This window comes from Acinonyx jubatus, chromosome E1, assembly GCF_027475565.1.
Source record: "Acinonyx jubatus isolate Ajub_Pintada_27869175 chromosome E1, VMU_Ajub_asm_v1.0, whole genome shotgun sequence".
In the NCBI taxonomy this organism is placed as follows: Eukaryota; Metazoa; Chordata; class Mammalia; order Carnivora; family Felidae; genus Acinonyx; species Acinonyx jubatus.
The window spans coordinates 18,719,722-19,296,437 of record NC_069397.1 but is presented as its reverse complement, the minus strand read 5'-3'; the positions used below and the strand labels follow the sequence as shown (position 1 = coordinate 19,296,437).

General features: G+C 45.1%; 6 protein-coding genes, 1 non-coding gene and 2 pseudogenes across 21 annotated transcripts; 4 read left to right on the top strand and 5 right to left on the bottom strand.

Annotated features, from left to right (window-relative positions):
* Nucleotides 1–35,521: 35,521 nt before the first annotated feature.
* Nucleotides 35,522–35,603, bottom strand: LOC113592752 (uncharacterized; annotated as a pseudogene).
* Nucleotides 35,604–125,727: 90,124 nt separating this feature from the next.
* On the bottom strand, nt 125,728–144,802 carry LOC106984393 (translation initiation factor IF-2-like). Its single transcript, XM_053212664.1, has 5 exons — nt 144,641–144,802; nt 143,956–144,317; nt 129,890–130,123; nt 128,690–128,973; nt 125,728–127,447 (listed from the first exon to the last, which is right to left on the bottom strand). The coding sequence occupies exons 1-5, from the start codon at nt 144,800–144,802 to the stop codon at nt 127,389–127,391; spliced, it is 1,101 nt and encodes a 366-aa protein (XP_053068639.1). The 3' UTR covers nt 125,728–127,388.
* A 9,221-nt stretch (nt 144,803–154,023) lies between these two features.
* Nucleotides 154,024–154,095, bottom strand: TRNAT-CGU (transfer RNA threonine (anticodon CGU)). Its single transcript has one exon. It is a non-coding gene; the product is annotated as a tRNA-Thr (tRNA).
* A 10,283-nt stretch (nt 154,096–164,378) lies between these two features.
* RAB11FIP4 (RAB11 family interacting protein 4) lies at nt 164,379–287,658 on the bottom strand. 5 transcript variants are annotated; one of them, XM_053212825.1, is made up of 15 exons: nt 287,485–287,658; nt 245,988–246,075; nt 244,537–244,625; nt 181,587–181,816; nt 179,570–179,764; nt 178,887–179,021; nt 178,501–178,536; nt 177,207–177,306; nt 176,836–176,939; nt 175,560–175,700; nt 174,054–174,135; nt 173,435–173,572; nt 173,193–173,351; nt 172,010–172,153; nt 164,379–170,832 (listed from the first exon to the last, which is right to left on the bottom strand). In XM_053212825.1, exons 1-15 carry the CDS (start codon nt 287,641–287,643, stop codon nt 170,716–170,718), a joined length of 1,917 nt encoding a protein of 638 aa, XP_053068800.1. In that variant the 5' UTR covers nt 287,644–287,658; the 3' UTR covers nt 164,379–170,715. The 5 variants fall into 5 exon arrangements, with proteins under 5 accessions (XP_053068800.1, XP_026890251.1, XP_053068803.1 ...); XM_027034450.2 differs by lacking the exons at nt 244,537–244,625; nt 245,988–246,075; nt 287,485–287,658 and adding an exon at nt 202,630–202,901; XM_053212828.1 differs by lacking the exons at nt 244,537–244,625; nt 245,988–246,075; nt 287,485–287,658 and adding an exon at nt 202,384–202,543.
* A 12,937-nt stretch (nt 287,659–300,595) lies between these two features.
* Nucleotides 300,596–547,470, bottom strand: NF1 (neurofibromin 1). 11 transcript variants are annotated; one of them, XM_027034452.2, is made up of 60 exons: nt 547,018–547,470; nt 493,998–494,141; nt 492,215–492,298; nt 488,763–488,953; nt 482,320–482,426; nt 475,030–475,097; nt 474,703–474,778; nt 473,841–473,998; nt 466,610–466,783; nt 466,003–466,125; nt 465,691–465,765; nt 463,858–463,887; nt 460,375–460,506; nt 453,529–453,663; nt 449,655–449,768; nt 444,852–444,931; nt 442,712–442,835; nt 441,177–441,335; nt 439,455–439,704; nt 438,841–438,914; nt 438,488–438,571; nt 430,934–431,374; nt 430,415–430,554; nt 430,016–430,138; nt 429,426–429,509; nt 428,785–428,901; nt 428,001–428,182; nt 427,674–427,885; nt 424,651–424,812; nt 424,410–424,513; nt 420,893–421,028; nt 410,251–410,313; nt 405,476–405,634; nt 404,778–404,875; nt 403,419–403,565; nt 401,083–401,229; nt 397,555–397,665; nt 344,022–344,454; nt 343,088–343,428; nt 340,539–340,741; nt 336,674–336,867; nt 335,597–335,737; nt 334,899–335,178; nt 334,215–334,429; nt 333,904–333,965; nt 333,646–333,760; nt 333,012–333,113; nt 331,137–331,277; nt 326,631–326,757; nt 324,926–325,057; nt 323,804–323,939; nt 322,416–322,573; nt 319,810–319,932; nt 319,289–319,419; nt 319,001–319,101; nt 317,531–317,673; nt 317,104–317,150; nt 315,678–315,894; nt 314,230–314,328; nt 300,596–304,279 (listed from the first exon to the last, which is right to left on the bottom strand). In XM_027034452.2, exons 1-60 carry the CDS (start codon nt 547,075–547,077, stop codon nt 304,137–304,139), a joined length of 8,652 nt encoding a protein of 2,883 aa, XP_026890253.1. In that variant the 5' UTR covers nt 547,078–547,470; the 3' UTR covers nt 300,596–304,136. The 11 variants fall into 11 exon arrangements, with proteins under 11 accessions (XP_026890253.1, XP_026890252.1, XP_026890255.1 ...); XM_027034451.2 differs by having other exon boundaries at nt 441,177–441,338; nt 547,018–547,469; XM_027034454.2 differs by lacking the exon at nt 314,230–314,328 and adding an exon at nt 310,002–310,055 and having other exon boundaries at nt 441,177–441,338; nt 547,018–547,469.
* On the top strand, nt 347,674–353,161 carry EVI2A (ecotropic viral integration site 2A). The gene is made up of 2 exons (XM_015082600.3): nt 347,674–347,904; nt 350,419–353,161. The coding sequence occupies exon 2, from the start codon at nt 350,434–350,436 to the stop codon at nt 351,136–351,138; it is 705 nt and encodes a 234-aa protein (XP_014938086.1). The 5' UTR covers nt 347,674–347,904; nt 350,419–350,433; the 3' UTR covers nt 351,139–353,161.
* EVI2B (ecotropic viral integration site 2B) lies at nt 354,108–362,604 on the top strand. The gene is made up of 2 exons (XM_015082598.3): nt 354,108–354,619; nt 360,850–362,604. Exon 2 carries the CDS (start codon nt 360,863–360,865, stop codon nt 362,216–362,218), a length of 1,356 nt encoding a protein of 451 aa, XP_014938084.1. The 5' UTR covers nt 354,108–354,619; nt 360,850–360,862; the 3' UTR covers nt 362,219–362,604.
* OMG (oligodendrocyte myelin glycoprotein) lies at nt 370,512–374,847 on the top strand. The gene is made up of 2 exons (XM_015082599.3): nt 370,512–370,742; nt 371,590–374,847. Exons 1-2 carry the CDS (start codon nt 370,740–370,742, stop codon nt 372,916–372,918), a joined length of 1,332 nt encoding a protein of 443 aa, XP_014938085.1. The 5' UTR covers nt 370,512–370,739; the 3' UTR covers nt 372,919–374,847.
* LOC106984384 (60S ribosomal protein L32-like) lies at nt 498,670–499,583 on the top strand (annotated as a pseudogene).
* Nucleotides 547,471–576,716: the final 29,246 nt, after the last annotated feature.

The window sequence follows — 576,716 nt, the reverse complement described above, 5'->3', positions numbered from 1 at the left end:
GCAATTTCATATGGTTCAACTTAGTATTTTTTTTAATTAAAAAGAATTTTTTTTATGTCTATTTATTTTTGAGAGACAGACTGTGAGCGGGAGAGGGGCAGAGAGAGGGAGACACAGAATCGGAAGCAGGCTCCAGGCTCTGAGCTGTCAGCACAGAACTGGAGGTGGGGTTCGAACTCACGAACTGTGAGATCATGACCTGAGCTGAAGTCGGACGTTTAACCGACTGAGCCACCCAGGCGGCCCTCAACTTAGTAGTGAAGAGTGTCTAATTTCCAACCTTACTCCCTCCTTAGTTTATGTAAGCCTCTCTCTATCGCGTGCCCAAGCATTCACATGTTGAAATGTTATTTTATTACTGTCCTTTTATTTTTTGTTTCAGTGGCAAACACAGCATTCGGTTCTCTTGAGTTGCGTGTAAATGGGTCGCTTTGTCACACGGTTTCATTTTAGCAAGGTAAAGGAGGTATTAAAAATGTGTATAAAAAGGGAGTGTGGGGTCCGATAAAGCTGAGAAATACCAGGTTAGACATTTGCCTTCTAATTTCTTTTTAATGTTTATTTTTGAAAGAGTGAGAGACAGAGCATGAGCAGGGGGAGGAGCACAGAGAGAGGGAGACACAGAATCCGAAGCAGGCTCCAGGCTGTGAGCCGTCAGCACAGAGCCCGACGCGGGGCTCAAACTCATGAACCATGAGATCATGATCTGAGTTGAAGTTGGACGCTTAACTGACTGAGCCACCCAGGCACCCCTAGGCATTTGCCTTCTGAAAGCAGGACCCGTAACCCCCTACTCCATATACGTGCCCTGCTGGAGAACTTCAACACTGCAGCTAACCATGTTCTTTTACGGTGGGCAGGTCTGCGCCCCACGGAGTTGTTTACATAGGTCTGAGTGCGGAGTTGGGGGGGGGGGACCCATAAGCACCTCCTGGGGCCCTTACGCGAGACCCCTCGTTTCTTCCCCCTCATAGCAACTTTGTGAGGAAGGGGGGACTAGCCAGACCTTGCAGACTGAGGAAACCAAGGCTCAGAGTGATTCAGATGCTTGCTCAAGATGAGAGAGTAAATAGTGGAGCAGGGATCTGCATTAACTTCTATGGAAGTTAGCGTGGTAGCATGGCCAGGTGAAATACAAGATGCTCAGCAAAGTTCAAATTTCAGATCAACAATGAATCTTACTATGACAGTGTAAGTATGCCCCCAAATTATTGCCTGGGACATACTTTTTTTTTTTTTTTTTTTGCCTGGGACATACTTACACTAAAGGATGATTTCTTCTTGATGTAAGTTGCAGAACTGACACAATTTAGTTGTCCTCAATTATTGTTAAATCTGGTAATCTTACCATCTCTGTGCTCTTTATGTTCTATGCTCTGCCATTTTCCTTCCTTTTCTGTCTCAGAATGTTGATCCCTAGATTTTTATTCTGAAAATGTCTCTCGGGCTTCAATGGGACCCCAGGAGAGGCAGCCGGACGTTAGAGCCCTTTACTGGGGTTTGTGGGGGCCTGGCCCTGATTGTGGAAGAGATACATCTTTCTCATCTCTGAACTGGAGAGTTGAAATACACCATCTCAAGGGTCACAGAATATTTCCTGGGCTCTTGGTCTCCATCGATGAACAAAGCTGACCAAGTTCCCTTTACTTGGGGAGCTAACATTGTGACGGGGGAGAGACCAACAATAAATGACACATAGTAAACACTATACTTGTTCCGCACCTCGTGTGGGTCAGGCCCGGAGCTGGGGACTTTACAAGCATAGGTTCCTCCGGTGAACTTTTTGCACCTGTCCTACCTGACATCCAGGGTTTGGCATGGTGCTGGCTCACTGTGGTTAGTAGGGGCAGGTCCAGGTTTTGTGGGGCTGGGGGCCCTCTTTAAGAAAAGTCTATAATAGATCCTTCCCGGGATCTCAGAAGGAGCCTGTGCCAGAGAGAGGCTGTGAAACTTTATCCCTGACAGCTTCACTGTAAATATGGCTCATTAATGATTATTGAATCAACAAACAGCCTTGTAAGGCAGTTTCCCCATGTACAACTGTGGATATTGAGGTTGAAAGAGGGGAAGGGACCTACCCAAATTTAGGCAACGTTGATGTGGTTCAGTAGGAAGAGAATGTGAGCAGCTCCTATGTTTTCATCGAGTCGCCCTTGTGTTGATTTCCTGGGTAACTTTGGCCAAACGTCTTAACCAATCTGTAGCTTTTTATTCTTTTTAAGTTTATTTATTTATTTTGAGAGAGAGACAGAGAGAGAGAGAGAGAGAAAGCACGAGTCAGGGAGAGGCAGAGAGAGAGAATCCCAAACAGGCTCCGAGCTGTCAGCACAGAGCCCGACACGGGGCTCAAACCCATGAAACGTGAGATCATGACCTGAGCCAAAGTTGGACACTTAACCGACTGAGCCACCCAGACGCCCCCACTTCCCTGAACATTTGTATTCTCCTCAGTAAAATGGAGAAAAGAATACTGCTTGGTGGCTGGAGATGATCACTTAATGCTCATTTGGCATAAGGCACTCTCCCCATGCCTCCCAAGGGAAAGCCTCACATGGTCCTCAAGCACCCAGGGCTTTGGCACCCACTCTAAGGACTGATGGGGTGGGATGGGCACAGGCAGGCAAGAAACCGCATGCGTTAGGAATGACTGTTTCACTGCCTTTTTTGCAGGATGTGGCCGTGGGCTTCCTTTTCTACCCACCACCCCCCTCCCTGCCCCCGCCAAGCCCCTCTTGGTGTGGGGGAGGGGGAAGGGCAGCAAAACTGTTTCTGCCAATGTGGGCTGTGTGTATCCCGCCTATATATAGAAAAACCTGGGAAAAATACCATGAACAGTGTTTGGGAGTCACACATAGGAGGAAACTGGAAGGGGAAAGAAAAGGGAACCACCTGCCATGTGTGAGCCCCTGCCACTCGCCAGGGTTTTACGTATGTCGCATAACATTTTACACACACACACACACACACACACACACACACACACACACACACTTTGTGGTGTCCTGGGTACCACCATGGTCAGCATGTTCTCCATATCAACTCTTTTAATCCTCACAGCCACCCAATGAGGTCCTAACTCCCCATTTCATAGATGAGAAAAACCGAGGCCCAGAGAAGTTAACTTATTCAAGCTCACACATCCAATAAATGACAGGGGAAACAGGATTTGAGCCCAAGTAGTCCGGCTCCAGAGTCCGCCTGGGGTGACCCCTGTGGAGCGGCTCCCACCATATACACCTTTGACAGACGAAGAAACTGAGGCTTGGCGGAGGCCAAGCCGAGATCACGCAGTGAGCAGCAAAGCCCGAATTCAAACCCGGGGCCATCTGACCCCAAAGCCCACGCGTTTCCTGTTCCAGCAGGCTGCCTCCCAACCCGGTGTCATATTCGAACCTGTGTCCCTCTGCTCTTGTGGGATATCTGGGAAGCAGTTCCTGAGATGCTCAGAGTTGAAATTCTGGTCTCACCTTGACCCTGGTCCTCACTACCTTCATCCCAGCTTGCTGTGGTTTCCATCTGCATAGACATCCGACCCGGCAGTGTCAGAGGCAGAATGGCCCTCAGGCCATGTCCATGGGGACATTCTGAGGGCGGGGGGGGGGGGGGAGGGGGGTGTTAGCTATAAGAGGTCCCACCACCTCCTGCCGTCCTGTCTCTTAGAGCCATGTCCCCTTTGCTGCCATCTCCTCTGTCTAGCCCGGTGGAGGTGCTTGGTGACATTGTGCATGAGTGGTGGGCACTGGGTCTTTCGGAGGTGTCCTATCTGTGAAAGTGTTTGAATGGCCGTTGCCCTGGAGGCTGCAGACCTGGATGTGAGTCCCTGTCTGCCGCGGTCTGGTCTGGTGACCCAGGACAAGGTACTTTCTGAGCCTCAGTTTGATAGCAACAGTTCCTACTTTATACCCTTCTCCTCCTCCCAGGGCCTGAGGGACATTCTGCCCTCCTCCTCCTCCTCCTCCTCCTTTTTAAAAATTGTGGCAAATTATGCAGAATACGAGGCACACCATTTTAACCACGGAAAAAAATACAGTTCAGTGGCGTTAAGTACATTCATGTGATTACGCACCCATCGCCACTATCCGTTTCCAGAACGTTTTCATCCTCTCACACGGACGCTGTATCCGTTTCACAATGCCTTTCCACTCCCCCAGCCCTTGGTCACCCCTGTTCTATTGTCTGTCCTGATGAATTCGCCTAGTTTAGGCATCAGATGTTGGTGGAATTACACAATATTTATCGTGTGGTATATGGCTTCTTTCACTTAGCATGTCTTTCAAGTTCATCCCCATCACGACATGGATCAGAATTGCCTTCCTTTTAAAGGCTGAATGATAGTCCATGGTATGTCTATACCATTTTATTCATCCATTGGTCCGTTGAGCCCCTGAAGGGCGGCAGCGAGGTCTTCCCTTTGGGCTTGGCTCGCTTCCACTTTTTGGTCATTGTGGACAATGCTGCCATCAACATGGGCGTGCAGTATGCGTTCTAGACCCTGTGTTCAATTCTTCTGGATACGTACCCACAAGTGGGATTGCTGGGTCATATGGTAACTCTGTGTTTAATTTTCTGATGCTTACCCCCTCACATGTGCATGTGCATGCACACACACACACACACACACACACACACTCCTACCCAGCTCTTGCCATTTGACCTTCCTGCTAGGAAGTCCTCTAGGCGTGTTATTTCTTATTGACCTGGTTCAGCTTTGGTAAGTGGAAATCTGGGAAGTTTGGAGACCTGCCTTCCTCCCTCCAGGCCACGGCTTGGGCCAGAGTGGGTCAGCGACTCCCTGACCTGGAGCCTGTCTCGTTGGGACTGCTAAGCCAGTGGCTGTCAGTGTAGCCACATGGGTCCCAGGGAGGCTTCTCTTGGACGGTGGGGAAGCAGGACTTGGTCTGACTGAGCGAGCCGGCTGCCTGGGACTCGGGGCGATCTGTGGACAGCAGGACATCTCCCAGCAGACCCTGCTTCAGCCTGGCAGGGTCACTCAGCGGCCATCACCTCTGCCCACCAGTTAGACTCCAAGCTGATTCTTCCACGGCACAGCTTGCTGTCTGGGAAGAAACGTGGCCTTGGGAGTCAGATACCCCACGTTGAATCCTTACTCTGCCACGTCCGTGTGTCACCCCTCCACAAGCTACTCAACCTCCCTGCACCTCAGCGTCCACATCTATCAAGTGGGAATAGCGGTCGTCCTTACCTCAATGGGGCGTTGTGCACATTCAGGGCGATGATGCATGTGGAGCACTGGGCCCCCCTGAAGGGCCGCAATTATCCTCCTTGGTGATAGCTCAGGAAGCTGGCAGGGACTGATGCAGGTCAAAGACCGCGGCCAAGTTCTATTCGCAGCTCTCAGCCCCTCTCATCCTGGGCCTGATCTTTCGAGCTCTGGCATGGCTCCTTAGGGTATTTTTGCAAGAAATTTTCTGGGAGACTGACAGGTGCGTCGCCCTCAGAACACTCTGCATGGCTTAACCCAGGTCTGACGGCTGCCGTGGTGGCTGGGCGGGCCTCTCTGGGCCTCCGGAAGGCCCCGCTGCTCCCCGTCGGGTGTTTCCCAGCCTTCAAGGCTTGCTCAAACCTGGCTCACCTCGCTGTGCTGCAGCCTGATTTGGGTTTCTGCAGCAACCCCCTCCAGGGCTGCTCCCGGCCCTCAGCTGTGCTCCCAAACTCAGAGACTTTCTGAGAAAGAAGGGTTAGTCTGTAATGATAATAAGACCAACACTTGCTCACAACAGGCAGCTAGGAAATAGCTGAAAAGCGCATGGGGGCAAGTGAAACATTATCCAGAATCCCTGTAGCCCAGGGAGGACTGGTAAGGCGGCTTTGGTTGATTTTGTTCAGCCCTCTTTTCGTCTTGTGTATCTACATATTGAAACCCTTCATTGAAATAGCAAATACGGGCACTCGTTGGCCTGCTTTCCCATTTTATTACTGGTTCTTTGAAAACCTGTGACAACGACTGTTCGGTAGATACTAATAATGGCTAACGTGTTTGAGTATTTAAGATGCGAGGCCTTGGGGTAAATGCTTGCTTCTTGTCTCCATCCTTTGTTTAGCTGGCCTTCTGTACAAATAGTGCTGTGCTGAACGTTTTGGCACACAATTTCTGCCTTTCTGATCATTTCTTTAGCTCAGGAGTTGGCAGACTTTTTGTAAAGGGGTAGATACTATTTTATGTTTAGTGGGCCATATGGTCTCTGTCACAACGACTCAACTCTGCACTGTAGCACAGAAGAAGCCACGAACTCTGTAAACCCACGAGTGTGGATGTGGTCAATAAAACTTTATTTACAAAAGCAGGTGGCCGGTTGGATTTGGTCCATGGACCATAGTTTGCCCACACTGCTTTAGCCCAGAATCAGGCAAGGATTGGCAAGTTTTTCAATAAAAGGCAGAAAATACATTTAGTTGTGCCTGATGTGGTCTCTGTCTCTGCTATTCCTTTTCCCCTTCTCTCCCCCTTCTCTCCCTCTCCCCTCTCCTCTCCCTCTCCCCTCTCCTCTCCCCCTTCTTTCCCTCTCCTTCTCTCCCCCCTTCTTTCCCTCTCCTTCTCTCCCCCCTCCATCTCTCCTTCTGCTTCCTTCCCCCTCCCCCTCTCTCCCCCTCCCCTCTTTTCTCTCTTCTCCCCCCATCTCCCCTCCCCTTCTCTTCCTTCCTTCCTCCTCCTTTTTCTCCTTCTTTTTCTTCCCTCTTTTTCTTCCTTCTTATTCTCCTTCCAACCTTTTAAGAATGTAAAAATTATTCTTAGCTTGTAGACCATACAAAAACAAACTTTTGTTGACCCCTGGATTAGATAAATAGAAGTTAAATTCCTGATTCAGACAGTATGAACACTTAAAAATCTCTTGATGAATGTGGCCTGATTGCTTTCCAGAATCATGATGGTGCCAATTTACAGCCCCAGTGGCAATGCAGGGAAGTGTCCAACCTCCCCTCCCCTCCCTGCATCAGGAAGTTTCTTTTACTCAATCTTTGCTATCTCAATAGATGAGAATATCACATTTGAATTCACATTGTTTTGACTCCTAGTAGGTTGAGCATTATTCCTTTTAATTAACCATTTGTATTTCCCATTCTGTAAGTGTGTGCGTGTGTGTGTGTGTGTGTGTGTGTGTGTGTTCTCTGTTTTTTTAATTTGGGATCTGATTGTTTTCTTGATTTTGCATGGCTTTTGGACAGAGAGGATTTTAAGTGTTGTCATATTTGTTGCAGTTAGTTCCCCCAGTGTTTTCTTTTGCCTTTTGATTCTATTTGCAATTATTTTGAAAGCTAGAAGCGCTTAATTGTTATTTCGTTTTTCCTGTGTGAGTTCCATGTCCCCTCTGAAACTTCCCCTTTTGGTTTTGTGAAGAGCAGTTCTTCCACTTTGCTCCCTGATACCCCTGATATCAGCCACCTGATACCCCATCAAGAGGTGAGGGTTGCTATGGAAAAATGTAAGTATAAATGCTTTCAGCTAAAACTCACAGAAGATCTGATCACCAGTAGTTTAAGCCAGTGGTTCTTGAATTTTAAGCACACATCAGCATCACCTAGTGGGCTTGGTAAAAGCCACTTGGTGGGGCGCCTGGGTGGCTCAGTCGGTTGGGCGTCCGACTTTAGCTCAGGTCATGATCACACCGCTTGTGAGTTCCAGCCCCGTGTTGGGTTCTATGCTGACAGCTTGGAGCGGGGAGCCTGCTTTGGATTCTGTGTCTCCCTCTCTCTCTGCCCCTCCCCTGCTTGTGCTCTGTCTCTCAAAAATAAAGAAACATTAAAAAAATTTAAAAAAAAAGCTAACTTGGTAAGACTATAGGCCCCCCCTATAGCATTTCGGGTTCTATAGATGTGGGGTGGGGCCTGAGAATGTGCATTTCTAACACATTCCCGATGGTACTGATGCTGCTGGCCTGGGGGACGTACTTTGAGAACCACCACCTTGAACAACTGAGACGTTAAATTACCTCATGGAACAAAAATTCCAGATGACGGTGGTCGGTTTGGTTTAACAACTCAATGATATCAGGTTCTAGCCCACGTCTTTCCCGTCTGTTGGCCGTTTTCTTCCGGATTGCTACATGGCTGCCAGGTAATTCTTTCTTACGCCAGGATTCCAAGCAGGAAGAAAGGGGAAGTGTTGGGCACATTGCTGCTTTGAGCAAAGTTTGTGAGCAAACATCTAATGAGAAGAGAGGGTAGATTTGGCGTAGGAGATGGCCTCTGTCTTGAGAGCTTTCCTGCGTGGGGTGGAAAAGTGAATGGTGTCAGGCCCTCGGACCCTCAGCTGCGGGCCCTGTGACCCGTGCTCTGTCAGGATGTCTTAAGGACCCAGAGTCAGGTTAGCTTGGCCTCTAGGCTGATCTGATTTTGGCTTCACTGAAGTAATTGGATTTCTGCCTTGTGTCTGATAAAAAAGGCTGGACTAGTCCCCAGTTCTGGTATTTGGATGCTTTCTTGCCCGAATTCCTTGCTGACTAACTGGCCTGGATCTAAGTTGGGGACCTGCTTGCTTCTGCCAGTCTCCTCAGGAGTCCTATCCCCCCCAGTTCCAGCCTCACTACCCGTGGACAATTATCTCAAGTACCACTTGCCTGGATTCCCAGAGACCTCCCTCAGCCTGGCGGCCGCACCCTTCCAAAAAAGTGGACCCAAGCTTGGATCAGCCGGCTGCTACATTTTTGCCTGTTGACTCAGCTTTCTCTTATCGTTGATAGCTGGTGTTTGAATTACTTCCAGCCTTCCTTGGAGGGCCAGGGCTCGCTCAACCTGCACCATCTAGAGTGGGGACTGGGAGCGGGAAGTTTCCACCTCAGACAATAGAGAATACCAAAGACCCAGAGGAGCGCGCTCAGGCAGTGTGTGTAAGAAAAGTGCCAAGGTCCCAGTGCGGGACACGATGAGGTAACTCCAGAGGGGTCCTAAGTGGCTTACCTGTTAGAACCCAAACTGGTCTAAACAAAAAAGCTAACTGGGAAGTCCAGGGGTAAGGCTGGCTTCAAGCGTGGCTCATTGCATGGGTTCACATGGTGTTTTTAGAATCCAGCTGTTCCCATCTTTATAGTTTGGTTTCCTCTGGGTTTACTTCCTCAGCTGGCGCAGCCTTCATGGTGACAAGATGGCTGCCAGCAGCTCTGGGGGCTATCTCCTTTCCACTTTCTTTCTAGAGGAGAAAGAGAAAAATCCACGTTCTTGATAGCACCAACAAAAGTCCCAGAACTGAGCTTTGTTAGCCTTGATTGACCTGATTTGGGTCATTGTCCTTCCCTGAAAGCAGCCATTGAGGTCAGGGATATGTGATGTGCTGATTGGTTAATGTTGGGTCAACAGTATTCAACCCTAGAATTGGGGGTACAATCGATCCCATCCAAACTGTGTGGCTGAAATAGAGCAAGAGTGCTCTCTGAGGGTATTCAGGGGCGCTGCTGGGGGCGGGGGGAGAAGAAGGGGTGGGGAAGTCATTCACAGATGTTTATGTAACTGGGGGTTGAACTTGGTGTTCACTGCTAGAGGCTTAAGTGATGCCAGGATCTTAAAGCCAGGAGAAAGCATGCAGGGATCAAGGGACGGAGAGGAAGGGGTGCTCTGCCTCCAGGGGTGTGATGTGTGACTGGGTCAGGCTGGCTGAAAGGGCCGGGAACAGGCGGGTGTGCTGGCTGTGGGGTTCTCTCCTCCCGCGGCTGTTCCAGCCGTTTGCAGATCCAGTTCTGGGTCAGCCAGTTCCCTATCTGGGCACCTCCCAGCCTGCCCACCTCGCTGTGGTTAAGTCTTCCAGGCCCTGGGTGAGATTGACACCTTCCCATTCTGAAGAACACGCGATTCAGTCAAGTAGTGTGCTTTTCCTTTTGGCACAAAACAAACAAACAACAAACCCCAAAAAACAAAAACAAAAACCACCCCTCAAAATCCCAAAACCAAAAAACCACAAAAACACAAAAACAAACAAACAAACAAAAAACTGTTTACGACCTCCATTGCCAGTCGGCACAATGCCTCCTTCAAAAAGTCCTTTGGGTTTACTTCTCTTGTTATTCTCTGTAACTCAAATGTAATTTGTCCGCCCCATGTGATATATTTCAGCTTGAGTTTAGTCCCAGAAAAAAGTTTGTGGCCATAGATGCGTTCGAATGCTTCGTATCATCAGAAGACAAAACTGATATAAAACTAGTGTGTTTTTCCCTATGAGGCCAAACAGAGTGTCCACGTTATACATTGGTGTTCCTCAGGTGCCTGCTGGTATCTCCTTTCTTTGCTCCCTTTATGGTTTTCCTTCCTTTTTGTCCCTAATTATCACGGTCCCCATTGTGTTTAGTCTTGGGAGCCTCCTAAACCCTTTTGGAACCAATCAGAGAAACTTCAAGGGAAGTAAATAACATGTGATTTGTTTTCCCTTATGTATTGGTTTTCTCAGCATGGAAGAGAAAAATTCAGACATAAACTTTGCCTGATTAAGATCAAATGAGGTTCTCGTATTTGTTCTTTTTTCTCTTTGCTCCCCCTCCTGTCTTCTTCCCTCAACTCCTTCCCTCCCTCTCCTCCTTCCATTGTGAAAGAGTGTTTGATCCTTTTTCTGAAGGGGTAGAAGAAATGTTGGAGCTCAGAAGTGGCTGGTGGAACATGCTTGCTTCTCAACTTCCTCTGGGGTGGAAATTCATGTAAAACTTGCAGTTTCCAAAGTGGCTGCCAAAGCCACAGCACTGGGGTGGGGGGGGGGGCACTCAGAATCTCAGAGGACAGGCCGGAGCCAGGAAGTGGGGGTGGGGAGTGGGCGCGCCTTGCAAAGCCCATCCCTTGAAAATATCCTCAAGGCATAAAAGGGAGTGTTAATCTGAATTGATGAGAGGCTCAGATCCCTGACTGCAGCCTTGAGTGGGTCTTAACACTCTCTTCTGTCAGTTCTGTGTTACACCCATGGAAGCTTCCTATTTCCTTCTTCATTAAACTCAACCTCCTCTTTCTGACTTGCAGAACTCCCTGTAATGCAGGGTGAACCCTGCTGAGAATACCTTCATCACGACCCTTCCCAGCTCTTACCTTTGGTGGTTCTTTTACCTACCCCCTAACCCCGCACTCCCTCTCTCTCTCTCTCTCTGTTTCATTAGATCTGAACTTGAAGTCCCCATTGCTTGATATATCTATGGATACATGTAGCCATTCTGACCCTCAGGTTATCTTTAGGCAATGGAACCGGGGGATATTTACTGAATTCTGGGGGCCCTGCCTGCATCCGTTGCCATCCATATTATCTCTTTGTTGGGCATATCCTAATTTTTCTCTGGGGAAACTTTTTGGTCCACGGACCTCTGGATGGAGTTGGTTCTGGTCTCGGCTTCAAGAGTAGAACCCGTGATCCAGTCTGAAGCTAAACGATGCATTACAAGCCTCTCTGCCCCCTGATTGCTTCAGGGATGGGCAGGTGGCCTAAGCTGGTCCGACCAGAATGGATCTCAGGACTTCAGGACTTCTGCTGGGAATGCTGGGACACAGATGGTTACTCTTTTCCACTGAATGTGAATCTGGAAGGATGTGGTTGCAGTTGCCTGAGCTCGAGGGTCAGGCCTGAAAGTGAACCACCCTGAGGGGGTAGAGCTGAGCTGGGAAGAAGGAAAAGTGTTTAGTGTTGGTGTGGAGGACCTTTTCCCCTGCCTGGAATGACCACCTTCCTTCTCTCTGCTGTCTGTCCAAATCCTTCCTGACCTGTCCTCCCTCCCTCCCTCCCTCCCTCCCTCCCTCCTCCCCCCTCCTCCCCCACTCTTTTGATTAAAAAAAAATAATTGTGATAAAATACACATAACATAATTGCTACCTTAACCAATTTAAATATACAGTTCAGCAATTATAGTACTAGGTATTTACCCCAAAAATAGAAAAACACTAATTCAAATGGATACATGCAACCCTGATGTTTATAGCAGCATTATCTACAATAGTCTAATTGTGGAAACAGCCCAAGTATCCATCAACTGATGAATGAATAAAGATGTGTGATGTGTGTGCGCGTGCGCGCACACACACACACACACACACACACACACACTGGAATATTACTCGGCCATAAAAAAGAATGAAATCTTGCCATTTGCAACGACATGGTTGCAGCTAGAGAGTATTATGCTAGGCAAAATAAGTCAAAGAAAGACAAATACCATATGATTTCACTCATGTGTAATCTAAGAAACAAGACAAAGGAGCAAAGGAAAAAAAAGAGACAAACCAAGAAACAGACTCTTAACTATAGAGAACAAACTGATGGTTACCAGAGGGGAGGTGGGTGGGGGGATGGGTGAAATAGATGATGGGGATTAAGGAGCACGCTTATCGTGATGAGCACCGGGTGATGTATGGAAGTGTTGAATCACTATGTTGTACACCAGAAACTAATATTACATGGTGTGTTAACTAATGGGAATTTAAATAAAAATTTAAGCCTCTTTGGGGACCCTGATCACTGACACCAGGGATGCCACACAACTCAGATCCTGGTTATATGTGGGCTTCTGTGATTTCGAGTAGACTTGTTAGGTCTCTTCATGTCTGAATAGAGAGTTTCCTTGAGGTTATGCCTCCACGAACCCTTGGTGAAACTAGCATGGGGCTAAGCACCCCAGACGGGCAAGATCACTTCCTGTTTGGTGTTTTTATGACTATTCTTTGCAGAGGTTTTGTTTCTTTTCTTTTTTTGAGAGAGAGAGAGACAGAGACAGGGGTGGGGACGAGCAGAGAGAGACAGGGAGAGAGAATCCTAGGCAGGCTATGCACTGTCAGCACAGAGCCCCAGATGGGGCTAGGACTCATGAATTGTGAGATCATGACCCAAGCCAAAACCAGGAGTCGGACACTTAACCAACTGAGCCACGCAGGCAGCCCAAGAGGTTTTGTTTCTGAAGCATTGTCTAGCACACAGGAGGCAGGCAGGGCCATGAAAATAACGTGGGCTTTGGATTTCGATCCTGTGCTGTCCTGTATAGCTGTGTGACCTTGGATAAGCCACCCAAGTTCTCTCACCTTCTGTTTTGTCGCCTCCGATAAGAGGCTATGCTACTTCCATACAGGCTTCTATTTATTAAATAACTGGTGCAGAGGTGCTAGGGATATGGGAGTTCCCTGCCCTGCCTTCCCAATGCTGGTAGAGGCAGGGGTCGTGCAAGTGAGATACAGAGATAATTGAGAGACTGACACATTGAGTTTGGGGAGATTTGGAGATAATTGGCATTCCTAGACAATCCCCAAGCTTGTTTCAGTCAATAGTACCAACCCAGGGCCCTCCCTACCAAACAGGACCCAAGCAGCTAGTAAATGACTAAATAATTCAGCCAAATTTTATTTTGACATGACAGCTGACATGTCACAATCCACTTCACAACCCACCTGGAATATCACCTCCTTCAGGAAGCCTTCCTTTATCTCACAGCACTTGGACACATCTTCAGGTTAGTTTGATTGGTTTATTTCCTTGATAGCCAGCACACTATAGACTTTTAAATGTTTGTTGAATGAATGAATGAATGAATGAATGAATGAATGAATGAATCTTAATCCAATCTGGGAGGCTAAAGAAACAGCCTGCAAGACTACAGTAGGAGAGAGACCCACAAGGGAGCCTAGAGAGTCCACAGCAGTCTCCCTGGTTCCATGAAGGGTAACCTGATCTCTCCATTTACGCTCCAGCTCCCAAGGTGGCATAGCATGACCAGTGAGCACTTGGGCTTGAATGTGGATCCGAATTCAGTTTCTGAATCTGCCCCCTACCTGCCGAATGCCTTTAAGCAAATTACTCGCCCTCACCGAGCCACCACCACCAGCATCCGGCCCAGTTGGCTTTCTCTTATGGCTTTGTTCGGATGCTCTCCTCAGAGCCCCCACCTGCCCTGCAGGCCCCTCTGGGGCCGGCCTCCTCTTTCCGGGCTGCCTGCCATTTACACATCTGAGAAATATGCAACCAGTGGAAACACACATCCTCCAGATCGGCCTGCTCCTCACGCAGGGGATTAAAATCTGTCTCATCTTCCCAGTTTGGAATGCTGAGTGTTTGGTCAAGGATTCAGCTCCCCCTTTTTATGAGGCTTGCAGAGAACCCAAATTAAACCCTGATTTGTTTTGAAAGATCAGAATTCTTAATCTTTCAGCATTTGGCTCGTTTTCTTTACAGGCTTAGAAAGCAACATTAACCAGATTCTATTTCTCTTATACTCTGCTTTTTCTCTAGCGGGTGTTGGAGGGGGCAACAGATCTCCAGAGAGTGCCACTCATCTTGTACGCTTTAGTTTGCCAGGTGACATTGGCCAAACCTCCCTATTTCTCTGGCCTCCGTGCTGTCATCTGTAGAATGAGGGGGCTGAGCATCAAGGCTTTTAAAATGCCTGTATTTCAGACCGAGGCTCAGAGAGGGCAAGGGACTTACCGAAGGACACACGGCTATTTAAGGGGCTGAACCAGCTCAGTGATTCTGGTTCCTGGGAGAATGCTTTACCTTCCTAGAAGTCTCATTTTCTCCAAGAAGGAAATATGGGGCCACCAATATTATAGTGTATTGTATACAGGATTTCTGTATAATTTTCAAGCCTTCCTCCATCACGGGTAGAGTTCAGTGGACTTGAAGATGAGGTCTGTGTCTTCTGGGTCATTAAAAAAGAGAAAGGAAATACAGAAATAGGGAAATCAGGGTGTGTTGACATAATTCTGTGCTTCACCGTTGCATGAACCAAAAAGAAAAATGTTCAATCCAAACCCAAATGGTGTGAAAACCAGCAGCTCTCATGACATTTCTCCCAGCCTCCAGAATGACCAAGTGTTCCAGTTTGCCCCAGGCTGGAGGGTTTCTGAGATAGGAGATGTTCAGTGCTAAATCCTGGAAAGTCCCAGGGAAACCAGGATGAATGGGTTACTCTGATGGCTAGCTCGTAAGCAAAGGGAGCTCTGGCTGGTCTGAGAATGGGCTCTGCCACTTACATGCCAGCTTACATGCAGCTTTGAAAGGGCTCAGGCCTCCACGCCTCAGTGTTCCTGCCAGGCAATTGGGTTTAAATGAGATAATGAGTTTAAAATGCCTTCTTCAGGGGTGCCTGGCTGGCTCAGTCGGTTGAGCGTCCGACTTCGGCTCAGGTCATGATCTCGGGGTCTGTGAGTTCGAGCCCTGCGTCGGGCTCTGTGCTGACAGCTCAGAGCCTGGAGCCTGCTTTGGATTCTGTGTTTTCCCTCTCTCTCTGCCCCTCTCCTGCTCATGCTCTGTCTCTCTCTCTCTCTGTCAAAAATAAATACACATTAAAGAATTTTTTTTAAATGCCTTCTTCAGTAACTGGTGCAGAGTAATCGTCCAATGAATGTCACCTCTCTTCCTTCTGGGGGAGAAAGAAAACACAGGTTTTTCTTTCCTTTTTTCCTTCTTCTTGGTAATCATTGTGTGTGTTTTTTTAAGCGTTATTGAGGTGTAGTTAACAAATAAGTTGTAAGATATTTAAAGTGTACATTGTGGCGATTTAATTACTATACATTGTGAAAGATTCTCGTCATTTATTAACACATCCATTACCTCACTTGTTATTTTTTTTTGATGAGAAAGTTTTTTTCTCTTTTAAATTCTCAGCGTGTGGAAGAAGAGGTACAGGCGATGTGTTTGAGGAAGGATTTTATAAAATCATGCAGTATTTCCCTTGGGATTGAGCATGTTTGGGTAAATTACCACGTCTTATTGGGCAAAGCAACCATATTGTTGCTTCTTTCTCTGTTAAGACTTTTAGGGAAGTCCCATGGACCAGTTTTGGGGTGTGGGAGACAGCAGTGGGGCCGAACCCCAAGCAGTCTGGCTGGTATCATGAAAGGAGGAGGGTCGTTGGCCTGAGACCTAGTGTAAAATCCTAGGTCTGCTGCCGTCTGGCTCCACTCCTCTCCTCACTTGTTTTGGGTGAATGACTGTCCATTCTTGGCCAGGTTTTCATGTGGTCTATGTAGGAGTCGATGCTTGGTATCTCCAGGGAACTCAATGAATATTTTAGTCCTGCCTATTTGGGTTCCTGTCTCAGAGCCCTCCGAGGATCTCAAGGTCTTTTCAATGACATTCAAGTCTGGGTTAAAACATGTTTTGGAGAGTGTGCGTTGGCTGGGATGGGAAGCCAGCTCTCTTGATAAGGAACAGATGATTTCCCCTTGGACACCTGGAAATGAATTAACATCATACCCCCTGAAACAGGCCCCAAGTAACCCTTCAGGGGTTCCCCTTCAGGGAAGAGAGAGGCTGTGCTCAGTATACTGATGAGATTTTCTGACCAATTTAAAGCAAATTTGAAAACCTTTTGAAGGAAGCCTTCCCAAAACATATCCCACCCTTTCCTGCCTTAGCAAACAGAGCATAGGAGACCCTTTGCCACACACCAGGATCAGTGTTAAGGTTCATCCATTATTGCCCTCTGGTGCTGCCGTTGCTGTGCCTTGATATAAAAGCTGCATCCAAATCCAGGGCCGGTGGCTGGGAAGCAAACCAAATCTCCCCACCTCCCTACGTAGACCAGAGAGGGACAGTCTGGCTACCGGCAGTGTCTTTAGTCATTGTGGTTATTATAGTTTTACTTCAGGAAATTCAGTTACTCTACCTGGTTCTCTTCCAGATCTGCCTCTGTCACTGTTTATAATGTCCAGTTTTGGGCCAGTTTTTTCAAGTTTGGCTTTTACCCCTTTGAACCTAGTGGGCACAGATGTTTTACGGTGCTGTCTGATAATGCCAGGATCCAGAGTTGATGTGTATCTCTTGTCCGTTTTTTTTTTTCCTGCTGGTTTTTCCTCATGGTGTCTCGTCCCTTGTGTACTTGGTTATCTTTGAGTGTAGGATACTGTGTCTGAAGGATGATTAGTAAGAATAGTTTGAGGCCTTGTCTAATGCTGTCTTCCTCTAAAGAGGATTTAAAAATTTTCCAGCAGGTGCCTGGGGCCTCTGAATCTAAGAAAACTCTGATCTAAGTTTGGGGCTGGGATTCCTGGGCTCCTCAAAGGTCTTGAAGCAGGTGGTGGTTCTTGCAAGAGCTGCTTTACCGCTGGTCTACCCTTAATCAGGGGCTGTAGCTCTGTGGACTTCGTGATTTTTTTTCTTCCTACATCCCCCACCCCTGCCCCCGTACTTCCTAAAATTTCTATATAATGATCGTAGAATATTTATTTATTTATTTATTTATATATTGCGTTGACATGTAATATTACATTAGTTTCTGATGTACAGCATAATGGTTGGATAATTCTACGCCCAGTGCAAATGTAACTACCATCTGTCACCATACATCGCTATTACGACACCACTGACTATATTCCCTATGCTGTAGACTTTATCCCTGTGACTTACTCACTCTGTAACTGGAAGCCCGGACCTCCCACTCTCTGTCACCCATTTTGTTTTTTTTTCCCCCTTCCTACCACCCTCTCCCTTCTGACAACCAACAGTTTATTCTGTGTATTTATGGGTCTGCTTCTGCTGTTTGTTTGTTCGTTCATTTTATTTTTTAAATTTCACACAGAAGTGAAATCATGTAGTGCTTGTCTTTCTCTGACCTACTTCATTCAGTATCATACCCTCTCGGTTCATCCGGTGTTGTCTCCAATGGCAGGAGCTCATTTCTTTTTTTCTGGCCGGGTAATATTCCATTGTACATGTGTACCACATCTTCTTTATCCATTCACCTATCGATGGACACTCGGGTTGCTTTCATACGTTGGCCATTGTAAATTACAGGGCAATGAACATAGGGATGCATATATCTTTTTAAATTAGTGCCTTCATTTTCTTTGGGTAAATACATAGAATATCATCTTTAAATTAGAGCAAATAATCATGCAAACAAAACAATAAAAATGAGAGATCATTCAGTCTCTGGATTTCTCCATGTCACAAGCGTCCAATGACAAGGTTGTCCCAGTTAGCCGAGTGTCAGCAGATAACGTGGTAGATTAGCTTCCCAGAAGAATGCAAAGATGCTAAGGGAAGCCCAAATGTGCTTGAACCCAGAACAGGAAGCACAGAGGCCGCAGCTCCTCTTCCCACTTGGTGACCTCAAGGCCTCCGCCAAATTACCTCTCCAAGGGGCATAAGTCTGTGTCCCTCTGCTCCCCACCAATCCCACCCGGTTTTGATCTCCTTATATTAATGAGAACTGGATAATATGTAGTACTTTGCACTGTAATTTACTCGGTCATTCTCCTGTTAGGCTTGTTCACCTTTTCCCATCAGCACAAAATAGAAGGAACATCTTTGCGCTTGCCTCCTTGCCAACATTTTGATTTATTTCCCTGTGGGTAGATTCCTACCAACGGATCAAAAGATATGGACGTTGGTCAGGTTTTTGAATTTTTAAAAAAATGTTTATTTTGAGAGAGAGAGAGTGTGAGCAGGGGAGGGGCAGAGAGAGGGGGGGACACAGGATCTAAAGTAGGCTCTGTGCTGTGCGGGGCTCGAATCCACAAACCGGGAGATCAATCCACAAACCTGAGCCAAAGTCGGACACTTAACCGACTGAGCCACCCAGGTGCCCTATTTGTCAGGGTTTTGATATCTATTGCCAAATTACTTTCTAGAAAGTATATTCTAATTAATATGCCCACCAGGAGCATACAAGACAGGCTTCTCTATTCTTTGCCACCACCAGGTATATACTTAAAATGAAAGGTTTTGGCTAAGTTGGGAAGTGAAAAATGGCACCCCCTTGTTCTTTAATTTGCATTTCGTGCTCGTTTTAAAATGCAGATCCCCTCTTGGTAAAACTGCTTCTGATGCCGTTAGCACCTCTTTGATAGAAGCAGCCTTTAAGATGGGGGCAGTTAGGGGCACCTGGGTGGCTCAGTCGGTTAAGCTTCCGACTTCTGCTCAGGTCATGAATTCATGGTTTGTGAGTTTGAGCCCCGTGTCCGGGCTTTGTGCTGACCCCTTGGAGCCTGGAGCCTGCTTCGGATTCTGTGTCTCCCTCTCTCTCTCTGCCCCTTCCCTGCTCATGCTCTGTCTCTCTCTGTCTCTCAATAATAAATAAACTTTAATTTTTTTTTAAATGGGGGCAATTACTCCAGTGTCTGAGAGCTTTCTCTTTTTAGCATTTATTGAAAACTACGTACGTTGCATAATGCACTACATCAGGGTACTCTCTACTGAGTCGTTCCCAGTGTCTCGCTTTGGTACCGGCTCTTTTTCCTCTAGGAGCAAGGCAGGGAGAGTGCACTTGAAGCCGCTAGGGTGATATATATATATTAGGTGGGAAAAGGCAGAATACAGAGCTGTATAGAGTGATTCCATTATGTTTTTTAAAAGTCATATATACGTTTTATTTTATTTTTTAAGGATTTATTTACTTATTTATTTTTATTAAAAATTTTTTTTTAACATTTATTCATTTTTGAGACAGAGAGATGGAGCTCAAGCGGGGGTGGGCAGAGAGAGAAGGAGACAGAATCCAAAGCAGGCTCCAGGCTCTAAGCTGTCAGCACAGAGCCTGACATGGGGCTGGAACCCACGAACTGTGAGACCATGACCTGAGCCAAAGTCGGACGCTTAACCTACTGAGCCACCTGGGTGCCCCCAAAGTCATATATACATTTTAAAAGGCATCTGGGAGGACATGGCCCAACCCATGACAGTGGTTTTCTCCGTAGATTAGTGTTCTCTGGGAATTTGACACTTTTCCCGTATAGACTTTGTAACTTTTTAAAAAATGAACAAGTGTTACTTCTGTAATCAGATAAAATAATACAAATATTTCTATATTGAAGGTCACTTTTTTGGAAAAAAATGAGCCTGCTTTAGCAACTGGTTATGGATGAAAAAAAATGCCATCCTATCTCTCCTGTGTCTCCCTTCTCCCTCTCCCTTGATAAATAAATACATATTGCTTATAGAACATTTGCTTTTATATTTTAAAATGTAATATTTTGGGGGCACCTGGGTGGCTCAGTCAGTTAAGCGTCTGACTCTTGATTTCAGCTCAGGTCATGATCTCATGGGTTTGAGCCCCATGTCGGGCTCTGAGCCCCGATGGCACCCAGAGCCTGCTTGGGATGCTCTGTCTCCCTCTTTCCCTGCCCCTCCCCAGCTCGTGCTTTCTCTGTCTCTCTCAGAATAATTTTTAAAAAGTAACACTTTGTTATATTTATATATTTTAATATATTAATTGTATATTTTAATGTTAATGTTAATAAATTATTAAGATACATACTAAATATATCTATATAGTTTTTAAAAAATGTAAGTCTCTCTAGAAAAAGAACATTTGATGCATTGATGCTTCTGCTCTGTGTCACTCCAGGGGGATGACAATGGCAGCTGTCAAGACAAGTTCCCCAAGGGCAGATCAGAGCTATGGCATATATCCAATTTGTGTCTGGTCTTGAAAATAGTTGTAAATGAGATTGGACGAGAGAGCCACTGTAAACTGAAGGTCAGTAACCTCATGACAACTTTGTGAGGCCCGTGTTCCTGACCCAGTATTTTGAGGAGAAGCTGAGTCTCCATAGGACGGATTAATGAGGTCAGCAGGGCACAGAAGCAAGCTGTGGGATTTAGGATCCGGATCCAGGCATGCCTGGCTCCAAAGGCTTCCAGCTGGACGATTCCACACGGTGACTCTGAAGTGAGAGGTTCTAGACCCTTCTCCCTGCAACCACCACTCATGAAGAGGTGAAGCCTGGTCCTAGCAGGGATCCTTTAGGTGATGAAACCCGGACATGCATTCTGGTCATTTCATGTACTGGAGGGGGCGCTGTGGGATACACATGCAGGGGCCTGTGAGGTCCCCACACCTAGGCCTCAGAGAGAGCAGCGCTACAGGGGTTTCCTAATCAAGGTGGCTCTAGGAATTCAGCTGTAGGATTTCCTGGGACCAATGCCACCAGCTATTCGTCGTGAGCCTGCTCATCCATATGCTGCTATTAGGGGCCTCTTGCCCCTATTTCAATGGGTCTAAAAGCGTGGTCACTGAGTCACGTGCATCAGACTCCCTTGGGGTGCTAGTTTAAACCAGATTCCTGGCCACTCCTCTGAATCAGATTTTCTAGGGCGGTGTGATGGTTAATGTTGTCAACCTGACTAGGCCACTAGATGCCCACGTATCTGGTTAAATTTTACTTCTGGGTGTGTCTGTGAGGGTGTTTCTGGAAGAGATTGGCATTTGAATTGGTAAACTGAGTAAAGCAGATGGCTGTCCCCAGTGTGAGTGGGCCTTACCCAATCTGTTCAGGGTCTAAATAGAACAGAAAAGTGGAAGATGGTTGAACTTGCTCTCTGGGTGACTCACTGAGCTGAAATATCCATCTTTTCCTGCCCTCAGTGCTCCTAGTTTCCAGACCTTAAGATTCAGCCTGGAATCTACACCATGGGTCTCCAGCCTTTGAAATATTCCACTGACTTTCCGGGTCTGCGGCTTGCAGACAGCAGATTGTGGGAATTCCCAGCCTCCCATAGTCATGAGACAATACCTTGTCATAAATCACACACACACACACACACACACACACACACACACACACACACACACACTATTGGTTCTGTTTCTCTGAAGAACCCTGACTAATACTAATACAGATTTTGGGACTGGTTCTCAAAGAACAGAATTTTGAGGATGAATTTTCTGAATTGGTTCTGGGGATTCCGGAAGTGGGTCTCTGATCTGCTTAGATTTAAGGACGCTAATGACTCTATTTCAAGTAGTAAAGAGAGCACTGATAATCCATGGAATGACCTGGCAATAGAGCTATGCAAAATATCCACACTAGATAGTCCCAATCAACCTCTAATAAGCAGCAAGGGGCTGGGTAAATGTGATACTTTGGAACTTTTTTGGAAAATGAATGAATGAAATAATGTTGGCTTGTTGCTCCTAATGTTGCTGGACAAAGTGAAAACAGAACAAGCTCAGGAATTCAAAGTTCTAGCTCAAACTCAGTATACATGACCTGACGGCTTCTATCTGTGCCCTGATGAGAGCTTATCTCCAGTAGTGACAGGGCTGAGAGTGCTGAAAATCAGATGAAGAATCTCATCCTCTGACTGGCTCAATTACAATGCTAACTGAGCTCCCAGCCTCACAAGGCGTCTGTTAAAGTGGGGGCATTGATTGGGAAAGAATGGGTTCCTGCAAATTAAGATGGGGATATATGGGAAGACTCCAATGAAGCTGGGGACATTGAACGCCCAAAATCTTCTATGGCAGTCAGAGAGGTCTCCCCATCCCCAGTGGTAGCAGCCACCCCTCCACCCCTTTTGAGGAGATTAACCCTGCATTGCCAGAGGAAACTGTAATGGCCTCTTCTGAGGCAGTTGCCATGAAAGACAATGCTGGTTCTCCTCAGGACCCACCCTGACCAGCCCCCTTTGCTTCTAGACCTATAACTAGGCTCAAGTTCCAACAGGTGCCTAAAGGTGAGGTACAAAGTATAACCTATGAGGGAGTGTGCTACATTCCAAAAGATACTTGCGTTTTCTATGCCATTGGACCATGGCAAATGAAGGTAATACTTGTTAAAAAGTGGCAAGGAACTTGGCTGAATTGTGCGCACGTTCCACCATTGTGCGGAATTCCGGTAGAACCTGTGAGCGATGAGATTGGGTGCTGCCCTGAGGAGATGTCTGAGCAAAGTGTTCAAGGAGAAGCCCAGTTCCTCCTCACTGCTTATAGTAAAATGCAAGAGAGAAATGAGTTGAAGATGGAATTGTTTAGGCAAAAAGGAACGAGAGCTTAAAGATCTGGAAAATTCCCAGCCTGTCTATGTTACAAAAAATGATAAAGTATGTTTGGAAGAGAGCACTATGGGCGTGGTAGTACAACCACTTGATAAAGAGATTAATGTGAGTGTGAACCACGGATTTAATCAGCCATCTCAGCAGAACCAGGAATAAAGATGGGATTACACCAGCAGAAACACTCCCAGTCGGGACCAAAGAAAACAGAACACAGGAGGGGATAAAGGAAGGCTTTCAATGTGTTCTATCCTCTATAAATAGGGAAGAAGGACCCTGAGGTGATTGTGAGATCATCGGGGCCTCCAGCTAGGTTTCAAAGGGGCAGATGACCTCTGACAGGAGCTGTTGAGGGCAGAGCCACCGTGTGGAGCCCTGGGGATTCTTCACCTCAGTCTTTCTGGAGATTTTTGTTCAGATTTCAGAGAGGGAGTCTGATTGGCCCAGCTCACATTTCAGCCCCAGGCCATGTAGCTTGCCAGTCTATGGACTCACTGACCTGAGTCACGTGCCACTCTCTTGACCAATTAGCTGCAGGTTGGGCAGGGTGTGGTCACATGGCATAAAACTTGCTGCCTATTGGGGCAGGCACTGTGATTGACATCTGTATGTCAGCCTATAGACTTTATGTGTATAAGAAACATAACTTTATTTTTCAACTGCGTGACATAATGGTGCTGGTATGGTACAGTAGGGGGGCGGCGGATTCCAGATTCCAAATGTGGGGTGGGGAACTGAGGAAGGGGAAAGCTGAGAGGGAAATCAGAGGCTTGACTGTTCTGGGTGCAGGTCGGTTGGGCCATGTCTCCCTTAGTCCAGCCCTGCCCAGCCAACTCCCTCAGCTGATTCCACTTCCCCAAGTGGGTAGAAGTTCTTGAGGGCAGTTTTAAGGCAAGTCAAATGGTACTTTGTCCTGGCCCCAGAATTTCCCTTGAATAAATTTTCACCCTCTCAGCACCCTGCCTAAAGAGCTGTGGCACGGGCCAGCCTGTCCTGGGCTGCCCTCGTGCCTACAGCCTGCCCTCCTGACAGGTGCTCTCTGGCAGCTGTTCTGGAAAAGAACAAAGAAGTTCCGGAAAGCCCCTGAGAGTCCAGGCTGGGATCGGCACCCCCAGGCTCAGCCCCAGCTCCCACCTCTTGCTCTGGAGTCTGGCTGCTTCAAATTGATTGCTGGCTGACTGGGAGAGCCAGAGGCAGCCTGGGAAAGTGAGAAAGACTCTGGTTTGGCGTTAGAAACTATAGGTTAGAGGCCTGGCTCTCTAGCTGTGCTAGAGATTAATTCCTAGCCGTGCTGGGTAGTGGAAGGTGACTTTGGATGCCTTGCATTAGTTTGGGCTTCATTCTTCACCCTTTGCCTAGGTCAGGGCACCCTTAATAAGCCCCCAGCCACCCCCAGAGGGCCCATGCTTCACCTCCTGCCAGCAGCAGCAGCAGCAGCAGCAGCAGCAGCAGCAGCAGGAAGTCTAGAAGTCCAGTCCTTCCCTGTGAAGTCTTCTGTCCCTGTCCTGTTACATGCCCAGGAGGCTGCTGGTGTTGAGGGATCTCTAAGGGACAGCCATGCTGGCACGCATGCAGCGTGGATAGAATGCTGCTATCTTGTGAGAGAGGAGCTCAGACTCTAAGGATGAGAGATAGGAATATAAACTGAGTCTAGATCCTTGGTGAAAGCTGAACACAGCTGACACTATTTATCTCTGGACATTTTATGTGAGAAAAATGACCCTGTATGTGTTGAAGCCCCACGTTAACGAGCTATGTGCTGAGCCAATTGGATGCGGATGGGTACTTCCCTCCCTAGTAATGGGGGCAGGTTGGGTCAGGACCCTTCTGATACTTGTTTTCCCGTAGACCTAGAACCTTGGCCTCCACCTCGTCCCAGGAGACCATACTACTCAGGGGTGGGGAAGCTTTTTATAAGCCTCTTGCTGCCTTGGATCATGATGGAAAGGAATAGGCAAAGGCCAACTGGGAAAGTGGGAAAGGTACTGGTTGTAGTCAGAAGGTCTGGGATTCACCCTTGGCTCTGCTAATTCCTGCCTCTGGTCAACCTTGGCTCTGCGCTTAGGACAGGGTAGACTCAGCAGGTGAGCTCAAGGGCCCTAGCTGTGTGGAGGGCGGCCAGGGACATGGAAAGGTCAGAGACCAGTTAGGGCAGAATTTGAAAGGACTGTTGTTTGTTATAACCTTTGTATCAGAGAAGGCTTCCAGAAGGAGTGGGCCTTGGTCAAGGCCTTGAAGGATACATCTAATTTGCTTGGGGAGGAAAGCACAGCTGCACAGAGGACAAGTCTTTCGGTGGAATATCTTGCTTTGGCTTCTGTGAGTTCTGGCTCGTAACTACTTCCTCTGCATTGGCCTGTCTCCCGGCCAGGCCAGATAGCCTGTGAGCTCCAGGAAGGAAAAGATGCCGCCGTTGTCTCTGCAGCCTAGTGCCAACGGGCATTTGCCCCATCCTTGCTGGGGAAGAGGAAGAGGGGTGGGAGTGGGTGTCTCCAGGCCAGGGGGAGGCAGTGAGCTGATGGGTCTGAGGATGCAGCCCATGCAGAGGTGTCTGGGAGGACAGGTTGGAAAGGGTGGTCTTCAAACCTTGTTTCCTGATGACATTTCAGGGCAATTCCAGGGTAATGTCTTTTCCCTGAGAAGTCTCAAGTATTTTCTTTTCCTTTTGGTATTGGCATCGACACGAGGGAGCAGGCCTCCCACTGACCACAAGCACCCTACCCTGGGCCTTGACCTTGAGAAATTTGGAATGAATGAGCTGAGTTCATAATGCTTCCCATTTCCCAGGAGCCCATGTCCTCTCCCTGGCTTACAGAAACGCATTAAGCTTGCTCCTTGACCTCTGGGACTCTGAGGGGGCACATGTGCTGGAGTGGAATGAGAAGTGGCCTAGATGCAGGAGGCCTGGGTTCCTGTCCTGACTCTGCCAACTGACCGAGTGGCTTTGGGCTGGTCCCTGCCTTTTTTGGGGCCCAGTTTCCCTACTGGGGCTGGATGATGTTCCAGCTCTAACAGTCTAACTATTATGCCCTGGTGATTCCTACTGAACATAGGCTTAAGTGCCATATAAACCCTATATGGAAGGGGCTATCATTGTCCTATTTTACTGATGAGGAAAGAGAAACAAAAATGGTTAGTCAGCTCCCGGCTGTCTATACACAAAAGGGCCCACCATATTTGTAAACTGAATTAAATATCCCCCGATGGTTTGCTAGGGTGGATGGCTTTACGCAGGGATAAAGGAATAAAGGTCTGACTTCTCTAAGAAGCAAGGTGGTGGAAGGAGGAGGAGTTCAAAGGAGGGAGGGGCCCTGAGATGGCAGCCAGGAGGGGGATGCAGACAGTGAGGGGAGTTCTGAAATTGCTGGGCCACTGGTGTCAGGGCCTTCCTCCCACCCCGGGCCCCTGGTGAGCACCAGCTCAGGTTTGAGTTATCCTCCGGGCTCGCTTCAGTTGCCCCAGGCTCTGCTGGGCAAACCGCTAGAGTCTGAAATCAGACGTGAAGACTGATTTTGGGTCTAGCTTGTGGGTGAACTGTAATTATGTCCATTACCTGTCTTGAATGATTCACAGATGGCAAGAGCTTACGTAGGAGCAATGTTCCTCTTAATGTTTTTTTTTTTTTAAATTTACATTTTCCGGTGACTCATTGGAGTTGAGGGTACAGTCTCATTGACTGGAAAAGAAAATATAGGGAAAGAAAAAAAAAAAAAAAAGAAGGAAAATGTCATCAGGTCTCTTGGAGACAAATAGAATTGTCCAAATCATGTCCAGGTGATTCTGGGCTCGGGTCCTATGGGCTCAAGCCTACCACCTGTTCTCTGAATAGTGACTAGACTCTCCTCCTTCCTGGAAGTGGGAGACAGCCCTGTGGCCCCAGGAAGACAGTGGAGAGACAACCGGTGCTGGAGAGTTTGTGCTTTGGGCTAGAAGGGTCTGGGTTCAAAGCCCTGGTCTGACAGTAATGCCCGCTGGATGACCCCGAGCAATTTCTTGAACCTCTCCAACATCAGTTTTCTCATCTGAAAATTGGGGGGAAAAAAAAGATGCCAGCCTCACAAGTTGCTAGGATTTCACGAGGTTGTGTGTATGAAGCCCTCGGTGCAAGGTAAGAATAACAACAAGTATTTGCCAGGGGTTAAAATGCACTGAGTCCTTTACACCTGGTACCTTAGTCCTTACAACGGTCTGATGGATGAGTGGTCATCCTCAGTTTACGGGTAAGGAAACGGAGCTCAGAGAGCTTAAATGACCACCGAGGTCATTCAGCTAGTCAGTGGCAGATCTTGGGGAACTGGGGTACAGGTTGAGGTGACTTCAAAGCCCCTGTAGGGGTCAACCCCTAACCCTCTTGCTCCCATAGGAGATAGGCTTGTCCTTCCTGTTCCTTAAAGCAAACTTCCTTGACTTTGAGCCCCCCATCTTCTCTATTCCTGGTACTAGCCCCACCAGCCTTTTGGGCACTGCCATCTCCAGGTCATCTGTGGCCCTTTTTCTGCCTGGACGACAGTCTTTCGTGTCACACGTGGTGGCATCGTCCAAGCAGTAGCCAGGACCCAGGTCTATATTTGTTCGCTGTAGACCTTTTCTTTCTCATCTCCCCCTGGTTTCACACCAAGTTCTTGCTACATACCCCCTCCCTACATGTAGCCAATTTCACCCACAGATAAGTGGTCTCTTCCCTGCCTATTCCAGGCATGTCATTCCCTATGGAACCTTCCATGGCTCCCCACGCCTGTCATGCTTGGCACCGACTCCCGAGCCCGGCACAGACTCCCTGTATCAGGCTAGGTCAGTCCTTCCCTCTCTCTGGCCCCAGTTTCCCTAGTTGTGGAATGGGACTGCCAGGGTGACCTCCCTTTCATGTTCATCAAAGCTGAGCTCCCACAGGGGAGGAGAGGCCCGGGTCTTGGCTGTGCTGCCTTCCTCCTCTGTCCTGGTGCTCCCTGGGGCACAGTGCAGGCAGGTTGGGTGACGTTTGAGGCCCTTCTGGGGACTGCATTCTTGGGCCCTGAGGCCTCCCCTGGGTGTCCTGAGATGTGAGTGGCTGCTGGGTCTCTGGTCCCTGCTGACTGGGGTGTCTGAGGAGCTGGTGGCTCGGGACCTCCCTCCCCTCCCCGTCCCCCTTGGTGGAGTGTCAGCGGACGAGCCAACAGCCTGTGCGAGCCCTAGCCTCTCCGTCATCCTATCAAGACCAGGGCTGTTCGCTCTCAGAGACTGCCACCCGTTCTTCCCTCCTCCTGCCTGGACTTCGCCTGCACTGACGGGAGGGACAGGTCTCTCCGCCGGCTCATCCAGCTCCTGTTGGCCACTTTCTGGTGACCTCTGGCTGGTGGGCTTTCAGGGGGCGACTCCCTCCCTTCTGCTTACCTAGAGGAGATCTAGAATATCCGCTCCAGAGTTGAGCCAGGCTCCATGGGCCCTAGACCTCATGCCAGAAGAGGAGGGCGGGGCGAGACCCAAGTGAAGCCAGAAGCTCCAGGACTTGAGTCCTTCCAAAAGCAAGTTTTGCTCTGAAGGCCATAGTCGGGGGGGGGGGGGGTGGGTGGGCATGGGATGCGGGAGGACCCCGGGGGGGTTGATGCCAGGTCGGCAATGTGGCTGCTTTTTGATTCTGTCCAACAGACAAGAAGTACAATGGGATGAACAGCCCAGGTGACCCCTATACTGAGGACAGGGGAGCCTGGGGGGTTGAGTCTGTCCACCAAGCAGTTACCGTGTCTGAGCACTGCAGGTGCTGAGGACAAAGGAGGTGGCATCTCTCCTTGGCAAGGACTTCACAGTCCTATTGTGGAAACAGATACGGTAATCCCATGATTTGTGGTTTATTGGGGAATGTCCATTCATGGGTGTCTAAACAGGAAACGTTTTTATTTTTTCACGTTGTTTTCCATTATGCTAGGTTGACCCCCCACCCCCACCCCTTTCCTGTCCCTTGACATTTGGGTGGATTTCATAGCTTCCTGGTCCTTTTTGGGCGGGGGGAGGTGGTAGTTTATGACAGCTGGGCAGACCCGGGCCTCCTCTTCTGGGTGTAGAGATGCTCTAGGTTCTTAGTTCCTTTAGTGCGAAACTGTGGGCCTTAGCTCAGTTTTGGGACCCGACCTGTGATAAGGTGAAGCAAAGAGGACACCCCCAGCTTGGCCAAAGAGGTCAGGAAAGGCTTCCGGGCAACGCTTTCTGCCAAGAAGGGCTGGACTCAGATTCCCTCAGGGGACAGTGCTTGATTTCCATGATGATCTCCCTCGCTACAAGTTTCTGAAGAGTTCTGAGGACGTGTTTCAGAGTCATTGTGAATTTGAGGGCAGGACACCTCTGTGTCCCCAGTGCCCACCAGGCGATGGGTGAATGAATGAATGAATGAGTTGATGCCCACTGAGGAATTTTGTCCTCTTGTGTCTTGATTGATGGGCTATCTTGGGACCTTAGAAAAGTTTGAATGCTTTGGAAGCATCGCTAGAAGGCCAGCCGGCTCAGGTCAGTCCGGGGACTGGCAGACTGTGATCTGGGCTCTGCTCAGCCACGCAGGAGGCTTGTCTCTGGCCAGTCTCCATCATGCTCTTCCTCTTGGCTCAGCTGAAACCCTCTTCTCCAGTGCCTGCTTCCTCTTCGATGACAGCCCCCCAAAGTTCTCCCTCTGCACCCCCCTTAGAAGCCAGCTCTCAATTCACGCAGCGCCTTCGACTCGCCCCAAGGTTATGCCTACTGGACCGTGCCTTTTCCGATGATATTCTGATCGCTGGTCTATTTATAACAATGACTCACCCACCACCTAAACTTCTGCAGGAAGAGTTGGGCTTAGAAGCCAACTCCCCTGGAATGCAAAACAACTTGCGCTTGTAAATGATCACCATCTCATTTCCCTGAGATTATGCATCCTTGGCCTCCTCTTGACCCTGTGGCCAGATCACTTAGCCACCCCCCCACCCCCATGCCGCCCGGTGCCACCATCCCCTCTTGTTTATCAAGAATCCCGTCGACCCCACGACCTGCACGGCCGGGCAAGTTCCTCTTCCTCATTAACCTTGAGACCGAGACTTCCTCGCTGTGCAGATGGGAAGGTTCTGCTGGATGATTTCCCTTTGTTTTCATGTTGTTTGCTTGTGAATGAGCTCAAGTTGGATGGGGGCAGGGAGTGGGTGCATCTGGAAGAGAGCCCTGAGCACCCCCACCGTTGGCCTGAGGCTGCCGTCTCCAGCTTCTCTCTTAGGACCTGGCGTCACCAGTGCGGTACCCACAGAAGTCCCATGTGCACTGCTGTCCTCCGTGCACTGGGCACTGACTCTAGAGTGACGGCGGGGGCGGGGGGGGCAGGTACTGCAACGAATCCCACCTCTTCTCTCGCAGCCTCTCACCATCTCCCTGCAGGTGTCTGCGGCAGGCGGGTCTGCTCCCTCCTGTGGGAGTCGGGCTTGAAGGACTCATGTAGACAGGCATTTGCAGTCAGGCTGGGGAGATGGGATGGCCCCCTACCCCGGTTTGTCAGCAGACCCCCCTGTTCCCTTCTCCATAAAGAAAATATAGTCGGGGCCCTCAGTAGGGGCCCTTGGCTTCCTGTCCATTCCCTCCCTGTAAGCTTCCCACGTCCCCAGGTCTCCTGGCCTGACCTCCGGTCCCCCCATGCCATGGCCCCTGCTCTGGAATACCCCCGCCCCCATCACGGTTCCACAACTGTCACTCAGTCCAGAACTCAGCCTCTGCTGTCCCTGTCTCACCTGCCTCTCCACAGGCTCTAGCCTTTTCCATCCCGGACTCCACACTTCACTGGACCCCCAGCGTCCCCTCCAGCTGGCCCTTCTCTCCACTGGCTGCCTCCACTTTCCCCGCCCCTCGCCCTCCCCATCCCCCCTGCCCGCGTTCCCTCTGGGTCACGGCCACACCTGTCCTCACACATCTCATTCCACAGGGACAGTCCTCCTCTCCTGCCTGAGGTGCTCCCGCCCATCTTCTAAGTCCCAGGCTTATTCGTAGCCTCTGACATCCTAGAGTTCCATCCTCCCTGGCTTCTGACATGCCACCCCATCCTCAGACAGCCCTGGCCTCGTTCCCTTCTCTTCATGCATTCAGGCTGCCGTCACCTCCCCCTTATGTCACTGCCACAGCCACCAGCTGGTTGCTGCCTGCAGGGGGCGGGGAGGGGGGCTTCAGTCCATTGGTGATGGCCCTCCCCTCCCCTCCCCACATCCCCACTTGGCTCGGCATACAAGGCCCCAAGACCCATGCTTACTTTCCCTTGGCTTTATCTCCTGCCACATTTTCTTTCTTTCTTTCTTTTTTTTTTTAATTTTTTAAAGTTTCTGTATTTTGAGAGAGAGAGAGAATCCCAAACAGGCCCTGTGCTGACAGCAGGGCTCGATTCCACAAACCATGAGATCAGAAATCAAGAGTGGGATGCTCAGCTGACTGAGCCACCCAGGTGCCCGCACATTATCATACCACCACCCCAACCCCTGTTTTCCAGCCATCCGGAGCTGGTCAGCCCTCCCAGATTCACTTCCTCACATTTCTGCCTCGCACACCATGCTCCTATGGCACGGGAGTATCTCACCGCCTTCTGCCTTTGGCTAAATCCTAGCCCCCATCGGAATTCCACCAGCCTGTCCCCTCCGGCGGGGAAGGCTTCTGGGACCAGCCCTTCCCCTCCCAGCTGGGTTAGTGTCTTCCTTGGGGTTCACCCCCCACAATGACCCGTGGCTGTCTGCGCATCTGCCTCCCTGGCCCCCACTTCCACTCCAACGACCAACCTGACACTGCGGTCTGGGTCAAATCCCTTTATTTCACACTCCCTTGGAGTGATTCCCCACTTCGCTTAGTGGTTCTGTATCCACCAAGGAAGGCATCATCCCAGGCATCAACTGGTAGAATCTGATTAGTTCCTGTGTCCTCCGCTGACTGGAAGCTATGCAGGAAGAGAGATATCCTTATTGTTAAGTAGGGATATTGTCTATCTTCTTAAAGAGGATGACTATTAAATATTCTGAGAGACTAATGAACACCTGTGTACCCAACCCCCAATTTGTCCAATCTCACCACCTGCCATATTTGCTGAGGTGTTTTTTTTTTTTTACTTATTTTTTAAGTGTTTATTTTTTTCATTTTTTCATTTTTTTTTTACACTTCATTTATCTTCGAGAGAGAGAGAGAGAGAGACAGAGCACAAGTGGAGGAAGGGCAGAGAGAGAGAGAGACACACACACACAGAATCTGAAGCAGGCTCCAGGCTCTGAGCTGTCAGTGCAGAGCCCGATGCGGGGCTCAAACTCACAAAGTGTGAGATCATGACCTGAGCCAAAGTCAGACGCTTAACCGACTGAGCCACCCAGGAGTCCCAATGTTTGTTTATTTTTTGAGAGAGAGACAGAGTGTGAGCGGGGCAGGGGAAGAGAGAGAGAGGGAGACACAGAATGTGAAGCAGGCTCTGAGCTGTCAGCACAGAGCCCCACGCGGGGCTCGAACCCCCAGACTGTGAGATCATGACCTGAGCCACCCAGGTGCCCCTTTTTAGTTTAATTATTTTTTGACAGAGAGAGAGAGAGAGAGAGAGATAGAGAGAGAGAGAGAGAGAGAATCCCAAGCAGGCTCCCCATTGTCAGTGCAGAGCCCGACACGGGGCTCGAACTCACAAACCCTGAAATCATGACCCGAGCCAAAATTAAGAGTTGGATGCTTAACCAACTCAGCCACCCAGGCACCCCAGGTGCTTTTATAAAGATAAGACGATAAACATGCCTGAAGTCCTCTAAGTTTTGATGCTTGATATAAAAACTTGCTTTTACTAAATATTTAAATATCAAGTAGAGGCAAATATTTATAAACTATAGGTCATGTCTAAGGACTAATGAAACAGTGAACACCTGTGTACCCACCACCCAATTTAGGAAAAATATAACTGTTACTTTTAAAGTCTCTCAGAAGCCCTCCTCATGCGTTCGCTTTCTTCCCTCAGTGGTAGCACATTACCCTGAATTGTGTGCATGTGTGATTTTCTCGCTTTTCTTTGTACACATACCAAATGTATTTGTTTCCCTAAACATGAAGTTGTTTGGTTTTGCTGTTCTTAAAAACTTCATTATTTTTTTTAATGTCTATTTTTGAGAGAGAAAGTGGGAGTGGGGGAGGGGCAGAGAGAGAGGGAGACACAGAATCCGAAGCAGGCTCAGGGCTCTGAGCCGTCAGCACAGAGCCCGACGTGGGGCTTGAACCCATGAATCGTGAGCTCATGACCTGAGCTGAAGTTGGATGCTCAATGGACTGAGCCACCCAGGCGCCCCTAAAAACTTTATGTAAATGAAAAAAGGTAGTTTGTGTTCCTCTGTGATTTTTTTTTTTTTTTTTTGCTTAGTTATTATTACCGTTTCACTCCAACATTGTGTGCGGCCTGAAATTCATTCATTTTCACTAATGGTTGTTATTCTGTTGGGTGGACGCATTATACTCTATCCGTTCTCCTGTTGATAGATATGACCGACATTTAGTTTGCTTTGCTCACCTGCCTGCCTCTCTTTCTCCTTTTTATCCCCATTACAAACAGTGTTGAAGTGAGGATTCCCTTCCATCCACACATGAGGAATGCAAACACTCCCCTAAGCTGAAGGCCACCAGGAGCACACCTGCACAGGATCCATGGGTCACAAGGTACGTGCATTTGCACTTTTCCCAGTTGTTGCTGATCTGCGTCCCACAGAAGGGCTTCTACATGTTAGGGATTCCACAGTGTCACCAGTGCTGAGGATCCTCAGACTTTGAAAACTCTGCCTCCAGTAGGTATGACTATCTAGTCATTTTCCTGACCACTGATGGAGTTGAGCCTATTTTCAAATGTTTTCTCTTCTGTGAATTGCCTGTTCATACCTTTTGCCTCGTCTGTTTGGTGGTTTTTCGCCAAGAATTGATTTGCAGTGTTTTTTTGTTTTTTGTTTTGTTTTGTTTTAATAGATTTGAACATGAATCTCTTGGCAGGCTGTAGTTTGTCTTTTTTGGGGGGGGGGGAGGGAATGGGGCTTGGGAATTTTTTTTTTTTTAAATACAGTGAAATATACAAATCTTAATTGGTACAGTTTGATTTTTGCTTTTTTCTTATTTTTAAAACTTTTAATTCCAGTATAATTAACATGCAGTGGTTTTGGGTGCACAATATAGTGCCTCAACGATTCTATACATTACTTGATGCTTATCCAGGTAAGTGCACTCTTAATCCTCTTTACCTGTTTCACCCATCCCTGTATCCATCTCCCGTCTGGTAGCCATCAGTTCTCTATTTTTAAGAGTCTTTTTTGGTCTCTTCTTTCCTTTGTTTGTTTGCTTTCTTTTTTAATTTCCATGTAGGAGCAATTTCATATGGTATTTGTCCTTCTCTGACTGACTTATTTTGCTTAGCGTTATACTCTCTAGATCCATCCGTGTTGTTGCAAATAACAAGATTTCATTCTTTTTATGGCTGAGTAATATTCCATTGTATATATACCACATCCTCCTTATCCATTCATTTATCAGTGGGCACTCGGGCTACTTCCATAATTTGGTTATTGTAAATAACACCGCAATAAACAAGGATGCATATATCCCCTTGTATTGGTGTTTCTGTAGTCTTTGGGTAAATACACAGTGGTACAATTACTAGATCATATGGTAATTTTCTTTTTAACTTTTTGAGGAAACCTCCTATTGTTTTCCACACTGGCTATCCCAGTTTGTACCCCTCACCAGTAATGTACTTTTTCACCACATCTTTATCAACACTTGTTGTTTCTTGTGTTTTTGATTCTGACAGGTGTGAGCTGAGCTCTCATTGTGGTTTTGATTTGCATATCCTGGTGATGAGTAATTTGATCACCTTTTCATGTGTCTGTTGGCCATCTGTATGTCTTCTTTGGAGAAAAGTCTGTTCATGCCCTCTGCCCATCCTTAAATTGGATTATTTGGTTTTGGGCTGTTGAGTTGTATAAGTGTTTTATATCTTTTAGATACTAAGCCTTTATCCATTATGTCATTTGCAAGTATCTTTGCCCATTCAGTAGGTTGCCTTTTGGTTATGTTGATAGTTTTATTTGTCGTTCAGAAGCTTTTTATTTTGATGTGGTCCCAATAGTTTGTTTTTGCTTCTATTTCCCTTGCCTAAGGAGACATAGCTAGAAAAATGTTGCTGTGGCCGATGTTAGAGAAATTACCGTCTATGCTCTCTCCTAGGATTTTTAGGTTTCAGGTCTCACATTTAGAACTTTAATCCATTTGGAGTTTATTTTTGTGTATGGTGTCAGAAAGTGGTTCAATTACATTCTCTGGAATATTGTTATTCAGTTTTCCCAGCCACATTTATTGAAGAGACTTTTTCGCATATTCTTGCCTCCTTTGTCCAAGATTAATTGACCATATAATTGTGGGTTTATTTCTGAGCTCTCTATTTTGTTCTGATCTATGTGTCTATTTTTGTGCCAATACCATGCTGTTTTGATTACTACAGGCTTGTAGTATATCATGAAATCTGGGATTGTGATACCTCCAGCTTTGTTCTTCTTTTTCTTCTTTTCCTTTTTTTGAGGGGAGGGGTTTGATTCTTTTAGTAACTGGAATCGTGCTATGTGTATTGTCCTTTGATGTGTTTGTGGGAGAAATTCCCAGCCCAGCACACTCCTTTTATTCATTACATAGTCCACAGAATTAGTATTGTCATTTTGGTTGCTTCATTCTGCTGTTATAATTATGCCCACTTTGTGTACAAATTTGAGTACAGGGGCTGAAATTGGAGGGGGAGAGTCTCAGTTTGAGCCCCTGTTGATCTGAGGTGAAAGTGTATTGACTTGGCATTGAGCAGATAGTGCACACTGACCTGGGCACGAGGGTGGCTGGGCTGTGGATTGGTTTCAATTAGCAACAATCGTGCCTTGGATAAACCTCATTGGCTATGATACTGCCACTGAACAAAGCTTGAGCTGTGGATTTGGAACCAACAGGCCAATGACACCATGTGTTATGGGGAAGTGGCTGGTTTTGCTCCTGATTTAGTGGTCACAAATTCCTTTAATTTTTGTTTGGGAAACTCTCTATCTCTCCTATTCTGAATGATAGCTTTGCTGGATAGAGAAGTCTTGGTTGCAGATTTTTTTCTTTTCAGGACTTTGAATATATCATGCCACTCCCTTCTGGCCTGCAAAGTTTCTACTGAAAAGTTAGCTGATAGCCTTATGGGGTTTCCTTTGTATGTAACTGCTTTCTTTTCTCTTGTTGCTTTTAAACTTCTCTCTTTATCACTACTTTTGCCATTTTAATTACTATGTGTCTTGGTGTTCTTGAGTTGATTTTGTTGGGGGATCTCCATGCCTCCTGGATATGGATTTTTATTTACTTTCCCAGATATGGGACATTTTCAACTATTATTTCTTCAAATAATTTTTCTGCCTCTGTTTCTCTCTCTTCTCCTTTGGGGAGCCCTATAATATGAATGTTATTATGCTTGATGGAGTTGCTGAGTTCCCTAAGTCTAGTTTCATTTTGCATATGTTTTTTCCTCTCTCACTGGTTCAGCTTGATTACTTTCCATTACTCTGAACTCCAGCTTGCTGATCCATTCTTCTGTTTCCTCTTGTCTGCTATTTGTTGCCTCTAGTGTATTTTTATTTTCTTTAATTTTTTTTTTCTTTTAGAGAAAGAGCATGCAAGCTAGGGAGATGGGCAGAGGGAGAAAGAAAGAGAATCTTAAACAGGCTCCACATTGAGCATGGAGTCTGATGCAGAGCTCAATCTCACAACACTGGGATGATGACCTGAGCCAAAAACAAGAGTTGGACACTCAAATGACTGAGCCACCCAGGCACGCCTCCTCTAGTGTATTTTAAATTTATTGTGGTGTTCATCTCTGATGGGTTCTTTTTTATCTCTTTGTTAAGGGTCTCACTGAGGTCCTCCACTCTTTTCTCAAGTCCAGGGAGTATTTTTATGATTATGACTTTAAGTTCTCTATCAGGCTTAATACTCCTCTCCATTTTGCTTAGGTCTCTTGCTGTGATTTTGTTGTGTTCTTTCATTTGGGACATATTCCCCTGTCTCCTCATTTTGTTTAACTCTGTGTCTGTTTCTGTGTGTTAGGAAAATCAGCTGTCTCCTGCTCTTGAAAGTAGTGGACTTACGAAGAAGGGGTCCCATAGAGCCCTGCAGTGCAATGTCTCCTTTTCCCAGAAAATGGTGCTTCAGGGATGTCTCCTATTTGTGTTGCATGCACCCTAGTGTTTTGGCTCAGTTGTGTTTGCCTTTAGTCCAACTGTCTGCAGCAGCTTTCTTTGCCTGTTGTGGGCAGGGTCTGACCCCTGGGTGGCTGGTGGGCCAGTCTGTGGTCGCTTTGGGCTTGAGTTGAGTCAGGCCAGGCATTTGCCACAGATGAAGGAGCACCAAACTGCAGGGCACTTTCCCTATGTTGCCCCTGAGAAGCTTTTGGTGGTGGGCAGGTCCTTCAGTCAGACGAGCTGTCTGCCTCCAGCCCACTGTCGGGGCCACAATTGGACTGGTATATGTGGTTATCTTCCCCTTTCCCTGGGGGAAGGAATCACTTTCGAGGGGTACTGGCCCCTGTCTGGACTGCTCACACCCTGCCCGGCCTGTGATACTGCTTTGGATGGGCTCTGGCCAAGAGCATATTTGCGGGAGTGGATCCACGATGTGCACGGGGGCTGGAAGGGCAGGGTTAGCGAAGTTTGTGCACTGTTGGTCCCCTGCAAGAGGGACCCTGCAACTCAGGGACTGAGATGGGCCAATTCAGAGGGGTGGGGTGGAAACACAGCTGAAGGGGGTGACAGCGGTGGGGTGGGGGGTTAGGGAGCAGTGAAAGGACATTAGATAGCTTCATCGGTTCCCACAGGTGGCCATATGTCTAGGCTGGGGGGCAGGGGAGAGAAATGGAGCTTGGCAACTGTTTTGTTCCTGGAGGAGCCCCCCGTGACTCTCTGTCCCTTCAGGATACACTCTGAGATGAGTTAACAACTTTTCCACCCTGTACCCCAGGCTTTTTTTCAAACCACTGGTTCTCAGCGTATCTCCACCAGCTATTTGTCATGCTGTCTCTTCAAGGGTGGGGACTCAGCTTCCTTTTGCCCACCTGGTCTCCGCAAACCAACCCACTGATTTTTAAAATTCCAGGTTTTAAGGGCCATTGGTTGTAAGAACTCACACAATTTGGCCCCTCTGTTTTCAAAGCCTAATGTTATGGGGGTTCATCTTCCCCATATGGGCTTCCTGATGTGAGGGTCTGTTTCTCTCCCCTCTCGGCACATACCACTCCCTTTCTCCCCAATGCCCCACAAGTCCATTTAGCCCTTCTTCCCCTCTCCCATGTGGCCTCTTCTGTATGTTTAGCTGTGGAGAGTCTGTTCTGTCAGTCTTTGGGTCATTTTCTGGGTTATTTATGCTGATGTGGGTGTTATGTCGGTGTATCCATGGGATGAGGTGAACACAAGGTCTTCCTACTCCACCATCTTTCCAGCAGTCCGTTCTTTTTCAGAGTTGCTTTGGCCACTCCGGGTCTTCTGTGGTTCTGTACAAATGTTAGGATCGTTTGTTCTAGTTCTGTGAAAAGTGCCGTTGGTTATTGTGGTAGGGATTACATTAAATCTGTAGATCGTTTTGGGTAGTATGTAGTGTGGACAGTTCAACATTATTCTCCCAATCCATGAGCATGCAGTATCTTTCCATTTGTTTGTGTCTTCTTCAACTTCTTTCATCGGTGTGTTGAAGTTTTCAGAGTACAGGTCCTTCACCTCCTTGGTTAAGTTTATGCCTCGGTATTATTGGTGCAATTGTAAATGGGACAGTTGGATAGATTTTAACAAATGCATATAGCCATGTAACCCACTCCTCTATCATGTTATAGGGCATTCCTCTCTCCCCGGTAAGATCCTCTGTGCTCCTTCTGAGGCTACTGCTGTTTGGACTCATTTTACCATATATTGATTTTGCCTGATTTAGAACTTAATATAAATGAAATCGTATAGCGTGCCTGGCTTCTTAGCATTATGTGCATAAGATTCATCCATGTTGCATAGATTTCTTTCTTTTTTATCGCTGAATAGATTTCCAGTGTATGAATGTACCAGCATCCCGCTGATGGACACTGAGTGGTTTCCATTTTGGGCTACTACGAATAAAACGGCTATCAACATTCTTGTACCTTTTGGTGCACACACGTGTTCGTTTCTCTTGGGTAAATACCTCAGAGTGGAATTGCTGGAGCCACAAGGAAGGTGTGTGCTTGGCTTTATAAGAAATACTGTGTTTCATCTTTTAACTCTGTTAAGGGCATTATCTGTCTTCAGATTTAATAATCTCTTTCTTTATGGTTTATGCTTGCTTTAAGAAATCTTTTTCTGAGGTCATGCAGATTTCCTTCATTTCCCTTCTGAAAGTTTTAAACTTGGCATTTCACATTAGGATGTGTAATTCACTTGGAATGGACTTTGATCTACTGGGTGAGATAAGGATCTATTCCCCCCCTCCCCGTTTCCCATTTGGGTAACTGATATCGTCAACACCGCTATTGACTAGACCATCATCTTCTTGCCCCATTGTAATGCTTTGTCATATATGAGGTTTCTACATGGACCTAGACTTGTTTCAGGGCTCCATTCTGTGTCATTGGTTTATTTTATTTTATTTGTTAATTTAAATTTTCTTTAGTTAACGTAGAGTACAATATTGGTTTCAGGAGTGGATTCAGTGATTCATCACTTACATATAACACCTGGTTTCTTTTTCTATCCCTACACCAATACCATACTGTACTAATTATGATAATTCATAAGATGTCGTTCTATCTGGTAGGACAAGTCGTCCTACTTTGTTCTCCAAAGTCCACTTGTTTATTTGTGGCTCTTGTTCTTCTGCATAAACTTGAGGATCAGTTTGTCAGATTGTACATATTTTTTACTTTTCATTTTGATTTTGTCTTTGATGCATTTGTTAGCTAGAACTATCTTTTTGCATTTCCCAAACATACTGGACTTGGAAAGCTATATTGTGTCCTTAGTTTTGAATTTAACTGAATTGTGATAAGAGAATGTAGTCTGTATACTAGATTCTTGATTTGATTTGTAGTATAGTATGTGATCAATGTTGAAAATCTTCACAGAAGCTTTAATAATGTGTATTCTCTAGGTGTTGGTTATAGAATTCTACTTATGTCGTTAAACTCATTGCGTTGTTAAAATCTTCTAAAACCTGGTAGTTTTTTTCTCTTTGATATTTCAATTTCTGAGAGATGGGTTAAACTCTATGATTTATAGACTTAAAAATTTTTTTTAAGTGTTTGTTTTTGCTAGAGAGAGACACAGAGCGTGAGCAGGGAAGGGGCAGAGAGAGAGGGAGACACAGAATCTGAAGCCGGCTCCAGGCTCCGAGCTGTCAGCACAGAGCCCAATGTGAGGCTTGAACTCCTGAACCTTGAGATCATGACCTGAGCTGAAGTCAGATGCTTAAATGACTGAGCCACCCAGGCGCCCCTATGATTATAGACTTTAAATTTCTTCTTATAAGTCTGTCAAATTTTGCCGTATAGATTCTGAGACTATATTACCTAGATGCATAGTCATTCAGAAATCTACCTTTCTTTTTTTTTTAAGGTTAATAACTTTCTGCTTTTTTTTTTTTTTAAGTTTTAAAAAATATTTATTTATTTTTGGGAAACAGAGACAGAGTGTAAGCAGGGAGGGACAGAGAAAGAGGGGGACACAGAATCTGAAGCAGGATCCAGGCTCTGAGCTGTCAGCACAGAGCCTGACACACAAGGCTTGAACCCATGAAGTGCAGGATCATGACCTGGGCTGAAGTCTGACACTTAACCAGCTGAGCCACCCAGACACCCTGTTTTTATTTAAGTTTATTCATTTATTTTGAGAGAGAGTGGAAGGGGCAGAGAGAGAGGGAGAGAGAGAGAATCCCAAGCACTGTCAGTGCAGAGCCCATTGGGGGGCTCAAACTCACGAACTGTGAGATCATGATCTGAGCCAAAAGCACTTAAGCTAGACACTTAACTGACCGAGCCACCCAGGTGCCCCAGTCTTCTACCTTTCTGATGAAAGTTTTCTTTAATTGTTATAGAGTGACTGCCTTTTTTTTTTCTAATACAGTAAAACCTTGGTTTGTGAGCATAATTTGTTCTGGAAACGTGCTTGTAATCCAAAGCACTTGTATATCAAAGTGAATTTCAAGAACCATTGGCTCAGTTGTGACCGTGTGATGTTCATTGTCACATACTACTTGTATTGCAAGATATCTCTTGTTTATCAAGTTAAAATTTATTAGAAATATTGGGGCACCTGTTGTTTGAGCATCCGACTTCGGCTCAGGTCATGATCTTGTGGCTTGTGAGTTCGAGTCCTGTGTCGGGCTCTGTGCTGACAGCTTAGAGCCTGGAGCCTGCTTCAGATCCTGTGTCCCTCTCTGGCTCTGTCCCTCCCTCGCTCATGCTCTGTCTCTCTCCAGAATAAACAAAATAAAAAAAAATTTATTAGGAATGTTTGCTCATCTTGCGGAACGCTCACAGAACAAGTTACTCACAGTCCAAGGTTTCATTGTAAAGCTTTGACCTTAAAGTATAGCTTATCAGCTGTTGGTTGACTATACCAGTTTTCTTTTGATTAACATCTGCCTAGTTCATTGCTTATCACTTAAAAAGAATTTCCAACTTTTCTGAGTCCTTGTGTTTTACGTGTCTGTTGTGAACAGCACATTTCCAGCTTCTGTTCTCATTCTAACCAGAGAATCTCTATCTCCCGAGTGAATAATCTAGTATTTTATTATTAATTAATTAATTAATTCATTCATTCATTCATTCATTTATTAATTTATGAGAGAGAGGGTGCGGGCAGGGGAGGGGCAGAGGGAGAGAATCTTAAGCAGGCTCCACTCTCAGTGCAGAGCCTAATGTGGGGCTGGATCCCATGAACCCGGGATCATGACCTGAGCTGAAATCAAGAGTTGGCCACTCAATTGATGGAGCCACCCAGGCACCCCAATCATCTAGTATTTGAAAACGTACTGTGATTACTGATATTTTTGTATTGATTTTCTTACTTTGGTTAATGTGTATGATAGATAGGCTTATTTGTATCATTTTATTTTGTCCCCTCTAGGTTCTCGGCTTTTCCTTTTGTTTTTTTCCACCTCCTGTCTCAGTTGGATCCCTAGTTTTTGTTTTTTCATATTTTTCTTTACTAGTTTGGAAGTTATGCATTCTATTTTTTTAGAGGTTATACTCAAAGTTTTACCTGACCTAACAGGGTAACATTCAATATCTCTGTATTCTTCCCAAAGAGTGTTAAGTACCATTTGACTCTTTAACTGTGATCACTTCTGTCCCAGCTTATTTACTATTTTCTAGTTTTTTGGTGATACCTTATTTTATTATCCTTACATTATTCATTACCATAATTAATGTTGTTTGCCACAGTTTATTTAGATTTATCTGCAACTTTACTGATCCGTTTGCTCACCACTGTTTATTGCCTTCTTGCTAGCATGGGTATATTAGGTAAACTCTCTTAGTCTTACTTTGAGCCAAAGTAGTTTTTCCCCCACCCCCTCTTACATCTAGCTGGGTATAGAATTCCAGGTTGACCTTTATTTTCTCTGAGTAATTTGAAGATATTTCCCATTGTCCCCTGGTGCCTATGGTTGCCGGTGGAAAGTCTGTTGCCAGTTAATTGTGTTTTCTTTTTAAGCAAAATGGTTGAGTTTCTCCAGGATGAGGATATGTTTTGGTTTGCCCTCACCAGTCCTGGTTAATACCTGTTACCCGCACATAATTATTAATAGTGCCACCAAAGGTATCCTTGTTAGAATGATAAATTATGTGGTCCCCTAATTATAATGAATATAGGTATGTTTTCACTTTCACTTACCTTTCTAAGGATTCATGGTGCTTCCTGTATCTGAAGATTCATCAATTCTAAGAATGTTTCACCATTTTCTGTTTAAAAAATTTTTTTTGTGATGTTTGTTTGTTTTTGGGAGAGAGAGAGAGAGAGAGAAAGAGAGACAGAGTGTGAGTGGGGAGGGGCAGAGAGAGCAAGGGAGACATGGAATCCGAAGCAGGCTCCAGGCTCCGAGCTGTCAGCACAGAGCCTGATGCGGGGCCCCAACTCATGAACCACGAGATCATGACCTGAGCTGAAATCAGACGCTTAACCAGCTGGGCCACCAGGTGCCCCTACCATTTTCTCTTTTTAAAAAGTACATGAAAAACCTTTAAATTAAAATTATATCTTAAGAGATAAATTAATAAATACACTGTTAAGTTAATATGTCCTTTTTCTTCTCAAATTGTTGGATCTGTCAGAACCCTTTAAAGCTATCATAGCTACTAACATAACTTACCAGATACTATGTGTAATGGACCATTTTTGTGGCCTCAGTTCTGTTACTTCAACTCTCTGTGTGTTTGCTTTTATTGTGCAATCATACATAAAATAGTATACAAAACACTTATCAAAGAATGCTGTATCCAGGACTCAGGATGACACTTAGAACATTAATACCTAATATGCTCCCTCTGTGCCTCTCCTCACGTGCATTCTGCCCTGCTCCCCACATAATCACTATTCTGAATTTTATGTTGCTTGTTCCTTTGCTCGTCTGTATAGTTTTCCCCCATGTATGTGTATTTTAAAGAATTTATTATTTTGGGGCACCTGGGTGGTTCAGTCGGTTAAGCGTCTGACTTGGGCTCAGGTCATGATCTCACGTGGGTTTGAGCCCCCCGTTGGGCTCTGTGCTGACAGCTTAGAACCTGGAGCCTGCTTTGGATTCTGTGTCTCGCTCTCTCTCTGCTTCTCCCCCACTCACCCTCTGTCTCCCTCCCTCCCTCTCTCTCAAAAATCAACAACAAAAAACCCAAAGGGTATACAAATGGAATCATGCTGTACATAGCCTTCTGTGATTTGTTTTTTTCCCTTCAAGTTTGTTTTTGAAGTTAATTCACATTGCTAGGCAGCACTGGAGTTCACCCACTTCCCTAGAGGATAGTCAAACAGTGGACTCATTGTTTGAATATATCCCAATATATAAATGTAATCTCATCATGGACACTTGTGATGTTTTCAGTGGTTGGTGATTATATACCTATCAATGAGACTTTGGGACTTCTGGGTCCTAGGGTTCATAGGGCATGTTCAATTTACTATTACCCAACAATTAGTGGTGGTACCAACACTTACATTCCTACTTTCCATATATAAGTTCTGTTTGCTTCACATAATCACAAATACTTGGTATTGTCAGTGCTTTAACTTCTGCCTAATGGTGAGTGTGGAATGGTGTGGCATTTTGCGTGCGTGTGTGTGTGTGTGTGCGTGCATTTAAACTTTTAATGTTGGCAGTCTGATTTTATTTTTTTTAACATTTATTTATTTATTAAAAAAAAATTTTTTTTTCAACGTTTATTTATTTTTGGGACAGAGAGAGACAGAGCATGAACGGGGGAGGGGCAGAGAGAGAGGGAGACACAGAATCGGAAACAGGCTCCAGGCTCTGAGCCATCAGCCCAGAGCCTGACGCGGGGCTCGAACTCACGGACCGCAAGATCGTGACCTGGCTGAAGTCGGACGCTTAACCGACTGCCCACCCAGGCGCCCCAACATTTATTTATTTTGAGAGAGAATGTGAGTGGGGGAAGGGCAGAGAGAGAGGGAGAGAAAGACTCCCAAGCAGGCTCCATGCAGAACAGAACCTGAGGTAGAGCTGCATCTCACAAATGAGAGATCATGACCTGAGCCCATATCAAGAGTTAGATGCTTAACCGACTGAGTCACCCAGGCTCCACAATTTTATCTTATTTTATTTTTTAAGTAGGTTTCATGCCCAGTGCAGAGTCCACTGTGGGGCTTGAACTCACGACCCCGAGATCAAGGGTTGGGTGCTTAACCGACAGAGCCACCCAGGCGCCCCGGCATTCTGATTTTAATTTGCATTTCCTTTACTCTCAATTATGTTGGGCATGTTCTCAAATTTATTATGCATTTGTCTTTTCAGTAGAATTCCTGTTTTTGCCTTTCATCTATTTGCTTTGGGGTTATTTTTTTTTCCTTATTAATTTATAAACATTCTTTACATGTTCTGGAAGTGACTCTTGTGTAACATGTATTACAGTTGTCATCTCCAAGTTTGTGGCTTGTTTTTTCTCATTCTTCACGAAGTCTCTGGAAAGCCAGAGGTTCTTAATTTATCTGCTTTGGTGGTGGTTGTTGCTTAAGGTGGTTGTACCTTAAGAAGTCCCCCTCTGCTCTGAGGACCTAAAATGATTAGCCTATATTGTGTCTTACCTTTTATTATAGTGTTATCTTTCACATTTGTGTTTAAATCTACCTTGGATTGATCTTTACGTAGGACAAGGAGGAGGAGTTAATTTTAATTTTGTTTCCATATGGGGAACCAATTGTGGTAGTCTTACTTGTTCTATTCCATCCTTTGTGTTTTGTTTTGTTTACTAATCTATAATGTCTATTTTGCCATAAATCCGGCTTCCATATATAAGGGTCTCTGTACGCTCTTCTATTTGTCGACTCCTGTACCAATACCAGACGATTTTGATTACTCTAGCTTTACCTTGATATCTGGTGGACAAATCCTCCCTTCTTGTTCCTCAAGCATGATAGCTTTCCATAGGTCTGATAGTCTGCTGGACAGATTTGAGAATCACTTTGTCAGTCTCCGTGAAATATCCTCTTTAGGGTGACCTTGGTTCAATGTCATCAACATCCCATCAAATGGCCTGGTTTGTCCCTCTGGAAAATAGTGCTGTATTCAGGGCTTAGTGTTAGTCTTTGCGGTTGGAGACTGGACACTTAGCGGGGCCTTAGCCAGATTGGCTTTGGTGAATAGGGGTGCCTGTTACCCGTGCACAGGCTCCAACTCGTCCACCATGGCTGTTTGGTCGATGAGAACCTTGAGCAAGGACAGACGTGGCTGGAGGGAAGGCTGACATCCACAGAATGGATGGTCTTCCCCACTGGTTGTTGGAACCCTCCTCTGCTGAGCAACCCCACACCAGCATGCTCATTTGGAAAGCTCTACCCTTACACCTTTGACATCTTTGTCACCAGCTTCCCAATCTCATTTTTCCCAAGTCCTTGCCCATCCAGCCAAACTATTAGCCTCTGCCTATGACTCTGTGTAATCGAATAGCTATACCTCCAGTCTGGTGTGGGTAGGACAGGTGGGAGGGGCTAGAAGAAGCCACAGATGGTGGGACAGTATGAGAAACCTCCAAGTCTTACCACTGTGACCATCAAGTGAGTTTGTGGAAAGCCCGTGAACCGCTACATCTGCACAGCCTCAAAGCGGTAGCTTATGGAGAAATTCTGAAGCTGTATCTGACTGCCATGGCCTTCTGGAAAAACATTGCTATTATTTCACCTTCTCTTCCATCTTCCAGGCTTGTTCACGTTTCTCTCACTGGCAAGCTCTAACCTGGGGCCATACAGGGAAAAGTAATTCTCCGACATAAAAGAAGTGATTGACAGTTGGCCATCCAGCCCAAAGGTGTACGTTTACATCGTTTTCAGTCATTACCATGTATGGATAGGTAGGTAGGGTATCGTTAGCCATCCTGGGTTTGGAATGACTTCCAGGAATACCATTACTGTCAACTGTTTGGTTCGCCTGGGATTGAGACCTAATGTGCAGAGGGAATATGATGATAACAAGACTTACGATGGTCAGCCTTGGAAGTATATGGATATTGAAGAAGAAATAAGGTTTGAAATGTATGATGCCAGAAGCTGGTCTATTCAAAAGTAAGAGACACGTCTGACAGTTAATGTTAAAAAGGTCATCTCACCGATGTTTAAAATAATCAATTTCTCAGGACGCTTGAGTGGCTCGGTTGGTTGAGCGTCCAACTTTGGCTCAGGTCATGATCTCGTGGTTCCGTGGGTTTGAGCCTCACATTGGGCTGTGTGCTGACAGCTCAGAGTCTGGAGCCTGCTTCAGATTCTGTGTCTTGCCTCTCTCTCTCTCTGCCCCTCCCCCACTCACGCTCTGTCTCTCTCTCAAAAACAAATAAAAACATTAAAAAAATTTTTAACAGGGCGCCTGGGTGGCTCAGTCGGTTAAGCGTCCGACTGCAGCTCAGGTCACAATCTCGCAGTCTGTGAGTTCGAACCCCGCGTCGGGCTCTGGGCTGATGGCTCAGAGCCTGGAGCCTGCTTCCGATTCTGTGTCTCCCTCTCTCTTTGCCCCTCCCCCATTCATGCTCTGTCTCTCTCTGTCTCAAAAATAAATAAAAACATTAAAAAAAATTAAAAAAAATTTTTAACAATAAAAAATATGAAAAAATAAAAAGAATTAAAAAATAATCATTTTATTTTTGTTTCTCCTTTGATCAGTCTCAAAATGACACTACAACTTACAACAACACTATACTTTATAAAGCACAAGTATTGCATAAGAAACAATAACGTAAATTATTAACAAAGCTGTCTGCACACCGGTCTTCCTTCAGCTGCGTTTAATCTGCTGTTTAAACATCCATTGGGTTTAAACAAATTTTTTTTATGTTTATTTATTTTTAAGAGTGAGAGAGACAGAGCGTGAGCAGGGGAGGGGCAGAGAGAGAAGGAGACACAGAATTTGAGGCAGGCTCCAAGCTCCTAGCTGTCAGTACAAAGCCCAATGCAGGGCTCAAACTCACGAACCGTGAGATCATGACCTGAGCCGAAGCTGGACGCTCAACTGAATGAGCCACCCAGGCGCCCCTCCATTGGGTTTTTAATTACAGCGACTCTCTAAATTTTTCTAATAGTTCAAGTTGGATATTTTCCAAATACACTTGTTTCAGAAAACATTTTTTTCCCCTTTAAAATGCCTTTTATGGGGGCGCCTGGGTGGCGCAGTCGGTTAAGCGTCCGACTTCAGCCAGGTCATGATCTCGCGGTCCGTGAGTTCGAGCCCCGTGTCAGGCTCTGGGCTGATGGCTCAGAGCCTGGAGCCTGTTTCCGATTCTGTGTCTCCCTCTCTCTCTGCCCCTCCCCCGTTCATGCTCTGTCTCTCCCTGTCCCAAAAATAAATAAAAAAAACGTTGAAAAAAAATTAAAAAAAATAAATAAAATGCCTTTTATGTTAATTATTTAAGACGTACGCATTTTGGTGCTCGCTTCAGCAGTCTATGTACTAAAATTGGAACACAAAAATGACATACAAATTCATGAAGTGTTCCAATTTAAAGAAGATATGTTTATTTTGGAGTTGATATGCTATTTGTTCTAATGGTCGAAATCCTGAGGGGTGGAATAAACCCTATTGCTTATTTTGTCAGATTCTTGCTCTCATAACTTCGGATGATGGGCTCAGTCTGTGGAAATCACGGGAAGCCGTGGCTGACGGGGAGCTCTCTAGAATCCTAGGAGTATCACTGTCCTGAAAATGTTACTATCTTATTGGTTACTTTACCAGTTTGGGAGTTTCTGGGGTGCAGGTAGAGGGCTCCCCTGCTTACAGCTAGAGCATTAACTCAAAAGCTTTTTCCTTTGCTACTTAGTCCTGGCTCAACTTCTGGCTGTTGAGGACCTCCTTACCTACTTGAGAACCTAGTTCTGCTTTTAGAAAGATGTCTCTTGGGGGACGCCTGGGTGGCTCAGTCGGTTAAGCATCTGACTTCAGCTCAGGTCATGATCTTGCGGTTCGTGAGTTTGAGCCCCGCGTTGGGCTCTGTGCTGACAGCTCGGAGCCTGGAGCCTGCTTCGGACTCTGTGTCTCCCTCTCTCTGCTCCTCCCCTGCTCCTGTGCACTCTCTCTCTTTCTCTCTCTCTCAAACATTGAAAAAAAATTAACAAGATGCCTCTTATATTTTATCCAGAATTTCCTGGTATTTATTAGTGAGGGGGTGGTGTTTCAGACTGTCTAGTAAGTCATCTATCTAAAACCATAAGCCTCACTATGTATTTTTATTAACCACCATGTCCCTTTTGCTACTCCTAATGCCTGGGGGAAGAGATATTACATAAATGTTCTCTTCTTTCGTTCTGTCTTTGATCCTTGTGGCCTGCCCTCGGTGCCCAGCACAGAGCCTGGCCCACAGCAGACCCTCAGGAAATGTGTGTGAAATGAATTGGAAGCATAGCGTTTACGGATGAGGACTTGGAGATCGGAGAGGTGAAGTGACTTACACGTCTCTGCGAATCGTGCGCTGGCGAAGGTGATTTCTAGCTGGTATCATTCCTTCATGCATTTACGTTTTCCACAAATTAACCCATCCCTGCAGCTCTAAGAAGACATAACAAGTCCCCCTGTCCTCTGGATCTTATTTTATTGGTGGGTGTGGTCCTACCCTCCCATTCGTTTCTCCAGGATTCAGGACCTCAATATCTCAGCCTAAGAGCTACAAGTCTGGGGATCCCAGAAGGGTTCTTGCTGGTGGCAGAGATTGTGAGGGAGGAAGAAGGGGGGCTGGAGAGACAGGGCAGCCAGCAAGGAAAAAGGAACAGCCTCGTGTGTTTCTGAGTCACCTCGCCTGTGGATATATGCCATTGTTGATTTCTATTCTCTCTCTCTTTTCCCCTTCCTGGTTAAATTTGAACTCGTGGTAAGAGGCCAGATGCTTTAGCTAAAAATGCCTTGCTTGATTTTTTCTTAATATCAAGTGAATACAAACCTTGCCCTAAGGTAGGGGTGTTGTAGAGAGAGCCCTCAGCTGGGAGTCAGGGGCCCTCTGTTCCCAGGTGACCACCACGCCTGTGTGACCTTGGGCAACTCACTTGCCCTCTTTGAACTCAGTTTTAGCATCTGAAACTTGGGAGGTTGATCTTTAAGGGTCTCTGGTTGTGACGGGAGGTTATAAAATCAAGCAAGGTACTAAAAAGGACATAGGACTAGAACCCTGGTCTGTGCCTTAGTGGCATTCGCTGCTCAGGCCCCATAATGCAAATATGGGGGTAGGGGAGGCTTGACATTATTGGCAAGAGTTTAGGGTCAAGGACCCTATACTCTAGTATGTAGGTGACATCTTGTGGAGACCTCAAACAGAACCGAGGTTCTGTAGTAAGGAAGGAGTAGAGGTGTGGATTCCTAGCAATGCCCCAAATAAGAGAAATAGTGGAACAGGTGCCTTTTACAGACTACTATGCGATCATTACAAATGACATTTTCATAGACTTTCTAATGACACAGCAAACTGCTGATGCCATGATGGTAAGCGAGCCTGCAGAACACATATTTGTAGGTCTAGAATAAATGAAGCTAGGTAAAAATTAAGCACAGCAGAGAAGGCTGGAGGTGGAACGGGGGGGGGGGGAAATGATGTTTCTCCCTGGGGAGGCAGTTTTTACCGTGCTCACTGCAGTTTTTTGCATTTCCTATAGTGAGCTTGTATCACTCTTATAATGGCAAACGAACGGTCTTAAGAGAATAATTTATTTTTTTAATGTGTATTTATTGTTGAGAGAGAGACAGAGAACAAGTGGGAGAGGGGCAGAGAGAGAAGGAGACACAGAATCTGAAGCAGGCTCCGGGCTCTGAGCCGTCAGCACAGAGCCCGACGCGGGGCTCGAACCCACGAACCGTGCGGGGCTGGAACCCAGGAACTGTGAGATCATGACCTGGGCTGAAGTTGGACCCTTACCCGACAGAGCCACCCAGGTACCCCTTCAAAGAATGTTTTAAAGAGTATTCCTTTCTGTGCTGCAGGGAGAAGGGAGACCTGGTTGACCCCATGTCCACATCTGGGCCCCCCAGGGACATGGACGGGCTGGAAGGCGTCCAGCGGGGGATGTGGGGGGTGATGTGGGAGCTGCACAGCTGACTGGGAGCCGCCGCCACAGAGGCCCCGCAGCTCAGAAAAATAAGGGCGGGGTCACGGTCATGCCCTGCAAGGGTCCCAGAGAAAAGAAAGAGTAGAACAGTGGCCGTGCTGCTGGGGGTAGCCACGTGCCTGCAGGGACCCAGCTTGTGGCTGGATGGAGGGAAGAATAGGCAGCCTGGTGAACTGTCCAAGCTTAGAAGCGATAGCCTGGGAGGCGGTGAGCCCTTCATCATCGGGAGGGTTTGACGGGGACTCCGTGGTGAGCTTCCCCGCGGCACTGCCGGGCTGGAGGGGAGGAGCTCAGCCTTCCCCTCCTGCCTGTGAAGGGAGAAGGAGAAAGTGGGAAGTAGCCCATGGGCAGACAGGATCCAAGATTTGTCAGCGATCCATCGCGGGTAAGTTGGGAAACCTCTTCTTCTCATCTGCCAAATGGACGCGAGAGCAGGGTAGCCGTGATGAGTAAAGGCGACAGCACGGGAGGAACTTGGTGCAAGAGCTCCAGCAAGGAGATCGGTGGCAATGGGTGGTTCGTCGAGGCACCAGAGAGGCGGGCTTCCCGCCGCACTTCCTCGCGCATCAGCCGCGTCTCCCCTGGGATCAGCAGCTGTTGGTCAAAAGTCACATTCTGTATGCGGCGGAACGCGGTAGATCCCCGATTGTTTTGGACAGAGTCAACATTCCTCCCCCTCCCCCTCCCGCCTCTGAGCCCTGTCCCAGGTCCACATTCTCCGGGCAGGCTGCTCCCTTAGCTCGGTCTCCATGGCCTCCCTGCCGGAGTCGGTGCCCAGAATGTAACGACGAAGCCCGTCTCCAGCCAGGAGCTGGGTGCCCAGGAATTCCGGCCCCGCAGGCCAGGTCCCTCTGCCAGCACATCTGTTTCGAATCAGCGCGGTGTGGCGCATTCTTTCTGCCCAGCGTGCAGGCCCGGAGCCTGGGGACAGTGCTAATTGATGGCTAAATGGATCTTGTCATTTCCAAAAGAGGCATCCAGACCTGCCCTTTGCTCTGCCTCTGCTCCCCAAGGGCCAAAGAGCTTCAGATTTAACTCGTCCGCTGCCTTTGGAGCAAGGAGACCACGGTTTTGAACCTCAACTGTGGGGATTCACCAGGAGTCTTAGAGTCACCGGCACCAGGGCAGGGAAGATGCCATTCATGGTCAGGGCCGACGGTGGATGCCCCGACGGCAGAGAGCAAACAGCCCTCTTTCCCTGGCCGTAAGCCCCTCTAGTCCCAGCGTCCCTGCTTCAAGGGCCCGGGGTCCCCCAGCACTTCCCAGAGAATGAGTCACCATCCGTGTCCTTGCCTGGCTCCCCAGGTCGAAGGCAGGGATTGTGATCTTTCTGTCTGTAAGTCTCTGCCTGGAACAGGACCTGCTCATAGTAGGTGGTCAGTACATGAACGGAGCAGGAATGACTCAGCCCGGACTTTCCCTCTGATCTCATTCTTCTTGGTCTCTTGGCAGAGTTGATCAGCGAGAACGAGATTAAAACGCACTCCCAGCAGAGCACTTTAGCAGTCTGATACTTTGGCCCCCAACAGAATCCCCGAGCTTCAGTTCGCATATCTGGCAAATGGGGATGGTTCCCTTTGTGTCCACCCCGGGCTGGTTCCAGTGGATTCTGGACTCCATTCTCTTCCAGAAGCTTCTTTACTGGCCCACATGGCCAAAAGGGCTTACAACAGAATTGGGGTACAGAGAAGTTCTTTCAGCCTATAAAACTATGTGTGAGCACTCAAAGGAAGTCTTGGTTTAGACCAAATGACCCATATGGGCAGAAACCAGAAGAAAGGGAGGTATTGAGCTCAGTGTGGCCTGGATCCCGGGTTCCCACCACCTCAGCCACCTCTCCTCTGCCCTTCTCCTCTGCATCCTTTAAGATTTGGGCTAAGAAATCAAAGAGGGGCACCTGGGTGGCTCAGCTGGTTGAGCGTCTGACTTTGGCTCAGGTCATTTGAATTTGAGCCCCACATCAGGCTCTCTGTTGTCAGTGCAGAGCCCGCTTCAGATCCTCTGTTCCCCTCTCTCTCTATCCCTCTCCCACTCTTGCTCTCACTCTCAGAAATAAATTTAAAAAAAATTTTTTTTAATTAAAGAAAAAAACGAAATCAAAGAAAACTACATTCAACTCCTAGATCTCATCCTTCCTAGCTGTGTGACTTTGGGGGAAATTATTTAACCTCTCTGATCTTCCCATGTCTAAGATGGGTACATTAACACATCTTATAGGATTGTTGAGAAGAATTATTGAAATAATGAAGAAAAATATGCAGCTGCTCCGGTAAACGTTAGCTACTCCAGTGGGGCCGGAAGAAGCCTCCCCATCAACGGCTCAGACCTCTGCCATCTGATCCCCTACAGACTGCTCTCACGATGGCCTCCTGGCTTCCTGACCGCACCGTGTTTCTTTCTCAGTCTGGAATCAACAGAGTTTACAGGCACAGGAAAGCAGGATCCCTGCCCGTAAGAGCTTCTTGTCTGACAGTACTCTCTAACTGCCCCTGAGGACTGATAGGGACTTCGTGCCGTGCTTAGAGCTTCTGCTGCTGCTGCTGCTGCTGCTTCTTCTTCTTTTAGTGTTTATTTATTTTTGAGATAGAGAGAGACAGAGCATGAGCAGGGAAGAGGCAGAGAGAGAGAAAGGGAGACACGGAATCCGAAGCAAGCTCCAGGCTCCGAGCTCCAAGCCATCAGCACAGAGCCATCAGCACAGAGCCCGATGCAGGACTCAAACCCATGAACCGAGAGATCATGACCTGAGCCGAAGTCAGAGGCTTAACCGACTGAGCCACCCAGGCGCCCCTGTGCTTTAGTGCTTCTATGTGTTATCCTGTTTGGCACTTGCAGAAGGTGCTGGATGGGCCAGGGCTCAGATCCCAGCCCTACCACATCAAATGCTGGAGGTTGGCAACAAGTGTTCCCTGGGTCCTTTCAACGGTGAGGAAGGAGCCTAAAGGTAGGACCAGGAAAGGCTGTCTTTGCCAGGCCTGCGGATGGGGTGGGGGTGGGCCTGCCCATCAGCTGTAGAGCCCCAGGCTCCGGGGCAGGCACAGAGAGAAACAGCTGGGGATTCCAAGTTGCAAAATTAGCATCCAATCTGCTTTGCCACTTACTTGCTGGTGACCCTGGCAAATCACTTTACCTCTCGGAGTCACAAGTTTCAGTGAGGCCCAGTATGTAAGAGCGCTTAGAAAATAGGATGCTTGGCAAAATTAAAGCACCGTTAGGGACATTATCCAGTTGGATCCTGGCAGAGAAGTGACTTGCTGAGTTTCAGCTGAGCCAGAAATCCCACTGGATCGTCTGACATCAGTGGGGGCACCACTCACTTAGCCCCTCCAGGTTGAAGGTGCACCTGCTCCTGCCCGGATTTTCCTGTTTGCTATTGAAGTTGCTTTCTGCAGTGATCCTGGCGATAGTGTGACCATGTCCATTTTATGAATGAGAAAATAAAGACGTGGAGAGGTTAAGTGACGCGCTCGGGAACACATAGGCAGTAGTGGGAACCGGTTTCTGTCCCAGAGCTGTGTTCCTCCCACCACGGGACACTGCCGCTTGGTCCCCACATTCACCTGCCACGAGCTGACCTGTGGTTTGGATTCCTGACCGTACCTGCCTCCCAGGAGCTGTATTAACTGTCTCAGGCCAGGTATTCGTCACCCATCTTACACAATCAATAGCTGTAAACAAATTAGTGTTTTGTGACAACCTATTTCCCAGAACGTGGTTGTCCCCGGGGGGAAAGTAAATGAGAGACATTTTAGAACGAGAGAGACTGACTTGTGGGATATCCTTGGGACTTTCCAGGGTCCTCAGTGCCCTGCCTGTAAAAATCACATCAGGCATGATTTATTGGGCAGCTCACCCCCTGTGCTAGGTGACTTTGAATGAATTGTGTCATTTAATGCTGACATTGGCCCCATGTGGCAGATGCTATTTTTACCCTCAAGTTATATAAAGAAACTGAGGCCCAAGGGTGCATAGCTCCTAAGCAGGATTTGAACCCAGGCAGTTCAGTTCCACAGCCTGAGCATTTAAGCCCGTATCACAGGGTGGGAGGATCAGAGGATCTCAGAGGCGCCTTACGACTCTGTGATTGGCTGGGCCGCCTTCCCTTTCTCTGACTCCAGCTGGCCTTCTTCTCTAGTTCTGGAACCTTCCTTCCCTCTCTGCTTGGTGACCCTGCTGGAGTTGCTGGCAGAGCCCAGGTGGCCACATCTATGCCTGGTCTGTGCCCAAGTCCCCCTCAGTGCCCCGTGCCTCCTCCCTGGCAGTCGAAGGCAGAGTTGGCTGGGAGTTTATGTTAACATTTCAAAGATTTATTCTGCTCTCCGAGACTTCTCTTCCTTTGCCTTGCACTGTTTATTGAACTAGTTCATGGGATACTGTTAAAGACTAAAACAAAAGTCAATAGAAAAATATTTATGGGAGCTGTTGGGACCACTGCCATGTAATGATGTTTGAAAATGGTTCTCTGAGATTCAGTGTGTTTCAGAATGCTGGGGGAGCAGGGACTCACTTCTTGGCTAACTTCTGCAGTTTTACACCCTGCTTCCTAAGGATTCAATCTGCTTATTCTTCCCTCTTCTGGAGAGCTGTTGGTTTTGTGAGGCCAGGCCTGCCCTGGGCGAGGTGGCTTGGGGGCGGTCCCAAAGTCCTTCTGTAACTTGTTCCTACATGCTCCGTATTTAGCATAAAGTCCCTGTCATTTTTGGCATGTGGGTGATTCTCGCCAGCTTCCAACGTAGATGTGATAAGATTTTCCTTTACTAGGCACTTCTGTCATAAGCTGTGGAAAGGGATCGAAAGCCTGTCCCTCAACAGCTCTCTTCCCCAGACTCTGACCGGCTCCTATTCTTTTCCTGTAAGAGGCCCACGGGGTCTGGGAAGGTGCAGAGGACAAGTTGGCGGGCCAGGGCCAGAACTGGGGGTTCCAGGCGGGCAAGGTCTGAAGCTGGCGCTGGGGCGTGCGGGGTGGGGCCCAGGGCAGGCGGAGGCCACAGGCGGGAGCACAGCATCTGGCCTGAGTTGGGCATGGAGGTAAGAGAGGGGAAAGGGAGGACCGCACAGCTGGGATCACGGCCGTGGGTGGTATTATGAAGTCCACAGCCAGGGGCAGGAGTGACATCCCGATGCCAAGCAGGTGTGCGAGCCCTGTGCTTGGACTTTGGGCAGCCTTTCCTGGCCGAGGAGAGATGGTTGCTTCATACGCTCCTCCCCCAAAGGGGGCAAAGCCCTGCAGCCACAGGCCTTGTCATGCTGGTCGACTGGAAACCCGGGTGGAAGGAAGTGTGTGGTATAGAGGCAGAAAGAAGTCCGTACAGTCTCAGGATGGGTTAACAGACAAGGAGCTACTAGGTCAAAGGAGGGGAGAGAACCACTCTACCCTGATTTGTCACAATATTGCATTTAGTTCTGAGCAACACATTGTTTAAAATGTTTATTTTTGAGAGAGAGACAGAGAGAGAGAGAGAATCGGAAGCAGGCTCCAGGTTCTGAGGTGTCAGCACAGAACCCAACACAGGGCTCGAACTCTCGAACTGCGAGATCATGACCTGAGCTGAAGTCAGACGCTTAACCGACTGAGCCACCCAGGCATCACCCCCTGCCCCCGAACAATGTATTTTTAATATTAAATTAAAATTAAATCGTAATTTTAGGGTAAGAATTACATACCCATGGTTTATGTACAAGAATTAAAAATATAAAGAGATAGTTTCCCCATGCCAAACTCGCATTCCCTTCTATGACTGTTGTTTGTTTCCTGAATATTCTCTGGATTTATTTTAAGCATACATAAGTATCTCTAAATGTATCTTTAAAATTTTTCCTCCCTGTATACACCAAAGGTGAAATTCTGTCTGCAGTGTTCTGCAACTTGCTTTTTTCTCCTTTTTACAACTGGGCCGTGTATCTTAATATCGTCATCCCCAATGTCAGCTAACATGTTGCATCTGTGACCAGAAGTGTGATGAGTCCCCTCCTTGCAGTGTCTTAATCCCCATTGAATCCTTTCAGCAATCTTACATGGGAGGTACTGTTTTTATCCCTATTTTATGGCTAAGCAAGCTAAAATGGAAAGTTAAAGCATTTACCTGAGGTTTCTTAGCAGGTGGATAGCAGAACCAGGGTTTGAACCTGGGAAGCTGGATTCCAAAGTGCGCCTCGTTAACCACTACCCCCGAGCCCTGACAAACGTGTGACTGACCCTATCCTGAGGGCCAGGTCTGTCCTTAACATCTTAAGGGCCCAGAGCAAAAGTGCAAGTAGACATTTATTGTGTCATACATCAAAATAGTTAAAAGTCATTACTCAATAGTGGGTTATTTATAAATTACTTATGTAATATGAATAGCTAATTCAAGTATAAATCAAGTTAACTGTCATATAAAATATCCTCCTATCACTCAAGTGTACCCTCATAACAATAAGTGCAAAACGTAATTGACAAAAATCATAGAAGGCAGGCAATTTTTGATGATTCAGTATAAATGCTCTATTGATGGGCCAGCAATATTTAGATGAGTAATAAAATAAAACCATGCATCATTCACTAGTCATGTATCTATTTCATACCATTTGTTTCTTGTCTTTTTGGCAAAATTTAGCTGGTGATGAATGTTTTTCAAAAAATTTGTGTTCTATTGATAGCGGTGATGTTATTTAAAAAAATGTAGCTGTATTGGGGCGCCTGGATGGCTCAGTCATTTGAGTGCCTTGCTCTTGATTTCTGCTCAGGTCATGATCCCAGGGTTGTGGGATCGAACCTCGCGTTGGGCTCCATGCTAAGCATCGAACCTGCTTAAGATTCTCTCTCTCTCTCCCCTGGTTGCTCTGCCTCTCTTAAAAAAAAAAAAAGTAGTTGTATTAAAAACATATGATGTTGAAATGTATTTTCACAGAATGAGTTTATTAAGGGAAGTGTAAACATTTTTTTAATGAACAACATTTTATTTTTAAAAAGTTTTTTCCTTCTAAATCAGGGGTCAACAAACTAAGACTCCTGGCTGGATTGCCTATTTAAAAAAATTTTTTTTTTAACATTTATTTATTTTTGAGAGACAGAGAGAGACAAAGCACGAGCAGGGGAGGGACAGAAAGTGGGAGACACAGAATCCAAAGCACGCTCCAGGCTCTGAACTGTCAGCACAGAGCCCAACACGGGGCTCAAACCCATGAACCGTGAGATCGTGACCCAAGCTGAAGTCAGACGCTTAACCGACGGAACCACCCAGGCGCCCCTGGATTGTCTGTTTTTGAAACACCAATTAATCTACGTATTGTCTGATGCTGCTTTTTGCTCTGACACCATAGTTGAGTAGTTATAACGGAAACCAAATAGCCCGAGAAGCCAAAAATTTTTACTCTCTGGCCCTTTGAGACAATGCTTGCCCACCTGTGTTCTGAATCATGCAAAATTATTAAAAACAAAGTCGCAGCAACAATATTACAATATAGAAATGTATCAAAGTAGCACAGTGCATATCTTAGATTTACACAACGCGTTAGGTGTCAGATTCGTCCAATAAAAAAATTAAAGGTGAAGTGCAAATTAAAACCTCAAAATAGTCAATGCAATTATTTACATAAAGCTGAAACTTTGTATTTTTTTAATTAAAATTGTTAAATATTTATATTAAAAACTTTTTGCAGGGATGCCTAGGTGGCTCAGTCAGTTATGTGTCCCACTTGATTTCGACTCAGGTCATGATGTCACAGCTTGTGAGGTCAAGCCCTGCATAGCAGGCAGAGGCAGGGCTCTGTGCTGACAGTGAGGAAACTGCTGGGGATTCTTTCTCTCTCTCTCTCTCTCTCTCTCTCTCTCTCTTTCAAAATAACTAAATAAACTTAAAAAAATAGTTAAAAAAAATAAAACCTTTTTGCAGTTCTGAAGTTCAATGTCTGTGTAACTGACAATATGAGAAATTGGCATCATGTTTCATGTATAATATATCTGGACCTGAAATACACAAATTTAAGGTTAATACAAATCGTTTATGGCAAAGTTTCGCAGGCACTTGTGGACAACTCTTGGAAATACCATAGTCATTCACAAATAGCTCTTTAGCCACTAATAGGAACACAGAAGCAAGAAAACCACTCCGTCCTCCTGGAAAATGATGCCTGGAGCTCAAGGATGCATTCCTGCCATCTGAGAGGAAAGGTTCCATGAGTTACTTGATTTGTCTTCTACCCAAGTAGCTCTGTTCCTCAATTCCTCTCTGTGCAGTGTGCAACCTTGGCAGTGCCCAGGGCGGGGTGGGCATTACATGGAGAGGACTCTTGACTTGATGCAAGTCAGGGGGTCTGCCTGATACTAGATTGGGCAGCTGGCAGAGGAGGTGGGCAGGGATGCCCCTGGAGGTGCCCGGTCACGGGTTCACGGTGCTAGAGGATTCCTGCATCGGCTGGGGGAGCTGAGCTGGAGCAAGTTTCTTTAATTCTGATCCTCCCAAGGAATCCTCATTTGGATCTCTAGAATATCAGCCCTCCCGGCACATCCCAAGAGTTTGATCGTCCTGATAGTAGTATGTATGCAATAATCTCTCTGCGGTTTCAATTTGCATTTTCCTATTACTAATGAAATCGAGCAACTTTCATATGTTATTAGCCATTTGGATTTCTTCTTTTATGAAACGCCTAGAAAGCTTGTTGCCAATTTTCTACTGGGCTGTTATTTATATAGCTTTTTATGGGAATCTTTTTTTATTGTGTTATAAAATGCACATTATAAAATTTACCCTCTTAACCATTCTGAAGCGTGCAGTTCAATGGTATTAAATATATCACATTGCTGTGCAGCCAGCACTATCCGCCCCCGTAGCTCTTTTCATCTTGTAAATCTGAATCTCTATACCTGTTAAACAATAACTTCCCGGTCTCTGCTCTCCCCAGCCCCTGGCAACCACTGTTATTAATATAGTTTTGACATCGGCTCTTTGGTTCTATGAGTTTGCAATATCTTCTCTTGCTCTGTGAATTGTCTTTCTTCTCGAAGACACAAGTTCTTCATTTTAAAGTAGTTGAGATTATTAACGTTGTCTTTTGGAATTTGTGCTTTTTGTGAGTGTTTAAGATTTTTTTCCCTATGCTGACATCTGGAAGATATTGTCCTATATTATTTCCTACGATTGTTGTCTCTGACCTTGAGGTTTCTACCCCATCTGGAATTGACTTTTTTTGTATGGTGTGAGATAGGGGTCCAGTTTTCACCCTCCCACCCTCACAGAAGAATGCCCAGCTGTCCCAGCCATTTATTGCAAAGTCTGCCCTTTTTCTCCTACTCAGCAGCCCATCTCAAGTGTCCCTATAAGCGCGAGCCCATTTCTGAGCTCTCTCTTCTGTTCCATTGGTGTATCCCTAAGCCAGTACCCCACTGTTTTAGTTCCTATAGATTTACAATAATGTTTATATTTTGTCAACCAAATTCTCTCACGTTGTGGGGAAAGTTTTAGGAGTGTCTTGATCATTCTTGGTCTTTTGCATTTCCAAATAAAGTTTAGAATTAGCTCATCAAATTCCACAAAAGGAAAAAAGGGGCTGGGTTTTTTTTTTGGGGGGGGGGGACGGGGTGGGGATTGCACTGAATCTAGAAATCCAATTGGGGAGACTGTTGAGTTTCCAGCCCACTGACATGATATATTTCTGCTTTTATTGAAGTCCTTTAACCTACAGCTTTACTGAAGTATGATTGACATGTAATCTGTACATATTTCAAGCGTGCAGTTGGCTAAGTTTTGACATCTGTATATACCCATGAAATCAACACTACAAACAAGATAATGAACAAATCCAACCGCCCAGAAGAGTTCTTCCTTCCCGCTGGTACTCCTTCCTTTCCAGTCCTTCCCATCCTCCCCTCCACAATGTTGAGCTGCTTTTCATGCGCTTATTTTCCGTTTGTATATTTTCTTTGGTGAAATGTCTGTTCCTATCTTTTGCTCATTTTAACTGGGTTGTTTTCTTGTTATTGAGTTTTAAGAATTCTTCATATTCTGGGTACAACTCCTTTATCAGATTTTTGCTTTATAAATTTCTTTTCCTGCAGTCCAGGGTTTGGCTTTCTATTCTCTTATGAGTATCTTTTGAAGAGCAGAAGTTTCCATTTTGATGAAGTCCCATGTGTCAGTTTGTCCTTTTATGGATTGTGCTTTTGTGGTCATCGCTAAGAAAGCTTTGACCCAAGTTTGCAAAGACTTTCTCCTATGTTTTGTTCTTGTAGTTTTAGGATTTACACTTAAGTCTGTGATCTGTTTTGAATTAACTTTTGTTCATGATGCAAGGTATGGATCAAACATGATATATTTCTGCTTTTATTGAAGCCTTGTAAAAAATATCTCTCAATATAGATTTATAATTATAGCACAAAGAGACTGCATACCTTTTGTTGTTTTATTCTCAGAAATTTACTATTTCTTTGATGCTCTTGTAAATAGCGTTTTAAAAAAACATTCGTCTGCGGGGCGCCTGGGTGGCTCAGCCGGTTAAAGCATCTGACTTCAGCTCAGGTCATCATCTCGCCGTTTGTGAGTTCGAGCCCCACATCAGGCTCTGTGCTGACAGGTCGGAGCCTGGAGCCTGCTTGGGAGTCTGTGTCTCCCTCTCTCTCTCTGCCCCTCCCCTGCTCACGCTCTGTTGAAAACTAAATAAACATTAAAAAAAATTTTTTTTTAAATCTTCTTCTTGTCTTTGGGGTCCTGAGGTGACACTCAATGCGTCCGAGTGTGGATTCCTTCTTAACTTCCGTGCTTGGGATGAACTGGGATCACCAGATCTGAGCTTTGACGATTTACAACAGGTTGGGAACTTACCCCGTCCGCATTTCTTAGGATATGACCTCTGCCCCTGCATTACTGTCCTGAGGCTGCCATAACCAATCACCACCAAGTTGGTGGCTTAAAACAACAGACATTTATTCTCTCTCCGTTTTGGAGGCCAGATGTCAAGGTGTCAGCAGGAACTGCTCCCTCTGGGGACTTGTGGGTGGCGTATTTTCTTGGTGTGTGTGTGTGGGGGTGAAGGGGTGTTTCCTCCATGCTGCTCTTTTTCCTGAGAATTTATCTGTGGTGATTCTCTGAGGCCTGGATTAAGACTCTTTCCAGAGGTAATGTGCCCTCCAGAAAGGAGGGGCTGCCAAACGGGGACACTTTCAGCAAAAGTCTCTGCTTGAGGTTGCATTTTTGTGGGTTTTGATCTCACAGGTACATGAATCCAGACCTGTGTGTGGGCCCCGCTCATGGTTATGAGTCTTCAGGGGACTTCCCGCTCTTACGTCTGCTCAGTGCCAAGGTGTCCAACAGCACAGCATTTGTCTCGTTCACCCTTTCCGCTGGCTCTCAGCTTTATGTGGGGTGACCTAGGAGATCTCCCACCTGGGTGGCCCTGGGCTTTGCCTCCTGTCCCCCACGCCCATGCAGTTGGCAGAGTGCAAGTCGCGGTCACCACCGCTCAGCAGAGACCCTCAGCTAACTTTGATGCTTTCTTTTCTATTGGGATTCCTGCTGATGTTCTTGCTGGGGTCTGTGGGTTCCTTGCTGTCATGTTTTAAGTGACAGCCCCCAAATTTAGCATGTCACGACTAGAAACCAGAAGTCGCAGGGAGAGAATTTTCCATGTCTGTCTTGAGTGCCCCCACCTCAGACCCAGTTCCTTGATCACATAGGGGGTCTAGGCTTGAGACCCCCCCCCCCCCACCTGTCCGCCCGTGGAGGCTGGGCTCCGGCCTCTGCTGCCTGTCCCCAGTCCCCAGCACTCAAGCACCTTGCAGTTTCTGCCCCTGCTCGCTGCCGTGGGTTTCCACTCTTGAACTGGAGAGATGACTGCAAGGGACTGTCTCTCCTGAGAGCTCTGTCCCTTGCTGTCTTCCAAAGGCAAGGCTGCAAAGTAGAACAGCCACTTTGGTTCTCCATTCTCTGCTCCCGCGGTCCCCTCCCTCCTTCTGCTAGCAGGTGGGGGCCAAGCTGGCTCCAGCAGAGAGCGCATCAGGCACCCTCTACGTCCTGTAGTGTAGGAGTTCACAGCACGAGGGGACTCAAGGCAGCCCAGCTTGCCCTCACCGACGCCATTCTCCCCGGGTGTGGGAGAAGAGGTCAACAGCCCTCTGGGTACCAGAATCGCATGCGGCCAAGGTGAGTATGCTAACGGAAGGGAACGTGCTCGCCTTCCGTGTTCACCATGGGCGATGCACCTGCCGCTTGACCAGCGAGCAGGCGAGGCCGAAGCTGCTTGGAAAGGGCTTAGGAAGCTGAGCTCAGCCCTAGAACCCGGGACAGAATGAAGTCAGTTCTTCAACACCCACCCATGGGAAAGTCAACCCCATCTCTTCCTTGGCGCGGAATACATCTTAGCCAGCTTTCTCTTCTAAACGTGTGTTTCGTTGTAAGTCCTTTATGTAATTACTTAATACCTGAAGACAAATCCAAATACTACAAATAAATATCCCCTTAACCACTCCTCCAACTGTACTTTCCTCTCCAGAGATAACAGGGGTTCTATGATCAGTTGGATGTATATCTACCCAAATCCTTTTCTATAACTTAAAAATTTTTTTAACGTTTTATTTATTTTTGAGAGAGAGAGACAGAGCATGAGCAGGGGAGGGGCAGAGAAAGAGGGAGACACAGAATCCCAAGCAGGCTCCAGGCTCTGAGCTGTCAGCACAGAGCCTGATGTGGGGCTTGAACCAACAAACCGTGAGATCATGACCAAAACCAAAGTCGGATGCTTAACCGACTGAGCCACCCAGGCGCCCCCTTTTTCTATGACTTTATATACATGAATATGTACATATAATTAATTGCCTTGTCTAATTTGTTAAGTATAAATGATCTACTGTACATATTGTTTTGTAGTCTGCCTTGAAAAAAAAATCAGGGGCGCCTGGGTGGCTCAGTTAAGTGTCTGACTTTGGCTCAGGTCATGATCTCACAGTTCATGAGTTGGAGCCCCATGTTGGGCTCTGTGCTGAAAGCCTGGAACCTGCTTCAGCTTCTGTTATCTCCTCCTCTCTCTCTCTCTCTCTCTGCCCCTACCTCGCTTTCATTCCGTCTCTCTCTTTCTCTGAAAAATAAGGAAACATTAAAAATGTTTTTTTAAATCAGTGTGATTATCCTCATTCTTCTTTTAAATTGAGGTCAAGTTGACATATATCATTACATTAGTTTACAACATAATTTGATATTTGCACCTATTGTGAGATGATTACCCCAGTACGTCTAGTTAACATCTGTCAGCACACACAGTTACAAAACTCTTCTGTGTGTGATGAGAACTTTTAAGATCTACTCTCTTAGCAACTTTCAAATATGCAATACGGTGTTATTAACTCTAGTCACCACGCCCTACATTACATCCCCAAGACTTATTCCTTGTAGAGCTGGAAGCTGATACCTTTTGACCCCCTTCGGCCGTTTCGTCCACCCCCACCCCCACCCCCACCCCCACCCCCACGCCTTTGGCAACCACCAATCGGTTCTCTGTATCTAGGAGTGAGCTTCTTTGTTTGTTTGTTTGTTTTTAGATTCTCCATACAAATGAGATCATATGGTATTTGTCTTCCTCTTTTATTCACTTAGCATAATGTCCTCAAGGTCCCATCGTGTTGTCACAAATGACAAGATTTCCTTTTTTGTGGCCAAATAATATTCCATTGTGTAAAAGCTACTACGTTTTCTTCATCCATCCATCCATTTTGCTGAGCAGTTAGGTTGTTTCCCATGTCTTGGCTGTTGTAAATAATGCTGAAATGAACATGGGGGTGAGTATATCTCTTCGGGTTAGTGTTTTTGTTTCCTTCTGATAAATACCCAGACGTGAAATTCCTGGATCACATGGTAGCTCTCTTTTCTTGAAGTTTTGAGGATCATACTGTCCTCACTTAAAAAGTGTTTTTTAATGTCTATTTTTGAGACGGGGGGTGGGGGGTGGGGAGAGAGAGAGAGAGCTCGCGCACGGGTGGGGGAGGGGCAGAGAGCAAGGGAGACAGAGGATCCGAAGCGGGCTCTGTACTGACAGCAGACAGCCTGACGCGGGGCTTGAACTCACGAACCACGAGATCATGACCTGAGCCAAAGTCAGATGCTTAACCGACTGAGCCACCCAGGCGCCCCCGTCCTCGTTCCTTTTTAATGCTGCAACAAATTTTATGGAATAGGTGAAGCCATTCGAGTCCATTTAATGGTTCCGTTGCTGACAGGCAGGTAGGCTGTTTCCAGCGCTGCTCGATGACCAAGAATGCTACAGTGAGCATCACTGGGTGCAGCTTTTCGAGTTGGTGAGATTGCCTTCTACCCCCCACTTGCTCCCCTTCCTTTACTGGCGGTGAGGCTGGTCACAAATGCTTTGGTGCTTCCTTCGTAGATTGCAGTTCTGGTCGGTTCTGGGCTTCGAAATCCCCCAGTTTATAAAAAATCAATTAAGTAAAGCTTGGGAGCCCTCTGTCAGGGGACAGGTTCCAGAGCCTTGCTCCTGACCCCCCTCTCTGGCTGGATTCCTGAGGACGTCAGGCCTTTTGTGGGGTCCGGTGGAGGGACCATGGTAGCAGAGCTGAGCTCTGTGACTTAGACCAGCCTATGACTGGGACTCCCTCCTGGGTGTAGCTCACATGATCATACTCCTACCAGATACCTGCTTTTCTGCGTGGTCTGATAAATTTCCGTTTCTCACATTCAAGTAAGCTGGAATTGTCCCTTGCGTTTTTAGCAGCGGGGTGGGGGTGGGGGGATTGGCTCAGGGTGTCTGGGGTGAGGGGAAGGGGAGGGTAAGTCAGACGTGATCCCTCAGCAGCTGAGCGGGGACTGACAGGGAGACTCCTATTCTTTTGGAAAGAACTGTCTACACGTCAAGTAATTTGGACCGTCAGGAAGTGCCCTGAAGGGTGGCAGTGCCTTCCAGGTGCTGTCAGCTGGGGTGGGTTGCCCCCATGCATTCTCTGCAAGGGGACGCCCCCCCTCTGACACATCTGGTGTCCCAGGGTCTGCTTCAGTGGAAAAAGCATTGAACTTAGAGTCTGGAGGTGTGGGCCTGAGTCTGTGGGACCCTGCGTAACTTCCTCCACCCCTCCAAGCCTCAGTTTCCACATCTGTAAAATGGGTAGAGTTCTGCCCTACTTCCAGAGGGTTGCTGGGAGGGTCCAATGAGATCACTTGTGTTGAAAAAAATTTTCTTTAAACTAGCAGAGTGTCCGTGTGTCATATAACGGAAGCAGAGTCGAATTCATCTGTAACGCAGCCAACGTGAGGTAATGCTGGAGGGATGGGAGTGCCAGGGACTGGTGAGAAATAGAGAAGAAGGAGCAGCTGCGAGGGAGGGAAGGGCCCGGGGTCCACAGCTTGGGTGAAAGCCCTGGGTTTGTCCTGCTCTCCCTTTGTTCTAATTCAAAGCTCGCCAGGCAGCCTCTGGTTGCTACTCTGTTTTCCTACTGACCTTGGTCCGGGCCAGGGGACAGGAGCCGCCTCCTCCTGTGTTGTTTGTTGTTCATCTTAACTCTTCGCGGGGGTGGGGAAGGGATGGGGGGTGCGTGTCTCACTGACCTCTTCGCCCATGAGAAAACAGAGGCTCAGAGATGCTAGGGGGCTTGCTCAGGGTCGCTGTCTGCTGGGAAGCAGGGAATCCAGGGTCTGTGACACCCCCGCATGCAGCACACCCCACTTTCAGCAGCATGCCCTGGGCCCCCGCACGAGTGTCCTTGACCCTGGAAAGGCACGCCAGCATCATAGGCTCCTGAGTGGGCAGTGGGGTCTTCACTCCGGGGACTTGAGCCTCCCTCCCCTCCTTCCGACCTGAGCCCCACCCCCCTCCACCCTCCTAGTGGCTTGAGGAAAACCAAGCTCTCGAATCACCCAGACCTGGAACTGGTGTGACCCAGCAGCCCCAAAGGAGAGGGCCCCTCAGTTCCATCTGTCACCCACAGACATTGCTTCGCATGGCTGGGCTTTCTTAACAGCTATGAATCCTGCCAGCTGATGGGGCTGGGAGGCCTGCCAACTTGGCTGGGGCTGGAGGGTGAGCAGCAGCCAAGCCCCCTGCGGGGGTGTGTGTCATCGCCCTACACGTCGGGTAGCCCACTGTCCCCATTTTCCCAGGAAAATCCAGACGGTCCTACTTGCGAGTCCAAAGCACAGTGTTGGCATTCATGGATTCATGGAGATGGTGGACAGGCCGAGGGGTGGCCCCATGGGCCCATCCTCTGACCTGGACACTTGGCAGGAATGGGCACCTGTCACTCAGCTTGCGCCAAGGACCCATTCCTGGGCTCAGAACATGCAGCCATCAGGGGATTCGGGCCCGGTTCGCACCCGTGTAGCAGGGGCCGCGGGGCTTACTGTTTTAGGGAAAAGCAGGGCTGGATTCTTTAGCTGTTTTTCCGCTTCTCAGTGACTATTCACCGTACCTCGTTGGCCAGTGCTCTGACCACTTCTGTCTGGCCCTCCGGCCAGTTTTCTCCTTTGCTGCCAAGAGGTCACCTCTGGCCTGGCTCACAAGAGCAGGGTGCCTCATGGCGAGCGTGCGCCCTGGGCTTGAGGAACCAGCATGGTCTTGGCCCTGCCCCCTCAGCCTCTGACAGTCGGGAGGTCAATGCATGGGGTAGTGAGGGTCACAGCAAGAAACCGCCAATGGAAGAAGTCACTCCTACTGGCCTCTGCTGGTGGTCCAGAGCCCGGACCTTGAAGGGACGATGATGAGAGATTTGGTCTCTGGAGATGCACAGCCTGGGTCTGATTCAGGAGGTTCTGATGAAATACCCAGACAGCTGTTAAGGCGGGAAGAATAATGGCCCCCAAAGATGTCTGCATCTTGTTCCCCAGAATCTGTGAATATGTAACTTTACTTGGTAAAAGGTTGATACAGTTAAGGATTTGGACATGGGGAGATTATCCTGGATTATCTCGGCAGGCTCAGTGTAACCACAAGGGTCCTTGCAAGGATGCAGAAGGTCAGAAAGAGGAGAAGCCCGTGGGACGATAGAAGCAAACACTGGAGCAGTGCAGCCACAAGCCGAGGCGTGCCAGAAGCTTCTAGAAGCTGGGAGAGTTACAGAACAGATTCTCCCCTGGAGCCTCCCAGAAGGAATCAGCCCCGCCAACATCTTGAGTTCCCTAAAAGTCCTTTCAAATTCTGATCTCCAGAAGCATAAGAGAATACATCTGTGTTGTTTTCAGCCACTAAGTTTGGGGCCATTTGTTATCGCAGCAACAGGAAGCTCATACCGGGTGCTCCGAGCGGCTGGGTCACTGCCGCTCAAGGTCAGGAACACGGGGTGTGGGGGCACAGTATCTGGCATGCACACAGCACACTCCGGGCCTCATTCCCATCCCACTGCAGAGGGAACAGGTTGGTGCCCTAAAAGGGAGCCTCTCTGACTTTTGTTCTATATCCTTGCTGCTCAGAGTTGGCTCACAGACCAGCAGCACCAACACCACCTGGGAGGTGGAACTGAAGATTCTCTGGCTCCAGTCCAGACATAGATGAGTCAGAAGCCACATTTTCACAAGATCTCCAAGTGATGTGCACACACACGAATGCTGAAGAAAAACACCAGCTCTCAGACCTTGCTGGATTCTCGGCACCTTGCGAGGAGGCAGGTTACGGCCACGGCCACCGTCAGGCAGAGGAAACAGAGGGGCTGAGGTGCCCATGGCTAGTGAGTGGCAGGTCCAGGCCTCAAACACTGTCACGTCTGACTCCAGAACTGGTGTCCTTGCCAACATCCAGGAAGGTGTGAGGTCGAAATGGTCTAGGGGCTTCGTCCCTGACCATCCCCCCTGCTTCCTGCCCCTTCCTGATCATGCCTATCTCCTGCCACTGGTTTCTCTGCTCACCTTTCTTCCCTCCCTCCTTCCACACTCACTCAGCACCCCTCTGAGCCAGGCTCTGGTATACAGGGGAACCCCGCCCCTGCCCTCCCGCTCTTGAAGTTCACACCCTAGCGAACCTCACACCTGACTGAGCATCACAAGCAGCTGGGGCATCTACTTAAATTGCTGGCAACTGGCCCCATCCCAGACTCCCTGAGTCACACTCTCAGGCGGTGGGAGGCGGGCCCGAATATTCTGAGATCATTCCTGAGGTGATGCGGATACAGCAGATCCACAGATGAGGGCTGAGAGCCACACCTGTCTTGGGGGAAGTATTGGGCAGTATTAAGAAGTATTAGGCACATTGGTGTACAAGGAATTGCGCCCTGGTGAAGGGAGCAGGGATGGTCTGTTGCTAAGAAACAGGACTTCACAGAAGAGATGACTGAAATGGGTTTTGAGGGATGTGTAGGAGTTTTCCAGGAGGACAGCGTTTGGACAGGACTAGGAAAGGTGTTTTAGGTAAAGGAAATGGTTTTTGCAAAGGGGTTGAGGCAAAACATGGTGACATATTCAGGAGACTAAATGATTTAGTGTGGCCGAAGGGGCAAGCAGAGGTAGGGCTGGAGAAGTTTACCAGAGCCAGGCCACCATGCCTGGAGCACGGTCTGGTTTTGATCCTGCAGAGGTGAGGTGTCCAGACTGAGATATTCTCTCCAGGCAGCACCTCCTTTTCCTCTGGGCCGGTAGGGCTTCCCTGCTGTACGAGCTCTGCCGCTTTTCTATGCCTAGTATCGTGCTTTCTTTCCCTCCGGTCCCCGCCCTCTGCTGGCAGCACTAGTCTCTCCACCTGGGGTAGCCCTGACCTGTCCATTCCTCTTACCGGCCCAACGTCACATGGTTGTAAAAGTCTGTCCTCGCTGCCACTCTCCATTCTCACAGTCATGGAGCTGGTGTACCCACTTGACAGATGGGAAAACTGAGGCCCAGGAAAGGAAAATGACTAAACCGGCTCCCTGAGAAGACCCGCTTATGGTTGGCGAACAGTGACCTTATGTGCTTGACGTTGTAACACCGGCCTCCTGTGTCTGTGCCAAAGGAATGAAGGGGGACGGATCCTGAGGCATTCGAGGGGTGGGACGGGTGGGGGCTTTCACCTCCCCACATCCCACAGGTTGCATGCGACTTTTTGGTCCGCGGGTGGGGGGGCACCTGCTCCCAGCTGGGACCACCCGGAGGGCTGAGCCCACCTCATTCAGGGGTCATGCCACTTTGAACATGAAATAGTAGCTGTGTGAGACGTGCGGGAGGCCTGGAGCGTCTGGGGACGGTCTGCCAAGGGGCAGCTACTGGGTCCTCGGAAGCCTGAGAGCCAACAGTGCCGACCTTTGCCAGGGAAGTCTGACCTCAGCCGTGGTCTCTCAGTGCCCCCTCTCCTGGCAGCTCGATGACCCCATTCCTCTTTACCTTTCCTCAAAGGACCTTTTTGGCCCCGTGACCACTTATAGTTGCTCTGTATCCTTTCCCCACGCTTTTACAAATGTCACGACCCCAAAGGGACCTCGTGCTCTGCCAGCATCCAAGACCAGAGCGGGCGGAGCCAGGGAAGGTGATCCAATCCCGAGCCCACAGAATAGCAAGACGTTTCCCGAGGGGGTGGGCTCACCGACCCCATGATGGTTAATACACAGAACCTACAAGGCTCAGGTTCGAATCCCAGCCCTGCCTCTAAGCTGTGGTACCTGGGATTGACCACAGACCTCTCTGAACCTCCATTTAAATAAAAAAAAATTTTTTTTCTAATGTTTATTTATTTTTGACACACAGAGACAGAGCATGAGAGGGGAGGGGCAGAGAGAGGGAGACACAGAATCTGAAGCAGGCTCCAGGCTCTGAGCTGTCAGCACAGAGCCCGACGCGGGGCTCGAACTCATGGAGTGTGAGATCATGACCTGAGCCGAAGTCGCACACTTAACCGACTGAGCCACCAGTTGCACCTGAACCTTCATTTTCGACTCTCTTTCAAATGGGGCCAACCCCACCACCCGCTCCCCTGGAGGAGGCTGTGTTCTCCCTATGTTCATCTGCCTATAAATAAGCATGGGCTCCTTCCCTCCCTGTCTTCTACAGAATGACACTCACCTAAGGCCAACTGCTTTCTTCTACAGTGGGAGAACTCCTAAGATTCTGGTTTTTGGGGTGCCTGGGGGTGCTCAGTAGGTTCAGTGTCCAACTTCAGCTCAGGTCATGATCTTGCAGTCCATGAGTTCGAGCCCCACGTTGGGCTCTGTGCTGACAGCTCGGAGCCTTGAATCCTGGAGCTTCGGATTCTGTGTCTCCCTCTCTCTCTGCCCCTCCTCTGCTCATGCTCTGTCTCTCTCTCAAAAATAAAGAAGCATTAAAAAAAAATGTAAGACTCCAGTTTTTGGTGACATAATGCCCAGTATTGTTACTTAGATAAATTCACATAACCATGGTCGGCCCCTTCTTCTCTGAGCTTCTGTTTGCTCATCTGTAACCTGGATGTTTGCTCCTAAGTCAAACCTATGTTTGCTCATAGTCACCCTGGAAATGGCTGAGGTTTTGTAAGATCAGGACAGGATGTAGCTGACTGACAGCTGTCATAGCTTATGTGACCCTGCTTCCAGGCCACGATGGTTCACCCTGGCCAGTTGGAGCCCTTCCCTGGAAACTATTGAGCTGTGTCTAGGCAGGAGTCCTGCCTTACTATGTGGGCAAAACTGTCAAAGTGAGAGTCTGGAAGCCACTCGGGGCCATTTTTCTCTACTGTGTGGGAAATGGGTCTGTGGTACGAACCAGATCCACAGACTGAGAAGCAGAGAGAGATCCTGAATGCACTGGAGTCCTGGTTCCAGTCATATGTGAGGCAAGGTCTCCCCTGCTTTCTTACCCTTTGCAGTTTTTCTGAAACTTTCCAGAATGATTTCACCCTTTTGCCCAATCTAGTTCCCATTGTGGTTTTTGTCTCTGACTTAATCAGGTTTGTGTTATCTTGCCTATTTTCGAGGGAGGAAACTAAGGCTCCAAGAAACTCAGAGAAACTGAGGCTTGCCCCAAGTCCCTCAGGGAGTGAATGAGGAGCTGGAATTGGGACTGAGGAGCACTGTAGCCCAAAGCCCGGGGCCTCCCCTCTGTCCCACACTGTCTCTTGTAAGCCAGGCTCCCTGGAGAAGCACCTTTGTTTCTCTCTGTTATCAGCAGAAGCCTGTCAGGAAAACAGAAATCACACAGGATTTCAACAGAGGAAATTTAATACAAGGATTGGGTTATGCAGAGCAGGGAAAGAAGCAAGAGAATACTGAGGAAAACCCAGAGAAAATAACTAGAAAAGAGCTCTCACCTGGAAGGCGGGGGGACACCAGGGGAAAAAGATGGAGTGTTAGACTCTAGATGGCCAGAGGGGTCTCTGGGGCTCCGACGCTGAGGAGGGGTGTCTCCCAGCCTGCAGGTGCTGCCCAGCGGGCACTATAGGGCTGGTTCTGGGGTGTTGGGCCCCGAGTCCAGATTTTATGGCTCTACCTAGGTAGGCTGCATGAATGGAAGGAAGCGACAGGCTTCCCACCGTGTAGGAAGCCGGTTCAGGGGGTGCTGGAGGGACACCCTTGCCCTGCCCCAGCTCCCTCCATGCGAATTCTGACCTGCTTTGTCCAGGTCTTCTTCAGAGGCGCCCGGACAGCTGGCAAGGTGATGTCCATGGAGGATTAGCCACTTCCTGACTGCAGGACGCTGGCAAGCCACTTCACTTCTTCTAAAATATGAACACCTTGCAACCTTATGGGTCCGTTAACCAGGACTTCTCCATTCTTTGGGACGTAGAATTGCATCACATCTATGACTACTGACCCCACCACTTACAATTATAATCGTATATTTTTATTCTTTGTATATTTTTATTTATTTATTGTGTACTTTTTTTTTTTATTTGAGAGAGAGAGAGAGAGCGAGAGCATGTGCAGGGTAGAGGGGCAGAGGAGGAGAGAATCCCAAGCAGGCTCCACACTTGGCGTGGAGCCTAATGTGGAGCTCGATCCCATGACCCTGGGATCATGACCTGAGCCGAGATAGAGAGTCAGATGTTCAATCAATTGAGCCACCCAAGTGCCCCTATCATTGTTGCTTTAAACGGTCACACGCACTTTTAAAAAGGGGGGAGGGGCACCTGGGTGGCTCAGTTGGTTAAGCGTCCGACTTTGGCTCAGATCATGATCTGTGGTTTGTGAGTTTGAGCCCCGCGTTGGGTTCTGTGCTGACAGCTCACAGCCTGGAGCCTGCTTCCGATTCTGTCTGTCTGTCTGTCTGTGTCTCTCTCTCTCTCTGCGCCTCCCCCACTCACACTCTGTCTCTGTCTCTCTCTCTCTCTCAAAAATAAACATTTTAAAAAATGGACGGGGGAACAGTCTTTTCTATTTATACATAATTTGCCATTTCTCACATTCTTTCTTCCTTCCTAATAATCTGGGTTTCCCTTTGGTGTCATGTCCCTTCTACCTGAAGAAGTAAGTGCCTTTAGAACTTCTGTTGGGCAGGTCTACTGGTGAAGAATTTTCTTGGTTTTCATTTACTGGGAAATGTCTTTGTCTTTCAGTTTTGAAAGATAATTTTCATGGACATAAAATTCTGAGTTTACAGGTTATTTTCCCCCCAGTACTTATTTTTTAAATAATTTTTTAATGTTTGTTTATTTTTGAGAGAGACAGAGTGCAAGTGGGGGAGGGGCAGAGAGAGAGGGAGACACAGAATCCAAAGGAGGCTCCAGGCTCTGAGCCGTCAGCCCAGAGCCCGACGTGGGGCTCGAACTCACCGACCGTGAGATCATGACCGGAGCCGAAGTTGGGTGCTTAACTGACTGAGCCACCCAGGGGACCCTCCCCCAGTACCTTAAAGTCCTGGTGTCTTCTGATCTCCATTCTTTCTGATGAGAAGTCTGTGATATTTATATCGGACTTCCTCTGTGTGAAATTAATTAGTTTTGCTCTGTTTGTGGTCACAATGTTCTCTTTGTGTTTGGCTTTTCATAGTTTGATTATATGTCTAGGTGCGTATTGTGTACTTACTCTGCTTGGGGTTCACAAAGATTTTTGGATAAGTGAGTTTATGTCTTTCACCAAAACTTGGAGAAATTTCACCCACAATTTCCTCAAATGTTTTTTTATTTATTTATTTATTTATTTATTTATTTATTTATTTATTTATTTATGTTTCATTCTCTCTCTCTCTCTCTCTCCTTTCCTTCTTGTACTAAAATTATACAAATGTTAGACCTTTTGCTATCCTCCCTACAAGTCCCTAAGGCTCTATTCTCCTTTCCTTAGTCTATTTCGTTCCTCATGTTGGATACTTTCTATTGATCTGTTTCCCGGTTCACTGATTTCCTTCTGTCCTCTCCAGTATGCTGGTAAGCAGACTCCTGGTGTTTGCCTATATCTGGTTACTGTCCAGTGTTTTGTTTTGCAACTTTGTGTCCAGGGTTCATCGTTGTTATTTGTGGTCTAGTGGGAACTTCTCTGCCATTACTGGAAATAGAATCCTGGGGGTTACTCCTGAGTGACACTTTTCCTCATCTAGAAAGTTACAGTGATGAAACTGACCTCATGGCTTATATCTGCAAAATATCTTGTCTTGGATTCAGTACACAGTAGGTTCATTACCCACCCCACCTCTCTTCCTGGTCAGCTGAGCCTTGATTCTATTCCCACCTTTCCTCGGCCACCATAGAAAGCAAGGGCACGTCCTCTGGGGGATGAGAATTGGCCCAGCAGAGGCTCTTCAAACCAAGGCAAGGAAGGAGTGTCTAAGACCTGTCTTGGGATCATGTTCCAGGATGTGTTGTGACTCCTTTATCATCAAACCCTGGAAATACACTCTGGGTGGTTTCTGGAAGGTCTAGTCCAGGTACCAAGGCTTTTTCTGCCCTCCTCAGGGCTGAAGCAGGGAAGGGAAACATACACATAAGCAGGTGGGGGTGCTGAGGCAAGGAGGGAGAAGAGAAGGCTCTGGTAGATAAAGGGAGGAGAAAGCGGGTGGCCTTGCTTGTTAAGGGTTACCCTGTCCTGAGGATCACAGCGTCCACCGGAGCATCTCCCCTAAGACTGAGTCCGGGATAAAGTCTCCTGTGGCATCAGAAGATGGGCCAGAGATGCTAGACCGTGCCGATGGCCATGGGATGGTCTTAGGTGAGGAAGGTGACCTCTGGGACTCATTGCCTTATGTAAAAGGAAGAACCCCTTCCTGTGAGAATCAGATAAAAAAAAGATGGTCATAAAAGTGCTTTGCAGACAGTAAAACACCCAGAGTTTGGGATGTATTACTCGTGTTTTCCCTGGGTGACTGTCACTTTGTGAGTAATAAATAACATTTTTTTGGAGGGGCTTTCAGTACCAATGTCATTCAAAGGTTTTGGTGAAATAGCTCTTGTAGTGTTTACTTACATCCTTGTTTCTGCCTGGGAGTCGAGCGGGACTCAGTCACCCCTCCCCTCTGACCCCTGAGGTCTGGTGCCTGAGCAGACTTGGGCCGGTCTGCCTCTTTTTTCCGTTTTGATGGATTCCCTCTTTGGGCAGAGACCTGGGCAGCTCTGTCCCACCAACTATCAGATATGTCCAGGCAGGCCTGCACTGCAGCAGGGGCACAGCCCAGGCTGAAGCTGGGGCCACCCCTGTCCCCTCCCCTAGAATGAGAAGGAGGAGTGACAGCCTCTTGGCCTGACCCAGCCCTTGAGCCCAGCACTCACTCGTGAGCCTGGTCCGTATGAAAGCCATGACCATGAAGCCCCAAAACCTAGAGATCTAGGTGAACCATTATAAATGACACTGCCATGAGCAACTTTTGTGTTCACAAATTTCTCTGGATTTCATTTTTTTTTCTTAAGAGATCCTGAAGTGCAGGATTAGCGGGTCGAAACTAGGAATGTTTTTAGGCTCTTTGTAGACATCACAGTTGCTTTGCCCTAATTGTGCAATTTACACCCCTGCCTGCAATGCTTGGGTGCCCGGTCCCCCACCTCATGACGGGTGGTGAGCACTATAACTTTTTCAAGGTGTCACTTTGATAGGAAATGGTATCTCATTGTCATTTATATAGCGATCCTAGCAAATCCTCATCTCCCCTGATTGGATTGTATGCCCCTCACCCTTTTTGGCATGTGACTGTCAGTTGAGATGATCCTCCTGATGGCCAGGGAGATGCTCCCGGGGGAGGCCTGTGTCTGGCCAAGTGGGCAGGTTGGAGGTCCCCACAGTTTCTCCCCTGGCTTCCATCGTGGTGTTGAAGAAGGGAAGGGCATTGCACAGTTCCCATAATTTTATTCTTTTATGTTTCTTTTTCCCTTCTCTCATTTCTAGCTTAAATCTTCTTAAAAAAATTTTTTTTAATGTTTCTTTATTTTTGGAGAGAGAGAGAGAGAGACATAGACTGTGAGCAGGGAGGGGCAGAAAGAGAGGGAGACACAGAACCCAAAGCAGGCTTCAGGCTCCGAGCTGTCAGCACAGACCCCAACACAGGGCTTGAACTCACGAACTGTGAGATCACGCCCTGAGCCAAAGTTGGACGCTTCGCTGACTGAGCCCTCCAGGCGCCTCTCCAGCTTAAAGTTTCTACCTGCATTATGGGTACAAGTCAGTAAAGAGAAGAGCTATCTGACTTGGTGAGGCTTAGCTTAAACTTTGGAAGGACATTTCAGGCAATCTGAGTAAAAGTCCTAAAGTTCTAAAATAGTACAGGAATGCTCTTGGTGAATAATCGGTCCCTTAAGTGATTTTAAGAGAAAAGATTCTGTCAAGCATTCAATCCCAGTGTCTCACCTGTTCCTTTAGAATGCCTTAAATTGACACATACGTTTTTCGTTATTGTAAACAGGACAGATCTCTACTTTGTAGCGTGTTTTTCAACTTAGCATTATTACCGTGTAAGGACCTGATAACAGCAATAATAGAACAGCATCCAAAAGTCATTCTCACATACAACATCTCAGGGCCACCCTGGGCAGAGGGTGGTTCAGACGTCATTACCCTGAATATACTGATAGGGAAGCCGAGAACAGAGAGCCTTAGAGACTTGGCCAGAGACCCCCAGGTAGGAAGAGTTAGTTAGAGTCGAAACTTGGGCCCTGGTTTTCTCCTTCTGAGTTCGGTGGTTTTTTGGAACCTACTAAACCAAGATGCGTTCACCTCGTCTGGTTAGGCATTGATCTGTCAATCTGTAAGAAGATGTGGAAACACAGTCCCCTCTGGAGGCAGAGGAGGGCCTAGGTGACCTTTAAGAGATGGGGTCAAGTTAGATCCCTGGAGGAGTCTTGAGTCTTCAGACCTGAAGATCTCTCCCCTTGGTTGGCCCACTCAAAGCAGGCAGAGGGTCCTAATCTCCGTGTCTCCCTCTGCTTCTGTCTGGTCCTTCGTCCTACAGTCGCATCTTTAGCATCACTACTTAGCTTCATTAGTCGAGAAACATTTGAGCGCTAAATGCCAGGCCTTCTTCAAGACACTGGGGATATGAAAAAGAATAAGGCAGAAGCCTTAAGTCTAGGATCTCAGATTGGAGGAGGCAGACTAAGTCAGGGTTTTCTTTGCATCGTGAGTAACCAAAAGCTCACGTCACACTGGATTGAAACAAGGGGAAATTGCAAGGGTCGGGCCAGCTGGAGGTATAGAGTGACCCAGGGCTCAAGTTCTCTGTCTACCTTAACTCTCATACTCTGTAAGGGATCCATTTATAGGCAGTAGGTGGAGGAGGGAGGGAAGAGCATTCCAGATTAGAGAACTACAAGGAGGCCAGTGTGGCTGGAGTGCAGAGCACAGTGTGGTGAGAAGCAAGAGAGGTGGAAAGAGAGTCAGGGGCAGATCACGTGGGGCGTGTGCCCTCTCTGGTGGGAGAGTGCCATCAGCTTTGCATGTTTAAAAGATCAATGGCTGGGACACCTGGGTGGCTTGGTCGGTTGAGTGTCTGACTCTTGATTTCAGCTCAGGTCATGATCCCGGGGTTGTGAGATTGAGCCCCGCATCAAGCTCTGTGCTCAGTGTGGAGCCTGCTTAAGATTCTCTCTCTCTCTCTCTCTCTCTCTCTCTCTCTCCCTCTCCCTCCCTCCACCCCTCTTCCCCTGCTCATGTGCTCTCTCTAAAATAAAAAATACAAATAATAAAAATAGATCAATGGCTCTAGAGGGCATATAGAGTGGAGAGATCCCAGTGGATGTGGGGAGGCCATTGCAGAGCCCAAGGCAAGTGATGATGGTGTCATGACTCGGTGATTGCCAGGGGAGAGGGAGAGAAGCAGGACTTGAGAGATACTAAAGAAGTAAAAACAAGGCGCGATGATTGGCTGGATGTTGTAGGTGAAGGGAAGGTGATGGCAGTGACTCCAACATTTCTTGTTTGCTTAATTGGTGCCTTTCACTGAGCTAGGGACGTTGGGAGGAGAACCAGACTGTTGGAGGAAGGGTTTGGTTCTTCATATAATGGTTATGCGGCGCCCGTGAAACATCCAACTGGAGATGTTGAATTTTTCCCTTGCCTCCCACCTTCCCTCCCTCCCTCCCCCGCCCCTCCCCTCTCCTCTCTCCCTCCCCCGCCCCTCCCCTCTGCTCCACGTGGCCCAACATGGCCACTCTAGCCCTTTCCGGCTCCAGCACCCAACAATGAATGACTGACTCTCTAAATCCAAATTTTCGAGAGATTGAATCTATTGGTCGTTGGCCAGCCCATAGATCGGCTCCCCTTGGGTCAGGTGACCGGCTCTCATCCAAACAGAGATGGCTGGGCAGGAGTGGTGAATCACGTGGTACAAACATGGCTGTCTAGGGCTGCCTGCCACATCAGCAGACGCTAAGGAACGGGCGTTACAGAGAGGCACTCCCAAATATACTGACCACATCTTTTTTAATTTTTATTTATTTATTTAAAACTGTGTTATTTATTTTGAGAGAGAGAGCAAGCGAGAGAGAGCGGAGGGAGGTGCAGAGAGAGAGAGGAGGAGAGAGAGTCCCAAGCCAGCACAGAGCCCGACGTGGGGCTCGAACTCACAAACTGTGAGATCATGACCTGAGCTGAAAAGTTGGACGCTTAACCGACTGAAACGCCCAGGCGCCCCTGACCACGTCTTTAAAATGGGTTGTCAACTAGGTGGTCAGTAAGGTACCTTTACCTCTGAAAGGTTTGTGTGCCTACTTCTGTTGGTGAACAAAAAGGAGTGAGGGTCAGAAAGGACCGAGCTCCATCTGGGTGCCAGACGCTGAGAAATGTTTCCATCCTCGCTTCCCCATGAGCCTGGCACAGGGCGGGTCATCTGGCCTTCGCAGGGGAGTGAGCCCAGTTGTCAGGTCCTAAGGGGACCCACTGGCTTCCACCCTTGGGAGGACAACAAAGGGAGAGCCCATTCCTGGGCAGCAGAGCTAACCTGTGGTTTTCCCCAGTGACGGAGCCTAGGGATAATGCCACCCCCGGCCTGTGCCGCACACAGCTGGGCTTTGTCATTTCTGGATCCCTCCTCACTCATCGCTCCTGACTTGGAGAGACTTGGAGTCATGGGCTGCCAGGCTCTTCTGTGCTTGCCACCTGCAGAATGAGTCCAGTGAGGGGGCTTTCCAGGGCCCATCCTTGTGGCTCAAGAATCTCAGTACCGGGACAGCCTGACTGCCAGGCCTCTGTGTCACAGCGTCTGTCATCCTGGGACTGAGCCCCTGAGCACTCCAGTCATCAGGCCTGGACAGCCGTCTTTGCCCCATTCTTGCCCAGACCGCTGCTCCTCCGAGGTGAGACCTGCTTCCCTGGGTGCTCTCCTTTACTGACTTCTGAGTAAGGACAGCCGCCCAACCTCAATGCTAACATTTGCTGTGTTTCTGCCTTTTCCTCCTGTGATACCGCGATTTGTAATATGTATTGGGTCTTTGTCTTCATTTCCGGGCACCGCGCTCCTAGAACACTCGGAATTTCCTAAGGGATGGCAGTGGTGGTAAAGGTGTCTTTTGTTATGTTAAATGAGGTGACTTTAGGAGCTAATCTAAGCATGGGGGCTGGTGGCCGGGAGAACCCATCCGCGTGATCAGAGGTTTGGAACTTTCAGTCCCACCTCCCTGACCTCCAGAGGTGGGAGAGGGGCTGGAGTTTGGATCAGTCTCCAATGGCCAGTGATTTCGTCAGTCATGCCTGTGTAATGAAACTTCCGTGGAAACCCTCAAGGACAGGGTTCGGAGAGCTTCTGGGTGGGTGAGTACATGAAGATTTGGGGGAGAGTAGTGTGCTCAGAGAGGGCACGGAAGCTCCAAGACCTTCCCCAGACCTTGCCCTGTGCATCTCTCCCCCCTGGCCGTTCCTGAGTTATATCCTTTCCTAATACAAAAGTAGCAAAGAGGGTTGTTAGAACCTCCAATCTACAGTCGGCGGGGGGGGGGGGGGGGGGGGGGGGGGGGCTGAGCTCTTTACCTGGGGAATCTGACTCTATCTCCAAGTAGATAGTATCAGAATTGAGTTGAATTGGAGGATGTTTAGCTGGTGTTGGAGCATTGTTTGATGGGGTGGGGAAACACCCCTCCCTCGCCACCTCCCCATCCCCCCACCCCCCATACTCGAATTGGTACTAGAATTGTCTCGGCTTCCTCTACTGTCTGCCTACCTGCCAATCAGCTAGATTCATAGGGTCCTCATCTGGAAGATGCGCATCATGATGATGATGATCCCTCCCACGCAGAGACAGTGGGACCCAAAAAAACCACTAAGCCAACAGTCCTCAAAGTGTGGTGCCCAGACTGGCAGCATCCGTATCACCTGGGTTAGAAATGCACATCCTTGGCTCCACCCGAGTCAGAAAGCGGCAGTTGGTGTTTCAACCAGCCTTCCAGATGATTCTGACGCACGTTCAAGCTTAAGAAGCACTAGGCTAAACGACCTGCACCGGCTCCCCTCCCCCATCCACACGCCCCACCAAATCAGGGCTTGCTTCCTTTGGACTGTGTAGACTTCTCAGTTTCATCGCCCCAAAGGTCCCATGAACCCTTATCCTTTCTCCGTTTCCAAAAGACCACGGGTTGTCTCTGTCCTCCTTAGCAGCTCAGAAAACCCCAGCTCCTGCAGGCTGACTGGGGCAATGACTTGGGACAATCGGTTTCAAAAGCTGGGTGGGGAGACCTCCGGGACAACCAGCCTGTCCCAAGCAAAGCTTCTCAGTGGAAGGTAATGGCAACTTAGAAAAAATTCTTTCCACCTCCCCAGTTTACAGAAGTTAGGTCTCAGAGAGCCAAGAGTGTCTTGCTGAAACCACACAGCAGAGTGCAAAGCTGGCCCCACGACCAGGTCTGCTGGCTGCTACGCATGGCGTCCTTTTCACGACATGAGGGCTTCTGGAATTTTGACAGGCATGCAGATCCCTGCGGAGCTTGCTAGAATGCAGATTCTGATTCTGGGGCTTCGGAGGTGGGGCCCGAGACCGTATTCTAACAGGCTCCCAGGTGACGTGACGCCACCTCTTCAAGACCATACTTTCAGTGGTGACGTTCGACCCGACGCTGTTCACCACACGTCCATCCTCCCAGATTGATGTGTCAGAAACTCCCAGCCTAGGGGAGCCAGCTCTTGCAGAATAGAAACAATCCCTTATTCGTGGCGGAGTAACAGAGAACAAAAGTCATGAACAGAAAGCGGTCGCGTCGGTGAGGTTCGATGAACTGCAAAATCTCATTGTCTGTTTCCCCAAGTTCCACTTGTAGCCAGCACTGCTAGAAAAATCTGTTGGTGCTGGGCCTCTTCCTGAGTCAGAGTCGGCTGCCACCCCTCCCTACCCCCGCTCCCCACAGCCCCCCACCCGAGACGGGTCTCCAGGGTGCAGCACCACGGGAAGCTCTCACCATGGCAACAGACAGTCCCTGTGCCAAACACATTCATTAAAAGAGCTGGAAAGAAAACAGCCAAACTCTTCCTGACCTGACCTTTCCTGGGGGAACTCGGCCCACTGGGAAAGCCTCCCCATCCCGAAGCCCCAAGCAAAGAGCCCTGTGCCTCTCATGGAATCTTAGCGAGAGAAAGAATTTTGAGGCCGAACTTGAGCTGCTCGTTTTCCAGATAAGGCCAGAGAGGGCACAGAACTCACCCAAGGCCACATGGCCTGTTTCAGGAGTGAGGACCTGGCCTCTGGGCTGCCAACACAGGCTCTGTCCCACTGAGGGAAGTTCCCTGGAGGGCAGTGCCATGGACTGAATTGCGGCCCCTTCATATGTTGAAGCGTTGACCCCCAAGAGGACTGTTTTTGGAGATGGGGTCTTTAGGAGGTAATTAAGGCTAAATAACGTCCTAAGGTTGGGGCTCTTATCTGATAGGACTGTGGCCCTATAAGAAGAGGATTGAAAGATCTCACTTTCAATTTTTTAAAAATGTTTGTTTATTTTTGAGAGACAGGGCATAAGTGGAGGAGGGGCAGAGAGGGAGACACAGGGTCTGAAGCAGGCTCCAGGCTCTGAGCTGTCAGCATGGAGCCCAACATGGGGCTCGAACCCATGAACCGTGAGATCATGACCTGAGCCAGAGTCGGACCCTTAACTGATTAAGCCACCCAGATGCCCTAAGAGATCTCTCTTTATTTCTTTCTTTTCTCATGTGAGGCCACAGTCAGAAGGCCACCGGGTACAATCCAGGAAGAGAGCCCTCACCAGAACTCAACCATGGTCTTGGGCTCCTAGCCTCCAGACTCTGAGTAAATATATTTCTGTTGCTTTGGCCGCCCAGTCTGTGGTATTTGGCCATGGCCGCCTGGGCCGAGACCACCCGCGAGTCTGTCACATTCTCATTCCGTGTTGCTAGCGGAAACTAGATGTCCCCACGTGGTGCTTGGAGAACTCTTATAAACAATACCTTCTCCCTGGACTGCTGGGAAGTGACTTGGCTTTCTCGACCCTCACGAATGCATCTGTTTGGTTGACTGTGCGTGTTAGGCTGGCCTGGGCAGTAAAAGCAGGTTGTGCTGGGTGTGGATGAGAGCACGGCTCTGGGCTCTGAGGGGGCAACAGGGAGAGGATGAGAGCCTCAGGCCTGCCTGTCCTCCAGCACCTGTGGCCAGTCCTCCTAACTGGTCCACTTCCACCTTCCCCTCCCACAGACCCCGTGCTCCAGCCTGGCTGAAAACCCCACGGTGTCCCCAGTGTGCCATGCTGTTCCTTCCCCCCATGCCTTCACACGCGCTGTCTACACCACCCGGAACACTCCTTCCTCTTTTGTTCCCCTGGCAAGCCCTCGAGACCCCACCCGGTGATCTCCTCTTCCACGAAGCCTCCTGCACCAACCCCCCATGACTCCCATTCACTCATAAACACACACACACAACAACGATATACATGTAGACATGTGCACACACACACATACTAGGTTCTAGGCTGCAAACAATAGAAACCAACTCTAGTCAATTTCAACAGAAAAGGACTTTAGTGAAAGGATATTGGGTCACCTCCAGACGACCCAGAATTGGGAAACCAGGCTCCAGGCTATGCGGCCACCAACAGTGCCCTGTGGTACCCTCAGCACCAGGTGTGGGACGCCATGGGCACAGGGGCGATGGCATCACCAACCGGGCCAGCACCGGCCCCTGGACGATGTCCAGGCACTGCTGTTGTCTCCACCAGCAGGGATGCTGCAGGTTGTGTCTCAGAATCCTCCCTTCCCTGTGGCACCACTAGCTCGGATTCAGACCCCTGGCCAGTGGATCAGGTTGGCAGAGCCTGGGTCACGTGTCATACCCTGGCCCCGGGGTGGGAGGGGGGCTCCTTGCTTCACCAAGAGCCGTGAGGAGGGATTCCCCAGATTATAGAAGGGGATTCAGATGCTGGGCCAAAATCATAACAGATGTCTCCTAGATGGAGAATACGTATTTGGGGAGTTTTTGAAATTCTCGCTATTCAGGGTAGTTATGTTCTGTAGAGTGGCGATAAACACTGGATTCTCGAATACCGAGCCATTGTTCTTATGGGGAATGCAGGCTTAAGTTCCTGTAAGCCTCCGATCATGTTTTTGTTAAAAGATCAATACATACGTGTGTGTAAGTCACCTTATTAAATACATATTGTTGATTCACTGACATGGAACTCACAGCCAACAGCACCATTGACTGATGCCTGAAGCTTCTCTCACGCACGTGTTTTCTCTGCAAGGCACATCCAGCCTCCTCGTACTTGGGAACACTGCACGCACTTCGGCACCATACTTGGGGGCTGCTTTAAATAGTGAAATTGTCACAAAAAGCACGCAAATACAGAAAGCACGTCACTAAATAGAGACGAAAAAGATACTTGTTCCCAGTGTAAGAGCTGAGACAAGAGGGTAGAAGCATCACCTTGTTTAATTCAGCCGGGAGTGTGTGCACGGTATCGCTCGAACTTTTTGCCTTTCTCGGCATGTCCATCCGTGAGTGACTGATAGCGAGCATCGATTTGGGGGCTCTGAACAAATTTTAGCTAATGGGCAAATTTGAAAATACGGAATCTGTGAATAATGATGAGATATATATATATCTTTTTTGCGTGTGTGGCATAACTAAGGAAAAAAAAAGCCTCTGGTTGAAGGAAACGAGATTATTGAACACATGTGCTATTCCAAACTCCCCGAGAGTGACTGGAAGCCAGTGAGCTGTCTCCCCCCAGGGACTGACCAGGAATGGATTGGAAGGCGTTGCTCACCTCCTGGACCATCATGTTAGGGTTCCGGGCCAGAGGGGTGCGGTGAGCGTAGAGCGGAGGGTGTGCTGGCTCGGGAGTTTGTGAAAATATTTCCAGCTATATATATAAAAAATATTTAAAAAAATTTTTTTTAGATCTTTATTTATTTTTGAGAAAGAGAGACAGACAGAGCATGAGCAGGGGAGGGGCAGAGAGAGAGGTGACGCGGAATCCGAAGCAGGCTCCAGGCTCCGAGCTGTCAGCACAGAGCCTGACACGGGGCTCGAACCCACAAACCGCGAGATCATGACCTGAGCTGAAGTCAGATGCCCAATCGACTGAACCACCCAGGCACCCCCCAAAATATTTTTATATATAAATTCATATATATGTATGTATATATATATGAGTTCATATATATATGAATTTTTTAATACATAAAATTTTTCCATATGTATTTCCACACCTATACATCTTGTTGCGGTGAGGTTTCTCACCCGTTGAGGATGTCCCCGTTTCAGGGGACAGTAGATATCTGCTGCAACAACAGTCACTATGCAACCTCGTCCGGTTAGATTTTTACCTGAACCTATAACAAGATAATAAGCTTAAGAGAAGGCGTGGTAGAGAGCAAATTTTTCTCAATTTTTCTGGCATAGGAAGCATCTAGCATGGAGGACCCGTGATTGCTTTCTCTGGGGCAGGTAGACTCGGGGCCTCACTGTTCTGGGGCAGAGGGCAGACAGAATGCAGAGAATATTACCTGTTCCGGTCCGAAGGGATTTTGTTAAAAGGATAAGAATGCACAGGAAGAGGGGCACCTGGGTGGCTCAGTTGGTTGAGCGCTGACTTTGGCTCAGGTCATGATCTCACGGTCTGTGGGTTCGAGCCCCATGTCGGGCTCTGGGCTGACAGCTAGGAGCCTGGAGCCTGCTTCGGATTCTGTGTCTCATTCTCTCTCTGCCCCTCCCCTGCTTGTGCTCTGTTTCGGTCTCTCAAAAACAGATAAACATTAAAAAAAATTAAAAAAAAAAAAAAAGAATGCACAAGTAGGTATGGGGACCCTGAGAACCCCCAGCTAGTGGCCATGTGGCCACCATTTAAGTGGGATGCAGTATCTTTGGTAAGTCTGAGCTGGCCTGGATCCCGAGAGAGCTCATAAGAAATGCACATCAGTTGCAAAGAAAGAAGTGAAATTTCCTTCATAAACCTGAGGGTAGTGTGAATATGTGTTCGGTCCTGTTACACATCAATCCCACAAACATTTAAATATCTGAGCACCTACTGTGCACCCAGCCCTGTGCTAGATGCTGTAGATGCATCAGGAATGTGGCAGGTGGTGGAGGTGAGATTTGAGTCTTGTTCTTAAAGGAACCTTCCACTGCCGGCACAGCCAGAAGGTGGTGGCCAAGTTGAGGAGAAGGGAGACGAAGCCTGATTTTTTGGCCATTCACTCTGGGGGCAGCTCTGTACTGGCATTGTGGGTCTATGACAAAGAGCACGACTGTCTGTCTCGTAGAAGTTCATGGTTCTAGGAGGGCAGCATGGATGAGCAAAGGCCCAGGTAAATATTTGAAAGTGTAGGAAGTCTGCAGACCACAGAGCGTGGGATCCTGGGATTTTAGGGGACAAAATGCCCACCGGCAACTGGGGATCAGGCAGGTTATGGGTCAGACAGACTTCCTGGAAGAAGAGATCTCTGGATGGCCTATAGGGCTCGACTCCTGGGAAGTAGTGAGTGGTCAGGACAGCACGGTAGGGGGAAGCCACATCAATCAAAGCTGTCCGAGTTTTGGGTGCAGCCTTTAAGAGGGCGGGAGGCAGAGATACTTCTGGTTTTAAATCCCCTTTGGAGGGAGTGGCTTTTATCTGGGCAGCCCCCACCCATGGATGGCCTCTGGGCAAGAAGGAACTCAAAGATTGGCAGGACCTTTGGGCCACCAGTTCAGCGGGGCTGGACTATGTTTTCCAAGGTGTGTTAGCCAACTGGCTTAGGGATGTGTTTCTAATTAAGTGAATTGGAGGGAAAAAAAATCCTCTTTCCTGGTTGCAGATGTATGGACCCTCCCTTACAAATGCCGTTTGCTCCTATCAGCCTCGGGGTCTCCAGCTCTGCTTGCCAGGGGCCTGCACTTGTGGACCAAAGCAATCTGTTTGCACAGCACTCTGGCCTGCCTGCCAGCCTTGTTGGGCATGAGGAGGGGGTGGCGGGAAGGTGATGTGTCCAGAGGACAGATCCTTGCTTTGCCAAGGGGTCTCCTGTCCTCAGGGACGGAAAACACACACACAGAAGGAGAGAAATGACAAAGTGAGGGGGGGGGGGGGGAAGCCCCGAATTTTTGCATAACTAAGAAAAAAAAAAGCCTCTGGTTGAAGGAAACGAGATTATTGAACACATGTGCAATTCCAAACTCCCCGAGAGTGACTGGAAGCCAGTGAGCTGTCTCCCCCCAGGGACTGACTAGGAATGGATTGGAAGGCGTTGCTCACCTCCTGGACCATCATGTTAGGGTTCCGGGCCAGAGGGGTGCGGTGCGCGTAGAACGGAGGGTGTGCCGGCTTGGGAGTTTGCGAAAATGTTTCCAGCCATTAGCTCATTTGATTGTCACAACAGCTCCTGGGAGGTAGGAAGGTCAGCAAGAGTTATTCTGTTTATGTGGTAATTAAACGTATATTCAAAGAGGTGAGATGACCCACTTGAAGTGTAGCCGTGGCCTGCAGCCCAGGGTTTTCTGATGCATCTACCCGCTGTTGCTAGGAAGGGAGGGCAGTGAACACCCGCGGGGTCTCTGGATATACTATGTGATTTCATCGTGACCGCGATGATTCTTATTTACAGGAACAGGCCCGGAGGGGTGAGGCGTCATGCCCTAGGAGCCTATGCTAAGTGCATCCCTGCAAGCTGGCATGTCCTAAGGAGGCCACGGAGTGGATATGACCATCAGCCCTCTCTGTGCAGGCCCAAGGAGCCTGGAGCATGTGGGCTGGGGGCAGGGGAGGGCAGGTTATTGGGCCTGGAGTCAGGCCTGTCTGACCGCACATGTCCTATCACTCTGCCCTGAAGTTTCTGTAGTGTCACCCTGGGTTGTGGCACCCCCTTTCTGGCACCTCAACCCGCCATAGGATTCCATTGGCCAAGTCCCACTGAGCTGGGCTCTAGAACTTATAAGATGGGGGCAGTCTGTCTGCCCCAGCGGCTGCCGTGCCCGGCCTGTGTCCTCAGGTCTCAGCCAGGCTGGGCAAGACCCATGGACGCCATACTGTGCACCCTAATCACATAGCTGCCCAGAGGTGATTTTTTTTTTTTTTTAATTAAAAAGAAAAGTCCATGAAAGTAGCAAAGTCATACTGAGCCCCTATTGGACACCCGTCTTTGATCCTTGCCTTCAAGGAGTTTAGAGTCTCCCGACTGGAATGCTTGCTTAGGGGACAGTTTGAAATGCCTGGGGCATCTGGGTTGTCCCAGTGACCGGGGGTACCGAGGGGCCGGGACCAGGCATGTTCAGTATCCCATAGTACACAGGACAGTCCTTCGCAACAAGGACCCATCCTGCCTAAATGCCGACAGCGCCCTCGCTGAGAAACACTGGCGGGAGACGGGTCTGGGCTTCCAGGTCCAATCATGGAGGTTTGGCCCTTCCCACCATTCTGTAGGTTCAGACCCTGAGGCTCAGGGAGGTTAAGCTGCTAGAAGCAAATCTGGTCAAACCAGACTACGGAGCCCACATTCTTTCCACGGCCTTCAAGGCTGCCTCTCCCATGCCTTCAGGTAACATGGGGCATGACTGGGCTAATCTCTTAAGAGGCAAACATAGGCCAGTGGCCTCGAAAAACTTGGGAATACTCTGGGATGATGGTCCAGGAGGGGCAGGATATTCTGGGTGTAGCTGTGGGTAAGAGTAGAGGGAGGGACAGAAAGTGGGAAATGGGTCTCTTTCGACATTTTCTGTGTTTCTTTTTTTTTTTTTTAACGTTTATTCATTTCTGATAGAGTATGAGTGGGGGAGGGGCAGAGAGAGAGGGAGACACAGAATCGGAAGCAGGCTCCAGGCCGAGCTCCAGCTCGGAAGCTGTCAGCACAGAGCCCGATGCAGGACTTGAACCCACAGACCTCGAGATCATGACCTGAGCTGAAGTCGGATGCTTAACCGACTGAGCCACCCAGGTGCCCTGTTTTTCCTGTGTTCCTTAATTCAGCAGCTGGCAGCATCTTGACAGAGGCTCGCTGGGGCAGGTGAGGATCCTAGGGACCCCCCCCCCCCGCCCCGCCCCAGGATTAGCCCATCTCTGAAAGAATGAAAGGATCAGAATTCCTTCCTAGCTGATCCCTCCCCTAGTGGACCTTGGACCATCACAGCCGGCTAGTCCTGGTTCCAACATGTCAGGTGACCAGGAGGTTGTGCAGGGAAGGGAGGGGAGGGAGGAAGGACACCCTCACTGGGCAGTCCCTGCTCCGCTGAACTGTCCTGTCCTGGGAGGAGGCTCCTCAGTGCCCTTCAGACATCAGTTCCTCCTTGGGTGTCCTGGCTACCCCAGGGGCCTAAGTATGAACAATCTGTAAACGTTCTTAGGTTTAAGACCTTGAACATGATCATCTGTCCTTGCTTTTCCAGGAATTGATCATCTAGTGTAGGAGGCATATTTTAAAATGAACAATAATAATGGAATACCCAAAAAAGCAGTAATTACAAATTACAAAAAAACAGTGAGAATTTAGATTTCTGGGTTATTGGGTAGGACCTCTGTACAGGAACTCCTACGGACAAAATTAATGACAATCAATACAGTACTGATAATTATTCTTTTAACGATGGAGCTACTGAGAGTTTACCCTTGGGAAAAAATCTTACAGTTTTTCTATACATATTTAAACAAACATTGGGTCAACATTTTAGAACTGGTTCTTTTCACTTGTCAATAGATCACGGTCTTTGTCCCCACAGTATGTGTTGATTTACAACACCATTTTAAATGGCTGGTGAAGGAACATGTAAGAAATAATTTGGGGGCGCCTGCGTGGGTCAGTGGATTTAAGCATCTGACTTCGGCTCAGGTCGTGATCTCAAGGTTCATGGGTTCAAACCCCACGTCCATCTATCTATTGTCAGTGTGGGAGCCTGCTTTATATCCTCTGTCTCCCTCTCTGCCTCCCCCCTGCTCTTGCGTACTATCTCTCTCAAAAAATAAAATAGAATAAAGAGAATTTATTTTAGGGGCACCTGGGTGGCTCAGTCAGTTAAGCGTCTGACTTCAGCTCACGTCATGATCTTGTGGTTTGTGGGTTCAAGCCCCGTGTCGGGCTCTGTGCTGACAGCTCAGAGCCTGGAGCCTGCTTTGGATTCTGTGTCTCCCTCTCTCTCTGCCCCTCTCCCGCTCATGTTCTGTCTCTGTCTCTCTCTCAATAATAAATAGGGGCGCCTGGGTGGCTCAGTTGGTTGAGCATCCAACCTCAGCTCAGGTCGTGTCTCACAGTTCATGGGTTTGAGCCCCATGTCGGGCTCTGTGCTGACAGCTCAGAGCCCGGAGCCTGCTTCGGATTCTGTGTCTCCCTCTCTCTCTGCCCCTCCCCGGCTCGTGCTCTGTCTCTCTCTCTCAAAAATAAATAAACATTACAAAATAAAAAAAAATAATAAATATAGGGATCGCGAAAGGATGGGCAAAATGGGAAATACCAGCTTCCAGTTACGGAATGAATAAGTCATGGGGATAAAAGCTACAGCATAGGGAATGCAGTCAATGGTATTGTGATAGTGATGTGTGGTGACAGGTGGTAGTTATACTTGTGAGCATAGCACAATGTGTAGTTGTCGAACCACTATGTCGTGCTCCTGAAATGAATGTAACATTGTGTGTTGACTGTGAAATCAATCAACGAACAAAGTTTGTAGGAGCCGCACTCAGCACAAGATGCTGGCTCCGTGCCAGTCAGTCCTGGCCCCACGCTCCCAATGGTTCACCGAGTGAAAGGGGAATCAAAACGCCCCACACTGCTTAAAAGGGTCTCCATACCTACATCATCTTCTAGATCGTTATTCCTGTTTCACATTTAATTCAGTCTGTTACGAATTCATTTCAGAGCACGACACCATGGCCGGGTCCCAACTTTTTTTCCCCGGATGTTAACAGAATTAAATAAGTTTTTTCTCCCTATTGATTTTAAGCATCACACTATTGATGTTCTTTTTTGTTTGCTTCTTATTTTGAGAGAGAGAGAGAGAGAGAGAGAGAGAGAGAGCGCACCAGCAGGGGAGAAACGGAGGGAGGGGGAGAATCCCAAGCGGGCTCTGCACTGTCAGAGCAGAGCCTGGTGTGGGGCTGAAACTCACGAATCGTGAGATCATGACCTGAGCCGGAATCAAGAGTCGGATACTTAACCGACTGAGCCACCCAGGCGCCCCCACGTTATTGATGTTCTGAATTGAATAGTTAAAGCACACCACTAAATACCTGCTTCAAAGCATGACACTCATTCTTTCATCACTGGAAGGTGACACGAACTCCTTAATCTGTCCTCTCTGCAGCTCTCCTCGATTTCATATGGTTTTACTATTAACCGGTCTCACATCCTTCTGTTTGCCTACAAAGATACTCTGGCTAGCTTGCAAATTCTCCCCTGAAATGATTGTATTGTGTTGTGACAGTATTGTACTCTATCTACAATAAACACAATGTTTAATATTTACTGGGTACTTTCTCCACACCCAGCTCTTTCCTAAGTCCTTCATATTTAACCTAATTTAAATCTCAACACAAGTCTCTGAAATATTATTTTACAGTTAGGGAAACTGAGGCTAGAAAGGCCACATAGCTAACTCAAGGGCGCATAAGGTGACTGAGTCTGGATTCGAGCCCCGGCGGTTTGTTAACCCACCACGTGCGGCTTCGCTGGGAGAGCGGAAGTTTGGGCCAACAGGGAGACACAGGGCCGTATCAAGAAAACGCTCGTATTCCTATGTTCGCCATGCTGGGTAAGTGCTTCTTTCGTCCAGTGTCTCTGCTAGACCCTGACTTACAAAGCCAGCAATAAAGTCGATTGGCCTCTCGGGCCAGATGGGCTCTGTGAAAGCAGGCGCTTCCTGGCATGTCAGCCCGAGGACAGCCAGGGGTGAACTTGCTCGCGTGAATTTACACTCCAAGCGCGTCATCAGTAGCTCTGGGGGAAATGCCAGTGCCACCTTGGCCGTGAGCGCATCGCGTTGGCTGTGGTCCTTGGTACCATCCACTTGTCTGGGTGCTGGTCTGTCAGCCTCCTGGCTTCTGAAGCGGATTTCGTCCTGAACGCCCTTGCCTGTCCAGAGCACAGGCACACACATCAGCAGGGCCCCCCCCTCTGCAGACCATTGTGTCACCACCTGATGACCGCTTTTTATTTCTTCCTTCCCCGTCTGTATACTTTCTGTTTCCTTTTCTTGTTTGGGTTGTGCTAGCAGGGACTTCCTGCACAGTGTTGATAAGGAGCGGCGAGAGGGGAGGGACATCCTTGCCTTGTACCTGGTCTTAGGGAGAAAGCTTGGAGTTTCTCACCATTAAGTATGATGTTAGCTATAGGTTGTTTTTTTTTTTTAATTTTTAATTTTTCTTACTACACTTATTTATTGTAGAGAGACAGGGAGACAGAGCACGAGTGGGGTGGGGGGGGTGAGGGGGGCAGAGAGAGAATGAGACAGAATCCGAAGCAGGCTCCAGGCTCCGAGCTGTCAGCACAGAGCCCGACGTGGGACTTGAACTCACCAGCTGTGAGATCATGACCTGAGCCAAATTAGTCGACTGAACCACCCGGGCGCTCCCTTTAATTATTTTCTAAAGTTTACTTATTTTGAGAGAGACAGAGACAGAGCAAGTTGGGGAGGGGCAGAGAGAGAAGAGACATAGCATCCCAAGCAGGCCCTACACCGTCAGCACGGAGCCCGATGCGGGGCTCAAATTCACACAACCGTGAACTGACTGAGCCACCCAGGTGCCCCGACAACGCGATTTTAAAAAGCAGTGGTATTCCACTTATATGCTTACACTGGCAAACACTTAAACCCGTTTCTGTTTTTGAGTTTGTACGTTGTTTTTTGTTTATGGTGTTTTTTGAGGTATTAGAGGCGAATTAAGGCAATGCTCAGTAAAGGCCGATTTATGTCATTTGGGAACCTTACATCCAAGAGGGCTGGGAAAGAGGAGAACCGGAAGTAGAGAGGAGCAGAGGCACTGGAGACGGGGGAGGGCAGGCAATCCCTGGTGGGGGGGGGGGGTGGCATCAGGAGATATCGCCCTCCCCTGGCATCCGCGTCCCTCACTCTTTATCCCCAGCCCTGGGCTCATCTAGTCCATGGCCCCTGGAACCAATGGGGGGTTGGGGGGTGGAAACTGTAGGCTTTCAGGTGCCAAAGTGCTGGATCCCTGCCCAGCTGCTGGCACTTCTTGTCCTCCTTGCCTGGATCAGCTTACACGGCCACACGAGAGGGCTGCAGACCGTCTGTGGAGGTCAGGAGCTCGGGACACCCCACGCTTTTCATCTTCCCAACACACAGCAGTCTCGCGCGTCCCACTTTGAGATTTGTACTGTCACTCCGGCATGACACCTTCGGTGCCAAGACATGGCCCGCCGTGCTCCCTCCTCCTGCCGCAGCAGGCTGCCCCTCAGCCCAGGTCCCAGAGGAGAAGGCAGGGCAGACGGTCCTGCGGACACGCCGCGGACTTACAGCATGGGTGGGAAATGAGCCTTGTCGCCGCAGCCGCTGATTCGGGATTATGCTGTTAGCGTTGCAAGGCCTAGCCCGTCCACACTGATACGGTGTCTTCCCGGTCGAATTTTAGGACACCAAAGCAGGGTAACTTTCCATTTGCAAGTAGCTTCCCCATTCTTCTAGAGAATTCTGAACCATGTCAAATGTATACAAGTCTCAATCTGCACCCCACACGCGCGGCGTTTGACATGTTCAATCTGATGTCGTAAATGTGTGACACGAAACCGTCTGGGTGACTTGTTGTTGCTGATTCACTGGAGGCTCCGAGGGAGCAACCTGCCTCCAGACATGTCCACAGACGACCTGTTTATACCTTGCTTTGGATTTGGGGCAGGAACACACATTGACTAAACCCTCCATCCATGAAGCCAGCATTATATCTCCTTGTCTTCTGTCCTCTGCCTCCTCTCCAGTCCTCCGATTCCTCACTATGTTGACTAGTCCGTGATCACGAGGGCAAGTTTTTGGTTTCCGCATTCATCCTGGGCTTTAATTCCATCTTGGTGATATCTGTTCTATCGTTTCCAGCTTGAAGATCATTCTCCCGGATGAAGACAGAAGCAACATAAAAACCGAGTGGTTCTGCTCTGTCTCCGTCGTCTGTTTGCATGACATCAAAGTCCCTGGGCTCTGGCCTCACCTTGGCTTGCTTTCTTTCCCTCCTCTGAATAGACTTTAAAAATCCTTTTGTGTTTTCTTGAGTGTATTTCCCAAGTGTCAGCTCATCCTAGATAATTTACCTTTCCTAACGCTGCTTGTTCCAGGATATTCCCTTAAAAGTTACTTTACTAAATTAAACTCATGCTAAAATAAGCACAGATATGCAAGATTAAAATTGCTCCTAATTACGTAACCTAATCAAACCAAGGATTTTCTAATTCTTTGTGCATATTGTATTTTAAAATATTGCCAGCACTATTATCTACGGTAAACATTTCAAATTTTCTGAAACTAACCTCTGTATCTCAGTGGACTGTCCTAAAGCAAACACCAGGATACCCCAGGTCAAGAAAGGAAATAGATGATTCTAGCACCCCAGAAGCCTCCTTCATACCTCCTCCCAGATTACCACCTTTCCCTCTCCATGTAATGAACAATCTTGATAGGAACCTCTTCCTTTCTTCTCTTTTTGGCTTTGCCCACTACCCACATGCCCTTCAGCTCTAGTTCAGTGGTGCCTGTTTTTTGAACCTTATGTAGATGGAACTACAAGCATGTGCTCCTTTGTGCTGGCTTTTTTTTTTTAATGTTTATTCATTTATGAACGACAGAGAAAGAGCACAAGCAGAGGTGGGGTGGAGAGAGGGGGGGACACAGAATCCGAAGCAGGCTCCAGGCTCTGAGCCATCAGCACAGAGCCCAACACGGGGCTCGAACTCACAAATCGCAAGACCATGACCTGAGCCGACATCGGACGCATAACCAACTAAGCCACCCAGGTGCCCCGTGCTGGCTTGTTTTGTTCAATATCATGAATAATGTTCAATATTCAATATTTGTGGGATTCATCCGTGTTCCAGGCTGTGGCTGCAGTCCACTCATTGTCTAAGCATGCTAAACATATTTCTCCGTTTCATGTTTGATGGTCGTTTGGATCGCTTTTGCTTTTTGGCTTTTGCCAATGATGCCACGATGAACATTCTAATCGTGTTTCTCGGTACATACGTGCACCCATTTCTATTGGGCATATACCTAGGGATGAACTTGGGTCGGAGGCTGTGTGGGTCGGTGTGCTGTTTAGTAGATAATGCCAAAGCATTTTCAAAGTGATCATCTCAATTTGCACTCCTGTCCACAGCGCCTGGGATATAGGCCATTGCCCTATATCCTTGCTAACACTTGTTATTATCACTGTTTAACTTTAGCCATTCCTGTCGGTGTAGAGTGGTATCCTGTTATGTTGTATTTTGCATTTCCCCGATTAATGATCCAGTTGGGCACCTTTTCATTTGTTTATTAGCCATTGGAGATCTCTTCTGTAAAGTGCTTTTTCAAATCCCTGGCCCCAGTTTTCTTTTTGGTTGTTTGTCTTTCTTTTTGATTTAAAAACAGAGTATCACTGTGAGTTTGTTGTGGTGATTTGTGTTGCAAATATCTTCTCCCACCCGTGGCTTGTTCTTTCAGTCTCTTGATGTCCTTTGATGGTCAAAAGTTCTTAATTTTAGGGGCACCTGGGTGGCTCAGTCGGTTGAGTCTCCCAGCTCAGTTCATGATCTCACCGTTGTGGGTTTGAGCCCCGCATCAGGCTCTGTGCTGACAGCTTGGAACCTCCTGCTTTGGATTCTGTGTCTCCCTCTCTCTCTGCTCCTCCCCTGCACTGGCTTGCTCTCAAAAATAAATAAACAAAAATTTTTTAAAAGTTCTTAATTTTAATGTAGTCAAATTTAGCAGTTGTTTCCTTCATGACTGTTCTTGAAGAACGTTACCTGTATCCTCTAGAAGCATTCCCTCCTTCTTTCCTTCCTCTTGCCTTTCATGCGTGTCTCCTGTTTTTCACTTACCATGGAATTACATAGTATGGGTTCTTGCTTCGAAAAATATATATAATTATGTGGTCCAACACCCTTTATTGAAAAGGCTGGCATTTCCCTACTTCTCTGCAGGGTCATCTCTGCCATAAATCCCATGGATTTATACATCAGGGTTTGTTTCTGAGCTTTTTATTCTGTTCCATTGATGAATTTGTCCTTACAGCACGCTGTGAAATGCTGTATCTTTTAAATGATAATTGTTGGTGTTAGATAGAAAAAGTCCTCCCGTGTTGTTCTTCTCATTCGAGAGTGGCATGGCTATTCTTAATCCTTTGCGTTTCCATGTGCAGTTTTGAATCAGCTTGTCAAGTTTTGCAAAAAAAAGTTGGGATTTTGATTGAGATCGCATTGAATTTATAGAATAATTTGGGTACAGTAGACATCTTTCCAATGTTGAGTCTTCCAATTCATGAACATGGTATAGTCCTCTATTTTGATCTTTGCTATTTCTCGTACTATTTGGAGATTTACTTTGTAACATATTTTATTAGATTCCTTCTTAGGTTTATTTTATGCTATTGAAACGGGTATATTTTTTTATTTCATTGTATTTGGTTTTTTCCTGATATATAGAAATACAATTAATTCTTGTGTATTGACCTAGTTTCTAATGTATCGCTAAATTTATTCATAAATTCTCAAATGTATCTATAACTTTTTTAGATTTTCTACACATCATAAATTACATACAAATAATGACTGTTGTATTTCTTTTCAATCCTTTCTTGTCTTACTACACTAGGCTAATACAATGATGAATAACACTGGTGGTAACAAACATCTTTATTTTGTTCCTGGTTTCAAAGGGGAATGTTTCAACATTTCACCATTATGTATCAAGATTATGATCTTTTTTTTTTTTTTTCAAGATCCTTCTCACGTTTTAAGGAAGTTCTTTCCATTCTTAGTTTGCTAAGAATCATGAATGGATCTTAAATTTTATCAAAATATTTTTCTGTATCTATTAAAATAACATTATAGTTTTTATCCTTTATTCTGTCAATGTAATAAATTGCATTGATTGATTTTCAAATGTTGACCCAACTTTACATTTATAGAATAAACCCAACTTGATCTATTCATAAATAGGCTTGGAAATATTTTTGTTTAGAATGTTTACACTTCATTCATGCGTGAGACTGACCTATAATTTTTTTCTGTAAATGTTCTGGCTAGATTTTATTGTCAAAGTCTTCCTGGCTTCACAAAATAAGCAGGGGAATAATATCTCTTATTCCCTAGAAGAGTTTGCAAGATTGGAATTATTTCTTCCTTAGATGTTTGGCAGAATTTGCCAGTACATCTATTTGGAACTGCAGTTTTCTTTGTGAAAATATTTTAAATTATGGATTGAATATGTCTCAAGAATACTGTTTTTCTGTTTTCTCGTGTCACTTTCTGTAAGTCACATTTTACAAGAAATTTGTCTATTTCATCCAATGTTTAACATTTATTGGTGCACAGTTTTCACAGTATCTTCTTGTCTTGCCAGTCTGTGTGGAATCTAAGGTACGATTCCCATTCTCACTGCTGACATTCATTATGTATGCCTTTTCCGTCTCTCCTGTCATTCTTGCTTACGGTTTACCAGTTGCTTTCACTCTTTCAGACACAACTATTCATTTTGTTTGATACTCTTTATTTTTTCAAATGCTTATTTATTTATTTTTGAGAGAGAGAGAGAGAGAGAGAGAGAGAGAGAGGGAGACTCCCAAGCAGGCTCTGTGCTGTCACAAAGAGGTCAACACGGGGCTCAAACTCACCAACCATGAGGTCATGACCCGAACCAAGATCAAGAGCTTAACCGACTGAGCCACCCAGGTGCCCTTGTTTGATACTCTTTGTGTGTCTGTTTTATAAACTTCATTTATAATCTCCGCCCTTGAATATTTTCTTCCTTCTATTTTCTTTGAGCTTAATTTGTTCTTTGGTCAACAGTTTGAAGTGAAAACTTGACTTTTTGGCTTTTCAGTCTTTCTTCTTTTCTGATGTACGTGGTTATAATTCTCTAAGCACGTCCTTAGGTATATCCCACAACGGTCAATACACAGTATTTTTGTATTATTCAGTTAAAAATATTTTTAAATTTCCATTATGATTTCTTTTTTTTTTTAATCCATGGGTTATTTAGAAATATATTTCCTTTTTTTATTTTTAACTTATTTTTATTTATTTTTGACAGAGATAGAGAGCAAGCAGGGCAGAGGCAGAGAGAGGGAGACAGAATCCCAAGTAGGCTCTGTGCTGTCAGCCCACAGCCCAGTGCGGGGCTTGAACTCACGAACCACATGAGATCATGACCTGAGCCAAAACCAAGAGTCAGACACTAAATTTACTGAGCCACACAGGCGCCCCTTTAGAAGTGTATTTCTTAACTTCCAAACATATTAGGATTCTTCTGGTTGTCTGTTTATGCTGATTTCAGTTTAATTGCGTTAGGATCATGGAAGAAATACCCCCTGTATAATTTCAGCTTTTCAAAGGTTTTAAAATTTGCTTTCTGGACCAGTGTATTTATAAGGTATGCTTACAAAGAGCATATGTTATGCAGCTGTTGGGTGCAGTGTTTTATATATTGCCATTAGGTCAGTTTTACTGATCATATTATTCAAATCTTTATCTGATTAAAAAATCAGTATCTGGGGGTTGTGTTTTAAAATCTTCCTCTTTGTGGAATTTTCTATTTCTCTTTAATTTTTGCTTTTCGTATACTTAAAGCTGTATTATTAGGTTAATACAAATTTGGAATTATTATATTTTCTTAGTAAATTGCACCTCTTATTGTTACAAAATTCCCTATTTATCTCTAGCAATTCTCTTATCTTAAAGTCTACATTAAAGATATTAATATAGCACCACCAGCTTTTGGGGGGGTCAGTATTTCTTGGAATAACTTTTCCCCGTATTTTACTTTCCACCTGTCTGTATCTTTGTTTATTCGATGTACTTCCTATAAACAACAGACAGTTGTGTTTTTTCATCTAACCTAATACTAATTGGAGCACTTACTATATTTATATTTTTTGTAATTACTGATACATTTGCTTTTAAGCTATCATCTTACTAAGAGTTTTCTATCTGTTCCTCCTGTTCCATGTTCTTACCTCTCCTTCATTGACCACTTTTGGATTAAGAATTTTCCTGGGGCGCCTGGGTGGCTCAGTGAGTTAAGCCTCCGACTTCAACTCAGGTCATGATCTCATGGTTTGTGAGTTTGAGACCCATATCGGACTCTGTGCTGACAGCTCAGAGCCTGGAGCCTGCTCTGGATTCTGTGTCTCCTTCTCTCTCTGCCCCTCCCCCACTCATGCTCTGTCTGTCTCTCAAAAATAAATGAATGTAAAAAAAAAAAAAGGAAAAAAGAAAAAAAGAATTTTCCTATCATCCACCCCCCCCCCATTAACTCAGAAGTTATATACCCTTTTACAATTACCTGATAGGTTATGCTAAAGATAAAAAACAATATGCATCCTTGATTTATCTAAATCCTTTATTAATTAGCACTTTGTATTTGCTTCCTAGACAATATAAGGACTTTAGAACACTTTTACTCTATTTATCCTGGTCTGTTTTATATGCTAATTGTCATCAGATGTTTTAATTTTCTCCATAAATACACACCCCACCCCAAGTAACTAATAGTAATGGTCTGCTATGGACCCTTCTTCATCTTTCTCCATGCTCTTATAACATGAACACACAACTGAGGTTGAAGTTGATACATTTTTGCTGAAACTTGCCTTATGTAAATATCATCACTGGGATTTAAAGTCAACAGAGGGGGGCGCCTCGGTGGCTCAGTCGGTTAAGCGGCTGACTTCAGCTCTGGTCATGGTCTCACGGTTTGTGGGTTCGAGCCCCGCATCGGACTCTGTGCTGACAGTTCAGAGCCTGGAGGAGCCTCTTTGAATTCTGTGTCTGCCTCTCTCTCTGCCCCTGCCCTGCTTGCACTCAGCACTCTGTCTCTCAAAAAGTGAATAAACATTAAAAAATAAAAAGTAAAGTCAACAGAGGCAGATCTAATTCACCTTTTATATAGTTACTATTCTCCCATATTATGGCTCTACCATGGTTCATCCAATAAAAAATATATTTTTAGTTTTTGTCATTACAAGCATTGTTATAACAAGTAACAAATAACACATTTGTTATAACATTGTTTTAATAAATATAATAAATAACTTTATACACACATGCCTTTATATGGTGGTGGTTTTATTTCTATAGGACAGATACCTGGATAAGAGATTGCTGGGTTATAGGCTAAGTGTATTGTCTTTTCTTTTTCTAAAAAAAAAAATACACACACACACACACACACACGTATGCATATATATCAGAAAGAAAAGACCCCTTTAAAATTTTTTAACATTTATTTATTATTGAGAGACAGAGAGAGACAGAGTTCACACGGGGCAGGGGCAGAGAGAGAGGGAGACACAGACTCCGAAGCAGGCTCCAGCCTCGGAGCGGTCAGCACAGAGCCTGACGCGGGGCTTGAACCCACAAACCACGAGATCATGACCTGAGCCGAAGTTGGACACCTAACCGACTGAGCCACCCAGGTGCCCCAGAAAAGACCCCTTTTAAAATAACAAAATAAAATATCTGGGGCTAAACTTGACCCTTATGAGGAAGCTTTTAAATTGTAAAACACTATGAAGGATAATAGAAATTATGACATATTCTTTCTTGAAAATTTGAAATATAGTTGACATACAATATTGTTAGTTCTAGTTGTACAGCATCATGATTTGACAGTCGTATACTTTACAAATACTCACTACAGTAATGTAGTTACCATGTCACCACCTCAAGTAATTATAATATTATTGATAATTACTGATAATTATCGATAATATTCTCTCTGCTGTACTCTCCATCTCTATGACTTACTTATTTTATAACTGGAAGTTTGTACCTCTTAATCCCCTCTGGCAACCACTGGTTTGTCCTCTGCATTTATGAGCCTGTTTCTTTCTTTGTTGTTTGTTCGCTTTGTTTCGTTTTTTTAGATTCCACGTATAAATGAAATCATGTGGTATTTGTTTTTCTCTGACTTATTTCACTTAGCATCATACTCTCTAGGTCTGTCCATGTCACAAATGGCAAGATTTTTTTTTTTTTGAAAGAGAAAGAGGGTACAAGTGAGCAAGGGGGAGAGAGAGAGAGAATCCCACGCAGGCTCAGCACTGTCAGTGTGGAGCCTGAGGCAGGGCTCGAGCTCCCCTGACGTGGGGCTCGAACTCACAAGCTGTGAGATCATGACCTGAGCTGAAGTTGGATGCTTAACTGACAGAGCCACCCAGGAGCCCCAAGATTTTGTTATTTTTTTATGGCTGAGTAATACTCGTGTGTGTGTGTGTGTGTATGTGTGTGTGTGTGTGTCTTCTTTATCATTCACTTATCAACAGACACTTAGGTTGCTTCCATGTCTTGGCTATCATAAACATGCTGCAATAAATAGAGGGGTGCATATATCTTTTCAAATTAGCGTCTTCATCTTCTTTGGGTAAATACCCAGTAGTGGAATTCCTGGATCATATGGTACTTCTATTTTTAATTTTTTGAGGAGCCTCCACACTGTTTTCCACTGTGGCTGCACCAATTTACATTCCCACCGAAAGTGCATAAGTGTTCCCTTTTCTCCACATCCTCGCCAACACTTGTTTTTTCTTGTCTTTTTGGTACTGACCATTCCAAGTGGTATAAGGTGATACCTCGGTTGTAGTTTTCATTTGCATTTCCCTGATGATGAGTGATGTTGAGCATCTTTTCATGTGTCCATCTGAATATGCCATCTGCATATCTTCTTTGGAAAAATGTCTATTTAGGTTCTCTAACCATTTTTATTTGGATTATTTGTGGGGGTCTCTTTGTGTTTTTTTGTTTTGTTTTTTGGTGTTGAGTTGTATAAGTTCCTTATATACTTTGGATATTAACCCCTTATAGGACATGTCATTTGTAACTATCTTCTTCCACTCAGCTTAGCTTTTGCTTTGTTGATGATTTCCTTCACTGTGCAAAAGCTCTTTATTTTGATGTAGTCCCGATTGTTTACTTTTGTTTTTGTTTCCCTAGGGAGACGTATCCAGGAAAACAGGAAAGCAGGAAAACACTGCTAAGGTTGATGCCCGAGAGAGTACTGCCTATGTTTTCTGTTAGGAGTTTATGGTTTCAAGTTTTATATTTAGGTCTTTCATACATTTTGAGTTTATTTTTGTATATGGTGTAAGAAAGTGGTCCAGTTGTTTCTTTTGCATATAGCCGTCCAGTTTTTCCAACACCATTTGTTGAAGAGACTTTTTCCCATTGTATATTTTTGCCCACTTTATTGTAGATTAATTGACCATATAAGCGTGGGTTTATTTCTAGGCTCTCGATTCTATTCCATTGATCTATGAGTCTATTTTGGTGCCAGTATCATACTGCTTTGATTACCATAGCTTTGTAGTAAATCTTGAAATCTGGAATTTTGATACCTCTAGCTTTGTTCCTCTTTCTCAAGAGTGCTTTGGCTATTTCGGATCTCTTTTTATGTTTGTTTATTTATTTTTGAGATAGAGTGTGAGTGGGGGAGGGACAGAGAGAGAGGGAGACACAGAATCCAAAGCAGGCTCCAGGCTCTGAGCTGTCAGCACAGAGCCCGACGCGGGGCTCGAACTCACGAACCGGGAGATCATGACCTGAGCCGAAGTCAGACGCTTAACTCACTGAGCCACCCAGGCGCCCCTATCTGGGGTCTTTTAAAGACTTTCTGTTTGGTTCCGTGAAAAATACTATTGGTATTTTGATAAGGATTGCATTGAATCCTTAGATTCTACCAATCCATAGATTGCTTTGGGTGGTGTGGACATTTTAACAATAATAACTCTTCTAATTCATGAGCATGGTATATCTTTCCATTTACTTATGTTGTCTTCAGTTTCTTTCATCAGTGCCTTATAGTTTCCAGGGTATAGGTTTGTCACCTCTTTGGTTAAATTTATTCCTAAGCATTTTATTCTTTTTGTTGCAGTTAGAAATGAGATTGCAATGAGATTATTTTCTTCATTTCCCTTTATGCTCTTTTTTAGTAGCATATAGAAATGCAACAGCGTTCTGTATGTTGATCTTGAATTAAGCAAATTTACTGAATTCATTTCTTCGTTTTCATAGTCTTGGGTTCCCCCCCTCCTTTTTTTTCCATAAGATTTACCAGAAGTCTTCCAAACTCTACCCGATTTACTTCTATGTCAGTTATAGTCACATATACCTAGCTGCAAGGGAGGCTGGAAAATAGTCTTGTATTCCAGGCAGCAATATGCTCAACTAAGAAACTAAGTAGGAAGGGGTGATAGGATGATGCTGTGGGTACCCGGTAGACCCTGCTGCACTGGGAGTTGGCAACGTAGGGCTCTGAACTCTTCTCTATTAACCAGAGGAGTGTACTTTTTAAATCTGCTTAAAAAGTTGGCTTCACTGTAAGATTTGAGCCGCAAGAACTCTATATTTGGAAAAGAAGAATCATCATCAAAACCACTGGGCCCAAGCAAGTGTCCCCTGCTTATAGAGTAAGTGACCAGCAAGAATATAGGGCAGCCAGGGTACCTTCCGACTTCCTTGTGGGCCTGCAGCTGGGGCCAAGGAATAGGCAGGGCCCGGACTCCTGGCTTCTGTCTCCTCGAGAACATATGGTGAGAAAGGAGGCAAAAACATACAATGGGAAAAAGACAGTCTCTTCAATACTTGGTGTTGGGAAAACTGGACAGCTACGTGCAAGAGAATGAAACCTCACTACTTTCTTAGGCCAGATGCACACACCCTCCCTCCTTTCTTGGCTAAATGGCTGTATACGAAACACACGTTTCTCTATCCCACTTTTTTTGCTTAACCTTGTATCTGGGAGATCACCCCAAAGCAGTATGTCTAAACAGTCCTCACTCCTTTTAGCAGCTGCCTAGAACCCCGTTGTATAGCCGGACCATAATTTATTCACCCAGGCCCCAAACGGTGGACATTTGGGTTGTTTCCGGTCTTTTACCACTATAAATCGTGCCGCCACGTTAGGGCACGTATCTCTTGAAGTTTTGCCATTGTGGCTTTGGGATAGATTCCTGAAAATGGAATTGCCGGATCCAAGCGTACTTGCCTACGTAATTTTACTCAGTGCTGCCAAATTCCCCTCAATCGGAGTTTTACTGTTTTGCATTCCTGCCGGCGATACATGAGCACAGCAGGAACAAACCTCACTCTCCCACTTTTATGTTTTATAGATGACACAGAAGTACAGGTGCACGGAATAACTTGTGCGGGTCACACAGCTATTAAGTAACAGAACTGGAACTTGGACCCAGCCGGGAAATGTTTCTCTGCTACATAAGATGTCTGGCAATGGCCTGGGAGGACCTCACCATCCCCCTTTCGGGAGACGGGTTAGGGAAACTTAACCTGTCCATAACCAGCATCCTGGCTTCCTGTGATGCCTCAGCCTCCAGTAGTTACATTCTATTTCCAGAAAATCTGTTTCCCACCCTTGGGGCTACAGTCTCGGTGACCTTTGTACGTGGGTCATCTTATCAGGGGTGACCCCTGTTAGAAGCAGCCCTTGGGGAATCATCACCGGGCACCCACCAGACTGGAGCTGATGCTTCTTTCTCCCCTCGGTAGAGCATCTATTTTCATGCTAAAATGTGGTGGATGGGGCGCCTCGGTGGCTCAGTCGGTTAAGGTTAAGCGGCCGACTTTGGCTCAGGTCACGATCTCGTGGTCCGTGAGTTCGAGCCCCGCGTCGGGCTCTGTGCTGACAGTTCAGAGCCTGGAGCCTGTTTCAGATTCTGTGTCTCCCTCTCTCTGACCCTCCCCTGTTCATGCTCTGTCTCTGTCTGTCTCAAAAATAAATAAACGTTAAAAAAAAATTTAAAAATAAAAAATAAAAAATAAAATGTGGTGGATGCCTGAAAAGGAGGGACAAATGTGCCTGGTTATCAACTGCTTCTCTAGAGACAGAGTATTTGAGGAGAGCACTTAAAATTTTTAGTTCTATGATAAATGACTCAGCTTCCTTCACCAGGCTTTGAGAGAGAGAGAGAGGTGTCTGCCACCAAAGAGGAGGCAAAAGGGAGGGACAGAAAGTATCACCTGCCACAGCTTGGCACAGTCTACACACAGCTCTTTGAGGTGGGTATTATTACCTCCTTTTCACAGGGGAAGGAATGGAGACTCAGAGGGTTAAATGTGCTGCCCAGACTCACACAGATGGCAAATAGCAGAGGTTGCTTAAATCTGGCCTCTGCAACACAAAGGCCTGTGTTTTATTGAGTGCATTCACTTCCTCTCCAGTAAAAGAGATCCAGACTATGCACAGGAAATCTTCCAAGATTGCTGCATTCAGGGATCACCCCCACCCCCAGCACTTTCTTTGGAAACCTTTCAGTAGCCTGCCTCCGGGCCCACCCACTTCCTGGTTCATCTACACTCTCCCCCTCCCATTCCCCAGATGTCACTAGCCCCGTGGCCATTATCAGTTGGGTTGTGTTCAGCTGCAAATAACAGAGACCTCAACCCAATTTGGCCTAGACCGTTGGGTGCATTTCTTGTTTCATAAAACTCTGAGGTAGGATGGGCTCCAGTGACTTGGTGTCAGAAGGTTTACCTTTTCTTTTTCCCTTGTCCTTCTACTCTACCTTCCATTGTATCGACCTTACTGTCACCCTCTCTACCCTTCATGGTTGCAAGATGGCTGCCGATGACTTCCAGATTCTACATGTTCAGGAGAGAGAGGAGGTGTCTTCCAGAGTGCTCTAGAAAGAGCTAAGAAACTAACACTTGTCTGCGGCCTCAGATGGACTCAAATGCCCACTCCTGAACCAGTTACATGACCAGAGGATGGGGTGTATTGTTGGTTTAGACTTTAGCTGTACATCCCACTCCTAGCGCAGGGGTAGAGTTATTCCCCCAAGCACATTAGGAGATATGGACACAGCAACATAAATTAGAGTAGCTAGTATGAAAAATGGGTATGGATATTGGACAGTCAACCCCCATGTCTACCAACAAATTCATACCTCCATTTTGACCTCCAGGTTCCAAATTACTAAATCCAGTGGCCAACTCAATATCTCCACTTGGATGTCTGATATTGCCCTCAAGGGTAACATGGCCAAAATAGATCTCATGATTCACTTCCCTGCCCATCTGTTCCTCCCTCAGTCTTCTCCATCTCAGTAAATGGCACCAATCATTCACCCAGTTGCTTAAGCCAAAAATTAATTTAGCTCTTACCCCCCTACCCTTCACACACCCAGCTCTAGCCACACCGGCATTCTTTTGGTTCCTAGAATTCTTCCCACCTCCGGACCTTTGCACTTGCTGTTCCCTCTGCCTGATATGCTCTAGATTCAGAAGTTCACATGGCAAGCTGTTGCCTTTATTCAAATATCACCTTTCCTGGCCACTGTATCCAAACTAGGCACCCAATCTGTCCCCCCGCCATTACTGTCCCTCACATCACTCTGGTTTGGTTTCTTCTTAGAACTCACCACTGTGTGATATGATCTTGTTCATTCATTTTGTTTTCTCCTTTATTGTCTGTCCCCCGTCTACAATGAAAGATCCACTCCAGCAAAGACCTTTGTCTCTCTGTCTTGTTCACTTCTATGTCCAGTGGATCTATGCAAATATCTATCTGTGTGATATCTATGTGAACACCTATGTGAATGCTGTTCCTGGAGTTGTGTGACACAGAAGCACCGACTGTATCCCAGAACCCAGCACGTGTCTGATGCATGGCAATTCTCAGTAAGAGTAGGTCAGTAAGTGGATGAATGGACAAGCGGATGACTAGAGGGTTGGGTGGAGGGACGGGTGGATGGGTAGATGGATGGATGGGGTGAATGGGGTGCATAAGTAGAACGCCTCCTGAAAGTAGAAAGACTACGTGGTTAGCAGGCTCTGGTTGGGGCAGAGATGTTCTTTGGGATCCAGGACCCCGTCGCTTCTCGGCCTTTTGGCTAAAGGTCAAGTGTGGAATCCAGAACCCTTTATATTGTCTTCCCTCTACGAGTTCACTTCTCTCAGTCATGTTGCAAAAAGAAAAGTTCTAGCTTCGAAACCCCTAGCGGGTTCAATGATCCACTCCTGTAATCCCATGTGATTCCCCATTCAAGAGTGCATTCAGACCCAGACACCCCACCTCGCCCTGCCCTGGCCCAGGCAGGCGGCTTGCTGTTCATGACTCTGCCTTGAAAAGTGTTGAAGAAATAGCATCCTCGGACTAGAATAATAACCGCTACTATAGTAACTAGCATCTGGATAGCACTTCACAGGTTGCAAGGTCTATGTGCATAGGTTATCTAAACTCTTCATCATAACTAATCTGGTGCCATTATCATTATGTCACTGAAGCTTGGAGGGGACCTAGTCCGGGGACAGCGAGCCCTGAGACGGGGTGAGCACCCTCTCTGTGCACCGGTGGCAGACATCATTAATCAAGGCACTCTTTCCTGTTCAGCCCAGTTCCAGACCCAGAATCTTCAAGATTGGGACTCACTGCTGGGACCCTGTCAGCCACTTCCAATTAGACTGACGTACAGGACAGAAAGCATTCTCTCACTGGGCCAGTCCGGGCCCCTCATTTTGTATTTGTGGCAACTGGCAACTGGAGATGCTACCCAATGAGTTGGTGGCAAAGCCAGTGCTAGAACCCTGGTCTCTTGGTCCACATGTTTGAAAGGCCTTCCCAGTGGCCCCTATACATGGTTCTCAAGACAACTGGGATTTTGATTTAACTGGGTGTCAGGCTTTTAAAGGTCTGCAGGAGGGGCACCTGGATGGCTCAGTCGGTTGAGCATCCAACGTCAGCTCAGGTCATGATCTCACCGTTCATGGGTTCAAGCCCCATATCAGGTTCTGTGCTGACAGCTTGGAGCCTGGAGCCTACCTCGGATTCTGTGTAGAATCCTCCCTCTCTCTCTGCTCCCCCCCACCAAATAAATAAACATTAAAAAAATTTTTTTAAGTCTGTCTAACTATCTATCTATCTGTCTGTCTATCTATCTATCTATCTATCTATCTATATCTCCATCCCCAGGAGGCTGTAACTTTCAGCCAAGGTTGAAAACGACAGGCATTTCTCCCTCTATAATAGTGTATTTATTATTTTGCTGATGTTAAGAATTACCTGGGGCCACTTGTTACATGTATAATGTACATTTGTAAATATATAGATCTCTCCCCGGGAGAATGGGATTCAAGAGGTCTGTCCTGGGGCTCAGGAACCTGCATTTTCGTAAGCATCCCAGGTGATTCTGATTATCCAGGAAGTTGGGCCATATGGCTCTGAACAGGCTCAGCGAAGATTCTCTCCGGAAAGCCCGAGAATGAGACCAGGCAGCTATGGAGCGTCAGGAGGCAAAGAGTGATCCAGGCTTTGTCTCTTTAAATAGTCGCAAAGACTTCTGTCCATTTACCAAGCATTTGCCTTTCTTTTTCAGTTTCCAAGTCTAGGTTATTACGTAATCCATCTCAAGAATTTATAAGAATAATATCACCCTCATGCCTGGTTTATGTAGAAAAAGAGACAGATAAAGTAGAACACAGAGGTAAGGATGAAATGAAAATTATTTGTCTATTTTAGACAAGCAATTTTCTGTAATGTTCTGTTCTCTTGTGTGGTTGTCCTTCTGAGAGCTCAAGGGCCTTTTAAGGTGGAGCAAATCTGGGGGTTGTTCTTGAGGGAGACTGGCTGGAAATGAGAGGGATCACCAGGAGCAGGGCCCAGGAGGATCCAAGTGTCCAGTGCTAACGTGTGGGCCCGAGGCGGGTGGGACAAAACCCAAGGGGTGAGAGGTCCGACCCCGAGCCAGGTTCCTGCCCCCGCCCCCACTCCCCAGGAAAAGAATGCAAAGTACAGTTTGCAGATGGGTAAACTGAGATTCAGAGAAATTACACTGTCCACTGTCTCTGGCTTCCTCTGGGACCTTCTCACTCTAGAAGGGGAGAGGCAGCATTGAATCCAATGTTCACTCCTACTAGGAAGATCCGGGCACACTGGCACATCAGGATGAGAATAGCCTTGGCATTTTAAAAATGGAAACTAGAGCTATTTATTTTTTCAATCATACATATTAATGGGGAGTCGTAGCCTGGAGAATTACAAATAGCAGATTTACCACCTATAAACTTCTTTGTCCTCGAGCTCACGCTAAACTGGGTGGCAAATCCAGAGCAGGAAAGAAATGGGTCTGGAATTAAGAGCAGGCCACAAATATGCACCAAGAGCCTTAAAAATGTGCACACCCTCCCATCCAGCGATTTCACCTCTAGGAATTCATCCTCCCAAAATAGCTGAAAAAGTGGGCCAAGAATCATTTACAAAGCAACATTGTTTACAGTTCTGAAAAATAGGGAACAACCTAACTGGCCAACAATGGACCTAATGCAATATAGGACATTCACACAGGCAAATACCACATGCACATGAAAAGCAGCGATGTAGACGTGTGTCTGTTGACACAGAAAACAGTGTATCATGTATTTGCCGAGTGAGAAAAAAGCCTGTGTTTGAGCTGCATGGATGATATGATCGCGGTTGTGTTAAAATGAACAAATAATAGTCCAGTAGCGATAAGTGCGATACGTCTGTATCAGATATACATGAAAATGTCAGCAACGGATTATTGGATTGTTATCTCTATGTAGCGGGATTAGAGGTCACTTTTATTCGCTTCCTTTTCCCCCATTTATCCCAACAGGCTGAATATACCTTGCTCTATTTTCCCCCCTGTTTCATTGAGATATAATTGGCATAGAGCCCTGTATAAGTTGAAGGTATATGGCATAAGGACTTGACCTGCATACATTGTGAAGTGATTACCACAATAAGTTTGGTTAACATCCCTCATCTCATATGACACAAAAAGAAAAAAAGAAAAACTATTTGTTTTGTTTTGTTCTGTTTCTGTGTGATGAGAACTCTTAGGGGCGACTCTCTTAACTTTGGGATACACCGTGTGGCAGTGTTAGGGGTAGTCACCTTGCCCACCTTCGTCCAATCCCCCTCCCCCACCCCTGCCTCTGGCCACCAGAAGTCTGATCTCTTTCTCTAGGAGTTTGATGTTTGTTTGTGGGTTGTGTTTTGTTTTTTAAGATTCCACATATAAGTGAGATCATACGGTGTTGGCCTTTCTCTGTCTGACTTACTCATTTAGCATAATACCCTCAGGGTCCATCCGTCCGTGTTGTTGCAAATGGCAGGATTCCTTTTTTATGGTCGAATAATATTCCATTGCGTGTATTCACTATCCGTTCATTCCTTGCTGCACACCTCGGTTGTTCTGTCCTTCTTTTGTTTTGTTTTGTTTTCTTTTGTTTTGTTTTGTTGCTGAACTGTTTTCAGGGAACTTCTGCCCCTTGCATAACTAAATGAAAGTTGTAAAAGTCTTTGAAAGAAAAGATCCTGCATAATCGACCCTTGTCAGTGGTTTCTCCAGAAAGAAGCTGCTGGACTGGGCCCCAGGGAGGGGGATAACTAATGCCACCAGTGAAAAGGAGGTAGGGAACAGACCTGGAGGCAGGAAGGGACTGGGGACATCAATATCGGGGTCTAGACCCCGAGCAGGGAGGTACGGGGGCTTATAAGCAACCATGAACCCAGTTCATAGATACACCCAGCTTACAAGCTAAATGGGTAGGTTATGTCATGCCCTTGAACCTGGTCCCTGGCTGGTTCACGGCATGTGGAGCCAGCAGAGGCAGCTGGCTTCGAATCACCAAGGGTGTGGCGGTGGCCCAGGAGAAGGGGCAGAGGAGGACAGGCAGGGTGGTCGAGGAGGAATGTATGTGAATGGCCATCTGTCCACAGTCCTGCGTCATCAGTGTCCTTTTGGTGCTGTAACAAACTACGGTAAACGTCACAGCTTATGACAATACACATTTTTCTCGTACAGTCTGGGGGTCAGAAGTCCTAAAAATCTCGTTTTTGGCACAGCTGTGTTTCTTCTGGCGGCTCTGGGAAGAACTTTTGCCTCTTCCAGCTTTCAGAGGCTTGCCCGCATGTCTTGGCTCACGGCCCCTTCCTTGAATCCCTCTGACCTCAGCCTTGTCCCCGCTGCTTCTGGCATTGCAGCGGATTCTCTGACTCTGACCCGCCTGTCCCCTCCTACAGGGGCCCTTGCGACTGCATTGGGCTCACCTGGATAATCCAAGATCATCTTCCCAAATCAGGATCGCTAATCACACCCGCAAAGTCTCTTTTGCCATGTAAGGTATCATTCCCAGGTTCTAGGGGGTAGGGTGTGGCCATCTTTCGGGAGCCACCAAATAACCCCGGAGGACAGGCGGGACACCTCCTCGGGAGCTCCCAGAAAGCACCACTGGGAGAAGTTGGGGCTTGGGTTTAGTAGCTTTGGGCATTAATATGAAGCAGTTATTCAAACTCACAAGTCAGTGAAGTTTAGGGACACTGAGGGTTCAATACAAATGGGGGACCTGGGGCCCCGGGGGACTGACGATCTCTCTGTCCAAAGTCACAGGGCTACAGCTCTCCAGCTTTTCTCCGTGCTGTCTGTTTTACTCAACTGACATTAGAAAAAGGAAGTATTGCCAAGTGTTTGTGGTGAGCTGTCTGCGGAGACTTGCATTGTCGGCCGCCCACTGGAAAGTTGTCCCCTCATTGGGGCTTTCCACGAAGGGATGGTGGAGAGGGGACAGGTGCTCCCAGCACTGCCTCAGCAAATGACAGCTCACATTTCTCCCGAGGCTGTCTGGCCACCATCTGTCATCCGTAGGCCCTTTCCACCGGGAGGAAGCCTCGGACTGGATTGTGGGGTGTGTTCCAGGGACCAAGGGAAAGCGCTTGGGACCCACCCCGGCAAGAAGACACTTCTCTCTCAGACCCTCTGGAGAGAGCCCACATGCGTGCATGCCTGGGTGGGGAGTGTTGAGGCGAAGGCCAGACCACGTGCTTTGGTTTTTTTCTTTCTTTCCTCTTCTTAAAGTCTGACAGTGCTCAGTGGATCTGTCAGAAAGAAGCACGGACATCAGACTAAAACCTGGGTTTTAGTCTTGACCCTGCTTCTCTCTCTCTCTCCGTATCTGATACATCGTTTCACTTCTCGGGGCCTCAGTTTATGCACCTGTAGAATCCAGGGTCAGACTGGCTGATCTCCAAGGCATCTTCTAGAATTCGTCCTGCTTACGCTGGGAGACTTCTGACTGCCTCCCCGCGGGTCTCCCCACTTCCTTCCTGTGCTCTGAGGCCTCAAGCCCACCCGGCCGCTCCGATCAAATCCCCCAGCCACGCTTGCTCCTGCTCTCTCCCCGTGGCTAGCCCATCGCCTGGCCTTCAGCAGGCCCTGAGCTCCATGAACATGTAGGGAGTGACTCAAAGGAAGAGGCCTAGGCAAAGGGGCCAGCGACATACACAGTGTGCACAGGGAGGGGAAACCCCTCAGCTCCGGCTCCCCCCCCCCCAACCCTGCAGAATCCCAGGAAACCGGTTGTTAAGGAGCCAGCAGCCAGCTACTAAGTTAGATAATGAGTACTTGGGTTTTTCCACGCCTGTTTACCTTGTGTTAAGTACACGAAAATGATGTCATTTCTGCACCCATCCAGCTGGCGCCGCTGACGGGGTCTCTCTGGGCCTCCTCAGGGGCTCCTCCTCTCCCGCCTCTGGTCACCCCAACCTTCATCAGTGTGCGCTGGGCCTGGGGGAGGCAGGTCAACACCACATCATAGCTCTCTCCCAGGACTCCCCTCTCCCCTTCCCCCCATGGCTAGAAGGACCTTTCTAAGCAGCACCCTGCATGAAACTGGCTCCAGTTTTGTGTTCAGAAGGAGGCTCAGCCTGACCCAGGCCCTAGAGATCAGCTTCCCACCACTTCCTACCTCACCCCAGGACTCCACGCCTCAGTCCTTCCACCAGCCAGGGCTTCTCCCACATTCCTGAACGTTTACCTCCCTTCCGCAAGGTTTCACCCCCTTTTTCCTTTACAAGAACTCCTCCTCAGCCCCTCAGGGAGCCTCTCAGAACCAACCCTCCCCGCTCCACCCCAGCCCTGTTCCCTCCTATGTGCCCTCACTGTGTCCTGCTTGGAAGAGAAAAGTCTGTGACCTTTGGAGACTGTCAGAGGCTGCAACATTTGCAAGACTCAGAAAAGCCCCTGAGGCTTGTTGATCACCTTAGGAGGCCAGGTGCCTGGGGTAGAAGGAAGGGCGAGGAGGGGCACCTGGGTGGCTAGGTCAGTTGAGCAACCGACTTTGGCTCAGGTCACAATCTCGCGGTTTGTGGGTTTGAGCCCCGCGACGGGCTCTGTGCTGACAGCTCGGAGCCTGGAGCCTGCTTCTGATTCTGTGTCTCCTTTTCTCTGGCCCTCCCTCACTTATGCTCTGTGTCTCTCTGTCTGTCCAAAATAAATAAATGTAAAAAAAAAAAAAAAAAACATTTAAAAAGAAGGAAGGGCAAGGAGCCTCCGTTGGAAGAGTCCCTTGTTCAGGAAATGGGTTCCCACAAGAAGGACATGAGGACGAAGGGCCTGGAGCCTGCAGCCTGGCTCCCAGTCCCGCAGCCCCTCGGGAAGCAGTGGCCCTTCTGGTTTTCTGAGGATCTGCCTAGGGCACAGGCCCCACGCGGCAGAGCCCACGGGAGGGCCGCTAGAGCAGAGGCAGAGTCTGAGGGTGGGAGAGCCTCGGAGGACCCTTGAGGGCAACAGGCTCTCCTGAGCAACCTCTCGCTCCAGGCTCCAAGCTGGGGGCTGCAGTTCCGGCGGGAGGGAGACTCTTTCCTCACCTCGCCCAGTGCAGGAGACAGACAAACACGTAACACGAGAACCTTCCAATTTGATGAGACATACATGCGCAGCCGAGGACAAAGTAAACCAGGTGGGTGGGCGCTCCATAAAGAGATGGGGACAGATAACAGGCAGGGTCATCTCATTCACTCCTCACGGCACCCCTACGACCAGGGTAATGTAGCTCCCATTAACACACTTGTACACGTAGTGCACACTCGTGCACATGCCCAAAGCCAGGCAAGTCCTTAACCACGCTGAACCTCGGTTTTGACTTCTGCAAAATGGGCTTATTGACACTTACGTATCAAGACAGGGCCCGGCTCCTAGTAGGTAGCAAATCTCAGCTTCCTTAAGAACAAGGAGCCATCTTGGCCGTGGGGCAAGATGGTAGGTGGGATCAGGGGTCTTTGACAGATGAAGCAAGTTGGGACCCCAACACGGGAAGTGGAGGGTAAGTTCTCTGGGGCCGAACTTCAAGATGCCTGGCCTCTGGGTTCCACCTTCACCTGACCCCTTTCCAGGGCCCCCCCTGCTTTCAAGGCCATGACAGGCCAAGCCACCCAGGTGCCATCACCTCTGGGTTGCTCACTTCATGGATCACGCAGGCTCTGTGGTCAATGTCCTGGCCTGCCCTAGCCTTGACTGTTCTGGAGTAGGAGAGCTAGTCCAGTTCGCTCCTAGTCAGGAACCCCCTGAGGCAGGTGGAGGGGGCGGCGAGGCCTGGCTTCATCCTGATCCTGGACCCACGGCTCCTAGTCAACGCACCCCCCCACCCCCACGCCCTCTGCTTCTTCCCGCCAGGCTGGGCCAGCAGTTGCACTGCCTATAAATAGAAGAGTGAGATTCCTCGCGGCCCAGTGAATGGCGCTGACATCCTGCCTCTGCCTGACTGAGCCCTGAGTCACAGGCCCCCACCAGAGGCCCGCCCAGGCGACCAGGCCCACACCACTGACATGGCCTCAGAGGAAGCGGGGAGAGCTTCTGGGGAGGCTGAAAGGGGCTTACAGACATGCAGCTGGCGTTTCCTCCCCGTGAGGCCGGCCAGGGCTCACGAGTGAGTGTGCACGCGCGGGTGCCAGGGAGAGGTGCCCGCGGCTCCTCTGCACCCCATTCCCGACGCATGACGGGAGGGAGATTCCCAGGGAGCCTCATCTGTGCCCCTTGTGCTCTGCTTGGCTCATTCCAAAGCCAAAACCAAACCCACAGAGATGGCCACACCCACACGAGCTCAGAAAATGGACGGGAAGGCTGGAAACCAGGCCTGGGCATGGGCAAGGACGGGGACGGCTCCAGAGGGCCAAGTTGGCAGGAAGGGCAGGAGGCGACAGGGGGTCGCCAACCTTCCGTCACCCCGCCTGAGGCCGAAGGAGATTCTGACCAGCCGCGCTGGGGTCCCGTGTCCACCCTGTAGCCGGGGTGGGGCGGAGTGAGCTTGGTAGGCTCTGTCCAGTGGGGAAGACGTAATCCCCCCCAAAGCCTGCTGGGAAGGAGAGTGCTTTCGGTGGCCCAAGCCCGGCACATGTCCCCTGTAAATTAGCTCGAGCGCCACCTGCTCTGAGAGGTCAGCCCCAACCACCCCATCCAGAGGGTTCTCCCCACTCAGCCCTTGGCATTCTCCGTCTCCAGTTATCTCCAGAGCCCTGGTCTAATTTGTGGAATGTGTTTGGCTTTGCTTTCTTCTTTTCTCTCCCCTCCACTGGATCCCCTAGATTACATGCTCCGTGAGGACAAGGGCCAGGATGAAGGAATGAGCAGCCCGTGTGTACGCTTGGGGGTACACACACACGCGCTCACACGCTTGTTCGAGCTCACCTGCACAGGTATTCACACACTCACGCTCTTTTTTTTCATTAAAAATTTTTTTTAAAAAATGTTTTATTTATATTTGAGAGAGAGACAGAGCACGAGTAGGGAAGGGGCAGAGAGAGACGGAGACAGAGTCTGAAGCAGGCTCCAGGCTCCGAGCTGTCAGCACAGAACCCGCTTGAACTCACAAACTTCGAGATCAAGACGCGAGCTAAAGTCAGACGCTTAACCGACGGAGCCACCCAGGCGCCACCCCCCCCCCAACACTCTTGTTCACATGCACATGCCTCTTCAACTATTTGAGAAATTTGATCACCGCACCCCCCCACGGTGTCCCCTCCAAATCTCTCTTCCACTTGGAGGCGGGGGGGGGGGGGCACTGGGGCAAGAGACCCCAGGTGTCGCCCTGCATTCTCTGTAGTCCTGACCCATGTCTGATGAGTGACTCACTCTCCTGACTCATGCGTCGGCGTTAATGATCTCTCAGTCCAGAGGGACTGGAGAGGAAAAACCTGTTCCTGCCCCATTTGAACATCCTTGCCGGTTCCCTGTTGTACCACAGTGCATGTCCCACCTCCGTTGCCTGATTTTTCAGCACAGGCGAAAGCTTGGGGCCGTGGGGCCTTCTATACTTCTCCAGACACTCCACGCTCTTTCCTACTTCCGTGCCATGCACACGCTGATCCTTCTACCTAAAAGGCTCAGCCCCCTCGCCCAGTCCCCATACCTCCTTGCTCACCTTGCAAACTCCTAGTTACACTTCAAGACCCATCGAAATATCATCTCCTCGCAAGACTGTGAGCTGCACTAACAGCTTCTGCCCATCCCTTCCTCAGTCCCGGATCTCCAGAAACACAGATGCACAGAACTGTGGGATTGGCAAAGCCCTCAGAGACCCACAGTAGTTTGCGACCCAGGGGTGGTTGGAAATGTGTGGGGCATTTTTTGGTTGCCATAGTGACAGGGACTGCTGGTGGCATTTAAGGGGCAGGGGGCTGGGAATGCTAACTAGGAAGGATTGTCCATCCTGAAGGTCAATGGCAGCCCACCGAGAAGGCTGAGCCGCCTTCTGTTGGATGGGGAACCCAAGGCTCAGGGAGGGAAAAGCATCTTGTCAAGGTCACGTAGCACTTCGGGGCACCAAGGTGGTCCATGCACGCTCCCGCAGGGGAGCACTCCTGGGTGGTGGGCCTGAGGGTCCTCTGCGCCCGGCCCTGGCCACACCACCAATACCAGGGCCATTGTGGGACATGTGGCTGGGAATGCCCTCAAAGTTCCCACCAGCTGCTGCCCCTTCTCCTGCCCTGTGCTGGTGGCCAGATGGCTTGACGTGGCTGAGGATGTGCCTGGAATGTGGAGCCAGCATCCCCCAGGGAGGGGAGAGCTGGGCTTGTGGACTGGGGCCAGAGTTCTACAATGACCGCGATCAGCTCTGTGAACTCATCTAATCACTGAGAAAGCCACACTTGAGACTGGCGTCTGGGCACCAGTGACTACAACACTGCAGGGCCCAGCCTGGCCACGGTGGTGGGGAGGGAGTCGCAAGACCTGGTGTCCCCCTGGGGCGCCTGGGTGGCTCCGTCGGTTAAGTGTCCGACTTCAGCTCAGGTCATGATCTCACGGTCTGTGAATTCGAGCCCCACATCAGGCTCTGTGCTGACAGCTCAGAGCCCGGAGCCTGCTTCGGATTCTGTGTCTCCCTCTCTCTCTGACCCTCCCCTGTTCATGCTCTGTCTCTCTCTGTCTCAAAAATAAATAAACATTAAAAACATTAAAAAAAAAGAAAGATTAAAGACCTGGTGTCCCCTAAATCAGCCCCCCAGCCCTCCTCCAAAAAAGTGGGGTTATTCTTCCTCTCTCCCACTCAGTCTGGGCCACCATGGACCCTTCCTATGGGCTGAAGGAACTTTTTTTAAAAACTAAAAGTTATACATTAAACCAGAAGTAACAATATAACAAATTGTCACATCCCTATCACTCGGCTCTGGCATCCAGGGACCCACGGCCCATCCCGCCCCATCCGGACCCTCCCCCCAGTCCACACCCCTCCTCCAGCATTATTCTGAGGCAGATGCAAAACATAACATCATTTCGCCCATGAATACGTCAGCGTATGTCTCTAAAAGGACTCTTCCTTACAAGCTAAACCATAACCACAAGACCACTATTACACCAAAAATATTAATAATTCTTAGTGTTGTCTTTTTCTTTTTAATTTTTTTGTTTATTTATTTTGAGAGAGAGCGCGCGCATGTGGGGAGGGGCAGAGAGAGAGGGAGACACGGAATCCCAAGCGGGCTCCAGGCTCTGAGCTGTCGGCACAGAGCCCGACGCGGGGCTCGAACCCACAAACTGTGAGATCATGACCTGAGCCGAAGTCGGACGCTTAGCCGACGGAGCCACCCAGGCGCCCCCCCCCCCAATATTAATAATTCTTAACGTTATCAAAGACCCAGTCAGTGTTCAAATGTCCAGTTGTTACATGATCGTTCTTTTTTCCTAATTGCTTTTTATTATAGTGTCAATTTTGATCCAGACGAGGTCTACACATTGTAATTGGTGGGTAAATCTTTTGAGTTTCTTTGGGTCTAGAGTTTTGTTTTGCTTTTACGTATTCACTGGAAGGAAGGAGTTGCCTTGTGACGTTTTGCTCATTGCTGCCCTGCGGTGTAGCTGAATATGTTCCTCTATCCTGTGCCTGTGACTTGGCAGTTAGAAGCAGAGGTTTGATCACATTCAAGTTTGCGGTGTTTTGTTTTTTTGTTTTTTGCTTTTGGCAAGACTACACCATTAGATGGTGTTGAGGTCTTCTGTCAGGAGGAACGTGGTGTCTTTTCCTCTTTTTGTTGTATTGTTAGCAGCCGTTCAAGCAATTAATTTGTTAGGGACTGCAAAAATGGTATTATGTTTTGTATTTCATTCCTCCTGCATTTATTAGCTGGAATCTGTCTTTAGAAGAAGCATACTCTTTCTATTATTTGATTCTATGTGAAAGAGACTTAAAAAGGGAGTCTCCATTCCCTCAGTGGAGCCTGGGGTAGGTGGTCCAGAGAGGGCAAGTGCCTCCCTCAAGGACACACAGCAAATTGGGAGCAAGGCCTGGAAACTGAAACCCGGGTGCTGTACCATACGCAGCACTGCTCTGGGGGCGGATGAAGGAGCAGAGAGGGCTGGGGTCTGGGAGTCAGAGGCTGCGATTTGAACCTGGGACCTGCCATTTATAAGCCGTGGGACCTTGGGCAGACCTTTCAGCCTTGATACTTCTCTGTAATGTGGGGATAACCCCACCTCCTTCATGCAGCCCAAGTTTGCCAAACTTTCAGCCCTCTGGAAGGAGCTTGGAGATGCCCATCCTGATCTCACAAGGTGGGCCACATTCACCAGCCATGCTCAGGTCCACGGTCTCTCACTTTAGCTTCCTGGGGCTGCTTCAGGACCTGCCTAAGGACCCTGCCCTGCCTCCCCACCGGAGGAGGCTTTCTCAGGAGGCTCAGGCCTCTATCAGCCATGAGCTCAGCACTGACCCCAGAATTGTGGAGATTATGAATTTCCCCTTCTGGGCACAGGTCCAGGGTGACTGCTGAGGTCACAGGCCCGCGAAGCCAGCCCTGGACGAGCTCTGTCTCCCTGACCCATGGATAGATCTCATCCAGTTCAACCAAATTTGAGTAAGCTGGGCCCTCTTGGCCATCACCAATACAAACCCCAGTGCAGTGAGCTTCAGTTAAGAGGAGGGGGTAAACAGTAAACAGGATTTAACGATAATAGTCATGTAAATGCAGTTTCGTGGCTTTCAATCCTTTGAGTCACCAGGTGGACAAAGCAGTGAAAACTCTCCACTTTGGTTGAGAAGGAGGTAGGAGGGTAAGCGAGCTAAGGCTATAGCTATAGGCTATAAAAAAGGCTATAAAAAAATAGCCAGACATGGAAAGGCAAACTCCACCACACTGGGAGCTCTGGAGTCTGACGCTTACAGTTCACGATCCAAGGGGAAAACTCAGAATATTCCAGGGAAGGACTCTGATTGGATCAGGTGTCCGCTTCTTGGGCCAATCCAAGACGTGCTGAACTGTGATTGGCTTCACCAGGGTCACGTGCCCCCCTGGTTGCCAGGACTGCTGAAATACCCCAGGGCCAGGTAGAGCGCGGAGGAGAGGTTCTCCAGGAAAGGGTGGGGCTTAGCGGAAGAAAGGGAGAAAGGATGCTGGGGGACCAAGCCAACTGGTCACCCATGATGCTGAGATTCCCATGGGCCAGCCCAGTACAGGGTACAAGGTGTGGAAGACGTGGAGTTGACTGCAACATGTCACTCCTACTGGGAGTCAGGATGGGAGATGCAGATAAGGAAACCAATAGCTGTTACCCCAGGGAGAGCGTGGAAAAGCCACAATGCTAATTACACAAGGATCTGTGGGAACCAGCTGACAACCTGCACTGCCATGGGCATCCAGAAGTCTTATCAATGCCAAAGGCCCCCCAGGGACTCCCAGCTACAGCGCAGTGACTTGGGTCCGGATCCTATTTCTGCCCAGGGAAGAATCTTCCCCTCTCTGAGCTTGTTTCTCCACCAGTAGAATGGGATGATTATTCCAATGTAGCTATTAGATTGGTTTGGGAGGCCGGAGTACAGAACTTGGCACATAGTAGGCAACTCTCTATCTTCCCAGAGTCCCAGGGCCACCTACCTACATTGCCAGCTTTTTAAAGATAAATTGATTAGTGCCAGCTTAGCTTAAAACCAGAAGATACTCTTTAGAGTTGTTTCATGATCTGGTCTGCAGAATACCAGTTAATTATCCAAATGCCAACAATTACGTAATTGTCCCCAAATTGTCAATGTATATCCCCACTAAAACAGAAACTCCCTGAAGGCAGATAAAGCATTATCCATTTTTGCATCTCTCTGGCACCTAGCATAATGGACACTTCCCCCGCACCCCAGTTTTATTGAGGGATAATTAGCGCACAACACTCTAAAATTTTTTTCAATGTTTCTTTTTGAGAGAGAGAGAGAGAGACAGACAGTGTGCGAGCAGGGGAGAGGCAGAGAGCGCCACAGACACAGAATCTGAAGCAGACTCCAAGCTCTGAGCCGTCAGCACAGAGGCCGATGCGGGGCTCGAACTTCTATGGATTCTGTGTCTCCCTCTCTCTCTGCCCCTCCCCCACTTGCTCTCTGTCTCTGTCTCTCTCTCTTGAAAATAAATAAACATTAAAAGATTGTTTTTTTAATATGAAATTTATTGTCTAATTGGCTTCCATACAACACCCAGGGCTCCTCCCAACAGGTGCCCTCCTCAGTGCCCATCACCCACCTTCCCCTCCCCCCCACCCCACATCAACCCTCAGTTTATTCTCAGTTTTTAAGAGTCTCTTATGGTTTGCCTCCCTCCCTCCCTTTTTTCTTTTCCTTCCCCTCCTCCGTGGTCTTCTGTTAAATTTCTCAGGATCCACAGAAGGATGAAAACATATGGTATCTGTCTTTCTCTGCCTGACTTATTTCACTTAGCATAACACTCTCCAGTTCCAACCACATTGCTACAAAAAGGCCATATTTCATTCTTTCTCATTGCCAAGTAGTATTCCATAAAAAATTGTTTGAAACAAAAACCAATAATAAAAAAATAAATAAGAGCTTGAGGTGTATAGGCATATATTGTAAAATGATTACCACAGTAAGCTTAGTGTACATACATCATCTCCTGCAGAGACAAAAAGAAAAAAAGAGAAAAACATGTTGTTTTTTTGCCTTGTGATGACAAGAACTCGTAGGACCTACTCTCTTAACTTTCAGATACACCAGACCGCAGTGTGAACTATCGTCATGTACATTACATCCCCAGTACTTACTCATCTTATTGCCGGAAGTGTGTACCTTTCCTTTTGAACACCTTCATCCCCTCCCCCATCCCCTCCCCCATCTCTGGTAACCACAGATCGGATCTCTTTTTCTATGAGTTTGTTTTTTTAGATTCTACATATAAGTGAAATCATACAGTATTTGTCTTTCTCTGACTTGTTTCACTTATTATGATGCCTTCAATGTCCGTCCACGTTGTCACAGACGGCAAGATTTCCTTCTTTTTTATGGCTGATAATCCGTGTGTGTGTGTGCATGTCTGTGTATCAAATTTTCTTTATCATCAGTCGACACTTAGATTATGTCCATGTCTTGGCTATTTTAAACAATGCTGCTATGGACATAGGGGGTGCATATATGCCTTTGACATAGTGTTTTCATTTTCTTCTGATATATTCCTGAAAATGGAATGGCTGGAGCATTTTTAAATTTGGGGGGGCGTGTAGATTCAAAATTTAAAATTTAGGGTGGCTCAGTCCGTTGGGCGTCTGACTTCAGCTCAGGTCATGGTCTTAACGGTCCAGGAGTTGGATCCCGCGTCGGGCTCTGTGCTGACAGCCAGGAGCCTGGAGCCTGCTTCGGATTCTGTGTCTCCCTCTCTCTCTGCCCCTCCCCCACTCGTGCTCTGTCTCTCAAAAATAAACATTTAGAAAAAAGTTTTAAAAATGTATTATTATTATTGAAGTATAGTTGACATATTTGACATTATATTAGTTTCAGGGGTGGCATAGTGATTCAACATTCTATACGTTACTCAAAGCTTCACCATGATAAGTAGAGTCACCACCTGTCACCATGCAACATTATTACAATATCATTGACTCTATTTCCTAGCTGTATTTTCATCTCTATGGTTTATTGATTTCGTAACTAGTTTATACCTCTTGATCCCCTTCACCTCCTTCACCCAGCCCCACTTCCCTTCTGGCAACCACTGGTTTGTTTTCTGTATTTAAGAGTCTGATTGTTTTTTGGTTGGTTTGTTCATTTGCTTTTAGATTTGACCTCTAAGTGAAGTCATATGATACTTGTCTTTGTCTGACTTATTTCACTTAGCATAACACCCTCTAGGGTCCGTCCATCTTGTCACAAGTGACAAGATTTCATTCTTTTTTATGGGCAATACTCCATTGTATACATACACACCACATCTTCTTTATCCATTCATCTATTGATGGACACTTAAGTCGCTTCCGTATCTTGGCTATTGTAAATAATGCTGCAATAAACACAGAGGTGCGTGTAGCTTTTCAAACTATTTTTGTTTTCTTTGGGTGAATGCCCAGTAGTGGAATTACTGCATCATATGCGATCTCTCTTTTTAATTTTTTGAGAAGCCTCCATTCTGTTCTCCTTGGTGACTGCACCCGTTCACAATCCCCCTTTCCCCACATCCTCACTGGCATCGATCATCTCGTCTTCTTGATACTCGCCATTCTGACAGGTGTGAGGTGTTCTCTCATTGTGGTTTTGACTTGCGTTTCCCTGATGATGAGTGATGTTGGGCACCTTTTCATGTACCTGTTGACCATTTGCACATCTTCTCTGGAAAAATGTCTCTTCAGGCCCTTTGCCCATTTAAAAAATTTTTTTTAACGTTTTTTTAATTTATTTTTGAGACAGAGAGAGACAGAGCATGAACGGGGGAGGGGCAGAAAGAGGGGGAGACACAGAATCGGAAGCAGGCTCCAGGCTCTGAGCCATCAGCCCAGAGCCTGACGCGGGCTCGAACTCACGGACCGCGAGATCGTGACCTGAGCTGAACTCGAGCTGAAGTCGGACGCTCAACCGACTGAGCCACCCAGGCGCCCCCCTTTGCCCATTTTTAAATTAAACTACTTGTTTTTTTTCACTACTGAGTTGCATGCATTCTTTATATATGTTGGATATTAACTCCTTATCAGATAGGATGTGTGAATGTTTTTTCCCATTCTGTAGGGTGTCTTTCGGTGTTGTCGATAATTTCTTTTGTGCAGCTTTTCGTTTGATGTACTCCTTCTTGTTTTTTATTTTGTTGCTTGCGCTTTAGGTGTTACATCCAAGAAATTATTGCCAAGACCTATATCAAGGAGCTTTTCCCTATGTTTTCTTCTGGGTGTTTTAGGGCTTCTGGCCTTAGAGTGAAGTCTTTAAACCATGTGAGTTACTGGTTGTAACTGTTTGTGAGCCCCCAGTAGGGGCTTGATCTCACAACCGTGAGATTATGACCTAAGCAGAAATCAAGAGTCTGACTCTTGGCCGACTGAGCCACCCAGGCGTCCCGTATAACGATCACTTTTAATAAAGGGCTTTAAAAACACTCTCTGAACAGATATGGGGGTGAATGAGGTCTGTGGAAACAACAGACCGGTTTGCCAAGATGGTCTCCTGGAGGACACCCGGGTGGGTTTGCACGTGGGCCAAGGACAAGCAACGAGGGCAAATGTGTTCCTGGCGTGGGAGCTGGAAGGCAGGGCACAATGGAGGCGGTAGGGGGCGATAAGCCTACTTCACTTTTCATTCAGCAGATGTCCCTTAGCCCACCTACCCTGCAGCACCCACCAGTTCCCTGAGACACGAATCCCACCCCCCTCAGGAAGCTGATATCCAGGGTATAATGTACGCAGGGCAGCAGTATCCCCCCGAGGGAACCTGGCCCAGACATCCCCATGGCTGCACCTTCCTGATAATGTGTTTATAATAATAATAATATTAATTGCAATAACAGCAGCAGTTATACGGAGAACCTACTGGATTAGTCAAGACCACTTCAGTTTTAAGCAATAGAAAACCCAAACTGGCTTATGTAAATAAAAAAAAAATTGGTTTGTGTGTTCATTCCTAAAAATAGCAGGGGTTATGGCATGACTGGAGCCAGGAGCTCCAAAGACATCCTCAGCATTCTGTGTCCTGCTCCACCTCCTGGCTCCGCTGTCTTCTGACATCATTCTTAAGTAGTAAAAATGGCCTCTCGCAGCTCCAAGCTAATGATCTCAGCAAAGAGCAAGCACCTCTTTCCTTACTGTTCCAGAAACTTCAGGACACTGTTACAAGGACCAGTCCAACTTGGGTCTCATGCCCAGGCATGAGCCGATATTTGAGGTCAGTATTGGGAGGTGCTGATTGGCCTGGGTCTGGTGACAGGCTTGGGAATAGGGTGGGGGATAGCCCTATTTACTCAGTAGGGACTGAGAACGGAGGAGGGGGGTTTTCAAGAGAGAGCAGGGCCGTAACTGGAAGAGGCGACGTTGAACTGGGCTGCTCGACAATGGCGTCTACACCTACGATGTGCCAGGCACAAAACTAAGGGTCCGTTAAACCTCTCAACGGTCCTATGTGGTGAGACCATTCTTGTTCCCATTTTACAGATGGGGAAGGTGGTCAGAGAGGCCAAGTACCTTGCCAGTATCACATACGAGCAAGTGGGGGAATCAAGGAATATGAACTCTTCACTACCGGACGGAGGTTAGTGGGGGAGACCACAGGCTATGAACTTCACGGGGGAGGCCAGAGAAGATGCGACTGATTAAACCCAGTGAACAGGTGTGTGCGGGGGAGTTAAGGGGGAATGAGCTGATGAACTTGGCACTGTCCTTGTCCCCTACCTGTTTTCCGTCTTCAGGGCAATGACGTAATGCCTCTTTCTCTTGTTCAGCGTTCACTGAAGCAGCTGTAGTGCAGACCCAGGAGCCAGACTGTGTTCCCCAGAAAACGGAGCACTGATAACTTAGAGGCAGAACTTCAAGGTAGAGAGAGGGGAGGTAGAGAAGTTTGGGAAGAAATGCGAGGTGATGTGTAACCACACGGTCGCTGCTTTGTAACAGACCACACAAGGAAAACGTGCCTCCAGTGGTCCAAGGGAGGGAGGAGAGGCACTTAGGCCCCCATCGCACGTCCTGTGGCTCAAAGTATGGGAACTGACTCCCTGTGTGCTTAAGGGTTGCATTGGTGGCCCCTTCGGTGGCCATTCGGGAGCCAGACCCTTTACCCTGGGATGTGGCCTGGGAAGGGTCAGCTTCAGTTGTGGCACAGCCATGGTAGGAACAGAGCAAGCAGCCAGGAGTCTGGTGCACAGGAGGCAGATAGAATCTTCAGGGGCACACAAGATACATGCGAGGCACCCACATTCCAGGTGTGATACAGCTGCAGCTCTGTGCCTCAGTTTCCCTCACAGTAAAGTGAGGACAACAGTACCTCCCCTAGGGTTGTTGAGAGGATATGAGATCATGCTTGTAAAACACTTAGCAGTGGCTGTCCCTGCCTCCCTGGAGGTGAACTGGACTGGCCATTCGTTGACTGCCTGGAGAACTTGGGAGAAGCTTCGCTGAAGGGTGAGGTCCTGGCTCAGCTGTATGAGCCAGGACTCCCAGTGCAGGTGGCTCCGTTGAAGGAGAGGAAGGCCCAAAGATGCATCTGGCTTCCAGACAGCTGGACCTAGGGATGACCCTGAGTCTGGATCTAGGGAGTTGACCCCTGTTGCATTCACAACAGGCACTTGACCTCCAAGGGCTGACCTCAGTAGGAGAAGACCAGAAGGCAGAGATTGGGCGGGAGCACCTGTGAGAGGAGAGGCTGGACTAAGGGCTTACCCACTTGTCATCCTGCGACTTCTGAGACGGCTCCGTGATTGGTCCCGAGCCCAAAAAATCAGGTCTCCAGTTTGGGCCGGAGCAATTTCAACTGTAAATCTTCAAACAAGCTTGCTCAGTGATTGTCAGCTCATATAGTTCTGGATGCATCTTTATGTTTGGGGAAGCAGAGTCTGCCTTCCTGAATGCAGTCTGTTTGAGATACAATCTCTAACGGTGGAATCCACAGGGGGAAAAACAAGGGCCACACAAAGGTGAGGAACACGGCTGTAACTCATCTTGACCGTCCCTCCTGGCCACGACGTTCTTGAGCACAAGAGTCCACGAGCTCCCAACCCAAGCAGTCCAAGGTCATTTATTAAGGAACACCCAGATACCTGCGCGACGTAACTGCCCTACTCGTGTTCCCCGTGCAAGCCGCAGGACCCATCAGCTGTGTGACCTTGGGTAAGTCATTCTACCTCTCTGACCCTTAGTCTTCTCCGCTGTAAAATGAGACTGATGTCTAGGCACAAAAATGGAAACATAGGCACACACCAAGACTTGCGTTCAATGTCCAAACAGCTTATTAAAAAAAAAAATTAAGTTTATTTATTTTGAGAAAGAGCCCGAGAAGGGGAGGGGCAGAGAGAGAGAGAATCCGAAGCAGGCTCTGTTCTGTTGGCACAGAGCTCAACACGGGGCTTGGAACCCACAAACCGTTGAGTTCATACCTGAGCAGAGATTGCGATGCTTCACTGACTGAGCCATCCAGGCGCCCCGATGTTCAAAACAGCTTTATTCGTGATAGTCAAAATCTGGAAATTGCTTAAATGTCCATCATCGGATAAACGGCTAAGCCAACTGTGGCACATCCATACGGTGGAATTCTTCCCAGAAATAAGGAATGAACTACTTAGGCACACAACATGGGTGCATCTCAAAGACCTGCTGAATAAAAGAAGCCAGACACAGAAGAGTAAACACTAAATGATAATATTTATATGAAGTTCTAGAAAGGCAAAATTAATCTCTACAACAAAGGCAGGTCAGTGGTTGTTCAGGGTAAAGGACTATAAAGGGGAATAAGAACTTGAAATGTTCTACATCTCGACTGCAGTGGTAGTTACCAGGGTGTACACATTGGATAAAATTTAGGACTTGAGCACTTCGAATGGGTAGATTTTATTGCATGCAAAGTATGCCTCAGAGTTGATTTTTTTTTCTTAATGAGACCAAAGAAAAACACTGTTTTATTAGGCTCCTTTCTATGACAGAAACCCCACTTGGGATAATTTTAGCACAGAAGAAATGCATTGGCTCATATAATCGGGTTAATCCAGGAGTAGAGTTAGCTTCAGGCATGGCTCAATCCAGGGGCTTATGGATATCTGCACAGCATATTCTCTCCATCTCTGAGCTTTCTCTTCTTTGTTGGCTTTGACCTCAAGCAGAGAACAGGAGGGCCACCAGCAGTTCCATCAGCCTGGCAAATCCCACAAAAAAGCAAATGCCTCTTTCCCTGTAGCTGCTGCAAAACCACCAAGGGGAAGTCTCCACGTGTGTCCGGGGATCCATGCTTGCCTCTAAAGTAGAGGTCGGGGAGAAGTGGTCTTCTGAGGAGGCATTACCCAAAGTAAGGGCCGTGGACTCTGGGTAGGGACAGCTGACAGACGGCCATTACATTTCTCCATATACCCAAGGGGTGGTGTTATCACCCCTTCCTACCTCCAGACACCTCTGCAGTGGCCGGGCCTCAGGAACAGGGCCCAAACTCATTCAAGGCTCAAGTGTGCTTTGCTTCGACGTCACGGGCCTGCCTGTTAGTTAGACACAAGAGTCCAAACAGAAAGCGAGCACTAATCTCTTCCCCACCAGCCAAGGCAAACAGAAGGCCCTTCCTGCCTGTGCTGGGCTGTCTGCACCCAAGGAGGCTGGCGGGGGAGGGAGGAGCTCGGCCGCAGCTACTCTGGCCCGGGCCCAGAGGGAACGCCTTGGAGTTGACGGCGTCTGGACTTGCAGGACGAGCATCAAGGAGGGGAAGGAGTCCTCCCTGGGCTCTGGGTCTCGGCGGGCCCGGCCAGAGAGGAATGCAGCGTCTCAAGCCAGAACCACGATCCCTATGGGGTCCGGCCAGGGCAGGGCAGCCAGAGAGGAAGCGGAAGGAAAGGTCACCTTTGTAGAGATAAGGACGGAAGGCACCCTCCGACACACTGAGACCCAGACCTCACTTCTGGAGCAGTGCACCTACATTAAGTGAGCATCTTCTCTGTGCCAGACATCTCCCAGGGTTCTCTGTGGAAGTGTCCTCCTGGAAGGGGAGAGAAGGGGGAAACAACGACTTCATTTTTGCATTCGGAAGCCTTGTATTCAGACACATTTCTAAAGGGCACTCTTATGCCCATCAAACAAATGAGGTAACAGACTCAGAGATGGGGGGCTTTACCCAAGGCTCCCAGCTAAGTGACCCCTGATCAGACTCCTGGGCCAAGGCTTATCCTTCCCCTCTCCCCAGCTCCAGGAGCTCAAAGCTCTTGCCTCTGCCTGGCTGTGAGTTGAACTGAGGTTATTTCTGACCCAGGTAAGCCAAGGCAGCTTAGGGCTACCTCCCAACCTGGCCCCCAAGGAGTACGGGCAAGAAAAGCCTGAGCTGAGGTCCACCGCCCTGTTTCCCACCAAGGTGCTGGCTGAGTCTGCCTGCCCAACCATCCTGTTTTCTGGGAAGCAGGTTAAATGGACGGCCTTGCCAAGAGCGTATACTCTGCCTCGGAATAGCTGGTGGCGGGCAGGGGGAAGACAGACCGAGGGAGAGAGAGCCAAGGCCAACAAGGGAAGGTGTGGCCAAGGCTCAGGCCCTCAGCGCCCGAGAAAGCCCGTGGGCCTGGCCCAGCTAGGCTCTGGGAAAGCAGTGTTCTCAGTTCCTGGCTCCACCCCTCATGTTGGAGGCAGGCTGGCCGTCCAGCTCTGCAGGCTGGTCTAGGAACAGCTGACGGCTTCCTGGAGCTCGCCATGCGCCTGCCCGTGAGTCCCCTGCACTGGCAGCCTGCCCAGGTGGCCCTCAGGCCAGGCTCCTGGAGTCTAGCTCTGTAGGGAAAGGAGGAGAGGCAGGGACAGGCTTCCGGAGACGTAGGCACCTCCGGAGGGGGTCCTGACCCTGAGGGCTGCCAGCTCAGGGCAGGGCCCAGATGAGCAAGCCCCATGCAGGCTGTGTGCCTTCCTAGATACCTCTGTCCAGGCCGGGAGCAGGGAACCAGGGGCCTCAGCCACCCGCCAGCTGTCACCTAGGCCACACGGCTGATGTGTTCTGAAAATGAGGTTAAATCTTGCCCTGCCCAGGGCTGGGATTCTAGGCCAACGGAGGGCTGAATTGGGGCGGCTGTGGGTCCAGGCTGGCTGGGAGCACTCACATCAGGGAGACCAGCCTCTCTGTGATGCAGATACCCACCATGCTCCGTGAGACAGCAGCACCCACCCACTCACCTCCCGGGACTGGATGACCAAAGCGTTATGATACGCTTGTTAAAACCATATACTAATTATAAATACTTATTACCGAAAGAGCACTGGCAGCGGGAGTCCAAGGCTGCAGCACCGAACCCCAGCGCTGCCCTATCCTTGGCTGTGTCTCCCAGCGAGTCTCCTGATCGCTTTTGCCTCACTCCCTCCATCCGTAGAATGAGGATCAAAAGAGGGCTCTGAGCGGCAGAGAAAATAATGGACGTGAAATTCTGCCAACTGCAAATGGTCACATCTCCTCGATCAGGCTCTGAAGGCCGGGCTGCCAGAATCTCTTCCATCTCTAGCTCGTGGGTGCGTGGCCGGAGAGTTCTCTGGATGCTTAACAGAATCACCCGAGGAAGAGAAGACCAAGAGACCAGTCCCTGGGTGCTCCCCTATCCCTGGCCACCCAGATCCAACTGGCCTTGCTGGGGAGCAAGCAGGCCCTGACGTGTTTGTAACGCTCCCCAGATTCCGAGCGCGACCAGAGTCTAGAAGCCGTGCGGCAGCCCACTTAGAGATCAGTGAGGACAAAGCCTGCATTTCCAGCCTCCTCACCAACTCCATCCATCTCAGTTTAGAAGAGAGACCTAGTGTGGCTCCAGTACCCACCACTGACAGCTCCGGGCTTCCTGGCTGTGGGCGAGCTCCTGCCCGTCCCACTTGGCAAGAAGAAAAGAGAGACTGTAGCTCCCAAGAGCACAGGGCCATTGCTCAAACGGGTTGCGAGCCTCACGCCTTTAAAAAAACCCCAATCCCGCTAACTGGGTGGGGGGTATACGCGCATGGGGGAAAAACGCTGGAAGGATCTGTTTATTAGCAGACGTTCTGTCTAGGTATGGGCGTTTCTGTGAGCCTTTTCATCCTCCTGTATTTTGAAATGCTCTATGGTGGAAGGCAGTTCTATTACAGTTGGGGGGGGAAACAGTATTCAGTTTTATTTTTCACGTATTTCCTTTTGTACAAAATTGACTTTTTTTTTTTGTTTTATTTTGCAAGCTTCTGGGGTAAGGAACAAGGAACACACTCAGGAACAAGGAGTTTGGGCGGGGGGTGGGGGTGGCAGGGCAAAGGGGCCTCAGGGCCGGAGAGCTGATTTAGAGGTAGCAAATGCTTAGCTATAAGGAATAATGTATCATCCCGTGTCCACGGTAGGTGGTGAGAATCTCATTTCTTGAAAGACCCATCCACCTCTTACCAAGAAGGGATAAACATCACTCCATGCCCCCCCCCACCCCCACCTGTTAACCTTTACCTTGAAGTTGTCCCTTCTCCTGGGCAGATCTTAATGCGGACGCTCCTGAGCAGACCCAGCCCTTTAAAAACGGTCTCTGGCAGGGCTGGTATGGAGGCATGGCTGGGATGACCAGAGCCCGGGAGTAAGGGGCCCGAAGGAGGAAGGCTGGCCAGAAGGATGATCACGTGGTCAGGGTCCTGCAAACAGCCATCTTCTCCAGTGACGAGGGCTTGTAAGTCTGTACCTAGAAACCTAAGAAATACCTAGAGGGTTCATTTCCCTTGCTGACACATGAGGTTGATGAGTCCTGGGGTGGACCAGAGGGTCCTGCTTGCTGCCTGTTCACCTCCCTGTCCATCTATGGGCAGGCCTTAGCTGTGGGGGGAAGGTTCTGGTGCTTTGGGATCTGGTGACAGTTTTGCGAATTGGCATTCCTGGGTTGAGCCGGACATGTCACAAATTGGTATTTCTTCTTGACCATCCCCCAGCACGCAACCCCTAAACCCACCCAAGACAAGGCCTCGGCTCAGCCAAAATACCTGTGGGGTAGGCTGGTAAAGGTGGGGACAGGGCTACCTGCTGAGAAGCGGGGAGCCGCAGGAGGTGAAACAGGGATAGAGAACATCCAGCCAAGAAAAAGCAAGCTCCGGGGGCATGGCAGGGATTGGTTGGGCGGGGGGGGGGGGGGGGGGGGGGGGTGAACTTGAATCCACTGGGAGGGTATTTTCAAAATGGCCAGGTAATGCTCCCAGGGAGTTCGCTGAGGCTCCCTCGGTTTTAAAGCATAGCTCAGGGGCGCCTGGGTGGCTCAGCCGGTTAAGCGTCTGCCTCTTGATTTCGGCTCTGGTCATGATCTCATGGTTCGGTTCGTGAGTCAGGCTTTGAGCTGACAGCACAGAGCCTGCCTGGGAGTCTCTCTCTCTGCCCGCACTCCCCCCCCCCCCCAACTGGTGCACACGTCCTCTCTCTCTCAAGATAAATAAAACACAGTACAAGTTCCTGCCCAGGTGCCTTCTCCCCTCCTGCCCCTAAACAGTTCTAACTTCTCAGGAAAGGTGGGCATCCCACAAGCCCCACACTGCTGCTTGCCCCTAAGACACCCCTCCTTGGGCCCTGCACCTGCAGCTGGGGTCCTCTGAACCCTTACTGCACACAAACTGGGGAGACCCTATATTCTTCTGAGTTCCAATCTGGGCAGGACTATCTCAATGCCCAGCCCTCCCCAATCCTCCACCAAAAAAAAAAAAAAAAAAAAAAAGGAAAAAATATATGTAAATCAATGCATCGGCCCAACAGCATTGTTTTAATGATTCGCTCTCAAGAGGATGGGGGAGGACATCCCAATCTGACCCTGGGAAGCCCTTCCTGTCCCGGAGCGGCCAGGTGGGTAAGGGGTGGCTTGGCAGCTGCTTGCCCGATGCACACTGCAAGAACAATAAGGATTTTTAGGGGCATTATGACTGAGTCAGAAAACACAGCTGCCCCTGAAAGTCCCTCATTTTTCTTGCTGTCTTTGAACTCTCTCCAGGTAAGTCGGCAGTCAACCCGCCCAGCCCAGGGGAGCCGAGGTGGAGTGGAGGGTCCCCTCACCCGACACTGGCCCACATCCCAGGGGGCCCTGAACGCTCTGTGGCGGGTAGGGCAGCCACCAGGTCTCCACCGCGGCACAATTTCTCCAGTGCCTGGCCTGGCCGGTGGCCAGCCTCACTGGCCCCATGGCACACCCAGGAATGACCAGCCTTTGCTGCACCCAGAGCCAACTCTCACCCAAGTGCTTTCTGCCCAGGGAGGGCCGTGGACCGGAATGGAAAGGAATCGTAAGTGGACGAGGGCAGTCCCAAGAGCTGGGGAACGCAGGAAGACCCGGGAGAAGGGTCATCTGGCCCGTGTCTTCACATGGGGGGCACGGACGCCCACCTTGCAGAGAGACTGAGCTCCTGAGAAACTGAGTGGCAGTCACGGGCCTCAAGCGGCATGTGAAAACAAGACAGTCGGCTCCAGGCTTCCTCAGAGACCAGGCCGGGACCAGGTGGGGTGGAGACCGGGGCTGGGGGTGTCAGGAAACCTGGGGGGAGAGCTGCTCGGCTCTGGAAGCCCTCTTGAAGAACAACTGGAAAGACTCAAGACTCTAACGGGAAGCAGGAACTGAGCTCTGGTTGTTTCCCGCCGGCAGTCACGGTTTCGGTTACCCTGTCTCTAAAATGGGCCCAAAAGAACAAAGCTTCCGGCAGCTCTCCCCTTTCAGAACATAGAGAATTTCTGCTCTCTTGCGTAAGAGGCAAGGGACATGAAAAGCCGGCGGACACGGACCCTCTGTCCGTGGCAGGAGGCGTGAGGGTGAACCCTGAGACCCAGCACGCCGTGGGGGGGCTGCCGTGTGAACGGGGACCTCAGTCCAGCGTTCCCCGTGCCCATCCTGCCCACTTCATCAGAGGTGAGCTCTACAAGAGGCAACAGCGTCAGGTGGGCCTAAGTAGGAACACAGGTCCCCAACCCCCTACAGAAACAGCCTGCGGTGGGCAAAGATGGCTGGGGTGTCCCGGATGGTTTTCAGATTCGAATCAACCCCTGACAGGCTCCGTGGGGAAGTGCAGGCTGGAGGAAACAGGGGGTGGGGTGAGGGGATGGTCAGAAAGTGGCCAAGAAGGAAGAGGGTGGTGACCAATTTTTTTTTTTTTTTCTTACGGGAGGATGAAAGGGGCTTCCAGATTCAGAGCCTCGTTTACAGTCCTTCTCTACGGACCAGGCCGGACAGGCCTCCAGGGCAGCAGAGGCTCCCCCCCCAAACCCCCGACCCTGGACCTTTGACTCCTGTGAACTTCACGGTCCAGAATGCCGCCCATCTGTGGAATGCCACCCATTGGTGGCTCACTTGTGCCCTGAAGCCAGGCCATTCCACCGAGGGCCCCAGCTCAGCTGGAACCTGCCCAGCTGGCCACTGGGAGCTTGCCCCACCCAGGCCGACCTGCACCCACCCCTTGGGGGCCTGTCACCAGTCAGGCCGTGCCTACGCGACAGGCAGCCTCTCAGAGCATAGGTGGCCCTGCCACCACGAGAGCCTAACTCACGGAAGACAGCCCTGGTGCCATTATCTCTTCACTTGGAGAATGAAAGTTCCGAACTTCACTTGGAGCGTATATCACTCGGCGAACTTCACTCCGAGCTTCACTTGGAGCGTATATCACCCTCTCCAAGTAGTTTTCCCCTTCCCTGCAGACCCCAGGCCCCCTGGAAGTCGCCAGAGACAGCGAGAATCCTTTCCCTCTCGGAAGAATGGCTGGAAAGTGTTGGAGGGTGGGGGTCGGTCCAGGGTCAGACGGCAAGTCCTTGTTCAGGCTGAGGCACCGTGTGCCCAGAAACCCAGCTGCTGCCTGGCTATAGCCTCACTCTCTCCCAGCTATGTTATCACAATGGTCCCCTCACTGGCCGCCTTCTGCCCTAACCAAGATCACGGCCATACCCCCCCCCCCCCCCGCAAAACCCAATCTGTCCCCCACACGCTAGGAACAAGACCCTCTGAACCATTCAACAGCACGACTGCATAAGCCCCAACCCTGTTTGTATGAGCTGGTCCTGCTCACACGGGGGGAATGGGGTGCCTTGGCCCCAGTCCAGTGGAGTAGAGTAAGGGGGTGAGACCCAGCACCTTTGATAAGCTATGTAACCCTCGGCATCAGTCGGCTCCTCTGCAAGATCAAGGTGACCACCTGGTTCACGGGATTAAAGACGTTCATTCCTCTCAAAGGCTGAGGACTATACCCCGCGCAGAGCATTCAAGTGGAGTGAGTTATTGTTACCCATTCCCCGCTGTGTTCTCAAGACTCAGCTCACCTCTTCTGGGTGACCCTTCTGGCCCCCCGGCCCCTTCTTTCTCCCTGCTGCCCCCGACTCCACACTTGTGAAGCTGCTTCACCTACTGGCCTCCCAGCAGCACGGTCCTGAAACCACGGACACCCAGTCACACGCACGGATTACCAATGCTGGCTCCAGGGCCCCAGTCTGCATTGTATGACAGGCTCCTTGTTCGATGCTCGGGGGACACCCAAGTTTAAGAAGCACCGCTCGAGGCCGTCTACTCACCACAGGACAGGTGGCGTCTGGCCCCGCTGTTCAAGAATGAGGTGAGGTTGGGGCCCCAGGTAGTGGCTAGAGGACCCCCCCCCAACCCCCACCTGCCCTGCCAGGTGCGTGAAAATGACCCACTTGGGCGTGGCTAGCAGCGGAGCGCATCCATTCCTGGGCCTCGGGCCTTCCCTGAGCCTGGCCTGTGCTGATCGCACGTTGATGACCACGGGCCTGGCCGCCCCCCCTTGGGGGGTGAAAAGCCATCAGGGCCTCCAGAGGAGCTGCAGAGTGAGGAGGCTCCACTCTGAATTTGAAGTCCCTAAAATAGCCAGCAACCCACAAAACCATGATGGAAGGAAAAGAAAGCCAACCAGAGTTATCAGCCCTTGTTTGGAATTTGCTTTAGAAAGAAAAGAATGTGCCAGTCCCACCCAACGAGGGAAGGAAGTGGTCAGGCAGAGGGCAAGAGTCCCAAGATGTGTTGGGGGAACCCCTCCTCCAGAGAAGCTACTGGGCAGACAGGGATGCCGGGGCCTGCGGCAGGGGCTGGCTGGGACGGTCTGGCCCCGGGGCCTGGAGAGGCCAAGCATGCTTGAGTCAGGGGCCAAGTTTCCCTGAAGAGGGAGCTGGGTAGGGCAGGAAGAGGGATGCTGGTGCTCCCAGCACCCAACTCAGGGGAGTGGTCTCCGTGGGGCCTCCTTCCAACACCTACCCAGTCAGCCCCAGGACAGTTGCTCTGGAGGTGGGAGCCCGAGGGCACAGCTGGACTGCAGCCTTTAAGGCAGCAGAAGGCCTTCCTGGACTCGCTGGCCCCACCCACCCTCACCGGCTGTTCACAGGCTGGGATGAACAAAGCCAGGAGACCTGAAACTCAGCCATCAGAGTCTCCAGGTTTACGATAACCAACGTCTCTGGGCCAGAAATTCTTTTGCTAAGAACACCTCAGCTCCTAAATGCTTACACTCACCCCTTCAGCTCCCTCCCCATGCCCAACAAACTCCCCAGCCCTGCCTGGCCTGATGCCGACTGGCCAGCATGCCTTGGGGTTGGCTCAGCCCCCCCAAAACTCATCAGTGGGTGGAGGCCCAAGTGCCCCTGGGCAAGGCTGGCCCAGAGCCTGAAAGCATCTGTCCACACAAATACCCACTCCCGCTAATGAGGCTGGTCCAGGGAGGCAGCGCCCTCCTTTCCTCCACAGTTCCAGACCATCTGGAGGAGCCAAAGCTGGGCGTGGGTTGTGCCATCAGAGTCACAAATTTTATCTCTTAAGGGAGACTCCACAGGGGAGGAAAGCAAGACAAGGAGAGAAGGCATACAGACGGCTCAGCTAACAGTAGGGGAAAGAAGAATCTATGTTGGGGCACCTGGGTGGCTCAGTGGGTTAAGCGTCTGACTCTGGCTCTGGTCATGATCTCATGGTTCGTGGGTTCAAGCCCTGCGTCGGGCTCTGTGCTGACAGCTCGGAGCCTGAAGCCTGCTTCGGATTCTGTGTCTCCCTCTCTCTGCCCCTCCCCTGCTCGCACTCTCTCTCAAAAATAAACAAACATTAAAACATCAATCAATCAAAAATAAAAAGGTAATGAGGTATACATACCACGTTTTGCAACACCCCTAATTAAACACATTCCTATCACTCAGTGAAACCCATTGGATATTCACACTCCCCAAGAGAAATAGACTCTAATGGTCTCACCTCAGTTTGGGTCAGGTTTTCCCATGAAATGAGTTCTACCAACAAACTTTTGGTTTTCAGTTTTTTGTTTTTTAGGGGGGGGGGGGTAGTTCAGAATTTGGGGCAAGGACTGTGGGCCGGCACCAGTAACAGCCACAGAGTACAAAAGCTGGGTCCCAGCTCCATTCCCTGGTCTTGGCTGCAGGTCCCCATCCCTGCAGACGGCCCCATGGCCACAGGGCACAAAGCAAGCACACTCAAGGCATGCAGAAAATACGAACTGAATGAACCATCACCAGAGTTTTTTCCCCCAGAGAACAGCCACTAACATCATTGCCGACAAATGTAAAACAGTGGTACTTAAACCCTGCTTTCATCTACCTGTTCCAGTGGCAGGAGCAGAGAGAAGCTGACACAGATGAACAATCTTTCCAACTTCATTGATCCGAGTCAAGGAAAATAAAACTGTTGTCTGCGCACTGTTGCTGCCTGATGGGCAGGTTCACAAGGTGTTTTGCATGGAGCAAGTGAGGGGGTCGTAGCCAAAACTGAAAACACATGATTTCTTTCCTCTTTGTGTGCTTGCTCAGAACCTCCCTGCAGCCCAAGTTCCATTTGGAAATCTAAAATAATTTATCTCATCTCTAAAATAATTTTCCACTTGGAAATCTAAAATAATGTAACAGCTAATTAGAAAAATGCACTAATTGGGTTATCTGGTTTCAGATGTTCTAATTACACTCCTTTGGAGAAGCAAAAGCAAATATTATTTGTATGTATATGTAATGTAACAGCACTTCTTCCAAAGAGTGTAAAACATCCAGAAAGTTTAAAATACCAAAAACCCGCAAACATTATGAAAGACTATCTCCAGACACATTACGTATAAACAGTGGAATCATCTACAAAAACGCAGTGCTTCTGCATTAAAGGGTGATATCTGAAAAATATTTCAGCAATAAGTCCCATCAGCTGTCCTGATGGGGAATTAAGTGGGGGAATTAAATGGATCCCCCACCCCCTTTAATACAACAGGGTTTCAGCCTCCTGAAATGTCATACCCTCTTGTTTCTTCATAGAGCACTCCTACAAATGACTCCCAGAAATTTCCCCATGGCCTGAGATTTCTACACCCCAAATTGGGAAAGAGGTTCTGGACTCCACTCATGAGCTCTGCCTAACCCGGCACTGGCAGATTTCTAGGAGGGATTTTACTCCGATTGGGAAATGTGTTTAGCCCGACAAAATGTCTGGGGTAAGAAGGTAAGAGGGGACGCTTGTGTAGATGGGGGTCTGCACGCTAGAGGGCCAGGGGAAGGGCAACCCTCCCGGGGCCCACTGCCTGGAAGGCGTGGCCAGCGACGGTGGGCGGAGCCACGCAAAACGTCCCAGCCAACCAAAGCTGCCTGAGACCTCCAGGACTATATTTAGTCACGGCTGACTGCCCTCACGGGGAGGGGCTTGGGGAGGCAGAGAACTTACACCTGTGTGCACCAGCGCCCGCAGCCCTGCCACCGTGGTGCAGACGTGCTGGGGCACCACGACTCCTGCTGGAGGGGACACAGGCATCCTCTCTGGTATTTCCTCCAGCCCTCGGCAGGACACGCGCTACCCATCTGATAAATACCGTTTGTCCGACAAGGAGGGGACCGTGCTGCGGACGCACGCCCTGGCCACAGGCAGGGCTGCGGAGGGCACCAGGCGTCGGCACTGACAGGGGCCGCTCAAGTTAGTTTCACTTTCTAGTTTTTATCCCGGGCCACCTCTCACCCTGATGCAAGAAAATATACTCTTTTTTTGCCACGGGAGAAAAATCCTCAAAAATGTTCCTTGTCGTTTTCTTTTCTTCTCTCTCTCTCTCTTTTTTTTTTTTCCCCCGAGGACACGGTTTTCCTCTGAAGACCCGGTAACAGGCTTTGGTGAAAACCCCAACTACGTAACTTCGGTCCCCCGGGCTGTTTAGCTCTAATATGATTACACATCTAAATGCAATAAACGGGGCAAAGTGGTATTATTTTTCTGGGAAAAACCAACATCATAAAAGGGTCTTTATTGAATCAAGGGCCCGAGAACTGTTCTCTTGCCTAATTATGGCTCCCAAGTGAATGAGGCTGGGTTTCCAGGCAGGAGTCCTCAAAACTCCCCAGCCCAAAGGGCAATGGGGTATTTGTCACGACTTGTCTAATTACAACAAAATCCACCGAAAGGACGAAAGGGAGGATGCCAAGGTAGGTTGGCAGTAGCCCCTTCCCCGACTGGGGCGCTGGAAACAGGCCGAGCTGGTTCTCCAACCTATTTCTATCTTAAGGAGCAGCCCCCTCCCCTCCCCCCCCCCCAGCCCCATCCCTTACATTCAAGTCAGGGTCCTGGACCCTGCCCCTTTCCACTGTCAATGCTTAAGTGGTTTTCCAGCATCCAGCACTGCCCTCTCTATCCCCATCTATATAGAAAAGGCCCATTGTCCAAACGCGATATTTTGCCAGATGGTTTAACGTTCAGTGATTTGGCCAAGGTTAGTGTACGCCCAGACCTGAGTGACAATGGATGCTTGCTATCACCAGACACAGAAGGAGAAGGAGAGGCAGGGGGAGAGGGAAAAAGACTCAGGCCAAGGGAGGGTGAACCCTCCACACTACGCGGCTGGGAACAAGTGGTCTGGTTGACTTTTCCCAGATACACAGTGGTCTGGCCAGGCAAGTCGGAGACTAACTTTTTGCTCATATGCAAGTCCTGGTTCCAAGTATCTGTTTAATCGCCCTCAAAGTTCCAACAGCAAAAAAAAAGACATTTTTTTTCATGTTCTTAAACCCACAACATCAAGCTCTACAGGAAGGGGTTCAAGAGAATGTTGTCCTCACTCTCCCACTGACCTGTTCCCTCACATAAGCTGGAGCACAGTGATTGCATGAACCCACCCCTGGTAGAGTCTGGGACTTCTCCCTACACCCCCTCCACAAGGGTGTACCCAGCATATCTCCCTCAAGAAGCCAGCCCCCCCCCCGCCCCCCACCCCTACACACACAGAGCAACAAGGACTTAACTTTTTTCCCAGTATTTTCTCCCCAGATATTAAGCCAACAAGTAGCTTGCCAGCCTCAGGTCATCTTTCCTTGACCTCACCGGGGTTTCTTCACTGGCCCTACAGGCCCTGGGTTGAACTATGGTGTCACTTGAGAACAGTTGTGTATACTCCCTGTTGCCACGCACCCGGCCTTTCACACAGGTATTCTCTTGTGATCCTCTGATCCTACAAAGTAGGTGTGTATCCTCACATCCAGGAAAACTGAGTCCCAAGAAGGCACGTCACTGGTCCAAGGTCACGCAGCTAGTCCACAGGAGAGCCTGGTTTCCAACCTTCCCTTTCCCCAATGCCTGCCTTCAGCAGGAATGGATTTTGTCCTCCACCAATCTCCAGGAAAGCCAGGTGCCAACAGCATATGAGCAGTAACTCTACTCGTTTTCAGGAGAGTGGAGGAGATCTACCTTACACAGTACATGGAGAAAGAGAAAATTGAAGACCAGAATGAAAGTCTCAGTCATTAAGAAGGCGAGGCTAGTTTTTCCCTTGAACCCCACACACAACCGAGGGCAGAAATCCAGTGAGAGGAAGTGAGTTTCATGAGAATGAACCACAAAGTCTTCACAGACTGATCCAAATTTCCCAGCTGCACATCTCCGAGTCTTTTCCCCACCCCTCCCAACCAGAGCCCCAGGTTCCAATCTTGTGCCCTCCTCTGTTCCTCCCGGCCCAGAATCATAGAAGCAACGTTAAGACTACAAGGGGTGTATGCTGTATTCAGTCCAATCCCCACTTGACAGAGAAGGGAGCTCTCAGGCCCAGAGTGGCAGAGCAGAGATTAAAATCAGGCGATGGTTCTTTCCACACAGCACCTCCCTCTCCAGTTCTCCTGGACAGCAAACACAAGGGGTCTGGCTACAGGGCGATTTCAAAATTCCCCAGATTTCAAAATTCCCCAGACCGTGCCAAAGGGAGGAGGGAGCAGCGCAGTGGGTGAGAAGTCACCTGCTCTGGGTCCGTCTGCAAGCCCAGCCCACTGCCCACGGCCAGTTGGGACTCCTAAAGACTCTAAAGCGCTGAGAAAGATCACCGTCTCTCTCACTCACTGGTTTGAAATTCAAAATAAAAACATCACTGAGCCATTAAAAAAAAAAAAAAGTATAAGGAAGTCCAACGACATTCTGATTTTTATTTCCTGGCTGAATACTCGGCAGCATTTTTTGGAACATCAGCTTATTTCCTTCCACCCCCACCCCCACTTTGATTTTGTACCCTGCTTGACTGGTCCCGCTAGAGTTGCTCTTAGCATGCCCGCTGGGTCAATGAATGGGCATTGCCAAGCTGTGGCAATTCACCTTTCCTGGGGACCTTTCACGAAGCGGCTGGGTGTATGGCTGAGCAGATGTTCGAGGTGGCCACATGTGCACATCCGGGGTACTTTACTCTGTGCTGGCTAATCCAGCCCCATCCACCGCCTGTTCCACAGCTCTCCGTTGCCGGCTCCCAACCTGGGAAGCCCTACTGCACCAGGAAGTGGCCATCAGATGCTGGGGGAGCCCCTCCCCTCCGAGCCTCAGCCACAAGAGGACTCCCGACACCCCTCGGCTGCTCTCAGAACCGGAGTACAAATCACAGTGGGCAGCCGAGGGATCGTGCACGTCTCACGGCCGTAACCCTCGCCCGGCCCAGTCCCAGGCACACGGTCAGTAGACAAGAAAGGCTGAGACAGGGGAAGAGGTTCCCAGACCTCATCCCCACCTTATGATCACTAAGCTGCTGTTCCCAGGAGGTTAAGTAACTTGCCCCAGGCTACACGGCAGACCCCCGTACAAGACCTTCCAACCCACTAGACCACAAGCCTGAGGTCTCAAGTCACTCCGCTTGCACCTTCTCAACCAACGCGTATACTCACGTAGATTCCAAATACGAGAGCCGAGGAGACGAGGACCAGTCAAAGGTCCACTGGTGTTATGCCAGGCAACGAATCTACATTCTTCCTATCAGCCTCGCCACAACGCTACACACAACGCTACATCGTAGTATCGAGCTTCCTTCACGAGGGGAAGAAACGGGCACAGAGCAGTTACTTGTCAAAGGCCGCTCAGCTGGCAAGTGGCAGTCAGGATTCCAAGTCAAGCCCCTCGGGACCCAGGGTCCATTATCATGGCCCTCACGCTAGGCCGCTTCAAGAAAAACTCTTCCTGGAACCCAGACTGCCCCTTGCTTCCGGGACACCTCTTTCAGGGACCTGTCACAGAGCAGGAGTGCTGTTCTTTTGTGGAGAAGAATGAAGACAGGCCAAACAGTCACCATCGTGCTCAGAGAGCCGCAAACTGGGCTGGAAGGAAAATCCACCCCGTGCTGGAGTGAGGGCCACACATAGCGCCAAGCAGGAGACAGAATGCTGACCTCCACTAACGGTTCCAAAAGCTGGGCTTTGGGCAAAGGTGCACCGAAGGAGACCTGGGTCACCCCGAGGCACAGCCACCTGTGAAACCCCAGAGGTATTTCTAAGTATCAGAACTCCCGGAGTTGCTAGGACATTGGGAGCCGAGATGAGAGGGGTGGCTTCTCCGAACACCTCCCTTGCCAATCCAATCCGGCTAAACAAAAATGGATCTCCCATCTTTCATAGGTTGGGATTTAGTTTGTCTTTAAAAAAAAAAAAAAAAAAAAAGCCACAAGGGCAAGGTTATTCACCAGGCTGCAATCTACTTAAGAGTTGAGGGAATCCAGGTTTCCTCCCAGTAGGCAAGACCAGGAGTCCAGCTGGATTTTAAGTCTTCCATGGGTCTCCCTGGGGGTCTGGTTGAAACCCTTCCCTCCAGCCAGCTTCCCGAAGCCGGCCCCAGGGCACAAGGGCCTGCCCCGGAAGCCGCTTTCCCGACCAAGTGAGGTACCAGGCTTACAGGGATGGAGGGGGTGGGGGGAGGGGCAGAGGAGGCGCCAGTTTCAGGAAAACTAGAAGAATTCAAAAGGGGGACAGCGAAATCAAAAGGCTCTCAACCGAAGCACAATTGCTAAATACGACGGCTTAAATCAAAGCACAAATCAGCTGCTGGAGGCCAGGCCAGGCCAGCCCACTGGGTAGCTGATTCAGTCACATTTTACAAAGGAAAAATCCCAAGGAAAAACGTAATCACTCACTTCCTCCGAAGAAATGAAGCACTGGGGCATTTCCTAAAAATCCCTAAAACCCCGGGTCAGCCCTGGAGAATGGGGCATAGCCCGAGGGAGAAATGCCAGCCACCTGAACCAGGCCAGGGAGGCCACGGACACCGACCGACGACTCCTTATGCCCGTGTTCCCAGGATTTATGTCCCTGATTCCCGTGTCTGTCCCCTCTGGGGAGGGTGCAAATCAGCCAACTCTGCCAGCTTTTCCGCATCTCATCGCTCCAGCCCAGTTCTGCGCATGTTTTATGACCACATAACATTCTGGAGATTTCCACTTCATTTACTTTAAGATACGCATCCCCAGGGCCGGGAGAGGCATTGGTTCAAAGGGAGAAATCTGTTTTCCCAACTTGGTTCAGTACTCCAAAGAGAGCACTTTTCCCTTAAACAGGGCAAGGCCTCCAGTCCAAGCTCCCACCATCCCGCTCCAAAACAATGCTGCCTCAAAACTGAGAGTTTGCACCTTGCACCTTTAGATAAATGACCAACAGACTTCTTCCCATAATTGTGGCATCTGCACGTAACACTGACTGCAGCCTGCAGGACAAAGCTCCCCCTGAGAAGTGCAGGCCAGCTGCAGTGCTAGGCTTTGTCCACCGCTGGACCCACAGGCCCAGCCTTGCCTCAGTGACCCCACAGCACATGGGGCTCCCCTCCACATACCTCACCCCTGTTCAGGCCCCTGCATGGCCACCCAAACAGGGACAGAGGCCACGCTGGGTTCCCGCAGAGCCAACTCTACACTAAGCCCACAGAAGCCTGTGGAGAAACCTTCCAGATGGGGTCTCTGCACAACTTCCAGAGAGGGGTCAACCCGGCTGGGCTGCTTTCTCCCTCACCCTCCTCCCTGCTTCTAGAAAACTCTCCAGTTTTCCAAAGCCAGGTGGAAGGAGGCCCAAGGTGCCCTGTTTTGTCAACTTGCCCTTCACACAGTTCAGGTCACCTGGCGGTGTGTGTTCCCAAATGTTTTTCCAAGGCCCCTACGGCCAAGATAGCCCAAACACAATACAAACAAAAACAAACAGAAAGTTCCAACACCCAGCAAACCTGAAGTCTTGGGGGCTGGTGGAGCTTTTCTTTTGGGGGGCTAGAAGCAAAGCGGGTAGAGGGTTTAAGGGAGCCTCAGCATAAAACTTGAGGACTCAGAGCCGTTAACATTACCTCGCACAGATCAAGGAACAAGAGGACACTCCCACAAAGATGTACCTTTAAAGGAAGGGTGGTGGAAGGGAGGGGCAGGGGCGTCCCCCTCCACAGAGGCTAAACCTCCACATCCAGGGCCATCTCCCAGGGGGCAACTCTAGAAATCGGGTGATCCTCCCCACTTCCAAGCTCAAGGCAGCCGCCCTGGAAAGCGGGGCAGGGCAAGCCCTGGTGGGCTGTCTCTCCCCCCGCCCCCCCCCCCACTCCACTCCACGTCCGCCCTGGCGGGAACCGGCTCCACCCGAAGAACACGGACCTGACACCGATTGCACATAGTGACCGACTTAAAGTTCTGAGCACGTTCCCACCGTTCCTGCGAAGCACAGGGATCCCTCGAATCCGCCCACAGAGCCCGCGCCGTGGGCCCCTCGCTGCCCCCTCTCCAGTGTGGCCCCGGGAGGTGGCCCCTGGCAGGAGTTCACACTCCCGCCTGAGCGCTGAGCTCCTGCCGAGCCGGCCTGGAGCTCGGAGAAGCTGCCGGTCCTGGGGGCCGAGGACTGGGACTTTGTAGGCCAGTTGAACCGACACCCTCATCTCGCCCGCAAAGACCCAGCCCTCAGCTCCCGCGCGTCTCCGAGGTCGGGGTGCGGGCGCGTCCCCGACGGGCTTCTTCGGGCGGGATCCCACCGCCGCTTTCCAAGGCGCTCTGCTCAGCCGACGCTCCGGGTTTTCCCCAAGCGGTGTCCGCCTAAGAAGGCACCCGCCCCGCCCGACCTCGGCCCGAGGGCTCCGAGACCAGCCCACGAAGGGGTTACACGACGTTCGGTGCCGCGGCCTCCAGGCCATCGGGCGCAGGCCGAGGGACAGTGCCGGGCGTGGGGGAGGTGTAGGGACCCAGCCGTCCCCGACCCCGCAACGCCAGCCGAGAGCGCGAGAGTTACACGCTGAGAAACTTCGCCACGATCCCACGCCGCGCCCGCGAGGCCCAGCTGCGCGCCGCCTCAGTTACCTGCGCTCAGATCTGCGGGGCGCAGGGCCGGGGCCGAGCCCCAGGCGGGGCGCCTCCCACCGCAGGCCGCGCCCTCCCGCACCGCCGAGCCCGCTCCGCCGCCGCCGGCCGCCGCCGCCGCCGCCGCCGCCGCCGCCGCCGCCGGGGGTCGGGGAAGTAGCTGCGAGCCGGGCCCCACGCCCCGACGTCCCGGAGCCCTGCGCGCGCGCCGGACCGGGCGCCGCGGCCTCGCCCAACCTGCCCGGACCTGGGGGCCGCCGCCGCCCGCTCCCCAAGGGAGCGCGAGCCCGGCGCTGCGGGGGAGAGGAGCGGGGCGGCGAGACCCCTCGAAAGTTGGGGGAGTTCCGCTCGCTCGCGCGGCCCTAGCTAGCTCCACGTGCTGGTGACACATCAGGAAGGCTGCGCGCCCCGCGGCTCCGGGCGGGCGGACGCGGCCAGCGCCCGCCCGCACCGCCTCCCGGAGCCGAGCGGACGGCGCCCCGCCCCGGTCCGCCCTCCGCCCGCCCCTCGGCGGCACCGCCCCCGGCCGCGGCACCCGCTCCGGGCTGCGGCACCCGCGGGAAGACACCCGGGCGGGGGTGGGAGGGTGGCCTGGGCGCCCCTCTGCCTGGCTGCCGGAGCCGCCCCGGGGATCGAGCCCGGACGCGAGCGGCCCGACAGTTTCGAGTGCCTTCCTCCCAGTCACGCAGTCCTTCCCGCCCCCGAGCTCCAGTAATTTTCCCTTTTCCTCCTCTGGCCGGTCAGAGCGGCTGCCGGCGCGTCCTCCCGCGAAGGCCGGCGCGGAGAGCCCCCTGCCGGCCACGCTGCTCCGGTGGAGCTCTCCTGCGGCGGGCCTCAACCTCCCCATTTGGAACCCGGAGCCCGCCTGGCGTTTCCTTCGGGCTTTGGTGGTCAACCAACGAGATGATAATAAATGTAAAGCGCCAAGCGGGGTTACCAGCAGCGTGCTTTGTTGATATGTGAATGGGTTTTCTGCCCTCTTCCTACCCCCTTCCAGTTGCCTGCAAACAACCTCTTTGGCTGTGCTTTCTGAAAACCCGAGCGCCTTTAGGGGGACTGTGGGGAAGAAGGGTGGTAGAGAAAAGCTGAGAAGCCCAGAGAGAACTTTCCCAGGATTGGAAAGGGGTTGGAAGTCAGAGGAATCCCCTTTGTGGGGACCTGCTGCCCCACTCTCTCTAGAAGTCAGGACATCGGGAAGTACAACTGAGCGTCTCATCTGAGCATTCTGGAGCATCCACGGGCCTCTGCCAAGATGCCCATCCTCAAGATGGCCAGGATTCCTGGGAACATGGAGGAGAGAGTAAGAGGGAATGATGGAGAAGCCCAAATAACCACTGAGATTGAGCGCCCCTCCCCCTCCTCAGATGGAACCTCGCAGTCTGATTTAAAGAAAATAATGAGAAATACCTGTCTATGACCTGATACAGCTATTGGCTGTGTTCCTGTCTTCTCTTTCCTGTCCTCACCAACCCAAAACATACCTTAAAAGTGGAAGTGGAAGTTGAGTGGTTTATCTGCTCAATTTGCCAGCTGCCACCCCCTCCCCCACCTTGAGGCCAGAAAGATTCCAGGGCAGGACAGACAGATTGCAAGAGCAGGTGCTCCCAGGAAAGAGTCACTCTGGGAAGGATGGAGGGCAGATGGCAGCCAGGCACAGGCAGAGGCGCTTGGTGCCGGGTCAGGATGAGCCACTGGCCCCAAGGGTCTGCAATTCCCCATTTTGTGGGAGCCCCAGGATTAGAAGAGAAGAAAGAGGAAAATGCCCTGACATTGCTGGTGATGCTGCCCGAGCTAGAGGGGGCCTGGGGTTCGTGCGCTTTTTCTTCCCCTTTTATTGCTTTCTCTAAATCTGACAAACCCTTGGGTCTCAGAGCCTGGAGGAGCTGGTGCCCTGGGGGGATGAAAGGGCAGGGATGGAGTGCGTTTACCCCAGCGCTGATCCCAGAGACGCCTGCAGAAGATTAAGATTTGCTCTCCGAGTTTGAAATCTCCCTGCTACCCCCTGACCACATCAAAGCACATGGCCGTGGGGGGCACCTAATCCCATCAATGGAATCAAAGCTGGACTAGAAAGGAAATTCTGCCAAGTTGGTGCCGGGGACAAAGCTCACAAGACAAAGTTAAGATACCGGGCCCTGGCCTCCTCCACTGGGGGTTACATCCCCAGAAAGATCCTGAGCCAGTCCACAAGCAGACAGGGGCTGTCCTTTGCTTCTTGAGGAGGCCACTGTGGGAAGGTCAACACCCAAAACTAGGGAAGCCGTGCAGTGTGGGACAGGGCAGAAAGGGACCCTGAGAGGGGCTGGGACTGGTTTGAGTCTCAGTTTCTCCAGCCTTACTTTGAGAAAACGCTTTCATCTTGAGGCTGTTTAACCAGTGTCCCCCAGCACAGTGCTCACGTGTGAGATGGCTTTAGGTTGAAAACAAACAAAAAACGTGGTGTGTATTTTTCAATGTCAGTGTCATAAATACTGTTGTCACGGTTAGGCAAAAAATGGTTAAAGTGAGCCCACTCACAGCCAGGTATTCAGTCTATACTAGTATGAGTGGTATTCTGATATGACAAAAATGGGGACAGTGGCATGCAAATCAGTAAGTCAGAAAAACACCCCTTCCGGAAGGACCGACTTTACAGAGACACTGCCTCAAGGCAGTGGCTTTCAAACTTGCAGTCATGCCTCAAGGTAGGAAATATCTACATATGTATATAAAACGGCTCAAGAAGCAATTCATACATACTCAAAACAATTTTACGTGGTCCTAGTCTGTTCCCTTAAAAAAAAATGCTGCTCTCAAGCTGTTAAAATTTATTTCATTATCCACTCATGGTTATCTCCTACAACTTGAAAAATACCACCAGGGCGCCTGGCTGGGGCTCAGTCAACAGAGCATGCAACTCTTGATGTCAGAGTGGTGGGTTCGGGGCCCCATGTTGGGTGTAGAGATTGGGTGTAAAAATAAAATCTTATTTAGGGGCACGTGGGTGGCTGAGCTGGTTAAGCATCTGACCCCTGGTTTCTGCTCAGGTTCGCGGGTTCGGGGCCCGCGTAGGGCTCCACACTGGCAGCACAGAGCCTCCTTGGGATTCTTGGGATTCTGTCTCCCTCCCTCTCTCTCTGCCCCTCCCCCACTTGTTCTCTCCCTCTCTCTCTCTCTCTTAAATTTAAAAAAAATTTCTAAATACGTAAAATCTTATTAAAAAAAAAAAGAAAGAAGAAAATACCAGCTTAGAGAACGTGCCAAGATGAGATAGCTCTCAGTGAGAAATTTCTAGGCGCCAACACCCTGTGCTTCTCCACACATTCTCACACTGACCTTCGGACACAGGTGTTACTATTACCCACATTTTATAGGTGAAATCACTCTAGTAAATGCAGGCCTTAGACACACCCCTTTCCACCCAGTGCCTCCCCTGTCTAGTGCATCTTCCAACGGCCTGCTCCCGGGAAGTAGCTCAGAGAAGCCCAGCATCCAGGGCCACTCATGCCACCTTCTCGCAATGGAGCCTGCCTCTCCAATCTGCCCTGCTGCTTCTGCCGTTTTTTGCACCCCACCCCCACCCGCCAACAAATGACCCCTAGGAGTCAGGCTCTTTAGCAAGCAGGCCTTAGAGCCCTTGAGGGGGGTGGAGAGGGGAGGGCAGGGTGTGACACGAACAGTCTTAATGTCCCAGATACTCTGACATCCATCTCTGTCACTGGGAGGGATCAGCCTGCCTTGGGAACAAAATCCCATAGAGCTGGAGACACTGACCTTGTTCTCTCGCTCCCGCCATTCTAGATTCTTCCCTAGGTCTTCCTCGGCTGCCCTGTTTTCAACCGCAGCCCCCTTTCCCGTCACACCTCGTCCCCCAACCTAGCTTTTTCCCCTTCCCATAGCTCTTCTCCCCTCTATGTGCCACATATCTTACTCATCTGAGTGTATTCTGTCCCCCTGCTGATCTTTGCCTCCAACTCCCAGAATGTAAGCTCCGCAGGGGTAGGAATTTCTGTCTCTTTCATACGTTACTGTGTCCCAGTGCCTGGCACATAACGCACACTCAGTAAATATTTGCCGAATGCCTTTCAGTCCCGCCTACACTGCCCTGAGAACCCGGCTTTGCTATTTGGGGCTTGACGGCCCCAAACCCTCCTGGGGGCCCCCTAGGGCCGAGCCACACAGAAGCACTCCCCCAACACTTCCTGATTTCACCAGTTTCCTCTCTGGGGGTGAACACATCCCCCAAGGGCAGGAGGGCTGACATCTACCTTGGCCTCCAATAACCAAACTATTCAAGGTATTCAAAATCAACATCATGTCTTGGTACCGATTCTCTGCTACACATGAACTCCTGCCATGTATCCAGCAACACACAAAGTGCTGTGAAGTGGCAAGGCAGGGCAATAAAACCCCATTTTGCGGACACAGGAACGGGGCTTGCAGGGATGGAAGGATTTACCCAAGGTCACCCTGTGCTGCTGCGTTCTTTCCACTTCACTCCCCCCCCCCCCCTCTGGACCATCCAGCCTATCAGATGCAAGGTCTACAGTGCTGACCGACCGTGCTGGCTTCTTTTCGGTCTCCCGCCATCCGTCAGAAAGAGTTTGGACACAAGACACAGCATATTTTGTTCAGATGGCAATCTACATGCATTTTGTTTCCTGGCCCAGGTGGCTTGGACAGAGGAAAGAACCCAGAGCTCAGGAAAGAGACAGGCTGGGCATAAGATCTGTGCTGCAGAAAAGCCACACTGGGGATCACCGATCTTGTCAACTTTTGGGGCCTTTTTCACCTCCTCACACCTGTGCAACCTTCAATCAGTTCTTCTCTGTCCCTGGGCCTCTGTTTCATCACTGACCAAAATGGAACGTAATTTTCTCTGTGGTTTCTCCCAGCTTCACTATTCCTTAACTGTAGGAAGAGAAGTTACTGACTTTTTGTTTTGTTTCGTTTTTTTTAACTGTTGCTCTTACCTTATCTATCTAGGTCACTTGAGAAGACAGGACGCTTGCCCACAAGGAGCAGCAGACGGGTAAATCCCCCAGAAAGGAGTCAATTCTTTGCAGGTGTAATAATATGTCAGCAATGCTAAGGCAGTGCTTCAAGCTGGGTTCAGTTTTCCTGTGTGATGGAGGTTAGGGAAGAGGCAGGCGGTCTGATACTCTGCTTAGGTTGCACCCTCTGAACTTGACCTAAGGAGTGAGGCCGACAGTGGGGGAAGTTAGGTCACACAGGGAGCCCTACTGGCCCAGAGTCCCAGCCCTGTCACCCAGGGCTCTCTGAAAGGCTTTCAACGGGCAGGGTAAGTGCCTGGACGATGTTAGAGTCCTTGGTCCAGAGGAGCTAGTAGTCAGGTCTCCTGGGGATTTGACACACACCATTGGCAATTTGTGTCTATGTTCCTCCCCTGCCTCTACAGCCTGAGTAGTCTGGTCAAGCCTGTGATTTTTGTCCCTATATGTTTTTCCTATTGATCGGGGTGAATATTGGACAAGTAAAGTACCCGTCTGGCTCACAGGCTGGCAAAGAGATGGACCATCTCCTGGGTATGTGTCAAGCAATAATGAACACGACATTTCCAAACAGATTCATGCTGATTATGTGGAAGAGCTTAATCCATATGATAAAGGAAGAGCTTTCTGGATGACCTTGAACAAATCACTCCCCTTTCTTTACCCGTTTCTGTGGCTATAAAACAAGGATCGAATGGTCATTTTCATTCCCATCAGTCCATGATTCTGAATTGTAACTTTTGTCACCAAGAATGGGGTTGGACCTTTAGTGCTTATTAATAAACAAATACTCACTCTGGGGGCGCCTGTCCCCCAGTCGGTTAAATGTCCAACTTCATCTCCGGTCATGATCTCGCAATTCACATATTTGAGTCCCACGTGGGGCTCTGTGCTGACAGCTCGGAGCCTGAAGCCTGTTTCGGATTCCATGTCTCCCTCTCTCTGCCCCTCCCCTGCTGGTGCTCTGTCTCTCTCTCTCAAAAACAAACATTAAAAAAAAAAAACCAAAAAAAAAAAACCAAAAAACTCACTCTGGCTTTGTTTCTTAATTTGAAATTCCATTTTATGTGCAAGGTTAGAAGGGCCATGGGGAAAAGAAAAGTACCTTATACCCTGCCTGGTTAGCTTCAAGCTGGACATGGTATCTGAGTGTCAAAGATGATTGAGGGGCACCGGGCTCCATGGATTAAGGGTCCAACTCATGATTTCAGCTCAGGTCATGACCTCATGGTTCACGAGTTCGAGCCCCGCATCGGGCTCTGCGCTGACAGTGTGGAGCCTGCTTAAGATTCTCCCTCTTTCTCTGCCTCTCCCCCCCACTCACACTCTCTGTTTCTCTAAAAATAGATAAAGACTGGGATGGGGGGGAAGATGACTGAATGAGTGCAGAAGTACACAAGATAGTGTGGTGCTCTGGCGAAATCCTCTCCATCCTCCAGTGCCCAGCAAATGACCTCACCTCTCCAGAGAAGACTTCCCCAACCCTCCAAATAGGGACCTCTCTGATACCAGGCCTGTATCTCTGGACCAGGTGCTGAAAACCCAGACAGGAGTGAGACACTGTCTCAGCCCTAAGGGGCCCCCCAGCCATAGCGTGAGACACACAGAGAGGCCTCAGACAAGAAGCTGAGTCACTTACTACCCTGGGGGAATCAGAGGTTCCTCAGAGAAGATGATACTAGAATCTTGCCAAAGATATCGAACCTGACTCTGATCCCATGTCTGGACATAGCTGCTAATTTGCAAAACATACCAAGGACCAGGAGCTTGTTTAACTACATTGGGAGTTTGCAGTTAGTGAAGTCCAGACTATAGGAAACCCTACAGGTCAAGTTGGCCAGCTTCCTCAACTGATACACTGCAAGGAAATGAAGGAAGATAATCCTAGTGATTGAAAAAAAAAAAAAAAAAACCAGCTTAAAAGATATATCAGTTTTAAAAATGAACAAAGGGGCACCTGGGTGGCTTAGCTGGTTAAGCGTCTGACTTCAGCTCAGGTCGTGATCAGTTCACAAGTTCGAGCCCCGCATTAGGCTCTGTGCTGATAGTTCAGAGCCCGGTGCCTGCTTCAGATTCTGTGTCTCCCTCTCTCTCTCTCTCTCAAAAATAAATAAACGTTAAAAAAATTAAAAGTAAACATTAAAAAAATAAAAGTGAACAAAGTTAAACTATAGGGTATAAAGATGCATGAGTAGCTGGTAAGTAAAAATGCAAGTAAGGGGTGGGGCTCCTGGGTGGCTCAGCTGGTTAAGCATCTCTTAGTTTCAGCTCAGGTCATGATCTCGCAGGTTCGTGGGATCAAGCCCTGCATCAGGCTCCGTGCTGACAGTGACAAGGCTGACAAGTGACAAGGCAGAGCCCGCTTTGGATCCTCTGTCTCCACCCCTCCCCCACTTGTGCATGCGTGCTCTCTCTCAAAATAAACAAATATTAAAACATTAAAAAAAAAATGCAAGGGGTGCCTGGGTGGCTCAGCTGGTTAAGCATCCAACTTTGGCTCCTGTCATGATCCCACAGCTTGTGGGTTTGAGTCCTGCATCGGGCTCTGTGCCTGGAGCCTGCTTCAGATTCTCTCTCTCTCTCTCTCTCTCTCTCTCTCTCTCTGCCTTTCCCCAGCTCATGCTCTCTCTCTCTCTCAAAAATAAACAAGCACGAAAAAAGTTTTTAAAAAAATCCAAGTAAATGGTAACTATAGGAGTAGCGACTATTCTGGCTGTGGGGGGGCCGTACTGAGAAGGGGACACATAAAACAGGTTTCTGGGGGGTCTGGCCAAGTTCTCTGACCTGAGTAGTATTCTGCGTATAATTCGTTAAGACATTGACCTGATTCGTGTGGCTTTCGAATCTGTGTTTGATTGTACAAGGAAAGATTTAAAAATACATCTCTCTAGGCTGGAATATTGGATTCAAACTGACAGCAGGAGGCAAAACAGATCTACTTGCCAAATTCTGCTTTTAAGTTAAATAATATTCATGTACAGGAAGGAAGAGGCCTGACCTAACGTGGTTTATATTTTTAAAAATATCCTGGAGGTTTTAGCTGCCCACAAATGGTCATCTGCCTACGTGGCTCTCAAACTGGAGTGCCAGAGGCCCTGTCTTCTGATCTAGACCCTGGCAGGGAGCATATGGCAAGAGGTCTGAGCGGGGAGGGGAAACTGGCAGTCAATGAAGCTATCTCTGGAGTAGGAGCTTCAGTGCTACACGTCACAATTAAAGAAGGAGACGGACAGACTAAAGTGTATCAGGAATGGGAGCCTTTGTAGCTCATCTGGGAGGACTGACTGCAACCTTTTGGATGGGGGAGCCAGAGTCATACAGATCTCATCATGAGGGCATGATGACCAGGCCCCACTGTGAAAGGGACTATTATTTTTCACCACCTTGGCAGTCATGAGAAAGATGGGCGGGACGGCTTCAGGCCCCCTGGCTTCTCCAAAGGTCTGGGCTCTGAGGCAGAAACAGAATTTCAGGCCACAGGGTATTTAGGAAACACCTCTTTCAACTTTTGAATTTTGCAACAAGTTGAAGTCCAGGGCATGTGAGTGATTTAATAGAGGTCATGCCATAAACTCAACATAGGTATCCTTCCTGCCTGTGCCCTACCCTTTAAGCCAATGACCTGCCTCCAGCCCCACCAAGGTGAGTGTAGATACCCATGGGCCTTCAAGTTAACTGTAAGACCTCTGCTCCCGTGCTCATCCCAGTACGTGGGTCTGACCCTTTACCTTTGGGGGCCCACGTTTCCTCCAACATCTGTATGTTGACCTCTTCTGTACCTTGACTCTCTTTTATTGATTTTATTGATTCATTGTCCCCACCTCTATACAGGTGAAATTCTCTGCTCCAGCTTCTACAGGAGACCCAATGCCTCACTGTGGAGTTCCTTCTCATCAGGAATCCAGTTTAAGGCATAAGAATCAATGCACGATCCAGTAGTTCAGGACCTTTCCTCTTCCTATTTCTGAATATCTAGAGTCTGTCTCAATTTGCATTTACTGACAATTCTACGACAACACCGAATCCCTAGCTCAGCATTCCCTTCAAAAGCCAAGAGCATTTCTTCCGTTTATTGGAATCTTAGGGAAAAGATCAATATATTTCCCTGTTTCCAGGGCCCCACATCCTGTCTTCTGATAACCCTAGACATCCCCTCAGAGACTCTGACATTCAGTCCACCGGAAGCTCCCCATGTCCCCATGGTCAACTGTGTGACAGGGGCCTCTGGAAAGGTAATGTGATTTGGGGTCACATTAAGAGAAGCATGGGATGTGGAACGAGGGAGGCCTGAGCTCCATTCACGAAACTGTCTCTGGAGTAGTATTTTCATTGCTGAGGATTACAATTAAAGGAGACAGGCTGAGTGATTCAGAAATTAGAGGCACTCAACATCATGTCATATTAAATTGGGCTGTTTATCCTAGAGATGACTTGGGGAGTGTCATAACTGGCTAGGGGGCCGGAATGAACGGATCACACAGACAAACACCAGACTCAAACTGTCAGTTCCCAAGAGCTGGGAAAGGACTAAGTGCCCACCAGTTGAGCGATGTGGCTGGCTTCCTCAACAAGAAGGCAGACGGTAAGCACAGGTGGATAACTCACCTTTCAAGGAACAAACAGAAACCAGAAAACACCGGTCCAGAAATTCCAAAGTCCTCTCTGGAAAGTTCTCCCACCCTTAAGACACGCAAAGCCAAGCGACGCTAGAGCCCCTTCCCCCGCTGGCGACGTCAATGCCTCGCTTGGGCTCTCCACCTGGGGCCTCGGTGTCCCCACCGGTATCACAGGGGCCCCATAAAGGTCCGGCCGGCGTAGGACGGCAAGGGGAGCGGGGCCCCGTAGAGACGAACGCCGGTGCCACTAGCGCAGCGCTGCGCGACAGGAACGGAGCGCGTCCACACCAGCGGTCCCGCGAGCCCCAGCGAGCTGGCCGGGCCTGCGCTGCACAGCCTGGGGGGAGGGGCAGGCTGGAGAACGCCCGGACGGAATCTGAAAAGTAAAAAATGCCACGCAGCTAAGGACGGCGCACGTGGGGACAACAGACCCCCATCGCCAAGCCCTAACCTCAAGCCCCAGGCACGGACGGGGTTCGAACCCGCGATCTTCGGTTTACGAGACCGACGCCTTACCACTTGGCCACCGCGCCTGACAGCCGAGCGAGCGGTGGAAGCTCTCAGTGGAGGGTAGGCGGCGCAGGCGCAGGAAGCGCATGGCCCCGCCTCCGGCCCCGCCCCCGGCTTCCCGCCCGCCCCTCCGGACCCGCCCCTCCGGACCCAGCTCTGCCAGCCGCTCGGTCGGGCCGGGCCTGGCGCCGGAGTCCTGCCTGCGGCGGGACCCGAACTAGCGGCGCTCTGGCCCGGCCCGGCCCTCCTCCCCGGGAAAGCCGGGAGGAGGCCCGCCGGGGATTAGCGAGAGGCTTCGGCGGGACCGGGCGCCCAGACGGAGAAAAACCACGGCCGATGCTTGCCACGACGCGAGCGGAAGCGGATACCGCGGCCGCGAGCGCCCAGCTGTGTGACCTTGGCCGGGTCTTTTCCGTCGGGTCGGCAGGTTGCGCGGGCACCTACGGGGCTTCGGGCCGAGCATACCGGGAGCCGAAGGGGCAAGAAGGGCAGTGCAGGCGTGGACGGTCCTGGCTTTGGAAAAACATGTAGGGAGCTGGGTGGGGGGATGAGGGCCAGGCTTCTGGGGCGCGGGGAGGTGACTTTCCTTCGCTAACCCCGCAGGAGCGGCAGTCTGGGTAAGGAAACCCTTCCCCGGCTGGTTCACGCTCCGCCCTTGCCCTTCAAACCCTGGCACGGGAGACTCCTGATAAATATCTGTTTAGACAAGATGGCCTTGCCCGGGAGGAACCGACGTGGGCGCACAAGAAGATGCCCCCAGGGATGTTCGTGGCGACAGTGCTAGTGGGAGTGAACCTGGGAGGCGACCTGGATGAAGCTGATAGTCTGTCCATGCCAGGGAACAGGGGGTCACTATTAAAAAGGAATGATCTAGGGGCGCCTGGGTGGCGCAGTCGGTTAAGCGTCCGGCTTCAGCCAGGTCACGATCTCGCGGTCCGTGAGTTCGAGCCCCGCGTCAGGCTCTGGGCTGATGGCTCAGAGCCTGGAGCCTGTTTCCGATTCTATGTCTCCCTCTCTCTGCCCCTCCCCTGTTCATGCTCTGTCTGTCTCTGTCCCAAAAATAAACAAACGTTGAAAAAAAAATTAAAAAAAAAAAAAAAAAAGGAATGATCTAGAGTCAAAGGAAGGATTGTCGGCATAGGTAGTGCGCAAAACCACATGTGATTTTAGAAAGCAGGATATCGGACAATAAAACCATTTATTAAAGGGAAAGACGTACAAAGCAGGTAAAAGTATAAAGTAGTAAAATATAAAGGAGAGGAGGAGACTGGCTGGAGATAGGGGACAAAAGGAACTTTGTTGGTAATGTTTGTGGTCTATTCTATGAAAGAGGCAAAAAGCTAAAATGGAATATGAGTGCTTATTATGATCCTTTATACTTTTTCGTAGATCTTGTATTTTGTTTCAAAAAATTCTTAAAGGCAGTTACGCCCCTCCGTCCGACTTTGGTGTGGCCACAGCGTCTGTTTCAGGAGAGGTTGGGGGGGGGGGGTAGAAGAGCCCTCCTCCTGGGGGCAGGACATGGCCAATTGCAGCCAACTCCAGCCCTCCTGCAGGCCAGCACCGGGCGAGGGGGGGGGGGGGGCGGGGCGGGGAGACACAAATCAGACCAATGGCACCATTGCTTACCCTAACACCGCTACTCCAAAGTCATTCTTGCTTATTTATAGAACTTTTTTAAAAGTGTACAGCGTGGAGATTTAGGGAAACCCAGGAAAGCGATTTTTGTGTGTGCTAAAAAAAAAAAAAACCTAAAAACAAAAGCACACACAGTTTTAGCTTGACCGTCTAAAAGTGTGGTGTCTACCCTGTGGACATTATTGTGCAACAAATGGAACTTCTGTTGAAACTATACCCACCCAACAGTAAGTAACTCCCCTTCCCAACCGCTTCCCAGCCCCTGGCAACTACTATTCTACTTTCTGCGTTTCAGAGTTTGACTGCCCAAGGTACCTTATAGGTGGAGTCCTACAGTAAGTAGTTGCCTTCTTGTTACTGGCTTATTTCACTTAGCGTAACGTGCCCGAGGTTCATCCGTGTTGTCGCAGGACACGATCTCCTTTTTTTTAAAGCTCAACGATAGTTCCTTGTGTTTTGTAAATCCATTCGTTCCTCGATGAACATTTAGGTGACTTTGACCCCTTTGCTGTTGGGAGTTGTGCTGCGGTGACATGGGTATGCAATTATGAGATCCTGTCTTCAGTTCTTTGGGATCTATAGCCCAGAAGTGGCATTGCCAGATTCTATGGTAATTCCATTTTAAATTTTTTCAAGGAAATGCCGTACTGTTTTCCATAGTGGCTACACCATGTTACATCCCCACTACCAGTGCACAGGCGTTCAAATTTCTTCACATCTGTGCCAATACATTTTTTTTATAGTGACCATCCTAATGGGCATCAGGTAGTATCTCATTGTGGTCGGATTGGCATTTTCCTGATTGTGATGTTGAGCATATTTTCCTATGCTCGTCGGGCATTTGTAGATCTTTGAAGAAATATCTATTCAAGTCCTTTGCCAATTTTTTATTCTGGTTATTTTTTTTTTTTTTATTGTTGGGTTATAGGAGTTCTTTTTATATCCTAGATGTTAATCTCTTATTCGATTATTGGCTAATATTTTCTCCCTTTCTGTAGGTTGATTTTTCATTCGTGTTGATTGCTTCCTTTACAGTACAGAAGTCTTAAGTTTGATGTCATCAGTTCCATTTGTCTGTTTTTGTTCTTGTTGCCTGGGCTTTTGGTCTCATGCGAGAAATCATTGCCAAATGCAACGTCATGAAACTTTCCCCCTATTTTCTTTTTTTCTAAGAGCTATATCAATTCAGGTCTTATGTTTAGGTCTTCATTCCATGTTGAGCTCATTTTTGTATGGGGTATAAGGTAGGCATCCAACTTCATTTTTTTGTCTTTGGCTCTCCAGCTTTCCCAACACCCGTTTGTTGAAGAAGCAGGAAAGTTTTAAGAGCACGAACAGGAGAATTCAAAGGACCTGTGGTCTCCCCACCGGAGAGAAACACAAGTACCTACATTCTTGTGTGTGTGAAACACACTGTAATGTATTTATCTTCGGACACAGGTTTTTTCCCTCACATTCCAACAAATTAAAAATCAGGACGACAACTGATTAGTTGGAGTCTTATCGGCCTTTTCCCCCTTTAATGGCACCTAAAAGAATAGCTTTTTAAACTTGTGAGTTTGATGAAATCGAGTATATGAAACACAGGAGGGTCAGATGCATATTTTCAGATATGTATATTTCATGGTATCCAGATTTTTCTCACTTACCATTGTGGGATGAACATTGCCCATGTCCTTCTAAATGGATCATTTCATCGACTATAACAGGTACCACTCTGGTGCGGGATGTTGATAGCGGGGCAAGCTGTGCATGGGGGAGGGGCAATATGGAACTCTCAATTTGGCTACCGACCTAAAACTGCTCTAAGGAGTGTATTTTATAAAAGCACCTGAAAAGAAAATTCTTCGCTCTCCGACCCTCTGCTGTGACTCACAGCCAACCCTAGGCTGCACTGGGTTGCTCCTTGGTGGGGTCACGGTGGGTCTGTCCAGGTGCACTTCTCAGCTGGTAGGCCTGGGAGCCAGGTCTTGTCTCCTTGAGTGAGCAGCCGTAAGTATGTGATCAGACTTCTGTTTTCTAAACGTCTGTGCCATTTTTAGGACCTTTTTGCATTGGCAAAGATGCTATGAAACTTCACCGAAGTGTGAGAGCTGGCTCAAGAACACAGAACCCGGGGGCAGAAATCAGGCCATACCCACTTCCGTATAGCACAGTAGTAAGAGGTTCCCATCATCGATTCCTTCAACAAATCCTCACTGAGCACCTACAATGTGCTAGACTCAGTGCTGGAGCTATAGCAATGAACTAAGCAGCACAGATCCCTGCCCTAATGGAGCTTCCATTCTTAAATAAGCAAAACATAGTATATCAGCTGGTGAAAAGCACTAGGGAGAAACATCAAGCAGGGAAGAAGGATAGGAAATTCCAGAGGGGGGAGGAAGGGTTGTCATTTTATTTTTTATTTTTTTTTTATTGAAGAAAATTTTTTAATGTCTATTCATTTTTGAGAGAGAGAGAGGACGAGGGAGAGGGAGGGAGAGAGATGGAATGCAAGAGAGGGAGGGGCAAAGAGAGAGGGAGACACAAAATCCAAAGTAGGCTCAAGGCTGTCACCCTAGAGCCCAGTGCGGGGCTCGAACTCATGAACCACGAGACTATGACCTGAGCCCAAGTTGGACATCTTAACTGACTGAGCCACCCAGATGCTCCTATTTTTTTGTTTTTAAGTTTATTTCGAGAGAGACAGAGACAGGGTGAGTGGGGGAGGGGCAGAGTGAGAGGGAGACCGAGAATCCCAAGCAGGCTCCGCACTGTGGAGAGCTTGATGCGGGGCTCAAACTCGCGAAACCGTGAGATCATGACCTGAGCGGAAACCAAGAGTCCGACACTTAACTGACAGAGCCACCCAGCCTCCCCTGGTTGTAATTTTAAATAGACAGGCGTGGCAGACTAAATTCAGGCTCACATTCTTTGCTGCTTTTCCATACGGAGGCAGAGTCTATGCCCTCCTCTTTGGACATGGGCTTGACCAGTGGAATGTGGCAAAAGTGATGTGTAAAATCCCAAGCCTGGGTCCCAAGAGACCTTGCAGCTTCTGCCCGTGAGAGATCTCAGAGCCCTGTCCCGAGACCCCCATGTAAGGAAGGCAGTCTGGCTAACGGAGGGTGAGAGTCCAGGAGAAAGCCCAGCCAAAAGCCGGCACCACCTGCTAGACACATCAGTGTGGCCATCTCGGACCTTCCAGCCCAGCAGACCCCTCATCAGCTGAATGCAGCTACCTGACTGAGCCCGGGCACACCCAGCCGAGGACCTGCCACCCTAGCCACAAAATGGTGAAAGTAATGAATGGTTCCTGTTGCAAGCCACTACATTTTGCGGGGTTGATACGGCAGGTTACATGTAGCACACTCTTTGGTGCTAGGTTTACGGGCTGGAGGTTATCTGCATGGAGGAGTTAAAGCTTGGGTGATGCTGGGGGCGCCTGGGTGGCTCAGTCGGTTGAGTGTCTGATTTTGGCTCAGGTCGTGATCTCACAGTTGATGGGTTTGAGCCCCACATTGGGCTCGGTGCTGACAGCTCACAGCCTGGAGCCTGCTTCAGATTCTGTGTCTCCCTCTCTCTCTACCCCTTCCCCCCTCATGCGCGCGCTCTCTCTCTCTCAAAAATAAACATTAAAAAAACAAAAACTTCCATGAGGTTGGATGAATGTGGGAGGGGTCATGCCGAGTGTCTCCTCAGTGGTTATTTAATCTCGTTTCCTCATCTCCAAAATAGCAGGGTTAGTTAGCTGTTAGCCACAGCCCTGCGTTAATTAAATTTTGAACACCTTCTTCATTATTCACTGCTAAAGTTAGCAGGGGGCTGAAACGCTATTTGACCCTTTTTCCTTGGGCACAGTAGCAACCTGACACTTTCCCCTTTGGTCAGGTTTCATGGTCCCTTTGCCAGCCCGAAAGCTCTAAATTAAGGCTGCTGTTAATAGGAAAACGTCAGCACAACTTGAAACCTTTTTAGAGAGAAGGCCACACCTGTAGACATGTAAATTAAGGCTGCTTTTCGTACTTAGGATTAATACGCTTTGGTCGGCTTTCTCTCTTTCTTTCCCTTCTTGGTGGTTAGTTCAATTACCTTTCCCGGACTCCTCCACTTGCTGGTGGAGCATTCCCTCTTAACAAGATGTTTCAAGGTGGCTTGGACTTTCAAGGAGCGAGGAGGGCCCCCAGGCGGATCATGAGCTGAATACAATCAGGTCACCCCAGAAGCCCCAAAATGAGGCAGGAGCCTTAGGGAGCACAACCGCTATGCACCTACAGCCCTTGGGATTCATTCTTTCCCTGAACGTGATCCTGCTGTCATAGTCACTCAGGATTCTCCATGGGGCTCCTGCACAGTAAGAGAACTACCTGGGTGAGGTCAGGGGACTGATGGACCCAATTATTCCCCAAGATGCTTGGGAGGATTCCTTTTGGGAAAGATGGGTTTTTGTGAGGGGAGGTCTGACAGAGAGCAAACTCCTGAACACCCGCTGTTTCATGCGTCTATTGCTATGTAACCAAACGCCTCAAAGCTTAGACCCTTTTTGTGGTTCTGGGGGTTGGCCAGGCAATTCTGCCCTATCTATTGTTGGCAAGGGTGTTGGACTGGCTGGAAGGCTCACCATGACCTCACTCATATGGCTGGCACTGAGCTGGTGCTGTTGGGCTGGGACCTCAGTTTACCACGTGGCTGCTTGGGGTTCCTCAGAGCATGGCAGCTGCCCTCCAAGAGGGTGCATGTCAAGAGGAAGGAAACGGAAGTTTCCTTGCTGCCTCTTAGGGCCAGAGCCGAGAAGTCCCAGGATTATCACTTCTGCTACAAATGATGCACCTTTCCACGTATTGATCAGGGTAGTCACGTGGCCAGCCCAAAGGTGGGGGAGGGGAGGAAAATTCCACCTCTCAGTAGGGGAGACGCCTGCACACAGGGAGGGAATAAATCAATGGTGACTATCTTTGGAGACTCCCCCCTCCCCCATCATTCACTAACTGTGACTTAAAGGGGCTCAGATTTCAGCACCTTTGCTCTCTGCATTTGGGCCTTTCAGGAGCTCCACCATTTAAAACATGGTCTTAATTTTTGTTTCAAATCTTACAATTTATTTATTTGGAGAGAGAGCATGGCAGGACAGGGGTAGAAAGAGAGGGAGAGAGAATCCCCAGCGGGCTCAGCACCAGCAGCGCGGAGCCTGATGTGGGGGCTGAACTCATGAACCGTAAGATCATGACCTGAGCCAAAACCAAGAGGAGGACACTTAACCGACTGAGCCACCCAGGCGCCCCTCCACCATTTTTTTTTTTTTTTTTTTTTAAAGCCCAGAGGCCACACCAACGTCCTGCCCAAATCAGAGCTTGGAGTGAAAGCCAGGGTCCAGCTAGGGGTGGCAGGAGAGTGAGAGTGAGGGGAACTTCCTGCAGCCCCAACCCAACCACTTGGTTTTGTTCCTGGAAGGACTGGTTTGAAGCTGGCTCCGGACTTCCTGGGCCCTAGAGGCCACAACCTCCCCCCCAGGACACTTGTGGCAGTAGTGACCCCTCAGCCCGCCAGCCAAGCTGAGCCGCAGTGAAGCCACCATCCTTCGGTGTCCCACCTCCACACGCTGGTTCCCGCGGTGCCCTTTACAGCCCCTCTGCTCCCGGAGCGCAGGCTCCAGGGCTCCGTACATGTCCTTTCCCCCTGAAGCCTTGCCAGCCGGAAGTGACTCCTCCCTGCTCTGAACCACCCTCTCCGCCGGGTCCCGCTCTGGGATGACTCTTCCCCTTACCAGCTGCCTGGACGTGAACCCTGGGTGACTTACGGCTAGTTACGTCGCCTGCGGCGGCCCAGTTTCCTCATCTGTGAGATGGAGATAATGCTGCCCCCCTCCCCTCCATGGTTGTGAGGATTAAATGGCCCAGTGCACACGAAGCACACAAAACACTGCTTGGCACACAGGAAGCCCTAAGCGCACGCAAGCTAACGGCAACTACCTCGCGTTACCTCCCGAGAACCACGCACTGCATCAGGCACGGAGTAAGGGGAGGGGAATGACGCCAGATCCCGGTCCCCAGGGCTGGAAGATCAGAGGGCCGCCTCCGAGGAGAGCCCGCCTTGTCCCGCGGCGAGCGCCCCCTGCTGGCCACAGGGCTCTGGGCCGCCTGTAGTGTGACGGGTGCTGCACTTGCTGAGGGGGTGGGGGTGGGGGGCGCGCAGAAAGTGACTTTACCCACCTTTGCATGTAGCTGAGACATTTTCTGGAGACCCTCCCAGCAAGGCTGTGAGAAGCCTGGCTGCCTTGCCCAAACCACCACTGACATCTGGCAATTCTAACTCATCTTACTCCGCAAATAGCGAACAACCCGGGTCTTACCTGAGTCCCAGGCTGCCTTCCTCTCTCACTTCCTCTGTCAGGTTGCCGCCTGGTCCCGCCGCCGCTCTCTGAAACTCGGCCCCGAGCAGGCCACTCCTTGGCTTAAGATCCTGCTGCTCGTTCTCTAAAGGCCTCTCCACCTGCTGTTCCCTCCCAACGATCTCTGGGGGGGATTACATAGCAGTGACCCTCACACCTGCGAACATGCTGGAATCACCTGGGGGACTTTGGAAAAACCCTGGCGTCCAGCCCACCCCTTACCTCCTGAATCCAAACCGCTGGGCTGGGGCCTTTATCCGTGGGGTTTTAAACTCCCTCGGGCTATTCAAACACGCAGCCAGGATTGAGAACCTCCCATTTGAACATTCTGGAGGCACCCTGTGCCATGAGGGTGAGGAGCAGATCTGTTTTGCTCAGCGTCAAAGCCCCGCACCTGGCTCTACACCGAGCATTAGGAAGCGATGAAACAATTGCTTAATGGTGAACGAGATCCACCTTGGGCCCACCAGCCTCCGAGTGGACTCACCTGTCCCACCTCCCAACCAGAGTCTCTGAAAGGGCTGTGCTTTCTGCCGGCCTCCCCCATATGTGGCTCCTGATCCTACAGCCCTTCAGGGTTCCTCTGAAATACCCCTTCCTCAGAGAAGCTGCCCCTGATCCCCAGCTGATCCCAATCCCCTTGTCCCCGGCTCCTGCAGCCCCGGGACCTTTCCCTGGCCCCCCTGCCCGCAGGAGGACATAAGCCTCTGCTGTCTCTTCCGTGCCAACCTCCAGTGCCCAACACAGAGGGTGGCACATACAATGCGCTCAAGTCGGTTGCTTGGGGGATTTCAGACCCAGATTTTTTTTTTTTACCTACTCAGGAGACTTTGACCTGGGCCCGGACCACTCTAAAAGGCTTTAAATTTAAGGGCCTAGTGAGTTTGGGATCGGACAATGAAGCCGTTGCAGGAACCGTGGCCTCCAGGGGGCGTAGGGTTGGTGATGTCTGAAATAGCCAAGCTATTCATCCGGGACGGGTGAGCAGGGAATTTACGTGCGCAGAGGGCACAGCCTGTCCACACAGCAGTGCTGGCTCTCACCTCTCTCCAGAATAGCAAACTGAGTTGAATTGTGTCCCCCTGAAATGTTGAATTCCTAAGCCCTGGTATTTGTGAACTGGGCGTTATTTGGAAATAGGGTGTTTGCAGATACAAGCAAGTTTAAAATGAGGTCATCCTGGGATAGGGTGGGCCCTAATCCAATGTCCGGTGTCCTTCTAACAGTGAAATCTGGACAGAGATTAACAGAGGGAAGATGGCCATGTGAAGACAAAGGCACAAGCGGGCTAACAGCTTCTGGAAAGGCCAGCAGTTCCTTCTGGATAACTGGGTAGGAAAGGCAGAACCAGTGTCAAATTTCAGACATGCAATTACTAATTTTTTAAGTATTGCACAGAACATATTTAAACCGAAGGATCGCTGACCTGAAATTCGAATTTAATTGGGCATCCTGTATTTTTATTTGCAGATCTGGCAACTCAAGTAGGGCAGTTTGAAAGAGGCACATTAGGAGGATGGAGGGAACAGAGATCCAGGACAACAGATTCCCAGTGTTGGGAGGGGACTTCCCCCCCGCCCCAGCCCAGGAAGCCAGGTAAATCTACTGAGTGGGGGGCCACCTACAGGCAGACCCCCGCCACAAGGGCCTGTGGGGGGAGGTGGAGGGACCTGGTCCTGCCTATCCTGAGGGTCTGGGCCAACAGGGAGAGCAGCCTCCGCTCCAGGGGCTGGGCCTGGGCAACCTGGGAATCCCTTCGACACCTGGAGTGCCACAGTAAGAGGAAGGGGCAGACCAGGAGAAGGCAGAAATCTGGGGGTCTGGGCCGCTCAACCTGCAGCCACCTTGATGCTTTACAGCTTTGGCAGCACTGGTGCAGGCACGTCGGTCTGAAACGACGCTTGAGGGGAGGACTTGGGCCTGTGACCCAGAGGAATCGCAGCGGTGGACAGGGAGGAAGATGGCCCTGGGGCCCCATTAGAGTGGCCAGAGCAAGCGGAGCCCCCTGGGAGGCCCCGGCTGGGAAAGGGACCATGGCTGCAGCAAAGACCAGGTTGTTGAGCATCACAGCCCCGCGGCTGGAATGGTGGTGTTCCAGGGGCTTCTGGGAGCCACACCTCTCCGGGGGACAGCAGGCCAAAACAAGGGTCTCTGCCCTGCCCCTGGAGGACGGCGCCAGCCCCCCGGTATGCAGGGTGGGGCCTGCTCTTCCTAAAGGACACTGTCTGTCCCCTGGAGCCCCAGAACCAGACCTCCCGTCTTCCACCCTCCCTCCCCCAACCACAGAAACTCACCGTCAAGTCAGGCAAGAAAAGCAAACTGTTTATTTACACCTTGGTCTGTACATTAGAGTTCCTGAAGGAGCCTGCCTCTGACAGCCTGCTCCTTTTTGGCTAGAAGCAGGTAGGACGTGGAGAGCTTGGGGCCCTGGGACGCAGCCTTGGGCCTCACCCCTCTCCCCACCTTGGGGCCTGGAAGTGGTCTCACCCCAGCTCCAGAGATAAGCCTGCTTCCAGAGGGAGGCTCCTGGGGCGAGACCCAAGGGGAATCCCAGAGTCAAAGCCGTCTAACAAACCCCTGGGCACGAGGCCATACATGTAGCTTCTTCCATCTGGGCCCCCGGAGGCCCAGCCAAGAAAGCAGGAAGGGCCAGGACGGAGGGAGCCAGCAGGCTGTGGGCGAGTGAGTCCGGTCAGCAGTCGGGGAATTAATGGCACTCGGGTCTGAGCACCTCGGGCAGATGAGGAAGAGCTCGGCAGTTAATAGCAGGCCGGGGCAGCAGCGAGGAGCCTCTTCTGCCCACTTGGGAGTTCCAAAGCTGTTCGAGACACCAGATGGTGGTGGTCTTGAACCCAGCCCAGTGCCAAGCACCGGGAGCCACACACAGCTGGAGCTTCCTCTGGGGGCCAGGGGTGCTGCCGCAGACCCATGACGTCCCTGCGGGGGCCCTGGGCCGAACCCCACAGTTAGAAAGATGCGCTCTGCTTTCTATAAATACTGACACCAATACGGGAAGACGTTTGTGGGAGAAGGTGCTTTACACAAAGTGACCCTTTTCTGGTGTGCAAGGCTTCTAAACTAGCTGCAGGCTGGACGAGGGACTGCGAGCCCTCCGAGCTTAAGACCATAATGAAAAGAGTTCTGTACAAAGTTACCAAATCTGCACGGCTGAGCGAGCAACCTGGAGGCGCGTGTGGAAGAACGTGCTGGGAGGCCTGGCCTGGGAGCAGACCCCGTGGACGCCAAGTGGGACGCTATGTACACATTTACAGGGCTCGGGAAGGACCAGGGTAAACACGAGGATGTAGAAAAGGGGCAGTGAGGACATGGCAAATCCTGTACAGTGGACAGGGAAGAAAAAAGGCACAAGGACAGCGACCCCAAACCATGCAGACAAAACACAGCCTGTGCAGCACAGCAAAGCAGAGGGTCCCGGTAGGAGGTGCGGTCCCCTCGGGGCAACAGCACTTAACTCCCGCCATTCTCAGCCACCCTCCTGCGGTGGCTGCGGGGGGCAGATGGCGGGTTACAGTCACAAGGAAGGAGGAGGAGCCTACAAGGTCGGAGCACCAAAGTCAGACCACTTCGCCAGGGTCTATGCTTTCAGAAAGCAGCCTATGTTCTCAGGTGGGCGGCACAAGGGCCTTAGAGCTGTGCTGCCACGCAGCTCGGGCTGGCCCGTGGTGCCAGCCTCTCCTGCTCCCTGACCTTTTGCACACAGATTCAGAGCAGGACGGAGGACCTGAAGGTCCCTAAGGTCAACAGAAGGAACTTGCCTGAAGTCACCAGGGGGTACTTGGCCCTTCTGGCCTGAGGCCCCTCAGCAGATGGGCCTTGGTCTCCACCAGCCTGAAGCATCGCCCTACAGGGACTGACCTCCGTCCCCAAGGAGCACCGGCCAGGGAGGATGCCAGCACTGAAGCCCTCAGCCCCAAACCCTCCTCAGCCCTTTCAAAGAGTCGCTGTGGTCGTGCCAGGCGAACAGTCATTTTCTTGGCGTGGCGACCGTTCCCAAACTTCCCCTGCTAAATTTGCTAATGCATTAAACACACGTGCCCACAGCACAAAAAGCAGCCTTAGTTTCGCCCTGAGCCACCAGTCCCCACTGGCCGCTGCAGTTTCTGCCGGCCATTAAGTCCCTTGGTGGAACAAAAGCGCCCGCACTGTGCCCTCCTGACCACCGGGACCTGGCTGGGTCAGGAATCAGATGATCCAGCAGACCAGCGCCTGGAGCCTCTTGGACGTGGGCCGGGGTGTGCTGGTTTGGGTGCTGAAAGTGGAGACGCTGGGGTGACCCTCATCCACCCAGCCTGAAAACAGGTCAGAGGCAAAACCCACAAAGCCAGTGTCCCCTCCTGCTCAGCTGTGCAAGTAGGAGGCTGCCTTCCGGGGGACAGCCCCTCCCCGACCCTTGACTCTGTTCTACCCCAACTCCAGAATGGGCCCGCGTCTGACCCCATGGGCACCTGACAGAGACTTGCCCACTCAGGTGTGCTAACCCCCAGGGTGACGAGAACAGCTGGGCACACCAGTTCCTGAAGGCACCTGGCCTCCCATCCTGGGGCGAGGGATCTCCTGGCTTCTCACCATCCATCAAAGCCACTGACACCCTAATGTTAACGCAGCACCTGGATTAACAAACCTGACGACCAACTCTAGACCAACTCTACCCGTTTCCTCTACCCTTGGCTAGCAACCCTCTAGGGCAGGGGTCTCAACCTGGGGCTACCCATCGGTGTCACCTGGGGAGCTCTTTCAACATTTGCGTGCCCGGGCCACACCTAAACCAATTACACTGGAATCTGGGGGCAGAGATGGGAGGAGGGGCAGGGTTCAGCTCAGGCGGAAGTTTTTATATCTCCCTAGGTGATTTCAATGCACAACCCAAGTTGAAAACCACTGTTTCAGGTCCAAGTGCTTTCGGAGATTCTTGAGCTCTGTGTTTGTAACAGGTCAGAAACAAAGTCAAGGTAAAGGAATTTCCCTCTGGCCATTCTTAGAGAATCTACAAATTAAAAAGTGTGTGTGTGTGTGTGTGTGTGTGTGTGTGTGTGTCTACAGGTGCCTGGGTGGCTCAGTCGGTTGAAGGTCAGACTCTTGATTTCAGCTCAGGTCACGAGCCATGCGATCGAGCCCCGAGTCGGGCTGTATGCTGAGTGTAGAGCCTGCTTAAGATTCTCTCGTTCTCTCCCTCTGCCCCTCTCCCCTGCTCTAATAAAAAACATAATAATTTGTGTAACTTGGCCAATTCAAAGTTAAAAAAATTTTTTTTTCTACTAGAACTTTATTTCTTATACTTCCCCACAGAATAAGGCCTAGCTAAGCCAGAGAGTACCTCCTTTTCTATTAGATACTGTATATAACCCTCACTTGCTGATTCGGCAACTTTTGTCTGGTTTCCAACTGAATGTAAGGATAGCCAACTGCCGAGTAAAACGCAAATCTGTTGCAGAAACCCCTCTCCACGCCCCCGCAACACCTCTAAACTTTGGACAAGTTACTACTAATCCCTACTTGGTAAGGTGGCCGGGTTCAGCGAAAACAAAAAACAAAACCCACATAGGGGCACCCAGTTAAATTACAATCAGCTGGGGAGTTGTTCAAACATTCCGATGCCTCGGCGGCCATGCTCCACACCAACGAAGTCAGAACCTCTGTGGATTCCACCCAGTTATCAGAATTTTAAAACTCTCTCCATTTTAAGTATGTTCCAGGCATTGCAGGGAACATACTTCTCCTACGAGTTCTGTTTTGTTTGCCTGAAATGCACACTGGGCTGGGCACCGTGCATGCTACCTAGCAGCCCCCCCCCCCCCCCGTGCGGAGAGAGAGAAGAGTGTAACGCTCTACCAGACCACACACAAAGTAGGGGGAAACACTGGAAGGGGGCAGGGTCTGCCCCGCCGGTGCCTCGCAGGGCCCATGGGGCTGGGACCCTTGGGACATGTGCCCCCCTCAGGCGAGCTTTCAAGCAGGGAAGAGCAGTTAAAGACGCTACATGATCGTTGAGAGCCAATTAGACGGTCTGGGTTTTATGAGACGTACTCTGGCTGAAGATGGTTGGATTTAACTCGAGACCTGGGTTACGTGGAGTTTAGTCTCATTTTAAAGTCCGCCCTTTTTCCAGAGACCCCAGGCACAGCACCAGATCCCTTGGGGCCTTTCAGACGCGGCGTCCTCAGGGAGGCCGCTCCCATGGCGCCCCCTTCAGGGAGGAGGTGGCAGCATGTTGCTGGCAGACCGCTTTTTCCGCCCCTTTACACCAAGGCAGAAATTCCTTCCCGCCTAGTGACCGTGTGACTGTGTAACCCAGGCCTCTGGGCCCTTCTTTGGGATTCCAGATCAAAGCAGCTAAAGAGCATATAAAGTTTTACATATAAAATGCTCATCCCTGGGGCGAGTCTCCCACAGCCCAGGACCTTGGTCTGGCTGGCCTCTGTAGGACTCCTCCTGGTGTCAAATCCAGACCAAACCCAAGTCCTGATACGTCTTCTTTTCTTTCCTTTAATTAGGAGCCATTAGCAAATTCTCAAGAGACTCACTCCTCATGCCTTCTTTCCACTGCTGCTGCTTCTCAGACCCCTGGAGGAGCCCAAGGAGACCAGCACCCTCGCGAGTCGAGAGACTCCCTGCCCTAGTCTTCCTGCGGTGGGTGACCCCCAAAGGCCTGGATCAGACCAACGCAGCCCCGTTATCTGCAGCATGAAACAAACCCCACACGTATGCTTCAAAAGAAATCACAAAATCCAACAGAAGCAAAAGTTGACTGGAATGGAATGAAGATGGGTGGTGGCCACAGCCCTGCCTCCGTGAACAGGGAACATACATACCCAAGTCCCCGATCCCCTCTTCACCCTCTCCTGCCCCCGCTTCTCTGCATACACCCCTTCTTGCCCCTCCCCAACATGCCTGAACTTTCCTTCTTACACTAGAATTGCTGAAGAAAACAAACTGCAGGGGAAAAAAAACCAAGAGCATACATGTTTATAGATGTGTGGATTAACGAAACGAATCACAAGCCATATAAAACTGAGACAAACTGGAAAACTCAAAGTACCAGCTGCCTACAACAAAAGATCACGTTAAAAATCCAGAGAGCGAGAGAAAAAAAAATCCAGAGAGAGAATTTCCACCATGTGTCACAAGGACGGAGGCCGAAGGTTTCCCTGCGATCTCCCCACCCGTGTCTCTCACCAGCACACCGCTCCTGGCTGAGAACTGAATAGGAGAGTTTCCAAAAGGCGGGACGCGGGGGCCTTGCTACCCAGCTGAGTCAAGCCCAGAGCTCAGAATCCCAAACTCCAAACCTGAGGCCTGCCATCACCGGGTTGTGTGGAGAACAGGAGCAGGTAAGCAAGGCCCACTCCCCGCCTGCGGACTGTCCATCCATGCTTCTCATGAAATGCAGCCCACGGGGAGGGAACAGACTGGAATGGGACCACGCTCCTCCCTGGAACTAAGGTCTTTGTCACCCAATGCCAACACGTGCCTTAGACACCCCTGGCCCCCACTCCCCACCCCCTTTTATTCCCTTCATTTTACACTCAAGTTAAATACCGCTCATTTTTCATGGTCTTAACAATAAAACAGAAAGAGGGGCGCCTGGGTGGCTCAGTCAGTTGAGCGTCCAACTCTTGATTTCAGCTCAGGTCATGATCCCTGGGTTGTGGGATTGAGCCTAGCGTCGGGCTCCATGCTGAGTGTGGAGCCTGCTTAAGATTCATTCTCTCTCTCTCTCTCTCTCTCTCTCTCTCTCTCTCTCTCTCTCTCCGCCCCCACCCCACCCTCGACCCCGCGCCTCTCCCCGACTCGCACTCTCTCTCTAAAATAAAAACCAAAAACAACCAAGCCAGAAAGGAAGAGGCAGGCAGGCAGGCAGGCAGGGATGGGGAAGTGTACAGGAAACCCCCCAAATACCAAGAACTTCTCAAACGAAGGCTGCCCCATGCCAGCTCTCCTGCAAGCCTGAGTCCTCGGGACACCCCATGCACAGGCATCACAGGGGCTGCTGGCCAGGGAGGGGCTCTGGGAGGGCCCCTTCCTCCTCTCTGAGCCTGAGCACCTAGGCTTGAAAGGTGGCCAAAGAGGCTGGGGAGGATGTGGCCGTTAGGCATTCGAACCCCTGGGAAAGACCATAATTTTGCTCCCACTCCCAGAGGGAACAGAGGTGGGGTGAAAACAGCCTGTCTCACTAGAGCATCTTTAAATCCTTATCCCCAGAGGTAGAATCATTTTCATCCAGTACCTGAAACACAGTCTTCCAGTTCTTGTTATTACAGTAACTCCTGATAGCAGACCTTGCCCCTCCCACCCTCCAGGACCATCCTCTCTTGCAAGGGGACTGCAAAGTGCACGGGCAGTAACTGTGCAGATGACACTCACAGCCCCACGCTCACCCCTTGCTGTGTGAGCGGCTTCCCCACATACGCATCAGTACACAGGACATGGTGGCCAGAGATGTTTACAGTGTGTGTGTGTGTGTGTGTGTGTGTGTGTGTGTGTGTGTGTGTGTCTGTGTGTCTGTGTGTCTGTGTGTGTGTGGCCTGGCTTGGGCCGCATCCTCAAGTGGGGTCTGCGCCTTGGTCCCAGGGTCCAGGGCTGGGAGGGTCCCGAGGCCGCTCTGCAGCCAGCCCTCGTCTCAGTGTTTGATCTCAAGGATGGAGGGGTTGTGGTCCAGGATGGCAAGGATAATCTTGTCCATGTACTGCCTCAGCCGGAAGTTGATCTCCTCCTGCTCCTTCAGGGCTTCCATGAGCTGGGGGGAACGGGAGAGGCAGGTCAGAGGCCAGGCCCGGGCTGGAGTGCAGGTGGAACCCGGATCCCCAGCTTGTGGTGAGCCAGGGCCCGGCACAGAGGGGCTCGGGACACCTGGGCAAGGCAGGCCCCCAGACCAACCTCAGCACTTGGGTGCCAGAAACCAGCGAGAGCAGTGACAGCTCACAGTAAGGTGTGTGAGATATGCTGATGCCCAGGCCCCTCCCCCAGGGATTCTGATCCAACTGGTCTGTTGAGGGACCCAAGTATGAGCAACAGCTCGGTACAGGCTGAAAACACTGGCTAAAGGCATTTGCAATCAAGAATGACATCCAGAGTCCCAGGGCCCTAAGACTTGTAAGGCTTCTAGCTGTTTCCTCTACCTGAAACGGTCCCCTCATCACCCCGACCCTGCCATTGCCCCTGTGCAGGTCCACTCCCGATGTGTCCTTTAGGTCACTGAAATGCCACCTCTGCCCCCAGACTGGAGGCTGGTAACCAGCTCCCCTGGGAGTCCCCCGAGGCTAGGGGTCAGCACTTAGCTCTGTGTCCTAAGCACAGGATAAAGGGTTCAGTGACTGTCTTATGATTCATGTTCAAATGTAACCAGGGTATTTTGGAGGCCTGATCTTTTAGAAGCACACCCTGGTGTGGGGTGGTGGGGCAGAACGGACTTTGGTTCTGGAGACCTGGGTCCTTCTCCCTCCACAAGTTGGGTGATCTTGTGTCCTAGCCTCCCAATCTGTAACATGGAAATGTCCAGGAAGCCTTTGAGTTGTCAGAAGATGAAGACACACTACAATCAGGTGCTCAAGAAACGCTAGTGTCTTTCCCCTCTTGGCTTGAGGCAGAGGGGTTCTAGCTTCTCCTGCACTACGGGCTGACAGAGACATGTTGATCAGCCGGCCATTTTGGCATGTTTCTGGTAGAGCAAAGACTCAAACTCCACTCTGTTCCCAGAGCTTCCTCCCCAGCACACGCAGGAAGTCAGAACTGCTCTAACTCCCTCACTGCTCTGCACGGTCACTCAGGTGGCTGCAGATGGGGACCCTCACGGGCCCTGGTCTGCTTCCCCTGCTCGGGGTAGCCTGGGACTTCTCATCACAGCACACGGGTGCGGGACAGGACTTGCAGAGGAGCGGCCGAGGCTCCCAAGCAAGAATGAGAGGGCACATTACCTCATCGCGAGAGGCCGTGTCTATTTCTGCGGCCAGAGACTGGGCTTTGGTCTGGGTGGCAAAGAGGTTCTTTGCTTCATAGAGGCTGAGGCTCAAGATCTGTCCATTCAAGTCGTCATTCTGGTCCCGCAGCTTATGATTCTCCTGTGGAGTGGGACAAAGGCAACGTCAGCTGCCAGAAGCATCCAGAACCCAGCAGAACCCATTTCTTTGCATTCACGGTCTCCTGACTGCCACCGGGACCCTCCTCTCAGGTGTGTGTCAGGCCAGCTCAAAGACACCCATGGGTGATGTGGCCTCTGCCAGGCTTCGGGGGAAGGGCTGGGTCCTGGGAGGTCACGGGGTGCTGAGGAAGAGTTATGGGCCCACTCAGGGGAACGAAGTTTCCAGATAAGGGCAGGGCTCCTGGCCATGCTTTCCTCCCTGGGGTGAGTGAGCCAGAAGAGGAGCTCCTGATACTTTGGGGTCTCCGGGCTGCAAGGCTGGATCCAGTCTCCTCCTGTAGCGAGGTTCAGGAATCCTGCTCTGTGGGAACTCTTCCTGAGTACAGGTGGCCTCACAGGGCCCTGCCCAGACCCCCACGTGCCAGTACCACGTGCTAGCTTTTGCCTAAAGTCTCCTAACTAACCGCACACCTGGGACTTGGTGCCCTCATGCATGAGAAAGGGCTGGGGTTTTCGGATCGCTGTGGGATGCTGGTGAAGCCAGCAGGAGTAGACTTTCTAGAGCAGTTTCCCACCCCTGAATGTCGGGCTGGGCTGAACAGGGGGCTTCACTCACCATCACACCCTCCCTTGGTCCCTGCCCCTCCTGATCCCACTTCCCCCAACTCCCCCATCATGGGAGTGCTCCCGGGAACCATTTGAAATGGAACCTTGGGATCCGGGTCTGCTTCTGGGAGGACCCAACACAGCAGACCCTCATCCATGGCTGGACAGTCTCCTCCTCCACTCCATCGGCAAGGACAGCAGAGTGGGGTCTGCTTCTTTGTGTGGACTCCAAGGAGAGACCCCGGGATCCGCATCAAGTGTGGCCTAGAGGTGAGCTGCCTTGCCTGAGCTGTGGGGTGGGGACGGGCAGCCCCACCGGGCAGGGACGTTGAGAGGAGCAGACAGGAAGCGGTGTGGGAAGGTGCCGCTGCAGCTTGGGGCCCCATGCGGGAGACCCGTCCGGCGGGGCCCACCTGCTTGAGCCGCTTGACCTCATGCTCCAGCTCCACCTCGCGGGCCCTGGCGTTGAACTCGCCCAGGCCAGAGGACGAGCTGCGTCCCCGGCCTGGCCGCTCACAGTCCAGCTTGTACATCTGCAGGTGCTCTAGCTCCTTCCGCAAGTCCTCGATGAGCTGCGTGGGGGAGGGGCTGGTTGGCGGGAGCGCGGCCACGGGAGGGAGCCCCGGTGCCCGGTGCCCTCCGGCCTGGGACCCACCTCCTGCGTCGCCTCCCGTTCCTTTTGGAACTCAAGGCGGTTCTGCCGCAGCTTGTCCGTCACGCGCTTGTACAGGTCCGTCTCATCTTTGAGCCGCAGGCTGGTGTCCTCCAGCCGGTCACACATGCGCTGCCGCTCCTGGATCGGGGGACTGGGTCAGGGAGGACGGTGCCCAGAGAGGCTCACTACACCCCAGGGACGTCAGGGGGCCCTGGGTCAGCCACCTGGACAGGCGGGCAGTCCGACCAGCCCCCCTGAACACAACCCTCGAGTCACGGCTTAAAGAAACAGCCGGGTCCCTTAGGATTCTAGAAACACAGGCCTCTGAAGCCCTTCGATGGTGCCAGATGAAACCTGAATCAAAGGTGCGGCCAAACACAAGCTAACCTCCTTCTCTCTTTTTTATTATTACTTCCCCCCATTATATAAAAAATTATATTCGCTGTAAAAAAAGTTTGGAAAATCAGAAACATAGGAAGACAACTTACTATTCATATTTTATTTTGTTTCTGTTGTTGTTAGGGCAAACTAGCAACTAGAGGCCTTTGTGGCCAACACCGCCTCTGTGGCTTCAGCTCAAGATCGGAATCTGAGGGACACTCCTAGGCCTGCTGCTCACCTCATCCAGCTTCTCTGTTTGTGACTTGAGCCGGGTCACTGTTGTTCTGAGCTCAGTGTTTTCCTCCTCTAATTGCTGCACCCTGGGAAAAGGAGAAAGACAAGTATGTCAGAAACGGAGGTTATCTTACAACGGACGGACAGTCTACAGTGATTCTCTGCTTCCTGGAAGAGGGAAGATACCAGAAAGCAAGAGAGAGAGAGAGAGAGAGAGAGAGAATATGACTAGTTGTTCCAGATGGGTAATACAGCTTCGAGCTTCCTGTCATCCAAGGCAAACTGGGAAGGACACCGAATTACCATCCTTCTGTTTGTGATAAAAGGAAACACTCATTTGTGAATAAGAACATAGGATTTTTTTTCACATGCGTCCTTACAGCCTGAAACAACACGGAGGACGTTTTTCTGCTAAACAAAGAGAAGGTCCTCCTGTGGCTGGTGGTGGCAGGTCCCTCCCGCTTGGAAAGCAATGACAGCGTTTGCTTTTCTTTCTCCCCCCAGCGTCTCTCCCAGGCTCTTTGCTCGGCCCTCCCCGCAGCTGCCTGTGACATCCACAGGTCATTGTCCTCTGTGTTGGTGTCCAGAGGGGGCTGTCCTAACAGGATCCCATGAGGAGACACAGCCCAGGTACCCAGGTCGTTTTAAATGACCTGAGAAGAGGGCAGGTGAGTTGGGCTGTCAGTGGCACCGGAACAGCACAGGGTCATTTCTGCCACCGATTCCTGCCAAACATTCCCTCTCCTTCACACTTGTTACTTCTTTCCTAGAGTGATGGCTCCACTGCTCTCTCTGCCAGGGGCCTAGGTAGCTTCCCAGTGGCCTCCCTGGCCTGGGTCATTAGGGAGGGCAGCCCTGGGACACCACAGTCTTCACCTGTGTGTACTGTTCTGATGTGCAGCAACCCACCTGCCTTCACGGTCATTCTGTGGGGCTGGGAGGGAGGACTGACAGATGGGGAAACTGAGGCCCAGAAAATGACACAGGATGTCCAAAGTCCTGGAGCTAAAGGGTAAGCAACCCAGATTCCCAGGTCAATACTCCTCTCCCTACCGGCCTCAGGTTCCAGCAGCTATACCTGCGGCCCAGAAGCCCAAAAGAAACCGGGCCTTGCTTTTCCATTTACGTTGGCCCCAGGGGCCCCGGGTCAGTGTACCCAGGTGTTCAAGGTCAAGGAGACTCTAACAGCAGGGGGAGCTCCGAGCCCGGATATTATACCCAACCCAGGAATAGGGGCAAGACCACAGTTTTTTAACCTATCCTCTTGTTGACAGACTTGTGAGCTGTCTCCAGTTGTACCTAGTAGAAATAATGCTACCAGAAGGTTCTTTTATATACTTCCCAGCAAGCATGTCCAGGTGTTCAGGTATCAAGAGGAGAACTGTTACAACAGGGGGCTTTTCTTCAGGCTGTTTTCCGATCCACACCATGGGGACGGTGCCTGTCCCACGGGCCTGGACCAGGAGTGGAGGGCGCCTCCGAGGCGGCCCCGTCCCCAGCAGGCGCCCACCTGGTGTTGAGCAGCTCGATCTCCGTGCTCTTCTCTCTCTCCAGCTTGCCGTAGGCCTCGCGGTGCCGCCGCGCCTCCTCCTCCAGGGCCTGCTCAGCCATGGTCTCCTGATCTTTCACCATCTCCTCCAGCTCGTGCACCCTGAGGAGACAGAGGGGCGCGCGCCCCAGTCCAGGGCCAGCTCTCTTGGTGTCTTCCCACCCCGCCCCCGCCCCTAGCTACGGGAGGCCCCGAGACCCTGGCTCCGTCGTAGCCCTGCTGCGGGAAGTGGCGATGTGTTTGCCAGACCTGTGGGTCAGCAGCTTCCCTGACAGATGAATGCGGATGCCACAGCACGTAAGGAGACGCACGCCACGGGGCGAGGGTGGGGAGGGGGGCGCCTGGCGGTCGGCCCAGAGGGGAGCGAGGCTGCACAGAGAAGGTGGCATTCCCAGCCAGGCACGGGGAGGGACGGCAGGCCTCGGGCCTTGGCTTCTCTTCCCGCTCTCCTCCTCCCTGGTCCCTATCCCTCTGACCAGTAATTCAGCGACTGGGCACCTTGACTCCAAAACCACGCATGTTCTTGGATAGGGGCCCCGAACATTCAAGACCCAGGAAGGGGCCAGGTCCCACCGGGCACGCTCTAACCCCACCACTGGCAGCCTAGCTGGCCTAACAGTCTGGGCACATTTCACTGGGAACAGTCCCTCCAGGGGGCTACCCTTCTGGGGTGTTCCAGAACCCATCTTTGGGCCCTACAAGGTTAAGGGCCAGACCCTGGGCGGGGATCAGTTTACCAAATCTCATGCCACCCCGTGAGGACAACTACATGCTACATGCACTACCTCACTGCAGTCAGGGTCAGCGGGCCCCCATCGGGAGGAGGGGCAGTGATGCCCGGACCCTTCCGCTAGCAGCACGTGCGAGCCCAACTCAACACCAGTGTCTCTCTCTGCGGAGCTTGTCCCCAGAAACGGGGTGGGGGGCGGGGGGGTGTCAGACTCTCATCAGTGTAGGACAGAGAAATACAGGAGTGGATCCCAACTCCTGCCTTACACCCACCCTGGGGCTGCAGACATGGGGGTCAAGGTCAAGCTCCAACCTGTTTCTGAGTCCCCAGAGACCAGTCCTCCTGTGCGTCCTGCATGGGCACAGCCATGTAGCAAGGGGCTGACACATCACAGCCTCTCGGAGAGGAAGGACAAGATGTGCAGTTCACCTCCCCCAGCTTTTCTCAGGGCCCTCCCCAAGCCCGTTCCCGAGTCACGGCGGGGGCCCCAGCCCCCCAGCCCCCGACCTGTGCACGAGCTGTGTGTTCTCCTGCTTCAGCTTGCTCTTCAGGTCCCCATTGGTCAGGCTGTCATTCTCCAGTTCTGTCACTTTTTTTTCCAGGAAGCTCACCTGCAAGAGGGAGGCAGAGGTGGGGGTGGAGGAAACCTCGGAGTCCACAGGACCGAGAAGCTAGAGACCGTGGGACAGAAGCCATGTTTAGTGAGCGTGAGGGTCCCCAAGCGTACGTGTCCGCATTATCGGGGCAACCTACCCCCAACTCCTGGGCAAGGACAGGGTCTCTGTCTCCCGAGTCCCCAGATAGCTGCTGGGGGGCTCCCCACGACCCCCGGGGAGCACGCACACATTAAGCCTGTCCTCCACCCACTCAGGACCCACCTTCTCCGTGATGTCGTTGTCACAGGAGTCAATGCTGTCTCGGAACAGGTCCTCAGTGCTACCATCACTGCTACTGAAGTTGCTGCTGTGCATGAGCTGCCTGTGGGGGAGGGGGGAGGGGGGAGGGGGGAGGTAGCTGCAGAGGCCAGCCCTCCAGGGCCTGGGGTCCACACTGGGCTGTGGGCTGAGAGCACCCAGTATCTTGGGGAGAAGGCCAGGGACCCCTCCAAGGAGGCTGTCCTCACCCAGTCAGGGGAGAAGAGTTACCTGACCTCTGAACTCAAGAGGTCACACAGCTCAGAGGCCAGTGGAGGGGCCGCTACACCCCTCCAGAGTCCCTGGCAATCCATCACGGCTCTGGCCTGCTGCCTCAGCACCCTTTTCATGCCGGTGTTCGAGCCAGTAACTACCCAGTGACCAGAGTGGGCACATGAGCCCCCGACCACCTCCCTCCAGCTGCAAAACCAGCCACTGCAGGTAAACTGGCTCCACGGTCCTGGCAGAGGGTCCTGGCCTCCTGAGGCCACCCAGCAAGACTCAATTCCTCCACCAAACTGGCTCCCGATGCATCTCTGGGACCCTGGGAACAGGAAGGAGACCCACCCAGACTGTGCAGGGCAGGGGGTTGGGTGGGTCTGCAAACGGGTAAAGACTTGCCAGAGGCAAACCCAGCTACTACGGTGAGGCTCCCCCTTCCCGCTCCCTGCCGGGCAGCAGCCAGGTCTCTACCCAGGGCCTGTCTCGTCCCACTCCTGCTCTCGAGCCAGAGTCTGGGCGCTTGCTGGCAGCTCCCAAGGCCCTGGGAGTGGACCCGGGCCAGCGTGCACGAGAACCTGGATCCCGAGATCCAGAGCGGGAGCTTGGAAGTCCCAGGAAGTTAGCTGGGAGGATTTAACCCGGAGCAAAGTGACCAGCTCCAACGGGGCACACTCGTGCCCAGTCTCGGTCAGCGGGATCCCCAGGATCTGCTGGCACAGCTGCCGGCTCCAGGGTGTGGGGCAGGGCACCAACAGCCGTGAGACGCGCCGGGTCTCTCGGGGCCTCCCTGGTGCACCTGCCTGGAGCGGAAACAGCTAAGGGTTTGGAGAGGCCGACTGCTCCACTGCCACAAGGGGCAAGGGCGGCCCCTCCCTGTCAGAAGTAGAGGTCTGGTTGCTCTGCCTGCACTCCTGGGGGTCTCTGTTTCCCTCTGTGCATTGGGCACGCACAGGGCACTGGGCACTGGCTGGGTCTGGGCTGCCCGAATGGAAAGGGAGACAGTATTCCACCCCTCCTCCCAAGGTGGGGGTCTTACCGTCCAAAGGCCGTGCTAGAGATCTTCCGGTTAGGGCTGCAGGGGTGGGGGTGCAGGAGGGAGAGAGAGAGAGAAAACAATCATTGAACAGAGGGGGCTCTAGTCCACTCCTTACTCTGCCTTGGCTGCAAGATACCAGTAGGTGCACTACAGGGCTTTGTCCCGCCCGCTGCAGGGAATTCACTAATCAGCTCGGTCCTCAGCAGAAGCACCCTGAGTTTCCTCTTGCAGAAAAATGCAAGCCCCCTAAGATCAATCCCACCCTGACAGGGCCCTCACTTGCCAAGACAGAGTGGGGCCGCCTTGCCTGCCGCCTCCCCCTCTGGACCCACCCCCCACCCCCAGCCCTGGCCTCCCATCCCTCTGCTGGGTCCCGGGGGCCTCACCTGTTGGCCTTCAGGTTTTTCAGTCGGGCTTCCAGGTCATTCAGCAGGTTGATCTTCTTACAGCACTGAGAGCAGTAAACATCCAGCAATTCGCTGTTGTAGGCGTGCCGCATTTTCCTGGGTGTCTGCCCCGCACTGATTCGGGAGACAGAAATCAACCTCTGCTGTCCAATCTGGTGCCCTACCCCATCCTTACTTGACTGGGTTCCCCAGTGCCGGGGAACCTTTTGTGTGTGCGCTTAGGGGCAGAGGGAGTGGAAATACAGCAACAGATCCTCCCTCCCTCGATACTCTCAGAGGAAAGGCCAATGAACAGTACCCATTTCACAGACAAGGCGATGGAGAGCTAACATCAGAGTGAGTAATGACTAGGTGTGGGGGAAGGTATCACAGTAGGTCACCTAGAAGGACCCTTCGACACCGAGGTTCTAGGAAGCAAGACAGCACACACCCCTGAGTCTGCAGCCTCCCAGGTGGGCTAATTCTGTTTCTTCCCCAAGCCAGAAGGAGGCGGGAGGAATTCTAGAATCTCCAATCAGGGTGCAAAGGCAGCACCCCCCAAGCTCCAGGAGCTGACCCCAGGGAGCTTAGGACTCTGCCCTCTGACCCGCCCTGGGATGAGGTTTGGTTGGTCCGGCCGCTTTTCCCGGGCCCCAAATTGCCATTCCAGACCACAGGGCCACCTGGAAGACACTGAAGATCCCAGGTCCGAGTAAACGTTGGTCCTGGTCTCGTCATCGGGGCAGGGGCTGCTGGGGGCACAGTCCACGTCGTCCCCCTCTCCATAGTCTTCAAACTGCTCCTCATTGCTGATAAGCGAGGTGGTGGAGTGTGTGGAGAGGTCCGATGTGGTCATGGATGGGGCATGGCCCAGGGACCTGGGTGTTACAGAAGGGCTGTCTGTTAACACAGCCCCGTCACTGCCTGTGCTGGGGAAACCAACCAGCCTTCCTGGAGGTCAACTGGTGCCACAGAGATCAGAAGCCCGAGTGTGTGCTTTCTGACCTGGCAAGTGCACTTTGGGGACCTCATCCTAAGGGAAGTGTCTCACCACAGAAACAGTTTCTGCACAAGAGATGCGCAAACCGATGCTTCTCTACAGCAACAAAACATCGCTTACCACTGAATGGTTTCCCTACATCAAATTAGAATAAGTTATAGTAAGTCATAGTATCTGGGGCCTCCTGGGTGGCTTAGTCGGTTAAGCGTCCCACATTGGCTCAGGTCACGATCTCACAGTTTGGGAATTTGAGCCCTGCGAGCCTGCTTCAGATTCTGTGTCTCCCTCTCTCTCTGCTCCTTCCCCGTTCATGCTCTGTCTCTGTCTCTGTCTCTCAAAAAATAAACAAGTGTTAAAAAAAATTTTTTTAAGTTACAGTAGATGTATAATATAAAATTATAGATTCTATATTGCTAATATTAGCTAATTAAATGATTAAGTTACAGTTGTAAAATTATAATATATATTAGTAAATATCAAATTATGGGTTATCTAATTGTTGAAAGGTCTGCAAAAAATACTAGCAATAATATGGGAAAAACTAATACAAAGTTGGATATAAAATTTAAATACAGAAAGGAAAGGTTGATACAAAATAAGGAAAACTAGGACATAAAAGTATTTACATGGTAACAGAGCTTGGGTTTGGGTGGTGGGACTGTGAGTTACTCCCCCCACCCCCCGCCATTCTTCCTTTCCTACCTTTTCCAAGCTCTGTTTAATTGGCTTGCATTCTAGTAAGAAATGGAAGTTTTAAAATAAGTAACAACGAGCTACTAGATGAGGTGCTTCTCCCAGTTTATAGAAAGGACTCACCGCAGAGAACATGGGTCGGAGACCCTAGGCCTCTCATGGGTGACCCACGGTGTGGCCTGTGACAGTGTCCAGGGCTGGCTGAGCCCTGTCCCCAACCTGAGAACCGAGCACTGCTTGTCACCTGCCGAAACAGGTCTTCCCGTCAGTGGTTGTTGAGGTCAGGTCTACGTATCGCTACTCAGAAATGAGGGTTTCTCTGACGTACTGAGCCTCTGAGCTCAAAACTGGGCAACTTGAACTGGGGACAAGAAGCAGGGAAGTGGGTAAGGCCGTAATTCTCCCACCGTGCCCTTGAGCAGTCCTGGTCTCTGAGAATCACAGTGTTGATGACAGGGCACTAACGAGCAAGTCTGCTGGTACCGCCACCCTGTTGTTGTTGAACTCATTCATCTGCCCTCAGGCTCCTCAGCACCTTGGGATGGATTCATCACATTCCAGCTCTTTCTCCTATACATTTTATTAAAACCCTCAGCGTCCCCTGCCGGCCACCTCCTGGCGACTGGTCCCAAAGAACAATGTGTACGATCAAGTGGCAAATGGTCAGCCAAAAGGACAATGGGTCTGTGGTCCCTGACCAGCTGTCCTTGGTGGCTGGTCACAGTACGGCTGTCACACTGCTCCCAGGAAGCAAAATGGATGAACTACTCCAAAGACCCCACCGAGAACAGCCTGACTCCCAGAGCCACTGGAGCCTGAGAAGCTCTGCCCTGCAAAAATGTATAGGAAATTGCTTTTTTTTTTTTTTGAAGGTCAAAAATGATTAAGAATTGACAATTTCATATGGTTCAACTGATACTAGAACCCCTCTCCTCCCTCTCCAAATCTCTGGGTTGGCCATGACCACCACCTTCCTGTATGTGGCGCTCTGGACAGTTTTAACTCACTTGTCCTCCGGCAGGAACAGGCCCCCAAGCCCTCCGTCCTTCTCCTCGGCAGGACTCCCTACCGACCCCTCCAGGCTCTGCATGCTCTCCATGGGGCTGTCCATGTCTGACTCCGGGGGGCCCTCGGGTGGGGCCAGCGTCATAGCCTCCTCCTCGTCCTCGGGAAAGAAGCTGGGGTCCCTGGGGAGGAGCTCGCCATCAGCAAAGGTAGGGCCTGGCACCTCGCTGCCCTGGGAAAGACAGAGGACAAAGTGAGGGAGGCTGGCTCCCCGGGGCTCAGTGTGCCTCATCAGACCGCGAGGATGTCGGCAGGGCCAGGGATGGCAGGGACTGGGACACAGGCAGGTCCAGACCTCAGGACCTTGAGAGTAAGAATACCCGGCAGGTGATTCATCTTGGGCCTCTCACAGCAGCTGCCTCATGAGAGCCCAGTGAGGAGCCAGCACCACCGGGGACAGCCATCCGTGGAGAAGAGCCACAGCTGGGCTGGCTACGTTGCTCAGGACACCTGGACAGCTTGCTCGTCGGGGTCCCCATCACAGCCTGCACAAGGAGCCGGATGGCTTCGTGGCTGAGTTAAGGGCACAGCCACAATGAACGGCTACCAAGAACGACGACCCCGACCTAGCGGACTTTGATGCAGCGGGGTAGAGGGATATCCACGCACCACGGAACCTGCCCTCCAGGACTCTGGGCACATCAGATCACCTCCGTGAACCTCGCTTCTCTCGGTAAACTGAGAATGACCGTGGAATCCTACAGGATCACTGTGTCACGGGGTAGGACCTCAACGTGGCACCAGCCGGGGAAGGACAGCGTGCCTTGGCCCTGCCGCGGCCGTGCTGAGGAGCAAGGACACAGAGCCCTTCAGTTCCAAGCAGGGGTGGGTCCCCGGTGCCTAGCACACCGCCCAGCACCACGCCAGCACGAGATAAAGACCCGCCTGAACTTTTGCCAAAATCACCTTCTAGGTTATGAGCTCTGGCTCCGTTCTGAGAGGCAGCGCTCCGCAAACCACCCTCGGGGCTGCCGCCTCTGAGGGGGCACTGCTTCCACCTGCTCCTGTCCGAGAGGTCAAACTGCTCCCAAGGATCTTCCGCGTGGCCCGCGTTGAAGGTGCTCCCTGCGGCCCCGGGACTGCAGCCAGGGGAACAGTAACAGAGGCTGTGAAAAGCCCCCAGGCACCCCAGACAAGAACAGGATTGGGGACATCCAAGGAAGGTGGTCAGCGGCAGGCTTGGCTGTGCCCACTGAGAAGTGTGCCGTCACCTGCTGCTGTAGACACCCTGGCCCAAGAATAGACGGCAGTTAATGAGCCTGGCTCCCGCCTGTCCCAGGACTCGGGCGGAGCACCGGCTGCACTAATAAAGCCGGCACCAGGCAGGGAGGCCCCCCTGGCTGTGGAGGCCGAGGGGCTGCGTCATTGAAACTACCCTCGTGTTCACACGGCCCTTTCCACCTGAATGTCACCAACCCAATCCCACAGGGCTCCCGACCGCGTCGGATCCTGCACCCGAAGCAAGCTCTCCATCCGCAAGCCCGAGGCTGCATCCCAGCAGAAACAAAGGGAAGCCAACGTTTCCCGAGCAGCCACCAAGTTCCGGAGGCAAAGCGGACAGTGAATACGTAATCTTATCTGGGCTTAGGACAGCTCTTCAGAATAGCGATTCTTAGCCCCACTTTACCAACGAGGACATGGAGGCTCAGAGAGTCACCTGCCAGGAGTCTTCTAGGCCAGGAGGCGGAGGTCGCCCCACCTACCTCTGACCACCACACGCTCGGTTCCATCTATCGGTCATGCAACACCCGCTCCTAGAGTTTCAGTCTCACGTAGGGACAGATCAGTAATTATGAAGCCCAGGCATTCCACCTGCTGCAGCCCCCACGTGCTGCCCACTTCCGACCCACAGCAGGAGACTCCTCGGCTCAGCGTGTGGAAACTGGGAGAGACGCCAGGCAGGAGGGAGATGGCTCACCGAGGAGGGCCATGCTCTGTTCCCTCACCTGCGAGCTTTCTGCCTTCCCAGCCATAAGGGCAGGGGAGGGTTGGCACTCGCTGGGAACGCCTGCCTTGTGGCTTACAGGAGTCCTCGGCCACTTCCGGTCCTCACAGCCCTAGGAGTTGGGTCTCCTTTCCCCTCTCATACGTGAGGTGACTTACCCGGGGCCCCGCCGGAGAGAGGGGCAGGGCAGGACTGGACCGGAAGCCGCCAGTGCCCATGCTCTCCTCACAGCCCCGTCAGCAGGGGTCCTGAGGAGGCTGCTGCCCACCGAGCAGAGGCTTGAGGCAGGCAGGGCACCTAGTAGAGACCAGGAGCCATGCTCCTCAGGCGTCCGGCTTGGCCTCTGGCTAACTCATGTTTGTCCCCTTGGACACAGAGATACGGAGGCCCAGTTTCTGCCAGGCACTCTGCCCAGAGGCACCCAACTCACCACACGGAAGTGCGGACCACGGCCTCCTCCCACCTGATGTCCCAGAGCAACATCCCCCTCCTGACAGCTGGGCCAAGAGAAAAGAGGGGCCTGTCTCAGCCACAGGTGGGGCAGGAGGCGGCTTTGAGGCCCCCACAGAGGTCACTCCCTCCCAATAAGGCCACCACTTCCTCAGGCATAGTTTTACCCTCTGATCGAGCAGAGTCCACATCTGTCTGGCCTTTTGCACTTGTCGAAGGATCTGGTCTGTCTCCCACACATACCCCCGTCCGGCTCGGACGACAGCCCCGGGAGAGCTCCAGGAGGTGCAGAGGGCAGGGATCGAGGATTTACAGGCTTAGCCTGACGCATGGGGAAGGTGAGGCTCAGCGAGCGAGGGGGCTGCCCTGGAGCTTCCCCGCTGCAGGAGGCCCTGCTGTGACCCGAAGCCAGGCTCCTGACATGCCACGTCAGGGCCCTCAGCCACCCCTCGCTACATGCGCTCTCTCAACATGCCAGCCTTGTAAAATCAGCTGCCTCCCCACGCTGACACCTTTTCACTGTTTGCCCAAGGCAAGTTACGATTTCTAGAACCTCAAAACCATTTCTAGTAGCTTTCTTCTAAATTCAAGTAACATAAAGACAAGCTCTCAGAAAAGCTATACCCTGGTTGGTCTGGGACAGTACTGGTTTGGCATCTGTCCCGGACAAAAGGGGCCGTGTCACCTCTGCTACTCCCCTGGGAACATCCTGACCCTGCTCCCATTCCTCTGGGCCCTCTGGGGAAGGGCTAGGTATAGCACCGGGCCTGGGAGGGGTGCCCCTGGAAGTGGGGACAGCCTGCTCTGATCCCGAACACCTCAGGAAGAGAGGCAAAGCGGGAGCAGGTGCTAGAAGGTGTAACCCCTCACTGGCTTGGAGACTAGGCAGTATACCCTCCTCAAGAAGCTGGGTCTGGGGATTTACCCAAAACCAGGGGTTTCTGGAGAGATCGGAGAGGCCGGAGGCTGGGAAAACACGCCCTAGGCAGCTGCTTTGGCAGGGCAGGTCGGTATCACCAGTGTCCCCCTCGGCGTCCCCACCCCGTCTCTAGCTGGGACTGGATGCAGCTGGCCCCTGGTTGGAAGTGGGAGCCGGGAGGCACCCAGCCTGCCTGTGGGGCCCCTCTCCAGGGGCAGCAGCAGGCCCTAAAGTCACCCCTTCCTCTGTAGGAAGTCGGCCCAGGCCGAATTCAACAGCTGGTGAAAAGGACCGACGGCGGGAGAGGGCATCCCCGCCTCAGAGGGGCCTCCGGTGCCCACCGTCCACACTTCCAGAAGGCGGCGCGGCAGGGCCTGGACACGATGACGTCATTTGGTCCTGCCCGTCACCCACCCCGCCCTCAGGGGATGCTCCCTCCAAGCCACACACATCACTACTCCATTCTCCTGGCGGCTAGTGCACGGAGGGCACGGGCCTGAGAGGCCCCACTCCACACTCCCTGTAAGAAGGGACCCTATGGTAGTAACCGTGGGGATGAGAGCACCTGAACCCCCAACAGGCAGCACCGCAGCGAGCACATGGCAGGCAATTAGCAAGTATTTGGGGAAACGAACTGCCCTGCAGAACAGTGAGCTGGGGAGAGCCCACCCATGGCGACCTCGAGGCGTGGGTGCCCATCCGACTTGGCCACTGGCCGGCTGTGTGACCCTGGAGAAGTTGTTCGACTTCTGAGCCTCATCTACAGACGGGTAGAAATGCCGGCCCGGCAGGATCGCCACAGAGAACACAAAACGATGCCTCGTACCCCACGTGTGCCGGGATCGTGGCAAAGAAGAGAGCGGGCAGAGTGGCGCTGGGAACGAGCTCTGGAGGTGGACCGACTGGGTTCAAACCTCGGCTCCACCACTAAGTTCTGCAACCTTAGGTTTACTTCTCGGTGCCTCAATTTCCTCGTCTACTGACGGAGTTCACGATGATCAGGAAATGAGTTAGGACGTGTGCTCGGCACACACGGAAGATGATCAACAAATCTGAGCTCTTCTGGTTGAGAGGAGACAAGCAGGGGTGCCCCTGTTGGCCCGTGCAGCCCCAGGAGCCTATCGCTTTGACCCCCGGGGGCACACTGAGTGGAGGCAGGCTGGGTTCGGCTTCTGGAAGCCTGAGCTGCAGGTGCCTCTTTCTTTCTGCGCCCTCCCTCCCACCCCCAGGGCCATCTTCTGAGTATGCTCTTGGAAGGTCTCTCTGCACATTAATTACATGCTTTTACACGCGTTAGGATGAGACACTGCGCAGGCGAGGGAGTCCAGGAGGCTGGGGCACATCCACCCCCAGCCCCGGCAGGGGCTCTGCTCGCCAGGCAGTAACTTAGAGCCAAAGAACAGCTCCGTGGGGACAGGGCTGGGTAAAAATAGCTTGAGCGGGCACTTCCCAGCTTCCCTCGCAGCCAGGCACCAGCGGGCACACGTGGAACCCCACTGCAGGAAGGCACTGGGCGGGGGGTGGACACAAACCAAGCCTCGTGCAGTGGGGCTGGGCCGGGGATGAAATCCCTCCTCATAATCCCAGCCAGCCCACGGCCTGGGAAGTGACAGGCCTGCTCGAGCTCTCGCTGGGCCCCACAGGCAAAAGATTAAGAAGCCAACTTGTAGATGCCGATGCCCCCAGGTCCAGAGGGAAGGGGTGGGCTTACCTGGACTGGGATCCCCTACCCCCCACTGCGGCTCAGCCACCCATCAGGCATGGCAGCAGCAGAGATTAGTAAGCAATCCAGGCTGTGCCCACCTCCTGCCTGTGGCTGCCAACGCCCGCACTGAAGCCAGGCCTGGCTCTGCCGGAGGGAGGCCGGTGCTCATCAGCGGCTGATAAGATTCTGGCTCAACAAAGGGTTACTCAGATGCCAGTCAAGGGGCAAGGGTGGGAATAAAGGGGGAGGGGAGTATCCACGCAGCAAGGCTGGTGCCTAAGCCTCAACTTCTGAAAAGAAATAACGGCTCAGATATGAGGCCCCAGCTCATCCCCAACAAGGTCAAGGGCAGGCATGGGGGCACCAGGCCACCAAGCTATTAGAGTTCATTTATCGCCTTTCTTGGCCAGCCCTGGGGACTGACTGCATACTGTCAGATAAAAGCTCTGTAGCCCAAGCTGCCCACACAGGTGGGGGAGGCCAAAGCCAAGAAGACAGGACAGACTGCCATGTCCCCATTCCCAGGGGCCAGATCAGAGAGTGGCCAGGAACCATCCCTCTGTAGTGGTGGCAGCCAAGGCAGCTTTCAGGCTCTCTCCTCCCGGCCAGGGGCCCCTGGATCCACCTCCGGAACCCTCCTACCACCAGCAGCTCCAGACCAGCTCTCAACTGGGCTGGCCACTCCTGGCACAGGAGCCTTCAGGGGCAGATCTCAGCGTAGACCTTCCAAAAACTACTTTAACCTAACACGGACCTGCAGATCCAAGAAGGGGACAAGAGTGACAACTGGGGCTTCCTCGGGAGCTCATCTGTCTCAAGTGGGAAATGCTAAGAGGGTCTGATTCTCACATCAGCCCCTCGAGGGAGGGTCTAAGTCACCCAGCTTTACGGATAGAGAGACTGGGGCTCTCAGGCAGACTTGGTTCAGTCCCGGATCTGACCCCCCACTGGCTGTGGAACCTCAGGCTGGTACTGAGAAGAGAAAGAGAAAGTCATGCCCATGTTTCTCAAGAACTCACATGCCATTTGCATGAAGCAAAGGCAGTCAGATAGGGAGTTCTCTACTGCACACGCCAAAGCAGCGGAAGGGGCATGGAAGCCCATGTGGCCCTCTTTTCCATTTTTTAAAAAAATGTTTTACTTATTTTTGAGAGAGAGAGAGAGCGAGCGCGTGCACACACGAGTGGGGAGGGGCAGAGAGAGAGAGGGAGACACAGAATCGGAAGCAGGCTCCAGGCCCTGAGCTGTCAGCACAGAGCCCGAAGCAGGGCTCGAACTCACAGATCGTGAGATCGTGACCTGAGCCGAAGTCGGACGCTTAACCGACTGAGCCACCCAGGCGCCCCTCTTTTTGATGTTTTTAATTGTAACCCTTGAGCTGTCTCTCTTCCCAATCTCATACCTTCTCCCCACAACCAACGCTACTGCTAAGGTAGTGTCACAGGAGTGCAAGAGAAAGAGAGGGCATGAGGTAGCTCCCAGAAAAATTCAGAAGCAAGGAGGTCGGATAGCCCCCCGGCAGCTAGATTAAGACGAGGGGTGCAAATTTCCTGCAGGGTGGCCAAGCAGAGGGACTGAGCATTAAGGGATCTGGTGTTGCCCCAGGAAGGGGCCAGGAAGGAGGGTCTAAAGCAGACCCTGGCAGCGTCCATCCAGGCACCAGCCAGGGTGTTTGGTCTCCTGGCCTGCATGTCCAGCCTGTCCCAAGGGCGGTGGGGTCCAACTTAGCTGGCACCAGAGCTTGAGATCATTCAACGTCCATTCAGACCTTCTAACCAGCTACCCGTGTCCAAGCTCACCCACCACCCTTCTGATCATAGCAAACATCCAGAAGCCTGCCGAGCACGGGGAGAGAAGGACTGCCCAAGTTCACTGCCAGAGCACACTTCTCACTATAAATGAAGCAGCTGGCGTTCTGGCTCTGCGTGTCCACCTAGGGACAATCTGTGGGCATGGGTGGCACTTGAGTCCCAGCGGTGAGGGAAGGGCCAACGAGATCTGGTTTTCAGGCCTGTTTAGGCTTTGGGCCAGACTGTGGACCCTGCTGGAAAGGCTCCTCACAGTGAGGTGATGCACTCCACCAGAGACACTCCAAGCCCTCTTTCCCCACCCTGCCACTTCCAACCCAATAACGTGTTGGAGCACGTCAAATGTTAGCGGTTAAAGAATAAAAACGTATTACTACAAAATCTAATGGAGAAAAAAATGTTATAAAAAAAATGCTGGGGGCATCTGGGTGGCTCAGTCAACTGAGCATCCGACTTCGGCTCAGGTCATGATCTCACGGGGGTTCACGAGCTCAAGCCCCACTTCGGGCTCTCTGCTGTCAGTGTGCAGCCTGCTTTGGATCCTCTGTCTCCCTCTCTCTCTCTCTCTCTGTCCCTCCCACACTTGCCCTCTGTCTGTCTCTCAAAAATAAACATACAAAAAAAAAAAAAGAAAGAAAGAAAGAAAGCTTAAGTCATCTGAAAGGAAGGAAAAAAAGGAGGAAAAGAAAGACCAAAGCTGTTAACCATAGTGATGCATTAAATGAAAATGGGATAAAGCATACTATTAAAAGACAAATACTGTCAGACTCGCTAAAAACAACAGCTATGTGCCATTTACAAGACACAAATTTAAACATCAGAACGCAGGCCAAAAGTAAAAGAAGGAAGGGGCGTCTGGGTGGTTCCGTCCCTGGAGCGTGCGACTCTTGATCTCGGGGTCGTGAGTTCCAGCCCCACGTTGGGTGTAGAGCTTACTTTTAAATAAATAAATAAATAAATGAATAAAGCTGGAGATTTTAATTCATCTCTCTTGGTAACTGATGGAGCAGGCAAACAAAAGAACGAGAAGGGAGACAGAAGATCTGAACCACACCAACTAGACCTGACGCAAACAGCACACTGTACCCAACAACTGCAGAAAAAAAAACCACTAGGTCGAAGGTTGATGAGGAATGGGATGCTTGCACAGCACCGAAGAGTCACCCACCAGATTACTACCAAACACCGCTCCCCTCCCCATCATCTCTGTCATGGAGAAAGTAGGCTATTGTCACTTTAACGCAGGGATCAAACCTCCCATCACTAATTGGGAACACTCAGACGCTGGCCTCCTGATGTGATACAAGAGGAAGGACGCAGCCTCACCGCTCACACTCACGTAGTCTTAACAAAACACTCCATTCTAATCGGGCCTGAAGATCTAACCTTTACTAAACAGGAAGATGTAGGATAGAGGAACAAGTTACAGAGCACTACAGAGAAAAACAGCAGGCAGACAGGATGTGGCAACTTCTACAAGACAGCTAGCTGGCCTGATCGTCTCAAAAAGAGAATGTCCTAAAGAAGAGAACAGGGATTTTCTGAGATCAGTGGTACTTAGGCTTTAATGTACATCAGAATTGTGTGTACGTGTGTGTGGGGGGGGGGGGGGGTGGGTTACGGTGGTGATGAATTGCTAACTCGGGCTGAATCAGAGTTTCTCATTCAGTAGGCCTGGGTCTGCATTTCCATAGACTGAAACAGGTTTTTGTAAAAAGTGCATTTCTAACACGTTCTCGGGTGATGCTGCTGGTCCCAGGACCACCCCGTGAGGACCACTGTTTTAGATTTATCAAGAGACAGAAAAACCAAATGCTAGCCTTGATTAGATCCCAGTTCAAACAAGCAAACACCCACCTAGCTACAAAGGACCTACTGGGGTCAAAATGGAAGCTAGGGTAGGGACTGCATATTGGGTGATATTCGGGAATCGTGCTTGCTAAGGAGAAATACCCCTGCGTTTTGATAACGCGTTGCCAAATTTCCTTTCAAGTAGTTTGGGGGGGGGGGGCGGGGAAGTTACACACAGGGATAAAGCAAATGTGGTGGCAGCACTGGTGAGTAACTGGGGCATGCAAATCCTCACTGGGACGGTATTCCTTCCCGTCCTGCTCCATGATGCTCCGTCCTGCTTGCGGGGGCTGACTGGGGCACCGTGGAGGTCCTCTTGCGTGGCCGATGGAGTCACGGCCGTTGGAGGGGCCGTAAGGTGGGCTCTGGAACCTTGGGGGCTGAAAGGGGGTGCCGGGGACCCCTGCAGAAGGCTGCTTCAGGCAAGACCTTGGGGAGTTATGCAGGTTTGGAGGCCCCACCCTCCAAAGATAAGATCAGTTCTCACAGGTCTTATTTTTTTCAGGAGGTCAGCAGAAAGAAACGTACATAAAACACGAAAGACAGTTGCCCCAGACTTGCTGAACTGGTTAAGGAAAAGTGTAAAATCTCTGACACAGTTAGCTATTTAAAAGGAAGATGAAAAAGTGAAGCCATAAAGAATGCTGTATCCTAGAGGCAGAGGCAGCAGCAATAGGGAGCCCGGTGAACCGACAGAACCTCAAGGGTCAAAACCCCACGAGAATAAGAACTGGAAGAGGAACAGTCTGGGTTCCAAATGATCAGATCAGGAGGCAACGGTGGCTCAGGCTCTAGAACGTAAACCAGGAGTCAGAACACTCGAACCTTTTCTGAATACGGCACTTGGCCAAGAGCCACCCCGACAGGCCCATCGGCAACAGTGGGCCTTTGCCCACAGGCAGAGCTGCCTCCCATCCCCTCCACGCAGGGCTCTCTCCCTGCATGCCAGGCTCTGCTCACACTCCTCTCCCTCCTCCCCCTGCAGGACGGTTCCAGAGAACCTTTCTGTTATGGGCTGAACTGTGTCCCATCACCCCCCAAATTCACACCTTAGAGTGTGACTGCATTTGGACAGAGGATCTTTAAAAACGTAATTATGGGGCACCTGGGTGGCTCAGTCGGTTAAGCATCCGACTTCGGCTCAGGTCACGATCTCTTGGTTCGTGGGTTCGAGCCCCACATCGGGCTCCGTGACGACAGCTCAGAGCCTGGAGCCTGCTTCAGATTCTGTCTCCCTCTCTCTCTGCTCCTCCCCCACTCATGCTCTGTCTCTCTCTTGCTCTCTCTCAAAAATAAACATTAAAAAAAATTAAAAAGGTAATTATATTAAAATGAGGTCATAAGGGAGGGTCCTAATTCAATCTGACCGGTGTCCTTAGGAGGAGGAGGAGGAGGAGGAGGAGGAAGACATTAGGACACACGGATACCCATGCCCACAGGGACCACATGAAGACATAGGGAGAAGACAGTCACCTGCAAGCCAAGGAGAGAGGCCTCAGAAGAAACCAGGCCTGCCGACACCTTGGTCTCGAACTTGAACCCTAGCCTCCAGAACTGTGAGAAAATTAATTTCAGCTGTCTACGCCAGCCAGTCTATGGCACTTTGTTGTTCTGGCGGCCCTGGCAGACGAACGCCCCTTCCTTCCCCGCTCGGAAGCCTGCACGGAAACCCCCCAGCTCCACCTGGGTTTGTCAGCCCCCTTCCCACCCTGATAATAATGGCAAAGTCCTTCTCGGTCAGTTCAGCTCAACCTCTACAGAGAGCTACTGGGCCTCTAGAACCTCAACAAGAGACTTGGGGTCTCTGCTCAAAAGGAATGTTAGCAGTATCTCAAAATGATGGTGAGAGAGAAGCCATTTCTAAAGAGACTAGATTTTGCTGACGCCAAAGCTTGGTGAATCTAGAATTATCAGGATGATGTTTTGTAAACATCATAAGCGTGTGTGTGTGTGTGTGTGTGTGTGTGTGTGTGTGTGTGTGTGTATGTGTGTGTATACATACATATATATGTATATATGTATAAAACAGTCTAAGCAAATTATTTGTTTCTTGTGTTCTCTGAATAGTAATATTTCAATTTTAAAGGAAAGCGTATGTGCAATCCAGCCAGAGACATTTGAAACTGCTAAGGCAATTTTTGTTTACTCAGAACTGTATTTAGTGTGGTTATAGTACAAATGTAAAAGTTATTTTACCTAAAAAAGTGAATGGTTAACAAGGGAAGAGATTAGCAGTTAGCCCTGGAACCACGGGCACGTGACAGTGTCTGATCCTGGGGCAGGCCACCTCTGTGGCCAGGAGCACCCACTAACTGAGCAAGGTATTACCAGTTTCTCCATGCCAGACAGTATTTCTGGTTACTTGAAACTCAGAGCAGGCTCCTTCCCCTCAACTGTGGTCGGTTTGAGAAGGGGGGCCCCTACCACTCCTGGGACATGTGGGCACCTTGGCTCTGACACCAGCCTCCCTCAGGCATGGTCAGAACTGGAGCTCCCCTCCCGCTTTGAGGCTGGCCGTCCAGGGTCAGGGATGGCGACCGAGGGGCCAGGCGGACACTGTGGCTGAATCTGGCTAAGTGACCCATCTCCAAGCAAAAACCACAGGGGAGGTGGCCCCAGGGTAGACTGCTCCCGGAGGGACCAGGCCCTTGATGGGATGTGACCGTCCTAACAGAGCCCCGGGTCCCAGATCTGAGTGCCCAGTGAACGTACCTCCTGAACAAAAAGGATTCAGGGGCCACCTGGTCTACCTCCACCCCCAAACAGAGCTGACAGTCTTGATTTTCAAGTGAGAACGTGGGCTTCAGAGGCAAACTGTTGGGGATTAGGAAAACAAAACTTAATTGCTTCCACATCTGGAAACCAAATCCGGCAGCCAGCCCCAAGAATTCCAGGCACGTCAGCTGATGGAGAAGCTGCAGGTCAAGGGAGGGGCTTCCTGTGAGCGGAGTCCCCCCACACGCACCTACCCGAATCCACAAGACAGGTCCACGTCATGTGGGCCAGGTGGGAGAAAGGAAAGGAAGGGGCCACACAGGAGCACCTACCAGGCGGCATCTACTGTGTGCTATACAGTCTCGTTTTCTTCCCCCAAAATCTCTGCAAGTAAACACGGTCTCCTCCTTACAGGTAAGGACCCGGGGTCCAGAGAGTTGAACTGACCTTCCCCCAAAGTTAGGCTGCCATTTTTCTCTCCAGCCCTGTTGTCACGCAGGATAGAGCCACGTGAACCCGAAACAGGAACCCCCGGACATCAATCACCCCATGTGAATTCTCAGAAAAGACTTCCCAAGCCCCCCCGGGAAGCGTCAGCTCCCACCCAGCCATGGGCCCTACTGCTCAGGAAGCCACAGCCAGGTGTCAAGCAACCCAAATGTCAAAGGCGAATTAACAGGCTGCAAGTTGAAAGGGGTGCACATCAAGGGTTCTCCTGGCTCTTTGAACAGGCAGCTATTTTGGGCTACAAATTATAGCTTTTAAAGATGTGGCTGTTTGAAGTGAGGGCTTAATGACTCACACAGTCGAGAGTTTGTGGGGGCTCGCTTTGGGGGCTCCATGTTTTACCATCACGATAAGAGCGTAAAGAGGGGCTTGGGATGGGCCAGCAGTGGCCCAGGCCAGCTCTCCTGCCTCTCACAGTCCACCAGGTGGACCGAGCCATATTCCTTCATGGGACGCCCTCAAATGAGGGGACGTGAACTTCCCAGGGAGAGGCTATGATCTTTCTGCTCCAAGGAGAGCACATCTGAACAGAGCTGACCAACAGGCCAGAGTTAGGCAGGTCCCTACCTCATCCCCTTCTTTGCACAGAAAGCTTCAGGTTTGCAGGGCGTCTGGGTGGCTCAGTCTGTTAAGTATCTGACTTCGGCTCAGGTCACGATCTCAGTTTGTGGGTTCGAGCCCCGCGTCGGGCTCTGTGCTGACAGTTCAGAGCCTGGAGCCTGCTTCGGATTCTGTGTCTCCCTTTCTCTCTGCCCCTCCCCTGCTTTAGCGCGCTCTCTCTCTCTCTCTCTCAAAATAAATATTATATTTAAAAAAAAAGCCTCAGATTTGCAAGGCCAAGCAGAGTGCCAGCATTTACCCACAGCTAATGGCCAGAGCTTCTGGGGCAGACAGACTGGGATCAGGCAGGCCATGGGCGAGGCAACTCTTCCGCACCCCCCCCACCCCCTGCCAGAGCCTCTATTTTTATGATCTTTGGGCACCTCCCATCATGCCAGAACCCCAGCAGTGCTCCCTGTCCTCTGCCTCTGCCAGGTCCAGCTCCCCAGGCCGGAGGTCCCAGGGCTGCCATCTCACACAGGCACCAGAGCACAGCTTGGGGGCGCCACGGGCCAGGCAGGTGGAGCCGGCTCAGGTCCCTTCCTGGGCTCTCCCGCAGTAGGAACAGGTAAGGGCTCTGGGTCCAGCCACAAGCCATAGCCCGGGGCGCAGAGGGCAAGAGGTCCCCAGGGCGAGTACAAGGCCACCGATGGTCCATGAACTTTGGCCCTGTCAAAGCGCCCATGAGCTCCCCAGTGGCCACAAGACCAGGCCCTGTCTCAGACAGGCACACGTAGTCAGTCCCATCCGGCTGGTCTCAGCCTCCCCTCCCTTGTCCTCCAAGCTCCCGCCCAACGTTATCACCACCCCCGCGCTTTGACACGTGCTGCTCCTCACGCCTGAAACAGTTTCTCCCCATGCCACAAAGGCCTGTCCCTAAAGAAGCCCCCCGTCAGAAAGTCACTGCACCCGGGAGGCCCATCCTTCCCCTCCCAGCCCATCCTTCCCCTCCCAGCCCAGAGCTGAACTCCTGGGGCCCTCCAGGCATCGCTGGGCATGAACCTCGGGCCCCTTCTCTGTCCCCATGACTCTCTCCTCGGGACACGGGGCGAGGCGACTGTACCCTACCCAGCGAGGAAATCTTTCCACCCCAGCCTTGGCACAAGAACCCACAGATTCCCCCTGTCCCCAGCCAGGAGCCGTGTGGTAGCCTTGCTCCCTGGGCAGGAGGCTGCGTCCCAAAGGGGCCACCACGCCAGCTGCTGCAGGCTCTCTGTAGGAAAGGCTGTGCCCAGACCCCGGCCCGGTTTCTCGTGGGGCTGGGTAATTCTCACACCGCTCGCCGCGCGCCAAGGACAGACGCCCACCCTCGTGCCAGGGCCACGTACGACCTCATCTGACACCATACACGATACTGAGGGAGTCGGCCGCTGGCTTCCGTCGGGATCTCAGGAGGGAGAGAGGCAGAGAGACCTCCGACGAGAACACGGCTTGAAAGCGCCGCCTTCCCGGGGAGTCTCCGTCCGGCCAGCATCCCTCGCTGAGGCCCTGCTCAGGGCCGCCCACTTCCGGCTGGGTGTCCCCACGTGGCCTCAGCCAATGCCTCAAACTCGGCCCGCTGCTCTCTCAGCGAGCGCCCCACCGCCTCGACCTCACCCCCCGAAAGGCGCGGAGGTCCTGACCACCGGCCCCACTCCTTCCCCGAGGCCAGCCGCGCTGCCCGACACATCCTGCTCACCCGGGCCCCTGCGCCTCCACCCCTGCAGTTCCCGGCCCCGAGCTCCTCCGTCTGTCTCAGGGCGTGCACCCCAAGGAGACAGAAGGTGGTCTTAAACAGTCGAGGGAGACCAGGAAAGAACACCTCCCTTAAGCACCTAGCACGTGCCAGGTGTTTTTGTGCATCAGCCACCATAGAGAGGAGAACACTCGGGCTCAGAGAAGTTGGGTAACCTGCAAAAGGTCACAGAGCCGGCAGGGCTGGGATGTGGACAAGGTCTGACCTGGATGCAGCAAGAAGGGTATAGACAACAGGTTGAACCTTGCAGGCCACGGGCCCAGGGGTCAGCAAGGCTAAAGAATGTGGGCTTGAGCTGCCGCCCCCACAGCCCACTAGGCCCCGGACCCCTGTCAGCTGAGGTTCCTAGGGCCCATGCCACCCTGGCCATGAGGCAGAGCCCCCTCCCCTTTCCCTACGCAGGGAGCTTCAAAGGGGCTACACGTGGGAAGATTTTACAGGAAGGGAGAGGGGAGCGATGGGGAAGAAAATTGCTAAAGGGAAACACACGTGAAAGTGAAAACTCGGGCACAGTGGGAGGAGGAGGGAAGGAAGGAGAAGGTGATGTTTGAGGATTATAAACGGAGTCAAGAAGCCCAGATAAATTATACCCCCCTCCCTCTGCTACCTTGGCAAGGCCAGTAACTCACTCGCTGTCTTCACCTCCCTCTCAGTCGAGCTGGAATGGGACGGCGTGACCTTAGAGGATACCCAGCAAGAGAGAAACGGAGAAAGAGGCCTCACGCCCAACCACGACAACTGTACAGCCACGACCCGCATTCGATAGGGGAAGAACTTGAGGCTCAGAGAGGTTGCTCTACTTGCCCCAGGTCACACAGCTCGTGCGCGGTAAAGCCGGAACCTGAGCCCCGGTCTGCCTGGTGTCCAACCTCGTCCCCTTGAATCACATCACAGGGAGTGTCCCTTCACACAACCTTCCCACCACTACAAGGTGGCTCTACTCCCCTCCCCGAAGAAACTGGGCAAATCACACAAGTTATCTAGAGGTTCCTCAGTTTCTGCGCTTCCTTAAATCCCAGAGGCCTTCGATTTTTAAGACGCGCTGTTATTCCGAGTACACCAGGAAAGAAACGGTGCTGCCAGAAAGGACAGCACGCCAGCGAATGTGCGACACACGCCAACCAAAGATGTTAAAACGTGGGGGGAGAAAGTGCCTGAGAGTCTGTAGAATACGGTGGGGAATGGGGAGTGGGGAATGGGGACTCGGTCACTGGTCTTTAGACTGCGTGTGACACGAAGGGGAGAGGACATCTCCACGCACGCACGTGCACTCACTCACGCACACCCGGCTGCTATGGGACCCTTCTCTGCTAGTAAGCGACGCAGTCTGGCAGGTAAGCCCGGCCTGTCAACAAGAACCCTTGTTTCGCCAGGAGTACCTCGCAGTGGCAGGCAGAGGCCGTCCTGACCACCACACACCCGACAGCAGGCCCGGCCAGCCTCGCCTCCGTGGAGCGGCCCACCTCTCGGCGGCCAGGCCCGGTGAATAGGTAGGCTCGCCCCTTGGAAAACCACCAAGGGCAGTCACCCGATGCGGCACGTGGCTGCACAGTCCACACCTTTCTGGCCCCTCTCCTGCCCTCCTGGGGCCTTGTAGGCAGAGGCTGGGGGCTGGTGGCGGCACGGGGGCACACTGCCCCAAGCTGGCTCCCCGGCCGGGCACAGGCGGACAGACGGGTAGGCCCCGGGCTGCAGGTGAAGGGGTGAGGGGTGGGCCACACCCCGGCACAGCAGGCAGGGCACGACAGGAAGGACCAGGTAGAGCCCCGCACCACGCCCCAGGGAGACGCCTGTCACCTCGGAACACGCTTTGCATAGCATTCACAGACTGCCACCGCCAGTCACTTCGCTCCGGCCCCAGGGTCCGCACCTACAGAGGGTGAGTGGGGCTATTTAAAAGACACAGGGACACAGGGACTGAGGAAGAGTGGAGTTTTGCTCCTCCCGTCAAGGCCCGTCTGATAGCAGAGTTTCTTCTCTACTGCTTTCCTGTCTCTGCAAAAAATCCCGCGAGGTGCTAAGGTTATCAGTCACAAGGATCGCCAGGCACGGTTTCAAGTGCTTTTCGTACATTTACGCGCCTCACCCTCGTCTTGCACAGGAGGAACGGGAGGCGCAGAGAGAGGACAAACGGTTCGCCCAAGATTCCTGGCAGGGGCAGGATTTGAACGCAGGCCACCTGACTCCGGAGCCCAGCCTCCGGGGCACCACAGCACCCTGCCTCTCTAGCTAGCTCACCACCCACCAGGTGCCAACCAAGCAAGTGTCCGAAACCGCTCTGGGCCTCTTAGGTGGCAGGGGTCCAGTTTCTCTTCGCCATCGCCCTACGGAGGCTCAGAGAGGGGAGGCAGCTTGCCTGGAGTCCCAGAGCGAGCAAGCCGCAGAGCCAGGGTCTCAACAGAGACCAAAGAAATGTTCTTCTACTTGAAGAAACCAGGCCCTGGGTGGCTGAGCATGAGAGGAAGGCACCGGTGTTTTGAGGTGGGTATTTCTCCCAGGAAAACCAGCAAGGAAAATCCTACTCCTGTGGGCTCTCCTGTCTGAAGAGAGAAACAGAAGTTCGGTGCAGGGCAGACCTCGCCCACCAACCCCACTCAATGACCCTCTTACCCCCAAGTCTGCTGCAGACCACACTGGCTACTGGAAACGCAGGTTCCCTTTCCACGCAGTTAGGCTTTCAGAGAGCGGCGGGGCGGGGACAGATGACTAAGAGAGAGAGAGCTCCCTCCCACTCTCCCACACTCCAGTTCTGTTCGGGCCTTCCTCTTTTTGGTCCCTTAAAAGAGAAAGGCTCCCAGGAGCAGGGCCACAGCTATTAATAATAACTGCCACAGAGTTTTGTTTTCATTTGAATCATGTTTACATCGCTGGGAAAGAACCCACTTGTCTGGGAAGACGAAACAGGTTGAATCAATGAAGAGTATGGCCGACAGTCGGAAAACTTCCCGTTTCTTGAAGGAAGTCAAGAAGCGGGGTTCGAAACGTTGGTGTTACTAGTACCGGCCGGCCAGCAGGGGCTGGGGCCAGAGGTCACGCAGACCCCACAGCTCTGGATCTCCACCCAGACCTCCCGGTTGTCCACTTCCTCCTCCCTGTGCGTGCGCGCACACACACACACACTCTCTCTCTCTCTCTTTTGGGGACCCAGGCTGGACAGAGCTTAGCCCCAAAGGTGCTGCCCAGGTATGTGAGCGCCTTTGCTAGGCTTCTTAGGAGACCAGGGCACAGAACTGGAAGTGAAGGAAGGCTTGGGCACCCTGGGGCCCGGGGAGGTCGGGAGCCCAGGGAGATGCCTGGGGCTGGCCAGAGCATGGGTCTTGGGCACTGGACTTGCTACACTCCCACTAGTGTGGACCCACGGGCACAGGGAGACGGCCCCAGCTCTGCCTGCTCACGCACCGCCGTGCACAGGTCACCCAGGCAGTTGCGCTCGTAAGACTTGTGTGGTGGGAATAACATCTGGCAAGAAGGGTTTCCGCATTCATGGGGACAGGCTTCTCTGACCTGACCCCGCCTGGGGGCAGGAAAGTCCACGGCAGCGATGGCCACATGCAGACACTTCTCCTCAAGAAATGCCTCGGTGCCCAGACCCGTCAACAGCAAGGGTTTGGAGAGAGCAGAGCAACGAAATGTGTTTTGTGCCTGTGGATTTCTACTCTCAACTGTGCTGTTCATCTCGTGGGGCCTGGGCGCTCCCTCGGCAGCATGATACGCCCCCAGTCTGAACATGTGCCGCCTGCCCCTGCCCGGCTCCCTCTCCAATCACGGCAGCCTCCCTGCACTTCCGCGGACGCACCTCGCCAGCCGTGGTCCTACCTCAGGGCCTTTGCAGGTACTGCTCCCGCTGCGTGAACGTCTTTTGTCAAGCCGCCACTTCTCAGCAAGGACTTCTCTGCTCATTCTGTTTAAGTACACAACACCCACTGCCCGGCTTTCTCTCCAGCCACCCCACACGCTGCACATTCTACCTGCTTGACGGCCATCACGTGAGCTCCTTGAAGGCAGGGACTGTTGCTGTCATTTGCTGCCATATCTCCAGCGCCCAGCACAGAGTCTAGCACAAATCAGAGGCTCAAGCACTGTGCCGGGCAGTGTGCTGGGTGGGGGCTGGGCAAACAGAAAGGGGGAAGGGCCTGTGCCCCGGAATGCCGTCTGAGAGAGGAGACTACCACACCGCATCGGGGAGATGTGATCATACAATGTCCAGGGAGACACAAGGTGGGCCCGACAAATCACATGGCCGTCTCGTTGTGCCCAGCTGGCAGTGGGGACTCTCCATGCCAGGCAAAGCCAAGGCACGGTGCCCCACTGCCAACTCCAGGCAGCAGGCAGACCAGATAAAGATGCGTCCTGCTGAGCTCTGTTCCAGGAGACCGAGCACAGAGCCAAAGAGTGGGCACCCTCCGTCCAGGCTGTCCCTCCCCCATCCGAGGTCCTGAGATGCCTGCCTTCTAGGAATCGCTCACCTGTTATTTTATTGGGAACCTTTCTCCCTCCTCCCTACCCACAGCTAAAATATATACACAGAAGTGAAATGGTGAGCGAGATCAGTTGTGAAACATCCCTTGGCATAACATGGCACCTCAGAAGAGGGACAGCCAGCCCTAGGAAAGGAAGTTTCTAGCCACCTAGAGGGAGAGGGGGAGAATGCGGGAAGGTGAAAGCCAGGAGGGCTTCAGGTGAACAGCTGAAGGGAAAAGCCCAGGACATGGGGCAGCTGGTCCCACCAAGTAGGAAGGGGGCTAGTAGGCTATGAAGGGGCCAGTGTGCTTGGGGCGGGGAGGGGCACAGTGCTCTGAAGAGACGGAAGGATGGGGGAGCAGGGGGTGCCAGTCGGCAAGACCTCAAGCTGCAGCCCAGGGCCTCCCCAAGGCAGGCTGCTCCAGGCCTCCGGATTTCTGGTCTTTTCTTCCCTTACTTGACTAAAAGTCCTTCTCAAGGACAGGCTCTAGGTAGTCTCTCCTGCTGGTCTTCCTTGGGGCAAAGGTCACACCTCCAGGCCTGTTCACCAGGCCTGGCTAGTCAGGTCCCTGCCCCAGGCAGCCTTATCTCTCTGCTGGCCTTAGTCAACCACCCCTCCCCCTCCACTAAAGCCCAGGGTCCCCCAAACAACAAAGCTGGTCCCCAGAAGGCATTCTCCGAACTGTGATATCTACCCACGAGTGCCAAGTCCTTCCTGGGCCTTCCCCCATTCCTCCAGGCCACACACCCCTGCCAGTGAAGTCACAGGAACCTCAGAGACAACCCAGATCAATGTGCCTGAGGGCTCAGGGGAGTTGGACAGGTAACAATTCCACCCAGGTTTTCAGTCTCCTAGAGCCTGCAAACACCTTAGGGACAGGGAAGTGTCCCTGTGTAACAGCCCCTGGGCACATACGCAGCATTTCATGAATGCCAGCTCAGCAGGGTTAAGGTTTGGGCCAGTCTATCTGGGTAAGCTGGTGCCTGGCTTATGGCAAGACCCCAGTCAATGGCAATGACCCAAGGACTCCACCAAGGCTGAGCTGGATAGTTACAGAGACTCTTACAGCAAAGGTCTGATATACACATAATTGGTAACCTCCCCCTCTTTGAGACTCCCTTCCCCCTAACCTGGCAGCTACGTTTCATCAGGGGAAGGACCTGGAGATGCCCCAGGGGATGTGCCCACACCACCCCTTTCCCTGGAACCCAAACAATTAGCACCTGACACCACCAAGGGAGGAGAGGTGAACCATCAGAAACCATCCCAGGGGTTTGTCAAAACAAGAAATGAGGGCGGAGTGCAGGAATCCAGCCCCCTAACAATCCTTTGAGGAGGAGGCCTATCAATAAGTCAGACAAGGAACACTGGCATATCTGTCAGGGTGAGTGATGTGTCACCTACAGCCATCTCTGGGAGAACGGGGCTGGGGAGAGGGACAAACGGTGGAAGAGGTACGCTGGAGGCTGTGCAAGGATGAGAAGGAATAAAGTCCAGGGCTGAGTAGGGACCAGGGTCCTATAGCACAGACATGGTTCTCCAGAGGCTGCTCGCCAAGGCCTCAGAGCCGCCTGTGGCCCGCAGAGAAGCGGCTGTGACAACAGCCAACTACTACCTGGGCCGACCGCAGGCTTTCGGGGCCGGAGGGCAAAGAGCTGGGAGTCCGCAAATACCTCCGGCCTGGGCGACGTCACGGCTGCGAAGGGGCAGGGCCCTGGTCCCAAACCCCGAACGAGGCTGGCTCTCCCTCTTGCCGGGCAGAGCCCCTCGGAGAGGCCAGGGAACCCGGGCACAGGCGCGGTGCAGCCGCCGAAGAGCTACGGAAAAACTTCGCCGGCGCACAGCCCCCTGCGGGACTCGGCGGAGCCAAGGGCAGAGAGCTGGAACAACACCGGTCCCGGAGGAGCAGGCGCGCTGGGAGCGGAGGTGGGACGCGGAGGCGCCTGGCTCACTAGATCCCCCTAAAAACACTTTTGGAAACTGCGCCGAAGAAGCGGCCCCTTCTCCCCGGGCCCGGGGGCTAGCCCTGCCCACCCCCGCACCTGGGAGCCCGCAGAGGACCCGGAGGGGACAGCGGCTTCTCTTCCGTGGCCCAGCGAGCGAGGACGCAGGTAACCCGACCTCCCCGGCCAGGGCCGAGAGGGCGGATACTCCCGGGGCGGGAGCGGGCGCCTGGGCTGCGGGCGAAGTTCCGCGCTCTGGCAACTTCCCTGGCCCCGGGACGGCGGGCCGGGCCAGGTGCGCGTCGCCGGAGCCCCGCGAGCCCGAGCCCCTCGGCCGCCGCTTACCTGGCCCCCGGAGGCGGGCGGGGTGCGCATCCCCCGTCCGGCGGCGAGTCGGTGCGCTGCGGAGGGGCAAGGAGCGGGCGGGCGCTGGTCGGCGGGGCGGGCGAGAACGCGGCGGGCAGCGCGAGGAGCGCAGGGACGATCCCCGCCGCTCCGTGGCCGCTCGCTCGCTTTCGGCTCCAGTTGAAGGCGCCGGCCCCGCCCCCACCCGCGCCCGTTGCCGGGAGACCCGCGTGGGCCGAAGGGCTCTTTGTATCAAAGCTGCCGTGACATCACGAGGCGCCCGGGCCCGGGGATCGTAGGGGCGGGGCCTCGCGCCGGGGGCGGGGCCGGAGGAGGAAGCCGGGTCTGGGAACCCGAGCCGCGGGGGGCGGGGCCCAGGTAACCCCGCCCCCTAAGGTAGGGGCAGGTGGCAGCCGCGGCGCGGACCAATGGCCGCGCGGGCTCGGGCGGGCCCAAGCTCCCCACCCGGGAGGGCGCCTGTGGAGGTGGGGCTCGCCCGGGCCCGCCCGAGCCCGCGTCGCAAGGTTACTGCCGCCCAGGTTTGCGCGGCCCGGACCCTGGGATTCCAGGACACCGATTCTGTAAGTTCACACGCCTGCCTGGCGGGCGCCGTCTCTGCCGCTGCCCTGCCCAGGCCACTCTCACTGTTTGCGGTCACCGTCCTGTGAGATTCCCGGCTAGCGCTTCCGCGCTCACATTTGCGGACCCGAAGGAAGCCCTGCCAAACTCCCAGCCCCCTCGCGCACTACCACCACCATCAGCCCGCGACTGGTGACTCCCAAATTGATTCTCATCCCGAATCGCACTCACAACTTTCCCGATCTTTGTTGTAAAGTCAAAAGGTGTCTTTATAACCAGCCCAGGAATAAAGAACCAAACGGCAACACGAACTAAGAACAAAAAAGGAAGTATCCCCATATTAAATCCTAGTAAATACAATTTAAGTAAAAAATGTGCCCCCCTCATAACTCCTCACTATGCTCTGGATTAAAGAAAGCCAAAATGTAAAGCGGCAAATATTGCAAAAGTTTCTGTTCAATTCGATGTTACTTGTGCAACTGGGGGTAGGGAGTGGGGGATTTATCTTCGTAATCGTCTGTCCCAGGCTAACATGAAGGCCCTTTTTGCCTTCCCTGAGTCCTCACTGACCAACACGGTGGCACTGTCGGCAGCTGGGTGCTTTGGTCCAGCTCCAGCACCCAACACACACACACACACACACACACACACAGAGCTTTTCAGCTTTCCTGCCCCCTTCTCTCTGGCTTTTTGCTCTCAACTTCCTTCTCGCCAATATCTCTCCTGCAAATAAATTGCCAGCTGCCTCTCTGTCTACCAGGGGCCTGTCTCTGAGGCAAAGCACCCCACCGAGGCTCCCCAGACCTACAAGGGACTCTCCAAAAGGGACAGCATTAGCTAGAGGAGGGCCTCCTGGCAAGGGCTTTGTGTGAGGGGAGGCTGGAGCAGTGGGGGTGAGGTGGAAACTCGACCACCGCTGGCCCTCTCCTCCTTGCTTATGCCTGGCAGTTCAGAGATCTCTGTGCGGGAGCTCCAGACTGTTTCTCACCCTTGTTTGTGTCCACCCCGACAGTCCCTAATACGCAGAAGGACCGCGGTGTATCATAAAGAACCCTGGCTTTGGAATCACACAGACCTGGGTTTGAATCCTGTTTGCCAGCTGTGAGTCCTAGGACCAGTTATGCAATCTTTCTGAGACTCAGTGTCCTCATTTATAAAATGGGAGTGGTACAATCTGCCTCATGAGTTGTTGGGCACCCTGGCGGAGGGTCCACTTAATTTTAGGCGCTCATCAAAGGTGTGGTGCATGGAGAAGCCCAAGTACCCTAAGCTTTTCTGGGTCCTAGTTCTCGTCCAGCAAAGGTCAGTGAAGAAAAGCAGACCTTGTCAAGTACCCCGCTCCCGTCCTCCTTAGGGGTAGCCTGATTGACATTTCCAAGAGCTCTGTGGAGGGAGCAGTGCTAGTGGTCCCTCTTGATTTTTTCCCCAAAGGTGATGGGGTAGGGAGAGCATCTCCAAGTATCTGTCCGGAAAAGCAGTGTGACAGAGAGGAGGGTCACCAGATGCTGGCATTGAGCGCTTGGGAGTCTGAAGCCTGCCTGGGTCTACACCTTACCACGGGGCAGTCATTTAATGTTTCTGAGCCCCAGTGTAGAATGGAAATACAACCTCTCCTCTTTCAGTTGTGAGGTTTGAATGAAGTGAGAAAAATAATAGTTCGATGCCTCCCGTGCTGCAGGCATTCAACAAATGGTGGCTTCTAGTTATTCCCAGCAGCACGAATAAGCCCCAGTCTGACTCAATGATTCGGCACATGAGCTCCAGAGCCAGAACCAAGGGTCCTATCTTGGCTTTCCCACCTTCTACAGGGACAGCGGGAAGAGCCTAAGCAAGCTTAATTCCCAGTGTCTCAGTTTCCTCGCCTGCAAATTGGAGATAATAGCAGCATGTATTTCAGGATTATTGTGAGGATTGAAATAATCAGGACCCACATAATACTCAGAACAGGCCTGGCACATAACAGGTGCTCCATAAACAGCAGCCATTTTCAATTACCATATGACTAGAGACCGGGAAAAAGTGAGGTGAGGCTTAGAAGCTGAAGCAGCTTGAGGGATGATTTAGAACCCTGACTTTTGGGAGAGGCCCTGACAACTTCCACAGGGTTTGGGGAAGCAGTGATGATTTGGGGGTTGGGGAGGAAGGCTGGCTGTCTTCTGAAATGGGATGTGGAAACTGCGGGCTCCAGCCCAGGCTAGGGCTCCCAGAGGACTCAGTGTTCTCCGTTCAAATGGGGGATGGGAGAGAATTATTACGGAAATATAGTCCTGCCCCCTGAGCACAGCCCCACCTCTGGGGCTGGGGGCAAAGAGGGTCTTGAGTTAGCTACCCTAGTTCCTTAGCATAGCTGTGTTGAAGATGTTATAGAGTCAAAGCACTTTAAGCTAGGAAGGCTCTCGGGATAAATATCTAACATATTCTTCTCCCATTTTGTGGATGGGAAGGTAGAGGCTCAGAGAAGGATGGGAATTTGTCCAAAGCCACACAATGAGGTATCAGATCAGCAGGGACTAAAACTTCCCATGCAGAGCCCTCACTTCCTGCTCCTGATCTGGCCGGGATGCTTTACTGAGATGGTATGGCCAGCAGGGGTTGGGGAGTGATGGAGAGTGATGGCGAGTGATGGGCAGTTAATTCCTACGCAGAGCTCACCAGGCGCTGTGAGTCTCCTAAGTGGTCTGACTTGCTATTTCAGAAGAACAATCTCATTAAAAACAGAAACCCTCTCCCAGGGAATGTATCCGACAATGATTTGCAGAGGGCAGGTCACTCTGATTAATTCTTTTTATGTCGTGGCACTGCTTCTGCCATTGTTGATATGACACGACTCGCATGAGGTTGAATGCCAATGCCAGAGAGAAGCGGACAGAATGTTGACAAGCAGGAGTTACTGGCCTCCAGAAACTGATGGGGGTGGAAAACACGTGTTCACTTGGGTGGGCCAGGTGAAGGGAGAGAATACACTAAGTCCTGTCTGTACCACAGCTATCGGCCTACCTTTGTCTACTTCTGCTGTCACCAGGCAGGAGTTAGCTCATCATCAGATGGTGTAGAGAGGCAACGTTTTGTACATGTTTGGGGCCATATGGAGGGACCAGCTGAATATATATGGCATAATTATAACAAGAAAAGAGCTCTCTGAACATTACCCAGTGTTGACATTAGCCAAGCAAATGATGCCAACCAACATCAGCCAAAGGAACAAACAAGGAAACAGCTACGCAAATAATACCAGAACTGAAAAAAGCATTAGAGCACCGGGTCCAGTGGTTCTCAAACTTGGTTCCTCGGAACCTGTGGGTTTTTCTGGAGATTCTGCCAAGGGGCTGGGGGGGGGGGGGAGGGGCTCTAGGTGAGCAACAAGAATAGCTCCACGTCCATCTGCTTTACGAATAGACTTCCACGTGAGATTTCATGTGAACAAAGAGTTCCGTGGTTTTACATTTGTTTCAAATCACTAGTCTGATATAACCGTTCATTTCCCGAACAGGGGAACAAGCCTCAGAGGCAGAAGATAGCTTCTCTCCTCACCATTTCAGTCATTAGCAGAGCCAGGATTAGAGCTGGATCTCATGACTCTCTGTGTAGTGCTAAGACGGACATCTGTCACCAACCACAACTGTCAACATCAGTCAAACCTGGTCATACATGCTGGACATTACTTCTGCCCAAACAACTCCACCAGCTACTTGGTGTGGAAAAGCCCTCTGGGTAGCCAGCTCAGACTCCACCACAAACACCTGTCTTCTCTCCCCTCCTCTTTATTTTTTTAATGTTTATTTTTAATTTTTATTTATTTTTGAGAGACAGAGTCCAGCGGGGGAGGGACAGAGGGAGGGAGACACAGAATCGGAAGCAGGCTCCAGGCGCTGCGCTGTCAGCACAGAGCCTGATGTGGGGCTCGAACCCATGACCCATGAGGTCATGACCTGAGCTGAAGTCGGACACTTAACCAACTGAGCCACCCAGGGGCACCATTCCTCTCCTCTTTAGACGGCCCTTGAAATGGTCAGAAAGCATCAGCCCCAACCGGTAAGTCTCAGCTCATCATTCCAGGGGACAAATTCAACCTTTGATGACGTAAGCAGTGGCTTTGGAAAGAGAAGCAGGTACCAAGGAAACAGGCAGAACCCTGGGATTGCACAAGTCTCATAACCCCAAAGGAAAGTTGTTCCCCATCTCCCATTTAGAAACAACAGGAGGGACCCATGACTCTGAGAGCCCTTTCACTCTGGCAGGGGTTTGGCCAGGGGGCCTGCACTGCATCTGGGAAGTGGAGGACATCTGGGACCACTCCTTCCTCTGGAAAGATACGGTTTGGACGGCACGTTGCTAAGGTCCCTTCCCATTCTACGACCCTGCGCTAGCCCGGGAGCAGATCTTGGACCCAGGCTCACGCCTTGGATACGGGAGTCCCTTTCCACTGGAAAACAGCTCAGTGCTGGTGACTGTCCAGGATTCCCGCAGCGCTCTGCCCCAGGCCTGTTTTTCCTCACAATGTCCTGTTGGACGCTATGCAAACAGGGTGGGACGTGGTCTTACCGACTCGCCCCAGCTCAGTGTTCAGAGAGGCCAAGGTCTATTTTTGTCAACCTGGGCACATGTGAACAATGGGTTTTCTTACTCATGCAAACCCTATAGGAGGGGCAGATGGTGAGAAAACCCGGGTTTCCTCTGACTCATTTGACCATCGAAGAGGAGGAGATGGCAGGGGAGGAGGAAGTCAGACAAGGTCTTCTTTGACTTGGATTGGGTGAGCGCAAGGGGTAGAAACGTCTCCTTCCTTCACTCTTGGTAACAGTCAGGTGGTTGCAAAACCATCAGAGCACAAACAGCTCTCCCTTCCTACAAATGCCTTCCCCGCCGTCCCCACCTCCTCCCAGCCCAGGCAGCAGTGTCTCTGACTGCTAGAAGTCGGTACTAAGGCAGTGGTTCCCAAATGGCACGCTAGATTCACTTGGGGAACTTAAACGTCAAATGCCCGGGTCACAACTGCATCCAAATGTTTAGGGTAGGGGCCAGGTGTTAGCAGTTTTTAAAGATCCCAGGTGTTTCCAATGCAAGAAAGTTCAGGAACGACTTTGCTAAAGGCCTGTGGACTACAGTGGGGGCCAGGGCTGTCACAGGTGAAGGCATCATCTGTTCATTCGTTCGTTCGCTCATTCATTCATTCGTAAATATTCATTGAAGATTTCCTCTGGGCCAGACCCTGTTCCGGGTATTGGAGTACAGCTGTGATCACTAAAGTCTCTTCTCATGGAGCTCCCATTCTACTGGGGAAGTCAGACAGTGAACAAATAAATGAATAAATGATATACTGACACATGCTATGAAGAAAACCAAAGCAGGGTAAGAGATCAGACACCTTGGGGATAGGGGTTCAATTTCATCCTGGACTTAGGCATCAGATTTTCTTTCAGGAAAGGGTAGCTGCACCCCTGCTCAGTGTCCCGGACTTCCTCCTGCTCTCTGGCTAAAAGAGCTTTCACTTGACAGTCCCTGAGGTCCCGCCTCCTGCCTCTCACAGGGCCTCCTGCCTGGCTCTTCCCCTTAAGCAATTTCTTCAGGGCAGGGCCCGGCATCCTCTCTACCAGTGCCCCTGACTCCTCCAACTCCGTGCCAGCAACAACGCCGGACACAGGGTCTATGCAAGGCAAGGGGTCCATCAGGCATCATTTATGAGCAATCCGCAGAGGGATTTTAGGCTTATGGGGTGTGTGAGAGCTCCTGTGAACACTGAAGACAACCCTAAACTCAGGGTCAGAAGACCTGGCTTTGAGACCTGGCTCTGCCCCTTCCTGGCAAAGAGCAAATCATTTCACCTGTCAGGCCTCAGTTTCCTCTTCAGTCAAATGGGAAGAGTATGACTGATTTGGTAAGACTGGGATCTGCATTAAAAAAGAAAATGTCAGATAACATCAACCAACCAAGCAAAGAAGTACCACAACATGAAAACTACTCATATAAATGTTTGAGAAATTAAGGTGTGATCATGGCTTCTCTAATATATAAATTTCATTAAAAATGAATGTAGGGGTGCCTGGGTAGGCTCAGTCGGTGAAGCGTCCAACTCTTGATTTTGGCTCAGGTCATGATCTCACGGTTCGTGAGTTCGAGCCCTGCATCAGGCTCTGTGCTGACAGTATGGAGTCTGCTTGGGATTCTCTCTCTCCCTCTCTATCTGCTCCTCCCCTGCTAATGCTTTCTCTCTCTCTCTCTCTCTCTCTCTCAAAATAACTAAATAAAACTTATTTTTTTTAAACTGATGCAAAAACTTGGGGATAAAAAGAAAATGTCAAAGACTTTTGGAAAGTGCTTTGCAAATATGAGGACTTTTTCAAAATTCTCATCATCTAGGCCTGTATAGTCATGAAATCACAGTGTAAGATGAGATCCAGGAAACAGGCCTAGAGAGAAGAAAGGACTTACCTATGATCACAAAGCTTGTTAATGGCAGAGGATCCACACTGGCCCCAGAAGGAGGAGGTCATTGGGAGGAGACTGGGGATGATAGTTCAGTATCTTGCTTTCTGTGTCTACTTGGCAAACTCCTATTCATCCTTCAAAACCCCACTCAGGTGTGACCTGCCAAGTGAAGCCTTCTGTCTCCTCCAGTGAGAATAAATTAGTCCTTGGCTTCGTGATCTCCGTGCCTTGAACGCAAGCTCCACTACTGTGAGGAACACACTGTGTTGTAAGACTGGCCTCCTATCAGACTCCCTGCCACACTGTAATTCCTGAGAACAGGGCCCATGTCCCTAGTGTCTTTGGACTCCAGCTGCTAACAAGTCTGGCACACAGGAGACACTTGAGGAGTATCTGAGGCCCTGAAGGGGACTGAGGATCACTCACACATAAACAATGGACAGCTGAAGGCCCGATTAGTCATGAATTAGTAGGAATATTCTCTGAAGTTCCTGAGATAGGCATTTAAAAGGAGAGAAACAAGGAAACAAGCAAGGCCTTTATCAAAATCCAATTGTCCTCTTCCCAGAATGCATCAGATCCGGGCTCTGAAGAGACACCCCTCTGCCTAATGCAAGCCCTGAAAGCAAAGAGAGATTATTTCCCTGTAGCTGATTATTAGAACTGCTACCAATTACGGAAGGTCCACTATGGACCCGTCGCTTCACTTCTTCTCATTTACTTTAACCCAACCACCCGTGGACAGATGTTACCGCACCCATATGAGGTATGGGTGGATGAGGAAACCCGAGGCTCAGGAGGGTTAGACAGCACCAAGACGGCAACGCTAAAATTTGCACTCAGATCTGCTGGCCCGTGTCCAGGCCTTCCTGCTGCCTCTCTTATTGCATAACCAGCTTATTCACAACAACTAGAATTGTCCAGAAAGAGGCAGATGCTAATTACTAGGGATGACAAAAGTCTGTGAGCAAGTAAGGGCCTCCCACGTCCCCTCCATCGTCCTTGGGGAGGTGTGCGTGTCCAGCTCAGAATGATTTTAATCGGTCACACCAGGCCCCTGGACTGACCAACATGCACCCCTGCAATACCCCCTGGGGAGTGTCCTGCCCCTGAGGGTGAGCCGCAGCCACCTGCCCCGCTGACTGTATTAGGGGGCAGGGCCAGGCACCCCCCTGCTGTTGACTTGGCCACTGCTTCCTGCCCCAGTTCCAAACCCAGGGAGAGACGTCCTGACGTTTCCCTGGGTGCCACCAGATGACAGGAGCAGGATGGATGACACGGAGGGAAGAAGTACTTGTTGCTTCCAAAAATGTGTTTTGCGGCACCCTCCTCCCACTCTGACAGCAAGAAAGGGCTCTGTGGTCACATCAGCCGGTGAAATTCCTCACCCCTCCTTGGAGATGTCACAGGGCATGTTGGCAGGAGAGAAACCCGTCTGGCTCTGTTGTAACTCAGGGTTTCCTAAGGCTCTCCAGCTTCGACCCTTGTCGTTTACCGTCTAACAACACAGGCACTCAGTATCGTAAGGAGTACAATTGGGGAGACGACCTACCAGGCTCCCAGCGCACACACACGCTCAGGCAGGTGCATAAACGCACAATAACTAGATGTTACTTACCTTCATTTTGTTAATAGCAAACGCCTACGCAGCACTTACTATGCACCAGGCTCTGTTCCGGTGCTTCACATGCTATTAAGTCCCTCGATCCTCACAACAAACCTAGGAGGTGAGCATTATCCCCATTTTACAGATGGGGAACCCGAGGCTCAACGAGATTACTCGGGGACATATAGCTCGTAAGTGGAGAGCCAGAATTCAAACCCAGGCAGCCGGCTGGGTTGGCCCAACCATGACTCTAGGAAGAAAGGGAGGTTCAGGTCTGTAAAATAACTTCCCCAAAGCAACCACGGTGGAACCAAAGCCATCCACTCATTCACTAGTTTATTCTTTAACTCCAACAACATTTGCTGAGCAGGAACTGCAGGCCAGGCACCGTGCCGACCACCTGGGGATAGAAGAACGAGATGGAGAGAGCCGCCCGTACAGGCCCCTCTGACCGCAGAGAGCTGGGGTTCTCCACTGAGATGGACACCCAGGGCCGTGCGCTACTGTGGGTCCCTTCCGGTCATTAGCACATGTGCACGCATGTGCGTGCTGGCGGGTGAGCTCACCAGAGGGGCCCTTCACTTGAGATGCTGGGATCCAGATGCCACCTCGGCTGTCCCGACAGCCCATACACGGTGGGTCAGGGGGTGCACAGTCCCACACCCAGCTCTTCTCACTGCCAGCCCAGGCTCCTTCCTCGGCCCTTGGCTTGGCACTGGGACTGCATTCCCTGCTGGGTCATCCCGCATGTCCTGATGGCAGCCTGCCCACCGTCTGCCCTCAGCGGCTGTCCAGCAGGGTGTGGCCCACGAGGCCCTCTGAGCCCCCGCGCCACGGTCACTGCCCCACCTCACACGCTCCCTGCTTCCCTGTTCCCAGCCTGTAATCAAGCCCAACACAAGGGGCCCTCCAGGGCGCTGGTATTCACCTCAGGAATGTAGCCCGCTCCTGGGAGGAGAACTTTTAGACAAGGGTGGTAGTGGGGGAAGACAACTGTACATCTTTTTTCAGGTCGGGAAGACGTACACAGAAGGGCTTGTAATTCCACTCTGAAAGCAAACACAGTCCCCTCCAATCATCTCCTAAATTATCTTGGAATGAAAACCACCCAAAACCCACACAAAAAGCAAGCCGTCCCATAAATGACAGAAGCAGGGGCTGTGGGTTCCGCGCTTTGAGAAGGCAGGGAGCCGGCAGCCCAGGCCTGGGGGTGGTTCCCGGAGGGCCCAAGGCCAAGGGCTCCCTTAGACCTGCCGAGGAGGGGCCAGACCGCCCCTGAATAAACAGGCCAGCGCTCCTGGAGCTGGTCTCAGGCACGCATACCTCCGTGGCTCCCCTTTCAGGGCTGGGCTCGGCAGAGGGAAACCAAAGGCGCCTGGCCCCAGGACACTGAGCCAGCCAGTGTTCCTCCCACTTAGAGGAAAGCCGCACCCCTGCAAAGCTCTGTGGCCGCAGTCCGGGTAGGCTGAAGGAGCCGCCGTGTTCAGGTAGACACTGGAGAAGGCTGAGCCCGGAGGAGGCCAGCGGAGGGGAGGCAGGGGGCTACTCTCAGGGTGCCCTCAAAAAGAAACCTTTCTTCCAGGCCAGGACCCCCCCCCCCGGCCCCCGCTGCCCCCACTAGACCACAAGGCCACATTCATGGGAGCGAAGCGCTCTGGTGCCTGGCCAGCCAGGGTTCAAGCCCCAGCTCGGCTCCTTAGGCCCCTAGCTTGCCGACGGTGTTTGTCACTATTTTCAGGAGCCATGTGGACACTGATTCGGTGAACGCTGAACCATTGGTCCTGGGGGTTAAGCTCCCGAAAGCCTCTTTTAAAAAAAAAATTTTTTTTAGTGTTTATTTATTTTTGACACAGAGTGACAGACAGAGCGCGAGCAGGGGAGGGGCAGAGAAAGGGAGGGAGACACAGATCAGAAGCAGGCTCCAGGCTCTGAGCTGTCAGCACAGAGCCTGATGCTGGGTTCTAACACACGAACCGTGAGAACCGTGACCTGAGCCAAAGTCGGATGCTTAACCGACTGTGCCACCCAGGAGCGCCCTCCCTGCTGGGAGCCTCTGATTATAACGCTTCTGTCAACCACTCAATACACCCGCTTGTTTGGTGCATGTTTATTTAAAGGCATGTTAGTTAATATATGTTGTTGATTAATGAGCTCATGGAGGGCGGCAGAAAAAGGCACACTGCAGCTTTCTTGCCCTGAGGAACGATAGCCAGCATCTCACCACATTTGGGGGTCATTTTATTTATTTATTTATTTTCATTTATTTATTTTTGAGACAGAGAGAGCACACGTGGGGAGGGGCAGAGAGAGAAGGGGACAGAATCCAAAGCAGGCTCCAGGCTCTGAGCTGCCAGCACAGAGCCCGACGTGGGGCTCGAACTCACAAACTGTGAGATCATGACCCGAGCCAAAGTCGGACGCTTAACCGACTGAGCCACCCAGGCGCCCCTGGGGGGTCATTTTAAATGGCAAAATCACCAACAAAAAAATCCCCAAACACAAAACACAGCGCTAAAAAGACTGCCAACAGGAAGCTGGTTTACAGTCTGAGAAGGCCGAGTAATGTCCTCCTCGCCCTCAGCCGGGCTGACCCCAATTTTTATCACTCAGAGCACGTGTGCGAATGATCACGAAAACACCGCCATATTGAGTTGGGGATTACATACTTTAGCCAGTAGGCAACTTTGCAAATACAGAATGTGCCAACGATGAGGGTCAACTGTGTCCGCGCTCTAGGGTTACTGAGGGGGCGATAAATGAAATCCCGCATGAGGAACACTTAGCACTGCGATAGCTCAATACACACGTTTACTGTTACCACTTCTACGACAGGCGAAACATACCACGTCTCGACACCTTTGCTGTTCCCTCAGCCTGGACTGTCTTTCCTTGGACTTTTCCCATCTAGTGAAGCCCAGGGCTCAGGGGTTTCGAGTTCACCTCAGGGCTGGTTGAACCACACCCTTGCTGCGAGCTGGCTGGGGGCCCTCAGGCCAAGCTGGTTATCCTTTCTCCCCACCCCCCCCCCCATCTCCAAGGCTCCCCCTGCTCACTCGCAGCTGATGACTGTACTTAATAGAAGCACCCAGAAGAGAGGGGCCTTCTGTCTCTTCCACCTGGTCTGCACACTCCATGTAGGTACCCCAGCGGCCTTCCTTCCGCCCTGATGCATGGCTCACAGATGGCTTCTACTCAGGCGGGGACCCTCCTCCTCACAGGGTCTTTGCTCCCGCCACTTTCTGCGTCATCAATGGCTCCTTCTCTACCAGTTCATCTCCTTTCCAGATGATGCCCTGGGCTTGAAAACCCCTCCCTAAACACCACAGGGTGGAAAGGAATATGCTAGAGCCACATGGATCTTCACCTTACCTGAACTCTCATGCAGCCCTGAGCCCAGCGGTCTCCCCTTGAAATAGTTTCCTAGCTCAGCTCCTAGGATGCCCACCCTCCTGGCTCCCTCAAGCTCCCTCCAAGCTCCCCAGTCGTGACTGTTTTTGTTGCTGGCACTGGCGTCCTTCCTCAGCCCTGAATGTTGCACCCACTGTGCTTCAGCCCTCTCTCCTTCTTGTTGCCCCGAGGTGGGAGATCTCATCTAACTTGTGGCTTTTTTTTCATTTTTTATTTATTCTTGAGACAGAGACAGAGCATGAACGGGGGGAGGGTCAGAGAGAGAGGGAGACACAGAATCTAAGCAGGCTCTAGGCTCCGAGCTGTCAGCGCAGAGCCCGACGCGGGGCTCAAACTCACAAACTGTGAGATCATGACCCGAGCCGAAGTCAGACGCTTAACCGACTGAGCCACCCAGGCGCCCCTAACTTGTGGCTTTAAATCCCATCAAATGCTGATGCCCCCCAAAAGTCCATGTCCAGCCTGCCTCTTCCCTGGCCTCCAAACCACTGTATCCAATTGCCTGTGGAGGAGGTTTGCTGGGAGTGTCTTAGGGACCAGGCCTGCCTGCAAGGGTGTGAGAGAAGCAGGAGGGGACAGAGGGAGAGAGGGACCGGGATGCCATGCGATGAGCCCTCAGTCAATCCCCCAGTTCGCTCTGAAGCCAGAATGGCCCTTGAAAGAGGCAAGATGGCAAAACCCTTGTGTCCCCACGTGGTCCAGTCATGGGATGCGGGCTGCCTCTGGGAAAGGGGTGTAATCTTGGGCCAGGCGGACCCCTGGCCCCGAGGGCCGGGCAGCTGCAGCTGGCACCTGGGCAGAGGGGAGAATGAGGTCTGGACGCACCCCACGGTGTGTGCTCGTCTTCAGTGGAACCTCCCAGTAGCATCTCCAGTGACGTGTCCGCCACGGGACTGCTGAGTTTCCCTCCAGACCCGCTGCCTTCCTCGGTCGCCCTCCCCCAAACCCCTCCCCGCCCGGCTCAGCGAATGGCACCCAGAGTCACCCAGGAGCTCCGGCAGGAACCTCAGGCTAGTCCTTGACGATTCTCTCCCCCCTCACCTCCCGCGATCACCCCAGCACTCTGCTTCCCTCTGCTTTGTTTTCTTCAGGGCACTTCCTAACGTTCTCCCCTTGGGACAGAAGTTCTTTAGGGGAGAGGACCTTGTCTTTCTGCCGGCAGCTGGAGCCCTGGTCCCCCACGCGTAACCGTGGAATGCGTGCGTGGCTGAGCCTCACCAGTAAACCGGGGTTCGTGCGGGGGGTGGGCCTGAGGCCTGGAGGTGGAGAGCGGCGGGCATGTTGGTGGTAATCACAGCTAGCAGTCCCGATGGCCAGCTTCCTGCCCTTGCCTGACCCCCGCCCCCTCCCAGGGCGCGATCAGCTGCTCGCTCACCAGGTTCCCAGGCGCCCGGTACGCCTGGAACATTCCACACGTGGCACCGCACGGGGTCCTACGTGTATCTGCCTCCCCTGAGGGCTGAGCGCCTCCGGGACGGACCGCGTCATACCTCCCCTCCCCCTGTCCCTGGCCCAGCGTGGGGGGAGCCGAGGTCTGGGGAACTGACCTCAGGTAAACAAATTCTTTTCCATGACTTGACCTTTGAGGGCTTCCGGCAAGGCGCCTCCCCACCTGGCGGGGCTACTTCCTTTGGTCACAAGCCCCGGCCCAGCCTGCGGGGCCCTCCGCCAGCTTTGGCACTGGGTGAGGGGCGCGTCGGCTGGACAGCAACGGTGGTGACCTTTCATCATCACACCTGGTGCCGAGAGGCCAGCCAGCGGCCTCTGTCAACACCAGACTGTCGCCCAGCGTCTCCAGCCTGGCTCAGCAGCTCCTGTCAGAGTGTGCTCGGGGCAGAGGGCATGGCCATCTCTCCCCTCTCTGACTTTGAGTCTGGGCTCCACCGCTCACCAGCTGGGGGGCCTGGGGCAGCCTGTTGAACGGCCAAGCCTCCGTCCCTTTAGCTGTAAAGTGGGGATAATAACAGTGTCTCTCTCACGAGAGGTTGTCTCGTTGCGGGGCTCGAACGCGGTAAGGTCTCTCATGTGCCTGGTTCCCGTGGCCTCCATACGTGTAAACTGTCATTTTACTCCGGCAGAATATGACAACCCTGGACACTTTTTAAAAACTCCCATCTCTCACAGATACGCTTTCAACACATTTGCTTCCACTTTCAACAAGGGCTAATAGGGACATGAGAAACTTCCGTATTTAAAAACCATGAAATCGAGGGGCGCCTGGGTGGCGCAGTCGGTTGAGCGTCCGACTTCAGCCAGGTCACGATCTCGCGGTCCGTGAGTTCGAGCCCCGCGTCGGGCTCTGGGCTGATGGCTCGGAGCCTGGAGCCTGTTTCCGATTCTGTGCCTCCCTCTCTCTCTGCCCCGCCCCCCGTTCATGCTCTGTCTCTCTCTGTCCCAAAAATAAATAAAAAACACTAAAAAAAATTAAAAAAAAAAATAAAAACCATGAAATTGACTTAAAAAATAAAAACTTCCGTAGAAAACTCCATGTGGCCCACTGTCTCCTGTATAGTGATCTTCCCCACAAACTCCTGTCAGGGTCACGGATGAGTCCTCATTAGTTCGCGTGCCTCTCTGAGCCTCAGTGTTCACATCTGTGAAATGGAGATACAAGTTGTCTACGCACGAGTGCTAGGAGGCCCACTCAAGAACGGGGTCCCGGCACCTCACAGCGACACATGGTAGATGTGAGCCTGTAGAAGTATAAGCCCCCTTCAACCCCACCCCCATCCACCTGCCGTGTAATTGCTCCCCTCCGCTGGATTGTAAGAGCTACGTATCACCCGTTCCCCCCTTTGCCAGTCCTGTCTGGAAGCACAAGGTTAAGTTTATACCCTCACTGTGGCATGCTGGGTCCCATACTTGGGTCCTCCTGCTTCTCTACTTGTCTTCTGAACTCTGACCTTTGTCTTTACCGTTTGAATGCATCTTGTGCCTCTCACTGGGAGCTCCTGAAGGCCTCCAGGGTAGCAAGCAACAGAGCATTTTGCCCTTCCAGGAATAAGTGAGTCAAGTGGGGAGACCAGAGGGCCAGGCGAGAGCTGGTGTCCGTGGCCTTGAGGGCTGGGTCTGTGCAGTGGGAGTCAACCAGGCAGGTGCATAAGGACATCGGGAGGGCTTTCCAAGTCCGGGAGGCTGACTGCTCTTGGACTGTGATGCCCCGGGGAGGTCATAGCCAGTTTGGTAGTAGTGGTAGTGTTACCTCTGAGAAGGTCAAGGTCACATGAGCCTGCAAGGGCATTTCTGCCTGTGTCAGCCACGTGGTATGGTTGAAAGAGCTTTAAGGCCATCAGGTGAGGTTTGAATCCCAGCTCCGCCACTTACTACACACGTCGGCTCAGGTAAAACCACTTCCCGCCTGGTCTCCATTGTCTCCCCTCAGAGTTGTCCAGAGGCCCGACAACGTATGGTTAGCTTTTCGTCGGACCTGCTGGTTGTCCTTCATGTCACTATGCTGGACTGCTTCACAGACGGACATCCAGACATCAGAATAATGAGAATTCTTCTTGTTTTTTTTGTTTGTTTGTTTGTTTGTTTTGTTTTTTAAATTTCTTTTTTAACGTTTATTTATGAGACAGAGAGAGACAGAGCATGAATGGGGGAGGGTCAGAGAGGGAGGGAGACACAGAATCTGAAACAGGCTCCAGGCTCTGAGCGGTCAGCACAGAGCCTGACGCGGGGCTCGAACTCACGGACCGCGAGACCGTGACCTGAGCCGAAGTCGGACGCTTAACCGACTGAGCCACCCAGGCGCCCCTGTTTTTCTTTTTTGTTTTTTTTATTTTTTTATTTTTTTTTTTAATCTTTTTAAATTTATTTTTGAGACAGAGAGAGACAGAGCATAAGCAGGGGAGGGGCAGAGAGAGGGAGACACAGAAGCCGAAGCAGGCTCCAGGCTGTCAGCACAGAGCCCGATGTGGGGCTCGAACTCACAGACTGTGAGATCATGACCTAAGCCAAAGTCAGAAGCGAACTGACTGAGCCACCCAGGCGCCCCAGCCCCTGTTTTTTTTTTAACACCTCAAGAGAGGTCTTTCCCTATATCCCAAGTCAACATCAGTCCCTCCTTTTTCTTTCCCCTAGATAGTGCCTGGCTCTTTCAGACCATCATTATTCCTTCAGAATTGCCAGTTTGTGGGATTACCTGATGGCCTGGTTACCCCTCCCAGACTGGGAGCTCTAGGAGGGACCATTTGACCCCAGACCTCAGCACAGCACCTGGCCCAATGTGAGCACCAGCTATTGAGTGAGCTAACAAACAAGGGTATCAGGTGCACAGGGTCTGCCAGCACGGTGCTTGGGGCTACAAGCTTAACACCGCCTCCGTCTAACGCTCATGACGTCCCTGAGCGGTAATAATAAAAGCGAACACTTATGAGGGGCTTACTCTGTGCCAGGCACTGTTCTGGGAGCTTTACAAATATTACCTCGTTTAATCCTTCACAGACCTATCAGGTAGCCAACCCATTATCCGTGGATTATCCGTGAGGCTAATGAAGCTTCAACTTACGTGCTTGAGGGGGGCCCTGCCAGTGGGTTCACATGGCCGTTGTGTTTTGTGAAATTTGCCAAAATAAGACACATGGAGATCTTTGACCTTAAAGATGACTGCACACGTTGTAAAAGCCTCAGGCCTCCGGGATCTCTATGCACGACTCCAAGTATGCACGACTCTTCCCATTTCACAGATGAGAAGGTTGAGTCTCAAAAAGATGAACCGGCCCAAAGACATTCGGAGCCAGGATCTGGATGCAGGCTTGCATTCCAGCTCTGCCACAGGCCTCCCAAGACTGGGGAAAGGAGGCCTGGTCAGAGGAGACAGGTGTCTGCCCAAGGGCAGCTTTGCAGCTGTGGGTTTCTGGGCAGAGTGGGGAGGGAGGATGAGAGGAGGGAGAGAGAAGCTCTGATCTGAAGGGTCCCAAGTCCAGAGTCCAGAGCCCAGAGTCCTGAGCCCCGGCTGCTTGGCATCAGAATCCCAGTTAATCTGACCATCTCTTCTTCCACCCACCCCCTTGTGACCCAAATCTATCACTGTTTGTCTTTCCAACCGCTGAAAGCACCGAGCCAGCCCGGCTCACCCCAAATAAACCTACTCTCTGTCCCCTTCCCCTTCCTGGCCCCCCCCCCCCCTTCCCTGGGGCTGCCAGGGTCCAGCCCGTCTTTAATACCAGGCTAGGGCGAACAATTGCTGCACGCTCTGCCCTCAAGGGCAGCCCTCCCCTTGCTGTTTTGCAAAGGGCCGGTTTCAGCTGCCTGGCATTCAGTTACCTTCATTAGAATGGGCCCCGAGAGCTGGTCGGGCTCTGACCGCTCAGGGCAGATTCTATCCCGGCAGGGATCAAAGAACAGAAAAGGCCGGTAATGCGGCCGCCTTTCCTCAGGCCACTGCGGGGGGTGGGGTGGGGGGTGGGGGGGGGTGGCAGCAGGAAGGGGGCGCCTGGTGCCTGCCAGGCCCTCCCTGGCTGGATGGCCTCTCTCCCTTCTTCAGTCCTCAGAGCCACGAGCAAAGAGAGGTAGAACAGAGCCCATTGTGAGGGTGCACGTCAGCCCAAGCTGGGAAAACCTTCCAATTCCATTACAGCCGCTCAAAGAACCTCCAGAAAGAGAAAGAGCTGGGGGCTGGGGTGGGGCGGGGAGTCCTGGGAGAAACACAGCTTCCGGACAGACAGCCGGGGCCAGCCGGTTGAAGGACACCTGGCCTTCACTCTCTTCCACAGACCAGGAAGTGACCTGCTTTAGCACCAGGACCCGGAGAGCTAATGTCCGACAACATTCTCTTAGACCAAACTGCAGAGATCTTAAGTGTAATTTCTTCCAGGAAATGAAAATAAGCTTTTTGTTTCCTTTTCATTCAAATAAAGGCACGCTGGCATGACAAAAATGGAGCTTTCTAGCTTGAGGGTGGCAGTGTCCCCAGCAGCTTTTGTCCCCTCTGAGGGACTTTCGGGGCAAAGGGAAGCTGGGCTGCTGTGGCCCTTCATGGCCATCTGGTTTCTTGCCCTCTTGGCTAACAGAAATGGGGATTTATCCTAACCCCAGAGTGCGTGAATGGCCCCATGAGTGACTGGGGGTGGGGGGTGGGGAGGGTCTTTCCGGCCAATCCTCAGTCCACTGGCCAAGCTGCAGGTGGCTGGCCGCAGGCATGGGAAAGCTGTGGTCACCCAGGCAGGGACTGTGAGGGGCGAGGGTAACAAACCCAACCAACCTTGCTACCCAGGTGCTGCGTGATCCGGGGAAAGTCTCTAGACCTCCCTAAACATAATTCTCTCAGCCTGTAAAATGGGCATAATAATAGCAAACATTTGTACAGACCTTAGCGTGTGCTAGTTACTAACCCGAGTGCTTCATTAATCGTCGCAACGCCCAGGGGGGAGACATCACCGTCCTCGTCCTTCAGGTGCAGCGATGGGCAGAGGGCACACAATTAGAAGTGGCAGAGGTGGGATTCCATCCCAGGCTGCCTGGGTCTGGGTGAGTGTACTTGTCCATGACAGGGCACCACCTTCGTCGCCTTCACTGGGGACCCACTGTGGTTTAACTACGCCAGACAAACAAGGCGTTTCCAGAAAGCAGATCTGTCAGGGGCCAGGATTACTCGAATGGCGAATTCGGACGCAGGAGAGGAGAGAAGCCCAGAGCACGGGTCTGGGGCTTTGGGACGCTGGGGACAGTCCGCAGCTGTGATTCCAGAACCCTGATCAGGCGAGCTTGCCAAGGGTGCAGATCCCTGGGTCCACCCCAGCTGCGGAGTTGGTCAGCGGGGCCCGGGAATCTGCGTTTCCCAGAGAAACACTGGCTGAGCGTGAGGACTCTCAGCACCACCCTCACCGGTTCCTGGTTCCTGGCGACAGCAGTCCCAGCAGTCCCCAGGAGCCGGGGCGGGGAAGCGGGGGACAGCCTGGTGCCGACTCACCCTTGGAAAAGCCCTCGACCCTGTGTGGCCTCAGTCTCCTGATCTATAAGACGGAAGTGTTGCACCAGTCTCCATGGGCTCTGCGCTCTGACACTGGAATTCTGAGCCTGGGTCAGTGGTGGGGGGGAGGCTGGGGCGCTGGCTGAGAAGATCCGCTCACCCACACACCCTGCTTCTCTGCTCTCTGTAACCAGGCAGCGGAGCTGATGTTTTCCTTTGATTCTGGGCTCCCAGAGGAAGCGATAAAAATCAAACAACCATGACAATAACCGCTCTCTGTCATGAGGGGGCCCACGTGGCGGTGTGGAGAGTGCCACCCAGCGTAGCCAACTTCGGCCGCTCGAGGGGCCCAGGAAGGCTAGGGATCCCCATAGCGACAGAACAGGTGTCCCACAGCCACCAAACACCGGGACAACAGCTGAGCCTGCGTGTCTGGCATCGAGTGGAGAGGTCCGGCCCCCGGGTGGGGTGGTGGGTTCAGGGTGTCCTATGCCTGGGCCAGCTGAGAACCTGGGCATCCTGGGTCCATGTCACTGGATGCTGAGTCCCCTGCAACCCCAGTGAACTGTGACGTAGAGCCCGTCACACGCCAGGCACAGCTGGGCACTCCGTCACCTCCTTACCTACTCAGTCCGCTCACGGGCCTGAACAGGGAGTGCTGTTGTGGCCAGTTTACAGATCGGGGAACCAAGGCCCAGAGAGGCTGAAGGCTCAGAGTAAGGCAGCACAGCGGACTGGTGGCAGGGCTGGGGCTCACACCCAGCAGGCCGGATCCCTGGCTCTCGGTTAAACTGAGCTGCCTCCCAGCGGGTGTTGATTACAGAATGGAATGGAGCTGGGCTGGTTACAATGTGTTAATGCCTCCCGGCTTTGGTGGATTAAGCTTTACTGGCTTCAGGGACAGTTTGTTGGAATCCTGGGCCAGCGGCCAGGAGCAGAGGCAGCCTACCGATCAGACCCCAGCTGAGGTTTGGGTGTGAGGACCCAGGCTGACATGTAGGTTTAGGAAGGGGAATTATCCAGGAGACGGTGTGGAGGGGGCCACTCTAAGAGCCCAGACACCGACGGGCTCTTGGTGTCAGGAAAGTAAGTCCTGGGTCGGGCTTTGCAACCCGCCAGCTCTGGGACCTTGGGACAGGACCTTGTTCTCCTTGTGCCTCCCTGGGGCGGTTTCTAGGCCCAAAGGCTGCCCTGCGCGTCCCAAGCAGACACTCCTGACGCTATCTGACGTCCATCCATCCATGCGCTGGCCAGCAGCCACCCTAACCTTCCGCCTTCCTCTCACCAAGCCTTGCTCACAAACACAAGCAAGAAAATAGCCTATTGGCCCAGTAGCAAGGCGGAGAGCAGTGATTCCCAAACCTCTCTGCAGTTCAAACCACCAGAGGAGCTTTTCAAACTCCCCCTGTCAAGGCCAAACTTCAGACCAAGGAAATCTGGATGCAGGCATCAGTGTTTTTTAAAGTTTCCCAGGCGAGTCCAATGTGCAGCCTCCGTCAGGCTGCAAGAGTGTGGCTCAGACTCTACGGAGCATGTGAGTGAGTCACGGGGGATCTTGTTGGAATGTCGATCCTGGTTCAGGAGGTCTTTCGGCCCCAGATTCTGTAGTTGTAACAGGCCCCCGGGAGACATCTGTGGACCACACCATCTAGAATGCTAACGGCAGGTCCTGTAGCACGTTCCCGAGGGGAAGAAAGGGTTCCTCGGCCAAGTCCTGTCACCCTCTTTGCGGTCCTGAGGATATTAAAGGACCTGAGGTCCTTAGCATATTAAACTCTGAGGAGTCCTGCCCCCATTTATTTGTGTTTGACCATTTGGCTTACAGCAGTGCTTGGCCCGCTGGCGGTAGTCCTTATCTTTAGGTGCACTTTTAGGGACCTGCTGCGGGGTCTGCAGGGAGGATGGAACTATGGACAGCGGGATGATCTGAGCCAAAGGCCAGGCTCAAGCTCACGTGGGGGTGGGGGGAGGGCTTTTCTGTCTCACCTGTGCACCTGCTCCTCTGTGGCAAATGGCTTTAAGGTAATTATCAGATTGGTGGGTGGGGGTGTGGGTAGTGGGGGCTGTGAACTTGGTGGGAGATCTGTATGAGATGGGGGGCAGTGGGTAGGGTCCACAGGAGGTGGAGGTCCATGGATGATGGGGTCTAGGGATGGGGGGGTGTCCATGGGCAGCGGGAGTCTGGAGGGGGGTATGTGGGTAGGGGGACCATGGGTTAGGAGGCTGTGTGTAGGGGGTCTTGGGTGAGGGGCTGGGGTGGGGAGCTGGGGGCCTAGCATGTGACCCGGCCAGTTTTCACAGCAGTGTTGTTCTTTGCTAGTTATGTGTGATAACTCCTGCGAAGTGATAAAAAAACATACACACAATTTTGTTTCTGTGAAAAAAAAACAGTCCCAGGGAGAAAGCCACCTGCCACTGCCAGTCATTGCAAGCAAGAGAAAATGAAGAGTTCCAAGAAATTAATGGTTCTTTGCCAGAAAATAGAAAGGGAGTAGTAATATTTATAGCCACCAACGTTTCTAGAGCTCTGTTTCGCTGTTAGGCTCCAACACATCCTGATGAATGCCAAGGGCTTCTACTTTATCTCCTTGAATCCTCACAATGAGCCTGAGGAGGGCACCAGGATCGTGCCCATCTCACAGACAAGGAAGCTGAGGTTCTGAGAGGTATATGACTTGCCCAAAGTCTCACCTGGACTTGGAGGAGGGTAGGACTGGAGAGGTGACCCAGAGGAAGGGTGCAGGAGATACAGAGGTGTCAGATAGGAGACAGGAAGTCAACAATCTGTTGTAACAATCAGACAATCATGATGAAGGATAGGATCAGGACTGTCACGTTCAGCTGTACAGGTTGTGCACTGTACAACTTCCAGATTGCCATTCCCGTGGACTATAATGAGAATAGTTCCCCTTGAAGTTGTGTAGCACAATGACCCCAGCTAGTAGACAGAGGGCCAGACTCACACATGACTGTGTATGTGGCCACAAGCTTTTTCGTCTCTGGGTGCTAGTTGCCGACCAAACCCTACACTGTTATCACACGGCCACACTCTGCTTCCTCTGGGGAAGAAGTGGCAGCTACCTCACAAGGATGTTTCACATTTCATACGACACCCTGGGAAACCCACAGAACCAGTTACATTTCTGTGACAAAGATGATGGGTTCCAAGAGCAAAGAAATTTGTCAAACTGCCTACACCTCCCTGCTGGGGGGTCTCAGAGGCACACAGGAGCATTTTAAAGGCTCCCAGGAGCCCTGCAGTGGAGGAGCCGAGACATCTTCCTGGAAGCATTTCTGGGACTCCCTTGCAGGAAAGCCCCTTTCTGAGGAACACGTTTTAATGCCCCCAGGCACAGCCTCACACTGGGGGGGTGGGGGGGTGGGGGGCTCTGTGCCACCCATCTCCTGCACCCAACCAAAACTTCGATTTTAAGCCCCTCTGCGCCCAGATCAGAGCCCATGCTCAGGCTCCAAAAGCTAGTAGGAATGAGCTGGGTAATTCTTCCACTTTCTCTCCCCAGGCCCGGCCTCACTCTTGCATAGGGAATGCTGACTTTTATTCTTTTGGATAAAAGATGGTCCTCCAGCAAGGGGATGCTCCCGACGAGTAACCTCTGAAACTATGCAAATCCCTCAGGGCAAATGAGTCCTTCTGGTCTTTTCTCCCAGGCTGGGGGAAGGGCAGAGTTACCTCTGAAACTATGCAAATCCCTCAGGGCAAATGAGTCCTTCTGGTCTTTTCTCCCGGGCTGGGGGAAGGGCAGAGAGGAGACACCTGGGAGACCAGCGAAGCCTCGGGGAAAGGGGACACAGAGCTGGCTATCTGAGGTCGGACAGGTATAGATTCGAACCCTGCACACCGTGGGCCTGAGACCTTGGGCAAGAGGCTTCACTGCGGTCTGAGCCTCAGCTTCCTCATCAGTGAAATGGGTATAACAGTACCTACCTGGCAGGGTTAGTCTAAGTGGGCAGAATGGGGTGATATGGTGACAAGGGATTAGACGGGTCAAGTGCCCGTGCTCAGTTGACACTGCATCTGTCCCTCCCCCACCCAGCCCTGTGTCGGGCTCTTGCTGGGACGCGGGTCCAACTGGAAGAACCCCTAGGCTGGACTGGAAATAGCAGGAGGCCAGGGAGATCTGGGATGGAGAGAGACAAGGACAGACGGACGGACGGACGGACGGACGGACGGACGGGGCGGGGGTGGGGGCAGGCAGAGAGGGAGACAGAGGCTTGATAGAAAGAAGCGGAGACAGAGATAAAGGGAGACAGAGGGACAGAGCTGGAAAGAGACACACAGGTAGAGAAGCAGAGAGAGTGGGGAGGGCACAGGCAGAGGAACAGAAAAAGGCCAGCTGAGCGGGTCCAGGCAGCCAGAGTTCACCTGCGGGAGGTCAGGCCCCGCCCAGAAAGGGCAGAAAGGGGCCCTGCCCTGCCCAGCACCCCCGCCCCAGGGCTGCTGCTTCTGTCATCTGCCCTGGGGACTTCACGTTCTCGTCTAGGGGACTGCAAGGGTGGTCCCGCCGCCTCCTTCCCCCACCAGCAAGGGGACTGGGGTGAAGGCAGGACAGGGAGGAGGTGGGGAGCTAGGAGCTCCTCAGGGAGGGGCGAAGGTTGTGGCCCGGAGCTGGGGAGCCCTCAAGGAGGTGTGGGAGCATGGCCTGCGTGTTTCTGCACCTGCCAGAGAGGCGAGCTCCTGATTCCAGGAAGGCCCTCATCCAGCCAGTCAACAAACACAACCAAGTAACCTGATCAGGTCCAGGACTGGGCAGGGCAGAGCAGTCAGTGAGGCTGGTCCCCATCCCTGGACAGGGCAGTCCAGACTTAGGGAGACCTGGGAACCAGCACGTCCCACCCTCCAAAATTCCCATGGTTGGCCCGTGAACTGATGGTCTCTACCACCAACCAGGACACAATGCTGGTTAGCCGAATTCAGATCAGGCTTCTCTTCTTCCCCCAGGTCTGTGCCCTTTGGTCCGTCCTGGCCGAGCCCACTCACAGCCCCTTCCTAACAGCCCTCCCTAGCACCGCTGGCCTCAGGCTGAAACATTCCTGACCTGCTCCGAAGGCACTGTCCACCCCCCGACGCACACTGCCCCACGCCGGTTCCTTCCAGCTTAGTTTATTCCTCCTGCTCCACCCTTGAGACGCTTGCCGACCTATCGATCTATCGGTCAGAGCTTTGTCCCTAGCTCAGTGGTCCCTCCTTTTGTTTCAAAAGTTCCTTCTCCCTCCTTGGAATAATGATTCCAAACGGTCACGTCTCACTTTTTTTTTTTTTTTTTAAAGAGAGAGAAATTTATTGACTACCTTGCAAGGGAGCAGCAGGTAGGACAGGGAAGGACAGACTGTCTGCCAGTCGGTCGCCCCTTACGAAAGCTGAACTTGTTTTTGCTGATGTCTGTCAAGTTATTTGTAATCAAAGACATTCCACTCGAACTGATACAATAAAAATAAACCATACAGAAAGAGGAAGTAAATCATGAAATGGAAAAAGCTCTCGACTCACCATCAGCTCTAAATTTCCTAACTACCAAAACGAGAAAGGGACAGCAGCGAGTTCTACAACAACTCTTATCATCTGACGATAGAAGAAAATCCTTTCATCAGGGAGACTTTTTTTCCCCCCCGGTGCAAAAATCCTCAAAAGAATGTTTTGGATTAAAGGGTACAAGAAGACGGCAAATTGGGTAAGGTTTCTAACAGCAGTTTGAAGGAAGTTGAAGACATACTCTGTTTAGGGTTGCCTTACCCTGAGCCAAGGGAATAAAAACAAACCGTATGTCCGTGAAGAAGTTTTTCTAAGAAGGGTAAGATGAAACAGTGTTATCTCACAAGGAACTCCATACCAGGAACCGAAAATCTAAAGGAAGGGGGGTTAGCGTGCCCTCAGGAAGACTTTCTCCCTTATCACTGGGCCGAACTTCTGCCTGTAAATTCAGGATGGCACTCTCCCTGGATCTCACGCGTATCGGCTGATATTCACTGATATTCACCCCAGCAGATTAAGGTCCTTACATGCCTGGCCTGGGTGTTGGCCCTCCCACCCATCTCCAGGGATCCTTTCAGCCCGGATTAAAAATTCTCTTGAGGGGAGCAAGAATATTCTGTCACAGCACAGGAAGAAGACCAGGCCAGCTGGGGTAAAGGCAACTGTTCAGAAATGAGCTCTGGAGGTAAAGTCACAGCATCAAAGTTGAGAAGATGCTTAACTTCCCTGCCCCTGTGGTCAGAGGGGCCCTCTCTGGCCAACTAGTTACCGGGAGTGTGTACAAAGCAGGGGCTTGGCAAGGCACAGAGGCAGGGACTTGTTCAGTGCTCCTCCTACCCATCCGCCCTGTGCTGATCATCAAAGAGGCCTGGGGAGAATTGTCAACCAGCCTGGGACTCCCAATGCATCCACAGAGCCCATAGAGCATTTCTATCTCAAGAATCACACTTTATGCTGTGTCATATTAATTCCCGTCATTTTCTTTGCCCTGGTGGAGTGTATGCGGCAACGATCAGGATGGGAACAGCTATTTCTGTCTCTTACAAAATGTTTGAACGAGCACTGTGTGTCGTATGTAAGTGACGAAGCACTACATTCTACTCCTGACCCCAGTATTACACTATATGTTAACTAACTAGAATTTAAATAGAATTTTGGGGGAAAAATAAACACAAAAAAGCATGTTTGGGCATTTACCCTCAGGCTCTGCAGGCATGATTTTCTTGGCAGCCAGGCCCTCCCTTCTTTGGAACAAGGTCGGACACAGGACCCAGTGTGGGCCCAATTCCTGGGAATGCCCCCAGGGCCTGAATTGCCTCCTAGTACAGAATCTGTTTATGGGATGCTGGTGTGAAGGAGGGCTGGGACCTCAACATCACTGGTCAGCTCCCTGTCAGCAACCCTGGGGCAAAAGGTATTCAGACTATGAGACATGCCTCCCAATCTATGCACTGGGAATTGAGAGACTCCAGCATTTTCTAGGCACTGTTCTGTCTTCCAAGGATTCTCATTTTTCATCTTAACAATAACCCTACGGGGCGTCTGGCTGGCTCAGTCAGTAGAGCGTGTGACTCTTGATCCGGGAGTTGTGAGTTCGAGCCCTATGTTGGGCTTAAAAACTCAGAAAACAAAACATAAAACTCACAACAATCCTACGAAGAAGACACCAGTTACAAGTGGTGTAAGTCGAAGTGACAGGGTCAGAGTTCAAATCCAGGGCTTCAGAGCCCAAAGCCCATGTGCTCCCCAAGTGTAAATTAACTTTTATCCCCAGGGCCGGTAAGGTGGGCCCATACGTGCCTGTTCCCCAAACCAGAGCTCAGAAGGCACTCTGCAGTGTCTCCCAATTCTCAGGCAGGTCAGCTGTCGCGTCCTGCACTGGTGACCTCAGGCGGACTCAGCATCCCCAAGGAGTCTGCCTCGAGGAGAAGAGCGCAGAGAGGAAACAGAGGCGTGGCGGGAGCTAGCGGCTGAGCACAATTTCTGGCAGAAAATCTGTCTCGTCTGTCACGGTAGCAGGCGTGCGGAGACAGAAAGCCGGCGGGCCTCACCACACGCGGAGAAAGACCAGCTGCTGGCGGAGAGTGCGGGGAGGAGGGAGGAGGCGAGGCAGGGACCCTCAGAGCTCTTTCGAGGGGAGGACCCGCGAGTCACCAAAGGCGCTGCCTGTGTGATCCCTGACCAGCAGCCACCACCACCCGGATGCAGGTAGAAGGTGCAGAATCGGAGGCTGTGTTTTGTTAAGTCCCCCAAGCGGTTCCTGCTCGCATCGAAGCATCGGAGCTCAGGGACAGAGTCAGAGCAACCAGTCACCTCCCTTTCGGCTCCTGTCTGAGCCCCCCAAAGCACAGAGGCACAGCGTGACTTTACAGCCTTCGAGCTGGAGGGGACGTCCCCCAAGTGCTCCCAGGTGGGAGGATGCCCACCCCATCCCTCCCTGGCACAGCAGGGGTTCATCTATCCACCTGTGCGGCCCGCATGCACGCCGGCCTCTCCGGAGCCAGGCGCTGTGCTCCACGAGGCAGGCTCGGCAGGGAAGAGACAGGCAAAGTCCTCCACCCACGGACCGAACATGGGGGACACAGACAAGACACACATAGGGGCGCCTGGGTGGCTCAGCCGGTTAAGCGTCCGACTTCGGCTCAGGTCGTGATCTCACTCAAGGTTTGTGGGTTCGAGCCCCGCATCAGGCTCTGTGCTGAACGCTTAGACCCTGGAGCCTGCTTCTAATTCTGTGTCTCCCTCTTTCTGCCCCTCTCCCACTCACACTTGTCTCTATCTCTCAGAAATAAATAAACCTTAAAAAATTTTTTAAAAAAGACACACATCAACAACCAAGATGGCGGCAAACAGTGGCACAGGCTCTAAGGGAAATAAACAGATGTTTGGATGGCGGCAAGGACAGGGTGTGGAGGGGGTTCCTTGAGATGCATGGTCAGGGAAGGCTTCTCTGAGGAGGTGACTTTTCTTGCTGAAACTCACAGGATGTGAGCGCAGCTATACAAAGATTTGGCTGGAAAGCCAGGATCATGGGGAAGAGGGGAAAGACACAGCCAAAGATTTCAGGCAACATTGAAAGCGCGTCGGCCGTAGGGAGACATCGGGGTTTAGGATTTTATTCTAAGATGATGAGCAGTAAGAAATTAACCAGCCGTGGGAGCGCCTGGTGGCTCAGTTGTTTAAGCGTCTGACTTCAGTTCAGGTCATGATCTTGCAGTTCATGAGTTCGAGCCCCGCATCAGGCTCTGTGCTGACAGCTCAGAGCTGGAGCCTGCTTCTGATTCTGTGTTTTCCCTCTCTCTTTGTTCCTCTCCCACTTGCCCTCTGTCTCAAAAATAAAAAAAAAAACTTTTTAAAAAAAGGAAAAAAGAAATAAAAAAAGAAATTAACCAGCCCTTGGTCTGAGCATCAGGATGGCATTTGCTGATGGTGGGGGGGAGCCGTTGGGGCAGAGAGAGCAGAGCAGGCACAAGGGGTTTAGTGTCAGACATGACTGCATACAGGAGTCTGGAGCCAAAGGCAAAGACAGTGGGGACATACCGCCGGGAGCTGGCGGGTAACCTTGCATTTAGAGCCCCGGGACCAGGAGTGGGTGTAGGTGAGCACGAGCAGAGGGCTGAGGACCCAGACCTGGGACCACCACCACCTAACTGGAGCCAGAGGGCGTGAAGCCCGCAAAGGTGACTGAGGAGGAACAGATGGACAGGTAGGAGGGAGCCCGTGGAGCGAAGGGGAGAAGTCTCGAGAAGGGGGAGGTCATCTGGACCAGGTCCTGCTGAGAGTTCCCATAAAACGAGAATGAGAACCCACCCTCGGACTGGACAAGGCAGAAACCCTGGTGACCATGAAAAGAGGGGCCAAGACAGGGTTGAGAGGGGGAGCAGAAACAGAGATGAGAAAGTGGGTGCAGAGAGCTTTGAGGAAAGGGGTGATGGGCTCAGGTGGGCATCATGATATTACATCCGCTGCACGCAAGTGGCAACACCAGGGCTGGGGCCGCGGGCGCTCGTCCTCCAGCAGCCAAGAGGGCCTGGGACCCAGGGCTCAGGCAGAGGAGCGCTCTTTGTCAGAGCAGGGTCACGTCACCCACCATCCCAGGAGGGCACCGTGTGTGGGTACAGTTGGTACCTTTGGGAGAGGGGAGGGAAGGGAAGGAGATGTCACCTGTGCTCTCCAGAATTCCCCTCAGTGATCGGAGCCACACTGAGAAGACAATCGAAGCTACCCCTTACCGGGGCACCCGGGTGGCTCAGTTGGTTAAGCGTCCGACTCTTGGTTTCGGCTCAGGTCAGGGGCTCGTGGGTTCACGAGTTTGAGCCCCACGTTGGGCTCTGCTCTGGCAGTGTGGAGCCTGCTAGGGATTCTCTCTCTCTCCCTTGCGCTCTGCTACCCTGTACCCCACGCACGCTGTCTCTCTCTCTCTCTCTCTCTCTCTCTCTCTCTCTCTAAATAAACTGAAAAAAACAAAAAAAAAAAACAAAAAAAAAAACAACCCTGCCACTTACTGAGGGCCTCATTTGCGTCAGGACCCTTAGCAACATGATTTCATGTGTGAGTGAGGCATGACTCCCTTGATGTCACACCTGTGGACATGAAGAAGCCTCAGAGACGTGAAGCGACTTGCCCAAGGACACACAGAGAAAGTGGGCAAGTGGAATGCGCGTTCAGCCTTCCTGACTCAACCCTGAGCTTGTCCCGGGGTTCAGAGCAGCCCGGGCGAGGATTAGCCGTGCCTGGTAAGGATCTGGCCTAAAGGGCTCCTGCAAGGTAGGGCAGCCCCCACACAAAGGGGGCTTGAACCAAGCCTCCTTGAGGCCAGCCGTGGGAAGAGGTGAAATCATGTCGTCCACAGATTCCTGCCCGGGGAGCCCCTCCCTGGCCCCAGCCACCCAGGGTCCAATTTCTGTTTCTCTCCCTCCCCAGCCAAGGCCAGTTTTGTTATGAAAACGGACATCGCTTTTATTTTATTATCATTAAAACAGCAATAATAGTGATACCTTATATAAAGTGGCCACACTCTAGAGGCCGGGGGACCCGAGCTGGTTACAGGAGCAGGACTCAAAAGAGCAACCTGTCAAAGACAACTATTTTAAAACTTCCTTCTTGGGGCGCCTGGGTGGCGCAGCCGGTTGAGCGTCCAGTTCTCAGTGTTGGCTCAGGAAACGATCTCACGGTTTGTGGGTTTGAGTCCTGCGTCGGGCTCTGCGCTGACAGTGCAGGGTTTGCTTGGGATTCTCTCTTTCTCTGCCCCTCCCCTGCTTGTACTCTCTCTCTCTCTCTCTCTCTCTCTCTCTCAAAATAAATAAATAAACAAACATAAAAGTCCTCCTTCTTATCTTTCAAACGCATGTGAATGATGCGTTTTAATGTCTGATGAGGTTTTCCCTGATTCCTGCGCTGCAGTTGGGATCCCAGGAAGATGGTGCTCAGGGCCCGTCAGGCCTGGGTGCCTCGAGAGATGCCATGCACAGCATCCCAGAGGCTCAGGTGTCTTCCCCACGTAGTCCCCAAGGCCCATGCAATTATCCCACTGGCCCCATTTTACAGTTTTCTCCTGACATCAGCCCTCCAAGAGAACACGACGCCTACTCTGATGCCCTTATCTCACTGCTGCGGACACCAGCCCAGAGAGGGCGGAGATGTGGCCACTGCCATAGAGCAAGGACCCCCGTCTCCTCATGCTGCACTCTGGGGCCAGGTGCCAAGGTTCGTCGTGAGCTGCAGAGACACCCTCGTGGCCCATGGCATGTTCCCACGGCACCAGGGCGGCAGCCTTCTCCCGATTCTGGGGACAGGTGCCTCACGGTGCTCCCCTACTATCCCCACACCCCACTTGCTGGCTGCTTTACCACTGGGAATACTGAGGCCCGTTGAGTAGGCACCAACAATGGGCACTTTAAATGCATATGGAGCAGAAAAACAAACCCAGTAGAACTCCCCACCCTCCACCCCATTTTATTTTAATGTTTATTTTTGAGACAGAGAGAGAGAGAGAGAGAGAGCATGAGCGGGGGAGGGGCAGAGAGAGGGGGACAGAGGATCCAAAGCGGGCTCTGCACTGACAGCAAAGAGCCCGACATGGGGCTCGAACCCACGAGCCGTGAGACCGTGACCTGAGCCGAAGTTTGACACTTAACCAACTGGGCCATCCAGGCTCCCCTCCACCCCCATTTTAATTTGGATTTAAATTGCACTACCCCAAAGGGCTAGATGATCAATATGGGCAAATACAAATTGAGTGCATTCTCTGGAACAACTGGCTTGAACTCATCAAAAATGTCAATGTCATTAAGGGTGCAAAAAAAAAAAAAAAAAAAAAAAAAAGGCTGGTGAGCTATTCTAGATGAATGGAGACTAAAGAGACATGACAACTAATATAACATGTGATGTTAGATTGCACCTGAGATCAAAAAGGAAAGTTATGGGGCACCTGGGTGGCTCAATCGGTTAAGTGTCCGACTTTGGCTCAGGTCATGATCTCACAGTTTGTGGTTCAAGCCCCGCATCAGGCTCCGTGCTGACAGCTCAGAGCCCGGAACCTGCTTCAGATTCTGTGTCTCCCTCTCTCTCTGCCCCTCATCCGCTCACACTCTGTCTCTCAAAAATGAATAAACATTAAAAATTTTTAAATTAAAAAAAGTTCCAAAAATATTGGGAAAACTTGAATATAGAATTTATATTAAATAATATATCGCCTCCATGTTCAACTCCTCACAAGTGAGAACCGTATTGTGGTTATGTCAGAGGACATCGTTGCTCTTAGGAATATGGTCAAGTATTTAGGGATGAAGTGTCATAAGGCCTGCAACTAACTTTTTTTTTTAAGTAGGCTTGATGCCTGGCACAGAGCCCAACATGGAGCCCAACACAGAGCTTGAACTCATGACCCTGAGATTAAGTCCTGAGCTGAGACCGAGAGTCAGACACTTAACTGACTGAGCCACCCGGGCTCCCCTGCCATGAACTTTCAGATGGTCCACCAACAAATAAATAAAGGATATACAGGCACACAAACACAGAAAAAGCAAGTGTTGGGAGCCGGATAAATGGGTATTCAATTGCACGACTCTTACGTCTTTCCTGGAGTTGACAACTTTCAAGGTAAAACGTTGGAGGAAAAGTAAATTTGTAGCTTCTGTAGCAGAAGCCTGAGCTCTCAGAAGGTTTCTACGTTGGGCCGCAGGTGAGGAACGTCTAATACGATTCCTGTTTCGGCTCCGACACAGGGAACACCCCGGCCTGGCTGACCCAGAGGCCCCACGGGCCCCTGCAGGGCCTCTCGCTGGAAAAGCAGCGTCATGGCTCACTGGACCCCAAGAATGCTCCCTCCCTGCGCCTGAGCATCGGGCAGCCCGGTTCTACGGAGGGCGGCCACCTCAGAGCAGGGCCCTGCAATCCCACACCAGTCAAAGGGCAGCCGATATTTCTTGAACCCACATGCTGCTCCAGTGTCCATTGTCCCAGTATGAACCAGCATGTTACAGGGTCACGGCTTCATGGAATCATCTGGGAGCTTTTATTTTTTTATTTTTATTTTTTAACGTTTATTTATTCGAGACGGAGAGACAGAGAGAGAGGGACAAAGAATCTGAAGCAGGCTCCAGGCTCCGAGCTGTCAGCACTGAGCCTGACACGGGGCTCGAACTCACGAGCCACAAGATCATGACCCAAGCCAAAGTTGGACAACTGAGCCACCCAGGTGCCCCCTGAGGAGCTTTTAAAAAGGCAAGACCCTAGAGATTCTGGGTTGACAGGTCTGAGGGACAGCCTGGGTATCCAGAATCTTAAAAGCTCCCAGGCAATTAAAATACGTGGCAAAGTTTGAGAACTCACAGTGTAGACATTTACTTTTCAGCTTTGGGTGTGTGTTAGAATTACTTGGGGAACTTTTTTTGTTAATGTTTATTTTTTTGAGAGAGAAAGAAAGTGCACAAGCGAGCAGGGAAGGAACAGAGAGAGGGAGAGAGAGAATCTTGAGCAGGCTATGCACCATCAGCACAGAGCCCGACTCGGGGCTCGAACCCATGAACCGTGAGATCATGACCTGAGCCGAAATCAAGAGTCAGATGCTTAATCGACTGAGCCTCCCAGACGCTACTTGGGGAACTTTTAAAAATAAACAAGAGGACCCCTCCTCAGGTGAATTAAGTCAGAATCTCCTGGAGGTGGGGGCCTAGGCATCAGTATGTTTTGAAAGCGCCCGACACGGATCCAACGTGTAGCCGGGGTTGAGAACCCCTAGTTCGGACTGGGCTGCTTCTGAGAACTAACATCCGTCCTTATGTGATTGTGCGCGTTTGTGTTTTCCCACAATTACCTGTGTCAAAAATTTACTTAACTCATTAATGAGGGACCCAGCATGTTGGGGCAGCCAGCTGCTTTCAAGGAGAACGGGTGAGATCCAGGTGTGCATAGTCAGTGAAAGAAATAATGCTGACAGTAAACCGCAAAGTTAGATGCAAAATTGGTTAATATCTTACAGGGTAATAAACAAAACCCTTTCAAGATGAGATGTAAGTGGCCACGCTCCAAAGTTTGCTCAGGTGCTAACTCCGTGAGTCCAGGTTCTGAAGGTGAGCGTGAACTTGATCAATAAGGGGGGGGGAGGGGGAGCAGGAAGGAGGTGGAACACACGAGTGCCCGGAGAAGCCAGTGCTGGTGGCTGGCTCAGCCCAGCCCCCAGGGCAGGGACGGTTGGGGACAGAAGGTGGGGGACAGGCCATCCAGGGCACACCAGGACGGGGCGTGGGGGACAAATGAAAGGCCCGTCAGCATCTGCTCTGCTTCTGCCCCAGCCACTTCCATTTTCATCAGAGTTCAGTTATTCCCCCGAGATGCGACCCAAAGATCTTTCATTCTGACACAAACTAGGAGGCTTGGGACAAGAGGATTATTCTTTCCTTCAAGAGGAGGGAGGTATCGAACATAGAGAAATACTGTGGCCATATTCAGCAGAAAGGACGAAGCCGGGCCCCTCGCTGAGCCCGCTGAGTTAGACACCCTCTCGCCTCACCAGTCATCGGCACACAGGATACCACCACCCACACCCCCAGCAGCACAGCTGAATCAGAGCGCCGTTTGTCAGAAAAAGCGTTTTTAGACTCTAAAAGCGCCATTGTCACAAGCGGTTTTAGGAACACTCGCTCTAGGAGGGATGAAGTTAGGCAACAATATGCGTGGACCTGCAGGCCATAAGCTCCCTGGGCCAGTTCCAGACAGAAGCACAGGGCAGATTGTTAAAAGCTGTCCTGGCAAGACGGGGGGGGGGGGGGGGGGGGGGGGGGGGGGGGGGGGGAGGGGTGGCGGTTGGGCAGAGCTCCTTCTGAATATGAGCAGAAGGGCCAGTTTGGGCCCAGGCCTGGAGCCTGGATGCCCAGCAAACCCCATTTGTTTTGCCATCGGGGAGGGCTGCTGCGTAACCTTGAAAGAGCTTCTGGTTCCCAGGGTGGGGGGCGAGGTGGGCAGGGGGAGGGGGAGGGGCAGAGGAGAAAAAAGGAAAGCACATCCCTACCTCACTCTAGACATCAACATTAATTCCATGGATCAAAGCTGTAAATATAAAGACCGAATACACAAAATAAAGATAAGATAGACTAATTCCACGGTCTTGGGCAGGAAAGCCTTTCTAAGCACCACACCAAAAGCCAAAGCCATAACGGAAGAGATTGATGAGTTGGCTATAAAAGAATTATAAACTTGCTGTCATAAACAAAGTTAAAAACAAATGACAAGCTGAAAAAATATTTGTAATGTATGTCAAAAAATGTAACATACCTGGGGCGCCTGGGTGGCTCAGTCGGTTGAGCATCCGACTCTCGGTTTCAGCTCAGGTCATGGTCTCACGTTTCCTGAGTTCCAGCCCGACATGGGGCTCTAAGCTGACAGCACGGAGCCTGCTTGGGTTTCTCTCTCCCTCTCTTTCTGCCTCACCCCCCTTGTGCTGTCTCTGTCTCTCTCAAAATAAGTAAATAAAGGGGCGCCTGGGTGGCGCAGTTGGTTAAGCGCCCGACTTCAGCCAGGTCACGATCTCGCGGTCCGTGGGTTCGAGCCCCGCGTCGGGCTCTGGGCTGATGGCTCGGAGCCTGGAGCCTGCTTCCGATTCTGTGTCTCCCTCTCTCTCTGCCCCTCCCCCGTTCATGCTCTGTCTCTCTCTGTCCCAAAAATAAATAAACGTTGAAAAAAAAAATTAAAAAAAAATAAGTAAATAAACTTAAAAAAAAGAAAAAGAGGGGCACCTGGATGGCTCAGTCGGTTAAGCGTCCGACTTCACCTCAGGTCACGATCTCATGATTTGTGGGTCTGAGCCCCATGTCGGGCTCTGGGCTGACAGCTCAGAGCCTGGATCCTATTTCCAATTCTGTGTCTCCCTCTCTCTCTGTCCCTCCCCTGCTTGCTCTCTCTCTCTCTCACAAATAAATAAATAAAGAAAGAAAGAAATAAATAAATAAATTAAAAAAATTTAAAAAAATAGAAAAAGAAAAAGAAAAGAAAATTTAATATTTCTAGTTTTTCTAAATCAATGAATATTAATACATCCAAAGAAACTAGGGTGAAGAATGTGGGCAGGCAGTTAATGAGCAAAGGACTCCTAATGACCAATAAATGTAATTTAAGAAGTTCAACCGTATTTCATTTTATTTATTTTTTAAGCAATCACTATGCTCATCGCAGGGTTTGCGATCCTGAGATCAAGAGTCACATGTTCTACTGACTGAGCCAGCCAGGCGCCCCAAGTTCAACCATATTTAATTCAAAAGAGCAATCCTAATTTTTTCAGCCTCTCAAATTAAAAAGATTTGAGAAATCCTTTAACACCCCGTACCAAAAGGGTACAATCCTGATGGGAGAGTAAATGAGACATCTTCTGGAAAGGAATTTGGTGGTTGTATTAGAAATTTTAAGATGTGCATCCTTTTGATAAAATAGTTTCCACTTAGCAGGATTTATCCAAAAGGTTGGCAAACTTTTTCTGTAAAGGGCAGATAGGAAATAGTGTAGGCTTTGCGGTAGCCACCCAACTCTGCCACTGTAATGTGAAAGCAGACACAGGCAAGAGGTGAGCAAACAGGGATGAATGTGTTCCAATAAAACTTTATTTATAAAAACAGGCAGCTATGTTTGGCCCACAGGAACTGTAGGATGCCAACCTCAGACTTACTCTAAAGCAATGATTGCTGTCATGGGGAACCACTTAGCTACAAGAATGATGGTTACACTGCTTTTGTTAACCCCCCAAATTCCATTAATATATATGTACATATATGCTAACAATGAGGAACTGGTTAAAAAAAAATGTGGTTGTCTTCTTGTGACGAAATAATAAGTTGCTATTTAAATTTATACAGAGTCGGGGCACCTGGGTGGCTCTGTCTGTTAAGCATCCAACTTCAGCTCAGGTCATGATCTCACGGTTCATGGATTTGAGCCCCGTGTCGGGCTCTGTGCTGACAGCTCGGAGCCTGGTGCTTGCTTCAGATTCTGTGTCTCCCATTCTTTCTGTCCCTCCCCCACTTGGGCTTGTGGGCTCCTCTCTCTCTCTCTCAAAAATAAATAAACATTTAAAAAATTAAAAAAAAAATAAATTCATGCAGGAAAGTCATATAGCTACATGAGTATATCGAGCGAAGGTTAGAAAATAGCATATAAGTGAGATACTAGAGCTAATAAGGGGGTTTAGTAAGGTTGTCATGACAAGATCAACACCCCAAATCAAAAGCTATCCTATACAACAGACACAACCAATTAGGAAATGTCGCAGCAAAAGGATTCTACACATAACAGCAATAGGGACTCGAAAATATAGTCACCCTACGAAGAAACACACAGAATCTATTTGAGAAATAAAACTATTCTGAAGTCCTGGCGTAAAAGAAAGCCAGAATAAATGAAGAGATATATTATGTTCCTGGATGAGAGAATTCAATATTGTAAAGAAGCCAATTCCCTTCATGTGATGTATAAATTTCAAACAAAATCTCTAGCAGGATTTTTAACAGGTTTTGGCAAAAAAGAATATTCTCAAAGAGAAAATACGTGAGCATAACAAAAAAATGTTTTTAAATAAAGAAGGATGAAGGAGACTGCCTCTATAGATATCAAACTATAAAGCGAGAGTAGCTGAACTGGTTTTGGCTTAGAAATAGATAGACAAATAGATCAATATAACAGACCAGAGTCCAGAAGGAAATCTGTGTTTATAAGGAAATTTAGCATACGAGAAAGGGGTGAAATTTCAAATGAGTGGGGAAAGAGAGACTATCCGATAGTAGGAGCTTGAACAGCTGGCAACATTTTGAAAATAATGATGCCGGATGACTATACCCTTATCAAAAGCAAAAATAGTCTGCAGGTGGGTCAAAGAGCTAAGCATAAACACGTTTTGTCTAAAAGTATTGGAAAAAAAATATATAGGGGGATACGTTTATAGCTTTGAGATAAAGAAGGCATGACATGTGAATGGCATAAAAGGACTGGTAATGATCACGTAAGAATTTTAAAATTCTGTGCAATAAAAGACACCAAACCCAAGATTAAAGTACAAGCAAAATGCATAAAGATTGACAGAATATATTTAGATGTCTTATAAATCAATAAGGGAAAGACAAACAACCCAAAGGAAAATGAGCAAAGACTATGAACTCCCCAAAGAAGAAATCCAAAGGGCCAGTGAACAGGACACATGGTCTACCTCACTAGTAGATAAATGGCAATGCAAAGAAAGCAAGGGGGAGTCTCCCTCCATCAGGCTGGTGAGCGGAGAAGGGAAGGGAGGAGTGGAGGGGAGACTGGCAGGTAGGTGGAGACCTTCCAGGGTTGGCAAAGGGGTGAGGAAATGGACACTCTCACATACGGTCAGATGATACATCACTACTGCCTTTTTAGAAGAAAAATTTGGACGCATTTCTTAAAAAAAAAGAAATAAATGTTGGTGCCTGGCTGGCTTGGTCAGTAGAACAAAGGGGTTCTTGATCTTGGGGTGGTTAGTTTGAGCTCCATGTTGGGGGTAGAGCCTATTTAAAGAGAGAGAGAGAGAAAGAGAGAGAGAGAGGGCGAAAGTGCCATTTAGCCAAAAAATAAAAAATAAATAGGGTCTGCACACTCTTTGATACAGCAATTCCATTTTTAGATTTCTAATCCTAGAAATACTTACAGAACATTCTATGCAGCATGAATACGGGTGTGCTGGATATGGAGACAGGGTCAGCTTGAGTCCTGTCACCACAGGGTGAAAATGGTGTCACTATGGAGGGGACTTGGAGCCACCCTGGAGGCTGAGGTTAAGGCCCAGGGCCTCAACGAAGTTCAGGGCAGGTCCTCCTCCAGGCTGGAGCAGAGGGAACCAGGGGAGGCTTCCTGGAGGAAGCGTAAGTCTTAATGCTGAGCAGAAGTTAGCCCAGGGACAGCGGGTGGGAGGACATCCCTGGAGAAAGACAAAACTTATACAAAGTCTGGGACGCAAGAGAGAACTCAGCCTTTTCATAGAATGAGGAAGAGTTGGCTGTCACCGATTTCGGGGTGGCGAGGCTGGAGGAGGAGGTGGGACTTGGTTTTATCCCTTTGGTGATGAGGGGTCCCAGAAGGGAGTGAGAGAGCAGCCCCTTAGGGAAGATCCTGAGGCACCGGGCTAAGGGTCTAGAAAGGCTGGGGATGGTGAAGAGAGCTGTAGGCAGCAGGGGGAGAAGGACAAGGCAACAAGCGGGGATCAGGGGACTCGAGGCCGGCTGGACGTGGGGGCGGCAGCAATGATTTTCCGGCCTGGGGGTTGGCTGGCTGGTGACATCATTCACTGAGATGGCAGTTTCACAGGAGAAGCAGGTGGCTTGATGCCCTATTCATTTTATGGGGTTCCCTATTCATTGGCCCACGAAGGAGAATGACCAAGGGCCCCGGATCTCCCAGCATTTGTGGGGTCAGCTTCCACGGCACCACCCCCTTGCCTCTTGGGCCCGCAGTGGGGCTCTCCACACCTGCCCATGCCCTCTCCCCACGGAGACCCCTGTGCTATATAGATGGAGGGCTGTAAAGAAAAGAGGACAAGGGCCAGCCCACTGAGCGGGCCAGCCTTGGGAGGGATTCCCAGGGTGCTTCCTAAGTGTCCCTAACCCAGGGACACTCATCCATGGACACCAGGGACACCCAGCATCCCCTGACCAAATTCACATCCCCCCTGCACTGGGAAACTCGCTCAACCATTGGGTTTACTAAGGCCTCAGGGACGCTTTTGGATGCCCCAGTGTCGCAGGCTCTGAGGACACAGTTAGGGTGACATTCGGTAAGTTCCAGAACTGATGCAGCACAGGTGGCACCCACCCAGGAGGGACTCACATGGCCCAGAAGTCTGCACAGCAGGCTGGGAGCCATGGCGGTGACAGCCAGTGGCCAGAGTTTCATGTGCGGGGTGCCTATGGCCACCAGCAACACTAAAGTGTCTCACCATTTTAACGATGGCCCTCATCAAGTGGTGATGTCACAGGTCCCCACCCCAGGGTGTCCCATCAGCGTGTCATCCCTACGTGGTCCCCAAACCACCCTTATGCTTTCGTCTCCGGCAGCACTTTGGAAGCCTGAGTGACCAGGCTGTTGTCAGTCTCAAGCTGACCCCTAGGGGACAGCTGGGACACAGCAGGGTGCTGAGGGCCTGGTCCACCGGATTAAGACCTGCCCAGGCTGGCGCCCTCTGCTCCCCCGACCTGAGGAGCTGTGGGCCTTTAGCCGAAGGGAGCCCAGAGCCGCACATTAGAGGAGGCTGAGCCAGGAAGTGGATTCATACACGTCACGGGGACCCGGGGCCTTCTGGCCTTCACAGCCTGTCCCTGCAGGAGCCCACAGGCCCAGCAGGCTGGACTTTGACCTGTTCCCCCCTGCCTCCCACCTCCCAGCACTCAGGAGTCCATGGTAAGGAACAGACCCTGGGTCAACCGAGCTGCCCCACTGGATGCTCCAGAACAAGGCTGAGCAGTGTGTGCAGTGATCAGTCTCCACCTCCCCAGGGTCCCGCCGAACCGAGCCACCTGAAAGAGCCAGACCCACATGCAGGGCATGAAGCGATCCCCCCGGAGGGGCTTAAACACAGGGGAATAAAAACACATACGCAGGCAAGGTCCTGAGAGAGAGAAAATGAGGGGTACTGGGGCTGCTGAGGTTCGACTGGCATGTGCTTCTCGCTTTTCTCTAACCTCTTTTTATTCTGGAAAATAGTGTTGTTTAAAAGCAGAGCATCCTCCTGGAGCCCAGGGCGTCCGTGTCTGTTTCCCACCTTTTCTTCTGGAAGCGTGGACGGCCACGCATGGGGGCCAGGCGAGCAGCCCGTGGCTGCGGGGATAGGGCCTCCCGGGTGACCCTGGTGGGGAGCCTGGCCGCGGCTACCCCCTGCCCCCCAGCTCCTCGTGGGCAGGCCTCCATTTTGACAGGCTACTGAAACACCAGTGTCCGAGGGTAAAGCTGATGAGCACCACGTTCTCGTGCTGACCTCCACGACGCGGCACGGGAGGAAGGCAGCTCTCAGGTACTCGCTAATAAGAAAATTCGTATTTCCTCAGGTCCTTTAGACCTGCGTGCCCAGCCCCGTTTACAGCTGAGGAAACTGAGGCGCAGAGGGATTGAGAGCGGCTTGTCCGGTGTGCATATCCAGTCAGTGGCCCAAGTGGGGTGTGGACCCAGTCCTGGGTGACCCCACAGCCTTCCTCCTCACCTGGCTTCCTGCTCAGCTCTCCACGAGGGGTCCACCCCAAAACCCTGGGGACGCTCTGTGTTTGTCCCACATGGGGAGTCCTCTGCCCTGATCCTGGCCCACATCCCATTAGCTGGGCTCAAATACATATTCACCCCACATCCACTGGGCCTGTCAAGGCAGGCCTGGAGCCCAGCTCTCTGCACTCATCCCTGGGGGGCCCTCATTTTGGGCACAGCACCCTGGAGGCCAGCCACCTGGCTTCTGTGTTGGGGGCCCTGGCCCCGCACCCCGTGCCTGGCTCTGGCTTCTGCCGCCTTTGAGCGTTGGCTTCTCCAATATCATTCTGCTGGCCTCCCTCAGCAGTACAGCCCTCTGTGTGGACTCCCGCTCATCCAGTCCCAATCCTGACCCCACCACCTGGCCTAAGTGACCTCTGGGGTCTTGGATCTCCTTCAGCTATGGAAAATACTTCTGTTTGGGGGAGTTCACCAACCAGAGGCGGAGAGAAGGTATTGGAGCTGGCCTGGATGACAAACCGAGCGAATCGTCCTCCAGCCCTGGGGTGTCTCAGCCAGAAGGGCCCTTGGAGCCTGTCAATATACGCATCTTAAACTGTGTCTGTCTGTAGGGTGTAGCCACAAGTGTTTGGAACGAGAGTTCCGAAGCTTTCTAACAAACACACCGCTGGGCACGGATAAAGGAAAACAGCCATGAGGGCTGTGGCGTGTGCCCCACCTCGGGCACAGAGTTCCTCAGGCCCTCAGGACTTCCTGAGTGACGGGAGTGCCTTTAGTCACGCATAGGGAACCCCTTCCCGACATGGCTGCGTTCCTGCCGAGGAGGTGACACCGGGAGGCCCCTAGAGAGGCTCGGGATGGGTCTGGCCACCAGAAAGACCCAAGTGTGATTAGAAGGTGGGAACACCCGGCTCGCCCATCCCCCCATCCCAGGCTGCACGTCAGGTTTTCGAAGTTCCAAGAGTTTCCGATTGCTGAACGCACACATGTGCGGGGAAGCCGGTGGGTCTGGGGACGGCATGCGATCGCCTCACCGACCCCCGGCCCCCGGCCCCCGGCCCCCGGCCCCCGTCACGCTTTGCCTTTGCACCTGTCCCATTAGGCTCTTCCTGAGTCGTGTCCTTTGTAATAAACTGATGGTCGCCAGTACGGTGTGTCCCTGGGTTCTGTGACTTGTTTCGGTGAATTACTGAACCCGAGGGGGGGTGTGGGGACCGCAGCCAGCACAAGTGCAGGCAGCCTGGGCACCCCATCTGTAGCTGCCCCACGGTGGGGCAGGCTCGTGGGACTGCGTCCGTGACCCTTGGGGTCTGCACTAACTCTGGAACGGAACGGAACCGCTAGATGCCTGCTTGGCGTTGGAAAACTGGCGGACCGAGGACCCGGTGGGGCTTGTTGTTTGGGAAAAACCACACAGGAACCAGTTGGCTCCGTGGGTTAAGGGCAGAGGAGAAAAGAAAAACAAAATGCAGTCCTGCCTGGTGTTGACCTCAAGTCTGTCGTTTCCCCTGTTTGACTCAGTTGCTCCCTGGAACCAGAGAGGGGGAGCCAAGTGCTTCGTGAGGACCCCCCAGTCCCTACCCTCTTTGCCGTGGCTCGCAAGGGGCCTGGCTGCTCAGGTTCCAAAAACTATTTCTTGACTTTGAAGCCAACGTGTCCTCGAAAGGGGAGGCCCTGGGGCATCCCAGACACCAACAGGGTGGAGCGGAAGCAAAAAGATCATAAAGGCCAAGGCAGCGCCTCGGGAGGCTCCTCCACCCGCTCACGGGAGGCCTCGGGCCTCCCCCTTCTTACCTGCTCCGCACAGTCTGGGATCTCGGGCGTGCAGGGCAGCGTCCCTGCGCTCTCCACGGACAGCACATCTTTCAGCAGCTCCTCGCACCCTGCGGACGGACAGACAGCGCAGGGTCAGAACCTCAGCAGCTTTGCTTCTGATCCACGGGCCTAGGGCAGGAAGGGCTGTGGGGGGCAGGTGGCCCAAGTGTCCAAGAGCCCAGCTGATCCTTCAAAGGCAGAGATGGCACACCAAGCCCTGGAGAGGCTGGTCCTGGGCTCTGCCGGTGGAGCTGAGACGCACTGACCCCAACAGAGAACACACAACAGAGAGACTCCCAAATGCAGAGGGCAGGCCAGGGGCAAAGAGAAATCAAGGAGGCCTCTCTGGAGGAAGGGACACGAGACAGTACTCCCTGCCCCGTTCACAGACACTCCAAATGCACACACTCCCCTGCGGTCGAGGCCTTCGACGGCCCTGTAAACTCCAGGACATCTAGGACAGGGTCACCCTCAGCATGGCTCCGCGTCCTGCAGACTGCGTCACACAGATGGCCTCCTTCCGTGGTTCCTGAGCAAATGCCCCCATATCTTTTCAGACAAAGGAGGTCAAACCCACAAAGCACCTGGCGTGGGCACATGACAGGCCCAGTCAATGGCGGTCCTACAGTCCACGCTGCGGAAGGCTTTGTGGGGGCCGCGTGCAGCCCCTCCCAACCTCTCAGCTCACTTCCTGTCAGCCCTCACCTCCAAGGAAGTGATTCCTGCTTCCTTCCCACCCTCCCAGAGCCGCAGGTGCCCCACAGAAAAAGGTTCATCCTGACAGGAAAACATGGCTTCCTTCACAGATGGCAGGAAAGTCTTGCAGGCCTGTGTTCTCTTCAGAGCCAGCAGGGAGGCTTGAACAAGTCTGCCTGCCCGGTGGCCCAAGCCGCTTTCTCCAGACAAGCAGTTTAGTGGTAAGAGTGGCCATGAGTGGCCTCTGATCCTTGGAGGTGCCTCACAATGGCCTTCGAATTGGGAAAAGAGAGGGACTGTATTTTGCTCCTTCAAGGAGGGGAGCGGGGAAGAGAGGAAGAGACTGAGGAGTCCCAAGGAAGAGAGAGGGGAGGAAACAAAGAGAACAGGAGAGAAGGAGGAAGATGGGCATCCACTGTGCCCCGGGGTCTGCCCACAGCTGTTCTAGTTTTCAGACTGCAAGTCCTGTGTCCTGGGAAACTGCCCGGGAGCTGGGTCATCCTGGAGGGAGGTGACCCGGAGGAGGACTCAAGGAGGAGAAAGGAAAGCAATCAGAAAACCTTTCTCTACAGGACAGATGATGGGCAGGGAGGAAATGACTGTCCCGTGGGCATGGGGTGAGCCTGATCCTTCTCCTCAGTCCCCAGGGGAGGAATCCCAGCTGAGACCCAAGTCAGGCCAGCTTCTGCAGCTGGACGGGATCCTGAGAGACCCCTAGGACCCAAAGGTCTCACCTTTCATGGCGAACACCCCTCGGCAAAAGTCCTTGAAGTTGATTCTCCCGAGGTCGTTGGGATCCAAATATTTGACAAGTTTTTCCACCTGTGAGAAGGAAGGAGGGACAGATGTGAGGTCTCCAGAGACGCCCCATGGGGTTCACGGAGCTGGGGTGAGGGTGGCTGGGGAGGCTGGAATGGAGGGAGGGCTTGTCACCTGAGCCAAGGGGATTAGATGTCCCTTCCTAGGCCTCCACCCCTCACCCTGGATCAGCGCCAACCCCCCGACGGCAGCCGGGCCACTTGATTCTCTTGAGGTCCACAGACAGCACCAGGAGCCTTCCAACGAAGACTGGCACATGGAGAGTGAATGCTCTGATTTTTTTTTTTTAACTTAATGGTTTCTTTCCTACAAAAATCATACAAGCTCGCTGCAGAAACTCCGGAAAAGAGAATGAATCAAACCCTGCCGTTTCCCACTTTTTTTCCCCTTTAAAACACATAGTTTGGGTGCAGCTGGGTGGCTCAGCCAGTGAAGTGCCTGACTTTGGCTCAATCATGATCTCATGGTTCGTGAGTTCAAACCCTGAGTTGGGCTCCCTTCTGACAATACAGAGCCTGCTTGGGATTCTCTCTCTCTCAATTTCTCTCTCTCTCTGCCCCTCCTCCACTCTCAAAATAAATAAATTTAAAGAAAAAACACATGGTTTGAACCACTTTTTGGGTTTTTTTTTTTTGTAGTTCTGAGAGACCCTTGGCCAAATTCCCTTTTGTCCACAAGGAGGAAATAATTATGTCACATTTGTATACATTCTTGGAAAATTTTAAATTACAGATCAAATAAGATTTAAGGCAAAACCAATTACGGTCAAGACAGTGGCTGCATTTGCAGCACTTTGTAGGAGGGGGAAGGTACCAAGGGGGTTTCTGTTTATTGGTCTGGATGCTGGCCACACAGTGAAAACCCACTGAGCTGTCTGCTTGTGGCCGGCACACTTTTCTGTTCTGTTTGTACTTTATACTTCCATAAAAAATGTTTAAAAAACAAAGTCTGTTAATAAGGGTTTTTTTTGTTTTTTTTTTTTTTAGCCCAAACGACTCAGCCATTCCTGACGTTTGGAAGGTTCTCTCCTGCTTAACAGTTTAATCAGAAACCCTTTTGTGGGGCACCTAGGTGGCTCAGTCGGTTAAGCGTCCGACTTCAGCCAGGTCACGATCTCGCGGTCCGTGAGTTCGAGCCCTGCATCGGGCTCTGTGCTGACAGTTCAGAGCCTGGAGCCTGTTTCGGATTCTGTGTCTCCCTCTCTCTGCCCCTCCCCTGTTCATGCTCTGTCTCTCTCTGTCTCAAAAATAAATAAACGTTAAAAAAAAATTAAAAAAAAAAAAAGAAACCCTTTCGTGCTTCCCTGTGGTACCACCCATGTTGTTAGTGGTTATAAGATATGCTGCATGGTGGATACACCCTAATTGACTTAACGACCCCTAATGGTTGGGCATTTTCGTTATTTCCTGCTTTTTGTCATTACAATTCATCTTTGGGGGTTTCTATAGCTGTGTGATGACCAGTTAGGCCCTGGCCCTGCAGATCCTTGACTTCCTCATCGCCTTCTCCCCCATCCCACCTCAGCGGGCGAGGCCCTGAGCCACCCCAGCCACACCGAGGACTTGCCCCTCTTCCAATGTCACTCACTCGAACACCCCACTCCCTGGCCGCGTCCTCCCTCCCTTTCTGCAGCATTACGGGGGCTGCTCCCTCTCACCCGCATGCAATCCATACCCAAATGCCATACCCTAAAGCCACTTTCTTCTTTCCACACCACCCATGGAGTCCCACGGGTCACAGCCATTATCATCTCCCTTCCTGGCTGCCGAAGTTTCCTGATTCATCTACTCTCTCCCGCTCATCCTCCACTCCGACTGGATTCTGTCACCTCCTCCCCTGGTAAAAACCTTCCAGTGATTGTCCACTACCCGTAGGATAAAATCGAAACTCTGTAACGTGGTCTACAAGGCCCTATATCATCTGGCCCCTCCAGCCCCATCTCCTCCCACTCTTTCCATCCCTCACTGCATTCCAGCCACACTGGCTTTCAGTCAGCTCCTTAAGCAAACCACTCTTTCCTGACTCGGGGCCTTTGCACATGCTGTATGTCGTCTCAAATGCTTGTCCTCCCTTCATTCATCACCTGATTTGATTCATCCTTCGGGTCACTGTTTGTACCTTTATCAAATGTCTCCCCCTGAGACAAACCTCTCCTGACCACTCCCATCTAATTAGGGTCCACCTTCTAGTAGCCTGTAGCACCCTATACTTTTCCTTCAAACAACTTACTGCAATTTGTAATTATATTTTATGCGATAATTTTATTACTTTGTGTCTTCCCCTCTAGGAAATAAGCTCCCTAAGGGCACGGGTCATGTCTGTTTCGATCACGGCTGCATACACGGTAGCTCCCACCATGACTGGCATATACTAGAAGCTTCACACACATTTGTTGCATAACCGAATATGAATGGTTCTATGAGTCATCTAAATTTTATTTATTTATTTATTTATTTATTTATTATTATTTTTTTAACATTTATTTTTGAGACAGAGAGAGACAGAGCAAGACAGAGCATGAACGGGGGAGGGGCAGAGAGAGAGGGAGACACAGAATCTGAGACAGGCTCCAGGCTCCGAGCTGTCAGCACAGAGCCTGACGCGGGGCTCGAACTCACGGACCGCGAGATCATGACCCGAGCCGAAGTCGGCCGCCTAACCGACTGAGCGACCCAGGCGCCCCGAGTCATCTAAATTTTAAAGGCTTTTGGCAACAGTTGCCAAATTGTTCTCTGTAAAGACGTCTTAATTTAGTGTTCAGCCAGAGCAAGTGACTTCCCACTCGAGAGCTCCGAGTACATTTCCTTAGTTTTTGGCAATGGCCAACTTCGTAAGAACTCTCTTTTCTAATTAATTAGCGCCAGGCTCCACCCACCCGCACCCCTCCCCCTCCCCCACCCCCACCCATAGTTCCAGCAACTGAAAGTCAGCTTCTTGAGATTTCTTCTGGAAGCCTGCTTCTAAATCAGCCTGTTACTTAGTGGCAGTCCCTCCCTCCCCTCAGCGCACACGCAAACCTTCATTCACTCACTGGGCGCTTCCTACAAGCTGGGCACCCTGCTGGGGGCCTCAGGCAAGCGCACACGCGGTCACACACACACACACACACACACACACACACACACACGCATGCGCACACACTGCCACACTCTCGTCAGGCACCTTCCCTCTCTTCCCAGTGATCACCCTCGGTGTCTAAAGCACAGTGGGGCAAAGAGGAGCTCTTTGTTTAGACTCCTTTCGGGCTGGGTTGCGGGCAGGCTCCATCAAAGCACTCTGGAAACCCTAGAACACAGCATGCAGGCAAGGGGTTACTCTTAGCGGCGGTATTGTAAACGCCCGTGGCCCACACCACTCACCGCAGGCTCCAAAGCCCAAGCCATGGTGGGGATTCATCCGTCCATTAAGGACTGTGTTTCTTGCATGCCCATGGGACGTGTTTCCAGTGGTGGCCGCTGCGGCGGGAGTCTGAAGGCCTGGTCGCTGCCAGCGGCCTGGCCTCATGGGGACGCGCCCAGCTGGCTTTGGAGATGAGCGGTGAGCGAGCAGCGGGCATCTCTCCTCCCTCCCTGAGCTTGGTGGCCCTGCACTTGTACCTCTATTCCAGCTGACTCTGCTTTTTGCACTCGGGCGTCAGTCTGGGGGTGACGGGTGGGCAGGGCCTATACATGGTCTGTCCGGGACCCCCTCAACCTGGGTACCTCTCAGGATGTTGGAATTCCAGTGATGGAAGAAGGTGGCTTCCTGCCAGCTCCCATCCCGGCCAGAGCGTCCTCAGCATTGCAGCTGTCCCCTTCCCTCACTGCAAGGACAGCCTGACTATCGGGCAGGGGCGTGGCTTCTGGGGATCCCAATGCCCAGTGTCACCTGCACCCACCACCCTGGCCAGGATCCCGCCGCCTCCCCTCCTGCCCCTCTCCCCACTGGCATCGTGGGGACTCTGTGAACACTGGGGCTGGGCTGGGACATTCGGTACCTCCCAGCCTCCCCGCACTCACCCCCACAATCCTCTCCAAGGTCAGGAGCTATGCCTCAATTATCTCCGATGCAGTCAAGGGTGGATCGTCACTGACTGTTGAATGGCCGACGCAGAGCCCCAGTCTCAGGTCCACCTGAGAAGCAACAGGCTGTGCACTCGGATTCCAAGTGTCCGTCGCCCCCTGGGACTGGGAGACATTGGTGGGGCCAGGCTGTCCAGCCCCCCTGACCCCCACCGCCTCCAGGGAAAGCCGGCCTGGAGCGGAGGTGCGGGGCTGCTTGATGACAGGCAGACAGATGAGGTCCTGAGGGCCACCGCAAAGTCCCTGAACACCCCTGAGCTATGGCGTAGGAGACTCCCACAGGGCTCATCAAAGAGCAGAGACCCTGGAGAGTGTGTGCCACGGGCCGTACGGCCCTTTAGAAAGCAAATGCGACCACTGTAAATTATTATAACAAAACTGCCAACTATATTAACACCACAACTGGAGGCTCAAGGACCTTCTAAATAAACAGTGGCAGGGCTCATGCAGAGAGGTATTAGTAATTCCTGCTGGGTTCATGGAGGGCTTGCCATCAACTGTAGCAACTCTGTGCTCAGCTGTGTGCCAAACTCTGGCCCGACTTGCTCTCATCTCTGACCCTCACAACCTTAACGGCTACAATCACAGCCTCCCATTCTACAGTTGAGGAGACTGACAGGAGAGGTTAGACGTTTAGACAGTCACCGTGGCAGTAACCCTTCCTTGAACCCAGGTCCTGCTGGCCCCAGACGATCAGCTTCTGCGGTCTACTGGTTTCCTGCGTATCAGGGCCCTTACCTGCTGCGGCTGGGGACCCGTCACCTTGATCACCAAGAGTCTCAACCCTCCTGGAACTAGACCACATTTTACCAATGTACCCCTGGGCCAGGGAGGGGGGGCATTCATCTGACCCAGCCCTTTATTTTATAGGCAGGGAAGCCAAGTCCCAGTCAGGGGAAGGACTTGCTCAAGGTCACACAGCAAGTACAGCAAATAACCACCCACGTGTGGTCTTTGCGGTGAAGCGGGGCCACAGGCACTGCCCCCGCCCCGTGCGACGTGCACACCATCCACGGCCAGGCTGCCCTGGGCTGCCTCTCGGCTTCTAGTCGGAAGAGAAGGGCATCCTGGGCCCGTCAGGGCCTGCAGGGGCAGCTGCTCTCACTGAACCACACACGGCTGGGCCATGAGCTGGCTGCCAGAGACACTGCTTGTTCACTGGCAGTAAAATATTGATCTTTCCATTTTGGGGCCACTCAATTACCAGGCTTCCCCTTCTATTTCTGTTGCCTTTCTCTTTGGGCTGATTTTCCATTCATTCATTCCCCCCGGGTCACATCTCTTCTGGCTCCGACCAGACGATGTTTAAAACCTCATTGCCGCCGCCGTCTGATTGATCACCAGCCAGATGCTCTCTGAGCCTGTGCCCAGCCGCCCCCGCCTCCCTAATTTCCAGATCTGCCAGCCAGACGGGCTCAAGCAAGCCATTTGCCTCTCGGAGGCCTCAGCTGCCTCATCTGAACCAGGGAAATAAACCGGCAGTCAGCTGGTGAGATGCCTAGTAAGTATTAGCAATTACTATTACTAATGAAGCAAATGCCTGGTGACTCTTCCTTTATGCCAGACTCTGAGCACTCTGTTCATATGGATTTACTGAATCCTTACAACCCGCTCAGAAGCAGAGACTATTATTGTTCCCATTATACAGGTGAGAACACTGAGGCTCAGAAAGGCTGAGTCACGCAGCTGGTAAGAGGCAGAGTTGAGACCTGAACATAGGCAGTTTGGCTCCAAAGTTCATGTTCTTTGCCAATAATTATTATTATTTCTACTAATAGAAACTGCTATTATTATTATTGTCATCACAAGTTTGGGGGCTCTGACCAGAGAGTGAATAAATTTGTCTTCTGCTCTCTTTTCACCTAGGAAAACGGTGATGGGTACAGGGAACCTTTACTTAAGAACTGGGATTTTTTTTAATGTTTATTTTTGAGAGAGAGACACACACACAGAGCGTGAGCTGGGGGAAGGGTAGAGAGAGGGGGAGGCACAGAATCTGAAGCAGGCTCCAGGCTCTGAGCTCTCAGCACAGAGCCCGACGCAGGGCTCGAACTCACAAACCGTGAGATCATGACCTGAGCCGAAGTCGGGAGCTGCTTAACTGACTAAGCCACCCAGGCCCAAGAATGTGAATATTTAAAGGGAAAAGTGTCACATGAAACGTTGCGTTGCTAAAGCACGCCTCCAACTAGTAGTCCCAGATGCGGCCTGGAGACAGAGTTAAATTTTTAAAATTAAATGCCAAGATTAAAAACCGAGGAAGCCTTCTGGTTTTGGTTAAGATGGAGCCAGGACACTCCACTCTATCACTTCCACTGGTTATGGCTGGAAACGCTGGACAGGTTACAGAAAGCAACTATAGGAAGAATCTGAAAAGCAAATACTAGCAGGCAAATTAGGAGGGAAATTAAAACTTGAAGGAAAAACAACCACAAAAAAACAAAGAAACAAAAAGCTTGAAGAGGGATATGGCAGTAAGCTACGGATTTATTTTTCCTTTGTGTACTTTGCAGCCTAGAGTCGGGCGGCCCAAACCCTGGAATTGCACAGCAGGTGTGAACAGGGAGAGCTCCATAAGAAATGCTCCCCGTTTAATGAGAGGCCAGGCAAAGGGGGTCCTTTGGGGACAGAGAGAGTAGAAGAAATGCTGTGGTTTTTGTTTTTTTTTTTAATTTTTGTTTTTAACGTTTATTTCTTTTTGAGACAGAGAGAGACAGAGCATGAACGGGGGAGGGGCAGAGAGAGAGGGAGACACAGAATCGGAGACAGGCCCCAGGCTCCGAGCTGTCAGCACAGAGCCCGACGCGGGGCTCGAACTCACGGACCGCGAGATCGTGACCTGAGCCGAAGTCGGTGGTTCAACCGACTGAGCCACCCAGGGGCCCCAATGCTGTGGTTTTTTTAAAAAAAATCCCTCTCCCTGCCCTACCCCAAGGCAAGACCCTGTCTCAAAGTTGGGGTTCACAGCAGCAACGGCCGCCAGGCAGGCGCCTAAAACCCAGAGAGAAGAAAAATCTGTGTCCGTGGAATGAGAACCTAGGGAAAGGGGTCCCTGTGGTCAAAGTGTGTGGAGGAAATTCCTGTGATTCATTTCTTTTTCCTCTTACCACTTCATCCCAGAGGCAGACCAGTCATGGGAGGTATGAAACTACAGAGGGAGGCCAAAGCCTCAGATTTCTTGCCTTGTTTTTTTAATGTTTATTTTTGAGGAGGGAGGAGGGGCAGAGATAGAGACAGACAGAGGATCGGAAGTGGGTTCTGCGCTGACAGCGGAGAGCCTGATCCGGGGCTGGAACCCACGAACCGTGATATCATGACCTAAGCTGAAGTTGGGCACTTAACCCACTGAGCCACCCAGCCACCCCAAGCCTCAGATTCCTAACCAAAGGACCAGGAAAAGGGACCTGTGAGAGTGGGAGGGGTGTGATCACAGAAAGGAAAGAGCTCAAGCAGAGGATCCCATAAAGTTGTGTTTGAAGTCCTACACCCACTCCTGAGCTACACATACAAGGAACTAACTAATAGCATACCAAAGGCTTTGAGAACTGAACTGCAGTGTAGACAGTGAACAGTCTGGCCCCAGGCGAATACACACTTGAAGTGGATCCAAATAGTATTTCAAAGGCTTTGAAAACTGAACTGACATTGGAACTATACATAGCTCAGGAGGCAGGTTGGGATCTGCGACTTCAACCTAACTGGGTTGATTTCCTGATTTATTTGTTTACTTTTCATTTATTTACTTATTTAAAGTTCACTTATTTTAATCTCTACACCCAACATGGACTTCAAACTCACAACCCCAAGATCAAGAGTTGCATGTTCTGACCGAGCCAGCCAGGCACCCCTTGATTTCCTGATTTAAAACAAACAAAACCCCCCAAGTTGATACATTTTGGTGTATTTTAACAGGGCTCAAAGTCTCATAATATAATATTTAAAACTTGTCCAGGACACAAGTGAAAATTACTTGACATGTAAAACAAACAAACAGGAAAAGCCCAATAATGGACAAGGGAAAAGACAGTCAGTAAATACCAGCCCCTGTGCTGTCAATGCAGAGCCTGACTTGGGGCTCAATCTAATGAACTGTGAGATCATGACCTGAGCTGAAATCAAGAGTCGGATGCTTAACCGACTGAGCCACCCAGGCATCCCTAGAAGACAAAGACCTTAAAGCAGTTAACCATGTTCCATGAAGGAAAGGTGAACACTCTTGAAGCAAATGGGAAAATAGAAATTCTCAGCAGAAAAGTAGGAGCTATAAGAAAGAATTGAATGGAAATTTTAGAATGGAAAAATACAGCAACTCAAATATTAAAAATTTATCGGGTGGGATCAATAGCAGAATGGAGATGAGAGAAAAAAATGGTTAGTGACCTTGAAGACAGAATGATAGAAATTATCTAATCTGGACAAGGAAAGTGACCAAAGAAGAACATTACATAAAAGAGTCAACTGACTAAGGAGACGTAACAATCCTAAATGTGCACGCACCTAACAACAGAGCTTAAAAACACATGAAACAAAAGCTAATAGAATGGAAAGGAGAAATAGACAAATTGACAATTATCATTGGAGACCTTAATGCTTTATTCCAGGGATCGATAAAGTTACTTAGGTGGGAAAACAACAAGGATATAAAAGACGTGGACAACACTATTGACGAGCTTAACCTATAAGTTGATATAGAACTTGGGGCACCTGGGTGGCTCAGTCGATTGAGCGTCCAACTTCGGCTCAGGTCATGATCTCATGGTCTGTGAGTTCGAGCCCCGTGTCTGGCTCTGTGCTGACAGCTCAGAGCCTGGAGCCTGCTTCAGATTCTGTGCCTCCCTCTCTCTCTGCCCCTCCCCTGTTCATGCTCTGTCTCTCTATGTCTCAAAAATAAATACACATTAAAAAAATAAACAAATTGACATAGAACTCATTCTCAGTAATAAAAGAATGTACTTTCTTTCATGTGCTCACAGAACATTCATCAAGATAGATTATACCTTAGGATAGATTATATCCATTAAACAAAACTTAACAGATTTAAAAGAACTGAGGGGCGCCTGGGTGGCGCAGTCGGTTAAGCGTCCGACTTCAGCCAGGTCATGATCTCGCGGTCCGTGAGTTCGAGCCCCGCGTCGGGCTCTGTGCTGACAGCTCAGAGCCTGGAACCTGTTTCCGATTCTGTGTCTCCCTCTCTCTCTGCCCCTCCCCCGTTCATGCTCTGTCTCTCTCTGTCCCAAAAATAAATAAAACGTTGAAAAAGAAAAAGAAATAAACGTTAAAAAAAATTTTAAAAGAACTGAAATCATACAAATCATATGGTCTGACCGTAATGGAATTAAACTAAAAATCAACAACAGAAAGACATCTAAAATCTTCCCAAATGTTGGAAATTCAAATGACATGTCAAAATAATCCATGAGTCAAAGAGCAAATCTCAAAGGAAGTTAAAAATGTTGGACACCATCGAAATAAAAATAAAACATAAAATTCAAACACCAAGCAAGAAGAAAGAAAGAAATTATGAAGAGCAGAAATTTAAAAACTGAAAAACATTAAAACAGCAGAGAAAATCAGTGAAACCAAAATCTGGTTCTTTCAAAAGATTAAATTGATGTATCTCTAGCCAAACTGACAAAACTAGGGAGAGAAGATACAGATCACAAACCAGTCTTACAGACTTAAAAGGTTAATAGGTACAGAGGACTTTAAGGGCAGTGAAATACTCCATGTGATAGTATAATGAGGGACATAAGTTATTATATATTTGTGCAAATCTGTAGAATATATGACACCAAGAGTGAAGCCTAATGTAAACTATGGACATTGGGTGATTATAATGTATCAATGTAGGTTCACCATTGATTAAAAAAAAATACCATTCTAGTGAGCGAACTTGACAATGGGGAGAGGCTACACATAGATGGGGGCAGGGAGCGTTTGAGAAATCTTGTACCTCCTTCTCAATTTTGCCATAAACTTGAAACTGCTTTAAAAGAAGGTCTTTTTTGGGATGCCTGGGTGGGTCAGTTGGTTAAGCATCTGATTCTTGATTTCAGTGGCTAAGTGTTCATCTCTTGATTTCGGCTCAGGTCATGATCTCACCATTTGCGAGTTTGAGCCCCATCTTGGGCTCTGTGTTGACATGACAGAACCTGCTTGGGATTCTGTCTCCCTCTCTCTCTGTCCCTCCCCTGTTTGCTTTCTATCCCTCTCTCAAAATAAATAAAAATAAACTTTAAAAAAATAAAAGAGGGACACCTGGGTGGCGCTGTCGGTTGAGTGTCCGACATCGGTTCGGGTTATTATCTTGCGGTTTGTGGGTTCAAGCCTCGCTTCGGGCTCTGTGCTGATGGCTTGGAGCCTGGAGCCTGCTTCGGATTCTGTGGCTCCTCCTCTCTCTGCCCCTCCCCTGCTCATGCTCTGTCTCTCTCTGTCTCTCAATAATAAATAAACATTAACATTTTTAAAAAATAAATAGATAAATAAATAAATAAATAAATAGATAGATAAATAAAATAAAAGAAGCTCTTTTTTAAAAAGGTTAAGGGACCACCATGAACATTGCTGTACACATAATTTCTACAACTTAGATAAAATGGCTCAATGCTTTGAAAGACACAAACTGTCAAAATTCACATAAGAAGAAAGAGGTCATTTGTGTATGCCATAACTACGAAAGAAATTAATTTCATAGTTTAAATCTTTCCAAAAAAAAGAAAGCTTCAAGCCAAATAATTTCACCAAACATTTAAGAAAGTATACATAAATTCTACACAATCTCTTCCAGAAAACAGAAGAGGAGGGGGCACTTCTCAACTCATCTAACGAGGCCAGCATCACCCTGATACTAAAAGCAGACAAAACCAGCACAGGTTTCCCCCCACCCTCCAAAAGTAGAGCATTCCTATGATTAGCTGACATGCTGTCCAGAAGCAGTGATTACCGTTAATTTATACCGAAATTTTTTTGTGCATTCCCAGACCTAAACTATAATCTCTCTTAGGCTTTTATGATACCTTAGGACACATCTTCCCAACAAATGCATGAAATAAATCAAGATAAAGCATGGGTGCTCAAAGACACAGTTCAAAGTTCCGGCAGCTGGTGCTGAGATGCTGAGTGTAGTTCCTAGGAATAGAGCTTGGTGGGGCCCTTCTTGCTGCCTGGGGAGCACGCAGCCTCTGTGACAGTTCGCTGCAAATACACTGAAAGTGATTTTCACTTTTTGCCTTTTCTCTTAGAAGTGGAACTCCTCTTTGGACTTCTTTCAGTTAGCAAAAGCAGGTACTAATATAGGTCTTTCTTTTTAAATTTTATTTATTTTGAGACGGGCGGGGAGAGAGAGAGTATGAGCATGGGAAGGGCAGAGAGCAAGAGAGAGAGAGAGGGAGAGAGAATCCAAAGCAGGTTCTGCGCAGTCAGCTCAGAGCCCGATGCAGGCCTAGAACTCATGAACGGTGAGATCATGACCTGAGCCGAAATCGAGAGTTGGACACTTAACTGACTGAGCCACTCAGGTGCTCCTAAATGTAGGTCTTTTGTAAAAGTGAAGTGGTGTAATGTGAACTTTTGAATAACGGGGGATAACTGGATAAGAAAAGAACACCAATATCCCTCATGAGCATAGATGCAATGATCCTAAACAAAATATTAGACAACAAATACATATGTATGTGTGTGTATGTATAAATATATATACATATATGTATGTATGTGTATTTATGAATAATATAACACAGCCAAGAACATGTGGGGTTTAGCCACCAAGGCTGGTACAACATTTGAAAATCCACTGATGTTATCTGAACATGAGTAAAGAAAAAAACAACCCCACAGTTTAGAGGGAATATACTTCAACATAATAAAGGGCATATAATGAAAAAACCCACAGCTAACATCAATGGTGAAAAATGAGAGCTTCTCCTCTAAGATCAGGAACAAGACAAGGATGTCCACTCTTACCACTTTTATTCAACATAGTACTGGAAGTCCTAGCCACAGCAATCAGACAAGAAAAAGAAAGAAAAGGCATCTGATATTGGTAAAGAAGTTAAACTGTCACTATTTGCATATGACATGATACTATGCATAAAAAACCCTAAAGGCTCCACCACACACACACGAAAACCTGTTAGAACTAACAAATGAAGGGGAGCCTGGGTAGCTCAGTCGGTTGAGCGTCTGACTTTGGCTCAGGTCATGATGTCACGGTTCGTGAGTTCGAGCCCCGTGTCGGGCTCTGTGCTGACAGCTCAGAGCCTGGAGCCTGCTTCAGATTCTGTGTCTCCCTCTCTCTCTGCCCCTCCCCTGCTCATGCTCTGTCTCTCTCTGTCTCAAAAATAAATAAAACATTTTTAAAAATTAAAAAAAAAAGAACAAATGAATTCAGAAAGGTTGAGACTACAAAATTAACACCTAGAAATCAGTTGCATTTTTATACGCTAATAATGAAGTAGCAGAAAGAGAAATTAAGAAGTAATTCCAGGGGCGCCTGGATGGCTCAGTCGGTTGAGCGACCGACTTCGGCTCAGGTCATGATCTCACGGCTCGTGGGTTCGAGCCCCGCGTCGGGCTCTGTGCTGACAGCTCAGAGCCTGGAACCTGCTTCGGATTCTGTGTCTCCCTCTCTCTCTGCCCCTAACCCACTTGCATTCCATCTCTGTCTCTCTCAAAAATAAATAAACGTTAAAAAAAAAATTAAAAAAAAAAAAAGAAGTAATTCCATTTACAATTGCACCAAAAAGAATAAAATACCTAGGAAAAAACTTAACCAAGGAGGTGAAAGACCCGTACTTGGAAAACTATAAAACACTGATGAAAGATACTGAAGATGGGGAGCTGGTGTAGTTCAGTCAGTTAAGCACCCGACTCTTGATTTCAGCTCAGGTCATGATGTCACGGTTCCTGAGTTTGAGCCCCATGTCAGGCTCTTCCCTGACCATGTGTGGAGCCTGCTGGGATTCTCCCTCTCCCTCGGCCCCCACCCCACTTGCACTGTGTCTGTCTCTCCCAAAATAAACTTGAAAACAAGAAAGATCTTGAAGATGACACAAATGGAAAGATATTCCATGCTCACAGATGAGAAGAATTAATATTGGTAAAATGTCCATACTGCCCAAAGCAATCTACAGATTCTATGCAATCCCTATCAAAATACCAACCGCAGTTTTCACAGAACTAGAACACTGAAATTTACATGGCATCATAAAAGACCCCAAATAGCCAAAGCAATTTTGAGAAAGAAGAACAATGCAGGAGGTATAACAATCCCAAATCTCAAGATATACTACAAAGCTAGGGTTCAAAATAGTATGGTATTGGCACAAAGGACTCATAGGTCAATGGAATGGAAGAGAGAGCCTAGAAATAAACCCATGTTTATATGGCCAATTAATCTGTGACAAAGGAGGCAAGAATATGCAATGGGGAAAAGAAAGCCTCTTCATAAATGTTGGGAAAACTGGACAGCTACATGCTGAATAATGAAACTGGACCACTTTCTTACACCATGCACAAACATAAATTCCAAATGGATTAAACACCTAAATGTGAGACCTAGAAGAAAACATAAGCTGTAATCTCTCTGACATCAAATGTAGCAATGTTTTTCTAGATATGGCTCCTGAGGCAAGGGAAACAAAAGCAAAAATAAACCATTGGGACTACATCAAAATAAAAAGCTTCTGTGCAGCAAAGGAAACCACTGGCAAAACGAAAGGCCAACCTACAGAATGGGATAAGATATTTGCAAATGATACATATGATAAGGAGTTAATATCCAAAATATATAAAGAACTTATGCAAGTCAACAGCTAAAAACCAAACAATCCAATTAAAATGGGCAGAGGACCTGCCTAGAGATTTTCCCAAAGAAGACAGATGGCCCACAGACACACGAAAAGATGCTCAACATCACTCATCACCGGGAAAATGCAAATCAAACCCACAATGAGATACCACCTCACACCTGTAAGAATGACTAAAATAAAAAAGGAAATAACAAGTGTTGGTGAGGATGTGGAGAAAAACGAACCCTTGTGTGCTACTGGCATGAATGTAGTTGGTGCAACCACTGTGGAAAACAGTAGACGGAGGTTCCCCAAAACATTAAAAATAGAATTACCATACGATCCAGTAATTACACTACTGAGTATTTACCCAAAGAAAACGAAAACACTAATTTGAAAAGATACATGCACCCCTGTGTTCATGGAAGCATTTGTTACAGTAGCTAATATACGGAAGCAACGTAAGTGTCTGCTGATAGATGAATGGATAAAGAAGACGTGGCAACATATGTATATATGTACACACACACATACACACACACACACACACACACACATATACACACAATGGAATATTACTCAGTCATGAAAAAGGATGAGCTCTTACCATTTATGACAACATGGATGGACCTAGAGGGTATTCTGCTGAGTGAAATAAGTCAGACAGAGAAGGACAAAGGCTGTATGATTTCACTTATATGTCGAATCTAAAACACAAAGCAAACAAACACAAAGTGGAAACAGACCCATAAATACAGAGAACTAACGGTTCCCAGAGGGGATGGGGGTAGGGGTGCGGGCAGAATGGGGGAAGGGGAGTGGGAGGTACGGGCTTCCAGTCATGGAATGAATAAGTCACAGGGGAAAGGTACAGGGTAGGGCACATACTCAGTGGTACTGGAATAGCTTTGGATGCTGATAGGTGGCCACAGCATAATGTCTAGATTCGTGGAATAACTATCCTGTACACCAGAAACCATGTTACATTGTGCGTCGTCAACTATACTTCAAGAAAAAGAAAGAAAAAAGAGAAAAAACCCACGTAACCGTTTCAATAGATACAAAGCAACTGACAAAATTCAACATCCATTCATGATAAAATGCCCAGCAAATTGGAAAAGAACTTCCTTATCCTAGAGAAATGAAGGCATTTCTGCACACGAAGAAACTGTACATAAACATCTAGGACAGCATTATACAGAATTGCCCCAAACTGGCAACATCCCAAATGTCCTGTGGCAGGTGAATGGATAAGCAAACTATTCTGTCATAAAAAGAGCTGTCGCTATGTCCACATGGATGGATTTCAAATGCATGATGCTGAGTGAAAAAAGCCAGTCTCAAAAGGCTACGAGCTGAGATTCCACTGGAAAAGGTAAAGTTACAATACAGACAACAGATCAGTGGTTCCCTGGGGTAAAGGGGGGAGGGAAGATTGTGACTACAGAGGCGGCCTGGGGGAATGTGGGGGGTGAGCTGTTCTGCACCCCGATGTGTGGTGCTTATAGGAATCTATGCATATGTCTAAAAAAGTTAATTTTTACTATATGGAGATTTTTAAAAGTTTTCACTCAAGGAAACCACACAAACTGGGATATCTGACTTTTTTTGGAAAATCAGATTAGGTACCCCTGGGTCTGTATTGTCCCACTGCTACAACGGGCTGCAGCTAAAGTACAACATGCTTTTTAGACAGGTGCTTTGCTCCCCAGTTCACCACGGTACCCCCGGACTCCAAGTTCTGCACCCCTGCCCTATCTGCCCCACCCATGCAGCTCCCTTTCCCGGCCCTGTGGCCATTGAGTGTGAGGTCCAGCTACCCTGGGCAGAAACAAAGCTGGGCTAGGCTGCTGAAGATTTCTACACCTGCAAAGAGAGTTCTGGGCCAGTCTGGGATAGGGCAGGGTTGAAACTCCCCAGCATAGAAAAGCAGCTGCAATGGCAGACAGACAGATAAAGAAGGGAGGGAGTGGGCACCTGGGTGGCTCAGTGGGTTGAGCGTCCGGCTCTTGATTTTGGCTCAGGTCACGATCTCTCAGTTCGTTAGAATGAGCCCTGAGTTGGGCTCTGTGTTGATAGCCTGGAGCCTGCTTGGGATTCTCTCTCTTCCTCTTTCTCTGCCCCCTCCACACTCACGCGCGCGCGCTCTCTCTCTCTCTCTCTCTCTCTCTCTCAAACATTAAAAAAAACAACAATAAAACGTTTTTTAAAAAGAAGGGAGGGAGGGAGGGGGGGTCACAGAGACAGGGGGGAAACTACAAGGAGAGAGAGGCAAGACACATTTCCTGGAGGCTCCCTTCAGCAGGCCAGGGAGTGCTTTCCAGAAGGGCATGGCTCAGTGCTGGTGGGAGCTGTTCAGCGCTATGCTGTCCTCCTTTGCCCCAGACCACCAAAGCTCAAGCCTAGATCGCCTTCCAAGCGATTCTGGGGAGGGGTCCTCCTGGAGGGGGTGAGGCAGGCGCTGGAGCCGGGAGCCCTGCTCAGGGTGGCCGGCCTGGAGGCCCTAAGCTCGGGCACAGGGACGATTGTGGGACACTGGGGCACGGAAAACAGGATGGAAGCATCATGAATCCCAGACTGCCTGGACCGTCTTTTGCAGGAAGGGGGTGGTGGGGAAGGGCATGGCAGGCGGTGGAGGCAGGAGAGGGAGAGAGGGATCCCAGACGAGGCCAGTGGTTTGGGGTGGCTGGAGGCAAGGCAGGGAGGGCGTGTAGGAAGGGGAGGTGTCATCAAGGCAGGCGGCCGGAGACAGAAGGGACAGGGCCCGAAGGAGAAGGGCTTGGAAGCCGTGCGGAGGTTGGCTGCACTTTGTCCTGAGGTCGGGGTAGATGCGAGGGCAGTAAAGGGAGCAGGACCAGCAGCAAGCGGGGCTCGCAGCTGAGCACCGACTACGTGTCAGGGGCTACTCTGCGTACTTCACAGCCTCACTCCTCCCCACCTCCCAGCAGCGCTGTGTAAGAGCTGATCCAGAGGCCACGGTAGGGGAGGGTGGAGTCCAACTCCCCGGGGGCTCCCCGGCACCCCCTCCGCCACCTGAGGGGGCTCCTGCCCTCCCCTGGAGCCTCAGGGCCACGTGCTCCGAGCTGCCTGTTTACCCACTTTCCCGAGCAGCCCAGCTGCCTGACGTCAGGGCACACAATGCAGCTCTGTATTCTGGAACCCTCAACCCCCAGCCCCGAGGGACAAAGGGCACAAGAGGTGGAGGGGAAGGCAGCCGCTGGCCCTGCGGAGGAGAGGGGAGGGAAGTCAGGCCAGAGCTTCTGCTGAACCAGCTGGAGACAGACGGGGGGGGGGGGGGTTCCAAGTGGGTCCTGCCAGTCCCTGCACCCCAGGCCACCCGTCATCTGTGAGGAGCAGTCCCATGGCATCGTTCAGATTGGCCACAGGTGCACGGGAAGGACTCCGGAGCCGGGGCTCAGGGTGAGCTTCATAATTTGTGGCACCCGGTGCAAAAATGGAAATGCTGGCGCCCTTGCTCAAAAATTATCCTGGCTTTCCAAGATGGTGACCACAGAGCTTCAAATGCTGTGCGACTGCATGGCATGCGGATACAGTCGGCTTCGCCTGGGCTTCAGAGGCACTCACGGGCTGACCTGGCATAAGGCATGCTACCTCTCTGGGCCTCAGTTTCCACATGAGGATGCACTCCAGGCCAGCTCACAGGACTATTGTGACAGGCAAATGAGATTATGGGGCAATAAAGGACGCTGTGGACGGTAGAGTGCTATGAAGTGTTCTGTGCAAAAGGTACATAAAGAGAAGTGTGAGAATGAGCCTCCCCGCCACCAGGGGCTGTCTTGCTGCAGGGATTGGGGTGATAAAGTAGGGTGGGCTTGGAGCCTTTGTGAGTCTCAGGGATGCTGTGCCTCCCTGGCTCTCAGTCCAGTCCTGGCTTTACCCTCAGTGACATCACTGAGGGGTCCCCGGGAGCTCCTCCCCTCTCCGGGCCTCGGTTTCCACAACTGGAAAACGAAGGCATTAAATGACATTAATATGGCAGGTCTCTTCCAGCTCTGGAGCCTATATGATTGTAATGTTTCTCCCAGACGACTGGGTGGGCTTGGGGTTGGCAGGGAGGGGGAGAAAGAAACCAGATAGAGCAGTGGATGAGAGTTAGGAGCCCCTAACTAGTGAAGGAGACCTCCCCAAGGGGCTGCAGGTGTAAAAGGCAGGAGTGGGAGGGTGGCTTTGAGAGCGAAGGTGCTCCATGCATAATGGATGCACACTGGAGCATCTCTGGCCAGGGCGGCCAGGCGACAGGACGGGCCAGTCACATGGTACCCAGGCCACCGCCTCCTGGGCTGGACATGCCGTCCTTACTGAGAGACCCCAGCATGTCCCAGTGTCACCAAGCAGGCCCGTCACTCACAGCCTGCACTGCTGCTGACCAGAATCCCTCAGGCCACCCAAGAGGGCTTTGTTTGATGTGTGAATAGGAATGAAAGGGACAGAAGCCTGGGTGGTCTGTGAGGTAGACTGATCTATCCACCCATTCCTTCATCTGGTCATTCCTTCTGCAAATGTTTCCTCAGACCCTGTCTTGCAGGGTGACAGGTAAGTTCCCAGGAAGCTCTCAGGGAGGGGACAGGTGTCTTGCTGTATTTTTTTTTAAGTTTATTTTTGACAGAGAGAGAGAGACAGAGACACAGAGACAGAGAGACAGAGTATGAGTGGGGACAGAAAGAGGGAGACACAGGATCCGAAGCAGGCTCCAGGCCCTGAGCTGTCAGCACAGAGCTCGATGCGGGGCTCGAACCCACGGACCGCGAGATCATGACCCGAGCCGAAGTCGGACGCTCAACTGATTGAGCCACCCAGGCGCCCGTCCTACTGTATTTTTTTAGTGAAGCAAAAATAGCCTAGGGAGCAGCAGAAAAGGGTATAGATGACTGTCAATACTGCCACATGCTCAAGGACACATAATGTCACTCCTGACTCTGGAAGTGGACAGAGCTGGACTCAAATCCCACTTCCTCCATTCACCAGCTGTGTGACCAAGGGTAATTGTGTTCAGCTTCTCTGATCAATAGCCTCTGCCTGCGGAGTGTTAGGATTTAAAGGGAAAGAACTAGAGACGTGGCCTGGAACCTGGCACAGAGCAAACCCCAGATAAAGTGAGCACTTGCATAGGCAGCCTCGGCCTACAGGCTGGGCACCAAGCTGTTGATACAGGTAATCTCTGTGTGCCAGCATGGCCAATCCTCTTGTCTCTTCTTTCCACATTTCCTAAGTGGGTACATTTTAAAAATGGGTTGGATCATTTTTAAATCAGTGGGGAAAAAAACAGTAAAGCTGTCTTTATTCTTAAAAAAAAAAAAAAAAAAAAAAAAAAGACTCCCAGGATGGTGGGGGTAGAGAAGACAGAATCTACCATGATACAAACCCCCAAGAGGTGTTACCCAAACCCCCAGTGAGAAAGAGCCCAGAGGGATTGGGGGATGCTAGGAGGCCCTTGAAGGGATTGTGCAGGACATTAGGGGACCAGAGCATGAACACGGCAGTGGGGGGCAGGGGATGGGGGCTAGCATGAGCAAAGGCAGACAGGAGGGACAGAGCAGGCAGGGCCAGACTCTGGAGGAGCCTGAAGGGCTTGGGAACCGCCAGCCGCCCTGTGTGGCGGGAGGGCAGGGGGACAATAGAGGTGGGGGCCCAACAGGGAGGGGACCCAGTGGGCTTTCCCCTCTGGTGGGTGGGGGTTTCAGGAGGGGCCCCAGGAAGCAGGCGTGGGAAGTTGCCCAAGCTCACAGTGCACGGTGGAGGGAGATGGGAGACTGGCGGCGAGGACATGGAGGGCCAGAGGAGGCGGCTGTGGGGACCCAGGGCTGCGAGGGGGAAGGAAAAGAGGGGCCAGGGAAGAGCTTATAGGCCTGTGGCGGGCCGGCTTGATTTGAGGTGGGGATGAGGTGCAGGGAGGGAGGTGAAGCTGAGTGAGCGGACAGTGGGGACTATCTCCCCGGGCAGACACCCAGGAGGAGGGGCAGTGCACGGGGTGAGGGGGTCAGGGGACCATCACCCATCCAGGTCCCCGGAGCTCTCAGACACAGACACCTCCCTGGCCAGGCCTGACGGCTGCCAAGAAAACGTTCCCCCCCGTTTGTTCTAACCACGACATCAACTTCTCTCCAAGGATGGCAGTGGCAGTGCTGACCCAACCCCCCATGGTGGCAGATGCAGGGAGTCGGTCTGGCATGGGAGACGGGGGCAGCCACACGGCTGAGCACAAGGAGGTTGTGGCTTGAGGGCTCCAGTGACCAGGACTCAGAGAAGGTCTGGCCGAAGACCCCCCAGGGGCACCCTCTCTTAGTTGCCCAGCCAGCCCAGGGCCCCAGGGCCCACGCGCGTGGTCAGGTCCAGGTACCGGCCGTGCTGTGAAGAAAAGGAACAGGAAACGCAGTCCCATTTACTCCGTGGGATGGACGCCCCTGGGCTTCTGACGGGCCTGACGGAGCACCTCTGAATTTTATGTGCCCATGAAGCAGCTGGGCATCTTAATGAGATGCAGATTCTGATTTGTTAGGTGTGGGGTGGGGCCTGCATTTCTAACCAGCTGCTGATCCTTGGAGTCACTCTGGAGTAGTGACATTCTAGGCGACCTCTAAGGACCCTTCCAGGATTCTGAAGCAGGGGTCCAAGAGGGAGTCCAATTGGTGAGCACCACTTGGAACCCTGGGGTACCAGGGTAGGAAGGAAAATTGACAGGTGGGCCAACCCTCCTTAATGGAGGAGGCCAAGGCTGGAGGTTTCCTGGCTATGAAGGCAGGGAGCTCACCCTGTAAGGTGAGGGGCACCTGTCCTAGGACACTGCTTTGGGGTTGCGGGGGTGGGGGCGGGTAGGCACAGTGCTGAAAATACTGTGGAAGGGTGCCCCTTGCACCCTCCAGTGGCTCGACCTCAGCACCAGGCCTTGGGTTGGCCTCCTTGATCCTCAGGGTCCTGACAGGTGCTGCCCCCATCTAAGGCTGTGGTTGGTTTGGGGCCCATTATTTAATATCAAATGGGAATATCTGCTCACTGAAGGGGAGTGTGGGCCTGCTGGAGGTGCGAACACCATCCCTCACCAGGGCTCCCTCCCAGGCTGTGGTCCCTGGGCCCTGCCTCTCCCATCCGTCCCACCCCGCTGCCCTTCCAACTGGCCCAGCTCCTGGTTCTAATCGTTCCTCCCGCTGCGCCAGGCCTCAGCCCCAGGCTGCCCTCCCCCAGACCCTGACACATCAACTAAACTCAAACTGAAATGCCTTCCCGCCAGCCCTCTGTTACCCAGAAAGTGGAGTTAATCAGAGCATCCCACAGCCTTCCTGTGAGCTGGGGCCTAGCTACTTGAAACAAAGCAAAATATGGGTGCTCCAGCCAGAAATTCCAATGTTGTTGCTGTCAACACAACAGAAGGTGGCAAATGAGAAGGATCAGTAGTTCTGGAAACCTCATTAGAGAACTTCTAAATGAAGGAGAGAAGAAAGCATCACCTCAAACCTGCCATGAGATCCTGGGAAAACCCCAGACTCTCGGAACCTCAGTGTTTCGGTCTGTGAAATCGGGGCAGGCGACTGCCCACTTCCTACCGTTCCTCTGGGAACCAAAAGAGATTATGGTTTTGAGCGCGCTGGGCGGAGCAGGCCTTTAGTAACGGCATGCTGCCAGCCCCAATTCCCCCGCATGAACCAGGCTCCCTCCCTGCTGCTGGCAGAGGTCAGACAGACACTCCTAGTGGCTGCAGAGGAAGGGTGATGTCCTGCCTCCCCTAGCAGAAATCCCACAAAGATCTCAGAGGTGACAGTTAAGACTTCTTGGGTCAGACTCGCACCCATATCCAGACTCCATGACCTCAGAGGTGTGAAACCGTGAGCGCATCCCCCCATCTCTCTTACCAAGAGGACCAAGTGTGGTCTGGCTGTTGTGCCAGTGGGGAGAGAAGAGACTAATGGGGCCTAGCCTTTCTCATCCCTTGTCCCAGTGAGGTGGGCAGGACGGGGGATAGGGTCCCAGGCTCACCGAGGAAGCAAATGGACCCTCAAGAGGCTGAGCCTTTGCCCAAGGTCACCAGGAAGGCCCTTCTCAGAGAGCATCAAGGTGTCCCATGAGAAGACGGTTCTGATGTCAGGAAGTTGGAGACGCACCGGGCCCGTGTCAAAACTTTTCACTAGAGCCTCCACTGGACTCAGGGGAGGGGCAAGCGGGTGCCTTTCCAAACTTGCTGGGCCACATACCCTGGTCTTTGCAGGACCAGGACTGTGCAGAGTCAGGGTGGGGCCCCTTCCGTGGGCACTGCCACCGTCAGCTTGTTTTGCACAGGATGTTAAATGGGCCATTTCCCCACCGAAGTGGAATGCGAGAGACAGGAAGGCTGGCGGTGCCTGTGGGCACCCCCAGAGAACGAAGAGACCTCAGTCCACTCGCCCTATTCCCCATGGCCGGGCAGTTCTTGGGGCACAGCTCCCAGTGCTGCCTGCACCCCACCCCCTGGGGTACCTGCTGGGATCTCTCTGGGCCCTGCTGGGACCAAGCAGCTTCCGGGGTGGAGGAGAAGCTCCTGGGGCCTCAACCCAGAGCAGTGGGGATGTAAGGGGCACGAGGGGCTGCTGCGTCTGGGCCTTCTTGCCCCCCACTTTCTTTCTGCTGCACATCCCTTCTCCTCTGAAGGGGGCCCTGCACTCCCAGCGGCTGGCCCCATGCAGAGCACTGGGGAAGGGCCTTAGGGCGAGCAGGTTGAATCCATTGCTTTGAGGGGCTCTTTGCAGAGGCAAATTTCTTTTCCAGGCAGCACAGCAGTAAAAAAAACAGGGGCAGGACGGTTCACACGTGATTTGCCCCTGTTCATAGTGTATACTTTTCCCCCAACCTAAGTGGACTGGAGCCCTGGGCTAGAGGGAGGAGGGCCAATTGAAGAGGGTTCCCGGCACCATTCTGGGAGCCCCCAAGGAACTAGGGCTGTGGCACTTCATTTACCCTCAACCGGCCCTTGAAGCAGAGTCCCCGGCCTCTTTTACTAGACCAGAAAACAGGCTCAGGAGCATCAGGGACTGGGAGGGGCTCTCCCAGCATTCTGATCTGGAGCCTGCATGACCTCTGGCAGGGGCACCGGGGACACTCCCAACCTGGCGATCCCAATGCTGGTCTGTGGAGTCTGGCGGCCAGCATGGACCCAGGCACCTGCATTTTCAAAGGCCTCCCCAGAGAGTTTGATGATGAGACCCGGGGGGAGAATCCTGATTGAGTGGCTGGTAACCTCACACCGCCAGGGACAGTGGGCCTGGGGACTTTGGGCTTTGAGCCCAGCACATGCGCTCTGAGGCTGGCAGGAGGGCAGGTTAGGTGGCTGTGGGGGGAATATTCCAGCAGCAGTGGAAGTGGGGGTGACGGCAAGCCCAGGCAGGCTCGGCTCGCTGTGGCTGGCCACAACCTCTCCTGGCTGGCTCCTCACAGGGCTGACAGCTTACTGGGGTTAACAGTAATAACAATGGTGACAATGATTTAATGACAGGTGACACTTACAAGCAGTTACTATGAGCCAGGCATACATGCAATAACTCATCTACACTTCACAAGCGGAGGAAGGAGCTGTCATTACTGTACCCATTTTACAGATGAGGACACTGAGGCACAGAGAGTAAGGGCTTGCTAGGAAGCGATGGAACCAGAATTCAAACTTCAAGAGCCTGCACTCCTTCCTGCTGTGTGGTCCCAGCTTTGCAGTTCCCTCTTGTATCTGCGGTGATAAGCACAGTGCCTGTCACAGAGCTGTGCTCACGCGTCTCTCCGTCATCATCATCATCGTCCTCCTCCTCCTCAGGCCACCACACATGGGGGCTGGGGGCCCGTAGCAGTCTATACCCAGTGCCACACTTCCTCTTCTAAATGTCCCTACAACTACAGAGGGTCTATAAAAATAACTCCCCTGTATAAAGGGCTTAGGATGCACCAGACATTGTGCTAAGAGCTTCACCTCATTCTCTTATTCCACTGTCAAGAACACCATCATTGTCTCACAGGTGAGGCTCAAAGATGTACAGAGACTCAGCCCAGGTCACAGTCGCAGCAAGTCACCGGGGGGTGACCTCTGACCTATCCAGCCCAGAGCCTGGGTCCTCGACCACAAAGCCCTCAGCCCCCAAACTTTATCAGGCAGCCGACAGAGGTAGAGAGGGATTTGCTTACCAACCATACAACTTCAGGGTGGAGCTCAGTAGGCGCTGGGTCGCTGGGTTCTGGGCTGGTCCCCGTGTACTTCATTTATTCACCCACTCAGACGTTTAAGTAACGCTTACTGTGCCCTCGGTACGTGCCCCAGCCAGACGGGGTGCTGGGGGCAGAGTGGCGCACGTACCCAACTGCAGTCCTTACAGCCCGTTTGCCTGGGAAATGCAGAAGTAAACACTCCTCCCCAGGCAGGCGGGGGACGGCGAGCACTGGGTGGGCTAGAAGGCTGGGTCGCCCTGCAGTCTGCGTTCTGTCTCTGTCCAGCATCGCTTGCCCCTCACCCTGACTTTCCTTTGGGGGAACTACACCCTTTCCAGATAGTTTGAGGCCAGCCTCTGGAAATGGGCACCTGATCAGGCCCGGCCAATCAGATTCCCCTTTCCAGGTGTAGTCTTTGCATCAATGGGGGGAAATGGCAAACGTCATGAACACCTTTAAGGTGAAAGGAAAATGGAACTGGGAGGGGGTGGTCTTTATTAACCTGCTAACGATAAACCTAAACCCAGATGCCTCCATCCTACTTAATGGCAGTAATGGACAGTCAGCCCATTTAAAAGAATAATAAGGGGGCGCCTGGGTGGCTCAGTCGGTGAAGCATCCGCCTTCATCTCAGGTTCTGAGGCGTTCTGATCTCACGTTTCGTGGGTTCGAGTCCCACGCCGGGCTCTGTGCTGACAGCTCAGGGCCGGGAGCCTGCTTTGGATTCTGTGTTTCCTCTCTCTCTCTGCCCCTCCCCAATTTGTGTGTGCTCTCGTTCTCTCTCTCTCTCAAAAATAAATAAACATTAAAAAAATATATAAAAGAACAATAAGAAAAGGATAGTTGGGTCTTGCCTCTGCCAGCCCCACAAACCCTTATAGTCACTGGTTCCAACTAGCCTAAGACCAGAGCAGGGTGCAGGGAATAATCTCAGCTCCCCCCAGCCTCCCCCAGACCCCCCCTGCCCGCTGCTTCCGTCTGCCCGGGACCAGCTCTGTGGTGCTCTGTGAACAGCAAGTTAGTTTCAGCCTCTCCATCCCCTGCCGTACTGCTTCTGCCTGGGTTTTCCTGCCTTTCAAGGCTGGAGTCCTGCACTGATCCACAAACGAGACACAAGACTACCTCTTGCCAGCCCCTTCTCTCTAAGTGAGACCAACTCCCACACAACAGCAGCCTGGGTGACGCTGTCTTTGGGACACTGTCTGTGAGACCACCGGGGTAAAGGCACCTACCTACCAGCCTGTTTCCCTGAACTTGCGGCTGGGCCACACGGTCAGCATCCCAGCAGGTCTCACTCCCAAGCCCTCCTAAGTTAGAGCAATGTCCCGTGCCCACCCCTGTTCCACCTAGTTCTAGAAATGCTGGTGACTTTCGTCTAAGAAGGAAAGGTAATTGGACTCATAAATATAGGAAAGGAAGACATAATAAAATTATTACTTTCTGCAGAGGACATGATTGCTTACCTAGAAAATCCAAAGAAATCAACCAGAAAATTACCAGATGTAATAAATGAGTACATACCAATGGTGAGTTATGAGACAGATTTACAAAAATCAATTGCATTCTATATGCTAGTTACATGCAGTTAGAAAAAAAATCGATGGAGAAAAAGTATTTCATTCTCAGTAGTAACAAGACGCATTAAATATTAAACATTAATTTAGCCTAATTGTAAGGCATTTCTTTTCTTTTTTTTTTTTTTAACGTTTATTTATTTTTGAGACAGAGAGAGACAGAGCATGAATGGGGGAGGGTCAGAGAGAGGGAGACACAGAATCTGAGACAGGCTCCAGGCTCTGAGCTGTCAGCACAGAGCCCAACGCGGGGCTTGAACTCATGGAGTGTGAGATCATGACCTGAGCCGAAGACGGACGCTCAACTGACTGAGCCACCCAGGTGCCCCGACATTTATTTTCAATGTTAATATTTTTCTCCTATTGGCAAAACTAAACATACATTAAAGATGGCTAATTTAATAAATTTAAGGCAATGCCAAATAAAGACCTTGAAAATATGTCATACACTTTAAAAATCCACAAACAATGAAAGATATCAGAAAGCAGTTTTTAAAGGTAACGATGGTCAATGTCTCCATTTTAAGATATTATATGCTAACTAATCAAAATTTCATGCTGCTTTAAAAACAAAACAAAGATATCTCTGAGCATCAAAACATAAACATGATGGTGGGGCGCCTGGGTGGCTCAGTCGGTTAAGCATCTGACTTCGGCTCAGGTCATGATCTCACGGTTCGTGAGTTCAAGCCCTCCATCCGGCTCTGTACTGACAGCCCAGAGCCTGGAGCCTGCTTCAGATTCTGTGTCTCCCTCTCTCTCTGCCCCTCCCCTGCTGGCACTCTCTCTCTCTAAAAATAAACATTAAAAAAATAATAAAAAAAAATTAACGTGATGGTAACGGATTATAACACACTGGAAAGAAAAGAATCCATGAATCCATAGTGATACTCAGAAAAGGGGGTGAAGAAAAGATCTTCACTGAACAATGCTCTATCTCTAGAAAGAATGAAAGAATTGGGGAAAAAGTCACCATTTTGCAACCAGCTTTGTAATTTATGCAGGCAAGGAGCATCAGCAGGTGCTAAAGCCATTGTGTGAAAAGCTGTTGGGGAACCAAATATTTACACTGTCTCAAAGCACCATCCCCCAGATTGCTTATTAATTATATATATATATATTTTTTCAACGTTTATTTATTTTGGGGACAGAGAGAGACAGAGCATGAACGGGGGAGGGGCAGAGAGAGAGGGAGACACAGAATCGGAAACAGGCTCCAGGCTCTGAGCCATCAGCTCAGAGCCTGATGCGGGGCTCAAACTCATGGACCGCGAGATCGTGACCTGAGCTGAAGTCGGATGCTTAACCGACTGCGCCACCCAGGCGCCCTGCTTATTAATTATAAAGGGGAAAAGGTACATTATATTGAAGGGATCAAGCAGGCAGGGCCTTAACCAAGTAATTAAACTCAGCATCACCAATAAAGGGACAAAACGATGTCCCTCATGTGATGCTCTGAGAGGTCCACACTCCTCTCTCCTTGACAAAAATGCAAGGAAACAATCAGACATATCTAGATTATGGGACAGCCTACAGGACAAGTGGCCTAAACTTGAAAGAAAATGCGAATGTTATGAAAGCCAAAAACAAAACAAAACAAAACAAAAAACAGAGAGAGTTCTCATTTCAAGGAGATACAAGAGGCAGCATCTGCCAAACCAGATGCAATGTGTGATCCCTGACTGCATCCTGCATCAGAAGAGAAAGCAGTGAGGGAAGGAAAGTTTGAGAACAACCGGGGAAATGTGAACACAGACTGAACCTTAGATGATGCTGTTGAATTACTATTAAGTCTTAGGTGTGGTGATGACTCTTGTTTAGGTAGGAGACTGTTCTTGTTCTTTATACTCTAAAGTGTCTTGGGGGGAACCTGTCAAGACGTCATCGCTTAAAGTGCTTCTGCAAAACAAAACAACACTAAAGGAGATAAATTATAGACAGACAGATAAATTATAGATAGAGTAAAAGAAAAAGCAGATGTGACAAAGGTGAACAGTTGGTGAATCTAGGAAGGGCATATCTGGGTGTTCATCGTATTCTTTAACTTTTCCTTTTGAACACAAGGGTGAGAAAAAAAAACAAAAGGAAAAACTAATGGAATTCAGTTCTCGTTTAAAAAGAAATTAAACATATTAATAGAACTGAATGTTGCACGAACTTTGTAATACATTCCAAATGGGTAAAAGCTAAACATTTTTACAAATTGGAGAGGGGTTTGGAAACAAAACAACTTATTCTTGCTAGAGATGGGAAGTAAGTTCCTAACATCTGTCGGGGAGGAAGAATTTCCTCTGTTCTTCAAGATCCTTCCAGCTGGACTAAGAATCAGATTAACAGGGGGCGCCTGGGTGGCTCACTCAGCTGGGCGTCCAACTTTGGCTCAGGTCATGATCTGGCAGCTCTTGAGTTCGAGCCCCACGTCAGGCTCTGTGCTGACAGCTTGCAGCCTGGAGCCTGCTTTGGATTCTGTGTCTCCCTCTCTCTCTGCCCCTTCCCTGCTCGCACTCTGTCTCTCAAAAATAAATAAACCAAAAAAAAAATTTTTTTTAATTAACAGAAGAAAAATCAGATTTCATTTCGTACTTATGGGGAATCCACATAGACATGGAAATTCCAAAGAGAGTCAGGCAAAATAAGGTATACACAGGAGAAGGCAGGAGGGGTCTGGGACTTCAGAGAGAAGGAATGAAATTCACAGGAAGATGAAAAAGAGTAAATGTTTGGTAAACAAATGTTTGGGCCCCTCAGAAACACTGGGGCATGAAGAACTCTGATCAAACAGGCTTGCCGGGTTCCGCTCTGTCTCCCATAGCCAGTTCACATCATAGTGTAGTTATCTATGGTGATAGATAGGGCAGGTCCTCCATCTAAATTCTTTTTAGATGCTCGAGGGGGAGGTAAAGAGCTTTTCCTGAATCTGCTGGGTTTTGACTGTTTTTGAACTCAAAATAATCTTCATGCCAAAGTAGCCCATCTTGGGGCAGCCTGCCCTTGGCCCCTACACTACTAAGAAAAGGATAATTATAATTAGAAATAAGGAAGATATGATATAATTGAAAAAAGAAATATTCAAATGTAGGAAAATTTTCAAGTGATAGAATGTAATGAACAAATACAAAAAGGAAGGCAACAGAGCAAGATAAAAAGTGACAAATGCTTTTGAAAAAATATAAAGAACCAATTTAAAAAATAAAGATCACGTTGGGTCGCCTGGGTGGCTCAGTCGGTTGAGCATCCGACTTCGGCTCAGGTCATGATCTCACGGTCCGTGAGTTCAAGCCCCGCGTCGGGCTCTGTGCTGACAGCTCAGAGCCTGCAGCCTGCTTCGGATTCTGTGTCTCCCCCTCTCTCTCTCTACCCCTCCCTCACTCACACTTTGTCTGTCTGTCTCTCTCTCAAAAATAAACATTAAAAAAAAATTAAAAAAAATAAAGATCAAGACATACGTCCCTCTTGATTAGTGCTTGGAAGAGATGGATACAACACTTTATGCAAAAGGAAATACGAAGAATAAACAGCAACATGAGGGGCGCCTGGGTGGCTCAGTCGGTTAAGTGTCTGACTTTTGATTTCGACTGAGGTCGTGAGCTCACGGGTTCGTGAGTTCCAGCCCTGTGTTGGACTCTGCACTGACAGCGTGGAGCCTGCCTGGGATTCTCTCTCTCTGTCTCTCTCTCTCTCTGTCTCTCTCTCTCTCTCTGTCTCTCTCTGCTCCGCCCTCACTCACACACTGTCAGAGAATAAATAAATCAACTTTAAAAAGAAGAAGAAGAAAAGCAACATGGGGAAAACGCAAACTCATTAGGGATCAAAAGTGAAAACGTAAACAAGTTGGGAATACTATTACATATTACACATCCACATCTCCCACACTGGCAGAAACAGATTTAATGTTGCTGGGGATGTGGCGAAACAGGCACCCTCATGCCTTGGGCAAATCGTCTCAGAGGCAGGGGAGGGCACAGACAGGGAGACACCGACCACCAGACCGTCGGATGGCCCCAGAAGCCCAAATGCCTCTGCCTGGAGGAGCAGGCAGGCACCTGACTCCACCCACTAGTGTCTGGGACGTGGCAACAGGTGTCTCCCACTCAGGGTCAGGGTTTTGAGAAGCCTATAGCAGAGGCCAGTCCTCTGGCTGGCAACCGGGCGCTGGGCCGAGGACAGAGCCCAGGCAGCTGGGATGCTGGGGTCTGTCAGCATTACCGAGGAAGGCCAGCCCAGTGTGGAGTGCAGGTGGACCACTTAGGGGGAAGGCCCAGGACTCCCCCCTCAAGCATTCCCCCCTCCACACTCTCTTGGGGCATCACCGGGGAAAACTGTTTCCTTTAGGCTCCACCCTTCCCCCCCCCCGCCAGCTCAGTGGCTGGGTCCTGCAGAGGCTGCCGGGACCCAGGAGTTGACCACCCAGCCCAGGTACCTCTTCAGGTGTGCCAGGCTCAGTAAACTGTGTGAGGCAGACAGAAGTCTGCGGAAACACTCATAGTGGCTGGTGGGAGGGCCAATCCTGGGACCTGGATTAAACAGAGAGGTGACAGGGGTCCATCTGGGATTCAGGGCCAGGACACAGCGTTTGGTGGAAAGGGGCCAAATAAGGCATATGCACTGGTCACAACCACATGTGGGTCACTGCCAAGGACACAATATGGATATTAAGGTATAAAAATGCAGTTTGGTGCTCGTTAGCTTTCTTGTCCTACAAAGTTGTTTAAATGTCTCTGGCCCTATAAAGTTGCTATGAATCGACAACAATATTTGGAACTTTTTTTTCTTTGAAATAAAAAGCGGCTGTCCTGGGAGGGATTCCTCATGAACCACGTGAGCCGTGCAGGTGTGTGCACATCCTCGAGCTGGGCTCAGGCCCCATCACCCAAGCCACCTAAGTGGGGGTCACAGGACACGCATGAGGCGATGTTCTCTCCTGCTTATCGAGCACGGCTGTGAAGTCCAATGGATAGCCCGGAAGTCACCCTCTGACCCTGCACTTCCCTCCATCACCTCACCTACTTTCTTCCCGCCCCTGGACTGGGGGGCAGTGGCCTCCACGATGCCTCCCTTTCCTTCACCCCATGCTGCCAGACGGGTTTGTCTAAAACAACACAGAGCTAGGTTATTGCTCTGCTTCAACCTTTTCAACATTTCATCCAGACACCTGCATGATAAAATCTACCCTTTCCTCTCCATCCGGCCTCCTCCTGCGTGTCAGCTCAGTCCCTGTCCCACCTGCCACCTCTCCTGCCTGGCAGGTCTTTCCTCTGGCATAGCCATCCTTCCCTTCTGCCCTGGTTGACCCTGTTCAAGACTCACCCCGGTCACCCCTGGGAAGCTTCCCACCTCCGGGCAGAGTGAATCTCCTGTCACACCAAGCACACCTGGACAGGTCCCCAGTGGCACCCTTCACATGGAGGGCAGCCATGATTTCTATCTTAGAACACTCCCGACCACCCCCCCCCCGCCCAGGAGTGAGCTGCTCAGGGAAGGAAGTCTATCCTAACCACCTGTATGCCCTCTGGCCCCAAACCTGACATAGAGCAGGTGCTCAAAAAGATCCCTAAAAGAATGAAAACAGACAGCCCACCCAGAAAACCGAGACCGAGTGGTAACACTGACATTAATAGGAATGACACTTAACCTAATATTATCTCTGCCATACAGGTGAGACTGAGACACCGAGAGGTTAGGTAACTTCGAGTCCCCCAGCTAAAAGGTGGCAGTCACCTTCTCAGACCCTGTGTGCCTGATGCCAGTGCCCTGAGAGAATGTTACAGCCGGCCTGGCCTGAACTGGGATGCTGGGGGAGGCGGAGGCACGGGGAGCAAAAGAAGGTCAAGGCGCCTGGGAGGCTCAGTTGGTTGAGCGTCCGACTTCGGCTCAGGTCATGATCTCACGGTTCGTGAGTTCAAGCCCCGCATCGGGGCTCTGTGCTGACAGCTCAGAGCCTGGAGCCTGCTTCGGATTCTGTGTCTCCCTCTCTCTGACCCTCCCCCGTTCATGCTCTGTCTCTGTCTCAAAAATAAATAAATGTTTAAAAAAAAAAAAAAAAAAAGGTCAAGGCTGCCTGGGGCCAGACGGCCTTCATGGCTGGGAAGGGCCCCCAGCGTGGGCCAAGAAGATGAAGGAGCCTGGAGAATGGGGGCAGGGTGCTGGCGGGGTGTCCCATTCGCAAGTCAGGCCCCCACCCCTGCCCTGCGTGCCTGGGGATGATGGAGGATGGAGGAGGGGCACCTGGCAGGAAAACCACGCGAAGTAGTGGAGATGCGTTATCCGCGGGACGTTGCCGGTGGCCTCTCTTGGCCCTGAAACTCGGTCCCCGCTGCCACCTGCCCTTCCATTGCAGCGAAGCCAGCCTGGCCTGCAGGGCCCATCCAGGGCTCCTGGCAGCGCCCTCGTCGTCCTGCAGATTACAACCTACTTCTAATTATGGCTCCAGTCAGGCGCTGCTCCACACACCGAACCCGGGCCACCCCAGATTTAGAAACGCCAGATGAAGCCTCGGATTTGAGGTTCCTCCAACGTCAAGTTTCTGCAACTCAGATCTGATCATTCTCTTTCCTCTCCTGACCCTGGAAGAACCTGGAAGGGACCCCAACTGCCCCAGCTCCTCCATTTCCTGTGGGACCCTGGACAATTCACTTCACCTCTCTGGTTCACAGGGTTGTTTCCAGGATGAAACAGAATGAGAACTATGATGGCAGACAGCACTAAGCATTTCTTCACCCCCCCCACCCCCCCCCCGGTCCACAGAAAGTCACTAGTGGCTGCGGGAGAAGGTGCGGCCGTTGCACAAGGGAGGCCTACGCCTGGAAAAGTACCAGGCAGAGGAAAGCGGTCAGAGGTGCGCTCTCAGGACTGAGAGCAGCAGGGATGCCAACAAGGCAGATGAATGATGATGCCAAGAGGCGCCACGTTGGGTCTTTATGTATTGTCTCCAGCTCTCAACACACACACTCCCACAAATAGGGGTTGTGACCCCCATTTCACAGATAAGGAAACAGGTCCATCCATCATAATAAGCACCTTTGAAATAATGTAGGCTTTCCCTTCTTAGAGTCAGGCCTCGGACCTCACCAGACCCAAGGCCAATGTGGGAAGTGCGAAATGAAAACCAGCTAACTCCAAAGAGGGGAGGCCCAGGCTGCTGAGCACCCACGACTCATCTGAGCCAGCCAGCCAGTCTCAGCTCCTCAGCCCTCTGGAAGGTCACCATCTGGCCCCTGCTCCAGCCCTCACCCTCCCTGCCCTTGCTGTGCCCTCTCCACACACAGTCACGTATCACTCCCTAAAAGTGCCAGTCCCCAGCCCTGGATCTGTGCTTAGGCCTCAGGCCTACTCAGAAATGCTGGTCGCATGGTGGATGGGTAGGCAGGGGAGGTGGAAGGGTGGGTGAACAGATGGATGGACAAATGGGCGGATGTGCAACGAACGGATGAGTAGATGGGTCGATGGGGAGGCAGGTGTTTGGATGGATGGATGAGCAGAGAGGTGGCTGGCTGACTAAGCAGATGTTTAAGTGGATGTGCTGTCCAATGGGCGGGTAGGTGGCTGGCTGGATGGGGAGAGGGAAGGATGAGCAAAATCTGGAGCCCCAGGAGACAGACCTTAGCTCACTGTGTGAAAGAGAACTCAGCCAGAGCCTTGTCAGAGCAGAATGGGCTTGTCTAGGGAGGCAGTGAGCCCCCATCTCCTGGCAGGGCTGTGCTAGAATGACACAGGCATTGAATGGGCCTCTAACTCCCCTGGTGGTTTTTGTTTTGGTGTAAATCAGTCTCTGATTTACCTGTCTACCCTGTCCAGGTATGTGTTGGTCTTAGATTGGGATCTCCCTCAGGACAGTGGCCACTATAGGCCCACGCGCAATCGATACCTGCTTTTGCAGGAAGCTGGCAATATTCTCTGAGTTCTGTGCCACAGCAAACGAGACTCGAGGTCTTAGATCCCAAGGGAACTTGGAGGTCCTCAAAGCTCTAGTTTGGGCTATGGCTGCCAGGAGGCTTACTCTCCTCTTGCATCACTGGTATACAAATGTGTAGAGTCTGAGCTGCTTTGTTCTCCCTGTCTCTAAGAGCATGCAGCTATGAACAGGGGATCCCTCAGCAGTGACCCCAGGGGTGATATGTTGGTGGCCCTAAGCTCTGGGAGGGGCGCCTCCAAGGATCAGAAGATGCTGGGGGTGGGGGAAACAGCATAGAACAGAAGGGTTCAAAGAGCCCCAAGTCTAACTGGGGGTGGTTCCAGTCAAGGTGCCCTGGAGAGGGCGAGCAGTCATATCAACCGCACGTTCCAGCAGTTAACTATGGCCCTGGCCAGTTCTTACTCTGTGCAGGGAGGAGGCAAGATGGGCCGGGCAGATGAGCAGTCAGCGACCCAGAAAGAAGACAGCGAGGCGAGCGTCTTGAGGCATCTTCTGGTGGGGATGTGAGATGCCCCGAGCCAGCCCGGCTGAGTCCCTGGGCCCCCACACCTGCGCCTGGCCTTTAAAGTGGGCCGAATCCCACTTCAGTCAGGTTCTCTGTTTTTCCCTCATATAAACTCCTGTGTTGTGGGCAGTCAGACCGAAGGGCTGAGGAAGAAGAGGGAGCAGGTCAAGGGCCTGCCAGTAAGAGCCAGGCTGAGGCGCATTCCTTGGACTTGTGCACCTGCTGGCATACATCTCCGCGTGGATGCCAGGCACATCTCAGGTTTCACAGGCTAACGTGGACCTCCTGACTCCTTGCCCAACCCGCCTCCAGCCTCAGTCTTCCCCATCCAGCAAATTCTCCAAATTCTCTCCTTGTCTCACACCCTCCTTCCAGTGGGCTCGACTGTCCAAATCCAGCCACGCCTCCGTTACCGCTGCCCTGCTCTGTGCCTCCAGCATCTCTCCCCTGGATGAGGTGACCGCCCGCCTGTGGGTGCCCTGCTTCCCCCTGCCCATCTCCCTTTATTCCTCTTGCCTCGCAGGCCACTTGCCGTGTCTCTAACCCCCAGGCGTCTCCTGCCGCTGCCTGGGTCAGCCACCCTCAGATATCTGCCAGGTGCAGGCAGTCCCCCACTTCATTCCAGCCTCTACCTACACGTCCTCCTAGAACACAAGTCACTCAAAGGGCAAGAATCTCCTTTTGGGTTTGTTTCAGTACTTTGTTTCTTCCTAGTACCTACCGCCACCCGTTAGTAATTTTTCTTCCTTTGCCTGTGTCTTTCCCAGCTCCAGGCCACTCCGGTTTTCCAGTGCCTGGAAGGGTTTTGGCATATAGTAGGCATGCGAGATGTAAATGGGGAAAAAAATTTTTTTTTAATCCTGGAAACATATATTAAGACAGCTCCCACATGCAAAAGGTATTTCCATTAAGACTACTCTATAAAAATTTCAGGGCCTTCACCCAATTGTGTGTGTGCGTGTGAGAAGAGAGCAGTTAGGGCAGGCATGACATTCACTGTTTCCAGGTCAGCAGGCGTTCCCTCCCCCATCCCTCCCTGTTCTGGTTTGCCCAGTTCTAACTGTCATTCCCAGCCAGCTGTCAGCCTCCCCTTCAGCGCTGGTGGGACTGCTCAGGGCCTGGGGAGGAACAGGGGCCACTGCAGCAGGGGACAGAGGAGCCCCCTTACGCACTTACTCTGGGATCGGGCAGGACCCCCCCCCCCCCCCCGACCAGGCCTGTACAAACGGACCCGTGAACGAGGGCGTTCCAGCCCACACCAAGTGGCACGGGGTGGGGCTGGTGGGTGGGTCACCAGCTCCAAATCTGCACTGCCTCCAAGGCAGGGATGACCGACCCCGACAGCGGTGGAGCCAGCCGGCCCATGGAAAGAGGAGTGCTTTCTCAGCCTTCCACCACACACCCACCAGGTTTCTGGGATCCCCCTCCCGGCCCACCAGCCTGGGGAGGCACACGGGGAATCATCGGCCACAGGCAGAGCGTTGCTTCCTCTGCCCTGCCTCCACCACCACCTTCTCCTCTCTCCTTCCTTGCCTATTTGGTTCTCTTCCTGGAGCTGCAGAAAGTGCCCAGGCCTCAGAGTTGGGGCCATTTCTAAACACCACTCTGCCTGCCCTGGCTGGTAACCCTGAGGCCTACAGACAGCATCCACCTTCAGAGGGTGAAGGCCCAGCACCCAAGGACAGCTCAGATCCTCTGCCCACTGAAACTACTCTGAGGGCACGTCTTGCTGTTTGCAAGGCCAGATTCTGTTCCCCCATTCAGATCTCAACGTGGAGGCACCGACCACACCTGCCCACCACCAAGTCCTCCACTACCTAGAGCTTTCTTCTTCTCTAGAACCCGGTATGTTGGGGGGGGAGCTATACCCAGAGATGTTCACCACATGCATTCAGGCCACGTCAGGAATGTCTGACAAGATGGACCAGTCCCTGTGGGCTTTCTTTACACGGCCCTCCTCCCGGCACAGCCAAACTGGGATGCAGGCCCGTCGGAGAGGCCCGGAGGGTGCTGCATGCCTGCCAGGGCCTGCCCCTCCCCGCCCCACCCCCACAGCTGGGTACCTTGTGCTCACCCCCTACGCCTGAGGGACCACAGCCTCCAGGGTGTGCCCAGCGGGGGCAGAAGCGCAGGAAAGAGAAGGTCTCGGGCCCACTCCTGCTCTGCTCCCCTCTCATGGCCCACAGGCACCCCCGCCTTTCCTTCGAGGCTCGGAGGACTTGGGCCCTCCTGTTTTGTCAGCTCTGTCATCTGTAGGGTGTCCCCAGTCGGGCAGGGCACCTAGAGGGGCCCATTTGCCAACAGAGCTTTGAGTCGCATCATCCAGGAGTGACTTTTGGGGGTTTGCAGGCCTTCTGGGCCCCTGCCAGTTCTGCCCCCACCCCTACCCAAGTCTGGGCCCTCTTCCTCTCTGACAGTATGTCACAGTCTCCTGCTGGATCCGGCCTGTGTTCTCAAGCACACATCCCATCTCGCTGCCTGGCTCTTCCCACTGTCTACGGAGGATGGCTGAGCCTTTCCTGATCTGGTTCCTCTCCTCCTATCACTTCCCCACCTCCCAAGATCTAGCCACAGATGTGGGGAACACGGATGCTTCTTCCCCAGCAGCCAATCCCCTCTCCTGGGCAGACCCCAGCTGTAGTTCACGGTTCCCCTGTCCCCGGCAGCCCACAAATCTGAGGTGGACCCCACCCCAGGGCCGGCCCCATCTTGTCCTGTCCCAGCACCCCAAGCCCTTTGCCAGCTCAGGCAGCGTCGGCATCTCCCTCACGGCAGTCGCGAGCGCGGAGGGGACGTGGGGACTGAGGGAACCCAGCTGGGACCTGTTATTTCATCTCCTGCCCAATGTGAAGAAGGAGGCATCATGCCCCAATTCTTCTGGCCACATCTGGGGCAAACGCAAAGACGGGGGAAATTACAGACTAGTCCTGGTTAGCTACAGCTGAGCTACCTCCCCCAAATAATTCACAACACCCTTTCGGATGTGGGAGTGGCCCCCCCATTCCCAGCAGGAAGGACAGGCGCACTGTGCAGAGGAGATAGTGCCGTGCTAACAGATGGCAGAGAGACCACTCAACCGCTTTTGTCTTGTCTTATGTAGCAAGAAGGATGGTCTTCAAACTGAAAAAAGGAGAGGATGTACAACAGGGAATATGGCCCATCTCTCGCTGCTTTTAAGGTCTTCCGTCCTCAGACTGCTGATAGGATGCAAGGCCGACTGGCAGACCTGAGCGGGACAAGGAGGGTAGGCTGAGAGCACCACACGCTGGTCCCAGACCTTGACCTCAGCCCCAGGGAACTCCAGAACAGCCTCTCAAAGGTGCTTGCAAGTGTTCAGAAAGTAATCGTAGTAACAACAGCAGCAGCAATCCTGATAGAGGGCCTACTCTGTGCAGATCCCAGACTGAGCACTTCGCATATATAAGCTGGTTCAACCTCCACGGTAACCCAATGGAATGGGGACTACTATCACCCCCACTTTATGAATGAATAAACAGAGGCTCAGAAAGGTTAGGGGAAAAAAAGCAAGACATGAGAAGTCAATATGGTTTCAGACCACACTCCTATGTACTTGTCTGTCTGCTCCCACGTATTAGGGACTTTCAGAGTTGGGACAGTGGAATTTCCCCCCATCTTTGTAGTCCTTAAAAGCTAAATCTTTGTGTTTCCGTAACAGGCACTTATGTTTTTATCAAATTTTCTTGTCTTCTCTTTTCTGCTCTGACTCCTAAGCCAATAAATCAGGGGGGGTGTCAGAGGCCAACCTAATTTACACATAATACCATTACTAACTCCTGTGCATACTTTATTCAGACTTCCTTAGTTTTTACCTAATGTCCTGTTCTTGTTCCGTGATCCCATCTGCCTTACATGCAGTTGTCGTGTCTGCTTAGGCTCTGCTGGGCTGTGACAGTTTCTCAGACTTCCCTCGGTTTTGATGACCTTGGCAAATTGAAAGAATACTAAGCAGGTGTTCTGCAGAATATCCTTCGGTTGGGGTTTGTCTGATATTTTACTCACGACTAGACTGGGGTTTGGGGAGGAAGACCGTAGAGGTAAAGAGCCTCTTATCACGTCACACCAAGGGTACACGTTGTCTACATGACTTATCACTATTGATGTTGATCGTGTGGCTGAGACAGTGCTAGTCAGGCTTCTCTGCTGAAAAGTTACGCCTTTAGAAGGCAGCCACTATGCACATCTGACACTTCTTTCAAGGGGTGGGGAGTTAGGCTCTGCCTCCTTGGTGGGGACTTATCTACATAAATTACTTGAATTTCTTCTGTATATTTTCCTAGTATTTATTTATTCACTCATTCAATCATTTATATTAGTATGGCCTCATGGGTATTTTATTTTATTTTTTGCGACCCAGTATATTTTGAGCAGTTCAAAGGATTCTGGCATCCCTGGTATTCTGGAGAGAGTTGGTAAAACGCAGGTAACCAGCTCTGAGAAGTTCACTGAACGCCATAGCTAGTGAACCACAGCTGTCTACCCTACAGCGCTAGTGGGTTGGGAAATCAAGGTTTCCACTTGAGTTTTGAACAAACGAAATAGAAACTGTCCAAGCACATAGAATTTCGAAGGCATCCCTAACTGTGGAGAAATGACTTCCCTCCACCGTAATGTGTAGCGAGGACTATGCAGAATGTACGTCCGTGGGTCTCCGTCAAGGATAGTGTGAGTAGAACCGCCCCTACCAAGCCCTGTCCGTGGTCCTGCCCTGTGTTTCCAATCAGCCTGTGGATTCAGATAGAAGCACTGCTTGTCTACCCCTGCAGGCAGCATAGCATGAGAGTGACAGAGGTAGGATTTTAAATTCTCTCCACTGTCTATTACAATGGGATGAAATGAACGAGATGAAAGTTAATAGGAAAAAGGGCCAAATAACAGGTTTTGATTCAAGAAATTATTGACACAGACCAGAGGCCTGCTTTCTTCAACAAGCCAGGATTATTAAAATTTTGTTTTAAAAAAGGGATTGCATTAGAGTAGAGAGACCTAAGGGTCACAACATTGATGCACTGCACAGTTGTAGAGAGGAAACTGGTTTAAACAAAACAGCAAAAATGGACATTTTGGGGCCAAACAGAGAAATGTGAACAAGGTCTGCATATTAAGTGAGATGAAAATTTACTGAAGCAGAAAGTGCTGATCATTTACCGGGAAAAAAAATGAGGTTAAAAAACAGTATGCACAGCATGATCTCATTTTATGGGGGAAATCTACATATAAGCATAGAAACAGTTCTGGAAGGATGTAACCAAGGTGTCACAGTGGAGCTGCCTGGGAGATGGGAACATAATACCCACATTTCTAATTTCCTACAGTGTGTACAAACTGCTTCTCTAATATGATTATGCTGTAAAAAGAAAGAAATCACTGACCCTTCTCCAGGACTGAGGGGAATCCTGGTTTGGCAGAGGTTTCTAAGAAAGATCCCTGGGGGTCTGGATGGCCAGAAACGTAATATGAATGGAAAGCGTGGTGCACCATGCACAAGGCAGCCTCCTGGGTGTGTGTCAGGTGTTGGGGTTGGAGCAGTCCTGGGGGTCTCCCGACCCAGGTCCTCTGCAGTATTACTAGGAAAACTGAGTCACACAAATCAGTTGATGGCAGCTCCAGGGCCATAAGCCAGAGATTTAGCCCCTACCAGGTCATATGGAAATGGCTGGGGCTTCAGGAACAGAGGGTATTCGACCTGGAGAAGTGAAGACGGGAAGGAGTGGATGGGAAGGAGCTAAGGGGGCAGGAGTGTTCTTTTCAAATATTTAAAGGCTGCCACACAGAAGAGAGACCCATGTGAGTCCCTGTGCAGAACCGAGATGACTACGCGACAAGCAGGTTTGGCTCTAAGAGTGCAGGAAGGAGAAGGTTCCAACAACAGCAGCTGTCCAGCTCAGGGATAAGGTGGTGACGCTTGCTAGGGGCTCAGGGGGCCTCCCGCACAGATTGCTGGGAGAACCACTTTGCTATTCTGGAACTCCGGGTTCCATCAGAGCCAGGCAGGTGCTTCCCCCTGTAGCCTGTGTCCTGGGAGGAGTGCTGGGGCTCTCCCCATGCTAAGGGGCTGCTCGGCTGGCCTTGGAGGCAGCCACTGGTGAGGGCGAGAGGCTTGGCTGGCCTTTGGGGAAGAAGATCCTGATGGCTGCAGGAAATGTGGACTCTAACAAGAAGCACAGCAGCGAGCTTCCTGGGATGGGGTAGCTGACTCCTCCAACTTGATAACCTGCCTCATCCTCTCCCACCTATTGCTCCCAGGTCCTGGCCATGCCCAGGTGCCATGGAGAGATGGGTATCTATCATCTCCCCCCTTGCCAGGTGGCAGAGAGGCACGGGTCCAACCTAACCAAGTCCTGGCTTCTCCCATGTTCTGGAATGCTAGGCACGAGGTGCCCCAGAAACAGAATGCCAGCCAGTGCCCATCTGATGCCCCCGGTGCCCACACTCCCCGCGCAGAGCCTGAGGCCTCAGGTGGCCTTGGAAACTCAGGGCTTCTGTTCCCAGGAGAAAACCCCTGACCATGTCAGAGTGGGCAGTAACTCGAGAATGAGGATGCTCCCCGTCAGGTGGGTGTCCTGCCCTCCCTCCCGGACCCAAGTCACCAGTCCTTGTGCCCATGGCACGAGGGGACACTGGTCGAGGGAGCATTTATCGCTATTCCTCTGGCTACCCCACTGGCAACACCCACCCACTGATTCTGGCCCTGCTAACAACCAACAGAACTCCTGCTTTCCCCAAATAGACGCGGGCCTATCACAGGGGACACTGCAAGCTTGCCTCTGGCTGGCCTGCCGCATCTAACACAGCCAGCTGCCAGCCAGGCCTGTCCATCGGAGCCCGAAAGAGGGGTCACCAGGTGTCATCCTCCTCCTGGGTGCAAGGCCCGGTGGGTGCAGTCCGGCTGCAGCGCGCTCCCAGTGGGCCTGTCCACCCACTGGCTGGGCCCAACGGGGCGCACGCCCCACCCCCCGCCGCCCCCCACCGCGTCCTGGAATTCCGTTCCCACAGACCCGGGCCGGCTCTGTCTCCGCAGGGGCAGGGAGGGCGGGGGTCCCGAAGCCGGGTTCTTGACAGCGCCTTCCCCTAAGTGGGTTTTCACACGGGCCAAAGGGACCCGCACTGCGGGGGAGGGAAGGTGGGCAGAGAAGCCACCCTGGGCGTGCCGCGTGCCGCTCGCCGCCGCGGGCGCTGTTGGCTGGGGGGGGGGGGGGGGGGAGGGGGGAGGAAGGGGGGAAGCGGGGGTCCGACCGGGCAGGGGGAGGGGCAGGTGCCGGGAGGTAGGGGGCCCGCTCGGGCGGTGGGGGTGGGGGAAGGGTCTGGCGCCGGCGGGGCCCCTCCCGGGCAGGTGGAGGGCAGGGCCGCCGGCGGGGGCCCGGGGACGCGGCGCCCTTACCTCCTCGCCCTGGCCGAAGCGCAACCCCAGCGCCGCGACGCGCTCCACGCGCAGGAAGCCGTCGGGGTCGCGGCCGCACACCTCGAACACCTCGCGCAGGCGGCGCACCGAGCGCAGCAGAGCCGCGGGGGCGCCCGCCCAGCCCGCGCCGCCCGCCATCCGGCCGGCCCCGCGGCTAGCCCGAGCCCCGCGCCGCCCGCCGCGGCCGCCGCAGCCCGCCCCGCGCCGCCGCCGCCGCCATCGCCGCCGCGCGCCCTCCGGGCCGCCCGCCCGCCCGCGCGCCTCTGCGACGCGCAGCCTCCGCCCGGCGGCGGCCGAGCCGTGTCAGCGGCGGCGCCGCAGCCCCGCGCTCCGGGCGGGCGGGGAGGGGCGGCGGCGGCGCGGAGGCTGCAGACAAAAGGAGCCGCGCTCCTGCGGGGCGGGCCGCCCCCCGCCCCGCCGACTCGGTTTCCCTCTGCTCCCCCCTCCTCCCCGAAAACCGGAGCGGGGCGCGCGGCCGGTGCCCGGAAACTCCCAGCTGCCCGAAGGCCCCGCCCCCCTGGGAGAAGGCAGACGAGAGGCCCGGGTCCCACCGCCTCGCCTCCGCGCTCGCGGCCCCCACCCCGCCGCCCGCCCGTCCCCGCTGCGGGCACCCCGGGGGCGTCCCCGGCAGGACCCGGTGCTCTGCAGGTTCTAGGTGTTTTCCTTCGTTCGTGTCCGATTGTTCATTCATTCGGAAGCTGAGAGCCAGAGAGGTTGAACTACTTACCCTGGGCCACACAGCTTGTGAGAGGAAGGGCTAACATTTATATCCAGTCCAGATCTGGATGGACCTAGACTCCCTACTCCTAACCTCTGCAACGGTTTCCAGGCTTTGGACCACACGGTCCTTCCCAGCAGCATTTGTGGGGCCAGATGCCTGCTGGGGGAAGGACGGGGAGAGGAAGAGCAGGGAACAGAGCTCCAGCCCCAATAGGCATCCAGCGACAGGGGAGGGAGAGAGAGAGAGGACGGGGCCCGGCAGGAGGAAGGAGAAGCAAGCAACTAGGTTTGCCTGTTGCGGACACAAAACACCTGAGGGAGGTTCCCTCCCTTCCCCTGGGTTTGCACGCTCACCCCTCTCTGGCAGGCCCTGGGTGCCTGAGCCCTGCCCAAGCTCAGAGGCCAGGACAGAATCTGAGAGGGGGCAGCGGCCTCCAGGCCTGGACCTTAGCCTCCTGCCAGGAGTGCTCAGCGGAGCCTCCACCCGGGCTCCCCCTGATGACTCTACCTGCCCCCCCCCCCCCCCGCAGGGTCTGGCCTGCCGCCTCTCCTCCATCTACCTTGTTGTTCAGCGTGCCAGGCCCGTGTGGCACCATTTGCCCCCAACCTGTCCCAAATACAGGCCTTGGCTGAGTGCATTCCCACTTATGCTTTCTCGCTTAGTTAGGAGGTTTCCTCACTGGGGCACCTTGGTTACTTGGTTGAGCATCTGTCTCGTGATTTCAGCTCAGGTCAACATCTCAGGTTCCTGAGATTGAGCCCAGTGTAGGGCTCTGTGCTGACAGATTCTTTCTCTCCCTCTCTCTCTGCCCCTCCCCTGCTCTAGTGCTCTCTCTCTCTCTGAAAATAAACATTAAAAAAGAAAAAGAGGTTTCCTCATCCAGGAAGCCTTCCCTGATGGCACTCCATCTTGCCTGTTAGTCTGAATTCTGGTGCTTTCCTCCAGGTGCCTACTTAGTTTTATAATTCTGTGGTGGGGTGCCCATCTCCCCCACCATGCCAGGAAACCCACCAGGACACGATGTGTCTTTTTTTTTTTTTTAAGTTTATTTATTTTGACAGAGAGCGCATGAGAGCTCAAGCAGGGGAAGGGCAAGAGAGGGAGAGAGAGAATCCCAAGCAGGCTCTGCCATGTCAGCACAGAGCCTGACGTGGGGCTCGAATCTGTGAACCACGAGATCGTGACCTGAGCCCCACGCCAAGAGTCGGACGCTCAACGCACTGAGCCACCCAGGTGCCCCCAGAACAGGATATGTCTTAATCACCTTCTTGTCCTCATTACCAGCCAAGGGTGTGTCCCAAAGAAGCCCCAGCCCCAGGAACCGAGCAGTGTAGAGACCCAGGCGGGGAGTCTGGAGTGGGCTGGGGGCAAGTTTTGCACGTGGGCTGTGTGGCCTCTCCTCTCTGGCCTCTGGTCTTCCTGCTCACTCTGAGTGGGACCACCATGTGGCCTCTCTGACTGTGGGCCCCAGTCTTCCGTCTGTCTAGCCCCCATTCCAGGGGTGAATGTGGTCTTTATCTGCCCTTTCCCCCTTGACACTTGAATTCCTCCGGGAGCACCTCCTGGGAAGACAGACTTTTGAGTTTGAGGATTGGAGAATCTAAGCTGTGGGAAAGTGGGAAAGGGGGCGGTCATGGGGTAAGGGTGGAGGTTGGGGGCGGGCTGGGTTCTGGGAAGGGTGTGGGCTTCTCTGCCAGCTGGATGCTCCTCAGCAAGGTACTTCGAGTCTCAGTTTCCACATCTGTACAATGGGCACAGTAACAGTACCTCCCATAGAGGGTGGCCAGAGATTAGACCTAATGTACGCAAAGGGTCTGCATATCACCTGCCGTGTGAAGCACGAGAGGAAACAGAGGAAGAGAATCAGGGAGAGCCAGGGGGACGGCGGGGAGAGGCTGAGGGAGAGGCTGGAGGTCCAGCAAGCCTGCTGGCGGGAAGGTAAGCAGGGGAAGCTGGGGCTGCTGCCTGCCTTCTGGAACCTTCTTAGTCATTCTCCCCAAGTCAGCTCCTGCCCATTTTCTCTCACCCAAGAGGCTCACACAGAAAGGAGTGAGCAAAAGCTGGAGCTGCCTTCTGTGGGCAGCTAGAGAGATGTCTGGCAGAGCTCTCCCTGGCATCAGATCCCCTAACTGGGGAACCAGGGAGCTGGATGACCTCACCCAGTTCCACAGGCGGAGGTGGGAGTCACAGATCTGAGCATGAACAGATCAGTCCCAGGTGAACTGGGCCCAAAGCCCATAATCAGAATAGTGATTCTTCTCCCAAAAGACAGGGTCACCCCCAATTCAAAAGTTCCTTCCTCAGGGGAGTCCTCCTCGACCCCTGACTCTTCTCGGCCAGGTCCCTCCCTGCAGGTTTACCTCTGTCAGGTGACGGCTTGATGGATGCCTGCCTCCCCCACAAGACGTGGTCTCGGGACCAGGTCCGTGGCTCACCACTGTGTCGCTGGGGCCAGCAAGACACGTCGCAGATGTGCTCTCTGTGTGGTCACGTTCTTTCTCTCGAGTGCCTATATTGTACTGGCATGCCGGGGCGGTGAGAGAAGAAGGAGTAGCCACAGTCCCTGTCCTTGCTGATAACTGGGCAGTCATGACACATGGGACCTGCACTGAGGGCCCGGACTGGGAGGACCCAGGTGGTTCGAGGCCGACCTGGGACCAGAGCCCCAGGGCTCCCAAGTCTTTGGTCCGAGAGCTCAAAGTGCAGCCCCTGCAGCTATGAGAGAATACTCATGTCAGGGAAGCAAGAGAGTCCTTTGGGGGAGCAGTGAGCAAGACCAGGAGCCTCTTCCTCTTCCACAGGTGACCCCTGTGTCCCCAGGCGATTTCCAACAGCTGCCCGGCCTCACAGGCACACCTGGGAAATACATATGGAAGGAGCAGTGGGGAGTCCAACCCATTCTCTAGGGAGAAGCCTCAACAGGCTTCAGCCTCTCCGGTCTCCTGTCTCTCCTCACCCCTGCCCCAGAGCATCCCAGCTCCCTCCTGCTTCCCTCTGCCTGGGGCACCTCCTCATTCCTACCTCCTCCCAAGCCACTTCCTCCAGCCTGCCTTTCCAAGGTGCCCTGGAAGTGGCACAGGCACCTCCTGCAGGAAGCCTTCCCTGGTTACATTCTCTTTCACCTTGACTGTCTCTCCGCTCTGCTCCTGCAGCATTCTGTGCAGACAAGCGAAGCCACCCTGTCCTGAGGGTCAGGTGGGTCGGTATATGTAAATGTCAGTGCCCAGGTGGTGAGTGTCCGCTATTTTGAATGTCCTTGAGTCTCTTTCTCCTGTTATTTATCACAAGAGCACTTGGGAAGTGGGTGTGAAAGGTCACACAGAGGTCCCTGAGGGTGGGGACTCCCCGTGCCATTTCTTGGTTTTCTAGCTCCCAGCTCCTGGCACAATGATCAACACACACAGGCAGGGTCTGTGAGGGAATGAGTTGAGGAAGGAAGGGTGAAATGTGTGTGGTAGTCTGGAAGACGCCCCCTGATGAGACCCACCTCCCAATCCCTGGGACCTGCGAACGTGACCTTTATTGGAACAAGAGTCTTTGCGGATGTGATGAAGGGATCTGGAGATGGGGAGATTATCCTGGGTTCCTCGGGTGGGCTCTAAATACAGCCACACTTAGAGGGAGGTCTGACAGAAACAGAAAAGGAGGCAGCGTGAACACACAACCAACCAGAGGTCAGGGTGGTGCAGCCATTAGCCAAGGTATGAATATCATGTGGAAGGTATTAAAAATTACCGAGAGCCAATTGGGATCCCAGACAGCTGAGCTGAACACCAGGTCCTGCTCTCTTAGCTCATGATTCTGCACGACTTCACGTCTCTGAGCCTCAGTGTTCCCGTCTGTAAAGTGGGGACGGTAGTTCCTGCCTCACAGAGGCCCCAGGGGTTTGTAATGAGAAAGGGAATGTAACATGCCCCGTGCGGTGCCTGGGCTGGTGACCGGCCTGTGGTCCGGTACGTGTGTCCGCAGGGGGACGTTTGGAACCAATCTGAAAGGGGGAAGCATTTTTGGTTTTCGTGTAGGGGCATTGACTTCATCATCCATGCTGTGTGGAAACGGAGCAGGATTCACAGTTTTTTGGGTTTTTTTTTCTTGCTCACAACCTGCGGGGTTTTATTTAACCATGAATAATTATCGCTCTGGAGAGGAGGAAGGTGGCGTGAACTCATTTGCTTTCTTCACCTGTCCTAAAATACGCTTGGCCAGCAGACGCAGAGTGCCCATAGGCTCGTGGAAGCCAGCAGCACCCTGCCCGGGGGGTGCCAAGGACTGGGGCGCGTCCAGGTGAGCAGGGCATCCAAAGACCTTGTCCTTCCTTGTTGGGAGGGGTGCCCAGGAAGCTGGGGGTTTCGCTCCCGTGGGTGCCCACGCGGAACCTTCTCTGACCCTCGGATTGCTAACTGATTGCTAACCTTCCTTCCAAGATTCTCAGAAGGGTGCAAAACCTTGCATATTCGGCCCGAGTGAGTTCCAGATCCTTTCACCAGTGCAGAAATGGCTCCTAAAAGCCCAGTAGCCGCTCCTGGATGCCTCAAGGGCTGGGGAGCCGTCTCCAACCACGGGGGTCTCACCTACCGGAAGTCGGCTTCCCCGGGACTCAGCACGTTCCCCTGTTCCAGCCTCCTCTGCTGCCCCCTTCTGCAGAAAAGAAAAACTCCCAAGTCCTCAGTGTGACCGGCAAACAGGCAGGACCTTTATAGTGCGATCCCAGCGGGGGGCCCTTTGTTCTGTAAGATGGCAGGACAGTAAAGCCATCCACCACACTGTTACCCATTTATCGAGCATGGACCTTGACTCCGCGACACTGACTCGACCCAGCGTCGATGGACGACACACCCGGCTTGTCTTACGAATTGCCTGTCCCCCCTGCCTGGAATGTCCTACCTCCTCTCGTCTCCACAGCCATCCTTCAGGCACCACCTCCTCCGAGAAGTCTTCCCTGAGTTGCGCTCACCGCTCTGCTCCCACAGAACCCCATGCAGACTCTCCTAGGGTGTTTCTGTGAGGTTCCGTGATGCCTGCTGAGCGTCCCAGCTGATCTTTGGCTCTACTTCCTTCTTCCTCGGGCCCCTGTAACAACGCTAGGAGACCGACAACACGCCCGGCACTGTGCCACGGGCTTCCTGTGAGCCAACTCTGTTGTCTCCAGCAGCTCGTGAGGGGGTGTTATCACTAACTCTATTTTAAGGGGAGGGTAACACGTCCCAGGTAGTTTGCCCCAGGTCATGCAGCTAGGACCTGTGGGAGGGTTCGAATCCCAGCGCGTTGACTCCAGGTACCCTCTCCTGGTGAGGCCCGCTCCTCCTCTCTGGTTTCGTCTCCTGATAGTACTGGGGTCTCTCTGTCCTCCCAGAGCAAGAACTGCCCGCCCCCCCCCCCCAAGCAAAGTGGGATCAGAGCATCTTTGTGTCTCTGCTGGGGGGGTCTGACCCACAGCTAATGTGTCTCAAGGGCCTTTGCTGTTAGTCTCGCGGGTCTTAGAACAAACAGGCTCCTTGGTCCTGCCAGGCCAGGAAACGCAGCCTGGTCAGGGCCAGTGGGTGCCACGGGCTGACTTCCTCTTACCCCCAGTAGGCTGGCATATGCTCCGTGCTGTTGGGAGCCCAGCAGGCCCGTCCTGGGCCTCTGCCATTTTTGTGGGAGGTATATAATGGAAAGGCTGAGAGTGTGGGGTTCAGACTCCGACGGCTTGAGGTCCACGTCCTGGCTCGACCACTTATAAGCCATGTGTCCTTGACCAAGCGACTTAATCTCAATGTTCTTATCTGTAAAATGGGCATAATGATATCTACCTCACAGAGTAGTAAAGACAAAATAATATCCCCTATCTTAACCTTCCCACCCCAGCGTTCTTGAAAAATACTGGCGTGAACACAGACTGTTTGCTGTACGTTGTGTTTTTTTTTAGGTTCATTTATTTTGAGAGAGAAAAAGCATGAGTGGGGAAGAGGCAGAGAGATAAGGAAAGAGAGAGAGAATCCCAAGCAGGCTCCGTACTGTCAGCGAGGAGCCCAACGTGGGGCTCAAACTCACGAACCGTGAGATCATGACTTGAGCTGCAATCGGGTGCTTAGCTGACTGAGCCACCCAGGGGCCCCCATATCGGTCAGCTCAATAGTTAACCGTTGTCTTGGAATTGAGACTCATGTCACAAGGTACCTGGGATATTAACAAGGACTTAGTAAATGGGTAAAGGGCAGGTGGTATTACTGTGCTGTTAATTGTTGCAGTTTCCCCCTGGAACCCCTCCCCCTCCAGGGGATCATACATTCTGCCCTAGGGAACTCAGAAAGTAGCCATGTGGGACTTACTTTGGGCCGTGAAATGTGGAGGAACTGTCACTTAGGGATAGACTTATGAGCCAAAGCAGGGTTCTCCACGTCTCCTTGTCCTCTGCCATGAGATTGGCAATGTCCCGCATGGATGCTGCTTGTCAGCCTGGGTCATAGAATAAAGGTGACATGGGGGTGAGGCGGGGCCATTTGTTACTGAAAGGTAACTGGGCTCAGGAGGAGGGCTGGGAAAGGTTATCCCAAAGGCCTGATGATCAGAGAGCCAGAGACTGTCAGGATGGGAGACACCTTCCTGCCAACCCCTTTGTCTGATTCAAACCCAAAGTCTCAAGAAGGAAAGTGAGTGCCCAAGGTCACAAGGCTTTTTGGTGGCAGAGACAGGACCACGGCCCAGGTGGCCTCCTGGCCCCCATCAATGCTCCTTCCCACACGGAAGCATGGGGGCAGCAGGTGGGGCAGGTGATCCTGGAATGACTGATGTAGAATCTCAGGCAGTAGGCGAGAGTCCCAGCTACTAATTCTGCCACCCCTGCTTGAGAAGCTTAAAAACCAAAATAACACCCAGAAATCCAAGGTGTCCCAGTTTTGCTGAATACACACGTGGGAGGGGTGTGGGGGCTGGGAGCTGGGCTGGACAAGCCAGGGTCACCGAGATTTAGGAACACAGAGGCCAAGGGAGTGTCAGGTCTTCCCGCTGGGAACCCCCACCCACAGTGACACTGCACAGGAGGCACTGGAGGGTCACCTTGCTGTGAAGTCCTCCAGAGGCCTCTTGAGAACAGACTGAGGTGCAGTGTTTTTATGGTTTGTTTTGGGTAAACTGCACACTCACCATGGGGCTTGAACTCACGACCCTGAGATCAAGAGTCACATGCGCCACTGACTGATCGGCCAGGCGCCATGTTTAAAGGGGGCTCGGTCGGTTAAGTGTCCGACTTTTGGTTTTGGCTCAGATCATGATCTCACGGTTTGTGGGATCGGGCTCAGCGTCAGGCTCTGTGCTGGCAGTGTGGATCCTGCTTGGGATTCTCTTTCTCCTTTTGTCTCTGCCCTTCTCCCCCCCTCAAAATAAATAAACTTAAATAAATAAATAAATAAATAAATAAATAAATAAATAAATAAATAAAAAAAAGGGGTTCCAGCAGGGATCCTGGCCTCCAGCAAAGGCAGCCCAAGAAACAAAGCAGCAAAGGAGCAGAGAGGGCTCCCTCCCCGTGCTCCATCCATCTGCCTCCCTGGGAATTGGCCGGTTCTCCTCCGCCCCCTGCTGTTCAGGGGAGGTAAGATCACTCCTAAGAAGCAGTGTTGCTTTCCTAGACTTCTATGTATAAACTATACATATGAATATATGTGTACATATATAAACATAATTGAGGCTCAGCCCTCATGCACAGTTTTCAAACTCTTGATTCTACTGGAAGTTTTCTCTCAAATTTAAATATTGTTCTTTAAACCCGTTTTTAAAGGCTATATAAGGAGGCCCTTGTCAGCTTCCAGAAAGTGCTGGAAAAACGTAGATAATTTGGCCACCGTTTTGGTTGTCTCCAGGTGTTTTGATATTATATATGATACTTTAATGGAAGTCTTAGCACTCTGATCCCTTCTTTCTCTAGGCTAGATGACCAGATTACACTATTAACTGGGGCAAACGGTGCGGATGTTCTTAAGGCTGGTGACACAGGAAGATGAGGTCAAGTGCATGAGTCCATCCCACTCTCTCCTGACCAGCACCAAGTATCAGTTAGATACATCTATGCTAATTTGACAGATGAAAATGATATTTCACTGTGTCTATTGGAATTTGTTTACTGAGTGTGAACTTTTTCATTGTATAGTGATTAGCAGTTGGTACAGTATTTCCTTTCTGTGAATTAGCCATTCATGTCCTTTGCCCATTTTTTTTTCTACATGGGTCTTTTCTTAAAATTGATTTTGGGGCACCTGGGTGGCTCAGTGGGTTAAGCATCTGACTTCAGCTCAGGTCATGATCTCTTGGTTTGTGAGTTTGAGCCCCACATCGGGCTCCTTGCTGGCAGTGTGCAGCCTGCTTGGGATTCTCTCTCACCCTCTCTCTCTCTCTCTCTCTCTCTCTCTCCCCCCCTCTTTCTACCCCTCCCCAGCTCACCCTAAGTAAATAAACATAAAAAAATAAAATAAAATAATTGATTTTAATGAACTCTTTATAATAGGAACAGTTTCTCTGTTGGCCTTTATTTTTATTTAGTTTTTTCTCTGTTGGCCTTTAAATTTTGGGTGAGTTCTTTGGACATGGGGACATTTTGGCATAATCTTTAGGATATCTTCCGCTGCTTTCGGCTTACAAAGTCCTTCCCTATTGTGAGAGTTATTTATGTTCTTGGCCAACATTTCTAGCCATCCTTCTGGGCAACGAAGAATAGCTTTTGGGGACCCTTGTGATTTATTTTGTGGAGCTGTGTGACAAGTCTGGGAGTGACAGTGAGCAGAAGTGGTTGCACGTCTGGCCTCAGGCCTATAATTGCTAATGTGAGACCTCCCTGGGTGCTGGGCTCTCCAATCTGGTAGTCACCAGCCCCATGTAACTACATTTAATGTAAATGAAATAAAAAGTAAGTTTGTCAGTTTCAATAGCCACATTTCGGCCTCGTGTGGCTGTGGCCACCATATTGGACAGGGTGGCTATGGAACATTAACATCATCCCAGGGGGAGACTGGGGCAGCGGTGCCCGAGCTCCCCCTCTGCTGTCTGACCAGCTCTTTGCTGTGGAGGCGGCACTTTGGAGCCATAGAAACTGGGTGAGCAGCGCCCCCTACCAGCCAGTGGTGGACACGTAGCAGGGTGGGGAATCCGCCTTTGTGGCTTTAATGAAATTTGGAGGTTACTGGTGTTTTGTTCCGTTTAAACTATAGCATAATTAGGACCTTTTTGCCTGTTCCATTCTATTTAGTTTAATCAAATGATCAATTTGAAATATTTTAAAATGTCTACATTATCTAGTAAGGGAAGTTTCCAGCTATGTTTTTTTCTTTTTTCTTAGCCATGCTTTCTTGTTTATACTCCAAGATACACCCTAGGGTCATTTTGTTTGGATCTGGATTGGAAGTGCATTAAATCAGCAATTTGCAGGGGCGCCTGGGTGGCTCAGTCCGTTAAGCATCTGACTCTTGATTTCAGCTCAGGTCATGACCTCAGGTTTGAGATTGAGTCCCACATCTGGCTCTGTGCTGACAGCGTGGAGCCTACTTGGGGTTCGCTCTCTCTGCTCCTCTCCCCCTCTCAAAATAAATAAATGAACTTAATTTAAAAAGGAGTTAAAAAAAAGATCAGTAACTTGGGAAGACTTGACACTGTACTATTCAGTTTTCCTACCCAGGGCTGTGGTCTGTCTCTCCGTTTACTCAGCTTTCCTTTCACACTTGCCGGTCAGGTCAGTCACATGCCCACCCGCTGAGATGTGCTGTGGGAGGAGAAGGACAACACAGTGACTTTTTACCAAGCAAAATTAATTCCTCTTAGAGAATCCCCTCTCTCCCTACTCTTTTGAGGTTGAAATGGCTTTTTCATTATACAAAGGCTTTTTAAAAAGGTTCGTGCTTTCTTTCTAAAGGTATGAATGGACAAAATACATTTTGGAAATTTTACTGAGACGTGAAATCTCAAAACCTGGATTACGGTTTTCAGTCGGTCTTTATTAGGAGACACAGGTCATCTCCATTTTGGTAGGGATTTTGCACTGGGATTGCAATTAGGAAGAGGGTCTTTTTTTTTTTTTTTTCTTATTGCATCTATTTCTACAGTTCCCTGAGAACACAGAGCCTTACGTGTCCTTCAGCAACCATCTGCCGAGGGCCTCGAACGCGCACGATGCCTGTAACTGAGGCTCAGAGCCTTAGCCGGAGTGTAGGAGCGCTCCATCCCAACCCTGCCAACGAGCAGCTGTTCCAGAACCCAGAGAAACAAGTGCCTGAACGGAGCCATTTCCAGGAGGTGCTGATGCTGGAGTTCATTTGTGAAAACAAGGGGTCCAATCGATGTTTCTTTCTTCCGTGAGCGGAATGAATGCCTGCAAACTCAGAAATGGACTCTTTTGTTAATCAAAACCAAACCAAACCTTTTTTTTTTTCATTTGTCTCCGGATACAAGTATAGGGGGTAGTAGTGGCGTTTTTGCTCGAAGCCTAGATCACCCAGTTCTTTTCTGCCTTCAGCATAGATCACTCAATCAATAAGGGAGGACCCCTTGCCGTCAGTTTCTGACTGTACTTTGACTTTGGGCCAGACTCAGAGATACAGAGTACCCCTGTTTTTGCTGCTCTGGGGCTAAGGCATGTTTGTTAAAAATCTTTGTAAATGTTTATTTGAGAAAGAGATAGAGACAGAGAGGGAGAGAGAGGAGAGATAGCATGAACGGGGGAGGGTCAGAGAGAGAGGGAGACACAGAATCCGAAGCAGGCTCCAGGCCCTGAGCTGTCAGCACAGAGCCCGACGCGAGGCTCGATCCCACAAACTGTGGTGAGATCATGACCTGGGCTGAAGTCAGACACTTAACCGACTGGGCCACCCAGGCGCCCCTATAACCCTACTTTCAACTGCTCACTAGACATATCTCCACCCGGACACACTTCTTGGTCATTTCTCAAGTCCCCGAGGGTGTCCCAGAAAGCAAAAGTCTGTACAGGCCAAGAAAGGGCACGGGGCCCCACAAAAGATAAACAATATGGTCCGTGTCAAGGAGCTTATTGTCCAGGGATAGAGAGGTGTGGTCCAAAGGGTTATTACCCCAGAGGCATCCCTAGTTTGGGCTACCACGCTTTAGGCCACAGGGAAAAGACAGCGGAGTTATGCCAGGGCACTCAGGACAGTCACCTCAGAGGCTTTAAACTCTTTGTCTGTCCCTCCTAGAACCCCATCCCTGGAGTCTGCCTGTGCCTCAGAGGGCCCAAGAAATATTAGCAAGTTCTTCAGGTGAGGTACACCTGCTCTGTGTCCCCACAAACAGACCAGCCCTTGCCCCACACGTGCGGGAATCTGTTTCATGGTGCTTTAGTCCTTTATTTAACGCCAGGCACTGCCATCCTCCTAAGGATCAGCTCTGTCCTGCCTACAGGGTTTAGGCTGGATTCTTTCTCCACCCGGGAGTAGCCCACCTAATGGGGTAAATAGTAAAGCTGGCATCAGCTGAGCCAGGGAAAGTGTTTTCCAGTGTTTACCCACGTAGTGTCACAGAAGAGTCCACGGAGGGAACGCTGAAAAGGTGGAGAGAGGTGTACGGTCCCAACACAGGCCCTCTGACTGCTCCATCTCAGGGGGGTCTTGGCATTTCCAACGGCTCATTTTAAAACAAGTCAAGACGGCTCATCCCAGAGAACAGTCACCCCTCAGCTTGAGCTGTCCTGAAAAAGCACTGGATGGGGATCAGGCCACACAACCCCCAAACACGGCACAGAGAGTCTGAGAAAATGGTGGAGGCATTCACTCTGACCTTGCCCCTGCCCTTTCCCCGTGAAAACAGGGCATAATCCCCTCCTGTGAGAGCCATTCTCCCTAGGCCCAGAAAAAAGGAGCATCCTTATCTCCAAAGACAAGACCATGGAAACAAACAGGCCTTGCTAAGTGTCCCCCACCCTCCCCTTGACTACACTTACCTCATACTCTTTGACTATCATGTTCCTCCGTGACCGCCCTCTTCTTCATCGAGCAGAACAAGCATAAACACCCCCAGGTCTAATTGCTTCGGGTCTTCATTTTCTTATAAAGGCTCCTGTGTCATGTAAAACTTGCATCCGTAAACCTGGGCTGTGTGCTTTTCTTCTGTTAAGCTGCCCTTGTCAGTTTAATTCTCAGACCCAGCCAGGGACCCTAAAAGGCTCGAGGAAAACTCTTCCTCCCCTACACGGTTCGCCAAAATTATTTTACTTTTCCTTTAGAGAGGTTCTGGAAATAGAAAGGTCTGTCCCGTGCTGTGGGAGGGAGGAGAACCCAAGGCATCCTTAAAAGAAAAGAACCGGCCTTGATGTTTCAAAAGATCAGGGAGAAGTGGGGGGAAGTGAGAAAACAGAGCTGAGGCATGTGAAGCAATTAAACAACTCCCCACATCTTAGAGCAGATTGAATTTACATTTTACTTAAAAAAAGGGGGGTGGGTGGGTGGTGTGGAGTACATACACAGGGAGGAAAACGGGGTGGGAACAACAATGGTCTGAAATGGATTTCTACAATTTTCCCCTACAATGATCCATTCTGACTGCCGGGCAGTATTTCTCCTGCTGGCGGACAATATTCACAAGGCTGTAGACAAGGGAACTGCCAAAGTTTAGGCCCAGGTGGAAAGGAGAGGAAGTTATCATATACAATGTAAGTTTACAATACACAGCATTTTCTTTAAATGATGTAACGCAGTCGCGGGAAGAAGTTAACAATACTAACACGAGAATAATCAAATTTTTGTTATCCATGTACAGCAACTAACTGCTTTACAAAAAAAGCAAAATAATACAATATATCATCACATGTATTTACAGTGTAGTAAATATACTTTTCTGTCAAATTTTACACAAACTATTTACAGGTGAATATACTGCTTTAAAAAAAATTGTGTGGCTGACACGAAGAGTGGATTTTTTTTTAGAAGTCCATTGCATAACATTGAATAAGACATGCCTCATGATGCCTGGAGGGCTGTAGCAAACGGAAAGCCAAAACAAAACGGAAAAAGCCTAAAACCCGCTAAGCAGGGAGGGAGTCCTGTGGGAGCAGCAGCTGACTGCTCCTGGGGGTCCAGGCGCCCCCTCCTGCTCCCTCCCCCCCCCATCAGGATTGCACGGGGCTGGCATTCTGTAACGGGCAGGGGAGGGGTGAGTGGATGAAGGGCAGAGCCTCGCCGCTTTCCCCCGGAGCCGGGGAACCGGGGAATGGCGTCGCGATGTTGGTGAATAAGGGCGCACCCCTGGGATGGGGCCCGTGATAAAACGGGTGGGTTCTGCACAGCGACGTGCTGGGTCACGTTTGCCTCTTTAGCAAGTCAGGGGAAACATCCACAAACCCCAATTATGATGTTCTTTGTAGAACTCACATCGGATTACGCAAAATGGGCAACTTGCTCTGAACCTCAGATTTCTTGTGTAGATAGATGGTGGTAGGATGCCTGAGAGAGTGTTTCATTTCTCAGGGGACGAGTACTGGTGAGGCTTAGGCTCATGTTCATTTTAGTTACTTGGAAAGTTAGGTTCTCCTCAAAAGTCAGAAGTTCTCTAAACAAGGTAAATGTTAAACCTTAGGGCATTCTCAAATTTCCAGGATGTACTGATCAAAAAAGTATTTTTGCAGTTCAAAGAAGGCTCAATTTTGATTTGTGCAACGCTGATCATTTCGTGAGGTACTTCAAGTGAATTCATTCCATTCATTACACTAGAGGGAAATAATGAATAAATTTAAGAAATATCATACCTGGAAAAGTTTGTTATGGAAACATCACTATTTTTTAACAGAAAACCTTTGGCAGTTTCTCTATTTTAATTGGGAGAAGCAGAACAGTGTAACAACACCCACCAACACGCACCGAACCAACCAAGAGGAAAAACATGGAACCACAACGATTAAAGGCTCACATCTGCCTTTTATTCCAGGATCCAAGGAGTCGCGATACCTTCCCAGGAGCACGGGGTCGTGGGAGAACCACGACCTTAACAGCAGCGTGGCATCGGGTTGTTAAGGATCTACCTCTAAACTCAGCTCTAGTCTTAGCATCTTTATAGACTTAGTTGCTCTGTTACTATAAACACTACTCTAACGCAGCCTCTACAATAAAAACACAAATTTAGTTAATTGCACCTGTCTTCAATATTTTCCAACAATTCTATGTCAAAATAACCACTAACTTTAGTATTAACTAAAGTGTTTTCTCCTTTTATTTTGGCAGATGGTTCTTACTTTTCCGAGACTGTAAACAAATTAAAAAAATTAAATTCTTGTTATTTCTCAATATCAAAAGCAATTTTATTTACATGAACATATTACATTGTTACTGTGTGGATAAATGTGAAATGTGTTATATTATTAAAATCAGAACACTTCAATGTACCATTATTTCTTGATTTAGCTGTGGAATTTAATTTACTGAAATCCGCTCATGGAATAGCACTACAGGAGGCTCCCCTCCCCTACGTTTCTTTCCCCTCCCAAAGCCATCACATCGGAACATATAAAGGGAACCTGGGAACAGGGGGATATTATCTTTTTGTAATAAATACGGTTCAGTTCTAAATTGGAACATCCGGATACTACGACTGTGTTCACTGAAGTCAAATCATTTTGCATACTGCAGGTACCACCCAAAACTTGGGTCTGCATTACCAGGGAAATTCCAACACCAGGATAACCCATACGGTTCAGTATAGCAGCAACTGTTAAGGTCCCCTATTGTCACACTAATGCAGGCCGGCCCGTCCTTTCACAGTGGTTAAATGCAGTTCTATCATATAGAACCCAAATGGTTTGCTAAAAGGATTCCTGATTTTTTCGGAGGGGAGGGGGTGAGATCACGAGACACTTAAAATACATGTCGTCAAAGAAACTTTTGATAATATACACCATACTCTGTATTTCTGGGAAAGTCATCCGATGAGATTAAAAGCATCAGCTACTCTAGAAGTCACGTACCATTCCATTTTGCTATGGAGCTAATGCAAACATTTACGAAAATGACCTCCAAGGAACAATTTCCAACACTTTGCTCACGGATTACCCTGCTCAGAATTATTTAGGAAAGAAGAGAAGGAGGGGGAAAACAGATCATGACTATACTTAGTATAGTTTTGGCTTACAAAAACAGAAACAACAACTTTCAGCATACCTGAAGGTTAAAAGATAATCAACTGGAGACAAAAATAAACTAGTTTGGATGACTGAGTTTGGATAAGGCCTCAGAACCCGTCGCTTTAATTGGGTAACGTTAAGATATGCGTGGTTATGCTTCCTTTCCTGTGATTATTGCTAATACTCGAGTGTTAGTATTTCTTAAGAACTCATTACAAAACTCTAAATCCCTTCACCCCCCCAAAGTACCTTGCCTGTGGCTTTATGGTGTGAAGTCACTGAGGCTTGACCTCTACGGTTCCTTCGGTTTTGTAAGGTAAAAAAAAGTCCACAGCTAAAAGTCAGATTAAACATACCGGGGTTATAGTACTACTTGTCCCATGAACTCCTATCTCGAAAGGTGTGTGAGTGAGACTAACACTTTACTTTGTAGGACGAAGGAGGGGAAAACATAGAAGGCAGAGCTCTGTGCAAATGGCTTTCATAGCTGGCCAGTGGTAGCAGTAATCAAGAGTTCATCCTTTCTCACAAGTGGGACGTTCTCAGTTCAAGCGTCCTGACCTCCCACTTTCTTTGCAGTTGTTCCAAACACCTGCTCACACCAGACACACCAAAAGTAGGAGAACGACAACAACAATAAAAGTTAAAGAAAAAGCAGCATTAGATTTAGGCAATGCTTCCAAGAGTTGATCATCTGGCAACATGGCAGACTTGGACGGGCTCCTCGTGGAACATGAAGTGCAGCGTCACAGCACGGTGGTGAGGGGTCACTGGTGAAGAGCCCGTGTAAGTTAAGTCTGTTTGAAAAAGGAAAGGAAGAAAGCTTCACACGATCTTCTTAATGCTATTACGTTTGAAACTGCCAGCGCTTCTTTGCTTCTGCACCTGGCTTGCGGATCCATGGCGAGTGCGTCCACTGTTACAGTGGCCAGAGGTGGGGGAGAGTTCAACGTTCTCCTTGTCGATCCCTGGAGAGAAGAGAAGCAGCCAGTTACTCTCCCTCCTCTGGTGCTGGGCTCCGGGGCTGAATCTCATGACGTGTAAAGGAGGTTGCAACCTGGCAAATTGCTTTCGCGTATTTCATTGTAACAGCTGCTAGGATGTTTACTCACAAAGACCTTGCCACACACAAAACTTCACATTTTGTTAAGCAAAATTTGCTATCACGGCAGAAAAACAGCATAAGGAAGAAAAGAAAAAGAACAAACTGACAAGTTGCAAGGAAAAGCTAGAGAGGCAGGCGGGCTTGAGCTGAACGAAAGGCTAGCAGCCACCAGGGAAGACGAGAGCTCCTACCACCAAATCATACCAGAAGCTTCCAGCAGAGGTCAGCTTCTAGCCACATGGCCTTACCGGTGTTTAAACACAGAATATACTCTCCAGTTGCAGAAGATACTGAAATTTGTCATTTCAAAGAAAGGAAGATTTTTTTTTTTTTTTTTAAATCACAGTGCCTGTCTCAAAGGAACTCAAATATTTACTGAGAATATATGACAAAGGTTATACTGTAGAATCTTTTTAAAAAATACTTATTTTGAGAGAGAGAGTGTATGTATGAGCAGGGGGTGGGGGAGGGGGAGAGAGAGAGGAAGAGAGAGAGAGACTCCCAAGCAGGCTCCGTGCTATCAGCGCAGAGCCCGACGTGGGGCTCCAACTCACAAACTGTGAGATCATGATCTGAGTGGAAATCAAGAGTTGGACACTTAACCAATTGAGCTACCCAGGTGCCCCTGTAGAATCTTTGCTTTAACCTTTTCAACTCTGGCATATCACTTCATGTTCTGCACCTAAAATAGATGTCATTCGTTTCTTTCACGGAGGAGATTTAACCTCCATAAACTGGGCCCTACAATGAATTTTATCAACAGTCCAAGCAGTGACTTCATAAAAGTAACCGGAAGCAAAACACAACATAGTTAATCAGATTAGTAAAGATTACAAATTAGGTAACAGAATAGTGGTGACCTGGGAAGTAGTGACTGGAAGGGGGAATGTAGGTAGTTTCTTGGGGGTGTTGGCAATGTTCTGTTTCTTGATCCGGATGTTGGATTTTTAAGTGTTCACTTCTTAAAAGTTCACTAGGTTGTAAATTTGATCTGTGTATTTTTCTGTGACGCTTCAGCAAAATTTACCAAAATAATTACTGATTATACCCACCTATGGTATCACTTGGTGGGACAGCAGAAAGCTGGAGGGCGTGTTGGCAATTTGTATCAAAGTGCAAAGTACTGGTCGATATTTACGGATACAGAAAGATGACCATGATTTAGTAAAAGTAGAAAAAAAAACAAAAAAAGCTGGGAAAACACCTGCCAGAATACGTTATTTCTGGGTAGCGTTAATTCAGGTAATTTTTACCTAATTCTTATCATACAGCATTTGATTTTTAAAATAAAAATGAAATCTGAGGAGGAAAAAATACCCGCTTTTGGACAAAGGACCATTTCAAGCCAAGAAGGCTTTGTTACAGAAGATGGACATAGATCCAGACATCTACTTATTGGCTCATGAAAAGGAAGTGAATTTGTGATGACTTTCTAGGAGCCACATATCATTTAGATTTGGCCCTGAATTCCATTCAGAGTGTAAGGCCAGATGTGCACAGGCTCAACAGGGGTTTGCTGTCTCGAACTTGCCACAGGAAGGCGGACACATGCTAGTGTTTCTTTATGAGAGCGTGCACCGGGCTGCAAGTCTGAGTGCAGAGTCACACAGCGCCCCCCACCCCTCCCTGGGAGCCGAGCACAGGGAACCAGCATCTGGAATCTGTCCCGTTCTAACCATGTGTGCAGAAAGATGAATGGAAGAAAGTGCACCACGGTGTTCACAGGACGCTTCTCTGGGTGACACAATTCTGGATGAGCTTTGTCCTCGTCTGCGTGTTTATTTGCATCTTCCTCAGGCGATTTTTACAAAAATAATAACAAAATGCAAAGAAGGCTGCTCATCATCTCTAGCATGCCCTGAGCTCTGCAGTGTGTGTTTGTGCGGGCTCTTTTCATTGCCACGCCTGTCTCCGTTAGATACGTCCAACCCGTTTTTTTCTCCTCTCCATTTCCTTCCTGATGCCTTCTGCAGTCTCCTGCCAGAACTTTCTCTCTCTCTCTCTCTTTCTCTCTCTCTCTCTCTCTCTCTCTCTCCTTGCTTCTAAAGAGCATTTGTATCTCTTACAGTCTCCCTGCACCACCAGTTGTGTCTACATCTTATTTCCTCTATGACCAAAAAAGCAAAGATTATTTATTATTCATTTTCCTTTTCCTTTAGGATTTAGTTGCTATCTTCTTCAGTAAATATGGGCTGAAGGGAATGCTACCAGTTTTAAATGTGATCGCTGTAATTCAGAGCCAAAAAGCGTGCAACCCCTGATCTCGAGGGTGTGGTGTCATATATGGAGTGGAAAAGACAAAAATAATTTTTTTTTTAGCTTTCTCCATCCGAAATTGTCATGAATTCAGTGCATATGACCTTCCATTTCCTTAAATCTGCATGGGGCCTACAAGTTCAAGTCCACAGTTCCTTACCTGGGGTCCTATCCTTCATAGAAAGTTAAGATTCAGGCAAAACGAGGATTTAAGAAGAGAAGAGTCTGAAAACAACTGGGAGACAGCCATCAGGAGGAGCTCAGCGTGGGCAACCACGAGGAGGGCCCGTGGCTCTCTGGCAGTAATCCGCCAGCCTGGGGCTTGCTCTCGTGTGCACACCTTTGAGACAGCCTTGCCACTGCTGGGCTGGGCTCACTCCAGGGAGAAGGCACTCGCTCATTACACTGCGAGGGGGCAATGCTTCTGCGGAGGCACAAGGGCCTGCTCACTGATATTCCCAGAATGAAAATCACAGAAGCTGTAGTCACAGACTAAGTCACTAGGGTGAAGGTTTCTCCAAAGAAATACTAAGGATCTTCTATTTTCTGTCAAGCAAGTAACTTTCAGACCTCTAAATAAAAATTTAAAAGGCTTATTTCTTTCCTGTTAAATGTTAAGGATAGAAAGCAAGCTATAAAGTTTTAGACCTTTACTATGTAAAGAAAAGAAACGGGAGGGAGATGTATCAAAATGTTAAGCATTTATAAAATGTATAAAACATAGTAAAACGTTAGAGTGGTGGGATTAAGGGTGATTTTTTTCTTCTATTTTTCTGAATTTCCTCATTTTTTCCCCCCGAATGAGCACCTGTTCCTTTTGGTTAAAAATGTTAAAGTATCACTGACTTTGTCCCATCACCCACAGCCAAAAGCCTCCAGGCTATGTTAGAGATTGATGTCCCACTTCTGCCCTCATATTAATTTTCATCTCAATTCTTGTTATTGTATGTGTGTTTTCTTCCTACTCGGTGACCCGACTCTACAAGCCACACACAGGTAAATGTGGCATAACTGTTTCCTAACTCCACAGCAAAACTGTTTTACTTTAAAGGAGAAGCTGATATAAACATCTTGGAGGGTCATATGTAAGAAAAAAATCAATTAAAAATGCATTACATTTATACCAGGGTGCAGCATCTTGGAGAAGCCAAGTTAGAACGAAACAGAGAGATCGTGGTGCCCAGTTCTGGCATTTTGGTTTCCGGTTTGCACATTTGAGACTTTTGGCAGCATTCTTTCTTTTTGCTCTCTACAATGACATCTCGAAACCTCTCTAGACACTGGTGAAGGATCTGGTCTTGGCATCCCAGAGGAAGAACTCTCAGATGGCCAGCCAGACTGCTCAAATGGAGACAGGATCTACCCTGGACCAGTACAGGTGATGCTTTAAATTAGGAAGCAGACCCTGGTGTTGCCCCTCTGAGGCTTTGCAGTCTGGTCTCTTCTTAGGCCCCTAAGCAACGGCTTACCCTTCTGACTCTCAGTGGGCACAAGAGCAAAGCTGCCTGAGGTGATAGAAACCCAGAGGCCACCACCTGAATGAAACAAAGGTAAAAACTTGCGTGGTCCTGATTTCCTAGTTTCAGTCCCCCACCCCCCGCCCCGCACCCCCATATGGGCTGTGGTCAAACACGCAGCCAGTTACAGACATGCAGGACAGAAGAAGCTGGAAATTCTCTAGAGCAGTGTATTAATAAGCACTGTGCTTCAATGAATTGTGGTGGTTCCAGATAAAGATGAAATCCTAAACAAAAGGTGTTATTGGCCAGACTTTAGGAAATCAAGAAGGAAAAATGATTACATGACATAATAGTTATTGAAGTTATAAATCTATCTCCTCTGCTCGAACATGAGTTCCTTGAAGGCAGGTATCATGGTTTATATATTTTGACAGCTAGGGATAGGTCTAACCTAACATATAATAAAACACTCCATTTTTAAAATTCACCTATTTTTTTTTTTAAAGACCAAAATGTTTTCCCCAAACTGGAACCTATACTTTCATGAAATAATAAAAGGACTGAACCCCTTTTAGTTCTTGAGAAGCCAAAGAAAAATGGGTTAATTTGTGAGAGGTCACACAACAAAAAGACTAAGAAGTCAAGTCTCACACCAGCTGCACAGGAGCTCTGGTAGGTTACCTGACCCCGCGTTGCTTAGTTGATTACATACGTAATACGGCAAACCTGTCAGAAAAGTCTTAAGACATATATGAGAAGGCAAACACATCAGAGGGCTCATTTATTACAGACAAGGAAGCAAACATGTCAGAAGACTCAGGTTTGAGTCTTGGTTGGATCAGAACCTAACTTTAGGTTTTAGTTCTTAATCTGTCAAGGGTAACAGTAGAATTGCCTATTTCCAAGGGCTGTTAGAAGAATCAGACAAGATAATCCATGTGAAGACTTCTTGCACACAGATAAGATAACCACTACAGAAATCAAGACGCTCTTGACACCTGAAATAAAAAAGACCACGTGACGTACGGAAAGGAGTATTAGAACAAATGCAGAGGACTTGAATTTTACACTAGAACGTGCATACTAGGATGTGTACTTAGGACAATGGGATTAAGCACAAAACACAAACCTTAGAAGAAGAGGTAACAATAGCTTGTTCTTACGGTATAGTAAATACTTTCGTGGAGACATGTTAAGTCCGTGTTTGGAAATATTTGTACTTTAAGCTAGATATACAAACTTGTAACTCTAAGAATTAACCAAAATTTTTATGGACTTTTCCTCAATTGCCATTACTTCTTTTTGTATTAGGTCTAACCTTTTTGTGTAATAGTTATAGGAGAGTAAAAGAAGAGGAGACAGCTTTTATAAATTAAACATGAGTGCATCACATTTTTTTCTTCTTAGCCCTTAGAACTAAGTACAGGCCGCATTCCTTTTTTTAAATATGGGGCTAGAGTACACGGGCAGCTTTAATTTGTAAGGAAATATTGGGATTGGGTTTATATTGGTATTGGGGGAAAACAAGTACTTCTAAGCTAGAAACTCTTCCTCAAACGACTTACCCTGCTCTCCCTATTAACTGTCCCTGCGGTGACCCTGCCTGCGTCGGCCCAGGGCTGGGACCGCATGTTCAGTGCTGGGGGCGGCGGAGGGGAGGGCGGGTATAAGCAGCTCCTCACGGAGACAGACTGCACGGCCCCGCAGGCCCAATAAGCACCAGACCTTACAGCGGTGGTGTTACAAGTGCCTCAGGTGCTAAGCCAAACTGTGCTTACAGGGATGGGTGAGTGAAGTCTCATGCCACGTGCCCAGGACGAGCGTGGGGTAAGCGGTATTTCGTGCAAAGCTGACGGAAGGATAGAGTACCTTGATGAGGAAACAGCTGCATGAAAACTGCCGATTTAGAGCAAGGCAGAGAAGCTTCACAGACACGGAATGGAAGGAAAAACAAAAGTGAGTGATGGCCACAGGATTTTTTAAAAGGGTGAAATACGAGTAGGTATGGGATGATTATTATGTTCCCTGGTTTTCAGAAGAAATCAGTTTTGAATTATTGAACTCTGACCATTAATCGCCTAAATATTACACTCTGTAAACAAATGTTAGAACTTCTAATTTTACGGGTAGACATGTTTTTACCACCTCCGTTAGAATAATAATTTTAGTTTAAATCAAGAATTAAACTAAAAAATTAAATGAAAAATTAGAAATTACAGCAAGCAACTGCTCAGCTTAAATTATTTTTCTCCCTGAAATACAGGATAATAATAACACAGAAAAAGAAGGGAAAAATAATCAAGAGAATGCCAAATAAAGGTCTGGGGATACCACATGCAGTTCCCTAAAACATTAAAATTGTTTCAGAGATTTTAAGTAATCCCTAGAGAGAGGCCTTTAGGTTTCTTCTAAGAGGGAGACATTTTAAACCTGGTAAACACATCAGGAACGGTAGGGGCTCAGAGCTAAGTCTAAGCGTAGAGAAATGGTTTTGACACACTGTTACCGTGCATATAACCGTCAGGGCTACTGGCTAAAGAATGCTTGTAATTCCCAGTTGCTCCATCCAGAAGGTCTGCATTTCAGAAGGAAAGTGAGTAACTTACAGGTTTGGAAACAGTCCCAAAATAAAGTGGAAGGGGTGATTTAAAAACAAAACAAAAGAAAACAAAACAAAAAACCCACTCAACTGAACAGGCTTTTGTTCTAAAAAATTCATGCTCCAATACTAAGAGTAAAATAAGCTAATCAAAGGGGGGGAAAGATCCTTTTTCTAGCAAAAACCATTTAAAATAGATCCCATGCTTGTTTGGGTTAAAAAATCAATTAACACCTCACATTATCTGAGGTCACAAATACGTTATAAAAGTTTTGTCACGACTGTTATGTGATTCTTCCAAACAAATGTCCCTTTGATCCATCAGAAAACAGTATAAAGTACAACATGGCAAGTCCCACAAAAGAGGTCAAATCAAAATAGTTATCTGTGTGCACTTTACCCCTCTTATTCTGAAATCCATTTGAGGGCAGGTATTAAGTCCTACTAGCTTCCCCGCTTCCTTAGGTCTAAAAGAGTTCCTTGCATGGATCTCTGTAGGACAAATTCTGGAGTTTTGGTTATTTTCCACAGAATACTGTAGTATTAATTTTGCACTTAAAGCAAAGAACCTGTGTACATGTAGAATTTGTTAGAAGGAAGTAAAAAATTTAGCTCAAAATCCAATACTGAGTGAGATCCATAGGCAAAAACCGTGATGTCGCTGGTGACCAGGGCCTCTCTCATCTTTACGTGTCCCAGAGTGCCTTAGGGTACCCTTCCAAAACGGATGTTCAAATGTTTACTGAATTAAATTACAGTGTGAAAAATACTAGGAGACCTTGGCAGAGTATCAATTAAATCTTAATACACTGGAAGTGGATCTGCTTAATTTCTTTTTAATGAGTACTAATTCCATCTGGATTTTATTTCTGATACACTTGCTCTTTAATGTGCACAGAAGATGCCAGGAGACTGCGCTTGAAATGGTTATAAAGCACTCAGAACTACGGCTTTAAAAAGGCTTCTTTGCTCAGCATCTACAGGAGCCACTCATGGCTTGGCCTTAAGCAAGACAGAGGGTACTCCTCCCTCCTACCCCTGCCCCGCCCCCTGCCTGCCCCAACATTTTTAAGTGGCTAGACCTGATTTTCTAGCTCTAATCCTGGTTCTTCCGTTCAAGTCCAACTCTACCACCCTGGACCTAATAGTGGATTAAAAAATCAATTTGGAATATTCTTATATATGAGAGAGTAAATTCCATGGATTCTCTTCAGGGTTCTCTTAGTGGCATTTGGGAAAATCTGAAGAGGCAAAGTTTTATGTCCATTTGGCTAAAAGGTCCACAGTTAATACAATTTTACATGCACTGAACTCCACTGATGGCTCCACCGATGCCAAATTCAATTTCAACTAGGGAGGGAGTCAGAAAACAGCCTTTACACATTTTAAAATATAGATTTACTAAATAATCCTCCTTGTGCTAAGGGGATAGACAAGTGAGCTTATGATAATTTGTCAAGAAGAATGCATTTTCAGAGGCAATTGCTTTGTGTAAGTAAATGACCACCCCTTCCTCAAAAGCTGGTGGTTGATGAATTACCGCCCAAAGTTTTTTTTATTTAAGTGAGGTTTAATGTCTCGGAGTGGGAGGGAGTTTACGAATCTCTTACCTAGCTGATTTGACAGCAGAGAAGGCTGGTTGATGACCAAAAAGAAAATACAGCCCAGTGGCTGACCCTGCTAAGGAACAAAGATGTAGACAGCAGTGCCTTGATCAACAAGGAAAGTTTGCAGTGAAGAGCTGGGCTCTATGCAGATCAGCAACCGTGGCTTTTTGACATAGGGCAACAGCTCAGGAGATTGGGTGCAGATTAATGTTGGGTATTTTGATGGCAAGCCACATTTGTGCTCCATTTCAGGGGGTGACATCGAGTTTCTTTAAATACTTACACTTGGGACTTGGCTAATGGGAGTGGAGATAGGGAAATATTTTGCTTTTTATACAGCCAAACAGCAAAGTTGAAATGCTAGGCTGAGTTAGGAATCTGGGTAAGATTCATCACCTCTTTCAGCCCTTTGATATCAGCAAATTCCACTCCATAAAGAACAGAGGGGACAGGAATCTAAGATTACATGTAGCTAGAGATACAAAGCAGTATACCTAATTACAAATGAAGCATTAACTCTTACAGAGGTAATTCCATAAGAGCAAAAGACAAAAGTGCAGCAATTATATACATAGATAAACCAGGATCCCTTCATAGAGATGAGCCCACAATTGAAAGATAAAAATGGGTTTGTTTCATTGGAGAGTGACATCACTACTGAAAGGATAACCACCTTCTCCAAAAACATGCGGTAAATTAATCTGATAAACCAAGGACACACGATTTGCAATTGAGAGCTAGGAATTGCTGACCACCACGATTTTACGTAATTAATTCTATTGCTTTTAAAGCTTCAGTTTCCTTTGAGCATAGTGGCAGGTTTCCAGAGTGTGGCAGTCCATTCAAGCAGCCGTCTGAAGAACTAGTGGGAGTGACACTCCTGGTTGAAAACCGTAACCAAAAAATTGCTTCTCAGCCTTTTGGCTAAGAGTACGTATAAAACTAACAAAAACCATACATACTATTTTCTGATTTTTATAAACAGTTCTAAATAAAAGGTTGCAGGGTAGGGCTATTTTGTTTTTTTTTTTTTAAACCAATACAGGATATGAGCAATTAATCAACTAGCAGGGGAACCTGTACTGTTACCTTTATTCTCAATCTGATTACTTTACTGTCTCCATTAGTGGGCAAAGATGGGCAGAAATCTCCCCAACAATTAGTCCGGGTGTAAAAAACAAAAAAGAGTTAATATAAAAACAAATAATCATTTTGACAGGTTTAACACCACTTTAGTAGCCCAAGAGCCAAAAGTTTGATGGAAATAGACCAAACTTTAAAAAAACAAGAGGACAGTACAGGCAGAGTCTACACATTTCTGACTGTCATTAACATTACAAACAACAAGGAACCCAGAAAACAGCCCTATAGAAGAAAAGGAGCGGTGGACTTAGGGTGAGGCAGGTGGAAGTAATGAGACAGCAATAAATAGACACATAAACGAAAGAAAAAGGGAGATGAAGGGAAGGAAGAAAGGTGATGGATACATCACAGATATGGAAGACAATGTATGCGGTAGAGCACTAGCCTTGGTTCTGGCTATCACTGCGTGATAAAGCAATTACCTTCACTCTTCTAAACCTTAATTACCCCATCACCCTCAACCCTGGCGGGCTTAGAACTAAATTATCTCTGTAGTTCTCCTTAGCTCCAAAATGCTAAGATTTGGAGGGGATGGTGATGGTGAGGGAAAGAATTCAGTGGCTGGAATATCTAGAAGAAAGTGTATTTTAAGTTTTTCCCTGGCTTTAATGGCTGGAACACTGATAATGGGTCAAGATCACAGGCATACCCTAGGGCAGTGCCTCTCACACTCCAGTGTATGTAAGGATCACCCAGGGTGTTTATTAAAGCAGACTGCTGGTGGGGCTCCACTCTTGGACTTTCTTACGTAGGAGGTCTGCAGTGGGACTGTAGCACCTGCATCCTAGCGAGCTCCCAAATGACGCTGATGCTGGTCTAGGAATCACACTTGGAGAAACACTGTCCTCTGGAATAAGGGACAGAGGGCAAAGGAACATGGTTATATGCGGAAGGGAAGTTGGCCAGATTTCTTTTATTTCTTGGAGGAAAAAAGAAATGCAGTAAGGTGACTGATAAATAAATGCTGGACCAAATGGTTTGTTTCCTCTGCTAACCAAAGCTTTGTTGCTGACCAGAGCTTAATAGATGGATACAGGTTATTTAATGAGACGGTTTATCTTGCGAATTGGCTATTATACTTGCTGAGTTCTTCAGGCCTTCGAAATTATGCATGTTTAAATATTCAGGCAAAACTAGGATTATAAACTTGGGGGTTCTACTTATGTGTCTTGAACATCACAAAATAGGAGTAATACATTACTTGGCTTTTAAAAAGAAAATCCATGCTAACACCTAAAAAAGAACAGTGTATAGTACCTTTTCCTTATAGAATGAGCTGCTTCCTAAGTAGAATTTTCAGATAATGGAACTTTAAACGCAAAACCTTTTTTAAAAATTTTTTACCATTTCAGAAGGGTATCATTCTGAATAGCAAACATGACTACACAGAAGCTTTCCCTCACTACCCACTGTCATCATCATATACAGTGGCATCAGTTCTGCCCTGAGTAACACCTTTGATGTGGACCAGAGGTGTATGAAAACATTCACTGGGACACTGGATGAGCCCAGGAGTCGGTAAAGTTTGCCATCCCTGCCATCTTGTGTGCCTCAGCCCTGCTCAAGCCATTAGCTGTTCTTTCTCAGTGTACCCACTTCTTGGCTGCGTGTTTGCATTGGCATATTTTTCCCATGTGGACCTAAGAGTGACTCCATGGTAAGGGAACACACTTATGAGCTTGAAGATGTTATTTTCTTGAGATGGCTTTTTTTCTGGTTGTTAATTTATAGATTTTCAGGTTGGTCTCTGGATGGTTGAGTTGTTGCTGGCAACAGGGAGAGGGGGTACTACCGTACTTGGTGTATTTTTTGGATATGGTATGCTGTACCAGAGACATAGAAGCCCTTAGGGCAAGGCTAATATATCTAGGAAGGGAATTCTAATTCTCTTCACTTATAGGGTAAGGTAACAGAGGTTGCTCTTCCTGGCGAAATTCTAAAAAATTATCAACCTTAGAACACTATGTGAACACTAAACATTTCACTATCTTATGAATAACTGTTTGAAAGTAGAAAGCTTTATAGAATAACAAAATTCAAGTCAACTCTAAGGTAAAGAAGAAATGTAAGATGAACCTCATGATCAAAAGGAGCAAAATGTACTATAAATATACTATAACCTGATAACAAGGGAAGTCCTGATGTTGGTATATTAATAGTATTGCTCAAATTTATATAAAGATTACATTTACTAACCTGGGGAATGCTGGGAAGTTGCGAGTGAGGTCATGGAATTAGAAAGGTTAAGGTTAGCAGTGATACTAAGCTGGCTCTGCACTGCAGGAGGATAAGGAGAAGTGGGTGTCAGGAGGGACTCCTCACTGGTTTCTTCATCAATTCCAGGCAAATACGTGTCAATCAAGGCATCAAGAAACTTAACAATAAGCTCAGCATAGTCTGGGATTTGGGTTTGCTGTAATGGAAAATATAGGAAATTATTTTAGCTCCATTCTTTTTTTCTGTAAATCCCCTCTGAAGCCACAAAAGATTAACTCAATTTTTGTCTTGGGCTTAATGTACTGTTTTTCTTCTTTTGTATTCTGCAGCGCTAAAAGGGGGCGGGGAGAGGTTGGTGTAGTATTTCTAGACTACCATGGGACTTAATGTGGGGAATTTTATTTGGCTTACACCTACAGCTTCCGAATGAACCTGTAATTACTGAAAGCCATGCAGAAGCAAAAACGGCATTGATCCTGAGACAATAAAACCATCAGGAATGATGTCTAGTCAGTTTTCCAAAACAGAGAAAACGAACAGAGTATCATCATTCCAGCTGCCATTTACATATTCGACTAACTGAACACTGGGAAGGGCAGAGAATTGCGTGCAACTACACACATTCCTGCACGATATACTTACTTCTAGGAACTCAGACCCATTTTAAAAATCACAACGTTGGCATATCAAAAGATATTCAGTAATAACTGAACAAAATAAAAATGAAATACTGAATTCATAAAACTAGGACACTGCACTAGGAACTGTAGGGGGAAGAAACAGAAGTCCTGCCTTCAAGGAATCTCAATCTAGAGGAACCAGTAATAGAATCATCAAAAACACATTTATGTAGCACTATATCAACTAACGCCAATCAAAGAAAAAAATGAGTAGAAACAAATAAGGATATATTCAGGGAAGAATGAATCTAATCCAACAGGTTGGAAGGAAAAATGTTTTCAGGAGGTAATTTTTTTTTTCATTATGTAATTTTTTTAAGAACGGAGATTGAGTTGAAATATAACATTATATTACTTTTGGGTCACGAGGTAGATTTTAGCCACAGGTAATGCTCCTTTCTGATTACAAGATACTTAAGTGTATGCATTACGATCATCAAACACATGAGTGACCGAGAGCAGAAAACTTTGCAGAAGTTCATCACACCCTTCTGAAAAGTCAAGCCTAAGTGGAACTGAGTTGTTTTTTGGTAAAAACTAATATATAAACCTATTAAAGGTGCTGCCTCTTGGAAAGAGTCTATGGTGGAAAACATTTTAGAAAAATAATGTGTTTATTGTGAATCATCATTCTGGTTTTCAGAGTATTGTATGTTCTCAGAGCAGGTACACTAATATGAATAAAAACTTTCATTTTGTCAGTAGAGAAAAAAATATTTTCTTACCTTGGAAAAGGGTCCTGCAAACCGCCACAAGCCATTAAAACCGAAACCTGCAACAAATCAAATGTTACTCTTACAACAAGCATGATACTCTCTTAATCTTAACAGAAATTAAATAAGTTGTATAGTTGATGACATTTAAAACCTACACACATTTGAAACCTTTATTTTTTTTTTTTTAACAATGAATGTCAGGGTAGATTAAAACTCACTTAAACTCAGTATAAAACCGTATTGCAATTTTAAAAAGTTGTAAACCACAACTTTGTATTGTATTGAACAACTGAACACGCGATGAAAAGAGTCGGAAAACGGCATATGGAGAGAGAAGTATGAACAAGCCGATCCCTTATAAAGAATTCTTTAGTCATGCGTTCTGTAACAGCGCTCATTTTAGCAAGTTCATCAACCATCCTCCTGAGACATTTACTTTGCAGGTACGATGTCTGGTACTGTGGTGGAGATTCCTCATGGTACACCACACTCTGCACAATTCCATGAATTGGATTTAACAAATTTGGATCTTGGCACAATGACAACAGGGTGTTGATCTTAGAGTCCAACAAATTGTGTCTAAGAAAAAAACAAAAACAAAACACAGGAACATTTTAAAGGAAACTTACATGGTAATATACACTGGAAAAGATCATATATTCCCCAGAACAACGTTGATAAAGATGAAGGGAGAGGGGTGTTTTTTTACTTTCTGGTGCTTTTCCAATTTTCTACAATAAACGTATGAATTTATTTTCGTGGTTTGTCCTTTTTAGTCGTCAAGAAAAATATGGTAAAAACAACCAACTAGTACCGTCATGCAACCGTGTTTAATTATATATGGTGACTGTTTGCTCAAGACAAGGTTGGCTTCTGTCATTTGACATGTTTTAGGACCATTTCTTTCTGCTGACTGTTGATATGTACCCGGGGAGTTAAAACTAAATTTAATATCAGTCACTTTAGGAAAGCAAAATTAATTTGGAGGGGTGGAACATATGATCTATTCAAAATTAAGAGGAAATTAACTATGTCTAACCCGGCCACACTCCATTAATAGAAATAACCAAGAGCCAACTATATAAAATTCTGACATTTTAAACTGAGATTAAACAAAAGTAAGGATACAATGATACTACATAGAAGGTCTAGATCAGGAATAGAATATCCCATGTTTCTTTGGGTTATTTAGATTTGAATACTTTTTTTTTTTTTAATTTTTTTTTTTAACGTTTATTGATTCTTGAGACAGAGAGAGACAGAGCATGAACAGGGGTGGCTCACAGAGAGAGAGGGAGACACAGAATATGAAACAGGCTCCAGGCTCTGAGCTGTCAGCACAGAGCCCGATGCGGGGCTCGAACCCACGAACTGCGAGATCATGACCTGAGCCAAAGTCGGATGCTTTGGAGCCACCCAGGCACCCCTGGGTGCCTGGCACTGAGCCACCCAGGCACCCCTAGATTTAAATACTTTGAGGCTAATATGATCTTTGCTCTTCAGAGAGAATAAAAGTCATCTCCTACATAGGAGGTTAATTTTGTTTTCACTCAGCTGTGGATAAACACACAAGCTCTACCAAAAAAGAAACCAAAACAGGTACATACAGCATCTAACAGTTTGCTGCTAAGTGAGGGAATGAACAATGCTCATCAGGATGAAGCCTTCAGAAAATCAACAAGATAAAAAAAAAAAAAAAAAAAAAATGTTTTCCCTAATAGGCCAAAACTAGTCTTGGCCCCCCACTAAACCACTGTCTCTAAGCTGAAATCTCTATCACACTGTCTCGTATCCCCCCCCACTCCACAACCGGTGAACATTATTGGATGATACTTTGCCTGAGCTTTTATAAAACACATGACTTCAAGATAGATACAAAAGTCAAACACAAACAAGAGATACTTACACGACTGGAAAAACCTTGGGGAAAACAACACTGGCTTCCGCTAAGTATTCATAAAGAATTCGCTGATCAAACTCATCCGTGGTATATTTTACCAGCGTAGCCTGCCAAAGTGCAAAAAAGTCAACAAAATACATTTTATTCTGTGGCTGAACTGTTATCTGTTCTGGTGAGAGGCAGAAGACCGTCTTCCTTTTCATGTTTTTAATATTTAAGGGCCTCCCAAGAATAGACTGCAATAAAAACTTGAGGGCAAAAAACCCACCCCCCACGAAAGGTCAAAAATTTTACCAGAACGGTAAGAAGAAGCGCTTGGATCTTTGGATCAGTAAGTACTTCTTCATCCAAGAGAACATTTGATTCAGACACCGAAACTTTACGCAAATGCGGGTGTTGTTGTGATGAGGAAATCCGCTGAGTTTCTGCAGTGAGATACGGATTAACACAATCAGCTGTATTAACCGAACATTCACACCAGATACCACTTCACCTAACATTTTACTGTTACTTCTCTAATTCAATAGCTTTTTAGCAGGTACTTAAAACAGCAACATCAATATCTTACAGAATTAATATTCACCTACACAGAAGTTCTGGCCAGCTGTTTACAATGCTGTATATCATATATATGATTACTTTTTATACAGGTTTCAGGAATACTTTCATTTTAAGGACTGTATAGCTTATCTTCTGAACAAGAGCAAACGCGTCTATATTTCATCCTAAAGATTCTAAGAAATGGCTGGAAAGCAAATATGGCTCTCCCATCTTATTTTCAATGATCTAGATCAATTATTAACTCTGTTTCTCACCCATTTCATAATCAGTTTCTGCTACTCTCCTCATTTTGGGGGGTGTTGTGATCCCTGATTCCATTTCTTGCCTTTTAGGAGCCTTTGTGTCTGATATCAAGTGATCAAAACTTTTCCTTGTTCCTATAAACAAAAGTTACAGAATATGGCAGTTCATTAACCACAGTGTCTGTGAATAGGATTTATACTAAAAAGAAAATGTTTGGACATCAAGTGTTTAAGTTTTCATTTAAGGACCCAAAGAAAGCTCAAACACATCCCTGGGGGCAGAGTCTCGCTCCTTTAGTCTCCATCTTGTCAAGGAATTTTGGCCCCACGGCTTTCCATCTCAGGACCGGATGTACCTCATTGGTCCAAATTAAACTGAGATTACATTCACCACACTGGAGGTAACCAACTCTGCCAACAAGTACAATGTTTGGTGATGAGTATAGGGGTATGCACTGTTCAGCTGCAAAGATCAACTATGTCTGAACAGCCTTTTCTCAATTTAAGAAATTCTGCTCGTGGCAAGAATTAGTCATTAGCATGAAATTTTTCCACATGTGGGCAAGATCAAAGTTTGATTTTAACGCTTCAGTTTTGAAAACAACATTTGCATGCCTGAAAGTACTAAATAATAGACATACTGGGACATGCTTCAAAAATGGCAAGTAGCACCGTCTCCACTTGGCTTTGAGTCTAAGTCACGTATCGCACTACATGAAATACCTTTCTCTTATTTCAAGTAATGAAGGTGAGGGGCGCCTGGGTGGCTCAGTCGGTTAAGCGCCCGACTTTGGCTCAGGTCACGATCTCGTGGTCTGTGGGTTCGAGCCCCACATCGGGCTCTGTGCCGACAGCTCAGAGCCTGGGGCCTGCTTCGGATTCTGTGTCTCCCTCTCTCTCTACCCCTCCCCTGCTTGCACTCTGTCTCTCTCTCTCTCTCTCTCAAACCTAAATAAACATTTAAAAAAATTTTTTAAGTGGTGACAGTGGACTATTTAGACTTGCACTAAGTCTCGTCCGTTCTACTTCAGACATCACCACACACCTGACCCCTCTTCTCCATTCTCTCATTGCTCCTGCCTTAGTGTAGGTCCACACTGTCTCTTGTTTGGATGCTCTATCAATCCCTTATGTGGTCCCTTTGCCAAACATCTCTGACTATTTCTCCACATCACAGCCAGAAAAACTTGCCTAAAAACAAAATTTGGTTAACAACCCTTCCCTGCTTAAAGATCCCTGCTGGGTACAAAAGGCTAAATCTCTTAACGCGGCATATAAAGTCTCCCGCACGTCACTCCCCTCTCTTGAACACTCGCCTTCCTCACCCTGTATCTGTCAGGCAAGTGCACAGTAAATCTTCAAGCCCCAAAAGTTCAAAAAGTTCAAAGTTACTTCCTCTCTGCAGTGTTTCCTAATTTCCTCAGATCCTCAGTTTCTCCTCAGCAAGACATGTTACTTAGCGGCACACTTGGGGATGCTTTCGTAATCAGTGGATTATAAGCCTAGCTACCAAGCTATGAGCTCTTCAAGGCAGAGACCATAACTTTTTCATCTAGCACATGGGCTAACTGAATTCAATAGTACGTTTTCTCTAAAGTTAGTTTTGCACTTACAACTTCCTTAGCATGAAAATCCAGAATTACAAAACACGAAGTAACTAGGAAACTCCCAGAAGACTCTTTTGTGACAAAGTATAAACAGAAAGAAACTCAAACAAAAGGTAACAACCCTATGTGACTAGCGACAGTGATTAACCTTCACGGTTTCTATTTCTTTCATGGCTCACTAGCAGATTATTTATTTCACACTTCATGGTTTGTTCACTGTTTTCCTTATGAACAGAAACATTTTCCCAATACCTAAAGATACTTAAAAATATGCTTGTATGGATAACTGAGACCCACTGAGCCATTCATGGTCACTGAAATATGGATCCCAAGGTATTCTAGAAACAATTCCAACTTCAGACAAAGTTCCTCTGTGGTGGCATGAGGTCAGTGAGCTCTCTCATTATTTACTTTCAGTTTTTGTAAAGGGAGAGGGTTTCACAGAATTTTAGGTATACCTCTCTCATCGACAAATGCTGATGTAACTGAGCAATCTTCATTTTCAAAAAGAACCATACAGTAATAAAAAATACAGTAATCAAAAAAATCTTACTTTGTTGTCTTTTTAAAGAAAAGGTGGCAAATAGCATTATTACAGCTTCATAGCATATTGATGTATTCTGCTCTCAGGCGATACTTTTGGGGAAATGTATTGTTAAAGGTCCTGCATCTGAGTGCGGCCAGACTCCTCCTTTCTCGGGCTAATGTTTCCCCAACTCCCATTTCCCTGCTGCCCGGCCAAGGCAGAACAAAATGAGGATAAGCACAGTATTTCATCTAGGAATCAGAAAAAAGTGGTTCAAGATCCTGTTCTCATTTGTCTGTTTAACTGATATGGCTTAACTGACTTATCTATCAAACTCTCTTGTAATTGGCATCAAAAACTTTGCTATATCAAAATGGGAAATTTTGATAATTTTGAACACCTTTGAATAATCTTCCACGAGTGAAAGTATCTGGCCGTTAAAAAAAAAAAGTTTAACAAGCTCTATGTAATTTAGATAAACTAACCCAGCAACTTCTTCGTGTTGGCCTGAGAAGGCTGCCCCATGTCCAAGCTCATGGACTTCCTGGCCCGGGGACTGGTCTGGCCCACGGCTGGATAGGTGGCTGCAAGGTACCCCTCAGAACCTTTGGGAGATGACCACGGTTGGTTCTCCTTTAGCGTCCTGAGAGATTTAAACAATTGAGAAGAATTAGGTAACATGGTGACAAAGACAACCACTGTTTGCCCCTCTCAATTGGCTGTCCTATTTCCCAATGACAGAAATCACTTAATTTTAAAACTGCACTTTAAAAGGCTTTAGGGTACAAGCTCTTAGTGTATGTCCAAGAAATATTCTCTTTCTTCCTTTGTTTCTTGAATCTATTTGGGAAATTTTCTTAAAAATTAGCACTTTTCTCCTACTTTCGTGCCACGACGTCTTATACACAGTAGGGACTCACTGACGCTTGGCAGAACTGTACCACGTTGATTTTTTAATCAGGGGAAATCAAGTCTAAACAGGCAATTGTATTCTTGGTTTAAACCAAGAAAAGCAACCATACTTTGACAAAGGAACACAAGCAAACTCATTTTTTCCTTTTCAGGACCAAAAGGGCATATGTCAGAGAAATATAATCCGAGAAATGATTGAAGAATAAGACTATCGAAAACCAAGTGTGCCTGGAAAACTTCTGCATACACTGCTAAAATCTCAGTGGGAAACTGTGGAAGACTTTTTAATCGAAAAGTGGGATGGTGATGAATGATAGAAGCTCTACAGCTACACAATTACGTTCCTACATTCAACATGGTACCTAAAACTTAAAGATGTCTTTTAATTGAAAATCTAGAAAGTCTCCAAAGTTTCATGTAATTTCTCCATGTTATAGTGAAAAATATACTACCCCAAACCACATACAACAGTGGGCATGTGATTATTCTACCAACTAAATCCACACCATAGAAAAATTTTAAGTAAGTTTAGCGTGATGGGGATTAAGACAACAAATGTGTCGGCATGTGTATCTTTGCACAAATCTGTATAGCTTAGTTTTCTACCATTAAGAATGTGATGTGGCTTATATTTCATGTTGGTTTTTTCCTAGGCCCTTTCTTACAACTCGGTAATTTCAAAATCATCTCTTCTCATTACTCAACTGGTTGGTGCTTAACAGAGGCAAACTAATGTTAACATGAGCACAGTTAGATTAGAAGAAGAGAAACTTTCCTACTACTAATCCACATTAAACATGGTATGTGTGTAACAGGAGTTTTGATTTATATACTCTTCCTAGATATCTTTAGATTCCCCTATATATTACCTTCCTGATTATTCTTGCTGCCTGCCTCCACTGGCATGGAAAACTGAAACCTGATTATAATTATGTAATTATGGGAGAAGAAGTCTACTTACCTATAGCTGGGGTCGCCATGATGGATGGGATATGTATCCATAGGAACATTCTCCATTGAAATATCAGTAAGAAGAAGAGACTTTCTATGTTTTAGGCTACAGCGACTTCGAACCTCCTCAGACACTGTGAGTAAGGCTAAAAGGAAAAAGAAGGAAGATGAGAAAATTTAACAAATTTCAAGTGTGACTAAAAACAGGATACATTTCTTACAACCTCTTAGAGGGTAATAGCTGTCAGACAAGCAGAGAAAGAACCCTAGAGAGTGTGAAGTTTAAGGATATAAACCACTTAGGACAGACTTTCTTACTTTGGAAGTTTATGGTCTGTTTTGAAAGACTACATAAGTATGAAATATACTGAGATTTAATAAGTACCTTGTATTTGTCAAGCGCTTTAATGTACTTTTGATCTCAACAAACACAGCAAGTGGGCAGGACAGGTACTATAAGGTCTATTTTTTAGATAAGGAAAAATACTCTGAGATATTAGATGATTTCCCCAAGGTCAAATGATTCCAACAAAAAAGCTGCCACAAACTGCCGTCTCCTAAATTGGGAATCCGCACTCGCTACGTTCCAGAGCTGCATTACACGGGAGTGCTAAGTGTTGCCGAGTGGAGAAACACACACCGGGTAAGAACAAGTGGGAAGATTTAATGGGATGGTGGGGATGGGCAGACCTTCTGGCTAAAACAAATGGCATTAGGAACGCACTTTTAAGAGGCAGAAAGGCGATTCCAAGGGGGTGGCACGTAGATGAGCTTAAAATAGCCCATCCATCTGGAGAGGTAATAAAAACTGGGACTTAGGCAATGTAGGGAAAGGCGACAGTCAAGAGAACTGCTGAAGGGCCCAAGGATGCTAGGCTGAGGCCTTCAGATGTTATGACAGAAAATAGGGAACCAGGCGGTGTCTTGAACCAAAGATGACAAAGGGAATGCATTTCAGACTTTAATGCAAGTTCTTTTATAAGGAAAAATGTTTTGGCAAAACTTAAAATTTTAACCACCACCACAGGACTGGACTCTGAACTCTTTACCCTGCCAAGCAACCAGCTGAAGGACTGACAGATGTTTTTAGATCGATTCGGTAAGATTAATTTTGTCTGTTTCGTGCTTTTACCTGCCAAGTAAGCCACGCTCTGTGTGTTCACCTCAAATTTGTCACAGTTTCTATGTTTGTTGACCAGAGTCAGTAGTGTATGCAGAATTCTGACCGTTCTTGCAACAATGGCAGGTGAAGGATGCCTGTACCCTACAACAAATAAAAACGAACAGGAAGTTAGTCCATTCTTTCAGCCAGTATTCCTTGAGTTCTTAACTCTCTTAACTAGCAACTCTACAGGGACAGGAAATATAAGGGAAAACTCCTGCCTTCTGAGAACAGCTGTTTGGGAAGATAAACATACAAATGTGAATACTTAATTACAAAAAGATTAAGTACCATATATGTGTAGAAAAGAATACTGTTCCCTGGAACTCTAAGGTACCTCAGGGAGAGGAAAATTAGGAAAGATGGATGTGGTTTCAGATCTTCCATTCCCTAAAGCAGTGCAGGAACTTTTCAAAAAAAAAAACCAAAAAACAAACAACTATGTATTGGGGATCATCTTACGATATCTTTTGAAAATAGGGTTCTATTGCTTAAATTTTTTTTTTTCTTGAAGAAAAAACCCTAATGACGTAGGCTGCATATGCTCTCAGAACCCGAAGAACAGGGTTGATCAGAGAGTAAGCCTGGTCTTTGGACACCTTTTAAACATGAAAGCTACTCCATTTTACAGCAGGGGATGTGGACACTGAAAACACCTGGTATATTTTTAGAAATACAGAATAGGCAAGCACTTTATCAGCCTAGTGCAACCCTTCTTTTGAATTCCTGGAGTCAATGTAATATCTTTTGAGCAATCCCTATTCACCTTAGTGATTAAAACTATTAATATTTTTGCAGAAATTTCATAAGGTGATGAAATCAAATGTTTACATTCACATTAGTGGGTGTATGTACATATGTCAGGCAAAAACTGGGGGAACCTCCATGATCTCTCCAGTGTAAGAATCATTTAAATTGATACAAAACTCTAATTATGACCAAAGCCAGTGCTGCTTAAGACCATTGGTTCATGCTAGTTCCTCATCCTAAGTCTCACTGCTCTTGCCTCTGACTCCTCACCATACGCCGCTCCTATTAATGGCATAGTCTCTGGCCATGGCTGTTCCATGTTAATAAACCAAAACTAACACACAGTGAAGTCAGCAGTGGGGAGTGGAGCCAGGGCAGGCAGTGATTGGGTTGGCTCTAAGAATAGCTGAGACCACTGCTATAAGCAGTACAAAAATCTGAAGCGGGGGCGGGGGGGGGGGGGGAGTGTGGGGTACAAGAAAAGTGAGGTTCTGTGGTACGTAACAATGCAACTAATCAATACGTTAAAAACAAGTTGGGGAAAGTCTGTGATCAACTCTCTAAGCTGTCATTTTCTAACATAAGTTACCCAAGTTACATTTATTGATTTGCAGTCTGTCTTATTTCCAATAACCAAAAAGATACTTAGTATTGACTAATAATACAGCTATTAGAAAGTCCGGTATTTAGGAATATTGTAGGAATCAACTCTTTTGCCTTTTAAAGGAAATCTGATAATTGACGTGGAAATTAGGCTCTATTAAAATACATATTGAACACATGGCTCAGGAAGACAGATATATTTGCAGTTAAAGTAAGACATATGAGCCAAATTATTTCAACTTATTTAAAATTATGAATTATTTTAGTTACTTCAGGCTTCCTGATATCGTTTCATAAAAACATTCTGACCCAAGCCCTCTACCTTTTAAGAGGTGTCCAACCAGCGCGAAGTTAAAGTTAGAGTTGAAATTGAGTCCAACAAAATGATCCATCTGCTTGCAGTGCCATTCCAGAGGGTTCCGGATTGCCATAAATACTTCCTCTGGACTCTATTAAAGATAATGAGAAGATGGTTGGTGGGGTTCACACAGGATCTTTCCTTAAAGGGTCACTTATTGGTTTTTGATTGTGTTCAACAGCTATGACAAGATAAGTAATCCTTTCGAGTTGAGAGAAATTATTTTCAGATGACTACAGAACACCATAGAACATTCAAGATACTACAAATAAGTTACTGTGAGACAATCAAGCATACATAAATAATAAGATGATAGAAGATGAAATAGCTTTGGTTTATGATGCAAAACAAATGGTTATCAATTTACATTGTGATGACTTTTTAAAAATTAGAATTATTGTTGTTTTAAACAAGACCATCCATTGAATTGTAGCAGATGTAGTGTTTTGTGTACTATGACTGAAAATTCAAGACAACAAAAAGAGTTCCTATTTACTGAGTGCCCGCAGTATGCGACAATGTTAGATGCATTACTGTACTGAAACCTTAAAGCACTCCTATGCAGCCAACATTAGCTCCATTGTACAGATTTATTGGCTCATTCTTTTACTTCTCAAGTACTTATTGTGTGTTTTTGACGTGCCAGGCATGGCTCTAGGCTCTGCAAATAAATCCGTGAACAAAACAAAAACTACTCGCCTTGGTGGATTTTACATTCTAGTGTGGGAAAACAAGGAAACTGAAACTTAAAAATGCTATGCAACTTGCCCAACATAATTAGGGTTTAAGGTCACTGGGTAATGCCCCAGAATCTGCATTTTTAAAAAAAGCCCAGGGAGGGGCGCCTGGGTAGTTCAGTCAGTTAAGCTTCCGACTTCAGCTCAGGTAATGATCTCCTAGTTTGTGAGTTTAAGCCCTGCATCAGACTCTCTGCTGTCAGTGCAGAGCCAGCTTCAGATGTTACGTCCTCCTCTCACTCTGCCCCGCCCCTGCTCGAGTGCTCTCTCTCTCTAAAATAATGAAACAACAACAGCAACAACAACAACAAACAAACCAAAAACGCAGTGATTCCCTCATGAACAGAGATTATTTTTCTCCTCTTTAAAAAATTTTTATTTAAATCCAAGTTACTTAACATATACTGTAATAATCACTTCAGGAGTAGAAGTTAGGGATTCATCATATACATATAACACCCAGTGCTCATCTCAACAAGTGCCTTCCTTAATGCCTATGACCCATTTAATCCATCCCCCTCCCAATACCCCTCCAGCAACCCTCAGTTCGTTTTCTCTGCATTGAAGAGTCTCTTGTAGTTTGCCTCCCTCTCTGTTTTTATCTTATTTTTCTTTCCCTTTCCTGAACAGAAATTTTTAAAAGCCAACAACTGAAGGTATTTAGGGTCATGCTCAGGTTATCTAGATTTCTATCTCAAAGAAAGGAAGACAGGAGTATTTAAAATAAATGTCAAGAGGTGTTTACAGCAGCACTGTTTATAACACAAAAGAAGAAACGACAGAAACAAATGTTCATTAATGGGCAAATGGTTGAAAAAATTGTGGCTCATGCATACTGTAAAATATTCTGCAGCCATGGGAAAGAATTACACACACACACACACACACACACACACACAGAAACGTGTCCGTGTGAATGTGTGTGTGTGTGTGTGTGTGTGTGCTTAGAAAGATGTTCACTTTATGTTGTTAAATAAAAATGGAAGTTGCAGAATACTATATAAGGTATGATTATCTATTAACCTGCTATATGTACATTTTTTCTAGCTTTATTAAGGTATAACTGACAAAATTCTAAGGTATTTAAAGTGTACAACATGATGATTTGATACACGTTTACACTGTGAAAGAATTTACCCCATCCAGTTAACGAACATGCTCATCATGTCACATATTTACAGCCCGCTTTTGATGAGAACATTAAGTCGTTAAATGTAGAACTTTCAGTTCTACTCTTAGCAAGTGTCAATTACACACTACAGTGTTATCAACTATAGTCACCGTGTTATACAGCAGATCCTCAGACCTTATTCATCTCACCTCCTGGCAACTTCTAATAAGCTTTATTAACTCTGATTCCTAGTATCCTGGGGGCACTGAAGTCAATATTAGCTCCTGCTAATGGGCCGTTGTGGCAATGAAAATACGAAGGCAGATATGCCTAGACAGACATTTCATTTACAACTATTTTTATATCCGTACAAATAGCCAACAGCTAGCTATCTCTCTCTGAGCACCATGGTCCCAAGACAACCCCAGAGAAGCGCAACGGGGATCATGAAGGATGGGCTCTAGTCCCCAATCAGATGTACGAACACGGACAAGCTAGTTAACTTTTTTCTTTCGTGTTTTGTAAAATGGAGGTTTGATGGATAAACTTCAAGGTGGCTGTTCCAAGTGTATACCACATCTGGCAGACTGATGAAACAGTGTTTAACCCAAGTATCTTCACACTTCAAACCATGCTCCTCTTCTCTGTGTTTTTCCCACTCACAGCTTTGTTCAGCTCACTTCAACTAAATCTCTTGTTATAAACATGTACATATCTTTAAAAAAAAATTCCTCCCCTTTCTTTTTCCTATACTTATCCCATTTTTCTCCAAAGACAAACGGGACATCATTTCATACTGTTATATGCCTTCCTCTATACTCTGTGAACCAAAATCCAACCACAGTCAAGGTTGATAAACATTACAAAGGGCGCTAATGGTATGTTTCAAAGTGGGATTAGGCAAAACCAAAAACGAGTATAATTAAGTACCCCAAAGTGTCCTTTAGACTCTCCACCCTATTTTTCATTAAGTACCATTATTCAATAAAAATAAGCTTATGTATACATTATTTCTTCATCCGTGAAATGGGAGGTAGAGAACGCTAATCTTGGGTTATGAAATCACAAATAACGATGGTCCTATGTAGTACAGTGCAAAGTACAGCACAGCACACAGCCTAGCATAGTAGCTATTACTACTCAATTTTTTTTTTAATGTTTATTTATTTTTGAGAGAGATAGTGCAAGTGGGGGACAGGCAGAGAGGATGGGAGGCAGAGGATCTGAAGCGGGTTCTGCGTTGACAGCAGAGAACCTGATGCAAGGCTTGAACTCATGAACTGTGAGATCATGACCCAAGCTGAAGTCAGATGCTCAACCAACTGAGCCACCCAGGCACCCCTACTCAATATATTTTTAAAAAATGTTTGTTTATGTGGGAATGCAGGCTGGTGCAGCTGCTCTGGAAAACAGTATGGAGGTTCCTCAAAAAACTAAAAATAGAACTACCCTACGACCCAGCAATTGTGCTACTAGGCATTTATCCACGGGATACAGGTGTGCTGTTTCAAGGGACACAGGCACCCCCATGTTTATAGCAGCACCATCAACAATAGCCAAAGTATGGAAAGAGCCCAAATGTCCATCGATGGATGGATGGATAAAGAAGATGTGGTATATATATACAATGGAGTTATTACTCGGCCATCAAAAAGAATGAGATCTTGCCATTTGCAACTACATGGATAGAACTGGAGGGTATTATGCTAAGTGAAATTAGTCAGAGAAAGACAAAAATCATATGACTTCACTCATATGAGGACTTTAAGAGACAAAACATATGAACATAAGGGAAGGGAAATGAAAACAATATAAAAACAGGGAGGGACAAAACAGAAGAGACTCAAATATGGAAAACAAACAGAGGGTTACTGGAGGGGGTGTGGGAGGGGGGATGGGCTAAATGGGTAAGGGGCACTAAGGAATCTACTCCTGAAATCATTGTTGCACTATATGCTAACTAATTTGGATGTAAATTAAAAAAAAAAGTTTGTTTATGTATTTTTGAGAGTGAGTGAGTGTGTGTGCAGGGGAGGGGCAGACAGAGAGGGAGAGAGAATCCCAAGCAGGCTCAGCACTGTCAGCGCAGAGCCCTATGTGGGGCTCGAACCCACGAACTGTGAGATCATGACCTGAGCCAAACTCAAGAGTCAGAAGCTTAACTGACTGAGCCACCCAGGGACCCCCTCAATATATGTATATATATTTTAAGTTTATTTAATTAGAGAGAGGGGGAGAGAGTGTGTGTGCGAGTTAAGGAGGGGCAGAGAGAGGGAGAGAGAATCCCAAGCAAGCTCTGCACTGCCAGGGGCTGGAACCCATGAACCAATCATGACCTGAGCTGACAGGAGATGCTCAACCGAGCCACCCAGGTGCCCCACTACTCAGTATTTTTCATCCCTCTTCTATTTACCAGTATTGGGTGAATACTGTTTTCTGCTATTTTTACATAGGAAAGTTTAGTTTTATATGAGTTGTTAAGAAGCTATACTCACAATAAGTTGCATTAAAGAAATTCATATTGAAGTTATGGACCTCTTCTGATTTGAAAAGGACAACAATAAAAAAGAGAGGAATTCTTAACGTGCATACCCTAGGGATGCCAAATGAAAGCTTGCTTACCTTGTCGTTGAATATCCGCAGACTGTCTAAGGTGTGCAGGTTTTGTTCAAGAAGGGCGGTGCCTGCTGAATACAAGTTGACCTCATCGAGCTGTAGCACAGCCACAGCTACCCAAAAGAGGGCTTTGTGCAGAGGGGAGTCCTGGCAAAGGCCACGCATTCCAGATTAGTGAGATGAGCTACAAAATAGTCTCGTTCAAAACACATTGCAGTATCAAACAGAGCACATTAACGCCCAGATGATGCATGTTTTCTCTTCTGAAGAAGGTAAATATACGGGTAGGCTCTTCATCTACTGCATGTGTATAGCTAAAGACACACTTAGCCAGGCTGAGAACATTAACACCTACTTTGGTTTCTCCCTGTTCTTTGATCCCAAACTCCAGTCACCAAGTCTTGTTGATCCTTCCAAAGTAGTCTCTTTAGTATTTGCTTATTGCTAACGACTTTATTCTACACCAACCTTCTTTACTGTAAATGTGGATTCTTTTTTGCCTCTGGTCTCCCCGTACTCCAATCTGCGGTGCACAATGCCCCCAGAAGAACCCTTCTAAGCCTTCCTTTTGTCATATTACTTATCTGCTTGAAAACATATAGGGACGTTTCCAAACTCCTTTCTGAAGGGTCTTAGATGTTAGATTAGTTCTATCCAATCTTTACAATCTTCCCTCTCTCTACTCTCCTGCAAAATTTCTCCATACAACTAGAATATTCTGCCCACCATCTCTTCACTGTCCCAGCATTCTTGTATGACCCTCCTGCTGCATGGTTTGCTATGCAAGGCTTTCTCCCTTTCTCTACACTAAATCCCACTATCTCTTTAACTTTAGATTCTACCCTTTTAATTTTCTTGTCACCCTTATCAGCATAGTATCTCTTGCTGTTATGAATTAAAGATATTGATTTGGGGGAACCCTTATTTAGCAGTGTGGTATAGGGAAAAATACATAGACTTCAGGGTCAGACAGCCTTGGAAGAGAATCGTGGTTCTGTCTTATTAGGTATGTAACCTTGGGGAAGTCACTTAGCCCTTCTGAGCCTCATTTTAACGTATGAGGACGAGCGAACCATTTTGTGTAATTTAGGATTAGAAGATGTGCTTGTAGATACAACTCGATAGGAGGCGCACACAGGTATTTATTTCTCTGTAACCTCCCTCAAATCTTTGTACTCAATTCATATAATTATACAACTTTAGAGTTGGAAAATAATGCTCCACCATCATCTAGTCTATTCATTTTATCAATGTGGAAATATGATGTCCAGATATGTTAAACGACCTGCTCCAGGCCACAAAGCTGAGATAAGCTCAGCCCATCCTAAATCAGTGGCCGCAGCCTTTCATTCCTTTTAAACATCAACTTCATTTAGCACCCAAACTCCTTTGGTGATTAGGTACACTTCACCCAGCTTTACATTTCTCCATGGTAATGATCGTGAACTATTATCGTACTTATTTTATTATCTATTTCATGCCCCAACTCCCACACTCGTCCCAGAATGTAAGCTCCATGAGGGTAGGGAATTTTATTAGTTTGGTTCAGGTACTACCTCTCTAGAACCTAAAATGGTACTTGGCACATAGCAGGTGCTCAATGAACACTTACTGGACAAAACAATTCAGAGTCTACACCTGTCTTCCTTTAGCACTGATGAGACAAAAACTTAGAAGCACCCGAGAACATCCTCCACATACTTACCTTCCTCTAGTGTGAGTTCTTCAAACAACTATACTTAAAGACAGGAAGTTCTGCTTTAACTACCTCCTCTTCTTTATAACTTCTCAGCCCAACTTATTTTCTGAACTCTTTGACACAAAATGAAACATTTAATACCAATGCCCAAACTAAATGGGCTCGTTCTGTGCAGTAATTACCTTATTGAGGAGCGGCTGTAATTTGGTTAGCGCTATTACTGTGGCTTCTATCAGAACTTGACTGTTGTAAGTATCAGGTCCTTTTAAGCAACTCTCAAGTGCCTTTTAGGGAAACAGAATTTTTTATTTTACTTTCACTGAAATAAAACATAAACTCCTAAACTGGATCTCAGAATCAGTTCAGAATAATTCCTTGGTTAGTAAGTGCTAGAATTATTTCCAATGCTGTGGTATTCTTGGTAGCTAGATCATTTGGGTTTTCATTTTTAAATACTTCTATGTTATATTCCAATACAATATTTTGTGCATTATTATATTGTTACAAATTAAATACTTTTATATAAGGCAAGTTCTACCATATAGTTAAATGCTTTGAAAACTGATAAAATACTGAGAGTACCTTCTTAGCCAAAGAGACAATACATATTTTCTTTTAAGGTGTCTTCTTTAGAAAAGGTTTCTTCATTTCAAAGAATTATAATAAAGAAAATAACCAAATCCATTGTTTAAAGGTTTAGCAAGCAACATGCAAGATATTTTATTAACTTCAAGTTTAGATGTCGCTGAGAAACATGCAAGATATGCTTTCCAACTTGAGACCCACAGATATTTGGGAGGAGGGACAGAGACGTACCTTGCTAAGAATACGGATAATCTGCTTTATCTGCCCATGAGACACTCGCTTGCTAATACAGCCAAAGACAACAAGAGCTCTCGGTTGCAGGGATGGATTATACTGGAATGCGAATCTGCAATTAAAAGACCCAAAAAGTCTATGAAAACCTTTGTGTTTCTACATACTAGGTAATTAATTAAAATATCGACTCTGCAGTAATGTTGACATTTTCAACAATACCCATACTCCTACGAGTTAAATTTATTTGGGACATACCTTTGAGCTAGTTCCGTCCACTGGTCCAGCCACTTGCATGTTGGAATATCTCTCATACATGCCTTAAAAAAAGGATACTCTAAATAGATTCATGCACATAAATGTATACTAATCATTAAATAATGCTTATTATAATGTCATTAAATAAGCAATGTATATATATATATATATATATATATTACCAATAAATACATTCCATGGGAGTTTTATTTAAGCATTAAGCGTAAAATAGAATAAACTGGTATTTCTTCTTTACAGTACTAACGGATTAAAAAAATAACCTTAGTTTCTTATCATTTTGCCTAGTGTACCTCCATTATCTCCAACAAAGCTTCTGTGACTGTTTCCAAGGATGTCAAAGCAAAAGTCTCCCTCTCATAGGAGCCAGGAGAGAACGACCTGTCCCGGTAACTGGAGCGGAAGGCAATGACGGCAGCTGACTTGACTTTGCTAATGCCAAACAGCAAGTAAAACTTGGGTAATGAGAACTCTGTCAAACTGAGTCTCAAAACTTGCTTGGTCTCTTCTGTAAAAGAAAAAAGGAACAAGTGAAGACTTTAAAGATATTAACTTTTTAACATGGCAAATTTCACTTTGAATTTGGAAAATTTGAGTAGCAGATCAAAATTATATAACCATGCTCCCTAAACCAACCCTCTAGATACATTATCTCAATGCTCATTGCTTTAGCTCCATTTCTCTACGAATTCACGCTAGTAATGCTACACCGTCAACTGGTGCTCAGGCTTTAGCTTCTGTGATAGTTACAAGATTCTACCTGACAAATACACACACAAAATCTTGGCTATAGCTTGAAATGGAATGGAATTAATTTATTCTTTTTCTTTTTGATAGTATTTCATGCCACTATCACAAGCTCCAATAAGCAGCTAGTGTTAAGGCACCGTACTCACAACTAGGATAATTTGTGCCAACCAGGCTATATAAAGTGGAGAAAGGAATTACAAAACACAAGTTACTTTCTTGGAACTCACCACTAAAATGCAGCTGTGAACAAGTACACAGAGAGTGAATGATATTAATGACCAATCCATGTGTGGAAGCTCTAAGGGAGAGCGGCCCCGTGGCTACTAAGAAAGTAACAACGTGGAAGAGGTAGGGGAGATGAGCTGCCACGTCAAGGGAATTGTTGAAGGACAGCATCAGCATGTAGCGTGCGAGGATGGCAATGTCGTCCCACATGAGATGCTGTTCTAAGGTAGGAGTTGGAGACAAGCATGTCTTGTCAATTATTTTGCACATCCTTCCAATAACCTGTCAAGAAACAGAATTTTATTTATTTATTTATTAAAAAAAATTTTTTTTTTCAACGTTTATTTATTTTTGGGACAGAGAGAGACAGAGCATGAACAGGGGAGGGGCAGAGAGAGAGGGAGACACAGAATCGGAAACAGGCTCCAGGCTCCGAGCCATCAGCCCAGAGCCCGACACGGGGCTCGAACCCACGGACCGCGAGATTGTGACCTGGCTGAAGTCGGACGCTTAACCGACTGCGCCACCCAGGCGCCCCAAGAAACAGAATTTTAAGAAACACACGGGCTAAAAAAAAAGTTTTATCACAAAAAATTTCAGTTTAACTCTAAAACGACTAGTCACCATACCAAAAAACCTCCCGGTAATAAAAACAGACACATCATGCCATGGTCCAGAAGGCAAAGGAAAAGTTGATTACCTTGCTGGAAACCAATTTCACATTTCCAGAAGCCAAAGCTACGGCAGTATCTGCCATCACCTCGGCTTTTATTGATCCCAAGCCACCTGTCGCACTGGTTTTGATGAAACTGTCTAGTACAACGTCAAGGAGATCTGTAATCTAGTGGAAGAGGGAGAAATAATGTATGTTTCAGCCATCTGTTGTGCCAACTTAACTTTTAATTTAAAAATACTGCAAGCAGCAGCCCAATCAACATGAAACTTCTACTTTCCCTGAGGCCTCCAAAACACTAGGTTTCATTTAGAGACCTGTCAATAAATGTAATTTATCATTTATCATTACATATCCGAACTGCGTCAGAGATGAAGAGACTGGCATGCAAAAATTTTAAATTTCCACGTGTATTATTTTCATCCACTAGCAAAGCACCTCTGTTGTCTCCTAAGACAGTCATGTGTGATTAATATAAAATACAATTGTTTTAGTATATAGGAAATGACTTCAAGTGCTGAGATGTTTTACAGAGCTCTAAAACCAGCTCCAAGGTCATTTCAAATTACTTGGAGGATTCGCCACGTTGTTTGGGTAAGGGATCACTTCCTTAAGCAGTAATGTTGAAGAAATGATGGGCATAATTCTTGTCAGATAAAAAGGAAAACATTACAGTATATTCTGTACTTTACTCCTGGTGTTCTTGGGAGAGAGAACGATAGACGAAAGCAGGTGTCCCAAATAACATCAACTGACAAATATCTACTGACCTCTCTGGTATGTCAGGTACTAGAATATGTTACACAGCACTATTTACTAGAAACAACACTGGAGTTTTACAGTTGAATCCTATACAGTTATGTCATGGAAAAGAGCACTAAAATAACTAGTTTTTTTCTGGCTCTGAAACATGCATTAGACATCTACAATTCTGAAGCAGATCAAGAATTAGGGGAGTGTCTGCATGCCTTTTGAAAGAGGGGACTGTCTTTTCCACAGCTGTATCCCTAATGCCTAGCACAATGTTTTGCACAAAGGGGGTACTAGATTAATATCTGCATCATGGAGGTACTAGACATTTAAATATTTGAGCAAACTCAATACCTGCCCAAGGCTCCCCCATATTTTGGCTTGAATAGATGGGTACATCTGTTTCTCATTTATGGTCATTGTTATCAGCTTATCGAGAATGGCGGTAACTCTTTGTCGTTTGGCATCATCATTGTGCTTACAAAAACGGACCAGGTTTGACAGCCATGGAGTCATGTATTCCAAACAAAGGTGTTTCAATTCAATACCTGGGAAAAAATACACCATTAGCATAGATGGCCAATGAAAAGGACATCCACAATAAAAATAAGGGATTGGGAGAAAGAAGGTAAAAGGTAAAGATCATTACCTAGGAGACAGCCTGCAGAAAAGAGATTTGGCCACCATGTTAAAGACAGAGACGAGGAGAATAAGCCGTGAAGAAAGTAATCTTAGAAGCCAACTAGCCATGTTTGAAAAGGTTTATCTTATTTTTCTCCCTCTTAATACCTTCTAGTTAAAATTTTTACTCTAATTGTAAAAGGAATATGTGGCAATCCAAGAAAGTTAGGGAAAAGGAAAGCATCCCCACAAAAATGAAGCTGAGATTAATCTCTCTCTCCTCAGGCTTTCAAAGCTATGCAGAGATGAGGTACATTACGTGTGCGTATGCACAGAAAACCCACCCCATGTCTTCCACAAAGACGGGGGCTATGCTGTACGTGCAGTATGTTTTGAATATCTTCTGCACCACACGTTATACTGAGGTTATTACTCGTCATTAAAAATTCTCCATAAACATTTTTTGAACCATTTTGAAATAACTTCGGACTTAGAAAAAGATACAAAAATTCCTCCATGTAACTTTATCTAGAGTCCCCAAAATGCTTTTTTTTAATTGTGGTAAAATATACACGGCATGAAATTTGCCATTGGTAAGTGCACACGTCAGTGGCCTTACGTACATCATTGTGCAACTATCTCCAGTCTCCATCTCCAGAATATTTTCATCTTTCCAAACTGAAATTCTGAACCAAAATATTTTTAACAGTTTCATGTTACTCCATCATATGGAAATCTGACAATTTAATTAGTTCTTCATTGTTTGACCTTTAGATTGTTCCCATATTTTGCTATTATAAATAACATTATGTGAAGTTCAAAAGTAGGCAAAATAAATCCATGGCGATAGAGGTCCTAAGAGTGGTTACTCTTGGTGAGGGGATGGTGTACTGACTGAGAGGAGTCTTCTGGATGCTGGAAATGTTCTTGTTCTGGGAGATGGTTTTGTGAAGTATTCACATGTAAAAATTCATCAAGCTGTTCACTTAAGATGTGGGCACTTGACTGGTAGGATACGCCTGAATTTTAAAAATGTAAATAAAAAGTAATGCTATAATAAACACCTGAACATCAATTCCTGAGGATAAATTCTAAAAGATGGAATCATGAGGCCAAAAGGTATGAACATTCCTAAGAGTCTTGATATCTATGTGCAAACTGCTTTCTCAAAACACTGCCCCTGTTCACAATTCCATCGACTGCCAACACTGAAATAAAGTGAACAAAATCCTTTGCCAGTTTGATAACTGAATGTTATCTTTCTATTCTTTGAGTTTGTATTTCTTTGATTTTATTAGTGAATTTCTTAAAATACACTCTTTTTTAGCATGACCTGCATGCTACTGCTGTTGATCCACTTCTCATTAATCTGTGAGAACTCTTTGTGATTAAAGGTGTTAATCTTTTCTCATATTTGCTGCAAGCCTATTTCCTAGTTTTTTATTATCTTTTACTTGTGTTTCAGTTCTGGAAATAGAGATGTTTTGAAGTTTTATGTGGTCATTTATGTTCACCATTTCCTTTGTTTCCATCTACCACTTTTTTCCTTCATAAGTCCTTAATCACCCAGAAAGCTATTAAACACTTTTCTTCTTTTTTAATGCTTCCAGTTTTTATTTTTTATATAATTTTTAAAGTTTATTTATTTATTTTGGGGGAGAGAGAGCGCGTGCGCGAGCAGAGGCGGCGCAGAGGGAGACGGGGAGAGAGAGGAGGAGAGAAGGAGAGAAGGAGAGAAGGAGAGAAGGAGAGAGAGAGAGAGAGAGAGAGGGAGGGGGAGGGAGGGAGAGGGAGGAAATCCCAGGTAGGCTCTACATGGCAGCACAGAGCCTGATGTGGGGCTCAAACCCACGAACCATGAGATCATGATCTGAACTGAAATCAAGAGTTGGGTGCTTAACCGACTGAGCCACCCAGGCGCCCCCATGGTTCCAGTTTTTATATCTTAAATATAACTAGAACTTATTCTGGTATCTTTGTGGTTTAGGGTGAAGATGGACCCAATTTAATGCATTTCCCCATCTCATTGCTTAAATGATTTAATCTTCCCCCATCAGTTTGTGATGCTTCTTTATCAATCTGTTTCTCTTAAACTGATCTGACTGCTGACTCTTGAACACCTCTGTTTGAATTACTGTACTGGTATGTGTCCAGATGTCTGCAACATCAAGTGTGTCTCAGTTTTCTTTCTATACTTTCTTACCTACTCTTGTCCTTTTAGGTGAAATTTAAAATCATTTTCAGTTCTGCCTCCTTTTTAATCCTCAAATCCTGAAGCTATTTTGATGGGATTGCACTGAATTTGTAACAATCTGGGAACAACTGTTTAATCCAGGAACACAACATGCCTGGTCATTCACACGAATCTTTTTTTTTAATATTAATATTTCTTAACAAAGCTTTATGCTTTTCTTGTTTTGTCAGTCTTAACACATTGTCTCTTTAGAGTTATATTCCTACATCTCTTATTGTTAAGTAACTATATATAGTGATCTGGTCTTGAGGAATTGTCAAAGTTTTCAATGACCTGAGAAATCAAGAAATATGTTTGAATGCAGAAAAAAGTTTATGTATTATGGAGAGAGAAAGGGAAGCAAATGTCAGGAAATAAGCTGGAAGAAGAGCAACATTTATACTACTACAGGGTATGAGAATGAATGAATGGAAAGAGTGGATGTTAAATTTATAAGACATCTTTTTTTTTAATTTTTAAAAAAATCTTTATTTTTGAGAGTTGGGGGGAGGGGCAGAGAGAGAGGGAGACACAGAATCTGAATTAGGCTCCAGACTCTGAGATGTCAGCACAGAACCCGACGTGGGGCTCGAACCCACGGACTCATGACCTGAGCTGAGGTTGGACACTTAACCGACTGAGCCACCCAGGCACCCCTGTTAGGACTTGTTAAAAGCCAAGTCAGGAGTTGACTCTGGACCCTGTATTATGCGCCACTGCATTCTCCAGGCACTGTACTTGAACACTAAAATCACAGTTCAAAGACAACCTCAAGAAAAGAGAACATGACTCTTTCTTTAAAATCAAGGGGATGACAGGGCACCTGGGTGGCTCAGGTCATGATCTCAATTCGTGGGTTCGAGCCCCACGTCGGGCTCTGTGTTGACAGCCCAGAGCCTGGAGCCTGTTTTGGATTCTGTGTCTTCCTCTCTCTTTCTCTGCCCCTCTCCTGCTCATGCTCTGTCTCTGTCTGTCTCTCAAAAATAAATAAATGTTAAAAAAAAATAATAATAAGGGGATGACATGGACACTTCACTCATTTGGAATAATCAGCTAAGAAGACAAATCCTAGAGCCAATTAAACTGGAACAGAGCAAAAACTACTTTGTATGTGGCTTGTGGCTCGGAGACATGTAAGGTATCAGAATCTTGCCATCACGTGTTTGTGGCCAGAATTTTGGCAGATTTCTCAATGTTGTCTACCAGGAAGTTCCTGCAGAGTTCTGTCAGGTGCAGATGAAAAATTAGAGGAGGTAAACAACTGAAAATAAAAATCAATTATGATTTCACTGGCAAATTCTGCAATGAAAGGATTTTCTCAGACTCTTCTTAGAATCGTTAGTATTAAAGAAAATTATTACTTACTAGATTTGCTAAATCCAGAAATACACTCTTCCAAAAATTCTAAGGTGAGATGTGGCTCATTGGCCGCCAGTGTCTTACTAATAGAGACAATAAAGAGGGTGTTGTTGGCAGGGATGCATAAACCTGACGTCTCTAGTAGCTGGCCCTCGATTTTTAAATTAAAGGTACATGTTAAGGCACAGAGAAGATTATAGGCAGCTGACCTAGGAGAAAACACAAATGAAGTCGTTTAAAACTTATTTTTTCTTATAAGCTCCAATTTTTTTTTCATAACACACAACTTATGATTCTATTACAAAGCATAATAACTATTTTTAAACTTTATGATCCATTAGAGACAAGATGTTATGATTCTACAGTAAACACAAAACACCCCTTGACCATTTATGGATTTCCTTTAAAGGAGGTTCTTGACATAACCAGAACAGCACTGTGAGGTTCCTGCGACAGGTAAGTTTAAGACCTTCCTAAAAGACATTTCCCTGGGATATAAAATAGGAGAGATTTATGGTCCTAAGGTGGATCAACAGAAAGAAGTAGAATGAGGCTCATCATATTTTCAGTGAAGCCCAAACCTCAAATTGTGGCTCCCCTCCCATCAGATCCATTTATAATGGGGATCATGAGAAGAGAAACGAGATGGCCCCTCATCCAATTAAAATGTGAAAATCTTTAACCAACACTACTGAATTTCTTTCTGGGTGTCCTACAAGACATACTACAAACTGGGGGGTCAAAAACAAACGTAATGTAATGAAGTCCCCCCATCTTTCCTTCCATTACACATAACCACTGACAACAACCAAATAATTATATATCCAGGTTCCATTAGAAACAAAACTTTTCTAAATGTCTGAAAATATACTTAAGCAATTTAGGAGACAGGTCAAAAAACTCACACTCGATTTTCAAATTTTCATTTTTCTCCCCCATCTGGTAAGAGAAATAGTTTGGTCTGTAAATTTTAGGTTTTCCTGACCTCTGAACTTTCATCATGCTACTATATTTATGCAACAACCATCTGGGGCAAAAGGCATTGAAATCTGAATCAGCCTAAAGGTTTCTTCCCTGGAATGACCTGCTTCAGCAAAAAGCAGAAGCTGTCAGCTCACTTTATTTCAGACGAGAATACAGGATCAATTCAAGCTGATAACTGTTAGAAGATGTTAGCATTCTTCTATGAGGAACTTTGAATTAGAAATTAAAGGCAGGCTTTGTAGCTCTATTTTCCTAAAATGAGAATGTTAATATTGTTTCTAAGTTTATGTATCTCTTACTAACTCCTAGGAATTTGGAGTTACATTATTTTGACATTGACTTTTATTCTTGGACATTTTCAACAGCTATAAAGAATGGGGCCCTCCTCAAACTGGGGGTAGGTGTCACAGGTTCCTTGCAGATAATGAAAGCTAAGCACACACACACAATTTTATGTATAGTTTCTGGGAGTTCATGGACTCCATGAGGCCCCGTTCAGGTAAAGAAATCTTGATTCCCCCCCGCACCCCCCTTTATTTAAGAATCAGGAATCCTAAAAGGCCCACTTATAAAACTGGGCTATATTATTATACCCTAGAAAGATTTTCTGGAGCTAAGAATTTATACCTGTAAAAATCTTGACAGTCCCAAGGAACCTGGGACAAAGAATTATCCTAAAATAAAAAGCAGAGGGGAGAAAGGAGGGAGGAGTGCAAAGAGACACTGGCAGAGAGAGGAAGTGGGGGGCGGGGACTGGGAGGCAGTAATACTAACCGAGCAGAAATTGTTTGGTAGGTGCTAAAATATACTACTGCGTATACTATTAAACCTTTGCAGGTATATAGGGAAGGCACTGTTACCTTTATTTTGAAAATGAGGAAACTAGGGCTAAGAGTACTTTAGGATCTTGCCCAAAGTCATACATGGCAGCAGATCTAGATTTAAACCAAATCTACTGACCCCACAAGCCAGCCATGCCCTTTCCTCATTCACGTTCAGATTATTAAGCCTAAACAGAACCAATTATACCCTGTCAGATGACATCTGCATTAGTCTTAAGACTTCAGGAATTTTGTTGAAGTCACATAGGTGGAAAGTATGCAATGTTACTGTCTGAGTTATTGAACATTAAGCCCTCCTTTGTCAAACAATGATAATCTAATTTGACTGTGAGGAAACTTAACAGTGATATAGTTTTGAACAGGGGAAAACATAAATAGAAGACTCAGAGAAGGAGAAACTTAGGACTAACTTTTTTTAAAAAGGCTTTAAAAGGCTCCCTTTGCGGGGGCAGGGGGACCCAAAACAATAAAACTGCTATGCAGTCTGTTTCAGATGAAAGTTTCCTGGAGAAAGAACATATACTGCTTTAGTGTGAATCACCCTGTTTAGAATTCCACAGTTCATGTGAATACCCCACAAGCTGATGAGGTCACGCTGGTTAACCAACACAGCATACCTTACAATTTAGAGTATTAAGGTAAAGGCTGTTTTAAAAGCTTATTAAGTGGCCTCATTCTAAAAGCAACCAACCCTGAATAGAGTTGAAGAGGGTTTTTTAAAAAACCTACCGTAAACTAGGGTCGGAACTGCCTAAATTAAGTAATGCAATATTGAGTAGTGTCCCAGGGACGTCTTTTGGCCGAATCTTGGTGTGCTGGGGGATGGAGTCGGGCTGCGACAGCTCCCAGCGTGTCCGGATGTGAATGATAGACTGGACGATGGCTTCGCACTCCTGGTGCATGAAGGTGAGCGGTGTGCCCTGGTTTGCAATGGTTAAGGTAAACTGGTTCTCATCCACCAGGCAGATCTCTTCAATTTCCGAAGCATAATAGATATCATTTAGAAAGACCGACTGTCCTAGGACTTTCGTTCGCTCTGCTGAGGTTACTTGAACAGCAGTAGAACCAACCTGGGAAGTGAAGGTGTAAGAGGGTGAAGTGAAGAAGAATTAAATCCCGCTATATAGAGTTGTAAGAGGCTCTGAAAACCAGCCAACCAACCGACCAAATACCATGTTTGCCATTTAAGGAAGAGTGACCACCGTTACATAATCAAATGGACTCAATAGTTATTATGATAAATGATCTCAAAAGAGACTGGAAACATTTAAAAATATTATTTTTTCTAAAAAGGTCAAGAATCCTACGGACAATTATGGATTTTCTCTTGATTCGTTTCCCACTCTGCAAAGAGCACGTAATCATCAGAAGAATTCTCACCTGGTAATTTCCACCCTCCACACATTCCTACTACTTGACTGATACATGGCAAACTGCACTCTCTACAACACTCTCCTGCTTCCAATCCGACCTAGACTATAATTAAGCGTACACCTCTCATATCTTCCACAGGACCCCCATGAAGAGAGAGAGCTTGGTTTTTCCTTCACCTGGACTTACTTTACATTTAATACACCCCTATGAGGACACCTAGGAAGGCCAGCACAGCCCGCTTAGCCGAGAAAGCGAACAAATCATTTACCTAACAAGGAGTGAAACTTACTTTAATAGAAACCTTGGTGTCTTTGTGAGCTAGCTTGAGAGCATTGTGGAATACCTTCAGGTCCTCTTCTAAAGCCAGTGTGGCAGCAGGCAGTTTCTGTTGTTCATGCTCTACGTGCTCAGCCAGTTTCCCAGGACAGTCGATGAAAATGAGCCTCTTGCTGCCTTTGAGGCCAGTCAGTAGCCGTTCGTGATACTTGGTATACTCTCTGACCCAGGAGTTGCAGTTATAGATATAGACTGCAGAGACATTGTCATAAGCAAAGCCAGGAAAAACAACAAACCACTTGGAGAGAAAGTCCGTTTTAAAGCGATTGCTAGGCCCAGTATGGGTAAGGTCCACTACAATTTCATATGGCTTTGCATAATATGGCTTTAAAGTCAGCAAGACGTGGTATATCAGCAAATCGCCATTGATTTGGCCAGTTTTAAACCTAAGGAAGATGACAAAAAAAGGACACAGATGGTTAACAGGGTTCCGGATAAATATACAGATGCTACTAATCTATTTCATTCTTTCAATTTTCTGTTTAGCTTTCTAGAGAAAACTAATATAAAACAATTATATAAAGTGTAAGTCCATTTTCTAAAATCAGTTATTCTTTAGACATTGAGAAGGTAGAAGTAAAACGGAAGAGACAAATCTCCAATTCAAAACCTTTTGAGCAACAAACCCGCACACCACAGACAGAGGAAGGCAGTGAACACTGATTGGTTGCCTCGAGGCCCACAGAATTTCCCAGCTGAACAGTCTGGGTGGGGATGACCCCCTGGAGCCCTGGAGTCATCTGAATGGCTTTGGTCAATTCGTTCACCCCACATTGACTACCGGTGGTTCAGCAATGATCATATGACTTAAATCAGGACAATAAGGGCCAAAGAGGCCCAATTCAGAGACTTTAGCTTTAGTTAGGAATTGAGACTTTTTCTTTCCTGGTGTTTATAAACAAGGAAACACACTGCCCTGGGAGTTGTTAGCTCATATCTTGACATGTGAAAGAAAAGCCTGCCTGAAAACTGAAGAAATGGAGCAGAGAGATGAAGAGAGAGAGAGGGCCCAGCCATTTCATTGGAGTCCTAGATAAAGCCTCTCCTGGGACCGAATTTATCCCTGGACTATTCAGTTGTGTGAGCCAATAAATTCTTTTTTTTGATTAAGCCATATTAAGTCCTAAGTTGCTTACAACTCAAAAGAATGCTGATCAGTGTGAGAGCAGCCAAAGTAAAGACCACCAGAAAGCCCTGAAGAACACAGTACTAGAACTTCAAGTCGGAACTGATGTTAACTTGGCTCAAAGTTCTATACTCGATGACTCTGGTAGTACTAGGCCTGATAAACATCCTTACCTCAGAGATTTTTAAAAATCTTGTTGGGAGGAAATAAGATAAAAATATAAGTTAAATGATTTTAAAATAATTTATTTTTGAGAAAAAGAGAGAGAGAGAGAGAGAGAGAATGCACAAGCAGGGGGAGGGGCAGAGAGAGAATCTCAAGCTGGCTCCATGCCAAGGGCATAGAGCCCGACACAGGGTTTGATTCCAAGACCCTGAGATCATGACCTGAATCGAGTTGGACGCTCGAATGACTAAGTCACTCAGGTGCCCCAAAATAAAATATTTCAAGATGACAGGAAAGGTATGAGGTTGTATGTAATCACTTATCAAACAAATAGCAGAGAAAAAGTTCAGAAGAGGGAGATATGAACACAAACTGGGTAGCCAGTGAAAGCTACACAGAAGATGCTGAGGCTTCGGTGGGTAGGAGAAACTTTGAATTCAACAAGAGGAGGGATTGGCAGGGCTCATGGAGAGGCCTGAAAGAGGAAAAGAAACATAACTAGATGTGCTGAGGCAACAGTCAACTATTTTAGCTGGAATGAAGGATTCATGTACAGACGTTTTAAGCGATAAATCTGGACAATTGCACTAGTAGGTATTTACCCAAAGGATACAGAAATACTAACTCAATGTTTACAGCATCATTACCTACAGTAGCCAAATTATGGAAAGAGCCCAAATGTGCATCAACTGTGAATGGATAAAGAAGAGGTGGTACATATTACAATAGAATACTACTCAGCCGTAAACAAAGAACGAAATCTTGTCATTTGCAATGACGAGGATGGAGCTAGAGTATATTACGCTTAGTAAAATAAGTCAGTCAGAGAAAGACTAATACTATATGATTTCACTCATACGTGGCATTTAAGAAACAAGACAAACAATCATAAGGGGAAAAAAGAAAGAGAGGCAAGCCAGAAAACAGACTCTTAACTACAGAGAACAGACTGATGGTCACTTGAGGGAGGGGAAGGAGGTGGGTTAAATAGGTGATGGAGGTTAAGGAGCGCATTGGTGATGAGCACCAGGTGTTGTAAGTGTTGAATCACCTGAAATTAACATTACATTGTATGTTAACTGGAATTTCAATAAAAACTAAAACACAAAACCAAATGAGGTGGAAAGCTTAACTTCACAAAAAAGAGATACAGTTTGAAAAATATATAAGAGTTAAGTTGTGAAGGGATCAAAATTTTTCAAGAGGTTTGAGTTTTCTCCAATATTTCTCAGACTATGTTCTGTGGAGCCCAGTATCACAATCAACCGTGGCACCTGTTACAAATGCAGTCTGCTTCCTGGTGCTAGCCCAGACCTACTACATAGGAATGTATACAGCGGGGCCCAGAAATTTTCATTGTTTTTAAAAAAACTTCTCATCTGATATTTACGTACACAGACATTTCTGAATCACTGCTATAGGTGTTAAGGAGTTATTCAACTTTATATTCTTAAAGAAGTGATATGATCAAAGGAAGTGATGTATACAAGATACATGAAGAAGTCGGGGCTGGTAAGGAAAAAAAAAAAAAAAGCTATGGTAGTAGTCTAGGTATGGCCTCCTAAGGATCTAAATGCTATGGTGACAGTTAAAAAAAAAAAAAAAAAAAAGAAAGAAAGAAAAAAAGAAACCAATTCAAGAATATGAAGAAAGAGCCAACACGGTCCAAGTTCTGGTCAGGGCTGAAAGGAAGGACTTGAATTAAAAGGACTTGCTGTGTATCAAGCCTCTGAGATCACAAAGAATGTTCCTATCGTGGACAACAAAAAAAAAGAGATCATGAGGGGCAGCCACTTTTGGAGGGAAAATGAAGTCCATTTAGACATACTGAATATGAAGTGATGACAGGACCTTCGGGGGTCGGGGGGAGAAAGAGAGAGAGAGGCTGAGACTTTGTGTGTATACATTCAACAACACAAAAGTATATTCTGCCCCATATAATCTAAGTTTACTAGATATTTTCTCAGGTCTTTCCTGTAGCTCTTCAATCTGAGATGTCGGTTATGTGTATCACTGTTTCTATTATCTGACCAATACCCCAGGTCTCCTAACTCATGTCATTAAATCAGCCTGTGGTACACAAATAAAATTTTTAGAGAAGATTTTAACGCTGCAGGAAAAATACCCTTCCATCTCTTTCTGAATGATACTAATATATCATTCAAAAGCACACAGCAGGCATATGTAATGCACATAAGGTCAAAAGGCATGGGGCAGAAAACCCTCCCTGCCCTGGAGGCGGGGACTTGTTGTACAAAGCCTCCTGTCATGCCAGTGGCCAACTGGACAAGTTGGATTTTTTTTTCCCTCTGTGACATGTGCTTTAGTTGCAGCAGAAAGGAAATGTGTCATCTGTGGTTTGGTTTTAAAAGTGGAAAGCTAGCTGTACATATCCTTTTTTTTTTTTCACTGCAGATTTACTTTAAGGTTCATATTCTCCAAGTCTATTCTGCTTTAAATTACTTGGAAGCTGTGCTTCAAGACAAGAAAAGAAGTGGCTTATTAAAATCAGGTTATAACCAAATTTTGACCAAGAATTTGTAAGGTAGGTCATATATATGGCTTTTCTTATGCCTTTTTACTCATAACGTTGTACAGATTAGTGTTGAAGGAAGTGCTTTCAAATAATACCTAAGAATCTTACTAATAAAGTAGAATCATAAGTGACTGAAAATGTATACTGTTCTTTTCTGTACTATTAAGTAACATTTAAGTTAGAAATGGAAAGATTTATCATCAACATAGTTTTTATGAGGATTAGAAAGGATTTGAGTTTAGACTCCACAGTGAATTGAAAAGTTTTACTTGTTATTTAAAAAGTTTAAAGAATAAAGTTCTCATTATGAATGCTTAGGCATTATAAATTTTACTCAAAATGACCAGAGATAAAGAGAACTTTTGGTAACATAACCTGGCTTCCATGGCATAGACTGGGGACACAGAGACAGTTCTCTATTCTCAGGCATTTGTAAGGGCAAGAGAAAGTCTCATTTTGTTAACAGCTTGTTTATCTGGGAATGACAGTACATCTGGCCGAAGACAATCCACAGCGGGCCTATTATCTACCCCGTGGGTAAGCACTGCTGAAATGAGCACGAATACCATGATGTATACTACCCTGTTAATGAACTAATGTGATAGGAATAACCCGCTTTAAATTATTTTAGCATTGCATGCAGAAGGCTAGTCTAGGATGAAAGGAGGGAAATTACTTGCTAACCCAAAATAAAGTATTTCTCTTTGTGAAAGAACCGTAAAGTATCCTAAGATCGGTGTCATTCACTTTAAAAACTGAAGCTGAACACTATTTTATAGAAGTCAGTGCACAATCCCTTCAACTGTCTATTAAAGATCATAATCCAAAAAGTAATCTTAATTCTAGAACACATAATGAAGGTTTATTTTCCTTTAGGAAATATTACTTCACTGGTTAGTTGCCATTTACCTTTGTTTATTATAAGCTACTTTTGTTAGTATAACAACATATCACATTTGTTATTCTCAATTTCTGTGTATCAATAGCATCCAAATATTATCCAATGACACATAGCAACTATTTATTATAAAACCTCAAAACTCAAAAAAGCATGGCTACAGCGACATCTGTTTTACTTGGGAGGAGGCTAGAAATGCGGGATCTCAGGTCCCTCTTAGAACTACAGAATCAGAATCCACATTAAAAAAAAAAAAAAAAAGACTCCCATTCACATTCAGGTTTGAGAAGAACATCTATAAAATAAAGTTTTTAAACAGGCAATTCCACTGAGTCAATCTCAGGAGAATAATGTAGGTTTTGCTTCCAGTTATCTCAAACAAATGCTAACAATAAGATACTCTTACAAAAAAAAAAAAAAGCAGCTCAAACAATATTATAATAAAAGAGATAATTCGATAATGGTGATAGATCGTTCCCGCTGGTTCATCAGTACCTGGGAACAGATATGCCAGCTCTGTTTAAATCTTCAATCATATGGTGGATAATGAGAATTAGGAACAGACTTGTCTCCTTTTTGTACTGCCTTCCAAGGAGCCTGAAGCCACAACTAAAGTTCATCTTTTTTATTTATATGTCGAGACTCAAGATCTGCCTCGTCTTCCCGCTTCAGTCTAAATCCCCACAATCCTGGTGTTCTCTATTTTACTGTATCATGTATTTTAAAACATTGTGTCAAAATATTCATGGAAAAAATGCTGGGCATAAATGATGATGAAAAAAGTCAATAAATTTAACTTTTGATATTATTCATAAGAAATCTGCCTCATTTTCACTGTAATGCCAGATTTTTAGGTTGAAAAACCTGGCGTGCCTTTGCCTTCAGAAAGCCACAAGAAGTCAGGGGATACAGATGTGAAAGAGAGAACCAACACCATATATAATTGCTTTCACAAATACCCAGGAGTATATTTCTAAGTACCAGTTTTATTCTAAGCTCCAAGATAAACACCCAGGAAGATAAAAGAACATCTTGATCCATTTTTTTTTTTTTTTAAAGAACATGTTGAATTCCTATTTGAAATCCTTTTCCTTTGGTTGCTACCACACTTCCCCTTTCTCAACCCCAAAACAAAACCCCAAAAAGCCATTTGCATGTTCTTTTCCTACTTAAAGCAAAATGCTTAAGGCCCATATAAAGATGAGTGACACATTTGTTAGAGTGTGGGGAGTTTCTGCAAGAAAGATCCTTGAATGGTTGGGGTCTGGGTGGGGGCAGGAAGGAGGAATCTGGAAAGTAGAAGCAGAAGTTGTCGACTCAAAGCTGAAGTTCAGCATGCTTGAGGGGGAGAAAACTATACAAAACCACAGTATTCAGTTTAAAATGATTCATAGGTATTCATAATGCCAACTTCTAGCATTTAAAAGAATAACAGAAATTAAACGGTTTCTTTACACATAGCCTAATAAAGTCAGTTGAGAAGGAATTCAAACAGGACAGCAAATATTAGGTATGAGTTTGTAGCTAACTTGTAAGATATCAGCTGTCCACCTTTTAACTACAATCAAGAAGAGCAGGAACCATTATTCTTTCACAAATTAACAAATTATCTGCTGTCCCAACAGATTACCAGTATACTCATGGACATGGAACACGCAGGACATTACCTGCATCTTGCCTTTGTGATGACAACAGCTTTTTCTTTGTGTCCTGGAACAAAAGCAAACTATACCCATCTGTGGGCTAACAGTACTACTGTCTGGGATCCAGATATTCAAAATAAGACGGGCAGAAACCAAAATGAAAACATGAACACAAACCCTACAACTTCTGCAGTAGATAAAAAGAGTAATTCTACAAACATGACTGAAATCGCCACGTCATCTCCTGTCCTATCTCTAACTCCTAAATCGGAACTGGAGATTTATATACCTTCTGTTGTCAGGAACAGCTCTCCAACAGTACCGAGCATCAAAAACACAAGCAAAAGTCCCCAGGACATTTTCAAAAAAGGGGTCTGTGAGGAAAACAACAACAAAATGGCTATGCTAATTTGCTTAATTATAATTGCAGTGCTTTTTCTTATCTGCACCCTCCTATTTCTTTCGACTGTAGTTCTGGCAAACAAAGTCTCATCCCTCAGACGATCAAAACAAGTAGGCAAGCGTCAGCCGAGAACCAACGGCGATTTTCTGGCAAGCAGTGGTCTATGGCCTGCTGAATCAGACACTTGGAAAAGAGCACAACAGCTCACAGGGCCCAACCTAATGATGCAGTCTACTGGAACTCTCACAGCTACAAGGGACAGAAAAGATGAAGGAGGAACTGAAAAACTCACTAACTAACAGAAGCTTTAGTGAAGACAAATGCAAAGTAGCAATGAGAAAGCTTATGAAGTAAAAATGAAATCCGTTTGGCATTTAATGCCACAAGTTGGTCTAAGATCTGTTGACATGGCAGCCTTGCAATTTAGAATCGAGCAGGCGAGAAGGGAAGAAGTCCGTTCACCTTCTCAAATACTTAAACTGTGCACTTTCATTCTGACACTGAATATTTTAAGAAGCAAATAATAAAACACCCAAGAACGTGGAGAAGGTTTTAAAGATGAGTTGAAGGAACTAATTAATGGAGGTAGAAAGGAACAATTAAATATTTCCTGTTCAGCAGCAGTAGTTAGATGATCTTTGTCTGAATGTAATTAAACTTTGAAGAGTTTTAATGTGTCCTTAGAGGCAAGTATATGCTTCAACATCTAACAGAAGCCAAATTCCTAATGCACAGAGTTGAACTGTAGTTTAACGGTGCCTCTGCTGAATGAGATGGAATCTGTCCCAGCTCGTATATCAACACAGCTAATTTTATGCTAGATGTTTTCATCTTTAAGTATGGCACCCATAAGAAAGTGTTTTTCTACTACAAATATTTAATTAAAACTTTTAATTTTGTATCATAAGTTAAGACTCATTAGAATAAAACTGACTACATATATTATTTGTATTCATTTTATTATCTTAGACAACACACTATAAAGATCAATAAGAAACAGTGCCCAACTGAAACAGGGGAGACTGGAGCCACCAAGAAGGCCAAGTGTAAACGTACAGCATATCTTACTGTTCAAGTGCCATGTACCTCTATTCTATAAATACTGCTTACTGGACTATTTATAGCAAATATCCAAAGGCCGATTAATTTTCTGACTTCAAGGATGCCAAGTGGCCTGACAAATGATCAGTTTTATTTATTTATTTTTACTATCTAATGTGACATGAGCAAAGGAAAGGGGTGTCTGTGTGGGGGGGGGGTGTTTGTTCTAATTTGGATAACGAGATGCTCTAGGTAATTGTTTAACCTTTCAAGAAACTGGGTTCAAGTAAAATAATGACTTACACTTAAATCAAATGAAGACTTCCACCTTCAGTTGAATGTATTACAAAAGTTGGTTTGAGAGACTTTCCAACTAACTGCTAAAATTGATCAGGGCATACTAAAGACCAAGCTAAATTTAAAAAATCTCATCCCTTACTGAGCATTTATTTTGGGCAATACGCTAGCCATGTAAGAAAACATTTTGTATATTTTTGCCAAGTACGATCACAATCTTATTCTCCCTTTTAGGTTAGTGATTCTCATCTTGACTGTGTATCAGAATCATCTGAAGAGCTTTTAAAACTAGCCAAAACCTAATTCCCACCTTCTCTTTCTGATTCAGTTGGAACGGGGGTGGCCTCCAGGCACTGGTAATTTTTGCATTAATTCCCTAGGTGATACTGCTCTTGGCCAAATTCACTTCTTACAGGTACCATGGCTCTAAAGATCTAGGTTACATCTTAAAATGAGAGGGGAAAAAACCCCCAAGTATCCGTTTTATGATCAACGTGTTACCAATGTGTTAAAAAATTATAACCATATTACTCTAGATAAAACTAAATGTCAAAAAGGGAAAAGGGGAAGCAAGAGAACACTCATGCCAGTCATGGTGATATCAGGTCACCTTTTGAGGGGTAGAAAGGACCAGACTGGCAAATGAAACTGAGCAGAGCTCCCATCTTATACAAACTAATAATGTGAGACTGTGTACTAGAACGAATAGTGGTAACACAAACAGCTCCTTGAATCAGGGGCCATATATACTTGTCAGAGGATACTGAAAAAAATTAGCACCTTCTTAAAAACAAGGAATTAACTAGGTAACTACTTTTGTACTCAACATACAGGTCAAACAATTTCTGACGAAACAGAAAGCTTCTATTGCAGGAATACCTAAAATTTATCAACTCCCTAATTAAATACACACTCTCAGAATGATGCTATCCAATGACAGCTCGTGAACAAACAAAAGTGGCTCCTTTTCAAACTTGACAGTGTTTCAACGTTTATTTATTGTTGGGACAGAGAGAGACAGATCATGAACGGGGGAGGGGCAGAGAGAGAGGGAGACACAGAATCGGAAACAGGCTCCAGGCTCTGAGCCATCAGCCCAGAGCCTGACGCGGGGCTCGAACTCAACGGACCGCGAGATCGTGACCTGGCTGAAGTCGGACGCTTAACCGACTGCGCCACCCAGGCGCCCCTCAAACTTGACAGTGTTTAAACATGATACATTAAGGTATGTTTTGAGTTCAAATTTTAAAAGTTATTTTTGAACGAAGACATTTTTGTTTCCACCCCTTGGTATTATGGTCCACACACTTAATTCAGGGATTTTAAAATAGTGAGTCAAAAGTTTAGTGTTTTGATTATACTCTGCTTTATAGGACCCCTTAAAAACAGAAACTATTCTTTTTTGTACCAAGTTATAAGTAACCTTGACATTAAGAACGAGGTCTTAACACCCTGGGATCCTCTGCAGTGACCAGGGAAAAGCAGGGCATGGGTTAAAACGTAATGTATCTACTGTAACAGGTGCTATCCTAGGCACTTTACATTTAATCCTGGACCAGATTTACAAGTTAGGAATTATGATCTCCCTTTTTTGGATGAGGAAAGAGGCTACAAGGTGACCTGTCCAAAGAAAATTTTTATTCAGACTGATGCATTCTCTTTTCAATGTATTTTGCTTGGTTAATTTATTTAAATAATGATTCCCAATTTATTTTACCTTCTACTGAGAAGTACCTATTTTGTGGATAATCAAAGAGTTGTGCTCTTGAACTCCCAAAATCGTTACGTATTTGGTCCAAAAAAAAATTGACTGTAAGTTTACCTGGGCTTTGTCTAAATTATGTAGGAGGAAAGAAGCTTAACATTCACTGGCTACCTACTGTGTGCGAGGCATTTATACACGTTAGCTTATTTAATCTTCACAACAGCTCAGTAAGTGACATATTCCTCCGGAGAAGGAAATGATGACTCAGAAGTACAGCAACTTGCAAAAGGTGATCAAGTAAACAGAACACACCATTTGCCTCTTATGAAAAGAAATCTCACTGTGGGTAATAACCCAACAGGTAGTTTTTCCTTAGACTGTGTGAGTTGCCTCTAAAGTTCTATTCAAAATATTTAAATTATATAATCACATTACTAGAGAGTCTCAAATGTTTACTTACCAATATTAATTAAAAGCATTCAAATCATAGAGCTGCAAATCGTGTTTCAAAATAAGTTCTCTTAAAGTAGTGCCTTTCTGAGTCATTTTGTGGCTTATTGCACTTCCTGAACCAACTATCCATCAACTTCCTCTTCTTCTACAGAAAGCATTTCAGTTTGCTACAGGACCATTTTTAATCTGAATTGAACCACCCCTTTTGCTTCCTTAGCCAAATCACCAAAATGTCCAGTTAGAACAAGAACTTAGCATTCTGCAAAAAGAAGTTAACAGCTGAGGTAAGAAAATTTTCACACAGGCAATCTGGTTTGATCTTTGTTATATATAAAGTTTATTTTTAAAACTAAAATGGTGTTAGTGTTTTAAACATAAACTCTGCTAGTCTAAAGATGTCTATAACGGTTTTGTAATTTATTGCATGGTATCAAAAAAATTCAGTGTTGAGCTTGCCTTGGAGAAAAATGTTCAGTTAGGTTTGTATAATATAAGCCCTTTTAAGTTTATTCAATCACAATGGCTAGTTAGCCTTAGTTCTGTAATTAAAAGATATAAACTATAAACATAGTGGATAAAGCTAAGGGTTAGAAGTAAAACTAGAATCCATGGGATATGAGTGAATTTACGAGCCCCAAATACCAACTGTGAAAAATTCTAACTTGCTTCTTATAAGATGTTCCTACATGTAACATAATCCATAGATTTAAATTGTTTTTTTATCCTCTTTAGTTTCCACGGTAAAAACGGTCGTCTTCACCTTCACTTAATTTAAAAAGAAAGCAAAGGAGATTAGATGAGGTACTCAGTTATCATTATTACATATGCTTTAATTTTTACACAAATGGAATTTTAAGTAAAACTCTGATACTTTAGTAATCATTTTATATTTATATTTAAGTAATAAGTAAGAATTTTACATTTAAGTTAAAGGAAAATATTATGGCTCATTTTTAAAGCTAAGACAAAACTGTTATGACAAAATGTGTGTACATGTATTCATATCATGTACGTATTTATGCCACACATTATCATCTGAGCCTTTAGTAACCAGTATTAGATAGAGGAAAAAACACTCACAGGATAAATAATAGAAAATTGCTACCATGCATAAAACATGCCTATTCTGTGAGTAAACTGGGCAGTTACAAAGTAAATACCCTCCAAAACAAAAATTGCAAAGCGTTTAGTTTACACAGACTTGTAATATCACAGAATAAATTCATAATGGGTGATACTCTATTTCAACATTTCATAAATATTTATGACTTTCCCTTATAGAAGTCCACTTTGGATTTTTTCTAAGTCATTATTACATAAGTTAGAAAATAAAGATTTTTATCTCTTTTTTTTTTTTTTTAGACAAGATTTGTCTATATTTTCAAAGGGTCAGTTCGATGGTACTTGTGAGTTTAACAGTACTTGTGTTTTTCAACGAATTCCTGTATAACTCTACTTGGAAGGAAATTATGAATTCTGAAAAAGTTCAAATTTGTTAAATATAAATCTGATGTCCAATCTTTAGAAGTTACCTCAAATATGATAGCTTATAGGCTAACCATTCAAAATCCCACAACTGTTTTCATAGAATCAGAGGACTAAATGGTTTTCTAGTTTTTTCCCTACCATTTACTCAAGACAGCCTCCAAAAGTTATTTACATATCTGTTCTCAGAGATCCCACGTCTCCTTCCTTCATAAAACATTCCTGCTTCGTAATTTTACTATGAAAGACAGTGCAGCATATCTAGTGACTTGGGACAGAAGGAAACGGCTCTGGTACACAACTGGTATTTCTTTAACAGTGCCTCTATTTACAGCTGTGACACTCTGGCAAGTTACCCCACATCTCTGTGCCTCAGTTTCTTTATCTATAAGATGAAGGGAACACTACCTTGCTCATTAAAATAGGGTAGCACCTAACATTTAATCGGTACTCAGTAGATGATAGCTATTATTATCGATAAAAGTCACCAAATACTTCCTATTATAGTTCAAGGTTAATCTCTTTTGCCACTCTTCCTCAAGGCAAAGAATTGGTGTTTTCTTCCTTTTATGATTTAATAACAACCAGCTGGAGATACACTAGTAATAAATTTTAATCTATCTTGTAACTTATTACATCAAAGCAGTAATAATATCAAAGCCATAATAATTCAGGGATTATTATACCTATACTTGACTTTTTCCCTAGAATATGTTCTCCAAATCTCCATGATTCTCTTTAAATGACAATGACCTGGGGCGCCTGGGTAGCTCAGTCAGTTGAGCATCCGACTTCGGCTCAGGTCATGATCTCACACTCCGTGAGTTTAAGCCCCATGTCGGGCTCTGTGCTGACAGCTCAGCGCCTGGAGCCTGCTTCAGATTCTGTGTCTCCCCCTTTCTCTGCCCCTCTCCTTCTCAAAAATAAATAAGAACATTAAAAAAAAATTAAAATAATGACAATGACCTATTTCTTATCATATGCAACTTAACAGAATCAATTTTAATTGTACTTTCTTTTTTAAAGTTTGTTTATTTATTGAGACACACACACACACACACACACACACACACACACACACACGAGAAAGGGAGGGGCAGAGAGAGAGGGAGAGAATTCCAAGCAGGCTCTGCACTGTCAGCACAGAGCCCAACGTGGGGCTCAATCTCATGAACCGTGGGATCATGCATGACCTGAGCTGAAATCAAGAGTCAGACACTTAACCAACTGAGCCCCCCAGGCGCCCCTAACTATACTCTTTATATCCTTATGCCATTATGAGAACATGGCTAATATATGAGGACTCCTATTTCACTGTAACTTCCTGTACAGTTAGTTAAAATATAGCTGTCGTTTTCCTTCCTCTTTTAAAATGTTTTAAAATATTCAGGAAAAGCAAAGGACCCAAATCACAGATTTTCGACCTCAAAGTTGTCAGCCTATAATAATGAGCAAGATACTGGCATACAAAGGTAGACAAATTTGGGATGTGCTTGAGCAGCAGACTAAGGGATTTTTAGAAACGTGCTTTGCTACGTGCATGGGTTCTTTAGAATAATGAGCAGGCATGCTTGTGAACAGTGCCAGGAAAAAATTTCAAGTGTCTTCAGGATACTTAGAACAGATAGGAGAGCCTGAAATGAAAGACAAGGGAGTCTGAGAAGACAGGTGAGTCAAGTCCTCCATTTGGGAAGACCGCTCTTGGTTGCTTCCTTGTGTCCGCAGATACAGGCTAGTGACAGAGCACAGCACTTCGTGGGCCTTTCATCTACTTCAATCTTCTCTCTCAACTTCTTTCTAATTTTGCCCACCTTAATCAAATACCCTAATTTCTTGCTAGTTTACATAACCACTACTTTTTCTTTAGCTTTTCATTAACTTTTCTTTTCAAAAATTTCTCTAGTCCATTGACCTTCTCCTTTTCCATATGTTTGCTGCTTCCTTTAATTTTTGCTTTATTTTTCTCCTTGGTGTTATTTTTTTTATTTCTTTGCACTCCTTTTTCATTTCATCATATCTGACATCTTCTTTTTACTCCCCTGCCCCATATGGTTCTTTCTTTCTGCCTTTCTCCCTACAGAAGCAATGTTGGTACTTCAGGTACACATGGTTTATATATTTTAAAAACTACGTATGTTAAAGAACTTTCTTTCTGCACTGGTCGTTAACAACTGCCTCACTTCTCGGAGTTAGAAAAAGTCAGTTTCTTCACCATTAGGCCCCCTATTTATTCCTCTTTTAAATCCTGCTCTTTCTTTTCTGGGCTGTTCTGATTTGCTGCAGAATTCTAACAGATTCTAACATTCTGATGTAGCAGATGCTAGGAGGGTAGACAGCTAACTGAAGAGTGGGAAAAAGAGATAAGATAGGTTAAAAATAGAATTTGGTTGTGATATTGCTGGAACCCTTAAATGACAAGCAAAAAATCTCATATACTCAAAAGTTTTATGGTCTTCCTATTGACCACAGGAAGACCAAAGAAGCTATGAACCTATCAAAATTGATCTTACAAATTAAAACAGGTTTATAATTATGTTCCTGTTTGAGGTCTTTCCTTCTCTAACGCCTTTTTCAGCTAACTGAAAAGAGGAACCATGTGGGTTTTTTACAAATTTTAAGCGAAGTCACAAAAGAGGAAACATTTTTGGCCGAAGCCAATTTATGGCCTATATTTTCCATTGCTTTGCATGGCATTTTTTAAAAAACTAAAGTGAAACTCTGAAGAATAACTTGTTGAGGGGTTGATGCTCTTAAGAACAGCAAGTGGGAACTGTGCATGGATAACCATCTAGAGATGATTCAAATCCCCATATTTATGCCAAAAGTTTCCATTTCTTTCCCTATTAAGCCTTTTGCAAAATGGATACAGAGCATAATTTAATAACTTTGATTTCATCTTCTCTGCTTACATTCTGGCAGAAGTATTCATAGATAGTGAAAAATTGAAAAGGAAAGGAGCCATGAAGCCAATACAGGTTAGGTATTTACTAAGCTCCTAACATACATGGCTCTTTGCTGTAAAGGAGCCAAAATGTAAACCCTGAGGTGGTTTAGACGAGTAGAAAGAGCATATGCTTGTGAATCAGATGGTCCTGGGTACAAATGCCATTCTGTCACTAATAGTGACATAACACTGGGCAAACTCTTTTTTTTTTAAAATGATTTCTTAAAATGTTTATTTTTGAGAGAGAGACAGAGTGTGAATGGGGGAAGGGGCAGAGAGAAGGGAGACACAGAATCAGCCGAAGCAGGCTCCAGGCTCTAAGCGGTCAGCACAAAGCCCGATGTGGGGCTTGAACTCACGAGCCTTCGAGCCATGAGATCGTGACCTGAGCTGAAGTCGGCCGTTTAACCAACTGAGCCATCCAGACACCCCTTTCTAATCTACATATAGTTTCTAATCATATATACCAGGATCTAACACCCTGAGATGTTCCTTTCCCTAATGTTAAGAAACAACCAAATAGTTATCATTGTGTTTAATGATGTACAAAACAGGTATATCACACCTAGTGTTGAACACCGTCTTAGTGTAACTCCTCACTTTAGAGATAAGGCAACTGAGAGCAGGAGAGATGAAATGACTAGTTCTCATAGTTAGATGGAGAGTTACATGCTGGAAGTAGACCTGGAACTTAACTCTTCAAGTTTTACCATCTACCACATCCCACAAAAAGCCCTGCCTGCCAAACTTACACATGTGCCTTCTCTACCCGTGTCCATATGTTGTTTCCTTGACTGGAATATTTTATTTGCTTAATTCGTTCTTACAGACCTTTCAAAATTCAGTTCAAGTTTTACTTCTCTGAGAAACCCTGCCTGAAGACCTCCCAGGCTATGTTAGTTCCTCTGTGCATCTCTTGCATACATTTATGAGAAAACTTATTAAATTATTACAATTATTACTTGTTTCCACCACTAGAAAACTAGAAACTGTATTTTGGGTGTGTGTGTGGGGGGGTGTCTCTCAAACCTAGAACAGGCCTGACACAAAGATAGTGTTCATCGATAAATAAATGAGAGCATCGGCAAGACAACACTAACCAACTGGACAGAACGGTCTCAGATTCAGAGATCACTTAGGAATTCTGAGTTGAGTGGACTCCTTTAAGAGTATGAGCTCCTAATGTAATGACATAGTGCTAGACTCTGAGGATGCTGCAGAGCCTACGAACACAGTAGACTCTGTGCATGAAAAACTTACCAAAGGCAATACCATTAATGAAAATAGAGAAGAGAGGAGTCAGTTTTGACATAAAGATGATGAAGATGGATTGATCTGAGTATGTTAAATTTGCTGGCAGTAGGATATATACATGGAGATGTCCACCAAGAAGTCATGGAAAGCAATCGGAATTAAGGAGATTTAGGCTGGACGTGCAGGTTTGGGAGTTATGGCATATAGGAGAGAGCTGAAATTTTATAGATTCAGGATCAGAGAAAAGCTGTTAAGAGTGAGGACTGAATACCAAGTACCCATATTTAAGAAGAGAAAAACAGGAGCTAGTGAGATTAACATGAAAGGAAGACTATCACAAAGAGCTACTTGAATAGTAGTGAAGGCACAGTCAATAGTGTCAAAAGTGGTTCAGAGAGGGAGGAAAGAAAAAGAAAGAACAAAGAAAAAGACTGTTGGATTAGGTAAGAGATGATTATTGGTGTCCTTCAAAGCAACAGGACTGGTATATTTCTAGTCGCAAGGAAGAGAAAAGTAGAGAGCATATGGAACCAGCACACAGAGCCTATGTGTTTAAGAAGTAGGACTGTGAAATGAAGGATTATGAGGTAATGAAGCTAAAGGGGTAGCAGGGCCAAGTACAGATCTTATGAAAGAACGAAGAGAGACATTTGCCTCTGAGGTCCACGTGTTTTATGGTTAAGTTTAGGATGTATTCAAGAGTATTTACACTGCAGGGTATGAAGTCTAAATTAGGAACGATAAATACTTCTCAAATACCTACCTACTTTGTGCCAGACACCAAATAACACCTGTCTTTCTTTCTTTCATTATAAAACCACTGATAAAAAGGAAACATTCTGAAATGGATCCCAAATATTTCATCTTAATTTTGTTTTGTGGACACCTCAGTGATACATTTCTCTTAACGACAGAAGAAATTACAACAGAGTCTCCTGTATTTATATCATCAAGGCTCAATGTCTCAGCTAATTCTCAAAACACAACAGGGAATCCTTGGAGTCAACCAACAGAATTCAACCATGTTTCTTCTGCACAACCAATATCAACTGCCAAAGTTGCTGGTGGACAATCAATACCAGGGGCCTATGCTCCTTCTGAAAAACCGGCAGCACACACTTCTGCTGGGCAACCACCTGCCTCTAACATCACCAGACAACCAATACCAACGGCCAACACCTCCTCCCGACAAACAGTACTCCCTGTGCTTACCTCTGCCGGACAACTACCACCATCTGCCCATACTTCTACCAAACAACTGCCGCCATTTCTCTACACTTCCACTCAACAACCATCATCTACCCACACGTCTTCTGGAAAACCAATACTACCAACTGTTCATAATCCATCTATACCACCAACCCCAAGTGTCAAAAGTTCACAGAGGGTGACTCCAGGATTCATCCTAGAAACTACCAGTAACACAAATATCCCACGGGAAACCAATTCTAATTTGATAGCTGCCACATTAGTGGGTGTAATTCTGACGTCTATGTTTGTAGCTATAATCATGATTGTGCTATGGAAATGCTTGAGAAAACCAGTTTCAAATGATCAGAATTGGGCAGGTAGGTCTCCATTTGCCGATGGTGAAACCCCCGACATCTGTTTGGATAACTTTAGAGAAAATGAAGTACCCGTGAAAAGGACATCAATTGTTTCACTTATGCCCTGGAAACCAAGCAAAAACACACTCATAGCAGATGACTTAGAAATTAAGTTGTTTGAATCAAGTGAACACATTGGAGATTCCAACAACGCCAAAACAGAGAAAATAAAAGATCAGGTAAATGGTACATCAGAGGAGAGTGCTGGGGGATCAACGATCGGCACTGCTATTTCTTCTTCAGATGATGCAGATTATCCACCACCTTCCCCACTTCTTGATTTGGAAGGACAGGAGAGTAACCAATCCGACAAACCCACAATGACAATTATATCTCCTCTTCCAAATGAGTCCACCAATCTCCCACCATCTCTGGACCGTCTCAATCCAGTCTGTGAAGGTTACAATGCTGAGTTTGAACAATCATTTCCACCTCCTCCCGACTCATTTCACTTGCCCCCGGCCCCAGAAGATTTCATGAAAAACCAGGAAGATTCCCACAATGAGATCCAGGGTCAGGAATGCTCTATTCCTCCTGACTCTGGTCAAGACCACAGTGAATCCTTGCCACCCCCACCTGAAGAACTGTTATAAATACTGTAATTTGCTTTTTAGCTGATTTTCCATCCTTCCTACAGAACTCCATCTTTTTTTCCTCTTCATGTGATGAAATATATTAAGAGGCAACTGGTAGCCAATTTTGATTTTTATTCAGGAACTACCTGAAATCTGCTAAAGCCCATGTGCATGGCTGGAACTTATTTTTAAAAAATGACATAACAGTGATCTATTTACTAGCTATTGTACCTAACTTTAATGTAGAGAACATTTTACCTATGTGGATGGTATGTATGTCAGTAACTTAGCCACTTTGGAAATAAGCACTCTACATATAGTTAATATCATCTAATGGATATATACTTTTTTCCTGAATAGCTGTGTGTAAAGTTACATTGAATAAATAACACTTTGTTTTTCCATTTCAAAGTTTGAGATGGGGAGGGAGGGGATGAGAAATTAAATACATACTCCAAGTTTTAAACAAAACTCCAAATTTTATTTAAAGTTTTTGATTAAAAAATTTTTTTAAATGTTATTTCTTTCTGAGAGACAGAACGCGAGCAGGAAAGGGGCAGACAGAGAGAGGGAGACATGGAATTGGAAGCAGGTTGTCACAGCACAGAGCCTGACGCGGGGCTTGAACTCACGAGCTGTGAGATCATGGCCTGAGCTGAAATTGAGAGTCGGATGCTTAACTGACTGAGCCACCCAGGTGCTCCTTTAAGATTGATTTTAAGTAATCTCCACACACAATGTGGGGCTCAAACCTATAACCCCAAGATTAAGAATCGCATGTTCTGCTGACTGAGCCAGCAGAGTGCTCTAAAACTCCAAATTTTAAATTAACACCTCAAGTATTAAATACATATTCCAAGTTTGTGGGGATGAGAAACCAAAATGCATGTTTGAGAATACAAAAATTTCCTTTTAGCTCTCACTGGAAATAGTAAAGCAAGTATGTTAAAACCTCAAATTGTGGGGGTGGGGGTTGGATTGGGGATGTTTACTCTGAAAAAAATAGAAGCATGCACCATAAACTGTAGACATTGGGGGAGCACAATTTTTTAAACTAACATCCTTTTTTAAAATTTTATTTGAGTTTATTTATTTATTTTGAGAAAGAGAGAATTCGAGCAGGGTAGGGGCAGAGACAGCAGCAGGGAGACAGAATCCCAAGGAGGCTCCACACTGCCAGCGCAGAGCCTGATGCAGGGCTTGAACTCACAAGCTGTGAGATCATAACCTGAGTAGAAATCAAGAGCCGGACACTTAACCGATTGAGCCACCCAGGCGCTCCTAAAACTAAGCATCTGTAAAAATTTCTTTGTTCTGTGGCTCTAGCACCCAAACAAAATGAAATCTTATAAAGGAAAACAAAAAATAAAGCCACACACACAAAACCACACTTCTATGGCTCCATTCCAAATTTGAATGATTTTTCCAAGAAAAACAGACTACATCAATCACAGATGATTCTCAACTTTCCCTAAATGGGCACTTTCTGACACTATACATTTAAACTCTTAAACCACCTTTCCTATGCAGAATTTCGTCTTTTCGCCATTACCTGACAAGTGATGAAACTGAGTTACCAGAGTAGGGGTGGACCTAATCTTTGTCAGAGTCCAGGCGGTGAGCGTTCCTGGGCTAGGCTTGTGGGGGTGCCGGCCTGTGCCCACAGAAGTGTTTCTTTGCCCAACAAGCATGTGGTCTTCTTCCTTACCCTAGCCATCACTCAGAATAAAATGTGGTGGTCTTGTCAGTAGTTTAACCGTGAAGAACTCCTCATAACTGTGGGGGTTTTCAGAACAAATTCAGTATTTATTTGTAGCACTGGTGTTCAAGAAACTAACAAAGCTCCCACTTTAGTAAAAAAACAAAAACAAAAACAAAACACTAGCGGGCTTTTTTGGACACTGGAATTTTATATACAATATTTCCCTTTAAGTCTTTTAAACCATCCCTTACTGACCATTAAAAAGCCTTATCTGCAGAAACACTTCCTTGGACTTATTTTCCTGGCGTTTATTCCTGAAGCATGTCTCTTGCCACATTACATTGGTTCTTTGTCTCCCACTTGAAAGCGCTTCTTTCATGTTGTTTTTCAAACTTAGCATTTTTAAGGTTAATCCTACTCAGCAGCAATCAGGAGTTTAAGAATCTCCTATGAATTTCCTGAATTCTATTTAGGATAAATAAGCTATGTTTTTATATTTGGTCAAGACTTTGATGTGCTTTAAATCATCATAACCTTTCTCATTTCACATGTAAGATGGTTACTCAAGAGGCTCTTTCCACACTTTTGTTCTTCTTTCTCATTACCTTTTTTCCTGATCTCTTGAAGGATGGGTGCTGGGAAATATAGGGAAACACCAACTCTTACGGATAAATCAGGAGCCGATGACCTGGTCATAGTCCCACCTGATTTCTTCAAACCCTACATGCAGCTTTCTTCCTTCTGTTCTCTGTACAACTGAAGAACAGTCTTACTGTCAGCAGCTAGTTTTGGGTGTTGTCTTTTTTAAAAAATTCTCTGCCAGGGGGAAAAAGAATTCCCATTTACTGCATGTAATTTTCCCCACTGAGGTCAGTGGAAGCTGAGCAGCCAAACAGTGGCAATCCTTGCTTAATCAGCAGAAAGAAATGCAAGCTAATAAAAGACATCCAGGAGAGAAGAAAGTGCTGGAACAAAGAAAAACCTACAAAAAAGATGGAAGAGCCAGGATCCAGAGTGGAAGAAAAATTTTGTTTCATGAAAATGGGAAAAGGACACGGCCCAGGGGGATAAAACATAGACTGAACTACCATACGGCAGTGGTGCTCTTACCAGATCAGCACTAACCAGATTCAGAAACAACCCTGAAGACCATCCAGTTCAACTCCTTTTATTTGTTAACTGATGAGAAAATAGGCCAGAAAGAGTAGTGACTTGCTTAGTAGCGGTGCTAAAAGCTGAGTTTGTTCCCTGACTCCTGGGTCAGGACTCTTTTCACTAGTAGAGGACCAAAGAGCGCCTATGTCATGCATTGCAACATATATGTATCACACATGTACTCCACTTGGTGTTGGTAGTGGGGGACACAATGATCTGTGCTGTAATTGTTATTACCTAGTTCTAATCAAAAAGTAACGTAGCAAAATATTTGGGCACCTATAGTTAAAACATTATAATAATCATGCACTGTGATACTTCTACCTGATTAGACAAATGGAATGCAAAGTCCAGAACTAGACTCAAATCTCAAATCAGTGGAAGAAATATGGGGACAATTGGACAGACATTTGGAAAAAGATAAAATTGGATCCATACATTAGGATAAGCACCAAACAGACCAGAGATATAAATATAAAACATGAAATTATATAAGTAATAGAAGAAAATATGAGAATTGCTTTATAACCTGGAAGAAAAAAATCTTCCCAGCTGAGACTCAAACTCCAGAAGCAATAAAAAGAAAAGGAAAATCTAATTATATAAAAAACTTTTAACTGTCAAAAAACAAAAAGCAAATTCCACTGTAATAAAGTCAAAGGCAAACTGGAAAAAATTTGCAACCATAAGACAAAGGGCTAATATTTCTGAGTTAAAAAAAAAAATTCTGTTTGGGGGGAAGGAAGGACCCACAACAATATAGAAAAAAGTGTCCAAAATGTAAAAGACAGTCACAGAAGAAAAAATTTTAATGGCTCCTGAAAACAGAAAGATGTACAACTTTCTTCAAATTAGAGCACTGTATTTAAAATTACCCTGAGATACCGATCCCAGCGGATTGCTATAAATCCCACAGTTCAACAACAAAGTGTATGGTGAGGTGACAGAGAATGACACCGTGATTCACTGTTGAGGGGGCTGCAGAATGGTATGGACTACACAGAAAAATGCGGTAATATCCAGACACATTCCAAATGCATTTACCTTTTCACCAAGCAATCCTACTTCTAGGAATCTTTTTCAAAGATTCATCGGACAAAATATGAAGTTACTTAGGTGCCAGGGTATTCACTGGCATTATCTGTAACAGCAAAAGTCTGGTAACAACACAGATGTTCATAATAGGGACTGGTGGAATAAACCATAGTAAGTACAATCCCATAAAGAGTACTAAGCATTGTGAAATGAATGTGAAAGATCTCTATTTGCTGATGGGAAATGATCTTCAAGATATATTAAGGAAAAAAAGAATAAGATGTATAACAGCATATTTAGTATACAGCCCTTAATACAAGCAAAGGGAATAAGAACATACAATACATACATATTTTAATATGTTTGCAAAAAAAAAAAAAAAAACAAAAACAGACAGACAGACTGTTAAGATAAAACCAAAAGTTAATACAAATAGTCACCAATAGGAGGAAGAATAGAATAGGGTGAAGGGGACACAGAAGCAAGATTTCTCTGAATATATCTTGTTATATAGTTTTGACTTAAGCAGTCCCTAAAAACTATTAACTAATAGAAACAAATGAACCCAACTTTATGTAAAGTTGGTGACATAAACATAGAGAAAAAAACATTATTTCAAGTTGTATTAGACAACAGAATGGACTATACATCCTTAGTGAATTATATTCTAAGAACAAAGAGAACTACAAAGAAATCTTAAATTTTATTCAATAGTGTGTAATCTGTCTCTAGCAATATTGGCATTATTTGAAACTATTGTACGATGATATGAATGAACAATTTTGTTAATGCTGTGAGGAACCATTTATAGGAAATATGGTGGACAGAGAAACAAATTAAATGTTTACGAGGAAGCAAACATAAATCCAGAATGAATAAATGAGTTCTGGCAACAAGCCAGTGGCATGGGAAAAAAAGGGGTGGGGAGGTGGGACAAGAAACTGATCCACATGGGTTCTAACCTGATCATTTCTATCTTGTCAGTTCATCCATGCCATTAAAAACTTTGTTGAGTACTCTTGTTTCCAGCAGAAAATTCAGTCTGAATAGCCAACTACGTTACCAAAAACAGAAAATGTAGTACTTTTACTCTCAAATAAGCATGACAGATGTTATGAGTATAAGAAATGAAGAAATGAAGGGGCGCCTGGGTGGCTCAGTCAGTTAAGTGTCGAACTTCAGTTCATGATCTCACGGCTCATGGGTTCAAGCCCCCTATCAGGCTCTGTGCTGACAGCTTGGAGCCTGGAGCCTGCTTTGGATTCTGTGTTTCCCTCTTTCTCTGCCTTTCTCCCGCTCATGCTCTGACTCTCTCAAAAATAAACAAAGAAACAAACAAACAAACAAACAAAAAACCCCCCCAAAAAAGGAAGAAAGAAAAAAAGAAAGACAGACAGACAGACAGACAGACAGACAGGGGTGCTAGGGTGGCTCAGTTGGTTAAGCGCCCAACTCTTGGTTTCAGCTCAGGTCAGGACTTTGCATTCTGTATTAGCCCTGCACTGGGCTCCGTACTGTCAGTGCTTGAGATTCTCTCTCCCTCTCTCTCTGTCCCTCTCAAAATGAATAAACTTAAAATATTTTTTTTAGGGGCGCCTGGGTGGCTCAGTTGGTTAAGCATTCGACTCTTGGGTTTGCGCTCACGTCATCATCTCACAGTTTGTGAGTTCAAGCCCTGCATCAGGCTCTGTGCTGTCTCCCTCTCTCTCTCTGCCTCTCCCCTGCTCACGCTGTCTCTCTCAAAATAAATAAACTTAAAAATATATATAAGAATAAAAAAAATTTTTTTTAAGAAATAAAGACAAACTACTGTACTCTTATGGTGATGAGCACTAAGTATAGAATTGTTGAATCACTATATTGTACACCTGAAACGAATAGAACACTGTATGTCACCTATACTGGAACCAAGATTTAAAAACTTCATAAAAATATAAAATGGGAATCAGTAAAAAAAGAAAAAAAAACCATACAGACAGACAGACCGACTGGGCTTCTAAATTGTTGATTACCATGGGACAGTTGTTCCCTGGCAGGGCAATCTGTTACACCTTTCACAAGGTTGGGGTAATATATCCTAGGACAGGGCATTTCACAAAAGAGTATGTTAAATGAATATACAGCTTAGTCTCTAGAATATAATAGTTGCTTCAATAGCTGGAACTCCTGACTTGACAGACTTATCTAAAATGCAATTTGTCTGAAATCGTATCTAAAATAAGTTTTAACAAACACTTAAGGCTATACAAAATTATTTGAGTAATAGTAATATATGGTATTATTTTACTTGATGAGAGCTTCCAAAAACATAAGGGCAGATTGTTACAATTCAAATATATTAAAAATGTTTCCCCTTTATCTTTTTGAAAATTTTACAATAATCTTTGAATAATAGGAAGCAATTTGGTTATGTCCCCAAACTTGAAATGAGAAATACTGTCACTACCATCGTATTGGAATTTTCTAGTATATACAGCAGAATCTCAATAAATCTTAATCTCAATAAAGCCTAAACCCAAATTCATTTGAGTCCGTAAGTTAATGAAATAACATGTTCCTGGTTTCAGGGAAAAAAAAGTACTGGTAAGTATAATGGGACTGGGTAATTCTATTTCCACATTGATGTAATGAGACTTCCTAAAATTGTAACAGAGATTTAGGTGTCTGGTAAGCTGACCCTCAGTCTCATCCCTTGAAGTATAACAGTATATACAGGAGCTAAAATGTAAGAAATCTAAATGTCAAAACAATCGTTCTCTATTTCCACAATATTGCTGAACGTAGTATTTTTAACACATTACTTTTAAGCACTAAGATTGATGACTGGTTTCTGAAATCCATAGAAAGAATCTTATTAAGAGTCCAAGGGTGAACTCTCCAAGTAAAGTGGGAATAAAGCACCTAATCGATAATAAATCTCTAACACTGCAGACTTTTAAAATATAGATATTTTTTGAGGAACATGAATTTCATACAAAAGGTGACTCTTAGAGTATAGTTTCTTTTCTAAGAAAATAAACTTCAAATTTTAATATAATAAATTCTGTTTGGGGTAAAATCTGGGGCAAAGGAATGGCAAATTTAGAGAAAAACAAAGGATTAACAACAAGGCATAAGGAGATCTTCTTTACATGTAACATGCTAAGAATTGGTTTTTAAATAGTAACAATTTGGTAATGAAAATCCCATAACTTTATTTGCTTTCTTTTCTAAGGTAAAGTGGATATTCTGGGAATTAGATTTGAGCTTTTACAGATTATTCATACAATCAATCCACTAAAGGGTGAAGCAGAAGCTACTACAAATCTAGTCACATTTTCTAAAACTCATGACCAAAGTTTTGCCTTTGACGTTATTTTGTGCAATTTTATCTCTTTAAAAAATTTTTTTTAATGTTTATTATTTTTGAAAAACAGACAGAGCACAAACAGGGGAGGGCAGAGAGAGAGGGAGACACAGAATCTGAAGCGGGCTCCAGGCTCCGAGCGGTCAGCACAGAGCCCGACATGGGGCTCAAACTCACAAACCCTGAGATCAGGACCTGAGCTGAAGTCAGATGCTCAACTGACTGAGCCACCCAGGCTCCCCTATGCAATTTTAAAACTATAAATTGCTTTCTCAGTAAGGCAAAATGTGAAACGTTCTGAAGAAATCACCTAAAATTGATACAATTATTTCTAAAACACAAAATCAAATGAATACATGGTCACTCCTGTTGTATCGAAGATGTCTCTGGACGGAACAATACATATACCCACTCACTAAACGAAGTTGAGTTGCATAGAGAAAAAAGATCCTTAACCTAAAAGACATAAAATAAAACATGTTTATCTGACCATATGAATTTAACTAAAAGCATGAGATGCTCATTTAAAAATGTAGTCTTGCTTATGTGTAGTCTGGGCTAAATGATCCTTTGTACCAGAAAGATAATGACAAAATAACCCCATATGTAAGTACTTTGGTACTTCCGAAAAAGGAAGATTGAAGTGGTTGATAAATCTGAAAAGCTGATTATACATAATAATCAGCATGTTGGGGGAGCACCCAAAAATGAAACATAGATTGTATTCTGTTATTTTAAAAAGTGACAGGACAACTGAACCATTTTAGAAGAACATGAAAAGGCAGGAGTTAAAAATAGTTAAATTAACAGCTTAGAAAAGGATGGTCAAGTTCGTGTTCAACATTTTCCAACGTGTAAAAAGAATAAGGAGTAGAGGCTTTAAAAGAGAATCGCACATTCTTCATGAGGCAATGTCAGAATGTGGAACCTGAGCTCAAATACACAGAAATGAGTGAGGGCCAGGTCTAATGGGCACGAGGCACCACATCCTCTGGCAAATTGGGAGGTAGATGGGCATGCTCCATGCTGTAAATTAAAAAAAAAAAAAACAACAAACTTGGGGGGCCCATTTTGTTGCGTGTGCACCTCTTGCACTAAATTTGAGTCAGCACCAATGACAGCGCTGCAGTCCTCTGTGGACTGATCAGGTGGCTGCAGAGCTCGGGCTCACAGCCGCACAACGCAGCTGAGCGGGCAAGCACAGCCCACAGCCAGAAGCGGCTCCCACTCTCCAGAGCAAGGCGACCTTTAAAGCTTAAGTTTCCCGGAGAAAATGAGATGCTGCTGCTGAAGACGACACTATGGTAAGCTGTTATTTAGATCAGTAAAAGACTGACTTGGGAATTTTTTTCCTTTTTTTAAAGAAAAAGTCAACGTGAGGATTGAATATATATTCAGTAGCAAGCAAGTGCATGCACCAGAAATTTGCTGCAGTGTCAGTGGAGGGGTTTCTTTTTAATATTCATTCACTTGGTAAATATACACGCTGCTTTCTTTTAGAATCGGCACTGAAATAGACATAAAAAAATCACTATAAAATGGGAGGTTTAAATTATGGTATTGGTCTGAATTTTTCAAGTGCCTTGAAATGTTTTGCTAGGACATATTTATCCCAAAGAGACAAAGATGAATTTCAAAGTACTGTCTTAATATCTAAATCAAATCTTACTCTATACACAATATTGACTATTACATTACCGCAGAGATTTAAACCCCCCCCCCCCCAAAAAAAAAACCCAAAAAAAACCCAGGCACGACAGCCATTTTTTCCTATCTGAGTAAGAAGGGATATTCTCAAAAAGAGTAACAGCTTAAGATTCTGACTCTCTATTTGCAGAGAATGCCATTTTGTAATTTTAAGGCTCTGGGAAGGTAAATAAGAAAGACTGGTAAAGGAAGGGAAAAAAGAAGGGAGAAAATACAGGAGCAAGTAGGGGGAGAGAGTCCCTCTCTACCACATAGCCCCAATTGAAGGATTAAGCATTTGGACTATAAATGAAGGGGAGCTTTGTTAGTTTAATCACTGGAACAATTATAAAAGGACTCAACAACAACGAGGTTTATTGAAAATTTTGCCTAATGCTAACTGACCCATGCAGATGCCTAATTGTGTTTGCATATTAAAAGAAGGGTGTATCTGTTTGTTTCCAGGCTTTGATGGAATATCAGATATTGAAAATGTCTCCCAGCTTGTTCATCCTTCTGTTTCTGACACCTGGTATTTTATGCATTTGTCCTCTCCAATGTATATGCACAGAGAGGCACAGGCATGTGGACTGTTCAGGCAGAAACTTGACTACATTACCATCTGGACTGCAAGAGAATATTATCCATTTAAATCTGTCTTATAACCATTTTACCGATCTTCATAACCAGTTAACCCAATACACCAATCTGAGGACCCTGGATATTTCAAACAACAGGCTCGAAAGCCTGCCTGCTCAGTTACCTCGGTCCCTCTGGAACATGTCTGCTGCTAACAACAACATTAAACTGCTTGACAAATCTGATACTGCTTATCAGTGGAACCTTAAATATCTGGATGTTTCTAAGAATATGCTGGAAAAGGTTGTTCTCATTAAAAATACACTGAGAAGTCTTGAGGTTCTCAACCTCAGTAGTAACAAACTGTGGACAGTTCCAACCAACATGCCCTCCAAACTACATATCGTGGACCTGTCTAACAATTCCTTGACACAAATCCTTCCAGGAACATTAATAAACCTGACAAATCTCACACATCTTTACCTGCACAATAATAAGTTCACATTCATTCCAGATCAAGCTTTTGACCAACTCTTTCAGTTGCAGGAGATAACCCTTCACAATAACAGGTGGTCATGTGACCACAAACAAAACATCACTTACTTATTGAAGTGGGTGATGGAAACAAAAGCCCATGTGATAGGGACTCCCTGTTCTAGCCAAATATCATCTTTGAAGGAACATAGCATATATCCCACACCTTCTGGATTTACCTCAAGCTTGTTCACCCTAAGTGGGATGCAGACAGTGGACACCATTAACTCTCTGAGTATGGTAACTCAGTCCAAAGTGACCAAAACCCCCAAACAATACCGAACGAAGGAAACAACGTTTGGTGCCACTCTAAGCAAAGACACCACCTTTGCTAGCACCGACAAGGCTTTTGTGCCCTACCCCGAAGACACATCCTTAGAAACCATCAATTCACACGAAGCAGCAGCTGCAACTCTAACTATTCATCTCCAAGATGGAATCGTTACAAACACAAGCCTCACTAGCTCAACAAAATCGTCCCCAACACCCATGACCCTAAGTATTACTAGTGGCATGCCAAGTAATTTCTCTGAAATGCCTCAACAAAGCACAACCCTTAACTTCCGAAGGGAAGAGACAACCACAAATGTAAAGACTCGCTTACCTTCTGCGGCAAGTGCTTGGAAAGTCAACGCTTCATTTCTCTTGATGCTCAACGCTGTGGTCATGCTGGCTGGCTGAGGGGCCGCAGCGTTTGAAGCCAATGAAAGAGCTCCCCCCTGATGTACAGTTGGGAAAATATGCCCCTATCTAACCAGTGATTCAAGCTACATAAGTATTCGAGAAAGCCAGTCTCACATTTCTGACTCTGATGTACACGAAGTAACTTGTCTTAAAGAAAAGAAGTGCACAATGTCTCGGTACTCGCTGCTATTTTACTGTCTTAAGTAACACGACTGAGTTTCTTTCTTTTTAATGAAATGTTTTCTTTTTGAGGCTTCAATTTACTGCACAAAATGTAAAGCATCTAAACTTTAATATGTATTTTATGTATGTTTACACTGTCAAACATCTGGGAAAAAAAAAATAAAAGGTCTATGCTCATAATTGTGTCATTTGGCTTTCTAGTCAGACCAACTTAATCTTTTCAGTGTAATTGAAATGACCGAACCATTTTTGTCCTAGGGTACTCTGGTAAAGTCTGTGCGGTAGATGAAAGAAATGTTGGAGGTATCCAAGGATTTTGCCACTAAAGTGTAACTGTGGTTGCTACCCCATGAATGGTTATGCCACATCATTATTTTACACACAAGCCATAATTGTTTCAAATCTAAATGATGTCCTGCTTCTGAGGAACTCTTGGCTACTTTACAGATTATATAATGGACAAAAGCTCTTCAAAAAGCTAGAAGACACTAGGCTTTGCATTTTAATCAGGAAAGTTTAACGGCTTTGTTTTTTGCATTTAAGGAAAGTATTAAAAATATCATAAAAAGTTTGGCTTTACAGATATGTAAAGGGACAGTTTTAGCGCATATTTAACAGACCATTTACTAATGAAAAATTTACACATTTACAAAATGAAAAGTCTTCTACGTAGAGGAGAGGGAAATTTACCTTTTGTACGTCGGATGTCAGAATCTGATTTACCTCAATTAAAAATAAGGATAGATTAGGGATAAAATCCTGGGGGTCTAACAAACATGGGCACTACTAAGGAAGAAACAGGCAAGGAGAAGGGGAAGAAAAGACGGGGTTCATCTGGTGCCACAACTGGGTGATGAACCCAATACAACACACAATATAGGACTAGGGCTGGGCCTAAGACCGATGTTCACACTCCAAATCAAACTGCACTGGCACAGCTAGAAGAAAATGGCGAATTTTCTACAAATACAAAAAAGAAAGCCACCTTATGAATTAGAGACGAACAAAAGTAATAGCCACGAGTCAGAAAAAGAAGCCCTGAAACAAGGCTAGATTAAAATGCAAGACAGCATAGCTGAAATAGGCCACAAATGAGGGATTTAAATTGTGAGACATAAGGAAGGCTCTATTTCAAGCAATTCCTAGAGTTGGAAGAGTCCAGAAAGAAACTCTGATGCTCCTTCCTAGGAAATTTTAAAATAAGACAAGACTTCTTTCCAGGTTTGGGAACCTTTCTATTTGGAGAGACAGAAAAGGAATAACCCTCTAACGTACTCTTTTGGCTTTAAAGGCCCGGGCTTATGGGAAAACTACTGTTAAGCTTCAATAAGGCTATTTCTCTCCTAGGCTGACTAGTACAGAGGCTCTTAAACATTCCCCTGCCCCAGCAAACCAACTCACCATGTCAGGGAATCTCACCATGAAGAAAGGGGGTTATTTGAAAAAGTCCCCTAAATGATTTTAAAATTCATTACCTTTCTAAATGGGCAAGCTGCTTCCACTCCTCCTCGTCACTGACCTAGTCGCTTTGCCAGCGATGGTAAAGACTACTCACTTACGGAGCGCCTGGGTGGCTCAGTCGGTTGAGCGTCCGACTTCGGCTCAGGTCATGATCTCATGGCTCGTGAGTTCTCGAGCCCTGCGTCAGGCTCCGTGCTGACAGCTCAGAGCTTGGAGCCTGCTTCTGATTCTGTGTCTGCCTCTCTCTCTGCCCCTAACCCACTTGCATTCTGTCTCTGTCTCTCTCAAAAATAAATAAACATTAAAAAAAAAAAAAAAAAAAAAGACTAGTCACTTACACACCCTCCTCTACCAAACACTTATGTCAGGTTTCTGAAACACATAGAGTGAGCTTCCCAACAAGTAGGTTTCTTAGATGTCTTTCACTCTGAGGGTGCCAAAAATACAATGCTGTCTTAGAAGTGCTACAGGGACAAGTGACAAGAAGGTGAAATTATGGATTACAGCATTAGTAGCATCTATGGATTACACCAATCTTCCTGACTTGTCTGCAAAACGCAAAGGAAAAAACGGAGTAAATTTACAAGTCAACTACACAGACTTCAAATCCTTAGAAAGAAGTATTACCTAGCCTCAAAGTAATTAGATAAACTTCCTTCTAAGGAAATTGTGTTCTTATCATTTTTAATGGAGGAGGACTCATTATTTGCCACTAAGACAAGAACTCCTGTATTACTGGTTCCATAAACATTTCAAAATACGTTAGTCCTCTCAAGCTCATTAGATATATATCCATCCATTCATCCACCCCTCGGGCTTAATTCTATTTTATAAGTAACTTTTGTTTCTCACCAGTCAAGAGGATCCTAATAAGAGCACAAATACAAAGCAAATGCAATAAGGGATAAAATAGCAGGGAAGCATGTGTCGTGCTAAAGTTCTAGGCCTAAATCCTGCTTCTGTCACTTCTCAGCTGTACAATCCCGGCCATGTTACCACTGCTCAGGGTGAAGGTTTCCTCATGTCTAAAATGGACTAGCAGAACTTATTCATAGTGTTTTTCTTGAGGATCAAATGGTATAATTCACAGACAGCTTATCATACTGTCGTGCTCCCCCCCAACACATTCTATAGGCAGTAATGTTGCTGCTGCTGTTGTTAGGGTTATTATTATTATGGATATGCCCAAGCCCAATGCTTTTGAGAAATGCAGGTAGGAATACCCAAGCTCCACACCTTAACAGCAACAGAATGAAAGGGTGTGCTGGCTTCAGTCGCTGCTTTTCCACCCTCCAGAGTTCAGGTTCAGATGTATTAGTGGAATAGGGATGCAGAAGAAAGAGAAACATTCACTATCACAGCAGAAGAAGAAGATGTCTTCTGTGGCTAAATTAAAAGATCACAAGTATGTGCTATTCAATAACCTTCCATAACAATGCTCTGAAGCAGCAGCAAATTCCTTTAACCAACACCAAAGATGTCAAATGAAAGTCAACCTCAAATCTTTTTTAACATTATTCCTTATGCAGTGCATTTTAAGAACTAGACAAAGAATGAGAGCATGCATGGCAAACTACCAGCCAGCATCACAGTTAAAAGTGACAAGTTATATTTCTATTAAAATCAGAATCAGAACAACGATGCCTATTTTGTCATCAGTCTTTTCAACATTATTTGGGACATTCCAGAACAGGAATAACAGATACAATTATATGGAAATAGGAAACAAAATTATTACTATTAATAAACTGAAATAATGGTCTATCCAAAGGATTCCTCAGGAATGCCTTCAAAAAGAATAACCTTAAATAACAAAAAGCATATGGAAACATGAAGGATTTTCTTGTGTGTTGGCAACAAATAGTTAGAAAATTACAGAAGAAAGATACCGTTCATTGCAGCAACAACAAAGCAAATATACAATGCCTGAAATAACATTCACATGAAATGTGCAGGACCGAATGGGGGAAAAGCTAAAAAAGCATTAATGCGAGGTATTAGCTGAAACTTGATGAAGACGATACACAAAGATCTCTCCATTCATTTATTCTTTCACTCAACAGACATTTATTCAGCACCTGGAATCAAGGCTAAGTACACGAGACACACCTTGAGTGGTACCGCAAAAATGAGATTATTTCCGGTATAATTCGTGGATTAAACCAACTCTGACAAATATATTCCAATGAGATTCTTTTTGAGACATGACATAAAACACTTCAAGTCACCTGGAAAAATAAATAGGCAAGAACAGAAAAAAGGAAGACACAGTAGAGGTATCTTACACATTCTCTGGAGGAGAACCCTTCTAAGACAAAATAGTAGGGACATAAAAATAGAAAGGCAGACAGCCACAGCACAGATATGCAAGCACAGTCAGAGTACTGTGCACAGAAGAGAGAATTCTAAGGACTTCCATTTCCTCACAGGGTTGTTGAGAGGAATGAGGGCAAAATGACATAATTCATGTAACATGCTTAGAACAGTGCCTACCGCATAGGAAATTCCCATACATTGTTCACTTTAGAAGGAAAAAAAAAATCACAAATCAAAGGGCAAGGGTAAGACTCAGTATTAAGAATACTGGGGAAACTGGAAAACAGCCTACTTCAACACTCACTTCACATGATACACCTACACAGCAAACTAAAAATGAGAACATTAAAAAAAAAAAAAAAAAAAAAAAAAGGAAGTCTTAAAACCAGCACAAGAATTTAAACGTATTTATAAATCTCTGGGAGACCTTTTTCTTAATTAGGAAAGGGGAAAAAAAATCACAAAGAAATTATCGACGGATTTGCCTATATAAAACTCCCAAGTTTCTTTATGTGGAAGTAATGAGCTGAATAAAAATATTCAAAGAGAATACCATAAAGGAGATTGTTCATCAAAAGCTTACAAAGTTGATAAGAAAAATATTTAGATTCCCAATGGGTAAATGGGCAAAGGACATAAGCAGAGCACTTAAAAGACAGGAAGTATCCTGAGAAAAGTATATGGACCTAGGGACTACCACATAATGACTGAAAATGAAAACAAAATGGGATACCATTTTCATCATTAATTCAGCAAGCAATCTTTAAGAAACAGAAATGAAGGCCGGAGAGCCATCACGAAATAACCACATTCACATGTTGGCACCACTTCTCTGAACGGCAACTGGCAGCCGTGAGGAGGAAACAGCTACCCTGAGCTGCTGCCTAGGCGTCTGGCAGTAGGACAACCCCGCACACACGCAGAGTCTGGCCCTCCGGATAAGGACCCGAGCTTAGGATTTCCACCACCAGTTCCTGCTTTGCTTTTCCTGGTGCACATTGTTAAATAACTACTCAGAGTTGGGCCCGTGAAAAGTTAGTGACTGTCGTCCCAACCACCTTCTAAGTAACAGGTGCTTGTTACCCTGTGCCGTTTCCTGCTTGCCGGTAAGCCGGGACGGAAGCATGCCTTCCTCTAGCTCATTGCGCCCAGCCCCCTGAACACTTCTGGGATCCCTAAGTAATACATCTTTTGACCTTACTTCCTTTGTGTGAGTGTGCCAAAACAAATCAAATCAAAACCACCCCAGGGTTCTCACTTCCCCAAAGTGGAAGCTCAGGTGCTTAGGGAGCTACCTGCCAGCACCATGTGTGTGGTTTGTGCAGGTCATAATCCACAGAGTCCTTTTTTTCCCTTAAATCCCTCCTCTTTTTACAACACAATGTTATATTAGTTTGAAGTATACAACACAGTGATTCAACAATTCTATACATTACTCACCTCAATGCTCCCCATAAGTGCAGTCACCATACAGTGTTACTACAATATTATTAACTGTATTTCCTATTTCCTTTTCATCTCCATGACTCATTTATTTTCATAACGGGAAGTTTATACCTCTTATTCTCCTTCATCTATTTTGCTCATCTCCTAATGCACCTCCCCTTTGGCAACCACCAGTTTGTTTTCCGTATTTAAAAGTCTGTTTGTTTGTTTTGTTTTGTTTTGTTTTTGATTCCACATAGTGAGATCATATGGTATTTATCTTTTTCTGTGTGGCTTATTTCACTTAGCCTAATACCTTCTAGGTCCATCCATGTTGTCACAAAGATGTCATTCTTTTTTATGGCTAATATTCCATTGTGTGTATGAATGTATGTAGGTGTGTGTGTGTGTGTGTGTGTGTGTGTGTGTGTATGTGTATTTATATACCACATCTTCTTTATCCACTCACCTATCAGTGGGCACGTGGGATGCTTCCATACTGGCTTTGTAAATAACGCTGCGAAAAACATAAGGGTGCACCTATCTTTTCAAATCAGTGTTTCCATTTTCTTTGGGTAAATACCCATTATGGTATAACCTGCATATTCTTAATGTAATACACCAGCTACAGGCCTCCCAACACAACAATGTTCAAAAACCTAAAATATTTTAACCTTTAACCTAGTAAATTCTGGGTCAATTCTTTCTAACAGCAGGAAAAATGGAAACAATGGTAAATACCATTAGTACATTAGGTAAGTAGATCATGATCCCACTGACCAGAATATTATGTGTCCAATAAGAATATTTATGAAGAGTTTTTGAAGTATGAAATGTGGAGAATGCAAAAACTAGAAAGCAAAAATTATAGGATATAAACATATAGAACTGTATATTAAACACAACAAAAAAGAGATCTATACCAAAATGCTAATACTGTATACCAAGTACGTTTTATTAACTGCTCTGTCCTTGAAAAATGCAAGAGATCTAAAAAAAGAACTATTGAGATAGCTGTCCAAGAGATCTAGGTCAAGGAGGAAAACAAGAAAATGGGAAGACGAAAAATGAACTGTGAATGGGAAGGGGTGGTCAAGACACGAGAGGGCATCATGAAATGAAGACCAGAGATAGAGAAACATAATCAGCATTCTTGGAAGCACATTCACAGGCACACCTCATCTTAGTGGGCTTCACTTTACTGCACCTTCATACACCGTGCGTTTTCTCATATTGGAGGTTTGTGGCCACCCTGTACTGAGCAAGCCTATTGGCGCCATTTCTCCTACAGCACTTGCCCACTTCGTGTCTCTCACATTTTGGTAATTCCTCCCAAAATTTCAAACTTTTTCATCGTAATTATGTTTATTATGGTGACCTGTGATCAGTGATCTTTGATGTTACTACTACATTTGTTATGGGGTGCCCAGAACAGCATCCACATAAGATCGTGAATTAATAAGTAAATGTGTGCATTGTGTCCCTACGACCACTTCCTTTCCTTCAGCCTCCCAATTCCTAGAGACACAACAATATTGGTATTAGAGCAATTAACGACCCTGCAGTGGCCTCTAACTAAGCATTCAAGTGAAAGGAAGCGTCACATGTCATTCACTGTAAGACAAAAGCTAGAGGTGATCAAGGCTAGTGAGGAAGGCATGTCGAAAGCCAGGACAGGCTGAAAGCCAGGCCTTTGTGAATGCGAGGGAAAAGTTCTTGAAGCTACTGCAGCGAACACACAAATGATAGGAAAGTGAAACGGCCTTGTCACTGATATGGAGAAAGTTTTAGTGGTCTGGAGAGATGATCAAACCAGCCACAACATTCCCTTAAGCTAAAGCCTAATCTAGAGCAAGACCCAACCCCTCTTCAGTTCTATGACAGTTGAGAGAGGTAAAGACGCTGCAGAGCTCCCTTTGAAGCTGGCAGAGAAGTTACTCCATGAGGTTTAGGAAAGAAGCCATGTCTGTAACACACAAATGCAAGGTGAAGCAGGTGCTGATGGAGAAGCTACAGCAAGTTCTCCAGAAGGTCCAGCTAAGATCACTCTGAAAGGCGGCTGCAGTAAACAGCAGATTTTCAGTGTAAGTGCAACAGCCTTCTCTTGGAAGGAGATGCCATTTGGGACTTTTGTAGGTAGAGAGAAGTCAGTCAAGAGACAGGCTGACCCTCTTGTTAGGGGCTAACACAGCAGGAGACTAAGTTGAAGCCAATGCTTATTTATAATTCTGAATATCCTAGGGCACTTAAGAATGATGCTAAATCTACTCTGCCTGTGCTCTACAAATGCAAAAACGAAGCCTGAATAACAGCACATCTGTTTACAACATGGTTTTACCGAATATTTTAAGCCCACTGTTGAGACCTCCTACTCAGAAAAAAAGATTCAAGATATTACTGTTTGCTGGCAATGCACCTGGTCACACAAGAGCTGTGGTGGAGACAGGCAATGAGATTAATGTTGTTTTCATGTCTGCTAACACAACATCCATTCTGAAGCCCAATGGATCAAGGAATAATTGTGACCTTCAAGTCTTATTTAACAAATACATTTCATAAGGCTATAGCTGCCCCAGACAGTGATCCTGTGATGGATCTAGACAAAGTCCATCAAAAACCTTCTGGAAAGGAGATACCATTCTAGAAGCCATTAAAAACATTTGTGGTTCAGGGCACCTGACCGAGTCGGTTAAGGGTCTAAGTCTTGATCTCAGCTCAGGTTTTGATCTCAGGCTCTGGAGCTCAGGCCCTGCGTTGGAAAGAGGTCAAAATATCAAGACAAACAGGAGTTTGGAAGAAGTTGATTCCAACCCTCATGGATGACTTCAGGGATTTCAAGTGGAAGAATTCCACCGAAACAGATTCTTCAGTGGAAGAATTAATGGCAGATGTGGTGGAAACAGCAAGAAAATTAGGATTAGAAGCAGAGCCTGAAGATGGGACTGAGCGGCTGCCATCTCCTGATAAAAGCTGAATGGATGGAGATGCTGCTTACGGTGGAACAAAGAGAGCAGTTTCTTCAGTTGGAATCTGCTCCTGGCGAAGATGCTGTGAAGACTGCTGAAATGACAACAAAGGATCTAGAATATGACATACACTTTGTTGATAAAGCAGCAGCAGGGTTTCAGAGGACTGACTCCAATTCTGAAAGAAGGTCTACCGTGCATAAAATGCTATCGAACAGCATCATGTGCTACAGAGAATCATTCATGAAAGGAAGAGTCGATCGATGTGTGAAACTTCATTGTTGTCTTATTTTAAGAAAATGCCACGGCCACCCCAGCTTCAGCAGCCGGCACCCTGATCAGTCAGCAGCCGTCAACACGGTGCAAGACCACCCACCAACGAAGAGATTATGACTCACTGAAAGCTCAAATGATAATTAGCATTTTTAGCATAAAGTGTCTTCAGTTAAGGCATGTACATTGTTATTTTAGGCCTAATATGCTATTGCACACTTAACAGACTACATTCTAGGGTAAACGTAACTTCGACATTCACTGGGAAACAAAAATTCATTTGATTCAGTTTACTGTGATACTTGCTTTATTGCCATGGTCTGGAACTGAACCCGCAGAATCTCCAAGCTATGCCTACACATTGTATTAGCTTACTTTTAGCACCACATGGTCAGTTGCCGTCAGAATTGTTCCCCAACAAATGTAACCAGACAGGCTCTCTTCTCTCCTCACACAAACAAAACCCCCCAAAACATTCAAAAATTTCCCGTATCTCAGAATAAAATTTAAACTCTTACTACGGCTTACTTATGGTCAGGCCCTTGCCTTTAGAGTGGCATCCTTAAATTTACCAGCTCCGTTGCTGTATAGTTCAAACAAAGTGTCTTTCTGTCCCTCTGGTTCACCGCGCTCTCTCGTGAGCTCTCAGAGATACTGCGTGTCCTCTTTGGTACACTACCTTCCCTCCTCTTCCCCTAGTAAACCCGGATTCTTCCTTTCGATTTCTGTGTAGAGATCACTGCCTCCTAGGAGTTTGTGGGGTTTTTTGACCATCTTGATCTGAATTTATAAATGAGACAATGAATTAATACAGATCAAAGATGTACCTGGTGCGCTAACAATGACCTACTTAGAACAGACCAAGTTAAACCTCCAAGTCTTATTCTACAGTCTGCGTTTCTTCCACTACATCAAAATAATAGCTTTAGAGTCCAGAAAAAGGAGAGATCTAAGAAAAGTTAAGAATGAAGGAAGATTTGGCTAGGTGGCTACTTCTAAGAAATTAGCTCTAGGCAGTGTGAGTTACCTATGGAATAATTCCAAAAAAAAAAAAAAGGTTAATTCTGAGACCTGTGAACAACTTAGTACCAGTGGATGGCTCAAGGGAAATCAGTCCAAGAAAGAGAAACAAATGCTACTTCCATTGTTACTGTATTAAGCAGATTAGCTTGCTTCACACTTTAAAAAGTGCTGTGCAAAGTGAGGTTTTAAAGAAGCTTAACTTAAAAAAAAAATGCCATTTTTGGCTCAAAGCCCCAACTCCATTAAACACGTTTAGGAACTAGTTGAGCCATATGCTCAACATACCCATTTATCTTTTCTATAAACCGTGGCTTGCTATTATGAATCTGTTGGAAGTTATTGATGAGATGAAAGCACAAAACTACACACACACACACACACACACACACACACACACACACACACAGTAAAAACAGCAAACTATATAGTTGTTTTCTGATCAAAACAGTTCTAAGTGTATTTAAAGCACATTGTGGTTTAACAGAGCATGAGATAAGGTTTTGTTACCCACAGCCTGCGTTGTTACCTTGGGCAAGTGATTAAATGTGCCTTCAGGTAAAAATCTAGTTAAGAACATGTATCCCACATGGGACATGTATTTTAAGGAATACAATAAATCATGTGTATTAAAGCACTTTGTAGGTGCTACATAAATATTTCAGAGATTACTGCTGTCCCTTGTTTCAGAGATTCATGGGTAATTACCAACATCAGAAATGGAAACGACTGAACCCATAATGATACATAATTCCCCATGTATGTAGTTATACTTCAAATAACTAGTTTACAAGGTTATTTATCCCATAGGGAGTAAGATTTAGCAGTAAACAATCAGATATCTGGATATTTCATATAGGCATCTCGGTGCCAAGTATCACATAAATCTGATGAAATACTCCATACCAGGAAATGCAGTTTTTCACTCTGCTATTTTGTTGCCCATAGTCACCATCCAAACAAATAAACCAAACGCTTCTGGAAGGCTGAATGACTTGAAATGCCTGTCAAATCCTTGCCTCAACAGAAAATAAACTAAGATTTAATGGCTTTTCGTCCAGAAAGAAAAATAAATAAATAAATAAATAAAACATCAGTAAGGGAAAACAAGGATGCCATCACCACAATAACCACTGGGAAGGCCCTCGTTTGCCAAACAAAGCCTCAGCAACCACCACTGCGTGTAAGACATTGTGTAATATAAGAGTAACTGGCACACAGCCAGTCCATTTACCAGTTCTATTGCTTAGACATCAGATACTTGGCTGTATTTCCTCACACTGATGGCAAATAAAGCAAAGAAATGTTTAAAAATCGTTTCATCTATTGATAAGTTCTGATATTTCCTCATTCCTCACAGCTTTTCTACAACAATTACAAGAAGTCTTTCTTGCTTTAACAAAGCACATACCTGGTGAAATGCTGTACGTCTCTGCCCTGACTCGAAGTTAAAAACAATAAAAGCTGCAGGACATTAAATATGAACTTAGAGACACTGTTTTCTTCAAACTGAAACACATTTAAATTAACCAAAAGATCAACATGAATTATATCTCAATAAAGCTGTTATTATTAAAAAAACAAATGTCTAGAGGGATGAGAGTTAGGTTACCAAGATGGGCCTTGAATCAAAAAGTAGGAGTTTGCTCTACATTAAAGGAAGGGCATCCAAGGCCAATGGTAAGATGGTTAGTGTTGCGGAAGCACAAGGCTAGGCATCCAATATAAAGTCTGGAGCACCCTCTACAAATGTTACCATACATGGTGATGGCTAGTCCTCTAATATTAAACTTAAACGACCAGTTGAGACAAATGGCTTGAAGACTTTTTTGATCACTATAGTAAAGGTAATGTATAGAATGCTCACTTGGCATTCTGAGCTTTCTGGGCAGATTTTGTGTCTTTACTGGCTCCTCTAGTCTTCTTGACAACTGCTCTGATGATATCCTCAGCCATGTACCATGAAGACCCTTTTCTGAGAACATCCCAGAGGCTTACTTGGAACCACATCGATGATGGCAGTATCATCAGATTTCCAAAATAAGGCCACCATCTAGCCTTTTACCAAAATGACTTTCAACCTTCTGCTTTAGTTCGGCAACCTTGCAACTAATATGAGCAGCATAAAAGATCATGAAGAGATTTGTATGAGACACTAAGGAACAAAGGTTTTGCCTTGTAAGTCGGTGGTTTTGTTGAAGTGTGGTACCTATATAATGAGGTGCCATATGAAATAGGCATTTAAACACTTCTGTATTTCTTTTTACCATTATCTTTTGCTTAGTGGTTTTCTAGTTAGAGCAATCAATACTGACTTTACTTATAGCATAATATAAATTTTCCTTTAAGAAAAAAAAGTCCAATAAAAGCCAATAAAAATATTGAGGAAATAACAGAAGTTTTGAAGAAATGGCAAAAATCCCAAAGGTGGTATATGAATGTCTTACATATGAAAACTTGGCTAACTGGAGCACATAAAAGGTTTTATCTGGAAGTAACATGGTAGTATTTTAGAGACATCATTCTGGCAGTAGTGGGGAAAATGGAGGGGATGGGGTAATATCCTGGTTGACAAAGAATCCAATTAGGAAGTTGTTGTAATAGCCTAGACAGCAAACAATGGTCCACCGGCAGTATACTGCCCACATGCCACTTGTGGCCTTAAGCTAAGAATGGTCCTTACATTTTTAAAGAGCATTTTAAAACAAAACAACCCCCCCCCCCCAAGAAAGAAAGAAAAGAAAGAAAAGAAAGAAAAGAGAAGAAAAGAAAAGAAAAGAAAAGAAAAGAAAAGAAAAGAAAAGAAAAGAAAAGAAAAAAAGAAAGAAAGAAAGGAAGGAAGGAAGGAAGGAAGGAAGGAAGGAGGGGAGGGGAACGGGGAGGGAAGGTAAAGGAAAGGAGGAAGGAAGGAGGAAGGAAGGAAGAAGGAAGAAAGAAAGAAAGAAAGAAAGAAAGAAAGAAAGAAAGAAAGAAAGAAAGAAAGAAAGAGCAAGAAAGAAAATGAAAAACTATTTGGCCTGTAAAGCCTACTTACTTGGTCCTTTACCACAAATGTTTGTTTGTTCACTAACCCCAGCTTTGACAACCGATTGAACTGTAAATGGAGTGTGAAGATAAAGCATAAAACACTTTGTGAAGCAGAATCAGAAACACTCACTGACTAATCAGATGCCTGTGGTTAAGAACAGGTAGAAGTGAAGACTGATGCTAAGGCTTCTATTTAAAGCTCAAGGCAGTTGGAGACACTATTACCCGAGAGAAGGAAACAGAAAGGAGGATGTCTATTCTAAACATCCCTCAGAAATTAAATCACTTTGTTTTCACCATTAACGAAAAATAAGATTAAATGACAACAAGCCAAAATGAGGTAACAGACTTACAGTATTATAAAAGTAGGAAAAAAACTTGCTCCCAAACAGTCATTTGCTCTTGGAACATGTATTTTGCAACAAGGGGAAAAGTGTTACTTTTCCTATATTAGATTTCTAAAATGAAACGGCTGGTATTTTACTGTAGAAAAGTGAAGTACAATTCTAAAATGTATCACATTTAAGTCTAACATAACAATAGTCTGTTTCTGCATATTTGCATATCCACTTTCTCAGGAAGCTTACAAATAGTGTCTTCACGAGTAATTGTCCACAATGAAAGCCACTTGTACCACACACTTCTGATATGTTTTAGATGTTCTACTTAAAAAAAAATTTTTTTTTAATGTTTATTTATTTTTGAGACAGAGAGAGACTGAGCATGAACGGGGGAGGGTCAGAGAGAGAGGGAGACACAGAATCCGAAACAGGCTCCAGGCTCTGAGCGGTCAGCACAGAGCCCGACGCGGGGCTCGAACTCAAGGACCGCGAGATCATGACCTGAGCCGAAGTCGGAGGCTTAACCGACTGAGCCACCCAGGCGCCCCTAGATGTTCTACTTTTAAACACAGGTAAAAGCCCACTAGTAGCATGATAAAAATGTTAATCCTGAAAACCCTAATTGCTTTCAGAAGCAAACACATATTACTTTCAAAAGTTTATTATTATTTTTTAATGTTTTATTTATTTTTGAGACAGAGAGACAGAGCATGAGGGGGAGAGGGGGAGATGCAGAATTTGAAGCAGGCTCCAGGCTCGGAGGTAACAGAGCACAGAGCTCAACATGGGGCTTGAACCCATGAACCGTGAGATCATGACCTGAGCCGAAGTCGGACGCTTAACCGACTGAGCCATCCAGGCACCAACTTTCCAAACTTTAAAAGTTGAAGGGACGTGATGTACAGGTGTAATAAACATAATGGCAGAGTACTTAGAGAGGGTGTTCTAAACAGCAAAGAGTGCTTCCATTGCTAACAGAGTGTTTGTGTAACTGCCACCCAAGAAAACATTCAAGTGTCCTATTCATGAGACAAAAACCCAAAGACGGAAGAGAAAAGTTACGGAAGAAAAAACAGGACCTAATTATTTCTAGCGTAACATATTAAAATTGCAACTTGAAATTCTCCAGAAGTTGCTATATAAAATTTATGAGCATTGAGATGATTTTATAAATAAGATCCCTTTTCTCCATTTAAGAGTTCTGAAAGAATCAATAGGTGAAGATAGAAAGTTCCAGAAACATAAAAAAAAAAAAGGTCAATTCAAGGTAATATATAAGGGAAGATACTGCTCTTATAATTCCTTGCTAGTTCCAAAGCTCCAGCACTAAATATGAGAAATCTGGATTTCCCAGATAAAAATTAAGAACACGGTTGCTATTCTTACATCAATTCTGGCTACTATCTACCCAATGCTTACTACTTGCTGGGCACAGTTCTGAATGCCACGCAAATACTATCACAATATTCACAATAAACTTATGAATGTGGCACAGATCCACAATCCCTCATCTGAAACCTTGGGACAAGATACAGTTCAGAATTTAGAGTCGTTCAGATTTTGAGGAAGACAACACAGTGCACATACTGTTTGTAGTAGTTTAGGTTCCAGCAGGAAACAGGTGGCACACTCAAACTGGGATATGAGAGAACGTGTACAGAGGAGAGGGAAGGGTTTCCTAAGAGAGAGATAAGGGAAACTGTTAGACAGTCGGACAGTAGACCTGGAGTCAGGCAGGGAGCAGTTGCCAGAAACCAGACACAGAGAGGGCCGTCTGGCAAAAACCATGATCTTCACAGAGGGATGCAGTCAGCCCACCGTGACCTTGCAGGAAGCGAGCTGAAAGAATACACTCTTCCCCACAGGTCAAAGAGAAGGAGGTGAGCAAAGACGTCCAATGCTATCCTCCACACACAGCTCGGCCTCTCAGGGGACGACAGGGGCGTACAGGGAGTGGATCTGGAGAGGCCACGGCAAGTTACCCAGCACCCAGCTGTATGTGTCAGCATGAACTAACTTCTGCCACAATGCCAACACAACCCTGGCTAAGACAACAAAAGTTTACTTCTCACTGGTATCAGGTCATCCCGTAGTTCACCATGTGTAGAACCCCCTCCTGAACCGTTGGTTGCTACTAGGTGTTGAGAGAAGACACCAGATGGACGAGTGGTGAAAAGGCCTGGAAGGGACATACATCAGTGGAGCCTACGTTGTCCTGAGACACAGACGCGTGGCACCACCTAACTATAAAGACTCATGGAGCAGCGTGGTGATGTGCCCGGAAGGAACAGGAGAAACACAGTGAGAAGCACTAGCCTTATGGTGTATTATATAACACTTCAGTAGAATTTGAGACCATACCCCAAGTCAACCTGAGATTTCTTCAGTGAAACATTAACACCCACTAAGTGGGACAAATACAGATAGTACTAATAACAATGATGAAAAGCCTCATGCCAAGGCAGATTAGGCGTTTCCACCAAATAAGTTTTGGTACCAAATTTTTTTTGACAAAATCCTTCAGGTTTCCAGAGGATTTTGCATTTCAGAATTACAGCTAAGGGATTACGAACGTGCAGTGTGATCATTATACAAATGAAGAAACCTCTCAAACGGCAGTAAGAAAATAGGGATGGGACTTCAACTCAGACCCATGACTGGCAAAATTACACTTAGGAAAACTGCAAATGACCAAATGGCTCCTATCATTCTAAGCATCATTAATGATATCAGCCCACAGACATAAAGAAACAAAGGAGATACTGCAGTCAATTCCAGTGTTGACTGTATCCTGTTCTGTCCCAGCACTCACTGGGCTCGCAGGCAGAGGGAATATAGAGAAGAGGTAATCCTGACCAGGAGAACGCCAGGATATGGTGGAAGAGAGATTTAGGATACATCTATAGTAACAAGCAGACTCTGATCCATGCTCTAAAAGTATGAAGTCTTAAAATGACTGATTCTGAAGTATAGAATTAGGGAAGGCTCAGAGAAAAGGCACTGCCATCCGAGTTAGACCTGGAAGGAAGAACAGAACTGTGAACGAGAAGAAGTCTGTTGGGCAGATGGGGGGAGACTGAACAAACGAAAAGAGGCAGGAGGTATTTAAAGACCTGAATAATGAATGGCAAATGGCTTCTGATTAAGAGCACCTGAGTGGACAGTTCAGAGTTTTAAATTTTACCTAATTTTCATCAAGATGCCTAGACAGTTTAAGATTAATAAGTCAAAGAGGACCATGAAAAGTCCACGGTAGGAAAGCCATTTGGCTAGGTGATGATGCAACTTACTGAGAATCAGACTATGAGAAGAACCTATCTGGGTTCAAACATAGGAAAGGGAAAATTTTGAATTTTAAATTTTAAATAAGTTGAGATGAAGTGTTTGGAGCATCACTAAGGAGTTATCGGTGTTATCTGAGGACTCTGATTTATAAATTTTTACTCTGGTTGCTAAGAGGCTTTTTATGTTGACTTCTTAGGTCTAATCACGCTAATCCCCAGTTTAGCGAGGTTCTTTATTACATGTGCCACATAAATAAGGTTTAGCAAGCACTGGTTCTATTCATTCAGGAGAAACAAATCTTTATAGCAAAGTAAAACATGTGAGGAACATGTACCGACTTGTACTTCTGCCATTTTTGTAGCAATTTCCTTGTATGTCAACACAATTTTAAAGAGTGCCGGCCAGTGTGACGAAAACGTTAGCACGATACAACTGAACTTCCCTGTATGCTAATTATCAAGGAAAAGAAATAATCAAAAGACAAAATTCCTTTAAAGAATATACTTAATGTGCTTCAACGTGGGGGGTTTAATGTATTAAAGAAAAAAAACTTTGTTGGGGTGCCTAGCTGGCTCAATCAGTAAAGCATGTGACTCTTGATCTCAGGGTCGTGAGCTGAAGCCCCCCACTGGATATGGAGCCCACTTAAAAAGAAAAATTATTAAAAAAAACAAAAACAAAAACTTTGTTAACACGGTATGACAGTATCACTTCCATATGCAATCCTTTTCTTTCTTTTCTTACTAAGCTTGTTTTATATTAATAAGGTTTAACTTCTTTTCTAATGGATTATGTACTATTAAATGCCTGAAATGCTATATTCCTGAATCATTTTTAAAACTTCAAAATAACATGGTCAGAATCAACCTATAAACATATAAGCAAGATGTTTTAAGAAAAATTAAGACATCTGTCTCTTAATATACTTACTTGATTTAAAGTCATGATAATCACAGCAGGCAAAATAATAGAGTCCTCTAGTTAGTCTAGTGAAGAAACTAATGAACACATAGATAAGAGGAATAACAAAGATATGTTCACCGGCTTCCTTAAATAAACAAGTAGAATTTTAGAAAGACTTTATTTGAATTCCTTGATCTCTGCCAAGGTCCAGCTGTTTATACTAGCTGTTTGGAAAATACTCAATAGGACATTTCCAAAGAGCAAATCCCAGGTCAAGTTCAGAACATGTGACCTCCTCACTGATTGTATTTAAACAGCATACGGTAAGAAGTTAGATTCCCCAAGGGACACTGGAGAAAGCCTGAATTCTTAATCTTCGAAGAAAAAAACATCAAAAGGTAATATTAACTTCAAATTTTCTGAATTACATATTAGAGGCAAATGTAACTTTTAGGATGTATTAGATTCGTAAAATTAAAGTCTGCACTTCAAGTTAAAAGAGTATTTAACCATGACCAACATGGGGTAGTTGCATTATCTTACATGTGGCAAGCCATTAGGTTTGAATGTAAGATAAAAGTAAATAAGCCTTACTTTAAAAATGGTTTATTATTAAACTTTTGGTGTATGTCTGTAGAAGACTGGACTAAGAGTCAGACTCAAGTTCTAGTTCCACACATTTTTAGATATGCATTCTCAGGCAAGTTATGCCCTTTGTCTGAGTCCATTTGTAAGTCCATTTGTAAGGAGTTGGTATTGATCACTCTTTTTCCCTATCTTAAAAACTATGAAATTGTTGGGGTGCCAGTCAGTTAAGCGCCAGACTTCAGCTCAGATCATGATACAGTTTGTGGGTACGAGCCCCACATTAGACTCTGCACTGACAGTGTATTGCCTGCTTGAGATTCTCTCTCTTTCCCTCTCTCTCTCTCTCAAAAATAAATAAACTTCAAAAAAAAAATTTGTGAAGCCCAAGATCAGCATTTCCCCAGTGCTGGAATGAGATTTCCTTCAGGTTTTCCTCTTTTTTTTTTTTTTTTAATTTTTTAACATTCATTTATTTTTTGAGCTACAGAGACACAGAGCAAGTGGGGGAGAGGCAGAAAGAGAGGGAGTCACAGAATCCAAAGCAGGCTCCAGGCTCTGAGCTCCAAGCTGTCAGCACAGAGCCTGACGCAGGACTCGGACTCATGAATCGTAAGATCGTGACCTGAGCCAAAGTCGGATGCCCAACCGACTGAGCCACCGGGGTGCCCCCAGGTGTTCCTCTTTAAAAAAGCTAATTCTTAGATTTCTGTTCCGAGTGTCAGTAAATTTCTATAATTATTTTGACACAGGAAAATGGTGTTCAAGCTGTCACTCATCAGCCTGTTCCTCCTGTTTGTCACTAACACTTTGGGGAGCACTACAACATTAATGACCTCAAGGTCTGTGACAGTCTCGAGTCCCGCGATGAGTCTGAATTCTCTGACAATCCCAAATTCCAAGACAACCTCAAATTCCAAGACAACCTCGAATTCCAAGACAACCTCGAATTCCAAGACAACCTCGAATTCCAAGACAACCTCGAATTCCAACACAACCTCGAATTCCAAGACAACCTCGAATTCCAAGACAACCTCGAATTCCAACACAACCTCGAATTCCAACACAACCTCGAATTCCAACACAACCTCGAATTCCAACACAACCTCGAATTCCAACGTAACCTCGAATTCCAACACAACCTCGAATTCCAACACAATCTCGAATTCCAACACAATCTCGACTCTCAAGACAACTTCAAATCTCCAAAGAACCTCAAATACAAAGATGACTTCAAATGCCAAGACACCTCTGAAAACAGCAGTGACCCCAAAGATAGCCACAACCATGAACATGATGACTATGGGAAGTGGTGGCACGAAACTGAATCCAATGGACAGCACTCACTTTCTTTTCTATATAATATGCTCACTGTTTTGTGTGCACTCAGGCTGAAGTGGACTTGAACTTCTGCATTCCTATCTCAGTTCATTACTATCTGCCGAATTACAACAAGCACACTAGGAAAATCAAATTTATTTCAACTTACTTGTTAGGAAGTTACCATTATCCTGGCTTAATTAGGTTGTAGATTTTAATTGTGTAAGTTTATTACCTTAATATAATGGTTTTCTTCCTTAAAAATGCTAAAACAAGCAAAATGCCACATGTTTGCCTTTTAAATGTCTGCAGAATTGAATTGAAACTCAGATTTTTACATTAAAAGTGTAAGAGAAGAAATTGTGTTGGTGATGTCTAACCAAAGTACACCTCTGTGTATGAGAGAAGGGGACAGAGGATGGGGAATGAGGAGTGGTGTGTGCTATTTTTGTATCAGCTTTTATTAAACAGACATGTGCTAATCTTATGAGAAGATACTACACAAAACACCCGTGTCACCTATTTCATGAATGTGGAACAGTAATATGTTGTTACGGTAAAAAAATGTGCCAATTCTGTTTTTTGAAAAAAAAATGTTTTTGTTTTTGTTTTTTTTTAATTTATTTGAAGGATCTCTACACCCAGAGGTAGGGCTCAAACTCATGACCCTGAGGATCAAGAGTTGCATGCTCTTCCGACTGAGCCAGCCAGGCGCCCCGACTCTGCTAACTACTGTAACGCATAATGCAGCTGGTCCAATGACAAGACTATCTTGCTCTGAGTAAACATTTCCCTGGTATTTGAAAAGGTCATTTGTGGGGCGCCTGGGTGGTGCAGTCGGTTAAGCGTCCGACTTCAGCCAGGTCACGATCTCGCGGTCCGTGAGTTCGAGCCCCGCGTCAGGCTCTGGGCTGATGGCTCAGAGCCTGGAGCCTGTTTCCGATTCTGTGTCTCCCTCTCTCTCTCTGCCCCTCCCCCGTTCATGCTCTGTCTCTCTCTGTCCCAAAAATAAATAAACGTTGAAAAGGTCATTTGTAAATCAGATGCCTAGAATTCAGAACTCTTCCCTATAGAAATATATCTCAAAACTATTGGGAAGTTTCATGCTGGTCTACAAGGGTTGATTTAACCCCAAAACCTAGTACATAATTTTAACACTGATAATAACCATGTCATTAATAGTGTAGTTGTTAAGGTTTGAAACCAGCTGATTCTGAGCAGTTGTGCTGCCATGAGTGAAATACACGACCCGGTGGGATTCCCAAACTTCAGTCATAAACGGATTACAGATGAATCACTCCGGGTGCCTGCTGAATATATAGATTAGGCTCTCCCCAAGGGATTCTGATCTGGTAGCCCAGGACAGGGTCTCGGGACATGTTTCCTGTTTTAATTCTCCAGGTCATTCGGACAGCTAGGTTTGGGGGTGACTTGCCACTTCTCTTGACAAGTTTATTTATACACATGCCCTTCACTGCTCTTAACAAGTCCTCAGAAGGTTAGTGTCGGGGCTCCATGAAAAATTCTACCACAGGCACAATTCACCTGATGCAGAGAAAGCACTCAGTAAATGTTAGCACTAGTGCCACCCAAAAAGCAACTGCCAGGTATAATATTTCTAACATTCATGTAAAACTTTTAGGTTTCACATTTTTAAGTATTCTCCCCAAATAACCCATGCTCCTGGTAACAACCCAGAGAGATACATAATAAATATTCTAACTGGTCTTCGACCTCCTCCAGTCATACTCCCGTCATAAGCAACGTGAATAGTTTAATGTGCATATTTGCACACATTTCTCCAGCTGTATATGCTTGTGCACACATATTACTCGGCACCCTGTATGACAAGTGCCACAGTCCTCCCTCTGGGTCTTTTTAAAGCTGCACTGGAACACTTCTGTTACTCTCGCCTGATGAGAATCCATTTTTCCTCATCCTGGTATCTGCAGTCCAATTTTCCCTTTCAACTCATGTAATTCAAGTAGGGCTACAGTTTCACCACTGTGCTCCAGGGATGGGCACATGATTCAGGCCCAGACAACCAAGATATCCCATCCCCCTGCCACAGCGATTGCCTCAAGAATTGGCCCGTGACTCAAGCCAGGCCAGTAAAACCAGGACCCTTGCTGTACCTACAGGCAAATAGGTCATTTTCCCTCAGTTGTTAAGCTGAGAACGCAATCCATTGCTGACCATGGGAAGAGCTTCCTGGGAATGACATCGACCCAAAGGAAGTGGAGTCGAGAGAGAGAAGACAATGTTCTCCAGATGACCCTGTTCAAAGCTCTGCACGAGGTCATGCAAGAAGCCAGGCCATCCCTTGATCTCCTCAGGTGCATGTGCCAATTGATACCCTTTTCAGTTTGCACAAGTTTGAATTTCATTTCCGTCGCTTGTAACAAGTAGAAAAAACAACACATTGTATATTATTCCATAATATAGAGGCAGCATCATATATTCAACAATTCCCCTTTAGAACATAGTTACAGTGTTTTCTTTCTTTTCTTTTCTTTTTTTTTTTTTTTTTTTTTTTTTGCTACTATAAACAAGGCTGCAACAATTGTTCTTGTATTTATGGTACTTTACTACAGGGTAGGAGCATAAATCTATGGGAGGGATTGGCAGGGAAAGATTAGGAACTCAATTAGGTAATAATTATGGAGCACCTTGCATGCCTGACAACAGAACCTGTGGATTCCTTTATATGAGGAATCAATGGTGCTATTTAACACCACAAGAACGACGAGATGAGATGTGTACTGGCAACTACCTCCAGAAGCAATGTGGAGATGACCCGGAAGAAGTTCCCCGCGAATTAGGAAGTTGGAGGATAATGCTGCATTAGCACAGGTAAGAGCTAATAAGCAAGTGTCAGTAATGGCAGTGGGGCAAAAAATGGTTCCAAAAGGCATTTTCAAGGCACCTAAAAGAAATAAACCATTAAGATCCAATTAAAAAAAAAAAAAATAGAACACATACCAAAGGACAGCCCCTGCTAAAAAAAATAGCAGTAGGTGGTTATTTTGATCACATGACTAGAGCTAGGAGCAAGCACTTAGCATGAAAGGTTTTGCCAAACAGATACTATTCAGCTGAACCACATTCTCTTTTTGGAATTTGAAGCATGAAGTACTGAGGTAATGAAAGAATTAGTGGCTGGGGCTAAAACTGAAGGGATACAGAAAGAGAAAAATCATGAAGCAGAGTTGATTAGGAAGCCAAGAGGGAGTCAGAGTGTAAACTGGTTCCAGAACTGATAGCCACCTAGTTCTGTCTACATCTGGGCAGGCTCTGCTGCAATTCATGTTTTTCCTGAGAAAATAAGAAGGGCTTCTTTGCAATAACAAAGGTCACACTAAAACAACTTAATTGATTTGTCAGGATCTCACTGTTAAAATCAAGACTAGGTGACTGATGAGGAGGCTAAAAGAAAGAGGTAAGAATTTAAAAAGATCAGGGTTTCTAGCATGGGAACGAAGAATGATGTTATTGAAAAATACAGTGTGAAAAAGTGGAACTGAATATACGGAATTAAGTTTTGCATACTTCAAGTCTGAAATGTCCCTGGACTATTTGTAAGGTGAATGGAATCCACAGGTCAAAAGACGTTAATTAATACATTGTAGTCCAAGCCATAGAAACACAAGAATATCAAAAGAGAAGTCCAACCCAAGCGCTCTTTGACAAAGCTGGCTATGTAGAGATAAGGCCTTTACAATCTTCTGGACTTGTACAGTGGAGGAAACAGGCTTCTCTCTGCTCTGAGCTACTATGTGCTCAACTGCCTTTGAGCTAAGACTTCACACCAGGTGAAAATGAAGGCCAAGAGGAGCTCTAGGAGGTCTAAATAAAAAGCTGAAAGTACCCAGAATCTGAAACTGGAAGAGTGCTACCAAAAAACAAAAAGAAAAAAGAAAAGAAAAGAAAACCTCAAACATACTCTGTACAGAACTTTTAAGTCACAAAATATTTTATGGGACAGGTCGACAGTTTTTATAAGTTCTACCCCTCACTTTTTTTTTTAAACATATGAAGAAACAGATTCAGAAAAAAGTAACTTGTCTAAGATTATGTGGCTAGTTAAGCAACAAAGTTGAGAATCCTTAACACTCTCAAATCACCATGTTACATAGGTTTCCCGGAAATCCCACTGATTTAATCCAACAGAGGGTGTCTGCACTGAGGTTTCCCAGAAATCTTTGCTACTTGTAAACTAACGAGAAGTTAAAGGGGGAGGAGGACACGCACCTGTTTGCCTCTCTCACCAGTGTTTCACTTTTAATTACTTCAGCAAAATAGGGAGGGTCAAAATATACCGACTGCATTAAAAGTTGTGGTTGAAACACAAATATGCTTCATCTCAATTGCAAAAGAAAGTGAAAATTACCTTAGGTGATTTAGAAACAGGAACTGATAGAAAAGTTGGAGAGAAGACTTTCAAGGGAAACGAAGAGACCTTACTCAGAGTTGTTCAAGAGGAGAGCACAGGGTAAATGCAAGTTTCTATACTCTCTTGATTCCATAAGACCCAGTTCTTGGGGCTTCCTGGTCTTAATGCTATCTGAATTATTTGACTAAATTAGTTTCCCACCTTCTGCATCCCTTTGCTCAGTCCCCTCCCGCCATTTCTCAACCGCCATTTCCTATATACCGACAAGCTCTCGCAATCCATGGCCATTCAGTCTCCTGACAGAACTCTTCAACGTATGTTAAATTCAGGAAACTCAGGAAGACTAATTTCTACAGCCACTGAATAGTAAAACTAAGATTACACATAGTCCTTGAAATTCCAAAACCAATGGTCTCTCTGTTAGACCACACCGTCTCTGCGGTTCAAATACCACGAGTTTATGATATGAACAGGAAGAAGTAAAACTCGCCAACTTGTATCACAGGTAAGTTCTCAAAAGGTAGAATGAGGCAAGAAAGAGAAGACAGTAGCAGGGAAAGCAACGCAAAGCTTCATACCTACTGTGAAGAAGGAGCTCACAGCATTTTCAGAAAGGTTTTCTAGGCACTAGCCTGGACTGAAGACAGCATGAAAAAAAATGCAATCAATTTTCCAAGCTGGCACCTGTGCCATCTTTATAGAAATTTCCACACCTTCTCTAAATTATTTGTTAAATCACCCTGATGTTGACATACACAGCATATTATTGAAAGTTCTTAGAAACAGATTCTTAAAGTTTTATTTGTCATGTTGTAGATATTATTTAATCAGAATACACCTAAAAAGAAAAGATTCTTTGCTATTTTTTTTTATTCTTGGTAATTAATCCATTGTAAGAAGTATAAAAAAAACTGACGTAAGAAAGAGAAGCCAATAGGAAATAGGTCTCCTGAAAAGCAATTTCTAATATACCACGTATCATTTTGGAACAGGCTGATTATTTACCCTGCTATATTTATATTCTTCCAGGTAAACTTGTCTTCAATTCCAGTGAAGTCAAACGGGAAAAATCAAACTTGCTGTCTCTCTCCATTTTAAACACTCTGATAAGAGAAACTGAAACAGTATTTCTTACCTCCGTGCAACATAATAAAATATAGGATTCCCAGCTTTGGAAGTCCCAGCTTGGTAGAAAATACTTAATGTTTTCAAAGCCTTGAACTCTTCTTTTTCATGTACTTGATGCCTGAAAGGAAAAACAAACAAACAAACAAACAAAAAACAGGGTAACTCATAGGCTTTATATTGTCCATTGAGTATTTATAAAAACCCATGATTAGACCAGTGATGAAATATACTAAATGACAAAACATTTAAAAGCAACACACTTCCTGAAGGGCAATTTGACAACAAGTACCCCAAATTTCAAGATGTTACTCTTTGAAACATAACAAGTCGTCCTTAGCACTACCCTGGGCAGTAATATGAACCACAGGATTGTTTTTAAATTAAAAAAATCCTTTAATAGTTTATTTATTTTTGAGAGAGAGAGGCAGAGAGAGACAGTGTGCAAGTGGGGGAGGGGCAGAGAGAGAGGGAGACACAGAATCTGAAGAGGGCTCCAGGCTCTGAGCTGTCAGCACAGAGCCCGACATGGGGCTCGAACTCATGAGCCATGAGATCATGACCTGAGCCGAAGTCAGACACCCAACTGACTGAGCCACCCAGGCGTCCCTACCGTAGGATTGTTTTTAATCATGGTATTTTCTTTTTCTAGAAGCTGTTGAGTTTTTATTTGTCTTTCAAGAGTTCAGTTTATCAACCTTTTCTTTTTGGGTTTATAATTCTGAATGATTAAAAAGGCCTTCCTTTGCATATGTTTTCTTCTTCATGGGAGTTCATCCTCATGAATGATGGGAGCACCTTTTTCCAGTCACTCACTCAGTTGTAGCAACACCATTTATTAAAAGTCCATTCTATGGCTAAAATCAAAAACACAGGAAACAATAGGTGTTGGCGAGGACACTGGAGAAAAAGGAACCCTCATGTACTGTTGGTGGGAATGAAGGTTGGCGCAGCCTCTGTGGAAAACAGTGTGAAAGTTCCTCAAAAAATTAAAGATAGAATTACCATGAGATCCAATAACTCCACTGGGTATTCACCCAAAGAATAGGAAAACATTAATCTGAAAAGATACATGTACTCTATATTTATTGCAGCATTATTTATAATAGCCAAGATATGGAAGCAACCCACGTGCCCATTGCCAGGTGAATTTTTTGTCGAATGTTAGATCCCCATATGTATTTTAAAATGTTTCGGAGAAAGCCTGATTTGAGTTTTATGTATTCTGTTAAACATTCAGTGTGTAATTATTTGAAGCTTCAGGTCATTCACCAACCCTGGGACGTTGTCGTCTGTTGTCTCTTCAAATATTACCTCTTCTTCCGTTCTCTCTAAGCTCCATTTCTGAAACATCTATTACTCACTTTGGACCTTCTCTCCTTCTGTCATCTGCATCTCTTAACTTTTTTCATATTTTCCACTTCTTTATCAATCTGTACTGACCATATGTTGGCAATGTGCTCAGAAATTATCTTCCAGCTATATGTTTTAAAAATAAAATATTTTAAAAATATATTTCCTTTGGAGGTACCTGGGTGGCTCAGTCGGTTAAGTGTCTGACTCTTGGTATCAGCTCAGGTCACGATCTCAGGGTCATGAGGTTAAAAAAAATTTTTTTTAATGTTTATTTGTTGAGTGGGGGCGGGGAGGGAAAGGGGCAGAGAGAGAGGGAGACACAGAACCTGAAGCAGGCTCCAGACTCCAAACTGTCAGCAACAGAGCCAGACTTGGGGCTTGAACTCACAGACGGCAAGATCATGACCTGAGTCGAAGTCAGACACTTGACTGAGGTACCCAAGCACCCCTCAGGGTTGTGAGATTGAGCCTTCAGGCGGGCTCCGTGCTGAGCATGGAGCCTGCTTGGGATTCTCGCTTTTGCTCTCTCTCTGCCCCTCCCCCACTCACGCTGGTGCTCTCTCTCAAAATAAACATTAAAAAAGCAAATACCTAGTATATAATACTAGGTATTACAGTAGTATAGTGTAGTAGTATAGTATAATACTAGGTAATATAGTATAAAATACTTTGACCTAGTACTTCTGTATGTCATGTATCTCTTACGTCCTGGAAGGGGTGGGGGAGAGAGGTTCTATCATCTCAGTTCATTATGTTGCCAGTACCAGCTCAGCATTTGTTTAGTATTAATGGAAACAACCTGGATATCGTTTGATAAGGGTAACAGGTACACATACGTACAAATGATTATGAGGCTGTGTGTCAAAATCTCTAAAAGGTGATTATCTCTAAGAAGAGTAACTGAGAAATTTTTACTTTCTTTAGATTTCTGACTTTTGAATAACTTAACAATTTTTATTTTTATAGTTGAGAAAATGAAGCTTTCTTCATTTTTTTTTTTTTTTTTTTTTTTACAAAAAAAAAACGGGTCTCAAAGAGCATCAGCGGGAGCTGAGAGGAGAACAAAAATAACACGTAACATTTATTGAACACTATACATACCAGACACTGTTAGATCGGTTAGTCTCCAAAAGCATGGAAGATTGTCTTTTATAAGGGAAGCTAGGGTCTCAGAGAAGGAGCAATAAATAGGTTTTCTTAGAAAAGTGGAAAAATGGCTAGGATGTTCTCAGTAAGTGGTGAATAAAAAAGCTATATGTTTTTGTACTGTGTAATTTTCAATTACGTAATATGAAAACTGTGTGTGGAAAGTATTTCTTTAATCACTTAGGAATAAACATTTGTTACAATGAAAAGAATATAGTAGAGCTAAAGATAAAAAATAAGCTGGAAAGGAGACTGTTTTGTGTTCACACATTCTTTTAATGGTATCAAAGAACTGGAGTCATGTGTACAAAACTATGGCCTATCTGTAATATGATCAATAGCCATAGTCACTGAAGCACTTACTAAGTGACTAAGTGTAAAGTACTATGAAAGGTACCGTAAAGACTAAAGGACTCAGCACACCATCTTCGCTGGAACGTCATAAAAGTGAATGTCTAACAAGGAGGCTCTTTTACCTCACAAACTAAATCCCTCTAAATGAGATTCGAAACAAATGTCCACAGAAATTTTACAGCAATACTGAAATTTACTGAATTTGGGGAGTCTCAATCTAAAAGAGGTTAATAGCATCAAATTTGGGGAGGGTTCTGAAAAACGCTACAGTGTGGCAGAAAGAAAGAGCTCAGAACTTAAAACCAAAGGACCCATGACTGAGGTGTGGGAACTTGGGCAAATCAGTTACTCACACTGAGCTGCAGAATCTCCCGTAACTAAAATATGATTATCTACCCTCCCTTATAAGTATTAAATGCAAAAACACCTCAAAGCAATATGACACAGTACCATTCAAAAAGATATTATTTTTAGAGGAAAATCAACTATAAAACAAAGCACATGTCAACAAGAGATAAGGTAAGAAACAAGTGGGATCCCAAAATATGGCAACGTGATCATCAAGCACATCTTTCCTAATAATCTTCCATCAGAAATACAAGTATATCCAACAAGTGGTCTCCTGGTAAACCTTGCATCTCAACCAAAAGAGAGCAATTATTATTTCACGGTGGTACTTTACCTAGTCATAAATTCCTCAAACTTTGAACTGGTAAGGTTAAGGCTGGACCAATGTGTATCGGCCACAGGTTTGTGCTCTGGAGGACCCAAGTACGCAAGAAGTGTTGCCATCTTATCAAAAGGTCGTCTTCCAACAGCTTTGTGGTCCCTAGAAACAGCAAACTACTTAGAAAAAAGCAGCGGTTCACATGTAGCTGTACACATTGCTTTAGCTTATCACTGGTTGCTTTACTTCTTACTGTCAGCTGGTGGTTCCCAATGATTTGTAAAAATAGCAACAAAAAGACCTCGAAGGTTGTAAATATACACGGAGACATCTTAGAAATATGACCACTCCCCAAACTACAAAATTTACATAAAAATCCATTTTTTCTAGTATTCTTAATCCATTGCCATTAAACAAGCAATAAGTAAAAATAACATTGTAATCCACTTTTTCACAGGATGAAAAGAATCCTTCTTGAGAAACTCCTCTTTATGAATTGGACATATTTGTCATTGGTATCAGATCTCTGCTTAACCACGGTAAATATGGATTTTCAGTAACTATTAAGCATTTAAAACTACACGAGAATAACAAGATACCATTTCACAAACATCAAATCGGCAAAAATTACGACGTTTACTAATGTCAACTTTGGTGAGGATGTGTATAAAGAGGTACTCTCACGCAGTGCTGATCAAAGTGTAAATGAGCATGTACACTTTGGAAAGTAATGGAGCGGTATCTAGAAAAGGAAGGGCTGTGTGTACCCCAGAACCCAGCAATCACACATTCAGGTAATACACAAGAAGACAAATATGAAGCATATTTATTACATTACTATTTAGAGCAGTGAAAATCAAGAAACAGGCCTAAATATCCACCAATTAGGAAATGTGAAAATAAATTTTGATATAGTCATTCAATAAAATACTAACATAAGTTAATGGTAAATCTCAAACCGAATATTGTGTGAAGAGACTTATTTGCTATATAATTTATGCAAAATTTTCAATGTTTATTTATGAGAGAGTGAGAGCGGGGGAGGAGCAGAGAGCGAGGGAGACACAGAATCCAAAGCAGGCTCCAGGCTCTGAGCTCTCAAGCACAGAGCACGATGCAGGGCTTGAACCCATGAACAGTGCAATCATGACCTAAGCCAAAGTCGGACGCTTAACCGACTGAGCCACCCAGGCGTCCCAATTTCTGCAAATTTTTAAAACACACAAAGCTATATTATATATGCCTATAATTTCCTTATTTTGTCAGTTTCATAGAGAGAAGTAATAGCTTTTCCCCCAAGAAACAAAATGTTATAAAGGTCTGAAGTAAAATAGCAAACTAATGTTAAAGCTAGTTGGTAGACATGGGTCTCTGTTATAGTACAGCCGATACTCTTCTGTATGTTTGGAATTTTTTTTTTGAAATATCCGAATTTTTAAAAACTCTGTAGCATCAAGCTACACGAATATGTAGGTGAATTATGTAAGAGAAATGAATGTTTGCATTTAAAAGTTCACAGTTCATTTGCGTGTCACACAGACAAAGCATCTTCATCCTTTTATGTCCCAGCACACTTCGGTCATGCCAGTGTCACTTTAACCCAGTAACCCTTCATGAAGGATTAAAATGCTCTCTCTTTTAAACTACCATCTCTTTATTAGTTAGCCTTAGCTTCATGGTCTTCTAGCATTCCCATGAATGAGCAAACCATTTTTATTAGCATTTAAGATTTTTCTGGACTCATTTTACATTCGTAAGAGGAATGCGTGGGAATTTGGGCTGTTTATACACATACACAACTTGAAAGGGCAGCAAGTGATTCAGGCTACAATAGGCTTTAAAAACAGCTAATGAACCAATACCCAAGTTAATACTTTTCAATTATTGGGTATTTTCTACATAAAGCTTTATTTTCAAATACTTAGAGTATCACAAATAGAATCAGAACACTGGCAATGTTTTAATTATTAAATTCCCTAGAATTAGCTGCTCTTTAGATTCAGATACCAATACTCATTTGAACTTCTAGTAAATGTAAACTCCCCTATATCTTGTTGCACACGTTTGATGTTTTGCAAACCAGAAAAATCCAAAGGGCTAATTTGTGATTTTTTTTAGCTTAACACTTAAAAAAAAAAAAAAAAAAAGTCTGTAGCACCAGGTAGACTTGTTCATCATTTCATACGAGTCAACCGCTTGCCTATTTAAGAGTTTAGGGCTCTACATTTCTCTTTCCAAACCTTAATTCCTATTCTAAGCAGATGCAGAGTAAAAAAGCATTATTCGTGCCCAATAATTTTTATTAATTTAAACTAAGAGTTTTCAAAATCTCCATGACTGCGAAATCTTACCTGTTACTGGAAAGATACTGGCCAATTTTCTCTTGATTGTTCCAGAGTAGACGATGTAAAGCAAGCACATTGCCATCACTGATGAAGGAGAGACTATGATTTACTGCATCACTGGTAGGACAATCAGATGCTATATCAAGGAAAAACCTTAAAAAATACAAAGCCATTAGAATTTTTAAAAACTAGATGCACTCATATCTATGTTTGAATCAAATTGATCTGAAGTAACTTTGTAAAATAACTGACATTACAAGTATGGAGGACTATAAGTATTATTCACATGTGACTGTCATTAAACACAGGAAGAGACAAGGAGAAAGTTGGTTTTCCATTTCCCATACCGGGCTTCAGCTTCATGGTAGGTTCTGAAGTCAGACAACAACAAAACTTAGATAGATGAGACTTTGGATCGAAGCCAGTACAGTACTTTATAGATAAGGAAATGGAGACCAAGACAAGACAAAAGACTTCCCCAAAGTTACACAGCTGGTTAGGTCAGAGCCAGGATGAGAACCTTTGTTCTCTTAACTTTCTATGGGTAGTCAATCTGCTGGAATACGAATCCTATGCTGACATTCACTTTTCTCTTCAATAGAGCTTGCAGTCCAACAATATACCTTTTAAGTGCCAACTAGACAGAAACTGGTAAGAACGACAATGAAAAACTGCAAGAGAGAGTTGCCCAAGTCCAGCTTAGACTATGAGATCAATTAGTTGCACACTACATGAAAAGTAGAATTCTGTAAACTTACATTTACAAAGCATTTTCTCATACACTACCTCATTTGTTTCTCTAAAATCAACTCAGAACACAAACAGTTTTGCCCCTATTTACAGATAAGCCCACAACTCAGAGAGATAAAGAGAAAGAACTAGTTAGTTATGGCACCTCACAGAACTCAAGTTTTCTAAAATCATAAAACTTCAACAGGTGTCATTATTCCTTTGAGTAACTTTTTAGTTCAGGTACACTTCCAAGTCGAAGTATCAAAAATATTCTAACATCAAAATATTGTCATTATACACTATCAAGCATAATATGTGCCATTTTGGCTTTAGTTTTTACAAGAAGGAATCTTTTCCTTTTTCCTCTCCCCCATATTATAGCAACTTCAAATCTTTTATTTTAGTAGATGTGCCAAAAATCCCTGCTAGTTTTCAAGTATGGAAGTCACTATCAAATTATAAAGAATATGGATTTATTTCGCTACTGTGTCTTATAGTAAAAGAAAGTAAGATTAACTCTGCTCTTGACCTAGAGCGGGAAGAGGAAAAAAACCTACACAGGAGCTCCACGTAGACCAAGTACACAGACTTCAGTGAAACTGACAATATTTAAATCAGATAGAGCAATCCTACCTCCGCGCTGCATCAAAGTTGCTTTTCACAAAATCATTAAAAGGCCGCATATGCTCTTCTTTTGTGAAGAGAACATGATTGGCAATGCTCTGAAGTATCTAAATAATAAAACACGGTTATAAATCAGATCATTCGTTGCATGAAGTGTATACGTTCGCATATTCTTTACAAAAAACTAATTTTCTCATCAATATAATTTCTATTGCTGAGTAAATTATTCCTCATGCTATAAATATTAGGTGTTGTTTCTATTCCTTCCCAAATTACTACATATATATACATATGTGTGTGTGTGTGTGTGTATATATATATGCATATATACACACACACACGTATATAAACACATATACACATATTTACATATATAAAAATACATATTAAATTTTTTAATGTCTTTTTTTAATAAAAACTCATACAGTCTCCATTTCAGTCTCCACTTTAGAATTTCCAGAATGAATATATAGAAAACTATCTTTAGGAGACATTTGTTAAGATATTTTCCCACGATAATAATGTCCATCAGATATCAGTCTAATGAATTCCTTTGTAACTTAACAACTAAAAATAAAACAAAAGCATATAAGTGAAAACCACAGGCTATTTCAAAAATAAATTCAAGTGTGAGTACAGAAAATACAAAAAACTGAAAATTTAGTTGGAAGGGAAATTTAAAATAGATTAGCAAAACAATTCTTCACCTTTGACATTAACTTCAAGCCCCTTTCAATTCTAGGTGGCGGCTTTTTATCTAAAATCCCTGCTTCATACGGTGAGACAATGGCAGGATTGATAAATCTGAGGAACATGGCACTTCCCACCGCACCGATGCTGTTCTGAGGGAAACGCTGGCTAACCACCTAAAAATAAGGAGTTGAGAACTGAGTATATGGTTTGAATTTAAAAAGGAAACGGGAAGAAAGAGCTCGAGGGTCAGACTTTGGCACAAAAACTCTGCACAGATCAAGCCTTGTAAACAACACATTTCTATTTTTTTCCTACTCCCCAAACATCAGTAAATAAAGCTTATCCTCAATTCTTGCCCTCCACCCCTTTTGAAGCACAACAAAGGTATCTAAAAAAAAAAAGAAAAAAAGAAAGAAAGAAAGAAAGAAAGAAAGAAAGAAAGAAAGAAAGAAAGAAAGAAAGAAAGAAAAAGAAACTCTTCATGAATGAGTGGTGGAGAGAGACCTGAAAAAAGATCTTGCATTTATCATTGTTGTTTAATACTGCAAGTTTGGTAAGTAACAAAAGCACACCAAATTTTCACACAAAGATTACCATATTTTACCAAGATTAACAGACATGAGAGTGCGGTCAACTCTTACAAGGCAAAGCTAAGTTTTCAACAGCATACCCCAAAACATCTAATATCTAACAGTAAATACTTACATTTTGTTGTATACCTGGTACAACCACGTGTCTTGAACAAAATGCTTGCCATACACAAACAAAGGTTAGGTTTTTTTTAGATTCCTATCAAGAGAAAACACTTACAAGTAACATTACCAGTTCCTTTTCTTCCTCAGAATGCTTTTTAAGATAAGGACCTATTATTTAAATCATGAAGGAAAAGGAATTCTTGGGGATCTAAAGGAAAAAACAGATCCCACCAGCAGAAGAGGGAACCCCTACGTGTACCTCAATGTGCAATTCTGTCAAATAAAAAAAGTGAAGGAAACAAGAAATAGTTGCTCACACTGGAAAACAATGTGAGCCCAATATTTAAGATGGGGTTTTCTCTTTTTATAAAACATTCTACCTTGAAGGTAAAGTAATAGGCACATTAGATTGGGAAAAGTGTTACGAAACTGGCTTGGGACCCATCTCTTTCCAGTTACTGTTTTAACACAGGAAAATTATATTACTCTAAAATGTACATGTTTTACAGATAATACACACACACACTTATTTTGAAAGAACACTTGTGTAACACTTTAATCTCCACAATTACACTTGCTCAGTGTAGCTAACCGCTGCATAAAGCAGTGGTGATCCCAACAGCCAAGCCGCACGCAGCACTGCAGACGATATGCTAAGATTCCAGGGATAAACCTACATTTCACAGGACGGTGAGGGAAAATGAGAAAATGGGCTTTCTGTGCAGAATCCCACGTAACTCTAGTTCACTTTACAATGCCTTAATAAAGTAATACTCCTTGTCATGAATTCACATAGCTCACTGACTCCAGATTAACTCCGGGAAGAATAAGGATTATTTCATTTCATTCTCTTCCCTTTAGTGCTTCGTGTGGTATATACATTTTCAATGTCTTCTTACTCGCTGCCTAAAATCTCTAAATAGTGTTCTGCCGTATCTGAGGGAATTAGTAAATATAAGATTTCAGACGATTCAGGTTTTCAAGCCCAAGAACACCCTCTCAAGTGGCGCTAACACGCAGGAGTTGTAACTAACATATTCTCACCTTCATTTACACTACGTAGCTCAGGAAGCTTTCTTGTGTTACAGCGCTCTGGGTGCTACTGCGTGAAGGACAACCTTGCTGTACTTCACTCAAAGGAAGCTGCTGCAGACGGCTAAATACAGCAGCCTCGCTAGAACAGCTTTAAAGCCCAAATACTGTTTGAGAGTTATTTTTAGCTGAAATACAGTTTTAGAAATAGAATTAAGAAGAAAATTCAAGTGCTTTTACTATTCTAGTATAGTATTTAACCTTTCGGAGAAGAGGAACAGACAAATGACTATATACATTCACACAGACCAAATTCTTCATACAATTTCACAATGTTCAGGGACCACCATTGCTACTGAGTGGTTCTTTTAGAACTCCCAAATTTTAATCTTAAAACAGAAGAAACTTAACAACAAATCTACAAAATTGTAAAGCTTGTAAAGAGTTAGCAAGAAGAGGATTAAAAACTGCTTTATATTTAATTGTAAACAGGTTGTTTGAAAGGAACAGCCATATACTCAGATTAATCCGTTAAAATCCTAAAACAGTTTTTAAAAATTGAAAGCCATAATTTGGTTTCCAAAGAACCAATTAATTTATAAAATACTAACCTGCTGTGAAAACATCTCTCAAAAACCAGTAACTTGTACACATATTTTTCAAAGTAGCTACTTACTAGTTTTGTCTAGAACAAAAAAGTTTTAAAGTGTGACTCACACTTATCCCTGATTTATACTTAATACTATTAATCTCATAATATAATGAAAAGGGAGAATACTGTCAAACTTCTGAAAAGTACTACATTTTCACTATCCTCCATATCTTCAAAGTTAATTCTTGTCAAAACTCAAAGTACCCACACCTCAGAAACACACATCGTTTCTGGTATCATATAATTATGCATCCCAATGATGACAGTATCAGTATATTTTTGGAACTAAAACCTTACAAAATGTACTGAATATCAAACAAAATGCTGTATAACAAGTTTCATGAGACAATTTATAAAAATAGTTCTTTCTCTTTCACCACTAATGGACATCAATGTAATTTTACCTCATAATGTACATATTCAAGTGTTTTATTTTTTAAGCTACAAAAATCTAATTTAGATCCCAAACACATTCTGCACAAAAGGGCAAAGTTGGGCTAGTCTATGCTCTGAAACCAGTTACCAGTCAAATGTCCTCTTTACTCCCTCGAGTAAAATCTGAACAACATGGTACAAATAAATGCAGTCATAAACTTTACACAGCAAGAGGATCACTACGCAAACATGCTTAATTCCCGGAGTTAGGTAGACAATTAACTTCGAGAAGGAGATCTGATTACACATTATATGTTTGAGCATAATAAGAGGACTTATCTATAATATGACTATGCAGCTAATATACCAGAAGCCAGAACCTTCACTCTATATTTTACATATTCCGATCCATTATCCATATACCCCAAAAGAGTTAGCTTGCTTTTTAAAGAAAAGATCATTAGAGTCATAAGCCAGCAATTCCATAAACTGACATTTTAAATTTATGATGACTATGTTGTCTTCATACTTTAGAATGTGTTCCCAAATACCTCAAATTACCAATTAGTTTCCCTTTGTTTCCATGAGGACCTCATATCACCTGTGCTGAGAGATACATTCCAAAACTCAGTGTTACCCAGAAACTTAAAAAAAAATCTGAAAATAACACTAGCAGAAAATAACATTTCAAGGAACAATTTTAGACAAAATCTCAATAAATAAAGCAATGTTAGGAAGGCTAGAAAACATGCTCTAGAGAAACACAGAAAGCCAGAATTTTAATTTATGTGATACACTACACAATGCCATTAGTAAAACACTGAACGGGTGTTAGAAACGGTAAATTAATTTCAACAGTGATGGTGTATACATGTTAAACTCACATATGCTGAGAATTAGAAGCATTAGAAAGGAATGTTTTTATTAAGCAAGAAAGCCATCCAATCCATTTGCTCACAGCTGACCCAACTTACTTAACATACTCAAAATCGTGAATGTACATAAGCATAGTTGTCTAACTTTTAATCTAGTTCTGAATTTAAAACAGAAGCCTATTATTTGTAAAGCTTAGACAAGGAATCAAAGATGAAACCAAATGAATATTCTAAATTTTACCTTCGTACGTAAACCGCCTACATGACTCCTAAACGTTTTTGGTTTTTTTTTAACATCTTTCTCTAAAATCATTTGGATTATATGAACAAAGATAATGCTCGGCCTGGTAAGTCATAGTGACAGACAATGACAAATTTAAAATGAATGAATCTGGACCAAATTCTACTCATGGGAAGAAAATAAAATTATGACTACTGTGATTTTCTTCCTTTTAATTAGGACAAGTTCATAGAAACAGGCAGATGTTTGCAAAATGAGGTGTTTCTATACAAAATGGACTCAATGAGTTTTCCGTTATTTCAAAAGTACTATATTCGCAGTCCCAATAGTCTAATCGTGACTTTCTCTAAGGTAAACGTTTATCATCAGGATTTTTATAATCTAAGCACAAATACCTACATTCTGGCTCAGACTCTCTAGATAAAAATATAAAAAGTAAAAAAGAAAACAAAAAGAAACTGCAACTTTCAGGTAAGATTTAGAAAGTGACACTTCCCCGCCGTATATTTCTAACAATGAAGAAAAACTTTCATCTCTAGGAAAAGAAACCATTCACATTACCTGCAACAAGAAGCAAGAATGAAGAGAGTCAGCATTTCCTAAGGCCTTGAAATTAAGTTTCTTTTGCATTCATTTATAATTTTTAAAATAACAATAATAAAATTAGACCAGAGATATCCAATGCAACAAATGCCCCCAAAACGCCTTTGGGATAAATCAAACCAAAGGAACACAGAGAATGTTTCAATGTAACTTAATTCCAGGGTTAATTGAAATGAAAGCTATTTTGTGCCAGAATTAGTAGAATGATTTTACAGTGAAGGTCAAATAGGCTGAAGTGAAGATGTTCTTAACAAACAGCAAAAGATTTTTGTTTTGCTTTGAAAGAAACAGCTAATAAAAAGTTCTCCAAACTTACTGATTTTTTGTTTTCCTTTTTTTCTTTTACTGTAGCTTTATTCAGTAGGGAGTGGCAAGTTGCCTACAGGACAGAGATGAGCACAAACAAGTCACAGCACCAACTACATACAGCAACAAAAACAATGTTGGCTTGTACATAAAATTACATGATCAAATGTAACACAAATGGAATCAACAAAAAATTAGAAATCAACTGAATTTCGAGGGATGAATTTTATTTCTGGATTTTAATTTTTATCACATTTTCAAGCCAAAGCACTAAATAAACAGCAAGAAATGTTGAGACAATCATATCTACTATTTCTGGCTATAAATCACGGAAAAGTTCTCCCCAAGTAAATTTGAGGACATTTCATATTTACATTTCAGTTCATTCCTAGCTTTTGATAAATTTCATGTAAAATGTTCATTACAAGTAGATCACACACTAAAAACACTTCCATGTGTCTACATAATTTTTTCTTGATAAATACTTCTCTGTGTATCCTTCAATTGACTTAAAGTTCTTTTTTCAATAGCTGGCATTTAATTTAGACCTAATGATTTAAAAAATAAACATTAAATGACTATATATAAGGGGAAAATTCACTTCAGAGATTCTCAATTAAAAATGTGTCGCTCTTAAAATTTCACATATTTTTCTGTTGGCAGGCTACTTCCTGAAAAAGTTCTAATCAGAGGAGGTTAAAAGCTCTGCAACGTTTGGAAGAAGAATGTTATCAGCTCAACTAGAAATAAGCATTAATTAATATTAAAGTGAAGAAACTGCAGAGAAAATTATAGAATAAAACTTAGAAGCCGCTTAAAATTTTTCACATATTTGACTATCAGAATGTATCAAAAAACAAAATACCAAAAAGGAAAACAAAACAAAACAAAAACAAAACCCACAGACATACTGGCTTCACCTCTCAGAGTTCCTTCTAAGCCAAAGAGTTCTTTTTAAATTAAGACTCCTGGTTAGATCAGATGAGGCACAACAATTTTTTAAAATATCTTTAAAACCAAATTAGATCCACCATACATGGCATTTTATTCTAGGAATTCAGTGCATTCAACACCATAACCTTAAAGTTAATTTGACATTTGTTCACCCATCCGTCCGTCCATCCATCCAAGTAGTTACTGTGCATCTAACATGCCAGATACCATTCTAGGCATCAGGAAACAGCACTAGAACAAGACACAGTCCTTCTCTCACGGAGCTCTGGTTCAAACTTTAGACTATATACAAAAGTACTAGTAACCAAACAGATCACCAAAACACAGTTTTATGTAACTTTTTTTCAATTATGATGTATAATTATCATTTATAGCCTTTAAAAAACTGGCATGGGGTGCCTGGGTGGCTCGGTTGGTTGAGCATCCGACTTTGGTTCAGGTCATGATCTTGGGGTTCATGGGTTCGAACCCTTCATTGGGCTCTCTGCTGTCAGCACAGAGCCCGCTTTGAATCCTGTGTCCCACTCTCTCTCTCTCTCTGCCCCCTCCCCACTCACACTCTTGCTCTCTCTCAAAAATAAGTTAAAAAATTGTTGTAAACTACTTCTGTTCAGAGAAGCAGATTTACTGGGAAAAGATGACATTTACTTAGAATCATAATATTTGGCTTTCTCAGAATTCTCTCACTATAACTTAAGAGAACATCCATTCTGGGAATTATTTTCTCATTATAGGTATCCCTTGCTTTTTGAAAGTTCGCTTTCACAAAAGACTTACATTAGTACCTATATTTGCTAACTAAAAGGAATCCAAAGAGAATTTTTGCCTTTATGAGGAAAAAAGCAAAAAACGAGTATTACAACCAGCATCTGTTTTTCAGCGAGCCATTACAGAGGAAGCTCACTCCCCAAGCAGCGAGATGACCACCACCAAGCTCCTTCCCCAGGCGCTACTCTCAGTATCAAGTCGCCACAGCTTTGAACTTGTCTAGGAGCATCTGTGCTTTATCTCAACTCATTTTGTGCATCCATTAGCAGGATGTGTCCTAAGGTACCAGAAAAGCCTAAGAGTTCATAAGGGTGTCATGCTTACCATAACACTGGGTGGGATTAAGCATTTCAATTGTGGTGAATGAAAAAGATACTGCGTGTGCACTCAACTTGCCTGTATCCACCATTCATATTATTTACTGATGGAGAGAAAGAATTCTGAAAGTTGCTGAAGTTACTATTGGTTCTTCCAGTAGCAAAGTGGTCTCTTTTAGTCAGCATCCAGTACTGGATGCGATGGGAAGTCTACTGCTTGGGTGGATTGATGGGTGAACAAAGCAAAGGGTTCCATTAAGTTATCTAACACTTCAGGAGACATCCATTTTTTTAGTAAGCTGAAACAGAAAGTACTGGACAATGAGGATCAAAGTGTTGCAAAAGCAGAATTGAAAGGTAGTCATGGGTGGTTTGATCGGTTTTGAGGCAAGAGCAGCTTCATAGCTTAAAGGTTATTGGAGAGAGTGTCTTGGCTGATACTAAAGCTGCCGAAAAGTTCCCAGAAGAACTGAAGAAAATAATTATAGCAGGTGGTTATTCGCGTAAACAAGTGTTTAACTGCAATTTATTAGTGGAAAAAGTTGCCACGCAAAACATGTATTTCAATAGAAGAAAAGCAGGCTAAAGGACACAAGGCATCAAAGGACAGGTTTACCTTAATGCCTACTATTAACACCACTGGTGATGCTGTCCTTAGTCCTCTACTAGTATGCCATTCAGAAAATCCAAGGGCACTTAAAGGCACTGATAAGGATACGCTTCTCGTGTTTAAATCACGTCCAAGTGGTTGGAATATCCAAGTGATTTTTTTCTGAGTGCATGAATGGATACATTAGTCCTTTTGTTGAAAATACTGTAGAGAAAACAATCGTGATAACAGGTGTCTTCTGATGGTTGAAAACTGGGCTGCTCATCCACCCGGCATTACTGAGTATGACAGTAACACTGCGGTTGTGTTCTTCCTGTTGAATATGACGTTGTTGGTACAACCATGTGTCCTAGGCCTAATGGGCACGATTAAAGCTTCCTATATGCAAGAACCAACAGAGAAGCCAACTCCAAAGGATTTTTACAAAGGATCTGGAAAGACTACCATTTAAAACTGGCATTCGCCAACCTTGGAGATCCTCTTGATAAGCTAACAGTCTGGGTGAGAAATGGTGCTTAGTGGATGGTCTCCTGAAGCAGTGAACAATTTTAAAGGCTTCAAACCAACAATAAATATGGCCAAACCAACTGACTTTGGCTGAGGAGGATCAGTTTGTGGAAACTGAATATGATGTTGAAGGTTTCGGCATTCCATGACCAAGAAGTGACAGATGAAGAGGTGATGCAACTCCAAGAGGAGAGAACACCGATCGACAACGAACGCAGCAGTGAACGGCCGGACAGTGCAGTTGTCCAGGAACTGAATGGGAAGCACTTAAGTGAGATTTTTGCTACAACGGACAGTGCTGCAGTGATTGCAGAAAAGTATGGCTTTAATTTTGAAAGGGCACGTAGGTTTAGGGCAGGTTTGCATAACGTTTTGAGTGCCTACAAATAACTGTAGTATAGAAAAATGCAAGAGGCTGAGCAGTCGAGCATACTGTCGTATTTCAAGCCTTCCACACCAGCCACATTAGCCACGGCAGACGATGAACCTCGACATTTGACATCGAGGCAGGCAGACATAGAAGAAGGTGTAGACGTTAGTGACCTGCTCGCACTGATGGATTTAGACAATGATGAGATGTTAACAGGTGACCCTCTTCCTCTCTCTCCTATACTCCATACTCCTGTACCTCCCACGACCCCAACCTCCAGCACCCCAGCCTAACACACCACCATCACCATCTGTCAGCCCTCTGGTGTGCCGTCTTCCCAATTTTGGAAAGCCAAACCACACTGTACATACATTATTTGTACTTTATACAGGCTGTGTATTTATCATATTATTCTTGTTTTTACTATATGTTAAAGTTATTTTAGCTTTTATGTGTTATTTGGTATCATTCGGTAGGCTATTTTGGGGATCTGAGAACGCTAAAAAAAATTTCCATATAAATTAATTGTAAGTGCTTCTTCCCTTTATGTCACCTAGGCTTACAAAAGGTTTCACAGGAACACTCTACTTTGGGATAGCGGGGAAAACCTGTATTCCAAAACTATTAGGGGGACAAGTGGAAATAAATACATGGAAAAATGTCTTAATTGTAAGTCTCACACATGTTCACAGTTGGCTATTCTTACGTAATCGGAACGCAGGTCACTAAGTAAGGAGACATGCAAAATAAGAAACCTGGTTAAAGCAGCATTCAAAAAAAGCTTACCAGTCAAAAATATGAACTCGGGAAAAAAGAGGTAATGCTCAGAGAAGTTCATTAGCTATCAATATCCTCACTTTTCAAAATTTTCCAAGCAAGTCCCAAAGCAGGAGCCATGTTTACTAGAGGAAACAATCGACTACTATCCTTCCCAGCAGAACACAGAAGTACAAAGGTACCATTATGTCACTGCCAAAGTCAAAAGGGCAAGAAAAAGCCAGAGGAAAGATGAATAAGAGAGCAAACTGAAGGGAAAACTACATTTTGTAGGAGACTCAGTGAAAGAATAACTTGAGATCAAAGCTTTTTTTTTTAATTAGTAATTTTAAAATTCTGTTATCACTTATTAAAAAACAAAACCTTATTTATAAATAAAATAGCGCACTTCTGCTCTACAGTACTCTACGTTCCAACAAGCTTCGACCTTATTGAAACTTACTTCAACCAGTGCGCTGACACAACATTTAAATAATATTCGTAAAGAGAATAATTTTATGTGAAATTTTAATACAAGAATTCAGCTCTGTTATAATGCAGGATATTTAATTATGGCATGCTTTAGAAAGTACAACACATAGTATTTTAATAAGCCAGAAATGATTACTTTGCTCTTATTTCTGATTTATGTTCACTACCTCCTCTCTTCCTATGCAAGCTGGCAAGAATCTTGTCTACTTGGGTGGAGTGGATAGGAGAATTTATTCCTTCATTAAATATTTCCAAGTAGTTACAAAGTGCCAAGCCCTGTTCCTTTTACCTTATCAGAATCATGGTCTCAGATTGGACTCCCAAGTTTGCTGATGACACAAAAATTTTTTTTTTCCTTTAGGATGCCAACCACATGAAGAATTTTACTAAAATCTAGTAAAATCATGTAATCAGGTAGTCGGTAACCACTCACTTTTAACTCAAGTCAAAGCCACCGCCACTTCAGAAAATGAAATGTTCTCTGAAAACTACTAAGGCTGACCAGGAAGTTGACACATACTATTTTAAATATATGCTCACCATTTCTTGTCTGCCTAGTTTTATAAACAAGAAAAAATGAATTAGATTTGAAGAAAAACCTGAATAATGCCCCAACTCAAGATATTGTTCACTGTATAAGGTTTCAAATTACAACTAAACTACCTTCTAGTCTCAGATTTAAGTAGCTGAAAAAATTACGTGGGGTTCTCCTAAGCCTCCTTGAGCTATTTTAAAAAGGCAGTAAGAGTAATGACAAATTAAGAAAGTTTAATGCGAGGCATACTTTGTCATCTATGTATATGATGACAAGATTTTTTTTGGCTTTTTTCCACTTTTGTTGAGAAATTACTGGCATATGTCACTGTATAAGAAGTTTAAGGCTTACAGCATAATTTGCATATATTGTAAAAATAATTACCACAATAGGTTCAGATACCATCCATCTTTTCATACAGATAAAATAAAAAAAGAAAGACAAAAAGTGTGATGAGAACTCACAGGATTTACTCTCTTCACAACTTTCCTATGTGTCATAGAGCAGGGTTAGCTATAGTCATCAAGCTGTACGTTATGTCCCTAGTACTTCCTTAGTACTGGAAATTTGTACCTTTTGACTACTTTCCTCCAATTTCCTCTGCCTCCAACCTCCACCACAAGTCTGATCTCTTTTTCCATGTGTTTAGCTGTGTTTTTTTTTTTTTTCATGGTTCCACATATAGGTGAGATCATACAGTATATTTGTCTCTCACTTATTTCACTTAGCATAATGCCTTCAAGGGCCGTGTATATTGTCACGAATGCCAAGATTTCCTCATTTTGTATGGCTCAATAATATTCCATTTTGTATATACCCACAATTCTTTTAAACCATTCATCTGTTGATGGATTTTTGAGTTGTTTCCATGCCTTGGCTACTATAAATAATGCTATGAACACGGGGGTGCAGATACCTTTTCAAGTTAGTGTTTTGTTTCCTTTGGATATAGTCCCAGAAGTGGAATTGCTAGATGATGTGGCAGTTCTATGTTTAATTTTTTGAGGATTTTCCATACTGTTTTCCACAGTAGCTATACAATTTACAAGTGCACCAACAGTGCACAGGGTTCCCTTTTTTCTCCATCCATGCCAGCATTTGTTATCTCTAGTCTTTTTATGATGGCCACTCTAACCGGCATGGGTTGATACCTCATTGTGGTTTTTTTAACAGGCATTTCCCTAATGACTAGTGACGCTGAACATCTTTCCATATACTTTTTGGCCTTTCATGTAACTTCTTTAGAGAAATATCTGTATGTCTATTCCAAGTTATCTACTAATCATTTTTAAATTTGTTTTTTTTTTTTTTTGCTATTGAAAATTGTGTAAGTTCTTTATATATTTTAATATTAACTCATTATATACATGGTTTGCAAATATTTTTTCTCCACTCCATAGTTGTCTTTTCATTTTATGGATGGTTTATTTTGCTGTGCAGAAACTTTCTAGTTTGATGTAGTCCCACTTGTTTATTTTTGAGTTTGCTGTGCTTTAGGTGTCATATCCAAAAAATATTACCAAGACCCATGCCAAGAATCTTTATTCCTATGTTTTCTTCTAGTGGTTTCATGGTTTCAAGTCTTACATTTAAATCTTTAATCCATTTCAAGTTAATTTGTGAGGGACTTAAGATATGGTTCCAATTTCATTTTTTTACATGTGAATATTTGGTTATCCCAGCACCATTTATTGAAAAGACTGTCTTTTATAATTAGTTGATTCTATATGCTTGGGTTTATTTCTGGGCTCTTGATTCTGCTCCACTGGTCAGTCCATCTGTTTTTATGCAGTACCTACTATTTTGATGATTATAGCTTTAAATTAGGAAATGTGGTGCTTCCTTTGTTCTTTTTGGAGGGGAGGTAGGGTGTTTTGTGTTTCCATATGAATTTCAAGAGCTTTTTTTTCTATTTCTATAAAAATGTCACTGAAAACTTGATAGAGATTGCACTGAATCTACAGATGGCTTTTGGTACTATTCATATCCAAACTATTAATTCTTCCAATCCATGAACACAAGATACCTTCCCACTTATCTGTATCTTAAATCTGTTTTCATCAATGGCTTATAGTTTCCAGAATAGAGGTCTTTCACATTCTTAAATTTATTCCTAAGTATTTTATTGTTTTGATGCCATCGTAAATAGGATCTATTTTTTCCCATAAATTTGTTAGTGTACAGAAATGCTACTGATTTTTGTATGTTAATTATGTGTACTGCAACTTTACTTAGTTCACTGATTAGCTCTGTTTTTTGGTTGTATTTGGGATTTCCTATATATATCATCTGCAAGTAGAAACAATTTTACTTCTTCCTTTCCAATTCTGAGGCTTTTAATTTTTCTTGCCTGATTGCTCTAGCTAGCACTGCTAGTACTATGTTGAATAGGAGTGGTAAGAGTGGATACCTCTGTCTTGTTCCTCATCTTAGAAGAAATGCTTTCAACCTTTCACCACTGAATATGTTAGCTGTGTGGTTGTCATTTATGGCCTTTATTATGTTGATATACATTCCTTCTATGCCTAACTTATTAAGAGTTTTTATCATGAATGGATGTGGAATTTTGTCAAATCCTTTTTCTGCATTTATTGAGATGATCATATGATTCTTTTCTTCCACTGAATTAACGTAATGCATCACACTGATTTGCAGATGCTGAACCATCCTTGCACCGAAGGATAAATCCCACGTCATCATGGTGCGAACATTTTAATATGCTGAATTGTTTGCTAGTAATTTACTGAGAATTTCTGTATCTATACTCATCAATGATATTTACCTATAGTTTTCTTTTCTAGCAGTGTCCTTTTCTGGTTTTGGTACCAGGGTAATGCCTCACAAAATGAGTCTGGAGTGCTCTCTTTTCAATTTTTGCTAAGAGTTTGAGAAGGACTGGTTTTTAATTCTTCTGTAAACGTCTAGTAAAATTCACCAGGGAAGCCAACTGGTCCTGGGCTTTTCTTTGTTGGGAGAATTTAGGAATTCTATTCAGAGTTTCTATTTCTTCCTAATTCAGTCTTGATAAGTTGTATGTTTCTAAGACTCTTTCCATTTCTTCTAGGTTGTCCAGTTTGTTGTCTAGTTTGTTCACAGTAGTCTCTTATGACCCTTTGAATTTCTGTGGTATCGGTTGTGAGGTCTCCTTTTTCATTTATAATTTCTTGATTTGGTGCTTCCTCTCTTCTCCTTGCTTAGTCTAGCTAAAGGTTTGTCAATTTTGTTTATCTTTTCAAAGAAGCAACTCTTAGTCTGGCTCATCTTTTCTGAGGTTTTTCTATATTTCTATTTCACTTATTTCTGGAACAATCTTCATTTCCTTTCTTCTGCTAACTTGGAGCTCAGTTTATTCTTTTTCTAATTCCTTAAGAGAAAGAGTTAGGTTGCTTAATTGGGATCTTTCCTGCTTCTTAACATAGGTGTTTACTAGTATGAACTTCCCTCTTAGAACTGCTTTTGCTACATCGCACATGTTCTGGTATGTTGTGTTTCCATTTTCATTTATCTCAAGAAACTTCTTTATTTCTCCTTTAATTTCTTTTTTTTAACCATTAATTGTTCAGGGTAGTGTTTAATTTCCATGGGTTCACTCATTTTCCAGCTTTCCTCATGTAATTGATTTCTAACTTCATGCCATTGTGGTCAGAGAAGATACTTGGTATGATTTTAATCTTCTTGAATCTGCTAAGACTTGTTGTGTGACCTAACATATGGTCTATCCTAGAAAATGTTCCATGTGTGTTTTGGAAGAATGTATATTCTGCTGTTGTTGGATAGCATGTTCTATATATGCCTGTTAGGTGCATTTGGGATTTAAGTGTTGTTCGAATCTGCTGTTTCCTTATTCTCTGTCTGGATGACCTAACCATTGTTGAGAGTAGGGTATTAAAGTCCCCAACAATTACTTTATTACTATTTATTTCTCCTTTTAGGTCTGTTAGCTTTTGCTTTATACATTTAGGTGCTCCAATGTTGGGCACATAAATATTTATAACTATTGTATCTTCTTGATGTATAGACCCCTTTTTATCATTATATATTGACTTTTGTTTCTTTTTGCCATTTTTAGTTTAAAGTCTATTTGGTCCGAAATAAGTATAGCTACTCCTGTTTTTTTTGTTGTTTTTTTTTTTCTGGTTACCATTTGTTTGAAATGACTTTTTCCATCCCTTCACTCTCCGTCTATGTGTGTCTTTAAGGCTAACACGAGCCTCTTGTAGGCAACATATTGTAGGATCTTGTTTTTTTTAATCCATTTAGCCACTCTATGCCTTTCAATTGGGAAAACTTAATCCACTTATATTTAAAGTAATTATTGATAGGAAAGGACTACTGCCATTTTGTTAACTGTTACAAGTTTTCTTTTAGTGATACAGCAAAAACATCTTTATAAATAGCAATGGGGGAATAATTCACACAGAGCAGCCTGAAACAGCTTTTTAAAATGGTGATTTCACTGATCTTGCTAATGTCTCTAAGCAACTGAAGCCCTGTGCTAAAAAACAAATGGCTGGGGATAACTCTGCAAAGAAAAAGACATAAAGACATGGGTTTTGGTAAATGTGTAAATTCTTTCCCCTATACCCACCCCTGTCCCGAACTCCAGACCCACTAATTTTTCTTCCAGAATCATAGTTTGAACAGACTAACACAGATTTGCACTAATTTCCCCTGGAATTATTATATCGTCCCTGAACCTGCATATGCAATTCAAAAGCACAGTGAAAGCCATAAAAAGAACACAGACCTAATTTCCTCAACAAGTAGGGGATGACTGCAGACATCTGAACTCAGAAGCATTACTTGCAGTGCTAGTGCTAGAAAGTCTAATAATTTGATCTGAATGTTGGTGCAATATATTTTAGAAGTAGTGTTCTATGTAAAATAATCAGATTAATTGGTTCTAGGAAAAATTGACACAAACATATTTTAAGAAATCAAAATTATGGATCAAGCATTTCAACAGTACAAAAAGCAAGGAGTAGACGTGCCTCACATTCAAAAGGCCTTATGAGTAATTCAGGCAAAAGATAACCAAGAAAATTCCATAATATATCTCATTTCAACCATATCTGTTATATCCAAGAGATTCTGTGCATTTTAAACTTGCTCCCAATGTGAGGAAACTTATTTTTAGTACCCCCTTAAAATACTTCAAACTGTCTCCTAAGCAATATTTAAGTTTTTTTCAAAGCCAATTCCGACAAGGCTTAGTGTATTACTCATCCAAACTGACTCAGTATTTTCAACCACCCACTATCAGCAGCTAAATTCCTCTTCAGTAAAGCATTCTTTTCACTTCAGCTTTGGCTTAATAATGGTACCCTCTAACCTTAAGCATACCTGGTATAAACAGTGGCACACACTTCGAAGCTGAGGGGGGAATTCTGAGGAGGAACTGATGATGGCATGGAAGAACTTTTCAGTCATCTGCAGAAGGTTCCGTTGGTTTTCCTCAAGGCTCTCTGATTGTTCTAACCTATAAAGGGGGGAGGGGGAGGTAAAATCCATTTAAAATAAACAAACGAAACTGCCCTTTAAAAGAGACTTTCAGCCAAATGCATTGTTTGAACTTTGCTGGGATCTTGATTTGAATAAAAAAACTATAAAAAGATAATTTTGACAACTGTGTATGAGAATTCTTATCCCCTTATATTCTCACAGATTTAGTATATACTCTGCTCAGTGCCATCCTCTCCGTTCTGGATATGTCTGCCTGCAGACAAGATCTATTCTGGTTTGCTCTCCACTTCTGTGGTAAAAAGCTTCCCTGTGAGACATGTCTGTAGTTATCCAGCTATGCAAGGGATGAGGTAGATGAGTCTAATTCAAGGTGCAATATCAGCAAGCCTATTCACCCACAGGATCAAAAGCCACACACTCTAAACATTTTTATCAAAAATAAAGGTGATGACTGATTCCTGAGTGCTTCCTTCACAGCCCTCCTCCTTCCATTCTTTTGGTTTTAAAAGTTGGGCAGGGAAGGGACATCTGGGTGGCTCAGTCAGTTAAGTGTCCAACTTCAGCTCAGATCATGATTTCGTAGTTTGTTGATTCAAGCCCCGTGTCGGGTTTTGTGCTGACAGATCAGAGCCTGGAGACTGCTTCCAATTCTGTGTCTCCTCTCTCTCTCTGCCCTTTCCCCACTCACACTCTGTCTCTGTCTCTCTCTCGCAAAAATAAAGAAACCTTAAAAAAATTAAAAATTTGGGCTGGGTAGAGGGATATCATTTATCAGGCATCTCCAACCCCAACAAACCATGTGTCAAGCCACTTTAAAAAATATACAACATATGCATATTGGAGCTAATGTACAGAAAACACATGAAAGAATGACAGGTGATAATGAGCTATAGTTAGAAAACTCTGTCCTTTATCTTGTAGTCAATAGGGAACAGTTAATGTTCTAAGAAAGAAAGTAACAAAAAGATTTAGGTTTCATAAAATTCCTACAGCAAATAACCTGAAAAAGGAAAAAGACAACGTTGAGAAGTTACAGCAAAAGTCAATGGGATCACCATCTACAACTCTACCAAAAAGAATAAAATACCTAGGAGAATAGTTAACCAGAGAGATGAAAAACCTATACTCTGAAAATCATAAGACACTGATGAAGGAAACTGAAGACAACACAAACTAAAGGAATGATATACCATGCTCCTGGATTGGAAGAATTAACATTATTAAAATGTGTATACTACCCAGAACAATCTACAGATTCAGTGCAATCTCCATCAAAATACCAATAGTTTTTCACTGAACTGGAACAAATAATCCTAAAAATCTGTATGGAACCACAGAAGACTTCAGGGACAAAGCAATCTTGAGAACGAAGAAAAAGCTAGAGGTATCACAATCCCAGATGTCAACATATACTACAAAGCTATAGTAATCAAAACAGTATAGTACTGGCACAAAAACAGACACATAGATCAATGGCACAAAAAAGAGTCCAGAAATAAACCCATGCCTATATTGCCAATTAATCTATGACAAAGTAGGCAAGAATAGAAAACGAGGAAATGACAGTCTTTTCAATAAATGGTGTTCAGAAACCGGACAGCTAGGTGCAAAAGAATGAAACTGGCCCACTTTCTTATAGCATACATAAAAACAAACTCCAAATGGATTAAACACCTAAATATGAGACCTGAAATCATAAAATTCCTATAGAAAATATAGGTAGTAATCTCTCAGACGTCACCCATAACAACACATTTATGAATATGTCTCCTCAGGCAAGGGAAACAAAAGCAAAAATAAACTACTGGGACTACACCAAAATAAAAAGCTTTTACACAGCAGGGAAACCATCAATAAAATAGCAACCTACTAAATGAGAGAAGATATTCACAAACGATGTATCTGATAAGGGGTGAATATCCAAAATATTTAAGGAACTCACACAACTCAACACCCAAAAAAAACCAAATAATTTGATTCAAAAATGGGCAGAGGACCTGAATAGGCATTTTTCTGAAGAACACATAAAGGTGGCCAAGAGACACATGAAAAAACGTGCAGCGTCACTAATCATCAGCTAAATGCAAATCAAAACCACAATGTGGTGTCACCTCACACCAGTCAGAATGGCTAGTATCAAAACAAAAACAAAAACAAAAACAAGTATTGATGAGGACGTGGAGAAAAGGAAACCCTTGTGCACTGTGGTAGGCGCACCTATTGATGGAAAACAGTATGGAAGTTCCTCAAAAAATTAAAAATAGAAATACCATATGATCCAATAATTCCACTACTTGGTATTTACCCAAAGAAAGTTAAAACACTAATTTGAAAAGGTACATGCACCCCTATGTTTACTGCAGCATTATTTACAACAGCCAAGATATGGAAGCAACTCAAGTGTCCATCAATAGATGAAAAAAGAAAGATGATGTGTCCCCCCCCCCCCCACACACACCTATTACTCCAGCACAAAAGAAAAAACAAAACAAAAACTCTTGCTATTTGTGACATGAATGGAACTAGATATTATGCTAAGTGAAATAAGTCAGACAGGCAAATACTGTAAGATTTCACTTATATGTGGAATCTAAAAAACAAAACAAATGAACAAGAAAACCACTTTTAAGTACACAGAACAAACTGGTGGTTGCCAGAGGACGTGGGTGATACAGGTGAAGGCGATTCAAAGGCAGAAACTTCCAGTTATAAAATAAATAAGTCATGGAGATGAAAATGAAAAGTACAACATTGGGGACATATGGTCAATAATGTTGTAAGAACGCTGTATGGTGACAGATGGTGACTATACTTGTCATGATGAGCACTGAGTAACACACAGAATTGTCAAACCAAAATATTGGATACCTGAAACGAATACAACATTGTATGTCAATTCTATTTCAATAATAACTTTTTTTTAATTGGTTGGAAAAAAAGGATAGATATGGTATTGGCTAAATCATGATATAGCCAATCTATCAAATATTATATGGCAGGTAAAAACAATGAGGTTAATCTTTCTATACTGACACAGAAAGACTGAAGACAGAGCCAAGTTAAAAAAATTAAGTTGCAAAACCACGTGTACAACATGTTTCCATTTATATTAAGCACTCACTGTTAGCCACACAGTTTCTACAACTTGATTTATGTACATGCAAATGCACTGAAAAAAAAAAAAAGCAAAGAACAGACTAAACTAGTAACAGTCTCTGTCTCTATACATGGCAGCCAAAGATACCTGTAAATTTTTTTTAAGAAAAATGTATTTGTGTGTAACTTTTATAATTAAAGACTCATTTTAAGAATCAGAGGGAGAAACCCTCTGAGGGTCTGGTCCCACACGGTGGCAGTGAAAAAGTCAAGAAAAGTTGTAGATGAGAGGATGACAAACCTGGTAGGATCCACCTCAAAGCTAACATGTTGCCAATCAGAGGATGTGATCACGATTCGTAATAACGGATCCAGGAGTTTTTGTAGGTAGGTAGCACCATATACCTAAAGAAATACACAAGTAGGAATTTATTAAGCCTTCTCCAAATATCTTGCGTTAAAGACATTCTGCTCTGTACGTTCTGCACATAATCAATTTGCCATACCTTGGCACACACACAAAAGAATAAATGGATATAAACCTTGAAACAGAAGGTCATTATTTTACTGGCTAAGCTGTTTCCTCGGAAAAGAGTCTGCATGGAGTCTGCCAATTCTACTTCCTTAGAAAACATGTTCCAGAGCAGTTGGTAGAGCAAATGCCGAGAATCAAACAGAGTCACTAGAACTCGAGCTAGTTCATCCTGAGAACAAAACAAAATTGAGTTAGCATGAATAATCCCATTTGTCTTTAGCAGGAAACTGAAAGGTAAATCCAAAACTGTCAACCACCTGCTAAATCCAGTTAAGTGGTGACTAATTAATTTCTCCCTGAGATCTATCTGTGTCCATTTGTCTACAATGACTATTTCTTTATGCCTATAGCAGATGTGAATTCTTTTTTTTTTAAGCAATTTGTTTATTTACTTATTTAAGCAATCTCTACATCCAGCGTGGGGCTCAAACTCACAAACCCAAGATCAAGAGTCACACACTCTTCCAACTGAGCCAACCAGGTGCCCCAGCAGCTGTTAATTTTACGAATTAACTGATGAAAATTAAGAGAGGCCTAGGTTTTTACCAGGCCTAGACAGAAAAAAAGCCAAGATTCAGTTCAAATCACATGACAAAATTAAAGAGAGTAGAAATAGAACATGATGGCAAAGAGTTTAGTTTGATATGCCCAAATCATTTTCGTAGAAAACCAGTGAGCAGGAATGAGACTTTGGTGACCACAAGAGCTCTACTCTCTGCTCACATGGTCAGGGAAATTCAGTGTACACTGAACATGGGCTCGGCAGAGAAACAACAAAAATGGAAAGATTATAGGATTTGCAGAAAGTAAGGGAAAAGATGTGGGCTGTGTATTCAGAACAAAGAGATTAGCAAGATTTATGTATAAAGCGAAGGTGGACAGCTAATTCCCACATACTTCCTGAATGGTTACCCTCATAACTCCCCATGGTATTTTTTGGTACGCTCCAGGAAAATGATGTGATAGTAAAATCACTGTTTAACCACACAGTGCGGCGAGGAGATTTACATAGACTAAGGGTAGCCATAAAATGATGCCCCATCCTTCAAGCAGTGACAGCAAAGGCCAGGATCATGGTCCATAGCTCTTCTAATGCTTTTACCTGGTCAAATCTGGTATCTGAGTAAAGCAAAAAATTTGACAATCCTAACCACACAATCGAGAAGCCAAAGAAGACCCAGATATTCTGTTCTACTCCCTATAGTGACATTCCACATATGTGACTAGATATAAAAATTCTTTCCTCCATTTTATTATTTTTTTATTTATTTTGAGAGAGAGAGAGAGAAGTGCGCACACACAGGGGAGGGGCAGAGAAAGGGGGAGGGAGAGAATCCCAAGCCGGTTCTGTGCTGACGTGGGGCTCAAGCCCACAAACGGTAAGATCATGACTTGAGCTAAAATCAAGAGTTGGACACTTAACCAACTGAGCCACTCAGGCACCCCTCTCCTCCATTTTAAAGTCAAGTATAATTATGAGAGACAATTCAGCCACAAAATCTGTTTTTAGAGTACTGTGCTCATTTTTTTCCATCTAATCCCTTCCCTGCAAAATTCTGAAAACATTAAGCAACAGAATTTAAAATCTACAAAAGAGAATTAGTGTTTTGTTTTTTTTTTTTTTTTTAAGCTTTAAAAGGTTTTTTAAGAAGTTGGCCGTGTAAGAGATCAGGGAAGAAGCATTCCAGGTGGTGGAGGCTGTGGTGGCAGTAAGGGTGCTCTCGAAGGTGGAAATAGCCTAACATCTTTAAGTCTGGTGAACAAGAAGGAACGTGGCAGGAGATGAGGTCAGAGGTGAGGCAGAGCCCAGGTTGGGTCGAGCCTTGTAGGCCAGAGTAAGGAGTTTAAACTTTACTGAAGCGTGAGGAACAAGATCCTACAGCCTTTTTAAGCAGAAAAAAACCTACAGGCAATGACAGATTACCTGATTTGTTATAATTTACTAAACTGAAATCGTTTTTGGTACACTATAAATGGAATCGATTTTTAGCATGGAAAAGGACAACCCTTCTCAAATTTTTAGCGTGTACTGTTAAAAATAGTATGGTTTTAAGAAAATTTTTTAGTAACAGAGACCCAGGGGCTCAATCAGCTGAGTGTCTGACTCTTGATTTCAGCTCACTCATGATCCCAGAGTTGTGGGATCGAGCCTCACATCGGGCTCCATGCTGAGGACAGCACCTGCTTAAGACTCTCTCTCCCTCTGCCCCTGCCCCACTCGTGTGTCTGCGCACATGTGCTTGCTCTCTAAAATATATACGTACATATATACATACATACCTAGATGAATAAGAGACCAAATAGCCATATTATGTCTCCAGTGTTTAAAACAAGCAAGAATTTCTAATGCAAATATAGTGCTTACATTTTTTTAGAAAATTGTACAGTGCATTATAGAAGAGTTGTGAACTAGACACACAAGCCTTTAATTCTAGCTCTAGCATTAGTGACAACTAAATAGGAGATTTAACCCTAATCATCTCATGTAATACATGAAAACACCAGACCAGGTCAGTGGTTTTAATTTTCTTCTGATCAGTGTTTAAATTGAATTTTTCAGTGGGACAGGGAAGGAATTTGAGTTTCACTGTAAGTATATGATGAGTAAGATCCTCATACTTAAGGTAAGAACACTCCCAAGGGCTAGAAGCCACAACTACTTTCCCATAGCTGAAAAACCACTCGAATAATATCTGAAGTTTCTTCCAGCTCTCAAGGTTTACCAATTCATGCAATAAACATTCCTGGAATGAGGGACACCTGGGTGGCTCAGTCGGTTAAGCATCCAACTCTTGATCTCGGCTCAGGTCAAGGTTTCACGGTTTGTGAAACTGAGGCCCGCGCCAGGCCCTATTAGCAGAGTCTGCCTGGGATTCTCTGTCTCTCTCTCTCTCTCTGCCCCTCCCCTGCTCATGCTCTCTCTCTCTCTCCCCCAAAATAAACATTAAAAAAAAAATTCCTAGAAAGAATAAATTTGGAAGCACCTGCTATGTGCCAGGCCCCAGTTTTGCACTTCCTCAAAGAACTCACCCACTGAGAACACGGGACCACGTTGGCCAAAGCCATGGCTATTGGGAGCTCTCCCTGGTCTCCCATCATTGTGACCAACTCCACCAGCCTCTCAAACCGGTCGGCCAGCACCGTTTCTGCAAGCGTGTCAAATTCTGTGCCTTGCTGGAGGATTTTTGTCAGAACTTCCATAAATGTAGCTCTTGTCTGAAGATCTTTGTGATAACCTAAACCTGATATGGACAGATAGATGCAAATTTACTAACATGGACTGTTGTAATTTTGCTTGTCTTACGTGCCAATTCTCTAGATTGTCAATTTCTCTACGAAGCTTTCATTTTATCTCACCTATGGAGTGCATGAGGCCACTGTCCACATTAGCATTGAGTAAGTTGGACATTGCAAGGACTGTGCAGTGCCTCAGTGATGCCAGCCTCCGGGACATGCCACGTTTCCTGCCACCTGTTTGTGCATTTTCATCTTCAACTTCACTACAGTCATTCAAAAGGTTCATAAACAATGTGAAATACCTGAGAAGTAAAAAGATCGACTCTTACACAGTGAAGGCCACAGCCACAGCAACCAGAAAGCTAATCTGATTTTCTGAAATTATCACATGTGCATCACACGAGTGGTCTTGGGTATCTGCTTCTCTCCAGTCCTGGGATAATCAGCCAGTGTGGCTCATCACAAAGTGTGCTATGCTGAGTATGATTTTATCCTGAGGAGGCCAGCACATAGTTCACAACATAGCCACCGAACAGATGCAATCTTTCCTGGTCGATGCAGGGAACACTTTTAGTGTTTACCATATAAAATTAGTAGTCCAAATAGTTTACACAATGCCATTTGAAATGGCTTAATGAGGTGATCTGGGTTTTACTGCCAATAATTCAATGACCAGACACTTTCTTTAAAAACACAAAACACAGTTGCTTTCCTAACCCAGTCCTATCATTGGGAATATTGCCTCATGCATGGGTTATATTTTATAAGCAGCTGCCAATAGCCATAATAGCCAAGTAATAAGGTCCACTTTCTACATACAATCATTTGCCACTTTGGTTAGATTTTGTTTTGTTGTATGTGGGGCTTTGTTTTTTGCTTTGCGTTTTTGGTGACTGAAATTTACTTCAGAAATAACTGTGACTTGGCTTCCATCAATTCCACACCATCTCCTTCCTCAGGCTGCAGTGGAAGACCAGCCAGGAGTGAAACAACGGCTTCCATGCTCGCCTGGTCCAAGTCTCTGAAGAAAGAAAATTTAAGGACTATATGAGTGTTTCACGTTCTTCCACTCGACCTTCCCGCAAATAAACACCTTCCTAACGGAACTTTAGGAATTCAGGAACCACCTATTTCATTAAACTTATTAGGACAACCTAAATAATTTGAGTTAACATGCACACCCAGAATGCAAAAGCATTTTAAGTTAGGGAGAAGGTGATGATAACTTTCATAAAACCAAGCCTCACCGAAGGAATTTATGTGAATGATTATTATGTACTTCAGGGTTCAATTAGTTTCTGACATGTGACAATAAGTATTTACCATCTGAGCAAATATAGGAAATTCCAAACATCACTTTCTCACATTGGATTTTACTGAAAATCATTCAGTTAAAAATAGAAAGCAAAGATTTAAATAATTCAAATGCAAAATATCCAAAAAAACACATAAAATATATTGATAATAGTGATGATGTAGTATCAACACCCTGAGTAAACCTGCTAATAATTAAAAATCACCCTCTCCATCTCTCTCTCTCTTTACCTTGTAAGACATTTTACATCATCATCTGCTGCTTGGTTTGATGTTCCCATGACCCAGTCTGTCAGGTATTCTACCATCTTATTCCTACAGAAAGGCAGAGAAAAGGAAAATAACAAACGATTTTTTTTTTTTAAGTCACACGTACACCTTTAGTCATACAAATATTTTTTATAGGGCAAATATTTGCCAAACCACTCGGGTGACACGGCAGTTTCATTAAAGAGATACGGCTACTCCAACTCTCAACAGGCAGAAGAAGGGCACACAAACAGGCAACGTGAATATCAACACTCCACGTCAGCCTTTAGCTATCGTACCAGTTTGGAAGCAGAATCAAATTCTTAGCTCCAGTATAACTTTAGACAAGGGGAGCACTGTCATGGGCACAGAGCTTTGGGAGATTTGAAAATGCAGGGAGAGAAAAATAAAAAGGTAAATTGTTGCTTTTCCATTTTCTCCCTCCCCTTTCCTAGGATAATCAAGTAGCTGCTGGGGTTTTTTTTGTTTTGTTTTTTTGGTTTTTGGGGTTTTTTTGTACTTCATTTAACATAAGATTTACAAGACCCTACTTTGCTCCTTTGAGAACTCACCTAAATTTCATCTCTTGACAAAATGAGAGGTCATCTCTCCTTGCCATCATTACCTCGACTAACTGACACAGTTTCGTTTTTATTTGAATTGCATGGACCATGTTCCCAAGCACTCGAACATATCTATTTAGACATAGAAACATTCGGGGGGGGGGGGGAAGAAAAAAAAACACACATATCAGCTACAAAGAAAAGAAAAGTTTTCTAAATGCTTTACCCTCTAAGTAAAATGATGAAATGTGACTATGAAAACTGCAATATTTTTATTTACAGGAGCACATGCATAACTTCTGCTTACCTTATTGCACCCCACTTTGAGCGCAATAAAGAATAGCAAATTATTTCACTAGTAACCACCAATGCTGATGTGCTTCTGCTACATTTCAGTAGAATACCTACCTGACTAGATTTAACATCATTGTTTCAATGCTAGCTTGCCCCAGATGTTCGGAGCTGCCTTCGGTATGATTATCTAATAAGTTCTTCATTATAGCTATGGTTTGCTCCACAAACTGAGTATTGGTGTCGGTCAATAAAACCTACATAAAGAACAAATACATTTTGGCATCAGCGCAGAGCAGACACATCACAGATGAAACTGTGTGACCTAACTGTCATACACATGCCAGAAAGCACCCGGGGGCATATATCCAAATAGGCACACAGACACACATAGGCACCCATACCCCTACCCAAGACATTTCTAACCCCTGGCACACCCGCAACTAGAGTTCCTAAAAACCAAACTGCTCCCTATATTGGATGATTCTTCTTTCTGCAATTTTCCGCCCATTTTTTAAAAATTGTAAGTGGATGCTCATGCCAGTATTGAATTAAATAATCAAAAAGAAAAAGGCTTCATTATCAAACAAATTGATTCAAAGACAAGGGTGAAAAATAAAGCACAGAACACTTTACCTGTCCTTGTGAGTCAAAAAACTTGCTGATGGTATTCTTCAATTTGTTAAATAGCATTGGATAAAGAGCAGGACTCAATTCTAGACCCACCAGATCCTTAACGTTGGTCCGTATTTGAAGTCCCACTTTCTCATGGTTACACACCATTAAGGATAACAGCCGATCCATAAATTTGCTGACAGGTGTATCTGCATTTCCCTCCGAGGACATCACCGAAATCATGGAACCCTTGCGTTCACTGACTGGGCCCATAGGGGGGCTATAGGTTGCCAAGCCAGAGTTGCTTCTTTGCTGCAGGCACACTCCCCCAAGCGCGCAAAGGAAGCCAGTCATGTTGATCCATTCCTGTAGGGAGTCCGTGTCAGACAAATCTATGGATCCTCCTCCACTCACATGAGACATTCGCCTCTTAACAATGGTCTTGTGAAGGCTTTCAGCAGCCTAAACACAAAAGTTTTACGGAAAGCATGAATCCAACCTCAATGGGTTGAGAGACGTGACAAATTACTTTTTATCCAACATTTCTTCCATGACAAAAGAACATTTTTTACATTTAAAAAATGCAAGTCTTCACTCCAACCATTTCTAATGACATCAAGGTATCTTACTGCTCAAGGGCAAATGAACTGAGGTACAGAACTAAGGTAGCGATAAACACATGTGCAATATCAGACCCAGAAGTTGGTTGTGGACTGCAGCTCAGAAAGGAACATGCAATGAAATTATTTGCTTCTATCAATCCCTGGACCTAGAGGCAATGTCTATGCTGCTTCAAGGAATATAAGCATTTGGAAATTTTCAACCAAGTAGTATGTGCACTTATTAGTGATGGCCCAAGTTCAAGTACTCTGGGACCAGCTTTGCAAACACTGCACTACTATTTTTTTTTTTTTAGTGTTAATTTATTTATTTTTGCAGAGAGAGAGAGAGTGCAAACAGGGGAGGGACAGAGAGAGAGGAAGAGACTGAATCCCAATCAGGCTCCATACCATCAGCGCAGAGCTGGACATGGGACTTGAACCCACGAACTGTGAGATCATGACCTGAGCCGACACCAAGATTGAAATGCTTAACCAGTTGAGCCACCCAGGCGCCCGCATTATGCTACTATTAACAGATTCTGCATGGCAAGATGAGAGTAATCAAGCAAAAGAACCACTAAACAGGAAGGAAGGGACTGTAAGGAAGGGAGTGCAGAAAAACAAGGAACAACAGAAAATAATCAAATCCTACAAGAATCTGACTGAGGAGTCATCTTTAGAGAGTTCTGATCCTGTTAGTTTATGGAGTACAGATGAGAAAGAAAAACTCTTACTATGTGTGGCAAAGGTTTTTCAAATTCAATTCTCTTTATATACTGCTTATAAGCTAATACTCATCCTATTACAGAGGACATATCAACCCAAGAAAGCAACACATTAGGGGCATTCTATGATAAACAAGGTGTAGAAGTACCATTGCAATTGCTTCATTATGTATGTTTGTTTTGTGGGAAAAATGGCCTTTCTCCCATGATGGATTGCTTTGAATAAGGAACTCCTGAAACTACCATTTCTTATGACACATGCATTTATTATAGCTGGAGCTAACAGTAGAGTATGACTACCATCCCTGCGGTCGTGCAGCACATTATCCCTTTTAGGACCTACGTTACAGGTATTTATGCAAATTCTCTGAACAAGAGTAGAGACAGAGTGCAGCTTGCAACATGGTGACTTAACAGGTAGCACGGTGACAGGGTCATTGCCTACAAATCTCTGCTTTGACAGCCATGTTTTGACAGAGAAAGCCTAGATCTTACACTTTGGTATTTTCTGTCACCTACTTTGTGAGGTTGGCTGGACTGAGTCAGATAACGAATCAACTTCATACCTTCGGTGACTTGTACAATAAAGAATCATTGGTATCAGACACAGAAATGACCATTGCAAAAGAACTTACAAACTGGCTTATAAGCAACAATGTGGTAGAACATAGATTTGGAGCAAATTTACATACTGAGATTATCAAACAGTGCCAAGAGAGTTTGAAGTTTTTAGCAGAAGAGCGACTGAGTCCTCAGCATATTGACCGCATGTGGGCTGCAGCAGTGCTGAACACGGTGATCAGTACCCACGTGACTTATTTCCTTTATTTGTCAAGAATGTGGATCCACTACCACTTAGACATCTCTTTTATCCAGTCTCAATCCTTGAGCCAAGTGTTCATGGTGAACAAACATTGTACTTGGCATCAACGTCAATGAAACCTTTTTTCTTTTAAAGCATTATTAAATAAAGTACTAGGCTCAGGTATCTAAATAGAGTTCTTCTGCATCGTTATTAAATACTAAATTAAATAAGAAAGAGGAAGAAGAGCTCAGAAGAGCAGCTCTATCACCTTGGTCACCTGCAGCCAGCCCTTAAAGTACTGATAACAGTGATACCCATCAAAGTGGAGGCAGTGACATTGGAATGGATGAACTTATTAGTAGATCCAAACATGTGCAGCAGCGACTTTCAGACAGTGACATTGGAATGGATGAACTTATTAGTAGATCCAAACATGTGCAGCAGCGACTTTCAGACACGGAGGAATCTGTGCAGGGAAGTTCTGACGAAACTGCCAACAACGGTGAAGATGAAAGCAGTGGTCCCGGTAACAGTAGCGGGCATAGTGATGGATCTAGCAATGAGATGAATTCTAGCCATGCAAGCCAGTCAGCTGGGAGCCCTAGCAGGGAGGTACGGCCAGAAGACACTGCACATATGAAACCCTTTAAAGAAGATGATGAAGATGACGATCGTGGTCACAATCCTCCTAAAAGCAGTTGTGGTACAGATCTTCAGAACAGAAAGTTGGAAAGTCAAGCAGGCATTTGCTTAGGGGATTCCCAAGGCCCATCAGAAAGAAGTGGGACAAGCAATGGAACAGGAAAGGACCTGGTTTTTAACACTAAGTAATGCCATCAGTAGATAATCAAATACAAATGCTAGAGGCCTGTTCACACTCTCAAGATCCAGAGCATGGTATTTCAGGGGAAATAAACACCATTCGTATAGCACAAGCATCTCAAGAATCTTGTATTGCACACACTGGGGACTTTCTGGGGGGGGGGGGGGCTACTGGGAATGGATCCTTTAAAGGCCTGCCATTTATTGGTCCACAGCACCACCACCCTACCATTATTACCACCATGATGGGCATATTGCTGATGATATGCTAAGTGCGGCTGACGTCAGATGCAGTAGCATCCAGATCAGTGCAAAATCAGAATATGGCTGATTGTGATGAAGCATCTGGGTGTGAAGAGCAGTTAGTTCAGATTAATTCACATGTAGAACATCTTATCTCCAACATCACCTTCCCAATTTAGCATCTATTTACCATTAACATCTTAGTCAAGGACCCAAGGACCTGCAGTTAGTTCAAAAACATCAATTCAACATAATGCTCTAACAGGCATTAGTTTGGGTAATGTTTGCTTGGAAACACTTTATTGTGGGATACAGTTCAAGATATGATTCAATTAATCTTTCTGAAGGATTAAAAAATGAAACAGAGAAACTTCTCTGTTCCTTGGTATGTTGGCTTATAGACAGATTCGAATGAGATTCATTGAAGGCTGCCTTGAAAATTTAGGCAAGAACAGGTAAAGAGGAATTTTTTACATGGCAAAACTCATTCTGTATATTCTTATCGACTAGGTATGGTGAATTTAATGTACTATCATCAACCTGTGTTTTAGTAACTGAAGTTTTTATAATAGGTTTAAAGACTTTTCTCTCACAGGGTTCATATTTTATCACTCAGCCTTGCTTTTCGCAGCACTTTTTGGCAGTCTTGGTTAGATTCCCTCCAACAGAAACAATAATGCTATTCCCTTCTTGCCTCTGGGAACATCGTAGTGAGTATTCTGTTTTCAAGTTACAGTTAAATGTTCTTGAACTACATCACATTACATATAAAAAAAGCTAAATAAGTCAAGTTAAAGTTAAGCTGAAATATAAAAATTTTGATAGTGGCATTGTTCTCTCTGGGCAGATCTTTTGTGTCTTGACTTCTGAAGCACATTAAGAATTAGGTTAGTGTTTTTTCCTAGTTTGAATTCTACTGTTTATTTAATAGGGTCCAAATGATTACCACAAGTTTCTTACATTTCAGTTCTGTTCCATTAGTACATTTCAGGTTTCCCTTGATAACGTTCCATTCTCTGGCATAGTAAATTCAGTTATTAATTGAATATGTAATGTTAATATAATGTTTGCAGCAGGGGCCTCTGGGTGGCTCCTCGGTCAAGCGTCCAACTCTTGATTTCGGCTCAGGCCATGATCTCACAGTTCATGAGACTGAGCCCCGTGTCAGGCTCTGCACTGACAGCACGGAGCCTGCTTGGGATTCTCTTCTCTCTCTCTCTCTCTCTCTCTCTCTCTCTCTCTCTGTCCCTACCCTGCTCTCATGAATGCACCTGAGCTCACTCTCTCTCTCAAAATGAATAAACAAATTTATATATATACATATATGTATATATACATGTAATTTATATATATTATACATATATGTATAATTATGTTATATACATATTTATATCTATTTATATTAATATATTATGTATTATATATACATGTATAATGTTTTCAACTTACCTCTGCCAAGGCCTGATATAACTAATTTTATTGAATATTTAAGTACTTCAAGATATTTTTTTTTACCTCACTGAATTAGAAAAAAGTATATACAATGTTTTATTTTCTGCTTTTGGTCTTTAAAGAGCTCTAATTTGACAATCACGATAGAAAAATTATTCATGCAGGTGTAAGAAACCACAGACGTCTGTTAGTGAATCGGTTTGGCATATACTCTTTATCTTTTTTTTTATGTTTTTTTTTTTTAATTTTTTTTTTTAACGTTTATTTATTTTTGAGATAGAGAGAGACAGAGCATGAATGGGGGAGGGTCAGAGAGAGGGAGACACAGAATCCGAAACAGGCTCCAGGCTCTGAGCTGTCAGCACAGAGCCCGACGCGGGGCTCGAACTCATGGACCGCGAGATCATGACCTGAGCCAAAGTCGGATGCCCAACCGACTGAGCCACCCAGGCGCCCCTTATGTTTTTTTGTGAGAAAGAGAGTGTGAGCAGGGGAGGGGCAGAGAGAGAGTGAGAAGAGAGAATCCCAAGTAGGTTCCAAGCTATCAGTGCAGAGTCCCACATAAGGCTCGATACCAAGAACCGTGCATGACCTGAGCTGAAATCAAGAGCTAGACACTTAACCAACTTAACCACCCACATGCCCCATGCGTATACTCTTTAAAAGGAATGCTTTTATTTTTTTTTAATTTTTGTTTCAAGTTTTTATTTAAATTCCAGTTATTTAACATACGATGTAGTAATAATCCCAGTAAGAGGAATGCTTTTAATGGCTGAATGTTTCATCATTTACAGAGGTGCTATAGCAGTTTTTTTTTTAATGTTAATTGCTTGGGGCGCCTGGGTGCCTCAGTTGGTTAAGAGTCTGACTCTCGATTTCAGCTCAGGTCATGATCTGACCTTGTGGGTTTGAGCCTTGCATTGGGCTCTGTGCTGACAGTGTGGCAACTGCTCGGGATTCTGTCTTCCTCTCTTTCTGCACCTCCCCTGCGCACACACACTGTCTCTCAAAAATAAACATTATTTTTAAAAATGTTAATTGTATGGGGAGCCTGGGTGGCTCAGTCAGTTAAGCATCTGACTTCGGCTCAGGTCATGATCTGACACTTTGTGGTTCAAGCCCCGTGTCGGGCTCTGTGCTGACAGCTCGGAGCCTGGAGCCTGCTTCGGATTCTTTATCTCCCTCTCTCTCTGCCCCTTCCCCACTCATGCTCTGTATCTCTGCCTCTCAAAAATAAGTAAACATTAAAAAAAAATTTTTAATGTTGTCTTTTAAAAGCCCTTGTGAAACCACAAGTGTTTTTTAAGTACTTGTTGCATCAATTTATATTCTCCATATGTGTATCTGCATACCCTATTACCCAGCAGTTCCACTGTTAAGTATGTACTTTACAGAAATATACCTAGACGGTTACCAAAAGACACATTCAAGAATGCTCAAAGCAGCACGGGTCAAAATAACTCAATAGTCTTTGTATAGCTATCCAGTGTTCAAAGAGAATAGAAAGCAAAATTAAATTGTGAACTGTCTGCTGAACGAAATAACATACAGCAGTAACAGTGAACGAATGACAATGGCCCAGAGCAGTGTAGGTCACTCTCACAATGTTGAGTGACAGAAGCCAGATATAAAAGACTACATCTCCAGCACTCCATTTACAGAAAGCTTAAAACAGGAAAGCTATTGTATTTAGTAGTCAGGATAATGGTTACTCTTGGGTTGTTTAGTGATTGGAAGTGGGGCACAACAAAGGCTTCCCATGTGCTAGTAAGGATTTTTTTTTCTTGTTGTGGGTGCTGGTTCCACAGGCATGTTCATCTCCTAATATTCTGAACTGTTGCTTTGATTTATACATGTTTTTTATGTATGTTATATTCCAATTAAAAAAATGATGTGAAAAAGGGGAAAAAAAGAAGTCCAAACTTAGATTACCATATACATTTTTTAACAGCCACTAATATATTTTTGTCATAGACTGATAGAACCAACCCAGAATATTAAACTTCTTTTACAAAGCTTTGGACTCACATGAACGAACCTTACAAACATTATGCCAAGTGTGTGCCAAGCGTGGGCTGTGTGCTGACAGTGCGGAGCCTGTTTGGGATCCTCTCTCTTCCTCTCTCTTTGCCCCTCCCCCACTCACGCTGTCTCTGTCTCTCTCAAAAATAAACTTAAAGAAAAAAAGAATACCTAACAAAATAGTAAAATGTATTGCTTCAATTTTAATTTATTTTATCTAACTTTGTCATCCCTTTCCTGAAAATTCTGTGAAATACTCTGATGGAAAAAGAGAAGGAAAGAGGGTAAAGGAAGGGTCTCTACCACAGATCATCTCTAGCTCCTGCTCCCCCATATTTCTGCAATGATGGAAACACTTTATACCTGTGCTGTTCAACACAGTAGCAAATTGCTACATCCGGCTAATGAATCCTTGAAATGTGGCTACTGTAAGACTGAGAAACTGAATTTTAACTGTATTTAAATTACTTTAAATTTTCATTTAAACATAAGTAGCCACATGTGGCTAGTGGCTATCATAATAGAGCAGTTTTAATGTTTATTTATTTTGGAGAGAGAGAGAGAGTGCAAGTGGGGGAGCGACAGAGAGAGAGAGAGAGAGAGAGAGAGAGAGAGAGGAAGACACAGAATCCGAAGCAGGCTCCAGGCTCTGAGCCGTCAGCACACAGAGCCCGACGTGGGGCTGAACTCATAAGCCATGACGTCGTGACCTGAGCCGAGGTCAGACACTTAACTGAGCCACCACGCACCCCCATAATAGTGCAGTTTTAGATGAACCAACACTAAATAAGTCTTACAACAACTATATATGTGTTATACGAAGAGTGACTCCAAAGATTACTGAAATGAAGTACACACGTTTAGCAGATCAATTAAAAGACAAAAATCAACTTCACAAACTCACCTGGCCATCTTCCATTTTAGCTTTTGGATAGTTGAGGATTAGTTTTGTGGCTTGTTCCCACTTTGCATGTGTATCTTCCCAAGCCTAAAATGAAAGCAATTACCACTTGAAAGCAATTGTAAACTTAGGACTAAAAATCAATCAGCGATAGGTCTCAAACTTGGTGCATACTAGAGGTGTAATATCCCACACGTAATATGCACATATAAATTAGATCTGCTTCAAAAGCCATTCCTTGTCTCACACACACACACACACACACGCGCGCGCGCGCCCACACACATGCACACAACATGCGGCTTCTCCGATCGAGGGTGGGGCCTGGGGAGCTGTTTCTGTTGCAAAGAGCATACCTCCGTGTTTCCTGCAGTGGGGTGCTCGATGCGCCTGAGTAGTGCCATCACTCTTTTCTGAAGTGCTGCTCTTCCTAAGCAAAGACAACAGCACATCAACTCGTTGCACTTAGAGCCCTGAATGCCATGGGAGAGCCTGGCGGGCCAAACCCCCAAGGCAGAGTAGGAGGAGTGGAATGAATGCTTCCTATGATAAAGGTGAATGCTTCCTTTTGCTAGCCTCACAGGAAAGGTATTTAACTTGGACTCTACAATATCCACAGCATAAAATAAGCTATTCCCACCTATATTTACTCAAAACATAGGCCAGTGTGTTTGAAACTTCACCATATACAGTTCAGCCACAGTAAATTACACAATCTGAAACTGACAGTAATTTATACTGCCAGTTTTTAAACAATTGTACTGCGTATTAAAAGCTCAGTGAGAAGTTAACAATTTGTTTCAAATGCTATTTATTTTCACCCCATCCTATGTAGAAAAGGATTTCAGGTGAGCTTCTTGAATTAACTCTCTAAGCTTACCAAGCAGTTCCTACATTCCTGGCACAATCAGATGTCGTGTGACTCGAGGCAAACTGAGTGGCGGGGTGGGGGGACGTTATCCACACTGACCTGTTGACATCATATTGCTGACAGAGGCAAATTCCATGAATGTGTTATAGTTGGGCAAGAAGTTGTGCACCGACACTTCATCCACCCCACACCGGATATCTGCCTCCTCACAGAGGTGGCGGAAACAGGACATGGCAACCAGAACAGCTTCAGTGTCAGGGCTCCACAGAAACATGTACAGGGCCACTTCGAGTTTGGTCTGGGCCTGTCGGCATATCGGCGGTGTGCCGCTGCACCCTGCTGCACTATCCTGGGAGTCAGGGGTGAGAGGCATTATGTTTGCAACTTAGGTGATTTTATTTATCAAATCCAACAATGCGACACACTGTGTACCATGTATGTGTGCATTCAAGAACACGCAAAAGCTTTCCCCTGCAACCATGACAGGAATTTTCAAACCCCTAAACATCTTGTCTGAATGAGAAATGAGATGATTTGGACCAACATAATGCTACTATTTGTCCAATTTCAAATCGAATAGGTATTATCCTTACTTTAGATCCTAGAAATATAGATGAAGTCTAACGCAAACACAAGTACCCATGGCATAAATCTACTGAATGAAAAATGCAACGCACTTCCAACTCAATTATAAATGACAAAGGAAGTAGTAAGAAATTCTATCTACCCACCAGTAGTAAGAAATAAAGTAAGTCCGCTGCAACAAGGACTAAAATAAGGGCACGGACAAGAACCGAATGTTGCTGGAGAAGATATACTTGGTTCTGGGTTACAGAGTCCCAAAAGGAATCCTCATTTACAACATGAATGTAAATTCTGCAGTCAACATAGACTGCAGTAAACACTATACTGCTTACTTGTTGTTTTTCCTCAACAGAAGGTTATGCTGAAAATTAGGGATAAAAGAGCTTTGGTCTGTACTTCTAGATTTTCAAGTCTAACAGTAAAATGCCAACGGTCAAGTGGACCAGCAAGATCTTCTGTGGAATATCAGTATAATCAAGATTCCTGCAGGCTATATATGGCAAAGATTAGGGAAGTTAACCTAATCCTACAACAAGGCTGTGAACACATGCTGCTGACCTTCCCATGAAAAAGGCAGACACTCATCTCCACGGATAAGGATTAAAGAAATGTATCTCTCTAGATTGGTAGCTGTATCCTAAATGCCACAAATCGTGTTTTTAGGTTTTTAAGAGTAAAAAACAAAACAAAACAGGTTTGGTCTGGAAGAGACATTCTTTTGTCATGATTTGCTATTTTCACTTCTACTGTGATTTATTTTTAAAAAGAATTACGCACACAAACACAAAAAACACAGACGCTCATCTATTTCAAGCAAAATGCTTTATCTCCAGTAAATTTGTATTTTTGTTAGGTGGTACAACTTTTAAACTTCTGCGATATGAATGGATATGAATGGTCCTTTGTACAGTAGAGGTTTATGATAATTGTAGCTCTCAGTTATAGCTTATCAATAAGTGTCAATCAATCAAGTGCTGTTTACACACAATCTCATTTAATCCTTCCAACACTTCTGGGACATAAATTGTTGTTATCCCCATTTTAAAGCTGATGAACTGGGTCACAGGGTTGTTAGGAACTTGCCTGAGGTTCCACAAAGATCAGTGATCGAACTAGAATCTAAGCAGTTCTTTACTACACTGTATCATCTAGTTGAAATTTACCAAAGTTCATTCAGGAAAAAACATACAGCACAGATGACAATAATACAGGAAAACTACAAAAGAAGCTGCTTACCATGGATGAGTTTCCTTTTCCCTTCCGAAGAGAGGCTCCAGGCGTACAAGTACGTATTAATTCTTCATGATCCATGGACATCTGACTGGTAGCTCCACTCGAAGGAACATCACATCCTACCCCGTAAAGGAAGAGAAAGTGACAGGAACTTCTATCTGCCTGCTAAAAAGAAGAAATGAGTAAGCCTTTCTGAAGCACTGATAATCAAGAAAACTAAATACATAATATGAGCTGTCTTTCTGTTTGCAACTATCCTGGAAAACTTCTCATCCCAACTCCTAATCCTTGAAGAATATTCACTAGAGACCCAATAGTACGAATAATGTTTGCTCAGTGTCTTTGAAGCTCCTCTTAGCCTTCCACCCTTCAAATCACCAGGAACAACAGGTTCTAGAAATGCAAATTAACATTTCTAGATCTAACATGAGCACAGTTAAACATCAACAACATAAATCTACCATAGGAAAAATACAAGGTACTTCTCAGTCAATTACAAATGACGACAATTTTCTCCCCATAAGATTTTACCCTGTGCCATATCAGGATAATTGGAAGTTGACTCTTTTGACACTGAAGTTCCTTTGGACCAGTAATTAACACTGGTAAATATGCCAAGCCTGTTGCAACTTTACTGACCAGAGTACTGCCGATTATTACTGGATTACTAATGCTTACACTCTGGAGAATTATACCATAGGCAAAGGTATGAAACCCTGAAGTCTAATCTTGTTCCTTATCTTTGGGATAATGCCAAATCCCACTATATTAACACACTAAGATAACCCTCATGTATAAAACCTAAATCACCATTAGCCCATTTCTAAACAAAGAAATTTAACAAGCTGCATGGTACACTGAAAAACATGAGTATAATATGTTTAAGATATCTTGGAGTTATTATTCTAGAAAAAGATAAAAATTCATTGAATCAAGAACTCCAAAAATTACACCATAATAGAAAAAAATTTAACTGACTACAGAAACTTTATGATAAAAGAAATTTAAAGCTCTTCTCTAACTCCCTAAAATCTTGTCCCCATACTTTAACAGTTCAGAATCAAGACTTTTCACTCAACCGTAAGGGAGAGGACTCAGATATTTGAAGAGGTGAAATTGTCACAGCAGAAATGTAAATAAACTTAAAGACCCTTAACCTCTTTCTTTAAGTTTCTTGACAGATAACTGGACTAGCCTAAACCATAAGATTCAAGTCTTATGCACAAACTTGAGACAAGATAGAATATTTTTCTCAATCTAATTTGGTTATAGCAGCCCCCACTCCTCCTCGGCCTGCCCCATAGAGTCCTGTTGAACTCAACTGGAATTTATCAAGATTGCAACTTCAAGGACAGAGACTCAACAATTTTTAAAATGTTAACTTCTCAGCCATTATCCTCTGCACACATATTTCCCTTTGAAGACACCGTAGGCAGAAAAAGCTAAAGTAGGACTTAATTTGGCTAATATACATTTTCTTAATCTCTTCCCATTTACCCCAAAATAGGCTTCCATTTTAAAGATGTCACTTTGCTTACCTTATTTTTAAGAAGAAATTTATTCCTGCAGATCAAAATTTCCCGCAACCATTTGAGAATTTCTGTGCTGCTAAGCATTTGATGGCTAGTTAATTTCTTGCAGATGTAAAAAAGCATTTGAGAGCTGCAATAGCATAAAGTTTGTGGTTATCAGTATCATCGATAAATAACCTAACAGAGGTATAATCAGTACATAAGAATGACATTCTCTCATAATGGATATAAATATACAGAAGCTAGGATTTTGTTTTAAAGAAATTGATTCTCAAAATGTTAATAGCACGATAATCAAAGGGAAGAGGTCTACAAATTATGTTAAAAAAAAAAAAAAAAAAAGCAAGCAACTCTAAATCCTCCAATCCCCAAACTCCCAAGTGTTTCATCTACACATCTCATCTTTGCAGAAGACTCAGAAGAAATGACAGCCTATGTGCACAGCATAGGCTGTATGTAAACCCAGTGCTCTAGAGCAGGGATCTGCAAACAACTGCCTGTAGACCAAATCCGGTCCATTATTTGCTTTCCATAAATAAAGTCTCAGTGGAACGTGGCCACACCCATTCATTTACATACTGTCTATGGCTTTCGCTTTCGTGCTCTGACAGTGAAACTGAATAGTTCAGACAGAGACTATCTGGTCCACCAACCTATGATATTCACTACCTGACCTTTTAGACAAAAAATTTGCTGATCCCCACTCCAGAGTCATCATATTGTCCAACACTGTAGCCACTAGCCAGCCACATGTGACTAATGGGCACTTGAAATGTGGCTTGCCCAAACTGAGATGTGCTGTAAGTGTGAAACACAACCAAATTTTGAAGACTTGACGGAAAAAAACAATGCAAGATATCTCAATAACTTTTATATTGATTATATATTGGAATAATATTCTAGCAATAGAAGCTGGTTTAAAAATATTATTAAAATTAGTAATACCTTTCCTTTACACTCTGTAATGCGGCAACCCAGAAAATTTTAAATTAGGTATGTGGTTCACATTACATTACTATTCAAGATCACTGCTCTGTGTCTAGGATTTAACTCAGCTGCCAGGGAAGACAGTGCACCCACTTCTATGATGAGATAATGACAAAATACACCTAAGGATTACACATTTCCATTTTTCTCAATGTGTTGCCTTTGTGCTCTTTAAAAGATAATAATTTATACAACCTAGGAAATAAATTATAAAATTCTGTATATATTTTTACCTTCTAAACAGATGTTCATTATTTTTTAAAAATATTTTTGAGAGAGAGAGAGAGAGAGAGACTAAGAGAGAGACTGAGAGACAGAGACAGAACGTGGGCAGGGGAGGGGCAGAGAGAGAGGGAGACACAGAATCTGAGCTGTCAGCACCGAGCCCAAAACACGGGGCTCGAACTCACTAGCAGTGACATCAGGACCTGAGCTGAAGTCAAATGGTGAACTGACTGAGCCACCCAGGTGCCCCTAAACAGATGTTCATTATTAATTCACTTATCAAAATCATTGGTATTATGGAAAATTTATGAAAGATCATAGTTTTAAAAAGGGAAATAAATGATTAACATCATACAATTTTAACACTCTAAGCTCATATTTCTAACAATTTAATACACAGTTGTAACTACATGGAAATCTGGAACATAAGAGAAAACACTAAGTAACAGTACTTATGGTTGGGTAATAATATTTAGCACAATGTTTTAAATTTTACTTTCTTGGAGCACCTGGGTGGCTCAGTTGGTTAGGTGACTGACTTTGGCTCAGGTCATGATCTCGCAGTTTGTGAGTTCGAGCCCCACGAAGGGCTCTGTGCTGACAGCTCAGAGCCTGGAGCCTGCTTCATATTTTGTGTCTCCCCCTCTCTCTACCCCTCCCCTCCTCATGCTCTGTGTCTCTCTGTCCCTCAATAATAAATAAACATTAAAAAATAAAAAAATATATAAAAAATTTACTTTCTAAATTGCTGTGACAACAATTCTTACAGTTAAAACAAGAATCTAATTAATAATTCAAGACAAATAAAATACAAGATCATAAAACCTCTATAAAGTTTCACAACTGACCAAGTACTACAGAGTTAATATCTAAAGACAAAAAATAAATGCAAAATAAAACTTTAACTTGAATTAAAAAGTTAAAGTACATATACCTAATTTCCCAAAATGTTTCCACAGGAGCATCAGGATTCCACAAATCAATGCTATCTAACTGATGAAGAACCAGCAGAGCCTGAATTTTAAAAAAGAGAGAGAATTACTCAAAAGTTTTTTGGTAAATGTAACACTGGAATATTTATTTTACAAATCTAATAAATCGAGCTATTTAATTGCAGCCTCAACACACAGTAAAAGGCAAAAGAAAAAGACTAAAGAACCCAAATCTCTAGGGAATAATATATGTGGAATAAAATCATTTTATTCTATCATTCTTACTTTAAATGGCATATAGAGACCCAGTTAAATGACGGACAAATTCAGAGGAGCAATATACACATACGAAAATTGTTTTAAGACACAAACTAAGTCATTTCAATAAGTGTTAAAGAACTCAGTGGAACAACAAAAAGTTAATCTCCAAGTAAGGAGAGCTCACCAAAATTAATACACACAACAATATTTTACTTCCAGGGTGAAAGGTAAAGTAGAAGTTATTCTGCTCACCGCAAATTCTTTTGGAACAGAAAAGATCAATTATTTTCCAAAGAACAAGGGCAGGGGAAGCAAAACAGACTTCACATTTCAGAGCAGGTTATTCATTCTTACATACTCCTATAGACCACAGAATTGAAGTTGGAATTTGGCTTACAGAACATTAACAAGAATTAAAGAAGTCACGTAGAATATACAGCTAATATACAAAAACACCATTATGAAGTAATGAAAACCATCGTAGTACAAAGTGTACCCTAGACTCTTCCTTGGAACCAGCCCCAACTCCAGTTCCACGTGGCATCCCCCAGAGGCACCCCACTGAGCTACGTGTATTCTTCTCAGTCCTTGGTCAGTGTATTTGGTAATTCTTTAGCCCCTTGAAAGCCTTTTATTGAAACTCCAACAAGATGCTGTTCAGAACAAATTGTGAAAACTGATTTCTTCTCTCAAAATAGCAAATCAAATGTGTAAACCGCTGGTATCTGCATCGAAAACCTGCCTTACATTAGGAAAGGATACATAAATGTCTAACCTTAGATGACTTTATAACTCCAAAACATAAATTATACCAGGACCAGACCTATATTATCCTGTTTTATTGTAATTACTTTTAGATACATAATGAAAACTTCAATTCATTGTGAGAATCTTCAAAAATTATAGTTTATACCTCTCATATCAAGAAAAAAACCACACAAATTAACATCCAATTGTTACTATTGTGTAAAAACAATATAGTTTGCTGACACTTTAAGTAGCCAATTCTCTATATTTTTGTTTGAAGAAATACTTTTTAAAGTAATGAAAGACAATGGGTTAGCCTTTTCCCCTTAATATGATTGCTTCCCTTATCGTGTTCCCTTCCATTTTATTCCCTACATGTATTCTAACAAAGCTGTAAACATAGTGTACTCATCTGACATTTCCTAAATATCTTTCCATGTTGCCATGTGATTGGCATGTTTCAATGGACATTTAGCCATTTACCATTGTGTCATTGAGGACTGACCTGCTCTCTCCCTAGCGCATAGTTTAAGTTCTCCCAGCGCCCTATTATAAGCTACAGCAATAAGCATACACGTATGTGTAGCTTCTTCCTTTTGTATTCAGAGGATGAAACAAAAACATTACAGGAATGGAATTATTTGGACAAAAATTAGGTATCTGCACACCTTCTGCCAAATACTGTCAAACAGCCTTCCAAGAAGTATGCAAGCGTGTACCCATTTGTAGGTCCAACAGCAACGTACACAAACACAAGCAATGAGTGAAACCACGAATGCTAAAATATATTTGGTAACATAAAACATACAATACAAAGGGTAAAGTAGGAAATCTTAAGTGTATATATGCTCAAAGAAGTTTTACAAATGTATATACTCCATGTAACCATTACCTAGACCAACACTGTCAGTGCCTAGAAGCCCTTTTCATGTTCCCTTCAGTCATTCCTCCTTAACAAAGGGAGCCACCGTTCTGACTTCTACTGCCACAGACTACCTTTGCCTGCTTGTCATTTATATAAAAGGAATCACACAGTATGTTCCCTTTTGTGTTTGGCTGTTCTCACTGAACATTATGTTTGTGATACTGATTCATCCATGCTCAGCGTTTAGCAATAGTAGCCCATTCTTTTTTCATTGTTGTAATCAATGGAATGAATATAACCAAAATTATCTGTTCTATATAGATATATTTGAAGTATTTCTAGGTTTTTGGGGGGGATGGCTGTTACAAATTACATTGCCATTAATATTTTTGTATGTGTCTTTTGGCAAGCATATAGAATTGCTAGATCACATGTTTACTTTGTAGATACTGCAAAACAATTTTTAATGGTAGTTGTACTAATTTACATTCCTGCTAGCAGAGTATGAATGAACACATAGTCATTTGATATTTCATAAAACTTTTTATTATTGATTTCTAAGTTAATTATACTGTAGTCACAAAAAAATTCTGAATGATTTCAATTGTTTACAATTTGTTGAGACTTACACTTTACACTCAGGATACATTGAATGTTCCATGCATACTTGAAAAGAAAGTGCATTTACTGAGTGTCACATTCAATGTTATGTCACACAGTTCGTATCTGATAATTATGTTGTTCAAGTCTTCCGTCCTTACTATCTTCTTGACTTGTTTATTCTATTAGATTCTGAGAAAAGTGTGCTCAAGCATCCGACTAAAACTAGATTTGTCTATCTCTGCTTTTACTCCATATATTTTTAAATATTTTGAAGCTTTGTTTTTAGATTCATATAGTTTGATATTCTGGATAGATTGGACACCTTTGCAATCATGAGATGTCCCATGTTATCTCCAGTAATGCTTCTTGCTTTAAACTCTGTATGTTACTCCAGCTTTCTTGAGTTCTGTTTGTGTAGCATATTTTCCTATCCTTGGACTATCGAACTTCTGGTGTCTTTATACTTACGCTGTGTCTCTCATAAAGACCACAGAGTAAGATTTTTGCACTCTTTGGTATTCACCAGAGAGAAATAAAAGCATATGCCTACACATAAGTTTGTACACACATGTTCCTAGAAGTTTTATTTGTAATAGCCAAAAACTAGAAACAACACAAATATCAACAAGTAAATGGATAAAAAAATTATGCTACGGCCACACAATGGAATACTATATGGTGATAAAAAGGAATGTGGTTTTTTTTTTTTAAAGGGACTATTGATACATGCAGCAACCCAGATGAATTTATGATGACTATGCAGAGTTAAAGAAGATAGACAAAAAGAGTATATAGTTTATAACTCCATGTATATAAAATGGATATTAACCTATAACAGAAAGCAGATCAATGGTTGCAAGGGAAGCAGGGGAGCAGACAGGGACAAAAGAGGAGGAAGGAAGGAAGGGAATACTGAGACGCACAAGATAACTCTCAATGATGGATATGTTCGCCTAAATGGCCATTAACAAGTGAATAAACCGCTTTCATCTCAAACGGAATACCTACCAACAATACAAAAATTTTTTAAAATTAAAAAAAAAAAGAAGTAACTAACACATGTAATATCATGAACAAATCTCAAACACTTGGGAGTCAAAGAGGCCAGACAAAAAGGAATATACAGTCTAAGATTTCATTGAGATGAACTTCCACAACTGGCAAAACTGATCTATGACAGAAATCAGACCAGTGGTCTTTGGCACAGGGCGGGTGGGATCATAAGACACATGAGAACTTTCCAGGGTAACTAGAAATATTCTAAATCTTGTATGATTTTATTACATGTAAATTACACCTCAATAAAATTGATTTAAATTAAAACCATATTTAGCAATCAATATAAAAACAATTTTTTTTTAAGTCAACTCTGTTCACACCCACTAGGATGGCTATAATCCAAAACACAGACAATAACAAGTATTGGCAAGGATGTAGAAATAGAACCCACATACACTGCTAATGGGAATATAAAAGGATACAGTCGCTTTGGGAAACAGTTTGGTCACTCAAAAAGTTACACAGTTACCATATGACCCTCCAATTCCACTGGCAATATATCCACAAAAAACCTTTTACACAAATGTTCATAGCAGCATTATTCATAATAGCCAAAAAGCAGAAACAATACCAAATGTGATCAGCTAATGAATAAACAGAAGGCCCTATGTGTACACACTGGAATATTATTTGGCAATAAAAAAGAATGAAGTATTGATTGACACAGGCTATACCATGGAGGAACCTCGAAAACATGTTAAATGAAAGAAGCCAGACTCAAAAAGCCGCATATTTCATGAGTCTATTTACATGAAATGGCTAGGATAAGCAAATCTATGAAGACAGCAAAGGGATTAGTGGTTGCCAGTGACTGGGTGGATGCAGAGTGGCAGGGTTTATTTTGGAGTAACGAAAATGTTTCAGGATTAGTGGTGATGGCTGCACAACCTTGTGAATATACTGAAAAACACTGAATTGCACACTTTAAAATAGTAAACTTTATGGTATGTGAATTAGATGCAAATTTAAAATTCAATACATATTTTTAAAAAATTCCAAAAGGTCAACTGCAATTAGAAAAATCTGAGGGTTTAAATTAAGCATCATAATTTGCACAACATTTTTGCTACATGAGATATACAGCAATTAAACCTTTTCCTTCTCCGGAGTTCATAAAACAGCATACAGACACAAACACACTTCTAGAAATGCCATCTCTCTCTGACAGATGTCCAGAAATGACATCATAGAAACCACACACCAAAGAAACATGAAGAACATATACATTTACAAGCTTTCCTTCAAGAGCCCAGAGTTCATTTCCCCTTACCTCCATTGCCTCCTGTGCGATCTCTGGCATGTGTGACTGAGGGACCAGCTGGACGAGCCCTGTAATTAATTCCGCTGTACTGCCTTGGGTTTCAGGCCCCTGTTTCCTTGGATTCTGCAAGGGAAAAAAAGCAAGCTTCAATTTAAAAAAATGTATCTATCACCTAACAGGGGCCAGAGAGAAAAGGGAATGGAGAGTGAATGCTGATGGGTACACTAAGCTTCTCTTTAGGGTTATGACAACGTTCTAGAAATGTTCTAGAATTAGATAGTGGTAATGCTGCAGAATCTTGTAAATGTACTAAACCCAGTAAATTGTACACTTTAAAATAGTGAATTTCATGGTATGTGTATATCTCGATAAAATAACAATTGGGGAATTTTTTAAAAGTCAGAACTGCTTTTGTTAAGGAGTCGCTTAATCTATAGCTATACTGTTCCTTCACGTGAATAATGTCCAGAGAAAATTCTGATTAAAAGAAAACAAAAACTAAGTATTAGCTTTTTAATTAAGGAATCATACCTTATATATAAGGAGCAGGAAATTTTTTTCACCAACGCTACACTGGCTAAATACTACACCTCTGGTTTGGAGCTTACTGGTTTTAATCTTACAAATGACTGCACTCAAAGGCAAAGAACAGGTCCGGTCTAGTAGAAAGGACCGCCCTAGGCCGTCCAAGGCTGGAATCCACACCTCCAGATACCCACACTGCAGTCTGTTTCATTGTGGAAAAACGCTGGGTACTAAGCAAAGCACATCCACGGGGTACATAAATGCACATGTCTACCTTAAGAGACTAAAATGCTTCCTGTAGCTTGGATGCATCTATTTACACTTCACGAACATATGGCTCATTTAAGTGAGACCAATACAACCTGTGTCCCTATTTTATTTTACTAACTAGATTCTTTCCCGCCATAATGATTAAGGTAAGCCCTCATCCCGGAGTATAATTCACAACTGTTAGCCTACTTTATAAAATTTATATTCGTTCACAAATAACTCAGTAACATTTATTGAATACCAAAGACATAACAAGTTGAAAAGATGTGTTTCTGGGGCACCTGGGTGGCTCAGTCAGTTGAGCATCCAACTCTTGATTTCAGCTCAGGTCATGGTCTCACGGTTTTTGAGATCAAGCCCCACATTGGGCTCTGCACTGAGTATGGAGCCTGCTTGGGAGTCTGTCTGTCTGTCTGTCTGTCTCTCTCTCTCTCCCCCCCCCCCCCCCCGTGCATGCATGCACACTCTCTCTCTCAAAATAAATAAATAAGTATTTTTTAAAAAGTGTTTCCTACCCTCTTGGAACATGTAATCTGGTGGGAAAAACAAACATCAATAAAATAACCAGACCAACAACTGTAAAACTGCAAATGAGATAAGAACTACGAAGCTACGAGCTGCTATGAGCACCATGATAGAGAAATGTGGCACAATTTCATGGAGGCTTCCTTAGGGCAGTGATCACAGCTCAAAATTAGCAGGAATTACTATTGTAAAGAGGAAAGAGAAGTGTATCATAAGCAGAAGAAACAGCAGGGGCAGGTATGAAGGAATGTGGTAAGATGGAATGAACAGACCATCATGACTACAGAAAAAAGAGAAAGAAAAATATAATGCTAGATGTGGCAGAAGGGGCAGGTAGGAGTCAGACTCTGCATGCCCCTGTAGGTCTCTTTGGAGACCAAAAGGTCTTTATTCCAAGAGCAATTTCAACTAACACATGTTAAGCTGGACAAAAGGCATGGTAAGATTTGCTTTTCAAAGAGATCACCAGACCTTTAGTGCAGAGAAATGTTTAGAGGGAGGTAGGAGAGGATGTTAGCTGGACAATTAGGAGGCTAGACAACATGAGAGTAATATGGATTAGGGTAGAGATGAAAGATATTAAATTGTGTTACTTTAAAAATACCATGACTGACATCACTTAAGTTACTCCTACATTTCTCCTATTTACTAAGATTTAAATAGAAAATACTTAAGTATACAGTGAATCTACTTTAACTTACCTTTGGTTACGCTGAGAAAAGTTGCCTAACCACTAGATGGCAGCAAAGAGAATAATTTCAATTTTAAATGGCCTCTGCTTACTAAATTCCAATCTTGGAAAAGACCAAGTTCTTGTTCTCTGAATAATGGAATACTTAACACTGACGGCACTCGTGACTTTGGTGCACTCTTTACCCTGAATTATAGCCATGCAGAGAGCTGGTCCTCTATTAAGTGAAATGCATGATGAAATATTACCACAAATAACTTGTGCTACACACAAAGACATGAGGAGAAAGGGGATTTGATTACCTTTACTGTCTCCCTGGTAAGATTTTGTGAAATTTTCCATGCCTAATTCTAACAATTTATTCTACTAGACTCCCAAATTTGGATGGGCTTCTCAAAGAGTTCAAAATATGACAGGCCTTCCTTTGGCATTATTAATCCCTTTAGAAATTCTGTGTGTGTGTCTCTCCCCTCTTATTTCTCTGCAGAAAAAAAACACTCATTACACTTTTTTTTCATTGAAGGGGTTCACAGAACTCTTGAAAGTACGGACATCAAATTATGAACTCCTATATGTAGTAATTTGAAAGCACCTTAGCACTTATAAAACCTACTGCTAAACAAAGCAGCAAGAAATCTTTCTGGATGCTGCTCTCCAGAGACTGGAGAAACTTCAACAAAGCTTAAACATGTTATCCTATGACCTTCACAATACATAACTGTCATACTTGGGGCATTAATAACATTAATATTGATGTCAACTGCATTTTATTAATAATAATAAGAGTTAACATTCATTTAGTGCTTATTATGCATTTATTAAACGTTATTCCTAAAAGCACGAGTGTACTATCTCAAGCTTAACAATCTGAGATAGGTACTATTATTATTATTATTATTATTATTATTATTATTATTATTATGAGAAAACTAAGAGAGGTTAAGTCACCCAAATCACATAACTAGTCTGTCTCTAGAGCCCATGCTTTTAACCACTTCACGTAACTATCACTCATTTACCTGTTAGTTCCCACTTACTGTGTACCACAGTATTGCCCTCAGGAATGCCATCTGAGGCTGCAAAAGCAGTTAGGATAAAAATTAAGTGCTAACCATACCCATTCCCATCTCCTTCTCCTTCCAATACAGTATTTCCAGGCAAAGCCAGTGATAATAGGTTGATGACAGGAAGAAAGGGAAATAAAAAAACCTAAAGGGTTTGGCAATAGCAACTGGATACTTAAAAACCAACTATGACCACGAGAAAGCACTTGGATTTATGGTTGCTTCATTACCTCCACCACCACCCCAGCATAATGTCTAAATAATACAAACCTGGTAACAGAGTAAAGAAAGAAGATCTCACAAAAACATGCTAGTTTAATGACAAGGAAAACCGAGGAAAAGGGTAAGAAATCTGATCTAATTATACTGGTATCAGAGAAATGTAACTTCTAAGTTAGTTTTCTTTTTTTTATTTTATTTTTTTATTTAAAAAAAATTTTTTTTTTTCAACGTTTATTTATTTTTGGGACAGAGAGAGACAGAGCATGAACGGGCGCGGGGCAGAGAGAGAGGGAGACACAGAATCGGAAACAGGCTCCTGGCTCTGAGCCATCAGCCCAGAGCCCGACGCGGGGCTCGAACTCACGGACCGCGAGATCATGACCTGGCTGAAGTCGGACGCTTAACCGACTGCGCCACCCAGGCGCCCCGAAGTTAGTTTTCTTAAAGGTGTCTTAGGTTTCAAGCATGAGCAGAAAGGGTCAGTGAGTGTTATTTAGCTAATAATGATCTCCAAGGTCTTGGCATTTCACTTAAACCAAATTAAGTTATTGTAGTAATTTCAAGACCTCTCGTATAAAATACTTACACAAAGCAAGAGCTTTGGATCCGCATGAATGAGTTTCACCATGGACAGGAGAAGATACTTATAGCTTCTTGTCTCCAGGTCTGTAGGTTTTTCTTTAAATTTAAGGCTTGTTACTTTTTCTTTAAATGTAAGACTCTACAAATAAAAACAAAAACATGTCATCACCTTGTAAGAATCAGATATCAGGTTAACGAAGATAGCTATCTAACTTTTTAAAAATAAATCTATTATTAAAAAGCTTTGAAAAAGCAGACATTTTATACCACAGATGTATGTGTGGTAAGAGTAGAAACATCTGAGTAAGTATAAGGTTAATATTATTAAGCTTAAAAAACAAATGAAAATTGGGACAGTGCCTGGGTGGCTCAGTTGGTTAAGTGACCAACTCTTGATTTCAGCTCAGGTCATGATCCCAGCCAGGGTTGTAGGATCGAGCCCCACATTGCGCTCTGCGCTGAGCAAGAAGCCTGCTAAGGATTTTCTCTCTTTTCCTCTCTCGCCCTCTGGAAGGATTCTCTCTTGCTCTCTCGCCCTCTGTCCCTCTCCCCCATGCTCTCTCACTCTCTCTCTCTCTATTAAAATAAAATTTCTGAGAACAAACTGAGGGTTTATGGGGGGGGGTAAGAGAGAGGGGAAAGTGGGTGATGGGCATTGAGGGGGGCACTTGGGATGAGCATTGGGTGTTGTATGGAAACCAATTTGTCAATAAATTATATTTTAAAAATAAAAATAAAATAAAATTCAATTTAAATAAAAAACAAATGGAAACTATTTTTGTAACATTCATATTATTCTTATATAATGTATTTAATAAAGTTTAAATGAAAATTCCTTAAAATACTAAACACTTTAATATCAAGTTGACTCCTATGTAGAAGAACAATTTTCCAAACTGTAGACACATTAGGGATAAAATACTTAGTCTATAGCTCTCACAAATACATACTTTGAGCAATTCATTTAACATTTATCCCACACAAATATACACAAATATTTCAGACAATCTATGACATTAATTTAACTAAGATGCATCATTAATGTACCACAAGAAATGAAAAACCACTGTCAACTCTAAGACACCAAATAAGATGTGTTCCCAATTTCAGAGATGTTAAAAACTAAAGCGCTTCTTAGAACTGATGAAATATGCTATATAGTCGGTCTCTGTACTTAATAGTTTAATGGTAAATTCTGCTTTTTCCTTCAATGGCATTCCATCTCTCTTGAGTTACTAAATGCATGTATTTTGCCTGAAGAACATTGATAAAACAAAGAAAGAAGGCTTTGACAAAGATAAATCATGAAAAACGTGCTTCAATTACAGAGATACTGCGGTAGATGCTGTGCTGATATCATAATTATGCCTGTTACTCAATGAAAAATCCAACAATTATATTCTGGATACAAAACCACCTCTTTCTATTGTTATAAATCATTTCCCCCTTTTCTTTAAAAGGACATAAAATATCTAGTTTTGACACATATGCCTTTATTTATTAATACTTTTAGTTTAAAAACGTCTAGTTTTAGGTGTATAACATAGTGATTTAATATTTATATACATTACAAAATGGTCACCACAGTAAGTCTAGTTACCATCTGCCACCATAGAAAGTGGTTACAATATTATTGATTATATTCCTTATGCTGTGTATTCCAGCAAGTCTTATTTATTTTATAACTGAAAGTATCTCTTAATCCCCTTCACTTGTTTCGTTGATCACTCCACTGCCCTCCCATCTGCCAACCATCAGTTTGTTCTCTGTACCTATCAGTCTGTTTTGTTTTTTAGATTCCACATACAACTAAAATCATGTGATATTTGTCTTTCTCTGACTTATTTCACTTAGCATAATACCCCCAGGTTCATCCATGTTGTTGCAAATGGCAAGATTTCATTCTTTTTTTATGGCTGAATAATATTCCAGAGTGTGTGTGTGTGTGTGTGTGTGTGTGTGTGTACACACAACTACATCTTCTTACCCACTCATCTATCAATGGACACTTAGGTTGCTTCCATATCTTGCTATGGCAAATAATGTTACTACGAACATAGCAGTGCATGTCTTTTCAAATCAGTGTTTTGCTTTCTTCACAAATAAATACCTAGGAGTGGAGATACTGGACTGTATAATATCTCTATTTTTAATTTTCTGAAAAACCTCCATACCATTTTCCATAGGCTGAACCAATTTACATCGTGACCAACAATGAACAAGGGTTCCCTTTTCTCCACATCCTTGCCAATACCTGTCATTTCTTGTCTTTTTTCTAATCAGTCTGACTAGTGTGAGGTGATATGTCATTGTGGTTCTGATTTGCACTTCCTTGATGTTTAGTGACGTTGAGCATGTTTTCATATGCCTGTTGGGTGCCTGTATGGCTTCTTAGGAAAAATCGCAAATATACAGATAACAGGATATTCAGCAGCTATGAACACATAATAAAAATGTCCAAGTAAATAGGCTGTCCTTCAAAGGTAAAAAGCAGAGATGCACATCTGTAACACACAGCCACAATTCTCCACGTCTAAGTGTAAGACGCATTTGTTAGTATGCCTGAGGACACTGAAGGGTTCTGGTCCTCAAAGGGGAAGAACTACTACCTAACATCCACATCAATGCTCAAGAATATCAATATAGAAAGGAAATAGCAAAACGCAGAAATACTGTTTGCTTGCATATTTATATTCCCACAGCAAATATCTTACCAAATGCATTTAATCAATTCTGTTTTTACCATTTGTTCCCATTAAACTTTATTCTTTCATTCTAAGTCATGCTAACACCTTAGATCAAGGTGATCAACTCTCATGGAACAAATATTTACTAAGATGTAACTAAGTGCAACTGTTCTTCCCTGACACAAAACCAAGTGCACAGGAACACAGATCAGAGAACAATTAACAGATTTAATAATTTTCTTTTACTCAGTAATCATTTTCTAACAGTAAATAATAGTTTATGTCATTTCTTCATCTCAGGAATCAGCATATAAATTTTGTTCCAGCACTGACTTGAAAAGGTTAAATAAAGTTTTCAATTCAAATACCTTTTAATTAATGGACATTAGGGGGTTCTATAAAAGGCGGAACAGCATGCTAAAGAAGAAATACATTTTTAACCAGAAATGTAAAAAAAAAAAAAAAAAAATTATCCATCCATTAATTTATTGACCTTCCATCCTGCAGATATTAGTAAGAATCCAACATAATACACACACTTTGGCCAAAGAAGAGAAGCAGTCGCGCCCAGGAATAAATTCATTAATCAGAATATGTAGCTGTCTATTAAGGGCCCAAACCATTTGTTACCTTATTTAAGACTATGACTAAATTATAGGCATGTAAGAGCATATCTCCTTTAGAAGCAAAATGTGCAGTAATTACACATATTTGTGAAAACTCATACAGCTATCATTAATAGGCTACCCGAGTTTCAAAACAGTAAACGATTAGTGCTAAGAAAAATATTTCAAACTTTTAAAAATATTACCAAAGTATAAAATGGAGAAGCTATGGCCCATTGTGTATATGTTAAGGCTAAAGAGTTTAAGTGATGAAGAGCTCAATCTAAGAAAACAATGTAATCTTAGACTATATTATTAGTAGAAACACGGTATGCAGACACAGCAGGTTAATGGCATTCTTCAATTATACCACATCTGCAACACTAAAAGCGGATCTTCATATGTCATTTTAATTGGGAAAAAAAAATGTTAGCTTGAGTCCTTTCCAGAAGAGAAGCAGAAGAGGAGAGGTTTAAAAGCAAATCAGGAAAGAAATTACTTCACTCATTCAACACATATGCACTAAATGCCTACTACGTGCCAGATAGCGTTCTGGGGGGGCCAGGAACCCAGTGCTGGACAAGCCAGATGGAGCTCCTGCTTTGATCAAACTAATGCACTAATGAGGTAAGACAGCTAAAGAACTGGACAGGCATTGGAAAGAATGTCAGTTATTCACTAATCATGACTATCTGTCATTCACTAAACATTTTATGTGCCTCAGTTTCCTCAGCGGTAAAAACAGATCAAACAGCACGTGTGTGCATGTGCACGCGCGCGCGCGCACACACACATACACACAAGCTTTTAAAGAAAGCTGAAATAATTAAACCCTTCCCAATTCTAAAATCATATTTAAAAAAAGAAACCTTAGCAGTTCAAGATAACTTTACTGAAATATCTGCAGTGCTGTCCTATGGAAGAAGCAGACACAACATCTGGGGCAATGCAAATGAGGACAACGCACTGAACATATCATGTTAACACAGTGGTTTTCAACTGGGGGCAGTTTTGTCTCCCGAGGGATAACTGGAAATGTCTGGAGACATTTTTGCTTTTCAAGACCAGCAGCCAGCAGGGTGGTGTTACTGGCATGTAGTGGTAGAGGCTAGAAATGCTGCTAAACATTCTACAGAACACAGGATAGTCCCCTACAACCGTCTCCTACAACATTTAAAAATACCAACAGTGCCAAGGTTGAGAAACTCTGATGTCACACATTTAAACCATTTATTACAAATTTCCTATGTTTCGGGCTTGAGGGCCACCTGTGGTGAGCTCTTTATTAGAAGTGCTCAAGCAAGAGCTACAAGACTGGCATCTCTGTGAGGGTAAGTGCCTTGTCTTTTTAGCTCATCACGCTTCCCTGGTGTTAACACTATGCCCGGCAGCTTATGGGAGAGCTCAGAATTTCCACATTTACTGTCTGACTGTTCACGGCACCAGGTTTAAAAGGGAAAAGATTCACCTTAAAGATCATCTCAATAGTAAAATTTTATTATTCTAAAAAATTATTTCAGTTTAAATTTGTTAATTAATTTTCCCGGTAAGAATATCAGGCAGAAAACCCTCCTTCGGCCACTATGTATAATTTCATACACACATATAGTACATATTCATACACATACATACACACAAAATTTCATATATAATTATATGAAAGTAAACAGCTTAAGAATGATTTCACAAATCAAATGTATACTGACACCTTCAGAGAATAATAGGAAATAAAAACTCAATTCTTATCATAGGTGTCCTTGGACCAAAAGAAGTCTAGCTGTGGTTTTCATGAACTTTCAGTACTACAGTATGTTGCTCCTGGAATCAGTTAATAAGTAAGGCTAAGATGTAAAATAACTTCTAAACGTAGGGAACATTTTCAGACTACCAGCCAAATTTTGTCTTTGTTCAAAGGACTAATTTCGTTTCACTTTCTTTCAGTCCTCATGCACAGGAAGTGAAACTGCAGATGGCTGGTAAAGTGGATACTGAAGTTAAAGTGGAAGTGACTATTAACTTTCTACCAGTTTCTACTATTAAAGGCCATTAATTTTCTGCCCGAAGAATTAGAAACTTTAAAAAGTCAAAGTTCTATTTACTATAGGATATCTAGAACGAATTAATTGTTAAACAATTATTTTAAGTCATTTTCCAAGACAACTTGTAAAACGATGTCTAGTTATTTAACATTTAAGTAACTATTATTTGTGTTTACTTCCAATTAACTTAGAGCGAAATTTTCAATTTTTTAAAAAACTAAGTACTTGGCATCACAAAAAGTCAACTAAAAATAGTTTGTGTTTTATTTATTTTATTGAATAAAACATAATTTCCATGTTCTTTGGCTATAATTTTTTAGACTAAATAATCCTAAAGTATTCAGTATAGCAAACATCTCTATTTGAACATCTGAGATAAATAATCCTCAGAAACAACTACTGACAACTGGATAAGAGTGAACTACAATTGTATTGAACCAAAATATTTCATTGACTAAGGAAACTTGGGAAAAGAGGAGAAAGCTATTTAAATTATGAGTGTGAAATGGCTAACTTACCAGAAAAAATTTTTTACCAATTTTTACCAAAAAATGTTTTACCAATAGGTAAAAACAGGCTACGTTTTCATTTGAAATGACATGATGGGACTATAACAGTAACTATACACAGAAAAGTCAAAGAAACCAAGGACTTTTCTGAGGTAGTTACGATGGATCATACTTACAGCCACAGAAGCCCACTGCCATGCAAAACAGTGACTGGTTGGCATCTGATCATGTGAGCGACAGCAGCCAATAAGAATAGAAAATAAGAAGCAGAAGACAAAGCACCACCAATCAATGTCAAGAGTTGCCATGTAGAATACTCTTGCTATACATAAATACCAAGAAATGACTTCTATGATCCTGTAACTGTCTGTTTCAATTGGTTCCATACGAGTTTTAAAATTCCATTTAAGAATACTAATCTGTTAGAATACCTCATTTGAAAAGACTCTTTTTACTAAGTTTAAACATGAACTTCAGTATCAAAGTGCCTATCATTTGCTGAATGATAGCACATTTGCTGAAATATGAAATATTTTATTTTAGATAAAAATGTTTCATTTTATTTCTAATTTCCTATGTGCCGTGTCCAGCATCCAGTGGGCAAAAACGGTGTAGAAACATTCACTCTAACCCAGGAGTCAGCTTCCCTACTCATCCCCAAAGATGAAGAGCAAACCAAAATATTTTGATTCGTAAGGAAAAGTTACAGCAAAAAGCAAGTAAGGGGAAAAAAAAAAAAGGAGAACGAAAGAAAAAGAAATTAAGATTTTTAACAGCATTTTGTGGGAAAATTTCTCTAAGAAAAACAAGTTCGACTCACTGAAATCGTGAAAAACAAACACCATTAGCTAGCATTGCAACAATAATGCAGGATGCAACATACCACGACACTTACAGAAAAGGAAGGACTCATTTGATTTTCTAAAATAATCAAAAAAACAGGAATAGGATAGAGACACTGAAAACGCAATAGGAAGAAGGGGGAATTCAAAATTCACGATTCCTCTTACCGGTGCCATTCGTATTGCTGGGTGTGCTCCACAACCCTGCACTGCTTTATGAAGCGTTTCACCAAACATGTTTCGAAGCTCGACTGAGTGACAATATACAGCATCGATCTTAGGCCACCAATCCAACGCAGACTAGAGAAAAACAGAGACCATAAGAGAAGAAAAGTATAAATTTGCATGAGTTACATGCTCTGGTTAACACTGTAGTCTTAGGTTTTAGCCTTCCGTGAAAAATTTTCTAGGACCATGCAAACACACACCATGATTTCCAAAGTCTTCAAATAAGATCTTTAATTCAAACACCGAACCATACATGTATTTTAAAATATAATAATGAACATGAGACAAACTGCCACTTCATGTGCATGGGCATATGAGACTATCGTTTCTCACTGATAAGCCAATGAATCTGAAAAACAAAGAGTCTTTAGAAAGCTAATTCTGTAGCCAATCTTTTTCTTTTTTTTTTTAAGTTTAACTTTTACACATTTCAGAAACATATGCATTTATAGTATATATTCTCCCACATAAGAATGCTATTATCAAAGTTTTAAGAAAGATTAGTGGTTCAACACGATGTTGAAGGACGATGCGGCAAACCATCACTTATATGCCTACAAACAACAGTGATTGGTACAACATAAAATCAGTAAATGAGATAAAGCTATTAGTAAACCTATAACCTTAAATTGATATGCAATGATGGTGTAACACATGAAAAGACTAATGATTACCACAAGGACAAACTGCTCATAGCTAAATATTGTTTAGATGTAATTATTTTATGTAAATATCTGTCAGTTTTGCCCATTTAGCTCTGATTCTAGTTTCTAGTGACTATTTTATTTGAATAGTGCCTAATGTAACTTTAAAGTTAATTACTATATTATGGGGGTGCCTGGGTGGCTCAGTCAGTTAAGCATCTGACTCTTGACTGCAGCTCAGGTCATGATCTCACAGGTTCGTGAGTTTGAGCCCCACATCCAGCTCCTTGTACTGACAGCGTGAAGCCTGCTTGGGATTATCTCTCCTCCCCCACCCTCTCTGCCCCTCCTGTGCATGCCCTCTCTCTCAAATAAACAAAAAAAAAAAATTACTGTATTACTAAAATGAATAAAACTATAAAGTCTATTGGTCAAGACAAAAATGAATGTTCACTATATATGGAGATTATGCAAGCCATACGGGACCACTTAACACATAGGTTATTACACAGGCATCCATCCAGTTTATGACACTCCCACTGCAGAGGAAACACGTGAGAGAATGACTGAATTAACACAGGCAGAGGATTTAAGAGCTTCATATCCTAATCCCAGGTTCCTTCTCACTCAAAACTAAGCTCGTTAAATTCTCAACTTTTAATTTCTTCACCCATAATCGTCAGAGTATTTTAGGCAGCAGCATCAAGTTATATCACTTTAACCTAAAACTATGGGTTACAAAACTCTATTTACTGGGTAGTAAATTATACAATCAACTTACGACACACAACTTGAACACTGAACTCTACTTAGGAAGGGACCCCAAAGCTGTGAGGGAAGAAATACTACTCTCTTTGGAAAGTACGGTTGATACTGCTATTCCCTCAACCCTCACTCTACATAAGCTCATTCCTACCTAACAAATGATCAAATTTTAGTTTGGTTATATAATGGATTCTTTAAACTCTGGTCAATTCAGTCATTTGACTTGCCCAAGCAATCAATACAGCTTGATCTCCATTCATTTACTAATTTACACAGCTTGTATTAATCGGCTTAAAGAGACAAAGGCTGAATAATCACAAAATGCAATGAGATAAAGGTCCTACTAACTCTCCTGACCCCATAATATCCTGTCAGAAACTAACTAAAGAGAAATGCATCCCATATAACACCTGATCCAAACTACTACATTACTTTAATAGCTGTTGAAATTGTACCATGGTACCAGGTGCATCTTATAAAATAATGTGATTTTAACTTATGATTTAGTGATTTTCATAATATAAAAATTTATTCATTTTAATATAAAAGTTAAAAGATACACTTTCAAATTAAATACGCACTAAAAACTAGACATCATGTGGTTGGTAAAAATTATAGTGTTTTACACAGTTACTAAATGTGTCCGTTCTGAAACTAGTCAACAAAAGTAGACATTCTTTTTTTTTTTTTTCTCGAAAACACTACGTTTATTGCCAAACAAATGGCAATACTTTTACAAGTACATAGTATGAGCAAACTATGACAATTCTTCAAGAGATTGCTTAAATAAATTTTCAAATGTGTTGGAGAGAACAACTTATCCAGCCTCTTGGTAGGAAGAGGTCCTGTCATTCTCGGCACGGGAGCGACCCATAAGGAAACTACAACAAACTGCCATAAGGGACAAAACAGAGTGAATACCAAGTACCATACTAGCCACAGCATGTTCCGCTGATGGCTAAGATATCTGGGTCAGATATGTGTATTACTATTTCTTTAGTTTCCCAATTATAACAACATACCTAACTTAACCCAAAGGAAGCCAGTAAGGATTAAGTACGTAACACAGATCTTATAACTGTAATTCATCTCTTACAGCATGCCATAATAAAAAAGTGACCGTACTAGAAGTACCATATTTGAAGCTGACAAATGTTTACAGTATGACAAAATTCAAATAGTGAACAGGCTTGCAGATTTCTTAAGAAGAAACAGTAGAATATCTTAGACCTAAACACTGTACTTGTGAACGGAGTATGAGTATGTTTCACAGAAGGAAAAAAAAAAAAAAACAACTGCAAACCATTACCACTCCTACGTAACCCTCAAAAACGTATCAGTAAAACTTTGATCTTACTCGAGAATGTGATAATAAGAAACAAAATCTGTGAATTTGGCTAAAGAACCATGGAAGGCAGGAAATTATGAGGTGTATTGAACCAAGAATCATTGAAAAGGAAATTTTATACTATGAATAAATTTAAGATCAGGAGTCCAAATAGCTCAGAAAAACTTCATGTGATTTCAAGACAAAGTTATTTCCATAACTGTCTTCAGTGAGACTCTGTAATAGTCAATTCCATAAATTTGCATATTTACTTTATAAATAGTCCTTGTCAGTCAGAAAGTACTTCAGATTCAGTATCTAGTAGCCTCAAACCACAGGAAGGAGAAAAAACAAAAACAAAAACACCAACCCTACCAAGAAAACAATTTATCAAACAACCTATAATAAGATAAAGTACCCACTGTCTAAAGTATACCTTTAAAAGATACTTTATAGACTCAAATTTATGCTTTTGGCAGGTTACTCGTTAAAGGTCGAGTTAGTCGATACGGGTTTTTCATTTCGTACAGACGTGACCTCCGATACAGACACACCGCGCCCTCACACATGCAGTACCCAGCGGAGCACAGAAGGACGCACGACCACTTCACCGTGTACATGGAGGCATGCACGAAGTACCACTCCAGGCATGCTTTAAACCCACAAAGGAGCAGCCCAGCCACTTACAGCAGTGCCAAGTCCATGCTTGAAAGTGCTCTATGTATTCGATTGTAGACAAAAATATTTCACAATTAAAGTAACTAGCCACAAAGAATCAAAAAAGTATACACTTGGGTTTATTAAATCAAGTTGTAAGCATTTATGTAAAACCATCCACTCTAACAAATGGAGTGTGTTTAGTATTATAAGTCAAAGGAGCAAAATAATAATATTTTAATTCTGAATTACACATAAACCTGAGGGGGGGAAGTCATCTCTTTTTTTCTTAAATGACCCTGAAAGTAAACATTAAGGATACAATGTCTTGCTCATTACCCTGGCAAAAGTAAAGTAAAAATTTTGTAAGTTTTTAATACAAACATACCTTATCTGCGATCAGATTCATTAAAGTTTCCCTTCGGGGATAAATAGCATTTTACGTTATTTACGCCTATCATTTAATCCAATGATACTCAAGTGAGGAACATATCATTCCCTCAAGGCGTTTCAGTCGCCCACAATGTCTGGGGGTGGGAGGAGGGAAGAGGCCCAACGGTATTTAGTGAAATGAGGATGAGGGATACTAGGTGTCTGGCCACGCACAAGATAGTCCTGCACAGCAAGGAATTGCCCTGCCCAGAATGCTAGCGCCCATGGAGAAAATGAAATGTGTCACTAGTCAGCTCTATTGACAGCTATTCTTGCCCTGCAGGGATGGATGAAAGAAAAGAAAGTGGGCAGAGTTTCATTTAGCTCAACGCATCCAAGGCAAATAAGTGTGGGGAGGTACTCTTAATTCATCAGCGATACACTCTTAAAGTGGAATTTGCCTATAAAGAGGACAAATATACCTAAGTTATCAGTGATTAACGTTCTTTTTGAGGGAGAAAAAATGTGGCCAATTTACACATAACTATGAATATCCATAAATGGATTAAAGTAGAGCTATGGTAAATAACACTTGAGAACCTTCAAAATATTATTTTCATGATCAGAAAAACAGCATTTTTTAACTTCATGGTCCAAATCTGATAAGGTTTCATCATCCTTCTACTTAATGTACCCACATCAGAGTCCCAAGTTTCACAAGTGTCTCTTAATGAACTTGCTTATTTTGTCTGATATGCTTTTGTATCATGTCAATACCTCTATTTAAGTGTGTTAGTATTTCACGTATTTAAGGAAGACTAAAAAGTACAATCAAATATGATCTCACCATTCTAAATGTACCATACTGGCCTACAACATATTGTTAGTTACTGCTTTTAACTTAAATGGTAAGGTGACAAGTCAGAACATATCAAATGCTGGGGAAAGGCTAGAAATATTAAAATAATATGGAAAGAGTTTGGGGATGTGGGGCACCTGGGGGGCTCAGTCGGTTGAGCGTCAAGCTCTTGGTTGTGGCTCAGGTCATGATCTCATGGTTCGTGGGTTGGGGCCCAGCATTGGGTTCTGCGCTGGCAGGGCGGAGCCTGCTTGGGATTCTCTCCCAGCTCTCTCTCTGCCCCACCCCCCAACACAACTAAGGAAATAAATAAACTTAAAAGAGTCTGGGGATGAAAATGTTCAATTATATTCTCAGTGGCACTGTTCTCAAGGGCTTTTGATGCAAATAAAGTATTTCAGGTTTAATCTTTCCAAAGGATCCTATTAACTCCACCTTCCTCAATAAAGGAAGGCCAAATTGAATATGAAACTAAATATGAAAAATACAAATGTGTATCAATTACTAGATATAATCACCTGTGAGAGATATATCTAAGTTCAAAACCTTTTGTAAACCAAGAATGTCTTTCTTGTAAAGAAATAAAGGAAGAAAAAAATTTTAAGTAATTTAGCAATACCTTTTGGACTTACATTGGTGATGATTCGATGGAGTGAATTTACCAGCACATAGTGAAATGTAGAAGGGGAATTCTGAGCCAGGCAGATCTACAGGGGAAAGAAAAAAAAATCATATATTATTTCTAAGAGAAAAATATCCTGTAGCACAAATGAGAATAAAAGAAACAAAGTTTTTAAAAAACAGAATAAATTCTTAAGGTCTTAAAATTAATATTAATGTATAATATTGAGAAATACCAATTCATCTTCATAGTCTTTTCATATTTATAAAGAAAGGACCAACAGCATCAGGAAGCATAACTGGATAAAAACCAATGTTCTCACCTTAAAGTGTTGGTTGTTGTGAGGGCTTATACGAAAGCAAGAGACAAGGCAGTCAATCATCAGATCCACATCTGCGGGCTGACTGCCTCTTGAGAATGGCTTACTTGGATTAAAAAGCAGGTTCTATAAAAATCCCGAGAGAAAACAAAAGCCTTTAAACAGTCATGCAGTATTTTTTTTTTTTTTACTCGTATTTAATAATATCAACACAGCATCCACGTAGAGGGCAATAACATTCAGTTGCCAGAAGAAGTAGAAAACACTAACGTTGTGGTTCATTGGTCTGATAAAATTCTTGCTGTACCATGTTTGGTTCCTTTCAGGCCCTCATTTCTACGTTATTGTAAAACCAAGTCTGAATGTTTATGATAACTTAAGGAAACTGGCTAATTCTGTGTTTTCGTCAAATTCGAAGCCACTTTATTTAGTCGGAGTAACCCAAAAACAACAAAAGCAGGTCCTACGAAGGTATCATCAAAGAAGATTCAGAACTTCGGTGTTAGCGATGATCTCTGACAACTATGTAGCATAATAATACTAATACTGGGAGTTTATTTTTCCTTAGGTATTCTTAAAGTTTGAGGTAGAGAAGTAAAAAGCAACTTACCTTAAGATCAACCACCATGGACTGGACTAGGAGGAAAATGACAGAGTTGTCTTCCCAGTTGATATAAGTACTTGCTTTGCACAGTTTGACACAGGCTATTGCAGCACTCTCCGTCAGCTGCCTGCTTCCTCCATGGCCGGCAAGTGCTTTCCGTAGGCTGTCCAGAAACAACTTCTACAGAATTCAAATGCAGAAACGAGACAATATGCCAAGTTTCTAACATTTCAGATTTGTCCCATAAAATAGCCAACTATCAGCCTCTAAAAATCATATTCTAAAACCACATACTTGATATTTCCGATTTTTTATTTCAAAATTTAGGTAGTTGTCATCGCTGACATGTTTCTCAAATCCCCAGAATCAGAATCTGTTCTTCACTTTCTTGGTTGTATTATTTAAAAAAATTTTTTCTTTTACATTTATTTATTTTTGAGAAAGAGTGAGACAAAGCGTGAGCAGGGGAGGGGGAGAGAGAGAAGGAGACAGACTCTGAAGCAGGCTCCAGGCTCTGAGCAAGCGGTCAGCACAGAGCCTGACGTGGGGCTCGAACCCACGAACCGTGAGATCATGACCTGAGCCGAAGTCGGACGCTCAAGCGACTGAGCCACTCAGGTGCCCCTCTTGGTTGAATTATTAAAGGACTTAAGAAACAGTCCTTCCCAAACATGGTAGTTGACTTCTCAACCCTGAATTCAGCTGATCATATTCTCTTTCAAAATATTTCTAAATATTATACTACCTTAGTCATGGTCCATGTCAAACTGTCAATCCTTTTCTGAAACTCCAGACAATATTCAACCTTCAGCCTTCTAAGGACATACCAATATTGCTCTACATTCTGTTCCTCACAAAAAGTTGTCCATTCTTGTGATCTCAAGCCCTCTTTGCAGCTCATCAACACATTTCTCCCTCTGCTTTTCTCCTAAATGAAAACCTCACATCTCCACTTACATGAATTCTCAAATATAACATGTCAAAAGCTAAACTGATCAAACAGCAGAATATATATTCTTCTCCAGTTCACATGAACAATATCCTCGATAGACCATATGTTAGGCTACAAGAAAGGTCTTAACAAATTTAAAGAGATTGAAATCATATGAAATATTTTTTTCTGGTCACAATGAAACTAGAAATCAACAGCAGAAAGAAAACTGCAAAGTTCACAGATATATGAAAATTAAACGCCAATGGTCAAAGAAAAAAAACACAAATTAGAAAACATCTTGAAACAGATCAAAGTGAAAACACAACACACCAAAAATGGGATGCCGTGGAAGCAGTGCTAAGAGGAAAATTTATAGTTGGAAATGCTCACATGAAAAAGAAGAAAGCTCTCAGGGCATGTGGGTAGCTCAGTCAGTTAAACATCAGACTCCTGATTTCAGCTCAGGTCATGATCTCATGGTTTGTGAGTTCAAGCCCCGCATGGAATTCTCTCTCTCCTCTCTCTCTGCCCCTCCCCTGCTCACTCTCTCTCTCTCCCCCTCTCTAAATAATCTTTTTTTTTTTAATGTTGGTTCTTTGAATGGTTCAAGAAATTTGAGAGACCTTTATCTAGACTGATTAAGAAAAAAGACTGAAGACCTAAATTACCAAAACCCAGAATTAAAAGTGAGAACACTACTGTTTGCTTTTTTTTTAAGTTTATTTATTTATTATGAGAAAGAGAGAGAGAGTGTGCAAGCAGGGAAGGGCCAGAGAGAGGGAAAGACCGAATCCCAAGTAGGCTCTGTGCTGTCAGTGCAGAGCCCGATGCAGGGCTCAAACTCATAAACCACAGATCATGACCTGAATGGGAGAAAACATGTGCAAATCATACATCTGATATGGGATTACAACATGTAAACAACTCCAACAGCTCAACAACAAAAAATAAACAGTTCAATTTAAAAATGGGCAAAGAACTTTAATAGACACCTTCTCCAAAGAAATACAAATGGCCAATAAGCTTATGAAAAGATGCTCAACATGGTTAGTCCATTAGAAAGATGAAAATCAGGGGACCTGGCTGCTTCAGTCAGAAGAGCATCCAACTATTAATCTTGGGGTCAGGAGTTCAAGGCCCACATTGAGTGTAGAGATTACTTACATAAACTTTTTTTAAAAACTTAAGAAAATGCAAATCAAAATCACAATGAAATACCACTGCACACAAGAAATTTCTAGGATATAAGCAAAATGTGGTACACATACATACACACACACACACGAGTATTTACTCAGCCATAATAAGTAATGAAATTCTGATAATGCCACATAACATTATGTTAAATGACATAGGTCAGACATAAAAGGACAAATATTGTATGATTCCACTTATATGAGGTACCTAGAATAGGCAATTCCAAGAGACCAAAAGTAGAATAGAGGTTACCAGGGACTAATGAGGAGGAGGGGATGAGGAGTTATTGTTTAACATACAGAATCTAAGAGGACCATAAAAAGTTCACGAATAGATAATGGTGATGATTACAAAACACTATGAGTGCACTTGATGCCATTGAATTGCACACTTAAAGACAGTTAAAAGGATAAATTTTGGGTTATTTTACCAGAATATAAATAAAATTTTTAAAAGCTAAACTCCTATTTATTTTGACCTAGCTCCCACTTTGGACTTTCCTTTTATCAGCCAAAAACACTACTTTGCATATCTCACCTTTAACCTTAAACTTTGGACTTTTCCTCATTGCCTAAAGAATAAAGTTTAAACCCAAACTGGCTCACAGTATCTTCCAGACTATTCACATCTGCCTTTCATCCTCATTTCTTATCACTGCCTGCATGAATCTTCCATCTTCAAGGCTAAGCAACTTTTCTGAACATATCTTTATTTAACATTTGTACACAATCCATTTTCTTGATCACCCTGGCCTGAACAACTCTGTATTTCTTTCTCTTTTCTAAGTTCTATTCTTATTTCAAGCTCAACTAAGGTTCCACACTCCTTCTCGCAGCACATATAGCCACATTATTCTCCTAGTGGACAGGTACTCTTTAAATGTAACTCTTCACCCATAAAGAAATAACTGGGAATTCTAGGGAGACAGCAGTCTAAGCCATCCTTGACTCCCTCTGTCTTCCCTAATTCCTTCATTCCTTGGTTCCTGGGGCTATAAATGTATTTCTCAGGCTCTCTTGCAGTTAAATATGGCCATGTGACTGAGTTCTACCCAATGGAATGTGAATGAAAGTGTGATGTTTCCAGGCCTGGCCCATCAAAATCCTCAGGATGATTTCCCATGTTTTCCCTTCTGGCTAGCAGAATAGAAGCAACTTCCACAGAAGCTATGTTTTAAAGATGGCAGTCTTTGCTGTGCAAGGTCCTAAGAAACCACAAAAAGGAGGGCCGTCCCACAGAGCTATTCAGATCAGCAGCTCATTAGCGCTTCCTAAGTATAATAAAGTTCTATTGTGGCGAGCCAGTATACTACCTTCCCTAATACAGTAAAAAAAACAATAAAATAGTAATAACAAAAATTATAAACTGAAAAACAGAACCACTCTGCATATAGTTTGCAGTCAACAATGTGTAAATAAAAGCCCAATCCAGTCTGCTAAGGGTTCTATTTGTTGTTTATTCTTTGCTTGCTTTATAATAAAGACCTAGGCGTGATTACCCACGATTAGGAGGAGTTCTGCCACGCTAACAGAGCATACTGCTACTTGAGGGCTAGGGGAGCTCAGACAGCTAAACTAAGCATTTCCCCCAGCATATTCACAGGGGACTTTCAAGCCCCTACAGCAGTTCTCGAGAACCACAGATCAGTTGTAAGTGCAGTTTTAAACATTTACATTAAATTCTGTACCCTAAAAAATGATACACATTCTACTCTGATGACCACAGGACACTTTTAAAGCAAATACGTACCACCATTTTCTAACCACAATTAAATTTTTAAAATCTCCAAAAAAACTAACAATTTAGAACAGTAAAACATTCTTCTAAATCAAATGTGGTATCATTCAGTAAGAGACTAATAGACAGTTTCATAAATTAATAAGAGACTAGTAAAAAAAAAAAAGGGGGGGGAGGGGGAATCAACAGACATGCAAAAGAAAACATGCAAATGACCTAGAAACAGAAATGATCCTGACCTCACTAATGCAATGAATAAAATGAGATGCTCTTTTTTACCTCATTAAAGACTGAAAAACATGTAGTCCTGGTGAGGATGCAGAAAAACAGGCATTCTAATTCATATTGGTGAAAATGTGACATGGTATAAATATTGGGAAATGTAAATCTAAAAATAACTATTAAAAATTTTAAATTCAAGGGGCACCAGGGTGGCTCAGTCGGTTAAGCATCCGACTTCGGCTCAGGTCATTATCTCACGGTCCGTGGGTTCGAGCCCCGCGTCGGGCTCTGTGCTGACAGCTCAGAGCCTGGAGCCTGCTTCAGATTCTGTGTCTCCCTCTCTCTCTGACCCTCCCCCGTTCATGCTCTCTCTCTGTCTCAAAAATAAATAAAACATTAAAAAAAAAATTTTTTTTTAATTCAAATGTCCTTGACACAAAATCCCAGTTTTGGAATTCTAGTCTACAGAACTAAAAGCATCAGTTAACAAAAATACATGAACAAAGATACTTACTTAGGGATTAAATGTAAAGTCAAAAACCTGAAAAAAATCAAAGAATCCATCCATTCACCGTCAAATGGTTGAGTAAATGAGGCTCATCAGTGTAACAGAATATTATCCAACACTTAAAGGAATGTGTTAGATCTCTATCAACTATTTTGAGGAAGAGCCAAGATACACTCTAAGGTAAATAAAGCAAGCTGCAGAATGTGTATAAAATGATTTCATTTTGGGGCTCCTGACTGGCTCAGGCAGTGGAGCATGTGACTCTTGGTCTCAGGGTCATGAGTTCAAGCCCCACACTGGCTGTAGAAAGTACTTAAAGGAAAAAAAAAAAAAATATATATATATATATATATATGTATGTGTGTGTGTGTGATTTCATTTTAAAATATAATCACCAGTCTATGCATGTACGTGTATTTTCATTTGAATGTTTTTATGAGCAAGTAGATATGAATGGAAGGATACGTATCAACCAACCATTAACACTGGTTAGCTCGTAACTAATATGCCCAGGAAAGAGTGAGAATACATTAAAAAAATAAATAATACATTTCTTTTAATCCAGAAAGATTTTAAAAATCTAAACTTTTTAACCTAGAAACGTACTAAGAAATATATAAAAGCCAATTTCAAAAATCTCAGATGTTCCAGATACAAAAGCCACATATTACATGATTCCATTTGTATGAAATGTCCAGAATAGGCAAATCTCATAGTGACAGCAGACTTGTGGTCGCCAGAAGCTAGGGTGAGAGAGGAATAAGAAGTGATTGCTAACAGGTATAAGGCTTCTTTCTGGGATGATAGAAATGTTCTGGTATTAGTGGTGATGGTTGCACAACTTTTTGTATATGCTAAAAACTACTGAATTGTAGGCTTTAAAAGAGTATATTTATGGTATGTGAATTTTATCTCAATAAAATGAATAAGTAAAATCTTGGGTAGGAGCAGTCTGACCAAAAAAGCTAAGAGACAAAAAGACAGAGATGACTAGAGACAAATTTTAAATACCTAAACCGCAAAAACCAAATGAAACAAACAAAAAACCATAAACAAAGTTTAAAAAGAGAAATTAAGTAAAAGTGTACAGACAACACACAACTTACAGGGTGCCTGGGTGGCTCAGTCATTAAGTATCTGACTTTGGCTCAGGTCATGATCTCATGGTTTGTGAGTTCGAGTCCCACATCAGGTGAGATCGAGCCCTGCTTCAGGTGAACACAAGTCCTGCTTTCTGGTGAGCCCCGCTTTCTCTCTCTCTCTCTCTCTCTCTCACTGACCCTCACTCATCTGAGCCCTCTCTCTCTCTCTCTCTCTCTCTAAATAAAAAGACACCTTACAAATCAATAAAGAACAAACGATTCAATAGAAAATGAGAAAGTCATGTAAGATACACAAATAAAGCAAACATCTGCAAAGATGTAGCTGTGATTATTCAAATATAAATACACTTAAAAGTAGTACTGAATTTATAGTAGCTTTTTACCTCTATTTTCCCAATAAACAGAAATCCCCCAAAACTACTCTTCGGACATGCTCCAAAACAACCTGGCATGAAAAATGGTGTCCTCCCAATGGAAAACTGAGGACACAGACCTAAGTGGAGTACCATAGCATCAAAGACTAAAGGATTACTGAAGTTCGCTTGTTTAGCCACCTAATGCATAAGTTCCCTACCTGGTATTTCTACAAAGTATTGAATCATTCAGCTGATTCTGAACATCTACATCCACAGGCAAGTCATGTGGGAGCCCAGTTTATGTTTACTCAGCTAAGAGTATTTCTCCCAAAGTGGCAAAAAACAAAAAATGTATTACCAAAACAAATAAAATTAGATTAACACCCTGCTCTATTTTTTAAAAATTATAAGAGCCCCTTAAAATTAGCAGTTCTTATAGTACCAATTTCACTATAGATGGCATATGTGGCATCCTACCTTCCTCGTAAAATGCTATGAAAACTGTTTGAAAATATCTAAAATGAATTATTAGACAATTTCATTAGCACCAAGTAGGTACACACCTAAGTACATGCAAATAACACAACACAAAACCGATGAACTCTAACAGGGCAACCCGTGCAATGATTATTAGAAAAACTATGTTTAACACTGACAGAAGTATCAGTCTTCTCTGGTAAAAAAATGGAATTAAAGAACTGTTTTATTTTATTTTTTTATTTTTTTCATGTTTATTTACTTTTGAGAAAGAGAGCGAGAGAGAGACAAAGTGTGAGCGGGTAAGGGTCAGAGAGAGAGAGAGAAAGGGAGCGGGTGAGAGGCAGAGAGACAGGGAGCTGTCAGCACAGAGCCTGATGCTAGGCTCAAACTCACAGACTGTGAGATCATGACCTGAGCCACAGTCAGAAGTTTAACCAACTTAGCCACCCAGGCACCCCACTAAAGAACTGTTTTAAATTTTTAATTGAGTGGTATCATTTATTTTCCCTCCAAATAAATTTAGGTATGAGTATGTCTCTGTCAAGGCCAGCGAACAAAGAGACCTAAAATGATCATAATTAGAAACGGTCCCCTGAAACGCGGTGCTTACAGAATGCTAAGCCCAAAGCGATACATACACCTTAGTTAAAATAAGCTAGTTGACATCTGGACATAATAGAAATGATTTTGCCCTGCTCACCTTATTCATGTTGTTTTCATCAACCACATCCTTGGAGATATCTTGAATGATTTCTGGACACAAGATAAGGAGAATGATTTGCAGTGGCCAAACCGCTGCTTTACGCTTGGTGCTTTCGGCAAAACCATCCACCAAGTCAAACAGTTTTTCTGCACACTCTATGGGGAAATACAATTCAATGATATTACTAGATGAGAAGAAAATCTCTGGCATTAAATTAAAAGCCAGCACTAACCAAAAACCCAAATGCCACATTTTTAAAAGATAAACTTGGAAGTTCACGTAAACAATTAAATTCATTCAGGGAAGCAGACAAGAAATATTACATTGTCTGTATTAAAAGAGCTATCTTGATCCACCCTAGGAAAGGTCAAATGGCCAAACTTGTGTTTAGTCTCAACGCGCAGGGCCTTACACAAAGTGCGATGTACGCAAGAAACAAAGACTGCACAGCTTCCCAAAAGGAATCATCAAAGCTCTCCAGGAGTCTGTATTCTCTGCCTCACAGCTGTGTCTCAAGAATTCTAGGGAAGGATGTTACCACTTTATACACATCTCGCTAAATACAAAATAAAGCCTCAGCGCACAAAAAAGGGCTTTCTCTATAAAGAAGAGCCATCAAATATTCTATCCACAACTCTAATTAGAGATTAGGGCTTCATTCCAAACTTCTTTTACTATTTGCTCAAAGGAAAGGAAAAGGATTGAAGGTCATTTTGAAATATAAGAGAAAAATACTATTTCCTATTTGATATCAGGGGACAAGATGTAAAAGCACCTTAACAAAAATGACCTTGAAAGTGGTAAGTTTTTACCTCTTAAGTAAGAGTTTAAAACATGAGTAAGTCACTCTTATCCTTACCAGCCATATCAGTCTGTGGAATCTGGTACAGCTTTGTAAATTCATCTGGATAATTTTCTACCCAGTTCCAAAATGCCTACAAATAACAAAACATACGTTTTTATATGAAAGCGGGGATATTTTCATGGTACAGTAAATAAAATGTCCTACAACCTCAATTATATTACAAACTCTAATTTCCTTCATAAGAATACTGCAATGCATTCCTCCTAAATATTAACGTGAAACTACCACTGAAGTCATGACTTTTGACTCAAAATAGTAAAGACAGCAACATTTATAACCAAAATTTAACAAAACTTTAATGTCAAGGAGGTCATAACTTACTTTTTCCAGGCTATTTATAACTGCTAACTGTGCAACCTTCTTTAGGGCTTTAAATTTAAATGCTGTTTCTGGAAAAAAAAATTTTTTTAATTAACTCTAAAATTAATCAGTTAACACAAATACAATTCAGAGCTACTAGTAAAGGAAAACAAAAACAAAACACCCAACACTCCTTTTACATACAAACTTTTGTGCCAGTATTATTTGTTTTTAGTATTCATTTATTTCTGAGAGAGAGAGAGAGAGAGAGAGCGCACATGCACATGAGGGGAGGTATGGAGGGAGGTGAGGGAGGACAGAGGATCAGAAACCAGATCTGTGCTGACAGCAGTGAGCCTGATGTGGGGCTCAAGCCCACAAACTGTGAGATCATGACCTGAGCTGAAGTCGGGCGCTTAACCAACTGAGACACCCAGGTGCCCCATGTTCCAGTATTATTTGTAAGCAATGTGAAGATAAAGACAATTAATATAAACCAAAAACGTCACTGGCTATGTCCACTGAAGACAAAATTCAATGAAAAGCAAATATGCCCTGAATTTCAAAGACTGCTTTTTTCTTTTGTTTTCAATAACTGATTAAGTATAAAACACGTGTCACTGTAGAAAATTCAAAAACTACACAACAATCTAAGGGGAATTTAAAATATCATCCATGCTTCTACCATTCAGAATCACAGTTAACAGTCTGGTAAACTTTCTTCCATCCATTTTTGAGTGCATATGTAACACTAAAAGCTAAATCAAACCTGTTTTCTTCATTTCACATAGTATCCCAAATTTTTCCCGTATCGTTAATAATTCCTCATACATATATTTGACAATCTAAGTACGATAGTAACTATTACTTAACAGTTACAACGTGCCAGATATTTTCAATCTAATACACTTAATTCTTCCAAAATCTTAACGTTTTCAGATATTACAGATGAGCAAATTGTGTTTCTGAGGTTACAGATTTAATAAATTATTGAATTGGGTTTCAAAGCCATAGTCTGTCTTTCAGGATATTTAAGTCGATGGTTAAAGTTATTTAAACGTTTTCCAATTATATGTTTAAGGTATTTCCAATACTGGGGCACCTGGGTAGCTCAGTCGGTTAAGTGTCTGACTCGAGGCTTGGTCATGACCCCAGGGTCATGGGATTGAGCCCGCGTTAGGCCTCATGCTGAGCGTGGAGACTACTTGGGATTCTCTCTCTCCCCCTCTGCTCCTTCCCCACTTGCACACACACTCTCTTTCAAAAAAGAAAAAAATTAAAAATAAAAAAAAGATATTTCCAATATCTATTATAAATAACACTAATAACACTTTTTTTTTTTAATTTGAGAGAGAGAGAGAGCACGAGCAGGGTAGAGGGGCAGAGGGAGAAAGAGAATCCTAAGCAGGCTCCACACCCAGCAAGGAGCCCGTCACAGGGGCCCAAGTCCACGACCCCAGGATGGACCTGAGCTGAAACCAAGTCAGGCACCGAACCGACTGAGCCACCCAGGTACCCCAATAAACACTTTATGTCCAAATCTTTTCCATATTAATTTTTTTTTTTTTTTTAGGATCAGATCTAGAAGTAGAACTGCCTGGTTGAGGAGATGAATATTTTTTAAGACTCTTGATAAATACTGCCAACCTGTCACTTGCACATCCTTTTCATCATTTAACATATTTGTTTTTATTTTGCTCAAGTGATTGTTCAAAATAGTAGACTGCATTTTTAAAAAAAGACTAAACATTTCTCCATATGACTATCTTAGATACTTTCTCTTCCATCAATATATTGTCCACATCTACAAAAAGATTTATACAGGGAAAAGATGAGGCTTCTATAAACTATTTTACTGGTAACAGTCCCTTGGCAGAGAACTCTGCCTATGGACTTTGTTTTAATTGACGTATAATTGACAAACAACATTATACTAGTTTTAGGTATACAACATAATGATTCAGTATTTGTATACACTGTAAAATGGTCACAAGTCTAGTTAACATCCCTCACCATACATAGTTACACAACTTTTTTCTTGTGATGAGAACTTTTAAGATCTACTCTCTTAGCAACCTTCAAATACGCAATTAACTACAGTCACCGTGCTGTACATTACATCCCCATGACTTTTTATTTTATAACTGGAAGTTTGTACTTTTTGACCACCTTAAATCATTTTGCCCGTCACCCTCACCCTTTTTCCCCCCACTTCTGAATGAGACTGTACGGTATCTGTCTTTCTCTTAGCATAATTCCCTTAGGGTCCATTCGTGTTGTCACAAATGGTAAGATTTCCTTCTTTTTTATGACTGAATAACATTCAATTTCAATATATATAATATATATATTCCACCTTATATATTATATGTGTAACATATGTAAACATTTTATATTTTATATATAAATATAAAAGTATATTTTATATTTTACATATTTATATATACAATATTTTATATAAATATATAAACATATGTACATTTTAAATATATACATATATATATATCTTCTTCATCAATTCATCAGTCAATGGATACTTAAGTTGTTTCTGTATCTATCTTCCCTAGTATAAGATAATAGTGCAATGAACATGGGGTGCATATATGTCCTCAAGTCAATGTTTTCATTTTCTTTGGATAAATAACCAGAAGCAGAATTGCTGGATCATATTGTAGTTCTACCTTGAACTTTCTGAGGCACCTCCATACTGTTTTGCATGGCAGCTGCACTGACTTCCCCTCCCACCCACAGTGTACAAGGATTTCCTCTTCACATCCTCACCAACACTTACTATTTCTTGTTGTTCTGATAAAAGCCATTCTAAGAGACGTGAGGAGATATCTCAGCGTGGTTTTGATTTGCATTTTCCTGATATTAGTGATGCTGAACATCCTTTCATGTACCTGTTAGCCACCTATACGTCTTCTTTACAAAAACATCTATTCAGGTCCTTGGCCCACTTTTTAATTACATTTTTTTGTTATTGAGTTGAATGAGTTCTTTACATATTTTGTATATTAACTTTTCCCAGTATACAATTTGCAAATATTTTTCTCCCATTCAGTAGGTTGCCTTTTCATTTTGTTGCTGTTTCCTTTGCTGTACAGAAGCTTTTAATCCGGTGTAGTCTCTCTTGTTTATTTTTGTTTTTGTTGCCCCTTATGGACTTTTAATGAAGGGACACAGGTACTTACCATATTTACATAAGTATATTTCTAAGATAGAGATGAGTCTTCAAGTTATAAAACTGTGTATATAATTTAAAGGTCGTATTTTTCTGGACTTGCGAATGAGTGACTTACTCTCTAAGTCAGTTTTAAAATGCATCCCTCCAACTTTCTTTGCTCTTGCTCTCCTCTGATTTCCAGATGATGGCAGTAGACTTCACAGTACTCTTGAGCCTTTCTGCCTTCCAAGTTCGTTAACCTTACCTTTACGACAGCTTGAATGTGTTGTACACAGTAGTCTATTCTCAATTCCAATGTATATATCTTTTTTTTTAATTTTTTTTTATGTTTACTTATTTTGAGAGAGAGAGAGAGACAGAGAGAGTCAAAGTACAAATGGGGGAGGGGCAGAGAGAGAAGGCGACACAGAATCCGAAGCAGGCTCCAGGCTATGAACAGTCAGCAAAGAACCCGACACAGGGCTCGAACTCACGAACTGTGAGATCATGACTTGAGCCAGAGTCGGCCGCTTAACCGACTGAGCCACCCAGGTGCCCCTGTATATGTCTTATTACTCTAGTTCTACAAGTTTCTGACTGGACAGCCTATCCAGTTTATGACTGGACATTGAAGTCAATAAACGTCAATCTAAATTTGTCATTTTCCTGGCTACCTTCCATGCTGCCATCCACCTCTCCTCTCCTTTCTTGCTTTAATCAGCTTGTTCTGTAATACTTGGTGATACTTCTCTTTAACCCCATGTATCTAAATTAATCACCAAATGCCAGGTGATGTATTTTATGTATTTTGTGTACTCTACTTCCCAAATACCATTATCAAATTGATCCCCACCCTATCCCATTCCATCCAGACCTGCATTACCTTCATTTCTCACTCACATTTCTTCCTCACTCATACGACCAAGTCCCAAAAGCTCATACAACCTTCTACCAAGGCATCCTGCAAATTTCAAGCAAAGTGGTATATCTAAAATAAAAGCTTGATCCCACCTTAAACCTTTTTTTCCATCATTTCCCATGGCCATTAAAATAAAGTCACATAAACCATAAGCACAATGGTGTAACACGTGGCTCTAGAAATGAGCAGATGTGAAATGAATCTAACCCTGCCACTCACTAGCTGTCTGACCTTGGAAATGTTACTTAAGCCTCAACTTCCTCATCTACATAGGGGATGATAATACTATCTGCTTCATAAGGTCACCGTAAGCATTGAGGACAAAAGGCATTAAACTGCATAGGATGATATGTGGCCCGTGCTGAACATGGAATAAACATCACCATGCCTTTATTAATACGATCTGGCCTACTCTTACACCTCCCTATCTTGCGCTTTTCCTCTTAACAGCTCCCACCCCCAAACACGTACCTCTTCCCTCATGTTATGCTCACCCTATTTGTGTTTGGCACATTACTTTGCAAATACTTTGATAATGTATTTCCCTCATAAACCAGGTCATGAGCTCCATACAGACAGATGTTTTATTAATCTTTGTAAACCTAGCACTTAGCATGGTTTCTTGCACACAATTTCTCAACAAATGCTGTTGGAGTGAATTTAAAACACATTACTAGGGGCGCCTGGGTGGCTCAGTCAGTTAAGTAAGTGTCTGACTTCGGTTCTGGTCATGATCTCAAGGTTCATGGGTTCGAGCCCCATGTCAGTCTCCGTGCTGACAGCTCAGAGCCTGTAGCCTGTAGCCTGTTTTGGATTCTGTGTCTCCATCTCTCTCTGCCCCTCCCCTGCTCGCACTCTCTCTCTCTCTCTCTCAAAAATAAACACTAAAAAAACAGAACAAAAAAAAAAAACCACATTACTAATTTTACTATTCATATTACAGGAAGTTTCCAGTCCTTTCACCATTATCACCTAGAGCCATCTTTTGCTGGCCTATTTAACATCGGTTGTTTTTTTTTTTTTATAGTTTACACATTTATCAGTTAAACACTAAATTTATGTTCACAAGGGGGCTGTATTCCAATGGGGATGACTTACCACAATAAAAAGAGTCATTTATTCACACAATTAGTTTCCCTTATTTGAATATGGAGAACCATTTAAATTAATGATTACAGATTAAACATCTCTATGAAACCTGAGGTTTTAAACAAATACCTACTCCTGGACAACCAGATCTAGATTTCTTTTTAAAAAAAATTTTTTTTTAATAAAGTTTATTCATTTCTTTTGAGAGAAAGAATGCACATGCACACACACAAGTGGGGGAGGGAGAGGGAGAAGGGAGGGGGAGGGGGAGGGGGGAGGGGGAGGGGGGAGGGGAGAAGGGAGAAGGGAGAAGGGAGAAGGGAGAAGGGAGAAGGGAGAAGGGAGAAGGGAGAAGGGAGAAGGGAGAAGGGAGAGGGGAGAAGGGAGAAGGGAGAAGGGAGAGGGGAGAAGGGAGAGGGGAGAGAGAACGAACTCCAAGCAGGCTCCATGCTATCAGCACAGAGCCCCACTTGGGGCTTGAACTCACAAACCACGAGATCATGACCTGTGCCGAAGTTGGATACTTAACCGACTGAGCCACCCAGTTGTCCCCTAGATTTATTTCTGAAATGTCCCTAAACAGTTATAAAAACCACAAAACCACATATACTTCTGAAATTTTATATGGAAAGAAAATCTCTAAATTTTATCATCCTTAACTTCTTAATGCTTACTGATAGATACTAAGATCTTAAAATTTCAACTGTGAATTGATTTGTGGTTTATTATAGTCTAAAACAACTGCTATCCACTTAACATAATAGCTAAAATAATCCATTTTTCTTTCTTTATTAAAGTTACTGAAAGTGATTTAATTGTTGCTTGGTTTTATAATAGTAATGACCTAAAATTGGTAATAGAGATAGAACAGAGCCTTACAGTATTGATCTATATAGATATAGCCTTTTTAAATCTCTGGTGAACCAGTTACTGAGTTTAAAACAAATGTTAAGAAAACTATCACTGGGGCGCCTAGGTGGCTCAGTGGTTTGAGCACCCAACTTTGGCTCAGGTCTTGATCTCAGTTCATGGGTTGGAGTCCCACGTCAGGCTCTGTGCTGGACCCTGCTTCAGATTCTGTGTCTCCCTCTCTCTCTGCCCCTCCCCAGCTTGTGTTGTCTCTCAAAAAAAAAAAAAAGAAAAAGAAAAAATTACAAAGTGTTTTGATAATGACACTGCAGAACTGTTGAGGTTTTCAAAGTTAATATAACTAAATCTTCTTTTATGTCAGACACTAGAAACATTTTTCATAATTCCTTAATCAATACACAAAGTAAAATTAAAAAGTTGAATCATATACTATAAAATTTCACATTTAAATTAGACAGGATTCAATATCACAGAAAACTAAAAACAATTTGTGTGAAATGAATTTAGGTATTTATACTCAGTTTATTAATAATGCTGATTGATATTTGATTTATATTAACTTTCAGGTTTCCCACAAAAATTCTCTCAATTCCTTGTGACTGTTTATTTTCATCAACATAATCACACAAAGCATTGCCCAAAGCTTCAAAATCACATATTAAGCATTGTAATATCCCCATGGATATAACTTCAGATGTAATCCTCAGGGACTATAACTGAAATGTACAAGGAAGCAAAAGGCACTGGAAAGATAAGAGACTTGATAATGCTATAAAGTCAGAAAGTCATTAAAAGATCTGAAAACACAAATGTCAGAAATGAGATTCCTGACGCAATTCTTCCTTTTGTCATAAGATCACAATCTTCTGGTTCCATTCTGTAATGACACTGATATCCTGCTAAACTACCTGCTTTTAGCACTATAACAGCTAAACAGGTAATTTCGATAACCTATGGCTATCCTTAAGTAATGAAATTCTAGAAAAATTAAGTAACAGCACCTTTATGCTCTCTTTGTTAAAGCAAAAATTATGGTTGAACAAAACTTTCCATTGCCAAGAATTAAGATACTCATTTTTTTTTTTTGTTTTCAAAGGCTCAAAAATTTTTGAACCATTAAGCATTATTGTCCATTTCACAAGGATATGTGCATTATCAAATCCACTTTGATGTTCCAGTTCAACACAGTTAGTACAAAAAACCTGTACATTCAAAACACTGGCTTTTCACCGACCGTGTTTAGTTTCAGATGTACATCTACACTTACCCTTTAGGAGTCGTTTTAATTTTGCACAATCCACATTGATATACTGTAACAATTCTATATCATGAACATCAACATTGTCTTCTGAACAAACAGTCAATTCCTGTAACCTGAAAAGTAAAAACCAAAAATAATTTATCTTAAGGAAAGTCTAAAATTCTGAACTGATTCTTCTCACCCCAATGATAAATTTGTAAGAGGAAATATACATACAAAAATAAGACAACAAATAGTTATTTTTTTTTTAATGTTTAGTTATTTTTGAGAGAGAGAGAGACAGAGCGCGAGCAGGGACAGGGCAGAGAGAGAGGGAGACAGAACTGGAAGCTGGCTCCAGGCTCTAAGCTGTCAGCACAGAACCCGATGCGGGGTTCAAACCCACAAGCCATGAGATCATGACCTGAGCTGAAGTCAGACATCAACCAATTGAGCCACCCAGGCACCCCAACATTAAATATTTCTTATAAAATTTGAAGGTAAATAATTAATTCAAGGGATATGATGAAAGAAACCATAGGCTTCACTGTGTATATACCAAACCAAATCACCACATTGTATACCTTAAATACATATAATTTTTATTTTTAAAAAAATCATAGCATGTGGATAACTGGTGAAGCAAAGATGCCTAGGTATTTGAAATACTATTCTCTGTGTTATGTGTATTTTTGAAATTTTTCTTTAACAAAAAATTTTTTAATTCAAATTTTAAATTATAAAATAAATTTTATTAACTTCTGATCACATCAGCTAAACTTCAGAAACATGAATGGTACTATCAACAATAGCGAAATATGTAGAGCCCAAATGTCCATCGATGGATGAATGGATAAAGAAGATGTGGTGTGTGTGTGTATATACATATATATACAATATATATATGTGTGTGTGTGTATATACACATATATATATGTATACACACACACATACACACACACACACACACATATATATATATATATACATATATACATACAACAGAGTATTACTCAGCAATCATAATGAAATCTTGCCATTCACAACTACGTGGATGGAACTAGAGGGTATTATGCTAAGTGAAATTTGTCAGAGAAAGACAAGTATCATATGACTTCACTCATATGAGGACTTTAAGAGACAGAACAGATGAACATAAGGGAAAGGAAACAAAAATAACATAAAAACTGGGAGGGGGACAAAACAGAAGAGACTCATAAATACGGAGAACAAATAGAGGGTTACTGGAGGGGGGTATGGGAGGGGAGAATGGGCTAAATGGGGAAGGGGCATTAAGGAATCTACTCCTGAAATCATTGTTGCACTATATGCTAACTACCTTGGATATAAATTTTAAAAAAAATAAATTAAAATTTTAAAAAAGAAACATGAATGATATTTTATCTACATTTATAAGATACATTTGCTTTGTATTGAAAAAATGAGTAAGCCTTCAGTCCTTGCAATTTTCACAATCTGTGTGTGTATTTATGTGATTATTTGATTAATGTCCCTCCTTCACAAACTTATTCCTATAAAGGCAAGAATCTTTCTAAATCCCCAAAATTTCCCTTAAATATGAAGTTATCACAAATGTAGAAAAATTTAACACTCAACAAATATAGGTATTTTTTAACTGATAAAAAAATTCACATAAGTCTTAATAAAAATTTCTCCTCCATTTTTCACTAACAACCACAGAAGTCAGCTTTTCAAAAGTTGACATTGTTAATCTATTGAATTGTGCTCCCTAATGAGTCATATTCATTATTTCAATTAATAGATATCAAAATGTAAGCAGATAAATGGAATTACTAATGTTTGTAACTGCAGGGAGATGGTGAAAAAGCACAAATACTACAAAGTCTTATTTATAATATTAACTGGGATTGGAACCATTTTAATGCAATCTTAAACTGGCATTACTCACCATACTAAACCTTCAGTTGCTAAATATAAAATCAATCGATTCCTTCCTTCGCAAATTCCTCTTCCACGCACTTTAGTCTGCAGATGTATAGCTAACATTAAAACTATTCCAAGCACTTACACTAACACTCTTCATATCATCAGGGTGAGAAAAGCTTAGCAGTTCACACTGGGAATAAGAGGGTCCTCAATACTGATTTACATGCTAAAAATTCCACGGCTGCTGCAAAGAGTCTAGGAAATATGGAATAGGATTCCTTAGGAAACACAAATTAATAAATCAGCAACACCAACTTTTGAAAAGCTGACTCTTGTGGTTATTTGTGAAAAATGGAAGAAAAGTTTAATTCTTTATACAGCCCAGTATTTCCATAGGAAAGGGGTGTTTTCTGAAGCTTAATTGTCATTTCTGAAACACAGAAATCAAAGGGTAGTTGAGCAAAAGAAGTGAAATGGAAAACTTACCATTAAAGCATCCAGAAAGACCAGATAAACTGAATAACAACAAAAAGATATTTAAAGTATATAGAAATAAAAGAGGGGCACCTGGGTATCTCAGTCAGATAAGCATCCAACTTTGGCTCAGGTCATGACCTCACAGTTCTGGAGTTCAAGCTGACAGCTTGGAGTCTGGAGCCTGCTTCAGATTCGGTGTCTCCCTTGCTCTTTGCCCCTCCCCCACTCATGTTCTCGTTCTCTCTCTCTCTCTCTCTCTCTCTCTCTCTCTAAAACAAGTAAATTTTAAAAATTTAAAATAGGGGCCCCTGGTGGCTCAGTTAGTTAAGCGTCCAATTTCGGCTCAGGTCATTAACCCAGGGTTCATGGGTTCCAGCCTCACATCGAGCTCTATGCTGACAACTCAGAGCCTGGAGCCTGCTTCAGATTCTGTCTCCCTCTCTCTCTGCCCTTCTCCCACTCATGCTGTCTCTCTCTCTCTCTCTCAAAAATAAACATAAAAATTAAAAAATATATAAATTAAATATACAGAAATTAATGAAAACAACCCCCCCCCCAGCCCCAACCACCACCCATCCACCCAGGTCCAGAAATGAAGAGGAAAATGAAAACCAGAGACGATTTTGAAGACATGGTCTTATCTTGTAACAAAGGAAGCACAAAGGTGGGTAGGCTTTTTCCTCTCCTTACCCTAGGGGTTTTGGTCTAACATCTACATGGGACTGAATACAAAACCTTATACCTTAATAGTGCAGGGAGTAGAACTGGGGTCCTGGAAAAAACAAAAGACTAGCAAGAACTATGCACTTCCTTAAAAGAGGGTTGCACAGAGAGAGTCAAAGAATGAAGGAAGGGTGGAAGGGGGGGAAAAAAAATCTACCAGCACAAGATGTCTATCTGCTCTGGCTAAGTTTTGGGTAGGGGAAAAAGTCACCCAGGGCTGTTACCTGATAAGGGTTTGAGGTCCACATTTATACTATCAATACAATCCAGGGATGAGAAATTAACCAAAAAAATAAGTCCAGAGCTGGGTACTTGGCAAAAACAAATGTAAATGCAAAAACCATCACTAGGACACTCCCACAGCTCCAGGCTACAAGAGATCCCCAAAGAAAATAGAGATGTGCACTAAAGATGACTTTGCAATCCAAGTTCACAAAAGAGAGAGGAAACCATTCACTGTGAATGAGAGTTGGCACATACAAGCATTATGAGATCAATCTTAAGAGAATATAAAATAAGTATGTTTTAAATTATTATAGTCATATAAGAAATTTAAAACTATTAAGAAGAATAAAGAAACCATAAAAAAAACCAGATTTGTAAAAGAATCAAATAGAACTTTTAAAATCACTGAGTCTTGAGGTGCCTAGGTGGTTCAGTCAGTTAAGCATCTGACTTCAGCTCAGGTCATGATCTCACAGTTCGTGAATTTGAGCCCCACATCAGACTCTCTGCTATGAGCAACAGTACCTGCTTTGTATCCTCTGTCCCCCCCACCCACTCATTCTCTCTCTCTAAATAAATAAACTTTAAAAAAAATCACTGAGTCTTCTGCTTCTGGTGGTTTGTCAAATCAGATATTCCACACGACCCTCCCACTACAAAACAATTACATCTATTACGAGTGTGCAACAATTCTGTGGAGAAAGCAGCTGATCTTCTACATCAAAGAGTATTATGAGCCACAGAACATGTATATACTTCAGCAGAACAATAAACTTAAGATCTGTAGTCCATATTCCCCTAAAAAAATCAAAGGACAGAAATATCAAAAGCTAGGGGCACCTGGGTAGCTCAGTTGGTTAAGGGTTCAGACTCAATTTCAGCTTAGGTCATGATCGAAAGCCCTGCATCACGCTCTGCACTGACAGTGAGGAGCCTGCTGGGGATTCTCTCTCTCCCTCTCTCTCTGCCTCTCCTCTCCTCCACTCTTTCACGCTCTCTCAAAATAAACAAACAAACATTAAAAAAAAGAAAAAAGAAATATCAAAAGCTAATGTTAAGCCTAAAAGAGAAACATCTGTGGACAGGCAGAATAGTCAAACAAATGTTCATGATATTGGTCCATTTAATTTATATGACATATAAACTCAATCTTCAGAAAGAAACTGCCATTCTAGTCACTTGCATATTTTAAGCCACCTAATCCTATGACAGCAATGTCATAAGATATCTGTATCTAAATTAAACCATCAGAATGGTCTTTTACGTGAGTGGTCTTCTAACAAGATCATCTCCTATGTCTGGCACAAGCTAAATTAAACAGCAAACACAGTCGTCTGAAACATGTATTTCACAGATCCCATTTCTGAGCAGTCTGCCCCCTGAAAGCTAAAGAAACTGGCTTATTTTGGAGACATTTAACTTCTCTTCTGGAAACTGTGAACTAGGTTTGGAAAATACACAAAAGCATATTTACATGTGTCACATATTTACATGTGCTAATGCTGCAAAATCCTATAAAATGAAACCTTTGGGTGACTAGAAAATTTCTCAGGTTTTTAAAAGGTGGCATATTTGCTGTGCTTTATAAAGCAACTCATACTTGGATATGCTAAAAACATTTTATTCTTTTGATAATTTTCTACCTTCAATGTAAGATTATTTCAAATAATAAGCTGGTACAGTCATCATTTAAACAAAGAAGTGGTTTTGTTTTTGGTCTTTTACAGTTTCACACCACCTATTCCCTAGGCATCAGTTACCTTGCTACTTCATCTAGTTTAATATTACTCAGAATATAAAATGTTATCACTCAAAAAATTTCATGAAGACAATTTTCTATTGTATAAACATTACCTAATATTATCAATCTTATTACACCATTGAACAGAATTTTAATTTTCTTTGCACCAGTTCTGAAGAGGGACTGAAGAATATTATTGCCTAGCATCATGACTATAAAAATGTTGTATTTATTAAAAAGATGGCAAGATTTTGAAGTTAGCCAAGTCCTCAAAACACTACAGCACAAATTTTCTAATTATGATGTATGTTCTCATTCACACCTGTTGGAAAACAACGGAAGAATGACCAAAGCTGACTAATGGAAGCCTGCTGTTCACACAACACAGACAAGTCAAAGGATAAAAGATGTACCAGTAAACAAAGAATAAACAAACATAATTAAGGACCCATTTGACTGTACCTGTATACGATAGGCAAATCATTGGTAAGAAAGCAAGTTCCAGAATTACCTGCTACCATCAGTTATAATTCTATTCCATAGAGCACCATCTATACACCAATTTCTTCCCATCTATAGCATATCACATAGTGATTTTTATCAGTAAAAGCTTAAATAATATTTATCATATAAACTTGAAGCACAACAGTAAAAATATGGTTAAAATGGAAGTTTAGAGTAGCAGTCTAATATAACGAACCTAATAGACTCTGACCAGTCTGACTTAAAAATTTTGGGTCCTCCGTGGTTTGACATACCGCCTTGATAAATTCTTTGGGTATTAGTTGCTTATCTGTAAACTGGGGGAAGTATCACCTACATTTCAGAGATACTATGAGAATAAAACAGCACATTTGTTGTAAATACTAAAAAAAAAAAAAAAAAAAAGGAGCTTTTACAATTCATACACTTAGAACACAGTCCACTTTCTGGAGAAGTCTACTTTGCAAATTACTTACTTCCTTGTGCTTCCATATTGCTAGGTTTTGTTTTCGTTTGGTCACTTAGAATCTTGTGATAAAGAACAGAGCTGGGAGGTCACTGGAATTCTGACCACTCTTATCAGTTATTCTATCTGATTAGCTAATTCCATTTAAAGGAATAAAATGTTAGAAAGGCCAACCAAAACCTCATACCTAGTGTTAAAAACAAAAACCTAATTATGGGTGATGTATCATCCTAAAATTTGGACTTTCAACCTCCTAACAGTACTCACAATTGTACACATCAATATCACAATGTTGCACAATAAAACTTTCAAAGAAATCAATGCATAAAATTTATACAAAAGCCCAAGTCAAATTCATTTCTGTCAACTTTTTGTTTTTATGCAGACAAAAGAAAACTTCTAAAATTTTATTACTTGCAACAGTCCTATGTAGATTTACACACTAACCTGGTAGAGATGCGACTAAACACTGCATTGAAGTTGTTGCAGCTGAGAGAAAATAAAACCCCAGATGCAGAATTCCGAAGTTCAGCTGCATGTTGGTTTCCTTCACGACAGGTGTGAAGAAAATGGCAGATTTCTGGCAGCAACTGTTTGACCAGCATCGTTTCATCTAATCTCATTGTGTCCTTTGGTTGCTAAAACAGAAATAATCACATAATTCTGTAACTTTCTTAAATTTACATGTAAAGATTCTCTGCTATGAAAATTTTCAAGCATACATTAGACTTGACATACAATAGTGGACAATGATATATTCATACGGTAGTTCAATACAATAACACATCCATCACCTAGATTCAACAATTGCTAATATTTCATCGTGTTTGCTGTATTCACCTATAGTTAGTCTAATAAAGAGAATGGTTCCGTCTTTGACCTCTGAGTCACAATAAAGGCTCCCATCCATCCTCCCCAGCATCATCCCCCACACCACCACCACCACTAGTCCTGTTTGTTCCCTGTTCACCAATTCCCTACATAATAAGCCTTCCCACTCCTGGGAATCCCAAGTTTATTGTGAGTTCTAAAAAAAACTTTATTCATATTCATTTTTGAGTGCATTGTGTCATCTGTCTCAAATCCAAATACATTCCTGGATGGGCAATCACACCTGCCTTTTAGAGGACTGCCTAAAACACATAGATATGTACTTATTACAAATAATTTTATTTTGGTTGAGCCATTTCAAAGTAAGTTACAAACATTATAACACTTCGTCCATAGGTACCTTAGCATCTCTCAAAAATAAGGACATTCTCCAATATAACTTCAATACAATCACATCAAAGAACAAAAATACAAAAACAAAAACCAATTCCCCTTGTATCAGCTAATACCCAATCTATATTCAAATTTCCCCAACTGCCCCGAAAATGTCTTTCATAGCTTCTTTTTAATTTAGTCAGGACCCAAAAAAGGTTCAGATGATTGCAGCATGATTCCTTTACTCTCTTTATTCTAAAACAATCTCTCCCCACCACACACTCCTTATACTTCATTTTTACTTTCCGTAACATTGATTTAAGAAAATGGGCCTTACAAAATGTTCCATATTGTTGATTCGATTATTTCTTTGTAGTGTGCCTTGTCTTTCTAGTTACTGTATTTTCTGTAGCTGGGACCTAAATCTAATAGTCTGATTAGATTCAGATTAAACATTCAGGTAATTCAGCAAATCAGGAGCACATAATGCCAGGTGGTCCCAATATTAATGACACACCAAGCTTGATAATTTTGGTGTTAACACCAAGATCTCTACTTTATAAAGGAAATGTCTATAATTAACAAAATAACCAATAGAGAAGCTATCCTGCAGATACACTGTTACATATCACCTAACAGCTAATATTCATGTCAGAATGACAATTTTGATATACCAAGCATGATGACCAAGAGCAAAATCTTGGACAACTGTGTGCTATGCTTGATTCTGTAATTGTAATCCAAGTGTTTTCAGATGTAAACACACTGAAAAATATGGACAGCAAATAAAGAGACATCATAAAACCCTGCAAAATTCAAGTGGCGATGCCAATATCTTATAGGCCAAACAAGAGAAATGTTGAAACTCCAATTAATAAGCAAGTAATAATTACGGAAGTATGCAATCTTTTGAATAATGGTCATACATGTAGGAACAAAGATTCCTCAAATTCTACAAAATTTTACTCATATGATTTTGGTAAATATTTGATCATTTTCATTCAGTTATTTCAACTACTTATATGATAAACATGCACTTGTAGGCTGTTCTTCTTAAACTACCTCAACTTACTCCAATCTAAAAATGAAAATCAACAACTATAAAATTATTGAAGGCAATTCCGAAAAACGCAACTGTTCAATGATATGAATAGCATTGTTTTTTAATTGTAAATTCAATGAAAAAAAGTTATACATTGTCAACAGAACAGAGCAAAGTAACATATATTTTATGTATTATATAAGTTATACCATGCCCATTTATTAGAGTTTCAGTTAGGCTATCTCCAAAGAGTATCAATTAAACAAGAGCCAATAATAGCAGTAATCATTCTCCAAAATACATTGACCATTACCTCTCAGTTATAAATGTTAACAGAGAAGAGCTATGGGACCTCCATTCAAACATGGATATGGCTCATATACTGGTATTTACAATCAAAGCAACAAGACAAATACAGAGAACTGATTCAGGGTAAGTTTAAACTGTCCATCTTCACAATTACATCATCCTATTTAACAGTGCTTCTGCTCTTTCACTCCATTTTACAAATGAACCACAGCACACCACAAATTAATAGAAAGCACCAAGCTAAAAACAGAACTAGCTTACCCTCGATTTAAGTAGAAAACCTATTAACACTGTCTGACAATTTTGGAATACGGTCAAGGGTCAACAAAAGTTTAAAACATTATGCTGAGGTTTGGTGGCCTATAGTGTAAAACACGTCTCTTTTCTCAGGATGTACAGTGGAATGAATGTAATTATTTTTCCAACTCCATACTCTACCCCTTCCTCCAACACTGCTGACCATTCCCTCTCTTCTCAACCACACAATCAGTCCTCATCTCCAAGTCCCTCCCAACAAGGTTTACCACAGAAAACTGTAGCATGTAGAATACAGAAGCAATTCTGAATAAAGGCAAAAGACGTGCCAAAGAAGAGAGAATATAATAATTTAAACTCTAATATTTAGTGAACAGACATTTAAAATGAAGGTAGCTCCTACCATGTTCCGGTAAGAATTAAGGCTGCTGAAGTACAGAAACACCTTGCTTTATACAACGAAAATATTCTTGACAAATTCTAATTAAGTCATGGTTGAAACATAATGAGGTAACTATTCAGAAGAAACCGAAGAAAGAACTGTTTTGTACTCAACTACTCCTCCCCATATCTACTTTGTATGTTCATATGTACATATAACAAGTGTTCTTCAGGTAGGATCTATCAGCAACAGTTACAATTTTTTAAAGTCTCCTTTTATATAGATTTGAAAAGTAAAACCCTAAAATCAGATAAAATGCTAAAACGGGGAAAGAGACAACATTACTCCTGGTCTTCCTGTCACATTTTTTCACAGCTAACCAATGCTACAGGCCTAACAATATCTGGAGAAATTAAGTAAGTCAAATGGTGGCTTTTTTCATAAACTCTTCTAAAAAACCTGAAACAGATATGTGGCTCAAGCTTAACACTTTATAAATAAACTTAGTATCTATTCACAAAAGATAAGAAAATAAGTTTCTCTTGAAAACTTGTCTGTACTCTGTTAACTCTGTTAACAAAATTCGTATTCATATGTCTTAGGCAAAAAAAATCCATAGGACTTTTCTTGTCCATATACATTTTGGTACATCAGATCATTCTCAAAACTGAATTCACAAAATCTGCCTATTTTAGATTTACTTACCCCAGCAAGACATTTTTCCAGTGTATCCAATATAATCAACTGAGAGAGATACAAATTTTTTTCAGCAGCTTCTCCAAATATTCTCTAAAAGAAAAGATATTCACAACACTAAAAGTTGGCTATTATTCCCTACTACAAATCAGCACATATCTGAAAAGGGACGAAGGATTAAGAAAAAAAAAAAAATCATGTTTTCCATTTTACCTCCCAGATTAGACTGTATTTAAATCTATTATTTCTATTTTATCTTAATGCTCAAAGTACATTCCCAGGCAAATGAAAATGCTGGCATTTATTACAGTCTGTCATTAGTGTTGTAACAGTAAAAGAAAATAACTTTTGCTTATACTTTAAAAATACATAGGATTTAGAAATACATATAGACCTGAACCAGAATCTTGAATTGAACATTTAACTTCGATGCCACAAGATAATCAAAGTCTAAATTCTTACAGGAACAAAATACTATAATACCAATTACAGTGAATTTTAGGCATTCACTATCCTTAAATTTAATACTATGCTGTTTACCAACAAGAAACTATGGTTTCTAAAAGTCAGTTTATTCAGTAAGCACTAAATGAATGCCAATATCACAATACTGCTTTTGTTTCTGTTTTTGAAAAGAAGGTTCCAAATATTCAAATATTTTCATCTAACTGGGAACACAGCCACATATTTATATAAGGAACATCCTATCACCATGCCCCACACACTGCAACAGAAGAGATCCACAAAATCTTAAATGTGTTTCTGTAATTCACTTTACGTGTTCCTAAGAGGTTCTGCTTTCTTCAGAAAATCTTAATTTTTTCTATAAAGAAAAAATTTCTTTGTATGGCAAATGACTGCTCACACCTCCAGTTTATCAGTTTTCTAAGTTTAGGGCATTGTCTAACCAAGTTTTTAAAAAGAACACACACCAAAGATGATGTGACTATAAAAATGGGACTGAGTCTCACAATCTACAACCAGAAGTCAGTCTCAATGCTCAATACAAACAATATAAATTGTGGTTATAAGTGCTAAAGACAGGAAAAGCAGTTTAGAATTAATCAAGAAACACCCAGATCGGTTGTTTTGCACTGAGTATGAAGGAGGTTTTAGATAGGAATTGACAGAGAAGACAGATCACCTGTGAGATATAGGAGAAATATACACTGGAATAACTTGTAGCCTAGGGAATGTAAATCGATTTTATAAAACAGGAAAAAAGGCAACTGGGAGCTTGTGACAGTGGAATTACTTGATGAAATGACTATTTGAGGAAAACCATTTCAACAATGGGATCTTGAACTACTATACTATAGAATTTGTCACAGGTTACAGGAGGAAGGAAATAAAACAATATCTTCATAAAAGCAATCTCACATTTTATCACTACAAGGTCATATTTATCATCTACTTAGGACTAGGGCAACCTGATAAGTAAATATTCAAAGAAGAAACTAAAAAAAATATTTTAAAAGATTACTCCATGATCAATTCGTATATGACCTACAGTCTATATGAAATCTTAATTCCCCCCACCAAAAAAAAAAAAAAAAAAAAATAGAAAAGAAGATAGGGTCACAAATAAGAGAAGGATCTAAGAGAAAGAATCAAAAACTAAAATGAAAGTTAAAAGGTTACCTGTGCTAACCCACAAAATACAATGGTGAACGTTTATATCCGGAGTTCACAGAAAAGGACTTTCCATACTTCAAAATATGCTGCTCCAAATCTTTAAATCAAAAACAAACCAAAACAAATTCCCCCACAAAACAATAGCTCAAATACTCACCATATTGTTAACATTCTTTAAGATAGTGGTGAGGCCGCTGATAACCAAAGAAAACTTGTATTTGGAAATATTAATAAGACATTCCTTGTTGTGTTCAGTACTGACTTTGGTATGCGTGTTCTGCTGTCCTGTTTTTATTGGAAGCTAAGGGAAAAAGAAAATGTTAGCTTACACATGAAAAGGACTAAAAAGAACTATTTCTCACTGAAAATCATGAGGTTTGAGGAAAATTCTTATCAGTCACGGTTACCTACATTTGTATCTCAAACTCCAATTTTCAATATAGATTAGCATTTCTAGCAAATCTACAACTCTCTTGAAATTTCAATTTTTGTAGCTTTCCGTCTGGAAATTGTAAATCTCTACCTACAAAATTAAAACTTTACCCAGCATTACATAAGAGAGATGATGACTCACAGAAATAGAGCTATTTCCTTGTAGCTAAAAATTATTTCAGAGAATGCATATAATCCTTTCCCTTAAACACTGAACTCTTAAAACAACAACAGACCAAGAAAATCTATGCCCCAGACCTAATCAATTAATGGGAAATAAGTGCAGACTGTTCAGAAATGAGAACTGAATAACCAGGAATAAACACAGTAAGACAAACTCAGGTAAGATGATCACCCTCAAGTACACAGTTGAGGGAGTAACAGAACAACAAACAGTTAAGTCTCATGGAAAAAATATCTCTTAAGGTCGCCACATTTACATTTATCTGAGAATGAGTTAAGTCACATTGCCAAGAAGTTCATCTCTACTCCGTTCAAAAGTAGCATTTTCTGGGCACCTGGGTGGCTCAGTCGGTTAAGCACTCAACTTCAGCTCGGGTCATGATCTGGCAGTTCGGGAGTTCAACCTTCATGTCAGGCTCTGTGCTGACAGCTCAGAGCCTGGAGCCTGCCTCCGATTCTATGTCTCCCTCTCTCTCTACCCCTCCCCCACCCCACTCAAGCCCTCTCAAAAATACACATCAAAAAAAATAATAAAGTATCAAACAAAAGTAGCATTTTCCATTGAAAGTATCATGAATATATTTACTGTTTAAATACTAGATCCTGCTAACGCTAAGAGAACACCGGTGAGGTTCCTCTGAGAAAACAAACCTCATTTTTAAAATGGTGCAACTAAAGGTGGAAAGAGACCCAATGACATGCGCAAGTCTGCCTAGTAAGTAACAAGTGACTAACTTGATAATAAATACTAAATAAAAGAGAGGAAGACTTTTTAGGGTTAGAAGGGGCAGAACAGGAGCTACAGAATTACATAATGTTAATTTTAAAGGCTGGTGGGGGGCAGCGTGCTGAATCTGAAAGGGGGCTTTTAGAAGAAGGCAGTGGCTGCAATGTAACTTGTAAATCTCCCCAACTCCCTCTGTAATGGTTAATTTTATACCTTAACTTGACTGGCTCATAGGATGTACAGATATCTGGCTAAACATCATTTCTGGGTGTGTTTCTGAGGGTGCTTCCAGATGAAATTAGCATTTGAATAGGTGAACTCCATAAAGCAGGGGACAAGGTACCCACAAACCCCCAAAAACAAGCAAATAGCAACAAACCACTTAGAGCTACAAAACTGGTGTGGTATTAGTATCTCTGCAAAAGAAAGCTGAATGTATAATGGGTCCAACAAGAGGAAAATACCAAAATTCTATTCCATCCTCAATGAAAAGTACAACAGGGCAACTTAAGAACATTAACTGACAAAAAAAAAAAAAAAAAGAACGTTAGCTGAAACACAGGGGGCTTTCTGCATATTGCAATTTGCACATGAGTGTGAAAGGTCTACACTAATGCCTGAAGAGAACAGAGCACACTTTAAGCCACCACTGTCTAACAGAACTGTCTGTGGTGAGATTATACTATATCAACAATGCTCAATACAGTAGCTATAGCCACGTGTGACTACTGAGCACATGTTACATGGCTAATGCACATGAGGAATCAAATGTTTACTTCTATTTACTTAAATTTAACTTTAATTAGCCACTGGACACCACTGGGCAGCACACTTCTAAACTAACCAGCTGAAGAAGCACCCCCTTTTAGGGCGAAGCCCACACTGAGAAGAAATTGCTGAGATTCACTCCAATAGGGACAACGGGGCAAAGGAAAAAAGGCCACATAAAGGTGGTAAAAAGGAAGACAGCTAAGGAGCTCAAAAAGGATGAGATGATGTATCTCATTTCATGAAAGTAACAGAAGAGCTCTAGAGCCACGAAGATAAAAAGCTCTCCTGGCTCACAGCTCCCTCTCACCAATTCAGGAAAACTAAGTTCACATAGAAAGAATGTGGTCAAATCACATGTGAAGTCACTATGAGAAAAAATAAGAGACAGAATAACATTGCAATAGAGAATGAAAGCGTGCCAGAAAGTCACGTTCTAAGGTACCTCTGTTGAGGCAAATAGGAGCCATCAGAGATTTGGGTTGACAATGAGGTCCGAAGTGACAAAACCGAAGACATGAGGGGGCCTCAAATGCCTAAGTGGTGGAAAAGGGTTAAAAGGTAAGCCAAAAACTTCTGAAAAGCAAAGCAGAATTTTAAAGTCTCACAGCCTCAGGAAGACAAAAAATTAGACTTCAGAACCTGCTAGTGGAGGGGACCCAGTAAATATACCCAGCTTTCAACCATAAGCTTTGGAGGGTTACATCCTACATAAACAGGCAAACTGCAGCAACTGGAACTCTTTTTTTTTTTAAGTTTATTTATGTATTTAAGTAATCTCTACACCCAACATGGGGCTTGAACCCACAACCTTGAGATCAAAAGTAGCATTCTCTACCAACTGAGCCGGCCAGGCATCCCAGCAACTGGAATTCTTATACATTACTAGTAGGAGTGTAAGTCAATAATTGTTTTATCTACTGAAACAGAACATATACACATTTAGCAATTTCACTAGGTATATACTTATACCTTAGGTGTATTTGTATATATGTTCACCGAAAGATATGTACGAATGTTTAAAACAGCCCTTTCATAAACTGAGAACACTCCAAGTGTCTATCAATAGCAGAAATGTTTTTTTCAAAAGCAGTATATTCAAAGAAAAACTGTATAGCAATAAAAATAAATGATTTACAACCGTAAGCTTAGTCTCACAAATATACGAATGAAAAGAAGTCAGAACAAAATGTCACTTACTGTGTGACTTTGTTACACAAATTTCAACAACATGCTAAATTCAAGTCAGGATACTAGAGACCCTTGGAAAGAACAGGTAATGACTAGAAGCAAATGCAGAGGAAAGAAGGACCTATTGATTGCCAGCACTATACAAGTTCCACTGATGTGTTCACACTGTCAACATTTATTAAGCTGTATATTTACATACATTTGTACATCCTTCTATATGTGTAAGTCAACATAAAGTCTGTTAAGTATATGTTATTTATATCCATGAGTTCATAATGATACTAAAAAAACTAAAACAAATTCTGGAACAAATGAAACCCGAATCTAGGAGAAGCAAGGTAATGATATAATCATTCTTAGTGAAGACAGAGGAATTGTAGCAGACGCTGATGTGCTGCCCAGCTCCCCTTCGGGGAAGGACTTGTTGCCTTAACTGCTAGCAGTGCTCAGTCAGTCCTTCAGGGACTGCCTCAGCCGCAAAGAATGATCCTACCTAAGGGAAACCCTTCCTGGGCAGCCCACATCCAACGACCAACTGATAGGGCAATATAAAGGCCTAAGCACCTCAGCCCAATTCTGGGCAACTCAGAAGAACCAATTCTAGCATCAGAGCTCCCGAAAGGAGATGAACAAAGCTACCACAAGACCTACACTGCACCATGAATTCTGCATCTGCCCAATCCTCCCTCCTCCCAGGTGTTGATCCCAAAGGAAGATCTTAACGAACATCCTACACTAGGCTTCCAGAGCAGCTGGCTGCAGGTGCTCAGATGGGATTTTAAAGCTGGCAGTGAAGGAAAAATCCTAACTACAAAAGCAATGAAACTATAAGAGTATTACTAAACCCTTTGCTCACTGGAAGAAAAAATAAAAAAGATAACAAAAAGCTGATTAACTGCCAATTAGAAGCTAGGCATATAAGCCAAAAGGTCTCTCCAGAAGCATATAAAGATGGTCTCCTTTCTTACAGCAGGAGGACAGAGAAACCTAAGGACCAGAACCAACACTTAATTATCAGAGTTGCTGGGCTTCAAAGGTTAAATTCCCTACAGGGCACATCTGCTATGCCGAGACCAGAGTCCTGAGGGTTAAGAATAAGACTCTGACAAATGAATGCAAACAAGTGAACTGTGCTCCCCAAAAATCTCATATTTCCAGGTTCCCCTGAACCCCCCAGTCTACAATAGTAGCCCATCACTGCTTACTAAGAGGAGGCACTCCACAAACCCGTTTGAAGACAATTCAAAGGCTTCTTCCCTATAAGACAACAGATGTTCCCCTCAGGATTTGCCACCATCTACTCTGCTGGCCAAAGGGGGTATAAGGAAATTTTCTGAGTGATGAAACTTCTTATATCTTGACCATGGTGATGGTTACATGAATACGTGCCATTTAAATGTCAAAACACAGAATTAAGCTGGTATAAATTCAAATGAGAGTGTTGTAACATTAGGATGTTAAATGTAATCCCCGTGGTAACCACAAAGAAAATAGCTGTAGAATACACAAAAAGGAAATGAGAGAGGAATTTAAACATTTCACTACAAAAAATAAACACAAATGAAAACAGTAATGCAGAAAATGAGAGACAAAAAAAGCCATAGGGCATAAGGAAACCAATAGCACAATGATAGCAGTAAATCCCTTCTTATCAGTAATTATTTTAAGTGTAAATGGATTAAACTCTCCAATCAGAAGACAGAGATTGTCAGAAAAAATAAAATAAAAAATAATTTAAAAAATTAAAAAAAATAAAAGCACATGACCCAACTACATGCTGCCTATGGGAGACTCGAGAGCTAAGGACACAAACACGTTGAAAGTGAAAGGATGGAAAAAGATATTCCATGCAAATGGTAACCAAAGAGAATACTCTGGCTTCTCTTCGGATCGTATAAATCTTTCAGTTTTTACAAAGAGAGTGGGGGTAGCTATACAAATTATCAGACAAACAGACTTTCAATCAAAACAAGTTATGGAGGACCTTCCCCTCTCTTCTTCAGCACTGCCTGTGAAGGTGGCAGCCATCTCCTATATGGCATCATGTTCACCCTCAAACCTCTAGTCAAGTCCAAGATCATTAAAAAGAGGACCAAGAACTTCATCTGGCACCAGGCAGAACAATATGTCAAAATTAACCATAACTGGTGGAAACCAGGCATTGACAATAGGGTGTAGAGAAGATTCAAGAACCAGATCTTGATGCCCAACTTTGGTTATAGGAGCAAAAAGAAAACAAAGTACATGCTGCCCAGTGGCTTCCAGAAGTTCCTAGTTCACAACATCAAGGAGCTTGAAGTGCTACTGATGTGCAACAGATCTTACTGTACACAGATTGCTCACAGTGTCTCCTCCAAGAACTGCAAGGCCAAAAGAGCAGCCCAGCTGGCCATCAGAGTCACCAATCCCAATGCCAGGCTGACTAGCAAAGAAAATGAATAGACAGCTTATGTGCATGTAGTATTTGTGTTAACAAAATCATAAAACTATAAAAAAAAAAATATGAGGGGCGCCTGGGTGGCGCAGTCGGTTAAGCGTCCGACTTCAGCCAGGTCACGATCTCGCAGTCCGTGAGTTCGAGCCCCACGTCGGGCTCTGGGCTGATGGCTCAGAGCCTGGAGCCTGTTTCCGATTCTGTGTCTCCCTCTCTCTCTGCCCCTCCCCCGTTCATGCTCTGTCTCTCTCTGTCCCAAAAATAAATAAACGTTGAAAAAAAAAATATGAGACAAAGAAAGACACTGTATATTAATAAAAGGTTCAGTACAGCAAGGAGATATAATAATTATAAACATTTACCCACCTAATGACAGACCATCAGAATATAAGAAGCAAAAAATGACAGAATTAAAGAAAAAATTAGTTCTGCACTAATAGCTGGAGACTTCAATACACCACTCAAAATAATGGAGAAACCAACCAGACAGAAGAAAGCAGACAACTTAAACAACACAATAAGCCAACTAGACCCAACATACATACACAGAACATTCTACCAAACAATGGAATATGCATTCTTCTCAAGTACATATGGGACATTTTCCAGGATGACCACGTGTAGACCAAAAAATTACATCTCAATAGATTTTATTTTTTATTTAAAAAAAAGCTTTTTTTAATGTTTATTTTTGAGAGAGAAAAAGAGCACAAGCAGGGGAGGGGCAGAGACGGAGACACAGAATCCAAAGCAGGGTCCAGGCTCTGAGCTGTCAGCACAGACTCGGGGCTCGAACCCACAAACCATGAGATCATAACCTGAGCTGGAGTCGGATGCCTGACCGACTGAGTCACCCAAGCAACTCGACATCTCCATAGATTTTTAGAGGACAGATATCATACAACATATCTTCTCTGACCACAGTGGAATGCAGTTGGAAATCAACAACTGGAAAATTCACAAAATTTCACAAAATTGTGAAAATTAAATATATTTTTTTAAAAAATTTCAGTATAATTAACTAACATACAGTATTATTTTAGTTTCAGGTGTACCATATAGTGATTCAACAGTTGTATACATTGTTCCGTGCTCATCATAATAAGTGTACTCCTAATCCTCTTCACCTATTTCACCCATTCCCCCCACACACCTTCCCTCTGGTAACCATTAGTTTGTTCTCTGTATTTAAGAGTTTGTTCTTTGGTTTGTCTCTTTTTCTTTCTTCATGTGTTTTGTTTCTTAAATTCCATACATGAGTGAAATCAAATCGTATTTGTCTTTCTCTGACTCATTTCACTCAGCATTATATACCCTCCAGATCCATCCATGTTATTGCAAATGGCAAGATTTCATTCATTTTTTTTTAAAGAATTTTTATTTATTTATTTTTTTTATTTTTTTTATTTTTTTGAGAGAGAGTACATGGGAGAGAAGCAGAGAGAGAATCCCAAGCAGGCCCCGCACTGTCAGCACAAAGCCCAACACAGGGCTTGATCCCACAAACAGTGAGATCATGACTTGAGCCAAGACCAAGAGTTGGACACTTAACCAATCGAGCTGCCCCAGGTGCCCTGATTTCATTCATTTCTAAGGCTCAGTATATTCCACTGTGTATTTGTGTGTGTATGCCACTTCTTTATCCATTCAGCTATCAATGGACACTTGGGTTGCTTCCATATCTTGGCTTTTGTAAATAATGCTGAAAAAAATATACAATGCATGTTTTTTGAATTAGTGTTTTCTTTCTGAATTAGTGTTTTTGTTTTCTTTGGGTAAATACCCAGGAGTGGAATTACTAGATCACATGGTAACTCTATTTTTAACTTTTTGAGGAACCTCCACACTGTTTTCCACAGTGGCTGTGCCAGTTTGCATTTCCACCAACAGTGCACGAGGGTTCCTTTCTCTCATCCACACGAACACTTGTTTCCTGTGTTGCTGATTTTAGCCATTCTGACAGGTGTGAGGTGATAGCTCATTGTGGCTTTAATTTGCATCTCCCTAATGGTGAGTAATGTTGAGCACCCCTTCATGTGTCTGTTGGCCATCTGTGTGTCTTCTTTGGAGAAGTGTCCGTTCATGTCTTCTCTCCATTTTTAATTGGATTATTTTAAACAATATACTTTTAAGCAACCAATGTTTCAAGAAATCACAAGACAAATTAGAAAATACTGACATATGAAAGTGTAAATACAACATGCCAAAACTTGCAGGATGCAGTGACAGTAGTGCTAATGGGGAAATTTATAGCTATAAACATTTATGTTAAAAAACAAGAATATTCCAAATCGACAGCCTAACTTAACCTAAGGAACTAGAAAAAGAAGAACAAATGAAATACAAATCTGGAAGAAAAAAGGTAATAATAAATATGAGAGCAGAGATAAAGTAAGAATAACAAAAGCAGGGAAAATAAATGAAACCAAAAGTTGGTCCTTTGAAAGTATCAACAAAATTGACAAACTTTTGGCTAAATGGACTAAGAAAAAAGGAAAAATACTCAAATTATTAAAATCAGAAATAAAAGTGGGTACATTATTACTAGTACTACAGACCTAAAAAAGATGTTAGAGAGTACGATGAACTGTATGCCAAAAAATTTTTGAATAAACCTAAATGAAATGAATAAATCCTTAGAAACACAAAACCTACCAGGGCTAAATCACAAAGAAATAGAAAATCTGAATAGACCTATAACTAGTGAGAAGATTAAATCAGCAATCAAAATTCTCTCAACAAAGCTCTGGACCTGATCATTTTACTAGTAAATTCTACCAAATATTTAATGAGGAACTAATACTAATCCATCTTAAACTTTTCCAAAAAATTGAAGAGAATACTTCCTAACTTATTCTATAAGGCCAGCATAACCCTGACACCAAAGCCAAAGACACAAGAATATCACAGACTAATATCCCTCATAAATACTGATGCAAAAATCCGCAACAATTATTAAAAAATTCTGCAGCATATTAAAAGAATTATACACAAGACTAAATGGGATTTATTACTGGAATGTGAGAATGGTTCAACATATGAAAGTCTATGTAATATCTACATCAATAAAAGGAAGGGAAAAGACCACATGTTCATCTCAATTGCAGAAAAAGCATGTGATAAAATTCAACACCCTCTCATGATAAAAACACTCAACAAAGAGAAGGAATAGAAGGAAACTACCTCAGCATAATAAAATCCATATATGAAAAACTCAGAGGAAACATAGTACTCAATGGGGACTGAAAGCTTTTTTTCCTAAAAACAGGAACAAGGCAGGTGCCCATTCTCACCACTTGTATTCAACTTAGTACTGAAGTTCTAGCCAGAGCAGTTAGGCAAGAAAAAGAAATAAAAGGCATTCAAATTGGAAAGTCAGCTGTTCTCAGATGACATGATCCTATATGTTAAAACCTCTAAAGATTCCACTACAAAAATCTGTGAGAATGGATAAAGGAATTCATCAAAGTAGCAGGGTAAAAAGTTAACACACAAAAATCAGTTGCATTTTAGACAGTAGCAATGAACAATCTAAAAAGGAAAGCAGCAAACAATTCCACTTATGACAGAATCAGAAAGAATAAAACACTTGGGAATTAATCTAACCAAGGCAGTGAAACTTGTATACTGAAAACTACAAAACACTGCTGAAAGAAATTAAAAACAGTATAAATAGAAATACATCCTATGTTCATGGATTCAAAGACAATATTCTTAAAATGTCAATACTACCCCAAAGTGATCTACGGATTCAATGAGTCCCTATCAAAACCCAATGCCATATTTGGAGAAATAAAAGAACCCATCCTAAAATTCATATGGAATTTCAAAGGACTATGAATAGCTGAAAGAATCTTGAAAAAGGTAACTCTTAATTTCTGCTCAAGTCATGATCTCACAGTTGGTGAGTTTGAGCCCTGCCTAGGGGAGTGCGGAGCCTGCTTGGAATTCTCTCTTTCTCCCTCTCTCTCTCTCCCTGCCCTTCCCCCACTCTCTGTCTCTCAAAATAAATAAATAAACTTAAAAAAAAAAGACACACATACAGACCAACGGAACTGGTCTATTCTGTTCCACTGGTCTGTACGTCTGTCTTAATTCCCTCATATACATGGTCAATAAATTTTTGGCAAAGGTGCCAAGACCATTCAATGTAGAAAGGACAGTCTTTTCAACAAATGGCACTGAGAAAACTGGGTATCCACATGCAGTGGAATGAAGTTGGACCCCTACCTAACACCATATACAAAAACTAACTCAAGGGGTGCCTGCCTGGGTGGCTCAGTCAGTCGACCATAAAACTCTGGGTTTCGGCTCAGGTCATGATCATAGGGCTTGGGAGCTCGCTTGGGATTCTCTCTCTCTCCCTCTGCCCCTCCCTAACTCGCATATGCTCTTGCTCTCTCTAAAATACAAAAATTAAAATATTTCTATCTATATCTGTATATATAGATAGATACAGATATAGATAGATATAGATATAGATATAGATATAGATATAGATATAGATATAGATATAGATATATAGATATATCCACAGAGTAAAAAGGCAAGCCACAGAATGGGAGACAGTATTTGCAAATCATATATCTGAGGAGATTAATATCCAGAATATAGAGAGAACTCCTAAAACTAAACAACAACAACAACAAAAATTTTAAAATGGGCACAGGACTTGAACAGACATTTCTCAAAGATACATTAATGTCCAATAAGCACATGAAAAGATGTTCAATATCGCTCAACATTAGGAAAATGCAAATGGAAAACTACAATAAGATACCAAGTCACATCCATTTGTATGGCTATTACCAAAAAAACCAGAAAACCAAGAAGTGTTGGTGAGGATGTGGAGAAACGGAACCCTTGTGTGCTGTTGGTTAAGCACGTAAAATAGGACAGTCAATGCTATGAAAATACCTTTAAAACATTTAAAATATAATTACCACATGATCCAGCAATTCCACTTCTGGGCATATATCCAAAAAGAAAATCGAAAGCAGGGTTCAAAGGGATATTTGCACACTCATGTTCATAGCAGCATTATTCAGAGTAACTAAAACACAGAAGCAACCCAAGTGTCCATCGATGGATAAAGGGATAAGAAAATTTGGTATATACATACAATGGAACATTATTCAGCCTTTTAAAAAAGGGAGAGGGTATTCTGCAATATGCCACAACATGGATACACCTTGAGGACATTATATAAATATATAAATAAGCCAATCACAAAAAGACAAAATACTGTCTGATGCCACTTATATGAATTACTTAGTGTACTCAAAAGCAAAAGAAAGCACAATGGTGTTTGCCGGAAGATGGAGAAAGGGGAGAATGGGTTATCATTTAACAGGTACAGAGTTTCAGTTGTACAAGATGAAAAGAGTTGTGGGGATGGATGGAGTAATGGTTGTGCAGCAATGTGAATGTATTTAATACCACTGAACTGTATACTTAAAAATGGTTAAGATGGTAAACTTTATGTGTATTTTACCACAACAAAAAAACTCAGACTGTACTCTGAAAAGGGTGAATGTTACCATATGTAAATTATACATTAATTTCTTAAAATCTGAGATCAAAGAATTCTAACAAAATACTTATTGAACATGTACTATGTGCCAGGTAGCAATGTAGTGCTGTGAACACGAAGATGAATAAATGTATCCTTCAGGTACCAGTAATTCCGAAAATCTCCTCTAATCGCTCTTCTCTTCTCTCTGAACAAAGTTAGTCGCCCTTGGGCAATCTCTGCATTCACGGGCTCTCCTGCCGATGACTACCACAATGACTGCTGATGACTAAAACAGCCCCAGACCGTACACACCCTGTACAATCCTCTCCCTTGACAGAGAGAAGCACTTTCAAATACAACGTGATATCCCTTACATGATTATTACATTTTGTGGCAAAAGGGACTTTGCAGATGCAATTAGGATCCCTCATCAGTTGACTTTGAGGTAATCAAAAGGGAAATTATCTCAGCTGAGCCTGTCCTAACCAGGCGGGCCATGGACGAGATCTGAAGCAGCAAAAATGCTTTCTGTTGTCCTTGAAGAAGCAAACTACCACACTGTGGGAACGGTCACATGGCAAGGAATAACAAGCAGCCCCTAGGGGCTGAGAGCCTCAGCCCTACAACTGTAAGGACCTAAATTCTACCAACAACCAGTGAGCCTGGAAGAGGACCTCATGCCTCAGATGAGAGGGCAGCGCTGACAGGCGACACCCTGATTTCAGCTTGGTGAGAACCTGAGCAGAGAACTCAGTTAACCACTGCCCAGATTCCTGACCCACAGAAACCGTGACATAATAATTTTGCGTTGTTTTAAGCCACTATGCTTGTAATAGTCTTCTTACAGAAGATAGAAAATTAACACCAAATCTGCATCTTCAAATGTGTTATCCAAATGCCTATTTGGTAACTCCACACAGGTATCTTGTAGGCACTTCAAACTCGGTGTTTCTAAAATTTATCATCTTCCTATCATGTCTTCTATCTTAGGAATAGCACCACAATACACCCAGTTTCTCCTATCTGAGATCTGACATTCATCTTTGACACTCCTTTTATTCTCTTCCTTCCATCCCCCCTTTAGTCAGATTGGTAAAAATGAAAATACCTGGGCATGCACAACTCAGTTCTACCCTTCTTTACATGGGAACAGGCTTGCTACAACTGTAAGTATTTTCTTCTATGTCAGTCAACATGGAGTTGATCAGGAACCTAGCCCTGCACAGGGGAGTGACCAACCCTGCCTTGGACTGGGTGTTGTAAGTCAGCCCAATTCTAAGATTTAGTTACTAGGCCCACTTAGGTCTCCAACTTCATAATGATAGGGGGGCGGGGGGAGGGGGGGGCGGAATACACACACACACACGTATATGCATGTATATGTATATATATGTACATATACACACACACATATATATACATGTACATAGACACAAATATATATATTTATAATATGTTTATGTATTCTTTTCATCAATATATACTTCTAGATGATAAATTTACTTTTAATATTTATATATTTCACATATATTTTGGCCTCCATCTTTACTGTCTTATTTCTCAACTTGTTCAGAAGCAAGGCAGGGAGCTAAAAAGTATATTCAGGCCCCCAAGCTCCCCAAAACAGCACTAAAATCTGTGTAGAGGAAAAAGTCAGACTAGGGGGTAGTAAGGGACCAAGATGTTAGCAGATAAAGTGGTCAGGGAAAGCTCTCTGGAGATGTGACTTTGAGCAGAGATGTGACTGATGTAAGAATGGGAAGACCCAGCAAAGCTCTGAAGAAGAACATTCAAAGCAGCAGTGGCAGGTAAAATGGATCTGATGTTGGTATAAGCATGACACATTCAAAGCCTAGCAAAGAGCCCACTGTGGCTCAACCAAAGGGAGTAAAAGATGAAAACGTAGGGGATGAGGTCAGAGAGAGAAGCAGGGATGATTCGGATGATGAAAAGCCTGATGGGCCATTTTAAGAGCTTTGAATTTTAGTGTGATAATGTGGCATATTATATTTTCCAAATATGGTCACAATATCTCTCACCCCACATGCAGTAAGATCTTGCCACTCCCACATCAAAAAGTGGAGTCTAGGGGCGCCTGGGTGGCGCAGTCGGTTGAGCGTCCGACTTCAGCCAGGTCATGATCTCACGGTCCGTGAGTTCGAGCCCCGCGTCGGGCTCTGGGCTGATGGCTCTGAGCCTGGAGCCTGTTTCAGATTCTGTGTCTCCCTCTCTCTCTGCCCCTCCCCCGTTCATGCTCTGTCTCTCTCTGTCCCAAAAATAAATAAACGTTGAAAAAAAAAATGTTTTTAAAAAAAAGTGGAGTCTATTTTTCCATTTCCTTGCATCTAGGCAGGTCTCATAACTGTTCTGACCAACAAACTGGCAGAAAGGACACTGTGCCAGTTCCAGGCACAGCCCTTAACTGGCCTGACAGTTTTTCTTTCCCGCCTCCTGGAAAGCAGCTGCCATGTAAAAAGTACTTACTCTGAGACCACCATGCTGGGAGAAGCCCAGGCCACACGGAGAAATTCTGACGAATGAAATGCCACATGGAGATAGAAGCCAGGTACTGGGGAGCCACACATGTGACTGAAGAGGTCATACTGGAAGGGATGCTCCAGCACTGGCCACCCCAGACAACAAACGCCACGTGGAACAGAACTGAACCAGTCATGAGTTCCTGACTAGCAAAACTGTGAGCACAATAAACAGACCGTTTTAAGCTACAAAGCTTTGGAGCAGCTTGTTACGCAGCAATAGATAACAAAAAGAGGGGGAAGAAGATACTGAAGGGATGTAAACAAGGGAGTAACGCGAACTGATTTATGTTTTTTGAAGAGTGAGAAGATGTTATAATAGATTTGGAATTGAGGGATGCTTATTTAAAATGGTAAGCTGATTCTGAAGTTCATTTGAAGTAATACGCTTGTGAGAATACCACAGAAAGTTTTGAAAAACAAGAACAAGAGAAGACCCACATTGCCAGGTCACTTAAACATTCTATTAAGCTCTTGTAATAATAAAACCAGGGGCACCTGGGTAGCTCAGTCAGTAAGCATCTTGACCTCAGCTCAGCTCATGATCTCACAGATGTGAAATCAAGCCCCAGGTTGGGCTTGTGCTGGGCGTGGAGCCTGCCTAAGATTCTCTCCCGGCCAGCCTCTCTCTTCCCCTCCCAAGCTCAAATGCACTGTCTCGGGGGGAGGAATGATAGTAATAATAAAACCAGTACATTATGAAAATAAACTCACTAGGGGCGCCTGGGTGGTTCAGTCGATTAAGCATCTGACCTCGGCTCAGATCATGATTAGGTCATGATCCACAGTTTGTGAGTTCGAGCCCCACATCTGGCTCTCTGCTGTCAGTGAAAAGCCTGCTTCAGATCCTCTTTCTCCCTCCCTCTCTGCCCCTCCTTTCCTTGCATGTGCGCACGCATGCAAAGGCTCTCTCACTCTCTAAAATAAACATTAAAAATAAAAGATTAAAAAGAAAGAGCAAACTCACTATACTGAAAAAAAGGCAAAAAAAACCCAGAAACATAACTAATCACAGCCATAGAACAGCCACTAGTATGTACACAGAAATTTCACTTGATAAAGATAATATTTCAGGGGCGCCTGGGTGGCTCAGTCGGTTGAACATCTGACTTCAGCTCGGATCACGGTCACACAGTTCTTGGGTTCAAGCCCCGTGTCAGGCTCTGTGCTAACAAACAGCTCGGAGCCTGCAGCCTGCTTCAGACTCTGTGTGTGTGTCTCTCTCTCCCTCCCCTGCTCATGCTCTGCCTCTCTCTGTCTCTCAAAAATAAATAAATGTTAAAAAAAAAATTTTTTTTTAGAGATAATATTTCAAGTCAGTGGTGAAAGAATGGATTCATCAATAAACCATTACCAGATCAAGGAGCTATACATCTGCAAAAAATAACTCATACCAAATTTCAAAGTATGTGTGTGCTTGTGTGTGTGTGTAAACGTATGATGAAGAACCTATGGTAAAGAAAACAAAGTCATAAAACATTAAAACTATTAGGAAAAATACTGAAGAATAATTGCATAATACTGGTGTAGAGTAGATTTTTCTAAACAAGACAAAAACCAGAAGCCATAAAAAAAAATACTGATACATTTGCCTACATAAAAATGCTTACATTTTGCATTTAAAAAAAAAAAGACACTAATGACAAAGAAAAATGCAAGTAACCAACAGGAAGTAAAAGAATGTACAACAACTAGAGGCCAAAAGGTTTACATAACTAATGTATAAGATTATATTCTATGTTAATAAGACTATTCAATGGAGAAACTGTTGAAATATGAAGTCATTTACAGAAGATGAGTGGTCAATAAATATATGAAAATACATTCATTTCACTAATAATTTTTAAAGTTTGAAATAAAATTAGACCATTTGGGGAGTGGGGGGCTCTCTACATTTTTCCAAAATAAAGCTAAGTACCATTAGAACACATATGAAGAAAATGACTATCCCTGGGGTGGGTTAAACAAAAACAAACAAAAATTTGAACACCATAATAAAAAAAAAAAAAAAAGATAAGGTAATTATATTTGGAGGTAAAAATGAGATGATTTTTTTTCCTTTTCTTTCACTTTTATTAGTTTCTCTTATTTTCAATTGGCATGTATTACTTTCCCAATTGGGAAAAAAGGAAGTTAAACTATTTTTTTCAACATTTCATGCTACCTTAAATAAACCTTTGGATATTATGGCAGAAATGGAAAGGGTCTAAACTCCATGAAGAAAACTAATCATCTTTTAATAATGATCTGTATTAACAAACTGTAAGCAACTTAAGATACAAGATTTCAACAAATAAGAGGATTTAGCAAGAGAAGGCAAAACATGAAGCAAAGCACTGTGAACAATGGATAATCTGTTTCTAGCTACACTCAGAAAATTCTTCAAAAGGTCACAGGCTAAAATTTTTGCCTCTGTGTACATTTAAACCAGTTTCTAAAAGGCCTCTCAGACCATGATGGAATTGGGGTGACGTTAAAATTCACTTAATATAAATGTTCATCAATTAAATGAGAGAAAAAGCAAAGAAAAATATATCACACTGGGCAAAGAAGCAACTAGAAAAAAATATATTAGGAAAAAAAGACCCAAAGGCTCTGGATACCAACTAACAAACATCAATCAGGAAAATGTATAAATATTTATTCTGGTTATACTGACATATTTCCCAAAGTAGACACAACACCAGTGGTATGTAATATGAGTTTATATGGCACCTAATTAACTTTAAAAATGTTAAGTTTCACATTCATCTTAACACGTGACTTAAAATTATTATTATATCAAACCCATGATTACAAAGATATCATACCTTTGACAAGACTAAGTGATAAAGGGAAGCCAGCTTAAAGTCGTGAAGCAAGGTAAATGACATAGTTTATGGCTAAAATGTCAGTACATGAAGGACAGAAGTGAGGGAAACACTGTGGTAACATTTTGAAATGCAAAACCAAGCTCATAAAACAGATGACTAAATAGTCAACTGTTGTTGTTTTTAATATGGATGCTATAAAGACATTCAGGGGCAAGGAGATTAGCATGGAGCCAAACCAGTTTTCCCAAAAGGTGAATTCCAACATCATCCTCCCCTAAACACTTCTTGCTTTTAGTTTCTTTCCTTCCTACTATTCTGAACTTACGGATTACCCAAGTTTTTCCATACACAGAAGTCCCTGATTCACAAATAACCTATTTATACCAGTAGCTCCAACAACTAACGAAGCTCCAAAAAGCAGATTCCCAAAGGCCCTTTCCAGATTCTCCAGATATCTACTACCACAGCAGGGCAAGATTTATTTCTGTCAAACATAAACTTGGATCACATTGTTCCAATAAAAAATGCTGGCTCTTCATTTTCCCCTCCTCTCTCTTCCCTTCAGTATACTAATTCAGTGCAAAAGCCATGAGGAGGGGCAGAGCAAAGTAAGCACCTACGTGTGTTGGGGCGGGAGGGGATGCAGGAATCAGAGTAGGCGGAGTAAGGCGCTCGTGTGGAGGAAATGTAGCATGAGCAGAGTGAAGAGGCTGTACAGATGTGGAAGGCAGCCCAGTAAAGGGTGCCAGGGCATGCCTCAGGTAAAGAAAGACTCCCATACACAGGGCAGCCAGGCACAGGATACTAGAATACAAGCAAAGTGAGAAGGATATGTATACAGGAGAGCAGGCCATATAGGGTGTCAGGGTCAAAATGGGATACGGAGGGTGCCCATAATGAGGATAGCCCAGAATTGGGTGTCAAAGCCTGAGTGAGACAAAGAGACGAGAGAGTGGGGCCCGGCAGTGGGTGTTGGGCTGCACTGGGCTTCTTCATGATGGGAAGGGGGATATTCTATCACAGAGTCTGAGCAGAGCGAGGAGGATATCCACACTGGGAAGCAGCACAGGGCAGGAAATATGAGCCTGTGCAAGGTAGGAAGGGCATCCACACAGGGTAGGGGTGGTATTTCAGGATAACAAGGGGTGTTGCAGCTCAAGCAGAATGAGGAGAGTGTCTACTGTGCTCGAGAGCAAGTGGTAGTGGTGAATGACAGTGATGGGATATCAGTTACATAAAAGGGGACTGATCAAATAGTACACATATTAAGAACAATGAGAGCCAGGTTTCCTACTGTCAAAAAGTTTACAAAGAAAAAAAGGGAAAAAAGTTTAAAGAACCCTCTGGTGTTAAACTAAATTAGTGGTGTGTGAATAGTTTTCAATATAGACACAAACAGAAATAATTATTGATAGAAGTATATACACATACGGAGAGATGGACAAGAACACATTTATTCCCTTTCCCAGTTTACTCCACTGAGAAAACTTAGAAACAACGACAACTCAATAATAATGTGAGCACCTAGCCCTCAGATCTTGGTTTCTAAACACCATCTCCTTTAAAAAGAACCACAGCTCCTCAGAGAAATGGCTGATTCCAGCTCTGAAACACAAGGAAGGTTCTAAGAAGCCTGGAACATTCTGTTATGCCAGAAAGAAAGGAAATGCTCAAAGAATGATGAAGATATGTCAAAAGGACAGAGAGGCCAGACTGAAGGAATTCTCACTGGCCAAATATGGAACAATTTGAGCATGAAAACAAATAATGATAAAGCATATGCTCTCACATACGCACTGTGAACCTCCTTGACTGCTCCTATACGGTTCTGAAAACAACTGTAATTAAATAACCAGATGACCTTAATATACATCCTCATGCAAAAAGGCAAGTTCCATGGGAGTAGAGAAGGAAACTTTCTTGTAACCTGTTTTATCCCTCAGGGTTAGAAGTTTTAAAAGGCAATTAATAAATGCTTGCTAAATAAAAGAATGAACTAGTATGTTACACTGACTTTTCCTATCTCCTTTAACAACCACCTCTTTTTTAATTTTTTTATTAATGTTTATTTTTGAGAGAGAGAAAGAGAGCATGAGCAGGGGAGAGAGAGAGAGAGAGAGAGAGAGAGAGAGAGAGAGAGAGACAGAATCCAAAGCAGGCTCCAGGCTCCAAGATGTCAGCACAGAGCCTGATGTGGGGCCTTGAACCCACGAGCCGTTGAGTTCGGCCCCGACCCGAGCCGAAGTCAGACGCTTAACCGACTGAGCCACCCAGGTGCCCCAACAACCACCTCGTTATTAATTAATGCAGTGTGCCTCAAACTATGGCCCAAGAACTATAGGGAGGGTGCCCCTCCCTAGAGTTTAGTGATTTCAGAGGGAAAAAACCCAACCATTTCCTTTATCTATATTTTACAAACTTGAACCATAAAATAATATTTCCATAATAATCCTATTACTTCCTAATTGAGTGAAAATCCCCACACCATAAACCACCAATCTCTTCCCTCCCTCTAGCTCTCAGAAACCTGGAACCAGACATATATGGTAAGCAGGTAAGCAACAGGGCAGTATTTTCCTGGAGAAACTGAATGCCCCAACAAAAGACCTGTATTTGGAGGGCTTCCAAAAATAAAGCTACTCACCACCAACTCAATCTACAGTAAAGCCCATGATCATGAGTTTCCAATTCTCTCACATTTAAGAGTAAATATTTAAAGTGAGAAGAGACAGCCTAGATTTACCACATAAGGCCTGTTAACATGAAAGAAAGGAAACCAAGTAAACATACACAAATTAATTTTGAGAAAAAAGACAATGCAGGAAATAAGAAGAAACTTCCCATACACACACAAAAAAGTTCATTATTAACATCCTAAAAGGCAGTAGGAACGATTTTAGAGGATGCTATTTTAGAAAGGAAGAGAGAGCAAATGAGAATAAAGAACGTTTAGAAAGTTAGATATGACTGTATCACAAGTCCCCAACACCACCCCCAGGTTCAGTGGTTTGCTAGAAAGACTCATGGGACTCAACATATAGTCACATTCACAGCTATGATTTATTAGAGCAAAAGGATAAAAAGCAAAATCAGCGAAAGGAAAAGGTGCAAAGTCAGAGGAAACTATACACAAGCTTCTAACAGTCTTCTTCCAGTGGAGTCAGATAGAACATCCTAAATTCCTCCAGCAACAAGTTGTGACAGCACCTATGAAGTATTGTCTACCACGTAATTCATTAGAAACACAGTGATAGTGATCAGCATTTATACTGGGGGCACCCTCTGCCTAAAACATACCTTTGTTCCAGACACCCAGATGGAAAGCAGGTATTCAGCATAAATCATGTTTGCACAGTCTGGGCACACAGAATGGCACAAGGAGTCATTCTAGTTGACGAATGGTGGAAACCATTCCAAACTCCAAGTTCCTAGATACCAGACAAAAGTCATCCTTGCAAAGAGACCTTTTTAAGGATAACATTCTCAGGCCTGCTGCATTAACCCTGCACAGATAGATAAAATAAAACACTAAAGAGTTGGAAGATAACGTTCAGACCCTCTCCAGGAAAAAGAACAAAAGAAAACACTATGAGAAGAAAAGGCTTTAAAAATTACATGATCAATCAATTCCAACATGTGAAAAAAAGAGGAAGGAATAAAGAAATGAACATGGCAGGAAGAAATTACCAAAGAAATATAAGAAATCTCACCTTTTGGGAATGCAACCTGGTGTAGCCACTCTGGAAAACAGTATGGAGGTTCCTCAGAAAACTAAAAATAGAACTACCCTACGACCCAGCAATTGCACTACTAGGTATTTATCCAAGGGATACAGGTGTGCTGTTTCAAAGGGACACATGCACCCCCATGTTTATAGCAGCACTATCAACAATAGCCACAGTATGGAAAGAGCCCAAATGTCCATCGATGGATGAATGGATAAAGAAGATGTGGTATACAGGGATACAGGAGTACTGATGCATAGGGGCCCTTGTACCCCAATGTTTATAGCAGCACTCTCAACAATAGCCAAATGATGGAAAGAGCCTAAATGTCCATCTACTGATGAATGGATAAAGAAATTGTGGTTTATATACACAATGGAGTACTACATGGCAATGAGAAAGAATGAAATATGGCCCTTTGTAGCAACATGGATGGAACTGGAGAGGGTGATGCTAAGTGAAATAAGCCATACAGAGAAAGACAGATACCGTATGTTTTCACTCTTATGTGGATCCTGAGAAACTTAACAGAAACCCATGGGGGAGGGGAAGGAAAAAAAAAAAAAAAGAGGTTAGAGTGGGAGAGAGCCAAAGCATAAGAGACTCTTAAAAACTGAGAACTAACTGAGGGTTGATGGTGGTTGGGAGGGAGGGGTGGGTGGGTGATGGGTATTGAGGAGGGCACCTTTTGGGATGAGCACTGGGTGTTGTATGGAAACCAATTTGACAATAAATTTCATATATTGAAAAAAAATAATAAAGCCAAGATGCCACCCAAGGAAAAAAAAAAGATGTGGTGTATACACACACACACACACACACACACACACACACACACACACACACACACAATGGAATATTACTTGGCAATCAAAAAGAATGAAATTTTGTCATTTGCAACTACGTGGATGGAACTGGAGGGCATTATGCTGAGTGAAATCAGTCAGAGAAAGACAAAAATCATGACTTCACTCATATGAGGACTTTAAGAGACAAAACAGATGAACATAAGGGAAGGGAAACAAAAACAATATAAAAACTGGGAGGGGGACAAAACAGAAGAGACTCATAAATATGGAGAACAAACTGAGGGTTACGGGAGGGGTTGTGGGAGGAGGGATGGGCTAAATGGGTCAGGGGCACTAAGGAATCTACTCCTGAAATCATTGTTGCACTATATGCTAACTAATTTGGAGGTAAATTTTAAAAAATTTAAATTTAAAAAATAAAAAAGAAATCTCACCTTTAAGGTGATAACACACTGGATCTAAACTCTCAACAATGGTAGAGCTCAAAAAGATAGTTAAGATATTGAAAGAAAAACAATGCCTAGAATTCTATATATCTAGCAAAACTGCCATTCAGGAATAAAGGGGAAATACATTTTTGAAGAAAGGAGGATTAGAGCAATTATCACAACAGACCTTCCTCAAAGGAAATTCTAAAAAATGTGCTTCAAGCCACGAGAAAAATGAACCCAGAAAATTTGAGATTCAAGGGAAAAACACCAAAAAAGTTGGACAAATAAAAGGCACATTGAAACATGGCAGAAATGAATCCAAATATATGAGCAATAACAATGAAAATAAATGGGCTTAACTCTTCGCTTAGGAGGAAAAAAAACTTTGGTTACATATGTGCTGTTTATAACAGACTAACATAAGAACACAGAAAGACTAATGATCAAAGAATAGAAAAATGATCTACCAAGCAGATATAAAACAAAAGATAATGAAGCAACATTAGGAAAACCCACTGGAAATAAGTCGCTACATAAGGATATAAAACCCAAATCACCTGGAAGGTATCATTTTAAACCTCTATGCACCTAATAACACACACACCCCAAAACTGACACATCTGTAAGAAAAAGTTATAAATCTACCAATACAGTGAAGGATTTTTTTTAATATAGATCTCTCAGTAATAAGATCTAGCAGACAAAAGAAAAATCAGAATTCAGAAGAGTTGAACTCCTTAATTAATAAACTTGATCAAATAACATGTAAAAATCATACCCAAGAACTAGTGACTACACACTATGTTCAAAAACACACGGAATCTTAATAAAAATAGGCCTATATATTTGAGTAGTAGGATTCCAAACTGGTCCCTAATGATCCCTGAATTCTGCTGTCCATGCCCTGTGTAATCCTCCCCCACCCTGTGTATCAGGGTGATTCTACGTGACGAATATAATATGGCAAAAATGAAGGTATGTCACTTCAAAAGATCATAAAAGACTGGCTTCTGCTCTCCTCCGATCACTAACTCTGGAAGATACCAGGTGCTATGTCACAAGCAGCCCTGTGGAGAGGCCCACGCAGAAAGAACTGAGACCTTTCGCTAACAGCTAGCAAAGAACTGAGGCCTCCTGCCAATAGCTGTGTACACGACTAGCTTGGAAGCAACCTTCCACCCTCAGTCAAGCTTTCAGATTACTACAGCCCCAGTCAAGAAGTTTGCCCGGAACCTCACGAAAGACTCTGAGCCAGAAACCCCTAACTAGGCTGCTACTGGATTTCTGACCCTCAGAAATCTTGAGATGATGTTTGTTGTCCCAAACTGCTACATTTGGGGGAATTTGCTACAAAGCAATAAATACAATAGCAGTAATACAACGCTCAAGCACATAAAGATAATTTTAAATCTGAAAGTACTAGCATCATAGAATCAATCCATACACTGGTCACAATACAATTACAATAGAAATAACCAAGAGAAAAATAGGAAAACTTCTGAAAATCAAGAAACTCTGGCTGAAAGGAGAAATCATAATGGAAAACAGGAAATATCTATAACCGAAAAGCTAACTATGAAAACTTGTGAGATACAACTAAAGCAGCATTTAATAAATTTATAACTTTGTAAACTTCAATTCATAAAGAAATATTCAAAATTAATGAGCTCATATCCAACTTAGAAAGTCAGAAAACACAGATGCCTGGGTGGCTCAGTCAGCTAAGCATCAGACTCTTGATTTCAGCTCAGGTCACAATCTCACAGTTCTTGAGATCCAGCACAGAGCCCGTGTGGGAGTCTCTCTACCTCTCTCTCTGACCCTCCCCCACTCACACACGTGCATTCCCTTTCTCTTTCTCAAAATAAACATTTTTTTTAAGTCAGAAAACTACCTCACAACCATTAGGATAGCAACTATCAAAGAAAATAATAATAACAGAAAACAATATGTTGGTGAGGATGTGGAGAAATTTAAACCCTTGCCCACTATTCACAGGAATGTAAAATGGTGCAAATGCCATGGAAAACAGTATGGTGTTTCCTCAAAAAATTAAAAATAGAATTACCATGATCAGAGGACAATGGAGTGTTATTCTCTTTAAAACCTCACCTTAAAAATAAAATTGACAAAGGTGATCAACAACAACAACAAAACAGAATTATGATAGGATCCAGCAATTCCACCTCTGGATATATACCCAAAAGAACTGAAAGCAAGATATCAAAAATATCACTGCACACCCATGTTCATAGTAACATTATTCACAACAGCCAAAAGGTGAAAGCAACCCAAGTGTCCAACAGATGAACAGATATGCAAAATGTGGTATACACATACAATGGAATATTACTCAGCCCTAAAAAGGAAGGAAATTCTCACACGTTACAACATGGATGAACCTTGAAGACATTATGCTAAGCGAAATAAGAAGTCATAAAAAAACAAATACTGGGGGGCACCTGGGGGGCTCAGTCGGTTAAGCATCTGACTCTTGGTTTCGGCTCAGGTCATGATCTCACAGTTCGGAGCCCCACATCAGGCTCCGCGCTGACAACGCAGAGCCTCCGTGAGATTCTTTCTCTCCCTCTCTCTCTGTCCCTCCTCTGCTCATTCTTACTCTCTCTCAAACTTACTTTAAAAAAAAGACAAAGAAAAATACTGTATGATTCCACTTATATGAGGTGCCTAGAATAATCAAATTCAGAGACACAGAAAGTAAAATGTTGGTTGACAAGGACTAAGGGAGGAAGAAATAAGGAAAAGTCATTTAATGGGTATAGAGTTTCAGTTATGCAAGATGAAAGTGTTCTGGAGATTGGATGCACAATGGGAATGTACTTAACATGACTCAACTATACACTTAAAAATGGTTGAGATGGATGGGGCATCTGGGTGGCTCGGTCGGTTGAGCATCCAACTCTTGATCTCAGCTCAGGTCACAATCTCATGGTTCGTTCATCAGTTCGAGCCCCACATCGGACTCTACACTGATGGCATGGAGCTTGCTTGGGATTCTCTTCCCCTTTCTCCCTGCCCCTTCCCCACTCGTTCGTTCACTCTCTCCCTCTCTCCCTCTCTCCCTCCCTCCCTCAAAATAAATAAACTTTTAAAAAAATTAACCACAATTAAAATTTAAAAGTCAGGAAAAAAGTACAGCATAACAAACCCAAGGAAGAAAACTGATAAGAGCAAAATTAACAGAAAACAGGCAAGAAAATTAACAAAGCTAAAAACCGTGTCTTTGAAATACAAATGAAATACAAAAAAAATAATAATAATCAAGAAAAAAGCAAAGGAACAAATAAACATTAGGAGAAAACCACAGAATATAATTTCAGTTCCCACAGATTAAACAGATCCTAAAAAAATATCGTAAACAACTTTTGAATTGAAATGTACATTCTTAGAAAAATACAATTTATCAAAATTAATTTAAGAAAAGAGAATCAGAATAGTCTGACAACAATTCAAGAACTGAAATCACTGGTTTACAATTTTCCCTCAAAGAAAGTACTAAGTCCAGATGATTTTATTGGGGGATTCTGTCAAATTGTGAATCAACAGAGAATTCCAATACTACATAAACATACAAAGAACACAAAAAGGAAGTTCCCCAATTAATTTTATACAGCTAGAACAACCCTGATATGGAAACCAGACACGGATTATATAAGAACGGAAAAATACAAATCATATTCATAAACATAGATGCAAACATCCTAAACAACACATCAGCAAATGAATTCAGTAATTCTTTAAAAAATTATACATTTCAACCAACAACTGCCCCAGGAACAAGGTTAACAAGGTTAACGTGATTATTAGAAATCAGAAAATGAGAAAATAATGACAAACAGTATAAACAGACTAAAGAAAGAAAAATTACACAATTACCTCAATGAAGACTAAATAAGCATCTGAATACTCAACATCCATTCAAGAATTTTTTTTAAGTTTATTTATTTATATTGAAAGAGAGAGAGCATGAGCAGGGGAGGGGCAGAGAGAGGAGAGAGAGAGAGAGTCCCAAGCAGGTTCCGTGCTGTCAGCGTGGAGCCCGAAGTGGGGCTCGATTCCACAAACTGCGAGATCATGACCAGACCCAAAGTCAAGAGTTGGATGCTCAACAGACTGAGCCACCCAGGTGCACCCCAACCAAGAATTTTTTTAACTTAGCAATCCAGAACTTCCTTAATTTAGTAAGAGCATTTATTTTTTTTCATCTTACAAACATTATATTTAACAGTGAAATAATAAAAGTTCTCTTTTTAAGATCAAAACCAAGACACAGATGCCCACTACCACCACTTCTATTCAACACTGGAGAACCTCAGTGGGTTCACAGAAAAAAAGAAAAAAAGTTACAAAGACTGAAAATGAACAAAACTGCAACTATTCACAGATGATTGACAGTCTTACAGAAAACTTTTTTAAAAATCTAGAGATAAATCAATAAAAATGAAGTTACTGGAAATAAAAACAAAATACAAAAGTTAGTTATATTTCTATGCACAACCAGGAAATGCTATTTTTAAAAAATACCATATACAAAGAGCATCAAAACAATTCTAGGAAAAATTGTGACATTTGATGTGCAGGTTCTTTACAATGAAAAAACTATAAAATGTAATTGAAATGAATTTTTAAAAGATAAAATAGATATATCTGTACCTATATAGATAGATACACATACATATATTTTTTTTTAGAGAGGGAGAAGAGACTGTGTGCATGCGGGAGAGAGGGAGAGGGAGAGAGAGAGAATCTTGAGCAGGCTCCACACTCAGCACAAAGCCTTACATGGGGCTCAATGCCATGACCCTGGGATTATGACCCAAGCCAAAATCAAGAGTCAGATGTTCAACTGACTGGGCCCAGGCACCCCCAGAGATACATTCTTTAAAAGGAATCCTCACTATCATGATGTCAGTCAATCCTCCCCAACTTGATTGAAAGACTCAATGCAATACCATTCAAAACCCCATCACCATTTTTCATGAAAATCAGTAAGTTGATTCTAAACCCAATATGAAAAGCACTACCATGACTTTTCTTAAAGAAAAAACTGGGGGGGGGGGGGATTTGCCATGCTAATTATTCAAGACTTACTGAAAGCTATAGTAATTGGGATAAATAATCATGCGAGTTACTGAGACCAGGACAGATAGCAGAAGAAAGAAACTAAGCCCGGGCATATAAGGAGACTTATTTTTCAACTGAGCAAGTACTGTAGATCACAAAGGAAAGAATGAACTATTCAATAAATAAGATGGAACAATCAGTTATTTGTTATCATACAGGAAAAAATTAAAGTGGATTCTTACACAAAAATATGGATCCATGTGGATTATTCACACTTGAGTGTGAAAGTGAAAACTAAACCAAACCAAAACAAAAACCATACCCGTGAAAAACAACTTTTAAAAAATAATATAGGAGGGGCGCCTGGGTGGCTCAGTTGGTTGAGCGGCCAACTTGGGCTCAGGTCACGATCTCACGGTCCGTGAGTTCGAGCCCCGCGACGGGCTCTGTGCTGACAGCTCGGAGCCTGGAGCCTGTTTCCGATTCTGTGTCTCCCTCTCTCTGACCCTCCCCCGTTCATGCTCTGTCTCTCTCTGTCTCAAAAATAAATAAACGTTAAAAAAAAATTTTAAAAATAATAATATAGGAGAGTATCTTTTTTTTTTTTTAAGTTTATTTATTTTTTTTGAGAGAGTGCACAAGCAATGGAAGGACAAAGAGAGAGGGAGAAAGAGAATCCCAAGCAGACTCTGCACAGATAGCACAGAGCCTGACACAGAGCTCGATCCCATGAACTATGAGATCACAACCTGAGCAAAAATCAAGAGTCAGACATTTAACCAACTGAGCCAACCAGGCACCCCAATACAGGAGAATATCTTAATGAAATCAGGAAAGGCAAGGAATGATACACACCAAAAATTTTTTAAGTGAAAATCACAAACCATAGAAGACTGAAAAATTCAGCAATATTAAAACTAAGAACTCAATCATTAAAAGATACATGAAAGAGATAAAAAAAAAAATCGAATCATAAATTGGAAAAGATATTTACAACATGTAAATATCAAGAATTACATATAAACCATATAAAAATTACTGCAAATCAATCAGGAAAAGTCAACCCAAGTAGAAAAAGAGCAAAAATATAGATAGATATTTCACAGATACATGAAAAAAAGCTGAGGGGTGCCTAGGTGGCTCAGTCAGCTGAGTGTCTGACTCTTGATTTCGGCTCAGGTCATGATCAAACGGTTCAGAAGTTTGAGCCCCACATCAGCTCTCTGCTGTCAGCAGGGAGGCTGCTTTGGATCCTCTGTCACCCCCTCTCTCTGCCCTTCCCCCACTGGTTCTCGCGATCTCTCTCTCTTTCTCAAAGTGGATAAATAAACTGAAGGAAGGAAGGAAGGAAGGAAGGAAGGAAGGAAGGAAGGAAGGAAGGAAAGGGAAAGAAAGCTGAACCTCACTAGTCAAGGAAATACAGATTCAAATTACAATACTATACCATTTCTTACACACCAGATAGATAAAAATTAAAAAGACAGACAATACCAAGCATTGGCGAGGATACGGAGCAACAGGAACACTTACACAGTGCTGGTGGGAGTGTCAACTGGTTGGGTCACCTTATTTGTTGTTGTTTTTAACGTTTTATTTATTTTTGAGAGAGAGAGAAAGAGACAGAGCATGAGCAGGGAAGGGGCAGAGAGAGAGAGAGAGAGAGAGAGAGAGAGAGAGAGAGACAGAGACAGAATCCAAAGCAGGCTCCAGGCTCCAAGAGTCAGCACAGAGCCCAATGTGGGGCTCGAACCCATGAACTGGGAGATCATGACCTGAGGTGACATCAGACGCTTAACTGACTAAGCCACCCAGGTGCCTCTGGATCATTTTAAAAAACAATTTGGCATTATCTAGTAAAACTAAAGAAGCTCCCATATCCTCATTCTTCCCTCAAATATATTCTCTACATTCCTGCACATGTACAAGAGGCATGTACAAGAATGGTCACAAGCAGCATTGTTAATAATAGCAAAAAAAAAAAAAAAAAAAAAGAAACAATGCGAATGTCATCATTGATACCATGGATAACTAAATATTGAAATAAAAAAATACTGTATAGCAGTAAAATTGAACTATATACAATGCCATGGATAACAATGGAAAAAATATGCTTACAAAAGAAATCAGAAAAATACTTACAGTATTATTCCACTATATAATAATAAAAATCAAAAACAGGCAAACAAAATGACATTGTAGGGAGACATACTATAAAGAAAAGCAAGGGAAAATTTTTAATATAATTCAGGATAGTGGTAAAGGAATGGTAAGAAAAGGAATGTGATTGGGGCCATTCAAGGGTTTGTAAGGTACTGGTAATGCTGTACTTCTTAATCTGAATTTAGATTGACAAATGGTCATAGTATTACTTTTTAAACTATAAACTATACAAACACGTTTCATATATTCTTGTATGTATGTTTCACAATACATTTTATGTCAGAGATAAAAACTAGAGAATACATGCAAATTCCTGCTCCTTGAAGCACTGTAACAGTTAAAAACAACCCTAGAAACCAACTAAGTGTTGTTCTGTATCAGAAACAGATAAATTGACCTTCATACAATGAAATATACATGCGGTTACACTGAATCCACTAAATGCACATGCATAAACCAGAACCAAATCTAAAAATGTAGGTTTAAGCAGCAAGTGTGGAGTATATTTACAGTATACTTTTTATGTAAAAATGTTAAACTGTAATTAGTTTTATAGACACATACATACACAAGAGAAAGAATACACATACAGGGGCGCCTGGGTGGCTCAGTCTGTTGAGCGTCCGACTTCAGCTCAGGTCATGATCTCACAAATCATGAGTTCGAGTCCCGCATCAGGCTCTGTGCTGACAACTCAGAGCCTGGACCCTGCTTCAGATTCTGTGTCCCCTCTCTCTGCCCCTAACCTACTCTCATTCTGTCTCTCTCAAAAATAAACATTTAAAAAAAAAAAAAAAAAGAATAAACATACATATACAGAAAGAGTACAAATCAACTCCAGAACAGTAGTAAACACTGGAGAGGGGAGAAGTGGATCAGGGAGGAGTGCCCAGAGCTTCAAATGTATCTGTTATCTTTTGCAAATCAGAAAGATTTGTAATTAAAGAAATATATATCTCCCCAAAAGAAAAACATAGAAACAGTATTCCTCCTCTAACATACACACACACACACACACACACACACACACACCCCCCACAGAAGTATTAAAAAAAAAAAAAAACTTTCTGGAACAAGCACAATCCAACAGTAAAATAGGAAGCTACTTGTCCCTGTCTCCTAGGATGGTACATTCAATCTCCCAGCTCTTGCTTAATAACGTACATCAATTTAGCATCTGACAAAGCATTAAAAGCATCTGTTGGTGAAAAATCTCTTCATAATTTTTCAGTTCACATTCAATACAAATATCTAAAGCTATTAAACAGATTCAAACACTTGCTGCTATTTCTGACAAGCAATAATCACAAGTTATAATTTTCCAATTTAATAGGGAAAAAAAGAAAACTAGCTACAGTGGGTGATCTACACTAAACTCAAGGCATCCATTACTGAGCTGGACAGAGATACTTTGATGAAATGCCTCATATAGTATCATTCCTCTAACATGAGCATAATTACTGTTTCATTTTTATTTCAAAATTGTGATGACTTCCACTAAAACTACTGATGCAAGAACTTCAAACATTAAATATTTTTAAAATAGCCAAGTGCCTAGGCTTCATCAACCTAATCTTTAAAGGGGGACACTTTCCCTAAATTAAGCAAATTTGGCCTGATTCTGACCCCCAATTATTGGGGGTAAATGACTCCTTTGAAGTCTCATGCTCTATCTTTAAAAGAAATGCAAAATGTTGTGTTCTATTCCATAATATAGCCATATTTGTTTAAATTTTAAAATCCTTTTCCAAAAGCAATTTAAGTAAAATCCTGTTTCAAAAAGACTGCCCAAAGTATGCTTAAGTGCTGGAGCCTAGCACACAAACTCAGACTCAGGTTACACATGCCTAAGCATGAGAAACATGGTATGCAATTTATGTAGAGTTTACAGTATTGAATATTAATTCCCACATCTGAAACCCAAAGGAGAAAGGAGAAAAAAAAGGAATCCCTTCAAAAATCACTATTAAACAAAACACAGGGGAGCACCTGAGTGGCTCAGTCAGTTGAGCATCTGACTTCAGCACAGGTCATGATCCCATAGTTCCTGAGTTCAAGCCCCACATCCACATCAGGCTCGCTGCTGTCAGCTCAGAGCGCTTCAGATCCTCTGTCCCCTCTCTCTTTGCCCCTCCCCAGCTCACACACATGCTCTCTAAAAAATAAACATTAGAAAAATAAAAAATAAAACAAAACACAGGAAATTGATAAAACAAAATAGAAAAATAGATTTTCAAAGTATGTAAATTATTTGGGAAATTGCTACTGACAAACTTTGAATATGGACCGTGTATTAAAGAGAACAGTATTGTTATTAATGTTACATTTCCTGACTTCTAGAATTATAGTTAAGAGAGGTCCTTCTTTACTCTTGAGTCTAAAGTATTTAAGAGTATAGGACCATGATGCCTACAACTTATTGTCAAATGCTTCTTACACACACATGTGTGCATACAGACACAAAGAGAAAAGGAATAATAAAACATGTTTTGGTTTTTACCTACCAAACCAGTCTGCCTCCAGAGCATCTTTTTAGCTAATATTTAAATAATATTCAATTATAAACATTTTCTAATACAATTCTTTAAAAAGTCATCAACCAACTTTCTGAATCTCCCTTTTTACAATTATGTGAAGAAACAATGCAGTTGATATTGAAAATTAAAATGGACACCTAAATAGCAGAATCCAAAGGGGCACAGCCAAATGTTTATAATGTTTACCTCTGGAATTCAACTTTTTAAAAACATACTGACAAAATAATCTAAATTGTAAGTTTTAATAACTAAAAGTTGCAGAAGAAAAGTCAGCAGTGAAAATTCCAATCCAGGCTTCACCTCCTTCCTGAAGCTGAGAAAACAATTCTGAATGGCAAAGATTCTACATGCTGGTTGTAACATGACATTTAAAACAATCCTAAACTCATCCCAGGGAAGGAAGAGGCTTTTCAAATAACAGAGTTCAAGCACCTGCCACTGTACTTAGTTTACACCTTAGTTCAAGACAGAAGCCTAAGCTATTTAGTCATGGACCTACCAATGGCCATTTACTATCAGGCTGAATGAAAGAGAACTTCATTCATAAAAAAAGAAAGATACAGGTCAAAATAAACTTGGAATTATCATGAAGAGGAAAAAGCCAACAGAAAATCAGCTTCCAGGCTTAAGTCCTATTAACTTCATATGGAGATGACCCACTAGTCTACTTTTAACCATTTCCTTCCCATGCTAAAATGATTTTGTTATAGCCAGAGGGGAGGAAATCTGCTGATACTACAAAATGTATACTTTATGGGAATGCAAGCTCGTGCAGACATTCTGGAAAATAGTATGGAGGTTCCTCAAAAAACTAAAAATAGAACTACCCTACCAGCCAGCAATTGCACTACTAGGTATTTATCCAAGGGATACAGGTGTGCTGTTTTGAAGGAACACAGGCACCCCCATGTTTATATAGCAGCACCATCAACAATAGCCAAAGTATGGAAAGAGCCCAAATGTCCATCGATGGATGAATGGATAAAGAAGAGGTGGTGTATATATATACAATGGAGTATTACTCGGCAATCAAAAAGAATGAAATCTTGCCATTTGCAACTACGTGGATGGAACTGGAGGGCATTATGCTAAGTGAAATTAGAGAAAGACAAAAATCCTATGACTTCACTCATATGAGGACTTTAAGAGACAAAACAGATGAACATAAGGTAAGGGAAACAAAAATAATATAAAAACAGGGAGGGGGACAAAGTATAAGAGACTCATAAATATGCAGAACAAACAGGGTTACTGGAAGGGGTGTGGGAGGGGGGATGGGCTAAATGGATAAGGGGCATTAAGGAATCTACTCCTGAAATCATTGTTGCACTATATGCTAATTGGATGTAAATTTTTAAAAATAAAATAAATAAATACTTTACATAATACACTAATCTTCCATTTATCTGAAAACGAATATGCAAATGAAATTATAGAGGAAATGGTCCTTTGGTCCATTAGCAGACAACAATTTAGGGAGCACAAGGCAACTGAAATTAGGTATTTTAGCCAATAGTTCCCCTTCAAGCAAAATAAAACATGGAACTCATTTCACGGCAAAAATAGTACAGGGATGGACTTGTGGACCTTGGAATTAATTCACTGGTCTTAACACATACCCTATCAGTTGGATGTAGCTGGTCTAACAGACTAATAGAATGGCCTGCTGAAGACTCAGTTACAGCGCTGGTTTAAGACAAAATCCTCAACTATACGCTTTGAAGCAATAACTAATATACAATGTTGCTTTCCCATAGTTGGCACACATGTACCTGATGGTCAAGAGGTATAAGTAGAAGTGGTTTCTCTCGCTATTTTCCCTAAAAACCCCATTAGCAGAATTCTTGCTTCCAGTGCCCACAACTTTGAGATCTGCCGGTTTCAAAGCCTGGGTTCCCAAGGAAGGAATGACACCACTAGGTTCCAACTAAATTGGAACTTGAAACTGCTTCATGATCACACGGGCTCTGTGCCATTAAATCAAGATTTCTCAATCTCAGCACTCCTGACGTTTTAGGCTGCATAATTCTTTGCTGTTGGCAGCTGTCCTATGCATTATAGGAAGCTTGGCAGCACCCTGACCTCTACCCACCAGTATATCACCCTCCAAAGTCACGTGAATTAAAAGTACCTCCAGACATTCCCATATGTTCCCTGGGAGGCAAAACTACCCTCAGTTGAGAACCACAGCATTAAATCAACAGGCAAAGTAGTCATTCTACTGGCTGGTATAATTCATCTGGATTACTTAAGAGATCCTGGACTACCGCTACACAAGGGGGACAGGGAGAACTCTGGAACCCCGAGGATTCTCTGAAATATATCTTATACACGTACAATAGTAAAAGTTAATGGAAATACACATAAAGCAGGACCTCTGAGGGCTTATATTCTTCCCTAAAGAAGGTGTGAGTTATCCACCTGCTAAGGTCCTGAATAAGGGCAAAAGAAACATGGAACAAATAGGCAGAGTAAAGTAGTTATAAAAATGAACAACAGGGCGCCTGGGTGGCTCAGTCGGTTAAGCGTCCGACTTCAGCCAGGTCAGGATCTCGCGGTCCGGGAGTTCGAGCCCCGCGTCAGGCTCTGGGCTGATGGCTCAGAGCCTGGAACCTGTTTCCGATTCTGTGTCTCCCTCTCTCTCTGCCCCTCCCCCGTTCATGCTCTGTCTCTCTCTGTCCCAAAAATAAATAAACGTTGAAAAAAAAAAAAAGAACAACAATCTCTCAACTAGTTAACACAAGCAAGGTCTCCAACATTTGTACGTATGTTCTTCTTTGCTTACTATAAAGGATTTTGCATGAGTGTGTAAATGTGTTTCTTCTCTCTTCTCAATGTTACACAAATTTCATTAGCAATGGTTAACTTTACAATTTAGCCTGTACATAGCAGGATATTCAGATGGCACTATGAATTTGAGAAATAATTAAAAACAGCCTCAAAATGGATAGTGTGGATGTCACCCAGAAATGGATACACTAAATACCGGGACTTTGTTCCTTATTTTGGGAAAAGGTAAGGATGCATTCATTTGTACAAAGAAGACTTCTACCTTCTTTGTCAAAAGCACAGGGTGTTTTCTGTACACAAGATCAAATATCTGACAAAAGGAGGTACAGCTACTGAGTAGCCAAAGGGGTGGACCGTGCGCATTGCTAAGCGCGACCTCTCATCTTCACATCTACCCTTCTGTACTATGTTTTCTGATGGTGGGGTTACTACACTAACTCCATTTCTCCTTTGCCAGCTGGCTCCTTGCTAAGGCTCTGCACTTGCAAGGGGCCACTAAAGAGAGAGTGTAAGACTGGAGGATGGACAAGAGACTTTATTCTTCCTGTTTACATCTTGCTCCTGTCAACATTGCCCAGGTGCATTCTTCCTTTACAATCTAACAACAGAAAGAACCCTTACATTTATTACAGTTTCAACAGTTGAGAACTAGACTATCAAATATGTTGACTTTTGTGAGATACAATTAAAATTGTCCTTAAAAAAACAAAATGCTGGGGTGCCTGGGTGGCTCAGTCGGTTGAGTGTCCGACTTCGGCTCAGGTCATGATCTCAGGGTTTGTGGGTTCGAGCCCCGCTTCAGGCTCTGTGCTGAATGCTTGCTGGGAAACTGGAGCCTGCTTCGGACTCTGTATCTCTTCTCTCTGCCCCTCCTCCACTCATGCTCTGTCTCACCCTGCCTCTCGAAAATAAATATAATTAAAAAAAATTTTTAATTAAAAAAACAAAACAAAACACTAAATACTACGGTCTCACTAAAAACAAAGATCAACAAACAAAAAATCAGTGTATTTCTATATATTAGCAATAATCAGAAACTGAATTAAAACTGTTAAAATGAAATCCTCTCAAAACTGATATATAGATTCACCACAATCTGTATCAAAATAGGCTTTTTTTAAATAGAAATTGACAAACTAATCCTAAACTGTGCACGGATATGCAAAGGATCTAGCTAAAACATTCCTGAGAAAGAAAAAGTTGAAGGATTTACATACCTGATTTCAAATTTTACTATAAGGATTCATTAATGAACACTATGTGGATTGACAAAACAATAGGCATATGAAATCACACCAAGTACAAAAATTAACTAAAAATGAGTCATAGACCTAAGTGTAAAACCTAAAATAATAAAATTCCAGAAGGAACCATAGGAGAACAATCTTTGTGACCTTGAGTTAGACAAAAGTTTCTTAGATATATCATCAATAACATGATCTTTTCTTTGTATAGAAAAAAATTGATAAATTGGACTTCAGCAAAGAACATATGCTCTCAAAAGATGCTTTCAGAAGAAAACAAACAAAAACAAGCCAGAAACAAGGAGAAAATATTTGTAAATCACATACCTCATAAAGAACTTGTATTCAGCATATATTAACAAACTCTCAAAACCCAATAAAAAATTTTTTTTCAATGGGCAAAAGATTTGAATATACACTTCATCAAAGAAAATATTCAGATGGTAAATAAGCACAGGGAAAGATGCTCAGCATCATCAGTCATTAGCGAAATGCAAATCAAAACCATGATATACCACTTCACACCTACTAGGATGGCTGTAATTAAAAAACTGTTTTAAGGAAAGTAAGTCTTGGCCAGGATAGGGAGCAACCAGAACTCTCCTATACTGCTGTAAATGGTACGACCACTCTGGGGAAGAAAAAGATTGGCAGCTTCTGAAAAAGGTAAACACCCCCACCCACCATACGACCCAACTATTCTACTCCTTCACATTTACTCAAGAGACATGAAAGTACTAGTATGTCCACACAAGGTTGCATACATTAACCTTCAAGACAGCTTTACTTGTAGTAGCTAAAACTGGAGCAGCCCAAATACCCATCAACACATGAATGAATAAACGATGTGTGATATATCCACTGGGCAAAACAACTAGTGGTTGTCTAGGGATGGGACGTAGGAATGGACTACAGGGGTTGGAGAAAACTTCGTGGGTGATGTAAACGTTCGTCAACTTGACTACAGTGATGTTATTACAAACGTGTACATATATCAATGTTCATCAAACTGTACATTTTAAATATGTGCAGTTAATTTATTGTGTAGCAAATGTACCTTAATAAAGCTTATAGAAATTCTATCATTCTAGAATAAAAAATAAAATCCCCAAAAAGTTCCAATAAAGTTTCTAAGGGAAATGGGGGGGGGCCAATATGTTTGGTATTTATCCATATTGGGCATATACCTAACTCCTATTAGCACCCATTTGGGTGCTCATTATTTCCTATAGTGTTAACCCTTCCACTTGAGCCATTTCTCTTCTGCCTAAAGAAGTTCCTTTAGTAACTGTTACAGAGCAGGTTTGCTGGTGATTAATTCTCTCAGCTGTTTGTCTAAAAACATCTTTACTTCACCTTCATTTCTGAAGGGTATTTCTGCTAGGAACAGAATTTTCATGAGACAGTATTTTCTTTTGACACTAAAAACGTCTTTTCATTATTTCCCAGTTTCCACAGTTGTATTCAAAGTTAGCTATCAGTTATATTACTGTTCCTTTGAAAGTAGTGTGTCTTTTGGTCCTTTCTCATAGATTTTAAGAATTTCTCTTTGTCTCTACTTTTCAATAGTTCCATTAAGATAGGCTTAAGGGTACTTCTTCTTTGTATTTACCCTGCTTGGGGTTTGTTAAACTACTTGAATTTCTGGGTTGATGTCTTTCATCAGTTTTGGAAAATGTCTTACCATTATTTCTGCAGATATCTGCTCCCACGCTAATCTTTCTTCTCTAGTCTGGGTCTCCAGTTATACATTATTCAGCTTTATACTACTGTTCCACCTATGTCTTAGGTTCTGTTCCACTTTTTCCAATTTTTTTCCTTTATGTGCTTCAAACTGGATACTTTCTATTGACTTGTCTAAAAGGTCTTTAACCTTGTCTTTGGTTATATATTGTCTATTAAACCCATCCAATAAATAACTAAGTTTAGATACCATGAACTTTTTGTATTTGTCGTTTTTGTTCTGTTTTTAATGTGTCAGGCACTGAACTAAGCCCTAGGAATACAGCAGTGAACAAGACAGACATAATCTACTAACATACATAAATTGTGTATATTCAAATGGCCTGTTTTCCCTTTTTTTGTTTGGGTTTTTTGTTTTGTTTTGTATGTGTGTGTTTTGTGTTGTTTTGTTTAGAAAAATGAAGAGTCAGGCAAAGGGTAAGGCAAGGTCCTAGAGTCCTGTACACCAAGATTTTCCAATGAGCATGTAAATGAAAGAACTTTAGCAACCAGTGTTAGGTTTTTGACTCCTAGAATAGCCATTTAATTCTTTTCTATGGATTCCAATTCTTTGTAGAAATTCTCCAACTTTCACCCATGTGTCCATTTTGCCTACTTTTTTAGCATATTACAGTTATTTCAAAGTCCTTGTCTGCTAACTTGAACTACCAGTGGATCTACAACTATAGCTTATTTTTTTCTTGATTATAAATCACAGTTTTCTACCTTTTCAATTTTTTAGAAATTGTTCAGTGTATGCTGGATATTTTAAATGAAAGAACCTCAGAAACTCTACCACATATCTTCCCAGTGAGAGTCTGTCATTTATTCTAGTAGACAAAACGGACGAGAGAGGCTGATCATTTTAATCTATTCAGCAAGTGGACCATCAGTGCTATGTTGCAGCTTTAGTAAGACTCAGTTCACCTCTGGCTCATCCTTCTTCTCCGGTCTGTGTCCAGAATCAGCAAATGTAAATGTCATCAATCCTCTCCTTACCTACACAGGATTCTTCCACTTCTGGAATTTTAGTTCACCTGCTTCATTATTTCTGCACCCCTCCAGTATTTTTTTATAATATGGTTTTCAAAGTTCATCCAGTTTTTTTCCTACTTGTGTTGCCATCGAGGACTATACTATGACCTACTTACTAAACACCACCCATGCGTGGAAGTCTCCCCACATATCATACAGCAGGGATTCATAAACCCAGCTTTTACATCAAAACGGAGATCTTTTTAACTGCAACCCATTGTCCATACCTCTAGAACTCAGATGTTCAGTGGGGCCAGGAAATCTACACTTTTAACATGAGTCTTAAGTGATCTGATAATGCTGGCATTTCCACATAAACTAATGTGTCTGTACCAGTTGTCTCTCCTCTCCCCCTCCCAGAGTTCAATATCAAGAGGACATTTAAGAAAGAACACACGCTGCATCTGATAGACAAATTGAGAGAAAAGTATAAAAAGTTATAAGTTCAGTCACTAAATATTTTAAAGAGAAAAACGTTAAAACATTTGACGGCTTTTAAAAATATATTAAGAGGGGCGCCTGGGTGGCGCAGTCGGTTAAGCGTCCGACTTCAGCCAGGTCACGATCTCGCGGTCTGTGAGTTCGAGCCCCGCGTCGGACTCTGGGCTGATGGCTCAGAGCCTGGAGCCTGTTTCCGATTCTGTGTCTCCCTCTCTCTCTGCCCCTCCCCCGTTCATGCTCTGTCTCTCTCTGTCCCAAAAATAAATAAACGTTGAAAAAAAAACTAAAAAAAAAAAAATATTAAGAGGGGCGGCTGGGTGGCTCAGTCGGTTGAGCGTCCGACTTCGGCTCAGGTCATGCTCTCACGGTCCGTGAGTTCGAGCCCTGCGTCAGGCTCTGTGCTGATGGCTCAGAGCCTGGAGACTGCTTCGGATTCTGTGTCTCCCTCACTCTGACCCTCCCCCATTCATGCTCTGTCTCTGTCTCAAAAATAAACGTTAAAAAAAAAATTTAAAAGAATATATATTAAGATGAAGAACCACTAGAGTACACAGTATAATACCAAAAGGAGAAAAAGCACAGCCATTCCATTTTACTTCTAATTGTTCTACCAGAAAACAAAATGATTTGAAATGATTTTCACATTTGAAAAAGAGCATTGTTGAGAGCCATCAGAACTCTTAAAGCATAAAGACCCCACCCACCTGTTTTATCTGAATTCAAGTCTACATAACCGAATCCAAGAGCACACAAGAAAATTAAGAAACGCAAAAAGGGAAACACTGTCAGTGAACTTTGAGAACTCATGAAAAATAGAAAGGTGCCAGACTGGGAATGAGAAAATATTGCCTCAATTGTCAAAACACAGGGGTGGGTAAAGGTGCAAATGCGATTTCAGGCCTCTGGACTGAATCTAATGTCAACAACCAGATGATTCTAAGACTATTACGCAGATGACTTTTAAGCTCTTACAGAAGGAAGGATCATTTATAACAATGAAATTTTACCTGTATAAAGTGAGTTTACAAAGTACCTTGACATGTATTATCTCATCTCACATTTCTGATTCACGCAGAGCCCTGTGGAATAGGGGAAGCAGCCATGTGTCCCCGTCACAGTCCACGCTCCCTTCCAAATATTAGAGGTTATGCCAATGAATATTCTTTAATAGACTTACTACGCTGGTAATCAGATGAGTAGCAAAAACATAGTGTACCTGATGCTCAGCCTTTCTTAAGCCATTTACTTTTTTAAAAATCTCACATAACACTCTCATATACAAAAATACTGAGAAAAGGGATGAAAAATGGCATGCCTGAGTACTGACCGCCACTGAACCATTTATGCAACGTGGATGGACCTAAAGGGTATTATGCTAAGTAAAATAAGTCAGACTGAGAAAGACAAATACCAGATGATTTCACTTGTATGTAGAATCTAAAAACAAACAAACAAACAAACAAACAAATGAACAAAACAGAAACCAAGAACAAACTGGTAATTGCCAGAGAGGAGAAGGGTGGGGGGATGAGCAAAGTAGGTAAAGGGGATTGACACACTTCCAGTTACAAAATAAATAAATCAAGGGGCACCTGGGTGGCTCAGTTGGTTAAGTATCTGACTTTCACTCAGGTCATGATCTCACAGTTCGTGGGTTCAAGCCCTGCGTCGGACTCTGTGCTGATGGCTCGGTGCCTGGAGCCTGTTTTGGATTCTGTGTCTCCCTCTCTCTCTGCCCCTCCCCGCTCACGCCCTGCCTGTCTCTCTCTCTCTCTCTCTCTCAAAAATAAACATTAAAAAATGTTTAAATCAATCAATCAATCAGTCAGTCAGTCAAGGGGTGCCTGGGTGGCTCAGTCAGTTGAGCATCCGGCTCTGGATTTCGGCTCAGTCATCGAGCCCCAAGTCCAGCTCTGCACTGACAGCTTGGGGCCTGCTTGGGATTCTGTCTCTCTCTCTGCCCCCTCCTCCACTTGCGTGCACATTGTGGTAAACGCTGAGGTAATAAAGACAAGACATAACTCGTGGTCTCAAGGTGTCTAAAGTCTGATAAGGGAGAAGGACAGTAAGAAAATTATGGCAAATATTATGGTAGATGCATAGAGTACAGTGGGAGCATGTAAGCAGAGCTCTTAATTCAGACTGGGCAGTCTGGGGAAGCCTGTCAGAGAAAAGTGAAGCCTGAAGTGGATTGTGAATCTTGTAGGGTCTTGTATGCCACACATACTAAAATGTTTAAACTCTCTTTTCAAGGCTCTGAGCCAATATTTCATCTAATGGCTTGTTCTTTAATGAGAGAAGTTGAAGAATATAATAAAGGGAAATAATGGAATGAGGTACCATAGGAGATAGAAGAAAATAGAGACCTTAAATTCAGGTAGCAGAATCAGAGACTGAGATTATAGAGAAGATAAGAATTACTGTGGGAGTAAATGAGAATGGGTGCAGTTTAAGGATACTTAGCAATACAGGACAGTATTAAGGACTCAGCTGAATTTGGAGACCCTATCTCTGTTATGGTCACCATCACTAGAATTAAGATCAAGGAGGGTTGGAGATTAAGATGTTGGATAGGTGATCCACCTTGATATTAAAGTCACTTAGATTAGAGTTGCCAGGTTTAGCAAATAAGATGTGCGGCTGAATGTGAATTTCAGGAGCGCCTGGGTGGCTCAGTCAGTTAAGCATCCAACTTTGGCTCAGGTCATGATCTCACCGTTTTTGAGTTCGAGCCCTGTAGAACAACTCAAAGCCTGGAGCCTAATTCAGATTCTGTGTGTGTGTGTGTGTGTGTGTGTGTGTGTGTCCCTCTCTTGCTCACACCCTGTCTCTCTCTCCCTCTCTCAAAAATAAACATTTAAAAATGTGAATTTCACATAAATAATGGATAAACATTTAGTATAAGTCTTTCCCAAATGTTAATGGAATATACTTATACTAAAAAGAATTACTCATGTTTATTTGAAATTCACATTTAATTGGAAGTCCTATATTTTATAAAATATGTACTCACTTTGTTATTGATTATAAACATGTTCACTGTAGAAAATTCAAATTTCTTTAAATATTAAGAAAAAAATAAAATTACATACAGTACCTTAATCTTTTATTTTTTTTTGAGAGAGAGAGAGACAGAGAGTGTGAGGACAGGAGGGGAAGGGGCAAAGAGAGGGAGACACAGAATTGGAAGCAGGCGCCAGGCTCTGAGCTGTCAGCACAGAGCCCGATGCAGGGCTCGAACCCCCAAACTGCAAGATCATGACCTGAGCGAAGTTGGACACCCAAGTGACTGAGCCACCCAGATGCCCCAAGAATACCTTAATTTTTACAAACATAAAAGAAAATGCAATCAAATGAGCAAATGTTCACATTATGCCGGTATGTTAAAAGAGATTATAAAACAATGTATCTCATTCAATTCAAACAACCTAACAATAGTAACAGTAGCAAACATTTACTGAGTTCCTTCCAAGTGCAAGAAACTGCCACATGCTTGACACATTATTTCCTAATTTAAACCTCACAACCACCTTCTGTGGATTAGGTATTTTCATTGACTCTTTGTTACAAGTGAAGAAAATGAAGCTTGAAGAAGTAACTTGGTCAAGAGCTAGGAAGCAATAGCAAAGCAGAGCCCAAGAATTCAAACCCAAGCATTCTGATTTCAGAATCGGCAGACTCAATTATGTACCAAAATTTTAACTGCGGTTCTTTCTGAAGTGTGGCATTTTAGACTTTTATTCATTCTTTTGTGATTTGCTGCATTTCTACAATGAACACGAATTACTACTGTATTTTTTTTTAATAAATATCCAAATAGAGGTTGGACAATCATCTGCCAAGGCTATTGCAGAAGTGGATTTAAATAATCTCAGATTCCTTGGGAATGCAAGCTGGTGCAGCCACTCTGGAAAACAGTATGGAGGTTCCTCAGAAAACTAAAAATAGAACTACCCTACCAGCCAGCAATTGCACTACTAGGCATTTATCCACGGGATACAGGTGTGCTGTTTCAAAGGGACACATGCACCCCCATGTTTATAGCAGCACTATTGACAATAGCCAAAGTATGGAAAGAGCCCAAATGTCCATCGATGGATGAATGAAAAAGATGTGAGATAGAGATATAGATATATATAGATAGATATAGATATAGATATATAGATATAGATATAGATAATGGAATATTACTCAGCAATCAAAAAGAATGAAATCTTGCCATTTGCAACTATGTGGATGGAACTGGAGGGTATTATGCTAAATGAAATTAGTCAGAGAAAGACAAAAATCATATGACTTCATTCATGTGAGGACTTTAAGAGACAAAACACATGAACATGAGGGAAGGGAAACAAAAATAATATAAAAACAGGGAGCAGGACAAAACAAAAGAGACTCATAAATATGGAGAACAGAGTTACTGGAGGGGGTGTGGGAGGGGAGATGGGCTAAATGGGTAAGGGGCACTAAGGAATCTACTCCTGAAATCATTGCTGCACTATATACTAATTTGGATGTAAATTTGAAAAAATAAAATTAAAAAAAATAATATTAATAATAATAATTTCAGATTCCTTCTAGCTAAGGATCTGTGACTAATCTGTTAGTGACTGGAATTATTTTTTTTAGAGGGCTGGCTCTAAAGAAAAAAAAAGAAACAAAAATCAATCCATTTTAAGAATTATAAAAGTTTTAGAGTGTCAGATCCTATTTCTCCTGTTTTACAAATAATGAAACAACTTGGAATTTAGATTTACATATCACAAAGGCAGTTGAGGCAGGGTAGAAACCAAAGCACAGGTCTTCACTGATCTTTGTTGCCAACATTTGACCAAAACAAAACCTACTACCTCTTCCATTCTCTACTTGCAACTTCAGTTATCAGAGGCCAAGAACAAACAGGAAACACAAATGCTCCCCCGTGCCCCCCCCCCCCCACCTTTCAGTCCATTACCCAAAAGGAAGACCTGCCTGGAGTATAAAAGCAAAACACTTTCCCAGCCCTGAGCTGACAGAGGTTGAAGAGATATTCCAAAAGACAAGATAGTTGGGGGGGGGCTGAAAAAGTAGAGGAAGGAAGGAAGGAAGGAAGGAAGGAAGGAAGGAAGGCCGGCCGGCCGGCCCAGGAATCCAATAGAATAAAGCACTCAAATGCTACTGAAGTTTAGAGTTGCCTCAAATTTAATCAAATCCTAAATGCAATGTTCTTCAAGTTTGAAAACCAACTTTACAAAAGTGGACAAATGGTAAGATTAAAAAAAAAATGAAGTAAATACATAATCTGTACCTTCCTGTTGGTATTCTAGCAAATTCTATTCTCTCACCTTCAGAATTCATCTCTCCTCATCTAAAAATCTTCAGTGAGTATAATGCAATGCTATAAAACTAAATAAAAGGGGAACAATGTTACAACTTCTCCTAACAGCCAAAGAAGTTCTGGTAAGGTGAAAAGAAGAATGATAAATAATGAAATCAAGGATATAATGTTTAAAATGTATGTCTATTTTTATCTATTTCTAACATATGACCAGATGAGTTAGAAGGTTTCCACTTACTCTCATATGAACATAAAAGGTAAACTCTAATAACTCAACTTGGAAGAAGCAAGAATACATTCCTCATTTTACATATTTGTGCTATCTGTTCAAAAAATTTAGACCTTTTTTGTAAAGCTCTATTTATTGAAAAGTTACTGCTCTAAGGATTAACACCCACACTCTAGTTTAAATTCAATTAATTACATGTCATATGATTGTGAACAATTGCTCTGCACCTCTAGTTTTATTTTTCCTCATGCAGGGTAATAATAATATGAAACTATAATAATAACAAAGCATAAAGAAGGGATAGAAAAATACCGCATAGTATGATAATCACAGTAACACATTTTTATGACTGTTTATAGTTTCCCTTCATGTGAAAGATTCACACCTAAGATACTAAACAAGCCCATGATGTGAGCAGGGAAGGTATAATCCCCATTTTATGATAGAAACAGAAAACTGAAGTTCAGAGATGTTAAGTGACTTGTCCAAGGTTATCTTGAAAGCTACACTCAAAAGCTCTTTTTCTCACTACACAGTGTAGTGCCATCACAAATTTGAGATGGTACATTTTCTCATGCCCAAATTACTATGGAGACTACCCAAGGAAAGTCGTCAACAATTAAACTGAAAAGGGTCACCTGAGATTGCTATGAGCATTAATTACCCACAAAGTCACTATCTGGGTATAAAACTATGATTAAAAATAAGTTAGGTAAGGGGCACCTGGTGGCTCAGTCAGTTAAGCATCTGACTCTTGATTTAGGCTCAGGTCATGATCTCACAGTCGTAAGATCAAGCCTGGCGTAGGGCTCCGCGCTGGGCATAGAGTCTGCTTAAGTTCCCTCTCTCCCTCTTCCTCTACCCCACCCGCCTCCCATTTTCACACTCTCTTAAAAACATAAGTTAGGGGGCGCCGAGGTGGCGCAGATGGTTAAGCATCTGACTCTTGATCTCTGCTCAGGTCACCATCTCATGGTTTGTTAGAGCCCCACATCAGGCTCCGTGCTGATGGTGCAGAGCCTGCTTGGGATTCTGTCTCTCCTCTCGGCCCCTCCCCCTCCCTGCGTGCATGCACTTGCACTCTCTCACTCTCAAAATAAGTAAACTTAAAAAAATAAAGCGTGTGCACTCCCTCTCTCATTCTCTCTCAAAATAAGTAAGTTAGGTAAAAATCTTTTAAAGTAAATGTCTAAAACTCTTGCTGTTTACTCAATTAACTCCATGCCTCTTGCACTAGATACATCACCCTGTTTGGGGGATGTGAAATGAAGGGGCAAAGGATTTCATCAGGAAAAGTTAAGTTCTGTGAAATTCAATAGGGTAAAAAACTCAAAGCTATAAAATACGAAGAGGAATAGGCAACAGCTTGTAGACTGTAGTGGCAACCTTAAGCCAAACCAAAAGAGTGCCAATCTGTGGTTTAAAGAAAATATGTAATCTAGAACTTTGCACCTCAAGTTATTGCTACTCCAAAGTAATCAGTGCCGTTTCTAGTAAAAAGTATATGTAGGTTTAGAGGATAATTTCAATTCTCCATTATAATAGAATGGGATTCCATTTTAGCTTGGGGCTTTCTTATCTCAACAGAAGCTCTTTTGATGAGAAAGTCAATGGTTCAAAAGCCACTGTCAGAGAACTGAAGAATGTAACTATGTATCACTGGCATTTGCTATTTGAGGTGGTCAAATAGGTGGTCTACTGCAGGCCCCTGGAGAGACCTTAATAAGGACACTACCAGGGCACGTGGGTGGCTCAGCCAATTAAGTGATTTCCGTTCAGATTGTGATCTCACGGTTCATGAGACTGAGCTCCAAATCAGGCTCTGCACTGACAGTGTGGAGCCTGCTTGGGATTCCCACTCTCCTCTCTCTCCGCCCCTCCCCATTCATGCTCTATCTCTCAAAGAAATATTTTTTTTAATGAGAGCGCTACCAATTCCAGTTATTCATATTCTAGAATGTTAAAATTTTCTTCAGTACAACCTCTCAGAGTGCTCGGTTTACTGAAGGCCCTGGCACACAGTATGATACAGAATTTTACAGATTGCTGAAATCTTAAATTCACAGTCACTACAAAGTAAAACACCTTAACTTTTCTATTCTTCAAGGTCAAAACAAACTTTGTCTCATCTTTCCCTCACCACCCACAAGAAAATGGGGTATTCTAAAAGATGTCCTACAAATAAGCCAATGCTTTTATAAATACAAATCAATCCTCTGCAGAGAAAGACCTTAAGATGCCCATATTCTACTTCAGTATTGATTCTAAGCCTTTTAACAGTTTAAGCTGACCACAAACCTCTCCTTCTACTTCTTCTACGGAATATTCTCCTCCTTAAACTCCCTTTTTTAAAAAACGAGCCTTCTTATACCTCCTGTCCCTTGTCTTATACACACACATAACTCCCAATGAAGAACAGACTGAGGCTGAAGGAACACATCTGCAAAACACATGTTCTTAATTAATACACTGCTCACCCTTAAAAGCATGTTGTTAAAATGCAACAATAAAGAGTCTATATAGAACCCCAAAACACCAAATTTGAAGATGAAAACAAAAACGCCCCATAGCAGCCCGAGCAATCCAAAGAAAAAAGATTTAAAAATAAGGCACTACAGTATTGTAATATATCACTAACCTTTCCTTCAAGGACAAAAGTCTCCATGCTAAACACATGAAAAAATAATAATAATGAAATAAAAGAAGAGGAAGCAGATTTAAGAACCTAATTTCCTACTGTTCAAAATGTCAAATAAAATAAAGTGTAGGAATATTTTAAGATCAAATGAAACAATATTGCTGGCCCAATTCACACAACACCTTGTAACACTTTTACATTAAACATGCTAAACTTGAGGAGCCATATAATACATTTGCTATAAATTAGATGATAAAGCAAGAAAACAGATCAATTACAGAGATCCATGATACATAAAGATGCTCTCAGTACCGTAACAATTTGTTAATGAATGCTAAAGTAAGGTATATATATCAGCCAAGGTACATTTTGGGGGAATATCCAGAGACCAATCAATCTCCCTTATTTAGCGAAAACACAATAGTCAATAGGCTGTAAAGAACATGTGTAAATCCTACATTGAATTACTTCTAGATTTTTCAAAGTTCTTTGCAATCATTTTCCTATCAGACTACTGCAAAAAAGTCTCCTTCTGACTTACCACTAAAAGTGACAAATCCAAGATCACAAAGGTAGTTAATCAACTCTAAAGCAATTTGATTCAAAAAACATGTTCTCTCTCTGGGAGGAAATATAAATATGTGTAAGTTCCTCCTTAAAGCTCTCTTCAAAAAAAAAAAAAACCTATTCATAGGTAAAATATCATTTAACTTATAAGACCTAGGCTATTTATAAACACTACATTATAAATTTGGTTATTTACATTTAAAACAAAGCCCAAGTCATCACTACTTTTAACCAGTCTACCTTTCAACCAGGAATCATATTAAAAAAACATTCCACCAATGATGTGCTATATGCTCACAACCATGCTGGGCACTGGGGTGACTATACGAGGATGCTAACTGAGGCGTCTTGCTTTTTAGAAAGTTTACACTCTATCTGACAAAAAGAGAAGAGCAAATACTAAGCTGTGTTCAACCAACCCTCCTGAGGGGAGAAACCTCAGGTGACAAGTACACCAAGAAGTAAGACTGCAGTGAGTTTCATCCAAAAAAAAAACTTAATGGGAAAAATGAAGCTTGAGCTGCACAGGGAGGGATGGACAGGAATTTTAAAAGCACAAAGGAGGAATGAAAGCATGCAGGCAGGGGCTGGCATCAACAAAGGCTGAGAGACAGGAATAAGCATGATATATACAGAAGAGACCGAGCCAACCTGTCTGGGACACAGGTGCATGCTGAGGCATAATGAGAAATAGTTGGGTAAATCAAGTGGAGTCAGCTCCCAATGGACTGTGAAGGCAACAGGGAAATGCTGTTAAAATATTAAAATCATCTAATATCTAAACTAGATAGAGAACCTTAGAGATTCTCTAGTTGATTCTTTTCTGACAGATGAGGAGAATCTAGGATCCACAGACATCTAATGGCTAGCATAAGGACAGAGAAAGTAAATAGCAGAACAAAACTCAGACCCCATTTAGGAATCCCAGTTCAGTGACAGGCAGCATAGTTTGACAGGGAAAGCAAATCTGTTCAAGGATTGATGAGCACATCAGTATATAAGGATCTGCAAACATGCAGACATACAAGACAGTACTGTGTCTTATGAATTCCAGTAGACTGGTTTCCAGGGGTAATAGAACACCACAGCGGCACTACCATTGAGCAAAAACCACTACGTTTTGCCAGAAGGAATCATTTTCAAGAAAGCAGCAATCCAGAAGGAAAGCAGAGGCAGAAGCTAGTTTTCAGCTATAAAGGAAATGAGTGGATAAACAGTAGAGGCAGCAGGTATCTGGCAACAAAAAGAAGAAAAAAAAACTGATCCACTGAGAGAAAGCTACAGGACCAAGTAAATGCTTGAGAAAAGAAATCTTAGTAAGTTTGAAGGTGAAAAGGAAGGCACTCACACAAAAATTAAATCGGATGCTAAATAAGGTAAGGGGAGTGAGGGAGCATAGAGAACTAATTAAGGATCAGCTGGAAGAAATTTTTTTAAATAGGAATTCCAGAATAAAGAATAAGCATTTTTTCCTCACCACAAAATACCCCTCACCAAAAGAGTACTCACTTTCAACTACCTTTAAGGCCTTATAAAAATGGCAGACCAGGCTTTAAGAAACAAAGCTACGAGATTTTTTTTAATCCAAAACAGTTTCAAAGTTTTACAAATCTACTTAGCCAATTAACATGTGGTGTATAACTTCAAAGACATTTGTCAATCATTTTACACTGCATGAGTTTCACGCGACATATTCAAAGCACATTCCAATTAGCATCCAATTTACAGTAACTGATATGCCATTGTTTCAAATCAAAAATCAGTTTATTCTCTAATATGTTCTTAAATATGGGGGGTGAGGGGGTATATACTGTTTTTACTTGACCAGATATGGAATACATGAGTGCTTAAATGAACATATTTACAACAAATCATTTGGGGATACCTTTTTTTTCAATTTGTTAAAAAAAAAAATTCAAATAAGCACAGTTTTCTTCTATGCCGCTTCAGAAACAAAGTCCTACAGAACCAGAGGGGCACAGAGAGCTAGGTGGGGCATGTGACAAAGTTTTCTCTAATTCATTAATAGTAACCTAATAAGCCACAATTTAGAGCTACACGCCTAAAATATACCAGTATCAATTTAGAAACGTACTATTCAGCACCATAAAGGCAGGTTAAGGAAAAGCAGAAGATGTAACTGATAACATTGATTCAGCTGCGCCTGGATGGCTCAGTCAGTTAAGCGTAGGGCTTTTAATTTCAGCTCAGGTCATGATCTCAAGGTTTGTGAGACAGAGCCCTAGTCTGGCTCCACACTGACAGCGTGGAGTCTACTTGGGATTCTCCCTCCCTCTCCCCCACCTCCTTGGGTTTGCAAGGGCGCGCGCACGCCTGCGTGCCGTGCGCATGCGCTCTGTCTCTCTCAAAATGAATAAACATTTAAAAAGAAACCTCAGGGGCGCTTGGGTGGCTCACTCAGTTAAGTGTCCGACCTCAGCTCAGGTCATGATCTCAGTCTGTGAGTTTGAGCCCCATGTCGGGCTCTGTGCCGACAGTTCAGAGCCTGGAGCCTGCTTTGGGTTCTGTGTCTCCCTCTCTCTCTCTCCCTCCCCCAGTCACACTCTGTCTCCCACTCTCTCAGTAAATAAACAAACATTAATTTTTTTTTTAAACTCATCATTCTTTACAAAAATAAATAAATAACTGATACATTCACTCCGCTTTCTGGCCATCCACCTTTGCAACTGCCATTTCCCTAAACAAGGACATAATTACTTTGAAATTGGTAAGAATCATTCAACTTAGGCCATAAATATTAGGTTTGGGTGCAATACTAGCAGGTTACAGCAATTTCATTTTACCCACTTGGAAATAAGGGCTTAAGCTCAAAATGTCAAGATGGAACACTGCCACTTCTCTTAACTGGGTCTACCGCATCAAGTTGCCAAGCAATACCCATCAGAGTACAAAACGTTATCGGCAGTGGCTAGTAATGCATTTCTGCTTACATCACCACAAACATTAGAAGTCCAACCAAACCATCAATTCAGTCATAAACAGAGTTGCTACCTTTAGACTTTTATACGCTCTCGGGCTCAACATACACGTCTTAGCTGTAATAAAAAGCAGCCTGTGTCCCTCTGGACCCGCTGAAACAAAGTACAGACAATGTACCCCAAATTTAAAACTTTTAGAAATAGCGGAGACTAATTATACAAATACCTCTCCCTACACGTGGGGCTTTTTCTCCCCTCAATAAAAATGTGAACCCTTCTCCCTTAACTATACTTAAGGGGTTATTAAAACAAATCCTATGTGATACTTTTCAGAAAAAGTATCCCTGACTGTTCAGCATTCAATACATTTCGTACTGAGGCTCTTGTTATTAGGTCTGCCACGTGACCTTGGAAAGTCATTTAATATCTCTGTGCCTCGGTTTTCTCACTTTCCAACCTCAAGGTAATCTCTAATTTGAATTAAACGTTTATTACTACTATAGTAAATTAAGGTATGTAAGTACCTTATGTTAAACATTGAAAAGCCTTAGACTTCTGTATGGCAAAGTCAGTGGTCTTTAACCTAAGAGAAGAATGTGAGGAATAATTTGCCCTACGTATCTTTCTCTTAATTACAACATAAGGAATACATTAAAAATGCTTCCGTTTAAAACTCTTACATCCTTAATTTTTAACAGATGGTGGCGAGTTTGATTCCACAATATTCATAACAACGCAAACAACAAAGCCTAAGGTCTTTTAACACTGGAGACAAAAGGAAGGAAATATTTACTTGTGTTACTGGGAATATAATAAGAATCGTTCTTTTAAATTTAAAAAACTATATTTTTTTGGTAGGTGGCAGATAAGCCTAGGGATCAACAGGTAAGAAGTGAAGAAATAAAGTTTAAAAATTGGGGAAAAAACTAATAAAAAAAATTGGAGAACAACAATGGTAGTGTGAACACTTCAAATTCCTGCATCCATATTATGCTGTCCACAAGGTTTAGACTTGGGGTTCTTCCGTGTGCCTTTAAAATCCTTTTTCGGGGCGCCTGGGTGGCGCAGTCGGTTAAGCGGCCCACTTCAGCCAGGTCACGATCTCGCGGTCCCTGAGTTCGAGCCCCGCGTCAGGCTCTGGGCTGACGGCTCGGAGCCTGGAGCCTGTTTCCGATTCTGTGTCTCCCTCTCTCTCTGCCCCTCCCCCGTTCATGCTCTGTCTCTCTCTGTCCCAAAAATAAATTTAAAAAACGTTGAAAAAATAAATAAATAAAATAAAATCCTTTTTCAAGATTACATAAAGTCTCTTCTATCAAGTTTTAAATCGAATGCTCTATCAATAACACAATGCAATGTATGCAGTAACATTTTACTTCCTCAGATAGATCAGTAGTACAGTTGGTTTACAAGCTTTTTGGTCTGGAAGCAGAAGAGGGATAGGTGAAACAACACGCTACAAGCCCCTGACAGCTTTGTAATTCTATTCTACCTAGGTCGTTTCAACTTCCTTCTCAATCCTGCTGCCTATCCCAAATATCTTTCGGGTAAGTCAGCAACACTGGGAGTCCTGTAAGGAAACCTTTGTGGATCCAGTAAAAGTGGAGCCCTCCCCTGCCCCTCCATTCAGCTCCCATAATCACTTTTATGATTGTATCCAGTCAACAAAATAGATTGATTCAACCTTAACATGTCCCTCATCACAAGAAGCCCAGGGCAGAACTGCAGCTGCAAAAAAAGCATCCCTTTAAACTATCCCCAACTAACCGCAGCAACACAAAGTTAAACTAATTCCCACTGACAAAAGGCTCCGTGTGCATTCATTCTGATCAGCCTCAGGATCCAGCGTGTGAAGCTCAAGGAATAAAAAGGCACCTCCCCAAGCTATGAAACTTTTATTTTTCCACCCCAAATATTCTCAATGAAAGTTCTCTTGTGAAGCAAGAGGTGAGAGTTAAAAACAACAACACAACACCAGCAGAATTATCGGCTCCAGGACCACATCCCAGCTGTCCCTGCTCTCCGTTGTCAGGGGCTCCGTTGTCAGGCACTTTTCCTGGCACCCTGCTCCCCTTACTCCCCAAGATTCTCACTCAAGAAAACCCTATTCACATTCTCAGACCGCTGGCAAAATAAAGGATGAAACTGCAATTCTCAAGGAAGGAAAAAAAAGGGAAAAATATTTCAGAAGCAGAAGGGAACGAGCACCATGGTTTCTACTACAACATGTAAATGCCAGTCTTGTCTCATCAGGATATGGGGGGACGCCCAAGTGGGGTACCAAAAAGATGTGCATTGAGTGTGCACTTGGAGCTCTCAGGGCAGGCTGAGACCAGGGAGCAGAAAGTAAGAAAACCTGTGCTCTCCCTGCTTCTACTCTTCCCCGTCCAAGAGAGGAAGCTGAAGAAACTGGGGGAGGGGCGGGATGTTATCGTTCTCCCATTGGGGGTACACAAGACAGGCCTGGGGGTTCCTCCAGGGACTCACCCCCAGTTCGGAGGTCCACTGAGGGAAGAGGAAACCCCTAAACGTTACCCACCTCCGTTCAAACGAACAAACAAAAGTCAGGGAGGGGGAAATGATTAAATCCAGATGGAGAGCCCCTGCAAGCGCCCCCAGGTCACTCATCCTCATTAGCAAGCGGAAGGGCTGGGATAAAGAGGATGGAGGGTCCGAGGGGTGGTCAGGGAAGAGGCCCCACCCCCCGACTTAGGAGGGAAGGGGAGCCCGAGCCACCAGCCGTCCCCTCCTTCCCCGCACCTCCCCCCTAGGCCACCCCCTCTAGTTCCCCCCTTCCTCTCCTCCAGAGCCCGAGGCAGCCGCGGGGGAGGCGGCTGCTCCTTCCTCCCCTCACCCACTCCGCCCCCACCCCCACTTCGCTCCCACCTCCCGCCCGCCGAGGGCCCGTTACCTGCTCGTCGAAGCGGCTGACCACGGCCTGGACCCATTCCACCGGCCTGTGCGCGGCCATGTCCTCCCCGCGGCCGGGGGGCGGCGGAGGGACGGGCCGGCCGGCGCCCAGGGCCGGGAAGAGGGCGGGGAGCGGGGGCCGAGGTGAAGGCAGAGGCGAGGAGAGGGTCCGAGGAGTGCGGGCTCCGAACGTTCCCACGGGGGTGGGGATGGGGGGCCTGCGCGGAGCCGGGAGGGGGACAGGGGAAGGGGGCGTTGGCGAGGAGGCAGGGGGAAGGGGGGCGGGGGAGGGGGACCCGGGGAGGGGAGGGGGCCTCTTGGTCGCTCTCCCCACTAGCGCCGTCTCCCCTCAGCCATCACAGTCCGAGACGCCGCCATGACACCCCACCGGAAGTGGGATCCTTTCCACGGCCCGGGGAGAGGGAGAGCGAGCGAGCTTGAGATTGAGAGCGCGGCTGGGAAAGGGGAGGGGGAAGCGAGAGGGAAGGCGGCCTGCCGCGCATGCGCCCGTGCCGGCCGGTTTCATTAATGAAAAAGCGAGTCCTCCTGGAGGTGACGTCACCTAACTCCTCCGGGCCCGGAGGCGCGCGTCCCTCTTCGCCGCCGGGCTCACCTAGACTCTGGCTCTGGGTTCGGCCGGCGACGGTCCGTGCCGACCCGGGAGCATCCGCTCGCATCCCCACCGCCACAAGAGGCTCCCCCTCCCCCGCCGGCCTCAGGGTTTGGATTGCTCCCCGGGTTGGAAGTTAGGGGGCCGCGGGGCTAGCGTTTCTCCCAGGGCGCAGATCTTTGCGGCTGATCTGGGGGGCTGTGCGAGGGTCCCTCTCTGCATTAAGCTCTCACAAAAAAATAAAGTACACAATCTCCGGTTTCCAGGTCCTTCGTAGCTAGCTAGTATAAACTGCTGAGAAACGGGGGGAAATAAGGCCAAGACAGATACAATTTTTTTTTTTTTTTTTTTTAACTGTCTGTGTTAAATCCCAGTTCCTAGACGCGATGGCGGTCAAAGTGCTCAGACTCCGGAATGCAGTCCGGACTTCCTCTGCTGAACAGATAGGCATCCAAGTTAATAAAACTTTTGCACGGTTGATACAGATTCAAGTTGCACCATCCTCAAAAATCCTCTAAGGGCTTCCATACATTATTGATTCAACATTCATCATCTCATTTAAATCTTTCAATGAACCTTTCCAATAGGTATTACCCTCATCTAACGGATTTGCCTGAAGTCTCAGAGTTGGTAGGTGACAGAGTCAGCATGCAAACCCAGGTGGTTTGACTCCAAAGACAGTGGAGACAGACTGTGGTTCTCCAGAAACAATGGGGTTCCCTATACCCTTAATACCACAGTTAAAATGATTTCGTGTGAAACTGGTTTCCCAGGGAGAGGATTACATCCAAAACAATGATCTACCTATATCGGACATGAGTTTTGGAATGAGCTATTTTTGAGATTATCTTCCTCAATACACTTTACTTAGGATAATCGTAAAATGAGTTTCCACATTCTGAGCACACACTAATCAGCCACTTAGGCCGCATGATATGATAACTTATCAGGTGATAAGGCAGAGCAAAACTAGTATTTTACATTTACTACAAAAAAAAAAAAAATTCTCTAAGCCAGTATCCCATGCACAGAGATATCCATGAGAGAAGTTTCCAACCTTTGCTGGCTGGTGATTGTCTAAAATACATATTAAATTAATACTTCATTCCACTAGAATGAGAGGAAAGGGTCTAGGTGGCTCTGTTGTCCATTCTCTAAGGATGCCATATGAATACCAACTAATGTCTTTTAGATGATGTCAGAAATGATGGTGACAATGTTAAAGAAAAGGATGTTAAATGAATGTCCATCTGTGCCCTTCCCAACTAAAACCCCCCAAAAAGCTCTCACTCGTACCTCCAGAGAGTATCCCAATGCCTGTACTTCACTGCTAAACTTCCAGACCTGCAATCTTCCTCTCCTTTTCTCATGCTTCCTCTGAAAGTTCCCAATTACTTTCTTGTTGCCATGGCTCTTTGCCTATTCCCTTCACCTTCCCTAGCCTGGATGCAAATATCTAAACCCTCGGCTCCCTTGGCTCCAGGAGCATTACATTCCTGAGGTCCCTTTGTGCTTCTCTTTCCTGTGCTTCCCCAGATTCCCCATTCCTCCCTAACTCTAGGCAAAAAACACTCAAACTTCAGTCCTTGGCCCTCTGCTCTTGCTTTTCTCAGGCTCCAGCCAGCATTAATTCACTAATTCATCCTAATCTGCACTTCCTGTCCTGTTGCCCCCACTGATTGCCAAGCTTCTCATAACACTTGGAGTGTTAACACTAGGCTTCACTCCGACTTCCTCTCCAATTAAATTCATTCCATTCTGCTGAATCAATATTAAGCGCCCAAACACCTATTGTATAGACCATGCACCATGTCAGGTAGTGCATACCACAGCAGGGATTCTACCCAAAAATGCCAAAACAGGTAACGCATACATACTGTGGTGAACTAAGGGGCACATCCCCCCAGTTAAAGGGGCAGCTGTCACTCAATTACTGCCGCCATGCAAGAATACTGACCCAGTGTTGCTCGATCTTCCCCTTGATCAATAGAAGCTGGAAATCTGAGTTTACATATACACTCTTCCAATTTTTACATAGTGGCAGCCTTTTCACATTTTTTAAAACCTTGTGCAGCCAAACAAACTACATCTGCTGTCTGAATTTTGAGCACCAGCTTGACTAGCTCTGAGCTAGGAAGGATATGGCTTCAGAGTAGAAGCGAATTAGACTGTGCCCTAACATCCCAGTTCTGCATGGTCCAACACAAGAGTGTTCAAGAGGACTACTGGCACTTGGTATAGGTTTAAATGCATCACTCTTGTCAACTCTACTCAAATAAAAAATAATAAAATTTATCCAAATAAAATAAATCCAGCACTCTCGGTTGTTCTCTCTGTTTTGGTCACACGGCAGTCTCTGCCAATTTTGTCTTCAGGGGTCTCGTTCCAGGAGCATTCCCTACATTCTACCCATCTCCCACCTCTCCACACACTCCCCCCCCCCCCCCCCCCCGCCACCCCTGTTCTAGGATCCCAAGGAGTGCTGGGCACCTCACAGCTGAGCCACCAATTTCCCCAGCTGCAGGGAGCATTAGGGATTCTGGAATCCCTTTCCAGAAATTGCCCTTAGCAAGAGAGCTACCTCACTCTGGTCACACCAGCTCCAGGAGAAACTGCACAAGTGGCTGAAAGATACAGGCCTTGGGGTGGGACCACCCCGAAGCACTCAAGAGCCCTCATAAGTGATCAGCTCCCAGGGGGTCAGGTGAGGCCTTTGCTTGTGACTGCCTTTAGTTCAAGTTCTCTTTCTGCTCAGGCCTACTCTTTTAGTTCTTTGCAATGTTGATCCCAAGGGTATTACCCAACAAATTTCCTGCTTGCAAATCTCCATTTCTGAGTTGGTTTTCCAGAGGATCCAAACTAAACCAATTAGTCCCATGAGTGTGGTCTGAGCCAGGGGAGCTGAATCATCCACTGGCCAGCTGGCAGCAAGGCCCCAGGTGAAGGCCTTGATAGGCCCTGGCATGCTATAGCTCTGCAACTGTTAAAACTGTCAGCAGTGGGGATGGGATGGGATAGGATAGGATGGATGGGATATAATACCAGTGCAAGAACGCACGGGTAGATGTAATCTATCAGGCACTTTTTTTTTTTTAATATGGGGAAAATAGAAATTTAAGAACAGTAAGATTGAACAACTATTGTTGGAGTAAGACAATGAAAAGTTGCGAGTGGTTAATCCCCAATTAAAGGCTAAGGCTAGAGTACCTCCTTAGCAACACATAAATGAGGAGTGGGGGTGGGGGGTGCAGAAAATGTTGAAGATCAGGCCCACAAATTAAGTCTAAGAACAGTAGAACTCTGGGGTGCCCGGGGGGCTCAGTCGGTTAAATGTCCAACTCTTGATTTCAGCTCAGGTCATGATCTCAGTTTGTGAGTTCAAGCCTCGCATGGGACTTCATGCTGACCGTGCAGAGCCTGCTTGGGATTCTCTCTCTCCCTCTCTGCCCCTCCCCTGCTCACTCTCTCTGTCTCTCTCTCAAAATAAATAAACTTAAAAAAAAAAAAAAAAAAAAAGAATAGTAGAACTCCAAACAGGTTGAATTCTCAGCCCTGGAAAGTCTTCTAGGTCAAGGTCAGTGGCATGGTTAGAAAGAAGTGGGATCCTGACACTTTGGGGCATGTGGGTTGATGCACTTAAAAACCTTCAAACCCCACATCACCCTGCACACTCTGGGTTTGTAGAAGTGCCCCACTCTTCAGAAGCACCCCCTCACCACCACCACTTGAGAATGAAAAAGTATCTACCTTAAAAGGCACCACACATCCTCCTTAGGATCTACCTGCACCTCTCGTCCTATCTACCAGACCATAACTGAAATCAAGTCACAAAATAACCCCACTGTGCAGACTCTGGGACCTGCCAGAGGAGGAGAGGAACTATATCCTGAAGGAGCTAGAAGGCTACCCAACATGTGTATACCTGCAGAAGCCAGGAGTCTATGACAGGATTGGCTCCCCAGGGTATTAAACTGGGGGGAGGGGGGGAGAAAGGAAGGGGCAGGAGACTGTAGTGCTAGACAAAACAGAATTTGTTGATATGAGTGTGTCCCTGTACTGCAGTATTTACATCCTAGCAAGGTCCCTGGGAGACAGTGCAAACAGGTCACCAGGAGGTTTCCAGGAAGCTTAGGGAAAGCAAAGGCCCACACTAGGTAAAACAGAAAGGCCAGAGCCATCATAGCAAGGAATAGAAGAAGGCAGCAAAAACTCAGAGACGCAGGCACGCTAGAGTGGACATACCCTGTACATCCCACCAGCTGACTACGGTCTGCCCTTTATCACAAGCAGTAAGGAGTGTGCTAGTGAAAGGGACATCAGCATCGCTGAGCAGCTCAGTGGTGGCTCTCCTCAAGACCAGGGCTAATGGCAGACCATATTGTCACAGAGCTAGGCTCCCTCATAGCAGTAGGCTTGATGGGATCTTGAAGAAATAGAGACCAGGCGGCACGCTTAACCAACAGAAGCAAGATTAAGCGGCATCGTTGAGTGGCACAATTAGAGGGGCAGCCTAGGGGACATGACCCACAGAGAGCTACAGAGGTAGTTAACAGAACACCATGTACCAAGAGGAAACCAGCCTAGGCATCCCTCAAGGTTCAATGCGTACACCTTTTAAAAACCCAGGGGCGCCTGCGTGGCTCAGTTGGTTGGGCGTCCGACTTCAGCTCAGGTCACGATCTCGCAGTCGGTGAGTTCGAGCCCCACGTCGGGCTCTGGGCTGATGGCTCAGAGCCTGGAGCCTGCTTCCGATTCTGTGTCTCCCTCTCTCTCTGCCCCTCCCCCGTTCATGCTCTGTCTCTCTCTGTCTCAAAAATAAATAAATGTTAAAAAAAAAAAAATTTAAAAACCCAAGGATGGATGACGAGGTTGCTGAGGGAACCTGCCCCAATAAAAAGCCACAGTCCCTCGCCAGTTTTCAGACCCAAAACCTGATGACTGAAGAAGACTGTGTTCCCAGCAAGAATATAGACAAATGAGTCCTCTGGTCCTCCCTGAATGTATAATTAGAAAAGCCATACTCGGTGGTTGGCAGAAGCCTCACATTTCTTCCTTGGCCTATGGGGTAAGAGCTGTCATAGTGGAGAAGGCCAAGTGGAAGCTTCTGAATCTCCACCCCACCCCCTGCCTCCCTGTGATCTAGCAAGATTCTAAATTTTTCAAAATTTGTATCCCCTAGGAGAATGCAGAGACAAGAATGCATGTCCAGAGGGGCCCCATGGCAAGGGTAGAGACTATGCATGAGCCCAACATCATGGGCCCCTACTTACTAAGGCCTGTCTAGTCTCTGGTGCCCAACCTACCAGCAACAGAGACCAAAACTAAATCCCTAATATGGCACCATCCCTCAGGAAACCAACCAGCCTGTTGATGGCAAAAATGACATCTTCTCGCCTCAAAGGAACAGTAATTCGTCCAGACTGGAATAGAAACATTCTGGGTATGGGTTTGCATTTTCTGCCCACAGAATTTTGTTGTTTTAACCAGCACCACTGTCTAAGGGCCTACAGAGGGTTTGATCCACTGACACAAGATGCTATACAACATAGCACTGGACCAATAAACCTCCTTAAAGTGAAAGAGGTATGCAGTGGGTACATGACCATGAAATCTATTGGTCCTATAACATACCATGCTAGCCAGAAACTGCTCGCCCAATGGGATGATATAATAGCCATTTAAGGCACAACTGAGGCCCAGCTTAGAGAGGATGGACCAACATCCTTCAGGACAAAAAACACACCCTAGTCAATGACGAATATGGGGCACTGTGTCCCCCAACAGGTAGAATTCATGGGTCTGGGAGCTGAGAGATGGAAGGAGTGGCCCCGGTCGACAATATCCCCAGTGACCCCTAGGGGAATTTTGTGTTTCCCATCCCCACAATTCTGGGCTCTGCAGGTCTAGAAGTCCTAGTTCCCAAAGGAGGAACACTTCCACCAGGAACACCGCAATCGTCCCACTACACTTGAAGCTATGGCCACCTCCCAGTCACTTTGGGTTGCTCATACTAAGACGCTAGCAGGCAAGGAAAGGGGGTCATCATCTCATGAGGGATAATTGACCCTGATCATCAGGAACAGGTAGAGCTATTACATAATGGGTAGCAGAGAAGAATATATTTGGGGATCCATAGGGGCATCTCTTGGTTCTCCCTCGTGCAAGTAGGATAGTAAATGGACAAGTGGCACCTGGGTGGCTCAGTCAGTTGAGTGCCTAATTCTTTTTTTTTTTATTATTGAATTTTTTTAATGTTTATTTATTTATTTTTGAGACAGAGAGAAAGCAAGTGGGGGGAGGGGAAGAAGGAGCTAGGGAGAGAGAGAATCCCAAGCAGGCTCTGTGCTGTCAGCACACAGCCAGATGCAGGGTTTGCGTCCAGCTCTTGGTATCAGCTCAGGTTGTGATCTCAAGGTCATGAGATCGAGCACCGGGTTGGGCTCCACACTGACCTTGGAACCTCCTTGGGATTCTCTCTCTCTCTCTCTCTCTCTCTGCCCCCCCCCCAATAAATAAACAATAAATAAATAAATAAATAAATAGATAGATAAGTACAGCAGCCACATCTGAAAAGGGCATGGTGACGAGGGGGTCAGACCCTCTCAGGGATGTGTGGGTTTGGGTCACCCTACCACAAAAGCCATTGAGAGTAGCAGAAATGCCAGCTTAGGGTGAGGGGAATCGAGAAAGCATAGAGAAGGGAGATGATCAATTGAGGGCTATAATTCATTCTACTAACCTTAATCGTGTGCATTTCCTCAGGGAAAGAGACAACTGGAATCTTGTAAGAACTTTCCCCACTATTGTGGATCTGAACAGTCCAAGTCCAAGTGGACATGAGTGGATACCATGGTGTCCTCTTCAGGCCTCGACCTCTCATATCCCACCCTCACCCCTGCTGCTGGGCGTGTTAATAGCTGATGGCTGTCTGAGACCCTCTGCAAAAACTGCCATCAGTTTGGAGAGAACCACCTCACCTAAGGCCACACCTGTTCCCCAAGAGAGCCCACTTCCAGTCCTAGGGGATGCCCCCTTCTGCAGGGGCCTAAAGACCTGGCCTTTATGCCTCAAGATGGGATTACTCTGAAGGGCCTTCTCAGCTCCAAAGGTCCTCGTGGGATTGACTCAAGTCTTTTGTTGCAACTATGTCTTAGTTTGACTTTTCCTTCTGGCCGAGCCTGAGTTCTCGCTCCCTGCCCAGGTGTTAATCCTTGAAAGCGCTTCCCAATGAACTTGGGCACAACTTTCCAGCTCAGAGTCAGTTTCCACCTAGGACATCTGGGTTCGAATGACAGCTCCACCCCTTCCTAGCTAGTGACCTTGGCAAGTTAATTCCCCACTGTAAGCTTCATTATCCATATCTATTAAGTGGGACAATAATAGAAGTAACTGCTTCGTGGGCTGTCCCGAGAGTTAAACAAAATAATACTTACAAGGGGCTTGGATGGGCTCCTGGCATCCAGTAGGTATTTCCCAGGTGGGCAGAGGAAGAGCCAAAAAGATGGAATAGAAAAGATTCAGTCTGGGGCACCTGGGTGGCTCAGTCAGTAGAGCATTGGATTCTTGATTTCAGCCCAGGTCATGATCTCATGGTCATGAGATCAAGCCTCAAGTCGGGCTCAGAGCTGAGCATGGAGCCTGCTTCGGATTCTGTGTCTCTCTCTGTTTCTCTCTCTGTCTCTCCCCCACTGGCCTTCGCTGTCTCTTAAAATACATAAATAAACATAAAAAAAAAAAAAAGAAAGGATTCAGTCTGACTCCCGAAAGAAAAAAAAAAAGAACAGCAATGGAAAGAGAGGGGAGTTTGCACGTATTAGAGAAAATTCGAGAAGCACTTTGGTGGAGAGAGATACAGCACAGATTGCCATCATTCTTTCCTTTCTCCTCCAGTTTTGTTCTAAGGGAACAATGTGACCATTTAAAAATAAACAAAAATCCTTACCTTCCCAGACTCTTGCTACTGAAGATGGCTAGTTGACCCAATTCTGCCAATGAGATATAGGCGGAAATACTGGATGGAGTTTCAAAAAAAACCTCTTGTTTTCCTGATTTAAGGGGGGTGGGGGGTTACTCAGCTGGCATTCTTGAAGCTTTTGTCATTTGCTTCTTTTTTTTTTTTTGTAAGTTTATTTACTTATTTTGAGAGAGTGTGTATGCATGGGAGCTGGGGAGAGGCAGAGAGAGAGACAGAGAGAGAATCCCAAGCAGGCTCCATGCTGTCAGCTTAGAGCCTAATAGGGGGCTCAATCTCATGAACCATGAGATCATGACCTGATTGGAAATCAAGAATGGGACGCTTAACCAACTGAGCCATCCGGGTGCCCCTGTCTTCACTCTTTTTATCTGGGCCTGAAATAATTTGTCTCAGCCCACTTTGAGCCAGACAGAAAAAGACAAATACTCCATGGTATCACTTATACGTGAAGTAAATAATAAAAATAAAAACAATTTGAACTCATAGGAACACAGAATAGATAGATGGTGGTTGCCAGGGCTGAGGAATGGGGAATGTGGAGAGACGTCGGTCAAAGGGTATAAACTCTGTTTTAGGATGAATCAGTTCTGGGGCTCTAATGTACAGTGTGGTGCCCCTACTTAATAATCTTGTATTATATACTTGACATTTGCCAAAAGAGTAGATCTTAAGCATTCTCACCAGAAAAGAAAAAAAAAAAAAATGTGAGGTGATAGATGTGTTAATCAACCTGATTGTAGTAATCATTTCACTATATATATATATATATATATATATATATACATACATACATATGTATATATATAATCATCACACGTTGTACATTTAAAATATGTTATAGATTTGTCAATTATACCTGAATAAAATGAGGGTGGAGGAAGCCTACTGTATCATCTCATGGCTGACCTTGCCTTGGCCTCACCTCACACCCCTGACCTTTAAAGCATTCATGATAGGGGGCACCTAGGTGGCTCAGTCAGTTAAGCACCTGACTTCAGCTCCGGTCATGATCTCGTGGTTTGTGAGTTTGAGCCCTGTGTCGGGCTCTGTGCTGACAGCTGGGAGCCGGGAGCCTGCTTTGGATTCTGTGTCTCCTTCTCTCTCTGACCCTCCCCCACTCATGCTCTGTCTTTCTCGCTCTCAAAAATAAATAAACATTTTTTTTTAATTAAAAAAAAAAAAAAGCACTCACAACGGAGTACCTGGCTGGCTCCGTTTGGAAGAGCATACAACTCTTGATCTTGGGGTCACAAGTTCAAGTTCCATGTTGGGCATGGAGATTACTAAAATAAATCAATACACTTTAAAAAAAATTTTTTTTGAAAAAGCACTCATGGGCAGCTTGTCTTCATCTCAGGTGTGCTAAGTTTCTAGCTCCTAGCCATACCACGCCACAGGGGAACTGGAATAAATTTGTTTGCATGATTAATCAAAGGAAAGCAGCTGGAAACAATTAATTACTGGCTAATTGTTATCAACTGCCTTGGTAACAAACACCGAGAATGAGGACTCATTCTTTTAGTCATTAAAAGGTGAGTTATAAGCAGCTGAGGAAGAAACGTTTTTCCCTCTGTCTTTAGTGATATACGTTGTCCACCAGACTTGAGGTTCAGAGAATTCTGCTTCTATTCTTTCTTTCTTCATTCATTCATGAATGTCTCTTGCAGCTAAGTGTTACACAGGGCTTGTGATAGAAGATCCAACCCTTGCGCTGAAGAAGCGCAGTTACGAAAGATAAAACTAAGTCTCTATCACAGGTGACAGAATACGAAAAGTTTCTTTTCAAAAAGTACTCACAAATGTCAGGCCGTATGCTATGCACGTACATGCAATATCATTTTTAAAGTTCATTCAAACATATGAGGTGGATATTACAGCCCCATATTACAGGTAAGGAAACAGAGGCTCAAAAAGATTTAGTAATATGTTCAGGTCATCTAGCTAGTACATGTTGAGGCTGGTGGTCAAATTCAACTCTGCCTCTGGGTCCACCCTTTCAACCATCATCCAGCATTGTCCAAAGATTCTTTGGAACACTCATGTCTCCAAACATTTCACGGCCAGACGAGTTTGAGAAATGCTCTATACCATAGCTCCTTATCGGCAATTCACAACGTAATTTTTCATTATAATGTAATAGTTTAGACCAGTGGTACCCAAACCTTTTTGGAAGAACATTCAGTAAAAACTTTGAAGCACCCATATCCAGTACAGATTTATTTATTTACTTAAAAATTCAAGGGGCGCCTGGGTGGCTTGGTCGGTTAAGCGTCCAACTTCGCTCAGGTCACGATCTCGCGGTCCGTGAGTTCGAGCCCCGCGTTGGGCTCTGTGCTGACAGCTCAGAGTCTGGAGCCTGTTTCAGATTCTGTGTCTCCCTCTCTCTCTGCCCCTCCCCTGTTCATGCTGTCTTTCTCTGTCTCAAAAATAAATAAACGTTAAAAAAAAAAAATTTTTTTTAAATAAAAAAAAAAATTCGAGGCACAGGGGCACCTGGGTGGCTCAGTCGGTTAGGCGTCCAACTTCGGCTCAGGTCGTGATCTCGTGGTTTGTGAGTTCGAGCCCCACGTCGGGTTCTGTGCTGACAGCTCAGAGTCTGGAGCCTGCTTCAGATTCTGTGTCTCTCCATCTCTCGGCCCCTCCCCTGCTCATGCTCTCTCTGTCTCTCAATAATAAATAAACATTAAAAAAAAATAAAAAAAAATTCTAGGCACATTCTAAGCTATTCCTAATTTTATTTAAAATATATTGCTTTTTGTTCTTGCTAAAATGTCTAATGCTAGCAATATTACCAATGGATTTAATAAATCATAAAATGTAAAATATTAATATTTTATAGTAATTTTTTAATGTTTATTTTTGAAAGAGAGACAGAGACAGAGACAGAGCATGAGTGGGAGAGGGGCAGAAAGACAGAGAGGGAGACACAGAATCTGAAACAGCCTCCAGGCTCCGAGAGTCAGCACAGAGCCTGATGTGGGGCTTGAACTAGGGAACAGCGAGATCATGACCTAGGCCGAAGTCAGACGCTTAATCAACTGAGCCACCTAGGTGCCCCTTACAGTAATATTTTTACCAAATTCATTGTGATTGGACTTGTTTTTTTATTTCCCAGCATCTTGTTTTATCAATCTTTCTAAAATTCTGGTTCTCAGGTTGAGTTTCCTGGGGCACCTGGGTGGCTCAGTTGGTTACGTGCCCAAGTCTTGATTTCAGCTCAGGTCATGATCTCCCAGTTTGTGAGTTCGAGGACCATGTGGGGCTCCACACTAACGGTGCAGAACCTGTTTGGGATTCTCTCTCTCTCCCTCTCTCTCTGCCCCTCTCCCACTCTCACTTGCTCTCTCTCAAGAATAAGTAAATTTTTTAAAACTTTAAAAAAGATTTTTAAATAAATACAATCTTTAAAAAAGGATCCCATCAAAAAAGTGAAAAGACAACTTGCAAAAATGGAAGAAAACATCTGCAAATCATACATCTGATAAGGGATTTGTATCTAGAATATAAAAGTACTCTTGCACCTTGACAACAACAAAACAAACAACCCAATTAAAAAATGGGCAAAGATGCCTGGCTGGCTTGGTTGGAAAAGCATGCGACTCTTGATCTCGAGGTCCTGAGTTCGAGCCCCATGTTGGGTGTAGAGATTACTTACTTATAAATAAATTTTTTTTTAAAGTTTTTAACGGGCAAAGAATCCGAATAGACATTTCTCAAAGAAGATACACAAATGCCTGCTAGGCACTAGAAGAACCGCTCACCATCTTTTAAGCCATCAAAGAAATGAAAATCAAAACCACAATGAAGTATCACTTTATACCTATCAGGATGACTACGATAATACAAAAGATAGTTTTGCACAACACAATAAAAATGTTGGCAAGGATGTGGAGAAGTTGAAAGCCTGGTGGGAGTGCAAGATAGTGCAGCCACTGTGGAAAATATCTTGGCAGGTTTTCAGAAGATTAAACATAGAGCTATCACAGGAGTGCGCAATTCCACACCGAGGTATACACCCGAGAGAAACTGAAAAAACATGCGTGCACAAGATTTATACACGAGTGCTCGTGGCAGCATTATTCGTACTAGGCAAAAAGAAACAACTCAAAGATCCATAAGCTGATGAATGGATAAATAAACCGTGGTGTAGCCACACAAGAGAATATTATTCAGTCATAAAGAAAGGAATGATGCACCACCATAGGGCTACAACGTGGCTGAACCTTGAAAACATTATGCTAAGCGAACGAAGTCGGTCACAAAATGCCACATATTGTGATTCCGCTCGTATTAAATGCCCATAAAGGCAAATCCATAGAGAAATGAAGTAAATTAGGGGCTGCTTAAGGCTGAGGGGGTTGGAAAGAAATGAGGAATGACTGCTAATGGCTGTGGGGTCTCATTTTTAGGTGATGAAATGTTCTGAAATGTATTGTAATGGATGCACAACTCTGTGAACACACTGAAAACCATTGAATTGTATACTTTACATGGGTGAATTGTATCATACATGAATTATATCTCTCTATATAGAACCCCCTAAAGGGTCTGCTAAAAACTACCAGAACTGACAAATGATTTCAGTAAAGTCACAGGGTACAAAATTAATATATATAAATCTGTTGCATTTCTATACACTAATACTGAAGTAGCAGAAAGAGGGGGAAAAAATCTCATTTACAATTGCACCAAAAAGAATAAAATACCTAGGGATAAACTTAACCAAAGAAGTAAAAGACCCGTACTCTGAAAACTAGAAAACATTAATGAAAGAAATCGAAGATGACACAAATAAATGGAAAGAGGGACACCTGGGTGGCTCAGTTGGTTGAGTATCTGACTTCAGCTCAGGTCGTGATTTCACAGTTCGTGGGTTTGAGCCCCACGTCGGGCTTTGTACTGACAGCACGGAGTCTGCTTTGGATTCTCTGTCACCCTCTCTCTGCTCCTGGCCCGCTCATTTTCTCTCTCTCTCTCAAAAAGAAATAAACATTAAAAAAAATTTTTTTTAAATAGAAAGATATTCCACACTCATGGATTGGAAGAACCAATGTTGTTAAAATGACCATACAACCCAAAGTAATCTACAGATTTAACGCAATTCCTGTCAAAGTACCAACAATTTTTTTCACAGAACTAGAACAAGTAATCCTAAAATTTGTATGCAATCATAAAAGACCCCAAATAGCCAAAGGAATCTTGAAAAAGGACAAAGCTGGAGATACCACGATCCCAAATGTCAAGATACGCTACAAAAGCTGTAGTAACCAAAACAGTATGGTACCGGCATGAAAATAGACACACAGATCAACAGAACAAAATAAAGAGTCTAGAAATAAACCCATGCTTATACTGTCAATTCATGTATGAGAAAGGAGTCAAGAATATACAATGGAGAAAAAACAGTTTATTCAACAAATTGTATTGGGAAAACTGGACAGCTCCATGCAAAAGAATGAAATTGGATCACTTTCTTATGCCATACACAAAAATGAACTTAAAATGGATCAAAGATCTGAAGACATAAAACTCCTAGAAGAAAACATAGGCTATAATCTCTTTGACATTGACTGTAGAAACATTTTTCTAGATATGTCTCCTTAGGTAAGGGAAACCAGAGCAAACTTAGACTATTGGCTTCTACATAGTGAAGGAAAGCATCAACAAAACAAAAAGGCAGCCTACGGAATGGGAGAAGATATTTGCAAATGATATATCCTATAAGGGATTAGTACCCAAAATATGTAAAGAACTTACACAACTCAACATCAAAAAGGCAATCAAATTAAAAAGTGGGCAGAGGACCTGAATCAACATCTTCCCAAAGAAGACAACAGACGCATGCCAAGATGCTCAACATCACTCACCATCAGGGAAATGCAAATTGAAGCCATGAGACATCACTTTACACCTGTCAGCACGGCGAAAATCAAGACAAAAAATAAAAGTTGGTGACGATGTGGGGGAAAAGGAACCCTCGTGCACTGTTGATGGGAATGCAAACTGGGGAAGCCACTGTGGAAAAGAGTATGGGTGGTCCTCGAAAAATTAAAAATAGAAATATCGTATGATCCAGTAATTCCACTACTGGGTATTTACCCAACAAATAGAAAATCACTAATTCAAAAAGATACATGTGCCCCTGTGATTCTTGCAGCATTATTTACAATAGCTAAACTATGGAAGCAGCCCAAGTGTCCATCGATAGATGAATGGATAAAGACGTGGTGTATGTATACAATGGAATACACTTGGCCATAAAAAAGAATGAAATCTTGCCATTTGCAACAACATGGATGGAGCTGAAGGGTATAATGCTAAGTGAAATAAGTCACTCAGAGAAAGACAAACACCGTATGATTTCACTCAGATGTGGAATTGAAGAAACAAAATGAATGGGGGCGCCAGGGTGGCTCAGTTGGTTAAGTGTACGACTTCGGCTCTGGTCACGATCTCACGGTCCCTGAGTTCGAGCCCCGCGTCGGGCTCTGTGCTGACAGTTCAGAGCCTGGAGCCTGCTTTGGATTCTGTGTCTCATTCTCTCTCTGCTCCTCCCCTGTTCACGCTCTCTCTCTCTCTCTCTCTCAAAAATAAGTAAACATCAAAAAAAAATTTTTTTTAAGAAACAAAACGAATGAACAAAGAAAAAAAAGAAACAAACAAAAACCCAGACTCTTAATTACAGATAACAAACTGGTGGCTGCCAGAGGGGGAGGTGGGTGAGGGGATAAAAAAGAAACGGGATTTAGAGTACACACTTACCTTGATGGGCACTGAGAAATGAATAGAATTATTGAATCATTATATTGTACATCTGAAACTAACATAACATGATATGTTATATGTTATGTTAGTCATGTATTAACACAATGTTAATTGTACTTCAATTTTTTAAACTGGTTTTTGTTTTTTAAGGAAAAAAACATTGTTCTGATAGGCAAAATGAGAAAGGGACAAACCCTGTTTTCCATTATAATGGGATTTAGGGACTTCCAGGGAAAAGGGAAGCACCGTGATAAGGAAGGAAGTTTCTCCTTAATTAAGCACTACTTGAGGAATATTCTTGCATCTGATCTAGCAAATTCCAGAGTTAGTGACGCTGTCTGACGCGGCTCACCTCGAAGGGAATAGCAGAAAGGTATTCTGAACCAGAGCTGTACCCCCACCCCTCACCCCCATCTCTTCCTGCCTCCATCAGCTGTGTAGGACAGTAGCTATCCAAGCAAGGTTGGTAGTCCTGCTGAGATCCCCAGTGGGACTGAGGGATTGTCTGGAGACAGGGATGGAGTAGGCCCTTCCCAGTGGTTCCCAGTGAAGTGAAGAAGGTTCCCAAGAGTCTTACAGTAGAAGATGCTTGAGAGAGTGGAACAGTCAGGGCTGGACCTCAGGAGAACCCTCCACCCTCACCCTTTGAAATCCTAACCCTGCGCTCCTTTCCCTCGTGACCCTGAGACAATCAAATTCCCCAAGAGCTTTAACCTTTTCTCTGAGAAATTTCAATTCCTTTTCCAATTGCCCCAACAGGCCGGGAACTGTTTCTATCTGCACCATCTGCACTGGTTGTGGCAAAACAGAAGGAGACACGGGCCCCTTCCCCGCTCCCCAGTGGCCTGTGAAGAAAGGACTGGACTCTTCTCGTATCGAGGGGACCTAAGCAGGCCTCGCATTGGAGTTAGCAGACCATGGAGCAAACTGTGGTCCTCAGCAGAGCTGGGAACAGTGGGGAACAAGGCTGTGACTAGAAAAAGTGCTCATAAGTGGACAACTCAAGATGCATTAACACCAAGCTTTCCATTTATCCCCATGTGAAAGAAGAAAGAAAGAAAGAAAGAAAGAAAGAAAGAAAGAAAGAAAGAAAGAAAGGAAGGAAGATAAAAGGCTGACCTCTGGAAGGCAGGTGAGTATTTGGGTCAGAAAATGAAAAACAAGGCTACAGACCAGCCAGAGGGCCAGGTCAGCTGCAGTACAGGCCCAGTCTAGGAGAGTAGGAAACAAAGCCATGCATGGGGCCATTCTGGTCAAAGCCCTGGAGGCCTGGCTGAGAAATTGGAACCCACTACTCATAGCCCCAAAGTACAAAAGGTGGTTGTTACCCAAGTACAGAGCCACACCTATGTCCTTAACCTTGGACCTCAGAAAAGAAGATCCTTTTTATCAGATGCAGAAGTCTAAGACAAAAGTCCATCCTCGGCTCCAACTATATAATTCCAAATGTGTGAATCATTGTGTACATGTCAGGTTCTTGGTTGTACACATCAGGAGCCATGTACAGTTTACCTAAACAGAAAGGGAGGGCACTGGCAGGATATTGGTGGGTCACAGAACAGGTGGGTAAGTTGGGCGACTGGCCCCAGAAAACAGGAAAGAACCAATGGACATGAGTCAGCAGGAAACCTAGCCAAAGACATGACACAGGAACATTACTCATGGCCACGGCCACGGGACAGTCCGCTCCACAGGCACTGTTCTAAGTGCTCCCTAAAGGTTCCTGTGTCTTTGTATCATCATTCCCTCCAAGATCACTGGTCTCAGCTGGAACATCCCATTGGTTGAGCCAGGAGGCAGGAAAGGAAAAGTCGGGCCTTTTCTAGCTTCCTAAACATGCCAGGGGGCTCCTATCGAGCTCTCCCAAAAGTGGAATCCCGCTAAATAGGACTGAGATTTAAGTGCTGCCTAGGGAAAAAAAAAAAAAAAAATCAAATGTTCACAGCTCAGAGATATCTGAAAAGAGGACTAATTTTTCAGTGTTCTTCCAGCTTTAATTCAGAGCTATGATAGAATTTTTTTTAAGTGTATTTATTTATTTTGAAAGAGAGAACATGAGCAGGGGAGGGGCAGAGACAGAATCCCAAGCAGGCTCTGGGCTGTGAGAGCCTGATACAGGGCTCAGTCCCACGAACCCATGAGATCATGACCTGAGCTGAAATCAAGAGCTAGACGTTCAACTGACTGAGTCACCCAGGTGCCCTGATATGGTAGATTTTTAAGGACATATTGAATCAAGACTATTCAATTTGTCTTATATAGTACCTGGTGGGGTAACAGCACAGGAAAGTGGGTTAAGCGTGTGTCTTGAACACAGAGCAGACCTGGGTTTGAAGGCCAGGTCTGCTGTTTCCTAGCTGTGTGGCAATGGGCAAGCAAATTAGCTTCTCTGCACCTATGCTCATCTGTAAAATGGGATCATTATACATAGGCCTCACAGTTTGGGACTTGGAAATTTAAGTGACATAATGCTTGTGAAGATCATAGCAGCACCTGGCGCCCAGGAAACACCCCATAAGTGTCAGCGTCTTACCACTGTCCTAAGGTATGAGAAATTAATGTGATCACTTTGGGTCACACACCTTGGGGGCTCTGGCCTGACTTAAAGTCCTGGCAGCTAGAGCCCTACAAGGGTAGATGGGTATCCAAACGTCCACTTATAAATAGTCGTGTTTCCCCCTCATTCTTTTTATTTTTTAAGGCCATGGGTTTTAGTGCCAGAGATTTCAAATTGAATCCAGAACTTCCGGATAATTGCTGGTCACGTCCAACGAGTTACTTAACTTTCTCTAACGCTCTTTTTTTATTGAAAAATGGGACTCATAACATCTACACCTACGCTATGGAAGTAATTGAGTTCATTTAGGTGAAGTGCATAGCACAGTGCCTGGTAAGCAAAAAGAGTCCTCATTGTTATTGATTGGTCCTCATGGGCTAGGAGAGAAGTAACGCCTCCCAAGAAGAGTTACTTCCGTCTATAATCCTCACCACATGTCAGTTTTTCTCTTTGATGCTTAAGGCATCTAGCAGGGATTCTTTGGGCTTCTGCCAAAAATGTTTTTCAAATCACCTTTCCTCCAGTTTTACTGAGATGGAACAGAACACAGAGCTCTGTGTAAGTTTCAGGTATACTGCATAAACACTGGACCTGTATATATTGCAACATAATGACCACAGTAGGCTTAGTTACCACTCATCTCTCATTTAGTTACAAACACACATGTTTCCTTGTGAGGTTTGTAAAAATCATCTTGACCAGCAGGAAGCCACACTGGTGGGAAATGCTAGTGTCTAGGTAATGAAACAGGGAGACCTGATAACTGCCAGCATGTTAGTCCCAGGATAAAAGCAGGTCGTCGCATCTTGGGGTATGTTCCACTGAACTCTCTCATTCAAGAGATACTCCTCAGGAAAACGTGCTGTGGTTAAGTTCGGCCAACGTGACTGCATCTTCCTTTTAGGAAATTACAGTGCATATCAGCTTATCAGAGACTCTGGGAAGTACGACAAACACCACCAGGAGGAAGAAAAAGAACCAGTGTAACAATATTACCCTAACACAGCATTAAGGAATGAAACCCTTCATCGTGAAACATTAATAACACACTGTGCTAAATGCTGAGGTAGCCATTCCAAGGTAGACGGCTTATTTTTAAGGTTCCCATAGAGGAAGACTTCACTTCTACGTAACAGAGTCCCAAAGTGGTAAGAACAAGTTCATGATCCTCACGTGTTTCTAAGCAGAGCAAAGTTCTCATAGGTAGGGTAGCTATATTTTAGAACTAAAAATTGGGACTATTTTGAAGTATGTAAAGTAAGTAAAGTCCGAAAGTAATTTAGAGTAATAAAACTTATTAACATCAGGGCATATGATTCTCCAGCACAGCACTGGACATATAAGAGGGGTTCAATCATTGAACTGAGGTAAATTTCTTGGGAAAGTCAGTCTCAATGTTTACTTTACCCCCCTCATTTTACTTGCCTATGACAGTCACATGGACGTGTGACTAAGTGTAGAGGACATGAAATTTTGTATCATTAACTTGTTAAATAAATTATCAAAGGGGTGTCTGGGTGGTTCAGTCGGTTGAGTGTCGGGCTCTCTGCTCTCAGTGCAGAGCCTGCTTCAGATCCTCTCTTCCTGTCTCTCTCTGCACCTCCCCTGCTCGCTCTCTCTCTCTCTCTCTCTCTCTCTGTCTCAAAAATAAATAATCATTGCGGCTCCTGGGTGGCTCAGTTGACTAAGGGTCTGACTTGGGCTCAGGTCATGATCTCACAGCTCGTGGGTTTGAGCCCCCTGTCGGGCTCTGTGCTTATAGCTCAGAGCCTGGAGCTTGCTTCAGATTCTGTCTCTCTCTGCCCCTCCCCTGCTCTCACACTGTCTCTCTCTCAAATATAAAAAGAAAAAACAACCAAAAAACGTTAAATTAAACAAACACCTAAAAAAATAAATGATCAAACACTCCATCATTACATAAAGTGATTATGATAAAAATTCTAAAAAAGTGAATAATGAAACAAATGATCAGAGAGGAGAAATGTGAGTCATATGGATGGGAAAGAGTTAAAAAAGAGAAGGGAAAATAGAAAGCAAGACATTTCATCCCCATCAATATCATCATCTCACTTATGATGTGCTACCAGGCACCGGACTGAGTAGTTTACAGACAGCCTGGCAATAACCTGCCACTTTATTATTATTTTCTCTATCTTGTAGGTCAGGAGAGTGAGATTTAGAGAGGAAAAGGGTAATAGTAGTAAGTTAATGACAAGATTTGAACCCAAACTCTCTAACCATAAAGCTTGTGCATTTTATTTTGTAAGATAATATTTTCTCACATAGTGTAGTAATTAGAAATTATGTTCTTGACTCAGGACTGTGAAGCTAATGCATTTTTGACATGATCAGCAATGCATCAGACGAATAGATAGAGCAACTATAAACTTTTCTATCTTTTAAAATATATGTAAAATGTAAAATTATGCTCTGTAACGTCAGTATACGCTCAAAGGGCTTCAAAGCATTTTAAAATGTGTACACAACATAGTAATAAATATAGCTCTATTCAGAATCTACTTATTGTAAATTTGACCTGATATTAATATATAAGCTACAATAAATATTTTTTAAGTTTATTTATTTATTTTTAGAGAGAGAGAGTGGGGGAGGAACAGAGACAGAGGGAGAGAGAGAGAATCCCAAGCAGGTTCCACACTATCAGTGCAGAGCCCAATGTGGGGCTCGAACCCACAAACCAGAAGATCATGACCTGAGCTGCAACCAAGAGCCAGCCGCTTGACCGACTGAGCCACCCAGCCGACCCTACAATAAATATTTATTTCCAGGTGATTTTGTATACCCCTTTAGGAAAACGTTTGGGATGGTTGAACAGGCCAGCTGTGTTTAAAAAGCTGCCCAGAGAAATTTTGCAATTTTTTTTAATGTTTATTTATTTTTGAGAGAGAGGAGACAGAGCTCGAGCAAGGAGAGGCAGAGAGACAGGGAGACACGGAATCCGAAGCAGGCTCCAGTCTCTGAGCTGTCAGCACAGAGCCCGACGTGGGACTCGAACGCATAAACCGCAAGATCATGACCTAGCCGAAGTCGGATGCTTAACCAACTGAGCCACCCAGGTGCCCCCAGATTTTATAATCTGCCTTCTTTTTTTCCCTCAGTGCCTCCTATTTTTCTATTAAAAGCCTGATATGGGGGCGCCTGGGTGGCGCAGTCGGTTAAGCATCCGACTTCAGCCAGGTCACGATCTCGCGGTCCGTGAGTTCGAGCCCCGCGTCAGGCTCCGGGCTGATGGCTCGGAGCCTGGAGCCTGTTTCCGATTCTGTGTCTCCCTCTTTCTCTGCCCCTCCCCCGTTCATGCTCTGTCTCTCTCTGTCCCAAAACTAAATAAAAAACGTTGAAAAAAAAATTTAAAAGCCTGATATGGAATACCAATGAAAGTTGCTCAGGCAGAAAGTGGGGTAGGGAGTCGGGGAGAGCAGGAGCCTGGACTGCTGGCCTCACCCTCCTTCCTGAGCCAGCCCCTGATACACCATGGGAGCCTTGGCTCCTAGAATAAGGACACCCCTCCACTGTCCAACATCTCCTCTTATTTTACAGTCTGAAGTTGGCCAGGGAGAAGCGACTTGTTCAAGGTCTCCCCAGCTGAATCCAGCCCCATTGTTCCCTTTGACAGTGTCCCACACGCCATCATTGTAGGACAACCTGAACAACTTTTGGGTTTGCCAGCCAGAGCACCACTTGATTTATTTATTCATCAATGTAGCTCCTTGCAGTGACTCCCTTCTCTTAAAACAACTCCCAGCCTTGTTATAAGCAGTATCCATGAATCTCACATTTGCTGTTATATATTTTTCTTAGTATATGCTTAAACTAATAAGTATGAAAATAAAAAATATTTGTTTATATACCATTTAAAGTCCATTGACGTACACCCTCCTGCTAGCGATCTCCAGTCTCCACTTTGGAAGATACCGTTCTGTGTGCAAAAGAGAAAATGCCTTCGCTTTAAGGAAGGCAGTTCAGGGCAGCAAACGTGTCTACTCCAGATACCAGGAAGTCCAGGGGTTTGCTGGGCCCTATTCCTTGTGGGCCTCAATACAACAGGATGACACAGTTTCGAATGGGATTAAAGCATGACTGCGGTGGAGTTGGTTTGAGTCTTAGTTTTGGGGTTTTGGTTTTTGGTTTTTGAACTTAGAAACAAAAGGAACACACTGAAGTCCATGCCCTTTGAAACTATCCCCCAGGGGTGCCTGTGTGGCTCAGTTGGTTAAGAAACCTACTCTTGGTTTCAGCTCAGGTCATGATCAAACCCTTTGTGAGCTTGAGCCCTGGGTCGGGCTCAGAGCTGACAGTGAGCAACCTGCTTGGGGTTCTCTCCCTCCCTCTGCCCCTCCCCTTTTTGCATGTGCACACACTCCCTCTCTCTCTCAAAAAATAAATAAACATTAAAAAAAAAAAGAGGCGTGCCTGGGTGGCTCAGTCAGATAAGCATCCTACTTTGGCTCAGGTCATGATCTCGTGGTTTGTGGGTTCCAGCCCCTCATCAGGCTCTGTGCTGACAGCTCAGAGCCCGGAGCCTGCTTCAGATTCCATGTCTCCCTCTCTCTCTGCCCCTCGCCTCCTCATGCTCTGTCTCTGTCTCTGTCTCTCAAAAATAAATAAACATTTCAAGAAAGAAAACATTAAAAAAAAAAAAAAAAGAAAAACTACCCCCCATTCTATAATTCAATAGTCCCACACTCTATGCAATGTTTGGACTTACAACTTTGAAGACGTTTTCTGTGTATCTTTAATGTGTACACTTTATATTAAGAAAGCCACAGTTCAGCCTCCATAATCACAGCAAGATGCTGCGGGGCTCGTGTGGTGGGGAAACCCTTCACACCTTGGAATGTTAATTGCACTTGGTCCTCAGCCTCAAGCTCAAAACGCAGCAGGACCCTTGTGCGACTACATGTCCTGTCCTGTCTGGCTGGCTCTGGCAATCGTAATCAAGGAAGAGAAGAAAATCATTTAAGTTTTGCCCAGAGTCAAGGGTAGTCTTTTAAGTTCCCCCCGTCCGCACTCCCCACCCCCCACCGCTTCAGACAAAGTAACCTACATAGTCTGTACCTGATATAGAAATCTAATGCTTTTTCCACCCTCTTCAGAGGTAAATTCTTTCAGCTCACTCTTTCGGTTTGGTGCGTCTCCTATCACTGGCCAGTCACCTTAGATCTGACACGAAAGTGATATAACCCAGAGTGGGTTGGGTGTACCCCTTCCTTTGCATCTTACGTTCGGAATTTCAACTTTTTTTTTTTTTCAGTGACACTGGTATCAGAGTCCCTGTGTTTGCAAAAGCCTTCTAGAAACTTGGGAAATGCAGATTAGCTAGTCAAGCTGATGGACTAAAAAGATAATGGTAAAGCATCATCGGTACGCTAACTGAAAGCGCAGACTTTGATTTCAGACAGACCTGAGTTTGACAGACTCTACTTAACCAGGAGACTTGGGGCAAGTTAATTAACTCTGTGCGTCAGCGCCTTCACTTGCAATGCAAGGATATAAATAGTACCTACCTCAGAGTGTTGCTTTGAGGAGTGTGCACATAAATGCACATAAAATATTCAGCACGGTGCTCGTAGTGGAATAGCACGCTCCAAAAATGCTAGCTATTATTCTCATCGTGACCCTCATGATTACCACCATTCTGTCACACGAATTACCTGAAGTAGATCCAGTCATTGTGACAGATTCCACAGATTGCCCCACACAACATCCATGCCAACCCTTATTGATTGATTGATTGATTTGAGAGAAGGGGTCGGGGGAGGGGCAAAGAGAGAGAGAGAGAGAGAGAGAGAGAGAGAGAGAGAGAATCCCAAGCAGGCTCTGTGATGTCAGAGCAGAGCCCAACTCGATCCCATGACCATGAGACCATCACCGGAGCCAAAATCAAAATCAAGGGTCAGGGGCTCAACGGACTGAGCCACCCAGACACACCCCCAGCCCTATCTGAAACTCACAGGGCCTGGACTCCCTGGGAGCTAGAGTTCTGCATATGACCCAGCTCGCGTCAGGCCGATGCACACGTACCCCAGCCACGAGAATGATTCAAATGAAGTAGCAGCTACCTGTGGTTGGATCCATCTCTGCGAGTATGACGGTGGACAGGCTTTGGGAGAGGAGCCAGGGTCCTGCCTCCACCATCATAGGTTTTGTGAGTGGTGGTGAGTAACAGCAATGTGGTTTCCATGGCAACAGTCCTGCTGCTGATTGGGTATTTCTCCTGGGATTATTCTGACTGTGTGGTAGTCTGGGGATTCTCCTGGGATTCTCCTGGGATTCTCCTGACTGGCTGTTGCCCTGGCATTGCTGGAAAGCTCTAAACTACCTAATACTCTGCTCCAGTCCTGTTCTGTGCAAACCAGTTAAGCAAATTCTGTTATCTGCAACTGACAACGCAGTAATTATCAAAATGATGGATACTGTAACCATCAGAATGGTCCTAATTACCTCAGTCAAAAAGATTTCTTTATAAGTGTATCAGGCCACTAAGGGGAAAAAGAACAGCATGTGTATGAAACTTGTGCTTGCCTTCCAAATGCAATCATCCTAAAAGATACCACATGAATGGAAACCTGTGTGGTTTGTGGGTTTTTTTTTTTATTTTTTATTTTTTTTTCTTTCCTAAAGGCTTCATTTTCTTCAGCAGCAGAAAGACCTTTGTGAGGAACAGGCAGAAGAAACTGATTCAACTGATTAAACACAGAAGAGAATTGTCATTTGGGTCCTTATGGAGGATGACAGGTGAGCCTACCCGGCAGAGCGTTCTCTATAAATTATAATGGGAGAGTTGAAAGGTGTGCTGGAAAGCCGGTTAATGTGTGTAAGCGCTTAGCTCAGTGTGTTGTATGTGGTCATTAACGTACTCATTTCTAGGATGGCACCCAGGGGTGTGCTCAATTACAATGATGAAAATACCTTGAAAGAAGTAATTAACAAGAGCATTGAGACCTAGCTCCAGACGGATTTTGAATTAATGAGAAATGACTGTGTGAATGTGTCAGCCTGGCTGAAGACGGGTTGCCGTTTTACCTGGTTCTCTTCTGTCTTTGTTCTTGTTGGTTTTTAATCGTAACGTCAAATTCTTTCTCTCTATAAATACCGTTCTTATGGCAGGTTCTCTGAGTGTCCGTGGCCCCGATGACAATTCTCTTGTCATTTTTATTTAATGACCTAATTTTCTCTATTTCCCCTTCTATTCTCCCGGCAAAATGAAATGACCTCTTCAGAACAGATCAGGGAACTTCTCTCAATACTCAGCTAATAGGCAGAACTGTCAAGGGCTTAAGTTACTTACTTCTCATCTTCCTCAAGAAGAGAGCACACAGTGGCGCCTGGGTGGCTCAGCCCATTAAGTGCCCAGCTTCAGCCCAGGTTAGGATCTCATGGTCTGTGGGTTCAAGCCCCACATCAGGCTTGCTGTTGTCAGCACAGACCCTGCTTCGATTTTGCATCTCCCTCTCTCTCTCTGCCCACCCGTAACTCTCGCGTGCTCTATCTTGCTCTCAAAAATAAATAAGCATTTAAAAAAAAGGATGGAGCACACTGGCCTAGTCAGTCAAGTGATGCGTAAATTTTCTATTGCTGCTGTAACAAATTGCCACAAGTTTAGTGACTTCACAGTTTTGGGGGATTAGGATATGGACATCTTGGGGTGGGGGTTTGGGGGGGAGCGTATTCAGCCCACCATAGGTGGTGAGACACAGAGTTCTGGGGTACTTCCTCAGTCACTGGGGGCTTACTATCAGGTTACATGGAGAAATGAGAGAAGAGGAAATCAGGAAAACCAATGGGCATTTGGGATACAACACGGATACCTGGTTATTGTGCTGGCCTCTCAACAGCAGGTGCCTTGTGCTCCAGACTCTAGACTTCCACCTTTACATTGACTGTCTCTACTTCCTCTTTTTTCTGATTACCTTAGTATCTTTAGCAGTCAAACTGAATCAGCCAGGCACCACCCGGCAGAACGCACTCCTTTTCGGCCAAAGTGCCCTTTCGTATCAGGGCATTTAAATGGCTGCCTCTAGACGGTAGAGGACAGCTTTGGAAACAGGTGCCAGTCTTTGGACCAATCAGCTTTGGGCAGGGAGACACGGACAGAGGACACAGAACATGGCCCTCAACGCGCAGGAACCACAAACGGTTTTTGCTGAAAGGGGTCAGAGCTTTCAGAGATTTTTCAGACTTCTCTCCAAAAACAACGTCAGTGACGGAATTGGGGCAATAATTTTTTGCCTTCTGATTTTAGAAACTGTTATGTTTGTAGGTGCTTCTTACCAATAGGTTTTAGTTACCGTCTATAGAGTACTCTTAAGGGAAAAGAAATTATACAATGTCCAAAAATAAATAAATGAGGAATGCTTCAGGAAGTTGTGAGCTGGTTATGATGGCCTGTAATCTAATCATAGACACTAAGTACAGGAAAGAATATGCAGATCCCCAAAGGGAAGTCTTCAAGGTCAAAGGCCTTTGTGGTACTTCAAATTGTATCAGGCAACACACAGGAATTCCCAAACGGAGCCATCCATGAAAAATAGCCCATGTAACTTCCAGGACACTGAGTTTAATTCAGAAACTGTTTGGTAAATGTTTACTCCCTTTCGTGGAGAGAAGAGATCTAAGAAGTGAGCAAAGTCTTCTGTAGGATAGCACAGACACAAACCGACTTCTCTTTAATGGGAAGCAAAATGCCTGTTAAACTGTATGTTCTTGGATTATATCAGATAATGATAGGTTCAGCCCCTGGATTAGTCATATCGTGAATTTCATAATCGCTGTGTAATTGACACAGACCTTTAAACAGTCCTTTCTCCCTGGAAGCCAATTTATTGCTGGAATGAAATGAACTGTCACTCTCTGGGGAAAATGGAACCAACTTTTCACTTGGCTCACCTTGACTGTGAAGAAGAGCTTTCCAGGAGTTAGCATTCTTGCTAACGCCATCCAGGTGAGACAAGCAGATTGTCCTTAAGGATGTGAATGTTCTCTCTCCAACTGGGAGCCCAGCAGAGGTAAAGGAAAAAGTATTTAATACCCAGACTGTTAAGAGAAGTAATTGACTGTGCTGTGTGTGTGTGTGTGTGTGTTTCCACTGCATAAATATCAGCATTTAATTAAGCCTTCATGCAGGCCAGGCACACCTGCTCTAGCCTGGACTCTGGGGCTGGAAGGACCGTTCAAATCCCAGCCTGGCCACTTCCAAGCAGTGTGACCTTCGGCAGATGGGATGAACAGTGGTGCACATTTCATAGGAATCTTGTGATGATTAAAAGCAGGTAAAATGTGTATTGCTGTCTGTGTGAACAGAAGCTCTCGATAAGCCCATCTGCTTTCGTTATTCATTGTCCAGTCTCGCCACTGGGAACTTCCAAGCCTTGTCCAGGGTAATGTCACACTCCTGTCTCTCCCTTCTGGAATCTGCTGGTGCTTATTTGGGCTCTCCAACCTCGCAGTAACACTTGCTAACACCTAAACATAAATCTGGGCACAGCCTAGAGCTCCCCATTTGGCCTTTGAGGACTTTTCCTCCCCTACATTCTAAGCAACTTTCTGTTATTGAAGAACCTCCTCTCTTTGCCAATCAATTCCTCACTCCTGGTCTTCTCACTCCCTATCTAGGCCAAAGTCTAGATTGGAGAGGAAATTTCCATCAGGTTTAGAAAATGTGAAATGTGGTCAGCTTGGGGGAAGGAGGTGGGGAAGGAAGCATGCCTATTCCTTTATTTTTTCTCCCAAATAAATTCATGCCCTTGTAAATTACTCCCTACCCTTGTGCAGTTTCTCAACCTTCTTTTAACTCCCTTTGAAAGATGCAAGTATCTCCCTCCACACCCCGCCGCCAGCTTATTCAACATTTCAACATGAGTAGAACAATCCATGATAGGATTCAGCCAGGTGAGTGAGGGTAGATGTGATGGGCACCCCTTTTAAGCCCCCAAATGTCTCATACAACCATCCACACCCTTTCTTTCCGAGTTGGGCACTTGTATAGAAAAGATCTAAAGGAGAATTTCAAGGAGGCCCTGGGGGCTGATGGAGCTACAAGCTAGAAGGAGCCTGGATCCCTGAGTCACTGCTTGGTGGAGACCACGCAGGACAGCTGCCCAATCCAGTGTGAGGTGAGGGAGTAACGAATCTTTGTTGGGTTAAGCCACAGGTTTGGGAATCCCATGCTATAGCTGCTAGTGTTCATTAACCTTGTTAATACATTGTAGAAGTTCCTAGAACATTATAAGGGCTTAAATGAATGCCAGTTTTTATTACTATTATGTGGCCAATCAGTCAATATTTATTGACAGGTATTATCTTGTACATTTCTCATAACATCTTAAGAGGTAGGTACCCAGGGCTTGCTCCCTCCCTCCTTTGGCCCTTTATCTATCTACATTCTTTTCTCTGCCTGACCTGCTCCTTCCTCCCTTCCTCACGCAGTCAACCACTATTCATTCTTAGCATCACAGCTCAAATGTTGTCTTACTCATGAAAACCTTCCTTAACTCCTTAGACTTAGTCAGTGCCCCCATTACATGATCTCATAGACTCTAAAAATTTTCCTACAGGTACTTATCACAGTTTGTCATTGCATGACTATTTATATAATTCTTTGGTGACTGTCTCTCTTCCCCACCATAGAGGAAGCACCAAGAGAGTAACACCATTCTTTTTTTTTTAAGGTTTTATATTTTTTAATTTTTTAATGTTTATTTATTATTTTTGAGAGAGAGAGAGACACAGAACACAAGTGGGGGAGGGGCAGAGAGAGAGGGAGATACAGAATCTGAAGCAGGCTCCAGGTTCCAAGCTGTCAGCCCAGAGCCCGGCATGGGGCTTGAACCCACAAACTGTGAGATCATGACCTGAGCCGAAGTCGGAGCCCAACCGACTGAGCCACCCAGGTGCCCCTAAATATTTTATTTTTAAGTGATCTCTGCACCCAACATGAGGCTCGAACTCACAACCCCGAGATCAAGAGTCACAGGCTCTACTAAGTGAGCCAGCCAGGAGCCCCAAGGAAGCATCATCCTACTTGATTCATGGTTGCATTCCCTGTACCTAGCCCAATGTCTGGCACAAAGGATGTGCTCAAAAAATATTTGAGTTGTAACAGTGTATCTGCATGGGGTGGGTTTCACAGGCTGTCTGCTTCTCAGTGGGGTCAAATATCATTTTTGAATCTGGTTTTCATCTTTGCAAGTTTAGAAACTTTATTTTTCACGGAAGCCCAGAGTGTGGGAAATGATTCATAGTAACCACACTTACAGGGTATCTACTTCCTTGTCTTAAAGTCCTTGGAAAAGTAAACCAGTTAGCCTTCAGAAGCCCATCTGAGGAAGAAAGAAAGAGGATGGTTTTGAGAGAAATTTACTTCTTCTAGGCTCCTGGCCAGATCTTGCTCTCTTAATGAGTAGAGCTTTGTTTCCCCTTCATTAGATACCACAGAAACCAGGCTTAGGGAAAGTCATGGCACATAATAGGAGCTCAAAAAATATCTGAATAAGTATCTGTGAACTTTGTTGGTTAAATGACTGACAAATGTATGTATTCTTTGGCTGCCCATTTTCTAGACCCCATGTACACAATTACCTTTTGTTTTGATGTTACCGGCCCTGATCTCTACCATGGACGTTTGGGAAGAACTGGTAACTATGAGCCACTCCCACAAGGCTACAAAATTCCTTAACGTTAAGAATCATCATCATCAAAGTTAAAAAAAAAAAATCATTATCATCAGCATCATGGCCAACATTTATCATGAACCTTTCCATACCAGGCACTGAG

Bases quoted from the DNA above. Each gene is read 5' to 3' on its own strand.
- LOC106984393 (XM_053212664.1), bottom strand. From the start codon at position 144,802: ATGGGGAGGTTGAGGCCCGCCGCAGGAGAGCTCCACCGGAGCAGCGTG. The intron at 144,318-144,640 runs GTGACTGGGAGG...GGAGCTAGCTAG, and splicing joins TCGGGGGCGGGAAGGACTGC to GGCCGCGCGAGCGAGCGGAA. The intron at 130,124-143,955 runs GTAACTGAGGCG...GGTATTTCTTAG, and splicing joins CCCCGCAGATCTGAGCGCAG to GTTTCTAGGTACAGACTTAC.
- RAB11FIP4 (XM_053212825.1), bottom strand. From the start codon at position 287,643: ATGGCGGGCGGCGCGGGCTGGGCGGGCGCCCCCGCGGCTCTGCTGCGC. The intron at 181,817-244,536 runs GTAAGAAGGGGG...TGTCTTTCCCAG, and splicing joins TCCCAGACTGTGCGGAGCAG to GGCAGCGAGGTGCCAGGCCC. The intron at 170,833-172,009 runs GTAATGTGCCCT...CGTTCCCCCCAG, and splicing joins ACACGGCCTCTCGCGATGAG to CTCATGGAAGCCCTGAAGGA.
- EVI2A (XM_015082600.3), top strand. From the start codon at position 350,434: ATGGACATGGAACACGCAGGACATTACCTGCATCTTGCCTTTGTGATG.
- NF1 (XM_027034451.2), bottom strand. From the start codon at position 547,077: ATGGCCGCGCACAGGCCGGTGGAATGGGTCCAGGCCGTGGTCAGCCGC. The intron at 460,507-463,857 runs GTAAGTGGCTGG...GTTTTTCTCTAG, and splicing joins AGCATGGACTTGGCACTGCT to TCTGCGTTGGATTGGTGGCC. The intron at 319,102-319,288 runs GTAAAATTTTTG...GCACTTTGGCAG, and splicing joins CGCTTCTTCTTACCGTTCTG to GCTACGCTGGTAAAATATAC.
- EVI2B (XM_015082598.3), top strand. From the start codon at position 360,863: ATGGATCCCAAATATTTCATCTTAATTTTGTTTTGTGGACACCTCAGT.